This window comes from Eublepharis macularius, chromosome 2 (genome assembly GCF_028583425.1).
Source record: "Eublepharis macularius isolate TG4126 chromosome 2, MPM_Emac_v1.0, whole genome shotgun sequence".
In the NCBI taxonomy this organism is placed as follows: domain Eukaryota; kingdom Metazoa; phylum Chordata; class Lepidosauria; order Squamata; family Eublepharidae; genus Eublepharis; species Eublepharis macularius.
Genome location: NC_072791.1, coordinates 204,402,562 through 204,979,277, shown reverse-complemented (window position 1 = coordinate 204,979,277; position 576,716 = coordinate 204,402,562). Strand labels below are relative to the sequence as shown.

General features: G+C 42.6%; 3 protein-coding genes across 5 annotated transcripts; all 3 read left to right on the top strand.

Moving 5' to 3' along the window:
• The first annotated feature begins 31,716 nt into the window (after positions 1 to 31,716).
• Positions 31,717 to 71,978, top strand: CWC22 (CWC22 spliceosome associated protein homolog). 2 transcript variants are annotated; one of them, XM_054971673.1, is made up of 20 exons: positions 31,717 to 31,771; positions 36,362 to 36,470; positions 37,953 to 38,014; positions 38,746 to 38,862; positions 39,039 to 39,266; positions 40,636 to 40,764; positions 44,489 to 44,657; positions 46,113 to 46,166; positions 47,516 to 47,651; positions 47,742 to 47,948; positions 48,053 to 48,115; positions 48,503 to 48,604; positions 51,812 to 51,893; positions 52,914 to 52,974; positions 56,114 to 56,191; positions 59,099 to 59,251; positions 59,895 to 60,022; positions 63,681 to 63,782; positions 63,981 to 64,171; positions 70,632 to 71,978. In XM_054971673.1, exons 2-20 carry the CDS (start codon positions 36,450 to 36,452, stop codon positions 71,210 to 71,212), a joined length of 2,664 nt encoding a protein of 887 aa, XP_054827648.1. In that variant the 5' UTR covers positions 31,717 to 31,771; positions 36,362 to 36,449; the 3' UTR covers positions 71,213 to 71,978. The 2 variants fall into 2 exon arrangements, with proteins under 2 accessions (XP_054827648.1, XP_054827647.1); XM_054971672.1 differs by lacking the exons at positions 31,717 to 31,771; positions 36,362 to 36,470 and having other exon boundaries at positions 37,929 to 38,014.
• Positions 71,979 to 166,619: 94,641 nt separating this feature from the next.
• ZNF385B (zinc finger protein 385B) lies at positions 166,620 to 389,819 on the top strand. Its single transcript, XM_054971935.1, has 8 exons — positions 166,620 to 166,917; positions 281,449 to 281,591; positions 313,443 to 313,553; positions 349,704 to 349,866; positions 374,373 to 374,630; positions 379,590 to 379,768; positions 381,348 to 381,449; positions 388,268 to 389,819. The coding sequence occupies exons 1-8, from the start codon at positions 166,620 to 166,622 to the stop codon at positions 388,478 to 388,480; spliced, it is 1,467 nt and encodes a 488-aa protein (XP_054827910.1). The 3' UTR covers positions 388,481 to 389,819.
• Positions 389,820 to 496,632: 106,813 nt separating this feature from the next.
• SESTD1 (SEC14 and spectrin domain containing 1) lies at positions 496,633 to 576,404 on the top strand. 2 transcript variants are annotated; one of them, XM_054972256.1, is made up of 20 exons: positions 496,633 to 497,033; positions 502,581 to 502,657; positions 504,038 to 504,136; positions 519,716 to 519,796; positions 530,139 to 530,247; positions 531,379 to 531,469; positions 534,318 to 534,431; positions 548,855 to 548,968; positions 550,172 to 550,269; positions 554,120 to 554,175; positions 556,663 to 556,865; positions 560,253 to 560,375; positions 565,885 to 566,079; positions 567,295 to 567,409; positions 569,441 to 569,600; positions 571,484 to 571,565; positions 571,838 to 571,960; positions 573,028 to 573,219; positions 574,601 to 574,722; positions 574,980 to 576,404. In XM_054972256.1, the coding sequence occupies exons 4-20, from the start codon at positions 519,742 to 519,744 to the stop codon at positions 575,107 to 575,109; spliced, it is 2,082 nt and encodes a 693-aa protein (XP_054828231.1). In that variant the 5' UTR covers positions 496,633 to 497,033; positions 502,581 to 502,657; positions 504,038 to 504,136; positions 519,716 to 519,741; the 3' UTR covers positions 575,110 to 576,404. The 2 variants fall into 2 exon arrangements, with proteins under 2 accessions (XP_054828231.1, XP_054828230.1); XM_054972255.1 differs by having other exon boundaries at positions 556,663 to 556,874.
• Positions 576,405 to 576,716: the final 312 nt, after the last annotated feature.

The window sequence follows — 576,716 nt, the reverse complement described above, 5'->3', positions numbered from 1 at the left end:
AAAAGATTAGAAATGAAATGATATCTAGAATAAGAAAACTAGAATATGAACAAAAAAGGGCCACCCAATCTATAAACTTACTTGCATAAAATTAGAGGGAAAAACCTCCTCACATTCTATACAAGCTATTAAAGGCACCCAGGAAAAACTCAAACTAATTCTGTAAAATTAGCCGATGTATTTGCTGAATACTACCAAACCATATTCTATACAAGCTATTAAAGGCACCCAGGAAAAACTCAAACTAATTCTGTAAAATTAGCCGATGTATTTGCTGAATACTACCAAACCATTTGTACATCAGACAATCCTGACACTAATTATATTTTAATTTTTTTATCATCACAGGAAATTTGGAAAAAAACTCACAAGAACATAAACAATATCTGGACCAGCCAGTCACAACAGAAGATGCTACAGTCACTATCAAATCCTTGAAAAAAATAACAAAGCTTCAGACAGGGATGGATTCCCTGCCAAATTTTTACAAAAAAAATACATTCACCTACTTTCAACTCCACTAACTGCCACATGCAGCTCTGTTATGATAGGAGGTAGCATCCCTCTATCTTGGTCAGAGGCTGAAATAGTAGTTACTCCAAAAAAGGACAACGATATTACAAATATTAATCTTCTCAACCGATACCATTACTGAATCAAGACCAAAAGATCTTTACAAGCATATTTGCCAAAACATTGTCTAAGTTTAAATAACCAACTACATTCACCTTGACCAGACTGGCTTTATGCCAATAAGGAATCTTTTTGACAATACACGTAACACTTTAACTATAATTAATTTCTGTGTAGCATACAAAACCCCTGCATTACTTCTGACCTTTGATATAGAGAAAGCATTTGATTAAGTGGAAATACCATATCTAAAACTTTTACTTCAAAAAATGGGTTTTGGCGACCAATTCTAAAATGCCATTAATGCTCTTTATCTTTCTCCAAAAGCTACAGTTAGGACTAACAATGTACATTCGATAGATATCCATATAGCAAGGGGAACTAGACAAGCCTGTCCCCTTTCCCCATTTCTGTTTGCTATAACTATAGACAGGGCCGGTGCTACCATTAGACCAACTAGGCAGCCGCCTTAGGCACACACCTCAAGAGGGGCATAGTTTTATACAGATTACTTTCTTGAAAAAAATGCAACTGAGAAAACCTATTGAGCACCCCCTAAATGGTCCTGTCCACAGACATCAAGCAGCTCAAAAGCTCACCGTAACTTTATTTATTTATTTATTTATTTGATGTATACCCTGCCCTCCCCACAGATGGGCTAAGGGTGGCTAACAACATTAAAAAATACATTAAAATCACAGAAACATAAAATCAATAATATTTTTTTAAATGATTAAAATAGCCCAGGAGCAGACTATTTAAACAAATATTGGGAGTCTGTATACAGGCATGGCAGATGGCTGAGGGCAGCTCCGGAAGAAATGGTGGTCTTAGATGGAAGAAGAAGGACACTCACTGGCACTCAGCCAAAGGCCCAGCAGAACATCTCCGTTTTACAAGCCCTGCAAAACTGTAACAGATCCCACAGGGTCCAGAACTCCAGCGGGAGAGCATTCCACCAGGCCAGGGCCAGGGACCACCAGGAGTTGCTTGTCTGCAGACCACAACACCCTGCAGGGGACATAATGGAAGAGGCGGACCCACAGGTATGGAGGTCCCAGTCCATGAAGGGCTTTAAATACCAAGGTTAACACCTTGAACCAGATCTGGAACTCCACTGGAAGCCAGTGCAGCTGGCACAGCACATGATGAATGTGCGCTTGGATGGGCGTTCTGGTAAGAACGTGTGCCGCTGCATTTTGGATCAGCTGTAACTTCCAGGTCAGGCCCAAGGGCAGTCAAGGATAGAGTGAGTTGCAGTAGTCTAGCCTGGAGGTGACCGTTGCATGGATTACTGTGGCCAGGTCCTGGGGTGAAAGATAGGGCGCCAGTTGCCTGCCCTGTCAAAGATGGAAAAAGGCAGACCTGGCAACAGTCATGACCTGGGCCTCCATTGAAAGTGTAGCATCCAAGGTCACACCCAGACTCCTCACCATCAGGGAAGGTTTCAATTGTACCCCATCAATGGCTGGGAGCCAGTTCCCAGCTCGATTGCCCCATGATCCAGACACAAAACCTCTGTCTTCAGGGGATTCAATTTCAGGCGACTCTGATGTAACCATACCGTCACAGCCTCAAGACCCTTGACCAAGGAATCCAAAGCAAGATCGGACTGGCCATCTGTAATGATTCCAAGTAAATGTGTGCATGTATCTTTAAATGCTTGATGAGATAGGTGAAGAGTGGGGGGGTGAAGGAGGTTGATGAGTGAGTGATATGTGTCAGGCTATGGCATTCCAGACTTGATAGTCTGTTTCACTCCCTTCTGCAAGAAGACGAGGTCTTTTGATTTCGAAAGGTTTATTGTGAAAGACAGCATTCAAGCCCAGATGTGCATATTCCAGGATTAGAGATCCTGGCCGAGCAAAGTGTTGCTAGGAATGAAACATAGAGTAAAGGTTGTTACATTTCACACTCCCGGAGCCCAGCCTCCCCCCGAGTTCATACAGCAAAACTTCTCAGAGGTGCGCTGAGCTGGCCAAGGTCAAAACAGCAGATAAGACAGGATCCTTTCCCATGGAATTGGCTCCTTGCAGGTGTTGCCTGGAACAGCAGATAAGACAGGATCCTTTCCCATGGAATCGGCTCCTTGCAGGTGTTGCCTGGAGGGAAAGAAGTCTAAACACTACACAATTAAATATGGCATTACTTAGGTTAAAACAGTTTCTGACAATATGATTGGTTGAGGATTGAGAGGGTGGGTGGAGTGAATGCAGTTTGAGACTGAGAGTAGAGAGAAAATTTTTAGTCAGAAGAAAGCTGTGTGCTGCCTGAATATGTTGAAGTGTTTATGAGAGAAATATAACCTGTGTGGAACCTGAACTGAGTATGTTTGTGAAAGGACACTCAGTCAGGGAAAGAGAGGCCAGCTGTGTGAATGAGAGTAAATGAAGTAACTTTAAGAACCGAGAACTACGTTTATGAAAACGATACGCTTCTCGACTAAATAAAAGTTTATTTTTGTTTTGCTATATCCCAGTGTAGCTGTCATTGCTATATCCCATTCCTATCTTCAGGGCCACATAGAACCACGAAGGAGCCTGACGCTTAGGAAAGTTACCAAAGGGAAAATTTAAATAAAATATCTTGGAATAAAATATTCCTGGTGGCAGCAGACTATCCAGAGAGTTAAGGGATAGATTAAAAGAAAAATCTACCCTAAAGAAAGTAAAGGTCATAACACCATCCATCAGCAGATAGAGCTGAGTGTCATCCGCATACTGGTGACAACCTAGCCCAAAGCTGCAGGCTAACCGGGCAAGGGGGCACATATAGATGTTAAATAGCATCGGGGAAAGAATCGCCCCCTGAGGGATGCCACATACCAAAGAATGGTAAGCAGACATCTGTTTCTCGAGTGCCATCCTCTGTCCTAGACTGTGAAGGAAGGAGTTCAGCCATTGCAGGGCTGTTCCACGAATCCCCACATCGGCAAGGCAGTGGGTCAGAAGATTATGATTGACCATGTCAAATGCTGCTGTAAGATCTAAAAGTATCAGCAGTGCCGAACCACTCCGGTCCAGGTGTTGCCGCAGATCATCTGTGAGGGCAACCAGAACCATCTCTGTACCATGGCCAGGCCTGAAGCTGGACTGGAATAGATCCAGGATAGAGGCATCACCCAGGTATACCTGCAGCTGTTCCGCTACCGCCCTCTCAATTACCTTACCCAGGAACAGAATATTCGAAACTGGGTGATAATTGGCTGGATCAGCAGGATCCAGTGATGGTTTCTTTAATAAGGACCGCACCACTGCCTCTTTCAGTGAGTCTGGAAAAAACCCAGAACTCAGAGAAAGATTAATGATGTCAGCTAATGGTGCCCAAATCCCATCACCACCACTTTTCACCAGCCATGATGGGCACAGGTCCAGTGGGCACGTGGTAGGTTTCACAGCATGCAGGACCCTGCCCACCTCCTCCTGGGAGAGTGGCCTGAATTGATCTAATGTCAACCCTGAGGACGACCAAGGGGCCTCCAGTACACATACTGCATCAACTGTGGTGGACAGATCCTGGCGGAGTGACAAGATATTATCTGCAAAATAGTCTCCAAAAGCCTCACAGCTTATTACCGAATTTACATTTTTATTTGTCCCATGTGTGAGGGACGTTAAAGACCAAATCACTCTGGAAAGTTGTGCTGGGCGAGAACTAGTGGACGCAGTGGAAGCTGCATAGTAGTCTCTGCAGCTTTCAGTGCCATCTCATAGGCCTTCATAAACGTCCTATAAGATGTTCTTGTCACTTCATCATGGAGTCGCCTCCACACTCACTCTAGCCATCTCAGCTCCCATTTGATTTGTCGTAGCTCATCAGTATACCAAGGAGCTACTCTAGTTCGGGGGCGGAGAGAGCAATCTCATCAATAGCTTCAGAGAAACAGGCATTCCAGTCCTCTATCAGCTCATCCAATGAGCCACCAGGGGGCATCGGATCCTGCAGAGCGTTCTGCAATTCAATTGGATCCATATGACTCCATGGGCGAGCATAAATCAGCTCATCGCCCAAGCAGGAGGGGGTCATGGTGCCCAGACAAGCCCTCGGGATGAGGTGGTCTGACCATGGCACTGCTGTAGCTTCATCCAGATCCACCTGTATCCCGAACCCAAAGATCAAATCCTGTGTGTGTCCTGCTCGATGTGTGGGCATTGATACAAACTGGGAGAGTCCTAATGCTGCCATGGAGGCTATCATGTCCATGGCCTGTGAGGAGGTAGCATCATCAGCATGGACATTGATGTCCCCTAAGACCAGAAGCCTGGGGTACTCCAAGGCCCAGCCAGCCACCGCCTCTAACAGGCCAGGCACAGCATCTGCTGGTGTGCTGGGCGATCGGTACACCAGACAGATGGCTATACTCTCCTCGGCATCCCACACCAGGCCCAGACAATCAATGCCAGCAATCTTTGGCAAGGGGAGCAGCCTGATGGAGAAAGACTCTCGAATGAGCACCACTACCCCAACAAGACATTTCCCAATATGTAAAACAAATAGGAGAAACCTGTACCATAAATGTGTTGGAATATATGTGTGTTGTAAGGTCTGAGATTCAGTCATTATGGGGTTAATGTGTTTACCTACCATGCTATTGTTTAGATTGACCTGGAAGGGGAACCTGGCTCAAAGCCAATAATCTGCAAGCCCGGGAAACTTGAGAGTGTTTGTAAACTGTTATTGGTCAACAGGTCAGGTGATTTTCTTTCAGGGTCAAGAAGACAGAGGAAGAAGAAGATTCTCCATTCAGTTATCACAGCTCTTTGTTTGTAACCAGTAGTGAGAATGTAGCTCCAGACATTTGTTATTTTGTAGGCAATCCTGTTAACCTTTTTTCCTTTAGAAGTAAATGATTTTAAAAGCTAAACTCGTGTGCTGACTCTCTATTGATTCAAGATCCATTGCACCTCTGAAGAAAAGCTATTTTTTAACCTTTTCCCCCAACGAAGTGGACCAGTTGAAGTAATTATTAAGGTGAAAAAGATGCTAGCGATTCATGTATATTGTTCTTTGAATAACAGCAGTATGGTATGGCTTTGGATAGGCAATATGAGATCATTAACTCTCGAAAAAGGCAAACCTTATGAGTTATATCATCCCGCTTTCAGATAAAACTGCCAGTCATTGCTGTATCTCAAAATAGTCTAGGAGATTCAAAGTTATCTCAGAAGTCTCAGTCAACTTGAGAGGAACAATCCTTACTGAAACTACTCCTTTTTAGCTCTCCAGAGAGCCAGCTAAAAAGAATAAAGCAAACAAACTAAGTAACTGCAGACAAAAGTATCTCCTTTTCAAGTACAACATAATTCTCTCTCTCATTGTCTCACAGCAAACATGAGAAGGGGGTGGGAGTAGAAGACACTCTGTTGTGCCAGCCAGGAAAAAGGTGGGGAAATAGCTTCCAATGCTACAAAAAAAAACTTTTCAGCAACTTGAGGAAGCCAAGCAAGAAGTGAGAAGGAAAACAAAAGGGAAAGAGTGGGAAACTGCCTCCAGAGCGAAGAAAAAACCCCACTTCATAGAGCAAACTGTATCCCAGCAACACCAAGAGAAGAGGCAGAGTGGAAAACACTAAAATCTTCACAGCTATTCTGCTGTGTCTGGAAAGAAATCGGCAGAAAGTCAGCTTCATGGCTGCAATAAAAGGGAGGAAAGTAGGGAAATTCTGCTGTAGCAATGCGCAGAGCATACTTGCTGCAGAGGAACAAGTGCAGGGAAAAATACCTCTGCACTAGAACCTACAACTATATAGTCAAGCTTTTAAGGTTTCCTCAAAATCTGAAAATCCTTTAAAGAGTTATGATGACCTCATCCAATCCTTAAGGCCACTTTTGGTAGGTGCTCGAGAGGGAAAACTGGTCAAGACCAATTTGTCATCTAAACCTTGGTTTGATCAAAGCTGTATTTGTGCTAAAAATGCTTTAATCTATGCCTATAAGTTAGCACTGGGAGCTGATGAAAAGACCAGACGGGATGCATATCGTTCTCTTTCATTTTTAAAAAAGAAATATAAATCACTGGTTGCCCGCTGTAAGAAAAAACATACCAGAAAACTGTGGGCCAATATAATTGAAGCAGCAAAAACTCAGTGGTGTTCTGGAAACTAGTGTCAAACCGCGCCTCCACAGCCGCCTCCCCCTTGGCTTCCTGTATCCCCCCAGATAAATGGACTTTTTTTCCAAAAAATGTATGATGATCTTATTCAACCCCCTCCTGCCCTAACAATAGAAAATCTGGCCAAATGCTCCCCCCAGTTCATGCTGAAGAGGTAAAAGCTTATATTAGCCAGTTAAAGAATGCAAAAACCCCTGGGCTTGATGGAATATCTCCAGAAGTACCAAAAACAAATAAGGACTGGTGGGCAACTTTCCTAGCCTCCCTATTTACTTATATTGATGAAACTGGCTACATTCCCAATGATTGGGGAATGGCTATAGTAGTCCCCTTCCATAAGAAGGGAAAGAAGGAGGATCCATCCAATTATAGACCAATCAGCTTACTAAGCAGTGTAAGCAAGTTATCTACAAAACATGTGCTGGAGAAATTTTTAGACTGGCTAGAACAGGAGGATATAATTGCTGATGAGCAAGCTGGGTTTAGAGCTGGCAGGTCAACAATAGATCACTGCCTAGTAATGCAACACCTTGTAGAGAAATACGCTACAGGAGGCCAAGCATCACTTTACCGGGCATTTGTTGATTTAAAAGCAGCTTTTGACACAGTCTCTAGAAATAGACTTTGGAGGAAACTGCAGGCCTCCTCTATTGATAGGTGACTGCTGTCCCTTTTGGGGGCTATGCACAAGCAAACTGCCCTGAGTAAGGTGCAGCCGAATTGGGCATTAGACTGACCCCATTCAAAATTACAGGCAGGTGTGCCTTCTAGCCCCCTTTCTGTTTATCTTCTACATCAACAATTTTTAAACCTTTTGAATGACCCTGGATTGCACCCTCCCAAATTATCAAATAGGCACATTCACATACTGCTCTATGCAGATGATGCTGTATTACTTTCTAGGACCCCCATAGGGCTGAAACGAGCCCTAAAAAAATTCTCCCAATTCTGTGATACTGAACACCTTCTAACTAACTACCAAAAAACTAAGATCCTGGCTTTCGGTAAAAATCCAAAGATCAGACGATGGGAGCTTCAGGGGCATCAGTTAGAACAACTTACCAGCTTCAAATATTTGGGTGTAGTTTTGCAAGCCTCAGGTACCAAAACAACACATAGCAGCTTCATTGCTGATGTGGGAGAAAAAACAGCACACGGTATACTGAAATTCTATCGATCACAAGGGGGGCAGTATGTACCGGCTGCACTCAGATTGTTTAAAGCCAAACCATTGGCCCAATTAGTATACGGATCATTCTTGGGGCTGCCATCCTCCTCTTTCTCTCAACTTGAGAGAGTGCAGTACAAATTCCTTATAGCCCTATTACAAGTGCCCAAATGCGTGCCTAACTCATGGGTTAGACTGGAAACAGGAATGTTAAGGGTAGAGGCCAGAATCACCATCCTTTCAATTTTCAAAAGGCTGTCAGGACGTCTAAACCCGCAACATCTGCTCTCTCTGTTATTCCAAGACAAATTTCAATCTAATTGGCAAAAGGCGACTCTGAAATCCCTGGGAAAATTGGGTCTTTCCCCTCAAAGTTTGCGAGTCACGGGGTTAGAGCGAGCAAAATCACTCATTATGCAGAGAGTGACAGACATTGAAAGACAAACATTTTCTTAGAGCACCAGGTTTTATTTCTTCAGATACTACTAAATATATTGCCGCTCCTGCAGCCTATTTTTACTTTCTTGAATCCAGTAACTCCAGAAGGGCATTTGCTTTAGCTAGAAGTTCAACTCTACCCTCTGCCATCCTGGAAGGAAAGTTTAAAGCTCTCCATTACTCTCTTAGGCTTTGCTCCTATCTCCTAAGAGAAATTGACTCAATGGATCACATCTTCTTCAACTGCCCAAGTCATAGTAAAATTAGAGCAGAAACCATTAGTCCATTAGTAGAAAGATTCCTTGGAAGTTCAAATAAAATCAAACTTGATTATCTTTTGTCTGATCGGAATCACCAGACACCACATCAAGTAGCAAGATTCTGTGCCCAGGTCTACAAGCAACGTAAATCGCATAAGGCAGCTTAAACTACTAATTTATGATGATCTTATTTTTTTACTCTTATATTTATTCATCATTCTTTCCCAGTATCCAGTCTCGACTGTTTTTAAACTGATTTGCAAATGGTTTTATATGTACTGGTCGCAGACTGTAATAATAAACTTGACTTGACTACCTCTGCACTAAGAACAGCAGAAATACCTGAACCTACTTCATGGGGTGAATTATCCTAGCTACCACCAGAAGAAGCTGAGAAATGGAGAAAAGCAGAGGGTGTGGTGTCGGTGTTGAAGAGAATGATAGCACATTGAAAGAGCTCCGTCTCTCCCATGCCTGAAATTTAAGATTTATGTTGGAAGGGTAAACTAAAAATATTTACCCTTCCAACGTAAAGATACACTAAGAGATCCAAAAGGCAGATTCATATTTATTAAAGGCACTATAGAAAACCAAACTTACACATTTGGCTCAATTTATGCCCCAAACCAAGACAGCCTAATGAAATTCTAAAACAAAGTTCATTAGAATACACATGTATCACTTAGTATAATGTGCTCTAAACCATATTTTCATGACAAACCCACAGAAACAGCAGCAACATAATCTAAGAGCAACAAATAGAAACAGAAGGATTGAAAGTATCCTGCTCACCAGGTTGGAGGCAAGTTCTGACAACAACAGGGTCAACAACAAAGATTCTCAGGTCAAACTCCATGGTCAAGTAACAGATTCCCAAATCAAAGACTGTGAACCACCAAGGCTCAGGCAGCCAGAACCAAAGAGCTCACCAACAGCCAAGCCCAGAATACCACAATTGTGACTCGCTAATCCCATGCTAGCTGCAGCCTTATAAAGGGAGTTTCTCCTACAGGTGAGGCTGGGTTCATTAAGCTTCTTGCTCCAAGCTGGCTCATCTCTGCTACTCAGGAGGAGTAGATCAGATCCTCTACTGGCTCTCCTGACATTTCCTCAGCAGGGGGAAGGCCGTAGGCTGCCAGGCATGCCCTCCTGTGCTTGGTCCATGCCTCTGCCCTTACCCTCAGCTTACGCTGCTCCTGGGGTTCTTTGGGAGACAGTGGCAGTTCTGGCAGCAGGCAGGTTCATGCTAAGGCCGCCTGGCTTGATGACACTGTGGTTGCCAACCCTCCTGGAGATCCCCACAAATTACAACTGATCTCCAAATGACAGGTTTTAACATTCTCCGAGACATGGAGGCTTCTTAGGCTGGCCTATGTGGAATTATACCCCACATAGGTACTACCTGACAATTGATGCCAACCCACCTAAAGAACTCCGAGAGTTACAAATTATACCCCACTGAGGACCCTCCATATTATGATTACCGTACCTGGAGATCTCCTTCCATTTCAGCTGAACTCCATATGTCCTATTTTACCTAAATTGCAGACAATGGTGGTATTGGGTATTGGCAACTGAGTGTCTGAAGCACCTCCTTACAGTAGTTGCCAACTTGGGGTTTCAGGGGTCTTATATTTTCACCACTTCCTTATTCAAAGCCAAGTCTAATACAGGGTGCTTGGAGGGAGGCCACATTCGTCACCTTAGGTCCAGAACGAGAGACTGGATCAGCACCAGCACATGTCCTCTTGTAGGGGACAGTCTCTGGAGTTCAGGAGTGTGTTATTTGGGGTGATCCAAATATTGTTTGGGGTTGCAGAGGGCTTATATTTTCACCACTTCCTTATTCAAAGCCATGTCTAATACAGGGTGCTTGGAAGCAGGCCACATTCGAGGCTTTAGGTCCAGAACCAGAGACTGGATCAGCACCAGCACATGTCCTCTTGTAGGGGACAGTCTCTGGAGTTCAGGGGTGTGTGATTTGGGGTGATCCAAAGATTGTTTGGGGTTTCAGAGGGCTTATATTTTCACCACTTCCTTATTCAAAGCCATGTCTAATACAGGGTGCTTGGAGGCTTGCCACAGTCGAGGCCTTAGGTCCAGAACCAGAGACTGGATCAGCACCAGCACATGTCCTCTTGTAGGGGACAGTCTCTGGAGTTCAGGGGTGTGTGATTTGGAGTGATCCAAAGATTGTTTTGGGTTGCAGGGGGCTTATATTTTCACCACTTCCTTATTCAAAGCCATGTCTAATACAGGGTGCTTGGAGGCTTGCCACAGTCGAGGCATTAGGTCCAGAACCAGAGACTGGATCAGCACCAGCACATGTCCTTTTATAGGGGACAGTCTCTGGAGTTCAGGGGTGTGTGATTTGGAGTGATCCAAAGATTGTTTTGGGTTGCAGGGGGCTTATATTTTCACCACTTCCTTATTCAAAGCCATGTCTAATACAAGGTGCTTGGAGGCTTGCCACAGTCGAGGCCTTAGGTCCAGAACCAGAGACTGGATCAGCACCAGCACATGTCCTCTTGTAGGGGACAGTCTCTGGAGTTCAGGGGTGTTTGATTTGGGGTGATCCAAAGATTGTTTTGGGGTTCAGAGGGCTTATATTTTCACCACTTCCTTATTCAAAGCCATGTCTAATACAGGGTGCTTGGAAGCAGGCCACATTCGAGGACTTAGGTCCAGAACCAGAGACTGGATCAGCACCAGCACATGTCCTCTTGTAGGGGACAGTCTCTGGAGTTCAAGGGTGTGTGATTTGGAGTGATCCAAAGATTATTTGGGGTTTCAGAGGGCTTATATTTTCACCACTTCCTTATTCAAAGTCATGTCTAATACAGGGTGCTTGGAGGGAGGCCACATTCGCAGCCTTAGGTCCAGAACCAGAGACTGGATCAGCACCAGCTCATGTCCTCTTGTAGGGGACAGTCTCTGGAATTCAGGGGTGTGTGATTTGGGGTGATCCAAAGATTCTTTGGGGTTTCAGAGGGCTTATATTTTCACCACTTCCTTATTCAAAGCCATGTCTAATACAGGGTGCTTGGAGGCTTGCCACAGTTGAGGCCTTAGGTCCAGAACCAGAGACTGGATCAGCACCAGCACATGCCCTCTTGTAGGGGACAGTCTCTGGAGTTTAGGGGTGTGTGATTTGGGGTGATCCAAAGATTCTTTGGGGTTTCAGAGGGCTTATATTTTAACACTTCCTTATTCAAAGCCATGTCTAATACAGGGTGCTTGGAAGCAGGCCACATTCGAGGCCTTAGGTCCAGAACCAGAGACTGGATCACCACCAGCACATGTCCTCTTGTAGGGGACAGTCTCTGGAGTTCAGGGGTGTGTGATTTGGAGTGGTCCAAAGATTATTTGGGGTTGCAGGGGGCTTATATTTTCACCACTTCCTTATTCAAAGCCATGTCTAATACATAATCCTGCAATCCTGCCCATGGACAGCAATGTGCAGAGTTACTCATGCTGGGCTCAACTGGGAGCCCAACATTGTGTCACATAGTAACGGAGAAAGGGGCTGGGTGAAATCTTGAATCAATTTGATGTTGGTTAACCTGGGATGGGGCATTAACACTCCGATTCGCCTCTTGGACGCATAACCTCACTTTCTTGTACACCAGAAAATTAGACCCATCATTGTCCTTCCACCTGTGACCCGTGTCAATCAATCGCCTGGAGAACATTAAAACATCGATGTTATGGTTCAAAAATTTTTTGTTATAACGAAATTTTGATATTAAAAAAAATGTCTTGAGAACGGTTTGCAAGTTCTGCGCATGCCACTTACCACACCAAACTTCCGGCGGGATTTATTTGCGTGCTGCCATTTGAATTTGGTCCGGACGAGGAACGCAGAGGACTTTCAGGACTTGCTTCCAGTTGTGTTTACCCACGAAGCGTGGGAAAAGGCAGAGACAATTCTTTTCTTTTTTTTTTTTGAAAAATTTTTTATTGGGTTAGAACATTTTTATTTTTACATTACAATCAATTTTCCCCTAATTTTTCGTTTCTAACCCCCTCCCTTTCCCCCCCTTTTGTTGACTTCCAACAGCTTTCCCACCCTCTGTCCCTTTTCCCTTACTTCTATTAAATTCCTCTGTCTAAAACAGATATACATTCTCCATTATATTAAGCAGTACATCTTTAACTCCTTTACTTATTATACACCCAAACTATACGTCTTTAGATAAACAATTTATCCCATTTTCCAGTTTTGAATATTTCTATATAAACCTATATATCATAAACCATAAAAATTTCCCACATTTAAATCAAACAATTTGATTTGTTCTCTATATATTACTCATTTCAACTTTTTATGGTAATTCTATATAACTCCTCGCATAATCAATCAATTTAACTCTTCTGTACATTCAGTTTGGTGCATATAAATCTTATCAAAGAAAGAAAATATTGTTATTTACTCAATCCTCATGTTTAAACCTTATCATTAATTATTCTCTATCAATGTTCTATCAGTTAACCTATACATATCTATATATATCTCAATCAATTAATCTAACTGCTTATAAATTCACATTTCTCTTCCTCCCCCGGTAAAGTCACCCCTCTCTTTTATATTTTTATTATACTTCAGTAGTTCTCAAACTGCCACAGTTTTCCTCCCACCTCCCATTTCTTCTCCAGATATTGTTTCAGCTTCTCCCAGTCTGTGTTAAACTGCCCTGAGTCCAGATCTCTCAGTTTTCTTGTCATCTTGTCCATTTCAGCCATATACAGCAATTTGTAGATCCAATCTTCAATAGTTGGCACTTCTTGTACTTTCCATTTCTGCGCATACAAAAGTCTAGCTGCTGCAGTCATATAAAAAATCAACGTCCTATGATGGGCTGGAATTCCCTCCATTCCCAAGTTTAGCAGCAGGAGTTCTGGGTTCTTATTTATTTGAAACTGTAAAATTTCACTCATTTCTCTTATTATTTCCCCCCAGAACTGCCTAGCTACCTCACACGACCACCACATATGATAGAGGGAGCCCTCATGTTTCTTACATTTCCAGCATTTATTAGAAGTATTCAAGTTCCCTAGCGCAATCTTCTTTGGTGTCATGTACCAACGATAAATCATTTTGAAAATGTTCTCTTTAATATTAATGCATGTCGTTGTCTTCATTGTAGTTTTCCACAAGTATTCCCATGCCTCCATTGTTATTTCTTTATTGAAATTTATAGCCCATTTCACCATCTGTGTTTTAACTATCTCATCCTCAGTATACCATTTCAACAGTACTTGGTATACCTTGGATATTCTTTTCTTGTCTTCTTTAAGAAGGGTCTGCTCTAGTTCCGAGTTCTCTGTTCGTATGCCCCCTTTTGCAGAGTCCGAGTTGTATAAGTCTCTAATCTGTCTATACTGGAACCAATCATAGTTAGGTGATAGTTCCTCTTGCGTCTTTATTCTAAGTTTAGATACTTCAATCTTAGTTATTTCTTTGTACGTTAAACATTGTTGTTCATTATCCACAGCTCTCGGATCTATCACCTCATATGGAACCACCCACAAGGGGGTTCCTTCTTGTAGGTAAGTTCTGTACTTCTTCCAGATTGTATATAGACTTCTCCTTACAAAATGATGCAGGAACATCGAGTTGACCTTTACTTTATCATGCCATAGGTATGCGTGCCATCCAAAAATTTTTTTATATCCCTCTAGGGCTAATAGTTTCTTATTCTTTAATGTCATCCACTCTTTTAGCCAAACTAGGCAGATTGCATCATGGTAAAGTCTCAGATTGGGCAGTTGCATTCCGCCTCTCTCCTTTGCATCTTGTAGAACTTTTACTTTCACTCGAGGCTTCTTGCCTGCCCAAACAAAATCTGATATTTTCCTCTGCCATTTTTCAAATTGTTTAGAGTCTCTGATGATTGGTATTGTCTGTAACAAAAACATTACTCTTGGTAACACATTCATCTTAACTGCTGCAATCCTGCCCAACCATGACAAATTCAGTCTATTCCATTTGATCAAGTCTCTCTCTATCTGAATCCATAATTTTTCATAATTATTCTTGAACAAATCTATATTTTTTGCAGTCAGCTCAACTCCCAAATATTTCACCTTACTAGTTACTTCACAGTCCGTTGTTTCCATTAACAATTGTTGTTTCTGCTTAGTCATGTTTTTACATAGTATCTTTGACTTCTTTTTATTAATGAAGAAACCTGCCAAGTCACCAAACTCCTTAATCTTATCTATCACTTTTGGCATGTTCTCCAATGGATCTTCTACAATTAACATTATGTCATCTGCAAATGCTCTAACCTTGTATGAATAATCCTTTATTTTTATTCCTCGTATTTCCTCGTCTTGTCGTATTTGTATCATCAGAATCTCCAATACTAATATGAACAACAATGGAGATAACGGGCAACCTTGTCTTGTTCCTTTACTAATCGTCAATTTCTTGGTCAGTTCATCATTCACTACAATTGCTGCAGTCTGGTCCCTATATATTTCTTTAATTGCTCTGATGAATCTTTCTCCCAATTGTAGCTTTTCCATAGTGGCAAACAAAAAATCCCAGTTTAAATTGTCAAACGCTTTTTCAGCGTCTACAAAGAAGAAACCAACCTCTTTATCGCAACGCTTGTCATAGTATTCAATAGCATTGATCACTGTCCTTAAATTGTCTCTTATTTGTCTGTCCGGCAAAAAACCTGCTTGTTCTTCCTCTATAACTTCCGAGAGCCACCCCTTCAGTCTCTCCGCCAATATCTTTGCAAAAATTTTATAATCATTGTTAAGTAATGATATAGGCCTGTAATTTTTCACGCTAGTCAGATCTTGGCCCTCTTTTGGGATCAATGATATATTCGCTTCGCTCCAAGTGTCTGGAATTCTTTGATCCCTAAAAACTCCGTTCATCACCTCTTTTAGGAATGGTGCCAGTTCGTTAGCCATTGTCTTATAAAATTTAGCCGTAAGTCCATCTGGCCCTGGCGCCTTTCCTAGATTTGCGGATTGTATTGCCATACTTATTTCCTCGTCAGTTACTTCACTGTTCAACTTATTTCTCCAAGCTTCCGAGATCTCTGGAAGTTTGGTTTTCTCCAAATATGATGCTATTGATTCTTTGTTTACTTCTTTTTTATTATACAGCTTAGCGTAAAATTTATAAAAGGCTCTGCTAATGGTAGTCTGCTCCAAATACGTTTTGTTTTCTTCACAAATTTTATTTATTATTTTCTTTTCCCTTTTCTTCTTCAATTGCCATGCCAAATATTTCCCAGGTTTATTAGCACCCTCAAAAGCTTTTTGATTCAGTCTTTTAAGGTTCCACTCCAATTCTTTATTACTCATTGCTGTTAACTGTTCTTGAAGAATTTTGATTTCCTGATGTATTTTCTTTTTCCCTGGTCTCTTTTTTAACTGTACTTCTTTGGCCTTTATTTTCTCCTCAATCTCTTGTCTTTTCTCCTCTTTCTTTTTCCTTGCTCTACCATTTAAGTCCATTAGTATGCCCCTTACAACCGCCTTATACGCGTCCCAAACTTTACTGGTTGGTACTTCTTTATTCACGTTGTATTGTATAAAAAACTTAGTCTCTCTTCTCAATGTTTCCATATTCTCACTTTCCTGTAACAAGTCCTCATTTATTCTCCAGGCTTTCCTTTTTCTCCTTTTTCCAAATTTCCACATAATTGGGTTGTGATCTGAGCCTACCATCGGCATTATTTCTACCTCCTTAGTCCATAACGCTAAGTCCTTTGAGGCCCAGATCATATCAATTCTTGATAATGTAAGATGCCTTGCAGAATAAAAAGTAAACTGTCTGGTTTTAGGATATTCTCTCCTCCATACGTCTTCGAGAGTCTCTTGTTGAATCAACTCAAAAAAAAGCTTTGGCAATAGTCCTCTTTTCTTTTGTGCTTTTGTAGTCTTTTTGTCTAGTTCCAAATCTGTCACTCCATTGAAATCTCCAGCAAGAATTATCTGGTCATATACAAGATCGTCTAAGTGCTTCCTTAAGTCCTCAAAGAAGCTTTCCTTTGCACCGTTAGGTGCATAAAGTCCGACTACCAACACTCTCTTTAAGTTCCAATTACATTCCACTGCTACAAATCTAGCTTCCACATCTCTCATAACAAATTTTGGCTGCAGCTCCTCTTTTATATACAACACCACTCCTCTTTTTTTCTTGTTGGAAGCCGCTACAAATTCTTTGCCCAATTTTCCAGATTTTAAATATTTTACATCCTGTTTTCTAATATGGGTCTCCTGCAAACAAACAATATCACATTTTTGTTTTAGTAGCCAATGAAAAATATTTTTTCTCTTATTCGGTGAGTTTAGTCCATTTACATTCCAAGATAATACTTTACACTCCATATTCATGGTTTTGTTGGTAAGTCTTTTTCATTGTCCTTAATAAATCTCTCCATCTCCCGCTCAGATCTGATACGCTTTTTAGCCCCTCCAAACTCAAAGGACACTCCTTCCGGTAACTCCCATCTGTACCTAATGTTCATGCCCTTCAAAGTCTGAATTAACACTCTATATTTTTTCCTGTCCAGTAACACTGATCTGGGCAATTCCTTCATTATGATAATCGTCTTGCCATCAATCTCCAATGGATCTTGAAATTGTTTTGTCACAATCCTCTCTTTCATGTTTCTAGTTGTAAACTGCACAATCACATCCCTTGGTAGTTTCCTCTGGGTTGCAATTCTCGAGTTCACACGATACGCCACATCTAGGATAGCCACAATTTCCTCCTCCTCCTTCCCCAGGTATTCAGCCAACACCTCAGTCATCTGTTCTTGCGCTGACTTCCCTTCAACTTCTGGCAGACCACGAAAACGAAGCTGCTTCTCCATGTGTTTAGTTTCAGCAACTGACATCCTCCCCTTTACCAATCTCATCTCTGTTTGTTGCGTTTCTATTAAATTCTCCATCGCGTCTTCTACTGTTTTGACTCTCTGTTTCGTTCCTTGTAATTCACTGCTAATCGTTTCCACGCCTTTTTTCACTTCTGACAGCTCCGACTTTACTGTCTGTGTAACTTCTTTGACCTCTTTAATAAGCTCCAATTTCGTGTCCTTAAGTTCTTTCATCATGTCTATAAGTTTTTTATCCAAATTTTCTATTGCCGATTGCCACTCTTTTTTCGACATCGTGGGGCTTGCTTTAGCTCGCTCCCACGAATCTGCTCTCTTCCTCAGCTCCGTGGCGTATAATTAAACGTTTTCCTTTTTTTCAAATGTCCCAATCTTTGCCAAAATTAATTTTTAATATCCAAAATGTCGGGCGTCTTTTCTCTATGGTTTCTCTATGTTATTATAATCCAAGATGGCCTACTTCCTCTTCCGCTGAAGCCACGACCCTTCCACTTTCAAAAATGGCGATTCCCCACTTCCTGTCCCTTGGCAAGGGCCGCTTCCCTCCAGCCACTCTATTGTTGTTACGCACTTCCTGTCTCCCGTCTTCCCACAGCAGGTCTCGCGATGGTGTCTTTTTCCCACAGCTCCAAAACCACAGGTATTCAAAACAATAGTCCGATTTTTGTAATAACTTCTTTAAACTTAGTCTCTTTTAAAATACAACTCCTGCCGAGTCTTCACCTCCTTTTCACTAGTCTGTTGCAGTTTAAAAATCTACTTTCTTTCCTCTCTGTTTTTGTCAATCTGTCCCGTTTCACGAGATAGCGATCTTTACCTTCTCTTCAACTTTCTCGGGTTGTAATCGCTGTTTCGATCTTAAATTCTCCTCTCGACTTCCCTCCCCGATCGAAGCTTGGGTATGTAGGTCTTATGCCAGCCGAATTGGCCCCAAAATTGCCGCAGAGATTATAGCCGACCCGTCGCAAGGTGGGACCTCAAGGATCGGGGGGGAGACTCCTTGTGTAGAGCCCCCCCTCGTCCGAGATCTAGCTCACCCTAGGGTCTTGAGCGTTCTTTGCCTGCTCCCCGCCTGAGAGCAGTCGGCCGCGGGTTATTTTCACCCCTCCGGCCGGTTAAAACGGCAATCCGGTCAGCTCCGCAAATGAAGCTGCGTTAGACCTCCATGAATCCCAAACCGGAAGTCCCCAGAGACAATTCTTTTCAAAGGTTGGTAGAGGAAATTTTCAACTCATTTCACTCTTGAGAGATGGCAGGCGTCGTTCACTGTGTTCCTCGCTCTGCAACATGGAGGGAACACGAGGTGCTAGACCTGCTATCTTTCTGGGGGGAGGAGAAAATCCAAGAAGCCCTTCGAAGTTCCCACAGAAACTTGGATAACTTTGAAAAGATTGCAAGACAGATGGTCTCCCGAGGGCATCGTAGGACAGCAGTTGAGTGCCGCAATAAAACAAAGTCCATGCGACTGGAGTACAAGCGTGTAATTGCACATAATGCAACCTCCGGAAATGCTCCCATGATATGCCCATATTTCCGAGAGCTGGACAGTATTCTCAGAGGGGACGCAAGTGTGAGACCAAAACGGATTGTGAGAAGCATAAGCATTGATTTCTGCCGCCCACAGAATGACGGTCCAGCAATGGTGATGGAAGGATCTGAGGAGCTCTTTACTCATGAGTATGTCACCATAGATCTCGGCCAAGTGAGGAGCTCCTCACCTGCGCCCATGGGAGAGCGTGAGTCAATTTATGAACTTTAAATTTTCATATCTGCATAATGAGCTCTCTTTCCTTCTCTCAAAGGAAGCCTTTTAATCAGCCCTATTTTTTTTTTAATCTTTACAGAGAACAACTCGTCATCATCTACAGACACTACGGTGGAAGACCTTGACCGTACTATTGATGGCCTTGAGGACAAGGGTGAGCATAGATTGTCATTAATACCAAGCCTACTTGATGCATAAGTATTTGCGCTTGCAACAATAAAGCCTTAGTTTACCTGGCAATGTTAAAAAAAAAAATTTGTGTATTTCAACTGGATCTTAGGATGAAGGCTTTACAATGTGCAGCACCCTATGCAAGCTTATACATATGCTAATTCATGTTGCGCAACTAGGATTTGTTTTGCACGACAACTCACGTGAACCTTCCCCCCCCCCAGAAAATGACGATGCACATGTCAACATGGAGGAGGATGCTGACAGTGACTCCGATCTCCCATTGCACCTTCGCAACAGAGGCGGTGCAGGTTCGTGATTTTAATATCTTTGATTTTCGAAACAGATTGTAGAAGAAATAGGAAATAGACTGGCATTAATTTCCTCTCCGTCTGATTGAAGAGGGAGTTGCCCCCCCTTTCTTAAAATTGGGGCCTTGATTTATGGGAATATCCGACTATTTTTTTCAGGACAGAAGGAATGGATGTTTGTTCCGGCTCAGGGCGTGCGTTCTGATTCCATCACTTCAAAGCCCCGTGGTGTCCTTTCAGGGAAATTTTTTAAATGTGTGTTTTTTTCAAAATGCACACAGTGGGAGTGAAAATCATGTATCCAATGCCTCAAAATTTATGTCCAAATTGCAGAATGCCTCTAATTTTGATTTCCTATCAATTTTACAAACTCATGTTACACTTTCTGCCCCGTTGAGAGTGGCATGAAAATAGATTTTGCAAGCATGGACACACCATTCTAGTGCCAAGTAATCACCATTGCAGCATAAATGTTGTAAATAACAAGAGGTGCACAACAGGCTGTCAAGCGACTGGCAGTAGAATTTGTGGTTTTAACCTTTTTTTTCCCCTAAGCATTCATGCGTGGCATGGACCAACCAGTTTTTAAATTGAGTGGATCACCTTTTCTTTCCTCTTGGCATGCAGGAAGAAGTGACACTTGCCTTGCAGAGCTTTCTCCCGGGACAAGGCTAAGCAACATAAGGAACAGGAAGCGCAGGAACGCAGCGCTTTATGGTGTGGCGGATCAGATGATGAGCCGCTCCAGGGAGGAACATGAAGCGCACCTTGCTCAATGGCACGTTGACCGTGAACTTATGTGTGGTTGGAAGGCAGAGGAAAAGAACATTCAAAAGGAGTTTTTGGAGGAGACGAGGAAGGAGAGGGAAAATTTCTCCCAAGCATGGAAACAGAATTTTGAGGTTATGAGTGATGCGGTTAAAACACTAAGAGCACTTGGAGAAATGCTTGCCCAGCAGCGACAACAGAATGTTGTTCACACTAATGATGTCCAGAGTGCTCCATCCAACACACCAGTTGTTTCCAAGTCTGCTTCTGCCCGGCGCTCATGTGTTGGAAAAGCAAGGGATAGGCTGACACTCTGATTACAAACCGTAAATCTTGGTTTATCAAAATGCTTGATCCAATTGTGCAGAGAACCAGTTCTACATAAATCACTTGTTCTTCCATGTTAGTTCCTTGACCATACTGTGATTCTCCGTCAAGTCTCATCATGTTAAATTACAAGTTTCAATTACCACATCACAATTGTTTTTTGTGACAACCTCTTTTGAATGATGTTTGCAACATCACATGTATAAGCAGGATTCATATTTTTTTATGTTCTGTCATAAGTTTCGCACATCTGCTGAAAAAATGCTATGCCATAGACCTTGTAAGTAATCTCTATTGGAATAAACCTGTTCTCTTTAATGATGAATTTATTTGATTTGCACGTGTCATTTCAATGTTGTAATGACATAACAAATGTGAAAATTTTGATTTGAGTCAAATTTCAATTGGTGTTTCAAATCATGCCCAAACGTGTAATTTTTATTTTTCACCATCACAATTTAATAATTTCTATGACTTGTTTTTCAATCGCCTGTCTGTGGTTTCCAGGAAATCATCGAAAAAAAATTAAAAATAAGGGAAGACATCCACAAATCAACAACAATCGTGAGTTGATGATAATGCACACAAACAAACAATTCTGCTCACCATTATTTGAGATCTCAGAGTTGATAACTGTGCCAATCACATGTCCTCTCCATGCTATCCACCCCCTTAGCTTAGGACTGTGTGGAATAACGGATAATGCAGAGCATCTGTACTCCCAAGATTACTGGCTGCTTCTTCAAACAAAAGATGCATCCCACGGGAGGACCCAAAACACAAGTCCTTCATCTGGACTCAGACGCACTAATTTTTTTTTTGATTTTTCATAAATTTAGGCTTTGGGTGATGAGTGGTGATAGACGGGCTCAAAATAAATTCCCATCACAGACCTCCTGACCCTTGGGCAGCGTTGCCTGCAGTCCATGACTTGCATGGCTGCTTTTGGACATGGACCCCCTACCACGAGATTCATGCTTAAAAAAACCATCAGAGCTTTGCAATGGTTGTGGAACTGTCAGACTATTTCCCACTTGATATTGACTGCTGCCCTTCTCAAAATGATGACCCTTTAGCAAAGTGTAAAGGTATGAAAAGTCAAAGGAATAGTTGTTGTGATGGGGTGGTGTTGCAAAAATTAGAAACTGAAAATGAAAATAAAAGAGAACAATTCCCTCAGGTTCATCTCGATGAGGTTTCGATGACTTTTTTTTATTCCAGAATCAGCGAAGTCCAGTTTCCTCACCACACCAGCACACTATGCTCTGAATCTTTGTAAAAAAAAATGAACCGTGTATCTTACATAAGGCACCCGTTCGATAAAACACGCTTGGTGATGGGTTCCTTTAAAGACTAGGGAAGCGGTAGTTAATCTTGTGGGAAAAAAATTTTTTTTATTAACATCACAGTAGTGAAAAACAAAATAATGCACACTAACAGCAATGGGAGGTGTGTTATCTAGATAATCAATACCCAACCACCACATGACAGTAATCCTTTCCAATGCAGGGTCCTTCAGATCTAGTGCAACACATTGGTGCCATGCATGAATTTTGCAAGTGCATCACGCACCATCTTTCCCTCTTCCAAATGGTGGCGGTCGGTGGTGCTCTGTGGCTCCTCCAGCTGAGATAATAGAATGGGCGCCGGACTAGATCCTCTTCCAATTATTGGGTGCCCTTTGGTTTCACAAAGATTGTGCAGCACCACACACGCTGTCACAATGGTCACCACGTTTTGTTCCCTGACCTGCAGTCTGTGACCCAGGGACCTCCATCTGGCCTTCAGCCGGCCGAAACTACATTCGACCACGTTCCTTGCCTGTGATAACCTGCTATCAAAGCGACGGTGGACTGTGGTTGTGGCTGAACGACCATAAGGCTTCATTAGCCACTTCCGCATTGGGTAGGCACCATCCGCAATTACCACTGGTGGAATGCGTACCCCATCCACCACAATGCATGGGTTTCCTGGCACCAGTGTTCCTGAGTCCATTGCTGCGCAGAATGCGGAGTGGGCAAACACGAAGGCATCATGGTTTTTCCCACTCCAGCCCACCTCCGCATCCACAAATCTGCCCTTGTGATCCACTGTGCTCTGCAGTAAAATCGAAGAAAAATTCTTTCTGTTGCCATACTGGTCAGGACGACCACCTGGAGCACAGATTGGGATGTGTGTGCCGTCGATGGCACCCACACAATGGGGAAAGCCAAGCCTTGAAAAGCCATCCATTATCTGTTGGGGCAAAAAAAGGGGAGATCATTAGATAACAGGATTTCGATTTATCAGCACAATTGTCATTTACACAACTTCCACATGCACCAACAAGTCATCCCTTTGGAAAACACTTGAAATGATGTGTGTTCAACTCACAACAGAAGGTTTTGTCACTGTAAGCACCATTTAATGCTTTGTGTTATTGATTGTATTGAATTTTAAAGGAAGGCCTGTGAGCTGCCTAATGTTGTTGAGAAATAGGGTGAAAATATCTTAAACAGCAGGTAAATCTGTTTCTGTTCCTGATGCGTCCTTTTTTTTTTGTAAGGTCCAGGAAAAATAGTTAAATCCTTTTAATAGAGGCACATTGTGTGGAAAATGAGCAACTGAAAATTTTCATTTCATGTAGGCAAATTGCATCCCATTGAACCTCTATTAAAGGGATAGCACAGTTTTTTCTTGAGGTAGATGTTGACCTTGTGCATAACATCCCTTGGCAACATATGCGCAGAAAGCCCCCCCCCAGCATTTTTTTAACTCCCCCCCCAAATTTGTGATCCCCCTGGACTCAAATTATTCTGCACCAAACATTGCAACAGACAGCTGATGGTTCAGCTGATGGACTGGATCAGCACCAGCACATGTCCTCTTGGAGGGGACAGTCTCTGGAGTTCAGGGGTGTGTGATTTGGGGTGATCCAAAGATTGTTTGGGGTTTCAGAGGGCTTATATTTTCACCACTTCCTTATTCAAAGCCATGTCTAATACTGGGTGCTTGGAGACAGGCCACATAGTAGGGCTTAGGTCCAGAACCAGAGACTGGATCAGCACCAGCACATGTCCTGTTGTAGGGGACAGTCTCTGGAGTTCAGATCTGTGTGATTTGGGGTGATCAAAAGTATTTTTCTGCTGCAGCTGCTGCCCCTTTCTTCTTATTGAATTGTTCTGGGGGCATCCTAATTTGAATCTGTTTACTCAAGATCTGGGTTTTGTAGGATGACCTAGTATAGGTCCACTTAGAGTGCTGAGTCTTCTGAACATGGAGGTGTATAATATGTGCCCCTGCAAACTTCATTTTGGAATTACAGCTTTTCAGTTTTCCCACAATATTTTTCTTTGGCTTTGCCAGTAACGAATAAGGAACTGTGAATAAGGAACTGGTTCACATGACAGGTGGCCCTGTCCACCTGACTCAGCCATTTTGGGCTCATTTCAGCCTGGATTGGGGCCAAAATGGCCCGGATCAGGCCTCTGACAGGTGATGGATCACTGTTCCGCTCAGTAGCGGCCTGATTCTGACCATTTTGGGCCCCTTTTCGACCATGTTCAGCCCCTTTTTGCCATTTAGGGCCCAATTTTGGCCCTGAATGGCTAGGATTGGGTCCAAAACAGCCAGGATAGGTGATGGCAGGGGGTGTGGCATATGCAAATCAGGTATGCCAATGACGCACTTCTGATGATGGCAAGGGGTGTGGTATATGCTAATGAGCTGTGCTAATGAGTTCCTCCAGCTCTTTTTCTATGAAATGACCCCTGGTTATGCCTAATAAGAGTTTAGTTTGAGATCCACAGAATCTGGTCAGTCAAGGAGGTTTCAGGACTTGATCACAGTGTTTGGGGGTCCATGAGATATATTTTGCCACAGTTTCTGTTGTTATCTTATCAGATCTAAATAGGAGATTTATCAGATAGCAGTCCACTGTGTGGGCTGGAATAGTAGCTCTCAGTGGAAATAGCATATTAATTCCTTGTTCAGCATACAACTTACAGGAAAACAGAAAGTGCATAATATCCGCACCTAAACACCACATGGACATAGCCTAGGTTTCTTAATTGTCTGCCAGTGCCAGGCAATCTCCTGGGGGTCTGCCTTGTTGCCCACCGATCGCATCGCTGGTGATCGGCAAGAGGTGATCGTCCGCCACTGGCAGGCAACCTGTAGTAACGACACGAGACAAGATCTGGATGCAAAGTCTGACCCCCCAAAGATGGAGGCGAGAGTTTTATTAGCTTGTATTCAGGAAGTCCCGGATGCCCAAATATGGTTATAGCAACAGTTACAAGTTACACATTCCATTCTCAGCCAACTAAGCAAAATATGCTGTGATCAGACTTTTGTCTAATCTAGGAAGCATAACGGAAAGAAAGGTACATCATGAGCTTTTGAGCATAGAAGAATATTACTTAGAGTGTATGGGAATATTGTGCTCTGTGAAGGGTGAGAGAACAAGATAAAACATATTATAACTACTCCCTGATTCCTGTTGTGGTGTGCCAACTGACCAGAAATCAGGGATGTAAAGAGTTGCCAAGGCAAACTGGGTGGTGTGCCAACTCCAGCTAGCTTACACAACCCAGGAAAGCGTGCACTGGGTGCCCTACCTGAAGTCATCACGCTGGCTTTGGGCATGCTCCTGAGCTTTGCTGGAGCCAATTTTGGCACCAAATGGGCTCAATTGGCCCTGTGTAAAGCATGGGAGTACTCCCACGGCTGGCATGATGGCGTCATTTCCCGGAAGTGATGTCATCGCAGCAGCACTAGGAGCGCACACAAAGAGGAGAACACTCCTGGGAAGTGCCAGTCCCCTCCCCACTTCCCAACGGTAGGGTATAGGAACCTTGCAACCCTAACACAGCCTCTGTTCATGGGGAGTTCCCCTGAATCTTCCTGTTAGTTCTGCTAAGTGGAGCATGTTAAAAAGAGCTAAGAACAGCCTCCAAGAAGCAGGAACTATAAGACAGGCTAAAGATTTATTATAAGCAAAGGCACAAAGGCTAGATAAATAGTTAGCGTCTGCTACTCCCATTTGCCAGTTTAGGTCGTCCAGCCTTTCTGTTACTACCACACAGGCTGTGTTTAATCCCAGCACTGATAAGGGAGTCATAGGAAGACCCATCTTGCCAATTTTCTTGTTTATCTTTAGCTCCATGAGCTGGAGTAGGTGTCAGATTGAAGGCAATTCATCACAGTTGGAAGGGAGTCCAATAGAATATGAGACAACCAGCAATTTATTGTTGCGGTCCAGGCTGTGGTTGAAATCTGCTCCATACCCATCGCTAGGCACAAGACATATTTAGAAATTCTCTATAGAACCCTCCAAGTGCTTCAGTCAACTCACCCCGTCTGCTTCTCCCCCTTTGTCTTTCCCAGCATCTAAAGTTCTATTTCCTATTTCACACACCTCCCATTCACTTGATGGGAAGTTTACCTCTTCCAACCCTGATGGGCACTTTAACAAACAAAGGTACCACCATTCACCTTTGCTATGGAGCATAGACTGAGCCACGGTGATCAGAGGCCAAGTTCACAGCAACATTTTGAAACTGCTTTTCGATACGAGAGTCATTAAATTGGTTTACATTAAGTTAAAAAAAGGTAAAATCATAAAATGACAGCATACAAAAGCAAATAAAAAGCATTCTTCTTGAAGAAATCTGGGTGCAACGTTGATGTATGTTCAAGTCACAGATGTCCTAGGGTGACCCTGTCGGATTTTCAAGGGAAGACACTGACTGAGAGCCAAGCTACAAGTGACACCTGACACAGGTTGGGCACTCGTCAGCTTACCTCAAGTTTTGATGGGAAATGTAGGCATCCTGGTCTTACAGCTTGGCTCTCCATTTAATTGAAGCTTACAGAACTCCTCCCACACACACCCAGAGGAGAGGAAGGGGGGGGGGCGCCCGGCGAGACCTCGACGTCTGCACTCCCCTTCCGATCGCATGTTCTCCCTCCCATAGGCTACTGCTCTGTAAATGTCAATTAAATGAAGAGCCAAGCTGCAAGACCAGGACGCCTACATTTCCCATCAAAACTTGAGGGAAGCGGACAAGTGTCCAACCTGTGTCAGGCGTCACTTGTAACTTGGTTCAGAGGCGGTTTGCCATTGCCTGCCTCTGCATAGCAGTCACCCATCCAAATACTAACCCTGCTTAGCTTCCAAGATCTGATGAAATTCGGCTACCTGGACAGGACATACAACATAAATGATGACCAACAGACCTGTTATAGTCAGGTATAAAATAACTGTAGTCATCCCTCTTGTACAATTGCCTATTTCAATGTGGAATTTTTTTGTTGAGGACGAATCAAATTCAACCATGTGTCAAAAACATATTTAAAATCTTAGTTTTCGTCTGTTTCAAACACTTCCAGTGCACTGTTATGCTTCTGATAATCCAGAGTCATATTTGCTGATTGTTATTTTTCATAAACTGCTTCTCCCATCTCTCTGTACTTGCTTTGTAAAGGTAGATAAAGAGTATAATCAGGAATGTCTCTGTGAGTTTCCGCAGCAATCAAGATGCAAAATCAAACCCAATCAGAAATCAACTCAAGTTGGCAGAGGTGCTCTCAGATATAGACCGGGAAACACCTAGGATGATTGTTCTGGGGGACTTCATCATTCATGCAGAGGGTACCTTGCTGGGGCTGGCCTTGGACTTTATAGCTTCCTTGGGCCTCTCTCAGATTGCGATGGGCCCAACTCATGAAAGAGGTCACACCTTCAACGTTATCTTTTGCACTGAACCCTTGAGTGAAGATCTCATTTCAAGGCTAGAGATTTAGCCCAAACCATGGTCCAAACACCTACCTGGTCTGAAGACCTACCCAAGGCAAAGGGGAACGCAGCCCCAAAACCCAGCAGGGAAGGGGGCCTAGTTAAAATAGTCTGCCTTTCTCCCTATGCTCCGCCATAAGAGCTTTGCTTATTGGAACAGGGCCTTCTGCAGGAGCAAAATCAACAGCTGCCCCTACAAGGGCATTCTCTGTGGTGGCCCCCACCTTATGGAATGGTCTGACTGACAAGGTTAAAAAAGTTCCCACTCTCCTGACATTTCACAAACTATGCAAAACTGAATTATTCTGGAGGGCACTATTGCAAAGGTAATAGGTCTTTATTATAACAGAATGACTTGAGATGAATGCTTTATTAAAGGGACAGAGAATATGGACTATGCTACTATGTATAGTACGTACTATCTGTTGCTGTATGTAGTATCCTATTATGTAATTTCTGCATCTTTTTACATGCCATGTTAATACTGATGCTTTGTTTCAGATTAATACTGTGCTTTAATTTCCACATTCTAATCCTATTACAGGGCTATTGGAAGTCCCATCCTATAACAACAACAACATGTTATTTATATCAAAAAGAGTCCAGTAGCACCTTTAAGACTAACCAATTTTATTGTAGCATAAGCTTGCAAGAATCAAGTTCTCTTCGTCAGATGCATGGTACAGAAACTGGTCAAATACAGAAGAGGAGGGGAGGAGAGAGAAGATGCAATTGGGGGGGGGGAGAGGGAGGATGCAACCAAAACATTCCTTTGCTAGTAAATGTAAACATCTCCTTTTGGTGTGGGGGTCAGTTGGCTTGGGTGAGGCTTCAAAGGAGTTTGCTGTGTTAGTTTGCAGCAGTAAAACAGCTAGACCATCCAATTCCTATGTAGTATAAGTCTTCGATAACCACAGCTCTCCCCGTCAGATGCATCTGACAAAGAGAACTGTGGTCCCCGAAAGCCCACGCCAGGCGCCACCGGGCTCCCCCAGACCCCGCCTCTGTAAAGGAACTCTGTTACCTGTGATAATGTGATAACCATTCATAGTCCCTATTCAGTCCCAGCTTGACAGAGTCAAATTTGCATATGAATTTATTTGCATATTTGCATATGCTATTTATATACCGCCCTTTAGGATAACTTAATGCCCACTCAGAGCGGTTTACAAAGTATGCCATTATTATCCCCACAACAAACACCTTGTGAGATGGGTGGGGCTGAGAGAGCTCCTAGAAGCTGTGACTGACCCAAGGACACCCAGTTGGCTTCAAGTGGAAGAGCGGGAAATCAAACCCGGTTCTCCAGATTAGAGTCCTGCCGCTCTTAACCACTACACCAAACTGGCGCTGTTGACTTACGTAATGCCATTTGCCAAGTCTCGGTGAAAAAGGTGGACTATAAACCACATAAATAAATAACTTATTGGCACTGATTGGTTACCAGGAGGACAAATTCATATAGCTGCTCTTCACAGCATATTTTATGTTGCTTTTCTCCTCTTAAGCAAAAGATCTTTTTGTTGCTTTCGGCTTATCAAGCCTATGAAGCCCCATGCTGCTGTAGTAGCACGGGCTTGACGCAAAGCTTTCTGGCGGTGTACTGGCTGGCAATACGAAGCAGGTTAGAAGCAGCAGAGACCACACCAAGTAAGGTGAACTATTTACAGGTTTATTCACAGAGATATATACATAGGTACAGTCCAATAGCCTATACAATTCAGAGTGGCAAAGTGCTTCGCCAGACTCTGATACCTATGCAGGCACACAATACACAGTACTCAGCATACATTTATACATACTCACATCCAATCAGCATGTACCTGTGCACTCAGCACTTTTGGCTGATGCAACCTTGCAACCTTGGATGCTCACATGACTCAACTGTCACTGAGAGCAGAACCACAAGTGACAAAAGGCACAGATTGGACACTTGTCAGCTTCCCTCAAGTTTTGATGGGAAATGTAGGCAGCTTGGCGGAATGCTGGACAAGTGACAGTTGAAAAGTCCATTGGACAGCAGTCGGAGAGCCAAGCTGCAAGACCAGGATGCCTACATTTCCCATCAAAACTTGAGGGAAGCTGACAAGTGTCCAATCTGTGCCTTTTGTCACTTGTGGTTCTGCTCTTAGATTAGTATGATCAGACAATGCTGGATCTTGCCAGAGTTACTTTCACACTCTGACAGGCCTACCTGTAAATGAGTCAGTATGCAGAAAGGAGGGATTTTTTTCCTGGAAAAATAAAGCCAGATACAGTTTGTGTTACCTACCCTTCCTCTCCTGGATGAACCTCACCCGTGGCTGAAATGGAGATCACTGCGAACCCCATGCAAGAATAGAGTAGAAGTATAACAATTATTCAGTTATCCCAGATCTCTCTCAGAGCAGGGCCTGGACAATCAAATGTATGATTGTATTAATCTTTTGGCTGAGGATGCTTTGAGCTTTCTCTCACTGTTTAGTAGCTGATGCTGGTTAGAAAGCTTGTACAACACTGAACATTTCACCCCCGAAAAGCAATTGCCTCACTAATAGCCAAAGATCTCTTCATTTGCAGACACCTACTGTTTGTTTGTTTCAAGAAGAGATGCTATTTGCAAAGCGATGCTAGAGCTCTGAATTTGGAGAAGCACTATTGTAATTCTGCATGAAGGATTTCTGTCAGGCTTGCCAATGCAAGACGCTGCTGAGAATATAGCACCTGGTTCCAAAAGGGCAGGTCGCTTAAACACGGAATTCATTGTGGCATTAATTTGCATGAGCTGGAGCACATATTATGAGATGTTTGAAGTGCTACATTCAGTTTGACATACACACACAGGTACAAACAGAAAGAGGAGGATGAGTTATTACAAAAAGAGCCCAGAGTCTCAGTTTTCTGGGACATGTGTGTATTATATTACACTCCAGAACACAAGAGTGAACAGGAGAGAATAAAAGATTGGGTCAGGAATGGGAACAGACCATTCTCAACTGTGAATTAATTGGCAAAGTAAAAGGAATAATTGGCGGGGGGGGGGGGCTCCAAGTCATCACAGAACTATAGCATGCGTGTTCACCTGGTGGGGCAGAAAACTTAGGAAAAATAGCTAGTTACAGTGAAATCCTAAGCAGAGTTACACCAGTCTAAGCCCACTGAAGTCAATGGACTTAGACTGGAGTCACTCTGTTTAGGATTTCACTAATCCTTTGACCCAATCCAGAAAGAGCGTCTTTCCTCTCTTATAACATCGCCACCGCCCGCTGGGACCTCCCTGAAGGACCCTTGGGGTCTGACGCAGCAGCCAGGGCGTCTCTTTGCAAAAAACCCATTCCGCAGCAAATACCAGCACCCCAGGTTCAGGGGTGGCCGGGGATCCAGAGACCGCCTCAGATTGGATTCTGTCGGTGTATCTTTTTCGTTAGGACTTTATTGTTGCAGCTTGCAGGTAATTTGTTTTTAGGCTAAGGACCAACCATTGTGCAACAGGCAGAAATTCAACAAATGAAGTATTTCCAGTGATTGCATTACCTTAACTATTTTTTTCATCTATTTTATTAAAGGGGCGGGGGGACCCAAATGAGCAACCATAGTTTAAATTTCAAGTCAATGGCACTCCTAGGGCATGGAGAACTCCCAGAATTGTAACTAATCTTCTCTGGAGAAAATATCGGCTTTGGAGGGTGGATTCCATGGCATATGATCCCGCTGAGGTCCCTCCCCAAACCCTGCCCTGGCTCCACCCCAAGTCTCCAGGAATTTCTCATCCCAAAGTTGGCAACCACACTACGCGTTCAGAAACGCCATCGCAACCTTCCCTGCCGTAGACATGCTCAGCAAGGCCAAGCGCAAGCATCTTGGGAGTTGTAGTCCCTCTACCCACCGATCCACCGCAAGGAATGCCGGTTGCTGTAGTTTAAGTGGGAGGAGTCAGAAGCCGCTCGCTCCATTGGCGACGTAAGAGTCTTCCGCCTCAGCTGCGACTCTAGAGTTTGATTTTTTTTGCAAGCACGATATGTCCTTCTGACTTACTTACTCTTTAATACGAATCTGACGAATTGTTTTTTAAAAAAATAAAACATTGGAGTGAGGAGGGTCGCTCACTTCCGGTCCGGAAATCCCGCCCTCTGCCTATTCTCTGACTGGGCGGAAGTGCCGTTGTTGCCGTCGGAGGCGCGCGCGTGAGGCGAAGGTAAGCGGGTGAAGTTGGCATGAGGGGAACTCTCGACTGTCCCCTTCGTCGTGCCCCGACCCTTCCCCGCCTTCGGCTTCGAGGGGATAAAGGCCGTTACTCCGGGTCGGTTGCTGGGGAGGGGCGGCAGCGAAGAGGTGGCAGGTTTGCCTTGGCCTCTTCCGCCCTGCGAGAGGACCCGTCGCCTCTTCCTATAAGGATCTTGTGTGGTTGGAAGCTGGGGCCGCTTCTTCGTTATAACATACTGCTTGAGTGCACGCGTGTGTCTGAAATTAATGTGTGAATGTGCGTGCTGCACTAGGCAAGGACACTTGTATACCTATGCACGATTTGAGTCCAGTAACGCCTTAGAGACCAGCAAGATTTTCAGGGTCAGGGTATTAGGGAATTTCCCCTGCATGGCCAAAGCGGAAGCCCTTCCCTCTAAGGTTCGGATCTCCTGGTGTAAAAAAACAGAGTTTATTAGTATGGCCACCCAATACAAACCAGAGAGGCTATACTGCAGGTCAGAGGCCATTTCAGCTTTAGTTTGTATACTGTTGAATATGATAACGAACAACATCAGTTTATATGCCATAGTGTCATAAATCTGAGGTCACTAATTCTAACAATGCTACAGGTGCAGGTTTTGTAGTACATATCAATATTGGTCAAGCAGAAGAACAGATAAAAGATATGGCAAGGCTGGGCACGTTCAAGAGTGGACTGTCCCTTCTAGGAAGAGGCTACCTGGTACTGTACTAGTTATAGCACACTAAGCAGAGAACAAGCTTGGTCAGCAGAAGCACAAAACAAAGAAGGTCAGAGAAACGGTAAAGTGAGTTTCTACTGGGCTCAAAATAAGGAGAATATAACACAGAGCTCCCTGTTCAGACGAATAGGAATGGAGATCCCTGAGCTTTATATCCCAGCCAGAAGGTGGGAGTGTTGCTGGAAGGAAGGGCATCAGGATGCAAAGGTACAAAGCTGCTTGATTTGGTGGGCAGGGTCTAGCAAAGGAAGATGTCAGGATGTGGTATGGTGATACAGTACTGCTTGACAGATAGACATGAGCATCTGTAGTGAATTAAGGATTCTGTGTTTCTTTGCCCTTAAACGGTGTGTATAAGCATGCAGAATCAAGATCTGTGACATGCTTGATTAGACCAGAGGTTTGGTAGGCTGCCTTATTGGGCTGCCTTATTGGTGGGCTGCCTTATTGGAGTGACTGAAATCAGTGGTTTGAGATTGGAGCAACTCTGCTTCGATTGCCCAGCTGGTCCATCATCTGGTCTCACAGTGGCTAAGCAGCTGCTCTAGAGGGCTGGCAAACAGGATGTAAAAGCCAGCTAGAGCCTCTTCCCCGACATTGCCTTCTAGCACTCTGGGCATTTGCCTGCTTACGTCCCCTGGGGCTCTCAGCATTCATCATGGTTATTAGGCACTGATGGACCTCTGTTCTTTGAAGAGGGGTCAAGATCATCATATTTGTGGATGGATATAAAAAATGTAGGCATATGCACATGTGTATGCATGCTCATTATTTTCGTCTGTTATATCTGTATTGTAACCTTTTGACTGTAACCTCCCCAAAGTGGCCTGTTGACACTTTAAATTTAAAATTCATCTGACAAACGGAGCTTTGACTCTGAAGCTCATACCCTGGAAATCTATATGGTCTCTAAGGTACTACTGGACCTGAATCTTGCTCTTCTACTACAGACCAATGCAGCTGCCCACCTGAATCGTATTGATTTTTAAAAATTGCTTTACTCGGCTTTTAGCCTGCTCTCCCCATGAACATGCTCTAAGCAGATAACAATATATTAAAAGGTACATTAAAATTTACACTAAAATCCTAAATAACATAACCGTTTAGGATGGAACTTCCAGACTCTTCATGTAGGATGAAAGGCAATTAACATCCTGAGATATAAGTAGAAAGAAGCCAAGGGCTGATTTTCAAGATCAGTGTGGGATGTATTAAAAATGTAGGCATATGTGTTTACATACCAATATTGATCTTGATATATTTTGAGTGAGTATATATTTGAATGTGTCAGTGTGCCTTTATGTTAATCTTGACATAGATATGCATTATATAGTCAACTAGCGCTCCTTCCTGCTTAGCTCCCAAGATACTGAGATTTCTTACGCTGGGGATGGTGGTGACTAATATATTGTGGTTGGAGGAAAATACAGCTTCTCTGCAATGGTGAGCCTGTACATACATGAGTCGTATTAAGGGACTGGGAGCCAAAAGACTGGATCCAGCCCCTTGAAAAGCATTTACTGACCCTGTGTGCCAGTAACCAATGCAGCAATGTGGCTGTTGCAATGGGGCTTGTTGGTAATCCAACCTGGGAAAGGGCTAAACAGTGGGGTGCTACACAGAAACAGTAGGAAAAAGATGGAGAAGGAAAGTTCTTAACAGTTGTTAAGAAGTGAGTGTGACTCCTTTCTTCGGAGTCAGCTTGTTTATAATATTTGCACGTGCTCTGCCTCTTACTGATACACTGTATATACATCGAGCTTGCCTTTGTAAATAGTTTTCTTAGCGCCTACAATCCCTTCTGCCTTTTCAGTCTCTCACCACTGTCCTCCATGCCATCCTGCGCAGCAAACTGCTAACCAGAGTTGCTGGTTACTGACATATTTCTACCTGCATCTACGTCACCTTAGAATCAAGTGGAAATTGCTTATCCGGGCAATACAATACATCTCTGCATTGATTTTTTTTTCAGGCTCTTCTTCAGCTCCTATCTTGGCTGCTTGATGTTTCTCTACTTCCCCTACCACCAATCCCGAAAAGGGATGAGTTTTCCAAATCCAAAAGAAACCCTGAGCAGCCTAGGGATCTGGATATCAGAAGCACAGTTGCTATTGCAAGATGTCCAAATGTAGGGAACACCATTGTTTTGTTGTATTCATTGTCACAGGTTGTACGTGTGTTTTGTCTTTGTATGTGTGATGACATATGCAGTGATGGGCTAGATAAGGACTGTTCCACTAAACTGATTCTTGGCATATGAGAATATGCTTGTTAGGTAAGGAACTAGCATGGGAAAAGAGGGCAAAATTGATGAGAAATGAACACCTTTCTTGGTTTTTCCTTAATAAGTCCTTGAGACAAACACAGGTATGAATGTTTTGCTGCTGTATCATTTATTAGAGTGAAGTTTAGCAATTCTCGCTTTGAAGAAGAGAGATTAGAGAGCTGAGCAGCATAAAGAGGCAGGAGTCTCTGACTCTCAGAAGCTCATACTTGTTGTTAGGCTTTAAGGTACCACTGGAGTTTTATTTTATAGGACTTCATCAAGCCATTGTATTGGAAGGATAACAGCTTTATAAGTAGTTGCTACTCTTGGAACAGTAGTTGTGGGTCTCTTTTTGCCTGCAGCTTTCAAACGATTTGAATTGGGGGCCTGAGAATTGATTTGGTGTGATACTGTATACAGTGATCAGGGTGGATCCAACCAGCTCTTCCATTTAGTCTGCCCCAATCCCCCTCCTTATTACAGCCCCTTTCTCGAATGGCTTTTGTCTCTGCAGGTCCCATGATCCCCAACATAACCTTTTCGTGTTGTCAAAGTGGATCCTTCCTCCCGTTTTCATCAGCAGAAAAGCTGGTTAAATCCAACCCATCATGCAACCAAGCATGTTCTTTGCAGACAACTTCCGAAACACCATTCCACACACATGCTGTTGGGGTCTGGTTGGTGGAATAATCACCGTGGCTTGTATCTCGGAATGCCAGGCAGTGGGAGCTTCAGGGGCATGGAGCGGAAAGGATATCAGGCTACATGCTCTAGCTGGACATGACATCAGCACATTGACTGATACTTTAGAAACTCTGTGGTGTTACTATAGAGTTTCCTGAGCATTGACTGGTATCATTTTTGTCCCCCACTGTTTCTCTGCTGGCCCACGAGCTGAGGGCAGGTGGGAGGGTCCTTTGGAGGGAGATTGCCTGCCCAAAGTAGACACTTAGCAGATCTACTTGAAGCAAATGAAATCTCCCTGCAGAGTGAGATTTCCCAACCCCTCCCCCATATACACATGTTTTGCGGCACACTGAGCCCCATAACATTTTTAGCCAAACCCTTGGTAATAGCCCAGAGGGCATAGTGTGGCTTCCCTCAACAGGGTGGAGGAATACTAAGGCCAGTTGTTCAAATCTTTATTTGATAGAAGTGTTAATGGTAATGTTAGCAGCAACATTATCGTAATGCAAGTGGTAATGCTAATTCTGATATCTCTAGCAAAAGAGATTAAAAGAAACTAGCCAGAGTCATTTGATGTAGTGTGTGAGTGAGTCTGATCTCATCAGATCTCAGAAGCTAAGCAGGGTCAGCCATGGTTAGTAATTGGATGGGAGACCTCCATTGAAGACCAGAATTACAGAGGCAGGCAATGGCAAACCACCTCTGTAAGTCTCTTGCCTTGAAAACCCCACTGGGGGTTGCCATAAGTCAACTCTGACTTGAGGGCACGCTCCACCACCGCCAGTATATGAGTAATTTCAATATTGACTAAAATACTAGCTTTCTTTTCCCAGGAAGGCTTTATTTTCAGAATGTTTCAGTAATTTCAGTAATTTTTCTTTCACAGATGAATTGTTGTTCTTAGAAGAAAATCGGTGACATACATATGTGGATATCAGCTAATTCAGAGGTTACTAAGTGGATTAACAGCAACAATGACGAGTAGAGCAACACAGGTAAATGTGGGTTTTTTTGTTTGATTGAAATGGAATAAAGGGTAATTCGAGGCTGGCTACTGGAATTTTGGGGTCCCAGTCCTCATTGTGTCCCTCTCCTTTAGATTGGATGGAAGCAGTGGGTGCTCTTCATCGTTTCCAGAGGAAGAAGTTGATTGGCAAAGGAGAGAAGAAGCTATGCCCACTTGATCAGTTCAGGGCTGTTGTTTCGTTTTTGTTTTCATGGAATATTTTGTGGATGCCGTGATCCCTTTCCTGAAAACAAAATCCCTGCAGGGAAGAGGGCAAGTAGCGAGGGCCCTGCTGTGGCTGTTTCACTTCACTGTTGCTTAGGAGCGGGGGGAAAGGAGGAGGAGCGGAGGCCAGGTGGCTGCCACCTTCCTGTGGGCCACAGACCCTTCCTGCAGGGCGATCCTAATCAAGGGGGCAAGTGGGTGTCTGGCTGCTGCTCCTCTTCGCTGCAGCCCTTTCGGCAGCTCCATCTGTGTGGTGCTGGCCCTGGCAAATGCCCAGAGATATTGTTGGGAAATGCGTTCTTCGTACTTCCATATACATCTAGCAAATTCACATGCAGCTTTCATGCGTGTGTACATTTCCCTCAATAGAGCCTTCAGCAGGTAAACTGCCATGTTTGAAAGCACCCTGAGGTTATCAAGGAACACAACTTGCGAAGAAAAATTCTTTATCGGAAGACTTGTCCTTGAGTATTATCTGGCTGGTCAAGACCTCTTTGTCTCCTTATGTATAATATTGTAGTAGTAATGTAAGGACCTGAAAACCATGGTCTGTGAAAAGATCTTTTATTCACGAAAACTCAGCAAGCACAGAATAGACAAAAATTATACAGCTGTGGTCTTAGCGACTCCACTCCAGCCTGGGGCAGCTGGTGCGTTGTTGTAAGTGCCCATAAAGAGTTCCAGCAAACATTATATTCTTTTACAGTGTAGATGTAATGTATACAGTAGATACATTATTTTCCAGTATATCCTTTTGCAGTATATATACAGTAGATACAAATGCCCATAGATACAAGACAGAAATGGCATTTTGTGGAGAAGAGGTACAACCCTATTTATAACTTTCTGGAATGAGTGAACAGGAAAAATCCCATTGTTTTCAGATGTTATAAAATAGAGTCTTTGATATAAGCATTTGTGTGAAAACACACAGGGACTTATGTAAGCAATACATTGGGAGATCTTCATCCTGCATGCCCTTCTGTAATTAGGATTTAAGGTGTCCAGTCTGTCATCAGAAAGCTGTCCTGCTCATGCGGGGAACAGTTGCCCATTTCCATCTGCATCAGCTTCCGTGCCAAAATGTTCCCTGACCTTCAGGAGCCAGGGAGCGGGAGGAGAACATCCTGTTGTGTGCACAGAAGTTCGCACAGTTCTTTGCATCGCAGCCAATATCTTGGCTTTTCAAGTACGCCTTCTAAATCTGTATTGATGATGCAAAATGCAAATCTCATTTTTGTTAAAGCCTGGCTATGAAAGAAAAGATGCTTACAGTCCTCACCGGAGAAGTTCCTCTCCCGAAGACAGGTAGGAACTGTTTTTTTCTTTTCTTTTTTTGAGTATTCTCTATAGTAGTTGAAATTCATTATAATCCATAATGCATTGGAGGAGGGGCCGTTTTTCAGTTGTTGTAACAGAGCGGTCGACTAAAGTTAAGAAGTGATTGCATTTGGGCATGGACTCTTTTGGGAGTGGGTGTGAAATGTGCTCGGCATTAAACCATGAAAGCTCATGTTGCTATCTCAGCAGGCAGATAATTACAAAGTAAATTATGTGCAGCTTATGTGGGGACTAACTTCTCTCACTAAAGAGCCGTAAGACCAGCAGTGACCGCTTGCCTACTGCTCTATTGTACTGCACTTCTGTCTTTCCACATGCTATCAAAGGCAGAACTTCTTAGGAGGGACTTTTTTTATAAATTGGCTTATTTTTTCTACTACTGTTTTATAGATGTCCCCAAGTATTGGTTTAAATATTTTAGTTTTATCGTTATTGACAGGCGTTAAATGTTTTTGTGATCCGCCTGAAGCCTTCTTGAGAGAGGTGGATTATAAACGCTGCACAATAAATTTGAAAAAAAAAAACCCACTACCTCATTTTCAGGTTGTTATATGCGTGAATGCTGAGATCCATGTTATTTCTGTTTTGGCCACCAAAGCGGTTCAGGTTTGCTCAGTGCCCACAAGGGCCATGATGTGTTTGTAGGCTTTATGCTTAGAAGCAGCTGTGCTTGCTTTTGCTCTTGATCTCAACAATAGGGACTCGGAACATGGGAAGTCTCGGGCGTCTCAAGGCAAAGGTCACTTGGATCACAGCAGACCTGACCGTGAACGTTCAGAAAAGAGCCACCATGGTGACAGAAACATGGACACAAGGCAAGTAGCAAGTGCTGCCAAAAAATTAATATAGCCATACTTATTTTTTCCTAATAGAACTCTTCTGTTTAAAAACAAGATTTGTACCATAATGCCAGTTATTAGCAGTTTGTTTAGCTTTGCCTTGCTCTCTTAGATTATTACTGTTTTTAATGCATGGAATTTCCTACCTTTAGGAGGGGGGAAAAAGACAGACACGAAAGAGAGAGGGAGTCCGATAGGCGAAAGTACCGGAGGTCCGTTTCGCCTGAGAGAAGAAAAACACCCGAGAAATCAGCTCATGATGAACCCCCTCCAAAGAAGAAGAAAGAGGATCTGGATCCGATTCTTACCCGCACAGGCGGCGCATATATTCCTCCAGCCAAGCTCAGGATGATGCAAGCGCAAATCACTGATAAAAATAGGTGTGTAAATGGGAGTACACAACTGTTGCTAGCGGATAAATGCTGTAATCAGAAACTGGAATTTTAAAATGAGTTAATGTACGGTTCAAATAGGTTTGCAACAATCTTTTACCTTAGAGGGAGATGTTGAACTGGGAATGTAGGATGGTGCAAAGGGTTGTGCCCTGCTGTTGACTGGCATTGCCAGTGCCAGAGAATCTAAGTCGTGTGGTGACAGAAGAGACTTGGAGGGCCTGTGAAGTGTAGATCAGGTCCAGCGTGGTTTTACTTTCAGCTTGCGTCAGAGCCCAGGATTACAAAGGCTGTGTCTGACTATCCCATTTTTTAACCCCGCCCTTGATACTAAGAGGTCAAGGTGGTGGTGTTTGATGCTCCCTTCCCCATTTTATCCTTGCAACAACCCTGGGAAGTAGGTTGGTTCTTGCGGACCAAGATTGCCCAGTGAGGTTTATATCAAAGTGAGGTCTTGCTCTTGGGTCTCCCCACATCCTAGTCCGACACTGTAACCACCTCCCTGCGCTGGCCACTGAGATGTGTAGAATATTTGCCCTTAAGTTTTTCCACACTTGCCATGCTTTTGTTGCGACGTTCTTGGGAGTGAAATCATCATTAATGTGAAAACAAAGTCACTTGCCTAGTCAGCGTTTGAAACCTCATGTTTGTTCCGGACACACGAGCCATAAGGGAGGAAAGCTGGCCTGAGCTGAAGCCTAAATGGGCTCTTTCAGTCGATTAAAATTAGCGGGCTTCGACTGGAGTACTCCTTTGTGGGATTGTGCTTTTAGAGTTGGATCCCCCACTTCTGGGGGTGGGTATTTTTTGTAGATTCCCCCCTCATGCTATTCCTGGGGGTCCCTTGTGAAAAAGGAGCAGCATTTCATGGGGCGTTGGGGGCTATAGGGGGAAGTGGCAAAACCGTACTCTGATGATGGAAGTCCTTCCGTCAATAGAGATTTTTGACTGAATTGAGTCACTATATTTTCCTGAAATTTCAGTTTTATAAGAGCAAATAAAGCAGATAAATATGCTTGCGCATCATGCTGAGAGCCAGTGTGGTGCAGTGGTTTTAGTGTTGGACAACGATCTGGGAGACCTAGGTTTGTTTCCCTGCTCTGTCATGGAAGCTTGTTGGGTGACCTTGGACCAAACTTTCACTCTCAGGTTAATCTACCTCAAAGGGTTGTTGTGTGGATAAAATAGAGGAGAGGAGAACAATGTAAGCTGCTTTGGGGAGAAAGGTGGGGTATAAATAAAATAACCTCAGGGAACAAGTCCTTAAAAGTGGCATTGTGTGTTTACTCAAATAGTACATTTTTAAAAAATCGTTTCCTTGTTTATATCCACAAATAAATGTTTATTTTTACAACAGTTTAGCATACCAAAGGATGAGTTGGGAAGCACTGAAGAAATCCATCAATGGTCTTGTCAATAAAGTGAACGTTTCAAACATTGAAAACATCATCCACGAACTTCTTCAAGAAAATATTGTCAGAGGAAGGTAAATGTCAAGTCAGCCAAATAAAAATCTTTTATGCTTTTATAATTAAGGCTGCTAGGAAAATAAGGGCAAACGTAGCAACCAGGTGAGTAAACATCTGATATAGATAGTCTTATAAGCTGCTAGAAGTTATTTGGTTTTAATGTTGTTAACTTTTACGATTTAGGTAAAATGCATTTTACAGTCTTTTTATTTATATGTATGTAATTATATCTGTATTCTTGTATTTTTTTTGCTTTTTAATGGTTTTGGATTGTGAAGGCCTGTGGCCATATACAATAAATTCATTCGTTCATTAAGGAGTAAGTTTCGGTTCGCTTTCGAGGGAGTAGTCCCTAGTGTTGGTCAGATTCTGCTCGAGCCATATTCAGAGTTTCAGTGTAAATAATAATGTTTTTTTGGATTTTAGGATCTGTGGAAAGGTGGTCTGCAATCTTTCCTTGACTCAACTTGCATGTAAGCCCCACTGAAATCAAAAGCGTTGGGTCATGCAAGCATTGAGAGTGTCATACGGTGGTTGAACAAGCTTTGTATGAGTTTATAGTTCAGTAGTAAAATCAATGCAGAGTTGCAACCAGACCTTCTAAATTGTGTTGTGTCAACAAAGCCATTTCTGCTTATAGAATTAAGTTCACAGTTTTAAAAATAAAACTAAGATTTTTCTCAGGTCTTTTTGTAGAATTGCAGGTAGAATTACCACAGCCCTACTAGAGTTACAGTGAACGTATTCTGATCCACGGACACGATGATAGTTTATGATTTTTGGAATGGGTGGAGGTGCAATAGCAACACAGTGTGTGGTGTGTGTATCGGTTCAGGGTGAATATTTTAAGCCTGGAGTAAAATGAATTACTGAGTTGACAGTGCAGAGGTAGATAAGGAAATGTGGTTTAAATTTTACAATGACATGATGAGTGGCACCAACGAGGTCCATTGTTTTTGCTGTTATATTTAGTAAATGTTACTATTAGGAGTGAGGTGGCATTGTCTGCCGCTACCTCCAGTGGCGTGGAGTCTTGGCTTTTGCAGCTGTGAAGTTGCCGTGATCTTACTCTTACTGGAGATGTATAAGTATCGAGACTCAGATGGATTGTGAAGCAGATGCTTTGTCCATAAATTTTAGCTCAGTCAGTCGTCTTTTACTCAGTTCTTATTTGCTGTGATTACCTGGACAGACATGGCAACTTATAACAAGATCATCAATGCGTGCATTTACTGTCTGACCTGAGATAATGTCACTTTGTGTCTCTTGATTGATTTATTAAATTTATAGTCCGCTCTTCCCACGAACAGGCTCAGAGCAGATGACATCAGAATTACATTCTCCTTAAAATTTGGACATTAAAACCATAATAAACAAACAGCTATGAGATTCTCAGCATGGTTGTTGCCACCCTCCTAGTACATGTGGACTGTAATGTCTGAAACGGGCTTCTGCCTGTCTGTGTACCACGTTTCTTTGCACCATTTTGCCTGTAGGGAGAACCAAATGCAGGGTTTGCCTTGGATAAAGGTAAATTATGGGGCAGCTCTACTGCACATGCACAGCTGCCTGCTTTTACTTAGTAAATACCATTAGTTTAAGTCTCTGGAGCACTGTTTCCCAACTTGTGGGTCCCGACCCAAAAGTGGAACTCAAAGCCTGTGAATGCGGGTCCTAGATTCTTGCAGTTTTATTGATTTGTGTATGCTTTGTTTTTAAAGGGGGGGGGGTCATCTAACCAAGGGGGTCACCATACCTAAGTTTGGGAACCACTGCTCTAGTCCTTCCATTGATCTTATGGGTGCAGCATTTGAATGATAACGAGACCCCTGTTCCATAGCATTTCCTATGCTTTTGCAGTGTAGAGCTCAGGCGTTCGTTTTCATTCTCTCCCCAGCTCAATCACGATTTACCGCAAGGGGAAACGATTGTTGTGTTACAAGCAGAATTAAGGTTTCTGTTGAGGGGGAAAACAGAGGCTCTAGTGAACTCCTAATCCGTAAAGATCCTCTTCTGACACTCTTCCTACATACTGTCATTAAAGCACGGATTGTTGGCAAACATCTTTTAGAAGATGTCGTTGACTTAGATGTTTACAAGGATTTAAATCCGGTCATGAAAATAAATTCATGGTTGAATTAGAAGGCAAATTCTGTTTGTAATTAATTTTTTCCCTTGTATGTTTAACATTCACATGGCCCTGGCTTGCAAATTGTATAATGCTTTGAGGAGATTTCTTACGATGTTGCTGTACGGTCTTTTTAAAGGGATACCAGGACTGAGGGAATGAGGAAAAAGCAGTTCGTTTAATTGAGTTGGATCCTGTGATCCGTCAGCGCAAGACCATGCAAGTTGGGAAGGCTGAAGTGGGGAGGGGGTGAAATTGCATTCACCTCCTTCTTTTATAAATGGAGCTCTGCTGATGGAAGAAGGAAGCAATTTGCCTCCGTCCCAACGCAGCCTCCCAGACCATGCGTCTGTTGTTGCACCCGGGTCCCATGATCCCTGTAGTAAATGTTCCTGGAGTCAGAAATCTCTTGGGCGAGACTGGGAAGATCAGGGATGCTTATGCAGAACTGGCACAATCCTTACGCTGGATCCATCTCATATTTAGTTTTATAAGTGTTTAAGCTGATTTTTCTAGTGATGGCGCTCCAGGTGGTTTTCGCTAGGACTATATTTTGAAAAATACAATAGACCTGACACAACCTGAGTCTGTCAGTGGTCCAAAAAGATGTAACGAAGATCACAGATCTGCCTGTAAAATGATCTTTTGTTTAAGTTGCTAAGAGCGATCAGGGCTTTTGACTAGCACCATCAGACAAGAGTTGAAATGTTAAACTTCCCATCCCATTCCACGTGACCACAATCTGAATTGCCTTTTTACAGATGAATAGAGATCTGCAGTCTGTGTCATACCTGTTGTAGCCCTTAATTTAAAATATCCACTAAAATGTGAGAGAGCAATGATGAGCGAAGAGGGAATATTTTGAAATTGGGATTACTAATTCTTTTTTTGCTTAGGGTATATGAGTGTGTTTTGTAAAACATCACATTGTATATTGATATTGCTTTTACTTTCTGCAGGTTATCCAGTTCCGTGGTAGATTAACCGGGGCTGCTCAAAGATCTGCACGGAGAGGGAGGGAGGTGGTATAGGGAAGAATATGAAATGTGTTGTCAGTAAATATATATGTAGGTTTAGCTAGTAGTTCAATGTTGATGAGCAGAAATCCAAAATACTGCAACCTAGAGGGACCATTGGCCATCTTCATGCAGCCTGGATATATGCATAATGTTATATAGTCACAGTTCTCTGGAGTTCTCTCAGCCCCACCAACCTCACAGGGTGTTTTATTGTGGGGATAATAGTAACATAGTTTGTAAACTGCTCTGAGTGAGCATTAAGTTGTCCTGAAGGGTGGTATATAAATCGAATGTTGTTGTTGTTATATTTATTTATGTCATTTATAGTCGGCCTTTCTCACTGAGACTCAAGGCAGATTACATGATGTGTGATTGGTACAGTCACTATCAAGTGCATTTCAGTAAACAATGCTATAGGATAAACGAATTCAAGTTCACAAAGACATAACATTAGCAAAAATCCAATACAGAGTTGAAGAAATGCTGAAACAGAGCATCAGCAATTCTCGGACTGACACTAGACATAACGCAGTAAGTAAAGCATAGAAATTGTCTTGCGGAACTACTTCAGCTTGTGTGCATTTTCATTTGCAGAGGGTTGTTGGCAAGATCCATTCTGCAAGCCCAGAGTGCTTCACCCATTTTCACTCATGTTTACGCAGCGGTCGTAGCCGTCATCAACTCCAAGTTTCCAAACATTGGGGAACTGATTCTCAAGAGGCTCATTCTAAATTTCCGCAAAGGATACAGAAGAAATGATAAGGTACATAAGTTATTGCACAAAACGGCAGCCTAAGGTTAATTGTGCTTCTGCTGCTGATGTTCTAAATTTGGAAGAGTCGTTCTGTCCAGTGACGTTTACTTTCACGTTTTAGTAATTGAATACCTTTTCTAGTTATTGGAGGTACCATGGAATAAATATGAAAGTGAAGTGTGACTATCCTACAGAGTCAACTTAAAGCATTTTTTAAAAAAAAATACTTGTTACAAAATACTATTAAGTTGCTGTGCGCCGAAAATCTTTTTAAAGTTTCTTAGCCTGGTGGGTTTTGTATATTATACATGATCTAGCTAATGCTATGATGTTCAAAATTGAATAGCAACATCCAGGATATGAACTTTAAATAGTCCAAGCTCCCTTTGTTAGGTTTCGAGAGCTTTGATTCTCAAAACCGTATATCCTGAAAATCGTGTTGGTCTCCGTGGTGCTGCTGGACTCAAATCTGTTTGTTGAAAAAGCTCGCTGTGGTTTCTTTTAGTTTGGAAAGGTTGATATCTGCTTGGATTTTTGTTCCCCCTTGATCACAGGAGCGAGTTTGTGTTTCAGTTTCAGGTGGGTAGCTGCGTTGGTCTGTCGTAGAAGAGCAGGATTCGGGTCCGGTAACACCTTAAAAACCAACTAGATGTCCAGGTTATGACCCTTTGAGAGTCAGAGCTCTCTGCATCAACTGACACGCCTGTTTTGCTGCTATGTTGACTCTTTCCCTTCAGATTTCACCTAGGAAAGTTGGGAGCATTTTTACAGTATTTTGTAAAATACTGTTTTACTGCATCTTAACATTATTTTGTGTAAATAAAAAAGCCTGGAAAAAATTGCCCCCACAAAGCAAAATAGCTAGAAAGTGCACTTTTTAAAAAAGGTCCTAATAATGTATTTAGCTTTCAGTAGAACATTTCCCTTTGTGTGGCTAGGTAAGACCTCTGCATAGTGGGTCAAAATGAACTGGCCTGTGTAGCGATATGAATTCAATAGTAGTAGTTAGTTACGTCTTCTGAACTTTTTACTGTTGCACAGAACCTGACGGCTGACAAATTTATTGCATATGGAATTGAAACATTCAGCACAAACTAGTTCCACTGAATTTTTCCAGTTCATTAACTGCAAAAATCAACTTGTAGTTCGGAGGAGAACAGCTTTTCTTGATCCACTGCGTAACAAGTTCTAGATTACAAGTAGCAGACTGAATCTTAAGTGTATAATTTCTATGAAATGTTTTTGCTAATGATACAAGTTGTACCCCACTTTAAATACACAGATAACCCTAGGAAGAATAGCTTGGGGACTCAGGCATGTGTGACACACACGGACAAAGCAAGCATGGGGAAATGTTAAATTTTAAACATTTGTTAAGTTTCTCAAAACCTTTGGGATGGAGCAGTATAGAAATCAAACAAATTTTCTTCATACTAATACGTTCCTTTTTTTCTTATTTTGCAGCAACTTTGTCTGACAGCTTCCAAGTTTGTTGCCCATCTTATGAATCAGAATGTGGTATGATATTCTGTGTAGTAACATTTTCGCTGTAATTCTAGTTGTTGAGAGACTTGGAAAGAAGTGTTGAGCTTAGATAGCCAAGTAATGTGGCTTTGTGGTGTAGACTGCGGTTGGTATTTAAAAACAGTCCTGAAGCTAATTAACCATGTAGCTGTTGACCTTGCACCCATAATTTTAGAGCTGGAGCCAGAAACACAGTACTTCAGCAGTTAGATACCAAAAATGTTTGGAGATTTTTTGGTAGGAAGAGAATGTATCTGGAACAAATTGTGACTGTCCTATACATTTTGCTTATTTGATTTTCAGGGTCATTTACTGTACTAGAGAATTAATTGAAATTAATTTCTTAATCTAATAATGCCACAGAATTCTGGTGCACTGTTCCTGGAACATGGCCTCATAGGGAGCTGTATCCTCCCACCTTTTCCACTGGTGAAAGGAGGAAGAGGTCCTGTTACCACTGAAAAGGCTATGCTGGGGATTGTAGGATTCATGTACACAAAGACTACATTGGACTGTGGCCACAGTGTGGAGGGAAATCTAAAGAGATCAAGTGGGAAAGCTGGTAGCTGTGTCTGTTTGGCTAGGTTTCTTAGGTTCAAAATTAGAAGCCTTGTTAACGTTCTCTGCTTAATTTGCTCTATCAAAGTCATTTCTAATAGAAATAAAATAGGATAGACTTGTATACACAAATTCACTCTTTTTATGCAAAGCATTGTGGCCACCATCTAGAGCAGAGAGAGACAACTTGAGGGAGATGAGCTAATCTGCCTCCCCCCATACTAGCACACACAAATACAACTGTGCACATCAGCCAAGAATCTATAATCCCACCATTCTAGTTTAAGTGTGAATAGCTGCTCTGTCAGTGTTCTTATGCACCACAGCTGCTGAATCATGTGCATGATACATGCAAGTGCACAACTGTGGTGTACAGGGGAAGAACTATGTTAAAGCCATTGAGAACGTGAGGGCTAAATAAGCCCTATGCCTGTTAATGCCAGGAGAAAGGACTAATGTTGCTGGCCCTTCAGTCTTTATTGTTAATTGTGGGTATTGTTAAAATGTAGCTGCTGGCCATTGATTTGGAGAACTACTTCAGGTACATCCAGACACGTAGTGAGCTTCCTGCTTTGATCATCAGGCTTCTGTGCCATATCATTAACTTCCTTGGATCGTGTCTAATCTACAGGAGTGGTTAGCTGTTTGAGAAACACGTGTCTAAAGTGCCTCTTGGCAAATGATTGGTACCCTGCTTTGTCAAATTCAAATGCGTGAGGTATGGAAAGTGAGATAGAGACTTAATATATAACAAATGTTTTGTGATGTTTGCTCTTCCTGGGAAGGCTCACGAGGTTCTGTGTTTGGAAATGCTCACGTTGCTTCTGGAAAGGCCTACCGATGACAGTATTGAAGTAGCAATTGGATTTCTAAAGGAATGTGGTCTCAAATTGACAGAAGTGTCTCCCAGAGGTGTTAATGGTATGTATGTTCGCTGTCGGTACATTTCTTTCCTGATTCCTACAGTCTTGTTAAATTCACTTTCAACTGTGTGTGTGTTTTTAACCCCAGCCATCTTTGATCGCCTTCGTCACGTCCTTCACGAATCTGAGACTGACAAGCGGGTTCAGTACATGATAGAAGTGATGTTTGCTGTGCGCAAAGATGGATTCAAGGATCACCCAGTGGTTCCAGATGGGCTGGATCTTATAGAGGAGGAGGATCAGTTTACTCATATGTTGCCCTTGGAAGATAATTATAATCCGGATGATGTTCTCAGTAAGTGTGACTTTTTGGTAAGCTTTTCAGTTTGGATTCTTTGAAGCGAAGCATTTTTTTAAAAAAAAGGCCTTGCCATAATTTTATTTTCTCTTCTCTTGAAGATGTGTTCAAGCTGGATCCTAACTTTATGGAGAATGAAGAGAAGTACAAAGCGCTGAAAAAAGGTTTGTAGTTCAAGTTGATCGTAGTTTTCCAGTATTATTTTATGAATGAAATATATTTTGTGTACGGTTCTTAGATATAACTGAAGAAATCTTTTTTTCACTATGCGAAAAGTGATTTCAAGTTTCGTTTTAGAAAGCAAACTGGTTTCATTTTGATCAGAAGGGGAAGAATGGTGTAATATTGTTGTGGTAGTCCTTGCTGCTGCTTTAAAAAAATGCAATAAATAATGATTGCATTCCTTACCGCACTCTTTCTGTGGGTCAAAGGTCTACGTCCCAGGGAGAACTAAGGCTGAAGTTGTTGCTTGTTTGAATTTTGAAGCCACCTCTAATACTCGGTTTGGAATTAAACTGATTTGTTATTTAGTGATGTGTTTTATATTTCAGACATTCTTGATGAAGGTGACAGTGACTCAGGAACTGGTCAGGATGCTGGAAGTAGTGAGGAAGAGGAGGAAGACGAGGAGGAGGAAGAGGAAGATGAAGAAGGTAGGTGTGCAGTTTGAAGCAGATCTTACTGATTATATGGAGTATGAAAGTTTAGTAAATTACTAAACACGTTCTTGGAACTTGCATAGTAAGTTCATTTTGTCATAATAAACACATTTTTCCAAATTTGCAGATAACAATAAATAATAGAAGAGGAATTCCTAAGTTGCTATAGTGCATAATTTTGCTGCTGCAAGTGAATTTACTACAAATCCCACTTCATAGTTTTCCATTTTTTTATACTATAAATCTTGCTACTTTGTTTTGGCCATGATATGATTAGGGCAAGTCTTGACCTCAGGACTGTTAGATGGTCAAATTTGTGTGTTGATTTATTAGCTGTAGCAAGCATGAAAAAGTAGAATTAGAAAAGGTAAATTAGAATGGGTTTGATATGCAGTGGGTTAGCCCGAAAGGACCTATTCCATCTTGCACAATGGCACTTCCAACAGCAGTTGTTTTTGGCATATGGACTTTAAATAGTCACATATAATGGGCATGATCCAGTTCTGAAAGATAAGGTTGAAAATTTTTAAACTTTTCCTGCGTCATGCCTATTTTCTTGAAAGCAAACATGTATGGAGTGCTGCCTTGAGGTGTCCCAAAATGTCAACTTTATTTCATGTAAGCTAAGCATTTATCTTAATAACCATTTGATAAAGGGAAACAATGTACTAATTATTAATAAACTTACCTTCAGAAGTTTTTTTTAAAACTTGCTGCAAACTGAAACATGATTGACTGGGAAGGGAGGTTCTTCAGGTTTGGTTTTTAACATTTGTAAAACGTACCAGAGATACAGATGACTTCCTTAAACAGTAACTAGAATAACATTGAGAAAGGAAAATAAACTGCCGAGTTTGTAATGTGGCAGTTACAGAATCCGCCGTCTCTTGTGTTGCTCATGTGGAAACTGTGGAAGCCACACCCATAAAAAGTAGGGCAGACACTCACTTCAAAGCAGCTGTTTTTGATTCAGGCATCTAGTTTAGGTATTTGTTTTGTGGACAACTACTCAGGAGGCAGCAAACCTCTGAACACCAGTGCTAGGAGGAAACTTCACCATGGGCCTCAGACTCTATGCCCTCTTCATTGCCCATCCAGGGCAACTAGTGAGCTGCTGTGTGAAACAGGATGCTAGACTAGAGGGACCAGTGGTTTGATCCAGCAGGGTTCTTCATATGTTCTTATGATCATATCTGTTGTGCTTACAGGTTAAGTCCAACTTGACTTGAGCTCAATTGCCAGATCTGTGGTGTTCTTACAGGCACAAAAAGCCCCAGTATGGACTAGGGGTATGCACGGGGAAAAAAATCAGTTTTTCTGCTTTGGGTTTACTGCTTCGGGTTACTGAAGCGGGAAAACAATCCGGAATTCCCTGAAACCCGAAGCGGCAAGCCGCTTCGGGTTCGGGTTCCAAACCCAGAAATCGCTTCGGTATGCTTCGAACAGAGCATACCGAAGTTAGAGGTTTCCAAAAAAAACCCGAGCCCCCCTTCCCCACTTACCTTTACGGCCAGAACAGGCCTGCTGCCACCACCGTGGCCAGCAGGGCAGCGGGGAAGGCTGCAGCCGGTTCCCTCGGCCGGCCGCAGCCCACGCCACTGATTCAGCCTCTGTGGTGACCGGCAGTGGCAGCTGCCGCCAGTGCCACCCACACTGCTGCTTCGGCCTCTGCAAAGACCGGGAGCAAGTGCCTGCGCCGCCACGGAGGCCTCTGCAGTGGCTGGCAGGACAACAGCGAACATCGGCGCCTGTGGCGGCCGGCAGGGCAGTAGTGAGCGCCGGTGCCGGCGCACGTGTTGGTGGGAGGCGGGAGGACAGGCACCCCTTAAGGCCCCAAAGCTTCCCGAAGCATTCTGAATGCTTCGGGAAGCTTTTGCTTCAGGATTGCTGGCCCTCATTCAGAAATCCCTAAGCTTTCCCGATAGAGTGCGATTTGGCTATTTTACCCAAAAGCGCATACCCCTACTATGGACATACAGTAGCTTCTTTCATTCTCCCTTCCTCCACCTCTCCAACTGGCAAGAGCTTTCTCATTTGTTTCAAGAGAAGTTCAGATGTGTGCATGTGTGGAGGTCATGTCTCCCAGCTGAAATTAATAGGGTGGTTTGCATGTCCTAAAGGTCTGGCGTGTATTTGTAGACCAGCTTCTCTTTCTTTCCTTTTTAAAAAGTCAATCTAGTCACATGTGCATCCCCAGTATGTAGTTCAACTACAAAAGGTACAGCTGGGGGAAGCTGTATGGATTCTGACATTTTAACTCTGTACCTCCCCTACTGCTTTAACTCTCAGAACCCAGGGAGGTGGCGAAGGTTCCCACACTGTGCCTGTCCTTTTCTCCCCGGTTGAGCCTAAAGCACTCAGGGCATATTTCCAAATGGGGAAATGGAGTTCAGGGAAAGAGTTAACCCACCTCGGTCAGCTGCCTTTTTGCAAGAGAATTGGAAGGGAGGGTTTCCTGGTCACAGATCCCGGCGTCACGTAGCTCTTGGCCTGCTCCAGGTGATTATGATTTGCTATCACGGTGAGGTATGCTAATTTTTAAACTCTGAATCATTATTAATTGGCAAATTAATACCACATACCTCAAGAAAGTGTTGTAATGTGGCAAATATAAATAACTTTTGAATGCAGCGTCAAGTAGCTATCCCTCAGTACTGCTTTCTGGGACGGATCAGCCAGTCAGAACTGTGACTACCAGAGTGTGATGTCCCTGATTCCTGTCTCTGCCACCTAGTCCAGAAGGATGCTGTAGTCAGTGATAACTAAAGACACTGCGAGGTCCGGGAGAATCAACAGAGACGTGTTCGGTATCTCTCAGAACTACTAAGGCAGCTTCACTTACAGTTCTAGCTCAGAAAATGGATTGAAATTAGTTCATTTAAAGCTGTTTATGGACCAGTAACTTGTTTGAAATTAGTTGCAAGGCTGTTTAAGATGTAGTATATTCATCTTTGAGCAGAACATAGATAGATTGATACATTTTTCCGTATTAGCAACTGAGGGGACAGTAGGTCAGCTTTCGTGTCGTGTTTCAGTTTTTAATCTTGCGTTTTGTAATTTGAAACCATACACATTTGGCATCAAATGATGTCTTTACGGCTGATTATTGTATTTTAAATAACATTTGCAATGTTTTGAGATTTTAATCTGTTCTTTCTACACGGTTCATCATAAAATTCCATGCTTTCTTTTCTCTTCAAGGACAAAAAGTGACCATCCATGATAAAACAGAAATTAACTTGGTCTCCTTTCGGCGAACCATTTACCTCGCAATTCAGTCAAGGTAATAGAACATTTACAATCCATGTGTGACTCCTTAGCAGTATGATTACAAATATTTCTACGTGCTAATGTGTTAGGTGTATGTGAATTACATTCCAGTTCTAAATGAATACTTTGATTAAAAAATCTATTCAAGCAGTGCACTTCTCTTTAGGTTTACTGTTAAAAGAAATTTTACGCTCGCTTGTTTTTAAAGTGTAAGGTATAAACTTAACATCCAGTCTGTATATTTCCAAGAAGGGACTGAGGTTTGTTTCCTTTATATACAGACTTTGGGATGCTTTTAATTGACTCCTTTTTTCCAAAGCAGACACTGATGTTTTCTATGGGACAGCATTCTGAAACCACTTGGAGATTTTTCTGAAGGCGGAATAATGTTCTCATTTGTTTAGTTACCATTTCTATTTAACATGATGTAGTAGCAATAATGACTCACAGATGACAGTCATCTTGTTTTTGGTCTGTCTGAAAATCTATTAGTTTTGGCTATATCTCTTGTGAAAATGTTGAATGGCAAAAATGCTGATTGGAATTGTTTTTCAGCAGAACTTCATAAAAGGCCTTGTAAATTCTTTTACTTTCTTTAATGACATGACAAAAATTGTGAATTTTCAGTCAGTTTCCCAGTGACAGTACTGATTTATCCAGTTTTGTCTTTGAGGGATTTCTTACAAACGACCTGTGTTCGCTTACTTAATGTAATGAATCTCAAAAGTCTGTGGAATATATATTCAATCAGTAAAGTTCAGAAAGTGAAAAGAGGAGGAAAGGGAAATTTGGAGATTCCCGTGTCACTTAAAGAAGAGGCTTCTCACACAAGAAATTTGGACACATCTTACAATTCCTTTTTCTTTTATTTCTTTCTGCAGTTGGCAACAGCATTGCTTGTGTATTTTAGCAAAATTGCAAGGTTCCACCATTCTAATATAGAAAGTGTAGAAATTTGTCAATATAGAAGTGATCTAAGCCATTGTGTTTGATACTCAGTATCCTCTTTTCTTACCGACCTCACTTCTCACAGCTTAGATTTTGAAGAATGTGCTCATAAGCTTCTGAAGATGGATTTCCCTGACAGCCAAACGGTAATTCTCCATAATTCCTTTTCTGTTTATGGAAGAAAGCATCATTTTCTCACTCCGGTTATTAACAAAATTAATTGCATGACACAGCAGATGGGTTAATACATGTACCTCAGCTAAATTACATCTTTTCCAGAATGTTGGTCTTTTTAGCATTGCTAGTAAATCAAATAGTAATAAATTTTATAGTTTTTCTTTCTTACCAATAACTTGCCCTGAAATAGAATGATGAAAGACGGCGCAATGTATTTCTGTTTGTAAAAATGTTTTCTCTGCGGCAACACCATTTGAAATAAATGACAAACATCAAGCAATTCAGTTTATGAGACTAAAGGGAAAGCTATGTAGTGTGTGAGTTGCTGACTTTAGCATTAAACGTTCTCACAGAACTGTCACTCCTTGGCCGACATCAAGGGGTAAGAAGTCAAGGCCCTTTTAAAACCTCATCTAAAAATGTGTACGTTTTCTCTTCAAAAACAAAGACCAAACTGATTTTTTTCCCCCAGAGGGTAGTGCTGTAATATAACAGGAAACCTGATTAGTGTTAGCTGTGTGAGTAGGAGGGGGGATTTATGCATAAAGGAGAGAGGCTGGCATTTGATCCTGTGACCTCTTTCCAGTATCGAAATCATGGCTGATGATTGAGAGTGTTGTGTCTGCACTAGTCCTATAAGAATGTCTGGAATTGAAAGAGATGAGACAGATCCACTGGACTGATCCCCCAAATATTTGTATTAATAATAACAACAACAGCATTCGATTTATATACCGCCCTTCAGGACAACAATGCCCACTCAGAGTGGTTTACAAAGTATGTCATTATTATCCCCACAACCAAACACCCTGTGAGATGGGTGGGGCTGAGAGCTCCAGAGAGCCATGACTAGCCCAAGGTCACCCAGCTGGCTTCAAGTGGAGGAGTGGGGAATCAAACCTGGCTCTCCAGATTAGAGTCCCGCACTCTTAACCACTACACCAAACTGGCTCTGTTTGTTTATGGCTCTCTTAACTCTGTTTGTTTATTTATTTACTTCATTTATACCCTGCGTTTTAACAGGCCACTGCTATGCACTTCATATACTCTCAGAGGATCAGTACAGAGCACAGAATACAGAAAAATGCATAACAGGAGAATGGATTAACCTTTGGTTTAGTTCTTATTTATTTCTTTACTTTGTTTATCTGGGTTGAAGGATACGTTTGAAGAGATCTGGATAGGGCCTGGTGAAATCTCAGTCTTAGGGTGCCTGGTGATTAGAGAAGAAGGATTTGCACAATAGCCTTGATAGCACTTTGATTTTTGTTTCATTTTAATGCATGCAGTTCTGGCATTCTGATTTCATAAAGCACATGTTAGAAGTGGTGCTGTAGGCAAAGAGTTCAGCAACTAAAATACTAAAATTCAGTCTCAAAACTGCATTTTGCAGCTAAAGCTACTGTATGACTTCTGTCAGACCAATGCTATAAAATAATGAAAGCATTTTGATGTTTAACCTGGAAGGCAGGCACTTTAAGGCTAGTCTCTGCTAGTTTTGAAAAAAATTGAGCGAGAGTGTCCTTATAGCCAAATCCATTTTCCTCCACATGGCTACGCAAGAGATTCTGCTAGAAATCATTCTAATATTTAATTAAAATATTAAAATATTTAATTACTTCGACCCCCAGGGGATATTAAAATATTATAACTGCAGTTAAAAGGGGGAAATGTAATTTGTTCTGCAAGTCATGCTGGCTTCATTAGCAACAGCGTCAGCACTTTGCCCTGTTTTATTGTATAGGAACTGACTGACTGCAGAGTTACTATTGCAAACCAATTAAAAGTTAGTATACATTTTTAAATGTATCAGAGAAATCAGTGTGTTAAAATGATCTTGAGATGCTGGTAAGTAATCTCCCCCCCCCCAAGAAAAACGTTTATTTCTGAATAATTGTGGTCATTTTAATATCTGTATATGTAAAGGCAAGTGTCCTAACTGACTCATCAATGCCCAGCCCAAACAAATAACGATCCTGCCCAATCACTGGGGATGAGCTAATCTTGCTGATTGGCTCCCCTTAGCAGCTAGTGTTGCTTAACTTCTTTGGACCTGGCTATCGTTTCCCTGGATTTCATGAGGTTGATCCCCTCTTCCTGTTGCTAATCATCTCTGCAGCCCTTGTTCTCTCTCTCTCTCTCTCTCTCGCCTCCCTGTCATTTAGCCTCATGGCCTATCACTCCATCATTGATTGGAGCAAATGTGACTCCCGAGAGAAGCGACACTTACCCACTCTTTGGGATTCACATGTTGGATGACGTAGTGTAGTGATTGGGCCAGTATTTACCCATCCTTCGTAGGGGGCTGCTTCGGAACTCTATGGAACTCAGTCAAGTGTCCTGGTTGGTGTTTATATATTTCTCCTGACTTAGAATCCTGAGCTTTGCTATGAATTATACAGGTAGGGCAAGAGACAGAGAGTGGCCAGAGTGAGAGTAGTTAGACATATGTCAGCTGTTTTGTATTAGGGGCCTAGACTCTGAGAGTTTAGGTTGCTAACTGGATCCTGCTCCTTCCTATCGCACTCCCAGTGCTGCCCAGTTCTGGCCATTATGCTGGCAGCAGGGGCAAACCAGCCCCACTCTATCCTTGGTTTTAGGTTTCTGCTATCCTAATCGGATTACGTTGTTTGTTAGATGTGCAGGGGGTTGGACTAGATGACCCTAGAGGTCCCTTCCAACCCTACGATTCTGTTTTCACATCCTATTGATTGTGCGGACGTACACTATATCATCTGCCTTGAGGCTCAGTGAGAAAGGCAGAGCCTGAATAAATAAATATACCAGCATATTTCTGAGATGCATGGAGCCGGAGTTGCCATCAGAAGCCTTTCCAGTAGGCTCTTAGGGTTGCTCCACAGATGACTTCTTCGGGATGGCTTCCTGCCGCGATGCATGTTGCATCTAATAGCATCGCCCTTCGGTTATAGCAACGTTATTTTACATTTCTAATGCGTCGCATGTCGTATTTTTACCTGTATACTTTTGAAAAACGGTACTTTCGATTCTCATTCCTGTGTTCTAAAAGAATTTTGTGTTATAGAACTTTAGGAGTTTCTTGATTGACTCACAGAATTTTTGTACAGGTTCATCCTTCTCTCTCAACAGAAAGAATTATGCAACATGATTCTTGACTGTTGTGCTCAGCAACGAACGTATGAGAAGTTCTTTGGCTTGCTGGCTGGGGTGAGTTGCTTTTCTTAGCAGATGAAACAGGATGCACGAGGAGGACTGATAATGCAAATGCACGTTCAGTTTCAGCTGGTATCTTGTATCTGGGACTGAGCATTCATGAGGCAGAGAAAATCTTATATAATCACATTTTATCTCAATCGTTGCTTTTCCAGAAGAGTCAGTTCACACCTCAAGCAGAGAAATTTGTTTCAGAGATTATACTATGAGTTGTCAGTGGTTTGTGTGCGTGTGTGTGTTTCTAAGAAGGCTTAAAACATCCATTGAAGACAATAAAAGAAATAAGAACCAGGTGTATAAAAATAACAGCAATAAGATTAATACAAGTAATAATGTAAAGTGAGAAGGCAGATTTTATTAAAGGGAGAGCCAATAAAACCACAACAAAATTACTGGAACATTTTGTAAGTTTTCTAATACGGAATCCAAATTTTTCTGGGACCTTTTGTTGGAAATGAGTTTTTTTTTCCCCCTGAGAATAGAATTTTGTCTTTGGTCTCTCATTTCTCATAATGTTGCCTTTATAATAGGACATTCTCTGGTGTTTATTGTCAAGTGCTGATAACATGGAACAGATGATGAAAGAAGAGGTTACTTACAAAAGCTGACTTTCCATTTACAATGAGCGGTTCATTTCTCCCTCTTACACATTGTTGGAAGCAGCATACTCATCTTCCACTTATTGAAAACATTACTGAAAATATTGACTTGTTTTGACTCTCTTTACCTGGAACAGTGTAGCTTTAAATAGGTATTTCCTATTACATGAAAATAACTTTCAGTTGAAGAAAACGTCCCCCCGCCAGTGTTCACAGTATAAAAAATTAAGGCTGTAGAAAAAGTCCTACGGTATCAAACAAAAGATCCAGCTAGACCGGCGTCCTGTTTGCTGCAGCGGCCAGCGGGATGCTTCTGGAAACCCAACAATCGGGGCATGAAAGCTGCAGTCCTTCCCTGCTGTTGTCCCCCAGCAGCTATTGTGGGGGATGACCATTGTCTAACCCCCTGTTAAAGCCATCTAAGCGGGGGCCCATCGCCACATCATGGACAGCAAAGTCCATTTGTTAATTACGCATCGTGTGACATTCTTTGTCCTGTTCTCACTACACATTGCCATTTTCATTGGTTCCACCCTTGTGAGAGACAAAAATAAATTCTCCAAACCATGCATAATTATATAAACCTTCACGTACATGCATGGTATAGAGAATATGGAGAGAGTTTTGTGTGTGTCCCAAAAGCCCCAGTCATTTTTTTTCCTTTTAAGGAAAATGATCTAACCTTTTCGTTGCCCTTTTTCTTTGCTGGCTCAGCATTTTGAGACGAGGCAACCAGAACTGTACGCAGCATTCCAAATATTCGCTGCATGGCCACTGTGATCGCATTCCCGTTTTCTTTTCATCCCTAGCACAGAATTCACCTTTTTCACTGCTGCTGCATGTTGACGTTTTGTCAAACTATCCATCACAATCTCAGGATCTCTTTTCTGGTTCAGCACAACCCCATCAGTGAACGTACTAAGTTAGGATTTTTTGCTGCAATGTGCCTGATTTTTTGCTCGCTTATATTGAATCTCATTTGCCACTCTGCTGAGCAGTCACCCACTTTGGACAGATCTGATCACAGTTTGCATGGGGTTTTTGCCATTCTGGATAATTTTGTTGTCATCTGCAATCTTGGCCGCCTTCACTCCTTACTCCAGATAGCTTATGAACAAGTTAAGCCGCACAGAACTAGTTAAACCATCCCATTATGCTTGTTCTCCATTGCAAGAACTGTCTGTTTCCTCCTACCCTTTGAAGACCTGTCCTCTCATCCCCTGACTTTGGTGAAGTACTTTGTCAAACATTTTTGGAAGGCCAAGTGTATAATATCTACCAGATCATTCTTATCCTCATACTTATCGACATATTGAAAAAATTCTACAAGTTGATAATATAGAAGCTATCTTTGAAAAGCCGTGCTGGTTGTTCCTCAGGAACAGGCCTTCTTCATCTATACATTTAATTATTCTAGCTTTAATACTGGTTTCTGCTTTTGCCTAGGACAGACAGGTGAACATACCTATAACTGTAACCTGTTCCTTCAGATTTTTCTTCAAGCTTGTGGTAGAGAGACTGATTTTAGTGACAAGCTGCATTTTTTTGTTAGGAAATCAAGTTTTATGCTAGATTTGTTTAACAACTTTTGGGGTATGCTGTCCAGATTCAGTGAAAAGTTAGTTTTTTAATTTGTCATCTCTGTTTAACTGAATTGCCTAAATGTCTTCCCCAAAAAGCAATCCAGGCCTGAGTATCTGTCTGACACCTTCACCTATGAAGACTGACACCGAGAATTCATTCAGCAACTTCAAAGGGCTGACCTGCCTTCCTGGCAGAGTTCTGCTGTATTTGAAGACATTTCAGTTTCTTGTCTTAATGTTAGCAATGTGCTTTTAAAAGAGAAACAATCTTTACAGTAGGCACTGAAGTATGAAAGCTGACGCTTACTGTATGGATTCAGAGCCCATTAAATGTTGAAATAAATTGCTGATGAAACAGGTTCTCTTCAGCACTGTTTCTGCTAAAATTTATTTTTTAAGCTAACGAACCCAAAATGTAATGGTGTGAAGCTAAAGATCTGTATACAGAAATGGACATTTCCCCTGATGCATGCAGGACCCATGATTTTTAGAAGCATCACCGCACGCTCCTTGAAAATTTACTCTTCACGGCCCTTGTGCTTTATTTTTTGGAAAATGCGATTTTTGGGTCTGAGCTAGCATAAGTACATTTTATTGCTACTACTACTTCTAGTATCTCAAAAAAAAAAGACATCCTTATCGTGGTTTTATAGTTCCTAGAATATTTTTGTGTTCACTTTTCTTCATGTGATTGTCTTAGTTGTGCCTTACAATTTCAGCGATTCTGTATGCTAAAAAAAGACTACATGGAATCATTTGAAGCCATTTTCAAAGAGCAGTATGATACTATACACCGACTGGAAACAAACAAGTTGAGGAATGTTGCCAAGATGTTTGCCCATCTTTTATATACAGATTCATTGCCATGGAGTGTAAGTATTTTTAAAAACTCTAATATTTGGTTTTTGAAAAGTTAGCGTATCTGTTGTTGCCAATTGGTGTTTCTATATTTTAAAATATTTCAACATTAGAATTGGTTAAAAATGGGTGTTGTGAGCCATTTTGAAGCCAACAAGGCCCATGAGTGCTGTGTGACAGTCTTCTGCATTGCAGAACAGAAGAAGGTCATAAACGGTGCTGCAGTCCGAAGAACGTTTTCCTGGGAATAATCACAAAGGGGGAGCCATGTTAGTTCATTGTAGCAAAACAAAACCGCGGCACTATAAAGAGATTTTTTCATATGAGATTTTGTGCGATGCAAGCAATGACTCCCAAAAGCTCATAATGAAATAAATATTGTTAGCCCTTAATGTGCCGCTGGACTTTCGTTTTGTTTGGAATAATTCCCATTGAATAAAATGTGACTTCTGAGGTGACCTGCTTAAGATTGCTCCATGTGCGTATATTTAGAACTTTGCATTTAAATGACTGTCAAGCATCACAGATACTTGCCAGTCAGTTTAGGAGTTTGTCATGCCTGAAGACAAGCACGTCACTAGGAAAATAAATAAATTGGATTCCTTCAATTGAAGAAAATAGACTTTGATTATAACGTGCCTCTTTTTAAATCTGTAGGTCCTTGAATGCATAACCCTGAGTGAAGAAACTACAACATCATCCAGTAGGATTTTTGTTAAAATATTCTTCCAGGAGCTTAGTGAATACATGGGGCTTCCTAACCTTAATGCAAGGTTAAAGGACGAGTGAGTAGAAACTTAACATTATACATTCCAGCAGGATAGCTGTGTTAACATGTTGCTGCAGAACCAAACTGGAGTCTTGTAGCCCCTTAATAATGAGCTCATTTATGGTCTAACAAATTTTCTTGCGTAGGGCCTGTTTATCATATGATGAAGCAAGCTTATGCTAGAACAAAAACATGGGTAGCCTTATTTCAGATCTGATTCTAAATCAGACTTAAACCAAGCAAGAAACAAATCATAGTTTGTGGTTTGGAGATAATTTAGACTTTGAACGGGGCTGACTTCCAGTAGTTTTGTGCCAGTCTTATAGTATATAAGCAAATGGTGAAAACTGGAAAATTGATGACTAGTATGGAGTGGTAGCTGCATGAACCTTTGACAACTGTGTTCTTTGAGAAAGAGCTTGGAAACGGATACAATGGTGATCTGGACCTTCCGTTAGAATACTGATGTCACAGAATTATCAATGTACACCTAAAGAATACACGCAAAGGTCTACTTGTAATCTGTGAACTACACAGTTTATTGGAACTAAATCTTGGACTATACCCAATTCCAGTTGGAACATAAGGCGAGCTTGAATGAAAGAATTAGTGTGTACATGGTGCTAGGAAGCATTTGCACTTTAATACCTGTTGCAATATTAATAGAGCACTTGAAGCACTGGACACTTTATGTATTGACTTTGGAGCATATATGACGCCTGCAAAATAATTTTTCCTAGGACTGGTTACATGTGGTATAGATTTCTGTTAAATTATTCAACTACTGTAAATAAAATAGGGAGACATTGTTATTGCACGGGAAATTGTGTTTTGTTGCTGCAGTCTTATAGTCCTGGCTACTAAACACTTTAGCTTTGTCATTTGACACTTTTTGAAGGTGACAGTTATTAGATTTTATTTCTTTTTAAAAAGGAATGGCAGAAGGAAATGATGCCACTTTGGGAATAGTAGTAATTAGATGGGTCTTTTTGATCAAACAATGCATTTGCTGTTAAGAGCGCAAGACATTTCCCCCCATTTCTGTCCTCCATCATCTTGAAGGACTATAGGGTAATATCTGGAAAACAAAACCCTTCAGAATAAACTGTAACAGGGGCAAACTTAACAGGTACTAAAACTTCAACCTTCCTCCAGACCACTTTCATTCCAGACACCAAGCCCCGGAGAAAGCCGCAGTCCTTGCCAGCCATCATTAAAAAGTTGTCTAGATGATGTTGCAGCTGGCTCTCCCATGTCTGTGACCAGACAGTGAATAAGCACTAACACAGCAGGAGTTCACACTAGCTCCATCCTGTAATGAAACCCTTCATTAAGTCATGAATGGTTGATGTTTACCACTGATAGAGCATTAAATGACAGGCTTAAACCCCTCAGTATTCTTAGACGTATGAGAGGCCTCACTTTGCCTACCTCCTCTCTCTTCCCTCACTGCTGCGTAGGATTGCCAGCACTGCCATGGCAAATGCTAGGAGATTTTGGGGAGGGTAGAGTTTAGAGATGATGTGACATCACTTCCGGGTGATAATCTAGGAATTTCCCCTAATTTCCATAGTAAAGAGATTGCCTCTGTAGGGGCCATTTTTGGCCATCTTTTCTCCCACTCCTCTGTTGACAGTGAGGAATTGAGGTCGAAGACAGGGATTTGTCCACCAAGGACAAGCAAATGCAATCTATTTATTTATGTATTTACTATGCCTATTGTGGGGAAAAATACAACGGGCTCTAGAAAGGGGAGGGTGGGCAGACAGACGTTCCCTTCTCCTCCGTCACTGATCCTGGCTGGATGATGGCGGGGGGGGGGGGCGCGGGCATGGCCACCTCCTCTGCACCTGATCCCTCCCGGGTGAAGTTCGAAGCAGGCATTACCTCCTGCTCTACGCCTGATCCTGGCCAGGTGAAGGGGGGTGGGCATTGCCACCTGCTCTGCTTCTGATCCCAGCTTGGGGGGGGGCAGACAGTTCCTCCTACTACGTGGCAGATCCTGGCTGAGTGAAGGGGGTGGGCATTGCCACCTGCTCTGCTTCTGATCCTCGCTGGGTGAAGGGTAGGTGGGCATTTCCTCCAGCTCTGTCGCTGATCTTGGCTGGGTGAAGGGAAGCGGGCATTGCCACCTGCTCTGCTCCCGATCCCAGCTGAGTGAAGGCGGTGTGCAGGCATTGCCGCCTGCTCCGCACCTAATCCCAGCCTGGGCTTCCCACCGTGGCACACTCTCTGGAGGTCTGGCTGCCTCATCTGGTCTTCCCTCCATAGCAGTGGCCTCTGGTGGTGCACCAGAGTAGGAAGTGAGTTGTCTTGAATATGCTTAGCCTTTTATATAGTAGGATTTATTTACTTTACTTCATTTATAACCTGCCTTTCTCTGCAGTGGGACTCCAAGCAGCTTGCAGCAGTCTCCTTCCCTCCACTTTTCCTCGCAGCAAACCCTGTGAGATAGTGTGTGCAGCTGGCCCAAGGCCACCCAGCAAGCCTCCATGGCCGAATTGAACCTGGGTCACCCGGATCCTACCTCTGTCAATCTAGCCACTACACCACAGTGACTTTCCAGTTGCTGCTGCTACTATTATTGAATAATCCTCTGTCAACCATGATATCAGCTGGTTCCTATTTCCCCGTCTGTCTTTTCCCTTTCAATCCTTACAGTAACTTTTTTTGCTGTCAAGTCACAACCAACTAAAGGCAACCCCGTGGAGTTTTCAAATCAAGAGTCGTTCAGAGGTGGTTTGCCATTGCCTGCTTCTGCATAGCAGCCCCCGACTTCCTTGGTGGTCTCCCATCCAAATACTAACCAGGACTGACCCGGCTTAGCTTCCGAGATCTGACAAGATCGGGCTAGCCTGGGCTGTCCTTGTCAGGGCTGCATTAACATTCTGTTCTCCGATTTTAATGTAAAAATTTGCAAAATGGCTTGGTCCCAAAGAGTTAATTCTAGTGTTTTTGACTCGTAACTTAAGGGAGCAATAGATCAGTCTCAGTTTAATTCCAGAATGGTTACCTACGTGTTGATTTCAGTGCTGAGACAGTTATGGGGGAGGGGATTGGGCCACTTCCGCTAAGGATAGGTTGAAAAAATCATTATTCTCACCATTTTCAAATCGGCACCAACCATCAAGGATCATTTTTGGTAAAAAGTTAAGTGGTGCTTCTGCTTCTTGCTGGTCTTGGTTTTCTGCGCAAATATTGTTTGTCTAATAATAAAACACTTCGAATAGATCTGGTTTTGGTTATTAAAAGTAAAGCCTCGAAATATTGATTCAGTCCTTAATCTTCTGAGTTCATCCGTTTAATGAGATTAAATAAAAATCATTATGTAGTTCACAACAGACAGTTGTTTCACAACAATCAAAAACCCTGGGAAAGAAGTTCATTTCTTCTGTTAAGAAGAGTTAGCTACCTTTCTCTTCTGCCTGGTGAGAAAGGATCTTTAATTCAGTAGCTCACAGAGGCTTACATTTACAAAGGTGGTACACACAACAAACCTGTTAAGCTTTGTGTAAATGAAACCATTCCTTTGTGGTTTCCTATGGAACTGAGGTGGTTTGAGAGGATTTTAAAAACCATATTCGTATATCTGAATCACCCCAAGCTTAGTGTGCGCGCCGCACAAAGCTTTGAAAAATGTCCTGTAGCTTGACTGCTCCATTTGTTTTTAATAGGACTCTGCAGTCATTCTTTGAAGGGCTCCTACCTCGGGACAATCCAAGAAATACAAGATTTGCCATCAATTTCTTCACATCCATTGGTCTCGGAGGACTAACGTAAGGAAACCCATATTTGTGTTTTACTATAAAATGGTCAGATTCTCAGGATTCTGTTTTCACTTCAGTATCTCAAAAGTAAATGGGAGAGACTGCGGAGATGCAGACTGGCTGTATTCCCAGTTGCTCTTGTCCTGCTCAGAAAGACATTGACCTGCAGGTCACAGTTGCATGAAAATGTTAATATTTATTCTCTAGGGACGAGCTGCGTGAACATCTGAAAAACGCACCCAAAATGATTATGACGCAGAAACAAGATGTGGAGTCATCAGATTCATCGTCAGACTCCGAATCTTCCGATTCAGGTGGTGGCAGCAGCAGCAGTGATAGTTCAGAGTCTTCCAGTGAGAGCGAATCGGCGTCCGACAGTGAGCACAGCAGCGATTCAAGTATTCACTTTCATCTATAATTTATTTTTTTTAAAAATTTGTTCTGCATCCATTATAAATTTGCACTGAGGGGAAAATAGGTATGGCTGTTTAGGCACACGTTATTTCTTATGTGTCTTGAAAGTCATTTCGACTACTGGAATTGGTGAGAATCCTCAAACAATTTTCCAGTGGAAGATTTAAGAGGTCTAAACTCCATTGAGAAATATATGGGTAATTTGGGTGCGACTTTTTTTTTTGTATATAGTGGATTATTTAGGTAAATACAGATGTTCATAGTTCTATTGTAGCCTGGCAGTCCCCAAACTTGTTGAGCCTCTGGGCACTTTGGAATTTTCAGTGGGTCCCACCATAAAACGGCCGCTATGGGAGCTGAGACCATTCACAAAAATGTTGGTATATGTTCCAAGCCAGGCTTCGTCCTGTGATGCAGGTGCTGTTTCCAAATGGGTGTTTCCTATAGACATAGACCGGACTTGGGCTTCTCGGAACGACCGCCTGCTCCACTGACATGGAGAAAAGCCAAAATCACCTTTTTGCTTTGAAAAAGAAGAAAGTGGGCGTGGGGAAACACGTTGATGGGCACCATGGCATCTGTTGCAGGCACCATGCTGGGGATCCTTGCTGTAGCCTTTGTGGTTTTCCTTCACCTTTGGGGGGTGGGGAGGTAAGTCTCCGTTGAGGCGAGTTCATACAAGCTTCCTTGAGTTAGTACGTTCTTCACGAGGTCACCTGAGTTTTCACATGCCGAATTGTTCGTTTGAAAGGGACATCTTGAAAAATAGGCTTTTTCCTCATATTATGTGAAGAAGTTTCATACAGTGATGCTCAGATGATCTTGGTGAGTCTCAATGATCTTGGTGAGTCTCAATGGAGTATCATGTCAGTTATGCACATTATGCTATAACCTTTATTGTAATGGCTAACCTGAGAATCCCCTAATTTGCTTCATTCTCCGATTTGTTTATCCACGCATGGAATGGAAATACTGGCACCCAAACGATTACGGTTTCTTTCTTCACCACCTAGTTCCATTAGAAATGTGAACAAAGAATAGCACAAAGAGGATTAAGTTCAGAATATATTTTAACTAATACAATGATAATAAACATAGGCCAGGGTAAAGTGTGCATGGCCAGACCTGAAATTCAGATCTCCTACAGTGTGGCAGATGAGTTCTTTATTTTCTGTTTGCATCAGTTAAGCTGGCAACTCCTAGTTTATTTACTTTATTTATACCCCACCTATCTCCTCGGTGGGGACCCAAGATGGATTACACAATTCTCCTCTGCATTCTGTCCCCACAACACCCCTGTGAGGTAGGTTCGGCTGAGTGTGTGTGACTGGCCCAAGGTCACCCAACAAGATTCCATGCCAGAGTGAAGATTCGAACCTGGGACTTCCAGAACCTAGCCTTTCACTCTGACTACTACACTACGCTGGCTCCCTGTGCAGAAAATACTAACAGTAGTGAGTGTGGGAGGTTATAGCACCCCTTGTTTTGTGTACCCCCCTGTCTTGTCAGGGCTATTCTGCGGACTGCACAGTATATAGTAACAGCAGTGTTATAATTAGGTTTTCTTAAAGCAGAGTCGTCCTGCTGGTTTTTAAACTACTTACTATGAAATACAATGAATATTGTTAATCCAGAAGAATCCTGCTAGTCCAGTCTGGAGAATTCAGTCAGGTGCCAGAACAGACGATAACCCAGCTTGAGCTTCTGCATGTAGGATTCTGCATGCTGGTTTAAAATTAATTTATTAACCATTTTAGGAACCAAAAGTCTTTTAATTCACTATAACAGTGTGGATGGGGAATGCTTGAGGAACAGCTCTCTAACCTCTTCCAGCAAGTTAGCTTTGTGTTGCCTAAATCGAGTGCATCAGATTTATAACAAAGCACTTGTGGGGGGGGGGGGGCTTAATGGAGTGCAAGGTCAGAGATGTGGCATTTTGAAAGAGAGCCAGATGGCTTGTGCATAGACAGCTGCAACTAGATAGGAACCAGAGAGGTCAGTCCTTGGTGGGAAATTAACTGAGCCTGTAGTCTGCTGGTGTAAGCATAGCTTCCCCCGCGCCCCCCCCTCCCGCCCCACACCTCCGTATTTTTAATTTTAGTACGTTCTATACTGATGTATTGTCCTTTTTCCCAAATGAAAAGTAGCAGATTCTAAAACGATGCATTTTGATAGCCTCAGCAGTACATTCTCGTTTTTTTTCGTAACAAGCAGAAATGTTGCCGGAATGATTAAATGCGGCAGCACTTACAATGATGTGAGAGGGGAAAATCCACATGTTTATTTCTGAATGTGAAAATCCATTTGTTTATTTGTAATGATAATGAAGAGAGGTTCCAGGCTCGTTGAAGGTTGGAATTCAAATTGTGTTTTCATGCAGTTCTGTAACAGTGAACACTTTTTGTCCCCAGAGTATAGTTGTCTCAGCATCCTATTGCTGATGGTGGACTAGTTTTGTATACCTTGGAAGTTCATCTTTTAAGAGCAAGTGCTGGTTGCACAAGCTTATGTGGTTTGGATCGTAAGCGGCGAAAGCCCAGGAGTAGAACACACAGAACAAAGCTCTCTGATCTTTTCCCTCCTGCTGTAGCATGTCATGCCCCCTGAAATCCTGTCCCTGTGGGTCACTGGACTGAGAACAAGGGAATTTGTGACAATTGCTCCTCCCATGAGCAGAAGTACCTCCCTCCAGTGGAAAATATAATATCCAAGATACAAATAAGGGCCAGACTAGACAAGACGGGAGTCCTCAGGACTGTGCTGCTATTTTAAGGCGCTAGTTTCCACCCCAGAATCTCCTTTATGGATCTGATTCTGGTCAGGCATGGGAGTAAGGGGATCTTCCCTTCCCTGTCCTGTTCTTCTAACTGGAAAAGGTGCTGGGTAAATCGTACAGGCAGATCAAGCCCCTGGCACTGTTTTGGTTCAGAAAAATGGGACGGGGAAGGCAGGATCCTATTGTCTCCCCCACGCCACAGTGGTCCCAATGGGAATGTGGCACAGTTTAGTCATTTCCAGGTAGGAACTCACTGTTTAAAATGATGCTGTGAACCCAGGGATGCCTAGCTCATCTAATTTGGCCCTAAGACCTGGGAAGAACAGCTACATTCGTGAACACAGGTCACAGGCAGGTGGCCTTTTTACAGGATTGCTTGAGAAAGTGCTAGTGTCTGGAACAAAAGCAGGCAGCGGGCACCTCCAGTGTAATTTTTGTGGCCTTCAAATCCTGTGCGAGGTTCTGAGAATTGTCACCCAACCCCCTTCCCCTAATCTTCACCTTCATGGTTGCAGAAGTACGTTTGAAAAGATGGCCAACGTGTAATTGACTAATGTTGAGGAGACCAAATTAGCAGTTCAACTTTCTAGATGTTTGGGCTCATGTTTCAAAAGCTGCTTCATAGTTTGCCATCATTAAAAGATTAATACAGAGACGCAAGTTGGGAGCTCGCAGGAGTTATGGGGCAAAGATAAATAACTGGGATACCTTTTCACCGGTTGCAGTAGTGCAAAAATGCTAAGCTGCTGGGATAGATCCTGGTCGCCTTGTCCTGAACCTGAGCACTGTAGCACAGTTGTGCTGATAACTAAAGTTTGGTGCTAGGTAAGCAAAAAGTTAGTCTCGTGGCCTCAAACCTGAGAATTATGTATGTGCAGAGAGGGAGGTGGGAAATCCGTGCCTAAGCTCTCCAGAACACCGCAGAGGCTTGATCCAGACCGGTTTCCCTTCTGTCCCTCCTGTACTTGTTTTTGCTTTAATTTGCAAAGCTTTTTTTTAATTTGCAAAGTTATGTTCTTCTAATATCTGAGGAATTCCAGAATACTGAAAACCCAACCATGTCAATGAGTGTCTTTGTATTTCTGCTTTCTTGCTAGGTAGGAAAACCCTACATTTCACTATTAAAAGGTGTGATATTGGGAGGTTTGTTGAAGAACTGCCCAGAGGGGGGCGGGGAATAAATAGAAAATTCCCCCTCTGCCCCAGTACTGCAGCACTGCTGAGCTCTGTTGCTAGGTGAATAGCTTCTAGCTCACTCGGGGCACCTTCACACTGCAACCTCATCCCAGTTTTTCTCCCTTGCTGCCTCAGGTTAAGGGAGGAGGAAAAGGGGGAATCAGTCCTTAAAAGAAATGTGCTACAAAAAGCCCAGCTTAGCCTGCAGAGGCAATGCAGCTCCTTCAGATAGCTGATGTATTGCTAGGAGACAAGGTCTGCAAAGAGACCTCATATTTGCAGGGGCAATGCCGAATGAGGGAGCAGTTTGGGCAGTCAGCCAACAGATATGTGGCATGGAAGAGAAACATTGGATTAAAAGTGGTTTGGATAACCATAGAAGTATCTGGAGAGTACTCAGAAGGCAAATGGATTAGCCAAGTCGTATTTGAAAGGTTCAAATAAAAGCACCGTACTTTGCCAGTGAAACCAGGATAAGCCCATTTGAAAGCGACCATAGTCCTGAAACTCAGAATCCAGTTCTATAAGTCAGTTGCCATGTTGTTCATTGTTCAAGATGAAGCCAGCAGTAACGTCTCCTTCCTCTCTGTGGAGAGAGAGAGTGTACGGTGTTGAGGGAATGCCTGTTTCGTGGTGGTACGATTGAGTTATGGTGGTATGATTTAGTTCGGACTAGGGGTGTGCACCAGGGAAATAGTTGGTTTTCCAGCTTCAGGTTTACCCGAAGTGTGAAAAAAATTAAGAATAACCCAAAACCCGAAGCGGCAAGCCACTTCGGATTCGAGTTATCGGAATCGCTTCAGTATGCTTCATAATGATTCGGAGCATACCGAAGTGAGACACCCCCCCGAGCCCCCCTTTCCCCAACCCCACTTACCTTTCCCGAAGGCAGGAGCCAGCTCCTCTGCCGCCCGTGCTGCTTCCTCTGCCTCCGCAGCTGCCAGCTGGGCGGCAAGGAAGGCTGAAACTGGTGCCTGCACTGCCGCTTCCATCTCCACAGCAGCCAGCTGGCCAGTGGGGAAGGCTGGAGCAGGTGCCTCCGCCACCGCTGCGGCCAACAGGGCGGCAGGGAAGGCCGCAGCCGACACCTCCACCGCCTGCGCTGCCTCTTCCGCCCCCTCCAGGATGTCCCGGGCAAGTGGGGTGGTGGTGGGAGGGAGCCCTTTAAAAAGGCCCTGCAGCTTCCCAAAGCGACCCGACTTGTCATCATACTGGCCCCGATTCAGAAATACGGAATCTTTACGAATTGGGCCCGGTTTGGGGTTTTCTTCCGAACTGGGAACCCGAAGCGCACACCCCTAGTTAGGACTGAAGGAATCCCTTTTCCTTTGATTCTAACTAATCTCTCAGAGCCCTTGAAAAGGGTGTAGCGGTTATACTGCCAGGAATAAGGAAAGGAATTAGCGTCAAAGGATGCAGGTCTTGTGGCATGGATCTGTAAACCCACACCTCTTGGTTACTGTCAATTGTTAGAAGGTTTGTATAAGCCAGTATTGCCCCCCTTCTCTCCTGATCCCCTCCCCTACCTTTTTAACTAACATGCAACCGCCCCCAGTGCTTCAAGACTCAGACAGCAATGAGAATGTCCAGTGCTTTGTGCAGGAATTCTTATTAATTGGCGTAGTGATAGAATTCCACATTGCTGGGTAGTCCCCCAAGAGACCTCTGCTTTCCCAGTAGGTGGCTCCATTTTGCAGTTCTGCTGATTAACCATCAAATTCGCTATTAGAGGAGACAATGATATTCACCAAATGTATTCTGGGACATACCAGATGTACATAAATTGTATTCAGACTGTTAATTATGTGTAACTAGCATATGCAGATTAGCTGACACCTTCTACAAAGGGTTTCCAATGCGGCTTTTAGTACTGACCAAGTAGATTACCCTTGGTGTAGGATTAAATACTCTCTTCCGTTAATAAAACATTTTCTCTGCATAGTATATTTTGAAGCTTTGAAAATTATTTTTCATTCATCAAATGTTGGAGGAGGGAACATTATTTGCAAGTTAAGGTTGCTGAATTGCTGTAAAATGTCCTTCGTTGAGAAAGTTGAGGAATTAAGCAGGGACGTATGTAGGCAGTGATAATGTGAACAATGTCGGTATTGCCCAGACTTTCATTTGTCTCAGAATGTTTGACTAAACAGAAGAGCAAGGTAAATTCAGCTTCTTTCTACTGGAAAACCTCCAACTTAGAGGGAGAAAAATCAGCTCAAGCCAGAAAGCCACTTGATAATATGGTGTGTTGGCACAGTACCTACAAAGCAGTCTGTTGCTTGTGTCCAGAGATCTTATGGCCTAAGCAGGAGGCGCTCCTCTAGGGAGTTGGAAGGTCCCGCAGAGTGACTTGGGGGGGGATAAAGGTTAGCATGCTCATGGAAGCGCATTCTGCTTCCACCGTGGGATCTTTGGATCCAAACCAATATATCGTTGTACGTGGAACTGAGACATTAATCTAAATATATCCCCCATGTATTTGATACTTTCAGATACGAAAAGGAAGAAGTCACAGAAGAAGAAAACAGCAGACATAGGTGCCAGGAGAAAAGAGGCCAGTAAAAAGAAAGAGCTTGAAAAGAAAAAGAAAAGGCAACCAGAGCGGGAAAACGATGCAGGGAGAACTGCAGAAAGGAACGCTGACAGAAATTCACGAGACCGAACTTGGAGAGACGAAGCTTCAAAGAAGCCTTCCTATGACAGAGATTATTTCACTGACAGAAACAGCCATTGGAGTGAAAAGGACAGGGGTCATGAAATTAATGTGCATTTTGAAAGCCATCAGAGTCATTCTAAAAAGAAAAGAGGAGAGAGAAGAAATTCTTTTTCAGATAACGAAGGCGGGGACAGGCACTGGACTCAAGATGGCGAATCCCACAGAAGGAGGAAGGACAGATCAAAATCGAGAGAGAAACCCCATAATTATCCTAGTCCCAGGAAAGACGAAGAGCATTATCGGAACGGCTCAGAGAAGACCCTGCAAAAATACAGCCGATATGCTGAGCCGTTGAAAGAGTCAAGGAAAGATGAAGGTAGACGGCACAGGGAGAATTCCCCACGCCGGCACAAGTGATGCTCGTAGCCTGATGAAGTACAAACGCTTCCTCCTCTGGATGCGAACTGTAAATTTTACTAACATTCTGAACTCCCGTTTTTTCGAAAGTTCCTTTTGTACAAAGTCCTTTGTAAACGTGGTCGGGCTTTTTTAAAGCTTTCCAGTACGTCTTTTTATGATTGCTACGACTGCTGAAGCCTTCCGCTTACCTGGTGTTTCAGTGTTTAGGTCAAACGGTAATCAGATCCTGTTTATTTTGTCAATAAAAAAAGTTCTACTGAAATTTAGTGCTTAGTTTCACCTCCCCAAATTGTAAATAATATTTATATTATCTGAAGTGCTAGAATTTCATTAGTTTTGTTTGCTAAATGATTCTCAGAACGGTATAATTTCAGTACAGGTGCTGAAAGTGTTCATTTTATAAACAACCGTTATTCTATAATTGTATAAAGCCTTGAAGCAAAGTGGGCTCTGGCAAATTGATTTCGCTTCTTGTTTTTTCCAAGAGGAAATTGTTAGCTTCTCTTCTGAACTGAAACCATTACAGACATCTGTGATGATACTGTGGTATTGCTTATGTCCAATAATACCCACTTACCTGCTTTTTGTTCAACAGAGCTAGAGGATGATGTTGGAGAGGGGGCTTTCTTCATGCTTTGGGGAGGGGGATCATGAACTACATAAAGGTTTTGTGAATCAGGCTGTGCTCTCTCTTGCATGTCACAGTGAAGTGACAGCAACAGTTGACCCATGCAGCGAATAAATTTTTTTAACTTTCTTCAGATCTTAGGAATCTACTGTTGCCATCGTCATTAATTTCCTTCTTAGATGATCTGGATTTTGTGTGTAATCGAGCAACTCCACAAAGCCTGTTATAAAATGTTTGCTGTATGCTTGGAAAAGAAAGGTTGGATCCAGACTAAATTCTCCAGTAATGGAGGGGGGAATTTGCTCTTCGTGCCATTCCTGAGGGTCGCTTGTCCCACAGAAAAAAGATCTCAATGATCCCAGTAGAAAGGGAGAAGGCAGGCAAGTTCCGTTCTGCAGACAATTGCCTCCCATTAGTAGGAAACGGTGCACTGTTGTGGAAGCATCCAGGCACTTGCGTAACTTCAGTGGCCCCAAGCTGTTCCCCAGGGGCTTTGAACAGGGAGATGCGCCAATGTACAAACCTGGCCAGGCACTGGCAGCAGGGCAAGCACTGCTGTCTCCATAGAAATACCAGCAGCATCCACCAGTCCCACAACAACTGCCGTGGACAACTGCATCCGTAGAAGCTACAGGTGGAGCCAGTCTCTTGTTGCAAATGTGGCTGCTGCCTCTCAATGCCACTGCCCCCATCCTGAGAGCCAGCAGACAGGGTGGAAAGAGACCCCCCCCCTCCTCAGCCCAGAGGGGCCACCCACCTCAGCAGCAGATAGGGCACCCTCCCCATTGCTTTGCAAGAGCCAGACTGGCAGCGAAAGCATCTCCCGCTTGCAAGCATCTGTGCTCTGAGCCACACCCCCACACACACCAGAAAGGCAAAGAGGACCTAAACCAGGCTTGCAATTGCAGCCTCCAGCACTCAGGACCAGCCCCCTAATCCAGGGCTAAGAAAGGATATTCCTGAGAGTCATGGCACTAGACGCCCATTGCAACTCTGATGTCATCACCTGCGACAGGTGCCAGCCACAGGTCACAGAGATTGGCATGCCTAGGTGGAAAGGCACTGGGATAGCATGGCTGAGGCACTCTTGGGCAGAAGGGAGAGGCAGGCTAACCCCCCTGGTCTGAATCCCCCCTAACCCCCACAGATGACAAAAGGGGAGCAAGATGACCCAGCCAATGGGGTGCTTCCGAAATCATTTTGGCCAGGATGTGGGTCAGCAATTCCCCCTCCCTTGCACCTGCCGCAATAGCACCTAAGTGTCCACATTGGACCCACCCATGCACTCACAACTGATACTAGCAGTGCTGTGGGAGAGTGTAGGACCCACTCAGAGGTCCCCCTTCTCCAGAGCAGCCAAACAGGGTCTCGGACAACTCTCCAAGTCTCACCCAGCTCCCTGCAGTATGTACAAGAGGGAGGGGATGCAGACTAAAATGTGGCCTCAGCCTGCAGGGTGCCAGCGGACCACTGCTCTGTTGTGCAGCAGCACAGAACAGGAGTCCCCTTACCCCTGTAAAACCTACTGGAACCACTCCAGCATTACCGTGCCAGAGGCAGAGCCCACCCTCTGGGACGTGTGATGGGGCAGCCCTAAGGGGAAGTGACAGGATGGAGGAGTTGAGGCAGGGAGGGACAGGGAGCTAGTGCCATCCACATACAGGCAAACAGGGAGCGAGGGGTGGGTGGAACAACCCAGACTTTATTAAACTGCAAATGATGAAGGCAGTTCCAGGACCCAGGTTGCCAACTTGTGGAAGCAGGCTGAGCCATCCCTAGCAGTTCATGTGAGCAAGAGAGGCAGGCTCCTAGGTCAAACTGCTGCCTGACGAAGGATGTTCCATGAGCCAGGCTGGAAACACAGGGCCAAGCTACAAGTGACAAATGACACTTGCCTGGCAAATGAACAGACTCACGTGTATTCCTTCCTGTTCACTTGCCAGTCAGAGCCCCAAGCTTGATCAAGTGGAGCGCAAGTGAACAGGGAGGAATACACGTGAGTCTGTTCATTTGCCAGGCAAGTGTCATTCGTCACTTGTAGCTTGGCCCCTAGTCTGAGCAGTGACGGGAATTGCAATGGCCATACAACTGGATCTCCCAGTTAGATTGCCACTTGCAGGATGGAAAAAAGAGACGTGCTGCTTTGGTAAAGAGAGCAGCCTTGGGGTCGGCCACAGCCAACTCTGCTGCGCCGCAGGGAGGAACCGTAGCCCCATGGCAGAGGGGGACAGGAGGCCCCCCTGAGGCAAATGCTGTTGCTATCCCAGTGACTCCAGTGTGGGAATGCTCGGCAGGTGCCAGAGATGGGTTTGTTCCTGCTTCTGGTGCTGCAGCATCAGGCTCTGATCCTGATGGGGAGTGAGTCCTAGGATTGCCTGGCCACCTTATCAAGGGGTCACAGAGGTGCAGCTTCAAGCCACCCTGACCCACAGGTGTGCCCTGTCCTCTGCCTGAATGAGCGGGGGGTGGGTCTAATCAAAGGAGTCTGCAAACAACTCTGTCATGGGCTTCAAGCATCCCCTGTCTGGGGAGTCTCTGTTGAGTTTGCTTCCCTGAGATCCTGCTCCATTGTTAGACATGGGCCACGGTGCCTAGAGAGCCAGGCACTGGTTGTCCCCACCCCACCCCTAATACACCTGTGGCCTCTTGTGGAAGCCAGCATGGTGAGGGCAGCGCCTGGCCTCACGCAAGGCAAATGGGGGAGGCAGATGTGGACTAGCAAGCCAGGGGAGGAAGTTCCCTTCCTCTTGCTTCCCTGTCGGTGCATCCTCTACTTTTTAACCGAGCATCTAGAGATGGGGTACCAGTTAGGGGTCTGCAATGCAATACGTTAATCAAGAAACTTTGCTCTCCTCCAGGGGCATAACTGCTTAAGTGCTCACCCAGTTTTGCAAAGTGCCCACTCTGTGAGGCACCTCGGCTTTTCCTGCCACCGAGGTGCCTCACCCTCTAAATCTGCACAGCAAGGAGTTGTGAGTCAGAGCCCCAAGCCACACCCCCTGCTTACTGATTTCATGGGTGTCGTGGCCAGGAGGGCATCACCTGGTGCTGGGGCGGGCACTTGGTCACCACCATGGTGCAAAGGGATCGGTTGTAGCTGTAGTTGGCATTCTGTGTGGCCACTTGGGCAGGGATGTGCATGGGGGGGGGGGGGCGGGTTGACTTTCCCCTTTGCATGGGTGTCAATGTCTTTTTACATGGTGAATCTGACAGCCACTGTTTGGGGGCATTACCCAGCCTGGAGCAGCTTAGGAATCTGACTCCCCCTCCATCCACTCCCACACTGATACAGGGATTTACACCTGAGGCCTGCTGGCAGCTGGCCACGGTGGAGCTCCGTTGGCGTATCATCCTGGTGAAGTGATGCCAGGGAACTGTGCCGGAGTAGCTGGAGCTTACATAAGTCTAAGCCCAAGATCCACTAACATAAGGGTTATCGTCGAAGGCTTTCACGGCCGGAGAACATTGGTTGTTGTGGATTTTCTGGGCTGTATAGCCGTGGTCTTGGCATTGTAGTTCCTGACGTTTCACCAGCAGCTGTGACTGGCATCTTCAGAGGGGTAGCACCGAAAGAGATCTCTCAGTGTCACTTTTGGTGCTACACCTCTGAAGATGCCAGTCACAGCTGCTGGCGAAACGTCAGGAACTACAATGCCAAGACCACGGCTATACAGCCCGGAAAATCCACAACAACCAACATAAGGGTTAGTCAGCTCCCCTGAGCATTCCCCACCCACCCAACCACTCACCCACCCACACTTTTGTTTGCTCTGCCAGTCCAGAAACAACCCTAATAAGTGAAGCAGGTTTCAAAAGGTCATCCTGGCTTAACAGAGACTGAAGTAACCAAAGCTCATTGATAACTGTTTCAACTTGCAGCCACAAAAACAAACAAACTCTGAAGGCTAGTCCATTGGGTTTTTAAAAGTAGATCAATGAATTTAGTGATAGCCACAAGATTTCTGTAGTATCGGCTCATTTCTTCAGAGAAGTTCATGGCTAAAAACACGAGGACGTACTGTGAAACTGTCGTCTTTCACGGCCTCGTATTTATTAACATTGCTTTTAGGCTCGACTTTGAAGTCATAAACCACATCCTGTTACATCTTTTCAGATTTATTAATGGAGCTCAGATAAGCAAGTCTGCTCCATCAAAATCAGAGTTTTTTAGAAGCTTAAATAATAAACTACCTGTTCTATGAACTAGTCAAGTAAAATAGTGGTATTCTATATACTTGTTCAATAATTGCTTTGTTGAACAAAGATACGTGCAGTTTGCATGATTATTTTAGCTGAGATGCATTGGGCATGGCACCAATGGAAGCTGTCCCAGAAATAACAGCGTCTGCAAAAAAAGAGAAAAAAAACCCTGTTTGCTTCAGTCAAATACAACGGGAATTTGTTCAAAATAATCTGTTTTCCCTAAACATAACGGTTTTGTTCCTCAACCTTTGGATCGTTCTCATTCATTTTTTTAAATAAAGCTGTGGATAGCTTTTATAAAGGGCAGAGTGAATGTTTCAAGGTGGTAGAACTTACTTGATGTGTCTGATCATTCATAGCATAGTGGTTAAGCGGCTGGGTTTCGAATCAGCACTCTGCCAGTTCGACTCCCGCTACTGCCATGAACTCTGCAGGTAGGCCACTCCTCTTCACCTCAATTCCCCAGCTCTATTATAGGAATAATAACAACACTGATTTCATTCACTGCTCTGAGTAGGGCACTAATCTGTCCAGAAGGGCAGTATATAAGCGCACTGTTGTTATCATCCTCTACATTTATTTTTGGTTCTTACATTTCTAATTCACTGAATAAGTTGTACAAAAATAAAGCTCATGTGAAAAGAAAGGGTGAATATTATCTTAGCTACTTAGGCATATTATAACTGCAGTTACCTTGGTCTAATACCGTTTCTGATTCTAAAGCTAATGATGAGCTGTTGCACTAATTATTGAATAAGGCCTGCTATGAGTTTAGATGGGTAGTGAAAATCTTTGCACAAATATTACGTGGCTCAGAGATCTGTGTGTGAAGAATATTGCTGAGCTGGAAACACTTGGGAGTACATTTGTAAAAAGATTATTCCTACCCGTTGGGACCATAGCTGCCCTTCTTAGATGTTTCTGTCTATCCCTATATGAATGCATAAGTATGATGGCCTACGGGATGGTAGGGTATCATAGGTTAGATCTAGGTCTTGGAATTAGATCTATTGGTGGTCTTCCTCTTTAGGAATGTTTTCTTCCATGAATAAAATACTTCTCCATGGGAAGAACATTTGGGTCCAATGCCCTCTGCCTAATTTTTTTTTAATTTGAAAAAGGTGGATATACATCTTGGAGACATATCTCCTGTCCGCTGAGGAGATAGTGTCCTGGGGATACGAGTTACAGAAGATGCTAGTGAGTACATGAATTTGATCACAGCTACATCTCTCCAGATTGTAAGGGATACTTTAGAAGGATCATAACAGGCCTGAGTATCTAAGATAATATTCCCCCTTTCTTTTCACATGAGCTTTATTTTTGTACAACTCAGGTTCCATTCTGTGCCTTCCACATATTTGGATGGAAGACATTAAATTCGTGTGATCCGTCTTAGGTCTGAAGCACAGGCAAAGCTAAAAAGTACGTGCATTGTGTGAACTGCTGCTTACTATATATGTTGGGCCAAAAAGAAAGTTTTTGACCCACCACTTGTACGTTTTATATAGGTTGGCCTTCAAATAATACATGGAGTACTCTGTCTTGTGAAAATATGCTATACAGAGAAAGGCACCTTTTGTAGCGATAGCTGATTAAAATTCAGGTGAAAGGACTGAACTAAGCAGTTACGAGTTGTGGCAGGAATCTCTTTGGTCTAATATTTTCTTCTGTTAAATTTTCCTCACCACTAGGTAATTTTGTTGGTGTTTGTTGTGATAGCTTGTGGTTAAGTACAATAAAGTTGATTTGACTTAGTTTAAAATTAGGATCTGTGAAGAAATTAGGGTTGGGAACGCATCCCCGACCCTAATTTCATCCCCCATTCCAGGGCGCCATAAACTGTAAAGGTGTTGTCCCCTGTCCTGGAAGCTCTTTTTTCTCTTATTCTGATTCATTCCTTCCCCTTCCCCAGCTTTTTACTTCAAAGTGGCCAGATCTTTCAAAACTCATAGTATCTGGGAGGGGCAGGGGGGATTTGGGTCACAGACCCTAGTTCCCTTGACTCACATTTCTTTGTTTCTAAGATGTGATGGTTGAATTTTCCCTCCATTTCCCTTTATTTCCCCCAACTAAGGCTCAACCTCATCTTGTGAGCGAGTGTTTAATTTAAAACTGACTGTTTTCTGCATATCTGGGTATTTCCCTCCTCTCCCCCCAAATACAGACCCCTCTACCTACCGAGTGTGGCCTTGTTTATACATCCTCCTGATAGGCACAGAGCTAGATTTGCCAGCCTCCAGGTGGTAGCTGGAAATCTGGAATTATAACTGATCTCCAGGCAACAGATCAGTTTCCCGGGAGAAAATGGCTGCTATGAAGGGTGAACTCTATGGCATTATACCCCACAGATGCCCCTCAACTCCCCAAACCTCACCCTCTCCAGACTCCTCCCCCCAAATCTCCAAGAATTTCCCAACCTGGACCTGGCAACCCTACACAAACCACTAAGTATGATTTTAAATACTACGTGTATAACTCAGACTTGGGATGTGGGGTGCAGCAGGAATCAGGGTTTACTTACTTTGTTCTCTCCGCCTCCTTTTTAAAAAGGATTAATGTAATAGTATTTTTCTATTTGAACCATTGATTGAATTGTCACATAATATATATATTTGCTACGTTACAATACAATGTTCCCTGTATTCAAAAACAATATGTTCCATCTCCATGTAGAATTCTGCCATGAATGTTCGGCATACAAATGTGTACTATAATACAATACAGGTGAGTATTCTCTAGGAAATTCTTTAAAAATAATAGTTACCAGTTAGAAGATTTCATTCTGTATATATACACATATCCAGAGGAGTTAGCCATGTTAGTCTGTAGTAGCAAAATAGTAGAGTCCAGTAGCCCCTTTAAGACCAACCAACTTTATTGTAGCATAAGCTTTCGAGAACCTCAGCTCTCGAAAGCTTATGCATCTGATGAGAGCTGTGGCTTTCGAAAGTTTATGCTACAATAAAGTTGGTTAGTCTTAAAGGGGCTACTGGACTCTTTACTATATGTTCACAAACTCTATTTTTAATCATTGGTCTGATGCAGAATTATCTACATCAGAATTGATGATGTGCCATTATGAAGGGCCCTGATGTTGTATAACAACCTCAATTGTCACATTTCTTTTTTCTGTTCAAGGAATGCTTGAGTTCTACTTTTTTTTTCTTGACTGTTCTGCTTTCTGGAATAAATTTATTTAGTTTACAACCATCCCTGTTTTACAGTGTGTGTATATATGTACATATCATGGATATGTACATATCATGAATTTGTGACATTTAATTCTCTCTGTTTATTATATAGTGATTTTCTAAGGTTATCTGTCAATGACAACACTGTCAACAACAACACAGTTTCATTTTTTTATTTAAGACACATTCCCTCCTTCCTCTCTCTGCTCGCTATTACATTTTCTAAACATCTTTTATTTCACTCTCCTTTTGGTTCTGGTGTTTGAGCATTTGTATAGCAATGTAGAATTAACATGCACCTTTTGCAACACACCATTAAGGTAGGTCAGCATTGGCTCGATATCGGAACTGGGACTGTGGCCAATTACTTGCTATCTAGTGAGTTTGTGCCAGAGGTGAGTTTTGAACCACAGAGTTGGTATCCTCTTTCTTTTATCCATTATCCTCTACTAAACTTGAACTTTCTTTTCTCCTGATTGCTATATTTTCTTTATATATTGCCTCTTTGTGGGGATGAAAACAATTTTGCATAAGCTTTGTAACTCTTTTTAATGCTGCCACTTCTCTTCCACGTTATTTTTACTGTATGTGTTGGTTGAGTAATATTTCCCTCCAATGCTATAGTATAGTTGAGGGAGAGAAGGGTCAAGAGACTGTAAGGGTTAAAGATCGTACGGCAGTATAAGGATTAAGGAGTGTGTACTTCATAGCACATGATCTTCAACTTTCTCCCTTCACTTTACTTCTGATCCTCCTAACTAATTTCCCCTCACCAGGACTCCTTTAGGCTCACACAGCCACGATAAAAATGAGAACATCTCCTGCCTCTTGCTACCAGAAGATCCTGTCACAGCCCCTTGTTTGTAAATTTCATCTTCAAAATTTCTTCCCACCTGTACTGGCGCAAGATGTCATCATCTCTACATGCCAGTTTGGTGTAGTGGTTAAGAGCACGGGACTCTAATCTGGAGAGCCGGGTTTGATTCCCTGCTCCTCCACTTGAAGCCAGCTGGGTGACCTTGGGCCAGTCACAGTTCTCTGGAGCTCTCTCAGCCTCACCCACCTCACAGGGTGTTTTGTTGTGGGGATAATAATGGCATCCTTTGTAAACCGCTCTGAGTGGGCATTAAGTTGTCCTGAAGGGCGGTATATAAATTGAATGTTGTTGTTATTGTTGTTATCTAATAGTAAAACTAGCTGGTCCCCTGTGCAGATAATGGACACAGAATAGGTATACAGGGAAAAAATATTACTTGGTACATTAATTTTTTTTAAAAAAAACTTCCATAATAAAGCCTTAGGAGGAGTAAATATATTCCAGAAGAGCTGGGATGTTACTATCCTATGAATGTCAATAAAAGGAAAAAATGGGAGGGGGGAAAGTCTGCTCAATCCCATGAAAGTTAGTAGAAACATGAGGGCAGAGAGTTTAGGGGGTTCCAGATTTTCTTCTGAGGGGCTCTTCAGCTTGTTATCCCCTACGGATTGACAAAAACATCAAAACTAGGCCACCTATTGACAAAGTTTCTGCATGCTTGAGGACTTCTTAAAAAATTTGCTTCATTTATATCCTGTTCTCACCAATGGGAATCTGACGTGACTTACATCATTCTCTCCTCCATTTTATCGTCACAATAACCCAGGGTATGTGGCTGGCCCAAGCTAACCCAGCGGCAGAGTGGGGATTCGAACATAGGTCTCCCATGTTCCTAGTCCAATACTCTAACTGCTGTGCCGCACTGGCTCTTTTTTAATACTTTTTTTGGATAGAGACTTAATCAGAGTTACATAATTTATTTAATTATTATGTATTTTAGTTTTAAATGGGCAAGTTATGGGTTTTAACTGAGGGGGCAAATTTTTAGGTTGTAATGGGATTTCTAATTTGTTCCCTTCTCCCAACTGTCTAAATAACTGAGGAGGTACAGATTGCCCTCAAGTCATAGCTGACTTATGGTGACCCCTGGTGGGGTTCTCATGGCAAGAGACTCACAGAGGTGGTTTGCCATTGCCTGCCTCTGCAACCCTGTTCTTCGTTGGAGGTCTCCCATCCAATTACTAACCAAGGCCGACCCTGCTCAGCTTCTGAGATCTGACAAGATCCAGCTCACGTGGGCTATCCAGGTCAGGGTTTTTCTAAGTAACTACTAAAGAACATATTTCTCCCTGACTCAATCACCTGCAAAATAAATGCAGAGGTGATGGAACATTATAATCCCCTTCGATTCCTTGTAGTATTCCTCTACTTGCAAATAGAATGTACCGCTTAATAATGTTATACTAAAGCAGTCAGATTGTGGGTTTCAAAGTAGTAGTGCTTCTTATGTTAATCTGAATACCAATCAAAGCATGTGGGTGTATGTGTTTTGTTTTTAAAATCCTTCCAGAAAATTAACTCCCCCTCTTTAAAAAACCAAGCTCTCCAGCTCTTCTTCTTAACCACCACAGATCCGCTCATCCTGTCGGCTATTAGCTAACTCTCTCTGCTTCTGTGGGTAACTACGCCCACAAAAGCCAGACATCAGCTGTGTTCAGCCATGTGCCAGTTGCCGCTAGTATAAACATGCCAGCAGGATGTTTGGAAGTGTCTTCAACTAAATGACAGTGCCTGCTTGCTAAGTCAACACATAGGCATTCTCAGCCATGATTTGGAAGCAAGTCTTGTTCAGTAAAATTGGCTTTCAAATAATTTAAGTGGGGTTAAATGCTTGTTACCCCATTTATCTTAAATGCTCGTCTGGGATGACTTATGCCTTGATGTCGGAAACTCTTTCTGTATCCTTAAAACTGATAAAGCAGTTACCCTGAGATTGCCCGTTAAAGAACAAGTGTATTTTTTTACTGTGTGTGTTCTTTCAAATATATTCATATTACTGACATGCAGAAAAAGTTTTTCTGAGGAGAGGAAACACCACTGCTTCCATTTATATCATAAAAGTTAAGAGTCAGGCTTTTCAGGACATACCATTTTAAAAAGGAACAAGAGTCCAGTAGCACCTGGAAAACTAACAAAATTTGTGGTAGGGTATGAGCTTTTGAGGTATCTGAAGTGAGCTATGACTCACGAAAGCTTATACCATATCACAAATTTTGTTAGTCTCATAGGGGCTAGTAGACCCTTGCTCTTTTCTACTGCTACAAACAGACTAATACAGCTACCCATCTTGATATTTAAAAATATTGACAAGATTTTGTTTGTTGTCTTTTTTATCAGCAAACATTCTTGAGTGATATGATCCTCCCAATAACAACAGATTGAAATAGCCAGTGTGGTGTAGTGGTTAGAGTGTTGGACTAGGATCTGGGAGACACAGGTTTGAATCCCCCCATTGCTATGGAAGCTCACTGGGCGTCACACATTTTCAACCTAACCTACCTCACAGGATGGTTGTGAAGATAAAATGGAGAAGAGAAAGATGTAAACCGCTTTAGGTCCACACTGTAAAGAACAGTGGGGTATAAATTAAAATAAAGAGCAAACCAGTTATTTATGAGCTTTGAGAATGTCGGCTGTTAGGCAGACTAATGTAACTTTGCATTTGGGACTAGCTGATGTAGCTAGTTTGCTCACTCTAACGGTGGGTTGGGTGGCATCGGGGGTTGGTCATTCCTGAACTGGGAGAAAAAAGAACCCTTTCAGAAGATCCTATGTTCGCTACGTGTTGACTGTTTTATTGTTGAAAGGCCTCAACTGAAAAAGCAGTAGTCAGGAGCAACGAAGAAACCGAGTTCCATTGGATTCTCATTCAGGACCTTGCTGCCAGGCTCTTTCTTTCACCTTCTTGGGGTTTAAAAGTAGTGTCCTCTGGCTAATTTGGATTGGCAGATTGTAGTTTCTGGAGTCCTGTAGGAAATGTCCTAGAAGCTCAAACCTGGCCACCAATCTGAAGAGAAGTTCTAAAAAGGCAGAGCTTCTTCCTCAGAAAATTGATTTCAGCAGAGGCTAGGAGGGAGGGCCGGTTCCAGAAGAAATCGCTGAACTGATTTCAGTTTTAAACTTTAAACCCCAAGACATTAGAAGAGGGCTGCCCTCTTAAGAAATCACAGATAAGAAATCACGAATAAGGCCCTGCCTTAATAGGCCATCACTCATCTTCAGAGTTTAGAGCTTGGTTTGGGAAGGGAAAGGAGTCTGAGGTGTGAGAGTACCATATCTAACAGTGCAAATTGTTTTTCCCTCTATTAGAATAAATAGTTGTTTTACTTTAACCAAGGTGAGTAGAAACAGAGGGGGGGGGGCGACTTTAAGAAAGGAGATCCTAGAACCTGAACTCGCCCTTGGTTCCACCGTTTGGGTCACTGGAAAACAAATGAGTGGGATACATTTTTATAGTGACAAAAGTAGAATTGTGTCTTAAAACACACTGTTATTTCTTCACAAAATATGCATTTATCTTGCAACGGTTTCCTGTTACAGTGGAGTATTTTATATGCACTCCAGGAGCAATTTAAGGCTAAAACTGAATGGGGGTCAATATGGAAACCGAAGGTTAGCCTCTAATGTCCCCATGGCAGTATTTGCTACATTCTGTAATTGGCCTTTCTTTGATTACAAATGAGGTGGAGGTAATGACTGGGTTTGCTATACAGGGCAGAAAGCTATAACTAGAGGTTGCTTCGTTTTGACTGTGTATTCTTAAATCGCTTTCAGTTTTATGCTATTTATGGATCTTTTTTTCATGATGGCAGTGCTTGCAGTTTACGGCAATGCAGTTTTGTGTAACAACGCACACATTTGGACCAATCCTTGAAGGGAGCTGTGCGTTGTGCCCCAGTTGAAACACCCGTTTTCAAGGTCAGTTGCATCGTCATTCAATTCGAGGAATTGCCATTCTGAAAGACAAGATGAAAAGCTATTTTAACTCTGGCACGATTTTAAAAAAATAACTTCTCAATCCTCTTCAGTGTTTAATTTCTAACATAAATGGTGCCAGGGTAAAGAATGCCACGGAAGTCTTTAGTCCAAGATAAATGGAGATTCTTGTGGTTACTCATTGTTGGTCTGTAATAAGATTTTTCTTTATTTTTCCTCCTATTATAGGAGGAAGGGGAAGTTCCTACCCACTTCCAGTCCAGAAGCTGTTTTCAGTATGGAGGGAGAAGGAAACAATTGCTTGGATCCTGTAGAAAGTTTCTGTGAAAAGAAGTCATTTCTGTAAGTGGAGTGGATCATTCTCCCTTTCATTGCAGGCCAAAATGTCCCCTTAAAGTTCTCTCAAAACAGCATGTGTGGGAAATCAACTCAGGGCCAAACTAGACATGACGAATTACACTTGAACGGCAAGTGAACAGACTCGCATGTATTCCTCCCTGTTCACTTGCGCTCCACTTGCGCTCCACTCGATCACGTAGTGAACAGGGAGGAATACATGTGAGTCTGTTCACTTGCCGTTCAAGTGTAATTCGTCACTTCTGGCTTGGCCCTAAGCCACCGCCTCCTTTCATTTGCAGAAATCTTTCGTAGTTTCCCACCAGAGGGCCAAGCTACAAGTGACGAATGACACTTGAATGGCAAGTGGATTGAGTGAAGCGCAAATGGGAGGGCAAGTGAACAGGGAGAAATACACTTGCCATTCAAGTGTCATTTGTCACTTGTAGCTTGGCCCAGAGTGTTCTTGGTTTTCTCCAACTCAGGAGCTGCATTCAGCAGAGGGAGAATGAATATTGTTCTCCCATCTCTCTGATGTCCTCATTGGCAGCGGCTGGCTGGGCCATCCAATTGTGATGACCGTAACAACTCCATTTCCTGTTCCAAGCTTAGTATTCTAGATCGGGCTGTAGTAGGCCATTCCAGAATTTACAATGGGCTAAAAAAGAAGTTCTAGAAGCAAGTGTTGTTTGCTGTTAACACAAGAAATCGCTATTAATCTCTGCATCCGTTTCAAACTGTGCTGCCTCCTGATTTGTACGTCTGGTCTTCTGGATATAGTGCCGGTATCAGAGATGGAGGGCAGCTTTTGTGCCCGTGTGCAGCACATTTTCCCCACAGGAATGAATGTCAGCTATGAACTTGCACAAGAGAGAGCAAAGGAATGCCCTCAAGAACACCAGCTGGATGAAGCCTAATCTTGTCCCCTGTCCTGAATAATATGAGCTACTAAAAGTCTGATCCTGCTTTCTTTTGGTCACATTCAAATGTGACAATGTTGAAAAGTAAGAGGGGGGGGGGGAGAAGATGAAAGAAAACTGATTCCCCCTGGAAGCTTACATAGAACACTGAAAAGCTTCAACCCTATTCCCAATATAAAAAAATGCCCTCTTGCACAATTTTGTTTTACACATCTCGTACACATTTACACAAATATTTCTGAAATAGTGACTGATTCAGGACAGATTATTTGTCACCAAATGTTGGTAGAAGAATGTGATGGGTCTCTAAAGAAAATACAGTTTTCCAGAAGCTTTTAGTTCCTTTCTAGGTTCTTGCCAGGTCCTTGGTTGAATAACTCTCCTACAATGGCTGGCCCCAATGCCTGGAGCTCAGCCGATGGGTGCAGCTGATATCAACAGTGATTTCATCCATCTGAATCCTGAGATCTTCATATACCTATTCCTATTCTAGATATGTCTATTACTCTTTTTAAAGAGAGATATCAAGATGGGTAGCCATGTTAGTCTGCCTGTAGCAGTAGAAAAGAGCAAGAGTCAAGTCGGCACCTATAAGACTAACAAAATTTGTGGTAGGGTATGAGCTTTCATGAGATACTTGGTATCTGAAGAAGTGAGTTTCTTGGTCGTCTCAGTTGTGGCACCAACGTTTAAACTCCCTCTCAAGAGAGATTTGTCTGCCTCCCCCTGTTTTTGCCTTTTGCCAGCAGGCGAAGGATTTTGTTTTGTTTGATGGTCCCTCATTAACTCTTAAATAAATAACCTTACTATGGGAGGGGGCTTTGATTTCAGCCGAATAAAGCACATTCTAAATTTGATTACTGTTAAACGTTAGAATAATACAAGTGGGAGGCCCTAAAGGATCTGTGGGGAGCATCTTATTTTCCCCTCCCCATTATTTCTTCCCTTTCCTGAAATCCCCTGTAGACTTCTTTTTCTGCTTCCTTCTCTCCTTCTCACCTACCGGCCACCCTACCATTATCTGTCCCCCCCAGTCTTCAGCTTTCCTTCCATCCTGGCAGCCTCTACCCAGAAAAGCTGTAGCCCAGTTGCACAGTGCCAGACACCCAGCCCAGCCGCACAGTGGGCAACCTGCAGGGTTGTGGTGCACAATTTTTTCCACTGTATTTCCCCGTCCCCACCCAAACATATACACACTATTTCCTCCTTCCCTCCTCCTGGCAACTCCTATATCAATCACCTTTTCTTGCTTCCTTCTCTACTATCAAACAGCCTACCTTTATCTCCACCACCACCCCTCCTTCAGCCATATTTATTATTTTTGACTTCATGTATATCCCAACTTTCTCACTATTGGGAATCTAAAGCAGCTTACAGCATTCTCCTCTCCTCCATTTTCAACAAACCTATGAGGGAGGTTAGGCAGAGAATGTGTAACTGGCCTAAGGTTACCCAGTCAGCTTCTGAAGTAGAGTGGGGATTTGAACCTAGGTCTCCCAGATCCTAGTCTGAGGGCCAAACTACAAGTGATGCCTGACACAGGTTGGACACTTGTCCGCTTCCCTCAAGTTTTGATGGGAAATGTAGGCGTCCTGGTCTTGCAGCTTGGCTCTCCGACTGCTGTCCAATGGACTTTTCAACTGTCACTTGTCCAACATTCTGCCAAGCTGCCTACATTTCCCATCAAAACTTGAGGGAAGCTGACAAGTGTCCAATCTGTGTCATTCGCCACTTGTAGTTTGGCCCTGAAACTCTAAACACTACATTACACTGGCTTTTGTGGACTGGCTGCTGTTGAACAGTAGCAAGCAGCAGCCCTGGGTGAGTCATGCAAGTTGTGTGGTAGCGAGTTGCCCTTTGGTTGCTGCCAGGCCTAGACCCAATGAGCTCTTTCTCAAAGACTAAAGCAGCCCTGGAAAAGGCCCTGTCCCTGCCTTTTACTGACAGAAACCAAACTTGAAGGCTGGCAATACTGTGTGGTTGCCTAGCAGTGGTCATTAGGGCATCCATTTCTTAAAGCTATAGGCATTACTTCTATTATCTGAGAGGTTAAACACCCACCAATGTATTCTTTTAAAAAAATATGTATTTCAGATTCTTCTGCCTACCTGGACCATTTTTCAGGTTTGTAGAAAAATTTGCCTTATCTGTTCACGCCTCCAGTCTCTGGGTTTAAGTATCTACAGTTTTGGCCACATTGAGAATTAGATATATTTATAATTATGGCCATGAGAGAAGAAGCTTAGAAGGAACGGGGGGATAATTTGGATATTCCCATTCCCAAAATTCTGTAATTCTTGAAGAGGCTTCCTGCCCTCAACACCAGAACTGGATATGATCCAAGGTATAAGAACTACTATAGAGAAAGCTAAATTTCACTTATATTCAGCCCACTTAGTCTATCCCACAACTGACTCAAAAGTCAACTCATATAAGCAATACAGAAATCTTCCAGCTTCCTTTCCCAGATAAAATTAGGAGCCAGTTGCTTTACGAACCAACTCTTTTGTAAGTCATCTGAGTTGCAGTTATTTCACCAAAGGGCTGGGCTGAAAGAAAACTGAAACAGAGTAGATAAAAATAGTGTGTGTTTCAACCACATAACCCTGAGCCAAGCACCAAAAGTCATGCAGTATCATCAACCTGGTTCAACCTATAATTCAGTTTTCCTTCATTGATTGCCAAGATGCTCTTTTTATTTTACTACATAAATGCGCTGTACTTGTAGCTACGTATAAGAACCAGTGTGATACAGTACCTCAGGTGTTTTGGGCTTGGACAGAGGAACATCCATTCAAATCCTTGCTTGACAGTGAACGTCAGTGGCTTTGAGCAAGAACCCGTCTATCAGCTGAAATTTGAACCACACAGAGCTATTAGCTCAGAGCACCATTTGCTACCTCCTTGGAGAAAGTAACAACTCTAATCCTAAAAGTAATCATCTTTACCATGTACATGATGACATGATTAAATTTCATGATTGCTGGGATGCAGGAGAAATATTTACAGTACACATGAACACATGAAGTTGCCGTATATCGAATCAGACCCTTGGTCCATCAGTTGCCATATACCGAATCAGACTCTTGGTCCATCAGTTGCCATATACCGACCCTTGGTCCATCAAGATCAGTATTGTCTACTGAGACTGGCAGCAGCTCTCCAGGGTCTCAGGTTGAGGTCAACTATAAATGCTGGGGATCAAACCAGGGAGTGGGGAATCAAACCTGGTTCTCCAGATTAGAGCCATGCCTCTCTTAACCACTACACCAAACTGGCTGTGCTTTGAACACAGATGAAGCTGCCTTATAATGAATCAGACCCTTGGTCCATCAAGATCAGTGTTGTCTGGCTATAGCTCTCCAGGGTCTCAGGCTGAGGTCTTGCACATCACCTACTGCCTGGTCCCTTTAAATGGAGACACCAGGGACTGAACCTGGGGCCATCTGCATGCAAAGCATAGCCTCTTTTACCAATCCACACCTATTCCCTTTGAAGCTCATTTATACTCATAGTGTAGATGCAACATGAAAATAAGAACTGTTCTAACTGAAAAATGGCAATTGATGCTGCATAGGAACTCAACATGCTTGGGGGAAGACCTGCACGACCAAGAAGGTTGCCACCCATGCAGAGGGCAGTTCCAACATTCCTCCAGGCCTTGTAAAAATACTATGGACCTTAATCTAAGGCAGCGCCAGGAACTGAATCACACAGTTGAGCATGAACAATATTGTATGAATATAGTTGGCCTAATTCTAGTAATAGACACAGGAGGAAGACCAGGTGATGCTTCTAATGGGATGTTTCAACAACATGCTGAAATACTGTAATAGTTATAGATGCAGAGGAGTTAGCCGTGTTAGAGCGGAACTACAAGTGACAAAAGGCACAGGTTGGACACTTGTCAGCTTCCCTCAAGTTTTGATGGGAAATGTAGGCAGCTTGGCGGAATGTTGGACAAGTGACAGTTGAAAAGTCCATTGGACAGCAGTCAGAGAGCCAAGCTGCAAGACCAGGATGCCTACATTTCCCATCAAAACTTGAGGGAAGCTGACAAGTGTCCAACCTGTGCTTTTTGTCACTTGTAGTTCCGCTCTTAGTCTGTAGTAACAAAGTCGAAAAAAGTCCAGTAGCACCTTTAAGACTAACCAACTTTATTGTAGCATAAGCTTTCGAGAATCACAGTTCTCTTCGTCAGATGCATCTGACGAAGAGAACTGTGATTCTCGAAAGCTTATGCTACAATAAATTTGGTTAGTCTTAAAGGTGCTACTGGACTCTTTTTGATTTTGTAATAGTTATGTACTGAAAGTGCCTCAGATTACTGAACTAGAAAAGCAATCACCAGAAAAAGAAAAAATAAATTACTGGCCTATTTACAAGTCACTATATCTTAAGCAAGAATATAGATAAGTTGACAAACAGCCCATGCTACAGTAAAAACCAATGGAAATCGGACAGTGATTCTTTAAAGCTGGTGAAGATCATAACAAAATATAAATACTTTAGAGCGACTTGGTTTTGTAAATAAGTAGAGCCAAACAAGTCTAATGCATTTGTTTGTTAGAATATTGAAGCAACTTATGTTACAGCATGCATGGTATTAAACTAATCAAAATATGTTCCTGTTTTTTAGTTACAAAACTGTAATTGATCTGAACAGAAAATGATTGCCTCATCTTCAGAAATAATGAGGAATGGTTGTTAATTCTTGGCACCTGCCTTCCTACTGCTGTTTATGTTCTACAAGGTTAGGAGGAAGAGAACAAGGACTGAGAGAAGGGAGAAAGTGACCCAAAGTGACCCAAAAGACATATGCCCAACCAGAAGAATGTACTGCTCTTTGTACCAAACAGGACTATCCTAATTGCATTTCTGTACATAACCTTTTCTGCACTACGAGTCTTTCTACACGAGACATCTTACATGGGGATGCTCAAGTGTAGGCAGACACAATGCTAGCTGGGAAGCGTAGTTTAAAAAGACAGAGTAAAAGGCTCTGTCAATTTCACCTCTGTATGGGGCGGGGGGCGGTGGTAGTTTAAAAAGACAGAGCTGGCAGAGATCACTCCTCAGAGGGGTTGTTAATTTCATCTTCTCCTGTCCAAAGAGTCTTTTTAACCTACGCTTCCCAGCTAACATTGCATCTCCCTACACTTCAACATAGATGTCTTGTGAAGAGTGTATTTTTAGTTCTATATAAGCATAGGTACTTTGTGCATAAGCTCTATTACATGAGGCTGTACTACCAAAGGCCTGGGCAAAGGTTTGTTACAAGGCTGCGTATACTGAGAGGGGACTAGAAGTCCCGGAACTGCGCATGCATGCTTTTGGGCCCCAAACAGGCGTGATTCAGCCCATTTGGGGCCCAAATCAGCCCGGTGAAAGTGCAGGAGCAATCCCAGTGCAGTATGATGATGTCATTCCTGGAAGTGATGTCATCATACTGCCCCAGAAGTGCACCCTGGGGTCCTGTTCCCCAACCCCCACTGGGGAAACAGCAACACTATCCACAACAGACAGTAGTTCTGCAGACTGGAGATAGAGGCTGAGATTTTATGTCCCACAATAGTAGAAACAAACCCACTGAAGCAGACATGATGTAAGAGATCAGCAAAAGAGTTCTGCTGATTCAGGACCTGAGATTTCTCAAGGTCTTTAATTTCACACATGAGTAATGAGTGCTCATACCTACCCAACAGCAGCCCCCAACGCTGCTTTGAGCCCGAGTAGAGGAAGAAAGCAGCCTTCTGTTCATGTGTAATAATAATAATAACTGCGCTTATATATCGCTCTTCTAGACAGATTAGTGCCTCACCCAGAGCAGTGAACAAGTTAGTGTTATTATTATCCCCACAATAGAGCTGGGGAACTGGGGCTGAGAGGAGGGGCTTACCCAAGGCCACCTACTGAGCTCATGGCAGTAGTGGGATTTGAACCAGTAGTAGAGTGCTGATTCGCAGCTGAACCACTTAACCACTGTGCTACAGCAGTAAAAAGGCATTTTAAATGAAACCAGAGCATTTGGGTGAGAAAAAGAGAAACCTCTTATACTGCCATGGCTCATGAAGCATTTTCCTTCCAATCATGCTCAGATTCCAGAAATCAACAAAAATGGGAGAAAGATTGTAAAATCAGTTGATTTGACACAGCAAGGAAAGGTTGGGTGCAGGAAAAGACAGGCTGTCTTTTCCCACACAGGACTCGTGGCAAAGGAAGCACATTGCGTACACCCAGTCATGTCTTTCTGCATGTTGATTTGTTGACCCTTAATGGCCTCTGAAACGGGGATTTCCCTTATCTGCCTGAAGTTCAAAAGCCAGGGTCCCTTGGTAATGTGATTGAATCCTAGGAAATTTCATCCCACCTTTGAGGCAAAGTAGAGGGGGATGGGACAGCTACAACTTGGGTACACAGTTTTTTTTTCATTGAAACCCATTAGAACAGAATAAAGAATCCAAGCACGCATAACAGGTAAAATAAACATTACAACACATATTACAAAAGAAATATTAAAAATAAGTATTACAAAAGAACAAAATGACCCGGGCAAACTTTCTATGCACATCCCTAACATGTGCCTGGCACTCTCCCCCTAGAGATCTGTGTATGGAAGCAGGCTTTTTACACGTACAGTGGATCTTAACGTCAGCACTCCTGGGCATTTTTATCACATCACAGTCCAGGCTCCTCTGAACTGTAGGGGCACATCATTGTTTAGATGTGGATAAAAATTCAACTTTCCCAAAAGGACCTGCTATGTTACCTACTCCCATGTACAATGTACAGTGTCAGATTATACATTTTAAAAATACACATTTGAACCCTCATCTCTTCAGAAAATTCATAATTTCACTGTAAAGAATCTTCAGTGCAATAAGGTATCTTTTAAAGCACAGGTGCAGAGCAACGGAGCTGTTTGGAAAATGCATGCCATTTTATTTTAAAATTAGAAGGTGCTTAAAAATATTTCACGGGGAGGAGGAACCTTGGTTTTTTTTTTCATATTTTGCCTAATGGTGGTGAAAAACTTCAGTCATGGAAAGTTTACTGAGATGTAGTAAGTGTAGTATATTGAATTGGTGGTAGAGAGTGCCTTCAAGTCATAGCTGACTTATGGCGACCCCTGGTGAGGTTCTCCTGGCAAGAGACTAACAGAGGTGGTTTGCCATGGCCTGGCTCTGCAACCCTGGTCTTCATTGGAGGTCTCCCATCCAATTAGTAACCAAGGCTGACTCTGCTTAGCTTGTGAGATCTGATGAGATCAGGCTCACCTGGGCTATCCAGATCAGAGTACATTGAATTAATCGGAAATGAACATTCATGACAACCTGAAGAAGTAAGCTCTTGTAGCAATTGCCGGAATAAAACTTGAGTCCTTAAGGTTTCACTGTGGTCCTGTTTTCGTTTTGCTGCAACAAACTAACACAACTAACTCCTCTCAAATTAATTAAAGCATTGCCACTAGGTAGCAAGCAATGTAAATAATGGGCTATTTGCAGCTCTTGACCTAATCATGCATTAACTTGGATCTAAACTGCTTAAAGTATAAACACCCTAGTTGGTAGGATCTGTACAAGTCAACAGACGTTCTCGGAGGTTCATTGTCCTAGCAATTTCTTCTTGTGCTGTTGGATAAAGTGCCACCACAGCACAATGTAATATCATTCAAGGGCTCGAGCAGCAGTATGTAAACACTAGGAGCCAAGCTACAAGTGACGAATGACACAGGTTGGACACTTGCCAGCTTCCCTCAAGTTTTGATGGGAAATGTAGGCAGCTTGGCGGAATGTTGGGCAAGTGACAGTTGAAAAGTCCATTGGACAGCAGTCGGAGAGCCAAGCTGCAAGACCAGGACGCCTACATTTCCCATCAAAACTTGAGGGAAGCGGACAAGTGTCCAACCTGTGTCATTTGTCACTTGTAGCTTGGCTCTAGGAGTGCTTGAACCCCAGCTGGTTCTACACATGCCTTCTTTGCTAAACACAACCAGGGAGCCATCCCCAACCTGGGCTGCTCTGCTGCCCGCAAGACATCTGACCTTGGCTGCTTTCACATACATTGGATAAGGCAATTTCAATGCACTTTTAGTGGTCTTGTGTGAAACAAGAAAATCCACTTGTAAATTATCACTGAAGTGTATTGAAAAAGTGCCTTATCCAAAGTGTGTTGAAAGCAGCCCTTGTTCTCTGAGCTTCTTCTCACAGTAATGCAGTGCAGTGCAATAGGCAGCGCTTTCATGCATGTATTCTGTTACCTGACAGGAGTCCGACTGTCCCCACCCCACCCCATAAACCCAGTGCCGCTGCTTGCCACTTTGTAGCCAGCCATATGGACTGGGGACAAAGAGTGGGCAGGCCCACTGTGCGGTTGCTGAGGCAGATTGCGAGGCAGGAGGAGGTGCCATTATCACTTTCCACTTTTCCTGTCACACCTCGTGGTATCTAAGATCTGAGTGTGAAGCCCAGGAACAGCTGCAAGAGAGACTGCCTTTTAGCTGTCGGTTTGAGGAAAAGGCAAGACAATGCCCTGAAGGCAACTAAAGGGCAGGATGAGATGAGGATGAGATTTACCCACTTGTGAGGGGATTTAATGGCCCCCAGCCCCAGTTTCCCATCCCTGAGGAATGAGAGAAAAAGGCCATGGGGAGGCAGCCTAGAATGTTACTCAGAGTCAGAAGTGATATCACATCCTCCCTGAACTCTGCCATCCCCCCAAATCTCCTGGAACTTTGCTGAGGCAGCATTGGGAAACCTAGGCAGGGGCAATGATTACCAGTATTAGCTTCCTCAGGATGCCTTGGCAGTAGATACTTTCTTGAGAGTAAAGGCCTACTCAAGTGTATGCCAGGTCTGGAGAGCTAGGAAATGGGTATGGTGAAGAAAGGGAATGGGAGAGGAGACAAGAGGAGAGGCATCTGGTATAGCCTGTAGGGTCTGAATCAACCAGACTTCCCCAGGGCGAGATGTTCCCAGCCAGGAGAGCAGCCGTTCTCCCTCTGGGGCCTTACTCCCCCAAAGCTAAACCCCGTAGTAGGGGTGCAGAGGCTATAGGTAGCCATGAAGGAATCCTTGGCTGGGGAGTAGGAACCGCATCATGACAGAGACAGGTGGCAGTAGTAATGGATGGGTGGACCTCCAAGATGGCCCCTGGCCATGGGGGTTTGACGTTTTCCTACTGCCAAGCCACATGACTGGCTGGTTGGAAGAGCAGAGAAGGATGTACAATATAATATCATTATAACATGGGCCAGTGATTTTACAAATCACAGCAATAATCTTTCCAGATCTGGGTCCCGATAAGCTGCAAGCATCTTGTATTAGTCACGTGAAAGGAAGAGGTGAAGCTAGAGTTATGATCTCACCAGCATCAAGGGCACCGTAAGCAGCAGACCAAGGAAGCTTAGGACAGGAAATACAAGCTCAGGAGCTAGAAAAAAACAAGTCACGGGTCAGAATGCTTCTTAGAGGAGTCTTCTCCATTGCTGAGAGACCTCGCCCCACTCTTCTGCTTATGTGCTAAGCGAGCAGGAGACAGCACTTCTGGCATGAATCTGGAAGTGATATCATAGGGTTGGTGCTATGCTCTAGAGTTTCGGGGGAATCGTAGAGCATTGCAATGACATCATGTCTAGGTTCTCACTGGAAAAGATGTTGCAGCAAAAGCACAACTCCTATTAGCAATGCCCCAACCCCCCTAAACCTTGCGCTGGTTACCAGTGCTCAACTATGCGCATCAACAGCAGCACTTCCAAAACAGAACCCAAACAATGCCACTATAGTAGTTTGCAACCCATCTCATGGGAGACCACCAGGGCTCATTTTGAGGAGGAATGTGCAGGAACACAGTTCCGGCAGTTCTCCAAAGAGGTCACATGTCAGGTGGCCCCGCCCACCTGACTTTCAGCCATTTGGGGCCCGTTTCGGCCTGGATTGGGGCCGAAACAGCCTGGAATGGATCGGTGCTGGGTGGGAGAACCCTCCCCTGCTCAGCACTGACCTGATCTGGGCCGTTTCAGCCCCAAACCAGGCCCAAAAGGGCCCAAAATGGCCACTTTCGGTCATTTAGGGGTCCATTGGGTCCCAAACAGCCAGGATAGGTGATGCCAGGGGGTGTGGCATATGCAAATCAGTCATGCTAATGACACACTTCTAATAATGTCAAGGGGTGTGGCATATGCTAATGAGTTATACTAATGAATTCCTCCAGCTCTTTTTCTATGAAATGACCCCTGGAGACCACTAAGGAAGTCCAGGGTTGCAGTGCAGAGGTAGGCAATGGAAAATTACAGGGTCACCATATGTTGGTGGTAACTTGATGGCACTTTACACACAGATCCAGAAAATACAACACCAGCTAGTGCTTCAGACTTAGGAAGTCCTGTGTGGATGATTCTGTAACAGACTGAGACTAATTTTTTTAATTATAGGTAGCTCATTCCCTTTGTCTATACTGTCTTCTGCTTTTGTAAGAAATTGGCTTAATAAAGACCTGTTAACACTAGGAAACAATTTATTTGGAAAACAGCTTATGTGAGTGAAAGTTACCTTTCGTTCACAGGATGTATACGTTCATTCTTTCAGCACTCTCAGAGAATGAATGTTTTCTTTACGTGAAGAATCAACATACTTGGAAATGTACCTTTACACCCTGGTCCTAAAGGCATTTTGTTCTTTGGCATTCCTATGTTGAACATAATTGGAAGTTGCTATCAACTAAGGTGAGATTGCAGCTTAAATTGCTGGAATGAAAATTGTTTCTGTAAATTAAGACAAGGCCATCGATTTCAGCATTTTAGTTTGTACCCTACAAGTCAACTCTATCCTATACTTTCCACTTAGATAACACAATCATTTCACAACCAGATAAACCTCCTCACTAGTCTAAAGGTGAGTGTATATATAACAGTGCAAGCTAATGTAGAGTTACCATGGTCCAATGTACTCACTGAGTTTAAACTGGAGCAGTCCTGCATAAGATTGCACCACTTATCTAGAATCCCAGGATTAAACATCTAAGTGTTGGTCAACAATAGCTGCAGGGAATTAGACCTTCCTCAAATTTTTGGCCATTTCTTTGAGGTGAAGGCCATTCTTTTCCAACATGTTTGCTAACTAGGACTGACAAACTCCATTTAGGGCCTGGATTCCTTCCAGAATTACAGTTAAACTCTAAATTAGAGAGTTTAGAGTTTAAGATCATTCTTAAGATTGAGCAACCTATATGGATGAATAGCAACATGAGCCAGGGGACCACAGTGAGGAGGAAGAAAGGGGTAAACTTGTCTCTCCTTGCTCTTCCAGCTTTGCTGAAGGAAAATGTAGCAATTTTACCCCTTACCCCTCTTCTCTGCAGTCGCCCAACCATTCCCAGGTTCTGCTACTCCAGGAACAGGGTAGATAAAAATCTATGATTTTTTTTTAAAAAAATTAAATTGGGTTTTTTAAAATTTAAATTAGATTTTTTTAATTTAAATCGGATTTTTTTAAATAAAACGTTTTTGAGGAAAAATATATCTAAAGATAGTTTTCTATTTAAGATACATTATAATCCAAAGGTTATCATCATGAAATAAGGATTAGTTTTTAATTATGTAGCGTGAGGCTGTATATTCATGCAATGTTCAAATTTTTTGGTAAACGAATTCCATTAATCCATTCTCAATTTCATGCTCTTCCAGAGGATTCTGTAAGATTATTGGGCAATTTTTCTATCTGGAAGATATTATCGCAGATGCTCGGTTTTACAGTTCTCAAAACTGTGAATTTGTGTCTGCAGAGATCACATGTCTCTTCTTCACAGCAAAAAGGTTATAAAATAAACATGCACAGTTGAGAAAAATACCTTAATCCCGTTGTTCCTTTGCAAATCCTTCTACACAGAACCAACCCCTTACCTCTTAAGTGCTAAGTTTCAAAAAATTCAATGAATAGAAGATTGTTGGGAGTAGAATAGTTCTGCACAAAAAACTAAGGGCTAAGCTACAAGTGATGAATGACACTTGAACGGCAAGTGAACAGACTCATGTGTATTCCTCCCTGTGCCCTTGGAGCGTAAGTGAACAGGGAGGAATACACGTGAGTCTGTTCACTTGCCGTTCAAGTGTCATTCGTCACTTGTAGCTTAGCCCTTAGCTCTGTGTGTGAGGAGTCTTTATGTAGAAAAGAATGAGTCTTCATGTAGAAAACCATGAAATCTAGTCTTACTGACTGAGATTTAAATCGATTTGATTTAAACCAAATCCACCCTGTCCAGGAACAGTTTTTCTGCAGGTCAAAAAGGATGGCTGGTTGAGGTGGAGAGGAACATAAGAAAAAGCAGTGAGCATTCCATTGGTACTTCATAAGATCCATGCCACTGTTTTCCACTATTGACTCTCCAATGTATCCCAGATTCAGCCCACAAGTTTCAAGTTCACCAGAATTCTTCTTCAGACTAGATGTTATCAAAATAAAATATTTTAAGAGGGTTTGGGGGAAGGGACAGCCTCAGGACAGACTTAGCTCCGTACCCTGAGGCATTCTCGTTTACCAAAAACCCTTGAAAACTTTTTTTGGGGGGGGGGGGTAACATCCAGACTGAAGATGAGCGTTGGTAAACTTGAAAGCTTCCACACTATTGTGTGTCATTGGGTTGGTCTTAACAACAACAACAACAACAACAACAACAACATTCAATTTATGTACCGCCCTTTAGGACAACTTCATGTCCACTCAGAGCAGTTTACAAAGTATGTCATTATTATTAGAGATGGGCACGAACCGAAATATGAACCAAAATTAAGCACAAACTAGGCCAGTTCGTGGTTCGCGAACCACGGTTCATCAGATCCCATTTCTGATGAACCGCCACGAACTTTAGGCTGCTTCGTTTGCTTCATGACTGCAGACAGCCTGGTGCCAATCAATCAGTTTCCTAGGCAACAGGGGATGGACTTCTTGCAGACCTTCTGCTGACCCAGAAGTGACCTTCTGCTGGCCCGGAAATGACCTTCTGCTGACCAGGAAGTGATGAATTTCTGACCCAGATATGATGTTTTCACGAACCAAATGAACCAGTTTTCGAACCAGGGGCAGGTTCGTGAAAGTTCATGGTTCGTGAAATTTGACGAACAATGAACTCATGGTTTGGGGGTTTTCCGGTTTGTGCCCATCTCTAATTACTATCCCCACAACAAATACCCTGTAAGGTGGGTGGGGCTGAGAGAGCTCCAGAGAGCTGTGACTAGCCCAAGGTCACCCAGCTGGCTTCAAGTAGAGGAGTGGGGAATCAAACCTGGCTCTCCAGATTAGAGTCCCATGCGCTTAACCACTACACCAAACTGGCCAAAAAGGCATTACATGGGTCATGTATTGAGTCTGAGTTTGTTTTTGTTATATCTTACAAGGCTGTAACCAACTTCTTCCCAGATCAGACCTTTAATTTTGTTTTGGATCTCTAATCCTCCCACTGAAATCTCAAACCGTGTTTTCCCATCCATGGTTTGATCCTGAAACTGTTATAGGATTCAGTCAGCATTACCAGATAATCTGTGTATTTATCTCAGGGAGACTAGCTCAATTGTTGTCTGTTCCCAGAGTGTTTGAATAATTCCCAAGGACTCTTCTTCTCCCCTGAATCCATGCATGCATCAAGGATAGTTTTGTTTAGATAGCTAGGTTGTCCTTTGCTCAATGTGCTTGAAAGATAAACAGCTGAACATGTCTTGTTGGACAACAAGCATTGTAAAAACTTTGCCAATTAATAGATTTTAAAGGATAGCATTCTGATCTATTGTATTACATGTAAGACAACACAGTGAACATGTAAGACAACACATTGTACTGATGGCATTGACAAAAATGTTAAATAATCGAAATGTCCATTTTGATTTGCTCCATATCCAGTGATCCCCCCCCCCCCCCGTTGCTATCACTTCTGGATAAGAAAAAGCGCATGCACACTCACAAGCATGCACACAGTAGACAGAGTCCATTCTACTGAGGACACTGTGCCTGCCTACACAGGACATTGCATCACTTCATTCATCTTCTCCCAGTGTACCTTTATAGAGAGTAGGAAGCCTTTATGTACCTCATCTCACCTTCCCCTCTTTGCACTTTCAAGGTTAATGTAACCACAGAGGGTTTTTTTTTTAAAAAAACAAAACAATAATTCTAGAAGAAGAAACAGATAAAGATTTGGACTAAACTCAAATATTGTATGTTTAGGGCCAGTGAAGGGTGAATGAAGAGATGTAAATGCTTTACATCAACTACTTTAAAGGAGGCTGAACATGTTGGAATATCAGGTCTAAGAACACAAGAAGAGCCCTGCTGGATCCAACCAAAGTCCATCTCCGGTCCAGCATTTTCACACAGACCAGCCAGATGATTCAAGAAAGGACACCAGCAGGACACAAAAGTAACTTTCCCCCTTGTGTGGGGAAGTGCAGAGGTAGTCATATCTTTTGTAAGGAATGCTGAATAAAAATCAGAAGAATTCTTCATAACCATTAATACCTCGTTGCAATACTTTTAAATGTTTGTATAAAAACATTCACCTAGTGTTCACAGTAAAGTTGCCAACTCCAAGATGGGAAATTCTCAGAGATTTGGAGGTGATGCCTGGAGATGGCAGAGTTTAGGGAGGGGAGGGAACTTCCGTGGGGTATAATGCCACAGAGTCCACATTTCAAATCAGCCATTTTCTCCTGGGAAACTGATTACTATAATCTGGAGATCAGATGTAATTACAGATCTCCAGATCCCATCTGGAAGTTGGCAACACTTGCTCCCAGACTATGAGACATAACCGTAAAATTCACAGACCACGAATCTTGTAGCAGCTTCAAAACTAACCAATTTATTGTGGGAATAAGCCTTTATGCCACAATAAATTGGTTAGCTGATTAAGTGTATCCTTGATACACACACACACAGGGCAAAAAGAAAATTAATTGTAAACAGCAGGGGGAAAATATAATTAAATGCATGAAATAACGGCATCACCATACAAAGGCATACAAAATAAGATCAGTGACTATCCACAGTAGGGTTGCCAGTTCTGTGTTGGGAAATTCCAGGAGATTTGGCAGGTGGCAACCGGAGAGGGTGGGGTTTGGGGAGGGGCTGGAGCTCAGAAAGTTATAACGCCATAGAATTTACCTTTAAAAAGCAGCCATTTTCTCCAGGGGGAACTGATCTCTGTCATCTGGAGATCAGTTGTAATTCTGAGAGATGTCCAGGCCCCACGTGGAGGTTGGCAACCCTAATTCACAGAACCAAAAAATAAGCCTAGCACAGTCTTACAGAGATAATTGAACTCCTATAGTGTGAAAGGAACCTATAATCATGATTGGGCCATAACTGGATAGTGTTAAGTAATGAGTATCCTGATGACAGTTTCAGGTGGATAGCCAGCCATGTTGGTCTGTAGTAGAAGAGCAAGATTTGGGTCCAGTAGCACCTTCAAGACCAACCAGATTTCCACGGTATGAGCTTCCAAGGGTCAGAGCTCCCTTCATCAGATACTATCCTGATGAGTTATAATTCAGCACTGAGGTCTTCCATACAAGTTTTCATACAATGAAAATGGTTGATGCTACTCCACTCTGCAAAGTATAGGATGGTCTATCACAGTGGTTCTTGCTGCACGACTCATGGAAAGCCACATTCACAGAACAGCTTACCTGTTCCTTTGGGGGTGGCTATTTCAAGATGGGAACCACCTACTAACCACACACACACACACCCAGGCAAGGGCTTTGGACACTTTCCTGAAACCTGAGGCAGGTGCCATATTGGGGCACAGTGCTCAAAAGAGCCACAGGTGACTCATGAGCCACAGAGTACAATTGCTCTCATATGTTGTTTTTTCATCTTTTTGTCACAACAAGCCTAAAAAATTGATTAGACTGGAGAGCAGTTTGGGTTGGGTAAGTTAAATGTGGGCCTGAACCCTGCCTCCTGCCTTTGAAACCAATACCCTGCGTTCCACAACCCAATTACTTTAACCAAGGTAGAAATAAGGTGCCTTAATTCAGAATAGAAGTGAAAATATGTCATTGTTAGCTCTAAGCAAGAATGATTTTTATGACATGTTATGAATGGAACTGCAAACAGCATGTGATGTAATTCTTCATGCTATTAAATAGAACTACAATTTTCCAAGAGCAGAGATTGAAGTGCAATGGAGGTCTTATCCAATCAAAGCTACCGAACTGGGTCCCCCCTCCCCCCGCTTTTCTGCTTCTGAGCAGCAACAAAAATGGATTAAGCATGGTACTTCTTTCCCTGCCATCTAGAATCACATCCTCTAGATAGTCTCTAAATATTTGTCTGACTAGTTTAATTTCAATTTTGGATCTTCATTCGGTCTACTCTGTGCTCTGCTTAGCACAGTACCCTGATTTTCTTCACTTTTGTTAAAAAGTTACCGCTTTCTTTAATACCTTATGTGCACATGTGTGAGAGAGTTAGAAAGAACAAACATCCTCCTCTCTGATTTCAATTGTGAAATAAAGTTTTTTATACATATAAATCTACAGGTAAAAATACACAGGAGTTTGTGGCACCTTAAAGAGTAACAAAATCTTATTTCTACATACAGATAGATTTCCAATATCAGGTACCCTGCATTATCTTGAACTGTTCTTTCAAGTGCTAAATGTGGACACTGATAATGTAATCTGATTTTCAACTGTGGTAGGAGTTCAGCTGAATATCCTCCACCAGCATAACTCAGTTACATGAAGGTGTACCAACTACATAGTAACTTTAATACCGGAGGTCACATTACATTATGCACTGATAACAGTGTCGGAGACTTACATGCTCATGTGAAATATTTGGACAAGTTTGCCTTAATACGACACCAGTGTCAAAATCACTGCAGAACTGCAGTAATTTTGTGACAACAGCTTGGATCCACCAGAGCATTTCTGCTGATGGAAGGATATCTGTAACTTTCTTAACCCTCCCCCCCCTTTTCTGCTGCAGCCCCAAATGCCCCTTTTGCTGTTCCCTGGAGCAGCATTTTTGAGGGGCATTTGGTGTTGCAATGAAAGGAGAGAGGTGAGAAAATTGCATTTCAAAGGCAGAAATTGTTCCGTTTGTGGAAATGCTCCAGTGGATCCAAGCCATTGTACTGATGCAGTTATTATATCACACCCTGAGGACCTACTGCAGCATTTATTTGGGATAAGAGGCCTGTAATACTACATGATTCCATCTAGTTATATTTGTACTTGGGACATCTTAGTTCCATTAGACAAAGTCACATACTTTTATATCTGCTATCAAAACTCTAATTAGATCATTGAAATTGTTGTACCTCTTTGTATCTGGGTAAATTTCTCTTTTTTGTTTTCATGCTGACTTCATTTCATAACCATTTGTCAAAACACAAAAAAGGATTTCACACTCCTTCCCTCACTCCTTCCCTAAATTCCTTTACTTATAAAATGAATATGACCAGCTTTTTCTGAGCAGATCCAATGTTGCATTTTGTCTGTTTTTCACATGTTCATCCTGACATGAACCTCAATGCAATGGTAAGATTCTTTTACCGTGACAGCAGTAAGTAGCATTGGGGGCACAGAAAGAAATGCTGAAAAGCGTCAGAAAACACTGACAGCAGTGGCTCTGGTTCTCAACCTCTTGCTTTGCCAGGAGAAAACAGTATTGATGAAAGAGTGTGTTTTCTCTCTGTTATTCTGAGTAATCGTCGAAGCATCTGCTCCATCATTTTTCTTGGACGCGGGCCACTTGACTGTAAAACCATGTTAATTCTCTCTGCTATTACCGCTAATGTTTTGCTACTTGTCCAGTTTGGATTTGTTACGGGTAGCAGATCACTGTTGCGACAGTGAGCCGGCACACTGCAAACACTGGGCCTGATCCCACAAAAGTGAAGCACAGTGAATTCCCATGGATGAGTGTTAAGCAGCACGACCTGTTACCTGTCTTATTGCAGTCAATAGGATGGGATTTGGCTAGACTGTGCCTGTTGGCAAATAATTTTTGTAACCGTGTGCTTGTTTTACACTTGCTCAGAGAACTGTATGTTTTATAATGAGGATTCTTTCACAGCTGGAAGTACAACACAGTCATTTATTGCGGTTCACAACATTCCATGGCCCTGACCGGTGAAAATGCAAAATAATATAAAAGTCAGTGACGAAAGAAAAAAAAAGGGGGAGACAGTGGGTGGTACGGACCCGACGTCACCTGTGACGAGGGCAGTTACCGCCCACTGCCCCGCAATTTCTGCGGCGTGTGTGAACTGCTGGGAGCGGAACGAGGCGGTAGGAGGTGGAACAAGGCGTAAGGAAGCGGATGGCTGGTAAGCGATATATTGTGCTAAACTTGCAGTATTCTTGCCCATGTGAAAACGGTCCTGGATAGCCCAGCTGAACTTGATCTTGTCAGATCTCATGAAGTTAAGCAGGGTCAGCCTTGGTTAGTAATTGGATGGGAGACCTCCAATGGAGACCAGGGTTGCTATGCAGAGGCAGGGGATGGCAAACCACCTCTGTCAGTCTTCTGCCATGAAAATCCCACCAAGGGTTGCCATAAATCAGCTCTGACATGAAGGCACTCTCCACCACATACAATACTCCATGGTATTCCACGTGACAGTTGTATCCCGTGGTCCTCTCAACTTCTCACTGTCGTGTTTTTAAAAATAACATAATCATCTTAAAATGAGGCAAAGAAAGGAAAACACAACCATCCTTTGTTAGAGTTGTACACTACAAAATATTCCCTTTTAAACTCACTTTTAGGGCGACATTAGACGTGACGTTATATTTATAACATGGTATAACTTATATGGATGTTACACTGTAATGCTTTGATGTATTTTGTATATAAAAGTTACAAAAGGAATACTTCCTTTCCTTAGAATCTACTCAGAACAGCACATCAAAAGAGAGTTTCAGGTTGGTCTTCTGTAGAACAACAAGATTCGAGATCAGTAGTGCCTTAAAAACCAGTAAGGTTTTCAGGTTTATAAACTCTCAGGAGTCAAACCTCCCTTCTTTACATACATCAAACACAGGATTTGAGCAGAATCCTGCCACTAGCAGTCAACGTTTACATTAAGGGAATCCGCCAACACTAACCATGCTCCACTTTTTGCTCCAACAGGGGCCCAAAGCAGCTCACATCTTTAACCCTCTTCTAATTTTCTCCTCACATTCATAACCCTATGAGCTAGTTCCATAAGCCTTGATGCGTCGTGATGCAAAACGTTGCGATGCGACGTCCCCCATGGGTCAGCAAATGACTCACTGCTTGCACAGGGGGACTACCTTTCCCTTTCCCCTAGTTCCATAAGTTATCTGTGGCTTGACTGCACTCTCCTCCACTACCAGTTCTGAAAGGGATTTCTCTGATGGAGCTCCCATGGCTGAGTAGGGGTTCATCTCCCACATCCTAGTCCCACATAACGACCATGGAGCTAAGCTACAGGTGACGCCTGACACAGGTTGGACACTTGTCAGCTTCCCTCAAGTTTTGATGGGAAATGTAGGCGTTCTGGTCTTGCAGCTTGGCTCTCCATTTAACTGAAGTTTACAGAGCAGCAGTCTATGGAAGGGAGAATATACGGAGTGCAGGCATTGGACTCTCACGGGCATCCCCCTTCCCCTCTGCTGGGTGTGTGTGGGGAGGGGGGTCCGTAAACTTCAGTTAAATGGAGAGCCAAGCTGTAAGACCACGACACCTACATTTCCCACCAAAACTTGAGGGAAGCTGACAAGCGGCCAACCTGCGTCAGGCGTCCTTATAGCTTGGCTCCACTACATTAGCTCGCTTCACTGTTTTAATTATGGTAGCTCTCCCGTTCAAATGAGTTTGTTTTACAGCAAGCTTGGAGACCAGACGCTCAAGGACTGCCGGATTCTTCTGGGTCGCAGTAAGGCAAGATGCTGTTAACCGCAGGGAAACTTCCCCTCCCTGCCGTTCTCCTCGAGACCTCCCGCGGATTTTCCCCACACCTGACTTGGGAGGGTCGTTCAGGGACGGGCTGGGCGCATGCGCTCAGGGCGCTGGAGCCGGCGCGCGGGGCTGTGGTCCGGGGCGACGCCGGTTCTCGTGCGCTCCGGCCAGCCTGGAGGCGCTCGGGGCGAGTGGATGGGGCGGCAGCGCGCGCGCGCACACTGAGAGCCACGCGGATGGGGCGAGAGGCGGGGGGCTCGGCGGGCGTCCTTCAGTCCCCCGCGGGAGCGCGGCAGGAGCGCCGAGGAGCCGGCGCGCAGCGGCCGGGCACGGTGAGGGGCAGGCTGGGCGGGGGGACCCTCTCCCCTTAGGGGCGGGCCCGGGGGTCGCGCTTCGCGAGAGAGGCGAAGCTGAAGTTGCTCTGAGTTTCTTCGGCGGGGGAAGGAAGGCTGGGAAATTCTCCCCCCTCGCTCTGTGACTGTGGCTGCATGCCGCGGCTGGTGTAAATTGTGCGTGTCGGTATGGGCGTGTGCGCGCCTATGTATTAGAATACATGTACGAAGATGTGCGTCTGTCAGCTATGACTTGAGGGCACTTTCCACACTCATCCTAGGATATATATATATATATATATATATATATATATATATAAAAAATATGTATTAATATGTATTAGTATGTATATACACACACACAAGCGCTACATATGTGTGTGTGTATAACTGTATATATATGTGTGTGTATGTATGAATCAGGATATATGTGTGTGTTTGTGTGTGTGTATTAGGATAGGTATGTATGTCCTCATACACCTCAACCCAGCACCAAAACAGACGTGTGAGCTCCCGGGCTTCCAGTGCATTCCGATGCGTGTTTGTTCGGAAGTAAACTCCACTTAGTCCAACGGGGCTTGCTTCCAGGTTAAGGGCGCGCAAGAGACTCTCTGGAATCCAAGCGCGGATTTGTCCAGCTGGGAAAGCCCGAGCGGGGCGAAGAAAGCAAGGGGCATCCTCGGGGGAGGCGGGGAAGCCGGCAAGCGGCAGGTTTTCCCGAGCATTGAAGTTTGCAAACTCTGCCGGCGGGTTGGAGTGCCGCTTGCGAGGAGAGCGGTCCGTTCCGGCGCGGAGCAGCGTCGCCTCTCTCTCAACGAAGTTGCACTACAAACAAAGCGACTGTTGTGATCCTTTGTGCGTGCGTGCGCCTTCGAGTACGCCGGCTTCTTTGGTGCTGGAGCGGCTCCTGTGGCCGCCAGGCGCTGCTTCGGAGATGAAGGGTTTGAAGCTCGATTCCCACGTGCTCCTCTTCTCGGGATCTTCTTTCGGGCATGTGGCGGGCAGGCGTTGCTTCGGTCGGGAACACTGCATATTTTTCTAAATAGGTCAGTGTCTTTGCAGAGGCGTGAGGTTTGCATAACCTTGTTGTGTCTCGGAAAGGTATGAGAACTTTTTTTTCAAGGAAAGGGAGGGAGAGAAAAAAATGTTTGCTTGAAGGTGTGTTTTTAGATTTATGTCCAGCAAGAAGGAATGCGTTTAAAGTTCTTTTAGCCTCCTTTGGCACCCTTGTGCTGCTTTAAAAAAAAAAAACCTTCTGGAGGAAGTAGCCTTGGAGGAGGGAATTTCCTTAGCAAATAAGGAATTAGCCTACTTTAAGGAATCATCCTTGATGATCTAATTACACACCCTAGGTGTGAGCATTCAGCATCCAAAGCTTTTGCAGAAGGCAAGTTGTGAAATAACAGCAGGCGTGCACCGCAATTGATGCTCTTCTCTGAACGTTGGGCTCTGGATTTGGATGCTTTTGGCTGTCCCAGTTCATGAGGCAGTTTGCTGGACTGGATGGACCATTGGTCTGACCCCTGCAAGGCTCTTATGTTCATAGGAGGCATAATGGTAAGGAGGAATGTGAATTTCAAAATTTGTTTATGAGCTATAGCGCTATCAATGTGGGAAGGAAAATAAGTGCTCCCAGTCTGTGGCTCTCATAAATCAGTGGATGATTACGGTTGAGCTTGGTACTTCTGAACAGAAAAAAGAAATCAACAAATGCTTAGAAGCATGAGAGACCTTCAGAATCAGCCGATGCGGTAGCTAGCTTTGTATAGGATTATCCACTAATAGCGTCTTCTCATCTCCTAATTCACAAACTACTCCAGCAAAGAACATTTCTCTCTCTACCTCCCCCCCCTCCTTTTCTAGCTGTGTTGTCAAGAAAGGTCTGAAGGGGAGGGAGGATTCCTAACCTTATAATCAATTCAATAGAGTGAATGTTGGCTGCCAGCCAAGAGTTAAAAAAGCACAGGATAAATTTAGAAATGTTTATCTGTCGCTAAAGCCAACATGTGCCTTATTGTGAATTCTCTTTGTTGCCGTGTAGTTTTATAGATTGGAAAAAGAAGGGGATTTTTATACAGGTGTTTGTAGATAAATTAACAATAATGTGCCTTAGCTTAGTTCACATTTTTTTCCATGTGAAAGGTTCATGTTGAGCTGGTGGACAAAACAACATTGGAATATATTGTAAGTGCTCCTGGAGAGACCTCTGTGGGGCTGGAAAGGCAAGCTGTGGCGAGAAGCTCAAATTATGGGATAACAGGTATTACAACACAGAGGCCCTGGATCCCTGCTTAGGAAAGGTCTGGCTGGTAAATAATTCTTAACACAAAACCTACTGGACTCCTCTTGAGCTCATTGGGCAGAAAAGGAATGTGTGTTATGTGCCGTCAAGTCACCTCTGACCCATGGCGACCCTATGAATTAAAGACCTCCAAAATGTCCTATCATTAATGGACTTGCTCAGATCCTGCAAACTGGAGGACGTGGCTTCTTTAATTGAGTTAAGCCATCTCATTTTAGGTCTTCCTCTTTTCCAACTGCCTTCCACTTTTCCTAGCATTATTGTCTTTTCCAGAGAATCTTGTCTTCTCATGATGTGACCAAAGTACAATAGCCTCAGTTTTGTCATTTTAGCTTCTAGGGAAAATTCAGGTTTGATTTGGTCTAGTACCCACTAATTTGTCTTTTTGGCCATCCAGGGTATCCACAAAACTCTCACATATTATTTTATTTTAAGTTCATAGAACTCCAGAGGTGTGGAGGCGATCGTTCCTGATACGTTGTCTGTTTCATGGAATTTGGCTGGTGTGGGTATGGGAGTATGGTCTGGTTGTTTGTTTCCTTGGATTAGATTTTATGGGTTGTCCTATTTACTGAAGTCAGGGCGGATTATGATACATTTTGTTTAAAAGGCTCACAGCTGAGGCAATTAAAGTGACAAATTAGCACAAATGAGGACTTAATTTATAGGTGTGCAGTCCCTTGCCCAGTTTCCAAAGTTGTTCAAGTTTATCATATTGGTTATTATTACTACATATTTATCAGTTTGCATTTATTTTCATTCCCATGGTTTCCAAGGGAAATTATAATGCTCCCCCACCCCCAGTTCTTACCATGCTATCCAGCTTGCCAGTGGGGGAGAGAATAATGGCTGATTTCGCACACGTTGGATAATGCACTTTCAATGCACTTTATCAATCGTTTGAGGTGGATTTTTTGTCCTGCACACAAAAGAATCTGTTCCAAATGATCTATAAAGAGGATTGGAAGTGCATTATCCAATGTGTGCGGAATCACTCAAATCTCTTTCTCCTCGAGTGCCTTCAGCACAGTCTCTGATGTTGTGCCTTGGTGTAACCTGAGGAATATTTCCCATCGAAACGGCATCTGAGGTGCTGGGAAAGTGACTAGTAGAGATTGGCTCCTTAACCACCTGTCCACTGCCTTGCTGGCCGACCATCTGCCACATCTCTGAACACCTCTGCCTCAAGTCTGGTAGCTAGCCGCAGATCAGTAGAACAATAAGCATAGGAGGGGCTGAAGGGAGGATGGGAGAAGGGAGTGGGACAATAAGTAGCGTTTGTTCTTTTATTGCTCCTCTGTCTAATCTCAGTTTTTGTTACAAATAACAAATGAAATGAACCAGTCTTTTTTGGTAATGAGCATACAATCCGACTTTAGTAAGACATCATGAAAAAGGAAGTAATATCAGGCACTTGGTACACATAGGGATACTGTACCCCCAGTGGGGGCAGGGGATCCCCCGTTCACACCCCGCCCCCACTTACCTGGCCAGCAGGGGGTGCGCGCACCTTCTGTGCGCACTTCCCTGTGGCGCTGCGTGCTCCCGTGCGCAGCAGCCACCTGGATCGGCCCAGTTTTGCCTGGATTGGGGCCGCTGTGGAGTGCAGGAGCGCTCCTGTGCTCCGCAGCGGCTCAAAACGCGCCCGAAATGAGCCCGTTTTGGTGCGGATCGGGCCCATTTGGGGCCACTGCAGAGGGCAAGAGTGCTCCTGCCCTCCGCAGCGGCCCCGATCCAAGCCCCTGTGGAGCATGGGCGTGCTGGGGGGGGGGCGCGCGTGATGACATCACTTTCTGGAAGTGACATCATCATGCGTGCGGGAGCGCGCATACACCCCCCCACCCCCGGAAAGGTGAGTGCCAGGCCCCAATCCCCTTCCCGGGAGGTTGAGGAGGCCTGGCAACCCTAGGTACACATAATAATAATAGTAATAATAACAACAATAACCACTCTTCTAGACAGATTAGTGCCTCACTCAGAGCAGTGAACAAAGTTAGTGTTATTATTATCCCCGCAATACAGCTGGGGACTGGCTGGGAGGAGTGGCTTACCCAAGGCCACCTGCTGAGCTCATGACAGTAGCGGAGGTGAACTAGCAGAGTGTTGATTTGCAACCTATCCACTTAACCACTATGCTACAGCAGCACATGAGAAAAAGTTGGATGAGAATCGGTAAAGAAACGATTTGAAAAATGGGCACTTTATCAGAATGAAGGATTGGGAAAATATGGTTTCAAACTTGCATTAGCAGATGCATTGGTCAAATGGGATATCTGAGACTGGACAGTACACCGTGTCGAATGATTAAAGGGTGACTTGTGGAAAACATACTCTTTACTGCTACGGGGCAAACGCTTCTTCTCATGCTGCCTCTACGAATACTTGCTCCTTGCTGGAGGCGAGTGTCAAGTTTAAAATGCTCCTGACTAGGTTGCCGTCTATACTTCTACAAAAATTCTTTGTAAAGTATAAGGACTTTGTATCACACGTGCAATGGAAATTATCTGCTTCTCAGAAGCACACTGGCTCTTTTGTGTTTGCAACCACAGCACTCAGGAAGAAGTAGGCTTAGTTTTCGCGTGCACGCATGCATGCACAAACATACACCAGTTGCTACCAGTTAAAACGCATATGTTTCATGGTGTTGCCAATAGTGGCTGCATGGAGTGGTTTGTGGATGCAGAACAGCACGCATCTGTGTCTAAAGCCACCTCTCCTTGTAAGCTGTGATAGTGAACAAAAAAGAGCTAGTGTGCATCTGGGAGGCACAAAACTCCCATCACATGTGTTTCCACAACAAATGTGAGGACTTTGCAAGCCTTAAATTAAATAGCCAGCCTAAAGGTACCTTTGGGCTCCATTCAACAAATTTTTCAGCAAGTGCCTTACTTTTCAGCATTTTTATTTAAGATAGTGCTAGGATACATCTAATATATTTTCTATTCCATCCAATACGTTCATTATAGGAGATAAGTAAGGACCTGTGAGTATTGCGGGGAGGGGAGTTCCATCCATTCCACCCACCTGGACCCCCTCAGCTTCACCATGGTGGCAGCTTCCCCCCAGCCCACCTGACCCCAGATTCATTGACACAGTGATAGCAACTTCCCCCACCCCCATATTCTGCCTGTCCATCTCTCCCCCCCATCCCAGGGGAGGCTGGGCTAGTTTCCTGATCTGTCTCAGAGCCAAACTACAAGTGACGCCTGACACTAGTTGTACACTTGTCAGCTTCCCTCAAGTTTTGATGGGAAATGTAGGCGTCTTGGTCTTGTAGCTTGTCTCTCCAACTGCTGTCCAATGGACTTTTCAACTGTCACTTGTCCAACATTCCTCCAAGCTGCCTACAATTCCCATCAAAACTTGAGGGAAGCTGACAAGTGTCCAATTAGTGTCAGGCATCACTTGTAGTTTGGCTCCCAGTGGCAAAGCAGGAAATCTTCTTGTCAGGCCCAGTGTCCACTCTTCTGCCCACCCACAGCTTCGTTGATGGAAGAGGAAGTAAGCAGGGGAGAGGGAACCCGACTGCAATGGTGGGGGGGAGTAGGGAGTCTGGTTGCAAGAGTGAGGTGGTGTTAGGAAGCCCAACCATCGGCACTGGGTACCTGTGTGTGAAACTGTGGTCCTCACACATGCACAGACAGAGTTCATGTCTTTGGGGGCGGGATTTAAAGCCACCTCTCCATTTTTTCAACTTTTTAGGTTTTTCTGCAAACCTGAGGGGTCCCCCAAGTTTTCAGAAAAATCTCCTTTGTGTCAGTGTGGTCCCAATCCATGGATTTAAGTATTTGCAGATGGGAACAGACTTGACTGTTAGAATATATGATGGGTGTCTTAGTTCTGAATAACCAAATCATTACTGCAAGCAAGATGCTTCTAAAGAGAAAAGCATGATAGCTTTTCTAATTTATACTTGAATTTTTTATTTTGCTGCCTTTCCACTCAACTTAGGGTCTTTAAGGTGGCGATCAATCAAATCCCTCAAAACAAACTATTAAAATATATATATTATAAAAAGTTTTAAACAACAATTTGCAACCCATCTACATAACCAGGTGCGGTTGTGAACAATTAAACAAAACATACAGACAGGAAGATTTGTCAGTGAGGGGAGGCCAAATGAAGCAGACTAGCGGAAGACAATGATTGAAGAAGACAGGAATTCCATAATTTTGGTACCATGACAGAAACTTGAAGGAAGCTATTTTGTTTTGGTTTGAGCCAGTTAGGTGTAGTGGTGAAGAGTGGCAGGACTGTAATCTGGAGAGCCAGGTTTGATTCCCCACTCCTCTGCTTGAAGCCAGCTGGGTGACCTTGGGTCAGTCACAGCTCTCTTGGAGCTCTCTCAACCCCACCCACCTCACAGGGTGATTGCCGTGAGGATAATAACATACTTTGTAAACTGTTCTGAGTGGATGATAAGTTGTCCTGAAGGGCGGTATATAAATCAAATGATGTTATTATTTTTAATTTTGACCTTTTGTATACACTAATTTCCCTCACATGGTTAACAAAGGTAAATATAAAAACCATCGCAGAGTGATTATGATGAATGATTTAAGCTGAATTCAAGTACAAAGGAGAAATAAATATGTATTTTGTAAGAGTTCTTTGCAAGTGAAAGTGTTATGATATCGAGAGATGAGTGGTCTGTCAAGAGGCTGAACTCTTGTCCATACATATGAGAGTGTCTGGCGAGGACTGGAGAGATCCAGGTTCGAATTCCCACTCTGTGAAAGAAGCTTGCTGGGTATCCTTGGGCTAGTTAAACACTCTCAGCTTAACCTACCTTACAGGGTGGTTGTGAGGATAAAATGGAGGAGAGGAAAATGACGTAAGCTGCTTGGTGTTCCCATTGGGAAAGGAATAAATGAAGTAAAATAAATAAATAAGAGCCACAATCTTCAGGTCAGCAAGAGAGTCCAATTGTACTGTTCTGAGGATTTTGTAATCATAATGTGTTTTTAAGACTGTATTTATTGATGCTTTGTTTGTGGGGAGGGCGGGATATAAATATAATAAAATAAATAAATAAAAAAAATAAATAATGCAGCGACATCAGTGTCAGTTTAAAATGTGTTTGGTTTTGTTATGTTGGTGAGACTCCTCAACTTCAAGAAATTAGCTGGTGCCAGAATGTAATTGGGTACGGAAGTTCACTAGGAGGTTATCCTTAACATACTCTAGTTAAGTTTCAGAGATCACCCTTGTGTTATTTATTCAGAAGAAAAGAAAGGTGTCACACTCCCAGCATCGTTTTCATGCTTAAGTTTGCTTCTGTGATACCTTCTAAGATGCATTGGTAAGGGATTTCCCCCCGGCTTTTAAAAACTACCATAGCTAAAGATGTTAACTTCAAATTCTGCATATAATGGATTTTTCATTCTTTCACTGGTGGAATAAAAGAAGACTATGTGCTCGCTTTGAGCCTTGTGTGTTCTATTCATGCCACACAAAAGTTTACAACTGTGCTGAAATTTTTATGAAAACAATCAGCTGCCTTTCTTGAAATGATTAAAATCGGATAATAATACAAATATATGCAAGAGGCAAAAGTTTCATTAAATATACACAGATCTCAGATGCTCAGTAAAGCAACCTCTCCTGTTGTAGATGAAAACAGAAAATCGGAAGGATGTCTCCTGAAGAGACGTCCAAGGTCCAAGCCTTGAAGGGCATTACGTCAAAAATAATACTTTGAATTTTGTATAGAAGCCGGTGCAGTTACAATAACACTGGTGTTATTACCACTTCATACCGGGCAGTTGGTGGATACTTACATTCTGTACTGGGATCCTTCTGAGCGGTCTGGAGTGTATTGTGGTGGCCCATTCTTGAAGTTACAAAAGTAAATGTGTTGCAAAGTACTTACAGCTCAAGAGACATGTCATTATTTCGTAACTACATGGAGTCAGAGAGAATCTCCTTCAGAGATCATCTAGAGGAGACTAAAACCATTATCAGTGAGTGTCTTTCCCCTCTCCACAGCCCAGGTTTAATTAATGATGGGGACAGGGTAAAACAATCCTCCGGTCAGGTCCTTCATTACTACCTTCTTCAAGACGCATGATGACAAATGAGTGCCGTCACCAGCGCATGATGCCACTTCCCTTCATGACCGACATGAGTATGTAGCGAAGGGTTGCATCCTGTGGAACAGTTCCGTGCATGCGGCATTCTTTGTGCAACTTGAAAAGCTAACATTATTCCTCGCTCATTTTTATTGTAGCATATGCTACAATAAAATTGGTTAGTCTTAAAGGTGCTACTGGACTCTTTTTGATTTTGCTACCACAGACTAACACGGCTAACTCCTCTGCATTATTCCTCGCTGTCTGCTTGCACAAAGTAAAATTGGTTGTATCCCTATTACTTTTAATGCATGTGCAAGACATAGCACAGGGTCTTTCTTCTGATACAGTTTCAAAACTCAATGAAATCATGCAAACCCTATGTTGTAGGTTCCATTGCCCTGTAGGCCCCTTATTTCATTAAAAAAAATTGATAGATTTGGGGACCAGCTAACATTTGCTGACTCAGTTAAAAACCAGGGGGGAGGGGCATGTTATAGGATCCAGGAGTATTGCTGGACAAACAAGTTGCCGCAGGTGCAAAAAAGTGTATTCTTACATCTTTATCTAGCCCAGACGATGGTCTCCTTGAGTTGGCTGATTTGGCCATGTGATTCTATGCTATGGTTATCTCAAGTATATGGGCTTGCCCTAAAAGCTACCGGATTCAATTTAAGGTACTAGTTATCACTTATGAAGTCCTTAATCCACATACCTGCAGGACTGCCTACTATGCTCCTCTGTGACAGCTTCTGGCATCTGTGCAGAGCTTCGGAAGGTGCCTTCCTGCAGATGGGTGAGATTGGCAACTGCCTGTTCATGTACATTCTCTGCTGTGGCCGCCACCTTGCGTAATAGCCTGCCTGAGGAGGTCAGGAAAGCTCCCACACTGCTGTCATTACACAGATTGGCCAAACAGAAATGTTGAGGAAGGAAATTTTATAAAGGGATTAAAACTGTAGTATAATGGAGCTCTTCAGGAGTGCCCTTTTATAAAGGAATAGGTTTGTAGTTTACTGCAATGTTTACTATAGAAATCATCTTGCTTTTATTGTATTGTTTTCTACCTTTGTAATCCATTTTATGTATGGTTTACTGTAGGGTTGTGCACCCCACCCCTCAAAAAAAATTCTGTAAATCCAGATTCAGTATACTGGAGTCCCAAAAATTCTGGAATTCTGAGAATACCAAACCAATTCTGAGAATACCAAACCAATGGGGAAATCAATCTAGGGACTATCAGGGGGGGGGCGCTGGGGGGGATTTAATTTTTCAAGCAAACTCCATCAAATTTTCAGGGGACCTACTCCCAACTGTCCTCTAAAGATCCTCCAAATTTCAGGATGATTGAACCCTGAGGCCAAAAGTAACAATGCTGGCAGTAAAAAACAGAAGTTTCCTTTAAAAAATGGGAAATATAAACATTCTGATTTCACAGTATCTGATGGAAGTAGTAGTACAAAAGGTGCAGAAAAAGACTGGAATTCTTGATATCATGCACTTCAGTATTTTCCCAAAGAATTATAAGAGATGTGTGACCACAAAATGTTGGATAACTGTGATAAGGATTTAATACTACAAAGCAGTCCGTATCTCTATAGAGAACCCCATGTGCTTACTTAAGCCAAACATAACCAATTAATCAAGTCCTCTACCACTCATATTTTTATTAGCTCTTTTCCTGTGACATGAACATTCTCATCACAACTCCTGCCATGATTGTTGCTTAATTTCAAAAGAAGTAACTCTTTATTGAACTTTTAGCATGCAGCCTTAACAGAGCTGTTACAGATTCTGCACAAAACTGTGATTTTTCTTACGCATGTGCTGAAAACTGATGGCACCTTCTATAAATAACACATTAATTGACCAGTTAAAAATGCATTAGAGAACTTGAGCTGCTAAGGTTTGTAGATACACAATCCTTGTAAACGAATCTGAGAAGTTCAGATCCAGCAATTAGCATTATTGTTTGCTTTATAACAATATGATTGAACTGTCGGGATAAATTCTCTAAATGAACTGATAATCTGTCATATAGTTGGACCCTTGTGTATTCTTCTTGATATGCTTGATGTCATTGCTCATAAAAGCTGTTTGGCATGACTGGGCAGTACAGGTAAAGAACGCCAGATTCTGTTACAAAAAGTGGGAATGTTACAAAAAAATATGCATGTCCTTTTCAGGGAACTTAGACTGGAGTAGTTCTCTCCCCCTCCCCCTCCCCTTAACTCCCTTGTTAAAAGCATTGGGAGCAAGCCCTGGGATGCAAACCGCCAGGAAAGCTGTGTGCCTCTTACAGAGTCAGACCTCTAATGGACTCTGATTTGCAGCTGTAAGCTGCAGTTGCCCTCCCCAACCGGGAAGCAGACAATGGCATGCAAATAGGTCAGCAGAAGCCCCTCCCAGCAGGACCATGTGCTTCTAGAGTACTCACCGAAATCTAGAAGGAGATTTTTCAGACAGACGCACCCCAAACAGCTCAGAAGCCACACAGCCTCAAGTAAACAGATGCACACTTTGCCTCTTGCACCATTTCCAAACTCAACCCTCCTGTGAAAGCTAAACTACATGAGACGAATTACATGAGGACGCTCAAGTGAAGGGAGATGCAGTGTTCGCCGGGAAGCATAGTTTGAATTTCACCTCTCTCTACAGAGCCGACAAAGATCGCTCCTCAGAGGGTTTGTTCATTTCACCTCTCTACAGAGCTGGCAAAGATCTCTCCTTAGAGGATTTGTTAATTTCTTCTTTGCCTCCTCAAAGGCTCTGTCAATTATTAACAAACTCTCTGAGGAGCAATCTTTGCTGGCTCTGTAGAAAGAGGTGAAATTCAAACTACGCTTCCCGGCTAACATTGCGTCTTCCTTCACTTGAGTGTCCTTATGTAATTTGTCTTGTGTAGTTTAGCTCTGAGAAGTAATAGGGCATAGTCTTTGCAGTTGTCAAAGGGGGCCACTCTCCCCCTTTTTTCAGTGGGAAAACCTGGCTGGTTCTAGCATCCCTGGTTCTACTTAGAATTCTTAGGACTATTGGATCGCAGCAACTAATCAGTTTGCTTTCTGGCTAGTTCTCCAAGGAGATCTCAAAGTTAGTAAAAAGAAGAAGTTGCTTCTTTAAATTTCCTCTAGCTAGAGGGCTCCTGCTCCATTCCTAAAAATACTGACATACTCAAACTTAATGTCATAAAGTCACCTCCGAGCTTTAATTGGACGTGAGCTGTGAGTGAGACCTCAATTTCTGGGCGCATGGGACCAGATTTGGACAGGAATATGATATGCTGAGGGAGGTTGCTTACACATTCTCTCCATGCTGCTTCCTTAGCTGGAAAGGTTCCAAGGTTGCTGTTTTCCTGGTTCGGAGTTCCAGATGTATTAACCACACATGTTTCTCCCATTGGGGAAAATGGTACCCCCCCCAGTCCATTTCAGTTCAGGTAAGGGTTGCAGGGTGGGAGGAAGAAGATACAAGAAACTGCCCCCCTTGTACTGCCTCCTTGATCCAAATTGGAACCCCATGTGCCTTGTTCCCAGCACAAGTCTTCATGGTGAAATCCAGACATGACTTGTAACATGTTGCTTGGGCCATTAGAGGGCTTCATTTTTGCATTTGCCAGGCAGCTGTGAGAAGAGGTCTCCCTCTGTTATTGCAGAGCACTTTTGGACCTTGGGAGTCCCTGAATTGCAGTTCAAGAAATGCTGCAATAGAATGTAAATTTATTTATTTAAAATATTTATATACCTGCCTTTCTCCCAGAACCCAGGCAGATGACAGCAATGTTAAAAAAAAAAATCTCTCGTACAGAAAGCATTGGAATAATTTGGTAAAAAATTATTCAGATCATGGACCAGAGATCTTTGATCTAAGTCACGATTCAAACAAATTAAAGAGATGGGCTGTAATTGTAAGAATAACTTTAAAATGTTAAAGGAATTGAAGTCCTGACAAGGAGCTTGTAGACAGAAATGTTCACCCACTGGACATTGTTTTATATCAGGTTTGTGCCTGTTTGCTCTTTTATGCACAGACACAAAATATGTGTATTAAAAATGTTCAAAAAGTAGTGAATAAACATTTTTATTTATTAGAAGGTCAACCCTGGCTGACCTGAAAGCTGACGTTCTTTAAGAAAGAACTTCAAAAAGAGCACAGCATGAAACCGCTGAATAGGAATCTATTAATATGATGCATATTTAATTAGGATTTAGTAAAGACAAAGGAGTCTGTAGGTGTTAAATTAGCTTATCAGTGCTATCTGATGCACATCTACTCCAGTCTAAGCCTATGGAGTCAAGTAGACAGGAGTAACATTGCATAGGATTGCACTGTATATCCCCTGGTACTGATGTTGTGAATATTTATTGTGTTTAGCTAGTGTACAATTAAGCTTTGTTTAGAACCCGTTGTTTACTATTTTCTGTATGCTAATGTGTGTACTCCCTCCGAGCTCCTTTGAAGGAAGGATGGACTATGAATCTAATAATAAATATGCTGAGGGTTGGATTGCATCTTTTAGACGGAGTGATACCAAAGTCCAAATAGAGATTTTTATTTAAACTTTGGTGTTGCAGCCCAGATTAGATGTCGTTGGAACATCTTTGTTAAACTGTGAAATAACATTCTGGAGTGCTTAATCCAAACAATTGTTTTGTAAAAATCACTGCGTGATTGTGGTTCACCTTTGCAATTGTGGTCTGATTTGTCACTTTAAATTATAATATAAAAAAAATTACACTGCTTACATGTGCGTCAAATGAAGAAAACCAGTTTTTATGATTGCTGCATCTGGAGGTACTTGAGAAGTCATCTCGATCAGGCATCTTCAGCACATGGTGAGGTGGGGCAGCTGCCAGCTTCTGGTGCTCACTGTACTCTGTACTGTGTACTCACGCATCTCCTCTGATGTCTGTATTCATACTCTTCCACTGCCTGCTTGTGAGTGCTTTGCTACCTCTGCTCCCAGCTGTATATGCTGCCGGAGAAGGGCATGTGGGTGGTGCACAGAGCATCAGCATTCCTGGTGGCCATGGTTGTGGCACTCCTCGCTGCCCCCAGCACTCAGGCCCAATGGAGAAAAGGCATGCAGACAGTGTGGGCAGCTGTGACTGCAGGTGGTGGGAGAGTTTGCGAGTGGGCAAAGGAAGGATGTACAGGCTGGTGGAGGCATGTGGGTTGGAGGGTAAGAAGAGGAGCCTAGTAGTGGCATAGGGAGGCCCCTGTGCATACACTGCCCAAGTCCCCCCCCCCCAAAACTGGAACCGACTCTGCCCAGGCTCAGATCTCAGAAGCTAAACAGGATCAGCCCTGGTTAATACTGGGATGGGAGATCAACAAAGAAGTCTAGGGAAACTATGCAGAGGCAAACAATGGCAAACCACTTTTGTTCTTCTCTTGTTTTGAAAACCCTATGGGGTTTCCACAAGTCATCTGTAACTTAACGGCACTTTTATGCTCAGTAATATTTAATGTTTGAATTGTGTATTTATGCCTTTTTCTTTGTTTTGTTTACGCTCATGTTTTCTTTATGCTCTGAATATCTGTGTGTCTAAAATATATCTATATAACTGAGGTCCAGTTTGGTGTAGTGGTTAAGAGTGGCAGGACTCTAATCTCTAATTCCCCACTCCTCTGCTTGAAGCCAGCTGGGTGATCTTGAGTCAGTCACAGCTCTCTTAGAGCTCTCTCAGCCCCACCTACCTCACAGGGTGATTGTTGTGGAGGTGATGATAACATACTTTGTAAAACACTGAGTGGGCGTTGAGTTGTCCTGAAGGAGTTATATAGATATAGATATAGATAAATATAGATGGATATAGATAGATATAGATATAGGGTAGTGTTGCAGAATAACTAAGGCAATGGAAGGTCTGTTACTTATCAACTGCAGCAGCTTGCGTCACTGTAGCAGAGATTTGGAATAATTTACTATGCTTTATCTATTGAGAGCAGGGCTTTTTTTCAGCTGGAACGTGGTGGAACGGAGTTTCAGAACCTCTTGAAAATGGTCACATGGCTGGTGGCCCCACCCCCTGATCTCCAGACAGGGACAGACCATTTTCTCCGAGGGCAACCCACTGAGTTCCACCACCTCTTTTCCCAGAAAAAAAGCCCTGATTGAGAGTAAGTATGAAACTCATGTAAAATGATTGGGCAGTGGATTAATAAGGCATTGGACAGCTCTGGGCTGATGAACTCTTGGAAGATAGTAGTAGCAAGCAAAGGCTTAGGTGTGAGTTCTGAATAAAGTTAGTAGGTATCAGTTGCCATTTAACCACCCCGTTGTGAATTTTGCCTGCTTTCCCGCTGCATCTGAAACTTCTTCTGTCTTCAGCTGCTCGCCATTGGAGGAATGTGTTGCAAGTGCACTACAGTATGCAATGAACATCCAAAGAAACGTCCAGGGTCTAAAGTTCTTACTGCTGTAGTAGTTGAGGCTGGCGGCTTTTGCAGCCACTTGGTGGTTTAGACATGGGGAAGTCATAGCAGAGCGTAGAACAGCCTTGTGTTTTGAACCAGATATCCTTTGGAATACCAAAAGTTGAGGAATGGCAATGGAACATCCAGGAAGACCTTAGAAGCGCAGGGTGGGCAGTGGTTGGGATATATTCTTAAACGGTGGCACGTGGAAGCTTCTAAGAGCGGGACCACAAGTGACGCCTGACACAGGTTGGACACTTGTTAGCTTCCCTCAAGTTTTGATGGGAAATGTAGGCATTCTGGTCTTGCAGCTTGGCTCTCCGACTGCTGTCCAACGGACTTTTCAACTGTCACTTGTCCAACATTCCGCCAAGCTGCCTACATTTCCCATCAAAACTTGAGGGAAGCAGACAAGTGTCCAACCTGTGTCAAGCGTCACTTGTGGTCCCGCTCTGAGATGTGCATCAGAACTCCTCCTGTGAATGCCTTTTAAAATGGTGCAGGGCATAGAGAGGAAGGTTTTACACAACTTCCCTGTCTCATGCTGAACAGCGGGATGTCACTCCAGGGAAGCTATGCTTTGTGGACAATAACTGCCCTGTTCGAATGATACATGTTGTAGGTAAGCCAGTATTGTGTTGGATTAGGGCTGAGGAGACCTGGATTCAGATAGCTGAAAATCCACTGCCTTGGTGCTGTCGCTCTCTCTTAGCCCCTACCTACCACGAGGGGAAACCATGCGCACTGCCCAGAAGAATGATAACCATGTGATACATAATGCTGCTGCAGTAGAAATGGGATAATTAATTTGCTAAATGCATACTGCAGAACATTCTGAGTTAAGGAGGTGGTGATTTCTCTCTTCTAAGCTTAAAACAAATCGGCTCTCTTCAAGGTCTTTACAATTTATAGGCAGTCTTCCCCCACCAAAAACCAAATAACTCCAGGAATTGGCAGGAACATTATTGTACGGCTGCTAACCAACAAGCAACCATGAGCTGCAATGCACATGATGTGTGTTGAACCATTCATGTAGTGGGTGACTTCCTAATTTGGGGGGGAAAGGGCCAATGAAATGAAAGATCCTCAAAAAGTATGTTTATATATATATGAGTGGGAGAGTGAGCTTATGAGAATAATTGTCCCTGTTTGATGTGAAGTTCTCCGTTAAAACTGAAAAGTTATCTCAGAGCCAAGCTACAAGTGACTTTTTTCACATGGAGAACACTTGATTGTTTTTGCAAGTTTTCCTGGGAACTGAAGTCCGAGCGTCCTTCCCCTCTCTGTTAGAATCGCTGCCTGAAGAGCCAGAGAAAGCTGGCGGCGGCAGCAGCTTTTGCAAATCATTCCTTCAGTCACAAGCCTGCTGCTCTGGAGAAAGCCGCCATGTCGGTGAAGCTCCCTGGGAGCAGGATGCCCAGGGAGAAAGTAGCAGCTGCCCGCCCCCAAACGATCATTGAGAGCCCTCTTGTCCAGCAGGCTTGTGACTGGAGGAACAATTTGCAAAAGCTGCTGCTGCCGCCACCGCCTTTCTCTAGCTCTTCAGGCAGCGATTCTAACAGAGAGGGGAAGGGCACTTGGACTTCAGTTCCCAGGAAAACTTGCAAAAACAATCAAGTGTTCTCCATGTGAAAAAAGTTACTTGTAGCTTGGCTTGTAGGGGCCATTTGGCATGGGGGGAGGGGGCAACAACCATAGTAATTGTTGCTTTGGCCTGAGTTTGAGCTTGAGGCGTAACCAGCAGCACCTGAGAGGCTACTTGGCTTAGATTGCTTTAGGATTGTTGTAGCATTTCAGTCTGCCCTTGCATCTTCCTTTGATGTCTATCAGGAAGAAGAGAAGCAGTTGCCTGCTGAATGCATCAAGGAAAGGAGGAAGGCCCCGTAGCTTGGGAAAGGCAGTTCTAGGCTGATTCCGCACATGTTGGATAATGCACTTCCAATCCTCTTTATAGATCATTTGGAAAGGATTTTTTTGTGTGCAGAACAAAAAATCCACCTCAAACCATTGATAAAGTGCATTGAAAGTGCATTATCCAACGTGTGCGGAATCAGCCCTACTGTTGTTCCTTCTGGAGAGGATAAGAAGAGGATAAGAAATGGCAACTGCAATTTCATGTTCTTTGGCAACAGGCCTTGGGGTCACTGGTTGGCTGCCTTGTCCTCAGAGCCTGCCTGCAATGTCAACCAGTGATCCAATTTTGAAACTGTTATGTCGTCTAAAGAATTATTTATTTTATCTTAGGTATGATGGCCAGCAGTGCTATAGCTGCTGAGTAGTACTGTGTCTGCTTTTTTAACATCCCCCCCCCCAAGTTCCCAATCTCTGATTCTTGTTGGATTTTTATAGAGTAGCAAACTTAACAGCACAAGCAAAATATCAATCCTTGTTATTTATTGTAGCTTCTTGGTGAAGTAATCCTGTTCTAAATCAATGATTGTTTTTGAGGAACAGTTTTCAACTTGTGTCAAAAAGCAATCCCTCAGTTTAGAGAAAATGTAATGTGTTAGGAGTAGTATAATTAATGTGTGCTAAGTTTTACCCAGGGGGGGATACTGCAGTGTACCTAAGTATTAGGAAGGAAATTGGATCACAAAATCCAGAGATGTCATCCAAAACAAAAATGCCCTCTGTTTAGCCACTTTTTAATTTACTTCTTGTGTCATTTCTAATTATCCTACTGTTGTGAGGGTTAAGATTTTTCTTTGCTTCTGTTTGTTCTAATGGAAATTTTTGCTGAAGGAAAGGAACAAGAATGATAAAAATATAAGTAACAAAATGGAAACTGTCTACTTCTGTGTGTGTACTTAGTTTTTCCTTTCTCCTACTTTTGAACTGAAAATTCTTAGAAAATTGCTATAGTGAACCAAAATCTTGCAAGAATTCCAGGTGGTGTAGTGAGAGAGGGGTGGAAGACACCCCTTTGCTCTCTCCCTATCCCACTTTGCTCTCTGCCACATTTACCCCTAGAAGGGGTGAGCTGTGTGATGGATTTTTGTGTGGTTTGCTGCTTGCACATTTTTCTTCGGATCATGTCCAATTATCATTGCCTTCTTGGTCATCCACATTGATCCAGCCCCAACCATTTTCTGTATTCTACCATTTATTTTAAGACCAACTGGCAGTGTTCTTCAGATCTGCAAGGGCACATGGAGGTAGTCTTGGTGACTGTTGCCTAGAGCACTCTCTCATAACCTGGGCATGGACTTTATATATGAACTGTGCACAACTTGGTACTGAGGCCAATACTATGTAAGAAGAGGGAACTCCATGGGACTGGCAAGGCAACCCCTAGCCAGTACCCACAAGCAACCCTCCCTGCAAACAATCTGGACTAGCCACTCTGCACCCAGATCAACATGCCTGCTTGCCAAGATGACAGGCGCCGCTGAGATCCCTACAGCAACTGGGACCAGTAGCGAGACAGAGAAAAGCCATGTTCCAGAGACAGTTTAAAAGGATAACAGTTTAAAAGGACAAAAGCCATAACCTGCCAGCGTGGCTGTCACGAACTGTTTACACATGGTACCTTTTGATGTGCAGATGTCAGAAGCAGAGGCCGGGAGGTCTAAACTCTGGTAATCCCACATTGAGACAATCAGTCTATCCATGAAGCCATGGACTATCATAAAATGCAGCTCTCTCCCCCATCCTCTCTTCCTTTCCGTTCTTTCATCCCTCAGGAAGTGTCGCGAAGGACCATCATAAAACTCAATCACTTCCCATCCTCCTGTCCCCCTTGAGGTGTCACAAAGAAAACATTAGATTTCAAGTTATCCATCCTGGATCCCTTATGTCCTGTCAAAGTGGCACATTAATTGCTTTTGTTAAATTTCCTGAGAACCATTTGACAGGGCATGAAGCCCACCCCAGGTCTAGCCCTGGGGCCGAATTTGGCTATTTAAGGGAGATGCTCAAACTCCCCGGGGGTCCTCTTACCCCCATCCCACCTAGTGTAGTGCAGGCACCTCACTAAGCATTCTGCTCCTCGCTGCTGAATCTCTGCTTCTCGTCAAGACAGGTGCGTATTGCCCAATGACGATATTCCTGCTAATGCAACCATCTCTATATTCTTCCCATCTTTGTTTTCTAGTCTTGTACTGACTGTGTGCGTGTTTCTTGGATTCTGTATGCTCAAACGTTATTAAGTAAAAGCCTCGATTCATTGGAGTATTAGTCTCTTCCCTTGTTCAGCGTGCTCCAGAGATTCTGACCCTGGTATACACAGGTTGTGATCCCTTAATACACGCCAACTGCCTATTAATTCCCCATCTTTGAGGCAGTTTGGCTAACAATGACAGCCTCCTAGTTTTGTAACTCTTTTCTTCTGGAGACTTATCCAAATGTGGGGGGTCTTCTGTAAACTGGGCCTTATTTCAATAGGCTGTAGTGCTGAGGGATTGGGAATGATTACTGTACTAATGGGTAGGCTATAAGTCCAGTAAATGATTTATAACTTCCTTTTTGGACAAAATCCACTCCATTCATCAATGCGTATACATAGCCTTTGTACAAGAAAAACTTCTTAAACAGGACTTAATGCACAGGGCAATGGGAGTGATAGGCAAATTCTTTGCACAGAGTACGTAGTCTTAGATCCTGCAATAAATCAATCAAAGGCACTGGTGGGTGTGGGTTTTTCCCGTTCTTCCCTTGCATTCAGCAATTGTTGGGTCAATGTAGGCAAGCAGCGATGCAGGTCAGGGGGCTGGAATGAAGAAGGGAGAAGGATGAAATAGGCAGTCTCCTCAGTGGAGGAAGGAGCAATCTTGTTACCTTTCCCATCTTCAATGTAGCCTGTGGCCATTCTAGCCATGCAGGTCCAACCACCCAAAGAATCATCTTTCCAAGGTTTGAAAGGACTGGGACAGGGGATGCTGGAGAAAATGTGTGCGTTGCCTGCTATATTAATATGCTACAGCTTCTTTGGAATATAGGCCCCTGAGCTGAGCATGTTCAAAGGACTCATGATGCAGCCACCTTTCTTGAAGCTGAACAAGTTTGGGTTTGGTAGATGGCCCTGACCTGATAGCCCAGGTGAGCCTGATCTTGTCAAATCTTGGAAGCTAAGCAGGGTTGGTCTTGGTTAGTAATTGGATGGGGAACCTTGCAAAGAAGACCAGAGTTGCAAAGTCAGGCAATGGCAAACCACCTCTGTTAGTCTCTTGCCATGAAAATCCCACCAGGGGTCATCATAAGTCAGCTATGACTTGACAGCACTCTCCACCACCAGTAACTAGATGAGAAATTTTATGGGGAGCCCTGTGTATGCCTTTGAGATCCATATATGATGATAAGTAAGTTGGTTTGAATGCAAGATGGCTTAGGATCTTCTAGTTAACCAAAAGAACAAATGTCACCTTGACTTTTAAATCACTGGAGGGCAGGCTGTTGAAGAATAACAGAATACTACACACAGGAAGCAAACTAAGATCTTGAACAATGTGCAGTAATGGTGGGGTGGAAGACAGGCTCTTGTACTGATTCTTGTTATGGAAGTAAGAGTTACAAATATGTCCAAATTTTGTCTGTGAAATATTAGCAGATATGACAGCAGCACATTTTAGAGGGGGCAGGAAAGGATGCATCTGAGGACTGGATTGTCCCGTTAGTTCTTAAATTTATACATTGAATTTGGTATGCTTGGAGACTTTGAGTACATTTGTACTCAATTGTACAATATTTCTGCAGGAACCGAGAATATATGTTTTTTTTGGGGGGGGGAGTCAGATTCATAAACCATTGCATATGAGTAAACTAAGTTATGTTCAGTAAATATATAATTAAACAAATGCTTGGGTCTAAGATAAGGTTGCCAACAATGTACCAGCAAATGCCAGGAGATTTGCGGGGGGGGGGGGGGCGGCACCTGGAGAGAGAGGGTGTGACGTCACATTCTCTGTGATGCTGTATGAATTTCCAATGTAGAGTTGCCAACTCTAGGTCAGGAAATTTCTGGAGATTTGGGGTGTGTGTGTGAAGCCTGGGGAGGGTGCGAGTTGGGAAGTGGAAGAAAGCTCAGCAGATTATTGTGCCATAGAGTGCAACCTCTAAAGCAAGCCGTTTTCTCCATCTGTCAACTGGAGATCAGTTTTAATTCTGGAAGTTAGCAGCTGTATCCCAATGTCTGTGATGAAGATTCCCCAGAAATTGAGGAACTGCCTAGAGTGTCATCACTTTCAGGTGACATCACTTTCAGGCGACATTCTGGGAATTCCTGCAATTTCTATGTTTTTTCTTCAGGGGTTATGCCTCTCATTTTTCTTCCAGCTTTTCAAAACATTGAGGATGATAGTTTGCACACTGTGGATGGTAAAGTGGTATAAGTCTATAAGAAAATCTGGACGTAGACTTCTTTATGTTATAGGTGTAAAAACCTATTGAAGATCGGAAGGTTTTCTTGTAACAAGAAGTCAGTTTTGGATGTTATTTCACTTTTTGCAATAAAAACCTGGACATGGCTGATGGGTTTTACATAGCTCATTGCTTAATGCAATATTCTGCAAATAAAATCCCTGGCTTAAACATTCTTTTTAACATTGCAGTTTTTTTTTCTGTAAAATACTGTACCTTTTTAGTTATGTTTCTGATGCATAGCCATTCAAAATTATATGCTTTGCTGACCCTTTAATTAGTTCTCATTCTGTCTTTTTGTGATTTATAGCTTTTTGGTGCCTATGTTAAAAATGATATATGGCGTAATGAAGTGGAAAGCCAAGAATGAATTCACACTTCCAATTAATTGGAGACTCTACAGTATGCTAAGAGAGCAGGAAGTAGATGTCAGCATCTCCCGCAGTGAGAACGGGATGGTCGGACTGTAGTGGCTTGTGATTTTTTTGAGTCATCCAAGCTCCCAGCTGCTTTTCTTTCTTGTGTATAGGAATAATTCAGGACTCCTTTTTGTCCACAGTGATAATTACAGCAGAATATACTGAAGAGATGAAGATGTGTTTGATGCAAATGCTTGATGCTCTTGAATGATAAAAATTTTAATGAGAGGGCCCCAGCTCTTTCTGTGTTTCTCAAACCAAAAGGATGAACACGTGGGTGAAGAGAAAGATGGTTAGGCATCGGTAGGCTTCTACAAGTTGAATGTTACTGGATCATTTGTAAGTCAAGATACTCCTCTTCGAGGCTGAGAGTCTCTCTACATGAGATGCCGTGGCGGGTGGTTTGTCAAGTGTAGGGAGGTGCAATGTTAGCCAGGAAGCGTAGTTTAAAAAGACAGAGCTGACAGAGAGAGCTCTGTCAGCTCTCTGTCAGTTTGTTAATTTCATCTTCGCCTCTTAGAAGGCTCTGTCAGTTTCATCTCTCCAGTCTAAAACTGCAGGATCGCAACCTGAGGGTAGCGAGGAATGGAAATGGGTTGGAGCTGCCTTCCAGAGCCGGGTGTGAACCTGGAGAAGTTATAATGGGCTGAAGTTTTCCTTCTGGCATTTCACAGCCCCTTCACACAGCTCCAGTGTACAGCAAAGCCTTTGCCCTACTCCGGGCTCTGTCTTTTTAAACTACCCTTCCTGGCTAATATTGCATCTCCTGTCACATGATCTTCATGTGTCAGATGTCTCATGTAGAGAGTCTCTGATTCTTGTGGTTTCCCCTTGAAATGCTTCCACATTGGCTATTCCATACAGTGACCACAATGTTTTACAGCCATTCATTGCACGTGTGACTTCAAATTTCATGTGATTTCAGTGATCAGCATTATGAAGTCTTGAATGTTGCTGTGACTGCAAGGAACGTGCCCCATGTGAAAGGTGCCGCAAGAGGCTTCCCATGTGGTTTGAAATGGAATGCTATTGTCTCAAATGCCATGTTAATAATGTGTAATATGCAGTAATTATTCCCTGTACTTCAGTACTTTCCTTTTATTTTGTTCAAATAGAGTACAAAATTTGGTAAAATATTACCTTATCTGTTCCTTCTGATCCTCCTAAGAAACCAGATTAAAGCACGACTTTCAAACTTACTGAATGTGATATTGCAAATTTTGGACTAGGGATCCTACATGATCCTTGTTTTTATGCTGTGAGGTTTCTTTTTTAATGTTAGGTTTTAATATCCTACTATATAAAAAGCTAAGCGTCTTCAAGACAACTCACTTCCTACCCTGGTGCACCACCAGAGGGCGATGCTGTGGAGGGAAGCCCAGATGAGGCAGCCAGACCTCCAGAGAGTGCACCATGGTGGGAAGTCCAGGCTGGGATCAGGCGTGCAGCAAACGGCAATGCCTGCCCTCACCTTCACTTAACTGAGATAAGGAGCGGAGCAGGTGGCAATGCCCATTCCCGCTTTCACACAGCCAGGATCAGGAGCATTGCAGGTGACAATGCACAGCCCTCACTTTTACCCAGTTGGGATCAGGACTGGAGAAGGTGGCAATGCCTGCCTGCTCTTCACCCAGCTGGGATCAGGTGCAGAGCAGATGGCAGTGCCCGTCCACCCTTTACCCACTGGCATCAGGCGTGGAGCAGGGGGCAATACCCGCCCTCTGCCTTCACCCAGCTGAGATCTGGAGTGCAGTAGGTGGCAATACCCACCCCCACCATCATCCAGCTGGCACTAGGAGTGCAGTAGGTGGCGATGCCGACCCCCACCTTCACCTAGCCAGAATCAGGCACAGAGCAGGAAGTAGTGCCCTCCCCCAGTTTCACACAGCAGGGATCAGGAGTGGAGCAGGTGGCAATGCCTGCCCCCCTTCACCCGGTTGGGATCACGCAAGGAGAAGGTGACGTGCCCTCCTCCTTCACCCAGGTGGTATCAGGAACGGAGCATGAGGCAATGCCCACCTCCCTTCACCCGGTCAGGCGCAGAGTAGGAAGCAATGCCCGTCCCTTCTTCACCCACCCAGGATCAGGAGCAGAGCAGGTGCCAATGCCCACTCCCGTTTCACCTGGCTGGGATCAGGCGCAGAGCAGGCGGCAATGCCTGCCCCTCCTTCACTTGGTTGGGATCAGGTGTAGAGGGGATGCCCATGCCCGCTCCTCCTGCCTTCATCCAGCCAGGATCAGTGATGGAGGAGGAGGAAATGCCCACCCGCCTGCCCGCCTCTTTCTAGAGCCCGTTATATTTTTTCCCACAACGGGCTTCATTGCTAGTCTTTTAATGTTTTGCTTTTATTATTTTTATTCTGTATGGGCAGGTTTATGGAGATGTAGTATAAAATGTTTTAAATAAAATAATAAATAACTCAAGTTAAGTGAATATAGTCTATATAATATCGAGTAGACTTGCATGTCACTTGTACAGCTATAACTTTGACTGTTGCCATCGTTTCTCTTCAGCTCTTCGCTTTTGACATGGGACCAGCTCTTTGTAGCCCCAAGAAATAATTTTTCTTGCCTTTATTATGTCAAAATAATCCTGCTGCCTTAACGTTCTCCTAGGGAAAGAATGACACCCAAACCAGCATTTCTCGCAAACTGATCAGAGGGTCCCAGTAATATAACTTGGACTATGTAAATTGTCCACCAAACCCTCATTTCAGCGAGATACCAAGACTCCCTCCAAACATACCTCTCTTTGCTTGAGTACTTCTCCTTTCTTACCTTTTCTTGGAAACAGGTAGCTGGACCACCCTGCTCTTCCCTTTCCTCCAGTCAGGAACCACAACTTGCCCCTTGCCCCTCTAATTCTAAGCTTAAAAAGTTTGAACCAGGCCTGTTGCCCCATAACTGGAGTGGAGTCAGCGTCTATCTCCAGATGGTATTGTGCATTGCTGTGTACCATGCGGGGCACACTCTGGCTGGCTTTGAAGAGCCTATGTTTTTGTGCTTGTGGAGTGCCTAATCAGACACATGTTGCATGTCTTTGCTGTTCTTCTTGGATTATTTGCTGTTTAGACCAGGACCGTATTAACCTGTATTAACCCATGACTGGGCCTCTAGGCTTTCAGGTATTTCGGGGCCCCTCCGGCACTTCAATCTTTCACCCCACTACAGCTGACAGCCTGACCCTGGTACGGTAGGTAGTAGACCACAGTACATACCCCTATGTCCATTTTGAAGAATTCTTTTCACAATTTTTAAAGTATTTTTATTGCGCAAGTAGAACTCTTCAGGAAAGCACATTTTGGGGGGGGGGTATAATTGTTTAATACTGTAATATTTTGAAGTGAATAAAATTTTTATTATTTATTAAAATATATAATTTATGGATAATTGTTTTAATATAAGAGATAATGTGTTTCACTTCAATAAGGAAGCAGTTAATTATCTTATTAATAGAGGTTATCCAATGAAATTATATAAGAGAATCAATTAATTGTAATTTATGTGGGGGGGGGGTGCCTCAGCAGAAAAAATTGACGGGCCCCTAGTCCCTGCAGGGCCCCTAGGCTTCGGCCTAGTCAGCCTTATGAATAATTTGGGCTTGGTTTAGACCTCTGCTCTGGGAACTGAGGTATTGTTAGATCTGCTAAGACACGTAGCTGTAAGCCCTACTTTATCCTTTTATTGTCTCTTTTGAGCAGAGTATGTGGGTGCTTGGAATACCTGGCTCCTTTTAGTGGTCTTGCTAATATGCTGCATTACATGTCCAATATTATTTTGACCACTTGAGTTTTCTAATTCTCCAGACCAGCTCCTCAGTGGATTTTGCTTCTGGTTACAGTTATGTCCATATTCTCAGTGTTCTACCCACTGTTCAGTGCAAGCTTTCCAGGCTTCTACTTCACTGGTTCAGCAGACAAAGATCGTTGTTTTATGTGGGTCACTGCCCAAATTAGGGGCATTCTTTTTACATCTGCTGTAGAGACTAAGCCAGCAGCTCTTAGCAAAGGAGACGGCAGACTGAGGGTTTTCTTCTTTGCGCTCTGGCTACTTCGGTGTGGATTTGGGCCAAACTGGAAAGTGGGCTGAATTCATGCTAACACATGTCTAGAGTACATGGGTCTCCCTGACCTGTAGGAGAGTGCCTTTGCACATTACTTGTGCTACTTCTCTTGTACTTCCTATTTAAAATGAGGAGTGGAATCTGGCACTTGCAAAGAGATGCAAGTTTCAGGAATGTGAAGAATTCATGTTCCTCACCAATGTAAAGAAACCTGAGCGTCCACTTTGTGTGTTACGCAAGGAACATAAAAGAGGAGGGAAATAACTGTATAAAAAATCCTTAAAAACTCATTTTAATTTCAAATTACTGAGGTAAATTAAAACCCTTAAAGACCACATTTGCCAGATGTTATGTTCTTCTAAATGTAGATTTTTGAAATGTGGTGTTATAGCTCTCTTGAATATTCACTGTAAACTAGCCCCTATGTATAGTCTTCTAATATCATTTGTAATTTTGATACTTTGCAGTGACGGACTTCTTGAGTAGTTACTGGCTGTTGTGCTCAGAAGGGCAGAAATTGTAACGTGTTCCTTAAGGGATTGGCATCTCTGTGAACTGTGCAGAGGTGTGCATAGCAACGGTAACTTCAATAGCTTTATAGTTGTGCCTCCAGCACTTGAGAGTGATAGTCGTTCACAAGGACTTCTTCAAGATGGGTAGCTGTGTTAGTCTCTCTGTAGCAGCAGAAAAGAGCAAGAGTCCAATAGCACCTATAAGATTAACAAAATTTGTGGTAGGGTATGAGCTTTCGTGAGTCACAGCTCACTTCTTCAGATACTTCAGGTATCTGAGGCTGTGATTCATGAAAGCTCATACCCTTCCACAAATTTTGTTAGTCTTATAGGTAATACTGGACTCTTGCTCTTTTCTTCTACAAGGACCTTGATACTGGGTTGGATTCTACAAATAACAAGACAAATCTTTCCCACCTTCTCCCAGTAGCCTTCTGATACCTACAAAGTGTTGAAGCTGAGAATCATGTGAGCCCTTTGAACAAGGGGACAGGGTGTGGCTGTGAAAGGGAAGATTCAAGTGGAACAAGGGGCTTCTTCAGTGCTAGAGGGAAATGAGGGTGATGCCACTCAGGGCCAAGCTACAAGTGACAAAAGGCACAGGTTGGACACTTGTCAGCTTCCCTCAAGTTTTGATGGGAAATGTAGGCATCCTGGTCTTGCAGCTTGGCTCTCCAACTGCTTTCCAATGGACTTTTCAACTGTCACTTGTCCAACATTCCGCCAAGCTGCCTACTTTTCCCATCAAAACTTGAGGGAAGCTGACAAGTGTCCAACCTGTGTCAGGTGTCACTTGTAGTTTGGCCCTCAATTCCTTCTTTTCACAGCACCTGCTGTCACTCTCAAGCATCAGTTTTGAAAGAAGTCTGGAAAGGCCATTTGAAGGGGAGAAAAACCTACGACTGTGAGCACTTCTGTCAGTGGTTTGTTGGACTGTACCATTATAAAGTGGTATAGAGATGTACAATTTCTGGAAATTGAAGCCGTGGCGGGGCGGAACCCCAGAAATTTGGGGGAAATTGAAATACATGCAATATTTTTGTGTGTAGTACCCTCAAGTCATAGCTGACTTATGGCAACCCCTGGCTGGGGTTTCATGGCAAGAGACTATCAGAGGTGGTTTGCCATTGCCTGCCTCTGCAACCATGGTCTTCGTTGGAGATCTCCCATCCAATTGCTAACCAAGGCCGACCCTGCTTAGCTTCTGAGATAAAACCTGTACCTGTACTGATTGAACAACATATAGGCATCATTTATAATTTCAAATATAAAAATGTATTATTTGGCATATTTATGGCATTATAAATATCTTAATTTAAGAAAAATCGCAAGCATGTCTAGTACTTGAGAAACTGTTGCAAACTGCTGCACCCATGGTACATGCATCTCTATTATTGCCATCTGAGAGAGAGGAAAAAATAACCGTCGAAGGTAGAAAACAAATTCTGTCGTAAACAAAAGCAAGTGTAGTAAACAAAAGAAAGTGTATTATGATAGAAACTCTGTCATAGAGTCAATAGCAAGACTGTCAACATGTGTGGATATTAGCCTTAACTTTATAACACTGAAAATACTTCACTCTGTAATAATATATTATTATTAAACATATTATAACATACTAATTATTGCCAAAATTACTTAAACAAAAAAATCTTGGTAAATGTTATGTGTGTCTGTATTTTTTTTAGCACTCCCTCCATTTCCCTGTTTTTCCGTTGGAACAACGGTACAAGTCCTCAGACCTTTTCATGCTGTACAATTTGCATGAGTGAAATACTTTCTTAGACACAGATTTTCTCACTCAGAAAGAGAAAGTTCATAGGAGGGTTTTTTCAGTACTGCTCAATGTTTCCCAATTTTCCCAATGGAAAAATTGGGGGAAAAAAATTAATGCTGAGAAACCTTACCTCGAGAAGCATTCTACTCACTCTAAAAAAAAAAAAAAAGAATTCCCCCCCCCGTGTTCCCCCAAATTTTCCATTTGGAAAAAAGTCTGGGGGGGGGGGGCACTACATTTTTTGTAGTATTTTGTATCTCTAAACTGCTGTCTGTCTGATCTACTGTCTATACCATTTCAGAATGAAACAGTTCATTTCTGGCACAGTATGATGTTTTTTTTTTCTGTTTGTTTTCTCATTAATCATACTGGGTGCTGGAAAGTTACTCCAATGTGTCTTTATTGCAGTTGCCAGTGCTTTGAGAAAGAGGCCAGTGTTCTGGCCAGGAATGAATTGATCACTACTGTGGTGCTATAGGGAGGCCAACCATCTAGAATGTCACCTAGCATTATTATAATGCTTCTGGCATCCATTTAGTTGTGTCCTAACAGAAGTTTTTCAGAGACTTGAAGGTGATACTGCTGAACTCACAGTACACTAATTTACTATTTGCTGGGCTTTTTTTCAGCTGGAATGCTGTGGAACGGAGTTCCGGCACCTCTTGAAAATGGTCACATGGCTGGTGGCCCCGCCCCCTGATCTCCAGACAGAGGGGAGTTGAGATTGCCCTCCCCGGAGAAGAGGGCAATCTAAACTCCCCTCTGTCTGGAGATCAGGGGGCGGGGCCACCAGCCATGTGACCATTTTTGCCGAGGGTGATTTAAACTTCTAAAAACTCCCCCCTTGTTCCAGCTGACCCAAAGTGATGTCATTGGCCCTGGGAGCATGCATGCACTTTGCACACGCACATGTGGTACCAGGGGCACCACCTCCCGCCAAGAGTTGCCCCCTGTGCTGGCAACCCACTGAGTTCCACCACCTCTTTTCCCAGAAAAAAAGCCCTGACTATTTGTGACCCACTCTTACCATTGTGTATTTGTCAAATCTGTTTTGCAGATTCTCAGAGTGTTTCAAGCTGTTCCTTGGTGAGGGAAGGGAGATAAAACAAAACCCACCTTCAGCAGTTCAGCTACTGGTGTTGCAAGCTGAGCATGCCATTTTGGGCAATTCCTGTAGATGAATCACAAAGCCAGTGTAATTGGCACTAACACAAGCTCTCACATGTGCTGCTGATAATGCTTTTTGTCTCATTGTTGGTGTGTATGTGTGAAAAACAGAAAGGCAGTGCACTTGAATCAAGTTTCCAAGTTGTTATTTCTGTAGTAATACTATATAAAAATGGAAATGTGTCCTATAATCCAAATTTCATTTCTGGCCTTTCAGAAATTTGAGTGCTTCTGCAAAAAGCCAAGTTTTGTAGCACACATGAACATCAGAATCAAATTTGCATTTGAATCAGCACAAATCAGTACCAGTTTTGCTATCTACATTAATGGGGAGTGAACTGCCATCATGTGACTTCATGTACGTGCAGTTAGTATACCTACACGAAACTAGCTGTTCTGAGCCCATTTTCATGTATGTTAGTGGTGGCACATGTATTATCTTGAGCATCAGGACACACTGGTGTTATATAAAATAAACATGTTTTTATTTGGCTCTCACTGAGATTCAGCTTGTATTTTAGTCAGTCTCTCAGTTCTCTGTCAACAGCCACCAATCCACTTCTGGAGCCTTACAGGGCCAAGACTGAAGGCTGTGCAAAGCAGAAAGCTATCCCCTTGAGGCTGCATTACAACAGCGCATGCTGAAGTGAAATTAAAAACAATGGGGCTGCCCTTGAAGACTATGCAGAAGCTAAAATTGGTTCAGAATGCTGCAGTCAGAAAGCTGACTGGACGGGGACATAGAGACAATATCAGTCCGGTCCTGCTCTACCTATGCTGTTTCCAGGCCCAATTCAAGGTATTGGTATTGACATTTAAAGCCCTATATTGCTTGGGGCTGGTATACCTTAAGGACCGCTTTCTCCCATATGAACTTACTCATCCACTCTGGTCATCTTTGGAGCCTCTGCTTTGGTTGCCTTCATTATCTGAGGGCCAAACTACAAGTGATGAATGACAGGTTGGACACTTGTCAGCTTCCCTCAAGTTTTGGTGGGAAATGTAGGCAGCTTGGCGGAATGTTGGACAAGTGACAGTTGAAAAGTCCATTGGACAGCAGTCGGCGATCCAAGCTTCAAGACCAGGACGCCTACATTTCCCATCAAAACTTGAGGGAAGCTGACAAGTGTCCAACCTGTGTCATTCATTACTTGTAGCTTGGCCCTGAGGCTAGTCAAGTGGCAACCCTTCTCATTTATGGTGCTGAAATTCCCTCCTCAGGGAGAATAATTTGTCCCCCTCTACCTCTGTCTTCTGCTAATGGGTGAAGAATTTTGCTTTGTTTGGTGCATCATAATTGGCCCTCCTTCTTCTTTAAGTTTATGTGTTTTGTTTTGTTGAATTCTTTTTATTTTCTTTATATACATTTTGACATTTATTTTAATGTTATGACCTTTTGCTGCCTTGGGACCCTGCACTGGTTGGAAAGGTGGCATAAAAATGTTTTAAATAAAATAAATAAAAACAAAGGGTTCCCCCCCCCAAGCCTGTACCAGGTCCAAAGATCCATAAACCTAGTCCCATGAGCCCAAGGACTTGTTTTTCCTTGACTAGCCATCCTGCATGCCATACGGCAACTTCTTTTTGTAACTGAAAGATGCTTCAAAGGCAGTTTGCAGCATGGCACAAGGATTAGCCATTCAAAGAGAAAATGTTAACCGCCATTAGTTCAAGACCAAGTTCCTTGTACCAAATCTTCAGATTCCACCCACAAGTGGAAGGAACAGCACTTCCGTAACTGCAGGCAAAAAGAAAGAGAAATCTGGGATGTGCAACTTTTGTCGAATATGAAGTCTGTACTCTAATGTATTTTATAAAATACAGTGTCAGCATCCACGTCTTCCTAATTGCTTGCCTTTTGGACTGAAGGATCGAGTTCGGGCAACTTTACATCATAAGGATTAATTTCCGGACTAAACAACGCTCACGGGCTCAACTATTTTAATGCTCATTTTAAATGTAGGTTCCTAAGTAGATTGACCTCTAATTCTGAAGTTCATCCCTGGCTCTTTTTTTATTGTCATTTTAAAATATATTTCTCATTTGTGGTATAAAGTCACTGAAGACTTGCTGTAATAAGGTTTGCTTCTTGGTACCCTTGGGACATGGATAAGGTAATGTGCATGTATTCATTAAGTGCAGCAATTTACACACGTGTTCATTCCACTCTGCTGTACAGTCTTTACAGTCTATCAGATGGGCAAAAGATAATTATTTATAAAGTCTGGTGTTTTTGTTGTTGTTAAAAAAGGTGCCAGTACTCATCTATAAGGTTGCATCGGTTTCCACTAATCCCTCCCCATCAGTACTTGGGAGACCCCCCCCAAAAAGGTGCTAGTACTCAGTACCAGTGAGTACCATTACACACACACAAAAAGCCCAGGCAAGGTGAGCAAAATCATGATTGGAACAATATTAAGTACATTTTTAAAAGCTACACGTTGTACTGCAGTTGGCATTGTGTAGAGCTTGCAGTTTCTGCAAAATGTTAACTCTTGTTATTGTGCTTCGTTCAGAAACCTACGTACAATGTCTTAAAATTAATAATGGTATCATCAGCGTAATCATGACGCTTGTGCTGTCATAAAATAGGGGGAAAGCACCCTAGAAACTGCTCTTCAGGAACCTAAAGATTAAGGTTTATCTGCCTCCATAAAGGATACAATTCATCTAGATTAGAAGTAATCTGATTGTATTGAAGTACAAATTATAGTCAAAGACCCTTCGAGTGGGTTTAAGTGTCCAGGGCTGGTAAACACCATATGACCACGGATCGGTCCATGAAAGAGTATTAACTGAAAGATAATGATGGATTTTAATCCAAATCCCTAAAGCGCAGCAGCTGTAGCTCTCAAATGAGGTTGCTCTCTCTTAGATGGACTTTTTAGAGTATTGATGTATTCCATTCCTAGTTTGTGTCATGGATGGGAGTTAATTTGAATAATTCTTAGTTGGTGAGGAGAGGTGGTTTTCCTTAATTCCCTTTCCACCTCAGCTTCTGTTTTAAATTGATTAGAGGGTGGAATTGTCTGTTTATGATCATGAAGGGTTTCCAGATAGTAAACTTGCAATTCAGTTATTTTATTTATTAAGCTCAATTCTAAGCTTCAGGTCTGTAAGCAGAAAACTGAAACCTCTCCCCAGAACTGGTTGAAACCAGTTTGTGTGAGATTATCTTTAAAAGACAGCTCAATGCAATATTTTCAAACGCAAACTGAAGCAGGGGTTTTTATTATATCAACCTCTTCCTTATATCCCCCCCCGCAACTTGATTTAATAATTTTGAGAAATACGTGCGGCTGGTTACTTCTCCAAGCTGTTTTTGTTACTTTGTTTCAGGGGGAGAGAGTGAGGGCCAAGCTACAAGTGACAAATGACACTTGAACGGCAAGTGAACAGACTCACGTGTATTCCTCCCTGTTCATTTGCACTTCATTTGTGCTCCACTTGATCATGTAGTGCAAGTGAACAGGGAGGAATACATGTCTGTTCACTTGCCATTCAAGTGTCATTCGTCACTTGTAGCTTGGCTCTGAGTGGCCAATGGATGTTCATTGGGGAGATAGCTTTTTCTAGTTGTGTTACTTTAAAGATAAGACTTGCTTGCCTTGCTACTTGCTAATGCTTTTTTATATATTTTTAAGAGTTGTTCTTGTGGGAGGGAGTTGCTTAAGCAGTTGCTTGCTGTTTATTTACGTGTTGCTTCCTAGGGGAATTGCTTAAGCAGTTGCTTGCTTGCTTGTTGTTTCTTTACTTGTTTCAGTGTCCCTTGTTTAAGTTTGGTTCTTAAAGGTTTTGCTGGTTTGACATTGGTTCTGTTGCGGCAGTTCTGTTGGGATTCTCTGATTTGACTTTTGGTTCTGTTGTTTCATATCTGGTGGGATTCTCTGGTTTGATGTTAGTTCCCTTGCTTTATTTTTATTCTGGTGGGCTTTGTTGGTTCAGCTTGCATTGGGGCTGGCTTTTGGCCAAGGATTACCCCTTTGCTTAAGTTTTCTTTGCCCTGGAAAGCCTTGGAATTTTTTCTACCATAGGAAACAATGGAGAATGGCTGGAGGCAGTTTGTTCGGGGACAATAGAATAGGACCTCTGGGTCCAATCTTCCTGAATTTTTTTTTTTTGGGGGGAGGTCTTTATTGGACGGGAAGGACTAGGTTTCCTGTAAATTTGGTGGAGTTTACTTGAAAGATGCCTCCCCCAATCTCCAAATAGTTTCCCCACAGGAAATAATGGCAGACTATGGCCGTTTCCACACTACTCACCTTCAATCGGAACGCCGTGGAATGTTGCAAACAAAACCCAGAAGATAGCGTTTTCTTGCGCGTTTTGCGTGACATCACGCAAAACTCGTGCGAGAAAACGCTATCTTACGGGTTTTGTTCACAACGTTGCATGGTGTTCCGATTGAAGGTGAGTAGTGTGGAAACGTTCTATATTTGGGATTCTCTAATAGATCCAAATCTGATTAGAGAATCCATACTGGATATCAGGAATACTGTATATTTATGGTATTCCTAACATCCCTATCCAAATTATGCTGAATTTTTTTTGGGGGGGGGCTGTATACCCCTACTAGAATCCAGTTACATCCAGCTTCTTTGGGCAACAAACAATAAAACTGGAAAACACAAATTCCAGCAAACGAATCCAATATTACTTACACTGTGTCATCCGCCTTGAGTGTCAGTGAGAAATGCAGCCTACAAATAACATAAATAAATACATCAATATTCTTCATCGAGGGTTTTAAAGGTTGTGCCTTTCAGAGTAGTAGGATCAGTGTAACAGTGTTATCACTACCTACCGTTGGTACTGATGCTTTTTTCTTCTCTAGTACTGTCTGCAATCAAGCCATTTTACTGATTTTTTGCGGCTGCTTTTGGAGGGACCAGAGAAAATCCTAATCTTTCTCCCACAGAAGCAAGCTGTCGGAACAGATGGCCCTTGTAGGCTTGTGTCTGTGACATCATATCTCTTTATCCCTCCTTTCGTTATCCTAGAAACAGTATTGCCAAAGTGTCATTTGACTGTACTTCTGTAAAATGAAGGCATATCAGTGTATTTGTAGTTTTCTTAAAAGGGGAACAAGACAGGACAAGGCTGTCTGTTACTTTATTTCCTGATTTTTTGACTGTAAATTTAAAAATCTTTCCCAAGGACACAAATTGCTCAGCAGGCAAGTTTCTGTGTCTCCTTCCATACATTTATGTAGCCAGATTATTCCTCCACAGGGCAAGACTGGGGTTAGACATACTACAGCATCAAGGAAGAAATCATTCTAAAACTGTACACAAAGTTGTGCTTTCCTAAGAATGTAAGAAGATGGCTGCTAGGATCAGCCCAAGACTGTATCTAGCATGTTATTTCCAGCCGCTACAATCAGGACATGAAGGAAGCAGCATGGTGTAGTAGTTAGAGTGTCAGACCCTAGGAACGGAGAGGCTCTGGTTTGAATCCCCTGTCTGCTGTAGAAGTTTGCTGGGTAATCTTGGACCAGTCACGCACCCAGCCTAACCTACCTCACAGGGTAATCGTTGTGATGATAATATGGGTAAGGAGAGGATGCTGTTAATAGATGCTTTGTATCTCCATTTGGGGGGAAAAGGGTATACATATCTAAATAAATAAAAAAAAAACAGTTCTACTTGTCCCTCAGCAGCTGGTATGTAATGGTATTCTGTCTCTGAACCCAGAGGTTCTGTTTAGCCGTAGCGGCTAGTCGCCATTGATTAACCTTTCCTCCATGAATTTGTCTGTTTTTCAAACCTAGTGGCCTTCTCCATATTTTTTGGCAGCAAATTCCATGTTATTTTTTACCTACGTGATAATTATTAAACATAACATTGAGCCAAAGTCACAGTGAGCCTTAATTATATGTAACACCACCACCACCACCACCCTCTGCCCATTTTGAATGTGTGTCTCCTGATACAGCTGGAAGTCTTATTCTTTACCCAGAAATGCCAAGTTACTAGAACCTGCTGAAAGCAGTTACTTGCTTCAAACCGTGAGTCATATGCTGGCTGTCCTACAAGAACAAGAAGCAAGCTTCTCCTCTCCCTGCCTAGGAAAGTTACAAAACTCACATCCTGTGCCAATGATGGCTCCCTTGCTGTAGTCTCAGAGCCAAGCTACAAGTGACGAATGACACTTGCCTGGCAAGTGAAGAGACTCACGTGTATTCCTCCCTGTTCACTTGCACCCCACCTGCCCTCCACTTGATCACGTAGTGATAGCATTAGCTATCCAATGGCTCATTCAGACAGCCAGGTCCTTGATCCACCCACCTCAGAGCTGTTCACGAGGTCTTTATAGCTGAGATCTCTTAGGAGTCAGGAAGACTGAGAGCCAAGCTACAAGTGACGAATGACACTTGAATGGCAAGTGAACAGACTCACGTGTATTCCTCCCTGTTCACTTGCCCTCCACTCGATCACTATGTGATCACTATGGGCCAAGCTACACATGATGAATGACACTTGAACGGCAAGTGGATTGAGTGGAGGGCAAGTGAACAGGGAGAAATACACTTGCTGTTCAAGTGTCATTCGTCATGTGTAGCTTGGCCCTATGTGATTGAGTGGAGTGCAAGTGGAGTGCAAGTAAACAGGGAGGAATACACATGAGTCTGTTCACTTGCCGTTCAAGTGTCATTCGTCACTTGTAGCTTGGCTCTCATGTACTAGCAGAAAGCACTTAAGCTGTGGTCACAGTCACTATAAATATGAATGTATCTGAATATACTAACAGTGAAATCCTAATGCTTAAGTGCATTCTGGGTTACTCCAGTCTAAGGCCGCCATGGATTTCAATGGGCTTACACTGGAGTAACTCTGCTTAGGATTTCACTGTAAGACAGTAAATCTGGGACTGATCCAGATGTTTGCTAGACCAGACTAGAGATGGAAAATTTCTAGCAATTTTGAAATAAAAAAAAAACCTCACCCCATGTTTTCCTAGAAAAAAATAGAAATATGAGGGGGGGGGAATTGAAATATACTTATTTTCCTGTTAAACTGAAACTTCTTGAACTGATTTAACAACATGAAATGTATTATTTATAACTTTGATATACAATTACAGTATTTGACATGCTTATGGAATTAAAAAATATAAATATCTTCATTTTCTCTGAGGTTGGCAATACTATAATTAACCATTAAACTTAGAAGTTTGGGGCAGTGAATGTAGGCTGGGATTGCTTTTTAATTAAATATTTTCGTATGTGCTGCAGTTTTGTGTGTAGTTTGACTTTCTAACAGATGCTTTATTTGTGCTTCATCTTGTCTATGTATTTTTTGTTTCTTGAATAGTGATTTAATAAAACAGCAGAAGTTTAATTGAGTAATTTCAATAATACTTTAGTTGAGATTGCGTTTTTGAGTTCTTCCTTTCTGTATATGATTTCAATATATTCATAAATACTATAATTTTGTAATAGCTAATCACCGGAGGCTCTAAAATCTGCTGTATTGAGTTATGCTTTTAAATTATTGGTGTTGATAATCTTATACAATAAAAAGACCATTTTACACAGTTGAAACTGAACCATCTGGATTTCTTCTTACATTCATATCTGTACAGTACGTTTTCTAGACCAATGCTTCTAAACAAAGAAGAAAATGAGGCATACTTAAAACATTTCAGTGGTTCCATATCAACACTGAGCAAAGCATTAAAGTCAGGAGCCAAAGAGCTACTTGAGGTGTGCCCAAGGTTTTAGGTCCATCTAATATTTCTTTTTCTTCTTTAGGGCAGTAGATTTCAATGCCATATCCAAAGCTGTCTTAGAAAGTATCCCTCAGAGCCAAGCTACAAGTGACGCCTGACACAGGTTGGACGCTTGTCAGCTTCCCTCAAGTTTTGATGGGAAATGTAGGCATCCTGGTTATACAGCTTGGCTCTCCATTACAGCTGCAAGACCAGGATGCCTACATTTCCCATCAAAATTTGAGGGAAGTTGACAAGTGTCCAACCTGTGTCATTCGTCACTTGTAGCTTGGCTCTGAGTTTCAAAACTACTTTGCCAAGCTGTCTTGGTAGTGTGGATTGAAAAAATGGAAGGCAAACACTCCTTTGAGCAGATAGCATTTGTTGCTGTGGGTCTTTGGCCAAGAAAACCAAAGATGCAATCCTTCCAGCGTATAGTACATTAGCCTCCACGGGTTTAGTTAAGCAACCCTTCCAAAACATGGAGTTGGATCCAGTGCAAAACTTCTACTTGTGCTAGAGCTCTTTAGTAAGTGGAAAAACAGGAAAAAGATGGTGGAGTCACTTGCACTAAATCAAACTTATTATATCACTGCTTATGTTTCTGCTTGCACAACCTCTCGTGCAACCAATTTCTGGACACGATAATATATATTGTGTTTTCACTTGCACATTATAATCTGCCTTGAAAGATGGACTATAAATAAATAATAATAAATAGGGAGGAACATGTTAGGTATAGCTCCATTTGTATATTCCTGCATCCAAGCCACGGTCAGTTAACATTTTGTTGAATTATAAATTCTCATAGAAGAGATAATCAATTTCTGGAAAAGGTGCATGAATTAACTGCTGATTTTCCCGACCTTAGAAAGTGCTTAGGATAACGATGGGATTTTTTTTGGTATGGAAATTGTATTCAAGAACAGAAATGCTGTACTTATCCCATTGCTGAAAACTAAAAATATTGAAAACAGTACTACAGAATTATCCTCTATGTATAACTTGTACCACTGGGTATATATGATTGGTAGTTCAAAACGGCTAAGGTTGTGTTTGTTTTAGTATAACCCAAGAAGCAGACACCCTATAGAGGAGAATGTATACATGATAGCTAGAAACCTTTGATATGCACATCTCAATCTTCTAAAAAAGTATGTGAAGCTCATGCATAGATCTTTTCCTAACAATTTCATTATTACTAACTTTATAGGAACTGCATTGTTTATTTTTATAAAGGTAAAAGGAATGAGGGGAAAGTGGCTTGCTGAACATACAAGAGAGGCCTCATGTGGTGTAGCAGTTACAGAATTGGACTAAGATCTGGGAGACCCAAGTTCGAATCCCCACTCTGCCATGGAAGCTTGCTGGGTGGCCTTGAACCAATTATGCGCTCTCAGCTTAATCAACCTCACAGGGTTGTTGTGAGGATAAAATGCAGGAGAGAAGTATGAAAGCCTATTTGGGTCCCCATTGTGGAGTAAGGGGAAGTATAAATGAAGTAAAATACACAACATACATACATATGTGCTTACTATAGGAAAGATGGAAATATCTTGGCATATGGGTTGGAGCCTATGAAGCATGAATACAATGGTGCCTGTGTATATGGATTTTTCTTGGCTTCTGTCCCGGCAGCCTCTTGATGCCTCCAAAAGCTAATGCTGAAGGTTGTGGGATCGCCATTGACAGAAGCTGCCCTACTTAGAAGATTCTGCTGTGAGGAGGGGGAACTAGGCCAAATTTCTCCTGCTTCTGCCTAGGATGTTTTTTGTTGGTACACGAGTAACATAGAGGCAACTTTGCCTATTTTCTTCCCTGAACTGCAGCTTGGGCCCTGTAGAATTTTGGTCACATGGGTATGGTGACCTCTAGAGGCCGCTTTTCAGAGGTCTCCTGCAAAAAGGAAGGGATTGGAAAGCGAATGCTGTCAATTTGTCCTTCAAAGGATTTAGTCCTGTGATACGAAAGATTTGTGAGCAGTACAGAATTTGACTTTGTCACAGCTCTGTATTAGTAGATAGCGAGAGCAACTGATGATTGAATATTTTCTCGAAAAGCAGAGATAATGTTTCAGTCCTACCTTAAAAGGAGTAGGAGGGAAAGGTGTGCCATGGTTTTTATTAACACACTGATATAGCATATGCAGGGCCAGTGCCAGGGTTTCTGGCACCTGAGGCGAGATACCTACTTGCGCCCCCCCCCCTCGCTAACCAACTTGATATCGTAGGCTTAAAATGATGAATTTTAAATACATCTCCAAAAATGATACCTTTTACAGATTTTCCAGCCAGCTTTTAGTATTCTTGGTGAGTGGGAGGGGCAGTGGCACAGTGTGATCATGGGGCTCCTGGGGCAGGAGTTGGCAACTCTCGCCCTGTGCATGCCCTGCGTGATGACATCACTTGTGACATCATTGCGCAGGAGCGTCCCCCTCACCTGAGGCGGGCGGCAGTGGCGAAGGGGCAGGGAGGCGGCCTGCTACCCCACTCGCCTCCCCACTTGCTGCTGCGCTGCCTGGGCGCTCAGCTCGCTGTGGGCCGAGCCAAAGCAGGTGGCAGTGGCAAAGGGGTGGAGAGGCGAGCAGGGATGCGGCCTGCTTCCTGGTCAGGACGGTCGTTGGGAGCCAGCACAGCGCCTCCTTCAGAGTTCAGCACTCGAGGCGGCTTCCGGTACTGCCTCCATGGACACGCTGGGCCTGAGCATATGCTATTTCAGTGTGGTATCTCAGTAGAACTTGCTGCTCAGATGGTTCAGTCCTTATACTTTTACAGTCGCAGCTTTTGATTTTATTTTTTATTTTATTGACTTACACAGTGTAATCTACTGTGAGTGAGAAAGGCAGACTATACATAACATAAATATATAAATAACAGCAGGAATCTTTCTTCTCCTCCATACAGGACTCCCTTCTGACCTTGAGAAAGCTGATTCCTGGGTCATGGGACCCACTTGGACTAATAGCTATGTAGGTTGAGTTTGAGGGGAAGGGGGTCGCAATTGCCGCTGCCTCCAGGAGCACCAGCTCCATTGATGGAAGAGAGTGGCTTTGCTCCATTCCGCTTCCTCGGTATAGCCCTCCCAACCTGAATGGGTTATTAGTCCGTGTAGGTGCTGTGATCCCCCTTTCCTTGCATTGAGAGGGAATGGCAGAAGGGGAAATCATGTCTTATCAGTGCTTTCTGCTAACTGATCATGGGATCCGATCCCTAATTTTTTCATTCTTTTAAAAACTACTAACTCAGAGAGAATGTACAATATGGCAGCGGGTACATAAGCAAAACTCAAAGTAGCCTTTCTATTTTTTTTTTATTTTTTAAAAAGCACATTATGAACATCCATGCATTTATCTGGTCATCACTTTATTATTTTTAAAAAAAATTATCAAGTAAAATTGCAGGAGAGATTGGGGAAGGGGAAAACTTCTTGCGGAACAGAAATGATACGCTTGGACCGAACACAGTAAGTGTGCTTTCAAAGCAACCCCACTGCTCTAAAATATCTCATCTGTCTTCACCCTCAAAGTGGAAATACACATTGTGAATTACCTGGGGATGCTCAAGTGTAGGATTTTATGTGTGGTCCTCAATTCACGTGCAGGCGGTCTCTTGCTTGGCGCACATGCATGCCGCTTTCACAGGAACTCCCTTTGTGTGATTGCATCTGCAAGTGTGCCCAGAAGGCAGAGCGCCAGTTCAGCTTAGTTTTCACTGCCAGGACTAGTACCATAGGCTCCTTTGACTTGCCAATTTGCATTTCTTTAAAGTGAGAAAGTGTCAAGATGTGCACTTCAATGAATGGAGGTGGAGGAAGCTAAGATGCTTTTAGCAGTGGAGGAAGAACTGATATTGAACGCATTAATGTATTCACATGGAGCAAACTGAAGTGTGACTGTGCGAGTGAGTGCATGGAAATTTGGAGGGGGGACACATGAAATGAGGTTCATTTGAGCATCCCCAGGTACTTAGTAACGTGTATTTCCACCCTGAGGCTTTAAGTGATGTCAGGTAGAGACATCAGGGTCATAGGAAAAGAAAGTACTGACCAAGGACAGATGAATGATGAATGTTTAATTATTGTGCTGATGACATGCAGCGGAACTGGGTTTTGCTGTCCTTTACGGATCGGCTGTAGGTGGGGTATGTGAAGCATTCTTGTAATAACTGGGAAGAATACCTCCAGGGATCTCTATGTGGGCTTCTTCATCCATAATACGAGATACAAAAAGTATAGCGGTAGAACAGGATGATGTTGTCATTTGTTAAAAATGGAAGGGAATTGTGACTTGGGGTAGTGAGCTATTATATTATCTAGTTGTGCTGTTATATACTTTGAATATATTTTTCTGTTATTTAAATCTAATTCAAATGTAGTGCTTTGTATAAGTTTCTATGCACCTTGTACTGTTTTTCGTATCTTTTCTTACAAAACTTTTATTTTAAAAGTTTCTTATAAACTTTACTTTAAAAAGAGGTGTGTTCTTAACCTGGACTCTGTGTAAAGAAGACAGTTTCATTGAGTTGTTTCCTAGATGATTAAAGGAGGAGGCCAAATACAGATACTGTTGTGTGAGAGCCAAATCAGATTAACTTCCTGTCCTCCAGTTGGGATGATGTTCTCAGATATTATACTGCCCACCAAGAACTAACATGCCTCTCTGCATGTTTTATTCTATTAAAACATTTTTAAATTTTCTTTTTGCAGGTTAAAACAGTGGAACTTGTGATAGGACGGTATAGGAAGACAGTGGATACAACAGTATAGGTTGATGGGTGCCATACTAGGAAGTTTCTATGAATACTGGTGCACACAGGACCCAACAAAAGAATGGTATTCCTGGCACTAGAGGTTCTGGAGCTCTGAGCATCACCAGCTACATTCCAGGAGGCATCATGAGTTCTAAAAGACAACAAAGTGGTACTCCTCCAATTGCAGTTATCAGTGCAAAATGTCATGCTACACTGCTCAGAGAAAAAATACTTTCAAGACTTTTGTCCTTGTGCATCTGAGTAAGCCTTTAGATTGGGTTCGGTGAAGGTAAAAGGCTCCTTGGGAGAAAGAACTGCAAAATGCCATAATCAGAGATCCTAAGAAGAACATAGTGTGTGTGTGACTGGGAGAACAGGCATTGAATTTGGTGTGTCATTAAGCAAAGAACTATGGAAAGATTAAACACTTTGAAAAGGATTTTATGAATGGGGCTGGCAGCTTTTAAAAAATATTACAGTGGAAGCGTAGATATGACCCATAGCCGTGGACAATGAAAAGAAGAGCAGCAACAACTCTTGAAAACCCAAGTGATTTGGACAGAGATCGTCTTAATGATCAGAAAGTCAAAAGGAATACCAAGAAAAGCAGTACAAAGAGTGATAGCGTTCACATACCAGAAGTAAAAGCAAAGGCAAACAGTTAAACTATGCAGAACTAGAGGCAAACCCTTGGATTCTAAGTATGATGAGAAAGAGAAAGTAGAAGAGAAATTAAAGCAATTCTGCAGGACATGCAAAGAGGAAGAAGAAAGGCCTCATATCAGGAGGCTGTTGAAATGTTTATACCATTTTATCATATATCTAAAGGACAAGTATTGTCCACCCCCACTACCCACCATTCCAAAAATCTGCAAGAAGTTACACCCATAATAGAAGTTTCTGCAAACTCTGGGAAAACCCCAGGTTGGCAGGGAAAAAAAGGGGATGTGGTTTTTTAAAAAAACCGCAGACCACATAAACAACCAAAACTCCACTTGAGTGACGTTTTGGGTTGCTTTATTAGTTGCAGGTGCTGTTTCATTGGACAGTGGAAGAAGGTGGGTGGGAGAAGGAGAGGGGGGTGAAAGAGACTGCAGAATCAGGGAGAGCAGAGGCCTGCCACCTGCAGTCAGTGGGAGGGGGGAATTGAGAAGTGGGAAGTGTAGTTAGGTGACAAGGTAGGCAGAAAAATTGGGGGAATGAGAGAAAAGCAAGCAGGTGTGGTAGGGAGCAGAGCCAGAACAGAGGGAAGCAGCTAGGAAAGCAGATGCAAGAAAAGGATGGGAAGGTAAAAGCTTGCAAGAGGAAAGGAAATTCTCCATACATCTTCGTGCCCCCCCCCTTCTTTGTTGTGTGCCACCCTTCATCAACAAAAAACCTCCAACATAGCAAAACTGGTAATCTTTACTCTGTAACTTTGCATGGTGCATTATCTTTACAGGATGTTTGAGTTTTTTAGACCTCACCAGTGGCTCCCAGCTCTTAGTGTCATTGGTGGTTGCGGGCATTTTATAGGGCACAAGGATATGTGGTATAGTGGTTAAAGTGTTGGACTGGGAGACCCAGTGTGCCATGGAAGCTTGCTGGGTGATCTTGGGCCGGTCACACATGCTCAGCCTAACCTGCCTCACAGGGTTCTTGAGAGGATAAAACTGAGAGGAGAAAATAAATATAATCCTTTCTCACGTCACTTGCTATTACTAGGCCTTTAGTGAACATGAGGGAAGTAAACTGATCCTCTAGATGTTTGACAGGACAAAGGGGGGGTGGCTTCTCACCTGGGCAGAAAGTATCAGTGGTTTATGGATCTCAATGAATTTGGCATAGCTTCTGTGACATTTCCCCAAAGGGTAGAGAGTAAACTGAGTGTAATACATTGTTAACCAAAGGCTGTTCTAGACAGAGTTGAAAGGAGCAATATTTTCAAGACCTGGAAAATAAGCTGTATTGCTGCAGTCAGCATCTCATGTGGAGAACGGTTTCATTCTGGGCGCTGTTGTTCGAGGGGGAAAAGTGAATTAGATGAAAAGAAAGCTGTGGGGGAAGTACAGACCTTAAACACAAAACTCTGGAAGCAGCTGAATTGCTGGATGAGTTCAGCCTGTTGGAAAAATGTGTACAAGGAAGAATTTGTTGTTGTTTATTAAAATAATGTCAGGAAGAAGAGACATGAGGTGGGACACAGTTTTTTCTCCCCCTTTAACCCCTAAGAAATCTTTACCCTGGTCTTCTAAAACCTGCTAAAAGCTTGTTCAAAAGGCTCCCATATTTCCCCCTATCAAATTCAACCTAAACATAATATGAAATCACATCACGTGACTTACCTGGGTCTAATCCCCTCCAATGTGACTGGGGCCACTGTAATTTTGTCCCCTGCTCTACCTCACCCCAGCAGCGCTGTCTGTAGCTTAGAATTAGGGAAATGGAGAGAGGGGAAAATGTGAAATACAAAGATTCCTGTGACGCCTCAAAAATTAACAAATGAATTTAGGGATGAACTCTTATAAGATTCACAAAGTGCCCAGGAAATCTGGTAAGAGTTCCCATGGTAGAGATGAAACAGCCACACACACAGAGCTTGACAGTCAACAAACAATAGAAAACCTATGAGTGTGTCATGTTAAGGGTGAACCAGATATTGGGAGTTCTGTATGTGAAGCTCCCAGCATTTAAAAAATGTACCTCAGCGCAGGCCTGTTTACCCTGTCCCCCCCACCCACCCCCACCCAAAGCCATTTTAATAGTCTAAAATGGCCCCAGGGAGCTGTTGATTGACCGGAAAGGTTCTGCCCCTTTCTGAAAAATATTAATTCCCTTTAGTCCTGTTGGTCTGTGAGCAGAGCAGCTAGCAGCCAGTGAGGATTTGGAGGGGAAAGGGAGAGAGGGAAATTACCAGAAATTTCCGGAAATTTGTCTAGAGAGGGGAAAAGGAGAGAGAGAAAAGCAATTACACGGTCAGCTCAGATCAGATAGGGTCTCTGAACCTACAGAGAAATAGAGGCTGGAGGGATCCTGTCTCAAGGGCCCCTTTCACACTACTAATGTGCTTTCGGAACATCGTGAAATGTAGCGCAAGAAACACGGAAGATAGCGTCTTCTCGCAAGAGTTTTGTGCAACATCGCTCAAAACTTGCGCGACATCGCGCAAAACTCTCCCGAGAAGACGCTATCTTCTGCGGTTTTTTGTGCTACATTTCGCAGTGTTCCGAAAGCACGTAAGTAGTGTGAAAAGGGCCCAAGTTAGCTTTTAATATTGCCAGGTCTCATTACCCTCCCAGTGGGAGGGACGAGGGAGCAACCCAGCACTCACCTTTTTGTCTCTCTTTTGCAGCTCCTCACATCCGTGCTTTGCATACTTGCGTTCCCAGGGCAGCACAATGACGTCACTTAACGGAAGTGTTGTCATTGTGCACGACCAGGAGCATACGTGTGCTTTGCAGTGGGCCAATTTGGGTCCCAAAAGGGCCCGATTTGTGAAGCAGGGAGTGCTCCTGGGATGGTGCGATGACATCACTCCCAGGAGTGTTGTCATGCTGCCCCGGGAGCGTGCCCAGGAGGCCTGTTCTCCCCACCACCACTGGACAGGTGAATAGTTGGGGGGCGGGGGGCAGGAATAGGAGTGATAGGGAACCTGGGATCCCTATTTACTTAGTGTGTAAGCAGGCTAAACCAGTGGATGTGCAAAGATAAGAGTTTGTGTCTCCAGAGGGTTTTTTTGAGAGAGAACCTGTCTCAGGAGACTTTGGAAGTCTCAGAACAGTTTTTTGTGAATAAGCAGCCTAGCACTGGAGTTGTCTTGAAGCCCCAATTTCTTTTTTTTTTTTTGAAAAGTTTTTTATTGGGTTAGAACATTATTATTTTTACATTACAATCAATTTTCCCCTAATTTTTCGTTTCTAACCCCCTCCCTTTCCCCCCCTTTTGTTGACTTCCAACAGCTTTCCCACCCTCTGTCCCTTTTCCCTTACTTCTATTAAATTCCTCTATCTAAAACAAATATACATTCTCCATTATGTTAAGCAGTACATCTTTAACTCCTTTACTTATTATACACCCAAACTGTGCATCTTTAGATAAACAATTTATCCCATTTTCCAGTTTTGAATATTTCTATAAAAACCTATATATCATAAACCATAAAAATTTCCCACATTTAAATCAAACAATTTGATTTGTTCTCTATGTATTACTCATTTCATCTTTTTATGGTAATTCTATATAACTCCTCAGATACTCAGTCAATTTAACTCTTCTGTACATTCAGTTTGGTGCATATAAATCTTGTCAAAGAAAGAGAATATTGTTAATTACTCAATCCTCATGTTTAAACCTTATCATTAATTATTCTCTATCAGTTAACCTATACATATCTATATATATCTCAATCAATTAATCTAACTGCTTATACATTCACATTTCTCTTCCTCACCCGGTAAAGTCACCCCTCTCTTTTATACTTTTATTATACTTCAGTAGTTCTCAAACTGCCACAGTTTTCCTCCCACCTCCCACTTCTTCTCCAGATATTGTTTCAGCTTCTCCCAGTCTGTGTTAAACTGCCCTGAGTCCAGATCTCTCAGTTTTCTTGTCATCTTGTCCATTTCAGCCATATACAGCAATTTGTAGATCCAATCTTCAATAGTTGGCACTTCTTGTACTTTCCATTTCTGCGCATACAAAAGTCTAGCTGCTGCAGTCATATAAAAAATCAACGTCCTATGATGGGCTGGAATTCCCTCCATTCCCAAGTTTAGCAGCAGGAGTTCTGGGTTCTTATTTATTTGAAACTGTAAAATTTCACTCATTTCTCTTATTATTTCCCCCCAGAACTGCCTAGCTACCTCACACGACCACCACATATGATAGAGGGAGCCCTCATGTTTCTTACATTTCCAGCATTTATTAGAAGTATTCAAGTTCCCTAGCGCAATCTTCTTTGGTGTCATGTACCAACGATAGATCATTTTGAAAATGTTCTCTTTAATATTGATACATGTCGTTGTCTTCATTGTAGTTTTCCACAAGTATTCCCATGCCTCCATTGTTATTTCTTTATTGAAATTTATAGCCCATTTCACCATCTGTGTTTTAACTATCTCATCCTCAGTATACCATTTCAACAGTACTTGGTATACCTTGGATATTCTTTTCTTGTCTTCTTTAAGAAGGGTCTGCTCTAGTTCCGAATTCTCTGTTCGTATGCCCCCTTTTGCAGAGTCCGAATTGTATAAATCTCTAATCTGTCTGTACTGGAACCAATCGTAGTTAGGTGATAGTTCCTCTTGCGTCTTTATTCTAAGTTTAGATACTTCAATTTTAGTTATTTCTTTGTATGTTAAACATTGTTGTTCGTTATCAACAGCTCTCGGATCTATCACCTCGTATGGAACCACCCACAAGGGGGTTCCTTCTTGTAAGTAAATTCTGTACTTCTTCCAGATTGTATATAAACTTCTCCTTACAAAATGATGTAGGAACATCGAGTTGACCTTTACTTTGTCGTGCCATAGGTATGCGTGCCATCCAAAAATTTTTTTATATCCCTCTAGGGCTAATAGTTTCTTATTCTTTAACGCCATCCACTCTTTTAACCAAACTAGGCAGATTGCATCATGATAAAGTCTCAAGTTGGGCAGTTGCATTCCGCGGAATTGGGGCGGAATGAAGCCCCAATTTCTGAGGGAAACTAGGGCACAATTTGTAGTTTCTTGAAGATGCTCATGTTTATACTGTGAGAACCCTGAGGATGAGGAAGGCCAATATTCACAGCCGTAATACAACCTTGACTGCTAACTGTGCTTTGTACTCCTAATTTATCATCTGTAACCTCATACATGAATGTGCCCAGCAAGAGTGAGTTACACTTGTAAATAGTTTCTATCAGGGCTTTTTTTCTGGGAAAAGAGGTGGTGGAACTCAGTGGGTTGCCCTCAGAGAAAATAGTCACATGGCTGGTGGCCCCGCCCCCTGATCTCCAGACAGAGGGGAGTTTAGATTGCCCTCTGCGCGGAGGGCAATCTAAACTCCCCTCTGTCTGGAGATCAGAGGGCGGGGCCACCAGCCATGTGACCATTTTCAAGAGGTTCTGGAACTCCGTTCCACTGCGTTCCAGCTGAAAAAAAAGCTCTGATTTCTATCCTTTTTTCTGAACAGTCTTATTCCCTTATCTGTGAGTGTAATTAAAAGTTACTGTCCAACTTTTGTTTTCCTCACAGGTGCTGAACTTACTCCATTCAGAAGCTACTCTGGTAAAGTCTGTCACGTGGAGAGTTGGGATAGAGACCATACTGGTTGAGCTTTTATATCACACTACCTCTCCTTCAACATCATTTTAAGACCCCGACCTTCACACACACACACACCAACACCATTTTGCTAATCTAAAACAACCCCAGGGAGCTGCTGTTTGCCCCAATGGAAAAACATACCATGTGTTTACCCAACAAGCGAAATGGGGCTTCCAGACATGGAACTTGCAGCTTCTCATCTGCTTTGGCCCTGAAAACAGGAAGGGTAATACAGGGGAAGGGCTAGGCGTGCCCTTGTCACTTGGAGCTTGAAATCCCAGGTTAGGCTGCCCAGGAGTGCCTCTAGATAAGATTAAATCTGCATGAGCTGCAGCGTAGGGTATAACACCTCAAGGGGGATATTCACTTTCTGTGCCGAGTAAGCCATCCCCAGGCAGAGAGATACGGTGTCAGCTTTGCTCCACAGCCATCATCCGAGCCCCTTTTGTTTAAAGCATATTGATGGTTTTAGCACAGATGAAATAGTGGTTTAGCAAGGGAATGTGGCAACGGGAGTGTTTTTTTTCCTCTGTGGTTACTAGTGGTTTTGGAGGTGGTTTTAAGTATAGGCAGAACATTTGGGGGCAGACTTCTAATGATTTAGAACCGGATTCTGTGGTCGGGGGAGATTCTAGGCCCTTTCATGAGGACGAATGTTTCGTGTAGTGCTGGCTCTGTTGTCCTTATGAATTAAAAGTTACTTTTGGTAATAGAGATGGGCAGGTACTTAATCTGATTAGTTGTAATGTTATATCATGCCTTCCAGGGGCTTACAGCACCAGAGGATCCTTAGAAATACTGCTTAGGTGTCATGTAGTTTCTGCAAAATGATTCTATTTTGTATCAAAATGAGCTACGATTGCCTTCATTAATCAGTCTTTCTACACATTTTTATGCCTCGATAGAGGTTGCATATAGTGTTTGTACTCTTTCTGCTGGGATTAATAGTTTGTGTGTGTGTGGGGGGGATGTCTACTGGGGAAAATGGCACAGAGAAGGAAAATGTTTTGTTTGTGATCCTTATTTAGATGCTTACCCTTTAATCATGCTTGAGATGATTTACAGAATTAAAAGACTAAAACACACAGCTAAGACAACAACATGTAACTAACAAGATAAAGGTGCCTGTAAAACTAATTTATGAACATCAGTTAAAAAGAAATAAAAGCTTATTTTAACTTGAAAAGATTAGTGCAGGTGTTCTCAGCTTTAAAACTTCATTTCTCTCCTTTTTGTGGCGAGGGTGCCACTCAGCAGGGGTTCTCTTTTGGAGGTGAGCCTTGCTGTTTGTTGAATAGCCACCTACACATTTGCAATGGATGGAGATCTGTAAAACGGTCTGGGATGTGAACTGTTGAATGATGCAGCTTATTCTTGTAAATGGATGACAAATGGATGAGTGACCTGGTCACTCATTCAGTGACGGTCAACTAGGGATGCATGATCTGAACAGCTGATACCCCAGGTACTGTATCCTCCTGATATCCTTGGTGTTAGAGTAACACCCTCTTGTTGTGGCTGGGGCACTTAGACACTGAATCCTTTCTTATTTCAAAAGTGAAAAATAAGCAAAACTCTGACACGGGCTGGCAAATGGTCTTGAATCAAAGTCTCTTCCAGATCCAAAACTACAGCATCTGGGTATAATACTTTCTGTACTATAATTTCTCCCAGTACGTTCTTCTAATGACAAAGTTCAGGAAATTGTCTCCATTTTTCATCCAGCAATAGGTGTAGCTATCTCATTTTAGCCCAAGATTCCCCAACATGGTGTCTCTGGGCACCATGGCACCCACCAGTACTTCCTCTGGCGCTTGCCTTGCTTTTCCGACTGTTTACACACGGCCAAAGCCTCCAGAAGATCACGCGAAACTCACGGAATGAAGCGTCTTCCTAGCGTGATTTCCCGGCATGATCCCATTTAATGGCTCGATTTCTGATGTCATCACACCATGCAAGGGGATCATGCCAGGATGTCGCTCTAGGAAGACGCTTCGTTCTGTGAGTTTTGCATGATCTTATGGGTGCGTGTGAAAACGGCCTATAAGGCAGGATTTCTTATAGGTTGTCCTTATTCAAATAGATAGGTTTTCCATGGATGCAATAGCAGCAGCAGACACTGGAGGATCAAGAAGACTAGTAAACATCTATGCTTCTTGATTCTATTCATCCTTCAGGCTTTTCTTCTTTTTATTACCCCCCCACCCCGTCTCCCTTCTTCCCTTTCTTACTTTTTATTCCCATTCTATGATACTTTTTGCAAAGTTAGAAGGGAGATATTGGATTTGGCTCCACCTCCTGTGGCAGCCATTTTGGAATGGCACGCGACTCTTCCTCTCAAAATTCCAAAGCTGTTTGCAGGGTCAAAATGTTGGGGACAAAGTGCCTTAGACAATCAATAAATTGAGGTCTGGAGACTGTCTTGTGAAAGTCTTAACAGATGAACAGTACAGAGTCTTGCTTCAATGCAAAGATGGAGGTAATCCATTTGTAACACTCCACAGTTCCCCTAATTCTAGCAGGGGAAGTTATTGAAGAACATGACTGTGGAGATGATTCAGAAAAAGAACTGGCAGAAAGGTTAACCTCCCCCTTTCAGGGGTAATTGCACTGTGATGAATCTCAGTTCATAGAGATGAGTTTCTGATTCCAATAAATGTCTTTGACTTCACCTTAGCTGCCAGACTTTGTTGTTTATACCGTCCAATTCAGCCTTATACATCAAACCTATTGGACTGTATTAAGCGCCAGCAGTTTGGATATTCTTGGGCCTCCTGCTGAGGATTTTTCATCTACTTTTGGTGTGGGGAGAGATACTACAAGGTACTATATAAAGGGTTGCCACCCTCCAGGTAGTGGTTGGAAATCTGCACAGAATTACAACTGGTCTCCAGGCCAGAGAGATCAATTCACCTGGAGAAAATTGGTTTATATTGGACACTGATTATATTATCCAGATTGTAGCCAATTGCATCAAGCATAGTTGTCACTGTACATTGTACATTTAGATAATCTTGTGCAATTCCCTAAAAATTCTTAGTTGTGCAAAATTTTAAGGCTACACATACTTTCTTGACCCCCACCTGCCACCTCCTGTGGCAGCCATTTTGGAATGGCACTATCTTAATTTTTGCCATCTGAGAGAGAGAGAAAAAAAAATAAAAATTGAGGGTAAAAAACAAATTCTGTAGTAAGTAAACAAAATTGTATTATTTAGGACACTCTCATACAGTCAAAGTAGGTATGACAACCTGCGTATTTTTATATCAAATATAGCACTAACATTGAAAACACTGGTCTCTTTAATGATGTTTTCCCATCAAACACATTAAAGCATGTTGATTTTTTTCAAAGTTATTTACATTTAAATAAAAACTTCTTGAAAATATGTTGTAAATATCTACAGTATACATAAGTTATATCATTATCTAATGCTATTGACTGTCTAGGTAGGGTTATCATCTGTACAAAATTGTTTTGTAGCTAGTTGTTTTTCTGATGCTATAGACTATGCAAAAATCTTCATCCTACACATTTCGAGTAAAACCTTGTCTTAAAAAAACTTTTTAGTAATTCCAAAACAGAAAATATTTCATTGGAATTTTTTTAGTGCTTTTCAAAATTTCCCAATTTTTCCAAAGGCTTAAAAAAGGTGAACAGACTCCCCTCCCCTGTCCCCCCTCAGGCCTTCTCATTCTCACAGAGAAACCATGTAGCACTGTGATCAGTGGCATCTTCTCTAAAACTACATCAAGCTTTGTAGCAGTGGTATGTACCTTAGCCACCAGAGAGGTAGCACATACTGTGTCTTTATTGCCTCCAAAGAAAACTTTCTCCTGTAAGAAGATACTCCTAGCTGACAAGCTGCGCTTCAGTAAAAAAGGGAAATTACTCACAAGTCAAAATCCTGCAAAACCCAAAGGCAAACTTTAAAACATTCAGTGGGGGGAAGTGCCTGTCAGTCAAACCCTTGAGAAACTGAAAAAATTGATGTTGAGCAGACACATCCTGCTACTTTCCAAATTTCTGGTGCTGTCAGCCAGACTCTTCCTCCATAATTACAACATCTGTCTAATAAAAATGTTGTGATACTAGATCCCAGCAGCATGGTATGAAATCATGGGTTGCCACTTAACCTTAGAGTTACCAATTCCCTTGTGGTAATGGGGGATCCCCTGCTCCCACCCTCCCCACCTGTCACAGGCTGGGCCAGCCCAAGCAGGGTGGTTCAAGTCCAAACCTTAAGACCAAAGTCAAAGGGGAGTTCCAAGAGCAAAAGCCAAGTCAAACCGGTGGTCAGAGCACAAGATAAAGCCAGGAGTGAGTCCAGAGTCCAAAAGCAAGGTCAGGCACAGTCCAAGGTCAGTCACCAATAGTGTCAGGTCTAAAAGCAGGCACAGGCAAGGTTCACAAAACACGGAGTGGTTGCAGGCAGTAGACACATTGCTTCCACGCCCAGCAGTTCCTCCAGACTGGCTGTTATAGCCAGGCGTGGTTTTCAGCCAGCTGCTGGGGCTCTATCCTGCCACTACTCATCGTCACTCTCCAGCAGCTGGCATTGGCTTAAGAGGCGAGCACTGCGCCGTCTCTCCTGCAGTTCCAGTCTCTGGCGCTGCCTGCGGCGTTCCTTGGACGTGGGTGAACCTGGGGGGGGTGGAGGCTCTTGGCTGCGCTGCACCTGTAGAAGTCCCTGGCTGAGCTTCCTCTGTAGTATTGGAGCTAGAGGGTGCTGGTGCCTCAGCTGCTGGCTGTAAGCTCTGATCAGCCAGCAGCTGTTGCTCCTGATTGCTGGCTTCTGCTGAATCAGGGCTAGGGCTGGCTACACAGGGCTCCTCTCCTCCAGAGGAGACCCCACTCTCAGACAGGGCCATGACACCGCCTGCCACCATTCATCTGGCTGTCAGGGAGGAAAGGCACAGGAATGGACCTCCTGGGCATGCTTCTGGAGTGGTGCAACATCACTTCCCAGGAGTGACATCATTGCGCCACCCTTAGAGCGCCCCTGTGCTTTGCAGCAGGCCGATTTGGGCCCCTGATGGGCCTGTTTGAGGCCCCAATCAGCTGTGAAGTGAAGACCCACTCCTATGCCTGTGTGATGACATCACCCAGAAGTGACATCATCATGTAGGAGCATGCATGCACATGTGGGACACAGATAAAGTGAGTACTGGGTACCTACCTTCCCACTGGGAGGGTAAGGGGGCCTGGCAACCCTACTTAACCTCATGGTATATGACTTCAGGAAATTTTTCTAACTCCCGAAATTATTCTGCCCTGCAGAAAAGTAATGAAGGCCGTATACCTGGAGGGACAACTAGTTTACTCCAAAATGACCATGTTTAGACCCATTTCACTGATTACATCTTACAAGCTGTTGCAAGCATGATGGCTTCTCTTAATCCAATTGCCCACTGCTCTAGTTACATCCCTCCAAAAGAGCAGATTAACAAGGATTTTTTGGGAATTCGCCACTGTTTTTGTTCATTGGAGACTTGAATAGACATCACAGGTTTTGAGGATCATCTAATTCCAGTTGGGGGGAGGGGCTTCCTTATTAGAAATAATTTGTCTGTGCTATATATTGGAGAGCCTATCTGTTTTCATGTTTCAAATTCTGCTATACAAAATTGATCCTACAATGCATCGATACTTTAGTCCTTTTCATGCTGCATTCCCCGAGAACTGAATGTGCAAAAGGGGGTGAGAGGCGCCATCACAACAGCAGGTTCCCCCCTCACCTTTCACATGTTCATTTGAAAACATAGTTCTGTTTCACCATTCAAAATCAGATGCATCGTACAAACACACAGGTAGTGCTCACTGGCCCTGGACTCTCATACATGCAGCTAAAAGTCTTTGGCATCCCGTGCACACAATCAGGAGCAGTGCAAGCACACACAAAAATACACCCAGTGCCTGTATGCGCACAAGCTCAGTGCAGACATTTGAGTTGTGAGCACAGATGTTGTGAGGTGGAGAGGAAATGCAATGGGAAATTTCTCTTTCCTCTGTGCGCAATGCAGCATTCATGGTTTTTAATTCTTGAATAGGACTTGTGTAAAGCTCTTGTGCTTTTGAGTGGTATGCAACTTGACATTTAGATTATGAATGGTTGGAGAGAGAGATAAGAGATTTTGTTTTTTTGACTGCTGGAACTCAGAAGTAGCCAAAGAAGTTGTTTGGCAACAGACTCAGGGATGGTGAAGAAAGCAACTCTTGAGTGATGACTATTCCTGAAATGACCTTAGAGAAGGATTACAATGAAGGCTTGGTACTTGCATGTTCAGAGGCAGTGTTCGTCTTAGTATCTGTACCTGTGATAAAAGAACAAGAGATAGATATCATTCTCCTTATGGCCTGCTTCTGAGTTTTCAGATGCATTTAGCTGGCTACAGAAAACTGGACTTTTAGAACTTTCTAGCCTTATCCAGCCATGCAGTTATATTCACTTATATTAAGAGAGTGCTTGTTGATGAAAGAATCCACATAGGGACTGACATGTTTGTAGATCTTGATTTGATGAAGTGTCTCTTGCTTTCTAAGAACCTTTGCACTTTCAAAAATCACTTCAGATCGTAATTTAACCTAGCCAGACATTCGTGATTGAAGAAACAGTCATAATCAGTGGGACGTGAGTCTTTAGAGCAGGAATCAACAAATCCCAAGTACCTAGAAATTTCATTGCCGTGCCCAGTGTTTTCAGCAGTCATTTATTGCAAATGCCTCTTGATGATTCTCAGTAGAAGTACAAAGCTTATTTAGGTGAAGCACAGAGTAGCTTTTCTTGTGACAACCAGATTTACCTCATATTTATTTACAGTGCTTATAGCTTTAAAAAATGACAAGCTGTGAAGAGTTTAGGCTTAGGATTTGGGGTAGCAATAATTAGAGGGTATGGTAGTTAAAATATAAACCCCTGAAGGCTCCTAAATATGGGGGTGGCTTGTAAAATCGAAGAAAATTTGTCAAGGCCTGCTTTAGAGATTTCAAATTAGCTCTGAATTTAGTTTTAGTTCTTTCCTTGAATGATGAACTAAAATTGCAAACTCTTTGATTTAAAAAAAAAATCTGCTAGGGATCAGAGATTGCATGTCCAGGCCAGGGGCTGGTAGAGTCTGGCAGAACAAATAGCAAACACTTTTTAGGGTTTTGCCTATGGCTGATGGTGGCAGACAATGGTCTAAGACTGTGCTCTGGGTCAGATGCTGAGAAAAGAAGATGGACATAGGCTGTTGCTGTTGGGTTGCAGTCAGTAATGTTGCCTTAACATAGTCTGTTAAACAACAACAAGGGTTAGTTCTCCTGGACTAGTTAAACACTATCAATATACAAACCGGGGGAGAAATACAATATCAAGATTTCAGGAAATAATTTTTATCAGTTTTCCAAAATGCGCAAAGTGTAAGGAGCAAAGTGCAAAGCAATTATTATACAATTAAATACAATGTAGAAAATTCAACAGGTATAGTGGCTGTATGTTTGAAGGAACGTTCAGCTCAAGTTCTTCTAGACAACATGATGGTCTACGCCACTGAATCTGTCAATGAAAGATAAATCGTTAACTATGGTTTTCACCAGTTGGACTCTACCATATGGATTTTTTACTCTACCTGTTGAATTTTCTACATTGTATTTAATTGTATAATAATTGCTTTACGCTTTGCTCCTTGCACTTTTCACTTTGCACATTTAGAAAAACTGATAAAAATTCTTTCCTGAAACCTTGATATTGTATTTCTCCCTCGGTTTGTATATTAACAGAATCTGTTGGCAGTGGCTGTGGAGGAAGCACACAAATGCACTGTGCAGTCTTTCACATACAAAGCGGTAAAGTGGGGTTGGGGTGAGTAGTCTGGCTCCTTAGTATGTGTAGCTGGACTACGTGGGTCAAGCAAGCAAATGGGTCAAGCAAGCACAAGAAAAAAAATCCTCCCGCTTTCAAAAAATTCTGTCTCTGGTTGCATCCACATATCATCGGAACCTACTACTGTTCTAGCAGTCATCCACAAGTGTCTTTTCTGGTTCACACAGGAAAATCCAGCTGGGAATGGTTGCTGCAGTGCCAAAATCTAATGATTTGTGGATGCCTCTTCTTTGATAACCAGTCAAAACCCTGTCTGAGACAATGTTTTCTGGTCCTTTGGCACCCTAAATCATATTTCTTATGGTGGTATTTGTATCTAGAGGCAAAAAGGATTTTAAAGCCATGCATAAATTAGTATATCAGAGAATATTTTTAACAGGGACTGTCAGTTTCTGTGTATCTAGGTGGTAATGCAGCATAAAAGTCAATTCCACCATGCCCTTGAGGCATATAATTAATATCTAGAGCTAAAAATAAAAAGTGCAAAGTTGTAATTATCTTTTTTTAAAAAGAGAGAAAAGTGCCAATGAGAAAGTTGTAACTGGAGAGCTCCTTCTCCTCCCCAGCAAAGAACTTGAGGGGTGTTTTTAGAAAAGGGAGGCAATAATTTTTTTAAAAAAACTTAAGATAATGAATGTTTTGAATATTGTTTTGGCAACTCAGTTTTAAAAACAAGAAGTCAAAACCTTTTTCTATAAGTGTAGTCTATTTTTTGTTTTACAGGGTGGCCTCCTGATTGAGACTGGCTGCTTCCACACACGTTGGATAATCCACTTTCAGTACTCTTTAGCGAACATTTGAAACTGATTTTCCATGTGTGGAACAAAAAATCCACTTCAAAAGGATTGTGAAAGTGCATTAAAGGTGCATTATTCAACATGTGTGGAAATGGCCTCTCTGTGCATGTCAAGGATTAATCCTTTCCTTTCTTTATTACTTTCTTCTCTTTATTAGCTCTTTTGACCAGAGTTTCAAGCTCATAGGCTTACAACAAACATATCCACAATTTAAAACATCATATAGTGATACATAACCTGAGATAAGACAGAATACAAACACTACAAGATAATCATCATAAATCATCATCTTGACGGGATATAAAACCATAGATAATATATCATTACATAAAATATTCCCTAAGGATAATATATATAAATATGTAAAATTTATAAAATGAATGCATTAATATATATATATATATATATATATATATATATATATATATATATATATATATATATATATATATATATATATATATATATATATATATATATATATATATATATATATATATATATATATATATATATATATATATATATATATATATATATATATATATATATAACCAGAATAGGGAAAAAATATAAGTACAGACTTCTCCTATTCAGAACTCAACTGGTCAATTAAAGTTGTGTGAATTGATCAGAAAAGGGTATCCAACCTCTCCCAATCTTCACTCCCCTTGGCTTGGAAAAATGGTGGAGGAATTTGCTTTAAACCAGGATGACGTTGCTTGTGCGTTTTAGTTAACCAATGCACACACTGCTGAATAAAGATCTGACAGATGTATGCCTATTAGGGGTGTGCAGGGATGGGAAGATTTGGTTTTCCCGCTTCAGAATTTTGGAAGTGGGGAAAAGAATTGGAAATAAGCGATTTCCAAAGCAGCAATCCTCCAATCAGGTGAAATAAGCAGCAGGAGGACTTTCCCTGCTTCAGCTGGCTGGGGTGGGGGGATCCCCCTGCTGGCCAGCTGAAGTTTGGCCTCTTTCCCTGCCACGCAGGGAAGCGTGGAAAGGGCCCTTTCTCTGCCACTTGAGCAGCAGAGAAAGGGCCCTTTAAATGCCAGTTGCCCCTCGGGGAGAGCCCCCTCCCCCACAGGTCAGCTGAAGGCCGGAAAGGGCCCTTTTCCTGCCATGCAAGGGGCAGAGAAAGGGCCCTTTAAATGCCAGCAGGCCCATGGGGAGAGCCCCCTGCCCCACAGGCAGGCTGAAGTGCCAAAAAGAGCCCTTTCCCTGCCACTTGCATGGCAGGGAAAGGGCCCTTTAAACTCCAGCTTGCCCACGGGGATCCTCTGCAGATCAGCTGGAGCCAGCTGGGGTTTGAAAGCCCTGAAGCCTCCCGAAGTGACCTAAATCGCTTCGAGAAGCTTTGATTTGGCATTTCTGAACTGGGGCCGGCATGCTGGGCCAGATTCAGAAATCCCAAATCTTTACAAATCGGGTCTGATTCGGATATTTATTCAGAATCAGAAACCCAAGTTGCGCACCCCTAGTGCCTATTTCTGTATTCACTTACTGTATATAACCTTTGCTTGCCACATTGTGGGCAAGTTAGTCTGATTCATGTGTTGGGATTTTTTCACTGAGACAAAATAGATTGAGACAAAATGAGGGTTTTATTTTAAATACTAGATTGTAAAGCTAAAAAGACAGCCTGTAAAGCTGATGTGATGTGTTTTTTCTTGTTATTTTTCCTTGCTTGGAGTACTTTTTAAAGTTGAAATTGAAATCAGTAAATCCTTAAACTGAATCCATCCCTGTGTCTTATACTTGGTCATATTAGCTTAACATCCTGTATTATTGTTTCCCATGTATACTAGAGGGTATTTCTATGTAAAGAAAAAGAAATTCCAAATGGTGGCTGTTCCTCTAGCCAGATCTTGTGTCCCATAGGCTTTGTGTTACTATCCTTACATAGTGCTGCTATTCCTTTGTAAGTTAGAGGTGTCCAGGGTCTGAGGCGCAGCATCAGAACTTGCCAGGAGGAGGGGACAGGAGACAGCCGGGAGACAGCTGCCCAGCTGCCCCAACAGACACCCAGGGCCAGAACCTGCCAGCACCCGAGGGAGGGAAAGAAGCACCCAAGCCTCAGAGGGTTAGAAGGGGCAGGTGGAAGCCAGCTAGCCCCAACCTCCAGTGGGAGGCTGGGAGCCCAGGCAGGGAGAGTGAGGACAGCCAGGAGGGGACCAGACCAGAGGGAGAAGGCACAGGAAGCAGGGACAGCCAGCCAGCAGCAAACCAGCCAGCAACCTTACCAGCAGTAGAGGGAAGGCAGCCAAGGCACCACAGGGCCATGCCCCAACCTGCAGGCAGGCTAGAGGGGATTAGCCAAAGCCAGGTGAGACTGGGAGACAAGCAGCTGCAGGTGGGGCTGCTTGGGGAGAAGGCCCGGCAGCCAGCAAAGGAGTAGTAGGTATGGTTGCTCAGAGCAGCCAGCAAAGCAACAACAGGTGCAACTACCTAAGACAGCCAGGGCTCTGGCTAGAGGGGCTGGGGGCGTAGTTGGCAGGTGAAGCCGGGGATGGGAAAAGGGATATAAGGGAAGTTCTCCCACAAGGTGGGATGGTGAGTTAGGAGCAGGATGTGGGAGAAGGAGGACGGTAGGTTGTTTAGGCGAGAGATGGAAGGAGGAAGAGGGAGAGAGAAGAAGGAGGGAAAAAATGACAGGCAAGGAGGAAGAAAGGAGGGTGAAGGCTTTGGGAAGCTGGAGGCAGGAGGAAGTAGCCGGGAGTCAGCCAGGCTGAGCAGGCCTGCGAGTGGATTGAGAGGGACAAGTGTGAGGTGTACCCCCCATCCTTCCACGGGGCAAGGTCCTGCACCATCCCTGATGGCTTTCCAGAGTCGAAGACAGGTGCACCCAGTGTACAGCAACATGGCGCCCATGGTAGAACCTGATGAGAGTATATTGAATTTCTTTATGTTTATAATTCCCCAAATCACCTGTTGTAAAAGACAAGGGTCATTGTTCATCACATCTTTTGGAAACATGAAGTACATGGATTTGGAATCTGTTTTAAATAATGAAATGTTTTAATAATTAAAATAAGATATGCACAGTAATTAAGATCACAGCTGTACAAATGCATTATGGAAATATACCTTAATAATAACAGGATAGTGAGTGCTACCTTAGTGTTCTCTCTAGTGAAGGTACTCTGGCATTGTTTTAAGATAAGGGACAGTTATGCCCAGGCTTATAAACTTGTGCATGTATACCTGTGCTTTGTGCTAAACCTCAACAAGAAAAATTATCCTCAGAAGTGTACTAAAAGTCTTAATTGTTAAGTCCATCAGACTAAAGAAGAGCTGCTCAGGTTCTCAGTGACTGTTTTTGCAGGAAAATCTTAGCCGATTAATCATAAGTTTTAGTTGATTAAGTTTGTATAAACAAATGCTCAGAATTCATTGAGGAAAGAATCTTCCCAGATATTCAGTCAATTTCTGTACAATGAACAGATTTTGAGCTTTTGAAAAATGCTGTTCAGAATTTCATAAATCTCCAGAGAAGTTTCCACCGATCATCAACCATTCATCAAAAAGCCTTTTAATGTGTATTTGTCCTTGAGTAAAAACAATAGCTTTGAAGCAAAACATGTACTGCTTTGAATCTCTTTTACTGAAGGAGAGAGTCCCCTTTTCATTATTAAAAAGGCTATGCTGTGGATCATGGGACCTGCATGGACAAAAGCCATGTGGTACAAGGGACCCAAGTCAAGGAAGGCAAAAGGGGCCCATTCAAAAGGGGGAATATTTTCCTGCATGAGGTGAGCAGAAAGGAGAACAGGTTCTGGCAAAATAAATGTAGGTTGACAGTATGGTGAGCAAGAAGAATTTGAGGAGTGGATTGCTAAAAATGTTAAAAGAAACATTTCTTCAGCTGGAGCGGGCCACCAGCCAGGGAGGAAATTGGATTACCAAGGAATTGAAAGGATTGCTTCAAGGAAGGTGGGGAGATGATAAACCAAGTGCCTCTATTTTCACTGTGGAAAATGTGTGGCATATCCCACACCAGTTTTCAGGAAGAGTGTTTGAAGAATCAAGTCAAAGTGCCAAGAGATGAAATTCTAGGACTGCTAGGCAAACTGAAGGATAATCAGTAGAGGTGGGCACAAACCGAAATACAAACTAAAGTTCATCACGAACCAGGCCAGTTGAGGGTGAGGAATGCCTGCTGGCCAATTTCAGCAGGGTTGCCCCTTTAGTAACTCAAAAAGTTTCTGATCAATTATCTTATTGATCAGTTGCCGAACTAGTTGGTGTATCTATATTTGTATAGAGGGAGATTGATATAGAGATGGAAAAAACACTGGAGAGGGCAAACAAATGATTTATTAATTTCTTTTAATATGCTGTTACGACGTACGCTAAGCAATTAAATATACCCCCCAACCAAATTAGATAACAAGAAAAAATAAAAATCATATTATTAACTGTATGTGGCAAGAAAATTAGCACTACTTTGAAAAGAATTTGGAAACCAAATAGAATGATGAAGTTGGTTGTACATGAGCTGTATACAATCAGTTTATATTTATTATTTAATGTTTACTTTATATTTACTTTCTTTTCTAGTTATGAAGCGCCCAGTAAATCTTCACCACCTCTTTGAAGATGGAATTATGATGAATCCATCAGTATTTTTGCGGAACTTTGAAGAAAAAGGATTGAGAAGCGACAGACCTGACTATCTGTTGAGTAAAGAGAAAAAGGTCTTTTCCTTTTGTGAAGTGTGCAATATACAACTGAATTCAGCAGCACAGGCTCAGGTTCACTACAATGGAAAGTCTCATCTAAAAAGAGTAAAACAGCTGAATAATGGGAAGCTACCGACGAGCACAGCCTCGGGCACTTTGTTCATGAACGCCAGCACGGGTATGTGATTTTCTTTATTGTGGTCTTAACGCACATTGACCAGAACCCATTTCCCCAAGAATAAAGCGGATTATTTGGATCCATTTTAGACTGGCTTCAGGCCTGGTTATGGAACTGAATGGCCTTGCAGATGACCTACGCTGGGAGATGGACAGGAGAAGTCTTAATTCTCCAGGACCTCTCAGTGGCTCTTGATCCCCTTGATCCATCTGGATTGCCTTTTGAGGTTGGGACTGGGAGACACTGTTCTATGGTGGTTTCAGTCCTACCTTGAAGGTAGGTTTCAGAGTCTGGTGCTGGGGGACTGCTGCTCTGCCCCTTGACCTCTGGCCCGTGGGGTTCCACAAGGTTCTATCTTGTCCCCTTTGCTTTTCAAGCTGCTGGGAGAGGTCATCCGGAGATTTGGGCTATTGTTCCCAATAAGTGGATGACAGCTCAATCTCACATTTCCAGCAGATCCCAGGGAGGCTGTGGAAACCATGAACAGGAACCTGAAGGCTGTTTTGGGGATGAATAAGGATAGTGAGGGATGGAGTTGAACAAAACAAATGGCTTGAACTAGTATTCGCTTTGCTGGTCTCGTCACTTAGTATTTCAGCTTGCCAAAGAACGGAAGAATGTTCCAAGGGGCCTCTTTTTCTATTTTGCTAGAAATAGAAAATATTCTATTATCTATCTATTATCTAAATATCTTTATTCAAAATTAACTGCGTAACATTGATTCACAGGAATTTGTAAATGCATACTGAAACAGTACGGGGGCTATCATTAATTTTTCTTATAATTTTGCTGTTTAACAAAGTAAGTGAACTTCTCAGCTTTTTTTTATGTGTATCCTGAAAATTTAGTGCTGTTGAATGTAAATGAATTCATTATTTTAGCAATGAGAAGGAAATGGATTTATAACTGTTTATTGTTTTTCTCAGGGCTTGGTTCAGAGTTGCCAACTCTGGGTTGGGAAATTTCTGCAGATTTTGGGGGTGGAGCCTGAGGGACTTCAGTGAGGAAGAGATGCCACAGAATCCACTTTCCAAAGCAGCCGTCTTCTCCAGGGTAACTGAGCTCTATAGTGTGGGAATCAGTGGTAATTCCAGGAAATCTCCAGGCTCTACCTGGAAGTTGGCAACCCTAGCTTGGTTCAGAACTATGCTTGTGATTACTATATGAAAATATCCTGTCTGTTGATTGGCCAGGATCCTTACTACTCCAGTATCACCATTGTATTGAGGTTGCAATTTAGGCACCAGGAATGTTTCAGCTTTCCATTTAGACTTGTGAGCCTGAAGGCAGGAGAATTAACTTAATGAGTTAACTTCATGGGTATCACAGTAGTGGCATAGATATGATTTTTGGTCCTTCTGACACAGCTCACTGTATCAAAATGGTGCTCCTATTTAACTGCATACAAATCTTTTCCTTCTCTCCCGAGTTTCAATACATAGTACCGTCAAAGTGGAACGACAACCCTCATCTTCATTGCCTGAGATAAAAGTCCTGGGGATAAACTGGCCTGTGTTGCCAAGAATCACCTGAATCCACCAGGCCTAGCTGCAGCTGCACAGCTCTACTCTCTAAGGCAACTAGGGCATGACTCGCAGCGCCCTCAGTGGTGAGGAGGAGTCACTGCAAGGCAGGAGGCATAGAGACAAAATGCCAGGATATTGCTGCTCCAAGCAGGAGGTTATAACAGCAAAAATATGTGACAACAACTGATCCACTGCAACTTGGCCCTAGATCAGGAGTCTCCGTCGTTTTTCAGCCCTTGGGCACTTTTGGAATTCTGACACAGTGTGGGGATGCAACCCCAAAATGAGTGCCATAGGAAAGCAGAGCACAACACCCAGAGGAAGCCTAAGTGCAGGGGAGAATACACTAGGAAATAGGAGTGAGAATAAAACCAACAATGGTGGCAGCTACTGCTGAAACAACATTATTTTAATCTGAACAGCCAATCACATCTCCATTGGACAATCAGAAGCTCTGCTGGGCAAGAGTCCCACGTGGCATGGCTCACTTTCTAAGAACACTTGATAGGCTCCAGGTAGGGTTGGCAGGTCCCTCTCCCCTCCCACTGGGAGGGTAGGCTTCTCAGCACTTACCCCACATCTGGCACGAGGTTTTACTTTGCGTGTCCCGGGGCAGATGTGTTGACATCACTTCCAGAAGTGATGTCATTGCGCCAGCTGTGTGAGTGCTCCCACGCTCCACACAGGGCCAGTTCAGCTCCAAACAAACCCCGGGAATGCTCCCACAGGTGGCATGATAACATCACTTCTGCAAGTGATCTAGCCGCACCCCCCCAGGAAGCGCGTGCATGGCACGTGTTCCCTAGGTGCCTGCCAGTGGTGGGCAACCTCTAGGGGGCTTGCTAGCTCCCACCGATTGCTGGGTGATTGCCGGGCGATGGGGCAAATCCCTGGGAGTTTGCCTGCCACTGGCAGGCACCTGGGAACCCTAGCTCCAGGAAAGATATCAATGGATGCCATAGTGCCTGTGGGCACCATGTTGTGGACCCTGCTCTAGACTCTGGGGCAATCACTCACTATGCAGTCTCTTCCCCCAGGCGGGACAGAATATGCAAGGTATTATCATAAAAAGTTTGTTTCATTGCCAGAAGAGTCAAACGGAAATAGATACTTCGCTGTAGCTGTCCTCCCATCTTTTGAGGATGCCTTCTTCCAACTTTGGAAGCAAATATTGAAGAGTTAAATTACAATGAATCTGATAATGCTCTGGGCCTACTGAGAGTGTGAAAATATTAAAAGTCTAATATTATTCAGTTTATTCTCGTCTCCTTTTGTCTTTGTTATAAAATGAGAAAAAAGTATCTCTTTTCATGAAGATGCAAAATATACTTGGATCCTATTTTCTTTTTAAAGTGTAATCCTCTGGAGGTCACCTTTTATAAAAGTAATATCCATCATCCTTTCATATGCTCAGACAAATGGAGAAGTGTAGGCTACGTTTAAGGAATGCTATCTGGAGGAGACAGAGGCAGCTGCTTTTGAACAGCTTCTGCCGCTAAAGAAACAGTATTAATGAAGTGACAGATTTAAAATCTCAATAGCAGGGATCTTATTTGTTTTCATAGCTATGAAACATTCGCCCCTTCTACCCTTCACAGACTTGCCCCCCTTCATAGTTGCTTCAAAAAAATGACCCCTAAATTCTGTCTGTACCCCTCCGGCCACCATCTTTGGCTTTGTTGGGTTTGAGTTAAGTAGCCTTTGGCCACTTGAAGATTATATCTCTGGCAAGCTAAGCTGTATATGAAAAGAATTAAACTGAGGTAGACTGGTCATTTCGTAGAAAAAGAGCTGCAGGAACTCATTAGCATATGCCACACCCCTTGCCATCACCGGAAGTGTGCCATTAGCATAATTGATTTGATCGGGCCCGAAATGGTCAGGATTTGGCTGCTGTTAGACAGGGGAGTGTTCCCCCAACTGGCAGTGGCCTGATCAGGGCCATTTTGGCCCCAATCCAGGCCCAAACGAACCCAAAATGGCTGAAAATGGCCGTTTTGGACCGTTTGGGCCTGGATCAGGGCCAAAACGGGTGGGACCAGGTCAGTGCCAGGCAGGGGAACCCTTTTGGGCCTGGATTGGGGCCAAAGCGGCCCAGATCAGGTAGGTGCTGGGCAGTGGAAGGTTCCCCCACCCGGCACTGACCTGATCTGGGCCATTTCGGTCCCGATCCAGGCTGAAATTGGCTCCAAATGGCCATTTTGGGCCCGTTTGGGCCTGGATCAAGGCCGAAACGGCTGGGATCAGGTAGGTGCCAGGCAGGGGAGGGTTCCCCCACCTGGCACCGACCTGATCCGGGCTGTTTCGGCCCCGATCCGGGCCGTTTCTGCTCTCACTGACAGTGACCTTTGGGGGTAACTGCCGGAACAGTGCTCCGGTGCATTCCCCCTCCAAATGAGCCCTGGATGATCCCTTCATGAGCTGGAGTCTGAATACCAGAAGGACCATTTCACTTGGTATCATGAGAAAGTACAGGCCCTTTGGGGTTTTTTTGTGGAAAGGGAGTCCCTTCCAAGGAGCCCTCACAGCTCCTCATTCCCCCTGGAGCAGGGAACTTTAATTAGGTTTTTCAGGTCTCACTTAATAACCAGTGGGACACTTAACTTCCTGGGGTGTGTGTGTGTGTGTGAGACATCACAACATTGCCTTGCTGACGTTGTCATCAGCACACTGACATCATTCATGTGCGTTTGGAAGTGATGTCGGTGTGCTGCCAGGGATGCTCTGGCATTTTGCAAACTCTATGGTTTTATCATAGAGTCTTTGATAAATGCCAGTGCTTTCCTTGTCGCTTCTGGTTTAAACCAAAAGTGATGGTGCACCAGTATGATGCCAGCACACCAGTCACACACACACCCGCCGCCATTTCTCCTGCTTGTGCCCAAAGGACTATTGGGCATTAAAGAGAATGGCCGGAAGGTCTCCCACTCTAGCGGAAGGCCTGACATCTGTGGTTTAACTGGCTGCCTCACTCCTTCCCATCCCCTCTGGCATGTTCAGTTGAGGCGTGCTCTGCTGTGTGGTTTAGTTCATAGTGTGAAGGTCACAGGCAGAGGGAGGGGGAAAGTTTATTTTATTAAATAAATTCTGTAACAGTGGTTGAAGTAAAAGAACATTTAGGAAAATAGTGCAAATTAAAACAGTGTATGATCTAGACCAAGGGTGTCAAACATACTTGATGGATATGACCAAGCAAATAATTCAGAATATCTTTGCACACAGAAACGGGGTTAGTCTAGTTATAACTAGACTAAACGGGGTTATAACTAGACTAAACGGGGTTATAACTAGGCAAGCCACAAAGGGAGTCTAGAGGCCTAGAATAGAACAACCTTGAAGAGGGGCATGAAATGATGCAGTTATACTGTTGAATTGCCATGTGTAGTTTGGAAGAGCCATCTAACTCTTACTAATGCACGCAGTGCACCAAGGCCCAGATACAAGTAGTATCTGAGAACGGCAGGAACGTCTAACTTCATAGAAGCTGGCAATATTATAGATATAGTAGTGGAGAGCCAAAAGATATTCAGAGCTCACAGCTAAGAAAGCCACACTTTCAGTGGAGGCTCAGGTCACGACCTTTGCCTTTTTTCATCTTTGACAGGCCAGGCAACTGGCGCCCTATCTTTCACCCCAGGACCTGGCCACAATAATCCATGCAACGGTCACCTCCAGGCTAGACTACTGCAACTATGCTGGGCTGCCCTTGGGCCTGACCCGGAAGTTACAGCTGGTCCAGAATGCAGCGGCACGCGTCCTTACTGGAACGCCAATCCGAGCGCACATTCATCCTGTGCCAGCTGCACTGGCTCCCAGTGGAGTTCCAGATCCAGTTCAAGGTGTTAACCTTGGTGTTTAAAGCCCTTCACGGACTGGGACCTGCATACCTGCGGGACCACCTCTTCCATTACGTCCCCTGCAGGATCTTGCGCTCTGCAGACTAGCAACTCCTGGTGGTCCCTGGCTCGAAGGACATCCATCTGGCCTCGACCAGGGCCAGGGCTTTTTTTGCCCTGGCCCCAGCCTGTTCAAACACTCTTTCATTGGAGATCCGGGCCCTGTGGGCCCTGTTACAGTTTCACAGGGCCTGTAAAATGGAGATGTTCCGCCAGGCCTTCGGCTGAGTGCCAGCGGGTGTCCTCCTCCTTCCATCTAAGACCACCACTTCTTCTGGGGCTGCCCTTGGCCATCTGCTATGCCCGTATATGGACTCCCAATATTTAAATAGCCTGCTCCTGGGCTATTTTAGTGACTTTTTAAAAATTATTATTGATTTTGTTTTTGTGACTTTTAATGTGTTTTTTAAATGTTGTTAGCCGCCCTGAGCCCATCTGTGGGGAGGGTGGGGTATAAATCAAATAAATAAATAAATAAATAAATAAATAAGACGTATGAGAAACATGTAATCACTACTTCTACATAGACTTTGTTAACACAAAAGGAAGCAAGAATGAACTAGCTATGGTTATATGTATCAAGAAGATGCTTCAAATATGTTTGGTGCATGAAATCATATAATAAGTTAGCCAAAAATCATATAATAAGTTAGCCAAGAATTTGAGTGTCGGAATCAGCTATCGTTAAGAAAAGGTTCCGAAACTCTATAAGTATGACAAGCTAATCCGATAGAGAGCTTCTTCGTGGAAGAGGCTCCTTGCCTGTGACCTTATTGTTGCGTAAGATACCTTTTGGATTCATGTAATTGCTCTCCTTAATGGTCTTTGTATTTGTTATCATGAATGGTAAGATTTTTTTGTTAATTGAGTTGTTGTTAAGTATACTAAGTAGGCTCAAGGTTGACTCAGCCTTCCATCCTTCCGAGGTCGGTGAAATGAGTACCCAGTTTCCTGGGGGTAAAGTGTAGATGACTGGGGAAGGCAATGGCAAACCACCCCGTAACAAAGTCTGCCCAGAAAACGTCGTAATGTGACGTCCCCCCATGGGTCAGTAATGACTCAGTGCTTGCACAGGGGACTACCTTTACCTTTAAGTAGGTATTTATTTATTTATTTAATCACATTTCTAGACTGCCCTCCCCGTCAGATGGGCTCAGGGTGGTTTAACAACAGTTTAAAACAGTAATAAACATTATAAAAACATTAAAACATCAAAACAATTACAATTGGCGGGTATAAAATATTAAAATACAGCATTTTCCTGCATGGGTGGTGGAAGGTCTTCAGTGGTATGGCCGGTGAGAGGACAGCCTAGCCTAGCCCCCACCAAATGCCTGGTGGAACATCTCCGTCTTGCAGGCCCGGTGGAAAGATAACAAATCCTGCCGGGCCCTAGTTTCCTCAGACAGAGAATTCAACCAGGTTGGAGCCAGAACTGAAAAGGCCCTGGCTCTGGTAGAGGCCAGGCGGACCTCCCTGGGGCCAGGGACCATCAGCAAGTTCTTAGTGGCTGATCAAAGCGACCTCCGGGGAACATATGGGGAGAGGCGGTCCTGAAGGTATGCTGGGCCCAGTCCGCATAGGTATGTTGTAATAATACAGGAATAAAAAGGAAGCAGAGACTCCATAATTGTATTACTTGTGTACTATACCCAGTAACAAACCAATGACATTATCTGTGGTGTATCTCTGGCCAGGAGTTAAATAATTTGATGTAGGAAAACAATTGGACGCTCAGGGCTTCTTAAGTGCATGCCTGTATCAGAATCTGGTCTGACCAGAGTAATCCAGAACAACATGCCTATATAATACCTTTTATTAAGTGTAATTAAAATGACACAAAACAGTCTCAAGTTTTTGAGTTCTCCAGAACTTTTTAACAAGCTGTAGCATAGTGGTTAAGTGATTGGGTTGCAAATCAGTCCTCTGCTGGTTCGACTACTGCCATGAGTTCAGCAGGTGGCCTTGGGTAAGCCACTCCTCTCACCCCCAGCTCCCCAGTTGCATTGTGGGGATAATAATAACACTGGCTTTGTTCACCACTCCGAGCATGCACTTACCTGTCTAGAAGAGTGGTGTACAAGCACATTGTTATTATAAAACGTCGATAGGAGAGACTAAAAAAGGAGGAAACGAGAGAAGAAAATGTAAATACAGAAAGGGGGAAATTAGTGAACTGCTCTCATTGAATTAGTTTACACTGGAATAAATTTTGTTTGTCCTTTAAACTATCACTGGACTTCTAGTAAATTTTGTAGAAATTACTTTTTTTATCTGTAGCTCTCACTTCTTATTTGGCTTGTGTGAATGTAGGCACAGCCTACTTCCACAAGATGGTGCTGTAAGCATTCAAAGGAGGTCAGGCTGTAGTCTCTTCCACAGCATTAGCTGGCTAACCTAAGGAATAGGCCTCTTTCCTGCTCCTCCCTTAATAACTATTTGGACAAGACGGAGGTAATCATTCCTCATATGGCCAGTTTTATGAGCTCAATGCCTTCTCCCCCACCCCCATTTACAGCCTTCTGTCACTGGCATTACCAGAAATTTTCAGATATATAGGAGTTTACTCATAGGTTAAAGAATCAACAGCCCAAAGCTATATGATGAGATAAAACAGACAGTTATTAACTATACATAGCCAAATTCTGATATGTTTCACGAACTAACGGAGCAAAATATATGAGTCTAAAGTAGGCCAAGATACTGCAGAGCTGACAAGGAGAATCAAGATAGCTCTTGCAACGGTGCAGGCAGGGCTTTTTTTCAGCTGGAACACGGTGGAACGGAGTTCCGGAACCTCTTGAAAATGGTCACATGGCTGGTGGCCCCGCCCCCTGATCTCCAGGCAGAGGGGAGTTTAGCGTGCCCTCAGCACCGCCCTCTGTCTGGAGATCAGGGGGCGGGGCCACCAGCCATGTGACCATTTTCTCCGAGGGCAGCCCACTGAGTTCCACCGCCTCTTTTCCCAGAAAAAAAGCCCTGGGTGCAGGTAAATTAAAAGCAATGCTTGAGTGGTAGAGATTGGACACTGGCATGTCACCTCTGTACACACAACCCTCCTCCCCCCAAAAGTGATGTTGTTAGCCCATCATATATCAACTTTACTTTTGGCAGAATTAGCGTAATTTAGTAGGAAGTGAGGGCTGCATTGCAGTATCTGCAACTGAATGATCAAACAGGAAGCAAAAACAAGAGATTTCTGTAGGCAATTTGGGGAAGTATGGAAAGCTGCAGGGTTCTAGTAGTATGGGGCACAGACAAAGTTCTGGAACTTTTGAAAGTAGAGTCTTTTTGTGTATTCTGTGGAAGTTGGCTGTGCTTACTTTCAAACAAGCCAAATAAAATATTCTGCATTCCAGAGTCATGGGAATGAATGGGTTTCCATGTAGTTAGTGGGGTTCTCCATTGCAGGTGGAGTGCCTCTGCTGTGTATAGCATTGCCAGGTCCCCTTACCCTCCCAGCAGGAATGGGGGGTGGGGGGTAAGGAACTTGCACTTACTATGGGGTGTTTTCGTTGTCCGTGTGAAGTGTGTGCACGTTGCTGGTAGACATAATGACATCGCTTCTGGAGTGACATCAGCGCACCTCGCAGCAGGCATGCCCCCAATTTGGGCTCCTGTAAAGTACGGGAGCATGCCTGCCACCTCGGGTTGCCAGGTCCCTATACCCTCCTGCCGGGAGGTGGAGGGAACTGGCCCCTCATGCCAGCAGCATGGAAGTGATGTCATCATTCTGGCTGCGGGAGCACTCCCACGCTCCGTGCGGGGCCGATTCTGTCCGTTTGGTAAGATGATAACGTCGTTGCGCTTGTTAGGAGTGCACGCATGGAGTGTGTTCCTGGGATGCCTGCTGGTGTTGGGCAACCTCCGCAGGCATGGGGACAAACCCCCAAGATTCTGCCCGCTACCAGCGGGGCACATGGGAACCCTACTGCCACCAGGCATGATGACATCACTTCAGGACTGGCCCAGGAGGTTTTTTTCCCTCCCAGGCATATTCCCCAGGCCTTTTCCTCCTGCCAGCTAGGTGAGTGGCAGTGCGGGGCAGAGACTGGGAGTGGGGGATCCCCTGCCCCCATCAGGGGACCTGGCAACCCTAGCTGTGTATAAGGCTTTTAAAAATATATTCAGTTCTGAACTCCAGGTGTGAAAATACTGTTCAAGATATACTTACTAATAAAACTGTGCAGCTAAACGGTAGATTAGCTGACAATATCCTGGATAAAGCCATTATCAAGTTGTGCTGCTTTTTCTGCCTCTTTCCACCTTCTATGTATATTTAAGCATAATTGCTTGGAAAATTAGACTTATTTCCATTTTTTGCTAAAGAAGCCCCCTGCCCCCTCCTGCCAGTTCTACTGTAGCGTTTTTGAATATCAGCGTAGCAAAGTCCTCTCTCCCCTTAAGAAATGTGAAATGTTACCCACCTCATCATCAACATTCTCTAGCAATTTAGAAGCAAATGGTAGAACTCTTATTTCATGTTTTATTTATCAGAACAGCCAATAATTGCCCTGTTGCTAGTATAGTTGCGCTTACCTATAAAATCTGTTTTTGTGATGTTAGATGATTAAAACGGTTCAGTTACATAATTACCATTTGTAATGAACTAAAAAAAAGTTTGGGTTTGATTTTTTGTTTAAAAAAACATCTGTACTGCAAAACAACTCATAGCTATGTAAATTATTTGGCATTTTTTAAAAAAATGTGTATTTCTCTGATAAGCTACAGTACATATTTTATTCTTCATGAAATAAACTCCGTCTGTCTCTTGATTAGTAAAGGCATGATTGCACAGCTGCTGTTGCAGGGGATCCTGAATAATTTTCACATGTTAAGAGTCCAGCAAGAAAGGCTGGGATTCTCAAATACATTTTGTCTGTTGCCATCTCCAGATGTGGAACGGATAGCAATAAGTCCCAAGGCTTTGCTAGTTTATTGCAATTGCTTATTTAAACAGCTGGCAAATGCTTCTTTAAAAAAAACCCCACAGAAGCGACTAATTGCCAGGTACAGTGATTGAGGTGTGATGACAACGAAAACATTGGTTTAGAGAAATGTATGGGTCACTCACGTACTTATACATAAGGGTCAATATAGATGCTTGGTAGATGTGGTAAGTTAAGAAAAAACAACTCATACAGTTGTCCCAACTAATTAACATCTCTCTCTCTCTCTCTCTCTCTCACTCACTCACTCACTCACTCACTCATGAGCCACGACTGAAAGTAAAGCAAGTTAAATCAAAGCAGTTTGCCCTTCTCTAGACCAGCAGCCCTGCTTGCAGGCACACTCTCTCTCTTTCTCTCTCTCTCTCTCACTCGCTCAAGAGCCACGACTGACAGTAAAGCAAGTTAAATCAAAGCAGTTTGCCCTTCTCTAGACCAGCAGCCCTGCTTGCAGGCACACTCTCTCTCTTTCTCTCTCTCTCTCTCTCACTCGCTCAAGAGCCACGACTGACAGTAAAGCAAGTTAAATCAAAGCAGCTTACTCTTCTTTAGAAAGCCAGTCCCAGCAGCCCAGCTGCTGCCTCCGCTTCCTGCTGCTAAAGAGACGGGCAGCAGGGAGGCAGCCTTGAGGAAAAGGAATCACGTGGGCAGGGCCAAAACCCATGTGATCTCTGCTCAGAGCTACTGGAATGCTGTTCCAGGCGTTCCCCCTCCAAATGAGCCCTGGACCTAGCGATCAGTGACTTGGCTCGCGTGCCCACAGAGAGGGCTCTGTGTGCCATAGGTTCGCCATCGCTGCACTATGGTAATCTATAAAGTGCCACATAGCTATCTAAATCACAATTTGGCCACCATTGAATTTACACACACAAGAGCGGAAGATCACAATGCATCTCTTCTCCAAAGCAAATGCCACTTTCGGTGACTCCCTGGAAATCTTCCCTCATCTTTGATTTCATGTTTAGCCCACTCTACTCGCTAATACTTACAGTAGGTAGCGACACAGAGAGTAAGCAACAAAAACATTCAAACCATATCATCCACAAAATGAGCTGCTCAAGAGAGCAACGCTTTTTATCTCTAGCGATAAAACTTAAAAAAAAAAATCTTATGTCACTTCCAGGAAAGAAGAGAGAAAGTTACAAGAAGGGAATTCCAAAGCAAAGGATGTGGCCAGAGTGAGAGTAGTTTTCCTAAGGGCCAAACAAGACAAGATGTTATTTCATGGGATGCGTCTCAGTTCCCTGATACATATACTCAGTATCTCAGTAGCAGCGCAGGAGTTTCTGCATGGCATGTTCCGCGCCCTGGCTTCCTGTCACCATTATTTCCCACCAACCCCTCTGTGCCACTGGAGGGATTTTTCAGAGATTTTCCCCATAATTGGTAGTTCGGTAGGGATACATTAAGGAAAAAAACCCTCTGAAAAAGCCTTCCGGTGGCACAGGGAGGATCTGGTGGCAGGCGATGGGGCGGGGGAAACGGCGCAGATTTGGGTGCAGCTTGGCAAGATCTGCACTTTCCATCCATGCTGCATCCATCCCACTTTGATTGCCGTCATTTTAAAAATGTTGTCCTAAAGCAGGTTTAGGAAGGATTAGAGCAGTGCTGGGGAAAAGCTGGAAGGGAAAGCTCCTGGACTATTTTAATGATTTAAAAAAAAATTATTCTTGATTTTACATTTTTGTGGTTTTAATGTATTTTTTAATGTTGTTAGCCACCCTGAGTGGGGCGGGCGGGGTATCAATCGAATAAAATAAATAAATAAATAATGATGCAGTGTGGAAGCTGAGGAGGAAAACCTAGCTGCAGGTTAACACTAAAATACTGGTGTGGAAAAGACCTCGAATGGGGCTTAGCCATGACTCTAGAGATCTGCATTACGATCGAAAAAACCCCATGATAATGGCGATCGCGACCCGGTGGATCGTAATCATCCACGGCCAACGATCCAGCAATCAGGAGGGGCCCGGATTGGGGTTATCGGGCTCGGATTGGGGATCCAGACACTCAGGCGCCAGCAATCTATTCCCCTGGCAACGGAGCCAGGGGAATGCCTGAGCTATCTTTGCCCTCCTTCTGTCGCCCTGGAAACCCGAATGGAAGCCCAGATTTCCTTGATCAGCAGGGCTTCCTTCCAACCACGGAGCAGCAAAGCAGTCACCAGCTGGGAGAAGACACCCAAGGGAGGGAGGGGGAAGGGGGTGTTCTGCCGCCACCAGCACACACCTTCCGGCCTGCACCGGGAATACCAGCGCGCTCCTTTTTGGCCTGGCGGGCAGGCACATGGGGGGTGCCGCTGGCATGCAGCCAGACCCCCCACCCCCTGTGGGGAGGCAGCTCATCGCCGTCTCCACCAGCACCACCCACCTTCCCACATAACTGAGAATAGCAGCGTGGCCTGCTTTGGCTTCCACGATCCACAGATCGGAAACGGGAGATGATCGGTGTGGATCGTTAATTCGGGATCATCGCCAGCGCCGACCCACGATCAGTTTATCGTTAATTTTTTTTGGATCGTGCCCACCTCTAGCTATGAGTCCCTTCCCTTCCATACTTTAAATGGGTTGCCTTTCTGTGTGTGTGTGTGTGGGGGGGTTCTTTGCGATGCTGCATATATGCTTATCCGCCAATCTGTTAATTTATTGCTTTACTAAAAAAAAGGTTTAAGTGCAAAACTGATCCAGGGATGGAGGACAGGAGAAACAGAGACATCACAGGACATCAGCTACTTTGTGCTTCTGCTACAAGGTGGACGTACTGGCCTTTTCGTAGATGAGAGGTATGTTTGGACCCAATTCTCTAAAATGCGTCGTCCAGCTGCTGTGAACACAGCAGACACATCTGCTGTAGGAAATAGGAATGAATGCCAGTCAGCAGTGTGTTATTTATGGAAGGTGGTATGTTGTTGTGGTCTCAATAATTTGAAGAATATGGTCAGCTACTGTGTGTGAATTAGAAGCCTTTTGTTTAAAAGGAATGCTGTTATAGAAGCCTAGTTATAGAATACTAAAGTTGGAGCCTTTAGTATTTATTTCAGGGTTTTACATGCAGGAGCAAGTTGTATTGTGGTTATAGTTTTTGTTATATCTGAATTGGAATCAGGCCCCTTGGGGTAACTCACAACAGTAACAGCACAATGTGTCCTAAAAACCAGTCCTGGAAATGATGAGGATTAAAACTAATATGACATGCTGCTAAAAAGAACGCATACGGTTTACTCTCTTTATCACTTTCTAAAGACCTTCCTTTTTTAAAAAAAAGGCCTTTGCCAGCTTTCTGAATGCCATTCTGGGAACTCGGCCTGGTAAGTATATCAAAAGAGGAGAACTGCAGCAAAGGTGTTACTATTGAAAAGACTCCCTCGTTACCATGTTTTCAAGGGATGAAGTCTTTGGATCAAGACATTTGACAACCTTAATGAAGAGTGTAGTACTGCACTTTACATCCCGTCCAAACAGTGTTCTTTGTTTTCATTTTGTTATCAAACCATGGCTGCCTCTTTCTAGAAATGGCCACAGCAGGGGTAAGATGATATTCAACAGCTTTTAAGTACTTGCACTTTTGTCCTAGTTGTCCTGGGCACTTTGCCCTTCGATGCTGTATCCTTTCTTGTGTCCCTCTATATTTTCTGTGGTCAGCAATTTGCAGTCTCTTGCAATGAGTCTAATATGGCAAGGAATTTAGGGCCAAACTAGACAGGATGATTTCTTGGTGTTGGGACTGGGTTTCCTGACCTGACTTTTAAACCATCAACCACATACCATGCTGTTGGGAACTCATTTCCCAAGAGCACAGGACCCCAGATTGGGACCCCAGCACAGGGTTGGAACAGGCTTCAACCTTTCCCTGACACTGTTTTCCCTACCAGAAATGGATTTGTGGGGCCCTGTTGGCCCCATTGTGGGGCTACTGGTAGCCCATCAGTATAGGTAGCCCATCACCTAGGTTTTCCTCCTCAGCTTCCACACTGCATCATTATTTTATTTATTTATTTATTTTATTCGATTGATACCCCGCCCTCCCCACTCAGGGTGGCTAACAACATTAAAAAATACATTAAAACCACAAAAATGTAAAATCAAGAATAATTTTTTTAAAATCATTAAAATAGTCCAGGAGCTTTCCCTTCCAGCTTTTCCCCAGCACTGCTCTAATCCTTCCTAAACCTGCTTTAGGACAACATTTTTAAAATGACGGCAATCAAAGTGGGATGGATGCAGCATGGATGGAAAGTGCAGATCTTGCCAAGCTGCACCCAAATCTGCGCCGTTTCCCCCGCCCCATCGCCTGCCACCAGATCCTCCCTGTGCCACCGGAAGGCTTTTTCAGAGGGTTTTTTTCCTTAATGTATCCCTACCGAACTACCAATTATGGGGAAAATCTCTGAAAAATCCCTCCAGTGGCACAGAGGGGTTGGTGGGAAATAATGGTGACAGGAAGCCAGGGCGCGGAACATGCCATGCAGAAACTCCTGCGCTGCTACTGAGATACTGAGTATATGTATCAGGGAACTGAGACGCATCCCATGAAATAACATCTTGTCTTGTTTGGCCCTTAGGAAAACTACTCTCACTCTGGCCACATCCTTTGCTTTGGAATTCCCTTCTTGTAACTTTCTCTCTTCTTTCCTGGAAGTGACATAAGATTTTTTTTTAAAAGTTTTATGGCTAGAGATAAAAAGCGTTGCTCTCTTGAGCAGCTCATTTTGTGGAAGATATGGTTTGAATGTTTTTGTTGCTTACTCTCTGTGTCGCTACCTACTGTAAGTATTAGCGAGTAGAGTGGGCTGAACATGAAATTAAAGATGAGGGAAGATTTCCAGGGAGTCACCGAAAGTGGCATTTGCTTTGGAGAAGAGATGCATTGTGATCTTCCGCTCTTGTGTGTGTAAATTCAATGGTGGCCAAATTGTGATTTAGATAGCTATGTGGCACTTTATAGATTATCATAGTACAGTGATGGCAAACCTATGACACGCAGAGCCCTCTCTGTGGGCACGCGAGCCAAGTCACCGATCACTAGGTCCAGGGCTCATTTGGAGGGGGAATGCCTGGAACGGTGCTCCAGTAGCTCTGAGCAGAGATCACATGGGTTTTGGCCCTGCCCATGTGATTCCTTTTCCTCAAGGCTGCCTCCCTGCTGCCCGTCTCTTTAGCAGCAGGAAGCGGGGGCAGCAGCTGGGCTGCTGGGACTGGCTTTCTAAAGAAGAGTAAGCTGTTTTGATTTAACTTGCTTTACTTTCAGTCGTGGCTCTTGAGCGAGAGAAAGAGAGAGAGTGCTTGCAAGCAGGGCTGCTGGTCTAAAGAAGGGCAAACTGCTTTGATTTAACTTGCTTTACTTTCATTCGTGGCTCCTGAGTGAGTGAGTGAGTGAGTGAGAGAGAGAGAGAGAGAGAGAGAGAGAGAGAGAGATGTTAATTAGTTGGGACAACTGTATGAGTTGTTTTTTCTTAACTAAAACCTCAGTATTCAGGTTTAATTGCAGTGCTGGCACTTTGAAATAAATAAGTTGGTTTTGTGTTGCAGTTTGGGCACTAGGGCTCAAAAAGGTTCGCCATCACTGCCATAGTGTAAACAAGAGCTTGCAATTGAAAATAGAAAATGGGGAGAAAACATCCAGGAAGAGGATGGGAGAGAAGATAGTGATGGTGGGAAGAATATGAGTGAACACAATCTAATGTAACTTGGTTACAACTGGAAATTCTCAAAATATAAGGACTGTATACTGAAAGGATTAGGAAGCCAGAAGGACATGGCGTGAGCAATAGGAACAGTAAATGATTGGACTGTGGAGTTTGGGATATAAAGGATCATGGTGGAAAACATGTGATGGTTAAGGTGGGAAAACGAGCCACAGTTTTAGAGAGTAGTGGGAGACTTGGGTGGTTTTTGTTTTACTTTTGTGTGTGCTTTTGCAAAGTTCCGGAGAAGCAGCATGACTTAGTAACTAACTGAATACAGGATCAAGGGAGAAAGAGAGTAATCAAAGATAAAGCCGAAGCGGCACATCTGGTCAATAGGGTGAATAGGGGTGCTGCCAATTGATACAGGAAGCGATTAGGAAAGAAAGGAAGACTTGGAGGAAGGATAAGTAGTTCAGTTTAGGACATGTTGAGTTTGAGGTGGTGATGAGTCATCTAAGAGGATATATTGGACAGATCAGCAGAGATGCTGGCCTGAAGGGAGATGGGGAGGTTTAAGGTGGAGAGGTCTAGCTTGGTTTTTTCCTGCATTTTTCTGAAACTGTGGACTAGGATGAGGGTGAAATATAACAAGGTTATCTAAGGAGAGAGTGTGAATAATAATGGACCAAGACTCCCGAGGGAGTCCTGAGAGACTCAATATTAAATGAATAAGAAGGAAAATGACCAGATAACAACAGATGCCTAAGGCAGCACCATTGCCAGTATTGTGGGAGGGACAAATTTGGACAAAGCCAAAGGGTTGGATCCAGACCAACGTTCCAATGGGGGCACAGATTTCTGCCAAACACAGCACAATTTTTCTGCCTTCCACGTCAGTTTGAAATTCCCCCTGAAATCCGATTTCAGGCCAAAGATCCTCCAGAAATCCCCTCTCCTGTAAGAGGGGCATTCCAGGCTCTTCAGGAGGGAGACAAAATTTCACGGTGTGGGTTGATATTCTTGTGTCCATGGAAATGTCTGGAGCTGGAAAGACCAAAAGGAAGAGGTTGTGGCATGTGACATTCTTGAAAGAAGAGCCATGGTTCTGAAAGGAGCAGGAGGAAATGAGGATGGTTTTCCGAAAGAGAAAATGGATGAGTGCCATGATTCCTAGATCCAGAGGAGTTAGCCATGTTAGTCTGTAGTTGCAAAATAGTAGAGTCCAGTAGCACCTTAAAGACTAACCAACTTTATTGAAGCATAAGCTTTTGAGAACCACAGCTCTCTTTGTCAGATGCATCTGACGAAGAGAGCTGTGGTTCTCAAAAGCTTATGCTTTTGCCACCTGCTCTGTTCCTGATCCCAGCTGGGTGAATGTTGGGGGCGGGCATTGCCACCTTCTCCACTCCTGATCCCAGATGGGTGAATGCGGGGGGGGCAGGCATTGCCACCTTCTCCACTCCTGATCCCAGATGGGTGAATGCGGGGGGGGGGCAGGCATTGCCACCTTCTCCACTCCTGATCCCAGATGGGTGAATGCGGGGGGCGGGCATTGCCACCTTCTCCACTCCTGATCCCATATGGTTGAATGCGGGGGGGGGGGGGACAGGCGTTGCCACCTTCTCCACTCCTGATCCCAGATGGGTGAATGCGAGGGGCGGGCATTGCCACCTTCTCCACTCCTGATCCCAGATGGGTGAATGCGGGGGGCGGGCATTGCCACCTTCTCCACTCCTGATCCCAGATGGGTGAATGCAGGGGCCAGGCATTGCCACCTGCTTCCCTCCTGATCCCAGCTGGGTGAAGAGTTGACCCTATCTTGGGATGGTTAAATGTTATATAAGTACTGATTATGATGTGAATTGTTGTTTTATATTGTATTTTTATAATTGTTGTACCTCGCCCTGAGCCCGCTTGCAGGAAGGGCGGGTTAGAAATGTAAATAACAACAACAACAAAAACAAAAATAATAAAAATAAAAAAGTTGGTTAGTCTTAAACGTGGTACTGGACTCTTTACTATGATTCCTAGAGGCAAACACTAGTAGCCTGAAGTCGGGATGTATGTTGATTTGAAAACAGCAAGAGAGCAATAGAACAAAGTAGATCACTAAGTGGAATGGATGGGTCGCCAGTGAGCCCCTGATGGTCTAAATGGGAAAAATCAGTAATGTATGGCTATGACTCTAATGTTTACCATATGGATTTCTGTTACTTGAGAAAAGGTTTTCTGTCTTTCTTGTCTATTCTAGGACAGCATATAAATGATGCTCCTTCTCTTCTGAACATGTGTTGTGCATTTTTTTGTAAGCAGAAAAGCTCAGTCAATATGTCACTATTTTCACTTCTTAAAACATCCTTCCATAATAACCCTCCACCAACATATTGGCAACGGATGCTCCTTTATCACTGTGGAAAACCCGGAGCTAATTTTAGCACTGATACATTTTGAGGAGACGATTCTTCATTCTGCATGGTTTCGGAGCTATATCTGTCAAGCCATTTCATAATTATCTGTCTTTTTGTGAATTCAATCGCAGCAGGTTGATTCACTGTGTTGATAAAGAATGCTTAAAAGGTTCCCTATTTGTCAGCATAAATCCACCTTGAAGACTTTCTACCCTTGGCTGTACTGAATGTGTGTGTTTTTCAGTATGAACAAATGTGTAGAACTCAAATTGCTCTGTTTTCTTTAAAAATGACTCAGTGTGCTTGTCCTTCCCTAAAACACGGCCAGCGTGTGAAGGATTTTCAATGAGCAGTGCAAATAAGCCAGCATTGGGGAAGGTTGGAAGCTGCACCGGTATAGCAGTTTACTGTCACACAGATAATCAAGACCGGAGAGCCGAGTCTCTATAGCATCCACCTCATCTCTCTTACTGGCCGCATACTGGAAGTTTGGTATTCCTAACCTGGTTTTGTTTTTAAGCTGGATATTTAATACTGCAGTAATGTGGAGTGGACTATCTAGCAGAGGTGAGCAAGATTTTTATTAATAAGCATTGTAGATTTGCTTTGAGTTACGATCCTATACAATCTCACATGTTTGGCATTCTTCTGTCGAAGGGGCGTTTTGTGTGTTCGTTATGTCAACAGGAAGGTGGAAAGAAACTTGAGAGACACAGATTAGGTAGTTAAATTATTATCCATTTTAAACATAACTTTATAAAAACATGTGTTGGGATTTCCTTTCTGCTGCTTATCTGTGTTCCAGGAGGCAGGTGTCATGCATTTCCATAGATTAGAATGCAGTTATTGATATGATACGACTTAGTGGGCATTAATCAACGAGACTGTGCATCGCTATGATAGTGGTCAGAAAGCAATCTGTGTGTATTAAATCCTGCTTGTAGAAAGCTTGTCTTGGGAAAAAAGGAGGAGATGAATGGTGAACACGACCTGAGACTAATAAAATAAAAGCAATTCAGTCTGCGGACTGGGACTGTAAAGAGTTTGACTTTGTTGGTATTAAACAGCGTGACCCATCAGGTGCAGGACAACCGTCGGTAATTCATTTGCAGTGACAACTTGTTCTATGAGAGGCATAAAATTACTGTCACTGCTGTCTAACCATGCTTTAATTAAATATGACATTTTAAGTGCTGCAAAATTTTATTTAAGGCATAAATATATGGCTGAGACTAATCTGTGAAGTTCATATTGGCAACTCCTAATGCTTCAAATCAGTCCGGCAGAGAATTAAGTTGTATCTAAAAAGTTCTAGCCGGGCATTAACAGTGTGAAAATCATGTAATAAATCTTGTTGCTTGAGGGGCATGTGGCTTTACTTGTGTGTTTAGATCTGGTGGGTAGTGCCCTAAAAGAAGAGAATGGCTCAAGCAGTTATTATAAAGTAGCTCTTCTGTTGACAAAAATCGGTTTAGTATTGGTAACTTTGCAGATCTTTCATGAGAAATGCACCTACCCTCCTGCCTCTTTTCCCAAGTAAATAAATTCATGAAGCAGTTGTTTTTATGGCTTCAAACCACAGCGTGATAGATAAGAATATGTTTGTATGGCAGAAGATTCAAGAATTTCCATTTGCTTGACAGTACATGTAAAGCATGGCTAGGCAGGAGCGGCCCTGTTTGCATTAGCCAATCTGTCTTTGCAAGTCCCAGGGCCACTATCTTGCTAGAAGCCACTGTGTGCTTTTGAAAGCATGAAATTAGTTTTATACCCAGCACATGGTTTCTCATTTAGCAGTTCTTTTTATGGAAATGGTCAATTTATGGTTCACTGCCAGGATTTTGGTCTTCTGTCAAAGCTGATAGCTTCTGCTAAGGTGTCTGTTGGAGATAACATTTTTTTTAAAAAACTGAAAGAGCAAAATACTAATTAGAGCCACAAGAAAAGGGATCGTTCCCATCAATGCAATCTTCTTCCAGCATTATTTCAAAATAATTACCTGGGGATACATTGTTTTTCTGCTGTTGCCAGTTTATGAGTTGGACTTCTTTAATGAAGAGTTAACCAAACTTGGAAACAACAACTTTATTACACATCAAGTGCTTTAAAAATAAACTGTCAACTGTTGAGGGCAAATATGCTTTTGATAATTTAGTCAATATTTCATTCAGCCTTATCCCAAGTCACTTGGCCCAAAGATATCTTTGGGCCAAGTGACTTTGAAAGACACTGAATGATACCTCTCTAACCAGGACAACTTCTGCCACCAAAGATGAGCCTAGCATGTTCTTTAAGTTTGGTAGAATTGAATAGAATGCCACACTCTTTTCAAGATGGAGAGAGTATTTTCAAACTTCTTCCATTCATTGAGATTATCCACTCTAAGGATGCCCTTTGGAGGTCCCATGTTGAATAGCAATGTCAATCCATTGCATAACAAAACTATAAACAGAGCCTGTGGTGTAAGTCATTGCATGTTTGCAGGCGAGTGCTAAGTGGGGGAGGAGAGTGGGGAGGGGGCACGGCGACAAAAAACACACAGACACAGTGCTGGAGGTAAAGAAGGCCACAACTTTATTGAGTCTCATGTGGCAGTTATCATGTAGAGCTCTCATATGGGTGCCATTCCAGAGTGTCATAAGTATGTTGAATGTCATAAGTATGTTGAAACACATAAACATTATTTCCCAATTGCAAAGCTGGGCGATGTGGGGGAGGGAAGCAATGTCCAGCAGTGTTTTGGGTGTGTGTATTCATGATGTGTTTGTCACACAAGCAGGGCTCATTTGGAGGGGGAACGTGCCGGAACGGCATTCCGGTAGCTCTGAAAAGAGATCACGTGGGTTTTGGCCCTGCCCACGTCATTCCTTTTCCTCAATGCTGCCTCCCTGCTGCCCATCTCTTTAGTAGCAGGAAGCGGAGGCAGCAGCCAGGCTGCTGGGGCTATCTTTGTAAAGGAGGGTAAGATGCTTTGATTTCACTTGCTTTACTTTCATTCGTGACTCCTGAGTGAGTGAGTGAGAGAGAGAGAGAGAGAGAGAGAGACTGCCTGCCTGCCTGCCTGCCTGCCTGCCTGCAAGTCGGGCTGCTGGTGTAAAGGAGGGCAAGCTGCTTTGATTTCACTTGCTTTAGTTTCATTCGTGACTCTTGAGTGAGTGAGTGACTGCCTGCAAGTCGGGCTGCTAGTGTGAAGGAGGGAAAGCTGCTTTGATTTCACTTGCTTTACTTTCATTCGTGACTCCTGAGTGAGTGAGTGACTGCCTGCAAGCTGGGCTGCTGGTGTAAAGCAGGGTAACCTGGTTTGATTTCACTTGCTTTATTTTCATTCGTAACTCTGAGTGAGTGAGTGAGTGAGTGAGTGAGTGAGTGAGTGAGTGAGTGAGTGCCTGTAAGCCGGGCTGCTGGGGCTGGCTTTCTAAAGGAGGGTACGCTGCTTTGATTTCATTTGGTTTATTTTCATTTTTGACTCCTGAGTGTGTGTGAGAGAGAGTGTGGACTGGAGGGGGAGAGAGAGGGGGGGAGTAGAGGGAGAGAGAGAAAGTGTGTGTGTATGTGGACTGGAGGGAGTGAGAGAGTGGGGGTGGTATAGAGAGAGATAAAAATCAATCCACAGATCATGAATACAAATATCCACAGATCTCGAATTCATTTCATCTGAGGCTTAGCTCTACTGCTTTGGTTATCTGCCTAGCGTGCCATTTTCCTTCTTGAGTTGCCCAGGAGATGCAGTTGAGGTCTGAACTGTGTTAGAAAGCTCTGTGCTGGCCTAGCAAGTGCACAAGGTGGCCACTTAGAGAGGATTGTAGAGTTAAGTGACTTACAGTGCAATTTTAAGCAGAGTTACTGCAGTCTAAGCCCATTGAAGGGACCTCTCCCTCAGTTTGATCTTTGCCACTGCACGGACAGGGTTGTTCCTTAGTGTGTACTACACTATGTAGTGACTCTTTTCCTCTGAGGTTATTTTTTGTCATCTTTTGATTGTTCTCTGTTGATTGTCATCTTCCAGAAGGGCCCTAGGAATACATATCTGTATTCCTCTGGAGGGAGAAAAAGGGCACTCTGGAGGGTGATAAAGTCTCCCCCAGTGATGTCAGGGGGTGTGGCATATACAAATCAGTTATGCCAATGGCACACTTCTGGCGATGGCAAGGGGTGTGGCTTATGCTAATGAATTATGCTAATGAGATGCTAATGAGTTCCTGCAGTTCTTTTTCTGCAAAATGACCCCTGCACACAAGGATCTTCTTGTGTAATGCTCAATAGCGGATATATTTTTAGTATGAAATACCAGACTGTAGTTAAATAGAATCAGCTTATGTTGTGGCACTTATGTTTTCCAAACCCAGTATTTCATATACAAGCAACCTTCTGTACATTGAACAGCTTTTTTATCCTGGATATTGGTACTGATATTATTTTGATGGCAGAGCGCAAGTGGTGTTTTTATATTGAGTATTTGTAACAAAGAGCATGACTTCAATTTTCATGTGCGATTCCATTTTTGGAGGTGTCCTCTCTCCTTTAAGTGTTAGTTCCCCTGAGTGCTTGGCTTAATGAATTTCCCTGGGTAGTGATCTGTATATACAAGAAATAGATCCGAGAAACTATAAATTGATTGAAGGTCAGCTCCCAAGTAAAAATCATTGACTTGCCTGAAGTTAACTTTATAGATTTTGGCTGCAGTCAATATGTCAACAAGTGTAATGGCACAAGAATAGACCAAGTTTCTTCACTGTGGTTTTATTGGCTAATGATTCAGTCTATTGCACTTTATTCCCCACGAGCATCTTCTCTATCAGAGGATGGCCTTGTACATAGCAAAAAACCATTTGGGGGCTGGTTGAATTATAAACAGAATGACGAGCTTTGGTCCTACTGCACTTTCATATTCAGAAGCAAATGAGAATGGGCAGAACAAAGGCATATTGGGATGACTTAGGCCTCCAGCTCAGTGAACTGGGAAGGATGGAGTTAGAGATTCAGCACTATTGGGGTCTTTGTATTAGGGTCATACCGGGACAGTTCACAGAAAGCTAGAGGCTAAGAGGGAAGGGCCAAGAGCCCTTTGGGTCACACCAAAGACTAGCCAAGTCCAGGCTTTAACATATTTGCAAAAAAGAAGGGATAGGTTGTGATGGATTCAGGCCAATCTGGTGACCTTTGACTAGGGCTTTTGGTTTTGATAATTTTCACCCTTTAACATAGTGACTTTTGAGTTATTTTATCCTCTTCCTTGGATGTCGCCAGGAATCCTTCTTCGTTTCCACTGCGGATTCTTCGTTGAGAATCAAGTTTCTGTTATGAGTTGTTGCTGAAGAACTGGGATAAGGTTCTTGAATCAGCATGTTATATATATGGGGATGATACAAGCTGAAGGGGAGAGGAAGAATGAACTAGAAGCTAAACCCTGTAAAAACGTGCTAATGTTTTTGTAAGTAAATACTTTTCAAAATGTCTATCTTGAACCTAGACTTTTAAACACTGGATAAAATGTCCATCTATAAAGGGTTCACTTTCTGCTAGTATGGTTTATGCAGAAATTGTCGAGATAAATTAGACCTCCTTTTTAAAGAAGGCTCTTATTTTTGGTGATTGACATGGTGATATGTAACAAGATGCTCAGCACAGCTCTTACTCACCTGGCTCAGACGTTCTCGGTTTCCTCCCTTTCTGGTGCCTCTGGCCAACTCCAGCCTAACTGTAAAAAAGTATCATAAGTTGCATTGCTCATTCAAATGTACATCTCTCCTCCATGCTTTGCTTCCAGGGGCATGCACGTTCAGATGTGTGTCTCTCCACCTACATTGGAATACAAATTCTAAAACAATGCAGCATGAACTGCGCTCTGGTATGCATTTGAATGTCCATCCAGTTTATTCCTAGTTCATGATCCAGCAAGTGATAGCTATGCATAGATTTCTTTAACTGGATTGGAGTTCCTGACTTCACTGTGGGCCAACCTACAAGTGACGCCTGACACAGGTTGGGCACTTGTTAACTTCCCTCAAGTTTTGATGGGAAATGTAGGCATCCTGGTCTTGCAGCTTGGCTCTCCACCTGCTGTCCAATGGACTTTTCAACTGTCACTTGTCCAACATTCCACCAAGCTGCCTACATTTCCCATCAAAACTTAAGGGGAGGTTACAAGTGTCCAACCTGTGTGAGGCGTCACTTGTAGTTTGGCCCTGAGTTATCAATGGATAGTTACTGCAGCTGCTCTGCTCAAGTGGAGCAGGAAAAAAACCAGGGAATTTCAGATTGCTTCTGCTAGTGAATAGACTACCATAGTATTGAGCTCATCACAGGCAGGAGCATTGGAGCTATTGCATGCGTAGCTTGACCACCGTTGCTGATTTGCTCATGACTAGACATGGGCACGAACCGCATTACGAACCAAAAAACCCCACGAACCACCCGATCGCCTGTTCACAATCTGGCTGTTCGTGAGCATCCATGGCCAACGAACCAGCGTTCATTAGAGGCGTGGTTCGGTGCGTTCTTCTGTGGTTCGTGAAGCCAGACAGTCAGGCACCATCAATCAATTCCCTTGGAAATGGAGCCAGGGGAATGCGTGAACTCTGTCTGCACTCCTTCTGTCGCCCTGGAAACCCGAATGGAAGCCCAGCTTACCTTGATTGGCAGGTCTTCCTTCCAACCATGGAGCTGCAAAGTGGTTACAACCTGGGAGAAGACACCCGGGGGAGGGAGGGGGTGTTCTGTAGCCATGGGCACTCCAATCTCATCTCTGCAAACTCTGATAGGCAGCTCTGATCGTTGATGGTTTAACCATAGAGTTTTAGGCAAATGCTTGAGCATTACCTGGTGTGATGACATTACTTCTGGGTTGCACTGAAAGCAACACTGTGCCAAGGGTACCAGTTTCCCTCACTCATGTTGTGAGGCATTTATCTCCCACTGCCATGTTGAGCAGTGGTCAGCAATGGGAGCTGAGGGAGGGTGACCCTTATCCCCACCAGAAAGATGGCAAACTTAATAGCAACAAAAACCCAATGGTGCAGTTAGAGAATTAATTTTAATTCCCTCTGAGACACCCACCCCCCATGTGTTTCACATATGCTTCATCAGAGGATGTGAAAGAAATACAAGAATAAATAAAATCCTTAAAAACAGGGCTTTTTTTCTGGGAAAAGAGGTGGTAAAACTCAGTGGGTTGCCCTCGGAGAAAATGATCACATGGCTTGTGGCCCCACCCCTGATCTCCAGACAGAGGGGAGTTTAGATTGCCCTCCGTGCCACTTGGCGGTGTGGAGGGCAATCTGAACTCCCCTCTGTCTGGAGATCAGGGGTGGGGCCACCAGCCATGTGACCATTTTCAAGAGGTTCCGGAACTCCGTTCCACCACGTTCCAGCTGAAAAAAGGCCCTGCTTAAAAGCATTAATTAAAAAGCATACTTTTCAAAGACAAAGCACTGAGCATATGAAGAAAACAAGCATTTCAGTCTCAAACACCCAAGCATGTAATATTGGGCTCTGGAAATTATTTCACAAATACAGTACAGAGGCAGTTTGCACATTTAGACGTAATTAAGAACAGCAACGTTTTATAAAAACATTAAGTATACAGAAGTATTATAACTGATCTGTAAAATAGCATGGTCTGAACATTTCCCACAGCAAGAGTGTTTGAGCAAAAAGAACGGTAATCTGACATGTTTTTATCTCAGACCTAGTGGCATGCTTCAGCCTAGCCCGGGCCAGATTGGCAGAGACCTTTTTCCTTTAGTATCTTTGTGTCACTTTTTACTGCCAGCATTCTGGTACAACATGCTTACCCTCTGTCAGTTTCAGGGAAACTTGTTTGTTTTTTAAAAACACAGATTTTCTGGCTACTTTGAGGAAGATCTCCTTCTTATATTAGCAATATAGGCAGCGATTTAAAGCAAGCAGTAGTACCTCTAAAAAAGAAGGCCTCATATAGAGAATTTTTTTTTCTACTGTTGGTTACAAAGAAAGAAGATCACACATTTTCTCTTTGCCAGACCTCTGTTGAAAAGCTGTTTGGTAAACAGTAGTATAAGCTGTCATTTATGATCTCAGTTATTCAATTATGTTTTAACAGGTCATTTTTCACACACCTACACCTGTTTCCATGGACTCTCTTCCTTTTCCTCCTCTTTGTTTTATGTTAATCTAATTTAAACTGTTTTCTGAAAACTTTGAATGATCTATTTCGTTACTAGTTTGTTTTATTGCGATTGGGCTGCATTGGTCTCAAAGCTCAATTTTTCCTGAATATAGCATCTATACAGGCCTTTTTTTCAGCTGGAACATGGTGGAACGGCGTTCCGGAACCGCTTGAAAATGGTCACATGGCTGGTGGCCCTGCCCCCTGATCTCCAGCCAGAGGGGAGTTTAGATTGTCCTCCACAGGGGGCGGGGCCACCAGCCATGTGACCATTTTCTCCAAGAGCAGCCCACTGTGTTCCACCACCTCTTTTCCCAGAAAAAAAGCCCTGGATCTATATAAATTTTGCTGCATATTCTTTTCCTCCCCATTATTTTGGGTGCAACCCGCCATAAAGAGACCTGTTGATGTTTTCTCTGAGCGGTTGCCTTCATGGGTGTTTCTTGTCAAGTCAATTTCTTTTTACAAGAATTCTAAAAAAGGGAAGTAAGTGTTCATGACTGGGGCTTTGGGGTATCTTTGAATTGGATTCCATGTAAATTTCAAATGACAAAAGGGATTTCCATCAGTGGAATGTGACTTCCCTCCAGTCCCCAAAATACAGATCCTAGGGGACAGCTGACCCTCAGGAAGAGCATATGCAGAGCATCAGGTTTATACTGGGAGGGAGGGGGGTTGGAGAAAATTGCCCCCCTTCAGTTAGCAGAATTTTTTTGTGGGATCTAGCTCCCTGTAATTTTCTCCCTGTTCTAAAGGGTTCCATGAACACCAGTACGGTAAACACCCATTATTTTGGCAAACTGGAATTTGAAAACAGCTGTAATGATGCTCAGGGTTCAGAGAACAGGGAAAGTATGTTTCTTATGCATATGCTCCACAACATGCTAAAATATACACACCTGGTTTGCATGGTGCTGGCTGGACTTCTGGAGGTAGGGTTTTTTTTTTTAGCCGTTCCAGATCTACAGCATAAAATCATTACACGCTCCTGCAAAGTGGCTTTGACTAGAGATCATGGCAAGACACCCACAACTGAATGTTAATGACAGCTGAACGGTGTCCTCGGCAAATCTTCGTTAGGGTATGTCTGGACATAGCTGAGTGAGCAGCTTAATTCATAAGATGATGAAAACCCTGGCTCTAAAGTGTGGTGGAATGAAAAGCACCTGTTTCAAGGGTAAGCTCAAGTTCCATTTATATATTCAAAGTTTGAAAGTTTATTCACAGTAAAATAGTCCATAAAACACAGTGGCTTATTGGATTGCTTAAGCTGGGTCCAATAAAAACATGTACATAAAAATACAATTCAGGTTAAAGTATCTACACAGTATGCATAACCTAAATTAGAACTAGGCCGATTCCAGATGGCCCTCCCCATGCCGAAACGTTGCGCGTTGTCATGCGGAAAATGCGAAATATCACGTTTTGTCGCGTGAGTTTTGCGCGACGTCATGTGACATCGCACAAAACTCGTGCGAGAAAACATGATATTTTGCATTTTCCGGGTGACAACTCGTGACGTTTCGGCATGGGGAGGGCCGTCTGGAATCGGCCCTAGTGAGTTTTGCAGTAGCTGAGATGTCAGTTATGCGTATTGTAGGAGTTCAATTGAAGTCCACAGAATCTGGTCAATCAAAGAGGTTTCAGGACTTGATGGCAATGTTTTACGGCCCACGAGATATATTTAGCCACAGATTCTGTTGTCCTCCTGTCAGATCCCGATAGGAGATTTAAAAGATGGTAGTCCACTGAGCGGGCTGGAATGATAACCATACGTGTGGGTAACGTACTCATTCTTTGTTCTGCATATAACCTATGGGAAAACAAAGGGTGTGTAATAGATTCCATAACCTGAGCACCACATGAGTTTCTGCTCACACGGAGTTCCCCAGAATCTAAGGGGAGCATGTTGAAATGAGCTAAGGAGAACAGCCTATGATAAGCAGGATCTGTAAGACAGGCTAAAGATTTATTATAAACAAAAAGAAATGAAGGCACAAAGCCTAGGTAAATAGGTAAGCAAACTCGCCTAGCTTCTGCAACAAACGTTTGCACTCTAGGTCCTCCAGCCTTTCTGTTACTACCACACAGGCTTTGTTTAAGCCCAACATTGATAAATAAGTCATAGAAAGACCCAGCTTGGCAATTTTCTTGTCTATCTTTAGCTTCATGAGCTGGAGTAGGAGTCAGACTGAAGCTTGCTCATCATAGTTGGAAGGGAGTCAGATAGAATAAGAGAGAACCTGAACTTAATTGCTGCATCCCAGGCTGTGGTTGAAAATTGCTTCATGCCTGCCTCTGGTTGCAAGACCGATGCGGTTATTCATATAGGTGCTCCAAGAGGCCCCGCAGAAAGATTGAACATGCTCGATTGAAGGATTGATAACTTAAATCCAAATTGGGGCTCCATATAGTAGCTGAGCAATAGCTTTTGCTTTAAATACTTGTAAGGCAGAGGGAATGTGATGCCCACCAAGGGGAAATCAGCTCACTTCAAAAAGGATGTGGACAAAATCGAGAGGGTGCAGAGGAGAGCGACGAGGATGATCGGGTCTGGAGACTGAGCCCTATGAGGAAAGGCTGACGGTCTTGGGAATGTTTAGTTTGGAGAAGAGGAGATTGAGGGGGGACATGATTGCTCTCTTTAAGTATTAGAAAGGCTGACATTTGGAAGAGGGCAGGGAGCTGTTCCAGTTGGCAGCAGAGGGTAGGACCTGAAACAATGGGCTTAAATTATGTGCACAAAGGTACCGGCTGGATATTAGGAAGAACTTTTTCACGGTCAGAGTAGTTCAAAAGTGGAATCAGTTGCCTAGGGAGGTGGTGAGCTCCCCCTCACTGGCAGTTTTCAAGAAGAGGCTGGATGAATATTTGTCAGAGATGCTTTAGGCTGATCCTGCACTGGGCAGGGGGTTGGACTAGATGGTCTGTATGGCCCCTTCCAACTCTATGATTCTATGAAAAAAAGAACCTCTGAATAGCTGATCTATTTGTCCTAGGTAATCAGTCTGTTTTGAATGGGATTGCCCTTCCCTTGACGATGCAGTTTGCAGTATGGATGTGGATGCAACCCAGAATTCTTTTATTATTTTACTATATATATATATATATATATATATATATATATATATATATATATATATATATATATATAATTCTACTAGATTCTTTCTTTGACAGGAAGGCTCTAACTATGATAAATCATACCATGCTAACTTCCAGATTGGAGTGCTGAAATGCACTGTTTGGCTGCCCTTGAAAAGACAATACAGCTGGTCCAAAATGCGGGTTGCCAGTACAATTTCTTGGACCATCTTAATGTACTTTTTGCAAAAGCTACGGTGGTTGCCAGTTGGATGCTGGTTTTGACTTCAAAGCCCTAAGCAGTTGGATTCCAGGATACATGAAGAACCACCTTCTTCTCTATGACCTTCCTTCTATCCTTCTATCCAGTTCCCTGTGGCCACACTCTCAGAGGCAGAGTGGGTAGTGACTCAGAAGGGTAGCAGCAACAGGGGTGTCACAGCTGGCTGAGGCCCAGGGAAGCTCTCTATAGGCTGCTATCACTCTGGTACTGGTTTCCTCAGAAGGCCCCAGAGCACCCAACCGACCTCTTCTGTTTATTCTTTCCCAGTAGGTTTGATTTATTATGTGACCGAATGAGGTGTGAGCACCCAGGCAGAATAATAACTTTATTTAAAAGGTTTATTAATAACTGGTGTTCAAAACTTTGTAAAATAAAAAGAATAGTAAAGGTTGGTGAATAAACAAACACACCCTAACACATCTAATTAAACTGTTCTTAACTGTCTCCTTTTTTTTAATTTTTATTTTTCAGTATACTACACAACACTACAAAAACACTACACAAGACTATCACAAGGGAAGGGGATAGAGATGAAGAAAAAGGGAAGGGGCGGGGGAAAAGGGACAAAAAGGGAAGGATAACCTACAATCAACACTACACTTCAATGTTTTCCCTTCATACTGCCATAATAAAAAAAATAGCTCAATAAGATAATGATGGGGTGGTTAATCATACAGAATACACATTTCAAATTCTAATTAAACTTTCCTCCCCCTTCTGGGTCCCGGACGCAATTCTCTCTGTGCAACCGCAGCTGCGGTGCTCTTCTCCTCCTCCCCCCCCTCAGGCTTCTCCTTTTCTTCGTTCTTGGTGCACTGGAATTCCGGGTTTTTATCCTCAAAATCCTTTAGTTGATCTTCTGATAGTATCTTATAGGCTTGATCTTTATGTCCAAACCATATTTCTTCCGGAAGTAACCATTTATACTTTATTCCATGGTCCCTCAGAAGAGCTGCGAACTTTTTGTACTTAAAACGTCTTTTCCGGACTAGAAATGGAACATCCTTCAAAATCTTGACTTTAAGACCCATAAAATCCAAATCCGCATTGTATGAGTTATATCTCGAATCTTTTTAAATGAAAAGTCAATAATGATCTTGCGAGGCAGCTGTCGCTTTGTTGCATATTTTGAAGAAGCCCGACGGACCTCCAAAATGGCGCTTTTAACCTCTTCTTTAGTTGTCCTCGCGGGTGTCGCCAGTAGTTCCGAGACCAAATCCCACAGATCCTCATTTTCCTCCTCTTTCACGTTTTGGAGACGCAAAATTGTCTGCGTTCGTTCCACCTGTAGCCCAATCAGCTGGTTCTCCACCAACTTCAGCTCTTTTTTCGTAGCCTTCACAAGTGACGCACTTTCCAGAGCAGACTTCTCTGCCCCCCCGCTACTTCCTTAATGGTTTTCACTTCGCTTTCAATTAAGCCCACCCTTTAATCAGTTTCGTTCAGCTTGTCAACAAAGGGTTTTATGGCTTCCACCACCGCCCTGCGCACCAACTCTTCGAGCGACTCTCCCTTCTGCAAGGTAGCCGAGATTGACTTACCCAGAGCGGGACTTTGCTTCTTTGCTGCCATTTGGGGGGGGGCACCAGCCAAATTCTGGAACTCACCGAAGGGGAAGAGCGAGTCTTCTTCAGATCAACCTCTCCTTCACAAACGCTTGTAGAACAGAAGGGATTCGCTTGTTTACAGGCTTCCGACTGTTTCTTTTATTTGCCGTTTCTCGTTGCCCGGTGGCACTCAAGGCGCCGCGCACGTCTGCCGGCCTCCATAGGGACAAATGGGCAATTCCCCCCCCCGCATTGATTCCGGGGGGTTTTTCCCGCAGCGTCCCGGACCCTGCCTCCCTAACTGGGAGTCCTGGGGGCTAATCCTTGCAGATCAGCTGCCCGGTCAGGGTGCCCGGGCGCTTCCTCCCGGACCCGCCGAGAGGAGCGTCCGGCATGGCTGAGAAAACGAAACCGAATCCCTGTTCTTAACTGTCTCCTGGTGACTCGCTTCCAACGGTCTCACCCCTTCTGGAAGAGGGATCATTCCGTCTGCCCCAGCCTCTCCTCATCTCTGCTCTGTAGAAGTGAACACCTTCCCACTGTGGTGAGGCCTTTTATCCCTTCTCTCAGGCACCATCCCCCTACTTTCCTATTGGTGCAATTTCCCCTCAGAATCCCCTCTTACCCAATCACAGGGGCCACAGGGAACCGGGGAAATGTAGGCCCTGCAGTCACTGTAGTTCAGGCTTCCCCAGAGCCACTAGGCCCAGGCTCATAACAAGGGGTATGGTATCTTATTAGGCTTGCCAATCCCCCACATGGGGCGGGGGGATTCCCTGCTCCCCCCTCTCCCCCCTGCCCTCACCTGGCCATTGGAGGGAGCACCCTCTGGGCACACCCCCAGTGGTGTGGCATGCCCCCGGGCAGCACAGCACGCCCCCTTGCCCCACCACGGCACGCTCCCATGCCCCGCAATGGGCTCATTTCAGGCCATATCGGGCCCCCAGGGGGTGATTCATCCTCCTTGCCGAGCACGGGAGTGCTCCTGGGCTGCCCTTTGACCCGCGTGATGGTGTCATTTCCCAGAAGTGATGTCATCAAGCACTCTGGGAGCACGTGCAAAGATAGAGACTCTGCACTTGACAGGTTAAGAGCCAGGTTCCCAGTCTCCCGCTGGGGGACTCACAGGACCTGGTCGCCCTATATCTTATTTTTGTCCACTTTTATTGTTGTAGTTGATGGATAATACAGGTATAAATTCAATACAAAATCTAGTACTTGATGATGTGAACATTTGGAGCATTTCAGCATTGGCCATAATGGATTTTGATTAAGCGGGCCACCCTTTAACTTCACATGGTCTCATTATGGCCTGTAACTGTTTGGCAGAGTGGGAACGCCACCTCTCAGCTGCTCTCTGGACTGAGAAGTGGCAGTCTGACACACACACACACACACACAGACACACACACACCTACACACTCACACAGGGAAATGTTTCCATTGCACCCCATGTGTTTTAGTCACAAGACCGTGGAGACATTTGCCATGACTGTGGGATCACAATACCACCTCTTGGCCTGAAAGACAGTGTCAGCATTCTGACCCTGTAATAATAATAACAGTGTGCTTATATACTGCTCTTCTAGACAAATTAGTGCCTATTCCAAGCAGTGAACATAGTGTTATTATCATCCCCTCAGTGCAGCTGGGGAGCTGGGGCTGAGAGGAGTGGCTTACCCAAGGTCACCTGCTTAGCTCATGGCTGTAGTGGGATTCAAACCAGCAGAGTGCTGACTCAGAACTTGAATCCAACTTAAAGCTCAGCCACTTGACTTCTATGCTACAGCACTTGCATAGCAGGGACATGGTAAAGAGGACCTTGGGAGGAGTTTGCGGGGAGGTTTCACCTCTCCCAGCCTCATGTCTTCAGGCCACAGAATGTGTCTCTGAGGTGACTTGCTGCCTGCAGATCATATCATACACTCCCATGATGCAGAGCTATTGGAAGGGAAAGAACTGAATTGTCATGTTCTCAGACCTGTTTTGGAGATAGGGGGTGTTTTACCCAGGGTCTGGAATTATTCTGAACACCCCAAGACCATTGCACTGCCTTCTACAAAGTTTGACAGTATCACAAACCCTGACTTGGGGAAGTGGTTTAGTCTATCAGAAAAGCCCTCGTGGTTCATCCCAGTGATCCATCTAGTCCAGCAACCTCTTTCACAAGGTAGACTACCTGTTCCCCCAGAGGGTCAATGAACAGGGCATAGGGACCAAGGCCATCCCCTGACGCTACCTTCTAGCACTGCCTCTATTAAGTAAAATAAAAGCATCCGTGGTCCCTTCCAATTTTTTTTTGTCATTTCCATGGGCTGACCAAATTCTTAGTCCACTCCAATGTCTTTAGGGATTATTATATTCTGCAGCTTATTTTCTCCTCCTCCTTACTCGAGCAAGTGGACCTACATGCATGAGCTCTGGAACAATAAATGAATATAAAAATAGAGAATACTTGTTTCTCTGTGGTACTTTGCAGATTTCCAGATATTCATACACCCAACGGAATGACATTTTATAGAGGAATAAGTACCCGTTTACATTTGTGTACCCTTTTGCATTCTCATCACATGAACAAAGATGAACCAAAGAGGCTAGGTTTGTATACTCAGCTTTAAAGCGGTCTGTGTTGACTACAGGCTCTTCAGAAACCCTTATCTGAGAGTACAAGGTCATCAAGATAATAAAATCAATAGATCGTCCTCCTGAGTTTGCTGAGATATTGTTCGTGGCTTCCTCAAAGCACGTTCTTTTCAACCCTGAATTCTTGTTACTCAAATATTTACTTTGTCTTTTTTGTTTTCTTCTGGTAGCAATGCCATGGTTTTTTTGCAAATGACTCCAATCTGATTCTGACTTCTCCCGTCATTAGTTTTACTTTGCACAGATTCGCTGATGGCAAAGAATGTCCGTTATCCCATGTGGGATTAATGTGCTTCCTAGAAGACTTCTCACCACAACAGTAGTCCTAACTTTTCAACCTTGCTCCTGTCTGTTTCAAGCAACATCAAACACAATCTGAATAATTCCATCAGAAAAAAAAGGAAGTTGACCAAAAGGGGGGCTGAGGTGGGACTTCTAGTTCTCACCATAAAATTTCTGCCTTTAGTAAATGATAAACGAGTTGTTTAGCACTGCCTTTTCCCTCACGTGCTTTCATGGAAGGAGTTGTTGATAGGAAAACATTTAAAAAATATTAACCTTGTAGTCTCAAGTAGTACGGTCCAGTATTCTGCAGGCTGTGGCCGTTTCCACACTACTCACCTTCATCCGGAACGGGGCGCAATGTCACGAAAAAAACACGGAAGATAGCATCTTCTTGTGCGAGTTTTGTGCAACGTCATGCACAACTCATGCGAGAAGACACTATCTTCCATGTTTTTTCTGCAACATTGGGCCCCGTTCTGGATGAAGGTGAGTAGTGTGGAAACGGCCTGTGCAATTCTGTTGTATTATCAACCTGAATTTGGTTTCAAGCCAGATCTTTTCTAGTCCCGATAGTGACTTGAAATTCTTTGATTGCTGCTTAGGACAATTGGATCAGGCGATTTGCATTAGAGGAACATCATTCTTTATTCTGCACAATAGTCAAGCAACAGTATTGCAACACTGGCTTGCTGTATCTTTTAATTTCTTTGTAACTATTATTAGGATTGATTAGAATGAACATGCTAGACTAGAGTGCTAGTATGCTAATCCTGGACAAAGATTTACAGCAAGACTAAGGGCCAAGCTACACATGACGAATGACACTTGAATGGCAAGTGTATTTCTCCCTGTTCACTTGCCCTCCACTCAATCCACTTGCCGTTCAAGTGTCATTCGTCATGTGTAGCTTGGCCCTATGACAAAAGGAAGGCCTGAACTTTATGGCCTCATCCATTGTTTGCACAAATAGATTCACTGGATTTCTCTGTCATTATTCTTCAGGGGAGCGCCTACAAAGATGGGTGAAGTTTGCACAGTGAATCCAGGAAAAGGAAGCATGTTTCTATGTTTACTAGGGAACATGGAGGACGCTCTCTTCTTCCCAGTAAGCAGTACTAAAATAATTTTTTTAAAAAAATCCTAAACTGACCATGAGCTTAAAAGCTGATGAAAAAATAATTGCTGCTAATGTTAGTAGGCAGGTTTTTTTTTTTTGAGGGTGTAGAGAACTGGCAAGATCAACCAGCTAATGTTAATCCCCAAATTTCTCTTAATTCCTCTTTGCCAAATTTCTCCCAGAAATCCAGCAGTCCATTTCTATTTCTCTAATTAGGAATTTGAGTCAGTTTTGAATCAAGTCGTCTTATATTCTATTAGATCTCACAGAAGTCACATACTCTAACCACTACATGATACTGTCTCTGATATCTCAGGGAAGTTCTTAACACCCCGCCCCCTGCCAGATTATGTAAAGGATGGAGTATTTTCCACCCTGCTGCTCACTGCTGACTTTTTCTCCTGCAGCTTATATTGATCTCTTCTTCTCCGTTTGATCCTTATAATCCTGTGAAGTAGGTTAGACTGAAAGTATATGACTGGCCCAAGGTTATCCAGGAAGCTTCTGTGGCAGAGGTGGGAGTTATCCTAGTTTGACATCCTAACCTGTATACCACACTGTCTACATTTATCCTCACGACAACCCTGTGAGGTGGGTAAAGCTGAAAGGGATGAAGTTACAAAAGGGTGCATAGAGCACAATCATGTTGTATAAACGGAAACTAGACCATCACGTTAAAGAAACCAAAAAAACCCTCAAATTAATGAGAAATCAAAGGGAATTTCTCTTTTGAAAGAGGAAAAGAGAATAAGAGGAACCGATTGCTATATCAAAGAACAAAATTTGGAAAAAGAAATTCCACCCCACTCCCTACAACCAATCCAGAATCAATGAAATTAGCTGCACCACTGGGAAAGCAAATAAGCTTGGCAGTCCAATGCTCAAAAGGGTTGACTGTCAAGTGATTGGATTCCGTTCCATCGCTGGTGCCACAACATAGAATGCCACTGCTGTTCAGAAGGTATAGAGGCCAGAGTAACCTAAAATGGCAGGCAGGCCCATATGACTATAAGTTGCATTGCTTCTGTGTGAACATGCATAGGGGCCAAAACTTTTCAGAACCAAAAATTGGTGGTAAGTTGCCAAAACAATGTTTCTCAATGAGATGAAAGGAAAAATGCTCTACTACTTATTTGATACAAGGTCTGTTATGGTATTATCATATACAGTACCATTCTAAATATATTAAATTAAGTTGTAACTGTTCTTATCACTGTAAAATTATTTTTGAAATAAGTAAAAAGAAAAGTAAATGGCCGTGCCAATTGGTATTTGCAGTCATAAATCCCCAATTTAAGAGCAGAATGCATCACTTAGCTCAGGTGTAAAACTGGAGTGCAGGATCACCCACCAGGGCTACTTGGGTAACTGATGAGGTGCAGGATGGCACCTTCACACCCGTGATAACTTGCCTGTCCCAGGCTCTAGTAGGGAGCCCACAAATGCAATGCCTGATTTATTTTTCTCATCTAAATGCTTAACTTTAAAGGTCAGGTTTTGTTTTTCTGCATACAACGTGTTTGATAGATGATTGTGGTTCAGCTTTACAGATGTGTGGTTTACTATGTTTGAATTATAGTCAGGTTTAAAATCCACCTATTTTAAGTTATAGACACTTGACATTTGAATAAAAGTTCAATTTATGCACAATCATGATTGTATAGTATTGGTGTGTGGGATACGGGCACCCTGGCAGACTCACTTTGTGTGGCCCTGGAAATTATGAAAGTTCTTGGCACATCCCTGCTTGAGGAACTGCTGAGGGGGGCAACTGCCCCTCCCCCCAGTTTTGTGGCCCATAGTACAGCCAGGAAACATCACAGGGTGTCTGAATTTGTTCCAGCCTACCTGAGTTGTGTAAAAAGTGGTCCTGTTGTGATATGTCAGTTGGTATTCCTAGGTCTGTTTTCTCTGGTAGTTCTTACGGCAAGTGAAAGCTCAGTATTCAAGCATGATTTTGTATCTGTAAAAGGCTACCTCTTTTCTAGAGACAATATCAGCAAATGTATAGGTAAGTGACAGAGAATTACATTATGGCCATATAAACATGTCTTAATTGAAAGTATTTGTGCCAGTGAATAGTTGCATTTTCTAAATTTTTCAGCAGAAAGATACGCTGTGTCCATGAATCCAACAGTAATGCTGCTTAGATTTTCTCCTGTAGAATTGCAGGATTTGCAACATAAGGATCGAATATAATTGCAGTGTTGGCATGTAGCCTTTTATTTAGTGAACATCTTCTCCTCAAATGTATGTGGTGGAGGAAAATTTGAAAAACAAATTTTATTTTTGAAAAAACAGCTTGGCCGATCAAGGCACCTACATTTGTGGTAGGGTATGAGCTTCAGGTTTCTGAAGAAGTGAGCTGTGACTCACGAAAGCTTCCAAAATTTTGTTAGTCTTATAAGTGCTACTGGACTCTTGCTCTTTTCTAAGGATGAGTGAGTTATTGGTTCTGTTATGGATACATGGGATAGGTAAACGTAAAGTAGGACCCCACTCCTGTAATCTCATCCTTGGCTTCATCAGCCATAAGGCAAATGGCTTCCAAAGCCCGTTGACATAAGAAGGAATGTATGCATTGGGAAAATATGGTTTAGAGCGCTATTGTGATTTGATGAAAGAAAAAAACAATAATCACATTTGATTGTTTCAGTAACAAATAATTGCATTTCTGTACTTACAGCTGCAGAGTTTTCTAGCTGCAAATCTATCTAAAGGAGAGCTTACAAGGGATATAATACCGTATGAATCATTTATGGATCTTAAAAAGTATACTTTTTTGAGTTTCTGTGTGTTATAAGTGATTTGACAGGTTGAAAACCTAGAAGCTGTGCGAAGAAATGGACCACTGCCATAGGTTACAAAGTTAATCTTGGAGTTTGGTCCTTTTATTGACAACAAGAGCTACCTTTTCAGTTACCATATTTACTTTAAAGGAAGATGACCCTGAATGTAAGATGCGCACACCCCTCTAAAATGAGGAAGTTATGCATAAAAGCATAACCCTGAATTTAAAGCAGCTCCTCCGCAGAAGAGTTTGCAGTATAAACAAAGTATTTAATTAAATACAGTAAGCAATGTAGACTAGAGAAGAAACTAATTTCACTTTTTACACTTTTTTGCACTGCAACTCTTCACAGGTAATATTGGATCACACTATTTCAAATTTAGAACTGCAAGAGACTGGCTTTTTTAACCCCCCCCCCCCCCCGAGCCAAACTACTAGGCAAGAGCTAAGACCAATGGCAGTGCAATCCTAAACTGCCTCCTGGTCTCCCCCACCCCAGGTCACAGTGTTTTCTATAAGCTAGGAAGTCTCACTTTTCCAAGAGACTGTTATATCACCAATCCAGGAAGAGCATCTAGCCTTCCCTATCTAAAATGTTCACAAACTCAGAACAGCTATAGCTAATTTTGTGCTGAATTGCTGTAAAACCTGCAGGTTTTGGAGGGTTTTTTTTTCTCTCCCAGAAAAATAGCTGAACTGCTAGGCAGCTCCTGCCTGAAGCACAATAGAAGCAAAAGAAGAAGAGTGGAGCAAATTTCTGAGCCAGAAACATGGGTTAGTAGTAGAAAAGCAAACCCACCCCTACTGTTCCTGACCTTTCTTACTATTTGACAGGCAAGGAACTGTAGTTTCTAAAGCTAACCAGCAAGCACGCCCCACTCCTCCTCTGTCCCCTCGAAACTCAAAGCACTCTGAAAGGCAGTGTTTGGCAGATGTCATGTCATTTTCAGTGCCAGTGAATAGGTTTGTGCACTTTATCCGGTGCTTTCCGCATATTCGTGAATCACCTTTCACATCAAACCCCCCACCATCAAGAAAGAAAGAAAGCCTCAAGAAAGCCAAAAGGGGAGAGTCTTCCTTTTGTACGTGTGTGTGTGTGTGTGTGTAGAAATGCGGTTAAAATGTTACACCAATGGTACTTTTCACCAGTATGGTTGACCTAAATGTATAAAAATTCCAGTATTGCTTGTTGGTTTTGTACCTCAGGCTTCATACACATGTGATAGAACTGCATTAGAGCCAGTCAGTTCTGAAGAATGGTTGTATTACAGTCTGTTAAAACTGTATCTGTTTTCAGGTAAGTTGCAATTCAGAGTTAGCATAACTTAACATGTATCATTTGTATCCTTAAAATATATCATGAGATTTGCACTATATATAAATAACATTTGATTAATATACTGCCCTTCAGGACAACTTAACACCAATTCAGAGCGGTTTACAAAGTGTGTTATTATTATCCTCACGACAATCACCCTGTGAGGTGGGTGGGGCTGAGAGAGCTAGGAGCTGTGACTGCCCCAAGGTCACGAAGCTGGCTTCAAGCGGAGGAGTGGGGAATCAAATCTGGCTCTCCAGATTAGAGTCCTGCTGCTCTTAACCACTAAAGTTTGGAAACAGGATAAACTCCCCCGAAAAGAATGATGCGATTGAAAAAGTATAAGATCTTTGTTTTAATGTGACTCACAGCAATGCATAGTAACGAGGATGTGGGAGTTCCGGATGAACAATGGAGAAATGTCATCGGGTGACTGGAAATACCCCCTGTTGAGGAGTAAATTTTATTCTAAACAATGGACAGCTTGATGATAAGTTTTTGTCTGAATGATCTTTAATTTCAGTATGCATTCTTAGTTGTATATATTTAATTTGCCAATTAAAAACTCTTTAAAAGTGAGAGAGAGAAAAGTCTGGGTCTCCTGTAGCCTGGCTCCTGCAGGAAAGGAAAGCAGGCACCGGTCAAGCCTCAAGGGGGAAGGTGTTCCAAAGGTGAGGCATGACCATTGAAAAGCCAAATCCCCGTCACTACTGCAGGCTGGGGCACAGAGACCAGGGCTTCATAAGGTCTTAGCTGGTGGACTTGCCAGTAAAGGTGGAGGTGGGCTATCTCAATTGCAGTGGTTCTTAGCAACATTCCTTTCTCAGTGATTGAATAAACATAAATGTGGGTCATGGCAAAGACCCACAATAAAACATGTGTAAATGGGTGATTGGTTATAGAACTGACAAGCGGAGAGGAAATCCCAGCCACATCTTAAACAGTTCCCAGGATCTGTAATAAGATGCAAGCATTGTCAGTGACCTTAGAGTAAGGAACCAACATGCTTCTGTGAAAATCAATGCCATTTCAGGAGAGAAGTAAAAAATAATAACATTCAGCAAATGATATGTTGGAATAAAGTCCTTTCCCAAGTCCAAGGAGGCCATATGAGATCCCCAACAAACTCTGTCTGAAGACTCTGAACAGAACAGCAGCAGTTGTAAAAATTACAAAATTACTTCTGTACAGAAATCTCTTAGCAACTCTGCAATTTTTTAAATACAGCAACATCTGTTTTTATTTATAGTTTGTGCTAAATTTTTCTCATTTTGCATGCAATAATTATCAAGCAGCGAACAATATGCTGTCACCTATCTTCTTTTATCTCCTCCATCTCCCATAACAAGATCTATAAAAAGGAATATATACATGGGAACAAAAGATAACAAGTCGCTTATCAGCCAGGACACTTGTAATAGCCAAATTAGCCAGCTCTCTCCCACGGCTGTCAATAGTGGAACATGGGAAGGCCACCAGTGCCCAGTTGAGATCAGATGTGGCAGGGGAATCACTCACATTTATATATGCAATTTTGTGCCTTTGTGTTGCCTGTTTGCAATGATCTCCGGGCTACTGGTCTGCTTCGGCCAGGTGTTTGAAGAATTACGTTTTCCAACAACAGCAAAGTATCACCTGCCAAGAGGATGGGCCCCATATGGCCTAGTGAGAAAGTGCACAGATCACAACCATAAACGAGTAACAAGTCTTGCAAGGCAATTAGAAACTGTTAACCCAAAGGAGCAACTGTTACTGTGTTGACCTGGGGGAAGTCTGCATTGCTGATACTCTGTATGGCTTTGCCTGCTCTGTTTTTGGAAAGAAAGAATAATGTTCTCTTTGGGCCATCTACCCCTCCTTCCAGTGCAATTCATCAAACCCACTAGGATAGGGGAAACGGGAGCACTGAAAACTCCACAGTTATCACAGGCCCACAGACGATTCCCTCGGAGCACGTCATCCTAAGGGGGGGGGGGAGATCGCTGATTAGAGCAGATGATGTGGCACCTCGTTTGGCTTCCCCAGAATTTTATACCCCTTGTCCATCTACCTCCCCTGCCGGGGAAGAGAGGAAAGAAGAACATCCTCAGTATGTGTGGCAGTGTTAGAAAGTGGAAGGTGAAATAGAGTACATACATCATGAAGCTGAAAAGTTTTTTATACACATGCAGTCAGAAATCACTGAACTGGTGTGTGGGGAGGGGAAAGGCGTTGCACTGGACACGTGAGCGGGCTGCAGGCTTGTAAGATGCAGTGTGCACTGCAGTTGTGTTGTGACCTTGCAGCCTATTGCTTCTGCTGCCACTTTGCATACTTCACTGATAAGGTTTTTAGTCCACCCACTAGAGATCATGGACCTCTTACTTCCCAGGTGCAGCTCCTTAAATGCTGACTATGCATGTATCAAATCCTTTTGGCAGTATTTTTTTTTTGTATCTCCATCTGTTCCCCCAAATTTGGTAGTTTCTGATGGCCATTTAAAGGAGAAAAAAGTTAACCATCCCTATTGACCCATGCCAAATCTAGTAGCCCTAATAGAAGATATTGTATGTTTTTTTTTTGTTTTCTGTTCTTCCAATTGAAGGGCTAGGTTGGGGAAAACAGGTGAACACCATATCCCCCATCAGTTATACTGCTTAAAATTCCATCTATTGTTCTGACTCAATGTTTTGCAATCATTTTTATTGTCCCATTTCTTGGAAGAAATTCATGAGGGACACATTTTTAAAATCAATGGTTACAGCTTATTGGAGATTTTTATAACCGAAGCTGTTAACATTATAGGTGGTCGCCTTTTCTTATAGGTTGATAACTGTAGGCTTCATGGCATTTCTTGATGCTATTTTAGAGCCCAAGAGTATATGCTAAATTTAGATCGCCCCTCTATTAACAGAGAGAACAATTTCTCTTCTACAAATTGTGTTATATATAGCCACTGTACATATCAGTCGACTTTGTTTTCATAGCATAGGAAAGAAAATGTAATTGTGCCAGTACATAAAAGAAGTATTCAGAAAACTGAACCTAGTTTATATAGAGAGACTTTATTGGTCTCATGAGCCTCTCTGCAAACATTTATTCTGAAATGTGTAGCATTTATTTAAGTTGGATTCAAAGCTTTTAGACTTTTATGCTGTTTCGGTCTTTCCAGGTGTCTCACAGTGATAAGCCGTATCGTTGTGTCCTTATAGTGGTCTCAGTTAGGACCTGGTTTACCGCCAGGAGATCTGTAAATTCCCCTTCTTCAGGTGCCGAGGAAACAGCAAAGAATGGATTGTTGTGACTTTATCTGTAGACTGGGCCTCATGAGGCTATGAAACATTGAAAGGAAAAGCTCCGCAGAGAAAATGAGGACCTTCTAAATGACGGTCTTTTTAGTAAGCATCTCAAGTTCAGTGAAGCTACTGGTAATCACCAGTGGGTAACTGCCAGGTATGTAATTAGCATCTTGGGAAAATGGGAACTAAGGAGCTATAGCTTTGCCCTGGCTTTATCTGTGTGTGAGTGGGTGAGGTTTGGAGTACCTTTTTCTAAGGCTATTATAGGTCACTCTTCTTGTCATGCCTTAGGCCAGCTATTCATGGTGGCCATTCTCCTACTTGTACTGCCTACTCAGTTTTGAGAACTCAGAGCAGAACCACAAGTGACAAAAGGTACAGATTGGACACTTGTCAGCTTCCCTCTAGTTTTGATGGGAAATGTAGGCATCCTAGTCTTGCAGCTTGGCTCTCTGACTGCTGTCCAATGGACTTTTCAACTGTCACTTGTCCAACATTCCGCCAAGCTGCCTACATTTCCCATCAAAACTTGAGGGAAGCAGACAAGTGTCCAATCTGTGCCTTTTGTCACTTGTGGTTCTGCTCTCAGTCAGGAAAGTTGTTAAGTACCTAGCAGAATATAAATGGCTGGTGAACTGAATTCCGTTACAAATTATATGAGGGAGATAGCACTCGGTGGATCCACCTATGCAATGCATAAGAATCAGTTGGTGCCTGTTATTCTTCTGGTGTTAATAAATGAAACATGGATGAGATGCTGTGTGGGTGTGCGTAATGGTGAGTGTGAGAGAAAAAAATGGAAGAGGAGGATTGTGGCCCCTGTCCCTCCCCCTCCGAGTATACCAGTCATGAACATGATTCTACACATACTGAAAAGCGTCTGATACAGCTTTATTATGTTTTGTATACAGGTGTTGCATAACTGAGTGCCTCTCTAAAACTCAATCAAGTATAAGAATGTTTTTTAAAGCAAATTTTAAAAAGCAGTTGATGTACTCATTTCTAATGTACGTCAGCTGTATTTCTGGGTATTCTGTTCTCCTTACAATGTTGATATAGGTGACAACTGTTAGAGGCTTTTCACTTTACTGGGAGAAATCCTTGTGGGATGCTGCTTGAAAGGCAACCTGTCCCAGAGGTCCATCCCCCTAGCCCTTTCTTCCATCGCACCCGTGGTGCTCTTACAGATTCCACCTCAGCCTTCTTCTGCCTCTCCCCCCCCATCTTAGAGCCAAGCTACAAGTGACGCCTGACACTAGTTGGACACTTGTCAGCTTCCCTCAAGTTTTGATGGGAAATGTAGGCATCCTGGTCCTGCAGCTTGGCTCTCCGACTGCTGTCCAGTGGACTTTTCAACTGTCACTTGTCCAACATTCTGCCAAGCTGCCTACATTTCCCATCAAAACTTGAAGGAAGCTGACAAGTGTCCAACTAGTGCTGCACCAAAAACAATAAAGGAAGCAAGCCAAAAGGTATATTGCCCTATGTACAGTTTTACAATGAATTTACAATAAAGAATACAGCAATGAAGAGCAGTTTAGTACACAATTATTGAGAGCAAGAAAGGTTCCATCAAATTTCTTCAAATATTCAACAGGTAAGTGGTTCTATTTGTAATCACGTCGCTGTCAGTTCGTGTTAATTCATCCCAAAGTCCATAGGAGCTGTTTGAAAACAAAGAAGAACGCTGAGTGGCAACGAGCTTACCGGTCCAATCCAATTTGGCTCGTTTCAGGAAAAATCCTTCATCAGGCCACCACTATTTCCATTCCAACTTAATCTTAGGACGTGAGAGAAACCATCCAATTACAGAGTCAGTATAAAGTGCATTCAAAGGTCCAACTAGTGTCAAGCGTCACTTGTAGTTTGGCTCTTAGGTTCCCAGCTCCAGTGTCTGACATTCCTGAAGATTTGGGGGGGGGGGCTATGAAGGGGAGAATTTGGGAAAGGGATTTCAACTGCTATCTACCATAGAGTATATAGTAGAGTCTGAACTTTCCATTCTCTCCAGGGGAACTGATCTCTGTAGTCTGGAAATCAGTTGTAATTCCAGAAGAACGTCAGGTATCATCTGGAGACTGGCAACCCTACCCTTACCAGCTGCTGGGCTATAGCAGTACTTTTGCTGTGGCACATGGAGGGCTGTAGGATGAGCCACATCTGTCAGAAGCAGGAAGACCTCATGGCTGAAGTTGGTGGGCCTAGGCTGGAACGTTGTGGTGAAGCAAGGCTTTGTGGCTGTGCTTCAGCCATGCTTTTTCCAGCAACTGCTGTTAAGCCCACTGGTTTTAGGTTGTATGCAGCCCACCAGGGCTGACGGTAGGGAGGAGTGGCCATTATCCCATTGCCAGGTGTCTGTCTGGGACATGCCTGCCTGAATGAGAGAGAGGTGCATTTGCTCTGTTTCCAGGACTGAAGTGCTTCTGGGGGAAGACAGAGTGGAAGCATTTGTACTCTGGCGAACACCTGTTTTTTCTTCCAGTCAGGCTCATCTCTGATGGTTGCCAGGGCAACAGCTGGCAAGCAGGCCTTCTTTCCTTCCAGCGGGCTCTTTGGTTGCCCATCGGCTGAAGGGCACAGGGCCCTTCGGTGGGGGCCACTACGAAGCCCATGTCTGCTGCTCTAAATTAAGTATTTATTATATATATTGTTATTACACTATTATATTTCATTAAATCAAAATCACAAAAATACATTATTATATATATTGAAAATACCTTCCTTAAACAGTATTTTTATTAATAATCTAATTATCAAAGTAGTTCAATCGTCTATGTTTATGATATAAATCCTCTATAATAAGGTTAAGATTTAAGTTATCATTTAGTATATCAACCTTTAATGGAAATCCAAGTTGAAATACTCATTTGTAAGAAAATTCATGGTTACAGGGGCATGTAAATTATTATTAATATGTAACAGAAGATTTTTAGTTATCAATGTTTAATGACTTTCTCTCAATATTGTAACTATTAATGTGCATAATTAAATAAAAACTTTAAAAAATTAATTAATTAAGTAACCCAACTATAGATAGTGAAAGAAATCCTGTTAATCTGTTTTCAATAAAGGCAGAAGAAAATGATGACAGTATATTTTTAAAGCTCATAATCTTATATGCATCTTAATGCATAACTTTGTGTGTGTGTGTGTGTGTGTGTGTGTGTGTGTGTTTTGAAGACCACCTCCTTAGTTGGGAAAGGGGAAAATAGCATGTTACAATTCTGCTATTTTGTACTTAATAACACTCCCTTCCCAGTGTGATCATATGGGAGACTAATCAGCTTACATGGATGTGCTTTATTGAGTGCACAGTGAGCTAGGAAAGCCTTCGAGACAGCCCAAGATGAATTGGATCCAGAACTGATGTGATTTACTGAAAATATGGCAAAATACAATGGGAGCGACCATATTAGTAAAACTGTGTTGTAGAAGTTTAAAAGCCTTAATAAAGTATTCAAAATCCTTGGCAATGTGTTTGCAGAGGACTGCACGCTACCTGTTAGCACAACCCTTGCACAGATAGCCTTGCATAAATATGTGTATTGTAAACATGTGTTGAAAAATGCTTTGGTAAGTGTGGCAGGAGCAAACACAAAAGGCAGCTATTTTGTTGTGATAAGGAAGAAAATTTGCATCCTACACAAACTCTGGTTTGAATTTGCATTTGTCGTGTACATAACATGAAGAAGATGATAGTAAATGAGTCTAAAGAGATGTAAAGCTCTTTAAAGGTATTTCTGTGTAATAATCATAGACAGCTACGCACATCTCTTGTTGAGGAGGAACACTAAGAAGAAGCAATGTTTTACAGAGAGACAGACCGCCTCTCCCCATATGAGCCCCGGAGGACACTTCGTTTTAGTGAAAAACAGCTATTAGTGCTCCCTGGCCCCAGAGAGGCCCGCCTAGCATTGACCAGAGGCAGGGCCTTTTCGGTCCTGGCTCCAATCTGGCACTCTGTCTGATGAGACCAGGACCCAGCAGGGCTTGCTATCCTTTTGCCAGGCCTGTAAGACAGAGCTGTTCCACCAGGCGTATGGTTGACGCCGGGCAGGGCCCCCCACCGATTGAATAGAGGGGATCATCCCTCCCTATCAGGAAATAGCTACCACTCGACCCTTTTGTGATTTTTTTTTTTAGGGACAGTTGGATGATGGATTATATGAATTGATTCTGTGCTGTTGCTTTTTGTACTCTGTATTTTAGATTTTAAATTATATATTATTGTCTATCGGTTTTAAAGTTGAAATGTTAACGTTTTTTATTATGTATATGTTGTAATCTGCCCTGAGCCGGCTGAGGGAGGTTGGAATATAAATCGAATATAAATAAATAAACTTATGTCAGTGAAGCAAATGGAAAGTTGTAAAACTTATCTTAGATAAATCTAGCTGTGGGCATATGGAATATGATTGAATTCATCGTTGGCCGTTTCCACATGGCCAAAGCCTCTGGAAGATCACGCAAAACTCACGGAACGAAGTGTCTTCCTAGCGCAATTTCCCAGCACAATCCTGTTTAATGGCACAATTTCTGACGTCATCATGCCATTAAAGGGGATTGTGCCAGGAAATCGTGCTAGGAAGACGCTTTGTTCCGTGAGTTTCGCACAATCTTATAGGTGCATGTGAAAACAGCCATTGTTGAATCTCTGCAGTAACTCATGGGTTCAGCATAGGGATGATTGGTCCCCAGGAGCTCAAAGCAATGAACAGGGGCACCAGGGGGGTCTGACAGAGGTACTTACCTTGTGCGGTGTGGGCGCACTCCAGAGCACTTCCGTGTTGAGCCAGGAATGACATCATTCCCCGTGCGATGAGGAAACAACCAGTTACACCAGGAGCCAATTTGGTAAAAATTGCCCCCCAATCTAGCATTGGGGGCCGATTTTTACCAAATCTGCTCCTGGCATGACCCCGCACTTCCACGTCACACTGGGAATTATAGCAACATGGAAGTGCTCTGGAGCATGCAGGAATGTGCTGTGGGGTTCCCAGGCCTGTTTCTGTGGCTTGTTCTGCTCCTGGCCAGTTGAGAGGTGGCAGGAGGTGGAGGGTAGGGTTGGGGGATCCCCCACCCCCAACTGGGGAATGGGAACCCTAGTTTTGCAAGTGTGGAGGCCAGCTGTAGGAAGAATTTAAAGACTCTTTTGAAAACTCAAGAAACTCACAAGGCATCCCTTCCATGCACACTGATTTCTTGCCCCTTTGTGGTATGTGGGGAGGGAAGAGCAGCCATCCCTTAGTTCCCTCTCTGCTGCTGCTGAGAGAAGTTGTTTTTCTGCAAACTCCATTGTTTTCGGTTCCTGTTACGATAAGCGAAAGATATTTTCTTTTACTACCTTTTTCAATTCTTCAAGACTTTTTTATTTCTGGAAGAGAAAAGTTGCGGCCTTTCTGGCTTTAATATGGCCCCAAAAGCATGGCATGTGAAAATTTCTCAGAAAGATGACTGCTTCCTCTGCCTTGTGTATCATGGGGATGAGCATAGTGTCTTGAAATGCTCCATATGCAAACAATTTACTCCCAGAGCTATACATGATAGAGCATCCTGTTTAGAAGTTACTTTATGGGAAAAGCCTTTTGGGGCTCTTTCTGAGGGGTGTGCTAGCCCTTGCCTGTATAAGATCCAAGGATAGCATGTTCAGTTCTTAGTTCCAGCAGTTTTGAGGGTTTTTAAAAATTATTTATTTAAAACAGCAATAGAAACAAAATGGCTATCTTACAAAGCATATTACCATACTTCCTTATATAAATCTTAAATGTTAACAAAATGTAACTGAAATAACGATGATTGCGGAAACTTTAAAAGTTTTTCCAGTACTGGGTACCATTTATTCAGGAATTTCTCCCTTCATGGAGAACAGCTGGTAGCACCACACCTTAAACCAACAAGATTTCGAGATTCAAAACTGCTGTTGTCAGCCTAACTTTTTTTATTAACTAGGTTATGCATTGTGCAAAAAATTATAGAGTGTAAAATGCATCTAAGTTAGATAATAACATTCAATTTATATACTGCCCTTCAGGAAAACTTAATGCCCACTCAGAGTGGTTTATAAAATTTGTTTTTATTATCCTCACAACAATCACCCGGTGAGGTGAGTAGGGCTGAGAGAGCTCTGGAAGAGCTGGGACTGACCCAAGGTCACCCAGCTGGCTTCAAGTGGAGGAGTGGGGAATCAAACCCAGTTCTCCAGATTAGAGTCCTGCCGCTCTTAACCATTACATCAAACTGGCATGTATAGCAATCCCCTTTTGGCAGCCCATGTAATTGACTAGAAGGCAACATTTTTAGCTGGAGATTGTAGGAAGAGACATTGGTAGTCTGTAGATGGTATCTGGAGAATCATTAGCAGAGATCTGTTTATAGAGCAAATATTTTCTCATTCTTCTTTCATACTTAGAGCAGAACCACAAGTGACAAAAGGCACAGGTTGGACACTTGCCAGCTTCCCTCAAGTTTTGATGGGAAATGTAGGCAGCTTGGCGGAATGTTGGACAAGTGACAGTTGAAAAGTCCATTGGACAGCAGTCAGAGAGCGAAGCTGCGAGACCAGGATGCCTACATTTCCCATCAAAACTTGAGGGAAGCAGACAAGTGTCCAATCTGTGCCTTTTGTCACTTGTGGTTCTGCTCTTAGTCTCCTTTCTGAGGGACCAGAGATCTTCAAGAATGCTGCAGAATATAGTTTGGGACATTACCGCAGGAGAGAAGAATCTGTCCAAACTGAAGTTCTCCTCTTGTATGTGCCTTCCTGTCACACTAAAAATTACATGGATTAAACCTATTACATATTTTGTTCATCTTCTGTGTGTGTTTGTATGTGTGTTATGTGCCATCAAGTTGCCTCCAACCTATGGCAACCCTATCAGTGAAGAACCTCCAAAACATCCTATCATTAACAGACTTGCTCAGATCTTGCAAACTGGAGGACATCACTTCTTTTAATGAGTCAAGCCATCTTGTTATAGGTCTTCCTCTTTTCCTACTGCCTTCTGTTTTTCCTAGCATTATTGATTTTTTCCAGAGAGCCTTGTCTTCTCATGATGTGACCAAAGTACGATAGCCTCAGTTTTGTCATTTTAGCTTCTAGGGAGAATTCAGGCTTGATGTGATCTAGAACCAAGTTATTTGCGGCAAATTGCTCCTAACTTTATTAGTCTTATCTCTTTCAGGTGGGTAGCCATGTTGGTCTGTAGTGGACGCACAAGATTTGAATCCAGTAGCACCTTAGAGACCAACTAGATTTCCAGGGAATGAGCTTTTAATAGTCAGAGCTCCCTTCTTCAGATATCTGAAGAAAATCTTATTTGTCTCTGAGGTTCTCAAATCCTGCACATCTTCAAAATATTTCCCCTGAGAGATGTCTTTCTATAGCTTTTCCTGTTACCATTTCAGCACCAAGTTAAGGTTTGGATCCAATGCAGCTTTGACAAGAGTGGAAGGATTTCACCCATTGAGCATGACTTGCCTCCCCCCTTCCTCTGAAGCCCTAAATGCTGCCCCCCTGCAAGATGCAGCTCCTGGGGGACAGGAATCTTCCACCCATGGAAACGCTCTATTGGATCCAAGCAAGTAACTTTTTTCTGTGTATGCCATTGGTTTGAATTCTGCCCAAAGGTGTGATGTTGCTCGTGTTGCAATTTATTTATTAGGAACGTTCGGATTTTTGTTAATTGTTGAATTTGTAAGCGGCTTTGAGCAGCAATATGGAAAAATGACGTTCTTAAAACATCACTAACTGGTGTGTGTGTGTGTGTATGTGTGTGTGTGTGTGTGTGTGTGTGTGTGTGTGTGTGTACGTGTACATGTATACACACACGTGCTCACACACGCGCGCGTGCACACACATGCACACACAGCAGTTAGTGATATATATTATGGACAGGAACCTCATACTGTTTTTGAGCAATATTGCCAAAGTCGTGTAGGAATTGCACTGCAAAAGAGAAACAAGCTTTCTTAGATCTTTTACTCGTGAATGCCTTGAGGGACATTTCATGCTTCATGTAAGGGAGACCCAGGATTGCCGCTAAGTCTTTCAACATCAGAAGTTGACTAGCTCAAAAACGTTGTTCACCTGAAGGGTAAGTGAGAAAGCTGATGTGTGTTCTCAACCTGTGTCTTCTCACCAAATAGGAGCTGCTAACTGTCAGCTTATGGCTCCAATGTTATCAGTGCAGTCCTAAGCATAGTTTTACCCTTCTAAGTCAGTTCAAGACAGTGGGCTTAGAACAGTATAATTCTGCGCTGACAAATGCTCACATGGGTAGGTTGCATGTAAACAGGATTATTAGCATCAGAACCGGCTCTGAGGATAAGATCTCTAACGTATCCCTATACAATGCATTCATTTCTCACATCCACAAATAACTTTTTTTAGGATTGCACTTCAGAACATTTTAGCTGTGCCTGTAAAGCAGAATGTGTGAAGAGGCCCTTTAATATTTTCCATTACTCCATTAATCTGGATGATAACATTAAAACATCGTTTTCTGGCTCCCAGTCTATTTCTGGACACAGTTCAAGTTGCTGGTGCCATTAAAACTATAGTTTGGGACCAAAATACCTGAAGGACCACCTATTCCCTTAGGAACCTACCCAACCACTACAATCACTTTTGGAGGCACTGCTTTGGGTATGCATGCAACCCAGGAAAGGGCCTTCTTGGTTGTGGCACCCAAACTCTAGAACTTTCTTCCCAGGGAGACTCATCTGTCCCCTTCTGATGCCATCTTCCACCAGCAGATAAAGACTCCTTTGTTTTGTTTGGTGTTCCATCAGCGATCTTTCCTTCCTGCCCAATGTTTTTAATTGTTTTTACGTTTTCGTATGTACTTGATCTCTCGTTTTAATTGTTTTTGTGATGTATTTCTGTTGGTTTTAATGGTTTTTAAGATGTGTTTTTATGATGTATGCCTTGGTGGCTCTTATGAGGGCAGCAAGGTGGGGTATGAATTTTATTAAAGAAAGAAATAAAATAAACTGACCCAAGGATTGAAAACCAGTTCCCTAGACAATAAATTCAGGCTTTCAACATTTCAAATGTTACTGACTTTTTTTGATTGAGGGCTCAACCAGATCTGGTGGTGGGAAGTCCATGACTGGATCTCTCATCTTGAACATCTTGAGTTAGATCCTGTCGCTCCCTTAGCTAAGTGAATGTTCTTCTTCCGGTGGAAGAGGCTGTTCCTCTGGCAGAATGCTCCTTGCACTGGAAGGAAGGCTGTATGCTGAACCAGAGTGGTAGGATCCGATCTTATGTTCATTCATGGAGTGGGGGAGCTGAGGGGCCAGGCCTACAGCACTGGGATCGGAGATTGAACCCCTTTCCCAATTAAAAGCTGTCCCAAACTTTATGCCCCAAGGGGGAACTAATTAGTCCCTTCCCGCCTCCTGGTGCATATTTTACACATATATTTATCACTCAGTGGATAAATTTTCTTTAAACCATCTGCAATATAGGGTAGTGCTTTAACAACTAAATTGTGTAAAAATCACAGGGGCAACCCTCAGGATGAGTGGTGGTTGGTCAAATTGGTGGCCTTTGCTTGCTTGCGCCTTCTCAGAGAGCTGTATTGTGCCACTCAGGTGTGAATTGGCTTTAAAAAGAACATAAAACAAATGATTGTCAGTTTTGTGTCTAGTTCTGATGAGAGGCCATTCATCTTTCCTCCTGCTATTGTTTTTTTTTTAAATGTAAACCTTCGTTTCAGAAAAATCCCAGAAGGAATGAATACCCCAAAATGCTGGTGTGTTTTTAATGAGCCTGCCTCTAAATGAAGACAGATTAGCCTGATGTGTGCTATGGTCTGCTCTTTCTGTACGGGGTACCTGGATATGTCATTTGTTCGTTAGAGATTCATTTTCTCATTGTAGTTCTTATAATGCTCTGCTGTTTCCTGAAGGCACTGAGCATTTTGGATATGCTAGCCTCTGCAAACACAGACGGTCTTTTTTTCTCCCCTATTAAGCCTCTTCTAGTTATTGGAACAATTTCACGGCACTTTCATACTCCATTAACATTCATGCTGCCACCCTATAAACTTCAGTGATTTTCTAATTTTTTTTTAATCACCAGCCTGACATTTTTTTGGTAACTGTAGTGTTTGCAACTTCTATTTATGTCATGTGAACTGGTGATCGGTTTGCGAACTCCTGTTACCAATCCCCCTCAACTGCAAGGGGAAGCGTGCTGATAAGATGACAGTTTATCAGCATGTAACTTTATTTCGACTGTCACTGTATTATTTTCACAATTCTCGCAATAAGAAGATGAACTTCTGAAGCAGTTAGAGAATCCCTTTCTAGATAGAAACACTTGCAGAGTCAGGTTCCTTTCCCTTTTAAAAAAATTGAACTGAATGCACTGAAAAAATCCTATAATGGCATACATGAAAGCTCATTATGCTTTATTTTTTGAATTTATATGAATCACTTACCTCTTTTTTCCTTTGTTGCATTCCTTATACTCATCCCCCCACTAAACTTTCATTCTCTAACAAAAGAGGATCAGGAATCACAATGAAGAAGCAGTAAAAGAATTCCTCGGTGTTCTGACAAGGCCATCTGCTGTTCAGGACTTTGGTTTACTGCAGATCCAAAAGCGTCCCTGTAAGAATTGGTACTAGCTATGCTTGATCGTCTGCTGATTTAGCTCATGTGCCGCTCAACAGTCATGATCACGGAACGGATCACTCACCAGACAGTTCAGATGTATGTACATGAATTCAGATGTATGTGCTTACACAATTAGACTGCTTTCTTAAACTATTAGACTGCACAAGGGGGATGAACTGGGAGTAATTCCATGCTTTACAAGAAGGTTGTTTAACAACCTGTGGGATACCTGCCTCTTCTGTAGTAAATGAGATGACTGAGTTTGCAGACTTGGTTTTTTTACTTATTTATCCAGACTAGGTTATTGCCTTGCAGCATAAGCAGCCACTGTGCACGAGATCCGTTTAAACCAGAAAAATCTAGGCAATCTGATCTAGAGGTCAATTCACGTGTGAGGGAGGGAGGGCAAATAAAGTATATTCAATCTTGAGTGTGTTCACGGAATCTCTTTGAGTGCCTAGTTGAGACTTGAAGTGCTTGTGTTCCCCCCCCCCCATCCTTTTTCTTTTTGTAATGTGTCTATTATGTTGCATGTCATTATTTTAAATTGTAGCCCAAGTTACACTCATCGGAAGAAAGGTTATCATAAATGCTGTAAACAGGGCTTTTTTCTGGGGAAAGAGGTCGTGGAACTCAGTGGGTTGCCCTCAGTGAAAATATTCACATGGCTGGTGGCCCCACCCCCTGATCTCCAGACAGAGGGGAGTTTAGATTGCCTTCCACGCCGCTCAGCGGCACGGAGGGCAATCGAAACTCCCCTCTGTCTGGAGTTCAGGGGGCGGGGCCACCAGCCATGTGACCATTTTCAAGAGGTTCCAGAACTCCATTCCCCCGCGTTCCCCCTGAAAAAAAGCCCTGGCTGTAAATAAATAAAACCCAGATTCATGTACCTGGGAATCTAACTTCCATGATTTCACTGAAGACAGAAGAAATCATAATTATTACACAAACTATGCAGATGGCTGTTTGATTATTTGATTAGATGGATAAAATAAATTTTTATTGATCAGGCACAAACCTGGAACTCTTCAGCATTTTAAAGAGGAAGTGTCTGTATTTTTTTTATACAATTTTTTTTTGCAATCGTGGGGGATAGAAACCTCATCTGAGTGTGCGTTTATAAGAGATCCCTAGATTCCATGAAGTAAACTAAAGTCACAAAATATAACATGATTTCCTAGGCAACAAAATTCAAAGTGTTACTATAGCTATTACACTACATATTCTTATTTCTAATCATCTGACTGAAAAGACATTCTAGAGGTTAGACTTCTAATATGATCCAAATTTTCAACAGAGCCTTTCGGGGAGGTGGGGGGATCTCTCTGGTATGCTAGTATAACCCCTATGAGCTAATTGGTTTAGCCCAGTAGGGTGGAGTCAGTAGCTAGAGGCAGGCTGGTTGCTGGGGAGCTTAATAATAATTTGTACGCTCTGATCACCTTGAATAAGGTAATCAAATGTTGTGTGTAAACAATATGACTTAAAGTGGTGTTTGAGTATTGTGTTTGGTTGGTGTTACTGGGATGGTATTATTTTTGCAGAGCTGTAATTCCCCAACAAGAGGACAGAAGCCTGGGCTACAGTTGCTTCGAATTAAGGGGAAAGGACTCACCTCTTTGTGGAATGTTGATCTGTTTTACCTTTTCAAAGACATTGTTGATATAAAGTTGTACTTATGAGTTAGTTAAAAAAAAGTTGTATTTTATTAATTGTGTGAAAGTTTGCTTCTTAAGCCCCATAAAACCCATAAAAAGAGAAGTTACACTAGTCTGCCATGTAATGTCATAACTGGATGTGGATATACCACCACAGCTCTCCGGAGCTCTCTCAGCCCTACCCACCTCACAGGGTGATTGTTGTGGAGATAATAACAGACTTTGTAAACCGCTCTCAGTGGATATTAAGTTGTCCTGAAGGGTGGTATATAAATCAAATATGATGATGCATAATTACATAACAGACGTCCATTTCCATGAAGGTGCCATATATGTGGTAAAATCTGCTAAGGGGTGTCTTGGGCCATTTCCACGCTACTCACCTTCAATCGGAATGCCATGGAACGTTGCGAAAAAAACACGGAAGATAGCGTTTTCTCATGCGAGTTTTGCATGATGTTGCACAAAAGTCACGTGAGAAAACGCTATCTTCCGGGGATTTTTTTTTTTGGGATAAAGATTTTTATTGGGTAGGTTGACACATACAATCCATAATACATAATATAACTGTATATACCCCTTTATATATATATATGTCCCCACCCCCTCCCCTCCCCCTTTTCTTTAGGACCCCCAACAGCACTATAACCTCTTTATTTCTTATCATTAACTCTATTCTATTATTTGTCTCTATTATCATAGGTAAAGCTCATATATATCCTCTATAAATCTTAGTAACTATCCAGAGACCACAGTTGTCCTTTCACATCCCAGTTATTTTCCAAATAGTCTTTAAATTTTCCCCAGTCACTTAAAAATCTTCCGGGTTTTGTTCGCAGCATTCTGCGGCGTTCCGATTGAAGGTGAGTAGTGTGGAAACGGCCTTGTTTGTGTTTCCACCCAAAGCTAAAACAGTGCTCTCCTGCACAGCTTGTTGGTTTCAAACTGGTTGCTGTAATTCTACTGCTATTCTGCTTATTAATGGAAGTTTGTTATGTTAGTACTTTTTGTGTATGATATTTGATTGTTTTGGATTTCCCTTTTACTTCAGAATTTTAAAGCTACTCCTGTAGATAGAATTGAACATGAAGGTAGGTTGTGAAAGCCAGAGTGTTAGACTAGGATCCTGGGAGACCCAGGTTTGAATGCCTACTTTTATCATGGAAGCTCACCGGGCGATCTTGGGCCTATTACATACTCTTAGCCTGGGCTACCATGTTGGGTTGTTGTGAGAAAATGGTTGCCAGGAGAATAATGTTCTAAGCCACTTTGAGGGCCAAGCTACAAGTGATGAATGACACGTGCCTGGTAAGTGAACAGACTCACGTGTATTCCTCCCTGTTCACTTGCCATTCACTTGCGCTCCGCTTGATCAAGTGGAGCGCAAGTGAATGGCAAGTGAACAGGGAGGAATACAAATGAGTCTGTTCACTTGCCTTTCAAGTGTCATTTGTCACTTGTAGCTTGGCCCAGTGTCCTAACTGGGGAGCAAAACAGGATATAAATAAATACATAAATGTAAATATGTGGGTATAACTATTTAAAATAAATAAATAGGCCCAGAACATAGTGATCAAGTGGAGTGCAAGTGGAGCGCAAGTGAACAGGGAGGAATACACATGAGTCTGTTCACTTGCCGTTCAAGTGTCATTCGTCACTTGTAGCTTGGCCCCAAGAGAGTTCTGTAAATATGTTATAACAACAACAACATTCGATTTAAAGTTCTGAGCATGCTTCATATAAAGACAGAGATGATGCAATTTGAAACAGTCTGTAGAGAATCAACCACTGACTCTGGGTCAGTTGATGACAGTAATAACATTTGTACAACACCCTTTTGTAGTCCGTAAATCCAGCATTGAGAGTCTAATTCATTTTGTTGCAGAATCCGGCAAAACATTGCTGGGCATGATGCAACATGTCCTGGAAATTGTCCCACTATGGTTGTGCCACGTCCCAAGCATTTAGGCCACCATCTGGAAAGCCACATAGCACAAAGTATGATTGGACAACACTTAAGCAACCACTTAGCTGAAGCTAAGCAAGTATGGATCTTATCAGCTTATGGATGGAAGACTTGGGAATCTTACACAGACTGATTTGAGTTTCATAGGAACAGACTGGTGGCATATAAATTAATAAATAATATCTATCTCAGTATACTTTATAGAATTTCAACAAGTATTTCTTACCCAGCAGTTCTGTCCTGTAGGCTACAGATGGCTTTCAAAAGTAGTATGGCATTGAGATCTACTTTTTTCAAAGGAAAAAAATACAAGTTCCAGTAAATATCTGTAATTGAGCTAAACTTACTTATGGGGGAGGGGACAGGGCTATAAATCTTTACTTTGTTGGGTAAATAGGAAGGGGCTTTCTTCCCTGTCACACCACGGGTTTGTGTAGAAGAGAACGGTGTCTACTCTGGCCACTGCTCCTGTGGGTCTCATGCCAGAATTCTTCCACAGAATGGCAACTTGAGATGTTTTAACTGGAGATTCCTGGGATTGGATCTTTCAGCATACAAAATGTGTGCTCTGCTGCTAGACTGTGGCACTTCTCTGAGGGAAGGGTTGTTGCTTCATCCATATGAGGTGGCAACATTTCCTGACAGCCTCTCCGTTGTTTCAGTTACTTTCCTCTGAGGCGTCTGTTGACCAATAGGACTGAAGCACATTGTACCTTGGCAGATTTCGGCTGAGGGCTTACTTCTCTTACTCTGGTCTTTAATCAAACTTGCCAAGTCTAAATCAGAGCTGTTAGGAGGATCCGTAGCTTATTCAGGACTTAAACATTGATGAATTATATGCAGATGAGAAACATGCTCTTGGGTGAGTAAAACACTGATTTCTGTGCTTGCTTGGGAGTAAGCCTACTGAACCCAGTGGGCCTCACTTCAAGTATAGGTACTGACGCTTGAGTTTAAGGCTGCATTCTCCTCAACATACTTCTATAGGAAATTAATCCCATGGTTTTAATTTGGTCATATTCGCTTCTGAGCAGTAAACGGGCTCAAACTGTAAGGCTACAATCTCACGTGCGCTTACTTGAAAGTGAGTTGCACTGAAATCAGAGAGACTTTTTTCTGTCTTCCCAGTAACCATTCTCAGGTTCTGAGTTTGGATTGTGTCTGATTGATGGGTCTGCACTATATATGATATCCTCTTTGCCACTGCGAGGCATATCTGGTACTGTCTGCAATCCTTCTATACCCACAATTTATACTAATGGGTTTTGTTATCTGCTGTGGTTTAGGTACTGACCTATCCATTTAGATAATCGAAGTCTTTAGTGTGTGTTTAAAATGCTTGTGGATTATCTATTTAGATTTTTTTAAAAAAACTGCTGGACTGGATAATGAGTATTAGAGAGGGAGAAAAGTTGCAAGAGCCAATGGTTGCAAAAAGATCACAGCATTTCCTTAAAGGTGACTTTAAGTGAAAACCATTGTTAGAAAGCATCGTTCATTTCTAGCAGTTGAGGGTGTTTGTGTGTTTCTTCTGTAAAGTGGTACATGGTATAAAGGACTATTTTGTAGTTCATAAATGAATATGCCTTTTAGGATTCTGCTGAAAAATCCATAATGGTGCTTAAAATAAATTGGAATGCTGTCTAATATTTGACAAATGCCCTTTCTGGGTACACAAGGAATAGTATTTTTAAATTGTTCAGCTTGTAAAATATTAATGTGCCGCAGTTTTTACTTTACTCCTCAGGACAGTAATAAAGCCACGAGGATGTTTTGTCACAGTCTGTGGTATTTATCTCAGTAGGTAGGAAACACATAGTTGTTTTAATTCTCTGTGTAAGCCTTTGTGAGTTTTAGAGTAATTATTAACCTGTAGGAAGGACATTTCATACAAGATCCATTTATTACGGAATGCCTTGGGGTTGTTTTTTTACCTTTAACGTTTTTGTGTCTTTTTGGTGGAAAATAACGAATGCTTGCAATTTATAAACCAAGGTTACCACAAAGTTTGAGAAAAGGGCTGTCTAAACATTTTGTTTTCTGTTCCCTATTGCAATCCAGTGCCCTGACCTGTATAGCCAAGATGAGCCTGATCTTGTCAGATCTCAGAAGCTAAGCAGGGTCAGATTTGGTTAGTAATTGGATGGGAGACCTCCAACGAAGACCAGGGTTGCAGAGGCAGGCAATGGCAAACCACCACCTCTGTTAGCCTCTTGCCATAAAAACCCCTCTAGGGGTTGCCATAAGTCAGCTGTGACTTGAGGGCACTCTCTACCACCACCATTGCAGTGCTGAAAAAGTCCGCAAAAGCATGGGGATCCCACCTTTCCCATTTCTTCCTTTCCCTTTGAATATGGTGGCCAGATTCCAATTCTTCAAATGTGTTGTTTATTTTGCATAGTATGCACATTGTTTGTTAACTGCAAAGCAAGCACTTTAATTCTTGCATTGTCTACCAGCTGCATTTGACAAATTCTGGCAATTACCACAAGAAGTGCGGAAGGATCATAGGAAGCATCTCTATACCTGACTTCTTACTCTTGCCAGGACTTACTTATGCTTTCTTCTCAGACAATAGCAGTGCTTGTCATAATGGAGATGTAGCAGGGGAATCCCTGACATCTGTGTTTTCCTTCATAGGCTAGAACAGGTTTGAACTGGCTTATTTCTCAATAAACTTTGTGGTAAAAAAGTGATGCATCATTTTTTTAATTTCTTAAATAAAGGAACAATTGGACAGAATATGGCCTTCCTATCTACAAAATCAGGGGAAATGGTGGCAGGTAGGGGTGTGCAACAACAACAACAACAACAACAACAACAACAACAACAACAACAACAACAAAGAATTGGAAATAAGTGATTTCCAAAGTGGCAAGCTGCTTCAGAAATTGACCCGCTTCAGTATGCTCCGTAAAGATTTAGAACACACCGGAAAGCAATGCTTTTCTCGCCGCTTGCAATGTTGGACCCTAATCAGGAATCTCGGATCTTTCCTAATTGGGCCCGATTCGGGTGTTTTTTCCGAATCAGAATCCCGAATTGCACACCCCTAGTGGCGGGAGCAAGCTGGGAATCCTGGCAAATTAATGAACCAGTGACCAACCTAGTGGAAGTATATGGGCAACTGGGTCATAAGACAACATACTATTGAATTTAGATTGTACGCTCCGTGGGATAAGGACCTGCTTTTGCTTTATAAGGCACTAATAGCAGATGACAGTATTTAAATAATGGTCAGCTGGAAGTCCGTTTGAGAAATATTCTTCGTTGCATGCTAATCAAAGGATCAAATACATCCCTGATGTAGCCTAAGGAAGAAATACGTTCTGTGCATATTTGAGCATATATGTGGAGGATTGTGTTTTAAGATATGCTATGGATTCTTTTACCGTCCGTGGTTCACAAACGCATTGGGTTCTTTCAAAATTTAAAGCATATGCATTCCTTTGGGAAGACACCTCCTTCAAGGTGTGTCCTTCAGATCCTCATAAATTATCTTGCAGTTGACATCTTGGGTGTTATGTTTTCTATCATTGTGTGTGTGCCTTGAACTTCATCCGAAGTGTTTAAGCCACATCGTATAAGGCCAGTGTCATGCTAATTCAAGCACCAGCTCAAGTGAATGGCTTTTTTGTGGCACCTAGGAAAAAAGAGGGACAGGATGGAATTTGCTTATGAAGGCTGCTGTTGCTCCTATTATCTACTCACCAGCTGGGTTGCATGATAATTTCAGAAGATGGCTGCGAGATAGCAACGCCTCTAAGTAGTTCCGTGGTTTAATGTATATACAGAGTTTAATTCCTGGGTTTAACCCCTTTAAAGAGATCAAATTGGCTCCATCTGGAAAAACTGGATAAGAACAACTCAAGCTTCACATTTAATTATTGGCTTTGGAAGGCCAACACAGTACAGTTGGCCTAATAAAGTGAGTCAAGGAACACTTAACATGATTCCGATGTAGGAAATGCATCTTCACGATCCTCCGTTTCCATCACACAGTGGGGACTACAATATGGTGACTAGTACTCAAGCCCTGTTGCATGAACAGCTACAATCCAAAATGGTTAAGACCATCTGGGGAAATGAACCTACCTCCTTCAGGTAGTCCTACCTTGTTTGTCCCAACAGCATGAAGGTAATCGCCTGAAAAAGGCAGCTTCCTCTCCTAGAGTTCAATGGTAGGCTTCATGTTCAACATAACCATTCTGCAGTTCTTTATTAACGTTGTGATGTTGTTTTAAAAGACAAGCTCCTGTGTCACATTGTGCTACAGGAGATCTGGCAAAGAGTCCCTTTGCACGCACCCAAAATGTGGAGAATACGTCAATACCAGAGAATGGAAATTTTTTTCAGAGTAAATACGTGGAAGGTTAGTTACATTTGTGCTGTTTCTTTCCATTATTATAAGACAGATGATTCACAAAGTACTCCTTCCAATGACTCAATCTGCTCAAACCTTCTGGGAAGAAATAGTTACTGCTTGAATTTCTGATGAAAAGACCACTTGTGTATTCATCTCTGTAGTGTATTCATACCTGGGTCATGAAGTATGGCACTTTTTTGGAACATTACATAAACTTCCTTGTTTTAAACCATGCACTCATTTGGAATGTGCAAACAGTTCTGAAAGGGAGCTTGCAGCCATTTCTGCATAAGCAGGAAGCCCAGTGTTTACACAATAATCAATAGGCATGGGGCACAAAGACCATCAGTGATGACTTCTACAAGGCTGCAAGGGAGAAGCTTGAATCTTCTCTTACACTGCCCAGGGGTGAACAGAATCCAGGATAGTTTTGGCAACATTTGCCACAAAGACAGTTGGCTGGAAATCAGTCTGTTCCCTTAACACTGTGGTCTAAGCACACGTGTATCTTTTGCTTGGAAATGGGAACAAGAGCAAAATGATAGACTACCTTATGCTACGGTGGTGGTGAGAAACATCAAGTCATAGCTGACTTATGGTGACCCCTGGTGGCATTTTCATGTCACAAGACTAACAGAGGTGGTTTGCCATTGGCTGTCTCTGCAACCCTGATCTTCCCATGCAGGGCTTCCCATCCAGTTACTAACCGAGGCCAACCCTGCTTATCTTCTGAGATCCAATGAGATTGGGCTTGCCTGGGCTATCCAGGTCAGGGCAGCTTATGCTGTATGGGCCCTTTTCACACTACTTACCTGCTCCTGGAATGTTGCAAAATATCACGCAAAACGGCGGAAACTCTTGCGAGAAGATGCTGTCTTCTGCGTTTTTTGGTGCGATATTTCGCAACATTCCGGGAGCAGGTAAGTAGTGTGAAAAGGGCCATGGTTTAAAAGATATGGTCACACAGCACTATCAAGAAATTAAGAGCCCTGACAATCCAGGGCCTGGTGCGAAGTGTGGGGTGAGCAAAGGACATGAAGATTCACCAGAACACATGGAGGGGCAAGGATGAGCAGGGAATTCCAGAAAAGGAACTATTGGTGCAGTAGAGAGAAATAAATATGAAGGAGGTTCTGTTGCGGGGTTAAAAGTCACAGATAAAGGGTGGATACGTAAGTTCAGCCCACTGATCATGGGATATTGTGCTATTTTTGCACTGGAGCAGTCATTCACCACTGGATTGCCTTGTCCACACAGGAAAATCCTGTTGCAGATTATTGTTCTTGCACAATGATTGTGCAATATCCAGTGGGTTGGCTCCTGTCAGCATTTCCACTAGTGACAAAAGGAGGACAGGGTCCCCTTTAACACCCCAAAAAGCTATGCTGAGAATCATGGGAGCTGCTTGGATGGAATGTGTACGTACCTAGAACTAGAAGAAGGGGAAATTAGATGAGATTAAGGGGGAAAGCTGGCTGAATCCAATCCAGAGGTGTGTGGATGCTGCAGGAGTCAACATAATTGTTCTTGTATACACATGCCTGTGGGCAGTGTCTGTGTGCCATGGTCATATTTCAGGTAGGAAGCCCAGACGTGTGCAAAAGAAGATTAACTATGTGCAGGGCTTCTTTTCAGCGGGAACACGGTGAAACGGAGTTCCAGAACCTCTTGAAAATGGTCACATGGCTGGTGGCCCCGCCCCCTGATCTCCAGGCAGAGGGGAGTTTAGATTGCCCGAGGGCAATCTAAACTCCCCTCTGTCTGGAGATCAGGGGGCGGGGCCACCAGCCATGTGACCATTTTCGCCGAGTGCAACCCACTGAGTTCCACCACCTCTATGTGGATGATTCACTGGAAAATTTGGAAAGTGCAAAGTACAACACACTTAGCTATCCCCACTGTGTCCTTCTTTGTTCTAATTCCTCCTGAATTGTTTTAGATGAAACAGCAACTGGCTACAGACTGAAAAGCAGTTGTCATTTGCTGAATCAACTGCTTCAAAATTGCTGTAAAGATGGCATAAATTATACTCCTGGGAAGTGCAGTATAAAGCACAGAAGTAAGCCCTCTTTGTAATTCTTGATCACAGGAAAAAGGTCTAAACTTGCATTCAAGATTACACTTAAATAAGAAGAATAATTTTAACACTACAAGATTTTTTTTAGAACAAGAATCTGCAGCTCATTCTCACATCTTCAGTCCTGTTCCGAGACCCCCATAGGGCTTCATTGGGAGACCTCCCGCTCTCCCAGTTTTTTAAAAGAGTGTTGCGCTGGCTTGGCAAACAGGAACTCTTTGACCCATGTCCTGGAAAATCTGATTAAGGTACTGACGGAAGTTAGGAGAGGAGCCATAAGCTCAAAGTGGGCAGGTCACATACGCCAGGCTGAAGGATGTATTGGCATTTGGCAACATTGAGGCAACTGTCAGTTCTCCCATATAAGGAAATAGTTGTGTTGTAACATTTCTATTGGTTCCTTGTTCCCGCTCTTTTTATGTAAAAGGTATAAAAGGTTATGAGGAGATTTATTCTGTGCTTCTGTGGTAAGAGACTCCCAGAGCCTGTGTATGTTAAAAAGAAAGCTTTCTGGTTATACAGAACAGAGTAGCTATTTCCTGCTTCTTAGGGTTGCCAGCTCCAGGTGATGGCTGAAGATCTGGAATTACAACTCATCTCCAGGCTGTAGAGATCAGTTTCCCTGGAGCAAATGGCTGCTTTGGAGGGTGGACTCTATGGCATTATACCCTGCTGAGGTCCCTCCTCTCCTCAAACCCCACCCTTTCCAAGCTCTACCCCCCAAATCTCCAGGAATTTCCCAACCCAGACCTGGCAACCCTAATTTCAGTCCAACAGGGATAGCCCAGCTTGCTCCAAAGAACAACTTCTCGGAACACCTAGCACCTAAACCTTCGGTTAGAGGAAGGCATTCTGTGATTGAGAGGTGCCACTACCAAGAAAGCTCTGCTTCTGATTGGCACTTACTTCTCTCCACAGGGGGCGCAGCGCAAAGAATGGGACCTAGAGTGTGAGGGGGAGGTGCAAGGATGGGGGGAAATGGCACTGTGCTGGAGGCACAACGTCTCTTCCAGCGACTGCCACGCTCTTACGATTTGGGAGAAACTCTGTGGTAAAGTGTGGCACAGTGCCATTTCCTCCACCACCTGTCCCTGCACTTCCCACCCCTGCCAGTTGCCAGTTGCCAGTTGCCAGGCATTGGCTGGCACCTGTAGACCCCTCTCTTTGATAGGTGCTAGGCCAAAGAATTTCAGTTTGTCAAGCCTTTGGGCTTTGAAGTTAAAAATGTGGTGCTTCCTGTGTTTCCATCTTCTAAATTTTGTCTTCTCTAAAAAATTCTTGTGCCTTCTACATGTGGCTGTTTTGTAGCTGAGTTATTAGTCATGAATGTAGATAATTTTTTAAAAGGATTTTAGTGGTGATTTGGTATTGTTTCAATAGTGGAAGCTGCCTCAAAAACCTTTTAGGGATAAGAAGAGGGGGGTATGAATCCTTTAAATGACATAAATATTTGTTGTTAAGTCTGTGTATGCACAATAACTCTTGGAGGCTAGAAGTAGATAAAGTCATCAAGACATTTTATTTAAAAAGAAATTGGGAGAGGGGGTGAATTTGGAGATTAGTGAAAGCCTATAGGGAATTTCAAGAGATGCAAAAATTATTCTGATAATACTAGGTAGGGTGAGGATAGATTTAATATGAAAAAGAGAACCTACAGCGAGTCCCACAGAAATGATGTGTGAGGCCCTGTTTCACAATTTGAATGACAATGTAAATAATACCAGTAAATTGAACAATGGTTCTTCAGTCTGTACTTCAGACAGCTTCCATGTGCTTTTATCTGTCTACTTATCTTTTACCTACCCATTCATTATCTCACTAACAAAATGAAAAGGAAACTTTTTCCCCCAAAGAAAATGTTGCATAAGCTGATGGGTTTTTGAATCAGGAAATTGACCATTTTATATAACTTAGCATGATTTATTCATGTCTGATAGGGAATGGAGGCATTAGTACTGCTATAATAAAGGCAAAACTAGGTGTTATCTGTGGCATGAGTCAGGTTGGGGGTGGCTGATCCAACTTGCAGTCACACATATGAGTTGGGAAATTCACCTTAGAAGTTCTCTTTTGCTCTGTTTGCTCTATACTGCTTTGGAGGACTGAGAGTGGAGAGAAGGGATTCAGCCCTTCCCACTGCTCCATTTTTACCATGCTTGCTCCTTCCTCTGGCTCCATGTGTCAGTGCAAACAGGTCTCTGGGCCTCTTTTCAGCTTGGAATTTTACCTCTTCTGTGACTTTCTAGCTGTTGGCAAAATATTTACTTGCATGGTGTTTCTCAGGTGAGCATTAGGAACTAAGTATATTTATTATTATTTATTACCCTATGTACCTATTCGGCCCTGCATGGGGGTCCATTTTTCTGAATTTGTGAAAAAATCTCGCATTGTAATCTCCCCTTGAACGGAGACCAGGAAACAGGAGAAAGTGAGGAAATGGCTATTGAAAGAAGGAATAAAAGAGGAAGCAGTATGTAAACGGGGATACAGGGGCAAGTAAAGTGCTTCCCACAGTTGGACCTGGCCTGGTGGCCAGCACCGTGCAACTGAGCCACAGTTTTCCTAGGTAATGGCTGCCAGGGAAGGGCAGGAGGGGAAACTGCAGGCGAGGGGGAAGGGTAAAAGGTAGGTTGGCTGGTGGGTGGGAAGGAGAGAAGGAAGCAGGATTATGAGGGCATTTAGAGAAGGCAAAGAGGAAACAGTGATAAAAGGGAAAATGGGAGCTCCCCCCCCAAGTCCTTGCAGTTTTGCAGGGTTTATTATTGAGATCAGAGAACCTGCAAATATAAATCATTTGGAAGGAATGGACGTGGGCAAAGAGAGAACTTTCCCCTCCTTTGATTAATTTTTTGACTCTACAGTTTCTGTTACGTTCTTAGAAACCTATTGTGGGTGGCTGTAACCGTTTTACATGGTGAAGGCTACTGTTTTATTCTCAGCAAGCTGACAATGGCCAATAATTACAGGTCTGATTTTTTTTTTAAAAAAACGGCACTAATGCAAATCACACTGTGCAGCAGCAAGAGGACAATGCCTAGCTGTCAAGTCAAGGCCTCCTTCTGTATGTATTCATCGATATTGCTTCAGTCAACAAACCCATTTCACCAGCAGTAATTATATCAAGCCATCACCTGCTGCTTCTATTATCACCTCTGACATAAATCGAAAGCGTAGGCCATGTCCAATGCTGCTTTTCCGTACTCTCATTTTCTAAATGAGGAGCAATCAGAAAATTTAATTGTGATGTGGGAGATGGTCAAAATCTCCAGGAACTTCTCAGCTATCCGTGTTATATTTCAAAGGTACAGCCCAAATGTGAGTAAAGAAACACAAGACCATTATGAACCATTGAAAGAAGCAGCGACAGAAAAGCACTAGTGAGTTGTGCTTTCTCTGTTTTAGGGTCACATCTGAAGAGGGAAATACATGTCTGCCCTAAGTTGTGCATACCCTTACAGGGGGGATTTATGTATCCTCCATCTTTGGACATGACATAGATGTATAAATCACTCGGATTTCATCTGTTGCTGTTTCTTTTGAATATATGTAGTGGACCACAGAACACTGCTGTTATAATGATGTTCCTTTTCTGATTTAGAGTCACTTGTGTAGGGCGCAAGTTTCCAGGTATTTTTTCTGTGTTTTAGGTTCTTAGTTTATTTTCTCACTGTAAAGTCACAATGCTCCTTACAAGGTAAAGCAGCATGAATACATATGCAATTCTGTGGGTATTGGAATACATACATAGGCATTTCGATACGTATTTGAAAGTTTTGAAATGTTTTAAGTGAATAATAAATTACACTAGAGCCAAACAAATGTTCCCAGATGAAGACATGCTACTTTTGGTTCTGCTGAAACCACACCGTGAGTTGTCCTGGAATAACACGTAGCAGGGATGTGGATCGGTGATCAAGGCTCAGTAGCCATCTCAGCCATAAATCAGTACTTAAGGGTTTGGCATGAGTTGCTCAGCACAGAGCTGTTAATGTACTGCTACCCAAAGAGTAAAGCATTTGATAACATTTCTCATCTGAGACAGTGCTTTGTCACTTGCTTGCTCATCCACACATGAAGTCTTATTTTCGTCTCACATAAATCAGTGTAAGTCCATTAAGGATAATAGGGTTAACTCTGATTTATGCTGTCAAATGTCTACAGAGGGTAACTTGTGTGGGGCTTATGAAGAATAGTAGATGGGCTGTCATAAACATGAAAGGCCCTGATAGATCACCAGAAAAACAATAATTAATTTTGGAGTGCACATTTTCCAGACTGTGACAGAAACCTATATGATGTCCTTGGGTGTTGGGACTAGTGCTTAGAGGTCTAGCGTAGCTGAAAGACGCACTGAGATTCATGAAGACAGATCATTTTTACCTGATACTTTATCTCTAAGGAATGCGTATGAACCTGAATTTATCCTTCCAAAAGCTGTCTTCAACTAGTGCTTTCTGCACGGACTTCTCATATAAAATACTAGCAGATGTTTTAAAAGAGAGCTAACTTTTCACTTTAAAAATTAATCGTTTGTTACAAGGGAATTTACAAAGATTCTGACTTGGCCCGTCGTGGTCATCGTCTTCTCCTCCTCCTCCTTCAGAATCTCTTCCATCAAAATTGTAAGAATGAGGGCCAAGCTTTATAATATAAAGTAATATCCATACAATATCTTTACTGTCACTGTGTGCATCCCATGAAGTTGCTGATGAAATCTCATTTCAGAATAAATCTGTTGGAGTTTAAGATGCTGCAGGACTTTGTGTAGCTAAGAAACATATGACACATGGGCCGTTTCCACACACATTGAATAATGCACTTTCGCAATCCTTTAGAAGTGGATTTTCTCCCTCTGAGGCAGAGGACATCTTGGGGTGATTCCCACCATCCAATCAGGGAGGCAGGAACTAACTTTCTTCCTCTTCCTGTCTAGCCTGTGGGACCACCCTCTCTTCAGTTCTGTTCCTGCCTCCAGGGAGAGCAGTTCTTCAGCAGACTAGCTCTGCTGCCATTTTTCTCTCTCTCTCTTATTTATCTTTCTTCTTCCTCAAACAGCAGGGGGGATTCAAGACCTCGAGGCGACACAAGGTGGCAGCAAGGATACTTACCTGGGAGGATGGTCACCTAGCTTTGATCAGAACTGTACACATCAAAGGCATATCCAATGCCCAGGCAGACTGGCTGAGGGGACAACAGGGGAATAGTCCCTTAAGAAACATCTCATAACATTGCACTTCACAACACTTCATGGACCTGTGTGTGTCCCAACACAGCCATCAACTACCGTGGTACATGACAAGATTTGTTCTACCCACAAGCAGATGCCCTGACATTGCAGTGGCCATTAGGCCTCCTCTATGTATTACTACCCTTACCAGTAACAGACCATGCCTTTCCACCCTCCAACAGATGGTGATATTTCCACCTTTCATCCTACTGACCTCGCTGGTCAAGTTACAGCAGGGACCGATTTGGCCTTTTCATTTAGACTTACTCTGCTTAACAGTGTGGAAATAGAAAGGAACACCTTCCTAAGATGGGGGTATTCCTGAGAGGTGGCCAGCACTCTCCTAGCATTCAGAAAACAGTTTATGCTCAGAATTTACAACTCTGAGTTTATGCTCAGTTTATGCTCAGAACTTACAACTCTGAGTGGGAAGCCCTCACTCAGTAGACATTTTACACAGCCCTGACCAAACATCCATTTGAACCGGTCAAGGATATTCCCCTGAGAAGGCTGAGAATGAAGACTATCTTCCTTATTATGTTCGCATCTGCCAGAAGATTTAGTCAGACCTGAACTCTGTATCTTTCCCAATGGTAAGGTGATGCCTCATACTGTCTTCCAAAAGCGTATTCCAAACTGCATAGTTTGCAAGAGATAAGGTTACCATATTTCTACCTGTACCCTAAATAGACTAGGGAGAGGCTCTGACACAACCTAGATGTCAGAAGGAGGCTCAAGACCTATCTGTTCCGAATAGTGCAAATTAGAAAGTCAGTCTTACTGTTCTTAAATATATCTCCCCTCAATTTGGGGAAGAAAATGTCTTCAGCAGTGGTAGGTGCCAATAGCAAAACATACACTATCGAAACTCCTAAAAAATCTCTTCGTAGAGGTTCCTTGTGGAATACCAGCTCACTCTTTGAGGGATGCTACTACTAGTGCAGCATTAGACAGGAACACTTCTGTAGAAGAAGGCTGCAAGGTTGTCAGTCTTGACCTTATTAAGATGCTACAAATCAAATCTATATGATTCAGCGGACACTGACTGTAGTAGAAAAGTACTGCAGTGCATGATTGTGGACGAAGACCACATCCCACCCAGAAACTGGAAACTGCTTTGGGAGCACCCAAGATGTCCTCCGCCTCAGAGGGAGAACGGACCTTTGGACACTTACCGTGAAGGGTCCTTCTCCTCTGAGGAAAGGAAGACAACTTGCCCTCCCCGGGTCTCCATCCTTCTCTACCCTGCTGCCTCATTCTTCTACCTCCTCCAGGTTATGCTTTATTTACAGTACATGTTAATGCAACAGGTGTTTTTTCTCTCAGTATTGACAGTTGCTGAATGATAAATTCAATGTTACTGCTTTGTGGAGTCACCTGAACTGAAGAGAGGGTGGTCCCACAGGCTAGACAGGAAGAGGAAGAAAGTTAGTTCCTGCCTCCCTGATTGGATGGTGGGAATCACCCAGGATGTCCTCCTTTCCTCAGAGGAGAAGGACCCTTCACGGTAAGTGTCCAAAGGTCCGTTTTGTTCCACACATGGAAAATCAGTTTCAAATGTTCACTAAAGAGTATTGAAAGTGGATTATCCAACGTGTGTGGAAGCAGCCATGGATTCTTTTCTACTCGTTGTTCTTCCAAGAGTGTCATATACACCTACCTGCTCACACATTCATATTACCCACTGTCTCCTCGTGCTACTTCATCCAAACCCTTACCAGCAGTTCAGGTTTCCTCAGCAAACACCACAGAGCAAACAAGTACTGGCACGGAAGCTTGCTGGGTTTTGACCAGTTACTGCCTCTCAGGGTCCTCAAGTACCTCACAGAGTTGTTGTGGAGATAAAATAGCACGGCCCTACACCGATCACCCTGAGCACCTTAAAAAAAGGTTGGGATTTTTAAAAAATCTAATAAAGTGTAAAAAGAGTGACCGTGGCTACGGTTGTCAGATGGCTTCCCCCCCCCCCCCGCAATCAGATGAGGGCCCTGGTTCTCACTCTTTTTTCTTTCCCTCGCATGTGCTCCTGGTCCACCATGATGGTGTTATTTCCATGACATCATCACTGGACCACAAGAGGCTGGGCAGGCCAGCTTGCCAGCTGCTCCTTGTGGGCAGGCAAGTAGCCCAGGCACTCCCTGGGTGTGCGGTAAGCCAGGGTGTGTGGTAGGCACCCTAGTGTCCAGTATTTCAACTTCGTTTCCCCTGGACAGTCTAGCAAAAAAACTGGTCTGTCTGGGGGAAAACTGGACATCTGGCAGCCCTAACGGTGGTTCAGTGGTAGAACATCTGCTTGGTAAGCAGAAGATCCCAGGATCACTCCCCGGCATTTCCAATTAAAAAGATCCGCCAGTAGGTGATGTGAAAGACCACTACCTTGGAGAGCTGCTGTCAGTCTGATGGACTGATTTAATATAAGGTAGCTTCATGTGTGCTTGTTTGGAGAACACTGTCATGGCCTGCTCTTAAATACATTCCACTTAAAATCCTGCCCTATTTCCTGCTCCCCATTCCCTTGATCCAACCAAGACTTATTCTGCACAACTGCCCCCATCTGGTGGTTCTGAAAACCAGAACATCTTTTTACAGTTCGCTTGTATAATCAGACTCAGAACCCTAACATGATCTGGGAGCAAACATCTTAACACTGACCCAAAGGTGGCTTGGTTTAAGCAGGAAACGAAATCTCCGAAACCAACATTTCCAGCTAAGATAAATAAATAAAGTGTGTGCAATGCATACTTCTAAATAATATTTTTACTTTTTTGCCTTAAAATCTTCCCCAGTGCATTGCCATTGCTTGTGCAGAATGGATTCCTTGGCGGCTGTCAGGTGTTTTAAGTATCCCACCTGCAAAATTAAAACTTCTGTAGGCATCCTAAGAAGACCATATTCAGTAGTATTTGTACCATGCTGAAAGCCCACTGTACGCTTGCCAGGGATTTGAATTTGCAGAGCCCCGCCCTGTGATGTTTCGGGACCTCATCTGAAGCCAAGAGCCCAGATTCTGAAAAGACCTGTCATTAACTTCTGTGAGTGCTCCATTTCCACTAATACCTGCTATTCATCATTGGCTTATTCAAATGGCATCTTGTCATTTTAGGAGATGACTCTTTCATACATTTATTTTTAGTGATTTACACCTCAACCCTATACACCAGTACAAGGCACACTGATTTCAGTAGCACTTAATTCTGTGCGATGTGTTCAGAATCGGGGTGTTAATCTGCTTTTGGAACTTGATGCGGTAGATAGAATGTCTGCCCTATTATTATTTACGCAGAAGTCTTATTTTTAGATTCTGAGAACGGTGCTGATTTATTCACCAGCAAGTACATTAATAGCCTTGGCATTTTCCCAGTGTCCCCTTCCCTCTTTTAAAGTCCTTTTTTCTCAGAAATGTTAAAATATTTCTTTCTTTTTCTCTTTTTTTCTCCATCTCAAAATGTTCTGATTGAATCCAAAGTATCAATATATCTAATAGAGTGATTCTGCACACATTGGATAATGCACTTCCAATCCTCTTTATAGATCATTTGGAATGGATTTTTTCGTGTGCAGAACAAAAAATCCACCTCAAACGATTGATAAAGTGCATTGAAAGTGCATTATCCAGCATGTGTGGAATCAGCCCTGTCAACTTGGTCCCATCACTGAATACTTAAATCTGTGAATTGGGGCCATAATGAGAGAAGGGAGATTTTTTATCACAGCATGGGGGACCCCCCCCCCCCCCGGGTTGCAGAAAAACCTCAAACCTCAAAAAAACGGGGCGTTAGAAAAAAAATTGTGGCTGGGGTGAGGGGAGGAAGAACAGGAACCTCTTCCACTGCTACTAAGGCAGTGTTGCTGGACGCAGGCAGGTGGGCAAGGATGAAAGAGGCTGGCCAGCCTAGAGTTTCATGTAACCCCCCCCCCCCTTTTAAACACATCCATGCAGTTCCTCTTATGGAAAATCAGCAGGGAGATGATGTGAGACCCTCTGTGTCAGAAAACAAATAAAAGAGACATTCTGATTGACACAGGAAAAGCTTATGCAGGAAGACATATTAACTGTTGATTCCATAAACATGGGAGTGTCTGTCTCTTTATTTTTTGGCTTAGCTGAAGAGATATTTATAGGAGTGAACGATAAATCTTCCTAGTGCGGTTGTTCTCATACAGGATGTTTCACAAACCAGAGCAATAAATACAGGGCAGTGTAAAATTAGTATCTGGGTCGCTGTCCTTTTCTTTTAAAATAAAGTGAAGCTAAATCTCAGGGAAAATGCAAGGTGTTTTCACTACCTGGTAGAACCACCCAATGCTGCTGTTAAAGGAACTAATTTCTCCAAGGCTGCAATCTCACTCATAAAGTTTGCGAGCCAGAAGTCAGAATGGTATAGTTTGAGAAGGTGGTGAAACCTGTATTGCCGTGTAGCGCTTTGACTTCCCAGTCTCTGCACCCAACTACTTTCTATCCTTGGCAAATGCAAGGAGGGGAACATCTAGCCACTTCATCTCTTCTCAGGAAATCCTGGCACAGAGCCATTACAACTAAGGAACGCCAATATAATGTTGCATCCCAGCAAGGCAGCACATGAGCTATGGCAGTGCCATTGAGCAATTTTTTTACAATTAAAGAGCAAATTATGTTCAAATTCAGAATAAGAGATTGAGAAAGAGCTAGTATAGGAGAATGCATTTGCATAACAACTTAACATTACTGATAATTGACATGCGGGTTATTAATCTAGAAAGCTTCTGCAACCCAAACACTGGTTATTGCACGTCCTTTTTTAGGAAGTAGCTCACAGAATGTCTTGCAGTCCATAAAAAAAATCTGTGAACGGTTTACATTTGAATTACTGGTGACTGTTTAGCTCTATCATTTCCTTTTCTTTAAAGCATCTCTAGGAAGCCCTTTGCCTGCCATTCTCCCTTCACATGTTGGTTATTTTAGCATCCCACCTGCTCTTCGAATATACTTTAACTTAGGGGTCCCTCATGTGGTGCACTATGGGTGCTGTGTCACCGCCAGTCTGCAGTGGTGCCACTCAATCATTTTTCAGAAGTGGGTGGAGCCAGGTGGAGCTCTTGCCCAGCAGAGTTTCTCATTGGCCACTGGAGATCTGATGAGCTGTGCAGAGTTAAATAACATCATTTTGGCAGTACCTGCCACCGCATTGTTGGTTTAATTCTTCCTCTCGCACATCTTTCACAGCATATTTTTAAAAATTACCCCTCATTTCCCCTGCATGCTGCCTCCTGCAGCAGCCATTTTGTGACTGGCCTAAACTCCTGCAGCAGCCATTTTGTGACTGGCCTAAACTCCTGCAGCAGCTATTTTGTGGTTGTGCCTGCCCCCACCCCCCCCGTGTCAGAATTCTAAAGGTGCCTTCAAGCTGAAAATGGTTTGGGACCCCTGATTTAACTTAAAGATTTCATTTTCTTTTTAAAAGAGCCATATTTGATTCTATACTGAGATACAGGCTGCAGACCGCTATGGAAAGGGAAGTGTTCTTGCTCAATACAGCTTAATAGATAATTAAAGCAGAAGTACCAGTAGGTTTTTTTGCAACATCGAAACGGCTAGAATTCAACTTGTGCCCTCAGGATAGCTCTAGAAGTCTGAGAAATGTTGGAGAGGAGGGAACAGCTACCAAGAAGGAGAATTTCACAAATATTTTTTTCTGCTAGAAGCTTCCTTGCAACTTTATAAATTAGTTGTTTGGTCCTATTGACTGTTTTCACTGAAAAACCCTGACTAGATTTTTCTCTTCCTGGAAACAGGAATGTGGGAAAGAATTTATTTAGAACAGGATTTTATACTGGGCTTTCCCTCCCAGTACTTTGGACAATTTTAATTGCACTAGCGTTGCCAGGTCCCCTAACCCTCCCAGTGGGGGGAGGGAAGGGAGACCCGGCACTTACCTGTAGAGCATCGTTGTATGCACATGCTCCCGGCGTTGCATAACGATGTTACTTCCTGGAGGGTGGTCATCATGCAGGCCCCAAATAGGCCAAATCAGCCTGGCCTGAAGCCCAGGAGCGCTCCCGAGGCCTGCATGTAGAATCACTCCCAGGAGTGATATCATCTTGCCATGCCGGAAGTATTGCCTTGGAGGCCCGTTCCCACACCTTTTACCCTGCCAGCTAGGTGAGTGGTGGTGGGGGGAAGAGGCTGGGAGCGGGGGGTCCCCTGCCCCCACCAGGAGACCAGCAACCCTAAATTGCGCTGATCAAACAAAATAATATAAAATCGTAAAGAAGATTATGTGTGGAGAAAGCACAAGCTTTTATTTTAAGCTTAACAGGGAGCTTTTATTCAGATTTAAATATGCAGTGAAATTCTGCACACTTGTTAACCGTCACAGTTTGCATCTTCTACAAGTTTGCATTGCCCATCACAGTTTGCATCTCTTTTTTTGTAATGGTATGGTACATGTTATATTGTGGCAAGTTGTGAATTTGGTGATGTTCCCTTATTGAACTGTTTTCCCTTATTTATTTGTTTAGTATTTTTCCCCTGATCCCTTTAGTCCAAAAAGCCTGTGTAGTAGTTTGGTTTCATTTTTCCTTCATGTTGTGGGCTGTTTGTTCTCTACCAAGCAGAGGCCAGGGAAGGCCCTCCTTTTGTTAAATAAAACTTTCAAACTTTTAGACATGGAGTGCTGATGGAATTATTACAGTACATATCTCAGAAGCTAAGCAGGGTCGGCCTTGGTTAGCAATTGGATGGGAGATCTCCAATGAAGACCAGGGTTGCAGAGGCAGGCAATGGCAAACCACCTCTGTTAGTCTCTTGCCATGAAAACCCTGCTGGGGGTTGCCATAAGTTAGCTTTGACTTGAGGGCACTTTCCATCACCACCACATATCCGTATCCATGTAATGAACAATTACAGGTATGGGTGCTTTAAAATGCTGTAAATAAACTGATTTAGCGCTGCAACCTGTGACAAATCTGTCTTCTGTGACCTGTTTTTTTCCTCTCCTGCCAATCTAGCATGGTGGATTTTTAAACTGTCAAAACGATATGAATGATGTCGTTCAAAATAATATGAAATATGATGTTCTTTCATAATATTGCATTTACAAAGCAATACCTTTCCTCGGAAAGAAAATAAATCACAAAATGCAATGTTTTTATGTCTGTGTGTTTATAGCTGATGTTTGGAAACAGGTGTCTGCAGGGGAGGCCAGAACTGGCACACAAAATTGGCAAATACTATGCTACAAGTGGCATAATAGTTTTCTCACCTCATGTTGTTTTTGTTGAGATTACTTTTTATAAAAAGCTGAGTGCCAAGAGATCTGAGATAGAACAAGACTAAAAGCATCAAAAGAAAAACCGAGCGATCAGAACATACAACAGTTACCAGTATTTACAGGGGTCATTTCATATAAATAGAGCTGGAGGAACTCATTAGCATAACTCATTAGCATAATTCATTAGCATATACCATACCCCTTGACATCACCAGAAGTGTGTCATTGGCATAACTGATTACATATGCCACACCCCCTGACATCACCTATCCTGGCTGTTTTGGACCCAATCCTGGCCCATAAGTGCCAAAATTGGGCCCAAAATGGCCAAAAGGGGCTGAAAAATGGCCAAAAGGGCCCCCAAAATGGTCAGGATCGGGCCACTGCTGAGTGGGAGAGTGATCCACCACCCATCAGAGACCCGATCTGGGCCGTTTCGACCCCAATCCAGGCTGAAACGGGCCCAAAATGTCCGAGAGTCAAGTGGGCGGGGCCACCTGACATGTGACCTCTTTGGGGAACTGCCGGAACTGCGTTCCTCCATGTTCCCCCTCCAAATGAGCCCTGAGTATTTAAAGAGAGCAGTATTTACACAGACACAAAAGGTAATATGGTTGGACTAGTGAATCTTAGTTAGTAAGATAATTTACAAAATGCGCCAGCAAAGCAGGTTAGACAGTACAAGACTCCTACCCTGGCCATGAAAAGGTTGGGGGAGATGGTGGATGGGTTATCATCCTAGCTGACATTCTCCTAACATCTCCACTTTCGTGAGCTGTTTCACCACCTTCAGCAAAAGCAGCCAGTCATATCTGAAAGAAAAAAAATATGTCTCAGCTTTGGTTAAAATGAGTTTCTGGAACTAGGTCCCCCTCCTCCTGCTAAAATGATCTTGTCACCCAGTTCAGCCCCTCCCCCCAACTTGATGTTCCTTGATAGTATTTTCTTGTTTTCAGGTAATTAATTGCAACATCTTCTAGAGCACTATCTCGTCTCTAAGAGAACTGGATTTCTTTCATGAGAAGATAGCTTTGGCTTGGTTTGACCGGGGCCTGGTCTAAGCTTGTAGAAGCAGACCGTTACTTCAAACTTGCAACACATTCAGTAGCTTGTTGCAGAAACGTGTGTGTGCTGTCTAGTCGCAACCAAGGTTTTCAAGAGGCTTTCAGGACAAGTGAGAAGCAGAAGTAGTTTGCCAGTGACTTCCTCTGCAGAGTCTTCCTTGGTGGTTGTCCATGCAAGTACCAACCCAGCTTCTGAGATCTAACCAGATTGGGCTATACCATGCTGCCTTCCTTCCAGAAACATGGGCTTCTCTTATTGGAAGAATTCAACCATGTGTCATTCTAGGCTGGTTGAAAGGATTGGGGATTAGAGAGATATGCAGATTAACACCTTAATGAAACTCCACCTGTGACGTGGTTGCTAATGCCAGTCTTCTGCTCATGTCCTCTTCTTCGCATGAAGAGCTTCACATTGTGCAGCGGCTAACGACGTGACCCCAAAGCACGAGGTCAAAGGTATCTGTTTCAGAATGCTGATTTTTAAGTGGTCGGCTGGATCACGCAGAATAGATATCATGTCATTTGGGGAAGTGTTGCCTGTTGAAGCGATCCGAAGTGAAGAAAGTTTCTATCAGAACATCAACTTCCATTAAGAGGACACATTATACGGAAGCGCAAATGACCTTTCCGAATGAGCCAGCCTGAACAAACCGATGAGAATTGGCTTTGACATTCTTTCGTTACTGGTCAGAAGCTGCACCTGGTGTACAGCTTTCAGCAGCACTACGCCACTTGCCAAGTAATGTTGCCATTTAATTGGAAGCTGCCGCCAGGACTTTCATAAAGTCAAAGGTTTCCATATTCAGATCAGAACTGGAAGCACTCTTTGGCGTTTCCCTTGCCTATTATTTGAGTGGGTGTGTACATTTTTGTCCAGTGGCTTTCCTCGGAAGGGACCACTTCAAGATGCATTGGGACATTACCTGTTTTAGTGGTTTCCAGCCTCCCAAGTCCAGATTTACTTGGCATGATGACTCACTTTATTTAAAAAAAAAGGTGTGCACAAATCAATAAAATTGTCAAAGCCTGAGGCCCACCTTCACATGACGTATTTCTGAGTCAAGACCCACAGGATGAGAAATGCTGAGCTATTTGCATGCTCTTATATGTTTAAAAAAAAAAAACCCTGCACACAAAAAATTAGCATACCAAGGAAAATAAATAGGTTAGGTCACTTCTACCTGGCATGCTAGTCTTTATTGGGAAGGGAAAGAAGGGTGTTCAGTGTGAGTCATCCATCTGCATTGTGAAATACTAAACTTCTAGGAAGGCTAAATCGCTTTTGTTTGGCTTTAGCTTCTGTGTAGAGGTTCTTATCACTAGAAAATCAGAGGGCAGATGGCATGGTCATTAATCGTTCTGTGTCTGCCTCTATTGTAAAGTATTTTTGAAGTGGTGGAGTGATATGAAAGCCTTTGTCTATTGGGTTTCATCACTTAATATTTCTGTCACTGAATAAAGTGTAAATATTGCCTAGCTAATAGTCTATGCCTCTGCTGCTCTGAGTAGAAAACTAGATTGTGCAAGCAGGGCATTTCCCCTTACAAAGATGTAAGTAACTTTTTTTGTTTGGGACTAATGACAGTGTTGCTAATTAAATGTGGCATGGCAGACAGGCAGTTTGTGACCAACAAGCCAAATGCAGTTCATTCGCCTTGTGGTTATAAACCTTGGTGCTTATAAAAACCTCTTGTTTGCATTGTCTCAAGAAGGGAGCAAACCAGCCATGTTTCTGCAGCTGCTAGTGGCCTGTGTTTGGATTGGTTAGTCACAGGTTATGTAAACTTACTATCCCTTGCCAATAAGGCCCTTTTCACACAGTCTTTGTTTTTCCTGTTCGTTTTCAATGCGCTTCCCATTCGCTGCTGAGTACTGTTTGACATTTCTGTAGCACTGCCATTGTTGCTCAGACAACACCGCCAGCATCCACCAATTGGATTGCAGCTGCAATTGACAGCACCATGAGTGGCAGGGGAAGGCGCAGCCAGTCCCAGTCTGCATTTCCCATCTCCAGTTGCCACTGTCACGCCCTCGAGGCGGGAGGGGGACGGGTTCTGTAATGAGGGACAGGAATGCTGATTAGAAACCATGGGAGAGGTTGGAAGGCCATGTGATGGGAGCGACAAATGCCCACTGACTTGCAGCAGCTCCATCGGAACACATCACTGCATTACAAAGATGTGAGGAGAACACATGTTGGATCTTGAGAGCCGTGCTCCTGTCCTGGGATGATGCCCCTGTCAGTCCTTGGCAGTTCAATCCCAAAGCCCCTTACAAGCAAGCACGCAGGTATCTTGGATAAGGTAACTTTTAAGGATCTATCTGTACTAGGTCTTTACTCTAAGATGGTCATTGGCAGAAGTGATCATTCAAACAAAGGCTAACTACATATAGGTAGATTTTCCTGCCCTGGGGTCCGTTGCATTCTGGCGCGAACATCCCAGAGCTTTGTGAGAACTGATAAGAGCGTTTTAGACCCAGCACAGTATTAGGTCATTTTTGTCTGTGAGAATAGTTACATGTTTCATTACACGTCTGGCCTTCAAGGCCATTCACTGTTAAAAATGAAAGCACATATTTATAAATGATAGTCCATTCTCCTTCTTCCAACACAGTGCACATTAATAACTCAGTAGAATTTGCAAACCAAAACAGCAGTAACTCAGTATAGCTATCAGAACACATATACATTAATGACAGGGATGTATGCATTCCTGACAACTCCCCAGAGTGGACTGATGGCCTTCGGGACCAGAGAAGCTGCTCTGGGGTTCATCATCCATCCCCCGTGCCAGATTACCCAAGTCCATCCCTGCCTCTGCAACAGCAAAAGGGAGAGTGGTATGTCCTCGTGGGGGAGGATCCCCAGCGCTCCCAGGATGTCGCTCCCCATCCTCCCCTCCCAACGGCAACCCTCCCCCGCACCTGCAGTGGTCATCTACCTGGCAGCTCTGTCTGTCAGAGAATGGTAGTCCTAAGTAGTGTTTTAAATATGTATTAATAGAAATACACTGCTGTTTTAATATAGATGAATTTTTATTGTATTTTAATATGTTGTTATCCATCCTGAGCCCGCCTGTGGGGAGGGCGGAATAGAAATTTGAAATAAATAAATAAATAGTGCTCCCCCTGCCCCATCAGACATACGCGGGCTACACTAAAATTCCTACCTTACTGGCTGCAGTTACATTGAAGAGGGGAAGGGAAGCTGGATGGGGCCCCGAGGTGCCATTGGCCACTAGACACCTGCTCCTTCTGGTAGCACAGCGACGCCAAGGCACGGAGGCTTCTGAACCTGCTTGCCCCCCCCCCCCATCCATCTCAGCTCTGAGCCAGGAATCATTCGCCAAATTTGTGAAAAGACATGCCTATGGCGGGGGGGGGGGGGGACGACACTGTCATCCACAGGCAAGCAGACGAGCACAGAGGTAGTTATTTTTCAACACATTTTATTGAACTGCAAAAAGTTAAGAGGCTGTCTGGACACACGTCTTGCCAAAGTCACTTGTCCGGGAAGAGAACAAAGCCAGTTTGCACAGCAGTCAGAGCCGTGAGATCCATTCATTGTGCTGCGCTCTCAGGAGTGAAGTTAAGATGTAGGCTGCCTTGGGAACTGAAAACCAACCCTTGGTAGGGAATCTTTGTCAGGACATCGGCCACATTAACATTGTGAAGCACTGTGAGTGGGGGAACATATTTTAGAACCCATTATGTCCTCATTCTGCAGGTGGAAGTGCTGTACACTAAAAATGAAGCACTAGGGAGGTGCAAAAAGTTAACATGAGATTACAACCCCTTTGGGAAGGTGTCTTTGGGAAAGTGGTCCTCCATAGTCCTCACCAGCTAAACCGGTGGATAGTTTAATAAATATAACACACACAAATAGCTTATAGATTAAAAAGTAACCCCAAAAGAGTTTCTCCTTCAAACCTGGGTTAGGCATTTATAGCCTGAAATTATTTTAAAAAATAGCTTCCTAAAAAAATTCCATGCCTGGTCACTTGGTGACCAGATGTGTAGCTGTTTACATTTCAGTACGCCTTAAATTCTGAGATAGTATTTGCCAGTTATCCAGGGCAGATGTGTTCCTGAGAATAAGTAATGTTATGAACAACATGCTCAGTGCTCATAATAACGTATGTGCAATGCTATAACCCAGGCTATCCATAGATTCCAGGTGGCATTGTACAATTGTAGCAGCATGTTCTTTTTCCCCTTTAACAATGGGAAGTGCCTCTGCATATCTGTGGCCGTCTAGAATCCTGAAGTTTATTCAGAGTTAAACATAATCATTTGATTGCTACAACATCAGATGTTGAGATGCATGTTAGAATGGCCCATTAAAGTCTCCGTTCTTAGTATTCTGCAACTGTATATGTCGGTCTTGCTTACTTATACTAATGGGCATTTTATCAACCGTTTTGAAGTTGTGGGATATTCTGCACTGCTCAGCCTACACAGTTGCATTTCAAGTGGCCATCGATGGGGGGTGGCATGCATGTGTGAACTGGGCTTCAGCCGGTATATGATAGAGTGAGTGAATACTCTCTATTCTCTCCTCCTGTGTAACAAGCATTGATCATGTGGGGAAATCACTCTTCATCTGTTCAGTTGTCTCCATAACAACAGAGTCTTAACAACAAAAGAATAGCCACTGAGGTTGTCACCTAAAAATCTTACGTTCACATTATTGTTGATAGCAACGTAACAGATGCCATAGCAAGGGTTACTAATAGACAATAATAGGCACTGCACCGACCACTAAGGAATTTCATGTGATTGTTTTTACATAGAAACATAATGGAGAATAGGGCGGATTCATTTGGCATTTTACATAATGCTATGGTTTTTTCTGTGTGTGTAGTAGAAAATTGCTCTTTAACTTCCATAATGGAGTAAATTGAAGAGTCTTTGCTGTAAGCATTATATGCCCCCTCTCTCACCACCCTGGAATTCATTTTCAGATCACCTATGAAGGCTTTTCTGTAATTGAAAGATGGCCGCAGTGAAAATAAGTAAGTTCCAGTCTAAACCTCTGTGTGCTTTTCAACATGTGTGTGCAGAGCAACAGTATGGCAAATGAGTGGGTTCGGGATCCTGGAAGAATGTGACTATATTACATTAAAAGGAGACTTGCAGAGTTGAGAAATCACATCCCTTCCGCTTCCCTAACACTCCCCATCACTCCTTATTGGACATGGGCGCGAACCGTATTACGAACTTCAAAAACCCACGAAATTGGCAATCACAATCCGGCTGTTCGTGATTGTCCACGGCAAACGAACCAGCGTTTGGAAGAAGCCTGGTTCAGTGTGTTTGGCCGCGGTTCAGGAAGCCAGACAGTCAGGCGCCATCAATCAATTCCCCTGGAAACGGAGCCGGGGGAATGCCTGAACTTTGTCTGCACTCCTGTTACCCTGGAAACCTGAATCGAAGCCCAGCTTACCTTGATCGGCAGGTCTTCCTTCCAACCATGGAGCTGCAAAGTGGTTACAAGTTGGGAAAAGACACCCGGGGGAGGGCAGGGGTGTTCTGTAGCCACGGGCACTCCAATCTCATCCCTGCAAACCCTGATAGGCAGCTCTGATGGCCAAACACAGACCTCCTGCATTGTTCTATGGGACCTCAGCTTATAAAAAGTACTGCGTTCCTAGGCTGGCTTTCACTTTCAGCAAGCAGTGGAGTGTGAGAGCTGTTGCTTGCTACTTGCTAGCCTTTGGGGAGAGACAGAGAGAGTATAATTGAGCTTAGATTTTTGTGGGAGTTTCCTGGGGGCCTTGGATTGGAGAGGGTATAACTCCAAGATCTTTATTGAAATCTTGACCAAACTTGGGTGCTGGCTGGAGGAGAGCCTGCTACACACTCCCTGTGAATATGGGCTCTCTAAGTGCAAGGGGGGGGTGTTCTGAGCACCGTGAACCGGTTCGGCAACAGGAAATGTCCGTTGCAGTTTGCAACTTTGGGATCGTCATCAGCACCAAACCACGAACCGCGGATTCGTTATTTTTTTTTGGTTCGTGCCCATGTCTACTCCTTATCCTCTGCCCTTTTTCAACCAGCCTGATCACTCTACTTCCTCTCCCTTCTGCCTGTTCAACCAATTTCCCCTCCTTCCCTTCTTGTTTTGTGCAGATTTTTAAAACATTAACTCTCTGGGTTTTTGTAGGGGGGAGGGTAACTTTTTATATTTTCCTGCAAACCTCAGGAGTGCCCCAGTTTGCAGAAAGAGCCCTAGATGGCCTCTCTTACAGATTTTTTGATCCTCATGGGAGAGCTGCCCGTTGTTATTGGATGTATGATAATGAATTATATTACTATATCGCAGATAAATAAGTCGTTGTACTGAGACACTTAGAAATCTGTTTAAAGACTTTTAAAGCTCTCCATGTTGTCATCTGCACGTATACATATTACTTGAGAATAGATGCACTATAAAGGCAGTTTTTTAATTTAAAAAACATTTCTGTCTGTTTCTGACTTTAACACCACAATTTATCTTAACATTTTGTATTTCAGTCTATCTATGCGATTCGGGGGGAGGGGGGAAACACTCATAAAATGGATTTTTAAAAAAATTAATAGTGATAATCCATTATAACGGGACCGCTGATGTTATCTCTGATGGTAGGTCCAGGGTAGTTAATGAGAGCTTTTTTGGAAACACAAAAGCCCACATAATTAAAGAACCATCTACGTATATAATAACTACTTCTCAACATTCAGTCTTTTACTCATAGTATCTGAACGCTCATTTCTTCCTTCACAGTTTTGCTGTCATTTGTACAGGAGAAAGGAAGAGACAATAGTTCAGTACAGGCACGTATAGTTTTCATGCATGAAATTCGAGGTTTGTTCCTTGGCATCTCCATGTAAAGGATTTCAGGTAGCAGATCTGGGGAAAGGGCCCACCTAAGACCCTGGACATTTCCTGCCTCCTAGGTCAGGAATACTGGACTATAGATGGATCAGTGGTCTGATTCAGCATATGACAGCTTCCAAAGTACATAAAAGGATGGTGAACTTTTGTTGCTTTGCTCCTTTCCCTCAGATTAACTATATGCCACCTCCCCTTTCCTTTCAAAACCAGCTCCTGGGGAAGAAGAACAAAACATCAGAATGAGTTAGCCTTCCTTCCAAGACAAGAGAAGCAGTTTATTTTGAGAGGGAGAAGTTGAAGGGCGGGGGCTGCTTCGGGAGTGAGGCCATGAGAGAAGAAAGAGAAGAGAAGTAAGAGAGGTGGGATGCCAGAGTAGAGACACAATTAGTGCAAACTTGTGGAGCACTCCCCTCTAAACACCTCCAAATCTGTCCAAGATATCTGTCTGTATCACACATTTGTCCTGGCAGGGCATGCAAGGGCAGTATACATGGTTCTCCTCCTCTCCATTTTCTCCACACAGCAACCATGTGAGGTAGGTTGATAATAACAATAATAATATTCAATTCATATACTACCCTTCAGGATAACTTAATACCCACTCAGAGCAGTTTACAAGGTATATTATTATCCCCACAACAATCACCCTGTGAGGTGGGTGGGGCTGAGAAAGCTCTGGAAGAGCTGTGACTGACCCAAGGTTAGGTTAGAGCATAAGCAGCTGGCCGAGGGTCACTCAACTGGCCCAGGGTCACTCAACCACCATGGTGTCATCACAAAGGGTGGGAGGCATGTCGCCCGCGTGGCAAGCCGGCTGCCCCAGTGCCCGGTGTGTCATGGAGCTGACAGTGGCGCAGGCATGCACTGGGGCAGCTGGCTTGCCGCACTGGTAGCTAAGCGCAGGGCTAGGAGGCCCTCTGCATGGTTCGCCTGCCCCATGCCACCTGCGCGGCAAGCTGGCTGCCCCAGTGCATGGTGCACCGCGGAGCTGGTGGCAGCGGCGGCATAGGCTTGCGCTGGGGCAGCTGCCTTGCTGCATGGGTGGCTAAGCGCAGGGCTAGGAGGCCCTCTGCATGGTTCGCCTGCCCCATGCCACCTGCGCGGCAAGCTGGCTGCCCCAGTGCATGGTGCACCGCGGAGCTGGTGGCAGCGGCGGCATAGGCTTGCGCTGGGGCAGCTGCCTTGCCGCATGGGTGGCTGAGCACAGGGCTGGGAGGTCCTGTGCGTGTGGCAAGCCAGCCGTCCCATCAGTGGGCAGGTGAGGGCTTCCCAACCATGCACTCAGCCTCCCGCGCGGCAAGCTGCGACGCACTCCCGGTGGCTGGCAGCCATGCCCGGCACCCCCTCTTTGGCAGTGCTGGGGGCAGGCTACCCCCCTGCCCCCCTCGATCCAGCCCTGCACTGGCTGTCCCATGACTTTCATGGACCTTTCTTCGAGGAAGCTCATAAAAGTCTAGTTTCCTAAGATTCTGTCATCCCTTATTGTATCAAATGCTAACTAATATTGGGGTACGTAAATAAGGCATGACGATGCCTTGCTTTAAAACTTGAACATCACCCACACCCGCCCACCCACAATCACGCACTGGTAACACTGGGAGAAAGGGTAGCAAGTTTAACTTCCACTCCAGAGTCCTTCCACATGCACTCAATTTCTTTCTCTCATGGAAGTAACCTGATTCCATTCATTCATTTGGAGAAAAATGCTGCACCTGGGTAATAAGCACTGTGGGTACTTACTCGGGAGCAAGCTCGGGGGGCCCAATTTCATAGAATGGGCATGAAAGTAAGCCGCTCAATCTATATTCAGTGCAATCCTGTGCAGAGTAACTTGGTGTAACTCCGTTGAAATCAGGGAGCTTAGACAGGAGTCGCTCAACATATATAGCATTGTCAGTCACAGACGTTCAGTGCATCTGTCTGCCATGCAGCCTCCAGCTGACCCTGACGTAATATGTGAAGCATGCTACTCATTTTAGTACATGTGATGAAGAGTGGCTATTTAGCAAAGTCTCACCAACAAAGATTTATTTCCCACCAAAACCTTACACCCAGAAAAAGCACCAAACCCTGCTAAGGGCTGTGACCTTATTTTTGGCTTCTTTTATGTCACGTTTAGTGTCTTTTGGATTAATGCAGCCGTATGGATTTTGAAACCATTTTGAGATGAAAGGGGTGCCCAGGTGTTCGTAAATCGTATTTTATATTTTTCCACTTCCATCTAGGATAACTTGAATGCCTTAACTAGGAACAAGTATGTGGAGCATTCGAAGGTAGTGGTAGAGGTGAGTGTTCTTTGAGGATTTCTGTTATCTAGGTGAGAGGTTTTCCTCCCTTCTATTTTCAGCTCAATATACTTTATGGATGGTATAGTCTGGGGAAAAGAGTTATAGCAGACAAAATATGTCGTCATAGTTGGTTAATAAAGTTGGTTGTGAAATATCTCCCATAAAAATTAGTAAATACCATTAAATTCATTTGTAGAAACAGTCTTGATCTTTATTCACCTGTTTTGTCAAGCTTTTTGTTGATAAGCATGTTTATTTGAGATATACTGTAGAGACTTCTAGAATATCTTCGTTAAGGTTACTGATTACAGTGATGGGTGGATTAAATCTCTTAAATAAAAGCCACCTAAATAAAAGCCATTTCATTTGTGAAAACACAGTTGGTTGCATCCTCTGCTGGATTGCGGTGTTCATTCCCTTCCCTTTTTCAATCCCTGTGTCCCATGTGGCTTTTGTGTATGCAGACTCCATGATCCTCAGCACAGTCTAATGGACTGTATCCTATAACTCTGCTCTGCTAAGGACAGTACAAAACATAAGTATATGTTGCTGGTGGAGGTCTCTCACTTCAGGGGTATGAGACTTGCACTGATGGGAAGTGCAGCCCTTAGCTGAATGGAGTGGTAGAAATGTTCATAAAAACTATTGCTGTGTTTGTTATTTAAAGTAATTTTATACTGTGATCATGGAAAGTGCCATCAAGATGCAGCCAATCTAAGATCTGATGAGATAGGGCTAGCCTAGGCCATCCAGGTCAGGGCGATTTTATTCTGTACTCGAACAAAGACTTCACCAGCACGAACAACCCTTCTTTAACATCCTGGTGCTAAGCACATTTACTTGGGATTAATGTTCAATGGGAAACATAAGAAAATTGCTTTGCATGAAGTCTGCTTAAGAGTTGAGAGAAATGTTGACATTCTTAGAAGAACTTGTTCTGATCCCTCTCATCTGTAACTCGGAAACACTCTTTCAGGGGCGCAAACATGGACGCATCCTGTGCTGATCTTCACTGGTTCATGTGGTTGTTTCTCGTAAACCTGGTTGGGCTCCTCTTTGCTGAACCAGAGGCATAGAAAGTCTCCATTTAGGCATGCATTTATTCACGCTGTGATCTTCAACAGACTAATTTAAAAATCAGTTCCAGTGTAATCAATGAGATTTACTTTCAAGAAAGTACGTCTGAGGGGGCTTTGTACCCTGGAAAGAAGATGATAGAACATTTTCCTGTACAAACGCGTCCTCATTATTTTGTGTTAGCTTCTATTACAGAACTGTATCACAAACAACTGCAGTGATAGTTCAAAGATAATAAATTTTCCCTTTGGGTTTTTTTAAAATATGCCTTTAAGTACTGTGATTCATTGGCTAGATTAGATGCAGTGTTTGGATTTACATTGATTTAGTCCCAGTAAAACCAACAGGATTCAGTTGGATGAATTCAATCATTGTGAACAGAACAGGTTGCTGTTGTTGTTGAGATAAATGTAAATGTTAAAGCATTCAATTCTAGATCAGAGAGATTTTTACTTTTATCTTTCCCAATAATATTATTATTTTACTTAGGTTCTATGCAAATATGCTGTAATAGGCTTCTGTGCTTTAATTCTAAAGTGTATTTGATTTTATGGAGTGTAGGATGCCCTGTTTCTCTAATTTTATATACTAATAGCCAAGTGGCAAAAATCTTAAGTATACAAATCCAGAGCCATATACTTAAATAGTGGAGCCATGAATGCACAAGACAGATCTCCCTACACATCTGAAAAATGCCAAATCGGGGGGGGGGGGGAATCCATTAGGGGTTTAAAAAAAAACCCAAATGATAAAAGTAGCACCTCTAGCTTTAACCAGATGCCCTCAGTGGCTGTTGCTAGGCAACCATAACAGTTTACTCATTCCAGGCTTGGTTTCTATCAGTAAAAGGCAGGGGAGCAGACAAAGGTGAGTGGGAAGGAGACAAAGAAAAAGAGGGAAGGTGTGAGGGCAGGGAAGGTAAAGAGGACATGTTGGGGGAGAGGAAAATGAAATTCCCCCTCCCCCGCAAGTTCTTGCAGATCCCTACTTGTTCTAACATTAAGCAGATTGTCCACTTAATTTTTTCATATAGTTTTAATATTTAATATCTTTTAAAACTATATTCCTAATTTCCTTTTCTTCTCTTTCTCTTATTATCTAGGGGGCACGGAGGAGACTTATAAAATATGTGTAGATTGTCCACATTGAATGATCACTTATTCGGGAAATGCATATTTAACTCTTAAATGTCCCTTCTCAGTCAGACCTTCCAACATGCTATCCATTCTCACTTCTCTTTCATCTCTTTCCAATTTGTCAGTGTCTTGTAACAAGACACCCAGCATTTAATAAACTCAGAGTACTTGGAAGAGGCAAACGTTTGTCCGCCGGGTGTATGACACATGCTTTGTGCTATTTGGATAGTGTTAAATGGATCCCATGACTAGACAAACCCAAACAAACAGAATTTCATTCAGGGAAAAGTCATACCCTTCAACATTTTAGAGGTGAACAATAGGGACATATTTGCGACATCCCTAGTATCATACCAATGATTATCGCTCAAGCCTCTTCCCTATTTCTTATTGTGGGACTTCATTCTCCTTGTATGCTGTATTCATCTATCAGTAGCCTATTCTCCTCTCATTTAATAGTCAAGAGGATTTTCATCCCATTATAGCTGTTAACTTCCTTACAGAAACCTGGGATTCCCAACCAATTACAGGTGTTAACTTGTGAATGTTCTCTGTGTTTTTCTTGATTAGCTTTGAATTTTACATTTCACCCTGTGCTTACAGTATTTCATGATCCCTTCACCCTGCCATTTTTTTTCTTTCTAGTTCTATGTAAAATGTCTGGATTGTGAGGATCCCCTCATAGTGTCTGAAGAAAAGGGTTCTAGACTGCCACAAGCTTATTCTGGAATAAATACTTCGTTAGTCAGTTGCCACAAGACTCAAGACCAACTCATTTACCATGATAGAATTAAAAGTCAAAAGGATGATGTTTCTTTGGGGTGAAGTTACATTGCCAAAAATGAAATTGTCCTAGAGTATGTTACTGGTATTTCAGAATATGCTTGCAGGATGTGAAATGAAAGGCTGGGCCTTAAAAGTTCATACTCAGGGACTGAGAGATATATCCAGTCCCCATGAATAGATTTAAATTATGGAGGCAATAATGAGAGAGTTGAAACTCTGAAGAATGACAAAATGTTAAGACATTCCTTGTAATTAAAGATCTATATTAGATACGAAATACGTGGGGGAGGGGGAATCCCAGTGCCCCAATCCTTTCATTATGATAATGAAAATGGAAAAACAATTAATGAACGAATGCCATCAATTAATTCATCCTTTAAAAAGGCTGGAGGGAGGAAGGTAGAGTCCTCTTTCTTCTTTCTTCCCTCTCTTCCTCCCCATGCCACTTACTAGCTCCCAGTGTAGTGTAGTAGTTTGTTGTGTTACCAGGTTCAAATCCTTGCTCTGCCATGGAAGCTTTCTGAGTGACCTTGGGCCCATCACAATTTCTCAATCTACCTTACCTCACAGGGCAAAGCTGGAGTTGGTTCCCAGTTCCTTATTCACAGTTTCTAGTTTTTTATTCGCAAATCCAACACAAATATTGCGGAAAAATCAAAACACTCTATACCCCAAAATAGAGCTTGGACGAGCACATATCCTACTCCTCTATGTTCTGGGGCCTCTGCCCTCCTGTTGTGAGGATAAGGTGAAAGAGGGGAGAACAATGTGATGAGTGCTTTGCGTCCCCATTAGGGGGAAAAATCAGGTGAGAAATCAGTGTGAAAATACCACTGAGGGCCCCTTCAGTTAGCCCTTTCCTACATGAAAAGCACTTAGGAAAAAGTGAAATCCACATGTCTTTTATGATTGAAAATGCATCTGTTCCACTCCATTTACATGCAATGGGAACTTCATTATGACTGGCAGACAGGATAAATGGGAAGGAGTTTTATACTGTACTGAAATTTAGGAATTTAAGCATGTGATGTTTGAAGGAGCCCTTCTTTTATTTTATTTATTTATTTAATCACATTTCTAGACCGCCCTCCCCATCAGACGGGCTCAGGGCGGTTTAACAGTTTAAAACAGTAAAAACATTATAAAAACATTAAAACATTATATCAAAACAATTAAAATTGGCGGGTATAAAATATTAAAATACAGCATTTTCCTGCATGGGTGGTGGAAGGTCTTCAGTGGTATGGCCGGCGAGAGGACAGCCTAGCCCCCACCAAATGCCTGGTAGAACATCTCCATCTTGCAGGCCTGGTGGAAAGATAATAAATCCTGTCGGGCCCTAGTTTCCTCAGACAGAGAATTCCACCAGGTCGGAGCCAGAACTGAAAAGGCCCTGGCTCTGGTAGAGGCCAGGCGGACCTCCCTGGGGCCAGGGACCATCAGCAAGTTCTTAGTGGCTGATCGAAGTGACCTCCGGGGAACATATGGGGAGAGGTGGTCTCGAAGGTATGCTGGGCCCAGTCCGCATAGGGCTTTATAGGTAAACACCAAAACCTTGAACCAGATCCGGTACTCAACCGGTAACCAGTGCAGCTGAGGGAGGATAGGTGTTATATGAGCCATGATTGGTGCTCTGGCAACCACCCGTGCAGCTGCATTCTGAACCATCTGCAGTTTCCGGATCAAGCCCAAGGGAAGCCCTGCGTAGAGCGACTTGCAGTAGTCTAATCTGGAGGTGATCGTTGCCTGGATCACTGTCGTAAGGACATGGGTTGATAGGTAGGGGACAAGTTGTCGAGCCTGTCTTAGATAGAAGAAAGAGGATCTAACAACCGCTGCGACCTGTGCCTCCATAGACAAGGAAGCATCCAGGACCACCCCCTGGTTATTTGGTTGAAAACTCTGTTGCATAGTGAGTATTACCAGTTGTTCTTGCTCAGATGAGTCAGGTTGGCTTTATTGTTCTGTATTAAATGGATGCGTATATTTTTGTTCAAATTGGTTGTGACTGGGTTAGATGTGAAATGGGGCCTTCACAATTTCATAAAAGACAACTGTGTTTCTTTTTCTTATATACATAATTCAGACCTGCCACTAGTCAAAAATTCCCACTTTTGCCATCATCAATCTTTACTATGCAGTCACATGCAAAATAAAATTGATATAAATGATACCTGTAATCAGCACACAGTTTCTCATGCACAGCGAGTCCCTTTGAAGTTGATGACATTTACTCATGCATAACCCAAGGCCTATTTGTACCTTACAACTTTTCTAAAATGAGTATTAGAAGTAGAGAGAGGCATGAACCGAAATACGAACCAAAATGAAGCACGAACCAGGCCGGTTTGTGGTTTGTGAACCGCGGTTCGTCAGATCCCATTTTCTGACGAACCGCCATGAACTTTAGGCTGGTTCGTTTGGTTCATTTCTTGGTTTGTGGCTGCAGACAGCCTGGTGCCAATCAATCAGTTTCCTAGGCAATAGGGGATGGACTTCCTGCAGACCTTCTGCTGACCCAGAAGTGACCTTCTGCTGGCCTGGAAGTGATGGTTTTCTGACCTGGATGTAACATTTTCACGAACCAAATGAACCGGTTTGCGAACTGGGGCAGGTTCATGAAAGTTCGTGGTTTGTGGTTCATGAAATTTGACGAACCACGAACCGCATGGTTCATTTTTTTTCTGGTTCGTGCCCATCTCTAATTAGAAGGAAGTGCCATAATTGAGCAAGCGAGAAAGATAAGGGCCTTTTCTAAGGGGCTTTTGCTACAAATGAGGAAGGGACATATCTCTGTGGTAGAGCCTCTGCTTGGCATAATCCTCAGCATCACCAGTTAAAAGGATCACATGGTAGGTGATGTGGAAGACCTCTACCTGAGACCTTGAAGAGCTGCTGCTTGTCTGAGTAGACAATACTGATCTTGATGGACCAAAGGTCTGATTCCGTGTAAGGCAGCTTCATGTGTTTCTGAATGTATGTGCAGACTGTAGTAACAGTGGGCTGTGACAGGGGAAGGGTCCCCCTTCCCTTCTAGCTCTGTCACTACTACCGAAGGCCAGTTGTAGCAAAAGTAAAAGGGCATGCTCTTTCCAGTGCCTGGCAGCACAGTTGGTTCTAGGTTTTGGGGAGCCCTAGACAGGGAGTGCCCAGGAGCCCTCCTCTGTCCACCACCACATACCACCCACTCACACCTTCCCATCAGCTTTTATTCCCTCCCACCACATGCACTCATAGCCCCATGGCCTGTATGCCCTTTCCTCCACAGCACCAGCTGCCAGGTTACTGTGCACCACCTGTGCACTCTTCCTCAGAGCAGCGGGGCAGTGGTGGAGCACTGAGAAATGAATTGGTGGAGGAAGAGTACACTAGTGTGAGGTGGGCAGCAGTGGGCCTTGCCAGAAGCCCTGGGCCTTGACAGCTGCCACACTTTGTGGTATGTTGATAATGGGCTTGCTTGGCAGGATGGCGCTGTGCAAGACCAGTAGGAGAGATGGAGGCATTCTGCTCTAGCTGCATCGCTAGAGGGTAGACGGAAAGGAATTGCTGTTGGAATTTCTGCTTCCCTCCACTGCACATATTATCTGCAAGCAGATTACCCATTAGGAAGGCCTGGTGATCTGTCAGGCACCCTTTCTCCCCAAGCCACTCTATTGCCTGGGATGAATGGCATGAATATTTGTATGTATGTGTACGTGAATTGAATGACATTCTCTGAATGGTCTTCCTCTTGGTCCCACGTGCATCATGATGGCAGGAAAACTTGCTAGTTAGGAAATGGAACATCACATTGATAATATATACCAGTAATATTAATCTGAAATATTAGTGGCACGTCCACGATATTTTCCAAGACGTCTCTGTTGCTGCTTTATTGTTGATGTGCTGGTGATTCAAGTCATAAATGCATCATTAGATATTGCTTTATGCTATTGACTCTTCAATAAATTGCACAATAAAGAATCCCCACTTGGGCAATGAAACAATGGGGTGTAATAGCAGTTAAAGGCTTTTAAATTAAAATCTACTGTAGCAGGGATACATAAATTTTAAATGTCTATAATCGTGGCTTTGAATTGTTCATAAATAAAATAGCTGTTAACGTTTATTGTGTTGGCTATCAGCCAACTGAACAAGAGGCATATTGATCCTCTGAACATCAGTTGGGCCAATTAGCTTTGTTGTAAGATTTTATCAATATTTCAGATGGTGTTTGTAATCAGAGGGCAAATAATAAACGTGTTTTACAGAGTAAAAATTAAATGGAATTGCAATAATAATTGCAGAAAATTACTTTTTTAAATATAAAGAAGTGATACAATTCAGCAAAGCAATGTTTCTCAGTATATCTTAACTTTCAACTTCTACGATTGTCTTATAGGTGAGATACTGGTTGAAAATAAGCATTACTGGAAACATGCTGAGAACAGCAGCCCCGGATCTCTCCCCCCTCCACTTTCTTCGGTCTCCCTGTAAAGTGTAGTAAAACAAATGATATGATGTGATGCTATAGCATTCTGGGTTTCCCCACCCTTGCTTCAGTTCTTTGCCGCTTGTAAAGCAGGAAAGTTCTGAATTCAGGGTCAAACCACACGAGACGAAATACACTTGAATTACACTCAAATTACACCCAAGTACACTTGAATTACAAAAAACACTCAAATTACCCGTGTAATTCAAGTGTATTTTGTCTCGTGTGGTGAGACACTCAGTGACACCATGCTAGTGAAGAGTTAGAAGAGAGACTTTTTTTATTGGCAGCCATCTATCTCCAGTAACAGTCTCAATAAATGAAGGATTGCTATCTTATATGCTGATTTGGAACGAAATAATGTGCTGTATGCTCATGTTAGCATGTGTTCACATACATTAGAATTCTTGAATCATTTGAGAAGCACTTTTCTAGGAGCAATGCAGAATATATTTTGCTCCCCTTCCTCCTATACTTCTTAAAAGGGACTCTGGAAACCTTCTGTTTTTAAAAGTCCTGGAATGGGTATACAGAGCTGTTCTGGGAGATGTAATGGTGCCTTATCATGACCTCCAGGACGAACATCTGTGAGCATTCATGGATGGAATTTGCCTGCCATGGGGTGCTATAAGTAATAGCGTTTTGTACCTTTCAGCCAAAGAGCTCAAAACCATTCACATTCCTATTACTGTAACAAAGGATCTTGTAGCACCTTAAAAGCAACCAAATGTATTGTGGCGCGAGCTTTTTGTGAGCAAGAGCTTACTTTGTTAGAGGCAGAAAACGTTGGCTGTATATACACACGCACACAAAGAAGCAAACAAACAGAAGAAGGGGGAAGAAAAAGCGATGACAAAAATAAGGCTAAGTGGTCAAGTAGTCAAGAGATGGGTATGTGGCATCTCTATGCAAAACACACATGAAAAAAAGATCGTCAAAAGGCTAAACAACCCCATCAGGATGAGATCATAGGATTGTGAATAACAACTTTTTTTTAGCACCAGCCACATACCTGGTGTTTTGCAATGCAACTTGCCATGAAATTACCTTTTGGGCCTGCAGGAATAATTTCAAGGTAAACCACAGCATTATAGGTGTTTCTTTTCTTCTTAGTTCTTGTTTATAATAGTTGATAAAACTCTTCTGTCTTAATTGTACAATGTCCCTAATATTCAGCTTGAAAAACTGAAAAGTGCTGCAGTTTGTAAAGGATTTTTAGGTCTTGTTTTTTTCCACCCTTGATTTGCATCTTATATATTAATAGCCAAGTGGCCCTGATCTGTGGATATGAAGAGAAGCAGTATAAAAATCAGATAAATAAATAAAAATCAGATAAATAAATAAATAAATCTGAAGATTGAAGCCATGAATGGACAAGACAGATCTTCCTACACACCTAAAAATGCCCCAGGTTTGCAAAAAGATCGCAATTTTAAAAAATGGGGGGTTAAAAAAAACAAAATGATAAAAGGAGCACCTGTAGCTTTAACCAGATGCCCTCAGTGGCTGTTGGTAGGCAACCATAACAGTTTGGCCAGTATTCCAGGAATGGTTGCTGTCAGGAAAATACGGCAGGGGGAGACAGAGCTCTTTCCAGAGCTGTTTTGGCCGTTCGGGAATGACTCCTTGGGGCCAGGCCCAGAAGCATCTTGATACTAAATGACTTTCATGACTCATCCAGGCTGCTTGCCACTGTTCAACAACAGCTCCCCCTCCCCTGGAAAGCCAGTGTAGTGTAGTGGTTAGAGTTTTAGAGTAGGATGTGGGAGACCCACAACTCTGCTGTGGAAATTCAGTGGGTGATTTTGATCCAGTCACACACACTCAGCCTAACCTACCTCTCAGGGTTGTGAGGATAATAAAGAAGCAAGGAAATTGCTGCTTTGGGGTCACCATAGTGGAGAAAGGCAGTATATAACTGAAGTAAATTAATAAATATAGATGAAGATGGGGGACAGGTAAAAGCTAAATTTTTAATGGGTTTGAAGGAAGTAGGGAAAGGTGAATATATAGAGAAGGGAAAGAGGAAATAGTGGGGATACAGACAAAAGTGAAGTCCTCCACCCCACAAGTCCTTACGGGTTCCCCACAATACAACTGGTAGGGCTGCCAGATGGCTCCCCCAAAAATAGTGGATGGAGAGGGGGTGGTAATCAGTATTGAGCAGGAGGCTGGGTGGGCAGGCTGGCTGGCCGCTCACTCCCCTGGTGGTGCACAGGAGGCCGGTCAGGCAGGCTGGACAGGTGATGTGTCCAGTATTTTAACTATTTCCCCCAGACAGACCCACCCCCCCAAAATTCGACTATTCCAGGTGAAAAACTGGACACCTCACAACTCTAGCAACTTGGTCTGGCTCAATCATCACCATGTAACTGAGCCATAGAAGAGTGCTAGGGGGAAGAGTGAACAGTGAAGAAAGGGGGGGCAGATACAGTTGGGTGGAAAGGAGAGAAGGAAGGAGGAAAATGCGGAGAGGCAATAGGGGCAGCCAGGGAAGGGAAAGAAGACATGATGAATGTGTTTTCCTCTTACATTTGGAAAGTTGTGGAACCTTTTTTTTTCCAAACTGGAGTTTTGATTCAGAGTTTTTTTGAAAATAAGCTACTTCAGTTATGAGGTGCTTTCAGAATTAATTCCTGGGGGCAGGTGCTTGTTTGCGGCAGCAAAAATAACACAAAGAGTTTTGTGGCACCTTAAAGATAAACTGATCTGTTGTGAAAGCTTATGGCACAATATATCTGTTCGTGTTCAAGATGACGTACGAAGGTACCTTATCTTGGTATGAGATGACACACCTCCCCTCAAAACTGGTGTGAACTCGTGTGGGAGAGGACATGAGATTCCCTCCCCCATAAGTCCTTGTGGGATCCCTACTTGTTTATTCATAATATAGAGAGTAGGGCTACACTGAACGTTCTTTCCGCTTTTGCAATTCCCTGCAAAATGAGCACAGAATTCGCATGCCTAGCTGAATGAATGAACTAAAAATATTTGCCTCACCAATATCCATGATATTATGCAGAGGTCTTTCACTTCTCTTCTTAGTGCTTCTCCCAAGTGCCATTTTTCTCCTGTTTTCCCCAAACTGCTGTGTAATCCAGCAGTACACGCATACCTGATTTTTGTTTACCAGATCTCTCCACGGAGCCAGACATATCATTGTTAGATGATCGACAAATTACATGCCAATCACACAGCAAGTCCAATAAAATGGAAGTGAGGGCAGAGATGAAAATGGTGTTAGAGAAATAGCAACCAGAGGAACAAAAGCCTCCAGATAACATATAAATAACTTAAATATGTTCACAAAAGGGTACCAAGAGTTACAAAAACAAGAAGTGTTTCTACAACACTCACAAACACAGGACATATTAACACTTTAATATTTTACAGAATAAACACACACATGCTCTTGCTCTGGGTTTTTTTCCCCCTGGTGTTGTTAGCAATTTATATTACCAATTCATCTTCAGCCTCTTTAGCACCTTCTCTGGCTCATAAATTTCTAGACTGCAACGCTCTAATGGGTTCTTTACAAGTTTACAGTGAATGCTTCTTGAGCATGTGTTCCAGTATTAATTGTCCTTGCAGTAATGAAGTAAACATCAGTACTCTGTTTCAGAATCAATGAAAGCTCTGATCCTAAATTCCTATATACAGAGATGTTAGACGTGTGTGTTAGGCTGTTACTCTTCTCATTATTATGAACCCCTCTGTCATTACCCTGACCTTATCTATTTCATCTAGATAATACATTTATCCCTCTTTTCCTTCAAGAATGGCATAGATTTCTCTCTCCTTTTTTTCCCCTCACAACAAACCTCTGAAGTAAATGAAGGCTGATGGGAGAATGAGAGACATTTCCCAGTGGGCTTCATAGCAGAGCAGAAATTTGAACTCAGCTCTTCTAGATCTTTGTCGAGCACTCTAACAATTATGCCATGTCGCATCCTCCTGCAGCATCCCTTTGTCCTTACCTGTTCGGCTTTGCAAAGGAAGCGTAGATTGGTGGGGGAAGAAGCTGAGCTCTCTGTGGCCTTGACAGAATGTGAGAGGGAAGGAGTTAAACTGTGAACATGGAAAGAAAGGAATCTTTCTTTACAGTGAGCTCCCCCCCCCCTTCTTGCCAAATGGACAGACTGCTACCTAGCCCCATACATAGAAGTCACTCAGGATTCTGTCTCTTGTCACACTATCTCGTGGCGAAGAAACTTGATCCAAGGCTGGTCTGTGCAAATGATGGGGCTGAATCCTACAGATAAGGACAGCTTTACTCCTGTTGATTACCGTTGCATTCTAAGGGTGCAGGAAACATGTGGAACCAGCAGCGAAGGAACGGTGACCCTTTTCTGCTAGTGAATGTGCACAGGACGGAAGAGAGGGAATGATGAAACTCTTTCTGCCACCATGCCATGTTTGGGAACCAACTCCCACCATTCCCACTATTTTTAAAATGAGCCTCGGGTCACACATTAAACAACTTGCTTGTAACGTATCATCTAATCAGACCCTTTGGTACAAGTAAAAAGTTGTTACTGAGATGCTGATTTCGGCATCAGCATTGTTTGTGGCAGGAGGTTTTGGCACCCCTTTCTCCCCACAAGTCCTCATTTACCAACCATATTCTCCCTTATAAGGGTTTAATAGGAGAAAAACAATGAGCCTTCAAATATCCCGTCTTTATTATTTTATTTGCCTTTCCACCCAAATAGGGTCTCCAAGGTAGCAAATGTCTTTAGGGATGGGGTCCATGCGCCCTGAGGTAACTTAAGACAACGGACAGGTCCCCCCCCCCGCTTTTTTTTGTTACGAGAATGTCAGAGGGCAGTAACAGCTGATTGATTCATGGAAGGATTTTTTTTTACTGCTGCTCGTGGCTTCATTAGACCCCCCCCCCCATCACGCTTTTTCCATGTATTACGCTAGACTTATTAGAGCAGGAAATCACTTCAAATCACCACCTACAGAAGTATTACAAGTAAAGAGCTTAGTGTTGAGGGGCAGGGAGAAAGCAGGATTTCCAATGTACTTGAACCTGTTTGGTGGAACAATAGGAAAATCCACTTCGTCGGGCTTTTAGGTAGTATTTGGCGGGGTGATGTCACCTGGTAGGCTGTCCCCATTCTGGAGTCAAGTTGCAAACTTTCTCCTTTACTGTAATTAGAGCTAAGCAGTGGTGTCAGGGAGGAGGATTTGCTGAAGCTTATCGCTTGCCTGCTGTCTCCTAGCGCCAAGCATCACAAAAGCACTATGATGAAAGGAAGGAATTATTTATGGCTAGATACGTAGTTCACATCTAATACCTATATGATGTCTTGAGCTATAATCTTATAACTAAGGTAAGCATCAGTAAGTCTCTTTAGTGCACAAATTGGAGGTTTTTTCCCTCCCTTTCATTGGTTTATAACAATTAAAAGAATTGTGTCGCAGAGAAATAACTTGGGATAAAATGGTAATTTGCAGCATTTGGATGTCTGATTTCCTACAAGGTTTTTCTCACAAGTTTAAGTAAACAGGCAGGCTAATACTGTTCGATGCAGTTGCACTAACCTTGGTAGAGCTTTGCCAAAACTAGGCACAATAGCTTCACAAAAGGGAAGAGGAATATGAACTGTTACCCAAGCTAGCAATTCCTGATTCCCTAGCTCCTCCCAGTCATTTTCAAGAGAAGCGAACAATTCATTTAACACACACTGTGTTGTGTGAGCATTTGTCCTAGTGAGGCCAACAGCTGTTCTGCGGGGCTATTTGAGGTCAGAAATACAGCCCCAATCTGAATCAACTGCTAATAACAAAGAAGAATGCTTGGGACTCTAAATAAAGAACTTCTGTTAATATGATAGAACTATTTTCAGTTTGTTTTTGTTGTCATTGCACAATTACCTAATAGTTTTCTTTTTTCTTTAAAAAAATTGAATCCTTCTTTGTTTCTAGAACCTTCTTTGGCCAAAAGATAATTACGAGGCTTGGCATGGGGGATTGAGTAACTAGTGAATTAAGGGGTCAAGAATATGCAATATTATAGTGGGCTGTGGGAAGATGATGGTTTTATTGTTCCTTCATCCAAGTAATGAATGGTGTGATTAAGGCTGACATCCTCCATGTGGGGCCTGGAGATCTCTTGGAATTACAACTGATCCCTAGACTATAGATATCAGTTCCCCTGAAGAAAATGGCAGCTTCAGGGAGGGTGGACTTTATGGCATTATACTCTGCTGAGGTCCCTCCCCTCCTCAAAACCTGCCCTCCCATGGCTCCACCTCCCAAATCTCCAGGAATTTCCCAGCCTGGACTTGACAACCTTAGGTGGTGGGCAAACTCCCGGCGGTTTGACCTTCTGCAAATTGCCTGGTGATCACCTGCCACTGGCACCCCAGGCAAACAGGCACATACTCCTCCATGCCCCACCACAATGATGTCATTTCTGAAAGTGATATCATCGTGTGAGGAGAATGGAAGCATGTGCACGCTTTGCTCCAGGACCAATTCCTTAAGAATCAGCCCAAAACATGTGTGAGGATTATAAAGGTGAGTACTGCATCCTCCCATACCCCCCCAATCTCCCACCAGCTGCCACGGAGACCTGACAACCCTAAATCCTAAGCAGAATTATACCCTTCTGAGTTCATTGAAGTCTGTAGGCTTAGAACAGTATAACTGAACAGGATTGCACTGAAAAGATACATTCAGTCATATTGTGCCCATAATCTCAAGCGAGCTCAAAATTGGATACCTGAAACCAGAAGTATCGCTATTAGCGGTAGTAACTGTCAGCGCTGTCTAAGGCCTTTGTTACCTGGATTGGCCTCCTTGTGAGTAGGGGGAATTAGCAGCAAGGAGGACAGCTGTACGAGAGGGGTAACTGAAGGATAGCTCCACCAATTTTTACGGAATCCCCTCCCCAGGGTAGGAGACAAGACTTGGCGCTTTTGAATTCAAAGGAGTAATTTTTATTAATGGGAAAACACACACACACACAAGAAGCAATGCACAAGCACACAGGTTCCTAGGAAAAGCAGTGGTCAAAGTGAAGATTTGAGGGATTTCTGGGCAATAATTACCTATCCAGAGAGTAGAGCAGTCCATGGAGGAAGAGGGCTTCAAACGTCCAAAGTTCTCAACCAGGAGAGAGAGAGGCTTAGGGAAGGTGACCCCAAGGGAGCAGCGCTTGGATCCAGGAAGCATGCACAGTTTGAATGGGGCAAGAGCCCTGGTTCTTATAGGGCAAAACGTGTCCTGGGGCTGCCGGCACAATGATGTCACTTCCAGAAGTGACGTCATCATGCAAGCACAGGAGGAGCACACACGCAAAGATGGAGCACGCAGCATCCAGGTAAGTGCTAGGTCTCCCACCTTCCCGCCAGGAAGGTATAGGGACCTGGCAACTCTAGATATGTGTGATTACTGTATTATGTAAATTGGACAATGCATGGAGTTTCTATGTATGGAAACTGTGTTGTCCAGTTCACTAAATACAGCAATCATCATGGTCCCGATACATGGAATTAGCAGACTCCCAGTAACATCTAATATTTTGTTCCTGGGTCCTGAGAACAGACATGCTTGGAATTCAGTTCCAAAGCCCACAGGGGTCTGGTTCAGATCAGAATGCGGGACTTAAACTTCCCCATGTGCTCTTTTTCCCCACCTGAAATGGTTGTAGGGAGCCACTTTTTGCCTCATTGGGGAATTGTACATGTAACCCATCCACACGCATGTAGCCCTCAACAGAATAAATAGCAGCTCCCTAGGGCTATTTTGGGTTCAGAAAATGATGTGGAGGGAATGCGTAAGCTCCCTTTCCTGGTGCACTGTGGTACCAATCTAAATATGGCCGCTTCACATTTAGAATTTAAATTCAGTACACTGGACTCCCAGAGCGTGCTTGTTGACAAGACTCAGAAATAGTGTGTTGTGTAGTCAGCCCCAAGTAGGGTTGCCAGGTCCAGGTTGGGAAGTTCCTGGAGATTTTGGGGGCGGAGCCCGGGGAGGGCAGAGTTTGAGGAAGGGAGGTGCCTCAGTGGGGTATAATGCCGTAGATTTCACACTTCAGAGCAGCCATTTTCTCCAGGGGAACTGGTATCTGTTGCCTGGAAATCAGTTGTAATTCCAGATCTCCAGCTACCACCTGGAGGCTGGCAACCCTAGCCTCAAGTCTGAGTGGAAACTCAGTCTTAGGCATAATTGGATGTTACCTTAAGAGTGACTCATTTTTAATTAGTATTGCCATCATTTTCACAGGAACTTGCTCTTGTGGCTTTAAGAGCAGCCTGATATTATGAATTAAGTTGGGGACTCTTTTCACATCCCTTTATAAACTTGGAAAGAAAGTCTGCTCTATATCTGTGTTTCTATTAAAAGCACAAGAAAAGAGGCATTTTAAAAAATCCAGTCTATTGGAAGTAAACAGAAGAGGAAGAGGACTAAGATCCTCATCGTAAATGGGCAGAACTGTGCCCCAACCAAACAATCACTGTTTTAAATGAGCATAAACCTACATTGTTAACTTCCCCCCAATTTTGTCACAGGCAGCATTGCTAAATTATGTTTGTTCTGTATATGTCAGTTATTTGAATCAGCAATCATAGAATCCTAAATTTGGTAAGGTTTTTGTAAATATATTTTTAATTTTATTCATCGTTCTCTATTTTATCCTCACAACAACACTGTGAGATATGTTAGGCCCAACTGGCCCAAAGTCTCAGGCCAAATCCTTTCCCAGCACAGATTCCTAAGATCCTTCAACTGGTAAGAGCTTATGGCATAATATATCTGTTAGCAGGGCTGAGTATGTAACAAGTTGGGAGAAATTCAAGAATTACATAGAAAAAAAGCGGGACATTAAAGGGAAGGTGTGGTCTTTGGATACTTTCTGAGGGGAGGACAGTGTTCTGTTACTTTGAATTAATATAGAGGTAGTAATCATTATATTATATTAGAGGTAAAAAATCTAGTCTGTGATAATATACCATTTTATTGGTATATGTAGGCACAATATGTTATAATTTACTAGGTTATAACGTCATGAGTTGAATAAAAATATAAAGGATATTAATAATTTTGAACATTATAGATATGATAGATATATGTAATAGTGCTATCTAAAGATATGCAATGGTATAAAATATATTACTATGACCCATTCTTAGAATGTAGTATATAGCTATTAATATAGGGGACATATTATATTGTAGGTTATTGGATATTATGGATAGATAGTACTAAAGGATATGGAATGTTAGATAATGGTATTTATCATTAGATAGGTATTATTATATTATATATATTTTAGCTTGGTTAAGGTTTTATTTAAGAGGTAATAAAGGGAATGGAAAACTGTCGGAAGTCAACAGAAAAGGGGGAGAAAGGGGGGTATTACAATATGATCGAAAGTTAACTGTGTATGTTTTTATATTTGTATAATGACCCATCCAATAAAAATTTGTAAATATATATATATCTGTTAGCAGGGCTTTTTCCCAGGGGGAACGTGGGGGAACAGAGTTCCGGCACCTCTTGAAAATGGTCACATGGCCAGTGGCCCTGCCCCCGATCTCCAGACAGAGGGGAGTTTAGATTGCTGTCCACGCAGCGGCGCAGAGGGCAATCTAAACTCCCCTCTGTCTGGAGATCAGGGGGCGGGGCCACCGGCCATGTGACCATTTTTGCTGAGGGCGATTTAAACTTTAAAAAACTCCCCCCTTGTTCCAGCTTACCCAAAGTGACATCATTGTGCAGTCCTGAGTTCTATCACTGAGTTCCACCACCTCTTTTCCCAGCTGTACCAAGTCATACCTCTGGTCCGTCTAACTCAAAATTGTCCTCTCTGAGTGGTAGCTTCTCTCTTGGGCAGAGAAGGCTGGATTGAGACCTCACCCCTCTTATGATGATCATTTTGTCAGAGATAGAAGCAGAAAGTTTATGATACCTAGATATATTTAAGGGATGATGCACCAGTCATCAAGACTGGTGTGGTCTCATGGGGATTGCTACATCCTTGGGTAGTGCCAGGAATTTTAAATTTGGGAACTTCCTCAGGTAAAGTGAATGGTGTTAACAGGGCTGTTAATGACGGTAGATACATACAGTGGCACTCTCTGCTACCAGACGAAAGCATTTCACCTTGCTTTCTAGATGAACAAATTGCTTTTAATAGATTGCATAATCAGATTTCCCCAAGAAACAAATGGGTCCGTGCGTTTTCATGATAGGTGTAAATTACAGCTGTAAAACATACATCTTCTAAATATGGTGAGAACTGACTCTTAATGTATTAAATTGCTTAATCATGACAAAGAGCCAGTTGTAATAAACACATATTATTACAATGCTGAATCTAAGGTTGGATTCTTCTACATGTGGTTGTAAATATTGGGGGGAGGGAGTGAGCAGTGTCAGATGTCACAGCTGCAGATGTCAAAATTAATTCCATATAGTGTAAGGAAATAAGTGTGATAACACCCTGAGAATCCTCTTTTTTTTAAAAAAAAAGATATCCATCTTAGATAAATGAACTGTTCTTGCTGGCATTTGATATGCTGACTTTGACAGCTCTGCAGGTTATAAACAGTTGACCAAGAATTTCTTTGCAAGCTCTTTACAATCCCATCTGCTGATATAAAAGAACTAGCAAGCAGGTTCTGTAGAAGAACAGAATTTTCTAAATCAAGTTTTGAGAGTAAGTATTGTGAGGCATGTGTTGAATATATTGGGAGATTTTGATGGCACTCGGATCAAAATAGACTTGTGAAAGACTGACTGAGCTCTCGTCATAACAATGGTTGTGCTCCTGAGCTCTGAAATAATGATGAGTGTGTTTTCCTCTTACATTTGGAAAGTTGTGGAGCCTTTTTTTTCTGAACTGGTGTTCTGATTCAGAGTTATTTTTTGAAAATAAGCTACTTCAGTTATGAGGTGCTTTCAGAATTAATTCCTGGGGGCAAGCGCTTGTTTGTGGCAGCAAAAATAACACAAAGAGTTCTGTGGCACCTTAAAGATAAACTGATCTGTTGTGAAAGCCTATAGCACGATATATCTGTTTGTGTTCAAGATGACGTACGAAGGTACCTTACCTTATTATCCTCTCTGAGTGGTAATCTCTCTCCAGTGCCTCTGGCACAGAGACTGAGAGCTTACCCCTCTTTCGCTGTTAGAGGTAGAAGCGCAAAGTTTATAGGATGAGATGACACTCCTGCCCTTAAAACTGGTGTGACCTTGTGGGGATTGCTACATCAATTTAGATCTATAAACTTAGGAAGAGCTTAGATACTATGTAATAACACAATCAGTACATAAACTAGGAAGAACAGGGAACACACATTACTGAAAAATCTAAACACCATGGTGAGAGAATCTTCATGCTCTAAGACAGCACTCTTGTTGAGTTTGTGGGTGTGTGAGTGTGGTGCCCGATTTATGGCGATCCCTGCCGGGGTTTTCGTGGCAAGAGACTAACAGAGGTGGTTTGCCATTGCCTGCCTCTGCAACCCTTGTCTTTGCTGGAGGTCTCCCATCCAATCACTAACCAAGGCAGATCCTGCTTAGCTTCTGAGATCTGACGAGATCAGGCTCACCTGGGCCATTCAGGTAAGGGCAAACTTGTGGGCACATTTGGTATTTTGAGAATGGGTGCTGCCACAAAATGGCTATCATGGCATAATGGGGCCAGTGTTGGTTGCAAGCCAAGCATCCTATTAAAAAGGATCATTGGGGATTATTGCTTTCAGGGAAAACGATTTATTGTCCTGCCATATAAAACTGATGAATCAATTTATTGTTCAAATTTTCAGGTGAGTTAGAAGATTATATTCAACTTGATTTGGGGACATATCTTTTGTGGAATATCAACAGTGCAGATGCAATGAACTGTTTGAAGGCAAAGAGAGAGAGATTTCTACTTAATAAACACACATCTTCAGAATTAGGGCGGGGATCAAGAGCCTGTATAAATGTGGTGTACATATGCTCGGAAGGCTTCTACACAAATTAGCAAAAGTCTATGCAAAGTCTAAGTTGGATGCTGTGAATATGTATGCTGGATTTTCACAGAAGAGTTTTAAAAAATAGATTCAATCATTTCCTGTTTACTCCTCAGGGCTGGTACTCCAAAACTTTAAAGGGAGAAAATAATTGGGAAAATTGATGTGACAGTCTATGGCGAGGCTCCAGCCTGCAGGGTATACAACAAAACCTAGGACTGGTTTCACCCTTTAAAGGGGTGGGTGGGTAATTGCTACCTTCAGCACCTGCTTGGTGACCTCACATTTCCTCTTTGAAATGTCATTATTTAAGGAAAATAATCCTTAATTTTGTTTTTCAAACGATTAACGGTTAGCATGTTGATGTTAAAATGGGGACATCCACTCTGTGGATCACACTGTTGGGCTTTTCAGCTGAGCAGAGCTTCAGCTGGGAAACTTCCAGAGTTAACATTCAGGCACAAAAAGTAATTTGTCATTTTAAGTTGATAAGAATCCAGTGGTTTATAGGTCATTATCAGTGCATAGAGTGTAAGTAGGTTCCTCTTGGCTTGCCATGGTATTTACATGCTGATGGTACAAACAACTGTTTTGTAATGGTGCCAGAAGTGATAGAGGAAAGCTCCCTACTTCAGCCGGATGTGATGATTGCTTGTTCTGCCTGGAAAAGCAACATAAAGTCAATGGTACCAACCACAGCTATACATTTACATCCCAACTGGGCTTCTTGTTTATCCTTTGGGAAAAGACCCTGAGGATGTGTGAAGAAATGGCAGACCCAGTTGCAAACAGCTACCATCTTAGCCGCTTCTCAGAGTCCTAGTGGTGTAGACTGTGCTTTGAGGTCTTCATTTAAGGTCACTGTTCCAAACTCAAAAGAAAGGATGGGTCTTTCTGACTTCAAGCTAAGGCATCATTGATCTGCCTCTTAGCCGTCTTCTTGGGTACAAGTACATAGGCCCCTATTTCAGTTCCCTCCCCTTCTCCAGGGCTATCTTCCACTGCTCCACTACTGTTGGAACCAATCTTAGAAGTGATGTCTATGAAGATTCTTTTGGCCTCATCACCCGTGGTAGAAACTTCCCTGATACCTGCCACTTCAGTGTCAGAAGGACAAATCAAGGACTCCCCGATTAGACCTTCTACCTATTGGCTCCAGTTGGCAGAACAAAGATCCCTGGCTGAAACCACCCTCTGCCCCACCAATGTCCAGAGGACCTTTATAGGGTGCAACAGGAGGACTGTAAATTCCTCTTCACTCATCTACCACCAAACTCAGTTGCATTTGAGTCTTCAGTAGGAAAAGGCATGGAAATCTCTCATTCAGCTCTGATAAGGAGGGAAGAAAACTGGATGGAATGAGATAGAGAGTATACACATTGGCTGTACTATCCCTTAAGATGTCATATTACCTGGTCTGTATGGTAAGCTCTGATCTGGATAGCCCAGGCAAGCCCGATCTCCTCAGATTTCAGAAGCTAAACAAAGTCAGCCTTGGTTAGTAATTGGATGGGAGACTTCCCTTCCATAATATCAGACCACTGCTTTCTTACTGTCATCAGGTTAGGATACGTTCTTTGCTTCTGCCCATCCCGGATGTTTGTGTCTACCATTCTCAACCTAACTCTCCTCCAAGAGATGGACACCCTCCTTCAGAAGTGAGTGACAGAAAAAGCTCTCAAAGAAATATGGAGGTCTCTGACCAGTCTTCAATCTCAGAAGAATCAGCGAGTACATCAAGACCACGAACTTTTGGATGGTGATCCTAGCATCTGTCCTGCCCCTTAAGAGTAGAACAATGAACTTCACTGAAACTCTTAACCAAATATACAGTATAAAAAAATTATCCTGTTAAATATAACAGGTAGAGCTGTCTTCATAGTCCTGTCGTTTAGAATAATTTTTGGGCCCTTGACATTTTCATCATAGTCATATCACTGCAATGCTGATCTAACATCATGATTTGTGATGTTTGTGCCACATTTTTAGAATGCATTTGCTGGTCTTGAACCAAAAAATAAATGTGACACTTTCTATCCATTATAAAGATAGTCGTAATGTAACTGCACAAATGGATGTTGTGCAAGGAATAGAAATTTATCATTTTGGGCAGAACAGGCATTTGCTGCCTAAGGGGGGTTGTTCTGCTTGAGAAACCCTTGTGTGAAAGAAGGGGGAAGGCTTATTTTTAATAAATTGGATTGCTCACATGTGCCAACTCCAATGAATCCTCAGGAACTCTGATGCTTATACACAGGCTCAATCCTAGAAATCGCTGTCCCTTGAAAGTAGAAGATCCATGTAAGCTGTCTTTTGCATAAGCGAGGTGGCATAGTATAATGGTTAGAGTGTCTTGCTAATACCGTAAAGAACCTGGGTTCAAATACTCACTCTACCATGAACGCTTAACTGGGCGAACTTGGTTTGATTACTCTTTCTCAACCTAACCTTTCTCACAGGACTGTTAAGCTAAAATGGAGGAGAGGCAAGGTCTATGGAAGTCACTCCTGAGCTTCTTGAGAGCCAGATACAAATATTGTAGATATAATTAGATTACCAAGTCTGTTGTTCATTTAAGCGTCAGCCCAGAAGCAGAACTTGGACCTTTACGTGAGATGCTACTGCTTCGTTTGTTCAGCTTTTCAGGATTGTGAAAACTGATACATTCTGGCAAAATCTCTTCTTGTTTTCCCTCTTTCAATTTTTGTCGAAGTAATAAACAATAATTGAAATAGGTAAAGGAAAAAAATAAGGTCTAAGGAAAGCAATAAAGCAACTACCACCACCACCAGCAGCCTATTTGTGTTTTATTTAAATGTTTTTCAAGTGAATTTCCCGCACAAGTAAAACTAAAAGTGCACATGTCATAGACCTCTCTTTCCATAATTCACATCACGTTAAAAATTGCTTGCTTTGTGTGTATGAAGCCTAGTTAAGTAAACAAGGTCAAGAAGATTCGAAAACGTAATGTGTGTTTCGTCTTGGACTTTTCAGGCACCCTTTTCTGTTCTGAGTGCTTTTCAGTGCTCTTAAAAGCCTCTTGTCCAAGTCAAGGGGTCCTCCTGAGGGACATTCAGTGTGCCACAAATGGGGCTGTTTTCTGAAGAGAGAATCTCCTGTCCTCCTCACGAATAAGTGCAAGTGCTTTTGGACAGCCAAAATAGATGTGACAGGATCCACAGATCCAACCCGTGGATACCACTGCCATTTTACAGCAATTTAAAAACGCTGTGAAGGAGCCATCCTGATTGGGCCCCGATGCACTCTTGCCCCTTCCCCCCATGCCTTTTCAAGTGGCGAAACAGCCATTGGGGGTGTGTGGCCATTTCAGCACTTGAAAAGGCAACCGGGAGGGGGCAGAAGATGAATGCCCTCAGCTCCCTCACAGCATTTTAAAATCCCTTTAAAATGGCATCGTCATCCACAGGTCTGACCTGTAGACACTGTCTCATATTGCTTGGCCCTTAGAGAGGCCTCTTGATCCCAGTCTAAATTTACAGGAGAAATCAATAATATTTTTTCTGATTTTAGGAGGGCAGTAGTAGGATTTTTTTAAAAAAATAAAAATTGTATGCTAAATTACCTTGGTTTTCAGAAAATATAGGCTACAGATCCTTCAAATAAATATTTAAGGTTAACCAAGATTTACTAATATTTTAAAAGCAATCTGTGTTTCACACGCTTAAATTGTCCTTATCATTAAAATGCTAATTAAATTGTAAACATCTGTTACATTCATAATTATAATGAACATTGGCAGCTACATCTTTCTTGTGCCAGCATTTTCTTGCTTAGTTCGAATTTGCATACAAATTTGATTGGGCATTGGTGCAAATGAGCCTGACCTTTAGAGGAAATGTTGGCGCGGTTCTATGTTTGACATGATGGTTCTTGATGGAAGTGTCTATATAGCTGCCCCTTTGGTTATCTATAACCTGCTACTATTGTCAGGAATGTTTAAGGGAAAAGGGGAAGAACGCTTTCTTGACACTGGCGTCCAAGTAGACAAAAAGAGAAAAACATAAATACATTTGCAATTACTAGTCTCTTTTATCAGGCTTACCAGGTTGACTGCCGAGGCAACCTCCTGTCCCAGCCAGTTCTCATCCATTCTTGCAGTGGGAGAAAATGGAATGATGTTGTGGACACATCGATGTCACTTCCAGTTGCTGTATCCACAATACTCTAGGGATTCCCTGTATTTTTATATTCTTTATCATTGAGATTAGAGGAACTCCTAGAACATAATATTTAGGGGGGGCAGTTCCTCCCACTCAATTCTCCTCCTTACATTCCATATCCTCAAAGTTCCCAGGAGTCTCCAGTGTGGGGCTGACAACTCTATCAGTTATACATAACTGCACTAAATATTCTGTTTCTCTCCCTCCTCCCCAAGTAAAGTGACAAGTGAGCTAGTTTGGCGTAGTGGTTAAGAGCAGCAGGACTCTAATCTGGATAACCGAGTTTGATTCCCCACTCCTCCGCTTGAAGCCAGCTGGGTGACCTTCAGCCAGTCACAGCTCTTTCAGAGCTCTCTCAGCCCCACCCACCTCACAGGGTGATTGTTGTGAGGATAAGAATGACACACTTTGTAAACTGCTATGAGTGGGTGTTGTCCTGAAGGGTGGTATATAAATTGGATGTTATTTTTATGTTGTTATTACTTGTCATTGTAGCAACTGTGTGAGACTAATAGTAAACTAATCTCTAATAGTAAACTAATCTCTGCTGACTCATGGTATTGCAAACTGTTGCAATGGTGCCATAAAGCAAGTGCTGAAAGACAGTAAGATGCAACATCCTGCCCACTCTGTGACGTAATAATCAGCCATCCATCTTGCAGCTGAATTGAGTGATGATGGTTCTGGTTCTTCATGTGGTGTGTCAAAGGTGCTATCATTAAAAATAGAAAAGATGAGCTTGAGTTTAGAACTCCTAAGACGAATTATCATCTGGTATTAGAGAACTGGTATTTGGGATGCTCTTCAAGTGAAAATTCGCCAGCAGGAGAGAATTCACACAGCTGGCCATTGTGACATTCCAAACCTATATGTGAGCAGTCTGAACTGTATAGAGGCAGTTGACTCCTCCAGTTGTAAACTGACCTATGGTTTGACTCCATAGTTTTGGGTATACACAGGCTCCTGTTGAAAGAATGAAGCTGGAGTGGTACATGCCAAAGCAGAGTCCAGCTCTGCTTTTTTTGTGACACATGAAACTCATCTGACCTAGATCTCGTTATAAGTTGAGCAAAGAAGAATTTTGCCAGGTTTTTTGGCCATTCTCCTACAGAGCATCTGTTGTGGTTTGTACCATTTGCTCACCTTGCTTGTCAAATTAGGGACTGTGATGCACCATGATAATAGCATAAAGATTGAGGTTGGCAAGGTCTTGAATTTCTTCTGAGTAAATGTCCTATCATTTACTGAAACAATAACATGCTCTATCTTTCCCACATCAGTTTGCTTACACGTATATAAGGAGAACATAGTGGAAGCAAATAGACTTCTACAGCAGACAGCACAGCCACTTTTCTTGCCGTAGATTCCTTTCCCCCCTCAGCAATTATTGCAATCCCCTCCAAGATTGCATCTCTGTTTGAGTTAATTAAAGCTAGAACTCCTTTTCTCTCTCTGCCTACTCTGCAAACTTCTTTCAGTTCTTTCTCGCTCTCTGCCTCCAAATTCAAATGGATATTACTATCCAAAGGCTAAAGCCACCAAGGAACATTTAATCTTTTGTTAAGTCGCTGATCCCCATTATGTAACACTTCAGGCAAAAACATTGTGATAGACCCATTCATATCCATCATGGTAGCCAAAGTGATGACAATAAGGTTCCATAACCAGGTGATTGATTGATGAGCATCAATAAGTACGCACTAAAACACTTCAGCTTGACAGTGAGTGTAACGTTTGCTAATTGGAGAGAAGATACGTAGTTAATACAGCATGTGAATATCGTGCTAGATTCTAGGGTGTTAATAACTCGGAGTGAGCTATTAAAAGTTTAGACTTTTTGTTACAGTTTTTTCTTCTAGTGGATATATTTTTCACAGCAGATTTACAGAGGGTGCTATTTGCATATTAGAGTGCCTTCAGCAGTTTTTTTGTATTTATGAATACACTTGAATAAGCTCCTGACTTACAGATAATTAAGCACAACTGTCAATGTGTTGCTCAGGCTTATGCAAACTACAAACACTGACTTACTTAAAGGGTTTTAAAGAAAGTTTTGCATTCTATAAACAATGGTGGAGAAAAGGCTGATTGAACGGTAGCACAGTATCAGGATACATGTCAGGATACATTCCCCATCAAGGCGGAGCATGGTTAGTCAGGCAGAGACATTAATACCCGTTGGTGATTATTCATTTTGTCAGCTGCATCTCATGCTACAGGTTTCAGAAAAGCTGTGGGTGCCTCACGCTAGTTATCTGACTGCCTAATAAAGATCTGTCTCTGGAACCAGCACCAATAAAAATTCACAAATAGGAAAACTGTGGCCCCCAACTTGCTAAGGCAAAGTTTGATGTTAGGTAGTTGCGTGCGTTGAGCAGACAGTCTGCATTCAGACATTATGACAAAAGGAGGTTTGTCTATGACAGGCACAAAAGCAGCTTATTCTCTTGCTGTCATATATACTCTCTTCTCCCTCAGACTGTTGTTAAAAACATTCAGGCTTGGGCAGGCTTTATTTGAGCTCCAATTTCCCGTATCATCCAAATGTAGGCACCACGTGGGAATTGGGGTTTGTGTCCTCCAAGCAAAACAGAATTCTAATCTGAAATTAAACCAAGGTTTAGGGTTCCAGTTTGTAGGGAGGAAATGGACTCCAATTCACGCAGGTGCCTGCATTCAAACATCACACATCAGAGCTTCATCAAAGCAGTCCTAACCTAACAGTCTTCAGTTGGGGAGAAAGGAGGGGTGCCTCCCATGAGAAACAAACTCCATTCATGTCTGTCACAGAAAAACTTGTTTGTGGCTATATCTGAATGCAGTGAACTAAACAGTGATAGGAGGGCCCAGTAAGTAGAAGGAAAGCTAACTCTAGATAAGCTGTCGCCCTGCATTTATACACCTGAGTAAGACTTTAGCCTTGATTCCCCTAGTAGGGGGGAGGTGAGAGAAAGGACTTAACAGAGTAGACTAGTTCTCTTTTTGTGCCAGTTGCGCTCAGACGTAATCTACTTTTCAAGGCCCACTTGCAAAATACCTTTCCTCTCCCTAACATGGAGCTCAAGAATCTCACATCAAATTAACACTGAACATGTTTATATAGTACTTTTCTTTCTTTGTATTTACAAATCGATAGCATTTTTTAGCAACCAGCTGTATTTCATGCTCCTTTTACACAATAGCCAGTTTAGTGTAGTGGTTAAGAGCGTGGGACTCTAATCTGGAGAACTGGGTTTGATTCCCCACTCCTCCACTTGAAGCCAGCTGGGTGACATTGGGTCAGTCACAGTTTCTAGCTCTCTCAGCCCCACCCACCTCACAGGGTGTTTTAATAATGGCATCCTTTGTAAACTGCTCCGAGTGGGTGTTAAGTCATCCTAAAGGGTGGTATATAAATCGAATGTTGTTGTTGTTATATTGCAGAGGCAAAGCCCTACATTTACATCGAGGCAGCTAAAGTACGCAACGTTTTATTTTTAATCTGTTTCATAATAATCGCTAGTATAGAATTTGTCTTTCTCGCCACTATTGCACAGTTGACATTTTCATTGAGCTTTCACTATGATCCCAAGATCTCTTTCCTTGTCTAGTCCCCAGTTCTAATTCCATCAATTTGGATGTGAAATCAGGATTTTTTTCTAGATGTGCCTCCAGAAATAGGCACAAGCCCTACTCCTTTTTGAGAACCGGTGCGGTGCAGCAGTTAGTGTGTCAGACTAGGATCTAGGAGACCAAGGCTGAAATCCCCACTCTGCCATGGAAGTCCACTGGGTGACCTTGGGCCACACTCTCAGCCTATCTTACAGGGTTGTTGTGAGGATAAAATAGAGAGGAGAAAATAACAACATTTGATTTATATACCGCCCTTCAGGACAACTTAATGCTCACTCAGAGCAGTTTACAAAGTATGTTATTATTATCATCCCCACAACAACAATCATCCCGTGAGTTGGGGTGTGGCCAAGAGAGTTCTGGAAGAGCTGTGGCTGACCCAGCTGGCTTCAAGTGGAGAATCAAACCGAGTTCTCCAGATTAGAGTCCTGCCACTCTTAACCACTACACCAAACTGATGTAAGCCTCTTTGTGTCCCCCATAGGGGAGAAAAGTGGGGTATAATTGACATAAATAAATAAATGTACCCATCATTCAGGTAGAACAAACTAAAACACTGCATAGAGAAATTCATTCTCAACGGCTGAGGGAAAAAATATCCTGTCTTTGTTTCAGCTTGGCATAAGGGCCTTCAGTGGATGGTCACATAGCCAAAACTGCACTGCCAGAGCATCTGGACTCAAGTGGTGCCCATTCATGCCATTTTGGCTAATCAGAGTATTTCATTGTCTAGCAGGCTTTGTTTATACCTGCCAATTTGATTTAGGCACCATATGTCATCTCTTCAGGATCAGAACATCTGCTTCATGATCTCTGTGGAAAAGTAGTCATTTTTGAATTGCATTAATTCCTACCGCAGATCTGTGATGCTGAATTTTGTAACAGATATGACAGAGTTTTGGGCTGTTTTCGTAATATCTGCACTATGTATACTAGCTTATTTTAATTATGTGGTGCATTTAGTTCCCTGTTTAAACTTTCTCCTCCTTTGCAGGCAGTACATGCCATACGACTACTTTTCCTACCCTTGTTCGGACACCTACACTCATGATGCAACCTTCCCTGGATATCAAACCATTTATGTCCTTTCCAGTGGACAGCAGTTCTACAGTTGGACTCTTCCCCAATTTCAACACTGTAAGTAAGCAATGTGGTGCAGTTGTTTTCTGTTGCCCTTTGTTCTTTTTGCTGGGAACATTAACCACATCTCACAGACGTTCATTGCTAGTTGCACATGGACAGATATCCAAATGCTTTGACCTGTTATTGGCTCTGAATATCTACCCTCAGACATCGGAATGTTTGAAGCTACCATACACCAAGTCTACCTAGCTCAGCATTGTGTTCCATGACTGATAGCAAGTCTCCAGCATCCCAAGCAGCACCTGCTACCCAATATCCTTTAATAGGCAATTGCAGGGAGTAACGCTGGGACCTTCTTTGTGCAAAGCAGATAGTCTGCTGTTGAACTGTGGTCGCTTCTGTGAACCTATTATGTAGGATGGTTTTACACAGCTTCCAATAAATACAGAATATCTGTTCTTGACTGTTAGCTGTGCTAAAAAAAAAAAATCACTGAAGTGAGTTTTTTAATTTGTGAGGCACAGCAAGTGTGACTCTTGGTCACTCTAATGGTTTGCTTGTTTGTTTTGTTTGTGTCCTGGTTTTAGAGCTTGGCTCTCCATTACAGCTGCAAGACCAGGATGCCTACATTTCCCATCAAAACTTGAGGGAAGCTGACAAGTATCCAACCTGTGTCAGGCGTCACTTGTAGCTTGGCTCTTAGAAATACCCAGTCTGATTGAGAGCGGGACCACAAGTGACGCCTGACACAGGTTGGACACTTGCCAGCTTCCCTCAAGTTTGATGGGAAATGTAGGCAGCTTGGCGGAATGTTGGACAAGTGACAGTTGAAAAGTCCATTGGACAGCAGTCAGAGAGTCAAGCTGCAAGACCAGGATGCCTACATTTCCCATCAAAACTTGAGGGAAGCTGACTAGTGTCCAACCTGTGTCAGGCGTCACTTGTGGTCCCGCTCTCAGGTGCACACACACAGTTTGCCTGACTTAGACAAAACATAACCCTGTCCAGAGCTAGCTCCACTGGCCTTGCATGTACCCACCAGTGTGGTGAGCAGAGAGGAAGCCTCTGCGACAGCCTGCGGCCCCATGACATCTGGCAGGCCCACAGAGAGGGAAGGAGCAAGGGATGAGCAGCCAGTAGGAACCAGCTGTTGGAGTCCTCCCAGGAAGGAGCTGACACCACTGGGGGAAGCAGAGAGGGTCCACAGGGGCCTCCTATGAGGTCTGCCATCCTCCAGGTGGTGGCTGGTGATAACCTGGAATTACAACCGATGTCCAGGCAACATAGATCAGTTCCCCTGGAGAAAATGGCTGCTATGGAAGATGGACTGTATAGCATTATACCCTGCTGTGGCCCCTCCCCTCCCCAAATTCTGCCATCTCCAGGCTCCACCCCAAAAATATCCAGGAATTTCCCAACCAGGACCTGGCAACCCTACCTCCCACAGATGCAGCTTCTCTGGGAGTAGGTTTGCCAGCCTCCAGGTAGTGGCTGGAGATCTCCCGGAATTACAACTGGTCTCCAGGCCACTGAGATCAGTTCACCTGGAGAAAATGGCTACTTTGGGGGGGGGGGTAGACTCTATGGAATTATGCCATGCCGAGGTCCTTTCCCTCCCCAAACCCCACTTTCTCCAGGTTTCACCCTCCAGATCTCCAGGAATTTCCCAACTTGGACCTGGCAACCCTATCTGGGAGGTAGGGTTTTTTAATATCTGTGAGGTACCTAAACTTTGCTTACATTTGTGTTCTCCCTCTCCCCCTATATTTCATTCATATTTAAAATTAAGATGCAAAACTGATGAAAACTACTGTCCCTGAGTTGACATATGGCAGCAGTCATTTGGAAGGATTAGAAATCTAGTTTTTTAATAATGATTTTTGTAAATAGCGTTACTAAAAAGGGGGGGGGGGGTGACAAATAGATCTTGCCTGACTGTTTAAATTTTGAGTTCACAAAAGATATGTTTCACTCACAGACTCTTCAGTTTTACAATTCATTTTCTTTATGTTCTTAAAATAGATTCCAAGTGGAGTTCAACTCTTATGCCAGCATGGTTGAAAGGATTTTCCTATTTACTTAATATTGCATATGGCTTAAAACCAATATCTTGTGTGTTTGCAAAACCCACATTGCATTGTTCGGACAATTCAGCAGGGACTCGTTGTGTAAATAACAAGCATTCAGCAATAGAAAGATGAGCGATTTAAGTCACTTCTTTTGAATAGTACCTTCCAGTGAGTAAATACAGTTTGCTCATACATGATAGTTACCAGAGATGATGAGCATTATAGCTGTCTTTACAATTTCAGGAGTGAACCACCACGACCTCTCTGTATTATCAGCCATGCCAGACTGTGGGTGTTTGAACTAAAGCCAAATACTGCCTTTTAAAGGTTATATTTTGTGTTTGGGGCGGGGGGGGGGGGGCGGGCGACCAGCAGAGTTTTCCTTATTGCTTGTAAATAAATTCTACTGACAGACCTTGTGTCACGCTACAAAGTACAGTAGAGAGATGATAGAATAGCTTTCCAGGCTTGAAAACAAGAAGTAATACTTTTAAATATTAATGTATTCATTTCAAAGCAGCCAAAGATGTGAATCTGATAACAAGTACGTGCCACGTATTTATTTAAATAGGGATTCTAGGTGGCACAGTGTTTCTTTGCCTTTCAGCCCTGCTTGGATTTTGTTGTACATGGTGTTGCACTCTGTGAGTGTACCCGTGGCAGTGCTACTGACACACAGAAAGGGAGTGTGCAGATTACTTGAGACCAGAGAGGTTACGATGACCGCAGGCAAAACGATGGGCAAACACAAACAGATCTCCCCTGCGAAGGAGCTTAGGAGCTCATGGCAACTGGGTTATTTGGTCTCAAGAACTTCCATCTTCTTTAGGCAGAACATGACCTGCAAGCTGACCCTTCAAAACTGGACTTGATGTTTCAGCGTGATGCATCCATCTACTTGCACTGTTGTTACTATTCTTATGAAGGATTCCACAGGAAAACCTAACAACAATTCCAGCTACTTTGCCCAGAATTAACCCTCTACTGACTCTAGATTCTGAAACAAGCAGCTCTGGGGAAGAGAGAAAATGCTACTCAGGCAGCTCGATGACCCCCTTTCTGCTACAAGTGACGCCTGACACAGGTTGGACACTTGTCAGCTTCCCTCAAGTGTTGATGGGAAATGTAGGCATCCTGGTCTTGCAGCTGTAATGGAGAGCCAAGCTGTAAAACCAGGATGCCTACGTTTCCCATCAAAACTTGAGGGAAGCTGACAAGTGTCCAACCTGTGTAAGGCGTCACTTGTAGCTAGGCTTGGTTCACTCAATGTTCACCCACCTCCGGAATTAAAGCACTTCATTGAATTTCATTCTTGCAAAGGTTTTTGCCAGGGATATTTTCTTTTGGGTTTTCCCCATGTCACAATGCTGTGGCATTCCTCTGTGACATAATGTGTAAACATAGCCTGTTTATAAGGTGTTATTTTATTAGTAGGAAGAGATGTGTAAGTCAGAATTGGATGGCAGTGGTATGGACTGGCAAGATATTTATGAAAGAGGTATCTGAATTCATGTTATTGTTGAAGAGAAGAACTCACAAAGATATATTTAGCAGGCATTACTATACCTAATACAGATGGTAATACGTTGAATGATAAAAATTCTTGAAAATAAACCTTGGCCAGTGTCCAGCCTCCAGCATACATCATGCAAAAATCTACCATCCACTTTCCTTTGATCCAGGCAATGTATTTATAGTGCTATTGACTGAAGGACTTTTGTCTTTAATCTTCTTCCTTTATGATCTACATCTGTCTTCTTTGTCTAAGTTTCAAGGACGGTATTGCTCATTGATTATTCTCCAGAATTAACTTTTAACACATGTTTTTTCTAACATGTTAGTTACTGGATTTTGCTCATGAAAATGTGGAAAAAAATTTTCAGAATAAAATGCTAATTCCCACAATATGTTATAAAAAAGGTACTGCTGTCCAGAGCCATACTTTTATGGGCATTTTGTTGTTGTTGTTGTTGTTGTTGTTGTTGTTGTTGTTGTTGTTGTTGTTGTTGTTGTTGTTGTTGTTGTTGTTATTTTCTTCACTGGTTTTTTTCCTCTAGCTATTTTATTTTGAGGTTGTAGGAAAATAGCAGTAAAAGGCTGTGTTCAGACATCAACCTGTAACTGCAATTAAAGCAAAATGCTCGTGAACGTGGCTTGGTGTTAGGCTCGTGCACATTTCACTTCCCATTTCTAACTCCAGTTATCCTTGATATATATGTGCAGGTGTGCAGAATAATCAGTGTTAGTTTCCCTGCAAAGCAGAATGCTAAATTAGGGTTTACTCCAGGTTTAGAATCATGATTAGTGGAGGAAAGATAACTGTGATTAACCCATGGACCTGCATTTGTACATCAAGGGTAACCAGAATTAATGCTTCACCATGACTCTCACAGTGAAATCCTTAGCAGAGTTACTCCAGTCTATGGGCTTAGACTCGAGTAACTCTGTTTAGGATTTCACTGGCAGTATGAGAAGAGATGAGGGAGGTGGGAGGTATACTCAGGAGTCTTGCAATGAGTTGGTTACACACACATTGTGCCTCAACCGTGGTTACAGGTGACTTTCTGAATGCAGCCTAAATGTTGGTGCAAGAAAAACGGGCATGTATGAGACAGACTGTGGCAAACCCCAAATGTTCTTGCAAGCAAACTGGGGGGACAGAGTTGAGTCCCTGGATCAGCATAAGGTGCTGTCATTCTGTGCCGTCTCCAGCTGGAGATGGTTAATAACCAGCCTTCAGAAATACAGAGAGAAGTTCAAGCTGTTTTCACAAGTGAGGTTTAAATTGGCGTGTGCATTTTCCACCTATGTAAATGCGCTGGAAAAGTCTACAGTAATTAAAACGTGTGTCTAGAATATGGTTCTCTTCTACCTTCTGTATCACATTGATAAATCCAGTGGAGAAGCTTGATCCTGGTTGAGCAATAGAAGATGAAAAGGGTAATGGACAGAAAGCAGCTTAAGACAGAGCCAGCTGGACTGAAGCGGCCGCCTAAGAGCTAAGCTACAAGCGACGCCTGACACAGGTTGGACACTTGTCAGCTTCCCTCAAGTTTTGATGGGAAATGTAGGCATCCTGGTCTTGCAGCTGTAATGGAGAGCCATGAATCAACAGTGAGAAACCCACCCAGATATCTTACAAAACGTATTCACTACTTGGATATTATTTAAAGACAACGTGCAAGTTTACCCAAATATGAAATATAATATGCAAACCGTGGATTCCATAAATACAGTCACTTTCTAATACATAATAAATACAGTCACTTTCTTATACACAACAATTAATCATATAGACAACAAAATATCATTGTATATTACAGCACATCCAAGAATCCCCTTTGCCTGTTTCTTTAAGGCAAACAAAAAGCTCTGCGGGGTATTTCGTGATGTCCTACGTCCAAGATTAAATGTATGAGCCATCTGCCTTCAACATATAAATTGTCCCATAGCTGAAATGTCTTTCCTAATCTTCATGGACGTAGGTAACGACTATCCCCGACTTTGTATCTTCTTCAAAATCTTTTATCCAGACAAGGTATGTAATTTTGATGTATATGTTGAAGGCAGACGCCTCATACATTTAATCTTGGACGTAGGACATCACGAAATACCCCGCAGAGCTTTTTGTTTGCCTTAAAGAAACAGGCAAAGGGGATTCTTGGATGTGCTGTAATATACAATGATATTTTGTTGTCTATATGATTAATTGTTGTGTATAAGAAAGTGACTGTATTTATTATGTATTGGAAAGTGACTGTATTTATGGAATCCACGGTTTGCATATTATATTTCATATTTGGGTAAACTTGCACATTGTCTTTAAATAATATCCAAGTAGTGAATAAGTTTTGCAAGATATCTGGGTGGGTTTCTCACTGTTGATTCACGGCGATTACTGGATATCAAACCTGTTTGCTGTAATGGAGAGCCAAGCTGTAAAACCAGAATGCCTACATTTCCCATCAAAACTTGAGGTAAGCTGACAAGTGTCCAACCTGTGTAAGGCGTCCCTTGTAGCTTGGCTCTAAGTTGGCCCTTAAGAGGCAGCAAATTGTTAATTGTTTAATTGATTGTACTATCAGTAGGCTGTTGTTTGAGGGTACCCAAAATGTCTTACAGCAGCCCCCGTGTTGGGGAGAGAAACCTCATTCTCAGGCTTCTGAAATATGAATTTCCTTTCTGTATTTTGAATCTGTAGTATATACACATTTTCTAACCTTTAAGTATACTTTTTTTAAAAAGATATAAAAGGAACATGGATTTTCCAAAAGTCAGATTCCATGCTGCCCAGCACCAAAAATAGTCACAACTCTGGTATACGAGAAACCATATGTGGCCATGTTGCATCCAACATTAGGGATTCAGAATGCACCCTTCTGACTTTCAGTATCGACGCAGAGATATAATGCTCTGAATTGCATTTGCTCAAAAATGGGGGAAACCTTGTGGACTCTATTATCCCAGAGCTTTGGGAGAATGAGCATTACATTTACCTGGCCCCTTACCATTTATGTTCTTTTATTGCTGACTGAATTACTCGGTGCTCTCAGACTAAGTACATTCCACACAGCGGGGAAAGCTAGATAGTTTTTTTTGGGGGGGGGTCATATTTTCTTTCTTATTCTAGTTTATGTTTTAAACACTGCAGTTTGGAGAACAGAAGGCAGTGGTCCCTTGCTGCTTCTAGACAGTGGATGCTCAAAGATTTTTGTGGTTTGCCTCTTGGTCTGGTTTGCTCATAAGAAACAGAGCTGTTGAGGGCTTGTCCTTCCCGTATAAAATGGGTCCATGTGTAAGAAGGGACTAAAGTGGAAGAAAGCTCTTAGTGCATGCGTGTGAAGGCCATCAAGTCACAACTGACTTACGGCAACTCCAGCAAAGGGCTTTCAGGGCAACTGAAAAGCAGAAGTGGTTTGCCAGAGACTTCCTCCACAGCATCATTCTTAGTGGTCCCCAACCAAGTATAAAACCTGCTTAACTTCCAAGATCTGACGGAATCAGGCTCTATACAATGCTCTAAGAAACCAATAACAATACTAGAAACCTTCTATATGGGTAAGGTTGCCAACTAGGATTGCCAGGTGTCTGTGTTTTCTCCTGGACAGTCCAGTTTTTTTGCCAGACTGTCCAGGGGAAACAAAGTTGAAATACTGGACACCTGTGTGTTGTGTGCCCCCTGCTCGCCTGACGACCTCCTAGCCTGCCACTCGCCTGGGGAGTGGCCAGCCAGGCCACTTGCCTTTCTGGCCTGCTGCACAGCACGCACACCCCTACTCGTCCAACCGCCTGGCCTGCCACAAGCCCAGGGAGAGGCCGGCCTACTTGCCTTCCTGGCCTGCTGCACTGTATGCACGTACCCTGTCACCCGACATGACACATGCCCGAGGAGCGACCAGCCCACTTACCTTCCCAGGCTGCTGAGTGGCACATGCCTGGGGTGGGGAGAGGTCGCCAAGCCAGCCTGCCTGCCCAGCCTCTTGAGCTCCAGCGATGATGTGACAGAAGTGACATCATCGTACTGGGCTGGGACCATGCACACACAGGAAGGAAAGAAAAAAGGGTAAGTGCCAGGGCCCCGTCTGGTTTTCAGGGAGGGACAGTCATCTGGCAACCCTATTGCCAACTCCAGCCTAGGAGCCTGGTAGCGTTTGGAGAAGGGAGGTTGCTGATCAGGGATGTAATCCAATAGAGTGCACCTTCCAAAGCCTCCATTTCCTCCCGGAGAACTGATCTCTCTAGTCTGTAGATCAGTTGTAATTCTGGAAGATCTCCAGACCCCACCTGAAGGTTGGCAATCCTATCTATCTGTCTGTCTATCTATAGATGGCATTTCTACATCTGGATTCATGAACACAGCACTGCCTGTCTTTATTCTGATGAGATTATCTTTCATTATCATAGTATGAAGGGATAAATTCTAAGTGCCAGCATAGTATATGGGAGAAAGTATTTATTATAATGATAGATAGCCCTTGTCAAATATTATGTGGGAAATGATCAAAGCCACAGTGATGCATGGCATCAGGGACCTGTATATAGACTTTAGTTGTACCCCAAAATCCTGGTCTTTAATGGAATGCCATTTAACGGAAAGCAATATATGTCACTAATGTTACAGGAAATTGTCTCTGTTCGTACAAGCTCCTTGATTTTAGTCGTATTAAACTCCCCTGTTTTACCGTAGTATTGGAAAGATCCCAGTGGATTAGAACCTGTTCCTCTGTTCTGCAGCCTTTGAACTTGTAGAAATCTAAACAGAGATGCATTCATTAAGGGAAGAGAGATTCCTGTCATTTATCACAGAAGTTCAATGCTCAAATCCATCAGGTTTGTATAGAAAAATAAGTAAGTCATGATATTTTCCATGCACTCATAAAAATAAGCATCTGAAGTCACTAATCTGTAATCTATGCAAGTCCAAACAAGCATATACATGATTAATAGGGTCCAGACTAGTAGCCAAGAAGAATTGTTAGAATCGAGCTTAATTTTTCTTTTCTTTTTCTATTGTGAATTTACATTAATCAATGGATAGTATAGCAGCATTATGTTTTGTTAAATGTAGAATGATGAATTGCAGCTATGTTGTTCCCAGATCTCATAGACAGAATGTAAGATTGTCTTTATAGCTAGTGAAAAGCTCTCAGAATGGACTGTATTTTCATGACCCCCGTATTGCTTCTCTGGAAACCTGATGTTGGGGGAGTTTAGATGCTACAGCTCCTGTCTGAAACTACTTCAGCAGTGGGTGCTGTCAGAGTTACTTTTCATTGCCATGCTCTGGGAGTTCTTTTAAAACCCAGATCTCCTCTAAATATCTGTTTCAGTTGCATATAAGTGCCATCCTAAGCAGAAAGATTGCCTTCTAAGTCCACTGAAATCAATTGGATTAGAAAGGTGTAACCGTACTTCAGATGGCACTGCTAGTGTAGTATGGAGTATGGATCCCCAGAAATGCCTTGAACACTTCTAACGCCTGATACTTGGTGGGGAGCTACGATCTTCTTCTTTTCCTGCAGGAAAATTATTGCTTGGATGTTCTTTGCAGTTCTAGATGGGTCCATATTAAGTCTACTGGAACCAAAACAACTGATTTTTAAAGACTAACGAATTTATCATCATAACAACAAATAATAGCATGTGATTTATATACCACCCTTCAGGAGAACTTAATGCCCACTCAGACCTGTTTACAAAGTGTGTTATTATTATCCCCACAACAATCACCCTGTGAGGCGGGCAGGGCTGAGAGAACTCTGAGAGAGCTATGACTTACCCAAGGTCACCCAGCTGGCTTCAAGCGGAGGAGTGGGGAATCAAACCTGGTTCTCCAGATTAGAGTCCTGCTGCTCTTAACCACTACACCAAACTGGCTCTCATGACATAAGCTTTCATGAACCAGGATCTCTTTCATTGGGTCATGCATATACATAGGTCTATTAATGGCTACTAGGGAACCCCTCTGAATACCAGTGCCAGGAGGCCTTGGCCTCTGTGCCTCCAGAATAACTGGTTGGCTACTGTGTGAGACAAGATGCTGGACTAGATAGACCATGTTAGTCTAATTCAGCAGGGCTCTTATGTTCTTATGTGTATCTGACAAAGTGGACCCTGAGTCATGGAAGTATATGCCATGATAAATTCATTAAGTTGTCACCAAACACATTGTTGTTTCTGAATTTCTTTGTCTTTTATGTTACACAGGCACAATATTTTATGCTATTCCATAGAAGTGCTGTTTGCAGTTGGAGCAGAATATAATGGCAATCGTGTATACGGTTTGTCAAGTAATTTGCAAACGGTTCTGAAGGAAGGCTGGTGTGATACATATTTGCATTAGAAAGTTTCATCGGTCTCACATTCTGTGACATATCATCATAGTAGACATAACTAATAAATGAGGTGTAACTTTTCTGTGAACTAATTTGCTTGTTAGGCAGGGCTTGCAAAAAGCACTTCCTTGTGCATGGGCCAGTATCATGTTTAAAGGGTACTTAACCTGTACATCATCCCTGTACAGGTACAACATTTGATCACCTGCATAGTTTCTTTCTGCTCTGTAGGTTTCTTCATGTGAATATTGCATGCGTGAGGGAGCCTGTTTCTACGTTAAGAACCCCTTTGGTGTGATACTGGGCTACATGGACTCTGCACAGCCTTCCCAGTCCCAAGAACTTGAAGAAATGTATTTCCGAACAGGAACAGCCTATGAAAAACCCTTGACTGCTTTGTCCTTGCCTAATTTTAAAAGATCTCGCTTCTGTTATATGTTGTATTGACTTGTCATGCAACTGGTACAGTGGGGAATATACTTTTAAATGCTGTGATGGAGTGGAGTTGTCAGGTCTGTATCTCATTCCTGCTTGAACTTGGCAATCATCAGTTTTACCACAGCCAATCTTGAACTGCATGTGACCGTATTATCACGTGATGCATAAGCATGGAGGGGGAAATCTGAAGGTCAGGGGTATGGTGGATTCACGCTAGCATCCAGTGTCAGTTGGCTGGGATCCAAATTGGTTTTTGTAGCTGCTTTATTCATGTACCAGGATGGGGGGATATGAACTCCTCCCTTGCAGTCATTAATCCGCCCATATCCCCCTATGCCTCCCCCAAAGTCAAGGACCTCATAAGGCATGAGGAGTTGTCACCGTTGGGAAACTTTGCTCTTTCCTCATAAATGAATGGAAGTGCTTTTCACTTGTATGTAACAGAGTTTAGACTCTCTCAGGTACTGGGAAAAAAATAAGATTACAGATTTCTCTATCTTGAGAGTACATTGTGATTTTCTACCATTTGTCCGTTTAGGTAATAGAAGTTTTTGATTAGATGCTGTTTCAGCCTTCAAGGCCAAGATTAAATTTCTGATTCAAACCTCAAGCCAAGCAGGTAGTTGCATGGAGTTTGTGAAGACAGTAGTAATTTCTTTTAAAAGAGAAGCACTGAAACTTTTGTTCCAGAAACACTGGCCCCTGTTATAAAAGCATGGAGGCAATGGAAAGGAAGAGAAGACGTATACTCTACTTACTCAGTTATCCCTAATATTATAACCAGATGTGAGGCTTAACATTAAAACTAGGCTTCCAAGATTTAAACCCAGACGAGTCCTGATTAAGATCAAGTTCTACACATGGGAGGATGCACTGCTGAGACATGGAAATGAACTCTTTGAGTCTCTGGAGAGCAATCTAAAAGAACATTCAAAGAGTAGGCACCAGATCTGGTGGTCCAAGAGTGGTAGATAGGCTTCTCACCTGGCGGAGGTCATTTTAAAAGGGCTGCGGATTTTGGAGAATGAGCTCTTAGTAATTCAGTGAATTAGTCTAACTGTAAAGTCAAACCATAGTTTGGCACTATATGACTGAACCCATGATCTTACATATTCTTTGCTCTTGTCAATGCAGATGTAACAACTAATTATGGTTTGGGCTAAACAAGAAGTAATTGAACAGGAACACCCTGGTGTCACAGCTGGGAGGAAAAATATGTGAATTTAAGATGTGGTCAAATAATGCCAACAAGCTCTAGTTGGGCAGTACAAGTGAACCAACACAATTTGTGCTGGATTAGGGATTTTTTATTTGTTTTGGTTACTTATGACCCTTTTAATCCCCTGTAAGAACACCTTATTTGATGTTCTTTTTAGCAGCCATGAAACAGCTTCTGGCTGTCCACTGTCCTACCCTGCAACTCCCTGAAGGCTCCTTGTAGGCCTCAGATGTGGAAGAGTGAGACAGGTTCGCTTCACCTTAGCCCTCACTAGCTCCCTGGGGAGGGGTTGCCTCTGGTGTGCATTCTCTCTTTCTTTCCCTTTCTCTCACTCCTTCAGCTCTCTCTTCTCTTCCCCAGCCTGCTTCTTGAGCCCTCCTTTTATCTTTCCCCTCATCTCCAGCTTCACACCCCGCCCCCCAGTCCCATACTCAGAGTCCAGGCTCATCCCACTGGTAGATGCTGGACTGCAGCCAGTGAAAAGCTTGCTTGGGAGTTGGCTCATCTTTTGGTCCATCTACCACCATTGGTGCAGAGGCTACGCCCTGTCTCACTTCTGTGGGTCGGGGCAGTGTCTCCTCAATAGGAGGGGGGTGCTGCCTGTTGGCCTGAGTGAAAGACAAGAACCCTTTGCCTCCAAGGCAGAGCACTGTGGAATCACTGCCCTTGCTCCCCTGCAGTCTGGGAGCACTGGGGCCTGGCTGCAGGGAAAATGTGGGTGGGGGCCATGTGAAACCCACCTAGCCAGGCTGGGACATAGTGGTGTGCCTGGGCCACGCTGGGCTGAGTGCCTGGGTCATGCTGGAGTTACCTGGCTGAGCCATGAGGAAGCTGCATTCCCTCACTGTGAGGCTGCCATGAGCTTGGGCAGTGTTAGAGCCATCCACCTGGATGTCCCTGGGCAGTGTGGGAGCTGCATGGCCTGCTCAAGTGGCGATGGCCTGTTACTGCCACAGGAGGGCCTCTCAACTTGCCAGCCTCTGAGCCAACATTGGGAGGCTGTTAGGAGGGTGGCTGTGTCTCCCTGGGAGATGCTGAGACTGAGTCTAGAGTGCCAGTGGCCGGCATCCTCAAACACATGGAAGATTAGAATTTTGTGAAAACGATAACATTGCAATCCTAAGAAAACTTACTCCAGTCTAAGCTCATTAATTTCAGTGGGCTTAAACTAGAGATGGGCACAAACTGGGGGGGGAAATGAACTGTGCGGTTCATGGGTCATTGCATTTCACAAACCACAAACTTTCATGAACCTGCTCCAGTTTGCGAACCAGTTTGTTTGGTTTGTGAAAACATTACATCCAGGTCAGCAAATTGTCACTTCCGGGTCAGCAGAAGGCCACTTCCGGGTCAGCAGAAGGTCTGCAGGAAGTCCATCTCTTGTTGCCTAGGAAGCTGATTGATCGGCACCAGGCTGTCTGCGGTGACAAACCAAAAAACGAACCAAATGAACCAGCCTAAAGTTCATGGCAGTTTGTCAGAAATGGGCTGAGATGAACCACCAGTTCATGAACCACGAACCAGCCCGGTTCGTCACAAACTTTGGTTTGTATTTTGGTTCGTGCCCATCTCTGGCTTAGACTGAAGTAACTCTGCTTAAAATTGTACTGTTAATGTGTTTGTAGGAAAATGGTAAAAAATGCCCATTCTGATCTTTCAAAAAGGTTTCAAATCTGAACAGAGTTTTAGAACATTTTCAGTAGTGTTTGCATTGCTAAGCTGCCCTAAATGGAAAAAAATATATGTATGACGAGGTAGACATCATTGTTAAATAGCGGTGTATAACACACACACACACACACACACACACACAAATCGGTAAATGCTGATTTTTTTATCAAACCTGAGAAAAAATTCAGAATTCCTCTTTTATTGATTCAGAATACCTAGATTTCACGGAATCAGCCAAAATTAGATATTTTAATCCAAATTCCAAACCAAACTGCACACTCTTATTGTGAAATCATTCCAAGTAAGCAAACTGGCTGTATCTTTAGCTTACATTGTATCCTGTATAATGAGAAATGTGGTTTATTATTAATTTTCAGTAGAATTTCTATTGTTTGGGCTATTAATGAAGGTTTATTTTTTAGTCTTTTGTTGTATTTAGTTTTATATTTTATGAATGAGAGTTTCTTTGCAAACCAGTAACAATAGAGAGGGGAAATTATTTCAGATAAATACATTTTTGTTAGTCATGGGCGAGTATCCAAAACTTAAATTTAGATGCTCTGGCACAAATTAAAACATCTAAATTGCTGGAACTTTAGGTGTGTGTCATCTTGAAAACTGATACAACTGAATTCATAAACTGCAGTGTATGAAGAACTTCTGAAGTTAATCCTCAGGCAATTTACCTTGGATAGATATTTAAAAATAGGAATCAGAGAAGCTGTTTGTTTGTGGAGTCAAAATTAATGATGCATAGGATAAATGGATATTGGCAAGCTTATCAGAAGTGATTGAATTTCTGTAGAGTTGTTGAATTTCTACAAGGAGGATTGAACTGGATATTTCAAAGTGGATTGATTGGAAACGCTAAGACAAAATAATATATTGAATAATTGATTTAAATCAGGTTTCCAATTAGTGTTTCAGATATTTCCTAAGCAAAAAGCAAACAATTAGCTGATGAAGCTGTTAAAATGTATTGGGTTAAATAGAGCGTTTATAATCAATAGAAATATAATCAAAGGGTTTTGTTCAAGCAGACCATTCCCCCCCCCAGTGCATTGCAGCATCCAGATAAAGTCTAGTTGAAGTACTTTGCAAATCATCTGAGCAGGTTAGTGACTAGCTTTAACCCCATTGATTCTAATTCATTTCATTTTTGTTTTTAAATATATGTTATTTATAGTCTGCTTTTCTTACTGAGACTCAAGGCAGTTTACACAGTGTAAGTCAACATGGTCACTTGGATGAGACATATAAGAAGCAGTTAAGAATTACTGCCTTTAACTAGATTTGTGTATATGTGTTTAAACAATCAGATGACAATTCTTCTTTATGTGTACATACTAGCCTTGCCAGGTGTCCACTTATAACAGGGAAACAGGCACTTGCAAAATCATGTCCCCAGCTGATGGCATGCCTTCTGGCACAACCCAGAAGTGGTGGTGTCACACCAGGGCTGATTCTTTAACATTCGGCCCACTGCTCATACTGGTAAGTTCCCACCATCATCACCTCCTGCCGGTTGCCAGGGGTACACAGCAACCTTACATGCAAGGACACTGAACAAGATCAAGTTGTGCACAAAACCTCCCAGATGCAACTTGCCGGTATTAATGAAGGAGGAGAGTGCCCTCACGTCATGTCTGACTGTAGTGGGGTTTTCATGGCAAGAGACTTAACAGAGGTGGTTTGCCATTGCCTGCCTCTACAACTCTGGTCTTAGTTAGAGGTCTCCCATCCAATTACTAACCGAGGCTTAATTGCTTAGCTTCTGAGATCTGACAAGATCAGGTTCACCTGGACTATTTAGGTCAGGGTGGTATTAATCAAGCAGAGTACTGTTTTTCCCTGAGATGGAAAATCAATGTCCACTCTGTTTTGTAGATTAGTCATAAAGGTTCATAATTTGAGAACTGAAAAAATGTTTACACTTACAATGTACAAAATATGAACAAGGTCACCAAGTAGGTCAAGGAAAAGTTCCTGACGAGGTCCAGGGTAGTGTTTTCTAGAGCCAAGGACTGGAGAGCCAGTTTGGTGTAGTGGTTAAGAGCACGGGACTCTAATCTGGAGAGCCGGGTTTGATTCCCCACTCCTCCACTTGAAGCCCGCTGGGTGACCTTGGGCTAGTCACGGCTCTCTGGAGCTCTCTCAGCCCCACCCACCTCACAGGGTGATTGTTGTGGGGTAATAATAACACTTTGTAAACCGCTCTGAGTGGGCATTAAGTTGTCCTGAAGGGCGGTATATAAATCAAATGTTGTTGTTGTTGGATCCTCACAGCTATGATGAAAAAAAGTCTTAGAGCCAAGCTACAAGTGACGCCTGACACAGGTTGGACACTTGTCAGCTTCCCTCAAGTTTTAATGTAGGTGTCCTGGTCTTGCAGCTGTAATGGAGAGCCAAGTTGTAAAACCAGGATGCCTACATTTCCCATCAAAACTTGAGGGAAGCTGACAACTGTCCAACCTGTGTAAGGCGTCACTTGTAGCTTGGCTCTTAGTCATTCCAGAGACCAGGATCAAACCCATATTAACAAACAGTCAATAAATTAGTTAACCTAGCCATGCAGTTCTCAAGACTTAAGTGCCAATTAAGTCTTTGGAGAGTAAAGCAATACATTTCTGCCAATTCCCCACTCCCACATTGTCCATTGTTCCTGTAGGTCTACTGACCCCCAGGAAGAGAATTTTGGTGGACTCAGTGGACTACAGTGAGAGAGTGAAGTGAGGGGAAAGTTCTACTTCATGAAATTTGTGGGTACCACTGAAGTATCTTATATACCAATAGCCATAGTCAAGTGGCCCTGATCTGTATATACTTAAATCCAGAGGTTGGAGCCATGAACGACTAGACAGATCTTCCTACACGCATGAAAAATGCCCTAGGTTTGCAGAAAAATCTGGAATCTAAAAAAAAAAACCACATTGGGTTTTTAAAAAAACCAAAGTGATAAAAGGAATGCCTGTAGCTTTAACCAGATGTCCCCAGTGGCTGTTGCTGGGCAACCGTAACAGTTTAGCCAGTATTCCAGGCTTGGTTTCTAACAGTAAAAGACAGGGGGAAGGGTCAGGGCCCATTTTGGGGCTGTTTGATGAAGAACTCATTGGGACCAGGCCTAGAAGCAATCACCAAATGATTTGATACCACATGATTTGCGTGACTTACGCAGGCCTTTCTGCTTGATACTGTTCAACAGCAGGTCCGAAAGCCAGTGTAGTGTAGTGGTTAGAGTTTCAGAGTAGGTTGTGGGAGACTCAGGTTCAAATCAGTACTCTGCTGTAGAAGTTCAGTGTATGACTTTGATCCAGTCACACACTCTCAGCCTAACCTACCTTTCAGGGTTGTTGTGAGAATAATATAGGGGCAAGGAGAATGATGTAAACTGCTTTGAGTCTCCATTGTGAAGAAAGGCAGTATGTAAATGAAGTAAATCAATAAATGTAGATGAAGATGGTGGGCAAATAAAACCTAAGTTGTTTAGAGGATTTGAAGGGGGGAAAGGACAAAGTGAGTATATGGACGCTGCCAGGAGAAGGGATAGAGGAAATAGTATAGGGAAGGGAATGTAGCGGAAAGCGAAGCACCCCCACCCCGCACAAGTCCTAGCAGTTTCCCCATCATGCACTGGCCCAGCTCAGCTGGCGCTACACAATTGGGCCATAGGGAAGAGGCTGCCAGGGGCAGGTAGGGGGAGGTGTGAAGACAGGGGGCAGATGAAGGTAGGTGGGAAGGGCAGAAGGAAGCAGGAAAAGGGGGAGAGGCTTTGGGGGTGGCCAGAGAAAGGAAAGAGGACATGGCGGGGAAAGGGAAAATAAAATCTCCCCCCCCCCCATACACACACTAGTCCTTGCATGTCCCCACTTGTAAAGTATTTATCCTGCTTGATTGGCCTCAAAAGACAGATGGTTTATCTCTACATAGAAAAACAGCCTTTGTCATGTGAAAATCACAGAATCAGGTCTGTAAGTATAGGCTTGGATTTAATATGTTTGTGTTAAATTCAGATATCACTTTTGGGCAGTTTGAAGAAAAGCTGACATTTTAAAATTAATCTATTTAAATTTCCCCCCACCCTTCAAAGGGTCAGAGGGAACTAATTTCCCAGGCATGTGGAGCCCTGATTCGGATCAGGACTACCATGGAGAAAGAGGTTCCTCCTGTGCCTGATCTCAAATGGCCCCAGGGGCTCCTATTCGCCCCATTGGGGGACTACATATGTCACCCTTCAGTACCCATGCAGCCCTCCAGCAGGGCCAATAAACTCCCTGTAGTCATTTCAGGTAGGAAACTGGAGCGGGAGAGAGATGAAAGTCTCCTAGCCCCCTCTGCTGCCCTCCTAATCTGAATTGGGGCCCTGTGTTTTTGGAAATTCGGAATGGAGTTCTAAGGGGAGTGACTCAGACAGCAGTCTTCTGCATATTTACGTGGGAGTTCGAACGTGATAGGATTTACTTCTTAAATAAACATGCATAGAATCAGGCTATCACATGAGTAAGGATATCTTCTGTGGGTCTGAGTCGGAAGAAAGCAAGTTGGTGATTTATAGATCCAATTCAACAGGTTTTTCCACCCCTCGGTTTAATGCATGTGTGTACAGAACAGATTAAACTGAAGTTAGGTTTTAATCTCACGGTGCTACTGGAACTTACCTCCACTATGAAGTGTGTTAAATTGTATGTTTTGCCCTGTAGCAAAAGCATAGTCACAACAGAATGGGTGCCGGGCGGGACGCTTGGCAGTTTATTTTCAGCTAAATAGTCCCCAACTATTAGTACATGACACGCTACAGAGCTCTTCTAAGCTGCAAACTGCAATGACTGATCAACAAATTACCCCAATTATTCATCATGGCATGTTTAATTTTATTTAGTGAGCCCGGATCAGTTTTCAGTACTGCACTCACCTTCTGGCAGACTGGTCCGGTTTTACTATTCAAACATGGTGTAATCTACCCTGCGTTGCGACATATTTAAAGTGTATTAATTGTTAATGCCGTACTTTCTTGAATTCTAGCCATGACTCGCAAGCAGTCTGCGCTCCTTTTGGAACAGCGCTTCAGTGGCTCCCGCAGGAGTCTTGACTTGAGCTTAGCCTCCGGAGACTGTGTCAGCTGTATTGTTTGTCTGAATTTCTCCTGGCGCTGCTTCCAGTTGGGGGAACAGAGGCTTTCCTCGCAGCCTGTGTTGCATTGTGATGTTGCCTTTTTAATTTTAACCACCGACTGCCTAGCGTTAACGCTGTGGATTATTATCCAGAAATCTCAGGAGGATCACGGCTGAGTCTTCAAACAGTTCTACAGACAGCAGTGTTCCTTTCTACTGCTCCTCTTTACTGGTGCCAGCCACTTCAGATGGTTCAGGTACTTTTCATCGCTGCTTCCTATTAGCAGGTCTAGTAATTAGCAGCTTAATTGAGAAAAAAAAGGCTTTCAGAAGGACTGTGTTATTTATGAAGCTGCTTGCCAAGAACAGAATTTGCTGCAGAAGTGCAGTAGGCTGTGTGTATCACCTGTACGCTACATTGCCTGTATGCTACATTGCCTGCTAACAGTAGGCAGTAGCAAACCGTGCTATGTTACTTGAGTTAGAATTTGATATTAAAAGATCTCAAGCATTTGCATGTCTGGATTTAGTCAGCTGCTTTAGGTGAACAATGATAAGGGGCAGACTTTAAAAATAGGAACTGTTGCTCTGAGAGCAGTGTTTGAATTATTGTGGGAATGCTTGAAAGGTGACGCTGTTTTTGTGTAGTCTTGCAATAGAAGATTTCCATTTCGTGTGCAAGAAGTTTTTCGTTGAATATATATTCTCTTTGTCATTAAGACTTAGCTGCATGTTGTTGTTAAGCTTTAATAACAAAAGTGGGGGTGGGGGGTGGGGGGGAGGGATCAGCAAGGTCCCGAAAGAACACATTGTAGCTGTGAGATTCTTTTTATTGGCCATTTGGAAGTTAATTAGGATTCTGGAAGACAGAAGACTTACTTAATCCTGAATCTACAACATGAAATAATGTTAACTGAACTCTTAATACTATGATGATACATCCACATGTACCTGTATTCATATTGATAACAAATATACATGAAAGTAAGCCCTATTGATTTCACTGATTACCTGATATCTCATAAATGCAGAGAGGGGGAAAAAACACTTATGCCATACTTCAAGCTCACAGTTTTTCTGGCACAATCCAGACAAAATTAAGCACTCTTAAATCCATTGATCCCAATGAGGGGGCGAAGCATGTGCTTAAACCTTTTCCGTTAAAATAAGTAAGATTTAAATATGCTTAACTTGGGTTGGATTTGCATGGAGATTATCTCCAATAGGAGTTATTTCAAATTTCTTATTCCTTCTGTTTTGACTTGAACATCCCTATTTTAATTGTAGCTTGTGCGAACTGGACCTGTGATTCATTATTGTCGTGCTAATTTGTTTCCCCATAAAATGTGTGCATTTTTCAACTGTATTGAGCACCATTAAATCATTCTAAGTATTTTTATATGTATAAATAACATATATGATATGTGTAAAGTGCATTGCATGTACACAATATATGTACCCAAACAAGCAAATCTACAAAACCAACAGTGAAAGGCAAACTGGAGCCATAAACAAAAATATAAACAAATACAGAAAGCTATAATAGAGAGAATGTTCACTCATCTTTAATCACCTAATGGGAAACATTTACAGTGCAATCCTATGGAGAGTTACTCCAATCTAATCCCATTGACTTCAATAGGCTTAGACTGGAGTAACTGTTCATAGGATTGCACTGCTAATGAGTGAAACACCTGTCCAAAATAGACAAAATCACATGTATGGAGTGAGTGTTTGGGCACTGGCTTCAGAAGAATTTAGATAGTATTTATTCTCTAAAATATTATATGTTTGGTTTAAGAGAATATTGAGACTCAGAGACGGGAAAGCCAAAGCGGCCAAAGGAAGGTACTGAAATTCCCAGCTCCGCTATTTCCGTTCAAAAAATGCCTGTTTTATTTTTGCTTCTTCTTTTATGAATTGGGCATGAATCTTGTTTTTCATCCCATATTGTTTCCTCATGCCGTAGTTTTCTATTGGATCCATGCAATTTTAACATACTTGTACATAACCAGCATATAGATGGCACAACATGGTGAAAAAAAATATCACCATTAAAGCAGTTTTAAAATTTCAAATGAATCGGGAACGCCAGAAGCAAAAATGGGCGACACAGAAAGGAACGTAACGGCAATATATGAAAATACAAAGAAATGAAAAAGGACATATTTGAACATACATGAATCTACCGTATACTGACTTAGAGTCATGATCTGTGTCAAGTTCAATATAGTCTTCTCAGAATTGCAATGGCTCTCCAGTTGAAGTCTTTTCTCACACTTACTACCCATTCTTTTTACCTGGAGATGCCAGGGGTTGAACCTGGAACCTTCTGCAAACAAAGCAATTGCTCTACTATTGAACCACAGCCCCTTCCTATAGAAACCTTGCTGAGACTAAATGAGTATGGCCTGGATGGAAGGCTGTATGTATGTGACAGCACAATGACAGCACAATGGTGAGAGATAAATAGAAAAATATATGTAAATATTTGCTGATGACATCAATTCTATTTGGGATCCATAAGTTCTGTTACTGTTTGTAAGGATATACATATAGGGCACCAGCCTCTCAAGCCATGACTCACACTGGTTGGCGAACATTATTCAGTATCTACAATGGCTTCCAGTTGAAACCTGATATTGGTCGAATCCACATTCACCCATTACCCGCATGTTTATCGGATATCTTCCGTTTGCCTCCAATCCGCGATTTTTTCCTCTTCGTTCACATTCCTGCTTCCAATCCGTCTTTCTCGCGCATCCCTCCGGTCACATGGCCGCTCAAAAACCGCTTTTTGGGGTGGGACCTTTTTTCCCGCCCATTTTTTTTTATTTTTTTGAGCGCACTTTTCCGTTATTTCGATCTTGCCTTATAAAGAAACATCATTGAAGATAATGATGCCTCTCTTTCCTCCACTGACAGCACTGATGGCTCTCTCCCGTTTCTTTTTTGGAAATTTGGAAGCATGTGGGAAGCTTTCATGGGCATTTCCTATGCAGGACAGTTCAGTGCCTGAATTTTACTGAAGTTTCACTTCCTTGGAGTGTCATTATTTCGATATTTCGTAATTTCGATATTACAGTAATATAAAAAAAATAAAAAACAGTTAAAAAGGAAGTTTCGCAAGTCCGTTCTGAGGATGGATTCACCCCAAAATGATTTTTCAAACTACCAGATTTGATTCAGAAACAGCATAATCAATAAATCCAATGCTATGAAGTCAAAAACAGTCTTTTGCAGACTACGAAGCACTTGCAAGTTGAATCAGCCAATAGGAACTCTCGGAACGGCTGGAGAGACAGGAAGGGGGGTGGTTTTTAAAAAAACCACGTAAATTGCGCATTGGCCCATTCACGGCCACTGTGAAACTCCCGTTGAAAACCTGTGACTACATATTCGGGAGAAATGCGAATGAAATGCGTCTGTTTAATGAGGTAATGTGACCGGCACTCGGGATTGCGTGGGGAATGCGGGGAACATGCGACTTAGAATGAGTAATGTGGATTTGACCATTATCAGTATGTGATTCTGTTCCAGACAAGTGGAGCCATCTACCATTATTTATCCATGCAGTAGATTGCCTTAGCCATGCTCTCTTTTGTGAGTCCCAGCTGCAGGACATAAGTTCATACTAAATGACGTTCAGCAGAAAGAAGTAGAGCAGATCAGCTGAAACAACCACAGATACTTCAGTTTGGCACCAATTGTGAATTGAAGGCGGAAAGATTGGCCAGAAGGAATACAGGGTTGAGGGATCAAAATAATTTTTCTTTTGGATTCAGATAGAGCTAGAAATTCATGCAGAGTGCATGCGGAAAAGCAGACTGGTAGATCGCTACAAGATGAAAGAAAAGGCATTGACTCTACTACATAAGATCTAGTCCAGTATTTCCAAAAATGGGTGTCACGTGAGTTGGGGCAAATGTGCCTAGATCAAGGCAGAGATCTGTTGTGCCCACTGTAAGGAAACCCTCCTCAGCACACAGGGTGTGACAGTATATCCCTGGAATGGCCAGACAAATCCTGGTTTCAGTTACATCCTGACTTTGCAATCCCAGTCAGAGGTGAAACGCCAATGATAGTTGTATGGAATGGTTTGAGCTACTGCTGATTTCACAATGGTGTGATGGCACGGTTCATGCAGATTTTTGCCATTTTTGGTTTTCCAGAAACCTTTGTCACTGACAATGGTCCTACCTTCCTAGGAACTTTATGAAATGCAATGGTATTTGCCACATACTCATTGTCCCTTTCAATCCTTTGTCCAATGTATTCACAGAGAGATAGTAAGATAGGAGCTAGAATTCATGGGGCAGTTGCTTCTGGAAACAAAGAAAACCAGATTCCTAGTGAAACCTCCTCATGCAACTTTATCCTCAGCATGGCAGGTCACTCCACTTTTACAGATTTTTGAAGGTCCGTAGTAAGCACTGAAATATAACAGAATAAAGCAGCTAGTCCAAATACTTCAAATAGCAAGGGCTAAGAAGAGAGCTATCAGTGATAGTGTTAGTAAAGATATCCAATATCCTTTTCCATAGAGGTGTTTTCAGTGTGCTTAAATCTCATCCACTTACTATTAGAGCACTAAGAAAGAGGGAAGGTAGCAGTAGTGAAGTCCCCACAGGCAGAGGGCCTGTGTCTCGAGCATTAAATGTGAGGGAGGGTCCCATTACACAGACTGGTCGAGTCTTAAATAGTCCTATTGGAGCCCTGTATAACAGGAGGTGTGGTAGAATAGCAAGAGTCCAGGGGAAATGGGGCCTAGCAGAATCAAAAGGCTAACTTTATAAATCTCATGGATCTGAAAAATTGTAGACCTGTATCTGATCTGTTTTTATGGAAGACATTAGAGAGAGCAGTAACTAAAGTACAAGTATTCATGGATGAGACCTGGGCTTTTTTTTCAGCTGGAACGCAGTGGAACGGAGTTCTGGCACTTCTTGAAAATGGTCACTGGGCCAGTGGCCCCGCACCTGATCTCCAGACAGAGGGGAGTTTAGATCTAAACTCCCCTCTGTCTGGAGATCAGGGGGTGGGGCCACCGGCCATGTGACCATTTTCGCTGAGGGCAATTTAAACTTTAAAAACTCCCCCTTGTTCCAGCTAACCCAAAGTGACATCATTGTGTGGTCCCGGAAGCGTGCGTGCACTTTGCACATGCGCACGTGGTACCAGGGGCACCACCTCCCACCAGGAGCTGCCCCCTGTGCTAGCAACCCACTGAGTTCCACCACCTCTTTTCCCAGAAAAAAAGCCCTGGATAAGATGGAATATCCCTTTCAATTTGGATTCTGATCCAGTCACAGGATGGAAACTGCCTAGGTCACTCTGATAGATGGTCTGCATTGGTCAGCCAAAAGAAGGAGTGTGTCCGTTGTGTATCCTCTTGAAACTTTTGGTGGCCTTCAGTATTGTGGTATTGTTTTGAACTGTCTGGCCAGGGTGGGCTTGGGAGGATCAGTATTGCATTGATTTCACATCCCCCTGGAAGGTAAGTTCCATCAGGGTTTTTTTAGGAGGCATCTTTCAACTCCCTTGCTACTGGAGCGCTTCAATGTTGAGTCTTGTCCTCCATGCTTTATATAATGCTACTCAAAGAGAGATCATCCAGGCAACAAAAAACCTCTGTCTCTTTTTCCTACCTAATTCCAAGGAAGCAGCAGAAGTGCTAAACCAGTGTCTGGTGACAGTGAAGGGTTGGATTGAGGGATAATAAATTGAAACTTAATCCAGACAAGACGGTAGGCAATAATCATGATTTGAGTATAGGACTTTCGTTAGGTAACAGAGTTACATTCCCGGTGAAAAATCAGGTTGGAAGCTTGTGGGTACTTGTAGACACCAGACAACTTGGTGTCTGAAATTGGCTGGAGAAGCTTTTACTTACTAAGCCTAGTTTGCAAGCTACAGCCATTCCTAGAGAGAGACAGCCTGTCTAATATGATACATACCTTGGTAACATCCACATTAGATGACTATAGTGTATGCTTCATGGAACTTTAATTGGTGCAAAATGCATATGCAGGATTTCTTACACCAGTTACTGGGGAAATCATGTACATCCACTGTTACATAGTTGCACTAGTTCCCAATTTGTTTCTGCACTCAGTTTAAAACTCTAAATGACTTCAGCCCAGGGTTTCTGAAAGACTACCTCCACTCACGTCAACCTGTCCAGGTTTCAAGAACCATGCCTTGTGCTTTTCTGTGGAAACCAGCCCCAACTGAGGTTAAGGTTGTTTGGAAGTCTTTTTCAGCTGCTGTCCCCTGATTGTGAAAATCCTTCCTGAAGGAAGTGAGAATGGTGCCATGTCTGCAGACCTTGTGGGCTGGTTATCAAGGCTTGAGAGCTGACGATTTCCCTGGAAGGCTTTTGAACTGGAGTGAAATAGAAGTTGGCACTTGATATTGTTTTAGACGCTTGAGTTTGTTTGTTGGTGGCCGCGGGAGGGGGGGAAGCTTTATGATCATTTTATGAGAAATTGCATAGGTTTTAATTTACTTGTTATCTACCTTCAGGACCCACTGAATGGAAAGGCAGCTTATTCTTCTTTAAAAAATGGAAAAAACGCTGGCCTCCAAAGATTCAAGAAACTGGCAGGGATGTTATTGGAAGTGCTGTATGGGCAGTGCTAGCTCCAGATTTTGGGTGGGGAGGGGAGACTCAAACAAGGCTGTCTGTGGGCCTCATTCTTTCATTGAGCCCACCTTCTCTCCACAACTCGCACTACAACTCATTCCATGTTCTCACTCTGGGTCCAGTCCTACCACCGTCTAGAGATGGTGTGCCTGTATGTTATGTGCCATCCTGTCACCTTCAACCTATGGCGACCCTATGAATGAAAGATCTCCAAAATGTCCTATCGTTAACAGACTCGCTCAGATCTTGCAAACTGGAGGATGTGACTTCCTTTATTGTCAATTCAATTCATTTCAAGTCAGTTCCTAGCATTATTGACTTTTCCAGAGAGTCTTGTCTTCTCATGATGTGACCAAAATATGATAGCCTCAGTTTTGTCATTTTAGCTTCTAGGGAGACTTCGGGCATGATTTGACCTAGAACCCACTTATTTGTCTTTTTGACTGTCCATAGTATCCATCAAACATCTCCAACACACATTTTAAATGAATCAATTTTCTTCCTGTCCGCTTTCTTTCCGGTTGTGGTTTCATCATTCCTTGTTTAGCTCTGTTTATCCGGGAGAGCTTCTTTGTTTTAACAAATGGGATTCAGCAAGTACCTGACAATGTCAGCCCTAATTGTGAGCCATTGTTAATCTGATCCTATTCTTGCATGTAGGAATTCAGAGAAGGTGCATTTTTCTAATTTTATTTTTCCTTTCCTTTTTGGGAGGGCGAGGGTCATTTTTGGTTTTGGCTACACATAGGCCAAGAGAGACTCTCCAATAAAGTTCACACCTTTGTATATCTATGGGCAGGATTTCTGACATCGGCTGAATTACAAAAACAACAAATGGGTCAAGTTTTCTGCATGAAACTATTGCATTTGTCTGTGGCTTTTCTATTTCTTGACCTGTGCTTAACATGTAAATTAGTTTTTGCATTTGGTGGCTTCTCAAACATATATTTAGACCCTGCAATATGACAGTCAGAAAATAACATTCGTTATCTAAGTTATAAATATAATGATTAGGTCACATTTGATTAGAAAGGGCTTCCTTTTCTTAGCAAGATTAAGAAACCTACTATTTACCATCTCACCTTTCATCTGTGTTAGAACTTGATACTCATCTTTAAATAAATAGTAATATTTAATGCAGGGCTGCCAGGCAACGGGCAGGGGGGGATTTAGCAGGTTGCAGAGGGGCTCAGCTGGCTGGCTGGGAGAAAAAAAAATGGTAAGAATCAGGGCGGGAATATCATCATTAACCTGACATGCTGACATCATTCCCTGTGCACCTATAAGTGATGTCAGTGGGACATCAGGGACGCTCTAGCATTTGAGGGAAACCATAGAGTTTCCCCCAAATGATAAGCCTAATTCAATGGCAAGAACCTCACATACCACAGTAATTCAATTAAGCAGTCCTTGGTTTAAATCTCAAAGTGGTCCCTGGGAAGCATGAGGCAAGTCAGTACCTTGATTAGTGGATACAAACCATGGTTTATGCCACTACATAAATCAACCAGATGACCCTCTGAATCACATGCTCCCCCGGCAAATAAGATATTCTGGTTTCACGTCAAACCATTATGTCTGAAGTAGCCAAGCTTTCAAACCAGGATTAAAACTGAGTTTGGAATCTTGGTTTCCAAGGAAGGCACAAACCATAGTTTATTAGGTTCAGATAAGACATAATGGTGGACTACAGTTTGCAATGAAAATGGAAGTATCTATTTAGCAAAACTTGAGGAGTGGAGTGCAAAACTACAAGGATCTTCCAGGTTTGTCTCTCAGGTTCAGCCTCACATGCGCACATGCGCGCACGCACACGCACACACCCAGTGCAAAATAGTACCAAGAGCATAATCCAGCCAAAATTAAGCAGTTTGCAATCATATTCATTTCACTGGAACTTAATTATGTGCTTAACTCTCCTACTGGAATCAAGAGAACTTGGGACTAGGGTTGTAAATGTAGAAAACTTTTGTTATGGTTTCATATCTGGGGCTGCTGAGTGAAATGTTTAATGTGATTGAGACATTGCTGGGTTAGGGGCGGGGTCTTGTGTATTGGGCTGAGTTAGGCCAAACAAGGCCTGTAAGGCAATTACTGTATTGAATGCTATGCACTGTTAGCTTCAGGTTATGTCAAGGTTCCTAACGCACTTCATTCTCATTGGTTACATTGCCTGCACTTAATCCTCATTGGATACATTCACGTGCACATTTATTGGGTACTTTCTGAAGGAAGCAGCCAATTGGTCCTCTCAAATAAAGACCAATCAGTGGCCTGCCTATCTTATACATTGTATATAGTTAATGCAAATGATGGTATTGTAAAGTACACATTCTTATTGGTTGCTAGCTATTCTTGGGGCAGGGTTTTTCTGTATATATTGAGGGCTTCTGTTCAGTCTGTAGTGTGTGTCTAGTGAGTAGTGTCTGCTGTCATCTGTCTGTTCTGGCTTGCAATAAAGAGCATTGTTTTGGCTGAAATCACTCTGGGCTGCAATCATTCTGAGCTCCAGGCTCAGTACACAATAGGGTGTGTGTGTCAAAATTCATCAGTTTTTTTCCATTCTCATGATTTTTGTGGACATTCTTTTCAATTGAGAAGGGAAGGTGAGACCAATTGGATGCTCTGGGGCAGCTGTTTTTGCACTTAATGGCACCAAAATCGCACAGAAAAGTCAGAACCCCTAAGTTTCAAACAGATGTAACAATAGATCTCTCTCCACGCAGCTGCACTAAGTTCTCTCTACTAATTCCTAAAATGGCCATCAAATAGCAGCCAGCCAGCAGGAGAGCTTTGACCAGCCACTAGCATTTTAAAGAAACAAAGCCCCCTCTGCCTTCAGTTCATTTCCCTACTCTTACATGCATCTGATGAAGAGAACTGTGATTCTCGAAAGCTTATGCTACAGTAAAGTTGTCTTTAAGGTGCTACTGGACTCTTTTCTATTTTCCTACTCTTACAGTGACTGATAATTTTTTTAAAATTACCTTTCCATTGAAAACTCCATGTTTGCCTTCCTTGTTGTTTGTTTCCTTTCGGAAAATGAGGAAAACTTCCATTGCAGCGCACCCTCCTCAGCCATCTTTGTACTTTCATTATTTTTTATTATTATTTGTTTATTATTATTTATTTGTACTTTCATTATTTTGGGGGAATTGCAGGGCAACTGGAGTCATTGTTTTTCAACCAGATATCACCAAAATTGCAGTGGAGTGTCTTCTGCCTGCATTTCAAAGAAAACCCAAGCTTCAATCAAATTAGACAAAGCATTTAAATTCTATGAGCCCAGAGCAAGCCTCCCACTCCCCGCCAGCCATCATTGCACTTCCATTATTTTCTAAGGGGGGACTTCTGGGGGCAGGTGGAATCATTGTTTTTCAAGCAAATGCTACCAAAATTTCAGCGGAGTGTCTTCTCCCTTCCTTCAAGGAACCCCCAGGTTTCAAGCAAATTTGGCAATGTGTTTAAATTCTACAGGCCCCTGAGCAAGCCCCCTCCCCCATACCATTTTGCTTCTCTACTTTCACAAGGATGAGTGAAGGGGAAGGAGAATGACAGCTCTCTTTGGGATTGGCTGGGAGTGCCCTTTGCTCCTCCATTGCAACGATCTGATTGGAAGGGAGAAATTCAGTATAGTTTCAAGTGAAGCGTAAGATGTTGCATTGCTTGTAAACTCCAGAAATTAAAAAAAAACTATGGATTTCCTGAGAGAGGAATTTTGTAACTACTAAGCAGCCATGACTAGTGTTTCTGTTTTGGAGGATCACAAGAAGACCAGGAAACAGTTATTTTCATTATTTTTATGGCTCGTGATTTTTATTACTCACACTCCTGCGTAGGATTCCATGATTTTGGTTGGATTTTGTCTTGCCATTGTCATTCGATGCTTTCATGGATTAAGAAAATATTGTAAAAATGCTTGCTATAATATGTTATTTTGATGTGTGTTGTAAAATAAACATTGTACTTTCTGGCATTACTCTGTGCTGGGCCTGGTACCCTAAAAACTTTTTGAATGGCCCATGTTTTCAAAAAGGCATTTCAATGCCTTTGTTCCCAGAAGTATTTCAGCGATCTAGGATTTCAAGATTTTGTTTGAGAGCTGCATGGTATAAATTTTATCAAACTATGTCTTCTCTTTTTCACAAAGTTGTTTTAAAAATTCATTGTCTGAATGTTCAGGGGAATTGCATCACTTGTTGATTCTTTGTGGAAGACCTAAGGGAATATGAGTCAAGCTTTCCTAGCAGGAAAGAAGTGTAAAGGTGCCCACTTAAATATTCTCGTACAGGATGAATGTCTTAATTGAGTATGACCATGGAGAAGCTAATGTATGTCTTCTGTGGCCAAGGCAAGACGCTTTCTTTTAATGCAGAAGTTTAAACTTTTAGCTTAGAATGTGGGGGAGGCAGATAAAATAGTGAATGGAGTGGAGAATGAAAGAGAGAATGTTTTCCACCATTTCTATAATATTAGATGTCAGCGTCACCCAGTGAAATTGGTGGGTAATGGATACAGAACAGGTAACATAAAATAATCCTTCGTATTTTTAACACAAGTGATTAATTACTAGAAGATCTAGTGGAAGTTTTAAGTGGGTTTAAGAAAAAGAAAAAAGATTATGCAAATTGATGAAGTACATGTCTATAAACTAGAGATGGGCACGAAATGAACCACAGAACAAAATTCCGAATGGAACAGCTGGTTCATTTTCAAAGAAACCAGCTGTTCCGTGGGCCCACATTTTTACGGAACAAACAACTTTTCCTACTGTTCTGTTCCTGGTTCGGGAAGCCATACACTTTCAGTCCATCACCCAGGCAACGGTGGCAGTCTTTTGGTTGCCCCCAATCTGAGGCCTCCACACTTGATTGGCAGCTGTCCCTGTGAACTAGAGAGCTCCCACTCTGGCCCATCCAGCTAGGAAAAGGGCCAACCCCTCAAAGTAGCTTCCAGCAGACACTCCAGTCTTTACTACTGTGAGGAGAAAAATGACAGGAAAAGGATGGTCCCACAAATCATGCCTTTCCTGGTGTTCAATCTCTCTGAAACTTGGGGGGGGGGGGTCTTTAGAGGACAGTGAGGACTAGGTCCCCTGCAAATTTGGTGGGTTTTGGACATTGGGAAAGGCTTGTTTAGTTTGGCTGTGAGCGTGAAGGTGCCCATTCTGGGCTTCCTCGAACCGATTCGGAACTGGCTCAAGTTTGGCTAATTCGTGGTTTATGTTCTGTGAAAATGAACAAACCATGTCGTGCTTTTTTTTCATGTTCCGTGCCCATGTCTACTATCAACATATATCTATGATTAGTATATGGAACCTTCACACTCAAAGACAGAGTACACTTGCGAATGCTGTGTAAAAATAACATTTTCCCCTTCATGCTCTATATGTTGTAACCTACTTAGAAACTTCTGACTGGCTTCTGCAGCAGACAAGATATTTTATTTATTTATTTTTAAAAATTGTATACCACTTTTTATCCACACGATGGACTCAAGGCAGTATATAGCAATAAAACCCATTAAAATCTCGCTGTAAAATTACTATCCATCCACATATATAAATGCCCAAGAAAAAATTAGATCAGCCCAACTGAAAAACTCATCTAAAAAACTCAAGACTTCCACTGCCTCTTAAATTCCAATAAAGAAGACACCTCCAAGGGACCGTTCCATAGTGTTGGGGCTACTGCAGAGAAAGCCCAAACTCTCTACATAAGATGAATTACATGAGGACGCTCAAAGGAAGAGAGATGCAATGTTAGCGGAAAACTGAGTTTTAAAACACAGACTGGAAGGCTTTGTTAGTTACATCTCTCTAGAGCCAGCAAAGATTGCTCCTCAGAGGGTTTGTTTATTTCCTCTTTGCTTCCCTACAGGTTCTGTCAATTTCACCTTCCTTTCCCAGGTGAAGAGGAAATAAACAAACCCTCTGATGACAGAGCCTTCTGATCTGTCTTTTAAAACTCAGCTTCCCGGCTAATATTGCATCTCCCTTCACTTGAGTGTCCTTGTATAATGCGTCTCGTGTAGACACACTCTACAATTGTGGCCAATCTGACAGACCTAAGAGGGGGAATGTTTATAATACAGGATTCCATTGAGATTTGAGCTGATTTAGTGGGCCTCTGCTTATATTCTTATTTGCTGACCCGACCCTACCACCTTATTTTCCAGGCTTAGCCATGTGGATATATTCAAGGCACAGCACTCTGATGGATTTTCACTAGTGACTTCTGAGATCTTAGTAGCCTGCTTTCAATTCACAATTATTATTTTAGCAAATAGATAATAATGATTCACTATAAAGAGAGAAGTGGTTTGCATTTTCTAAATTGAAAAACACCCCACCCTTCCCTGACCCCAATTTCAAACACATTGTTCCTTTAGCAAGACCAGTTAAATACATTCCATTAAAAAATTCTGCATGCATGTATTGGGGTCATACAAAGGATCGTCCTCTTTCTTATCTCTCAGAGGCGGTTTTGGTTCTCTCTTTCAAGGGTGCAAAATAAACCTGAGGAGACAGGTGCTGCTTTGAGAGATTCGGGTTTGGATGGCACTTTAGCTATTTAGCCACATAAACGTTCAGCCAAAGTGGGAAGGTTTGGCTTCTGTGGGGTTCATCTTGCATAAATGTATTAGTAAGAAATAACTTGGCAGTAGTCTTTTCAAAGGTTGGAGAGAAAAAAAACCTGATCTACCATTTTATAATCTTCGGTCTTTTCCTGCCATCCTCAGTGCTAATTATTTTTAAGTGTTTTTTTAAAACAATTTTTTAGCATTTCTTTTTAGATTTGAAATGCTGTTCATCCCTCCATAAAACAGAGGAAAATAAATCTTGTTTTGAGTTTTTCTTTCTTCATTTCATGAATTCCTATGTAATAGCAATTTGAATGTTTTATTATTTGCTTTCCAGATGGATCCAGTGGAAAAAGCCGTCATAAACCACACATTTGGCGTGTCGCTTCCCCCAAAGAAGAAACAAGTCATTTCTTGCAACGTCTGTCAACTTCGCTTTAACTCTGATGTGAGTACCTTCTGTCTCTACTCTCTGGATATTCTTTTGTATTACTGTGTTTGTAAAAAATACACATTTTGAAGCAGTTACCATTAGTGCTTTCAGCACATATGAACATTGTGACTATTTTAAAGTGGGTTTTCAACAATTCAGTCAACCTTCTAGTTATCTGCGGACTGTCACAGTGGTGCTGTACGTAAGAACATAAGAGAAGCCATGTTGGATCAGGCCAATGGCCCATCCAGTCCAACACTCTGTGTCATACACTGGCCAAAAAACCCAGGTGTCCTCAGGAGGTCTGCCAGTGGGGAAGGGACACTAGAAGCCCTCCCACTGATTGCCCCCCAAAACACCAAGAATACAAACCATCACTGCCCTAGACAGAGAGTTCCATCTATACCTTGTGGCTGATAGCCACTGATGGACCTCTGCTCCATATGTTTATCCAATCCCCTCTTGAAGCTATGCTTGAAGCTGCCATCACCTCCTGAGGCAGTGAATTCCATGTGTTAAACACCCTTTGGGTGAAGAAGTACTTCCTCTTATCCCGACTGCTCAGCAATTTCATTGAGTGCCCACGAGTTCTTGTATTGTGAGAAAGAGAGAAAAATACTTCTTTCTCTACCTTCTCTATCCCATGCATAATCTTGTAAACCTCGATCATGTCACCCCTCAGTCGTCGTTTCTCCAAGCTAAAGAGCCCCAAATGCTTTAACCTTTCTTCATAGGAGAAGTGTTGCATCCCTTTAATCATTCTAGTTGCCCTTTTCTGCACTTTTTCCAGTGCTATAATATCTTTTTTACACTAGCGAAATGGGGTACAATTACTATCATTTTTGCAAACAGTCATAACAAGTGTTCCAGGAGGTTGTCGCCATTGATCTGCTTGTCTCCTGTTCTTTCCCCTTTATGCTCCTATTTTTTTCCCTGAGGACTAGAACCAAATGTGGTTCTTAAACCATATCCACTATCTGCTTAAACTTTCATGTCCCCTGACCATTTCGATTAGTATTGTGTACACTTCTTCATTGTTTCAGTTAGGTAACATTCTTTTCTAAATATCTACAAAAGAAAATAAAACTATATATGTTTGTTTGGAACAGGGATGCACACAAGTTACTTAAAGTTCTGTAGTTTCAAGCGGGTAGCTGTGTAGTTCTGCAGTAGAACAGCAAGATTCAAGTCCAGTAACACCTTAAAAGACCGATGAAGAGTTTCCAGGGTAAAAGCTTTTGAGAGTCAAGCTCCCTTCGTCAGATACAAGTAGGAGTGGAGATGTCTGAATCTTTATATCCTAGACAGTTCTATAAGTGGGAGTTCTGTAAAGTTCTATAATTCCTGTAGTATATTTTAGACCAGAAAAAACTTGTTCAGGGTTTGATTTGAATATGGAATACCCAGTTTTAGTCTGTGAATATGAAAATTTGTAATAAAGGTAGCTTCCACATGTTCCTTTTTTCCCGAGCTTTCTCTGTCCTGAAGCCGAGTCTTCCCAACCCGCTTTCATAACTCACCTTCCATACACAGCGTCCTTGTGCGTTTCTTATATGTGTTCGTAGCGGAAGGAAAAAAGGTCCCAAAACAGAAAGCGCGTTCTTTCTGCACCTCGTCACAAATTACATTGGTGCAGTCCCGCCCAAATTTCCTTTTTTTTTTTAATGCATGCAGGATTGGGCTATATCGTTGTCCTGTCTTTCAGTTTCAGTGGGCATGCATAGTACTCCGTTCTCTACCATTGATTTTCCAAAGTTTTAAATGCAAAAGTGTTTAATAAATATGCAAATAATAGAGTCGTGCAATCGCAATTTTATATCCTACTATATAAAAGGCAAACCATGTTCCCTAGCACTCACTCCTTCTCCCCAGAGAGGCGCAGTATGCAGGAATAAGAAGAGAGTGGGGGCAAAATGAGAGCTCAGCACAGGCTGCGGGAAGGCTCAATGCAGCGGCGAGGCCCTCCCAATGTCCCACAGCAGCAGGGGTGGTGCTCCCCGCTGCCTCCGTGGGGCCTTGGGAGGGCCAGGCACAAGCCAAGTGGTGGCTGAGGGATCAGAGGGAGCCCCTGTTCTCTTCCCCATCCCCCTCTTGACTGATGCCACGGGGAGAGGTGTGGGGGTGGGGAGAAGCACTGCTAGGAGCTGTTGTATTTTCAAAAACAACAGGCTTTAATGCTAGTTAGAAATAAAATCAGAAATGGCATTCTGTTCCCAATGTTGTTCCGAAACTGATAGTCTGATTGCTGAGTGATCCGATGTAGCAAGCACTGCATCGTAATACTGCAAGGACCGTTTTAAAAGGGGGGGGGGACTTATACTCGCGCATACAAGCCAGACGCTTGTGTGGGAGGGGTAATGGCAAGAGGAGGGGTTGGAGATTTTTGGGAGGGCACTTCAAAAGCGCAAAAAAGGCTCCAGATGCATTGATACGTTAGATAATTGTGCAAAAAAGCGGCATCAAAAATTAAAACGGAACAAACCAAGTTTCACAAAAAACGCTCAAAACCCGGAATCATGATGACCTGCTCGCGCATGGGGAACGAAGACGTATGTAATGAGTGAGATAACCCGCCAAAGGTCTGTTAGCAGGCCGTCTCATTAAGGACGTGTGGAAGCGACCAAAGTAAGGAGGGCCAGGGACTCTATGCACAGTGAATTTCCCTCTCCTTGCTGCAAGGCCCATGCCGGTCTCAAAAAAGAGAGAGAGAGAGATTAGTATCACTGATATGGCCTTGCCTTGAACATCCACACATTGAGCCCAATATATGCAGTAAAATTGGCACGTATACACTTGTCAGTGCAATCCTAAGCAGAGTTACTCCAGTAGGCTCTTACATGTTGATCTTGGCAAAATGCATGGACCCAGCTGCTCACGCATGCCTACGTCACCACTTTGCAAACTTGGGGTGAATGCATTAACATCATAGCCAGCAGGTAAAATCCTGCTGTCTTCTAGGCGAAACTTCAAGGCAGGATTTCTAGGAATTGTTCTCTGGGGTCATCTTAATGTTTGTATTCTATTTATTTCCTTGACGTTACTCCTCCAAAAGATTTTGCTAGACTAGGCAAAGAACCTGAGAAAAATCAAGACAGTAGAAAATCTCTAGGGCTGCAGTATCGTTACCAGTAATGATTCCAGTTGGGAATCCAGTAATTCACAACTGGATTCACAACTGGATTTTCCTATGTGAACAGGTCCATCGAGGAGATGAATGATTGCTATAGAAAATAGCTGGGCTGCAGCCCCTCAGCACTGGATACTGCACTCTAGCAGTATATGGTATATGTTGCTCAGATCAAGCAACCAGTTTTGCTCAAAATGCCCCCTTTAATAAACCTCACATCAAATGGATGCACATTATAAGTGTACATATGATTAACATTTCCTTTAGTGTTAACCTCAAGGCAAGTAATTACCTTGTACAACACATTTAAAATATTATTACCCATATTACTGAAGACAGTTAATGAATGCTGCTAAATTGCCATTAACACTGATATGAAATATAAAAAGAGCAAGTTTGCAAGAGTGCTAAATCAAAGTTAAGAATTGAAACATTGACAGGTCCTGTTTATGTATTTATCTCGTTTTTCTTTCTGTCCTACATATGGCCCAGAAGTAGTAACCTGTGAGGACAGTTAGGGTAAAGGACAGCAGCTTGCCTGAGGCACTCAAGCAGTTTTAGAACTTCGCAGGGGGTTAAGAATGGATTTGAGTACCATTTCTAGCCATTACTGACAAAAGTTCAGAACAGTTAGCGGGCAGAACCTCATTTCGGTTATTAATAACCTAAATTATAAGTGGTCCAGATAGGAAGCCACAGTTGTCTCTAGCTAGCATACTAAGGTAGGTAGACTTAAGGGTACCATTTGCCCACTTTGGGCAGGCAAAAGAACCCCTGGTCCCGAATGGTGTTCAAATTAGCAATGGGAGAAAACGGTGAGGAGGAAGCCATAACATCACTTCTGGCTAAAATCTGGAAGTGACATCACTGATATGCTAGGATTTCGTCAGTCTCTATGGCTAAACTCTAGCATGTGGCAAAACTCTATCATGTTGGTGACATCACTTCTGGATTTTAGCCAGAAGTGACATTGATAGATGATGTCCTTTTTCCCCATGCCCCATCCTACAAAGTCTCTTGGGGGTTCCAGGTATGGGCCTGGCAACCCTAGGCAAACTGCAGGGACAGTGTCGGTCCAAACACACCTGATACTAGATGTTCTCTGAGCTCCAAAGCAGATGTTTTTTTCTTTTAAATAGCAGGAGCACAGGACCCCAGTTCAAACTGGTATTGCAGTTTCAGGGGGTGGGAAGTTTAAGCCTTCCGCTTGGTGGTATTTTCCTAATCTGAAATAGCTCCATAAAGCTGCTGCTTTCTTTCTTGGGACAAACGTTCAAGCCCTGGAGGGAACTTCTCAGAATAAAAAAGGCTGCTCTCTCTTCTGGTGGTGTGTGCTGCAGCATGGTTGGTTTGCTTCATGAACTTGGCAGGGTAGTGGTGGGAAAAACACCGTAAAGTTCAGGTTGCTTTGGCTACCCCGAGCAAAGAGGTTCGGGGCATCAGTAATCCCCAGAGTTCCTTCTTCTCTAGTGAGAAAGCTGCCTTCCCAAGTTGTTCAGGAAGCATATAACTAAATCTACCAAGACTGTCTAAGACCATTTATTGGCCTACAACAGGGTTAACCCAACAATTCTGTTGAAACAAAGTATGCTAAGATTGGGTTGATCAAGTTTGGCAACTTTGTTCTTGGATTTTTTTTTAAACAGGCTTGCCTCTCTATATCCACACTTGAGTTTCAATGCTGACTCAAGCTGGACTATTCACTTCTTTCCACTTAATTGGTCCTTAGGTCTTCCCCTGGAAACACCAAATCCTTGTTAATGCAACAGTTCTTAATTTGCATGTGTTTTCTTCTTGGCACTTAAAGAGGGAAAGAAAGAAAAATACCAATGCATTTTACTACTTCCCCTTTAAATGGCTAGCCCACCTAATTAGACATCATCTCTACTGTAAACTTAGCCTCACAAAAGCTGTTCTCTGTAGGGCTTAGGGTTGCCAACTTGCCACATCTCCTGCTAGAGTGAGAGATCTTCTGTCAGCAGCCTTTGCCTCCCACCACTGCCTGGTAGACTAGCAGGGAAGGAATAAAGCAAAAATTGCCATCATGACCATAGAGTTTCTACTGAATCCTAGAGAGACATCACTTCTGACATCACTTCTAGGTTCACCCTGGAAATGACATCATGTCACTAATATGATGGCATGTCTCCTCCTTCCCCCATATTTTCACTACCCCAGTCTCTCACCAAGTGCCAGCCACTCTCTGGTAACCCTGCCAGGGCTCAGCACCTTATCTGTAGTATTCCAATACTGTGTCCTACTTCGCAGGGATGTTGTAAAGATTGCGATAAGATTGTGTATGTGAAATGCTATGAACGTTCTGAAATATTATATAAATGCTCCTTGTTGTGACAGCAATATAAGGACCTCCGTTTTATTATTTTCGTGGTCATCTTTGAGTTCAGACTCCCTCTGCAGGAGTTCTGTCATACTTGATCTTGATAAGCTTGAGCATGCTGAGGCACGTTAACTTTTCCTGAGGGAATTTTGTTCCCCATATTCTGTTGGCAATTTGTATTAAACTGTGTTTTGTTTCTATGGACGTGCTAATAGAGGCAACAGGGATTCGGGGTCAGATCATGTATTAAATAGAACCCTTCTGTTCTTTGGATTGCTTCCTTCCAAGGTGAAAGGCTTCTTCTGATGGAGGAAAGACTTTCTCTGTTAAAGGAAGACTTGTAGGAAGGAGTCATAGGGTCCTAACTTCTGACTTGTGATGAATTCTTACTATCACTGTCAAAAACCACTCAACCAGCCAACAAGAATCTTCTTGCCTGAAATCTGCTATGGCCTATCATTCCGTTTTCATTGAGAAATTGCTAATAAATCACCAGCTCAAAGAAGAAATTAGGATTATATACTTGTAATTTGCTTTTCCAAAAGAACCCTCCGCTTCCCCGTTGCTGACCTCTTTTTCCTTGGAGTATTTGTAAGCAAGTTTCTTTACAAAGATTGATGCATAGGAAGGGGCGCAACAATCCTTTCACTCCTGCTATAATGGAGTTGGGGCCACAGTCTGATATTTTTCCTACATTGTCAATATATTATTCAGGAGGGCTAGAGTGTCCTGTGGGGTAATGGCTGAGAGCAGTACTACAAGTGACAAAAGGCACAGGTTGGACACTTGTCAGCTTCCCTCAAGTTTTGATGGGAAATGTAGGCAGCTTGGCGGAATGTTGGACAAGTGACAGTTGAAAAGTCCATTGGACAGCAGTCAGAGAGCCAAGCTGCAAGACCAGGATGCCTACATTTCCCATCAAAACTTAAGGGAAGCTGACAAGTGTCCAATCTGTGCCTTTTGTCACTTGTGGTTCTGCTCTCAGATAGATGCCTTAGAATAAGGGAAGGTGGACTATATTAATGGGCTATGCTGTCACACAACCATTGGTTATGTTGTCTCATACTGTGTGATCTGCCTTGAGTCCCAGTGAGAAAGGAATATAAAGTAAATAAATAAATATTGTGTGTGGTAGCTGGTTTTATTGCTATTAGTAATTAAGGAAGAAGCATGGCACATTTGTAATTCTGAAGAAAAGCATCAAGTGACCATTATTATTAAGAGTTATTACAAGTGTTTCGGCAGGGAAACATTTAGTTCATTCAAAGAGATTTCTGGACTGTAAGGTACTGAAAAGGATAGCAGAGCAAAGCCATGTTGCTGATTTTGAGGGAATATTCTGAGAATTGCCTCAGTACCACAGGATTCAGCATGCCTCACTTGCCACATACAGGGATGGTATGGTTCCCTTAGACTGTCACTTGGATAGCAAACAGCCATTTACAGAATGACAAATGGATTTTAACAAAACATCTGAAAACACCTCCAGGTAGACCAAATTATTAATTTCTTTCATTGCGTCGTACCGCTTTCCTGTCCGTTTCTCTCAACCTGCTACACATCAGAAAATGAAACCTGACATTTAACTAAGCACCACAACATTGGGGGAAATGCACACACACCACCTTTAATTTGTGGTAATTTTCAGGAATTCTTCTGCGCCTCTCCTGCACAAAAGAACCTCCTACATTTAGAGACCTTTGGAGTTAAATAGTATTTAAACAATCCACACTGTTCACTGACATTTCCATAAGTGTATTTTGATGCTTCTCTGTCTTCAGCATCCTCTATTTGTTTTCTCCTTTTATAAAAGTGTTTACAACCTTGCTTGTATTATAGTAACTGTGATTATCAGTTACCGTTGATTAAATTGATTCTGCGTTGGTTACCATTTAGTCTTTGGGGAAACAAATACAGAGCAATCTGTATACTATGGTATCTGTTTCTGGCAGGGCTTTTTTGGGGGGGGGGAAGAGGTGGTGGAACTCAGTGGGTTGCCCTTGGAGAAAATGGTCACATGGCTGGTGGCCCCGCCCCCTGATCTCCAGACAGAGGAGAGTTTAGATCACCCTCCGCAAGGGCAATCTAAACGCCCCTCTGTCTGGAGATCAGGGGATGGGGCCACCAGTCATGTGACCATTTTCAAGAGGTTCCAGAACTCCATTCCACTGCATTCCAGCTGAAAAAAAAGCCCTGGTTTCTGGTATATCACATTGGCAGTTCTAAAATCCTGGAATACTGTGGGAGTGCCAAGCAGCTGAGTTTCTTTGGTTTTCTGAAGCAGGCTCGACAGTGGAGACTAAATGATTGTGTACTGGATTAAAGGTATAGACCAGGGATCCATAATCTTTTCGCGCCTGCAGGCTCCTTTGGAATTCTGATACATTGTAGTGAGTGCAGCCATAAAATGGCTGCCATAGGAGGTGGAGCCAAAGCTACAGTTGCCAGCCTCCAGGTGGTGGCTGGAGATCTCCCGGAATTACAACTGATCTCCAGGTGACAGAGATCAGTTTCCCTGGAGGAAATGGCTGCTTTGGAGGGTGGACTCTACGGCATTATACCCCACTGAGGCCTCTCCCATCCCCAAACCCCCCTCCCTAGGCTCCACTCCCCAAATCTCCAGGAATTTCCCAACCCAGACCAGGCAACCCTAAGCCAGCCATACAATGGCTGCCATCAATTGCACAGTGAAGATCCTTGTGTTGTGATGGTAGCTACTGACAAAGCAACATTTTTAACAATCTGCACAGCCAATCAGAAGGCTTGCTGGGCAAAAGCCCCATCTGGTCCTGCACACTTCTTAAAAACACTTAGCAGGCTTCAAGAAAGGTGTGAGGGGATCTTTAGGGATCTCTGGTATAGACCCATCCTTTGAAGGGAGACTGTGAAATAGATAAGATGATCTAAAAACATGGAGGCCCTCATATTAGGGTTGCCATCCCCCGTTCAGGGCTGGGGATGCCCCCGATCCCCCCCGCACCCACTTACCTGGCTGGTGGGGGCACACTTCCTGGAGTGCTCCCTTCCCGGGTGGTGCAGCGCGCCCCTGGGTGCAGGCAGCGGCAGAGAGAAAGCAGGCAGCGGTTTCAAGAGCATGCCACTCTTATTGCCGCTGTTTCAGCCTGCTCTCTCGCCATGGACACCGCCGCCCCTGTGCAGCCCGCACTGGCAGGGACAAGGGGCATGGCAATTGCAGCAGCAAGAGAGCGAGCTGCGGTGGCCATGGCCACCACGGCGAGAGAGCAGGCCGTGGTCACTGCAGCTCGCTCTCTTGCTGTGGCCACCGCTGCCCCTGTGCTGCCCATGCCGGCAGGGACAAAGGGCGCGGCGGTGGCGGTGGTAAAAGAGAGAGAGCTGCCTGCTCTCTCTGCCCTCCTTGGTGCGCATGACATCATCACACGGGCGCCTTTGACCCTGCGTGATGACATCACTCCCAGAAGTGACATCATCACGCACACTGGGAGCGCGCACGTGGTCACAACAGCAAGAGCACTGAAGAGGTAGGAGCCAGCGTCCCAGTCTCCCACTAGAAGACTTGAGGGACCTGGCATCCCTCCCTCATATGCAGTGCAGCAATTTAGGCCTAATTCTCACTGAGGTATCGTAATATCAGCCGCTTCAAACAGTGGAAGGGCAAGCTCATATCGTGAAATACTCCTCCAGGAGAAAAGATTCCTGCCTGTAGAAAGCCAGCACATAGGACACAAATTTGCCACTTCAGAGGAAATAAGCAGTTTCATTGATGTTTGTCCGCTCTTGAAAGGTTGCCAAAATAGAGATTTGTGGGCAATGAAAAATTTCTGAAATGGGTTCCCCTGTTTTGACTATTAAAGGCACAGGAGCATTTCCATCAAAAAGTTAACAAGAGCTAGTCATCCTGCTGATGGGCTTTACATTTGACACTATCATCCCTGCTGTTATTTTCCCACATTGCTTCCTTGGAAACAGAACACAGCCCTTCTTCACGAGGCTGTTCATGAGGGTCAAACCAGACATGCAGGTTTTTAAAGATTTAGGTCCGTTTTCCCCAGACCCAACTCAGGTTTCCCAAAGCCACACAACAGGCTGCAGGGAATGGCTGTTAAAAATAAAAGATAATAGCAATAATAATAACATTCAATTTATATACCGTCCTTCAGGACAACTTAACACCTACTCAGAGCAGTTTACATTATTATTATCTCCACAACAATCACCCTGTGAGGCAGGTGGGGCTGAGAAAGCTTTGAGAGAGCTGTGACTGGCCCAAGGTCACCCAGCTGGCTTCAAGTGGAGGAGTGGGGAATCAAACCCGGCTCTCCAGATTAGAGTCCCACTGCTCTTAACCACTATACCAAATAGCCCAGAACACCACTACAGGGAGAGGAAGGGCTCCTCCCTCCCCCTCATTACCCTGTGTCAAAATAGCATGGGGAAGGTTTTTACTGCTCCACAGGCACAGTATATCCCAAAAACAGAGATTATTCGCCACTTGTTATTTTGGAAAATGACTGAAGGGAGGAGTCCTTCCTCCCCCACCCCTGGTGGCAATCTAGGCCATTTGGGCTCTCCTTTATTTTTAAACAGCCATTCCCCACAGCTGCTGTGTGGCTGTGGGGAACCTGAGTTGGGTCTGGGGAACCCAGACACAACTCTTTAAAAACTTGCACATCTAATTTGACCCTACGATACTCCCTATCCTATGCTTCCCTTCAGCTCCTCCTTCCCTTTCCTCTTTTTCAGTCTATTATATTAATTACATTTTATTCTACCCTTCTCCAGAAAGCTCTGGAGGTGCATACTTGGATCCAGGGGTCATTTCGTAGAAAAAGATCTGGAGGACCTCCTTAGCATAACTCATTAGCATATGCCACACCCCTTGACATCACCGGAAGTGTGTCATTAGCATAACTGATTTGCATATGCCACTCCCCCTGACATCACCTATCCTGGCTGTTTTGGACCCAATCATGGCCATTCAGCACCGAAATTGGGCCCAAAATGGCAAAAAGGACTGAAAATGGCCGAAAAGGGGCCCAGAATGGTCAGGGTTGGGCTGCTGCTGAGTGGGAGAGTGGCCCGATCCAGGCTGAAACAGGCCCAAAATGGCCAAGAGTCAGGTGGGCGGGGCCACCTGACATATGACCTCTTTGGGGAGCTGCCAGAACTGCGTTCCTGCATGTTCCCCCTCGAAATGAGCCCTGCTCGGATCTCCCCTCACACTTTTCTCCTCACAATTAACTTAAGAAAGCAGGTTAGGCTGCGAGAGAATGACCGGTCCAAGATCCCTCAGTAAGTTTAAAGGCTAGCAGGATTTTGAACCCTCGTCTCTCCAGTTGTTGATCAGCATCAGCACTCTAACCAAAATAACTTTTCTTCATAAAAGCTGTAATATTTTTCACCATGCCCTATGTTGACTTCTTCACAAACTTAGTAGTTCTGAATTTTCTGAACGTACCTTGATGATACAACAGAATAAACATTTGTTTGTAGGAGCTCATACCAAAAAGCCAGATTCTACTCTTTTTTATTGAAATTAGAGGCTGTAAAGGTGACCTTTTGCTTTTCTTTAAACTGTTTACTGCACAAAATTCCTTTTTATTCCATCCAATACTAAATCAGTTCTATTGTCTGTATAGTTGTTGGCAAACTACTAAAAGTTTACAGAAATATCCCCTCAGTCAACATATTCTTTAGAGTTTTCTTAAACAAACCAGATTGTCGTCTTTTTGTTAACCAACAGAGCAGGTCAAATAGTAACAAGGGAGAAGAGAAGAATCCCAAATTGCTCAGTTTCAAGAGTGTACAGCTTCACAGCCATCTGCCATGTGACAGCTATCCCCTATAGCAGCTGTTCTCTCTTAGAGCATCTCTGAAACTGCTGTATAATGTCAACTGTCTGAAAATGCAACTTACCCAATCCACATATCCTGCAGCTGTTGGGCAAGAGGATTTCCACACATACTCCCACCAGATAGGTGGTTGGTGGTGTTGGTACTGAAACCCTCCATCACCAAGTAGGTAGGTAGAAATAGGAAGCTGAGATTCAGGCCCAAACTACAAGTGACGCCTGACACAGGTTGGACACTTGTCAGCTTCCCTCAAGTTCTGATGAGAAATGTAGGCATCCTGGTCTTGCAGCTTGGCTTTCCGACTGCTGTCCAATGGACTTTTCAACTGTCACTTGTCCAACATTCCTCCTAGCTGCCTACATTTCCCATCAAAACTTGAGGGAAGCTGACAAGTGTCCAACTAGTGTCAGGCATCACTTGTAGTTTGGCCCTCAGTATCCACTGCCCTCCCAAACAAGGGGTTGTTATTATCAGCAGGCCCATGTTGTCCAGGCAACAAAATTCTGCTCACTGATCCACTAGGTGTGAGATCCAGCAAGGGTGGACCTATCTGGCCTGACTGGCACTATCCATAAGGGAATACCTCTGCCACCAAAGTAATTCAAAATAAGTGGCTTCAATTAGGACTTCATTTGATCAGATCTAAGTACAGCAATGTTAACAAGGTGATAGATCAGGTTGCCTTCAGAACTGGCCTCCTTTTTTCCTTAAGGTCCCATCAGCTTTAATCCAGCAAATATATTCACAGAAAATCATTCTTTCTTAACTATTCAGCCTTTTGGGAAATATCTTACAAGCAATTACAGTGCAGTAATTCTAAACAGAGTTACACCATTCTAAGTCCAAATCCACTGACTTCAGTGAAAGGGTATAACTCTACTTTAGACGTGCTCTGCTTTGTGAGCAGAGCCAGTTCATATAAGCCACTTGCCCCTAGGTTCACATGGGCCGTTTCCACACTGCTTACCTTGTTCCGGAAAACAGTGAAATCTCGCGAGAAGATGCTGTTATCGCGCGAGAAGATGCAATAACAGCGTACTCTCTCGAGATTTCGCTGTTTTCCGGAACAAGGTAAGCAGTGTGGAAACGGCCATGGAGAATAGGTACTCCATCAATATCTCTATATTTTATTTATTTTCTCATGAAGCTCACCGCAGGGTTTGTTTTTTTATTTTTCTTATCCCCCAAATCTGGCATGTTAATTTAGATCAGTCACACTCCACTCCAGTTAAAAGTCAGTGTGTAGTCACAGAGGAAGGATACAGATGCTGAGAGAACTCGTACACTTGTAGTTTATAGTTCCATATATGGGAAGGGACACCTCTCCTAATTCTGGGTGCTGAACACAGCCACTCCAGAAATCCGGCAGGTGGGATGCATTCCCTTTTATTTTGTGAGACTGAAAGTTTGTCCTTTCCCAAAAGCCTGGCTTTCCAGTCTCTGTACCCACATCCAAGTCAAGAATTCCAGACTCGGTTTAAATAAAAGTTTAGTTTATTAGCTTAAGGTTTGCAAAAAGCATAAAGCATTCCTTATACGGGCAACAAACATTAAAATAAGAAAAACTTACTGTTGCTAATAAAACCTGCCTATCTAAAACTTGAGCGCTAGCTACCTAGGCATCTCGGTATGGCATCCATTGTTGCTTATCTCACCCGTCCGTTAGAATGCAAGCCGTCTCCCATTGGTTTGGTAAAGGGACATGCTAAGGTGATAAATAGCATGCAGCTTTCAGCTTCTCTCTGGCATATTTGCATCACTGTCGAGGTTTGATCAAAGAAAATTAACATGCGTTCCTTTTATTCAGAAGCTGTATTCAAGGATGACACGCATTTATGTTATTTCCTTATAAATAACAAGACTCACTGGAGTCTTAGAAAAGAAGCTGTTGTTGAAATCCTGAAGACAATTTCCTGGGAGTAAGCCTCATTTAATAACATGAAGCTTACTTCTGAGTAAACTGTCCTAGGATTGTACCCTGTGAGTACCATGTTAGCTCAATAATTATTGGAAGATATCATCTTGAGAACCTGAAATTAGGTGAGAAAAGAACAAATCTTACAAGGCAACTCAGAGTTCAGAGAATGTTTTGCAAGAAAGCTATATAAAGCCTGAGGAGTCACCATGGGGCCGTGCAAGAACTACCCCATGGTGGCAAAATAATTAAAAAGTTTGGATGAGAGCGCTCTGGTTTTTTGAAATGTAAATACCCAAAGGAAAAAAGTTTTTTTAAAAACTAAATGGGGATTATTTTGACAACCATTAAGTGTTCAAATTTCTAAAATGACAATTTATTCTTTAACGCCATCCTATTTTTAGCTAGCACTAATCTGAAAGCCCTGGGCCAGATTTAAAAAATGATGTGATCGCTGATAGTGAAAAAAATATATAAAAAGAATCAGTGTCATGAAGTGGAAATCACCAACAGTGTAGCTGGATTTTTCTCCCAACATTTTCTTTCTAAATAAGACTATTTATATTGATTCTTTTAAGTTTTGAGGGTATTGAAGCAGATAGAAGGTAATTAAAAGCATAAATCTCGGGGAGCTTGGGAAGGTAATTCTCTGCTTTGCAGACGAGGCTGACAAAATGATGAACACTTTCAGCTCCAACATGACAGAAATATTACATGATTACAGGCTGTGAGGGCATGATGTGCACCAAGTTCTCTTCGATAGGGGCTATTTAACAAAGCTTTTAACAAAAGTTCGTAGTTGCCAACAGAACCCACGTAATAGTTACTTATTCAATTGTTGACTTGACTGTGTTTCTCCTGTCTTTCTACATCCTTTTCAGTGATATCTTGCGTGGTGTGTTAATTTAATTAGATAAACTAAATTCAAGAAACACTAATAATTTTGAGGAGGACAGTGTGACATCCGGATAAAAACGAGAGGTTATATTTTTCTCCATTGTCAAACAACACTGGTCATTCAAACACTATGATTTTAAGTATTCTGGTTCTTGAATACAGAGGGCCGATTTCCTTGTTCATGAACTTGCCACAGGTTTCAAAGGCAGTTTGTGGTTTTGTAAAGGAGAGGGTAAAGCCCGACTGTACTAGTCATTGCTAGATCATAAATAGACATGGGCACAAACCAAAAAAACCCGAACCACGTGATTCGTGGTTTGTAGCATTCCATGAACTTCTGACTTTTTCCCAGTTTGTGGTTCGTGGTTCATGAGGCTGACATTTCACAGACCCCGCGCTGGAACCACGGAACACATGTTTCAGTGCAAATGAACCTGCCATTCCGTACAGAATTTTGTTCCGTGGTTCGTTTCGTGCCCATCTCTAATCATAAATATTACATTAAGTTAAATCCCATTGAAGTCCAAATATCTTCCATGGGCATACACACGTAAATCGCATTCACCTGTACTCTGGAACTTTTCTGTTAGATTCTCTTTCAGCAAACTGCTTTTAAAACTTTTTTTCAAAAGTTAAAAAACTGTTTAGGGATTCAGTGCAAAAAAGCTGCTGAGAAAGTAACTGACACAAACTCAGGTATAGGCACTTCATCAAATTAATGGGTTTAATAATCTGACACTGCAATCCTGAACAGAGTAAATTGAAGTAAATGGGCTTAAAAGGGTGTAAATCTATTTTGGATCACACTGCCAATCACCTGGGGCAGGGGCAGATGTCAAAAAGGGCTTCAGCATCTGGAGACATTCCAGACAGGTACTCAAACTGTCAATATGGTCGAAGCCACTTTTCTATCAAAGTGTTTGTGCAGTGTCCTAGTCAAGCAAGGATTGCTGCATGCAGAGCCAGAATGTTGGGCATTTTTACCCGGGACAGAATTCTTTTGTTAATATGTGTAGATTGTATCCAGAAAGGTGGGCCAGTTAGAGGAGAGCAAGGCATAAATGGCTTCATGCCCTGAAGATGAACAATCATACTTATGCCTGGTAACAAATTTATTAGTGTTTACATGGGGAGAAGCATGGGGGCCGACAGACAGACTTCCTTCTGGCTTGACAAACAGGATTAAACACAAGAACCACACGTATCCAGTAAACATTAGTGGCTAAGTTTTCCTTGCTGTCAGAATGGACTATCGCACTATAAAGTGTAGGTGGACATGTCATGGATGGATTGACCATTTAAAGCCACCTGGAAAAGAATCAGTGAAATCATGTCTTGGGGGGACCACCCCATAGCCAGGGGCAGTCCGCCGCAAGAGAGAGGCAGTACTTGCCCTGTGCAGAGGAGGCATGATCTGCTGTAATTGTGATTGTGAGCAGGCGTTGCCTGCCCTGCACAGGACATATCCAGCCCAGTTTCACCCTGCCCCTCATGAAAAAGAATACAATCATCCCAGCCTCACTGCACCCCATGTGGCAAAGGATACACTTGGCCAGGTTTTGCACAATAAAGGGGGCACCCGGCCAAAGCTGCTCATGGCACAGGGCTGACGAGACATGTTCTTTCTCTCTCCCTCCTTTGGGGTAGGAGAGCATAACAGTTAGTACCCTTTTCCTGGGCTATTCCCCCCCCCCCCACACACACACCGGTCATGTCAAACAGCCTCAGGATCGTCGCAGCCTGCTTCTGTCCCTCAACCATTTTTGAGTCAGAGTGTAAGATACATTCAACTGACCCTAAACCTCCGAGTTCCTATTAGCAATTTCAGAATTAACTGTGGGAGAAGGAAGTATTTTTTATACCACAGCTTTCATAATACATGATCCTTATGAGTAAGTAACTGTCCAGTCCTAAGCAGCGTCAACACCCTTTTCTAAGTCCATTGAAGTCAGTTGGCTTAGAAATGTGTAACTCTATTTAGGATTGACTGTAAATGTGCTATTTTAATGTGAAAGAATTATTGACTCCCCCATGCCACTAAGCCATAAAACACTTCAGGCAGTTTGGGAGCACCCCACCCCCCAATGTACTGCTGCAGTTTCTTATTTAGTGCCAGGAGTATTTTAAGCTCAGTGATAAATCTTGTGCAGATTAAAGACATCATAAATGAAATGTTAATAAGTTACCAAAATGCCCCATTATTATCTAGCAAATTGTTACTTCTTTATACCCCTTTTCACGGCTGGAGTCGTGAGAAATTTAATATATTCCCTGCCCACAAGGCAGCTTTGGTGCAGACCTTTAGTTGATGTTATGGGGCTAATCTGTTAAATGCGCTTAGTTGTAGAGCCCGATATTGGGCTTTGTTTTATTTTATTAAAATACTTATACCCTGCCTTTCTTGTAGCTCAAGGTGACTTACAAATTAAAATTAAGAATGTGTATATGTGTAAAGTGTCACTAAGTTGTAGCCATGGTGACCTTGCAGGGTTCTCAAGGCAAGGGACGAGTAGAGGTGGTTTGTGCTGAGTGTATACAAAGTTTCTTGTGTACAAAGAAGAAGAAGTGGAGGAGGAGGAGAGCCTGCAGGGGGCAGCAAGCTCTAGCTAGACAGGACTGTAGGGGGAGTACCTTCTTTCTGAGAAGGGGTTTCTCCTTGTTTGTCTGTTTGCAGAATGTTACTCTTAGAACTCTCTGAAACTCCTCAACTAGCAAATTCCTTCTCTTCCCTATCCAGTTTGTTAATTCTGCTAATAAAGCTTTTATTAATCAGTTCTGCTAATCTCTTGTCAACACATATAACGTAAACTGACAATTTGAGGGCAGGATGCAGCCAACATCCTCCTTGCGTGCCCAGCAAGCAGGTCCACCCTGGCTCCAAACTTGGCTGGTGGTATCGCCTGCCTTAGGCTGAACAGCCCTCCTGTGCCAAGAAGTCCCCAGCTTCATACACTTCCCGTGATGGGCCACAAGGCACCTACCAGGTTCGAGAGATGCCCAGGCTGCTCCTTCACAGCACCACCCAGCTGCCAAGCATGTGATGGCCTGTTCTGAACATGCACCCCATCACCATGATGCCTCAGGGTATTTACTGATTAACCCTACCTATCCTGAGCAACCCACCCTATTCCGGCAAAACTAGTCATGGCCTATTAAGTGTTTTAACCAGGCCTATTTAATTCCTATCACCAAAGCTATCTGGAGTAGACATGGCCATGAACCAGAAAAAAAACTGAACCATGGGTTCGGGGTTCTTGGGGTTTCCATGAACTGGCACGGAACTGGCCCAGTTACGAACCAGTTTGTGGTTTGTGGGGTTTAAATGCCCTTTTACGGCAGGGAAAAGGGCATTTAATCATTTAAAGGGCCCTTTCCTGCCACTTGCAAGGGGCAGGACCCTTTAAGCTATCAGCTGGCATGCAGGGGAATCCCCCCCTCCTGCCTGCCAGCTGCTAGTTTAAAGGGACCTGCTACTTGCAAAGCAGGGCCCTTTAAATGGCCCAAACCTGAGCCCCCCAGCCCCAACCCCCAGCCCCAGCCCCTCATCCCCCCCAGCCCCAGCTCCCCACTTACCTTCTCTCTGATGCTGGGGTGGTAGAAGCCTTCTTTGCTGTCCTGCAGGCCTGTGTAGCAGAGGAGAAGGCCAAAAACAGCCCTTTTCTGCCTCCTCCACTGCCGCCTGCCAGCTGATAGTTTAAAGGGACCTGCCACTTGCAAGTGGCAGGAAAAGTTTCCCCTGGGGAAATGGCCATTTAAACTGGCCCTTTAATATGAACCAAATGAACCAGTTTGTGGAAGTTCGTGGAAACGAGCTTCCATGAACCCTGGTTCGCGAACCCCGAACTGGGCTGGTTCGTGGGTTTTTTTGGTTCATATTTAGGTTCGTGCCCATCTCTAATCTGGAGCAGGCAAAAAATAGGTCCCACCTCTGTCAATTTAGTGAAAAAAAACCAAATTCCTGCTTTGCCCCAATTGATGACCAGCTATTCCTGTGATGCACTCTGGAAGGGACTGTGAGTTCATCGCCATGGCAAACACCTGTTGAAGGAAGGGGACAGCCAGAGACATCTCTTGCTTCCCCCTTTTCATGGGCTGAGCCACATCAGCCCAACCAATCAGGCCTCATGCCATATTTAAATAATGTGTGCTTAGGCAAACTGGTCCCTGCTGGCTTAAAGCCATGAACCACCCCCCCCCCATTGGCACAAATATGTAGCTGATTCTTATGACAAAAAAGATTATTCTGAGAAAATAGCCTTACGACTCAAGTAGATTCAACATGCGAGGTCTGGGATCAGAGCTCCTGATATCTTTCATTTCCTTTAAAATAAGCTGTGAGGTCAATTGGGATGTGAGCCCCACAGCATTTGAACAGGAGGTTGACTTTGCCCTTCGGTGTGTTTTCTGAGGGAGAAATCGATGCATCCCTCCCAGGCTCTTCAATCAAACTGATACCTTGTTCAGCTGATGTCAAATGATGAATAAATTAGATTTCCTAATAAATCTAATCATAGGTCAGCAGAAGTCCAATGGCACCTTAGAGACTAACAAGATTTTCAGGGTTTAAGCTTTCAAGAGTCAAAGCTTCCTTCTTCAAACATGAAAAAGAAGAGAAGAAGGGTGCTTTGACTCTTGAAAGCTTAAACCCCGAAAATCTTGTCTCTCTAAGGTGCCACTGGACTCCAATGCTGCTGTTCTACTGCAGATCAACACAGCTACCCACCTAAAACTAATCATAGGATGGTCACATCTAGTTCATCCCCAGTGATGTGAGTTTTCTGGGGAAATTTTGCAATTCAAATTTAAGTAAATTTAAATATTTAAAGAATGTTAGCAAAATTGAAATAATGTTAGCAAAAGAAGGCAAGGAAGTCTTGGGGTCTCCTGGAGATCAGTTGGCGGTGAGTGTTTGCCATATCTTACTCTGAAGTTTAGTAAACCAACCAACCAGCTTGTCTTACCCATTTGCTCTTTCCAGGGCTTTTTTTCTGGGAAAAGAGGTGGTGAAACTCAGTGGGTTGCCCTCGGCGAAAATGGTCACATGGCTGGTGGCCCCGCTCCCTGATCTCCAGACAGAGGGGAGTTTAGATTGCCCTCCACGCCGCTGAAGCTTCACCGGCGTGGAGGGCAATCTAAACTCCCCTCTGTCTGGAGATCAGGGGGCAGGGCCACCAGCCATGTGATTGTTTTCAAGAGGTTCCGGAACTCCATTCCACTGCGTTCCTGCTGAAAAAAAGCCCTGGCTCTTTCTGTTTCCATGGCTATCCAACTTCATTGATCCTCCTGGGGGTGATCCTGTCACTGGATTATGTAACATTCTCTCTCCATATATGCCAATCTCAGGTTGCAAGCAAAGATTTGCACTTTGGGAGCTTTGGCATTTTTTCCAGACAAAACATTTTCTAAAAGGAATAGCTACTGTTCATTAAGAACCAGATCTGAAATATTTATAGGTATGAAAGTAGACAGCTTTTCCTTGTATTATAATGCTTTCATGCCATTTTATTTTTTTCCTTTTTCACAACTTTGGAGTGGAGTTAAAAGGCCAGATTAATCAAAGGAATAATGGGCAGATATTTGATAGCGCATGTATTTGAAGAGCAGTGGGTGGGAATTGGCTAATTTGCATGTCATTACCCAGACTAGTCACAGCTGAGGAAAGCAAGTACTAGTCTCTACACACAGAACATTTTTTATTATTGTTGTTATTAAGGCTATACATTTTGAATGTGTTTTAGTGCAACAAATTGCCCTGTACACCTATAGGCTTAGTATCCCTTTATCTCCGCATCTACTTCTATAACAGTTGCAGCAGGAATATATTATGTTTAAAACGCTGCTTTTTAGGGTTCATAGGAAAGAAAATATTCATGGCAAATAATGTATCATTGCTGGGGGAGGGGGAATTCCAAATTTTGAACCATGAAAAGGCCAATGCAGATCCCCCAAATATTCTGGGTGACATTATTCAGACAATAATGTTCCTGCAGCAAATAATATATGTATGTTTTGTTGTTTCTGTATGTTGGTTAGTTGTTTTTGTTTTTATTGTTTTTTGTGTGATTGTAGATTTTTAGGTTTTGTCCTTTTATTATATAAAACTCTTAATAATTTTAAAAAGATGTTCCTGCAGCAGCACCCCAAGGGAGGCATTGGAAGGGGGCATGGTTTGCTATAGCAAGTGGAAGGGGGAGCCGGATAGCCTGCTCTGCCTTCTTTGAGACAGAGTTGGGGGTGGGAGTGAAGGCTATATAGGGACGAGAATCCATCCCACCCCTTTTCTTCTGACCTTTGATGAGGGAGACACCCACCCCTCTTTCTATTTCAGCGATCATGCGAGCTTGTCTCCCATTTCGGGGCCAAGTGGGAATTTCCCCCCTCTGACAAATTGGCACTAGGCTGGTGAGGGGTGGGGGATTACCTACTGTACTCTGTTCCAGAAAATTCTCTGGTTTTAGTAATGCCTAGACATTAGTATTCCATGATGGCAGTAGCGGTGTAGATCAAGTTGCTTGAATGGTATGCAGTGCAGCTTAGGTGAGCACCCTGGGGCATCCTTCAGATGGTGAACAGTTAACTTTCAGACCAGCCCTTGGGGCCTCGGTGCCTTCCTGGACCTGGAACAGGAAGCCCTTGAAGGGTTCCATTATCCTTGACCCCTAGACCCTGCAGCTAGAGGAGGCAGGAAGTGATATACCTCCCTTGAACATCTGAAGACGTGGAAAGGAAGAACCTGAGCCTTACTTATGGGACAGCTCAAGGCTTGGAGCCAGGGTGGTCTTGCCCATACATTCAAGGATGCACAAACAAGAGCAGGCCCGATTCTTCTGTGTTCCACCAATAGCTCACACTGTGTCTGGGTTTGGAACAGAATTTTTTTGTGTGGGACCGCAGATCTCCTTGAGATTGATGCAAGTAAATAAACTTGGCCTTTTCTGTTACCCGTCTGAAAGTGTCAGCTCTCCTCATTCCACATCTATTTGCAGGCTAGCATGGTCAAGATTATTTATTTAATTTATTTTATTTAGGGATTTTTTTTTAAAGCCACCTCGTCTGGGGAACGTGCCTGAGGTGGCTTACAAAGTAGCAGAACAAAACATAAATATTAAGAAATATATACATTAAAATCCAGCATTAAAAAAGCCTAGTCAAAGAATAATGACAAATCATTGAGTGGCTTTACATGAATTTATCCATTTTCAGAATAAAAGCACACTATTAAATGGTTTTAAAAGATCAACTTCTTAATCAAAAGGGCAAACCAAGCTACTGTTTGCATTCAAAAGCTGATTAAAATGTTGCCTCTGTCCTTTTTAAATCACCTGCTGAGCAGAGTAACAATAGCTCATGAAAAGATCAAGGGTGAACTGGGTGAATGGCTTTGTTTATTGTTTATTTATATAGTATATTTTTGTGTCGCCTCTTCAGAGTCTTGCTTGAGATGGCTTACAATTATAAATCACAATATTAAATAAAACACAAGCCTGTCTCACTTTCCTTGTTAACACCTGCCCAAACTGGAGACCCAGTTTGGTGTAGTGGTTAAGAGCGGCAGAACTCTAATTTGGAGAACCGGGTTTGATTCCCCACTCCTCTGCTTGAAACCTTGGGTCAGTCGCAGCTCTCTCAGAGCTCTCTCATCCCCACCCACCTCACAGGGTGTCAGTTTGTGGGGATAATAATGACACTGACTTTGTAAACTGCTCTGAGTGTGACATTAAGTTGTCCTGAAGAGCAGTCTATAAACACAAGGTTACTTCATCCGCGTAACAACTCTGCGTTTGATTACACAACGTGCTAATTGTGAGGTGAGTTGGGGGGAAACCCAATGAAGTTCACATTTAATGTTAGACTGTACTCACCTTCATAATGGTGTCTTTGGGGGGGGGAATGGTCTCCAGAGTGCAGATGTGGAGTAGAAGAGTTTTTGTTGATCCCTGCTTTCCAGCAAGCATTCTTTTTTGGTTAGAAAAGGACCGTGGATGATAGGCTATTCGTTTTACTGCTAGAGACATGTGTCTCCTCGGTGGACACATGGAACAGGCAGTAGGAGAAGCAGCCCATCCCCTGCTCCCTTTTCTATCCACAAAAGCGCACAAGGTGGGCAAATTGGCACTAGGCTGGTGAGGGGGTGGGGGATTACCTACTGTACTCTGAAAATAGTTCCAGAAAATGTTCTGGTTTTAGTAATGCCTAGGCATTAGTATTCCATGATGGCAGTAGCAGTGTGGATCAAGTTGCTTGAATGGTACGCAGTGCAGCTTAGGTGAGCACTGTGACCTACAAAGAGAGACCTACAACGTCTCTCCTGCTCTGTGCACGTGCTCTGAGCTCCTTTCCCCCCCCCCCATACACACCATTTTGAAAGTGAGTGCAGTCGCATGTTAACATGAGTTGCTTGTTGTGACCCACCTTGCATTTAGTGTCTCATGTAATCAGATCCTCTGTCTGTGCCCTCGGCAGCCAGTGGAGATGAATGATAGAGTCATGCATGGAAGCGGATTTCTCAGCCCAGTAGCTGAGTGTGCCTCTTTGTGATCCAAATGGGCAGGCTACAGCTCTTTCTCTCCAAGATAAGGCAAGCCCCTCCCTTGGAATTTGGACATCCCAAGGAGGTTCCTACTTTGCCTCTGTGCTGGGACCAGCACTGTATGCAGATGTTTCAAACCACATCCGTTCTTCATTGTTGAGCTGTTTCAAAAACAGCTTGCATTTCATTATGGTTTTCTAGAGCAGTGCTTCTCTGCAGCTGGCCTGTCCCAGTTTCCCTTTTATAGTCTAGGCATCTGGAATTTCTAAACTGATGTTACCAGCACTGGCTTCAGACAATCATGGATCATTGCTGAGCCTTCCTGTAGAACATACATTCAGAAATCTCAGAGCAACAGTGCAAGAAATCTGCAACAGGATTGAAATCTCTTGAGGGAAGAGACTTTTCTGGATATTATTTTTAATGCAATGTTTCCCGTTCCTGCGGTTCTGAAATGGAATTCCCACTGAATGCAATTGACAGTTCGTATAAGACAGTTTGTCTTAGCAACTCAGAATAACAGTTTTCTTCTACAATATAGGTAGTTAAGGATATGTGACAAGCATTTATCTGTTGCTTTTTAACTTCTCTCACAGATGCAGTCCAAGCCCATGAATTTTCAGTCATGAATTTTATGGTTGAACTTTAATTCAAATTGTATTTTTCATGGGTTTTTTATGTTTCACAGAATTTTTTGTTGTAGTTGTAGTTTGATACTCAGGGCAACACCATACACAATGGTTTATTTGTTAGATTTTTACCTTGCCCTGCTTTGGTGAATTCAGTGCAATCCCCACGGTTCCCTACTCCCCTCATTTTATCTCCCCAACAATTCTGTGAGGTAAGTTAGGCTAAGACACAATGGCTGACCCAGAAAGAGGGTGAGGGAGATAATCACTAAATTTTCAGTCTGGTTTTGAAAGCGGGGGGTACTGTTGGAGGACAAAACCTTGTTTTAACTGGTATAGTAACTTAATCAAAGATGTGGTAATAATATTAATATTATTATTAATAATAATAATAAGAAACATTTGTTTTATATACCACCCTTCAGGATGACTTAACACCCACTCAGAGCAGTTTACAAAGTATGTTATCATTATCCCCACAACAACAATCACCCTGTGAGGTGGGCGGGGCTGAGAAAACTCCTAGAAGCTGAGATAGACCCAAGGTCACCCAGCTGGCTATAAGTGGAGAAGTGGGGAATCAAACCCAGTTCTCCGGATTAGAGTCCCGCACTCTTAACCGCTACACCAAACTAGCTCTCAGTATATTAGTATAAGTATATTAAACAAATATTCTCTCTCATCTCCTCAGTCTGCCTGCAGAACACGTAGACTGCCTATTGCTAGGGAAGAATGTATAGGCAGCAGATACAAGCAATTTATTTCACTCTGTTTCCTGCAACATTTGCAATTTTGCTGGCAAGCGATAGTCTCACTGCTTCTCTGCCAGCTCTGCTCTGCCTGATTGCCAGCAGATACAAGCAAAGTCTTTTCGCTGCCTGCCTAGCTCTTGGTTATGGAATTTTCAGGCAACTAGGAGCCATGATTATATCAAATCACAAAATATATCTGAAGCCAGCAAGAGGGTGCAATGGCTTACTGAAAATAGAAAGATTGACTACAAAAATGTCAATCAGGGCAATCTAGCTTACTCGTAATTAGTCATTCTTGCACCTCACTTCCCCAGTCCTTCTGGCTTGCTGGGAAATTGAAGCTAGATAATGAGGGAGTAGAATAATCATCCAATCAGAAGACTTCTGCCACTTTCAAATGCTGGGAATGATTTGGCTTCTCGGGATTTCTGATGAAAGAGGCATGGCTCAGTTTGGATCACGATTAATCTCCAATTGCATGTTTCTAAGGTAGACATCAGTGACACCTGCTAGCTTGCAAGCAGAGAGGCAGAGAAGCTTGTATAAACATGTTCCACCGCAAACTCATGTAAACCATAGTTTGACATTGTCCATTGCAACTATAATTTAGATGTATGTGTTATGTTCCATCAAGTCACTTCCAACTTATGGTAACCCTGTGAAATGATGATCTCCAAAATGTCCTATCACTGCTCAGGTCGTGCAAACTAAAGACTGTGGCTTCCTTTTTAGAATCAATCCATCTCATGTTAGATCTTCCTCTTTTCGTACTGCCTTTAACTTCTCCTAGCATTAGTGTCTTTCCCCCTGAGTCTTGGTCTTGGTCTCCAGTGACATATCTTTATCCTTAAGAATCTTTTCCAGTTCCTTCATAGCTACTTCCAAGTCTCAGTCTCCTTCTGATCTCTTGGTTGCAGTCTCCCTTTTGGTTGATGGTTGAGCCGAGGAAAAGAAAATCTTTAACAATTACAGTTCCCTCATTGTCAACCTTAAAAGGTGTGATTCCTCAATAGTCATTACTTTGGTCTTCTTAATGTTCACCTATAATCCTGCTTTGGTACTTCTTTAACTTTCCTCAGTAGTCAAGTGTTCACTGTTTTCTGCCAGACATTCAGATATAATGTTTAACATTATATCCTTTCTTAAGGACAAGAAGACTGAGCAAGTTACTGCTGTTTGTTGCAGTATAAATCCATTTAAATAGAACTGTTCAGGAATTGGGTCTGGAATGACCAGAGCAGTCTTTTTCATGACATCTCTCCCCTCCCTTCACAATTGTACTGCCCATTGTCATTATGTTTAACAGGGTGTCATGGTATCTGGTCTAATGACAATGATGTATCTAGATTATTGTGTAAAGCAATCTTCACACCTGTTTCTAATTCTTTTGCTATGCAGGATAATCCGTGGGTGAAATGAGAATACTGCTATGTTTGCAGTTTACTATTATATCACCAAACAAAATAGTTTTATGGCCTGTGTTTATTCTCTAACCATCTGTTGCTATTCAGCAGTCAGGTGAAAAGGATATATAATTTTAATCAAATACGGTAATACGAAACTAGAATTAAGGTTCCCGGCATTTTACACATTTTCTATCCAGGTTAATTTTAAAAACTTCCTTGACTTCCGTTATAAATTCTACAACTGTAACCAATGTAGCTCTAAGAAAGAAATCTGCACTTAAAGAAACTTCTAAATAGCAAATAGTGGCTCATATCTTCCTCGAGCCAATAAAAGCATCTGACAATCGTATACTCCACTGAGATTCTCTGAAGATTCATAGTTTCCTTATGCTCCATAGAAAATCTTGGCTCAAATGGATAAATAGGAAATGATTTAAGGGAAAGACATTTGCTCTTATGAGCACTTTTTTGTCTCAATAAAGCATTTATATGGATTGTTTTTCCCCGCTGGCTTTTCTGCTTAAATGAAGTAGCTCGCTAAAATTAATGTTATACAAACGGACAAAAAACTTTAAGGTTAGCTGAAGGCTGACACCCAAAATGCAGAAGGTATTTACATTTAAACATTAATGTATCGTAGAGAATAGGGGCTATGCTACAGGTAAGGCTTCAGTTCACATATGGAACCCTGTGTAATCGAGGGCTTTTTCATTCACTTGAAATGTCAAGAAATGGTTGGTGCAGAATATTTGTCTAGAAATGTACCGGGGTTGCCACAGTTTGCAGAGAGCTCTGATTCTGAATGCATCGTGTCCTACATCTGCACATTGGATGGGCTGACTTTAAAAAATAACAAATACCAAGAGCTTGATGCTTAGAAAAGCCATCACAGGCTGGGTGGTTCAGTGACTGAGACCCATATGGGCAGACAACCAAACCACTGCCTAGTTCTGTTTCCCAGAAGGACCTCAGTCTCTAAAAAGTCTGGGATATACAAGCCTGTGGTTGCTTGTATTCCATGGAACCATTGACCTCACCATGGAATACTGGTGAGATCCATGGTGAGGTCACCATGGAATACTGGTCACCTCACCATGGAATACTGGCTATGATCAGGGCTGGAACCATTGTGAGTAACAATTGCAAGGGATGCTTCATGACTTATGCAGTATATTTTTCCAGCAAAAGCTAACCTGTATGTCAGTTTGGCTTTTTTCTGCACACACCCAGTTCTGTTCAAAATCACCATGAGCGTTTCTACCAAAACACTTAAATGTCTTGTTGCATAAAAAGCTGCCCACGCAGTGACTCCCCTTGACTGACTGCTGAATTCATATAATGTTCAGTTGTAAAATTTCAGGGTTGAGACCTTTGTTCGTGTGTTTTCCTTTCTTGTAAAGCAATTGTTCTGAAGTATCATAATCAGCATTCAGACAAATGAAGTGCTTTAATATATTTTATACGTGACTTTGATAACTAGTTTTCAATCTGTCCGGGCTTGTTTGTTTCCAACAGGTTTCATGTACAGTAGATGAGGAACGAATGAAGTGAATCACAGACAGTATAGTAGGTTTTGACTGATATTGCAGGCATTTCCATTGCAAATATCAGCAGAAAGGCTTCTTAGGCTGTGTCCACATAGAGCAAGCCTTTCTCTTGAGTGCACCTATGTCTCTTATGTTGTAGTTTCTTTTGCTTGTTTGATTTTTTGCCTTGGGCCTTTTCAACAGTGCAAGCTATGCAATAAACATAGTTACTGTTTAAATATTTAAAGGGACACTGTCTATTTGACGATTAGCCATCCATTTGAAAGCTTTGTACTTGACAAGTCACCATGACAATTTGAAGGCCGCTGAGTCCAAAGGATTTCTGTTCTTCCATTTCAAAAGGCTTTTACAAATGCTGCTTCCAGTTCTGTAGTTCAGGGTAGGGAACTAGCCATGGTGAGGGAGCCTCCATACACAGTGGCAGCAAATCTGTAGTGGCAGCATAAGGGGAAGGCCTTGGCCATCTGTGTGCTGGCCTACCACGGCAACTGGTTGGCCGCTGTGTGAAACAGAATGTTGGCCTAGGGAGACCGCTTGTCTGATCCAGCAGGGCTTTTCTTACGTCCTTACGATGTTCACATATGCCACCCTGAGCAATCTGAAGGAAAGGCAGAATTAAAGAATGGAATACATTTAAAGAAATAATAGCCAAGAAAGAATGTGGGTGGCCACAAAGTCTCCTTTCCACATGATGTCCCAGTCTCTCCTCACAAATATCAAATGAGCAAACTAAGAGAGAAGACATAAAAAAGAGAAAAAACTGGAGAACAAGGGAAGAGCTAGGACCTGAGACCTTCCCCCTCAGCTCATTCCAGGTGGAAACTTTGGGGTGAAGTAGCTTCCAAATGGACACCCCATTGTCTTGCACTGTTTTCATTGTTTACGCATTGGTTGACTCCCAGACAGACCAGAAAACCATAGTTAGTCTTAACAATAATTATTTTGTGAATGCAGAGTCTGGCTCACAGACTCAAATCCTTGCATAAGAATGGCACCATGGAATAAGCCACACATCGCGTGAAACCCTAGTTCAGATTAACTGTGCATAATTATTTATTATTGACTTATAAAATTTGCATTTTGTCACATTGGCCCTTTTCGCACTTACGGTTTAAACCGCCATTTAGGAGCATTCGCCCTGATCGCAGTGGCTTCGGCATTGCACCTGTTCATTTCACACTGTCCACTGCAATTTCGATTTGGTGTCTGTGCTTCATTTCAAAACCTTGGTGCAATTTTGGGCTTTTGGGGCCTTGCAATTCACGTCACACTTTTTTAAAAAAAGTTGAGCATGCGTAGTAACGTTGCAATGTTGGAACCCTTCCCCCCTTTTTGCTGATTGGGCTGTCCCCTGCCCACTGGAGAGGCAATTGGTGGCAGAGTTCTGGGGGAAAACATGTACCACTCTCATTTTTTTAAATCAAGCCAGGAAAGGGTTAAAATGCTGCTGATTCATCTTCTCCCAGGAAGCAGAGGCTTGTTTCCAAAGGGCTGTGCAAAATGCTTGGGTTTTTTTCCCCTCTTTGGCAAAGTCTGAAACATGCCTGGGAGGGAGGGAAAAGCAGCCATTTAATTCTTTCCTGGCTTTTAAATCCAGAAAAGAAGTGCAGGAACATTACAATGTTGCAACCCATTCTTGTCTTTAAAAAAAAAAAAGAATGTGTGTGCATACCCTAAGGGAGGAAGGAGAAAGCAGCTATTTAACACTTTCCTGGCTTTTAAAGCCAGGAAGAAAGTGCAGGAACATTACAACATTGCAACTCATTCTTGTCTTTAAAAAAAAAAAGAATGTGTGTACATACCCTAAGGGAGGAAGGAGAAAGCAGCTATTTAACACTTTCCTTGCTTTTAAAGCTAGCAGGGAATTAGTAGCAAACTTAGGAATCATTCCTGGCTTTTGAAAAAAAATAAAAGAGCATGCATACCGGGAGGAAGGAAACCAACGAAGAAGCAGCCTTATGACCCTCACCTCGCTTTACTAAAAAAAAATGGTGGACAAGGAGTTCAGAGAGCTGAGGAGGGTGGGAGTGGTTAATTCTGCACAAACCAATCAGCTCCCAGGGAAAAGGAGAGGGGGGGAGAGAAGCAAAAAGGGGGCAAAAGTGTTCACATTAGCAAAATGCGGGCCAGCTGCCAGTCGGCAGCGAACTTAAAAAAACATCGGGGTATGTCCGCAGGGGGAAAAATCGGGGATACAACGGACAAAAAGCGGGACTGCATCCGATGACTGCTTTTAAGTGTGAAAACCTTGCAAACATGGGATGTGGAACAGGTACAAACGCTCTCTAAAAACCGAGTGCGAAATGTACCATTAGGTAAACAGCTCAAAATAAAGTGACTAAAATTTAAAATTACCAATCCAAGTAAAATTAACCCAACTGGCAATAACAACAACAACAACAACAACAACAACAACAACAACAACAAAAATGCTCCTAATCCAACAATACATCAGCAAAGAAAATACTATAAAATAACATAGAAGCATACCATAAATCAGCATAAAATAAGTAAACTAACTACCACAGAATCCATAGAAGATACTAAAATCGATCAGCACTGAACCCTGGTTTCAGATCCTGGTTTGAAAGACCCTGATTGAACATCGTGGAATAGCTTGTGTTCAGATGATCACACAAGCTATAGTTTAATTATATCATGGTTTCACATTGTGTCTGACCCAAGCCTTATAGTCACTGTATTTACAGAGCACATGGCCTTATTATTCACAGATCCAGAGGAGTCAGCCGTGTTAGTCTGTAGTCGCAAAACAGTAAAGAGTCCAGTAGCACCTTTAAGACCAACCAACTTTATTGCAGCACAAGCTTTCGAGAACCACAGCTCTCTTCATCAGATGCATCCGACGAAGAGAGCTGTTGTTCTCGAAAGCTTGTCCTGCAATAAAGTTGGTTGGTTATGAAGGTGCTACTGGACTCTTTACTATTTTATTATTCACAGCAATTAGAAACCTTAAAGAAAGCAGCCAGGCAGCAGAGAACACAACAGAAAACAACATGATTCTCCCTTCACAGAAAGCAATAGAATCTGAACCTTTTCCATGGGGAAAAATTATTAAAATTATAAATTTACTAAACTCATACATAATTTAAAAAAGCAGGAGCACAAAGTATCCATCAAACAATGTTTTTTGACATTAAATTATTTATTATTTGCAGGAGGATCAATTCAGCAGTTAAATGGTTTGAAATGGATTGGTTTTGCTTCAGAATGGATGAGTGTCCTTTTAAGTATTCTGTATGTAAAAGTAGTTAATTTATTCTATTAACCATACTCTAAGTTTGCTTATTAGGAAGAAAATCCTGCTGAAGTCAGTGGGACTTACTTCCAAGTAAACATGTTTAGGATTGCACTTTGCGCCTCCAGTTATTTAATAGATTTGTCTAATTATTTATGGTAAGTTATTAATATTGTAATAATAAACAAGTTTTAAAGATCAGCCGTCATTAGTTTCTCTACAATGAGTGCTATAGTCAATATTTTAACAGCGGGTTATTGAATTTCTGGATATTCTCACCTTCCCAAATTTAACCTTTTATCTTTAGCTTTTTTGTACAGTTCTGTACCAAAAGAAAAGTAGGCACGTATAAATATGGCGTGTTCTCTTCTGGGAAAATTTGTGTTTCTTATTACACAGTCCTTAGTCTAACTACTGGCTGTTTTTACCTGGAGTGATTTCAGTGGTGCAAATATAACTAATGAGGACTGTTACTTAATATAGATATAGGTGTATTTTTCCCCTTTCCTTGCCATCTATTTCCATCCTCTTGATGAGACTGTGTTATTATATGCTCTCCCAAGATAATGGTACAATAGCACCTCGTTTCATTGACTCTAAAACAGTTGCCCTGTCGATACCAACAAAGCTTTAACAACATCCCCAGAGGGTTTGGAAATTGGTGGAAGTGTTGAGAAGAGTTTGTGCTTAGTTTTATGGCTCGTTTCCCCTTTTTAACACAAACGAGCAAAAGGCAATGTTCCTAATGTTATGGCAGCAATGTGATTCTTAACAGCGCACTCTGCATGGTACAAGAAACATCTCTTGCATTGTATGTGAGGCACTAAGAAGCGGGGCATCTCTGTGTGTCATTTGTGAGAACCGTGCTTTCTCATGTGCCATTTGCTATAAATGTGCTCGACAGGAGCAAGTTCTGTCGAAGGATGAGAGACTTGTTCCCAGTTAACATGTCTAGGAATTGAGGCAGTTGTGCGTGTTAGTCTGAATTATACTTACAATATTAACTTAGTTAATACATATATTTCAATAAAGGCACAAGCAAACTGTTATAACCCCAGGGAAGATTTGTGTGCACACTTGCAAATGAAAGGGCAAATCCCTGCACTGCCACTTCCCTTGGCTGTATATTCCTGGGACATGCCACCACCCAAATGATTTCCATGCTTCCCTTTCACCAGCAGTTCACCTCTGGGAACATGCAGATTGCCAGGCATGAATGAATGACCAGGCCAAACTTATTTACTACTGAATCCTTTGCTGAGTGCTCTAAGACATGGGCGTTTGTAGCAATCTCTGTACTCACACCATCTCTTGCCTCAAACGTGCCCGCCCCTATTCTCGTGTTGAAGTCTCCGCATAGAATAACGTGTGCATTTGGGTATTGGGAGGTTAGCCTATCCATCATGTCAGATAGAAGATCCCAGATACACTCACCTTTCTGGGGTGATAAGCCCCTAGGAGGGATGTATACGTTAACACAGAGTAGACTTCTAAAATAAGCACCTTTGAGAAGTAGGACCTGAAAATTATTAGGGCAGTTATTCTCTAGCACTTGTACATCTGTGTTTAGGTCCACAGAGATCAAAATAGCCAAACCTTCACTTCCCCGTCCCTTCGAGTGTACTTTAATCGCAGGCACAGAATAGACCCTGTAGCCCTGCACAATGGGGAGATCAGAATCCTGGAGCGAATGGCCAGGCACGTGGAGAAGAACTTCGACACAGCCTTCTTCTTAAATGAAGAAAGATCTTTATTGCACTATACTAAAAAAGTTGCAGAGCTCAGCTATGCTAGGAAAGTAACATCATGGCATAAAGGCTAAACAGAACTAAAGAAAGAAAGAAAAACTTTCTGAGTACTCTAACTCAAGGTTTACTCTGATGTGACCTTGGCATCCCAAATCCAAGCCAGTAGGATGAATGTCCTGTTACCCAAACCAGAGGAGACAGAGGCAACCCCACCCCTGTGCCCCCTGCTAGGGTTCCCATGTGCCCACTGGTGGTGGGTAAACTCCCAGGGGTTTTCCACCTTGCCCGTCGACCCACCAGTCGACGGCAGGAGGTGGCAGGTGGTGGCAAGGGGCATGATGCCATCATCCCCAAAAGTGATGTGGTTGCACTGGCTGCCCCGCAAAGAGTGCGGGAGTACTCCCGTGGCTGGCACAATGATGTCACTTCCAGGGGTGACATCATCATGCAGGTGCCAGAGCTCACTTACTGCACAAGGCAAGTGCCAGATCCCCCCCTCCTCCCAGCGGGAGGGTATAGAAACCTGGCAACCCTACCCCCTGCTCCTGGTCTGGGAGAAACATGTCGACAAAGGAGCTTCTTGTCTTTTTTAACTCCTTCTGCAGTGGTGTCCCAAGTCATCTCTCTCCAGTTATTTGGAGTTACACATATGGCACATCGATAGAGGCTCATCTCTGCACGATGGCAATGCGAGATCTTTATTGCCTTCTCTTCCTGAAAAAGAGAGTCTTCCTGGGGTTTGATGTCCTGGGGTGTTCAATTAAAGGGCATCTTTAATATCTCTCCTACACAACACACACACACTCCAGTTTGATTATTTGAAGCCCATTAATCTACATAATGAAGTTTACATTTCATATTTTAACAGCAGGCTCAAGGGCCCTTTCTCCGGTGGGAAAGGACGTGTTCCACTGGCAGAAGAGTCTCGTGTCAATAGAAGGCCCCATTGTTAATAGAATTGAGTCATAGAATCCAACCACCTGGGCTTAGAATGGAGAAGCAAGTGTTCGAGAAAGGTGCTGCACACCTTTTAAAAATATAAAGGAACCAGCCAGATAGACAGATAAAGAATCCCAGGTAGATAGGAGCGGTCTGGCTTTCAGTTATATCTGTATGCCAAACTACTTGAGAATATGAGCAATCCCTGATCAGATTTTCTGAAATTTAAATAAAAGTTAAAAGTAGCCTTGGGGAATACCGTGTGAGTTCCTCCACAGGACAAACAGGAGGCAAGGTATCTATGCTGTCTTAGGTTAGACGGGGGGGGGGACCCATAAGAGAAGGGAAAATCCTATTTTCCCCTTCCTTGTCATCACTGCTCGCTCCCCACTCCATCCCTGCCTCCTCCCTCCCAGCTAGCTTCAGCTTGCCTGGCCCCTCATCCCCCCCCACACACTATTTTGAATTGCTTCCTCTGTATAGCCCCCTCCATCAGTCCAGCTGGCCTCATTGGGGAGAAGCAGACAGGTGAGAGGAGAGGCATGCCGGAGCTTTGCCTCCTTACCTGTTCCTCATAACCACTGCTGATGAATTTTTGCTTGCCAGGTTGGGGTGCTACAGCAACCTAAAATACATTTGAATTCTGGGGAGCTGTGACATCAGGACACGTGCAACAGGACACGTGCAACAAAACAACAAATGTTTTGGTTGGGCTTGTACCCCCAAATTAGGGGGTTTTCTGCAATCCTGGGAGTTCTCTCAGGTTGGCAGAACATTATATTGAAATCATGGCTGGCCCTATTGTGTAAATACATACATACATTATGTATGTAGCAAGGCAGTCCTTGGTTATTAGATACATAGGTGCCACAAAGGGCTAAATTCCAGTGCTATGGCCCAGTTGTATTTGCATTCAATTTTAAGGCCCAGTTTTGCCTAATTAAAAAAACTCCCTGCCATGGGCTCTGCCATGAAAGTGAGTGTTATACTGACTACTTCCCAGAAATAAGCAAGATTCGAGTCCAGTAGCACCTTAAAGATCAACAAAGGGAGGTATCTGATGAGGAGAGCTTGACTCTCGAAAGCTTATACCCTGGAAAATTGTGTTGATCTTTAAAGTTCTACTAGATTTGAACCTTGCTCATCTACTGCAGACAAACACGGCTACCCACCTGAATCCATTTCCCAGTGTTTTTTTTAATAATGTGAATGCAGTCAATGAACTATGTCTTTTATATTTGAACATTATCCATTTTTTCTTCCATGTTCCCAAACTAAAACTTTCACAATCCTGAAATGTTGTCTGTAATTACAACATTAACAATGCAATCCTATGGAGAGTTACTTCAATCTAAGCCCGTTGACTTCAGTGGGCTTGGAGTGGAGTAACTTCTCATCGGATTGCATGTTAAAGAGTTCTGGGAAATGATTTTTAAAACTTCATTGAAGTGGATAGTTATTTTGAGTAGAATCCAGACACAGTTAAGCACATTTCAGACCCATTGATAGCAGTGCGGGAGTTCAGCCCATGCTTTGCTCACATCTGTTGAAATCCGTGTGATGTAGAAGCAGGGCTTTTTTTCAGCTGGAACATGGTGGAACGGAGTTCCGGAGCCTCTTGAAAATGGACACATGGCTGGTGGCCCCGCCCCCTGATCTCCAGACAGAGGGGAGTTTAGATTGCCCTCCACGCCACTGGCGTGGAGGGCAATCTAAACTCCCCTCTGTCTGGAGATCAGGGGGCGGGGCCACCAGCCATGTGTCCATTTTCGCCAAGGGTGATATAAACTTTTAAAAACATCCCCCTTGTTCCAGCTGACCCAAAGTGACATTGTTGATCCTGGGAGCATGCATGCTCTTTGTGCGCGTACATGTGGTATCAGGGGCCCCACCTCCCGCCAAGAGTTGCTCCCTGTGCTGGCAACCCACTGAGTTCCACCACCTCTTTTCCCAGAAAAAAAGCCCTGTGTAGAAGTTCTTCTCTGTGGCTGGATTGTGCCCTTTTCGACCCTCATTTGCAACATTTCAAAGTTAACAGACATAGTTTGTCCCATCTAAAAGTGATGCACTATAAGGCCAATCTTCCTTTGGATCTCTATATAACATTAAAATGAATCTAACAGCACATACTAGACCTGGGGAATGTGTATTCATCAGCGCTCCTATGTTTTGTGAGAATTTGCTGAATCACTACGTCTTAATAAAACTTAGTATGCTTGCTGTTATTATAACAGTGCTTAATATTTACACAGTTGTGCCAGTGTAGGTCAGCACAGTTTGTGTCCTGCTAAACTAAAAGCAGCTCATCAGCCATGTATCCTGGGGGGTAGAGGCAGAATAAGCAGGCTTCAGTTCATGGCTGGTAGGTGGCATTTGGTTTTTAGTGTGCCACAAATTATGCAGTCCTGTACTACAGCAAGCAGAAGTACAGAGAATAATATGCGCAAATATGCTGTATGCTTCCAATAACACTTAATAAAGTATAGGAAAAGTAAATGGGCTATCAACAGTAGAAGAGTTAAGACAAGGCTAACACTGTGCAGGACTGATCAGTGCGATCCTATGCATAGTTACTTACGGGCTTAAACTGGAGTAACTCTGCACAGAACTGCAGTGTGAAGGTTCTAAATCTGCTATATTCAGGGCTCATTTCGAGGGGGAATGCACAGGAATGCAGTTCCAGCAGTTCCCCAAAGAGGTCACATGTCAGGTGGTCCCACCCACCTGACTCTCAGCCATTTTGGGCCCGTTTCGGCCTGAATTGGGGCTGAAACGGCCCAGATCAGGCCTTTGAGGGTGGTGGATCACTCTCCTGCTCAGCAGCGGCCCGATCCTGACCCCAATTTCAGACCTGAATGGCTAGGATTGGGTCCAAAACAGCCAGGATAGGTGATGTCAGGGGGTGTGGCATATGCTAATGAGTTATGCTAATGAGTTCCTCCAGCTCTTTTTCTACAAAATGACCCCTGGCTATATTTAACTTTGTACTTAAATTACAAGTAAGATTTGCTAGAAGGCTGAGGCTCTTATTTCCAGACACAAAAAATACATGTTCTGCATTACAATTTCAAAGTCCGATATTTACCTCCAGAGCTCATAAAAGCAAGATTGTTAATGAAGTGCAACTAAATCTGGTCAGGCAAGGTATGTGGTGCCTATTATTGAAAGTCGTATTTTATTCTCTCCCCCACCCTCAATTATCATCTGTTGCATGATATGAAGTATGAGCCTGATTTGTTCTCCTTTGTAGAGCCAGGCCGAGGCCCACTACAAAGGAAGTAAACATGCCAAGAAGGTCAAAGCACTAGAGGCAACGAAAAATAGACCCAAAGCTGGTGCTCCCAAGGACAGCACAAAGGGTAATGCGAGCTGCTCTACCACGTCAGTCCCAGCCAGCATCTCTGACAAATCAGGTCAATGAAATTTTCGTTCTATTCTTTCTTGGTTTCTCTGCCTTGTTTTTGCATGAGATTTCTGACTGCATGCTGCTTGACCATTACAGTTTTTTATACATACTTCTTGAAAAAAGACTGATGTACTGAATGCCAGAAAATTCGTTACACAAGGTATCTTGTGTTTCTGGGTACAATTCAGTGTACTGGTTTTTACCCTTAAGACCCTAAATTGCTTGGGGACATAATACTTGAAGTACCACCTTGTCCGGTATTGTCCATCCTATTATTTAAGATCCTTTTCTCAAACCCTACTCTCCATTACAGTTTTTCATATGTACTTCTTGAAAAAAGACTGATGTACTGAATGCCAGAAAATTCGTTACACAAGGTGTCTTGTGTTTCTGGGTACAATTCAGTGTACTGGTTCTTACCCTTAAGACCCTAAATAGCTTGTGGACATAATATCTGAAGTACCACCTTGTCCGGTATTGTCCATCCTACTATTTAAGATCCTCTTCTCAAACCCTACTACTGCTGCGGCCAGTAGTGACCAGAGATTAGGCTTTTTCAGTGGTGGCACCACACTTTTGGAATGCCCTCCCGCTTGAAGCTTGCCTGGTGTATACCTTACTTTCCTTTAGGTGCCAAGCCAAAAGTGTTTCTCCCTCCCCCCCCCCCAGTTTTAATGGAGAAGGTGTTTAGCTGTTTTATGGTCTGCTTCTATCCTATTTTATGATTGTGTTAGTTTGTTGAACGCTTGTTTTTTCCTGTTTTTATGCCCTGGCTTGTTTTTAATGGCTTGTTTGGTTTGGGCCTGCTTCAGTCTGGTCTCTGGAGAGGTGGCATACAGATTTTCTAAATAAACACAAGTGTCAGAATTACATACACACATGCAAAAACCACATTACAAACAATCTGAAACATGTATTGTCGAAGGCTTTCACAGCCGGAGAACGATGGTTGTTGTGGGTTTTCCGGGCTGTATTGCCGTGGTCTTGGCATTGTAGTTCCTGACGTTTCGCCAGCAGCTGTGGCTGGCATCTTCAGAGGTGTAGCACCAAAAGACAGAGATCTCTCGAGAGATCTCTGTCTTTTGGTGCTACACCTCTGAAGATGCCAGCCACAGCTGCTGGCGAAACGTCAGGAACTACAATGCCAAGACCATGGCAATACAGCCCGGAAAACCCACAACAACCAATCTGAAACATTTTTCACTCTCTTAGGAAAGTTGTTTACAAAATTGGAGAACTCACAGACTTTGGCCATTTCCATACTGCCTTTAAAAAGTGTGGCAGGTTCCCGAAACGCTGGCAGCTTTTTTGCGCGATGTTTTCTTTAAAACGGATGCAGGGCGTTTTTTCAGCTCATATCGCGTGAAGAAGCCGCCAGCGTTCCAGGAGCCTGCCGCTATTTTAAGGCAGTGTGGAAACTTCTTTTGTGGTATTGTCACTTATCTTCTATTCTCAGAGCTGCCTCCAAAGGTTGAACTTGTGTTTTAATGTTACAGAAGCTGGCTTTGCAAAGCACTCCAGTCTGAAAATGGAAAGAAACCGTCCCTATACAGTTTGATTGGCATTTACTGTATCCAATTGAACATGGTCATTAGGGTGGCAACCAATGACAGGCAAATAGGGAACTGCCTAGTAGAGGTAATTGGGTGGAACAACACCTCTAAGTCACCTCTAAGTCAAGTCAAGTCAAGTCAAGTCAAGTCAATCTTTATTGTGGCCTACAGGCCATACAGATATAGAACAGAGTTAATTGATTAATTAATTACCTACAATCATATCATGACATTTACCTTCTTCTTAGTATATTAGTTAATGAAATGGGTTAGAGGTTATAAAAGAGAATTATACACAGGACATTATCTCAGCTTAAATTTTCATAGCAGAGGACAGAAACGTAGCTACTTGTACAACGAGTCTTTGGTCAAGCCCAACCAATAGAATTTTAAGAGTCTTCTGCTCAGAAAAGTTTTTTTTATTAAACAAAACAGGTCCGAGTAAATCTAGGCATGCTTGAGTATCTACAATAAAACAATGAGTGATTCCGCACACGTTGGATAATGCACTTCCAATCCTCTTTATAGATCATTTGGAACGGATTTTTTTGTATGCGGAACAAAAAATCCACCTCAAACGACTGATGAAGTGCATTGAAAGTGCATTATCCACCGTGTGCGGAATCAGCCATAGAAGGAGGCAGTGATTCAATCAAATTATCAGAGCAGGGACAAAATCTACAATTAGCTGCAATATATTCCCCCTCATCAGGGTAGACAGTAAAACATTCTATGTGGCCAGCATAAAGCGTGATGATATCATGATATGGTTCCTGTTGATAAATAATGTGCACGTTGATGTGGAATCGTTGGAGCCATATTGCATAAGAGAAAGGAACACACTATGTTACGGACCATTATCCAGATGGGTTTAGAAAGTGAAGGCTGTGTGATGGTGCGCTTATTTTCAGTGGACAAAACCAAGTGCTTTTTTAAAAACAAAAAGGTGTTGTACCAAGCTGCCAGATGGGCAGGGCATCCAGTCACCAGGAGTGTGCTACAGCACCATAGGTGATGGCAGTATGTGTAAGCAGTGAGAGAGCACAGGCCGGTGTGCATGTATGGGAGTGAGTAGTGCCTGCCTGTCTGCTTCCTTGCCCACATGCATGCGTGTGTGTGTGTGTGTCTCCTATCTGCCACCTAATTCACCACCCTAAACTGGGGTCTGCCAGGAGCTGGGCTGGGCTGATCCTTTCTGCCAGGGGCCTGGGCCAATTGATCAGGTGTGGTTTAGCTTGCCTGGACAGATGGGTCAGATGCCACAGCTTGGGCCATCTTTCCTGTTGGACCCCTGCTGAGCTGATTACTGTGACTTAGCCTATCCTATCTGTTGGGGTCTGGGCTGATTACTTGAGCTTGCTAGAAATTGGCTTGCTCTATCCTTTTGTAAGCCCTTTATCCCCGGTTGTGCATGCTAATGCAGATATGATGGAACAGCAGGATTTGAGTCCACTGGCACTTTAGAGACCAAGAAGATTTTCAGGGTGATAGAAAAGCGCAAGAGTCCAGTAGCACCTATAAGACACAAAATTTGTAGTAGGGTATGAGCTTTTGTGAGCCACAGCTCACTTCTTCAGATACAGCTAAAATGTGAGTCCCACTGCCCTTATATCTTGGAGAGTGGTATGATTGCAGAAGCGGAATGATAATAGCCGTTGAATGACAATGGCAGACATGATTGAATAGGGTGGGGTATGCAGAGAGGTAGTGGGTGTGGAGAAATTAGCACTGGTAATGAGACAGGAAGCCTATGTTTTGATTCAGTCCAGGTGGATGCATTGTCTTGAGCTTCGATTTTCAGAGTGTAAGCTTTTGAGAGTTGGATCTCCCTTCCACAGCTCCTGGAAAATCTTGTTGGTCTCTAAGGTGCCACTGGACACAAATCCTGCTGTTCTACTGCAGACCAACATGGCTACCCACCTAAAACAATCTTCATGGAGGGTACGATGGAGGATATCATCTGCTGTGCTGCTTTCCTTGTCTGCCTAGTCTGGACTGCAGCCCTAGTCTCTGCCAGCCAAAAAAGGTGCCAGTACACTGTACTGGAGCATACCAGCACGAAAAACGCTCTAGGAAAACCGAATGAGTGAGATTTTATATGCTTCTCTATGGCATCAAACTGAAACCATCACTTCTCTATGCCCTTCTGACATGAGTTTTTACCTGGGCAAATTATTTTGTCAGTGTAATTTTTTAAATAAATATATCCCCTGAATATTGAGAGTTCTTCACTTCCATCTGTTTTTCCCTCTTGGAATGAGTAACTAGGTTAAAACAGGCATCATGAACTCAAGTTTGCAAAAGTTGATGGAGTCAAATATTTGCTCCAAGTCTGCAATTATCTCCTTAACTCAGAGTTGTTCCTAGCACAACTGCTTACAGATAGGTAAGCAGTTACTTAGAGGTAAATCTGCGGCTTCATATAGCACCCCAAGGGAAAACCACAATGGCTGTGATCCAGAGATCTGGTCCCACAACAGTGCGGTGCTGATGTTTGCTTTTCTTTACCCACCTAGCCATACAACAGATGGCCAGTACTGACAAAGCTAATGGGCTCCTTCAGTTCCTCCTGATGACAAGAAAGAGGGGACACAGTTCACGCCCCCACAGCTGCCAAGCAGGAGATTGGAGTAAACAGTGCCAACCACTTGATCGGAGCCACAAACAATTCCAAGCACTTGATATACAATCAGCCAGTGCCGGGGATATACAGCTCCTTTTTAATGTACACAGTTTTTCATGCAGCTTTGGGAGTGCATGTGCAAAATGCACAGTGTTCAAACCCACACTGAATCAGCGCACAGTTCATGGCTTTCAAGCGCACGTCTTCTTTCCCTGTATCTGTGCACAGCCTATAAGAGTGGCTCAGGGTAATGAACAAGTGGGCAAGGGATTTCTTTCCTACATAAGTAAGACCTTGGGATTTCCAGAGTGGTATTGATTCACAATAATAACCTTGCAACAAGCAACCTCTGACGCATCTTCAGCTATTTGTACCATGTAAACAACCCCACGGGGATTTCCTGTAGCTCATTCATCCTGCTTTTCCCTGGTAATGCTGATTACGAAGCCTTGTGGGAAGTTTGCTCTTCTCTCCCTATATAAACCAGCAACCTCTATTAAACCCCATGCATAGTCGGAAAAACCATAGGAATAAGTTGCTGTTACGGCTAGTAACCCTTGGAGGCCTCATTAGTTCTTCAGGCAAGGGAGCCGAATAGGCAGCCGTTCGTTTTTGAACACTATTAAGTAGATATTATATCATGGAACATAACCCTTACCATAGCACTTATTTATAAATACCAAGTTCAGTATCAGTAAATACCAACTTCAGTGTTAGTATTAAGTGTTTCATTCACAACTGTATAATTATTACAAATAATGATTATTGATTTATCTCTAGGGAAGTTTTATTACTAAGAATTATGTAAGGATGCAGGGGAAATGATTGACAGAGGCGTTCAGCAATGAATGAAGGCAGGCGATTGACATCCATGGGTATCGAACCACATATAACCACACCTGTGTTTCCCACATCCCAAACAAACACAAATTAACATCATGCTGACTGTCATCAGGGGTCATTTTGTACGCACAAATGTCAATTATGGTTGGCAGTCTCCAGAATCTATATTCACCACTGATTAAGCATTCATTCAGAGATTGTTTACATCAAAAAATGAAGGAAAATACTTAAAAAACAAATACAATACATCATGGCAGCAGTAATTTCCTTTTTAATTTAAATAAGAGTTGAGTGAAAGGGGGCTGGAATTAATTTATAAAGTCTCGTCAGAGAATGCTTACCCCCCCCCTTTTAATTCATTAGTGCATCTGAACATGGCGGTGCAGAATTATTGCCACCATTGTCATTTATTATTTTAATTGTGCTTAGCGTGTACCATGTGCTTTGCCATAAATAAAATTCACAACAGCTCCTGCCCGGACGCTTACAATTTAATAAGCTGGAGACATAAGGAATGGAGACTAGGGAGGGAATAGGATAGAACTATGTCAAGGCTAGATAAAGACGTATAAAATTAAAGGACAAAAATGGTAAGATATTAATGGAATGGTTTTGGATATAATACTAAACCATGGTTTGGCACTGTATGAATGAGCCCTGTGTTTATGTCTTCTTCCTTCCATACTTGGGTGTTTCTCTAGTCTAAGCCCACTGAAACCAGTTCTTCGAACACAGGTCCCCCTGCCTTGTTGAACCTAGCCGTTTTCACATGCCTAAAACCTCCAGAAAATCATGCAAAACTCATAGCATAGTGACCTCTTCATAGCACAATTTCCCATTTAATGGCACGATTTCTGATGTCATTGTGCCATTAAATGGGAAATCCTGCTGTGACGACGCCACCATGCTGCAAGTTTTGCATGGTTTTCCAGAGACGTTTACAGGCGTGTGAAAATGGCCCCTGTTGGAATTTTGAAAAGTGCTGTGGGCTGCACAGCAAAATGGCTGCAAAAGGGGAGCAGTCTCAAAATGTTAGCCAAGCATCATCCTATCATTTTGGCAGCTCTTTCAAAAGAGAGAACCGGGTTTGATTCCCCGCTCCTCCGCTTGAAGCCAGTTGGATGACCTTGGGTCAGTCACTGCTCTTTAAGAGCTCTCTCACCCCCACCCACCTCACAGGGTGATTGTTGTGGGGATAGTAATAACATACTTTGTAAACCGCTCTGAGTGGGTGTTAAGTTGTCCTGAAGGGCAGTATATAAATCGTATGTTATTATTAACAGCTGACTCTTGTTTGTACTAAATTAGAAGTTATAGAAAGGCAGATTATACAAAAAGTAAAATTAAAATAAGTTGGTAAGCGGCAGTATTGCAGCCCAAGCTCTGCTCACGACCTGAGTTTGATCCTGGCAGAAGTCGTGTTCAGGTAGCCCGCTCAAGGTTGACTCAGCCTTCCATCCTTCCGAGGCCAGTAAAACGAGTACCCAGTTTCCTGAGGGTAAAGTGTAGATGACTGGGGCAAACCACCCCGTAAAAAGTTTGCCAAGAAAACATCATGATGCGACGTACCCCCATGGGTCAGTAATGACTCGGTGCTTGCACAGGGGACTTCCTTTACCTTTTAATACTAGATAAATACAAAATTGCCAAATTGGCATCCAGCTGACTCACTCTAAGTTTAAATTTGCCAGTAGAAGTAAAAGATGTTCTTTTGTGGATATGCCCTATTCTAGAAGCTGTTCAACACCCAATAGCTGATCTAGGAGGATTATTTATTTATTTAATGCACTTTTGTCCCATCCTTTCCTCAAAGGAACTCAGGAATCAGGATGGCATATTTTGGTCCCCTCTTCTTTACTTTTACCCATACAACAATCTGGTGAGGTAGGGTAAAAGAGAGTGAAGAGAACATTCATGGCCCAAGGTCACCCAGCAAGCTTTCCAACACATTGGGGATTAGAACCTGGGTCTCCCAGATCTCTCAGTGACTGGTTAGACACCAGTCCGCTGACTGGTGACTGGTTGGACACACTGGCTGACTGGTGACTGGTTGGACACTTGTCTGCTTCCCTCAAGTTTTGATGGGAAATGTAGGCATCCTGGTCTTGCAGCTTGGCTCTCTGTCTGCTGTCCAATGGACTTTTCAACTGTCACTTGTCCAACATTCCGCCAAGCTGCCTACATTTCCCATCAAAACTTGAGGAAAGCTGACAAGTGTCCAACCTGTGTCATTCGTCACTTGTAGTTTGGCCCTCAGAGATAAGATTTTTTCATACTTGGGGCTTGGAATCCTGTCTTGCCCCAGTCACTATAGATTGCCTATAACAAGCCTAGGTTGACCAAAATAGTCATTCATGTACCTCTCCTCCATTTTATGATCCTTGTAATAAATGATGAGGTGTATAAATAGGCGAAATTCAATATTAAGCCTCCTGTATTAAAATGTCCACCATTCTGGGACAACTGTTAAAAGCATGACGGATGAATAAGCATCTTTCAGGTTTAATTTCACTTGGCATTTTGTAGAATTAGGAATATTAGGCCCCTGTAGACACAAACAAGTACTGTCAGAACTAGCCTTTCAGTGCGAATCTAAAGCTCAGTTACACTCTTCTAAATCTATTAAAGTAAATTGACTTAGAAGGGTGTAACTACTTTGGATGGCATCACATTAACATAAAGGAATTCTTAATCCCTTTATGTTAATGTAATGCATTCAATTTACGCAACACACCCCTCAAATATGCTACAGCTGTGCAAAACTAGCATCACTTGCTGGAATTATCTTCCCATCTATCACATCTTTATCTGGCCTGCTTTCAGGGAGCTCAGGACAGACAGCATACTAGGTTTTTCCCACAGCCATTTCATCCTCCCAGCAAGGTAGACGTTGTCTTGTGTTGCTTTAAAAGGCTACCCATTTTAATGAAGTAGCCGCTCTTGCAAGAACTGCTACTGTTGTAACCCACCCTGAGCCCACTTATGGATAGAAGTTTAATTAATAAATAATAAATAAATAAGATAGATGTTACTTCGTTAGATGCATAAGAGGGGGGAGGATTGTGAAATGAAGATTTTGACCCATCTGTGTGAGATAGTCCTAGTTCAACACTAATCAATTTACCACACTGGTCCTGAATTCAGCTGGGCTTCCCTGAGACTTATGGTAGCAGAGGGCCAAGCTACAAGTGACAAATGACACAGGTTGGACACTTGTCAGCTTCCCTCAAGTTTTGATGGGAAATGTAGGCATCCTGGTCTTGCAGCTTGGCTCTCTGACTGCTGTCCAATGGACTTTTCAACTGTCACTTGTCCAACATTCTGCCAAGTTGCCTACATTTCCCATCAAAACTTGAGGGAAGCTGACAAGTGTCCAACCTGTGTCAGGCGTCACTTGTAGTTTGGCCCTCAGTCTCTCTGAGCCTAGGCCACCAACCATCACTGTTGTGAGAATAAAACAAAAGGAGGGGAGAGTGATGTACCCACCTGAGCTCCTTGGAGGAAGAGTAGAATAAACATGTATTAAATAAATAGGGGGGGTTGGAATTGAGGCTGCATCCTTCCACTTTACTCCATAGAGCCCCCACTAACTCAGAATTGAGAGGGGAAGGGGTTAGGTAGCCACTCTTATCTTCCGTCTCCCCTCTGACCTTTGTCTTTTAGGATTCAGGAGCAAAACTGTAGCACATCTTCATACACTTACTCCCTCCCACTTTAAAAGGCCCTCTGCCAGGGTGTGCCTTGAAGGTAAGCGTCTGAGGCAGGACAAGGACAAATCGCCTGGAGCCTGTTTCTGGAGGCCTTGAGATAACTCCTCCAATCTCTGCACTTCCAATACATCTCACAGCTGTCAGGTTTGCTTCCGGCCAGCTGATCAGTATGCTAGGCGTTAAAGGGCCCAAGAGCCACACAGGAGGCCTCATAGCTGCATACCACCTGCTGGCACTAAGTCCTGATTCATTCCTGTCTGCTTCTGCAAGCAGCTGGTTAGTAGGTGTCTAGTTTTCACCCAGACAGTCCAGTATTTACTTGGACTATCCAGGGGAAATGTCTTGAAAATACAAGACACCTGGCTGGAGCAGAAGGAGCAGAAGAGGAGGAAGGAAAAGGCAAGGAAGGGGAGGGAGTGGCAGTGGCTGAAGGAGAGCCCAGAAAGAGCCACGATGGCAGAGGGAGAGCCCATCAACGCATCTTCATTTGGCCACAGCAGAGGGGAGAGAAAGCACAGGAAGTACTGAGGCGCCATTCCCCTCTGCACCCCATCCCACCCTGGCATGAAGGGGCAGCCGGGCTGGACCCTGGCCAGGCAGGGACAGCCCTGAGGGCAGTGTGGTGGAGGAGGCGAGTCTGAGGAAGGAGAGGGAAGGGGGGAAAGCTTAGGCTGCCAGCTGGGGTAGAGAGGAAGATCACTGGGAATGGCACCATGATAACATCTAGAAATGATGTTATCACACCAGGGCCAGTAGCATGCACGTGTGAAGATCAATCCTGGAGTGAGTTCTACTTCCCATACTCCCCAGGGTCCAGTATTTCCCCCAAACTCATTTGGCAAACCTACTAGGTAGACAGGGGGCTATTAAAGAGTCAGACCATCAAGCTCGTCCCGGGTAGACCCCCTAGTGCCTCCAGTTTCCCGGGATAGCTGCCAGTCAGGGGGCCACTGACAGCATTTCCTGACCCAAAGGCTGTTTTTACACTGCTTACCAGCCATGGAACATTGTGCCAAGCTCCCAGAACGACACCATCTTCCTGGCACAATTTCAGATGAGAATTGCAGTTCTTGCGAGAAATCGCTCCAGGAAGACGCTGTCGTTCTGGGAGCTTGGCACAATGTTCTGTGGCTGGTAAGCAGTGTGAAAACGGCCAAGTAATGACAACCAGTGCTGTAAGAGGGTTCTTGGTGGAAGAAATAATAATAATAATAATAATAATAACAACAACAACAACAACAACATTCTATTTATATACTGCCCTTCAGGACAACATAATGCCCACTCAGAGCTGTTTACAAAGTATGTCATTATTATCCCCACAACAAGAAGAAAGTACATATGAATGGGTAAGAAGACTCAAGTTATTGTTGTAACTTCTTTTTTATTTTATATCTTTTCAGCACTTTCATCTCTTGGTCACATGAGATTGATGACTTATGATTCCCAGTGTAACGACAGGGACCCTGGCTTCGTCCTCTAGAGTATTGTGTAGAAGATATATACACTCACACACCCTTTTCCACCTGATTTTCTTAATGCAAAACAGGCTATATTAAATATTCTGCACTCCTGACTTCACAAACTGTTAAGAGTGATGTATACAGTATGAAAATGAAGTGTGTCTGTTTACTTACTAAATAAAAGTCAGGAGCCTTTGATCACGCCTTCTAAATCAAATCAAATCCCTTTCAAAACGAAGAGGTTGCAAATTTGAATTTCACATTTTTTGTATTCTTTTCTGGTTTGTTTTTGTTTTTGTTTAAAGGATAAGAAAATAAATGCAAATGTTTTTGAACTACATAAAAGAGATCTTGAGATGCATCTCCGAATACAAATAGAAGGCCTTGCTCCCTTTCAGCAACTCACAGTGAAATCCTAAACAGAATAATTCCAGTCTAAGCCCATTGATTTCAGTGGGCTTAGACTGGAGTAACTCTGCTTAGGTTTTTACTCAGTGAATCATCCATTCCCATCAGTGTCATCAGGAGAATAGTTAGGGGATTTCAACATTTAGTTCAGTTCCTTTGGCTCCACAGTAATTCTCCTTTTCTAGATGCAGATTGTTGTCCTTGGATTCTGCTCCTAGGAAACATTTGTACTGATTTTTTTAAAAGAAAATGCATTTACTGCCTGGAAACATGGTAGAAAGGCCCTGCTTGAAAGCTCAGTATCAAAACTGAACTTCCAGGACTCTTTTCCCCCAGCCCAGAATAGCTGCTGGATTGGCTTCAGCTTCCCCCCACGTGTGCACCACATGTATATTCAGTTACATACATACACAATCATTTCATGTAACTGTATACATGTAGATCGCACACTGACTTCTGCACAGAATTGCTTTCTGTATATCTGAAACCACTAAAGCTAGAAAGGTGGTAAACTTTTGTTTTATGTGCCATGACCTCCAAAATTTACAGCCTTGCTCAGATCTTGCAAACTGGAGCCTGTGCCTTCCTTTATTGAGTCAAGCTTCTTTTCCTACTGCCTTCCTCCTTTCCTAGCATTATCATCTTTTTCAGTGAGTCTTCTCATGGTGTGACCAAAATGCAAGAGCCTCAGTTTCATTATTTTAGCCTCTAGGCTTGGTTTGATGTAGAAACCACTTCTTTGTCTTTTTGGCCATCTGTGGTATCCATAAAAATATCCTCCAGCACCACATTTCAAACGAATCAACTTATTTCCTGTCGGCTTTCTTAATTGTTCAGCTTTCATGTCTATACACAGCGATGGGGAATACCATAGTATGAATTAACTTAGAGCCAAAATACAAGTGACGAATGGCACAGGTTGGACACTTGCCAGCTTCCCTCAAGTTTTGATGGGAAATGTAGGCAGCTTGGCAGAATGCTGGACAAGTGACAGTTGAAAAGTCCATTGGACAGCAGTCGGCAATCCAAGCTGCAAGACCAGGACGCCTACATTTCCCATCAAAACTTGAGGGAAACTGACAAGTGTCCAACCTGTGTCAGGCATCACTTGTAGCTTGGCTCTTAGTGAGTGCCAAATCATTTTATGCCCTTCTGCGAAAGGACTAGCAGTGCCATCCCGAGCAGAGTTATACCCTTCTATGTCCAGTGAAGTCCGTGGGCAGAAGAGCATAATTCTACTTAGAAATGGTACTGCAAAGAAACCCAATTTGGAACTATTTTTAGAGCACCGTATTTGAATCCTCATCTTTACTTTCACATACCCCTACACTCTCAAAGTAGAAATCCATCAACCTTTACAATTGCTCCCTTATCCCCTTATATTCTTCAATAAGTCAGAGTTCTTCAGCATGGATGGAAGGTACATGATTCAGCCATCTTGCTGAAGTCAAGCAAGTCTGGGAGAGGTCAAGGCCTGAATGGAAGAATTGTGGGAGTCCTATGTATGCCAGGCTGAGTTCCATCATGGGAGATAGGCAGAGTATAAACAAAACAAATAGATAATTGATTTATGAAATTCATAAGGTGGTAAGCTTAATGTAGCTTTTAAAATAATTACAATGCAATCCTATGCAGAATTACTCCAATCTGTGCCTATTGAAATTAATGGGATAGGATTGGGGCTGAGGCTGGCAACCAGCAGGAGAATTTTGGGATCAAGGATCTACTGGTCCAGTGTCCCCCAACGTCACAGCATCCCTTGCATCGCAAACTAGAAGTGATGTCAACACATTGGAGCAGCACTCTAGCATTCACTCAAAACTCTGTGAGTTTGCACCAAAAGGAATGTTATGTTGCCAGAGGACATTGACTCACCAGTCCCCACACACAAACATTTTCCTCTTGTCACCCTAGCAAGTAGCGATGGAAGCATTGGACTGTCGGCTGGCCTAGATCATCTGCATAGGATTGCACTGTTAGTCTTGCCCTAAATGAATTTGTCTGTTAATAAGTTTGGAGACATTCCCTAACTGGTGGCACTAAAGTAATATGGTAGCAAGTGGGTATCGGTCATGGCATCCAAGCTGTGTCTGACCAGTAATTTCTTCATTTAGCAACCATTAGCATGTATGTGCCATGCAAATATCATGTTCTGGAAGGTTCTGCCATCCTTTTATGAGGAAGGGCACTAGAAAAATATCAGCATAATACATATTCCTTTCTTTCTCCTAAAAGAAACTTAGATTTCTTCTATAAGTGGACCTGTATTAGTAACTTGAATTTCAAAAATAGATATAGAATCATAGTGGTCAGCCCCTGAGCAGTCTACCAAAAGTTGCACATGACTTTATTCTCAAGTCAGGCAATGCAACTAGAAACATGCAACATATTAAAGTCAGTGTACCAAGCACCAGCCTTTTTGCCAGGTGGCTGGCCATTTTTCCATTAAAGTTGACACAGAGAAAATGGTAAAGATTTTTTTCCCCTCAGGAAGATTTAGAGTGTGTAATGTGAACTTTGGGGTCATTGAAAGGAAAGGAACCTCTGTTCAGAGTAGAGATAGGCATGAACCAAAATACGAACCAAAGTTCATCATAAACTAGGCTGGTTCGTAGTTCGTGAAGCAGCGGTTCATCAGAGCCCATTTCTGATGAACCACCACAAACTTTAGGGCGATTTGTTTGGTTCATTTTTTTGGTTCATCACTGCAGACAGCCTGGTGCCAATCAATCAGTTTCGTAGGCAATGGGGGTTGGGCTTTCTGCAGACCTTATGCTGACCCTGAAGAGACCTTCTGCTGACCCAACAGTGGTGGTTTGCTGGCCCGGAAGTGACGTTTTCACGAACCAAAAACAAACTGGTTTGTGAACTGGGGCAGGTTAGTGAAAGTTCATGGTTCATGAAACGTGACAAACCACGTTCACATGGTTCTTTTTTCTGGTTCGTGTCCATCTTTAGTTCAGAGACATTGTTGGGGAAAGACCTGTAGCAGGATGTTTTGAGCGTAAGATAACAATAAAAGGTTAAACTTAGTGGGTGAGGGGAGTGTCACATTTCATACCATATTTGAGTATTCCTCAGGACGGAATGCAGCTATTGCAAGATAATACAGTGTAACCCCCCCCCCCACACACACACACAAATGCTCTTACAATACACTGTTTGTTTAGCTGTTTAATTTTTAATAGATTGGACCAAAATTAGCCAATTTGTGAGCAGAAGGCAATTCCAGTTGCTCAAGGCAAGGTGTCTACTCTTTCCATATGTTTTCCCCCTGAACTGCACCCCATCACACTGCATTCTACGCTGTTCCCAAAGGTTTCATGAACATCTTTCCGGGTTGTGCTGGAAACTACAGAAGTCATAAGGAAGCAGAAAAGATCCATTCCAAAAACAGACTTCAGAACCAAGTTGTATAATTTTAAGTGCTTAAGAAGTAAGTTATATTATGAACAGAAGTATATAGTCTGAAAAGAACAGAGAGAGTTAAAAGATGTTCCACTCCAAGTTGATTTACATGCAGGTCTACGAGGTTATTCTATTTCTGCAATGTCCCATGTTTTTTAAAGCCTCATTTCGCAATAGACTGCACAACTGCTTAGGAAGTTGTTGCTCTGAGTGACACCCATTAGTTTCTCATTATTCATAAAATGGGGCAGTAAAGCAGAAAAGAATGGTTGGAGAGTTCCTTATCAAATCTGCCTAACTTTGGCTTAATGAATGTCAAGGAGTAATGTGGTGCCTTTTGGTTTTTTTGTTTGTTTTTAATGAGAATAAAATTTTGGACAGGAAGCCACAGGACTTGCAACAAGAGGAGTGACCTCCCCGCAGCGACTGTTTAATTATTTTTGCGTTATTACTTGTGCTGAATGCAATATATGTTGTTTATGAAAACTGACCTTCATAAAAAATATAATTAATCTTGTATTCAGATTATCTTGAACTTCTAAAAATACTAAGATGAGATATACATAGATATAATATGTATATACTTTCCCCCAGCTGAATGGTTTAATTCCAAGTCATCCATGAAATTTCTCCTAGAAGGATATATGCTCATATGAGATGTCCTAAGGACTGTTATTCTTCTAAAACAATACATGGCTTTATCCTTTACACTGTTGCCTCACAAGCCGTTCCTCATAGCAGTTAGGTAATTTCCCCAAATTTTCAGTTGTCTTATTTTTATGAAATAATATGGAAGAAAGAAATAACTTCAAACAGATAGGGGGGGGGGAGATAGGTCAATTTAAATTTTATTTCAGATAAGCGGGGATCTAAATTTTAGCTCCATATTCGTTACTGAACATCAAAAAGGTTGTTGCCTGTTTAATATGTTTTCATATCTGGAATTGTGCAATAGATTTGATTAGCAACCTAGAGTAGCCTAAATCTAACAGTGAGTAAAGGTATGATAAAGTCATATCAGTCGATATGATGATAAAAATATCCTAGTCTCAACCTTTCCCTTGCCAGCCAAAGCCTTTTGAAATTTCAAAAATAAATCTTACACTGCTCCTAGGAAATATTCAAGACTTATATTAGGGCTGCCATGTCTCTGACCAGTGCTGCTGTGGGAGCATAAATCTATATGGGAGGAGAAGGAGTTACAGAAGAGACAGCATCCTAATGTGTTCGCACACCTTCCCTCTATCAGGTTGCTATATTTCCATTTTCCAAATATAGATGTCTTACTTTGCTTGGTAAGCAAAAGTATTAATTATGCAAATTAAGCACATTAATTGTTGAATTGTCTACTAGTTGTTATATATGATAATTATCACAAATGTTCTGGAATGATTAGAGGAAGCTTTTTTTCACCAGCCAGGATTTAATCATGCAAAGTTTGTTTAAATGAAAGCTGGAAATCTGATCCAGGTAGTGGTCCAAAAAGTACCAGGCCTATCCGGGACACAAACCATTGAGCCATGTGACAATATTACCAGTTTGGCTTCTAATGGTCATCTGGTTTTCTTTCCCCTGCTGTTTCCTCACATCCTTAAAATAGCGGAACACTCCCAGAACACTGGCGGCTTCTTTGCGTGATTTTTGTTTAAAATGGATGTAGGGTGTTTTTTCAGTGCACATCGTGTGAAGAAGCCGCCAGTGTTCCAGGAGTGTGCCGCTATTTTAAGGATGTGAGGAAACAGCCATGGTTTCTACATGTCTATGTGACTGTAAAATAGAACACAGATGAGCAGCAATTATACCGTGAGTACTGGGCCTCAGACTTTGGTAGGTTTCCAGGGAAACAGCATTCCATAGCTGAGGCACATCCACCAAGAATGAGGTCTCTCTGTGTATCTTTAAAGTCCAATGACGATAGATGATTAAGAAAAGATAGCAACAGAGGCCATGATTAAACATAAGAGTGGAGAAGGTGTCTTAGGTATGTTGGGATCTTGTCATCATTTATATCAGCTTAGTGACAAAGAATATGCTTGATATTGTGTATACAGTGCAGTGAAAGAGCATCTAAAAATATGTATTATTGGCCCTGTCCAGCTTCATTTCTGGCCCTTTCCAAAGCCTGCTTTCACTTACCTAATCATTTTCATGAATAGGTCTAGAGTAATAATGACTGTGAAGTGTTCTCAAGTGCAGCCAACTTATGATAACCCCATAGGGGAAGAGACAAACTGAGGTGGTTTGTCTGCTTCTGAGTAACAACCCTGCCCTTCATTGGTGGTCTCCCATCCAAAAACAAACCATAGCTGCCCCTGCTTAGTTTCTGAGATCTGATGAGATTGAGCTTGCCTGGGCCAACCAGGTCAGGACAGAGCACCAATACAGTCACATTTATTTATTTAAACTCTCCCCACCCAAATAAGGACCATAGTGGCATACAACATCATTTCCTTTCCTCCACTGTTGTGACCATTTTTTTCACTTCTTTGTCTTAAGAATTCCACCTTCCCAAAAGTGTTCTGAAGGTACCCCTCAGTAGATCAGCTGTGGCCCATCGGCCATACCTTTATTGCCCCATGTTCAGGCCACATTCATCATAGGACATACATATGATTAATAGGAAGCTATCATGAACCTGATTCCATTCAAGTTGTAGTCATGACTTCTTCCTTTTGTCCCCATATACACTCAGGCAATACTGTCCCGGGACCCATCTATACCATCTTGGGCTCATCCTCTTGCACGTCATCCAATTTAATATATGCCATCATGTGCCAACAGTACCCTTCCACTGTCTACATTGGACAAACAGGTATATTTATATTGTTTTAAAAGTTGGGTTTTTAATGTTTTCAACTGTTTGCCTCCTTGAGAGCCCTAATTGGATGGAACAGTGGGATAAAAATGTTTTAAATTAATAAAATAAATATCTTACAAAATAAATGGATACAACTCTATCATTAAAAAATGGAATATTCAGAAACCAGTGGGAGGGGACACGTTCATCTTCCTAGACACCCTATTGGAGATCTTAAAGTCAGGGTTCCGCCAAAAAAAAAACCTTCAAAGGAAGAATTCAATGGGAAAAATTTGAATTGGAACTCATCAGAAGATTAAATGCCCCATCACATCCAGGTCAAAACAGACACTTGGATTTCCTAACTCACTATAGTTGGTAACAATTCAGCAAGCAATAACACACCCTTCAGAGATATTAATGGGTTCTTCTTCTCATGTTGTAATCATACTGCTGTGTTGTATCATACTGTATTCTCTATCTTAAGCTTCAAACTGAACCTTCCTGGAAGGGACTTCTTTGTAGGCTTGTGATTCGTGAGAGTCTGGAACTTGTGATCTCTCTTGGTCGTTAATAAAGTGTAACAATCCTTGTCAGTTCCAGTCCCTTACACATGGCATTTGTAATGATTTACTACAGAACTTTAGATGCCACTACTCTTCCCCTCTCTCTCCTTTGCCCTGTGATTGTGGTTATAAATGCAAGGGCGAAATTTTCGTTTCATATTATGCATCTGAAGAAATGAGGCCGAATTTCACTAAAGCTTATGCTGAAATAAACTTGATTAGTCTTAAAGACTAACAACAATTTTAGAGGGACTTGGATAGTTTTTCTGTATTTCAGTGCTAGGACATGGGCATGGGCTGAATACAACTCTGTAACTCAGCACCTCAGCAGTAAAGTTAAGCTAATTGTCTTCTTACATCCCCCGGAGGATGCAGTGGAAGGACCTTTGGGAAATACGCCTTCTACTCTTCCATATTTTTAAATTTTGTAACATCCAGCTTCAAAATGTTTTGTATCTGTTTGGCTGGTTTTAATAAAAGGTATTACGCTGATCTGAATGTCCCAGGCTGGCCCAAGTTGGCCCCTTCCCACCTGAAAGCGCAGCGGCTAGGGTGGGGGCCACTTTTGCCACCGCGGATAAAGGGAAGGCAGTTCCCGTCTCCCCAGCATACGGATGTTCAGGGAGGGCAGAGCTAAGGGCTTATAAACCAGCTCTGCCTCCTCCTCTTGGCAGCAGGACGCTGGGTTGCTCGGCCCACCCACCCTCCCTATTACAGTGCAGGCTTATCCGGTCGCTGTTTGTCAGGGTCAGATAGGAATTTTTTCTCTTTTCCCAGTTGGCATGAAAGAGGAGAAGGGTTTTTTGCCTACCTTGCACTGTGGGATTTGTTTTGTGTAATTGGTTGGTGGAGCTGTACATAGTTCGGCCACTGGCAGGTTAGGATGGCAAAATGAGCGGGCCGGTGACCCCCTTGGCACATCCTCATTGGTGAGGAATTGGGGTCTGTCTGGAGCAGCTGGTGGGCTGTACGGTAGCCAGTGGCGAGGGCAGATTGCCACATGGCTCCCCTGTATAAGTAAGGCCCTCCTGCTGTACGGCGAGGTGCTGCAGACTTGGAGGGGGAACCATTTGCCTGGCCACCGGGTACAGCCATTAATCAGATGGCTCACCCCTGGGGCAGTGGGGGCTCACCCAGACAGGTCAAGGTGGAGGTCCAAGGTGACCCCAGCGCTTGACCTGTACCGCTAGTTAGCTAGATCCTTTGCCGTAGTGACAAGTTATGTTGTAATCAATAATGTGGCCCAATTTTAATCCCAAGCTTTGTGTCCGCCTTTCATTTCAACTGGGGGGGGGCAAACAGGGTCCACCCTGGTTAGTACTTGGATGGAAGACCACCAAGGAAGTCTAGGGTTGCTATGCAGAGGCAGGCAATGTCAAACCACCTCTGTTCATCTCACGCCTTGAAAACCCTATGGAGTAGCCGTAAGTTAGCTGCCACTTGACAGCACTTTACACACATAATAAAAGGCATTACACAGATTCCTTTCTAGTCGTAAAGGTGCCACTTGATTTCTGTTATAAGTAAGTGTTTGATTAACTTCAAAAAATACAAATGATTTATAAAACAACCATGCATTGCCATGAAGACTAAGACAAGTAAACTTTTTTGGATTTGTATTATGGTCATTTTTCAATAGTCATAGAGCTGTAAACATAAATCGAAGACTAACTAGGTGTCAGCTAAACAAAGCCTTTGCTGTTGAATCGCTAAGTGCAAGTCAACTATTCATGCAGGAAAGCTACTTTAAGGCAACGAGTTAAGCAATGTAAGAGACAACGGCTTTTATCACTCTCAGCCCAAAGCTATGCCTAATTAGAGGGCTTTCTTTCTCAATAATTCAAAACAAATTATGGTTTTTTAAATTCAGTGTCGGAAAGGAGTTGACATTTTTTCTTTCTCTCCCTCAAGAATTCTGCAAAAGTAGATTTTATTATTTGAAATAGTACATCACAAAAACTGAGAAACACAATTCCCTGTGCTTTGCATCGTGAGCTAAAAAGTAGTGTCATGCCCTGAAGAAGCAGCATGCCACTCAGTAGACTTAAATAGATGTTACAAGCATATCATTCTCTGTCTTTATTTTATAGTATTATACTATATCTTTACACACATTCTAAGCCACATGTGGGATGGAGCGTGATTGCAGCAATAGGCTCCACCCACAATCTATGCACTTTCATTTGAAGATTCTTCTAGAGCCTGCATAGGGCACTCTTTACCCAACTAGGAAACCACACATTTGCAACCACACAGAGAGATTTCTACATATGTATACATGCAGGCTCTGTGTATATCTTCAGATGAATGTGGGGTGAAACATATACCATTGGATACTTTAGAACTCTGTAGTTACCAAATAAGGATGCTCACACTTGCTGCACCATCGAAGAAAGCAGTCAGGTTGATGTGCAATGACCCCTGAAGAAGCACGTCAAGATCTCTTGCTCCAGAGCAACATGGTATTGGCTTCCAGCAGTGATGTCAAATGTGCATAAGTTATAGCTTTTTTAAAAAGCTTTTATATGGTCATGAAATGGCAAAGAAAAAGTATGGTGGAAGCCCCTATGGGGCTGCCATGTCTCCAAGCGACTTTGCAGCCCTGGTTCCAGTGGTGGAAAAATGGGGGCAGAATACGTGTTGTACTGATACGACATCACTTCCTGTACATACCTGGAAGTGTTATCATTTCATTAATGCAAACACTCTAGGATTCCCCCAAAACTATGGTTTTACCATATAGTTTTTAGGGGGATCCCAGAGTATCACACACACTGACAGCATTTCTGGGTTTACGCTAGAAGTGATGTCATCACATTGATATGCTGCCTATGTGCATGCTTCTCCCCAAAGCTCCTGCTGGGTCCTAGTGCTGGGCTGGCAACCCTTAATGCCTATTATATTATTATTTGTACCAAACGCCTGCTAGGTCCATTGGCATATATCTAACCACACATGTCCCCCCAAAATAACAATATGGAATATGAGCCAGAAATTTCTGCTAGTTCCCCATTCTCATTGTAGACTTCTCCTATGCTCAGTTGTTGAGAGGCTGCTGAACAAAATTTCCATGAACAAAATTCAGGGGGCTTAGTGGGCTGCAGCAAGAAGAGGAACCAGGAAAGTTCCAGTCTGCAAAATGATTAGATACAAAGCACAATATTTGCTTTGGACTTCAGTTTCTGTCCTCATGGAATTATTTCTCAGTCTAATCTACTTTATAGGATTTCTTTTAAGAAAAGTTAAGAGTTCTATGATACTTCAGTTTCTGAAAGGTGCCATAAAAGTAATAAGCAATAAATATTGTTAAAGTCTTCTCCTGCATGGACGAGTAAGTTATGCTGGGTGGCTTTCTCATAATATGTTACTTTACATACATACACTTTGGGAAGATGTATAATAAAGTTCTGTGAGAGAGAGAGAGAGAGAGAGAGAGAGCGCATACCTTCTTGGTTGGCTATTAGAGGTGTCACTCATGACTGCACTCCCAAATTCTGCATCTGACAACATGATAATAACTTATTAATTCCTTGCAAGTTTGCTGTCAGTTATTCTAGTTGTATAGCTTTCTCTTGCTTCGTAGAATCATGAATGATTTATTTATATGGTGCCATTAGCATGGCACTTCAGAGAGTAACAAGCACAAAGGCAGGTCTCTCCCTGAGGAACTTACAATCTAAAATTTGATTGGGGAGAGGCAGGCAAAGGTAACAAGTAAACATGCCTAAGCTTTAAAAGGAATTCTTAAATGCTCATGCAAGCACTTTGTCAGGTATGGATACCTGAGAAGACATCACCAATCGCAAGCGTTGCTCACAACTTGATGACTCATTAACTCCAGTGAGAATCTGTGAAGCCATTAAAACGGGCCTTGGGTTCTAAGTTCAGGTGTGAAAACTTCACCATAGACATTCTTCCTGTTTGGGGAGGAAACTTTTTAAGTCCTTGTCATTTGGAGTGGCCAGTTAGGGTGGTATTCCATGGGAAGGAGGAAAGTAGTTGTTTTCTTTTTTATGTTTATTTATTGAAATATTCAGTGAAAAAAAAATGCAGCAAAAAGATAAGAGAGAGAACCACAGACAGAATACTGTAATTACATGCTGTTGTTGATGTTGCTTTCAGTTGGATCCAAAGAACAGATCTTTTCCACCTCTTCCCACCTTTTCCATTCTCCCATACTACCCGAAAAATTGTTCCTGCTGAGTGTTGGGAATCCTTAGGAACAGTGTGGGATGCAGTTTTAAGGGCTAAAGGAAATCTGCAGAGATTGTAACCATATTGTAACTAGACATGGGCACGAACCAGAAAAAAAAACGAACCATGTGGTTCGTGGGGTTTAAAGGGCCCTGCCGCTTGCAAGTGGCAGGTCCCTTTAAACTATCAGCTGGCAGTCAGCGAGGGGGGGATCTCCCCGCCGCCTGCCAGCTGATAGTTTAAAGGGCCCTGCCACTTGCCAGTGGCAGGAAAAGTTTAAATGGCCATTTCTCCTGGGGAAATGGCCATTTAAACTGGCCCTTTAATATGAACCAAACGAACCAGTAGTCCAGTTCATGGAAGTTTGTGGAAACGAGCTTCCACGAACCCTGGTTCATGAACCCCAAACTGGGCTGGTTCATGGGGTTTTTGGGTCTGTATTTAGGTTCGTGCCCATCTCTAATTGTAACCAGAGTAGTACTATCCAGTAGTACAAGAGCTGCTTTGGATCCAGATCAATAATAATAAAGTAGGGAGGGGAGGTCATTTACAGTGCAATCCTAAACAAAGTTTATCCCCTTCTAAGCCTATTGACCTCAGTGGATTTGGAAGGATATAACTCTAATGAGGACTGTGCTGTTTATTTCTTATATAGCAAATTAGAATGATCAAATTACTTCACATAGATTATTACCATAATTCTTAAAGCAATCCCATAAAGGGAGAGGGGGCGTGGCTGGTGTAAGGCTACCTATGGAAGAGAGGGGACATAAAACCTAGTTCACAATTTAATTGCTTAGCCATTATGCTGAATTGACACTGATGGCTTATATGTAATGCTTTTGGAGTTTATCATTAATTTTTATATGAGTCCTTGCTATCAGGTTAGAAAAAAGCTAATTAAATTATCAGAATAATGAAACACAATTGGAACACATTCCTGAAAAAGTAGAGGCAATACACAGTTTTATATGTTCCATCAATAGCTGCTTTATTACTATTCTGTAATATTAAAAATCTCTGAAACATCTAACTGCCTGCCTTTGTGGAAAAATAGCACCATAGAGAAACACTTTTAGTTTGTATGCATGTTCATTTATGTATGGGAGTTATCAGCTCAGCTAGGCTAAAGCCAAGCTGATAACGATCCAGTATTTCTTCTTTTGGTGATATTTTACATATTTATAAGTTGCTCACTGTATTCCCTATGAATCAAAGAAATGAAAATTTGGTCCTGGTAAATGTTAATTGTAGTCTTATATTGAGGTTTAAATATACTTTTGCAACCGCTTGCAAACATTTTATTAAACTTTCACTCTCTGGTATCAAGCATCCAGCCATGGGTCCCAAAATGTTAATTTGCGAAAACAACCTGGCTTACATTTCAGTATCAGAATATTATTTATTCTGTTGAGCTAGCATGAATTTCAGACTCCTTTTGGAAATGGCAGAACAAGACACGTGTTAGTTACACATTAAATGTCTTTATTTGTGCTATGTTCGGTTTGCATGTAGCCATGATGATAAAGTGCATGGGGGGGGGATGTGTTTTTGCTTTTTTGGAAATACAAATTTTCTCTGCTTGTTCTTTATTATGGGCTTGGGCATCCTTAACCTGAAATTATTCATAGTTGATAATGAGACCATTTTGAACAGCTGTCCTGCTTTTGCACTTGCGGGCCTGGCTCGTATTCATCAAATCAAGCAGCTAGTCATTGTTAGTGCATTCTTGAAACTTGATTACTTTAACTCATTAGTCTCTCCTTCCTTTCTGATAGCTGAAGTTGACCTGAGGTTCTGTAAATGACTCCTTAATTTACTGAACAATGACCTGGTTCCATCTGCAGTCCCCCAAAAAACAATCTCACAAGCAGGTCCCAAAGGTAATCAAGTTCCAAAGAGGTCAGGGTCTACTTCAGAGGTTGAGTGGTGGCTGTGCATCACCTGATCTGTGGTGACCTTGCAAGTCAAAGAACTCTTGAAGAAAAGCCATCTTGTTTACAGAGGAAACACATAATTAGTGACTCAAATATAAATTTCGGTGGAGTGGAGTTTTATCCATCACTAGGATTGTGCATTTCCCCAAATTTCATTTTAATTTCTTTTCATTATTTCAGAAAATACATGATTATTGTTTTCCCAAAATTTGGGGACTATAGACTTTGTTTTCAGAATCCATGTTGGGTAAATATTTGGGGTTTGGTGGTATTAGTAGACCTGGCCTCCATCCAAAGGGTAGGTCTACAACCCATCACAACAGTAGGCAATAGACCTAGTATCTGGAGTCCTGGGGCCAGTTTTTTTTTGTTTCCCACAGCAATAGCATCATCTGATTATCATCTTCTTGAGAACTTGTCTCTCAGAAATAGCCCTTTCTCCATTTCTTGTTGCATTTTGACGTCTGTTCCACATGAGTGCCCTCCTTAATACTTGGACAGGAGACCACCAAGGAAGTCGAGAGTCGCTATGCAAAGGCAGGCAATGGCAAACCACCTCTGTTTGTCTCTTGCCTTTAAAACCATATGGAGTCTCCATAAGTCAGCTGCGACTTGATGGCTCTTTACACACTCACATTCGACATGATCAAGATTACAGGTGTTGGTTATCCTGCATCACCAAAGATAGAGCCCTACCCTCTGGGTACATGCTGTGAAATATGAGTGCTACCAAACTCTGCCTAACATGAAATGCTTTAACCTGGCCAATTTTCCAGTCTGTAAACTGAAAAAGAAAATCCCCTTATCATCTGGGGGCTGTGCTTCTGGCATGCTTCATCTCTGAGTATATTAATTGACAGTATACCTAAGTAAAATATTAAGCTGAGGAACGGAATTCTTGCCTCAAGACAAATAGCCACGTAAAGATGCCCTCCAGCCATTGGCAGAGTTGATGCGAAAGATATTGAATGAGAGAAAATTTTGACAGCCAGCATTCTTGTTTTCTTTCAGAAGACAGGGCAAACCTGAAAGCAAATGGCTCAAGTCTGCTTCCAAATGTTGAGACGGTCCCCTTTATATCTCCGTCGGGCACTACGGCATCAGCCCCAGCAGGAGGAAGGCCCTCATCATCCACTTCCTCCAAGAGCACAAATGGGACAACAAACACTGTTTCTGAGTCCGAAGAAGAGAAAGCCAAAAAATTGCTTTACTGTTCATTATGCAAAGTGGCTGTGAACTCCCTTTCCCAGCTAGAAGCCCATAACACGGGTAAGTATCTACCAGAAATAACTAAATGTGTAACTATATTTTTGAGGGGGAAAGCTGTACTTATTACATTTGGCATTTAGACACTGTGGTGTATGTAACTATTTGTCTTCAGTATTTCACTGAAAAGGAAAGAATGCTTTATTTAAAATATACAATGGCAATTACTATAGGTCTGCCTACAGACAACACGGGAAGCATAAATTCTGCTGTTTATTAAAGCTCTTAATCATCGGGTTATACTGAAATAGACATCTATTAGCAGCTTAGTAAAGCCGTTTTATATTAATGTAGCCCAAATGGATGGTTTCTCTCAGCTCCTTAGTAGCCATATAGCAGAACTATGTAAGCCGCTTTATATCCCGCTGGGGAGAAAGGTGGGATATAAATGGGAAGAGAGAGAGAGAGATTTACCCTGACTCAAGGAAAGCCTGTGTTGTAAATGGACACACAATATCATTTTCACCATAAAATTTAGTATGACGATTTCAGATTTGTCTTAAATGTCAGAGAGGTCATTTGACTGCTGAAAAGACTCTCTGGCATGCCAGTTTACACCGAAAAAAACCTCCTTGTTTTATGTTCATCCCCATTCCTGAGTAGTGCACATATGCCAAAGATATGAAGCACTGGCACATTATTGGGGCTGTGCATACTGTAAGGAGCATTTAAATGTGGTTTTTTTCACAAGAAGCACCACCGCAGAAAAGGGTCGTGTGAACTCCTATAATATTTTAAATTGGCACCAGGAACTGATCCACCTGAAAGGCCATCCCAAAATAGTTCCTGCGTCTTTGTGATGCATACAGAGCAATCCTAAGCAAGTCTACCTGGAAGTAAGTCCCATTTTATTCAATGGGGCTTACTCCCAGAAAAGTATTCTTAGGATTGTGGCCACAATCACTGCAAATTGTACATTTACCGTGACTGTAAAAGCCACTATAAATTCAGTTTTGTGGGGAAGCTTTTATAGTGAATTATGGAAGGGAGAAATACTGAGGAATTACACAATTTTAAAGGAGGAAATTGAAATTGTTCAAGATTTTCTATTCCTCGGCTCAATCATCAACCAAAAGGGAGACTGCAATGAAGAAATCAGAAGAAGACTGAGACTTGGAAGAGCAGCTGTGAAGGAACTAGGGCCGTTTCCTCACAGTCTAAAAATAGTGGGATTCTCACGGGCTGCCGGCTTCCTCACGTGATTTTTGACACCATCTGTTTACAAAACGCCACAATCACATTTGTGACATTTTGTAAACGGATAGCGTCAAAAATTGTGCGAGGAAGCCTTCAGCCTTCCCTGAGTATCCCGCTATTCTTAGACCATGGGAAAACAGCCTAGATAAGATCCTTAAAGATAAAGACGTCTCTCTGGGAACCAAGATCAAGATAATCCAAACTATGGTATTCCCCATTGCTATGTATGGATGTGAAAGGTGAACAGTGAAGAAATTTGATTCATTTGAAATGTGGTGCTGAAGGAGAGTTTTGCGGATACTATAGACAGCCAAAAAGACAAATAAGCGGATACTAGATCAAATCAAGCCTGAATTCTCCCTAGAAGCTAAAATGACAAAACTGAGGCTATCGTCCTTTGGTCACATCATGAGAAGACAAGATTCTCTGGAAAAGACAATAATGCTAGGAAAAGTAGAAGGCAGTAGGAAAAGAGGAAGACCTAAAACAAGATGACTGGACTCAATAAAAGAAGCCACGTCCTCCAGTTTGCAGGATGTGAGCAAATCTGTTAATGATAGGATGTTTTTGAGGTCTTTCATTCATAGGGTTGCCATAGGTTGGAGGCGACTTGACGGCACATAACACACATGTCATAGCAAAAACAGTTGAGTACTGTGATACCTAGAAGATTAATAAATGTATTGTGATTTTCATGGACTAATTCATCAGATGTAAAAGTCATGCATGAGTGTAATGAAGCAGGTAACCAGAAGCTTATGCACACAGCCCCACAGCACCTTCTTGCTCCTACATGAATGTTGGTCTCACATCTGCTATTTTGTGTAGCTCTTTTTTAAACTGAGAAAATAGACATTGTTAAAAATAAACCTTTTTTGTTTCTACAGGAAAAATATAATTATGCCCATGAATCTCTTTCCTTAAAGAGTATTTGCATCTTTATTTTAAAAAAAGAACAGTGACAACAAAGAGACATATGTTCTTTCTGTCCCCTCATGAGAGGAACAAGTTCCATAAAACATGCTTTTTTCATGCATTCTTTCCTCTTCATTTTCTAGTCAATGCGCTTGCAAGAATCAACAGACTACTGATTTGTTAGACAAGATAAACAAAGCTTGTTTAAGATAAATACTGTTAGGGCAGAAGGACCGCATTATCTTGACAAGGGTCACATTTCCCAAATACCATTTTTGCTGATCAACAGTAATGGGGAAGGGGGTCCCAGAGGTACTTGCTGAGGAGAATCAGGGCTAAACTACAAGAGACGAATTACACAAGGACGCTCATGTGAAGGCTCGACTGAGCCAGGAAGCGGAGTTTTAAAAGACAGATCAGAAGGCTCTGTCAATTTCCCCTCTCTACAGAGCAGCAAAGAGTTCTCCTTGGAGGGTTTATTTCCTCTTTGCCTTCTAGAAGGGGAGGTAAAACTGACAGAGCCTTTGGGAGGTGAAGAGGAAATAAACAAACCCTCTGAGGAGCAATCTTTGCTGGCTCTGTAGAGAGGGGAAATTGACAAAGCCTTCCAATCTGTCTTTTAAAACTTCACCTGAGTGTCCCATAATTCGTCTCTTGTAGTTTAGCTCTCACTGGGCCATGTATCCTGCCCCTCAATAGTTTTCCTCCCAGGATTTTTTTCAGTTTTCAAGCACAGTTATTAATCATCAAGCAAAACTATGGTTTAATTAAATAAAGCATGGTTACAGTGTGATTATATGAATATGGGCCATTCTACTTCAAACCAGGATCTGACACCATCATTTGAAGTTGGTTTATTTTTTTAAATTTTATTTAAGAAATAGAAAAGAACAATTGATAGTGCATAGAACCTTATACAGAAAGTTATTAAATAAATCTAACAGATTATATATGCTGTGAAAAACATTGAATAATAATAACAATACATTGCAGTACCTACAAAATATAAGTAAAATATATGAACTATTTTTCTTTCACACCCCTTCCTCAATTCCAAGCAGATAGACCACAGCAATACAGATTATACTTCCACCTATTGTTGAGGATCCTGCATAAATGAAACTATGAACACTATAAACCACAGTTTGTCTTCATTGTGGTTTCATGTGACACACAGTTGTGGAAATCCTGGTTTAATCCAAGCACTGCCCATGCCGCAGTGCAGGCGGAAATACCAGTTGTTTCTCTGCAAGGGAGGCACGGAAAGAGCAAAGACAATGAAAACAACGTTTGTTGAGGCATACCAGGATTTGAGCGACCTGCAAGGGGAACCCTGGTTTCACAAACTAACCATAGATAAAATCAGCCATGATTTGTATCTGAACCAAACCTCAGTTTGGGAACAAATGAGAAAAAGGTGATGAGGAGAATCAGCAGCTGAGGGAATGTTAACCCTTCCTACCACCCCACTGATTTCCCCCTCTAAATTTACTCCATCACCACTTTCCACTCCCGTACACCAGTAATCCCCAACCTTTTTGCCACCAGGGACCAGTTTCATGGAAGACAATTTTTCCACGGACTGGGGGTGGGGGTGGGGATCATTTCAGAATAATTATAATGAAATAATTATACAACTCACCACAATGCAGAATCAGTGGGAGTCCTGAGTTTGTTTTCCTGCAACTAGACGGTCCCATCTGGGGGTGATAGGCGACCACCTACCTCGCCTGCTCCCTGGAGCCGGCTCTGCGCTCACCCACCACTTACCTCCTGTGCGGCCCAGTTGCTAACAGGCCACGGACTGATAACCGGTCCACGGACCGGGGGTTGGGGACCCCTGCCGTACACACATTAGCTGAGATTCCCATATTTACCTCTTATAATAATAATAATAACATTCGATTTATATACCGCCCTTCAGGACAACTTAATGCCCACTCAGAGCGGTTTACAAAGTGTTATTATTACCCCACAACAATCACCCTGTGAGGTGGGTGGGGCTAAGAGAGCTCAAGAGAACTGTGACTCGCCCAAGGTCACCCAGCTGGCTTTGTGGAGGAGTGAGGAATCAAACCCGGCTCTCCAGATTAGAGTCCCGTGCTCTTAACCACTACACCAAACTGGCTTATAGTTTCACCCTTTGTCAGTTTCTCTCATGAATTTTGTTATTTACGCATCTACACTGTGGAAATACAAGTCTTTTTAGTGCAGTAAGCTTTATCCTTATCTTTCCACAACAGAAGTGGTATTTGGACTTTCCTTGGGCCTCCACGGCACATTAATTATGTTTTCAGCATTAAACGTTAAGTGATCTCTCATACTTCAATTTGTACTGCTGGAGAAACATGGTTCTCTAGTACTTTTCCTTCTCTTTTGTGTTTAAATACAAAGAGAGAAAAATAGCTCTCGGATCAAGAAGGAATAAATTAGTGAGGACATCTCTTCTTCCTGGATAAGCATTTTGTAACATTTTAAAAATTGCTTTTGTCATCTGTGCCCCGGACTCTAAAATGGGGTATACAAGAACCGGCTTCGGAAGTTCACAAAGCTTCCTGCAGTTGGAACTGTGGCCAGTATTGCAAATCAGTTCCATCTTGTCCAGTGCTACAGCTGATGGGCAGTTTCTGAAAAGAACATATGGGCTTTCATAGGAAAATACACAAGAACCTCTGAAATAAGGTGTTGATTAAAGAATAAGACAAGCCTTGAATGCACTAAACACTTATTTCATATTTAGTCGTGACAGGAAAGCCAGAATGTGATGGAAATCATGTAAAGGGTTGACAAGATTTAGTTTCTGCCTCTGACACGGTGATCTTTTGATCCTTTTACAAAATGATTCATTAGGTTCCAAGCACAAGACCATGGTTGAAGCTCGAAATGGGGCCGGTCCAATTAAGTCTTATCCTAGACCTGGATCCAGACTGAAGTCTCCAAATAGCGTGAAAGGCTCAGGATTGCAGAACAAGACGTTTCATTGTGAGATTTGTGATGTCCATGTCAATTCAGAAATTCAGCTTAAGCAGGTATGTTTGAGGCTGTAGGGAGCTCATAAACTTTAGTACAGCCATCACCAGGTTCCTCAGACATGAAGTGCTTAGTTTGAGGTAGTGTGAGGTAGAGTTGCCAGCTCCCTGTTGGGAAATTCCTGGAGATTTGGAGGGTAGAGACTGGGGAGGCCAGGAGTTGGGGAAGGGAGGGACCTCAGCAGGCTATAATGCCAGAGTCCCTGCTCCAAAACAGCCATTTTCCCCATCTGACAACCATTTTCTCCATCTGACGAAGAGAGCTGTGGTTCTCGAAAGCTTATGCTACAATAAAGTTGGTTAGTCTTAAAGATGCTACTGGACTCTTTACTATTTTGCTACTACAGACTAACACAGCTAACTCCTCTGGATCTATTTTCCTCAGGGAAACTGATCTCTGTACCCTGGAGATCAGTTGTAATTTCAGATCTAGAGCCACCACCTGGAGTTTGGCAACCCTGGTCTGAGTTCATAAAATTAACTGGGGGAGGGGGGGGGTTGGCCAAGGAAAACTCCTTGAGCCCAAAGGGTTGAAAGGTCAGTTCTGCTCTTGTAATGCTTAACTCAGAACTCCTTGTTCAATGTGAAAGTCTGGTACCTGAGCTAGAATTGTGAATTTTAGGTTTTGAAAATGTTTAGACAGAATTTGCTAGCGTCAGTTCTAAACCACAGAGTAAATCATGGGTAATTCTGACATCTGACATAGTAATGCAGGTATTATACCGTTATCTGCTTCTGAAAGAAACGGTAACTATGACCTTGTGTTCTCAGCATATCACCCATCTCTTTAATGCATAGACAAACATATATATCTAATACTACAGTTCTAATGAGGGAGAGCCATGGACAGGTTATGTGAAATAGGAATCCCAGTTCTGAAAACATACTTGTCTGTACTTTCCTTTTTCCTTCCTAAGGCTGCTGGAACCTTTCCCCTCCTTCTCCTCTCCACATGCATGTTATTCAAGAAAGTACAATTGCTTTAAAGGGGGGAAAGCACACTTTTAAATAATGTATGCATGTGTTTCAGCAGGCATCGTCCGTTCATTTGTTTGAAATATTTTTATTACGCTTATCCTGTTGGCTCAAACATTAGCAAACCAATCACAATATCATCTAACAGTCTAACAATCAAAACACCCATAAACACAAATCAGAGAGGCAAAAAGAAACCATAGGGGGCCACATAAATCTCTTCCGGATAGTTCTGTTTTGCAGAGTTTCTTAACAAACCTTAACAAAGAAGATATAGGCCATTCCATAAAAATAGAACTCCACAGGAAAAGCCCTTCCTTGGGCTGATACAGAACTAATCACCCTCACAGAAGAGATGGGGAACAGTCTTTGTCGGGAGGCACAAAGCGATTGCATAGGCTCTTTCGGCAGAGGCAGTCCTACAGATATGTAGGTTTTTCCCAGAAAAATAATTCCTCCCTGCCCATGTCTTCAAAATTTCCAGAAATTATACATCTCTAGCAGTGAGTCATTGAAACTTATACTAAAATAACTTGACCTGTCAAGAGGGATGGATCCTCTTCCAATAAATGGCAAGATTCATGTCTTTTTTTTTTAATTTCAGCATATTTCCAGCAGAAGACACAAAGACAGAGTTGCAGGGAAGCCTACCAAACCGAAATACAGTCCTTACAACAAACTGCAGCGTAGTCCAAGTATATTAGCAGTAAGTATTGCTTACTCATTCTCATTTACCATCAACCAAAACAGCCGCATGACTACAGTATGCCCTATTCACCACCCCACCAAACACACACATTCAAGAATATAAGCTATAACATATATTAAATTTGTAACTAAGATGTATTTAATTAGTAGAGTACCTCTGAGCATGTAGGGGTTGTTTCTTCCTAATCTTAGCCAGCTGTTGTGCATCTGGAGAGAGGAGAAGCCTCCTCACCCTCTCCTCAACATGAGGCATAGTATCTCAAGCAAGAGAGTTTATCAAGGTGCCCAAAGGACAGCAAGTTGGCTACGGAGAAAGGAGAGTAAATCACCGTGACCAGCTTGCTCTTTTCCCAAGTAGCTGCCGTGGTGATTGTTTTACTCTCTCTTTTCTGCAGCCAGTTTGTTCTCCTCCTGGTAGCTGAATAGAAACTGGAGGCACGGGGAGGTTTGGAGAGAACAGGCCCTTTATGATAACATAACATAACTCAACGCCCACTCAAAGTGGTTTACCAAGTATGTTATCATTATCCCCACAACAATCACCCTGTGAGGTGGGTGGGGCTGAAAGAGCTCTGGAAGAGCTATGCCTGACCCAAGGTCACCCAGCTGGCTTCAGGTGGAGGAGTGGGGAATCTGGTTCTCCAGATTAGAGTGGCTCTTAACCACTACGCCAAACTGGCTCCTATTCTGACATGAGGCTCACAACTCAAGGAAGGTCAGAGCACACTTGTCCTCTGGGCCCTCCAGCATTTGTAAGTGGGACCATATTGAGAAATGGAGCTCTGAACAGCTGTAGATAGCATATCAACAAGCCACTGGTGGCCCTTGAGCCGTTGAGTATCATTGGCGCCAACAAAACACGAGCCCTGCTACACTCATGGAATGTGGCTTTCCTAGTTCCCCTTTCCTGCTGCCCAGTGAAAGCTGCTTCTGAAGTGCAACAGGAAGGAGGAACTGGCAGAAATCAACTCTGCCCCTAGCACAAGTGGAAGTGACCTTCATGCAAGGGTCAATTTGAATAAAAGCCATTGGACAATAATCTAAGCATTTCCACTGCAGTATATACTGGGAGCATGCCATATGTACATACAGGGGTCATTTTGTAGAAAAAGAGGTGGAGGAACTCATTAGCACAACTCATTAGCATAACTCATTAGCATATGTCACGCCCCTTGACAGCACCAGAAGTGTATCATTAGCATAACTGATTTGCATATGCCACACCCCTGACATCACCTATCCTGGCTGTTTTGGACCCAATCCTGGACATTCAGGGCCGAAATTGGGCCCAAAATGGCAAAAAGGGGCTGAAAAGGGACAAAAAGGGGCCAAAATGGTCAGGATCGGGCTGCTGCTGAGCGGGAGAGTGATTCACCACCCGTCAGAGGCCCAATCCAGGCCGAAACGGGCCCAAATGGCCAAGAGTCAGGTGGGCGGGGCCACCTGACATGTGACCTCTTTGGGGAACTGCCAGAACTGCATTCCTGTGCGTTCCCCCTCGAAATGAGACCTGTGTACATATATCTATCCTCCTAATGCACATTTCTGCTGGAAAGGAGTAATAAACAATCCACTACTAAATTAACAGGGCATGTGGTATACAAATTTTCTGTTGAAAAACCCACACTGGCACTTTTGAAGCCTGAAATAGTACATATTAGCAGCCGAGAATATATTCTTGCCCTTTACAAAACCATTCTGTTCTCATGGTGACCACTGCAGATGATGACATACAAAGCTCAAAGAATGACTAAGTGACTGTTAGAGGGTTAGGGCGAAACTAGACGTGCTTATTTTTAAAGAGTTGGGTCCAGAGCAGGTTCCCCACAATCCGCACAGCAGCTGGCAGGGACTGGCTGTTAAAAAAAAATAAAAGAGAGCCCATTTGGGTTCAGAATGCTGCTGCAGGAGGAGGAAGTGTCCCTGCCTGCCCCATTTTCCTGCACTGAAACAATGCGGGGGGGGGAGTTATTTCCTCATTTTTGCAGCTGCACATGGAGGATTCTGTGCATATAGAGCAGCAAAAATGGGGAAATAACTTCTCCCAAGTTGTTTTGGCACAGGAAAAAAATGCTCAGGGAGAAGGCAGACCTCCCCCCCTCCCTCAATGCTCACCTTTATATTTTAAAAGCCATTCCCCGCAGCTGCTGTGTGGCTGTGAGGTACTTGCTCTAGACCAACTCTTTCAAAACAAGCACGTCTCGTTTGACCTTTAAAGTGTAGCAGGGGACTCCCTTCTCCTAATTTGGATCCGTTTTTTACCTTCCTGGTGCCCAAACAGAAACTAAACCCAGAGAAGCTGGAAGTGATGCTGGTTGGGAAAGCGAAGATCTTGAAGGACTTTCAGTGGGGTTCATTTGACTCTTGCACGTTTGGGTTCCGAGCATTGGGCTTATACTGGATCCAGCACTGCTGCTAAATAACCAAGTCAATGCAGCTGCCAAAAAAAGGGGCCTTCTCCCAACTTAGCCTATCCTGGAAGATCAGCCCTACTTTGACACGAGTGATCTGGCCACCTAGATCCACTACTGTAATGCTCTCTACCGAGATCTCCTCTTGAAATCAACTCGGAGACTCAAGTCAGTGCAAAATGCTGCAGCTCAGTTATTATCGGGAGCTAGGCGCAGCATGCATATTACACCCATTCTGCACTCACTCTGTTGTCTACCCATCAGTTACTGGGCTCAGCTCGAGGTATTAGCTATCATATACGAAGGCCTTTCATGGCCTTGTTTCCCCATATCTAGGGAACTTCCTCTCTCCCTATGCTCCAGCTTTGCTCATCTGAACATACTTCCCTGCAGATGGGCAAAATCAACAACAGTCCCCACATGTGCATTCTCTGCTGTAGCCTCCACTTTGTGGAATCGCCTGACTGATGAGGTTAGGAAGGTGTCAGACTGTGGATGACAGGATTGAGTTGAGTTGCTAGTTACTAGCCTGAGAAAGAAATAGTTATGACACTAGCAAAGTGATATTGAGTTACAGCAGAATACATTTTGGTCAGCACAACAGAATCAAACTTGGCATGGATGGGGCTCTGACATGACAGAAGGCTCCCACTCTCCTGGCTTTCCAAAAACGATGCACAACTGAATTATTCCAGAGGGCTTTTTTATTCAGATAGGAGGGCTGCACTGTATAAAAATGGTTCAGAGAGATATTTTGGAAGAGGGATAGGGAGTCGGGACTGCACACTGTACTACTGCGAACTGATTGTTACTGTAACCTGTTGCTTTGTTTATGGGATATAGATCCAGAGGAGTTAGCCGTGTTAGTCTGTAGTAGCAAAAATAGAAAAGAATCCAGTAGCACCTTTAAGACTAACCAACTTTACTGTAGTATAAGCTTTCGAGAATCACATCTGGCATCTGACGAAGATAACTGTGATTCTCGAAAGCTTCTGCTACAGTAAAGTTGGTTAGTCTTAAAGGTGCTACTGGACTCTTTTCTATTTTTGTTTATGGGATGTTTCAGCCATAGTTTGTATTGACTTACACTATGTAATCCTCCTTGAGTCTCACTGAGAAAGGCAGTCTATAGATATGTAAATAAATAAATAAATACATAAATTCCAGTAATAAGTAGAATGTTTTCTACTATGCTGTAGGAAATTTCTGTTTGCTCAAAAGTATCTTTACTTTGAGTCCTGGTTGGAATTAAATTTTTCTTGTTCAGATTCAAGTCCAAGATATAATTTGGAAGGCAGTCTTCCTTTTAGTGAGATTGGCCGTTTTCACACTACTAACCTGCTTCCGTAACGTTGCGAAACGTCGCACAAAAAACGCGGAAGATAGCGTCTTCTCGCGAGAGTTTTGCGCGACATCACGAGAGTTTTGCGCGACATCGCGCAAAACTCTCGTGAGAAGACGCTAGCTTCCGCATTTTTTGCGTGATGTTTCGCAACGTTACGGAAGCAGGTTAGTAGTGTGAAAACGGCCATGATCTTTGGACAGGTGTATATGCATTCTGCAGAAATGGGCTTCCCATTGAAGTCAATAGCAAGACTGCCACTATTTTTAACGGAGCTAAATGTTACTTATGCTGCTGCATATCAGGTACACCTAAGAGTCAAGTATCTTAATTTTAACATATCCGCTCCCTAAATTACCTTTTGAAATAAACAAGCACAAAACTAATATCCCTGCATAATTATAAAGAGTAAAATTAAAATGCCTCAGGCTTTACTCATTTATTTGTTTCACAATTAAATGTGTATGTTTCAGATTAAGCCTCTTAATTTGTATCTGCAGGCAAACAGTGAGACATCTCCAACCAGATTTTCTGCTAGTGAAAAGGGGAGAATAGGATCCCCCTTTGACCACCAAAAAAGAAATGCTGGGGATCGTAGGACCTGCACAGGCAAAAGGCATGGAGTTAGGAGGGAAATTAGATGAGATTGAGTGGAAAAGCTGGCTGGATCCAACCCAATGTATCTTATAAACAAACAGGGCTACTTTCCGTCTTTGCTTTTAAGATGCTGGAGAATATCTTCCTCAAAATGTCACATGTGGAGAATGAAAACTGATTACTAGCTGCCAATAAGAGGACCATGTAGCGCTGGTTTTCTAGGCAGTTATGTACCGGTCGGCACATAATTGTGGCACAGGTAATATGAAAAATGTTAATTGTTAAGGTGATTTGCTTTATAGCTGCATTATAAAAGAAGAAAAAAGGAATCCGATCGGTGTGCGGAAGATTATGGCCAGTATATGTGATTGAGTTAATTCAGATGAGGTATCTTTTAAGAGGCAACTAATCGGTTTTATCTGAAGCGTCACATAAATCAGTTTCATTCCAGTGTGGCTGTGAAATGCAGGCCATGTCAGGCAATGCCTCCTCCTTTTTGCTGCCTGCCATACTGCATTCCCTTATTTAATATTGAATGTAATTGATTGTATGACAGGTCTTTTTTCTTTATTCTGCTTGGAACGTTTTTGGGGCTGAAATTTATTTTGTGAGTAATTGAGTATTTCTGCCTAATGTGAATACTTGTGGGATCATTAATGCTTGAAGAAGGTGCTATTTGAAACTAGTCATTACCTAGAAACCCATTGTGATGTGTCTTGAGTATTTATGTTCAAGTATTTATGCAGCTGGGACGGGGTCTGCCAGGTGTCGGGATCCAGCTCCCTGCCCTGGATGGGACATCACTGTCAACTTTGCCAGTGGTGAAGAGTCTGGGCATGCTCCTGGATGCCTCCCTGTCGATGAAGGCCCAGGTCACGGCAGTTGCCAAGTCCGCATTTTTCCATCTTCGTCAAATCAGGCAACTTGCCCCCTACCTGACGCCCCAGGACCTGGCTACAGTGACCCATGCAACGGTCACCTCCAGGCTAGATTACTGTAACTCACTCTACGCTGGGCTACCCCTGGGCCTGATCCGGAAACTACAACTGGTCCAGAATGTGCTGACCGGTATATTCTACCAGTCACATATCACACCTGTCCTGCGCCAGCTGCACTGGCTTCCAGTTGAATTCCAAATCAAGTTCAAGGTGTTGGTTTTTACCTTTAAAGCTCTGAGCGGGTTGGGACCAGCATATCTTCGGGACCGCCTCTCCCTGTATGTTCCCTGGAGACCTCTTTGATCAGCAGATAAATGTTTACTGGTGGTCCCTGGCCCTAAGGAAGCCCGCCTCGCTTCAACCAGGGCCAGGGCCTTTTCAGTCCTGGCCCCCTCTGGTGGAACGCTCTGTCAATGGAGATCCAGGCCCAGGAGGACATATTATCATTCTGCCGGGCCTGTAAGACAGAGCTGTTCCACCAGGCGTTCGGTGGTTGAAGGGGGCGGTGCCGTGTCGGCCTCCCACCTTTGGGGTGGGGGGTTCTCCCCACCATTGCACTTTAATGTACTTGGTTAATTTATTTTATTATTGCTTATTGTATGTTGATTTTAGAATTATAGTTTTCTTGTTTTTATTGATTTTAACTGTTGTTCACCACCCAGAGCCCCTGAGGATGGGCGGTTTATAAATCAAAATAAATAAATTAATAAATAAGTGTTGTTGGTATATAATTGTTTGTATTGCAATAAAATGGTTAATTTGTTGTAATTTCAGAGTCAGTTTTGCTTCAGAGGTATTGTCCAGCCATTCTAGGTTGCACAGCATACATTTCTTTCTCAGGTGCTACTATGCTTTAATATCTCCTGTGTTGTAATTTTAGCCATAGCAGCTAACTGTCAGGAGTATGCCGGTGTCATTAAAAAAGTAAAATAAAACATAGGAAACAGCCTTAGTGGAGATGGGAAACAAACTTCTCTAGGGAAAGTGTACCTATAACAATAGACTCACCGAGTCATTTAGAAAGTGATTATTTTAACTCTTCTGCCAGGTTACATTTCAGTGGGCCAGTTCATCTAATCCATCCAATGTGTAAACATATTGACTTGCACTAGAAGGTTAATGCAAAATAACTAATTACTCTTTGATCAGTAGTTCTAAACTGAGATGTTTTAGCTGTGTGTGTGTTTTTTTACTCCTCCTATGCCAATTCAATAATTTTTAAAAGATTAAAAGCTTTGGGGTTAGTTCTAGTATAAGCACTTTGGGAGATCTCCGTAAAGATCCTTGAGCTTCTCAGCTTTCCCTTCCCACCAGCAGCCATTTCTGAGCCGGCGAAAGTTTTTTCCTGGGTAACGAGACAAGCAAGGCATTATAGTCATACAAGTCAGGAGGCTGCTTTGGGATGAAAGAAGGGGCAAAATCACTTCCTTCCACTGACAAATCCCATCCTTTGATCAGGAGAAAAAGTTTGGGAAAATCCTACAAAATGAAAAAATATCCATGTTGTTATGTTTTTCTCCTAACACAGGCAAAACTCGCATTCCAGAAAGATCTCGTTAAGCCCCTGGCACCTGCGTTCCTTTCATCTCCTCTTGCTGCTGCAGTATCAACGACTTTATCTCTTCCCCCTCGTCCTTCTGCTGCTTTGTTCCAGGCGCCAGCAATACCCACAGCTCTTCTAAGGGCAGGGCACGGCCCTATCCGAGCTACTCCAACATCAATTCTTTTTGCACCTTACTGATGTTTGAATCAGCAGCATACAACTACGGCCATCTGGAAGAGAACAAGGAGGAAGCAAACAAGGATTCCATATTTTTAAGTGGTTGCGTCTTGAAACCAACATGCTTGATTGCTTCCAGAAAACAGAATCTCGAATTCTTCGTTCACGGGTATTATGTTCTGGGCAACATGGGCTTGTTGCTAGGGTTTTGATTTTTTTAAAAAAGTAACTCAGATCAAAGTTTACGGAAAATGTTATTGTGCACAAAATGCATCAAAGGTTCATGTGTCTGCTTTTTAACATGGATGAATCACATCCATTGTAAACAAGGAACATGGAATATTTTCCTGACTGACTTGAAAACCAGGGTTTCCCCCCCTCACGTTGCCGTACACAGGCTCTGGAAACCAGCTGGATAGATTCTGGTGTGGAACTAACCTAAAATGAAAAAATTACTGGTAACATCTCGGTAACAGATTGCAACTTCTGACTGACTTCCTTCATGCTCCTGTTGAAAAGGGGTTGTGTATTGTTTTAGGCCTCAGTACTAGTGTATCTTGTGTAGTACTCAAGATTTTATCTCTTGTCCGATTTGAACTGTTTTAGTTGCTGTGTACATGTTTGGAAGCAGAGCTGCCTTGAAGCTTTTTTTAAATGTTAATGTATGTATTTTAATTTAACATTTTATTTAGAAAGATTTCAGAATAGAAAGCCATATATCAGATAGTTATTATGAATCATACCCTATTTTCTCTTAACTTATTTTGCTTCCCCCCTTTTTGCTTGCTGATGCTGACCCACCATTTCAGAAGACAGCATCATCATTTATATGTTTATTTCCGCTTACACTCATTGTTTCCTAAGACGATGGGCCTGTGTATTTATTCATAAATATACATATATAAATATATATATATAAATATATTTTTTCCATTTCTAAACTTCTTTCCTATATAACAATGCCACATGCCATTGTGGCTCCCTAATGCAATAATGTACAGAAGATGAAAAATGATAAAATATAATGGTCTCATATGTTGGCTAAAATATTGTTTTGGCCCCTCCTCATTCCCTGGCTCCTCCCACTCTGTTTTGTAAAGGTGACCTGGATGCTAAACAGCATGGTGGGTTGGATCCTATGGATTTGTTCTGCTAGCAAAGGCCTTTTACACCAGTGGAAGGATCCTTCCCCTGACCCTCTTCCACGTGCCTGGCATGAGAAGATGACTTCCAACACTGGAGGAAAATTTCTTCAGTAGCAGAACGAATCCACGGGGTCTAACCCTGTGTGTGCAATCAAGGGGAAACGAGTAATTTCCAAAAACAATCTGTAAAGAGTAAAATATATGTGTATTTTTTAAAGGCATGTTTTTTTAAAAATAAAATAACATAGAAAAAATAGCAAAATGTTTGTGAGCTTTGGGTTTTCTTAAACCAATGTTGTTAATTTTTCAAAAAAATATGTAACAAATATGACAATCGACAAGAAGTGAATGAAAGATAATAACATTTTTAAAGAAGGCGGGTGAAAGGGAACAAAAGAAATATATGTTGGTCCAGTTCTTAACGGGATAAGATGCAGGCTGTTTGAAATTTTCTTTGCCATTATAGTGCATGAATTAGGGTTCCTGTGAATATTGTAAAATTGCTTTTGTCTATTATTACAGGTAAGTGCATAGAACATTTTTTAAGATGGAAAGAGGGAGATGTAGGTCAGGGGTTTCCAACGTGGTGTCCTTGGGCACCGGGGTGCACCCAAATCCTTTTCCTGGTGCCTAACAACTGTTTTTTAGAAAGTGGGCAGAACTAGAAGAGGCTCTTGCCCAGCAAGGCTTCTGATTGGCTGTTGGAGAACTGATTGGGATCTATAGATTCAGAAAAGCATTGCTTTGGGAGCAGCTGCCACCACAGTACAAAGATCTTAAATGCATGACTGAAGCTAAGATGTATATATGCAAGAACGTGTTTTTAAATCGTATCTTTATTTTAAAAGGCATCCTGTTAAATAGAGCTTTTGCCTGCAATATTGCAGAGTTATTATTAGAGTTCTGCATAATCTCACTCCCTGACATTTTGTGGGTGGCTCTGCCTCTTGTGGCAACCTTTTTGTGGGTGGCTCCACATCCTGCAGCAACCGTTCTGTAGTTGCACCCACCACCCTGTATCAGAATTCCAAAGGTGCCTATAGGATCAGAAAAGTTGAGGACTCCAATCTAGGTGATATAATACGCTGGAGATTAGGAAGCTGAACAGATGAAACAAATGCAAAAAAGTCAGTATTAAGTTACTGTAGTTGAAATGATAGCCCTGTACATGACATATTGCGTGTACAAGGTTAACAAGTCATACAGACAAAATGGAATCAAAGGCACTGACCCTGCCCCCTGCCCATGTGTGTTTGTTTCTCATAAGAACAGTAACTATGCATGTACAACTTATTTTTATTAAATGTATTTTAAATATTTATGTCCTGCTTTTCTTCCAATCAGCAAGACTCTAACTAGGACTATACACACACACACAGGCTCCAGCCCACAATCAGGAACACCATTCTTCTAATGTTCCTGATTACAGAGAGAGAGAAAGAGCATAGTGTTGTACATATGCTTAGGCATCGTTACAGTTGCCAGGTCCCCTTATGCTCCTGGCAGGAGGGGGGGAACCAGTGTTTACCTTCCAGTTGTTCCCATGGTCCTCTTCGTGCGCAAAGCCAGCACACCCCCGCACTTCCAGGAGTGACATCATAGTGGTGGCCCTGTATGAAGTGCTTTAGCTTTTTGTTCATCTATGGTCTTCCTGTGCAGTCCTACATGGGGCTGCGCACACACAGGCCTGATGATCCTTGAGGTTTTTTATAGCTCAGAGCAACTAGGGGGTGCCCTCGCCTTCATTGCACCTGTGCGGCAGTTTTTCCCGCTGAAAACGGCTCCTAAAGGGGGGGGCGCCCCGACGTACCCTCAGTTCCTCTTTTGCCGCCAACCTTAGAGGTTCTAATAGTTGCTCTTCATCGACGACGTTCCTATTCCACTGTGAAAATGTCAGAGAAAGCCTTATTCAAATGGTGTGTTTCGTGCAATAGAAAAATGACCCGGTCTGATGGTCATTCTAATTGCCTGTATTGTTTGGGAGAAATCCACAACATGCAGGCTTGTAAGCACTGCCGTACCTTCACTCCAAAGGCCAGACTAGAAAGGGCGGGTAGACTGCAAGCCTCTTTATGGCAGTGCGCCATGGCGGCGACCAATCCTCCCACTGCGCCTTCTACCACCTCCGGAAAGTCTACCCAGCCCGGGCTGAGTTCTTCGGGGGCCAAGACACCTCACTCCCATTCCTCTCTGGCCCACACTGAGTCCCGCCTGTTGGAACCAACTGCTTCGGAGATGCGAAGTCCTTTGGACTTTACCTGCTTCTTTGGATCCGAGTGCGCTGGAGTTGAGACCACCTTGTACTCCCTTGGCGTCAATGGCAATTGCTTCCCACTCTCCGACTCCATGGGAAGGTTCCGCAACTCCAAGACTGTCAGAACCAAGAACGCCTCGGAGTGGAATGGCTTTGGACTGGCAGTCTTCTTGGAGCCGACGCAGTGTCTCCTCGGTTCCAAAACCCTCAGTTTCTATGGCTTCTTCGGACCCATCTGGTCCCATTCTGGAAAAGAAGTAGAAGAAGCATCAATCTTCTAAACGGGATAAGGAGATTTTAGCAAGCTCCATCAGGGGATCCTTGGAGTGACATCGACTCCGTCCCACCTGCAAAGAGACATAGAGGATCGGGTGACCATGTGTCCCCCAGTACCACGCGTTCTAAAAGCCTGACGGAGGAGGATGTAGTCCTGATAGAGAAGCCACCCACTCCTTCAGGATGCTCCAAGTCCCCTTTTCAGGAGTCGTGGTCCTCGCACTCGGGGGGAAAAGAGGTAATCGAGGCATCCGGATAGCCCTTCTGTCAAAGGAAGGGGTAGTCCGTGTTATGATCGTCACTTCAGGACAACCTGGCTCTGCACCGCTATCATAGAGAGAGTTCTTTTCTGATTACGGGTACAGTGAGCATTCTAGATCTTCATCAGTACGTGCACATTCATACCCCGGTTCGAGGCGATCCCCGAGGCTGTCGGACACTGAGAATGAGGATTGGTTCCGACGCTCAAGGTCCTATGATTCTCCTCCATCTGACTTACCAGAGTGTGTGATCGGTCCGTCCGAGGAGGCTTCATCCACAGATGATTTAAGGGCTTACAATGAGTTCCTTCAATGGATATCTAAGGCCCTTGAAATTGAAGTGGCTTCTACGGAACCACGTTCCAAGGACAAGATTTTAAAACACATATATTCTGGATCGACTCCTGAAGTTGCTTTTCCTATGATCGAGGGCCTAGTTGAACTTCTCCTGGGCTTGAACTTAAAGCCTGCTTCCACCCTGGCTACGAACAAGAAGGTGGAAAATCTCTACAGGGTCCAAGATGACCAGTGTCAATTCCTGTCTCTTCATCCCCCTCCATCCTCTTTAGTTACCAAGGACATGCGAGCGAAGCCTAAGCAGGGGTCCCTGTCTGTCCCCTCGGACAAAGAGAGCAGGAAGATTGACAACATGGGACATAAGATGTATACCTCTGCAGCTTTTGGAATTAAAATTGTTAATTATGCTGCAATGTCGTCTGTGTACCAACTGCTTCTATGGAATACGTTTGCTACATTCATTCCACAGCTGCCGGAAGATCAGAGAGTCTTCCTTCGAGTGATTCAAGAGGAGGCTGTCCGTCTATCCTGCCACCAGATTAATGTGTGCCGAAACATGGCAGATACCTCTGCCAGGTCTCTACTTTCTGCTGTTGTGCTCTGTAGGTTAGCGTGGCTGAGGACCACAGCTCTACCGGCAGAGATTAGGAATAAGGTCAAGGGCCTCCCTTTTGAAGGGCAGAATCTATTCTCTGAAAAGACGGGTGACTATTTGTCAAAGAACTGCAAGGATAGACTCACAGCACGCTCATATGGAGTGTTCCAACAACAACCTTCTAATAGGCTTCAATATAGGCCTTTTACAAGGAGCCGAAATCAACATTTTCACCCCTACCAAGGGTACGGTTACCAGCTTCAGAGATTGTATCACAGCCCGCAATCGTCCTTTTTGAGAACGAAGCAAGGGCACAAGAATACGCAGGGAGGTCATCAACAACAGGCCAAGAAACAACCCCAGTCCCACAAGTTTTGACAATTACAGGGACCTGACCCATTCTTTGGGAACAGGCTGAGTTTGTTTTTTGATGAATGGTACAATATCACTTCTGATGTTTGGGTTTTACAAATTGTTAGAAATGGTTATAAAGTTGAATTTTTTCAGTCTCCTTGTCTCTGGCTTTCTACTTTTTCTACTCCAAGTTGTCAACCTGGGGTGCTAGATGAACTCTCAGTCCTATTAGACAAGGGTGCTATTGAAGAGGTGACAAACAAAACCTCACCTTTGGGGTTTTATTCTAATTTATTTGTAGCAGAGAAGAAGGATGGCTGTCTCCACCCCATCCTGAACCTTTGCGAGTTGAACAAATCTGTCAAGGTCTGCAGATTTAAAATGACCACCTTACAGACGGTGCTGACTCTATTACCCTCACAGTCGTGGTTTGGGGTTTTGGATTTGAAAGACGTTTCTTCGTTTTACTTATGGTACTCGAATTTTCCAGTGCCGAATCCTCCCTTTTGGTTTATCCACGGCCCTGAGAGTTTTCACAAAGTGCATTGCAGTGGTCATTGCCTTTCTTAGGGCTCAAGGCTGCTGTATTTTCCCCTATTTAGATGATTGGGTGATTGTGGGGAGTTCTGATGATAATGTGAACAGGCAGATCTCACTCACTTTATCTGCTTGCCAAAGATTGGGCTTGTTTGTTAACTTTAAGAAGTTGAAACTTTGCCCTTACAGTTACCCAATTTATAGGGGCTGTCGTGGATGGGGTGCATGATGCAGGGTTTCTGCCCACTAACCAAGCACAGAAAATAAAAGCACTAGTTAAGAAATTTAAGACATGTAGATTCCAACACGCTAAGCTCATCCAGGTCTTGCTGGGGTACATGGCATCTACCACTGCTGTTGTACCCCTGGTGAGACTATATATGTGCCCCTTACAGTTGTGGTTTATTTCTGTATTTGTTGTAGAGAGAGACTCTTAGTCCAAGAAACCTAGTATTCCTCAGAGAGTCCTCCTTTTCTTAGATTGGTGGATGAATGATTCCAACTTGTATAAGGGAATCCCTTTTGGGTATAGACAATCCAAGAACTCAATTATGACAGATGCATCTACTCTAGGTTGAGGTGTGCATTGCAATGAGTCCTACATTTATGGGAGGTGGGATGAACTGGAGCATCAGGAACCACAATTTGCTTGAACTGAGAACAGTGTTGTATGCCTTGATTTCCTTTTCAGATCTCATGAAGAACAAGACAGTCCAGATTTTGACAGACAATACAGCCACCATGTTTTATACAAACAAACAGGGGGGCACTGCATCTGTTACTCTATGCAGAGAGGCGATAAAGGTCTGGAACTGGGCTGTAGATCACTCAGTATGGCTACAAGCAGTCCATATTCCTGGTGTAGACAACACAATGGCAGGTTGCAAGGGGACAATCACGAGTGGTCCCTAAAAGACAATTACTTACATCCAGTCTTTACCAAGTGGGGTTGTCCCAATATAGACCTGTTTGCTTTGGAAGAAAACCACAAGGTTCCCCGCTACTGTTCAAGAGGAGGAGCAGACCACGAATCTCTTGGGGACACATTTCAACTAGAGTGGTCGAATCACCTCTTCTATGCGTTTCCCCCTTTCCCTCTGATAGCCAGAGTCATCAGCAAAATACAATCGGACAGGACGTCAGTAATTCTGATAGCCCCATACTGGCCACATCAGCCTTGGTTCCACTCCCTCTTGAGATTGCAAACTCAAACGCACAAGTTTCCAATAAGATCAGGCCTATTGCTCTGGTGGGGCGTGTTTCACCACAGGATAGACAAAATCAAACTCACGGCCTGGCTTATCCTGCAGGATAACCTTTTCTGAAGAAGTAAATCATGTCCTAGAGAATGTGAGGCGCTTGTCTACTCACCAATCCTACTCTTTGAAATGGAATAGGTTTACTTTATGGCGCCAGGGGAAGGGTGCGGACTCCCTAGCTTCTTCCTTATCTGAGATTCTTGAATTCCTTTGGGAACTCAAACAGGGGGGATTGTCCAATTCATCCATTAAGGTATACTTGGTGGCTATTTCCACCTTCCACCCTCCTGTGGATAAAAAGATGGTATTCTCTCATTATATGTCAAAGTTATTTTTAAAGGGTTTAAACAATTTGTTTCCCCCGGTTAAGCCTTTAACCCCTCAATGGTCCTTGCCTTTAGTTTTGGCTAAGCTTATGTCGAAACCTTTTGAACCCCTGGCCACTTGTCCTTTATGTTTCCTTTCTCTGAAAGTGGCTTTCCTGGTGTCTGTTACATCAGCCAGACAAGTGGGTGAGTTAGCTGCCTTATGTTGTGAGCCTCCTTATCTGAAGGTCCACGTGGACAAAGTAGTTCTTAGAACTAAGGTGGAGTTTTTGTCTAAAGTGGTTTTGAAGTTTCACCTTTCACAAGAAATATCCTTACCAACCTTTTTTCATAGCCACTCATCAGAGGCTGAAAGGGTTCTACATGTGTTAGACATCCGTAGAGCCATTATATTTTATTTGGATAGAGTTAGGCCCTTTAGGGTTGATTCTAACCTTTTTGTGTGTTTCTGGCATCAAAAAAAAGAGTAAAAAGGCCAGTTCTCAGACTTTGGCTCGTTGGGTAGTTCGAACTATTTTACTGTGTTATAAAACCGCAAACTTACCTTGTCTGTTGGAAGTTCATGCGCATTCCACTAAGTCCCAGGCGTCTTCGGCAGCCCTCCTGAGAGGTGTTCCGATCCAGGACATCTGTAAAGTGGCAACATGCGCTTCAGCAGACGTGTTTGTCAAGCACTACACCTTGGACATTCTAGACAGAAGAGATAGCAGTTGGTACAGCGGTCCTGCAGTTGATCTTCTCATGATTGGAGTTTTCTGCCTCCACCCAGGTATTTAAGCTTTGTAATCTCCCATGTGGGACTGCACAGGAAAACCGTAGATGAAAAACAGTGTTGCTTACCTGTAACTGTTGTTCATCTAGGTCTTCCATGCAGGCACACATACCCTCCCTCCTTCCCCGCTAATACTCTTAGTACTTACCTTTTCAGCACGGAGGCGAAAGGGGACTGAGGGTACGTCGGGGGTGCCTCACCCTTTAGGAGCCGTTTTCGGCCAGAAAAATGGCTGTGCAGGCATGCTGAAGGGCGAGGGATCCCCTAGTGGCTTGGAGCTATAAAAAAACCTTCTGGATCGGCAGGCCTGCGCATGCGCAGTCCCATGTGTGCCTGCACGGAAGACCTAAATGAACAACAGTTACAGGTAAGCAACACTTTTTTTTCTGAAACTTTTGTTTGTTTTGATATGGTAAACTAGGGAGCCAACAAAAGATTATACAGTAACTCAATTACACCACCCTTAGTAATGAAATCAGATTTGCTTTGATTGAAATTACAAGTATATGGATAATATGCCTAGCATATTACTGTGGACAGTTTCATGCTGTGCTGCTGTTTTTGAAACAGTCAAAGCAATAAAGGGAAATAACCACAGGATATGTAGCCTGATCTGAACGTGGTGAAAATATATTTTATATACTAATAGCCAAGTGGCCCTGATTGTGAGGATACTTAAATCCAGAGATTGGATCCATGAGCGGACAGGACAGATCTTCCTATACACCTGAAAAATGCCCCCAGGTTTGCAGAAAAATCTGAAATCAAATAGAAAAAATACATTGAGGAGTTTTAAAAATCCAAAATGATAAAAAGAACACCTGTAGCATTAACCAGATTCCCTTAGCGTTGGTTCAAGGAAACCATAACAGTTTATCCAGTATTCCAGGCTTGGCTTCTGTCGGGAAAAGGCAGGGAGAGTGGCAGGGCCCTTTCCAGGGCTGTTTTGGGCTTTGAAGGAGAACTTACTGGGCCAGGCCCAGAAGCAACCACCAGATGACTTGGTACCACATGACTTGCATTACTCATCCAGGCCTGGCTGCTTGCTACTGTTCAAGAGCAGCAGCCCCCCCCCCCAGTAGTATTATGGTTAGAGTTTCAGATTAGGATGTGGGGGAGACAGGTTGGAAATACCACTCTGCTGTGGAAGCTCACTGAATAACTTTGAGGCAGTCACACACTCTCAGCCTAACCTACCTCTCAGGCTTGTTGTGAGGATAAAGAAGGCAAAAAAAATAATGTAAGGTGCTTTGGGTCCCCTTGTGGAGAAAGGCAGTATATAAATGAAGTAAATTAAGAAATATAGGTGAAGATGGGGCAGGGGAGATAAATCGTTTAGTGGGTTTGAAGGAAAGAAGGACATAGAGAAAGTGAACATATGGAGGGGGCAAAGAGGAAATAGCATGGGGAAGATGATACAAGGAAAAGTGAAGTACCTTCTGTAAGTCCTTGAAGTTTCCCCACCATGCAATCGGGCCATAGGGGAGAGGCTCCTGGGGTGGGGGGAGACAAAGGGGCAGACAAAAGTAGGAGAGAAGGAAGCAGAAAAAAGGGGAACAGGGCAGGGAAGGGGAAGAGACATGGTGGGGAAGGGGGAAATGAAATGATTCCTGCAAGGTCCTTGTGAGTCCCTCCTTGTATAATCTAATTTTGTCTCCTCAAAGACCAACCAGAGAGCTCATGTAGGATGCAATATTGACACCCATCTTCTGTTGTCCCCAGCACCTTGTCCATTGGAGCTATATTTACTTTAAGCTGTTGATAGACTGTTTCACCATAAGCTACCTGATATGCAGATAATCATACAATATAGAGTGTGTGGGGCTTAATGATTCCCAGCTACAGATCAGGGAAGGTGTGTTTCTGTTATTATTAGTCATTCTGGTAACCAAAAAGGTTGAAAGAAAAAACTAACCCTTTACATACAAGTGTCAAGACCAGTGCTAAAAAAATTTAAAATACAAACCATAATCTTTCATTAAATCCTATGAATTAAAACTATATGATTAAAACAATATCACTCTGGTTCCAGATATGTAAGTACCTTCTCCTTATGCAGAAATTCTTGAACAATTGCACCCATACATATGGGGAAGTCATACAGGCATCTTAAAAATGACCAGGAACTGTTAAAATCATCATTATACACATTATACACGAGAGCCAGTTTGGTATAGTGGTTAAGCGCGCGGGACTCTAATCTGGAGAGCCGGGTTTGATTCCCCGCTCCTCCACTTGAAGCCAGCTGGGTGACCTTGGGCTGGTCACAGGTCTCTGGAGCTCTCTCAGCCCCACCCACCTCACAGGGTGTTTGTTGTGGGGATAATAATGACATACTTTGTAAACCGCTCTGAGTGGGCATTAAGTTGTCCTGAAGGGCGGTATATAAATCAAATATTATTATTTTATTATTATATAACAGAACAAGTTTCAGCTTATTCTCCATATATTATAGGATGCCTGACAAGCACACTAAATATCACAAAAAAGGTGTAGATACTCCTTTATTGAATAGGTCCCACTGCCCCATTCAAATAGAACAGGACTACCAAAGACATGTTAGTGTAGATGATAACTTTTCATTAGCCCAGATGTCTAAGATCTCTATAAGCCAGGTCAAGATAAATCATAACAAGAAGTGTAAGGGAGGCCTCACAACTGAAACGCATTTGGTTACATGTGTATAATGCTGAGTGTACCAGTACCTGGTCATTTTTAAGATACCTGTAAATGTATGACATCCCCATGCGCGTGGGTCAAATAGTTTAAGAATTTCTACACCAGGGGAAGGTACCCAGAGTGAAGGTCATAGAGCACTTAAAATTTCATCTCCGAAGGATGCGTTTTCTTGGACAAGATATGCCACATACCGCATTCCTCCTGAAAGCCAGTTTAAAAGTGCCAGTACATCCTTTTAGTTTTTAAGCACCAACAGTCTTGTGTTTTATAGCTCAATTGTCTCTTTGAAGCACGTTTCACTTGCCCTGAAATGTTTTCCATTTGGCATCATTTAAACATGTTGCTTAATCAATAGAATATTTCAAACAGCCCTTGAAGCCTGGAATTCACACGGGGTAGCGCTCCGGGACTCTACCTTAAGTATAGGGTTCCCAGGCTCCTAGTTGGGGCAGGGGATCCCCCTGCTGCCTCATACTTGGCCAGCGGAGGCAAAAAGGTGTGGGAACAGGAATGGAAGCTCCGGAGCGCACTATTGCGCGCTCCAGAGCCTTTGTTGTGCTGGGAATGACAAAGGGATGGTACATTTCCCATGTGCGCAACCCCCCCCCCAGCACCCCCCATCCCCTGGTTTGGGCTCTGGGGGGCCTGGCAACCCTACTTAAGTATGATGTCTGAATCATAAGTTTTGAGGGCTGGTATGTGTAGAAAATATATGAACCGCCATGGAATTTTACTCCCACTCAGCCTTTATTCTGCCCACCTGAAATATCTGGATGGAATCTTTTGCCTCAGGTTTTGGAGCAAAATGAAGTGTTGCCTTTAAATATCTATGTTATAGTCACAAACTGAATGCTTTGCTGGGAATTACAAATATCACACATCAGCGCAAGAATTCATTGGGGATGAGCTGATCTGGTCCTAGCATTGAAAAATGTATTATTTTCATTGGAGAAAAAAGGCAGCCCAAGGAAAGAAAAACTGGTGCGAAAATAGAATCACTGGTTCATTTTTCACAAGGGAGAATTAAAACTGAAAGGGATGTCATTGAATCAAAGTAGACAGTTTTCAAAATTCAGTGTCCTCCTAACAAGCTACCTGCCGGCCTATAGCTTCTTGCGAGTATCTTTTAATAGAAACTAATTGCCTTTCAGAAGGATTGCTCAGCATGGTTTACAGGTGAGGCCATAAATGTTTTTGGCCATGGGGGTGATGTCATGTCATGTGACACAGGGTACACTGCTGTGAGCCATCACTATGTATCTCAAGTTGTGCTACTAAGGATCAGTGGTGATACATTCCACTTAGCAGCCATGAATTGTTGATGACTAGACTTTAAAAGTACATAGTCCCTACTGTTTGTGCAAGACTTGCACTTCCAGAACATCTTCATATAGAAGGAAAAGTGGCCAACAAGGGGTACTTGGGGGTAAAAACTTCAGTAGTTAAGATAGCTTTGTTGAGGGATATTGTGTCAGCTGGGATTCAGTATCATTCTTGACCATTCCTCTATCTCTCTGGCAGGCACTATTTTCTTTTCTTTTTTTTATAATATTTTTTATTTTTCAATATCTAACATACAACTACTACATACATACATAACCTACAAAACAGTAACTACAAAAGACTACAATAACACAAGGGATGGGAAAAAAGGAGAAAAAAGAGAAAGGGAGGGAGGGGAGGAAAAAAGGGGAAGGTGACCTACAAACACTAAACACTACATTTCAATGCTTTCCCTTCATACTGCCATAGTAAAAAAAAAATAGCTTAATAAAATAGTGACGGAGTGGTTGATCATACAAATTACAAATTACAGTTCAAATTAAATCTTTTTCCCTCCCCTGGGCCTCGGGCGCAATTCCCGCTGCGCAGCTACCGCCAGAGCGCCCATTGCCTCCCCCCTCCCTTCAGGCTTCAAATTCTTCTTTTTGCTTGGTGTCTGGTCCTAATTCTGAATTTTTATCCACAAAATCCCTTAGCTGATCTTCCGAATTAATCTTGTAAGCTTTATCTTTATAACTAAACCCGATTCCTTCCGGGAGTAGCCATTTGTACTTTATGTCCCGTTCCCTCAAAAGAGCTGCCAACATCTTGTACTTAAATCTTTTCTTCCGCACTAGAAATGGAACGTCCTTCAGTATCTTGACTTTATTTCCCAGAAAGTCCAATTCCGCATTGTATGAATTATATAGGATACTGTCCCGGACCCTCCTAGATGAAAACTCGATAACAATCTCGCGAGGCAGCTGCCGCTTCGTTGCATATTTTGAAGATGCCCAACGGACTCCCAAAATGGCGCTTTTCACTTCTTCTTTAGTTGCCCTCGCGGGTGTCGCTAAAAGTTCCGAGGCGAGATCCCATAAATCCTCTTTTTCCTCCGCTTTAACATTCTGGAGACGCAAAATGGGTTGTGTGCGCTCCACTTGCAGTCCGATCAGCTGGTTTTCCACCAACTTTAATTCCCTGTTCGTTGCTCTCGTAAGTGACGCACTTTCCCGGGCAGACTTCTCTGCCCCCCCCGCTGGTTCTTTAATGGCTTTCACCTCGCTTTCAATTAAGCCCACCCTTTGATCTGTTTCATTCAGCTTGTCAACAAAGGGTTTTATGGCTTCCATAACCGCTCTTTTAACCAGTTCCTCAAGTGTCTCGCCCCTCTGCAAGGCCGCCGTAACTGACTTGCCAAGAGAAGGACTCTGCTTTTTTGCTGCCATTTTAGGGGGGGGGGAACCGCCAATCTTCCGGGACTCTATGAGGGGGGAAAAATCCGAGTCTTCTAACCTTCAGACCTCACCACTCCTCACATCGCTTGTAGTAACAGAAGGGATTCACTTACTTGCAGGCTTTCGCCTAATCCTGCTCCTTGCTGTTTTCCATAGCCCGGCAGCACACTAGGTGCCGCGCTCGTCTGCCGGCCTCCATGGGGACAAACGGGCGATTTACCCCCTGCCTCGATCTGTCAGAGGGCTCTTCCCGCCGCGTCCTGGACTCAGACTCCTGGCAGGCCCTATTTTCCATAGTGTTCTTTTGTGTTCAGGGAATTGTCACAGTGAACTCAAACATTGTTCTTCAATTTTTTTTCCCAGTGATTGTTAACTGTCAGATAAGTTTGGAACTAAAATAGTTCTGTGCATTTATAAAAAGTCCCACACTCTTCCTTCATTTTCATGAGGATTTGGCCTGTTCAGAAATATATTCCTGGCTAGGAGTATGCTGTTTGGTTCTGAATTCAGATTAAAATACCAAATTTTGGCTGATTTGGTAAAATCCAGGTATTCAAAATCAAAAATCAGGGATCCCAAATCAAAAATCAGAGATCCCAAATTTTTACCGAATTTTCGGGGGGGGGGGAGGAATTGGTAAAATTCAGCCATTGTTTCTAATTTGGTTAAAAAAACCAACTGGATTTACCAAAACATTTTTAGGTACACATCTCTATCCCTGGCATCCATCTTGTGGCTTGGATACACCAGAAGGTTTCCACAGACACAAGGGTTTTCCATGCGTGGAGCATGACTTCCTCCTTTTGCTGCTGTTCAAACTGCCCTCCAAGCAATCCTTTCTGAAATTTTACAGTCTCCATCTGCTGCACCTTCAGAAGATTGCATAGTAGACCTTCTTGTGCTCTTAAGAATTCTCCATTTAGTGTATCCAAGTTATTCAAAACTCCGTTCACCATCTCCAGGTACTCTGGAAAACCACTAGCTTTTGAGGAAATTAAGGGATGCTGAGGGGATCGCCTCCTATTTTGGTAAAAATATATCGAAGATGATCAAAGGTGGCATTTCACTAAATGTGTGACTTCATTTTTTGACTCCTGTTTCTTTCCAGCACTTTTATACTTCCAGGTTACAAGCTGATGAAGAAATTTGCTTTTTTGCATTCTGGGCCCACTTGGCTGAAAATAATAGGGTTTGTTTTGTATTATCTGACTAAGGTTACTTTCCCCTCAGTTTAATCATTAACTTTCCTCTCCCTACCACCATCCCCTGCCACGCCCGTTTATTTAAGAATTTTAGAACATTCAACCCAATCCAAAAAAAGAATCAGTCATGGCTTTTCTACATTGCTTCCGTGTTTTCAAGTCAGTAATTAACACCTGTTTTTAAGCAAACAAATCACACAAATGTCCATAAAATGTACCCTTGTGACTTTCAAAAGGTGAAAAGTAGTTAAAAATGAATTATTAACAGGGAGAAAGAAGACCAGAGGCAAGAAACACCAGTCTCCTTGACATGAGTTCAGCCTTCATTAGCTAGCTCTCTTCACCTATGACAGTCACAAGTCTGCAAATATCTTTGTTTGAACTAAAAGGGGTACCCTTGTGCTCCTCTTCCCATTTTTGTGTTACAGAGAAAGGGGAACATGGTCTTGGGGAATTTTTCCTCCCAAATATTGTATCATTCTGTCAAACTGGAGCTTCTGCACTGCCAACTCTAGCATAGGAGTCATAAATCAACTTCAGTGATTGCTTCCCGTAAACGCTGGAATGCAAACTGGACAAAATCTGATGAATGATACTTAGAATTATGCATGTGTTTTAGCTCTATGAAGTGTGTAGAGCAAAACGTGTAATCTTCAGTGCGAAAAACTGATGATAAATTAAACCTACCAGTGGAATACCTGAAAATTATTTTGATAACCCTGTTTTCTCTGCGGCATTGAAGTCTGCTTCCGTTAGGCTGCAAAAGCAGGGGGCGGGGGGAGGATTCTGCACTTGTACCAGTTCAGACAGCATGGATGAATGTTTCTGCCATAAAAAAAACCCAATCCCTTCACATATACAATGGAACAGTACTCATCCACTGTTTTATATGTGGGAAATCCTTTATATAAAACAACTTTCAGTTATATGACTCCCACCTCTACCCCATTCCTGCAGTATGAACAGCTTTCCCACCTAGCTAATGAAGTCTGAACTCATGTCACCGAGACTGTTGTTCCTTCCCTGTGGTCTTCTTTATGATACATATGAACTATGCCTTAAAAAGAACTCCAGGTCTGAGTTGCCTGAAAACAATTCTAGTGTAATTTTTTTTACAGTAGGGGTTGGTGACTAGAGATGGGCACAAACAGGGGAAAAAAATTAACTATGTGGTTCATGGTTCATCAAATTTCATGAACCACGAACTTTCACGAACCTGCCCCTGGTTCACGAAGTGGTTTGTTTGGTTCATGAAAATGTTACATCCAGGTCAGAAAATCATCTCTTCCAGGTCAGCAGAAGGTCACTTCCGGGTCAGCAGAAGTTCATTTCTGGTCAGCAGAAGGTCTGCAGGAAGTCCATCCCCTGTTGCCTAGGAAACCAATTGATTGGCACCAGACTGTCTGCAGTGATGAACCAAAAAACAAAACAAACAAACCTGCCTAAAGTTCGTGGTGGTTCGTCAGAAATGGGATCTGACGAACCGTGGTTCGCGAACCTTGAACTGACCTGGTTCGTGCTTAATTTTGGTTCGTATTTCAGTTCGTGCCCATCTCTGTTGGTGACTAGTCACCTCTAAATTTGTCTCTCTTTGAGTACTTCCTCAGTTACCTCCTGGCTCAGAGATATTTCAAGGCAGGAAGGTTTTTAAAAACACTGCTTTAAAAAAATCATTTAAAATATTATAGCTAGAATTTTGATTGGATTGTGCTCATGGAGTTTTAAAATTTTTGACTATTTTATACTAGATTTTATATTGGCCCAAGGGTATGTTCCCATGCTTTGCTCAGTCTCCTCTCTGTCAGCACACAAATTTAAATATCTTCCTTCTGTGCATTTCTAACCCTTTAAAAAAATTCCTCCATTCTTACCCCCGTATTATTACCTCAGAAGTGAGACAATAATGGGCAAGGAATTGGTTGAAATTCTCCTGAGGGGATGTAAGAGGGTGTGAATTTTTTATTGAAGTTTGATCCCTGCCTGAAGATGATGGATACAAATCCTGTCAGAAACATAACCAATGAAACTTCTGTGGTGATAAAGTGACCAGAAAAGCTCCTTCACAAATGTCTGTATGGTTGGTTGTTGTGGATTTTCCGGGCTGTATAGTTGTGGTCTTGGCATTGTAGTTCCTGACATTTCGCCAGCAGCTGTGACTGGCATCTTCAGAGGTGTAGCACCAAAAGACAGAGATCTCTCAGTGTCACAGTGTGGAGAAGATGTTGGCAGGTCATTTATATCTACTCAGGAGGGGTGGGCTTGGGCTGAGTCATCCTGTAAGAGTTTCCCAGGGTGTGGAATGCTAATGGGGGGAGGCTTCACTGTATCTTGAGGAGGTTCTTTTGCATATAGATTGGTGCTTGATATGCTAATCTTCTCTGCAGGGCTATTGTAGGGTGTAGAGTATTTTGTTAGCCTGGTGTTTTTCAGGACTGGAAACCATGCTCTATTCATTCTTAAAGTCTCTTCTTTCCTGTTGAAATTGTGCTTATGCTTATGAATTTCAATGGCTTCCCTGTGCAATCTGACGAAGTAGTTGGAAGTGTTGTCCAGTATTTTAGTGTCCTGGAATAAGCTACTGTGTCCTGTTTGAGTTAGGCTATGTTCAGCCACTGCTGATTTTTCCGGATGGCCCAGTCTGCAGTGTCTGTCATGTTCTTTTATTCTTGTCTGGATGCTATGCTGTGTGGTCCCGATGTAAACTTGTCCACAGCTGCAGGGTATGCGGTATACTCCTGCAGGGGTGAGGGGGTCTCTACTGTCTTTTGCTGATTGTAGCATCTGTTGTATTTTTCTGGTGGATCTAAAAAATCCACAACAACCTGAGAGACACTGAGAGATCTGTCTTTTGGTGCTATACCTCTGAAGATGCCAATCACAGATGCTGGCGAAACATCAGGAACTACAATGCCAAGACCACGGCTATACAGCCCAGAAAATCCACAACAACCATCGTTCTCTGGCCGTGAAAGCCTTCGCCTGTATGGTTGTTTAGCTTGGAGGTATGGTTCTGTCTTTTACCTTAAAAACTTGTATTTTATATTTTTTTGTATTTTATATAACATTCTATTGTCTAAAATCTGTGATCTGTTTAGACACACCTGCTAATAATAAAAAGAGAGGAGGGGAGATACTTCAGGGCAGCAGAGTAGATAGCTGGAATAGCAAAGTAGGAAGACAGATTCGTTTCTACCATCCTCAGCAGAGAAGAAATTGAAACGGAGTGATGGTGGAGGTAAAACTTTTACCAGAAGTTCAGGGAGGAGGGCTTGTCCTTCCTCCTCCTATTGCTTTGCTGACATTTTCTCCTAAGTAAAATATAAAGAAACACTGAATAATATGTGCAGTAAACTGGAACTTTCATGAACAGGGGCCATAATTGATAAACAAGGAGAATCTTTAGAAATGCTTAAGGAAGACCGGTGATTCAGAATCCTATTCTAATTCAGTTAATGTTTCTGAGGGACTGGAAATTTCCTCTTGTATCTCTTACATATCATGTGGATGTTCCTATAAACAGCTTAACTTAGAGCGGAACTACAAGTGATAAAAGGCACAGATTGGACACTTGTCAGCTTCTCTCAAGTTTTGATGGGGAATGTAGGCAGCTTGGCGGAATGTTGGACAAGTGACAGTTGAAAAGTCCATTGGACAGCAGTCAGAGAGCCAAGCTGCAAGACCAGGATGCCTACATTTCCTATCAGAACTTGAGGGAAGCTGACAAGTGTCCAACCTGTGCCTTTTGTCACTTGTAGTTCCGCTCTGATACGGCCTTTGTTTAGGCACCACTATGGTCCTCATTACAAGCATGAAGAAAACATGAGGAGAGATCCCTTGAATATTTCCATGCTTTTTGAAGTTTCTCAGAGTCAAACTAGACGTGCAAGTTTTAAAAGAGCAGGGTCCAGATTCCCCGGAGCCAACTCAGGTTCCCTACAGCCACACAGCAGCTGCAGGGAATGGCTGTTAAAAAATAAAGGGGAATCCAAACAGCCTCAAAAGGACACCACTGTGTGGAGAGGAAGGGCTCCTGCCTCCCCCTCAAGCCATTTCCCCATGTCAAAATAGCATGAGGGGGTATTTCCTTGTTTTTACTGCTCGACGTGCACACAATACTCCATGTGGAGCAGCAAAAATACTCACCTCCCCACTTGCTATTTTGGAAAATAGCTTACCGTACCACCGCAGGGCTTGGCGGGGAGGGGTTGCTTTTTAAAAAACTGGGAATTGCTGTATGCTATAGTCATCTATTGCTACTCACCTATTTCGAATTTTTATGAGAACCTATAATGCTTGTGTTGGTTGGTGAGGTTGGTGAGTCACCACAGCAACCATGAAGACCACACCCCCAAGAACCAATGCAGATTCACTGTGGAGCACATGTGGCAGGGAAAGTCAGAAAAAACATAGAGGGAAGTGCAGAAAAATCTGCTAGGTGGCAACTCCATCACCAACACATGTGCCTCTGCGTTCACTGTGGAGATGAAAGCAATGTGCGGAATCCTTGCTGCATGGAAGCAGCCTAAGTCATATTTCTGCAAATACATCACAGGCATTTCGTACAGCCCATAATGGTCCTTTAGGCTGAATAAAAGATTATGTTCTAATTGAATGTGTTCGTAACACTCTACATCCAGAAATTGTTGATAAGGAGGAGCATCTCATGATCTCTGCTTTTACTTGCACTGAATGCAAAATAAAGGCACACAAAGGTTTGGTTTTGTTCTTGTACTATTATTATTATTATTATTTTACTTTGTTCTTGTACACGTAAGTCATCCTCAGTATATCGTTTAAGTGATGCAGCATCACATGAGGTTTAGGAGATGGAGGAAGTCAGGAAGACTGAGAGCCAAGCTACAAGTGACGCCTGACACAGGTTGGACGCTTGTCACTTCCCTCAAGTTTTGATGGGAAAGGTAGGCGTCCTGATTTCACAGCTTGGGTCTCCATTACAGCTGCAAGACCAGGATGCCTATATTTCCCATCAAAACTTGAGAGAAGCTGACAAGTGTCCAACCTGTGTCAGGCGTCACTTGTAGCTTGGCTCTTAGGGAGCAATGAGACTTGTAGCAATGCCACTTTGGGAGTTAGCAAAATCTAGCACTAGGGGAAAGTGGTATCTCCATGACACAGCAACATGCTTTCAGCACGGCCAATAAACATCAGAATGAGATAGACATGAATCCTCGCAAGACTTTATCAACACGAACAGATGTCTTTTATTATTATTCTTTACTGATGGTTAATCTCCATCTAAACGTTTTGTCAATTGCCAGAGCTCTTCAAAATGTGATACAGACCCCCCCCCCCCCCTTCTAAAAGGAACACCTTAAGGGAAGATTACAAGAAGCTGAGATAGAAGGTAATACTTTCTTTGAAAAAAATATATAAAAATGAAGGAAGTGCCACTCAAGCAAGGAGAAGATTGCGCTGCCTCCTCTTATCTCAACAAAGTGAGATTGAAATTATCGGCCATTTTCTGCTCCATATTTCTAACCCAGATAGTATACAATTATTCCCCTCATTTCCCTGAGCTTGTTTGCATATTTCGTTTTCAGCCGCTTTTCATGCTGATATGACTTTCGCCCACTAAATTTCTATTCCATTATTTGAAGAGAGGAGAGAGATTTTGGATGCTGATGATCTTTGCTCATCATCAAAGATGAGTTCCTGACTTTGTTAACATATACCCCCTCAAAGGGAGAAATAATAGACAACATTTAGGGAGCTCATGAGAGGTGCTTTCTTCTAAATGGGCCAAAAATTAAAGACAGAATTGCTGCAATCAAGCAACAAATCCAAGCATATCCCCACCATGTTGTAATACGTACCACAGCTTCACTGTACTGGATGGATTTTACTTTGAATGGAAACCGAGAGGGACAGCCACAGAGCCAGCATAGTGTAATAGTTGGTATAGTGGTTAAGAGCCAGTGGTTAAGCCAGTTTGGTGTAGTGGTTAAGAGCAGCAGGACTCTCATCTGGAAAACCAGGTTTGATTCCCCACTCCTCTTCTTGCAGCCAGATGGGTGACCTTGGGTCAAACACAGCTCTGGGTCAAATACAGAGTGTTTTGTTGTGGGGATAATAATAACATACTTTGTAAACCGCTCTGAGAGGGAATTAAGTTGTCCTGAAGGGTGGTATATAAATTGAATGTTATTATTAAAGGTTAGAGTGTCAGACTAGATTCAGGTCCCTACTCTGCCATGGAACCTTTCTGGGTAATATTGAGCCAGTTACACAGCAGAACCTACCTCACAGGGTTGCTGTGAGGATAAAATAGAGGAGACGAGAACCATGAGTGTTTGTTAGAAAGAAAGGTGGGGTATAAATGAAGTAAATTTTTAAAAATTGGAGACTGCCAGTTGTTATACATTGCAACAGCTGAGTTGGACCTGTTTTCCCTGAAAGGGTTCACATTCAAACTTCACTGTAGTTAGAGTTTAGCCGCTAGTATGATAGCAATTGGTGGTGGTAGAGAGTGCCCTCAAGTTATAGCGGACTTACAGTGTCTCCTGCTAAGGTTTTCACGGCAAGAGACTAACAGAGGTGGTTTGTCATTGTCTGCCTCTGCAACTCTGGTCTTCACTGGAGGTCTCCAATCCAATTACTAACCAAGACCAACCCTGCTTAGCTGCTGACATCTGACAAGATCAGGCTCACCTGGGCTATTCAGGTCAGGACATGATAGCAATTGCAGTTTAATATATAATCCTATCACAGTATATATTGCCACTGAAACCTAAATATTCTGGTTAAAGATATTGGGTGAGATTCTATGAACCGCCAGTGCAAGACAATTGGGAAGGAGCTCTTTCCTACCTTCCCTAGCAGACATTTGGGAGTCCTGGAAAGCTGATGGTGAGGGTCTAGACTGCTGAAGACCAAAAGTGATTCTGCACATGTTGGATAATGCACTTCCAATCCTCTTTATAGATCATTTGGAATGGGGTTTTTTTGTGTGCGGAACAAAAAATCCACCTCAAACGATTGATAAAGTGCATTGAAAGTGCATTATCCAATGTGTGCGGAATCAGCCCAAATGCCATGTGGTGCAAAGGTCTACAGAGCAAGCTATCCATTCGTGGAAGAGATAAATGGCATTCAACCAATTCTCCCTTCTCCCTTTAGGACTTCCCATGCTGCCAGGGCCTTTTGTCCAGGGGATTATCCCATCCTCTGGCATCTGATTTTCAAGGATCCCAGAGAGAAGGTAGGGGCAGTCCACCTCCATAAGCCTCTCACACCAGTATTTCTTAGGATTTGGCCCCAAAATTTAACTTTGGAACTAACTATTCTATCCAAAAACACAGGGTTACTATGGATAATGCTCTTGGACAACCGATAACATAGTACAAAAGTCAATAGCATGTCTGTTTTCAGCTGATGGACTTTTTTAGTCATTTATAAAAGAAAATCAAAGTACGTACAGCAAGGAGCAACGAAAATAACTGTGTTAACCTTATGCAAACTTGGGGGAAATGACAAATGATTTAACAGGTATTGCTGGGCCTGATTTATTAAGTACGATTTTAGCCCACTTTTCCTCCAAGAAGTTTAGGATGGCATACATGGTTCTCCCCCGTTTTATCCTCACAACAACCCTGTGAGGAAGGTGCATGAATCTGGCTTAACATCCCCTCAGAAGAGGCAGTGGATCCCCCACCACCGGCAGATGTCGTGTGACCCCTTCTGTTCAGCCCAGTGACACTGACAAGGAGGGCTTAGAGGAGGAGCCTGAGGAACCAGGGCCACGAAGCCAGGAGGACCAGTGGGACCAGGAAGGGCCTGAGGCTGCAGAAGCACCAACGGACCATGCCCAGCTGTGCCAGAGACCACCCTACCAGAGCCTACAAGTAAGTGCTTCAGAGATCACCACTAGGCCCCATCAGGCAGGATACAAACCCAGGCCCATAGCCCCTCAAGCTCATCTGACAGAGTAGACCCTAGTGGAACAGGCTTCCTCAGGAGGTGGTGTGCTCTCCTTTGTGTTGGAATAGGCAACTCAGCCTGCCTTTGGACACTGGGGGGCGCTGCATGTCTCTTTGAATGTAATGTATAAGTCTAGCAATCTGTCACTCTGCCACTGTGGGAACGCCTACTGACTTCTCCTCTCTTGCCTCTGTGCCGCTTGGGAAATCTCTCCCCCCACATGGTCTTCCAAAGAGGAAAGATAAAAATCCTCTATTCTCCTTAAGGAGCCCTTCTTTTTGTCCACAGACCCACTTCCAGCCTTGCCGCCTATTTTTTCAGGCCGTGGCATAGAATAGGGAATGCAACTCTTTAGATTAGGATCTTTACCTTCTTATTACCAGAAGATATTGCTTGGAAGAAAACTGCTACAATAAACTGTAAGTTCTATCTTTCTATGATTTTTGTCTGAAGATTAATTAATTAATGCACATTTTTAAAGGGTTTAAACGCTTCGGACTAAATAACTCTGCTATGTTACTCTGCTAAGTTACTGAACTAAAGCAAACTAAATATATATTCCCAATACTTTGTAGGTTTTAAAGCAGAGGCTAGATGGCCATCTGACAGCAATGCTGATTCTGTGAACCTAGGCAGATCATGAGAAGGAGGGCAGGAAGGGCTACATCAGTGCGTAGTTCTTGTGGCCCCTTCTTACATGCTCATGGTAATGCCAATTGCAACCTTGGGGTCAGGTAGCAATTTTCCCCAGGCAAGGGATCCTGATGGTGTTTTGCCATCTTCTGGGCATGGAGCAGGGATCACCGAGTGTGTGTGTGTGTGGGGGGGGGGAGGTAGTTGTGAATTTCCTGCATTGTGCAGGGGGTTGGACTAGATGGCCCTAGAGGTCCCTTCCAACCCTATGATTCTATGATTCTGCAGTGCAGGAATGGTGGTGGTGAAAGGCCCAGGCAGAAATAGCGCAAAGGTAGTGAAGTGCAAGGCTGGCAGCACACCACTTCCCTGCTGACCCGGAACAAAGCCCTGAGCATGATACTTCTTTGCAGAATCCTAGCCAGAATCCGGCTCAGCCTCTGCCAGCAAATGCAACTGAACCTGATTAGGCTGAGGATTGTGAGCTGTGTTGCTGGATCAATCGGTCTGTTTAGGTGCAAGTCCTGAGGCCCTGCTTCTTGCTGCATCAAGGTCCCATAATTCTGTGACAGACCAGACACTCTGCATGCAGAAAGTCCTAAAAGGATCTGATGTAGCAAAGTTTGGAAAGAACCTGGCTAGACACCTTGGAGAGCTGCTGCAGGTTGGAATATGCAGCACTGTGCGCGGGGGACCTGTGCTGGACATGGTAAAGACTCCTTTGCATGTTCCAGCAATAATGTGAATTAGAAATCTGAATTTTTTCATCATTTGTGTATCCCTCTCCTGATACCTTTTTACCTCTTGATGGAAGAGCTGTGGTCCTAGAAGACACTTGGGCTCTATCATCTACTTTACTGCCCATCACTCGGGGACCTTGGCTCTTTCATTTTAATAAAGGGCTGATAGTGAAATTGGGCAATTAGCTGGGTGATGAGCTAATCTCCTTTCTCATTCTTCCTAATCAATATATTCTAAATATGCAGTTCTTCTAAAAATCTATAATTGAGGAACATTATGCTAGCTTTAAAAAATTCAAGGACATCATTTACGTTCCATTATTTGTGCTCGGGTACTTAACTGCTTCCTGTGTCTAATGTTCCCCGCATACAAACTACCGGTTCTATTGCTCTTGTTTACGTAACCTCCTATCAAAGGGGAAAACAAGAAATATCTTTATTCACACAGATGAGCCAGCTGGGAAATTCAAGGGAGGCCCCAATGGCTGAATTACAATCTCAGAGATTTTGCATAAGCAAAGATACATGTACTACAGGACCAGTGGTCTACACCACCGATACTCAACATAGTGCCCACCCATGCTTGCTTCTTGAGTTTTGAGGACACAACCCAAATGGTTTGAATGAAACAAGAGGAAAAAATTGGGTGCTTCAAAATGCAGAGTTCATCCTATGCAGGCATGTTACTGTTGCAAGCTCCCAACTTGGCCACAGACAGATGCCTCAAGGTTTAATAACCTTCCCCTGTGACTACACAGGGAGCAAATCTTACCTTTAAAAAAAAAGTAGTAGTGGTAGCCACCTGTGGTGGAGAATGCCCGCAAGTCACAGCCAACTTATTGTCAGGCTATGGATGACAGGTTATGGCAGATAGATCCTTGTACCATTACAGCAAGAATCCAGGCTCTTGGTTAAAAAAGTTTTATTCAGGAATCAGATCATTTCCACAGATATGTCCATAGGATTACTCAGAAGCAAGGTAAGCAACTAAGCAGTCAAAACAGGTTGACAGGAATGGCAACACGTGGAAAAACCATTCCTCTTAAAGAACACAATTACTCCTTTCCCCCTCCCATCAGCAAAACATAACTTTAGGCGCTAACCCGTCTTGGGAACTTCTCACATATTTTAACTATCAAGTCTAGACACTTAGAAAGCAGGAGATTAAAGTTGAAGCACAGTAATTCATGGGAGCGGGCAGTGTACAAGGTCAGAAGCACTGAAAGCTTCAAAGCTGTTAGATAAGACACCTGCAACTTCAGTAAGTTTGTGAAAGCAAAGCAGTTATGGCATTGGCAATATGGCATCAAGGTACAGCATGAAACTCTGGTTCAGAATAACAGGTCAGCATCAAATAATGGCATAGATGGGGCACAGACATGAAACTTATGGCAACCCCCAATGGGGTTTTCATGGCAAGAGACTAACAGGTGGTTTGCCATTCCCTGGCTCTGCAACCCTGGTCTTCACTTGAAGTCTCCCATGCAATTACTAACCAAGGTTGACCCTGTTTAGCTTCTGAGATCTGATGAGATCAGGCTCATCTGGGTCAGGGTGGTACTCACCTACCTTTCTCAAAATTTGAAAAGTGCCTCAGTCTCCACAGCGTTGGCAACTTGTATCCTACACCTTTACTGGACTTCAAGGCTGTTGTTGAGTCTGGGTGATAGAAATATAAGGATGGCTCTAAGAGAGGATATTTTAGGCTTTCCCTCTTTGTTTATAAAGAAAAAGATTACATCCAATGCTCCTGTTTTCCTCCTCCAGCTGAAATACTCTCTCATTCTCATCCTGCAAGCTTGGTGTTTAAGTGAGAGACAACACAATGCACTACAAAGGCCAAGTGAAGTAGTCATTTAAAGCAGCAGCAACTAAATTTTCAGTGCTTTAGGTGGTCTAGCTTGTGAAGTAAATCTCTGTCACTAAAATGTTTTTCAAAACCATTCTTCTAAAGTTTGGTATGGTAAATTGATCCAAACAGAATTCTATCTTGTAAATGCTGAAAAACACTTTTAAAAGAATGAAGAAGACAGTGCCCTGCCTGGTCGTGCAACCATTTTTCAATTTGCTGCTTATAATGCAAAGGTTAAATAAGTGTTATCTATAGAGCTAGTCAAGGAATTAAAAGCTCTTGCCAAGGTTTCAAAAGAAAGTTCATGCCAAACAGAGGAGTCAGTCTTCTGAGTTAATTTCAATAGGGTTGAGAGTAACTCAATACCATGTTAGCACGAGCAAAATAATTGATTTTATACAGATAACATCTCAAAACTATTTTGAAAGTGAATACACATTTGTAAGAAGTATTCATTGCTGCTCATTTGAAAAACTGCAAATGAACAGTTTGTAGTTTTATAAAAACGCTTTGTGTCTTACGGCTTCTAGTTTGGCTTTGATGAAATATTTGAACTAGGGTAGTATAGCAAGTGGGGTACTGAGCTTCAAACAGAAGAGGAACAAACAAAGCTCACTTGGGGTCTCTCATTTGAACATATCACAAGTTTGCTGTGAGGATATAATGGGATGGCCCCCTTCTGACCGCATCCACTCAATCTGTGCTGCCCTGAGGTGTTTGGAGAAAGAGAAGGATACAATAAATACAATCTTCATTGACTAGTATGGGGGCTGGTTTATGCCAGTTGTGAAAACTGCACAACTGCTACCAACAGTGGAAGTTTTCAGCAGGATCCAAGCCCATTTGGTTACAGCTTTCAGCAAGAGCAATATGGTATAACATAGTGGTTAAGTGGCTGGACTGCAAATGAGCACTCTGCTAGTTTGACTCCTGCCATGACCTCTACAGGTGGCCTTGGGTAAGCCATTCCTCTCAGCCCCAGCTGAGAGGAATAACAATAACAACACTGACCTTCTTCTGAGTGGGTCGCTAACCTGTCCAGAAGAGTGATCTGTTAGCACACTGTTACTGTTGTTGTTTAACAGTATCAAGGAAGGGCTGGGTGCCAATGAAATGGCACCACAAGAGATGGGTGGAAATTAGGCAAAATGCCAATTGGTGGATATACCCAGGGCATTTTTTCCTTTAACAAGCCAACAACAAAGCCAGGGAGATGAGTTTCAAATAATGGAACTTAGTGGAGGTTGAAGGGTTAAATCCCCTCTTTCCCTGCACAACCACAAATTTCATCACTACAACAGCAACAACAACAACATTCAATTTATATACCGCCCTTCAGGACAACTTAATGCCCACTCAGAGCGGTTTACAAAGTATGTCATTATTATCCCCACAACAAACACCCTGTGAGGTGGGTGGGGCTGAGAGAGCTCCAGAGAGCTGTGACTAGCCCAAGGTCACCCAGCTGGCTTCAAGTGGAGGAGTGGGGAATCAAACCCAGCTCTCCAGATTAGACTCCTGCACTCTTAACCACTACACCAAACTGGCTCTCATGGGCCTGCAATTCTCAATTTATCTGTGATGTAGGGTGGTGATCGTCCTATTATATGTGGACCCTTAAGTGTTGCCAGTTCACCAGCATCCCAGACCCACACGTTCATCAAAATGTCCACCGTTAAACTAGAAATAACTGTTTTACCTCATTGTTTACATATACAGGTTAATCAAGTTATTCATAGCATGATTTGACACATTACTTTAAAATGCAGGTCATCTGCAGCTCAAGTGAAAAGTGAAAAGTTGTGGCCTGGAGCACAGATTATTCATAATTAGGGGGAAGTTAACCTTGGGCACTAAGGCAGGAAGTTTCAGCTTTGTCTCAGTGACAAATATAACTGGAACAATACCGTGCTTAACAAGACCCCCAGAAGGAATGGCTTGATCAAACACCTATAACAACCAGTAAAAACATTTTCTCCTGGGCCGATTCCAGACGCCCTCCGCATCCCGAAACGTCGCGCGTCATCGCACAGAAAACGCGAAATATCGCGTTTTCTCACGCGAGTTTTGCATGACCTCGCGCAAAACTCGCGCGACAAAACACGATATTTCGCGTTTTCCGCGCGATGATGCGCAACGTTTCGGGATGCGGAGGGCCGTCTGGAATCGGCCCTGCAATCTTTTTGATAGACCATAGAGGATGACACTAGAAAAGATTATTTTTTTTAAAGTGCCACTGTAAGTAGACAGTATTATTTAGATACTAAGTGGAAATTTCAATATATTCTAGCAGCTTAAGAGTAAATGGCTTTCCCTCAGACAAGAAAAAAACTGTTGTGTATGGACAAATGTGCTCCTCTCTTTATATAGTCCTTTGGGAACCATTAAGGCTTGAGTCTGGTAGCCCTTTGCTCCAGCGTTGCAGAGATTTTTGACCTTATCCCATTTCCTATGTTATTTTTCCTTATACGCTTGTGTATTATTTTTCTATCTAATTGTTTAGTCCTGATATTCCCATATAAACTGCATCGCTTTTACAGATCAGGCCAGAGAAAACAAGTGAGAAGGGACAAAAAGAATAATTGGGCATTAGTATTTATTGAATAGATGAACTTTCAGTTCAATGAACCTCACCTCTCAATATATTTCTATGTTAACTGATACCTGTTTCCAGTTTAATAGCAAAAAAAATTTATATGTTAGGAAAAGAGCAACAAAGCTGAGCAATATAGCCGTGCCCCATGTCAGTGTTTCTCTTCTGAGGTGAAAAATTAATGCTAAGTTGTAAAAGGGGAAAGGTATGAGCTAATAAGTAGGAGGAAATTGATTTATATTTGCCAGTTGGCTGGTAGTACTTTGACGAAGTTCTACATCCATTGCCCATTCAATTTATATTTCGCCAACACTGTTTCATTTGTGGTCAATAAGGCATCAAGGGGAGAATAGGACTTGATATCGGTTCTAATTTTTCAGCAAATGCCATGGTTTTTGAGAGTCATGAAAATAAAATGTTTCCATTTCTTGAGTGCTTTCTCCCTTAGGATGCAAGATTTGAATAGAAAATTGATATTAACTCTAAATGATCGCTTGATAATTTCTGCATTACAGGTGTAGTGTTACATGTAATTGAAAGTCTGAAGGTCTTTAAACATACAATAAAGATTCAACATACATAAAAATGCATACGCTAGTGAAATGGGGGCTCTAAATTAAAAACGGGAAGGAGATGGACAGTACAGTACACTTTTCTGGAAGTAAGCCCCTTTGAGTAGACTTCAGTAGGATTCTAAGTAGACTGCTAAGGACGGCACTGTGACTATCTGTTCTAGGCACCTAAGATCACAGGTACTGATTTAAATAATAGACAACCTCAAAATTCTTTCATGTCTAGAATCCTCAAAGTAGTTACCGAGTTATCCAATAGTGTGATTATGTATGCCACCTAGTGGTTGAAGTTTATCCTGGAATAAGATATCCAAAGATTTACATGGAATAGGTATTTGTTTATATTAAAGAAATATGATATATTTTCTGTTACTGCCTGGATGCAAAACAAATTCTGTTAATATTGGGTAGACTGGAATAAGGATTGTTTATCAATTCCAGGATTGGGAACAGCTCGTTATGTAAACCAGAGTAATTAATCTGCAGTGATGTGATATAGAAATCTTGATGGTAGCTTTAGTCTCATTCACCTTTTGCATGTCTCCTGCACACCCCTTCAGTCCTTTGCGCCAACCCACTCAAATGTCACTGACCATGCTCACATGTAGATTTCTCACCCTATTCATGTATGTAAAGTGCCGTCAAGTCACAGCTGGCTTCAGGCAAACCCATGGGGTTTTTCAAGGCAAAAGACTAATGGAAGTGGTTGGCCATTGCCTGCCTCTGCATAGCAACCCTGGATTTCCTTGGTAATCTCTCATCCAAGTAGTAGCCAGGGCTGATCCTGTTTAGCTTCTGAGATCTGACGAGATCATGCTAACCTAGGACCATCCACAAACCCATGTGTCATGTGTACAAATGACCACACCTTTCTCTTCTCAGTCATATGCTCAATTATGTACACCAGCTGCAGGTATACATATACCGAGACACCTCCTTCTACGTATATGAAGATACAAACACTTTTCTCCATGCCTTGTACTGAAGTCCTGCACGTATCATATAGGCAGTGCGATGAGCCTTTTAAAATTTGGTGGATTCCAACTCTTCCCTTTCCAGAGTCTAAATGAAAGTCAGTAGACACGGGACATGCAAAGGAGCCTGTCTAGGGAAACAAGGTGCTAAGCATCTTTCTACATCTCTATGATCTTTTCCTCACCCATCTCCCAAAGCTTTCCTCCAAACCACTGAATTGAGTTAGTTTCCAACAGACAGTCATGCTTAGGGCCAAACTACACAATATGCTTTTTAACTAGTTAGATTTGGGTTCCTCCGAGGCAACTGGCTTTCACCTCAGTCACACAGCAGCTACAAGGAAGTCACTTTTAAAGCCTGTGGGAGCCAATTTGAATCAGAACAGCTGTAGGAGGGAGCTGCCTTCCCCCCTATCTTTTCCCTGAACCTAAAGGCCTCAGTGAGGAGTTACTTAAATAACTTTTGGAGCTGCATATGCTCAGAATACTCCATGAGCAGCTCCAAAGTCATATGAATAACTTCCCACAGAGGCCATTAATGCTCAGGAAAAAGGCATGAGGGGCAAGTGCCTGTTTCCCTCAGGCTGCTGTCTGACTATGAGCAGAACCAGAAGTGACAAAAGGCACAGATTGGACACTTGTCAGCTTCCCTCAAGTTTTGATGGGAAATGTAGGCATTCTGGTCTCGCAGCTTCGCTCTCTGACTGCTGTCCAATGGACTTTCAACTGTCACTTGTCCAACATTCCACCAAGCTGCCTACATTTCCCATCAAAACTTGAGGGAAGCTGACAAGTGTCCAATCTGTGCCTTTTGTCACTTCTGGTTCTGCTCTGAGAGCCAAACTAGACGAGGCGAATTACTCGAGTCTATGCAAGTGGCCAGATTCATTATTTTTCCTTACCTTCCCGTGTCTCTTTTACCCCCAGTGAACTTGTGTCTGTGGCTCTGTTCTGTACACGTGACAGCATAAAAGCAGTTTACATGTAGTCGCATTGGTGAGTGTCTGCGGTCAATATCATCGAGTTGCCGTTGCAGAGTGGTGATTCCGTTTTGCTTCCACTTCCCTCTTCCCGCACAGAATGGCAATAGGGAACAGGGGACAGTTACAGGGGACAGTTTAAGCATGCACAAACTGGCAGTGCATGATGGGATACCATTCCTGCGTCTTGGAGGAGCGCAGAAGAAACCCGTGCCAGCACGGACATGGGATCAAGTGCAGTCTGGCCATGCTGGTGAGTGTACAGGAAAGCAATGGAAAGACACGTTGTAAGTCTGTTCATGTGTTGTTCACGTGCCATTCGTCTTGTGTAGTTCAGCTCTCAGATGAAAGTGAGTTGGGCTGGGGGAACTCAAACACAACTCACTAAAAATGTATTGTGAAGTTTGGCTTGTAGTTAAGAGCAATTGCTGTGTTCAATAGCATTTGGTCCTGTCTGTGCTATTTAACTTCCTTTTGTGGAAGTTGCTGAGCCTGATAATTAATTATTTGAAGTAAGATGTGATGTCATAGTGTTGATGAGTTCGAGATGGGAGGGAAAGAAAGGGAATATCTCATAGAAGGACAATTTCAGTAAAATTGTCTGAAGATCTCCTTCAGGATTGTTTCAAGATTGAATTAACTACCTTTGTCTGTATTGGTAGCTCACATTCAGTAAATAGTTGGGAAATAATAGTATCATTAAATCTACAGTTAGTACTGGCTGTTTATTTGAAAAGTGTTCGGGGGGGGGGGAACCCACAATACCTACTTCACAGATTTCTTAATAAAGGTATTTTATTAGGTTAACACTGAAGTCCTGTTTTATGAAAGCCATTTTGTGCAAACAAGATTTTCTGAGTAGTAAGTCAACAGCAAGGTTGATGGTTATGTACTTATTTGTTTAGTTAGTACCACAGAGAAGAATTTGGGAGCGATTATTAGGTAACTAGCAGTATGGTCCTGTGAAGAGTTACTCCAGTCTAAACCCATTGAAATTAAGGATTATCCTATAGTTGTTCTAGTCAGACGCTACAGCGTCTCTGTTTAAGCACCAACCCAGTGTAATATTTTTGAATAAATCATGTATTCTTTTCTCTACTGTTTTTTTCTATTAATATCTTCAAGTTTCCTAAAATCAGTTTCCTGATCCCCACCCACCCCCGATTTCAGTTTCCTTTATTTTTATTTCTTTATTTAAAATATTTATATACCCCCATTTCTCCCAGGCATCCCTAGGGCCAAAGGTGAATAAATAAATATTTTGAGAGAAATAATTTGAAAAGAGAAAATGGAAAGTTAAAAAAAAGATTCTTAGGGAACCACTAAGAAGAACAAAAGTAGTATTAATTAAATATGAAGACTATAGTTGGTACCTTGAAAAACATTTCTTCTTGAAAAATTTCTGTTGCTTCTTTACAGAAGAAATGATATTATATCTTACCACTTCTGTAGCAGTTTGATATTAAAGCAATCCCATATACAGAGGGCAGGTTTCTAGACTAGTTAGAAATCATACAATTACCATCAGTCATACCTGCAGTTATAAGTAATTTAAGATTATGCTATTGTCAGTCTACTATTTCTCTCGTTTTTTTCTCCATTATACTACCAACTTCTCCAGGATCTGACTGGTCGCAATTTTAAAAAAACGTTTAAGTGAAACAGAAATGCCATCTCTGTGGCATGCAGTTTCTGAAGAGAAAATTTAAATTTGAGAGGAAGAGCTTGGTGTTTCTATTAAGAAATTGATGGGTCTGAGGAGAAAATTTAAATTTGAGAGGAAGAGCTTGGTGGCTACCAAGAAATTGATGATGCTGCAGTACAGTGGTGGGGGAGGGTTTGCATATATTGCTTCCTGAAAATTGGATGCAGGGTTAGTGGGCTCACTGCTTAATTGCAGTATGAAGATGGGGAAATACTATTAAGGAGCATAGTGAAATATTGCAAACTGGCTCTTTTTTAAGTAATAGAAGGAATGCTGATATTGGTAAACACTGGGAGACAGCAAAATCATGATGTGGTTCCACACCATTGCACTGTTCAGTCATTCTTTTTCCACAAATGTTAAACTACAGTGTAAGAGCCATATGTTGGTAGATAGTGCCATTAAAATCAGTCACTTCCTGGATTTTCCCATCCACACATCTGGTTTTGATCATAGGTTGTAGACTTGATTATTTGCTGCTCCTGTGCTTGAATAAACCAGCTTACTTGGTAAATCTTATTGGGTGTGGTTTCTCGTTAGACAAACAGAAAGCAACAAAACTGTTATGATTTACTCTTGCGAGTGGATTACAGCATTCAAAAGAAAAATTTATGTGTGGAACACACAGAGAGCCTTTGTTCGGTTATACGTAAAAGAACCCATTGTCAACTATAATCTCCCACAAAGCTTTTGTGTAGGGGTTGCTATCTACATGACCCTGAGAGGGGGGCATATTATGTGAATACAGTACAGATGCTAAACATCTTTCTTTAAGAAAAAGAAAAAAGTAACTGGATTTGGGGAATTCACTGGTACAATTTGAACTCTAGGTATTCACATGGGTTCTTTAACCTGTGAGCTGAAATTGTGGTTAGTGAACAGATCTGAAAAGAGCAAATTCTGATAGTAAAACTGACGTCAATATTAATACCTTTTGGTCAGGAATCTGTAGGTAAAAATCGGTATTTTCCCTTAAAACTACAGTTGCTCTGGCTGATCGTTCCTTGTTATATTAGGTTTTTTAGAAATTCTGTTCAGTCAGCAAGCATGTAGCTATTGGCTTACATTGTTCAGAGTTTTCTAGTTAAAAGGTACAAGTTTTTTTCCTAATGCTGAGATTGCTCTGGCTGTTCATACTTTTGTTATGTTAGTGACTAGAAGCGTTTAGTGATGTTTCTTCAATGAGTGCTCATGTTTTCAGGAAGATTAAAGAGGAGTTGTTTTGTGCGCTGCTGTGGTCACCGATTATTTAACTTACCCTTCTTTCTAAGATCAAAGAAGTGTTCACATATACATTTTCCCCAAAGGATTTAGTTATGCAACAGGGGATGCAATTTACACATAACGTTATGTTGCAATTATAAAACACTATGTATAAAAGGTAAAGGTAGTCCCCTGTGCAAGCACCGAGTCATTACTGACCCATGGGGGGTTGTCGCATCATGATGTTTTCTTGGCAGACTTTTTATGGGGTGGTTTGCCATTGCTTTCCCCAGTCATCTACATTTGACCCCCAGGTAACTGGGTATTCATTTTACCAACCTTGGAAGAATGGAAAGCTGAGTCAACCTCGAGCTGGTTACCTGAACCCGGCTTCCACCGGGATCGAACTCAGGTCATGAGCAGAGCTTGGACTGCAGTACTGCAGCTTACCATTCTGCTACAGGGTGCTAAAAATTGGAAAAAATAAACAGCTGTAAAAGGTTTAAAAGAATCAATATTTTTAAAAAGAATTTAGGGCAGGAGAAGTTGGACATTCCAAACTTAAAACAGTATCCATCAAATGTATACATGTTTATCCACCCTTACATTACACTATAATTGAAATAAATGTTTTGCATGGAGATTTGAATAGGGGTTCTAAAGGAAGGTACTCTCTTTCTTCTCACCAAATTGCAGACAGAAACTAAAAGGAGGTTTGTATACAGCAGCCTTTAAAGCAGAATAGATGGTTAAAATGGATTTTTAAGAATGTTGCTGTTATTATAAAAGCAAGGATATCCTCAATAGAGTAATACATCTTCAGAGGTATTTCATCTATAATAAAGTAGCCTGGACTATCTCCTTCTGAGAGTCAACTTAGATATGATGAGAGCAGTTACTGTTGTTAATTCCTGCATTTGCCTTGTTCACATATAAAGCAGAAGATGGGAGCTTTTTCTTTTACACTATAGGAGTGGGAGCTGAACCCTTCTTTTTTCCTTCTCTTTTTATCATCACTTGAGGTACCCCCCCCCTTTAACAGATCACAATATCAATATCTATCACAATATTCGCAGAAATTCTGGTACTATGCAGCATTTTTGAGCTCTTCTACAACAAAGGTTTAAACATTATCAGACTTCTAAATGGAATGTTTTTGAACTAAATCACGAAGCATTCATAAATGTCAGTTTTAGAAAGAAAAAGAATATATGTTTATGTATTCTCCTGTAAAGCACCAAACCGTGTGGTCTAAGGTTAGGTGGGATGCAGTCAGATTATTAATTATGTTTCAGACTCCTCCAATGAATCTTCAAACGGGTGACATTTGGAAAATAAAACACTGGATTGGACATCTTTCAGAAGCAAAAATTGGTTTACCAGATGTCCTGGTTTTTTCCCTAGGCATTTTCCTGACAAGTTACCAAAGGTCATTTATGTTTGTATAATGGAGAATCTGTCAAAGATACATAAAGTAAGGCTCAGAAGCCCGTTTTACAGCCAGGGTTTATCTGAGTCAGGGATTGCCAGCTTGCAATCTGCAGACTGTATCAAGCCTCCCAATATAACAGGAGGCTCCATCAAATTAATTAGGAAGTACACATAGAAATGAAAAGAAATGAGATGCTGTATTTCGTACAATGTTGCTATCTCATTCATACTTTATCTTCAGGAATCATACCTATTCCCCAGTATCTCTCCCCCCCACAAACAAATCGATTCCAAATTAATGAGTGAAGGAGTCCACTGTTTGTATAGCTCTTACTGCTCAAGGATACCAAATTTATTCCAGATCCTCTCATCTGAGAGTAGGTCATACTTTTGGGGCCTGAACTATGAAGAACTGAAATGCTATCCCTGATCTATATGACGAGTTCTTAATCAGCGCTGAGTCAAAAATAGCTCACTTCCTCGAATTTTCTACAGAAGGAAAGAGGTTCTATTCTGAGCAGTGCATAGATGAAAAGGCACTGAGGAACCACACACAAAAGCTGTGCCGTAGGTTTTACCAGGTCCATAAAACAACACAAAACAATGTGCAAGCTATCATTTTCTCCGTACCTCTTCATCAGTGTGTGTGTGGTGCCCTCATGTCATAGCTGACTTATGGTGATCCCCGCTGGGGTTTTCATGGCAAGAGACTAACAGAGGTGGTTTGCCATTGTCTACCAGTCTGCAACCCTGGTCTTTGTTGGAGGTTTCCCATCCAATTACTAACCAAGGCCAACCCTGCTTAGCTTCTGAGATTGGATGAGATCAGGTTCACCTGGGCTATCCAGGACAGGGCCATCTGGCTGTAGGAGGATGTTATAACAGATAGTCTATTCACCTATTCCAATTCTGATCTTAGGAAGTTAATTTAACCCAAAACTTGGAAGCACTTCCTTATTCTTTTGCATTCAAATCAGGAAAGAGTTCAAAGGATGATGTTCTGAGAATAAGCCTCCATGGACTCTAGCTGAAATTAATTTGTATGTGTTTAGAAGGTATTTGTGTCTTGCTTTCTTCCTAATGGAGACTCAAAACACCTTACCATCCCCACCCCCAATAATTTAGACCAGAGCCCTCAACATATCTGAGCCTGTGGAATTTTGATCCAAAGTGATGGGCACAATCAGAAAATAGAAACTGCAGGTGGCAGAGCCAACCAAAAAATATCATGGAGTAAGATCAGGGTTTTTTTTCAGGGGGAACACGGGGGAACGGAGTTCCGGAACCTCTGGAAAATGGTCACATGGCTGGTGGCCCCGCCCCCTGATCTCCAGACAGAGGGGAGTTGAGATAGCCCTCCGTGCCGCTGAGCTGAGCGCCGCTGAGCTGAGCGGCACAGAGGGCAATCTAAACTCCCCTCTGTCTGGAGATCAGGGGGTGGGGCCACCAGCCATGTGACCATTTTCTCTGAGGCCAACCCACTGAGTTCCACCACCTCTTTTTCCAGAAAAAAAGCCCTGAGTAAGATTATACACAATGTTACAGGAAGAAGCTCAGTTTCATGGGAAGCCTTTTAAAATGAACATATTTAAAAATGTTTTATTGCATACACGCAGCTGACCTTCAGTTACGTAGTGAAGAGCCTTGTAATGTGGTGGCAGCTGCTGCCGTTCAGAAATCCTTCAGGGCAAAAGCCTCAGCTGGCCCCACCCACTTTTGAAAATCAGGTGGGCATCAGGAAAGGAGTCAGTGGGCAGGATGGTGCTCACAGGTGCCACGTTGGGAACCCCTAATTTAGACCAACAAAGAGACATAAATGTATACAGGACAACTCCAACCCCTGGGCTGATCCTAGTTCCATTGCTCCACTTGTTCAGAGTGACAGGCTGCAAACCACAAGAACTGAGACCAAAAGCTCTTTGACTTTTCCCCCTTGGGCTGCACTGAAGGCTCGCACCTCTGGCTATCTCCAGGCTAAATACCTGCTAGTGAGGAGGAAAAGAAGCTCATCCCAGAACTCAGAACTCAAATCCCAGCCTTCCTCCCCTTGCCTTCTCAGTTCTTTGATAAATACATTGCTATAAGTCATACTAATACTGGAGTTTGTGTGGTACATAAACCCTTGTTAGCATTGCCCAGTGATGATCTACCATGGTGGAGATGCCCATGGTTAGGTATCTGATGCATTTGATGAGTAAATGTTTCCACTCTGATACTGCAGGAAATAAAATTTAGAGAGTAAGTATCAAACCAATTACTCCAAAGTAGTTCCACTGATTTCAGTGCCATTTCATTTGGACTATTCTGGGGTGAAGTAAAGATCTCACGTTTTGCCTTTTAAAGAATACATTAAAACCGCTTGGCTATACTTCCAATTTCTGAAGCTGATTCTATTTGTGGGTCTTGGCACTACTTAGATAACAACATTCAATTTGTATACTGCCCATCAGGGCAACTTAACATCCACTCAAAGCAGTTTACAAAGTGTGTTGTTATTTATCTTCACAACAATCTCCCCGTGAGGTGGGTGGGGCAGAGAGAGCTCTGAAAGAGCTGTGACTGGTTCAAGGTCTTCCAGCAGGCTTCAAATGGGGAATCGAACCTCACTCTCCAGATTAGAGTCCTGCCACTCTTAACCACTATCTCAAACTTGCTCTCTTAAGGTCACAGATGCCATTCTGAACCCTCTGAGGGAAAGGTAGGATGAAATATAAAATAATGATAATAATTAAACAACCCTCAGGTTTCTCATTCAGTTAGTCGCCTAGGTTTTAGAAAATGAGAGATTGGAATAAACATGACCATGCCAGGTCACTGTAGGGTTGTCCCCAAGGAGTGCCTTGTTTGGTGGGGGTGGGGTGTAACATTTCTTCATCCCTAAGAAGATTCCTCAAATTATAATCTATTTGCATCATTTATAGCCCAAATTTCTGGGGCCCCAAGATGGCTTCTGTCATTCCTGTCTCCTCCATTTTGTCCTCACAATCTATCCTGTGAGAAGTTCTCTTGAGAATGTCTGACTGGCCCAAGGTCACCCAGCAACCTTTCATGGTAGACTGGGGATTCCATTACTGATGAGGGTATATCACACACTCACTGAGCTGATACATAGACTGGAAACAACAGATTCATTAGCTGTAACAGCCAGGTCAACAAGAGATGTGAGGCGACCACTTCAGACATCATTGTCCCTCCCACATGAGCTTTCTTGCTGCTGTCAGGAAGGAGGACTAGAGAACTGGAACCACCAGTCAACAGCTTGGCCTGTTGAAGAAAAATGTGAAGAAAGCCTGCTCCACTTCCACATTCTAATGGTTAACAATGCCTAGGAGGAAATGTTCTGACCTGGATAATCCAGGCACATCTTGAAAGCTAAGCAAAGTCAGCCCTGGTTAGTACTCATACAGGAGAAGTCTAAGGTAGCTTTTCAAAGGCAGAGGCAGGCAACAGCAAACCACCTCTGAACATCTCTTGCCTTGAAAACCCTATGAGGTTGCCCTAAGTTGGCTGCAACCCTTACAGCAAAAGGGAAGGGCTCTCAACAGAGCTGCTGTTGAGAAAGGAAATATTAGTAGTAGCCAGGGGAATTCAGGTTCACATTCCAGTTGAGTGACCTTGGACCTGTCAGCCTAACCTTTCTCACAGGAAAAAATGGGGTGTGTGTGTAACTGTTTATTAATCTGAGCTTTTTTGGAGGAAGGATGGGATAATATGAATAAATAACTAAATAGTTGAAGCAATCCGGTGAGCAACAGGCTTGAGGGAGAAGACTAGAATTTAACTCTATGCATTTGGAGCAATTCTTTAAGCAGGTGTTTCACATTTCAAACATGAAGAATGCCACCTCTCCTGAATAAACAAAGGTTCTCATCTCTCCAAAAGTTTAACTATTACATCAGTTAGACGCAGCTCGGCAAGGAGCTGCAATGCGCAATTGGTGCCGTTATAAGCAGAAAATGTTGGTAGGAATTTGAATACTAAAGTGCTTTGGGAACAATCCAGCTCAAAGAATGTACATAAAATACAGAATATAAATATAATGTTATGAATGCAATGTAGCCTTCCAGCTGTGAACACCCTATCTTCAGAACAACAAATTCAACCCTACTTTGTATAAGGATGATTCATTGACTATATTAAAAGACTTCCAATAAACTGTCTGCCCAAAACTCCACCAGTGACTGTCAGTTGTCTTTCCCATGATTATTTTAGGGCCAATATTCTCTTAAATAAAAATTACCACAAATGGTCACAGTCCCTACGGACTGTTACTGATTACAACAGCATCCATTCTATAGATGTTGCTCCCAGGCTATGTGGATATTTTTCATTAGGGTAATAAGGAAATGAATCATTAACCAGAATGCACTCATGCTGCCTTAGAAATCTATCAGGAACACTGAATAATTCAGAAATCTATGTTTCTTAAATGGAAATATTATAAAATTAATAAAGTACAAAATAATTCATCCTTCCAAGGTATGGTTTTGGTTTCAGGGGAGTAATAATTGATGATACACTCTTTTGAATTATTTCCTTTGTAATGAGCACCAAACAGGCTGTTGAGGACTTTGAAACAGCAAAAGAATTGAAGAGCTACAGGCGGTTTGGGAAATCTGATTGCAGAAATTCTTATACCGATAACATTCTTCTGCTTGCTTACCTATTTTTCTAAATTGACAGAATTAACTGGTCTATGTTTCCATAAACACTTGTATTATATCACACTTCCTCTACAGTCTACCAAATCTTATCATTTTCATCATATCTTCCTCTTCTCACCAGGGCCGGATCGAGGGGGGGCGAGGGGTAGTCTGCCCCCAGCACTGCCAGGGAGGGGGCACTGGAAGCAGCTGCCAGCTGCCGGAGCACGTAGGTAAAACTAAAGAGAACCCTCACGGGAAGGAACAACAATTACAAATTAATAAACAACTCTATTATAAGTGCCCAAAGGGCCATATGTATTTCTTATATAAATCAATCAGTGAAATGACCAAATACAATTTATACAATGACTCTTCCTTAAACTTAAAAAATACAAAGGTCCAAACAAAATGTGTTCTGTGTCTTCTTTAAATAAAGTAGCATTCATGCACAGCTATGTCCACACATGGTAAGGGAATCCACGGCTGCACACCCAATCTGGGGCCGGCTGAAAAGCTCAGATTTCGTATAGAATCTTCCTCAGGGGCGTGGCCAAACGCTGCAAAACAAACATCTTACATACTATACCATAAGCAATTTTACATGACATCCAATTTATACAAATTCATCATAATATACAATTGTCAGCAGATATCAACAACAAACCTGTGTGGTAGACCCTTAAACACTGTATCAATTATTCACTCCCGGACCTGAGCAGCTGTATCTTCTTTTAGCAGGGCGGCTGTGTCTTCTAAAGCACGCCATTGCAATAAGTAAGGAACGTTTATATTGAGCTACCCCCAATGGCTTGACTTTGTCTTAAAGGGACACTCAAACTACACATCAAAGGAAACAACTCAAAGTAATCAGTATTAAGCCCTAATGGTTATAAAGTTCTCAACAGGCTTCCTTCTGCAGTAAATTACTCTGTTTATTGCCCTGTGTAACACAAAGAACTACTACACGAGAGTCAGTCTCCAAGTGCTGCTAACTCTGAAATGCTGGATAAGAGGAACCTCTAAGACTGCCATGCCCGTCATTTTATAAAGTATACAAAGCTGTGCGCTCTGGGCAGGAGAAGTTGTGCCACACACAAATTGGTTCTCTTTCCAAGTCTGCAGTTTTTTTAGTATGATATACTCATAAGTGTCAATCCAATGGTCATTAATAGGTGGATAAAATTGTGAGCATCCCTTTAATCATTTGGATAATGTTTAAACTGAACCAAAAGCCTCTGTAGGTCTATCCTTAAAAAACGCACACAGTTTAATCTAAAGATCTATATCATGTCCTTGGGATAAAGCCCAGTCCTTAATGGAGAACTGAGCCCTCTACAGGGCTGAGGGGGCAGGAAAGTAAATTAAATATCAAGGTTTCATTCGGCCCCTCTTAAAGGTTCTTTTATTGCCTCTCTCTAAAAGGGACGACCCTCTCTTGTTAGAAAAAATAGTTCTGCTACGTAAATTCCTACTACTGGGGCCCTCGTCCCCAGAGCTGTCAGAGGCTGCCGAAGTTTCTAAATCAGAAAAGGAGCTCACTGGGTCAGCCCAAGTAATTTTCCTCTGGGTGCCTCTACTACCCTTAGACTGGTCCCACCAAAAATAAACACGATTATTGGCATAATCTAATGTGTCCCTTTTGAATTTCTGGATCTTAACCTCCTTTATCCTCACTTCAAATTGTTTAACTTGTTTTTCTATCTCACTAATCCGACTCTCATATTCCACTGAAGGGAGAGGAGTCTTTAGGGACTCAGTTAACGTCTGAATCTCCTCCAAAAGGGTGGCACTTTCCTTTTTGCATCTCCTAATTACCAGCAGCATAAGGTCAAAGCTGCATTTGTTCAGAATTGAAGCCCAGTCAGACTTAAAAGAATCATCCTCCCCAAACATACCTGGGGGTTTCTGTATACGGAGCCCTCGCGGAATGCGTTGGGCAGTATAGTAATCATAAAGAGTAGCAGCATGCAAATCAAACTTAGTCATTTTAGACTTCAAGAATTTGAGCATATCCCACTCATCCTTAGGGGCAGCCTTAGTTCCAGTCATTATAGAGGTCATTCCTGAAAGAATTTGGTCCTGTTCTTCTGCCGAAAAGGCTAGCACATTTTTAAAAGATGCCATAATAACTAGAGAACAACAAAACAATGGCACTTCCCGTACTGTAACAGTAAAACTAAAGAGAACCCTCACGGGAAGGAACAACAATTACAAATTAATAAACAACTCTATTATAAGTGCCCAAAGGGCCATATGTATTTCTTATATAAATCAATCAGTGAAATGACCAAATACAATTTATACAATGACTCTTCCTTAAACTTAAAAAATACAAAGGTCCAAACAAAATGTGTTCTGTGTCTTCTTTAAATAAAGTAGCATTCATGCACAGCTATGTCCACACATGGTAAGGGAATCCACGGCTGCACACCCAATCTGGAGCACGTAGGTGGCAGCACGGCCAGCCTCGCAGCCCCCCCCCCCCGCACTGCCTTTCGCCTGCCCCACAGGACAGGGGGCGGCCAGCTTGCTTAGAACACAGTCAGAAGTAAGCAGGATTTTTTTTCTGGGGAAAGAGGTGGTGGAACTCAGCGGTGGAACTCAAGACCGCACAATGACATCACTTTGGGCCAGCTGGAACAAGAGGGGAGTTTAAATTGCCCTCGGTGAAAATGGTCACATGGCCGGTGGCCCCGCCCCCGATCTCCAGACAGAGGGGAGTTTAGATTGCCCTCCGCACTGCTGAGCAGCGCAGAGGGCAATCTAAACTCCCCTCTGTCTGGAGATCAGGGGGCGGGGCCACCGGCCATGTGACCATTTTTAAGAGGTGCTGGAACTGTGTTCCACTGCATTCCTGCTGGAAAAAAGCCCTGGAAGTAAGTTTTTTTAAAAACTTAAATTTAAAAAATCAGCTTTGTATGGTATACACAATTGTGCATAGATCCTCTGGACATGACAAGACAGGAGAGGTAGTCTGGACTCTCGAGCTGGTGAGAATGAGCAGAGTTCCCCAACAACAACCAGTACAAGACAGGTTGGGAGAACAGGGATTAGTTTACTGGTGGTCCTTGCCCAGCCTCCCGAAGAGGCTGCACCACTGCATATTGTCAATTTCCTGGGCAGCAGATGATTACCATTTTTTTTAAAGCAGTAGTCCTTCGTCAATAAGAGTAGAGGAAGACATAAGGATTTTTTCATATTTTAAAACAGAAAAACATTGCTGGTTGCTAATCCTAACTGTTTAATTTCCTGGCAGGACCATGTCTTGAATTCTCTATGTGCTTTAAGACAATTCCATTCATATGGTGATGCCGGAGTTGTTTACCTATTCTTGTATGCTGAGTGTAATACATAAACACATCATCTGTGCTAATTAGATAAAACCGTGGCTTGTGAAAAGGTGAGAATCTTATCTCCAGCTTTATGCAGTTGCTTAATCCTAATGCTGACAAAGCTACCCAGTTAACAGTGTTTACTGTTGTTTACTTTAGCAAATGAAGGCAACACGATTTCCCTGGAGTCTTACTCTTCATTGGACAGACTATAAGTCATGAGGTTGTGTGGAATATTATCATTAATTTGGATTTTTTTTAAAAAAAGAATTTATATTGGTGATTAAGCAGCATACAGAGTAAAAAAAAGCTGTGAAGCAAAAATAAGGAAGAAGCTTTGTATGTGCAAAAAATTCATGCGTGGAGCTGTTTCCTCCAGTGAATTGAATGGGGAAGTCCACTTTATTTTCCAGAAATTCCATCTGCATATTGGTGCGCATGCCAGTCTCTGAATAATAATGACATTCGATTTATACTGCCTTTCAGGACAACTTAATGCCCACTCAGAGCAGTTTACATAGAATGTCAGTATTATCCCCACAACAAACACCGTGTGAGGTGGGTGGGGTTGAGAGAGCTCCTAGAAGCTGTGACTGACCCAAGGTCACCCAGCTGGCTTCAAGCAGAGGAGCGGGGAATCAAACCCAGTTCTCCAAATTAGAGTCCTGCGTTCTTAACCACTACACCAAACTGGCAACTATGACTAGTCTCAAAGGGTAATTGTTTCATCATAGGCGTAATATTCGTAAAAAGATGAGAAACCAGGTTATAAATGTCTTGAGATGAGAACTAGAGAGAGCAAATGTAAGCCCTGAAAATACACTTAAGGTTTAAACAACCTGTCTGCACTAGTTTTTAAGCACCGGGTTAGTCCTGATTTGAGGCATCTCTAATCAGTTCTATCCTTGTGGTCCCTTGTGCAGCCAGTTAATAAAGACTTTGCCTAAAATGTTGCCAGGCAGTACTGGATGGCTGCTAACAACTTTGGACTTGGCAGCTTTGTAGGTTCCACTTCATTGGCTGCAACTGGTCTCACTGCAAAAATAGATATAGGAATAATAAATAAATCTGTTTTCCTCAACTGCACTTCCTTTTTAAAAATTTAATATTTTATTTAAAACATATAACATACAGAACATATAACATGGAAGAAAACAGGTGTGAGGCTCCTCCCTCACTGGCACCCTCTCCTGATGGCCTGCCATCCTACCAGCTCTCCAGGCAGGTGTCCTCCAGCCTCAGATGGGCAGGGAAGGGGGTTGCACCACCTTGTTCCCTCTCCTGCCCTGGGAGTAGCAGCATGCTCCAGCTGTCTCTCCTTCCAAAATCCTCCTCGGCCTTCACAGGAACCTGGATTTAAAGGCCTCCCCTGGCCCCACCTCCCTGGCTCTGCCCCCAATCCCCACCCAGTCTCCCTGACTGGCCCTGCTCCCAGCCTATCTGATAGGAGGGCTGGGTAGATTCTGCCCCACCCACTCCATCCCCACCTAGGGTGGGGCATTTGGTCTGCTCTCTGCCTGGCTTGCCCCTGCTGCTTCTGAACCCTCCCCAGTGGCTCCCTTGGCATCTTGGGGTCTGTGCCTGCCTGCCTGCCTGCCTGCCTGCCTGCCTGGTGCTGATGGCAACCTCCTGTGAGCCTGGATGAAGTGGAGCCATCTGGGCAACTGCAGGAGAATCTGCTGAGTGGCTGCAGGCTGTTCCCCAGATTTGTGCCTGGGCGTCGGCTGCAACTGGCCTAAGGGTGGGAGAGGCCTGGAGGCCTGTAGGGGCTCCTGCAACTGAGGTACTGCCAGAGGCTGTGCTGCAGGGCCTAAAGGGGGTGCCTGCTGCTGCAGGGCTGGTGGTGAGGGTGGACAAAAGGCCGGCGTCGCCAAACAACAGGTAAAGGAAAAGATTGACAATACCACTGTAATAAACAGGAGGCAAATACCATGCACTGACTATTAGGGGTGTTGAATCCATTCTTAGCCCCATCAGAGAAACAATTAATGTCATACCCTTAAAAAGAAATCCAGTCCTGAGGGTGTACATTAGATGGAATAATCTTATTCTCAGCAAAATATTGCAATATCAGTTGCCAGGTACGTAGAAAACTGTTGTTCCTATCATCACAGAAGTGAAGATTCAGGCCATCAGCAGTCTTTCTCATCACAAATTGTGTCCATAGTTTATCAAACCATAGCTCTAGAGTAGATGCTTCCTTGGCTATGGCTCACATTGCTGCTGCTCATAAAATAGAGATCATATCCTTCTTACCCTTCTTTGGGGAGATGTCAGCCCACAAATCTAGCAGGGCAAGATCCTGGGTAGGATGATGATGATGATAACTGTGCTTATATACTGCTCTTCTAGACAGATTAGTGCCTCACCCAGAGTGGTGAACAAGTTAGTGTTATTATTATCCCCACAATACAGCTGGGGAGCTGGGGCTGAGAAGAGGGGCTTATCCAAGGCCATCTACTGAGCTCGTGGCAGTAGTGGGATTCGAACCAGTAAAGTGCTAATTTGCAGCCAAACCACTGTGCTACAGCAGCTCTGTATAACCAGGCCTGCTATTCTACCAATCCTAGCCAAGACATCTTGCCAGAAACCCTGGATGATGGGACAATCTCACTAGCAGTGTCAGAATGTGCCAATGTGGCCACACCCCTTCCAACACAATGGGCTAAGATGTTTGTTTATCTTACGTAGCCTAGAGGGAGTATAGTACCACCTGGTGTCCATCTTAAAAGCTTGAAGTTGAATATTTAAAATTTTTGAGGAGCGAGCACCCAAGTTCCAAACCTTGTGCCATTCTGTAAGTGAAAGCTCCGTCCCTACCAAGATCTAGTTCCCATTTCTCCTGCACAATTGTTGGTCCTTCTGTGAAGACCTTTATGAGGATACTAGCAATAGAGGCTCAAAGTCTTCTCAAGCTCCCATCACAGTTCTTACAAATAGTCTCAAAATCTGAAAACAGGAACAAGGAGCAATCTTTTCTTTTAAGAGTTTCTATCCTATCTTTGACCTGAAAATATCTAAACCATTGAATTGTAATGTTACCTTTTACTTCTGCCATAGTTCTGTTCATAATTTTCTCATTACACACCCAGCCTATAAGGTGTGATAACTCAGGGATCCATTCCTTAATGATGGACTTAAATGGCATTAAGAAACATCCCTCCGATATGGAGAAAGGCATTAACGGTGAGACCACTTGGTCTAGATATTTTTTCTTACAGTCTCAAATCTTCGTTGATGTATTCGATGAACAATTATACGATACCTGAGACAGTCTAAGTGCCGGTTTAAGCCAACAAAGTTCTTTTTTTTAAATTAATTTTTATTTTAATAAAGCAGACAGGGGTACAGAAAGAAAAAAGGGAGAAGGAAGAAATCAAGACAAAGACAAGATTATGTGCTACAAGGGTTGTTAAAATACAGAATGCAAAAAACATAACCTTTATCAATATTTAAATAGAAATTAATATAATTATTGATTATATAAATATAATCAATATACTATAGTATATAATATAAATATATACTAACTAGTATATATTTTCCCATTTGTACTACACAAACAGAATTCAAACCTATTCCTGCTTATTTAATAGTGAAAAAATTAATTTCATTATTACTCCAAGCTATCCTTTCCATTTTTAACAATAACAATTATTGGCAATATCATTGCTTATTTCTTGATATAACTGGTTAACATGGCCCTTAATATAAATATAAAATACTATAGAAGATTCTAACCTCTTTCTATCCTTATCTTGAACAAGAAGAAAGAAAAAAGAAAGAAAAAAATCTTATTTCCCTTCTGCTTATCATTACCTTTTACTTATACTTTACTTTTCAATAACAATGTTATTGTTATTGACAACAATGTTGACTTTATACCAATATTTCCATATTATACAATCTATTTTGCCAATTATTTACCTCATCTACCAACTATCTTTATATAACTATCTTACAATCAAATTATGCAATATATCAGTATGCAATCGTTATCAGATTTAAAAACTTAGACCTCTTATAAATTCCATCCATTATAACCAAAGTATTTCCCCCCATTTCTCTTCGAATTTCTTAACAGGTCATCTCTTAATATAATTCATCATTTTTGCCATCACCGCATATTCTAACATTTTGTCCTTCCGAAGGTCTTGAAGCAAGAACGGGGCCGAAATGGCTTGCTCATAGATATCATTTTCTCAAGGGAATTCCCATGGAGCATCTTTATCATTTGAGCTAAATTGGTAGCATAGTCTCAACTGCACTTCCCCAGTTCATATGGTACATTTTTATAATAACAGTCTCCATGTTTGTCATGATGAAGAAATAAATACTGATGAAGAGCCCAGAGTCATCATGATTCATGTCTTCTGAAGCAAACAAGTAAGACTTCGCAGGGAAAACAGCTCCATGTGCCTCTGTATGCAGATTCAGGCAAGAATGTACAGTTTTAGTCAGCGACTTTAAATGGGCGTATCAGGATCCGACTCCCTGGGGTTGAACTCCAGGCTGCGGCACCCTCCAGCATCCTTTCTAAGTAGGCCTTTGGATGCCTCAGTCATTGGAGAAGTTTAAATCCTCTTCCACAATTGTGAGAGGGGATTCTAGCTCATGCTCATGGCTTACCTATGGCTTGTCTTTTAAAGGAAGAACTGAGGTAGGATCGGCCCTGAAATCTTCCAATGCCTTAAAAGAAGGGGGTGAGGCCTTGTGGGGAGCCTGAAGTGAGTCATATTGGTCCCTGGTGGGAAAGTGCTCCAATTGGCTCTTCCCTCCCTCCAATGCTGTAAAAGTCTATCTTCCTGGTCAGCACAGGCCCCAAAAGGCTTGGGAAGCACTCTGCGTTCTCAGGTGGGCATGGTTCATTAGCGATGTCATGCCTTCCCGCTGGTCTGGCATGGGTAACAACCAAACAGAAAACCCCTGCACCAGAGGGAAATCCAATAAACCAAAGTGTATAGAAGCATATATATAGAATCATAGAATCAGAGAGTTGGAAGGGGCCATACAGACCATCTAGTCCAACCCCCTGCCCAGTGCAGGATCAGCCTAAAGCATCTCTGACAAGTATTCATCCAGCCTCTTCTTGAAAACTGCCAGTGAGGGGGAGCTCACCACCTCGCTAGGCAGCTGACTCCACTTTTGAACTACTCTGACTGTGAAAAAGTTTTTCCTAATATCCAGCCGGTACCTTTTTGCATGTAATTTAAGCCCATTGCTTCGCGTCCTACCCTCTGCTGCCAACTGGAACAGCTCCTTGCCCTCCTCCAAATGACAGCCTTTCAAATATTTAAAGAGAGCAATCATGTCCCCCCTCAACCTCCTCTTCTCCAAACTAAACATTTCCAAGGCCCTTAGCCTTTCATCATAGGGCTCAGTCTCCAGACCCCTGATCATCCTCGTCGCTCTCCTCTGCACCCTCTCGATTTTGGCCACATCCTTTTTGAAGTGAGGCCTCCAGAACTGCATACAATACTCCAGGTGTGGCCTGACAAAGGCAGTATAGAGAGGGACTATGACCTCCTGCGATTTCGACGCTATGGCCCCTTTGATACAACCCAAGATTGAATTAGCCTTTTTTGCCACCGCATCACACTGACTGCTCATATTTAGTTTACAGTCCACTCTTACCCCAAGATCCCTTTCACATATACTACTACCCAGAAGTGTATCCCCCATCCAGTATTTGTGCTTCTCATTTTTGTGGCCCAGGTGTAATACTGTGCACTTGTCTTTGTTGAATTGCATCCTATTCACAGCTGCCCACTTCTCCAGAGTATTCAGGTCTTGTTGAATTTTAATTCTATCTTCTTGGGTGTTTGCTACTCCTCCCAATTTGGTATTGTCAGCAAATTTAATGAGCAGCCCTTCCACTCCTTCATCCAGATCATTGATAAAAATATTGAAAAATACTGTGCCCAAAACCGAGCCCTGTGGCACCCCACTGGACACCTCCCTCCAATCTGATGAAACGCCGTTGACCACCACTCTTTGAGTGCGGTCCTCTAACCAGTTCCCTATCCACCAAACTGTCCTATAGTCCAGTCCACAGTCTTCCAGTTTGCCCATCAGAATGTCATGGGGGGTCTTATCAAAAGCTTTACTGAAATCCAGATAAATCACGTCAACAGAGTTCCCCCGATCCAGTAAGCTGGTCACTCAATCAAAGAAGGAAACCAGGTTGGTCTGGCAAGATCTGTTAGGAACAAAACCATGCTGACTTCCCCGGATCACTGAGCGGTCCTTCAGATGCTTACAGATTGATCCCTTTAAAATCTGTTCTAATATTTTCCCAGCAACAAAGTCTGACTGACCGGCCTGTAGCTTCCTGGGTCATCCTTCTTCCCTTTCTTAAAGATTGGGATAACATTTGCTCTTCTCCAATCTTGTGGCACATCCCCAGTCCTCCAGGAGGCTTTGAAGATGATGGACAGGGGTTCTGCAAGTTCTCTATATCTATTTCAAAGTGACAATTGCAACAAGTGAATAAATATATCCCATATACAACTTCATACCAACTTCCTAAAACTACCACATACAAATAACATTCATAACAATCTATACATATTAAAAGTTCTTCAAACAATTCCAAAGGTAACAAATTTCATACAATATCAAAAGTATCCAAAATACAAATATGAATTCATGAACATGTGTGTATACATATATATATATGGCCATTCTTCCATAACACAATCCAATGATTACAAATTTCAATAATTACAAATTTTCTTATTTTTCTTTCTTTTGCAGAGATGCCAGAGTAGGATCATAAAACAACGGACACTGTCGTATGGAGATGACCAGGTAAGTGCACCAGACTCTGTGATAGTGCTAATGTCCTTTTTGTGCAGTGCTTTATCTTTACAGGTCGGATACTGCATCCCGTGGGTACAAGCCCCCCAAGAGCCCAACAGGGAAGCCAGTTCACTCAACCTGTTGCGTATTATCCACTTTTTCAAGGGAAAACAGAATATCCACACTTCTCCAACTCCGAAGGTCTATGTTACACGACTCTCCAATATCAAATAATGGCTGGTATTTGATTACTTGCCCCCCTCCATTGCCAACAGCTGCTCAGCACTTTTCTCACCTATCTCACAGGAACATATTGAGATGTTTTATACTGAATCAGGCCATCGTCCATCAAGTATTGTCTATTCAGACTGGCAGCAGCTCTCCAGGATCTCAGGCAGAGGACTTTCACATCGCATCCTACCTGGGCCGTTTCCACACGGCTTACCTGTGCTCGTAACGTCCCGGTAGATCGCGAAAAAAACCACGGAAGATCGCGTTTCCTTGCATGAGATTTACGCGATGTCGCATGACATCATGCAAATCTCGTGCGAGAAAATGCGATCTTCCGCGTTTTTTGCACGATCTACCGGGATGTTACGAGCACAGGTAAGCCATGTGGAAACAGCCCTGGTCCTTTCCACTGGCAATGCTGGCAATTGAACCTGGGGCATCCTACTTGTCAAGCAGATGCTCTGCCAGCGAGCTACTTCTCCACTGACGTGATGAAGAAAGAAATGGGAAGGGGCAAAGCAAGCAGCACGTAGAGACAAAGCATGGGGGTACCATTCTCACATCCTTCCTTCCCACTCATTAATGCTTCCATGACTTTCCTGCCCATGCAGAACCAGCCCAAAACTGGAAACCATTGGCGTGGTTCAATAGCGGTTGTTCAGTTTCCCCAAGATAATCCACAAGCACATGGTGGGCCTTCAGGGTGAAGGTCTTTACCTAGTGCAAGTAATAACTACTGCCTATTATCACTGGATATACCCCCAAAGTCCCTCTAAACATCCTGTAAATAAGTGGTGAGCATTTACTGAGCATAGCAGATCAGCCCACCATTCAACTGAATGAACCTCCAATCTAGACATGGGCCGTATTTCAGACATAATAACAACAACAACATTTAATTTATATACTGCCCTTCAGGACAACTTAACACTTTGAGCAGTTTACAAAGTGTGTTATTATTATTCTCATGATAATCACCCTGTAGGTGGGTGGGGCTGAGAGTGCTCCAGAGAACTGTGACTAGCCCAAGGTCACCCAGCTGACTTCAAGCGGAGGAGTGGGGAATCAAACCCGGTTCTTCAGATTAGAGTCCTGCCATTCTCAACCATGACGCCAAACTGGCTCCCATGACAACAAACTCTAATTAGGGGAGCTTTGTTGGCTCACATCAACACAGTTTGTGATCTTGAAACAAACTCTGATGTGCTTGAATTTGGACATCACAGGAAACTGAGGGTTGGTTCAAACCAGTAAGAGTCTGATCAAGCTCTGCATGTAAGAGGAAGATGGATGCAGGAGGAGCAAGGGGGAGCATGCAAGCATAGCCAACAAGCTGTGTTTCCACACAATGCTGACATATCTAAGTTTAAGTAGTTGTGATATCTGAATTCCAGAGACCGCTGGAATCTAGAACCCAGGTTCGCTGAGCACATCTGAAGCTTTCTGTACTGTTGAGTATGCTAGTGGAAACTTGCATTCCATAGCGGACAGCGGGACATAGCTGTTTGTGTGTTTCTCTGGATCATGACCATGGCTTATTTTATATAAATAATTGTATAAATGATCTTGCTTGTAGAAATTAAGGATCGTTGCTCAGTACAGGAGAGTAGATTACCTGAAGGTTTTTAGCTTCCGTTTTGCCTTTCCATTCTATTTCTCCTATTCAGCCGCTGCATAGAAGACCCCACTCTATTGCCCCCTTTCACGTTTCCCATTCTCTTCTTCCAAAATAGCTATGCAGAGAAAGGGTTTTCTATTTAAAGCACAAACGTGCAGGGCCTGTTCGAATGTCCTTTGCCAAGGACCAGGGAGCACACCGGGACAGCAGCCAGAAATCTGTAACCGAAACCAGATAATGCCGGTGGTTTCTGCTCTTCATGCAAATGAGAGTAAGCTTGCAAAGAAACGGGGGCAGGGGGGTTGCAGAGTCTTGTTGAGAAACCCATACAGTACATTTCTATTTTAATGGAGCATATTTTTTTTAGGTACAGAATGTTTATAACAGCTTTCATATGAGAAGTGACAGGGCTCATAAACTTTTCTATGTGGGAACAAGGTCACGAAAAAGAAAAGACAAGCTGCCAGTGTGGATGGGAGATGGGGTGCTCATCCTTGGACGTTTGGTGCATCTGCTTGTCTCTCACTGGCAAGTACTTTTGCTGACAATCTGCTTTAAGGAGGCAACGTTTGACTGGGGAGGGAAGTATCCTTTCCCAGCACTGCTTTAAAGGGATATTCTAACTATTCCATTTGGCTAGCACAGCCTTTCTCTTTTTCTTTCAGGCTCCATCTACACGTTACAAAGTTCTCGTGTATGTTGGGGGAAACATGAGGACTTTGTATCATATGTGGGATGAGAGTGCCTTCCAGGTGGTTCATTTCTGTTTGTGACCACAGCATGCAGGGAGAAACAGCTTTCATCTTCCCCTCCCAAGCTGTTTCGCATCCAAAAACCATCCCTTCGAGCTGCAGTTGGGTTCATTGTGAAACACAGGTGTAGCAATGTAAAGCAGTGTGATTTTTTACATAGGGGCCAACAGCAGCTCCATGGGGCAGTTTGAGGACCCAAAAACAGCAGCAGGGGGAGGCTTCTCCTTGTGTGCTGTGGTTGCAAACAGCAAAGAGCCGGCATGATTCCGGGCAGCACAAAGCTCTCACTGCATGTGTGATGCGAAGTCCCCGTGGTGTTCGCCGACAAGCCCGAGGATTTTGTAATTTGTAGGTGGAGTCTCACAGTCACTCCCTATTTTCATGCAAGGGGAAGGGAGAGTGAAGCACATGAGGTTGTGGCAGAGTTCAATGGCAGAGTAACAGCAGATGACCTATCCTGTTGCTTTTAGATAACCCAGAAGTATAAGGTATCATGTATTGGCATTTATTGGCTAGAACGGTTCCAGGTATCTCCAATTCTGCCTTTTCACTCTCCTTGTCAAAAACAGACTGCGAGAAGAAGAGGGAAGGAGAAAGAGAGTCATTCGTTACACACACACACACACACAACAGCAGCTGTGTGAATGCACTCGGAATCAGTCTGTGAAGTATCTGTTCCAGATGGTTGGGTCTAAACTAGTGTCGTTATGGGGAGGGGAATTTTTTTTCCCCAAATCCCCCTTTTTAGATATAGCCATTCCTCTTATTCTTTTTTTTTTCTCTTTTAAAAGAGGGATTTCTCTTTCATTTCTTCTTGAAGAGAAATCAATGCACCCTTTCCTAACAGCCCTTGCCGCTGTTTTTATGTTTCACGCCTAAGGGTGGTATTCTAGCAAGTGGGTATGAAGGTTTGGGGAGACATTGCCTGCCTGTGAGCATCTGCAGAGTGAAATTCTGTTGTTGAAGTTTATCAGATATGTTGATTATGGTTATCATATAAGTTGAACCAGCCCTGAATGATGTTATGATTGGATGTCACATAGGCAAACGCTCCCTGGGATACACAACAAATTAGACTCTGACAATGAACTCCTGGGTTCTGCATGTTAATACTCATGCCATTGCCCCCCCCCCCCCCCAGGATCTGGTGCTATAAATCATGTGTTTCTGTCAACAATGCATAAAGAAGATACCCAAAGTTATAAATTGCCTGAGGCAATCCAGAAGAAGGTTTGAACCTTTTCCCATGTTGCTGGGCCTGGCGTTCTTTCTGCAAGCCACCTTGACTGGGCAACACGGGAGAAGGGTGCTTGGGGTGTGGTAAAGAGTCCACAAAAAGGACGATCCCATTAAAGACTAAATGTTTAGAGGAGATGCCATCTGCCTCCTGTTGATGTGTGGGAAGAAGAAACTGTCGCTTCGGTGGTTAAGATGGACGCTTGAGTTGTTGCATGTTGATCCTCTAGGGCCAAGTCATATAATATGAAAAGAAACATGTTATTTCAAAAGGAACCGGGATCAGTTCTTTGGGTATCCTGGAGGATCTTCCTAAATTCTTGTTACAATAGGAATGTAGTAATTGTTATATAACCATCTCTATTAGTGGGTGGTGCTGTTGCACCTTTTAGCTGTTGTAATGGTTCTCTGAGCTGGAGGCAGGGTTCCAGGTCCCTCTACCCTTCTGGTGGCGGTGGTGCGGAGAAACCTGGCACTTATCTTGTGCAAGCAGTGTGTCTCATGTCGTGCATGCGCACTGTTGGTGCAGACACGATGACGTCATTTCTGGGAGTGATGTAATTGTGCAGGATGCATGAATGTTCCTGTGCTCTGTGCAGGGCCGATTCAGCAACACAGGAGGTCTGTGTTTGGCCGTCAGAGCTGCCTATCAGGGTTTGCAGGGATGAGATTGGAGTGCCCATGGTTACAGAACACCCCCTTCCCCCTCCCTCCCCTCCCAACTTGTAACTGCTTTGCAGCTCTGCGGTTGGAAGGAAGCCCTGCTGATCAAGGAAAGCTGGGCTTCCATTTGGGTTTCCAGGGCGACAGAAAGAGGGCAGACAGAGCTCAGGCATTCCCCTGGCTCCGTTGCCAGGGGAATAGATCGCTGGCACCTGAGTGTCTGGATTCCCGAACCAAGCCCGAACGCCATGATCCAGGCCTCTCCTGATCGCTGGATCGTTGGCCATGGACAATCACGATCCACTGGGGCATGATCGCCATTTTCGTGGGGTTTTGATGCTTGTAATGCGGTTCGTGCCCATCTCTAGTCTTGGTTTCTGCTGCAACCATGAAGCTAACTTTCTGGGAAGCCAGCACTTCAGGAGGGGGCAGGGAGAGCTGGTAAGATTTCCCTGCAGTGTCTTTAGTGAAGAGGAAAGCTGCTTTCCTCTGCTTCAAGGTTGAGTACTCTTTCATCTGCTCTTTTTCATTTCTTCTTTCCCCAACTGCTTTGTCTCATCTCCGTCTCAGGTCATGTACGCCCCTCAGTGTCCAAGCTGCTCAAGTTGTAGAAAATGTGGGTTACGCATATAACATGTACATGCTGGCTGTTGTCATTCATCATTACTAAGAGCTTTACTCAGGGTGAATTACAAATTCTTGCACGTATTTCCTAAAAATATAATAGGAAACTCTGCTATCATTCATAGCAGAACTTATTGCATATTATAATGTCAACATTTTTACAATTAAATGTTTTGAATTATTAAAACATCTTATTACAGTTATTCACACCACAAGTTGAAGCTGTCTGCCGTTCTCTCTTTTTGTTTAATCAATATAAATTAAAATAGGTCTGTCTGCAGAGTTTTGATGACTGCATATCTCCAGGAAATATTGTAAGACTTCTGTAATCTTATCAAGTCTATTGAAAAGGGAACAGGCTTGGTTGGAGGCACCATACTCTCTTTGGCATACAGTTCAGGAATTGCAACAAACCACAGTTTGCCATTATGTCCAAATGACAACTTAAGGGTTCTATATTTCCCAATGGTTCGGCTCATGACCTGCTTCAAAGTTGAAGGTTTAATGCATTGTCTATATCAGAACAGCCCAAGTGTTCAGTTATGAGGAAAATATGGCTGTATGCATATGTCTACATGCTGCTTTCACATAGATGTCTAGGGTTGCCAGGGACCTGGCGTCCCTCGACAGGGGATCCCCAGGTCCCTGTAGTCTCCCAGCAGGGGATTAGAAGCTGGCACTTACCCTGGTTTTCTTTCTCTGTGTGCACAGTGCGCGTGTGCAGTCCCAGCTTGCGTGATGACTTCACTTCTGTGAGTGACATCATCACATGGGGTCAAAGGGCACCCTCAGGTCAAAGGGGGCCCTTGTAGCCACCACTGCCTGCTCTTGCTGCAACCATCGCTGCTCACTCTCGCCACGACCATGGCCCGCTCTCATTTGGTGCACAGGGGCCGTGGGGGTGAGAGGTGGCAGCGGCGAGAGGCAGTGGCGGCAAGAGCGGCCTGCTCTTGCTGCTGCTGCCACCACCACAGTCCACTCTCATGGCACAGGAGCGTGTCCCCAGCCAGCCAGTAAGTGGGCATGGGGGGGAAGGGTGGGATCTGGGGATCCCCCACCCCAGGCAGGGGAATGGCAACCCTATAGCTGTCTGTCCTCCTCTCCCTCTCCAGCAAATGATGTCACTGCTTTCATGAAAAGGCACATTTTAAACTTAGTAGTTAAGTGATGTTTCTTCGTCCCATGTGGTCACGTCACTTAGTATTCATAAATGGCTGCCAAACTCTCTGGATCTAGATATATTTCCACATGTGTATCTTGCACTGCGTGGTAATCTATGCCCTTTGGGCATAGTGAAAAGGCACGCAGGTCCCCAGGATTGGAGGGGGAAGACTTTGGTTGCCACCACCCACAGAAGTTTTAGGAAAGGTTCTGCTGCAACTTTTAACACTGAAATGACTTTGGCATGAAGCCTTCTTACAGACTGAGGGATTGTAAGAAGGAGGGCAGGAACCTCTGAAGGAAAGTTAACCCTGCCTTCCCTGAGGTGATGGTACTGTTTGGTTTGAGGGATGTGATCTGAAAGCTGAAAGAAGCACCCTTTCTTCACCAGCATGGACAGGGACAGAATGAACAGACGATGGTTGAGTCGCTCTTTTTATAGATTATTCGAATCCCAGGGCCTAGTAACCACATCGTCTTTTTTCTAGTGGGAATTTAGAGAAGATTATTCCCTTACCTGAGGGTCAAGCTAAATGTACAAATTTTTAAAGAGTTGGGTCTGGGTACCCCATGTGGAATATTCTGTGGACGTGATACAGTAAAAATGGGAGGAAACGCTCCCTGCGCTATTGTGATGTGGAGAAATGTCTTGAGGGGGGAAGGAGAAACCCCTCCTCCCCACATGGGGGCATTCTGAAGATGTTTGAGCTCTCCTTTATTTCTTAACAGCCATTCTCCAAAGCTGCTGTGTAGCACTCCCCACCACCATTTACACGACCAGCTGCTGTGTAGCACTCCCCACCACCATTTACCCGACCAGCTGCTGTGTAGCACTCCCCACCACCATTTACCCGACCAGCTGCTGTGTAGCACTCCCCACCACCATTTACCCGACCAGCTGCTGTGTAGCACTCCCCACCACCATTTACCCGACCAGCTGCTGTGTAGCACTCCCCACCACCATTTACCCGACCAGCTGCTGTGTAGCACTCCCCACCACCATTTACCTGACCAGTCAGGAGAAAGGTGTTTGGAAAGGGATGAGGCAGGCTGGCGGGCATGTGCATAAAGCACACACACACACACACATGATTACATCAGTTCTGGTGCAGTTAGAAGCAACAGGTTGCACCAGGGCCAATTTTTAAAGAAGTGGAAGCAACGGGTAGTGCAGTAAATGACATAATCACACGAGAACACAGGCACAGGCACGTGCTCTTTGTGTATGTGCACAGTGAGTACCCCGCACTCATGCACCTCTTTTTGAACTTGAGGGAACCTGGCAACACAGGCAATGAAGTTATAGGAGGAATTTTGAAATCACTAGCCAAAAATTGTAAAATGAATAGGAATACCAGAAGTCACACCAGCAGGCTAGTTCAAAACTTTAACTGGCAAGAAAATCTAATCCAGTCAAGTGCGTGTCAGACAAATACAGAAAGGAAAGGGGTGGTGGTGGATCTTGAGAATGTCTCTGCCAATGATAATACGGTCTGGGCTGAGCTGCTATTTCCATTTCTGTTTCACAATATTTAAGCCTATGCGTGGCCAGAGGCATGACTCATTGGGCAAGAGCTGGAAGGTAAGAGCCAAACTGGTCTTGGCCCTTGGCTCATAGCCCCTGGTTCACAGTCTGTGGCCTTGAGTGACCTGGCCCAGCCATTCTGGGACCAATCCAGGATGTGACATACTGTAATCTTAAGGGTTTTTTCCCCTGATTAATTAAAACTGAATTTTTATAAGCTGCTTTGGGTCTCTCTAAGCAGAAAATTGTAATGAAAATACTTAAATAAAATAAATTCGGTCACAGCACCTAGATAACATCACAGATTAACTGCTGAGAACATTAGGAAAAAAGGAGTTCTAAAACTTCAATCCCTTGACAACTAGTTGAAGAAACCTTTATGTAATTCTCCAATCTTCCTCCCCGAACAGGTTAGTATATCCTACTTACACATTTCTCTCTCTCTCTTGTTTGGTTGCTTTCATAAATCAGGAAAATTGTTTATATTTCTAATATTTAGGAAACATCATGTTATTTCTATTATATTGTTAGTTTATACAAAGAATAGAGTCCCCTGAGAAAGGTCAGATGTAGTGGAAATAATAATCATATCAAACATGAACAAATACAACATCTCAGTCTTTAGAAATAGGAAAATATCAAAGCAGAGGGAGGATTTTATTCAACAAACAGAAGCACACGCCCGTGTTTTCTCCAAGGATGTTTATCTTTTGGAAGACGAAGCACTGCAATAATAATTAAGCCCAATTTAAAATGGCCACAATATCATCTGCCAAGGATTTTCTTTTCATTTGAAAGTTTGAAATGTGTATTCATGCATCTAATGTGAAAATAACTTTCTTGTCTTCAAGCATGTTTTCCTATAGCTAAGGATCTTTGACAGGTACCTTGGTGGTGGAGAGTGCCCTCAAGTCATAGCTGACTTATGGCGACCCCTGGCAGGGTTTTCATGGTAAAGGTCTAACAGAGGTGGTTTGCCATTGCCTGCCTCTGAAACCCTGGTCTTCGCTGGAGGTCTCCCATCCAATTACTAACCAAGACCGATACTGCTTAGTGTCTGAGATCTGATGAGATCAGACTCACCTGGGCTATCCAGCACAAGGCAACAGGTACCTTACTGTAACTATTAGGGCAGTGCCACCAGCTGTGGTCCTGAGGCACTTTTATTGCACAGCTCACCTCCTTCAGATGGGGGTCACGGATGCCTTGGATTGGGGCTCTGCAAAAAATCTCGAATTGGATGCTGCGACTCACAATTTCCAGGTTCTGTTCTAGAACTGCCAGAATCTCACAAATCACTTCTGGCGTAGTATGATGCCTACCCATCTGCTGCACCAGATGCAGGCACTCGTGGGTCTGCCGGAGCACTGTCTGATCTGTGACATGAGCACTCACTGGAACTCCATCTGCACCATCACTGCAACTCCATCTATACCATCACTGGAACCCCATCTGCACCATGCTTGAGCATTTGGAGGAGGAGGAGAACACCCTGACCAATTTGACCTCAGAGGTCGACATTTGGCAGAGAGGAGAGAGCGTTTAGCAATGAGGAGGGGCTGACTCTCTCCTAGATGGTAGAGGTCCTTAAGGAGTTCGCCAAAATGCTCTCATCTGATATGGCAAACCTGGGTCTTCTGCTGCCCTTGATCCGAATGCTTCAGATGACAACGGCCACCTTTCTGGACCCAGGCACAGGATGTGAAGATGTTGTTCCTGCAGTGTGCATGCTGGTGCTTAGGATGCAAGAGGGCATCCAATCCCACTTGGAACCTGTCACCCAGCAGCAGTCTACATGTTGGCAACCATGTGTGACCTGTGCATCAAGGGCAGCTTTTCTGAATGGGCCAACCAGTTCCCTTGCTGGAAAGACAAGCTCTCTCTTTGGCTGGCCACCACCACTCTCACACCCCAATGGAACACCGTGTTTGCATCTGTGGGTCTGTGGGTCGCTTGCCGTAGAGGATCTGCCCCATTACGTTATTTCCTGTCCGCTATTATAGGGCACCCAGAAACAATTTTTTGGCGGGTATTCTATCTGCCATAAACGCATGTCCTGAATCTGAGAAGATTGTGTTTCTATTATTGGATAATGATACCTACGTATCCTACAGAGTCTCTCAGTTTGCCCTTGCGGCCAAGAAGATTAGATCTAGGGCAGCACTGACTGGGGCAGTTTCATGATTTTTTGGTCGGAATAGTCCATTTTATATTTTTTAACTGTTTTAAACTAATTTTACCACTAGATTTTAAAGTTGTGATTGTATCTTATGGTTTTGTAAACTTGTAAGGGCCAATGACCAAAGACAATAAAATTCTGATTCTGACCAGCTCTCTCAGCTGGAGGAGCATGTGCAGGCCAAGAGGGGCATGCTGGTTCCATCAGAGGAAGAGGGGAAAGCTACTCTGCTTCTCCCCCCTCCCCTTCTAGGCAGGGCTCCTTCACAACCACTCCCAATATGTCCATGGGGAGGCAGTTGGCCCTTTGGGGAACCTGAACTGCGTGAGCCAGGCTTTGGCAGGTGCAATGGTGATGGACTACCTAGGTGAGCCCTAAGAGTTGCATTCCACCACTCCGCTGTGCTACTCGGCCAGAAAAGAGAGTCTGGCCAGACCTCTCTCTTGTGGCTCAGAGGCTCCTCTCATGCACCAACAAGTGTGTAGAATGAGCACATTTCTTCCCAGATGGGTGACACTGTCAGCCCGCATCGCTCACATCTGCTCCCCTGGAAGGTTGAGCAACTGGACTTCTTGAAGGTCAACTTGCCACTCTTTCATTACCCTTGAGAACGAGTGAAGTGAGCACGTGCTTTTGCCTGCACCCTCTCAGTCTGTGTTGGAGAGTCAGGGAAAAACACTCTTCCCTAAACTTAAAACCTGTAACTCAGAAGTAGAAAGTAACAGCAAGGAAGTTATACCATTAGATTGGCCACTGCCTAGTGGCACAATTTGGTACAGAAAATAAATATGAAAAATGTTGTTCTTGCCACTCTGTAAAAACACACACACAAATATCATTGGAACAAGAAGAGATGTTAGGAAAGTAGACACAAATATGTCAATTAAAACAAGTAGAACCCACAGAAGCACCTAAGTTCATGCATGTCCCAGAGCCCCTCCCTCTCACTTTCTGAGGCTATTCTTGGCCAAGTAACATTAGCATGTGTGTGTTTCTATCGCAATGTCTTGCCAGCTGCCTTGGTACTGGCTTGCCAGGTTGGATCACCTGGTTTGACACTGGGTCTTTTAGGCTTGCTGCCACAATGGCAGCTGGGCTCACTACAGTGTCCCTTGCTTCAGCTGCTTCTGCTGCAATTTTCTGTTTTGACATTGGTTGCGTTGGCCTTGCCACATTGGCCCGTGGTTCTGCTGGGATTCTCTGGTTTGACACTGGTTCTGTTGTGCTTGTTGGTTCTGCTTGTATTGGGAGGCTTCTGGCCAGTGGTTGCTTGCTCTTGTGTGTATGGCTATTGGCTTTGACCTGCAGAAACAACGGAGACAAAAAGAATGGGCTAGGACCCCTTAGTTCAGTCCACTTGAAACTTGGGGAGTCTTTGGTCGGTAGGCAGTACTGGGCCGTTTCCACACGACTTACCAGCCTCTGGAGCATTGCGCAAAACACCCGGAAGATAGCGTCTTCTCACATGAAATCGCGCCAGGAAGACGCGATGTCATGCAAAACTCCCGGATGATAGTGTCTTCCTGGTGTGATTTTGCGCGAGAAGACGCTATCTTCCGGGTGTTTCACACAACACTCCAGAGGCCGGTAAGTCATGTGGAAACGGCCCTGGACTCCCTGTAATTTTGGTGTCATTTGATTGAAAAACAACCATACCAGTTCCCCCCACCCCCCACCAAGTTCCCCATAGGGAATAATGGAGCCTGAATAATTCCAGAATCCCGAGAGGGAAATGGATCTTGAATCCGGAAACAGTTTTGGGGATACCCCATAATACCAATATTTGTGCCCTTCCCAAAATCTAAATCCCCAAAATACAATTTTTTCAGGTGTGCATCCGTATCTAGAACAGCATTTCTACAACCATATGGATTTCCAGCTGAGGAACGTGATTTTTCCAGCTCCTCCTTCCTTTGACAGCCTGAAATATACCTCCCTCCCACTCCAAATCCTGTTCCTGGGGTACTTTGGAGAGGTGAGAAATTCACACTCTACAGGTTGAAATCCTTCTCCTGCAAAAACATTGTTCTTGATCCTAGCCATTAAGTTTTTACTGAAAGTTTTCTTATATTTTATCCAAATTTGTTTTCCTTTAAATGATTTGTTTTTGGCTTCTTCTTGCCCTCCCCCTTCCTTAAAAATCCTGGTTGCTAAGTAACCTTAGAAGTATTGTTACATGTGGAAATGAGTATATTTACTTGTCATTATTGCTATTGCCGAAGTTTTTACATTTAATAGGATGCATTTCCAGAATAAAATTCTCTGAAATTAACCCATCAGTGACAGATGTCAGGTCTGAATTCTAGGGTTACTTTTATTGCGTACCAGCTGACACAATTTCAAACATCTTCTCACCAAAAAAAAAAAAATCTCTCTGTAAAAATGTGACAACCAAATACATGAAATACTTTTGAGACTAGGATTTCCACATTTTAATGACAGGACTCCTGCATCTTTGACAATAGAAAGGATGCATGGGTGCTAAAGTTACATGGGGAATTTGGAAATCACTAGCCAAAAAAATAGTAGAAAATTATTAAAAAGATAGAAATTCCAGGATTCACACCAGCAGAGAAGTTCAAAAACCATTTTTTGGACTGTTATCTCTAGCTAGCCAGTAGAGACCATCCATTAAACTATGTTTGTTCTTCAGATATACTTTGAAAAGCTGTTGCTGAAAAAGCTATCTTTGCTTCTCAGATGCTCTGCTGATTCTAAGACAAAGATCCAGAGGAGTTTGCTGTGTTAGTCTGTAGTAGCAAAATCAAAAAGAGTCCAGTAGCACCTTTAAGACTAACCAACTTTATTGTAGCATAAGCCCATCCCATCCCCCACTCCCAAAATCTGGCCTGAAGGAGGACACAAGAGTTTGCACATAGTTTATTTTTAGTCTGCCTCTCTCTTAGTTTCCAGGTGGATTACATTTGGACCAGACATGGTTTTTAACAGAAAGGGTCAAATTATTCCCCGCAAGTAATAACTTTATTAGCAGATTTCCGGGCACCTCGTATTTTTAGCTTAATGCAAGAGACGCGACAGATTTTGATCTGGCGTCTACTTAAGTGGAAAAGTCTTGATTTCCATTAGAGGATTTACTCCCGATTAGCCACGCGTAGGAGCGGGCGGGCCTCTTCAAAATATTTTTTTTTAAAAAAATTGTAGCATAAGCTTTCGAGAATCACAGTTCTCTTTGTCAGATGCATGGAGGGCAAGAAGAAACTGGTCAGATATATAGGTGGAGAGGGGAGGGAGGAGTAGATGCAAACAGTAGCTTCTGATATGGAGATCAGTTTGCTTCTGTTAAGGAAGTCAGTTACTTCTGATAATGAGATAACCATTCATAGTCTCTATTCAATCCCAGCCTGATTGAATATCTGACCAGTTTCTTCTTGCCCTCCATGCATCTGACGAAGAGAACTGTGATTCGTGAAAGCTTATGCTACAATAAAGTTGGTTAGTCTTAAAGGTGCTACTGAGCTCTTTTTGATTTTTCTAAGACAAAGGTATGGTATACCTTGCAAAACTTGTACCATCATTTCTGAAGAGGTACCTGACCACCGAGATCCCTATCTTGCTATATTGCAGAATTTCTTTACCAGTCAATATGTGGATTTTAATCTTGGGGACCAAATATTTTCCCAAGAAGATGGTGCTCTCTGCCACTCAGTGGGGCTTGTCAAAGAGAGCTCGCCTAGTGCCAAGCGCAGAACTGTCTACCCAGATGTTCCCTTCAATAGGAAGTCCATTGCACATCTTCCATGCGTAGGTCCAGCTATCCTGCTCCTCCTCGGGTCTTGCACTGATTCCTGGAAGCTTGCATGGCAGAGCTGTGTGGGGATATGCCGAGAAAGTAAGTGGCAGGCTGAATTAATGATAATTCCCAAGACACAGCTGGGGAATCAAAGCTGTTGCTTGTATATTTGCATTATAGCAGTCTGACTAAGAAAATGCAACCATGTGCATCTCCCCATATGCAGATCCAGTGGCCCTGCTCTTTGGGGCTGGCGTCAGGAGATGGCCTTGTTGGACACCTGCTCAGGCCCATTCCCCAGCAGATGGCCAGGCCCACTGCCATCCCCTGGAATTCCCCTGCTGCTTGTACTCTCTGCTGCCAGTGCCTGCCGTCTTTGAAAGATGAAAGAAGAAGAGGACAAATTGAATAGGCAGCTCCTGCTAGTCAGTTCACTCATTCCTTCTGAGCAGAAGTGTGAATTGAGCCCAGAGGCTGTGCACACACCTGGGCAGGGGTGCCTATTTTGGCCATCTCGCTGATGGGTCCATCTAAACTCGGGTTTCTCTCAGACTAATTTACCTCACAGGATTGCTGAGAGGGCAAAATGGAGGAGAAGAAAACCATATATGCTGCTCTCAGTTCCTTGGAGGAAGGGTGAGCTAAAAATGTAACTAATGTAATGTACCTGAGAACCTCCTCAGGATACAGTGAAGCATTAGCACTCCATTAGCATTCCACACCTTGGGAAACCCTTACAGGATGACACAACCCAATCCACCTTTCTGAGTGATATAAATCACCTGCAAACATCTCCTCCACAGTTTGACACTGAGAGATCTCTGTCTTTCGGTGCTGCACCTCTGAAGATGTCAGTCACAGCTGCTGGCGAAACGTCAGGAACTACAATGCCAAGACCACGGCAATACAGCCCGGAAAATCCACAACAACCATCGTTCTCCAGCCATGAAAGCCTTCGACAATACATAATGTAATGTAAACAACTCATATCTCCGCATTATGTCCGAACAGAGACTGTATAGCAAAACACTGAGTTAGATCCAAACAGCTGTTCGACTTGTGAACAAGGGAAAAGGGAGTCCCCTTTGACAACCAAATAAAGCTATGCTGAGGATCATGGGAACTGCATATTCAGAAACCGTATGGGATGGGGGTTGCAGTAAGGAGAAGGGCGTAAGATTGTACAAAAAAAAAAGCTGGCTGAATGCAACTCATTGCCTTTAGAGCTGAATTTTTATGCGGGTTGAGGAATTTGCTGAATGATTGCTGTTTTCCCTCAAAAAATCTGTGCCTTTAAAAATAATATATATAATTTGATTGTAGAGCTTGCTGCAAGGTGCCTAGGAGCTATATATGGAGAATTTTGTCTTTGTGTGCTGAAAATGTAATTCTCTGCCTGCGATAGCTCCAAAAGGTCACAACTTGATTTAATAAATTCATCTTTCAAGAATATAAGATTCCTTCTTTAAAGTTTAACATACGCACTTAACTGAGAGAATGGATGCATGGGGCATTGCTAATGAGCTCTTTAACATGCACGTCACAAATCTGAATGCGCACCACACAGCCACGCAAGAAGACCTACTTAATGAATTTTGTGTGATCCCTACTCTTTGGTGCATTTGATGGTTCTGACTCCCAAGAAACAAGACGGAGGATGGTGTCCAAATCCCGGATCATAAGAGGAATGGATGGTCAGATGTCTGTGTTGCGATAGGCTGGAGTGTGGGCTTTGCAGATGCAACTATCCAGTGTACTCCTCTCTCTCTCGTGGGAAAGACCTCCTCTGGTTGGGGCCCGGGAGACTTGCTTCCAGTCAGAATATACAATATTTTATTTATTATTTAAGCAGTTCTGCCTCTCTTTTCTCTCCCACACCTGGGGACTCAGTGCAGCTTACAAAATAGATGCAGAAGTTTAAACAAAGATACATGCACTTTGGTGCTCCAGTGTCCTGGGTGACGCTGGTTTCACTAATCCAGCTCGCTTTGGGCCACAGTAAATTGGACTTGCAGTTCTGGTAGGGGTGCCAGATCTCCTGGTTCAGTGGGAGACCTTCAGCTAGCCAGCCATGGTCCTCCTGGGGGGGGGGGCGGGTTAAAATCTAGAGTTTCAGTGGAATCCAGTCCATCAGTCCAACATGATGATGTCACGTCTGGGCTCACAACAGAAGTAGATTCCCAGGTGCCCAGTTTGCTCTAGTGCCTGCCAATGATGCCCAGTGATCACCCACAAATGGCAGGCAATCCAGGCAAGCACACAGCGGGCACGCTCCTAGTGAAGTATAACTACATCACTTCCTGAAAGAATTGGCCCTGAGCGAAGCACAGGAGCACTCGGACAATGTCACTACCGGAAGTGACATCATTGCACTGAGGCCAGGAGCATATGTGTGAAGACCAAACCTACAGTAAGTACCAAGACCCCCCCCCCTTCCTGCCATGATCCTATAGGGACTTGGTAACCCTAACCGGAAGTGATGTTGTACATTGAAGAGACAGCAATTTACATGTCCCTGCCCCCCGTTGTCTCCCACCATTTGCCAACACTGGGCTGGCAACCCAAGTTTCTGACCATACCCAGTCCAGGCCAAATACCTATAACAGAGGAGGAACAGAAGATCAGCCCAGATCTCACTGAGAGCCAAGCTACAAGTGACTCCTGACACAGGTTGGACACTTGTCAGCTTCCCTCAAGTTTTGATGGGAAATGTAGGCATCCTGGTCTTGCAGCTGTAATGGACAGCCAAGCTGTAAAACCAGCTAACTCAGTATTATATACTCTGACTGGCAAAGGCTATCAGGCCGAGAGCACTAACACACACATGCGTACGTGCGTGTGCGCTCTGATAGAATGCAACCATCATAAAGAACAAGGCCTAAGCAAGGGCCCTCCCATACAGGCCTTGAGGGATGAAACAGAAACTAGTTTATTAGGGCTCACTTAAAGTTACACATACATACACATGATGTGACATCTATCGTGCTGTTTATGGGGCTGCAGTTTTCTAGAATAATGGTCAGTAACAAACAGAGTTGCCAATTCTGGATTGGGAAATTCCTGTAGATTTTGAGATGGAGTCTTGGGAGGGGAGGTACTTTAGAGGGGTATGATGTCATACACCATCCAGAGCAGCCATTTTCTCCAGGGGAACTGATCTCTGGAGTCTAGAGATCAGTTCTAATTACTGGAGATCTCCAATAATTAGAACCGCTTGGACGTTGGCAAGCTTAATAAGTAATTCTTTCTAATAATTTACACCATTGTTGTCAATGTTGCACTGGAGTTTCCTTTATGCTAGCCCCACCACCTTGTATTATTAAGATCAGATCCCTCAAGAAGAAAACATGCTGTCGAGCTGCTACCAACTCACAGCAACCCCCTCCGTGGTGTGTTGAAGGCAAGAGATGAGTAAAGGTGGTTTGTCCTTGCTTTCTCCGCATAGCAATCCCTGTTTTCCTTGGTGGTTTCCCATCCAAGTACTGACCGTGGCCAACCCTGTTTAGCTCCCAAGCCCTAATAAGCTTGGGCCAATCTAGACTATTCAGGCTGTTATGAAATAAGATCCCACAAGCCAAATAGTTATACTGTCTCTGGGTCTGTTCACCCCTCCAAGTCCAGGATTTATACTAATTGGCATAGTTACAATTTGGTCTCCATGGCCAGCTTTCTATCATCTGTGGAGAATGTTCAGTTTATTGGATCTTGTTGGAAATACTTCTTGCTCTTGATAAGGCAATCATGTTTAAATTTTAAGCTATTGCTGCTTTTAAGGATAATTACCAGAAAACAGTTGTGGATCCATTCCATCATATACAGTTGTTGCCTTTTTGGCAGATCCTCTGTACCTTCAATATTCGGGAAGGGGAGGTAGTTGTGAATTTCCTGCATTGTGCAGGGGGTTGGACTAGATGACCCTGCAGGTCCCTTCCAGCCCTAAGATTCTATGAATATTGAAGATACAAATACAACATGTGAAGCTTTCCTTCACATGAGCTTAAAGCATTGAAGGAATGCTTCCCCTGGTGAACTTCTGCCCATTCAAGGTAAAGCAACCCTGCCAGAGAAAAAGATGGCAGGCCTATCTGTTCCATAGTGGCTAAGCAGTTCTGTAGCTAAAACTCTTGGCACAGCCGCCGTCAGTGTAATCTAGCTGCAGAGGGAAGCAAAGTTGTTTGGCAGAGCAATAACTCAGCTGCCGAGAATGGCTGGAATCCAAAGAAGCCATTTACATTCAGTCAAGGGAAGGCTGTGTGCAGCTGGAGTTCTCTGTGTGCTATGTCATTCCCAGTAATGTCTTCAACTTCTAACCACATGGTTAGTGTCAACTACATGGTGACATACCATACTATAAATAATGGAGCATCACAAGCCTGGTATATACCACCAGATCTGCCCTATGTGGGAGATCTAGACTGCTGAGGAATAACGGGAGAACAACAGTGTGAGAAAAATCCTAGGTTTAGTTCTATTAGAGAGGCTGATTAGAGAGGTAAACATGTTGCCCTGAAACAGGACTTTTTCTGGGAAAAGAGGTGGTGGAATTCAGTGGGTTGCCCTTGGAGAAAATGGTCACATGGCTGGTGGCCCCGCCCCCTGATCTCCAGACAGAGGGGAGTTTAGACTGCCCTCCACACCGCTCCAGCTCACATGGAGGGCAATCTAAATTCCCCTCTGTCTGGAGATCAGGGGGCAGGGCCACCAGCCATGTGACCATTTTCGAGAGGTTCCGGAACTCTGTTCCACCACCTTCCAGCTGAAAAAAAGCCCTGCCCTGAAATAACTTCCTTGACCTGGTAGCCCAGGTGAGCCTGATCTTTTCAGATCTTGGAAGCTAAGCAGGGTCAGCCCCTGTTAGTACTTGGATGGGAAACCACCTAGGGAGTCCAGGGTTGCTATGCTGAGGCTGGCAATGGCAAAAACACCTCAGAATGTCTCTTGCTTTGAAAACCTTATGCGGTTTTCATAATTGGCTGCAACTGGATGGCAAAAAAGGATACGAATATATCAAGTATTGGGTTACACAGAATTCTTTATTCTATTTGCTAAGAGAGCTACGTAATTGAAAAGCTTGGAGGACTCAAAAGATAGGTGACTTATGATGTATTTTATTCTAGAGCGACATTCTACTGGTATGTTTGCAAGCTACAGGGAAATGTTCTTCCTTTTATGGGCACAGATATAATTTAAAAGATTTAAAGTCCAAGGAAAGCAGAACAACACTGAAAAATACTGCTGCTGAAAATATGTTGGGCAGTGATCAAAGCCCTTATCTGTATAGCTCCCCGCTCTCTTCAGATAGACTACTGGTTTGGCAGCTGGAATGCAGTGGAACGGAGTTCTGGAACCTCTTGAAAATGGTCACATGGCCAGTGGCCCCACCCCTTGCTTTCCAGATAGAGGGGAGTTTAGATTGCCCTCTGCACCACCAAGCAACGCGGAGGGCAATCTAAACTGCCGTCTGTCTGGAGAGCAGGGGGTGGGGCCACCAGCCATGTGACCATTTTCTCCAAGGGCAACCCACTGAGTTCCACCACATCTTTTCCCAGAAAAAAAGCCCTGAGCACAAGTGAATTGGTAGTGATTTGTTGGATGTTCAGGATCTTGCAGAAGTGTCAGGATGGGTATAAAAACTAGCTACATAACCATGCTTCCATGACTTTTATTTATTTATTTTTATTAAGCAGAATTTATATCCTGCTTTTCTGCCCTCATAAGGGTCACCAAAGAAAGTAACAAAGTAAAACATACATACCAAAATCACATTATAAAGCCATTAAGATAAACCAAAAAAATCATTAAAACAGTTAAAACCAGAGTGTAAAAACATACAAAATCATAAAAACAATATTTAAAGCAATTAACACTTTGGGCATGAAGGAGGGATTACTTACGGTAGGCCAAACAAAACAAAAAATATTTTCAAATATTTACTCCTGCATAAAAGCACAGAAAAAAACTGTATCCTTGCATTCCATTTAAGGTCTTTTGGGATGATATAACCTAACAAATATGAAGTGTGTCAACCTTTGGAGAAATGGAAAATACAGTTTCACGAATGAAGAACAAGTCAGATTCTAATACATGGCTGCCTTTTCTAGCATCCTGTAAGGGAACCTGTGGGCTTTGACACTTGTGCTAGAAGACATGTCACAGAGCGCCAACTGCCTGCCCCCTGAGGTAAACATCATTTTATTGTGATGTATTTTGAATTGTTTCACTGATGGCACTTAAGACTTTGGCGGGGGGTATACATTTCCAGTTCCGGAGCCATTTAACTTCCAAGTTAAAGAAAGCAGTTGCTTGGGTTAAAAGGGAATATTGCCTTGAGCTAAGACCTGTATATGCTTGTTGTTTTACCATCTTTTGCTTGGGGCGGGGGGGGGGGGGACATGTATAATTTTTATTTTAAATAGAATTGGTCAAGCCCAGAGGGCTAAAATAGATGTAACAGCAACAAATCCCAGTAAGGTTGCCAGCCTCCAGATCTTCTGGAGATCTCCTGGAATTACAATTGATCTCCAGACTGCGGAGATCAGTTCCCTTGGAGGAAATGGCTGCTTTGAAGAGTAGGCTGTATAGCATTGTATCCCACCCTCTCCAGGCTCAATGCCCAAATCTCCAGGGATTTCCTGACCCAGAGTTGGCAACCCTAGTCTTGAAAGTGCTTCACCCCCCCCCCCCTTTGCAGATGTAAAATACAGAAGTCTCTCACATCCCCTTACTTTTCAGTCAAAAGACAAGAGGATATTAAGACCCAACATAAAAGCAGAGTGAAAAGGACATGGGTTCTGATTATAGCTAGAATTAGAGCGGAACTACAAGTGACAAAAGGCACAGGTTGGACACTTGTCAGCTTCCTTCAAGTTTTGATGGGAAATGTAGGCATCCTGGTCTTGCAGCTTGGGTCTCTGACTGCTGTCCAATGGACTTTTCAACTGTCACTTGTCCAACATTCCGCCAAGCTGCCTACATTTCCCATCAAAACTTGAGGGAAGCTGACAAGTGTCCAACCTGTGCCTTTTGTCACTTGTAGTTCTGCTCTTAGAGCATCTTGAAAAGCCTGTGAGAAATTATACCACCACCACCACCCCGACCTGTGACTAGGAGCCAAAACACACGTTAAGAAATACCTAGGTTCAGCACGTGTTCTCTTACCTCAAGGTTTGCCGGGATCTGTAGGCGTCCTGGAAGCTTAAAGTTTAGCATTTACAGAGCAGCAGGGAGGGAAATACGGGCGCCTGTATTTCCCTTCCCCTTCCTGCTGCTCTGTAAATGCTAAACTTTAAGCTTCCAGGTTGCCTACAGATCCAAGCAAACTTTGAGGTAAGAGAACAAGTTTAGCATTTACAGAGCAGCAGGAAGGGGAAGGGAAATACAGGCGCCTGTATTTCCCTCCCAGCTGCTCTGTAAATGCTAAACTTTAAGCTTCCAGGATGCCTACAGATCCCGGCAAACCTTGAGGTAAGAGAACACGTGCTGAACCTAGGTATTTCTTAACGTGTGTTTTGGCTCTAGGTGAGCTGATTTTTTAACAATGTAAAAATACTTGTGCATTCAATGAACATTATTTACTTACTTAAAGCATTTCTCTACAAGCAGCCTCAAGGTGGTTTACGAAACCAGTTTCTAAACAAATTATAGTCATTAAGCATTTATAAATAGCTACATGACTTTTACAAATCACCCCTGTTCGCATCACTAGGTGAACCCACAATTAAAGCCATCAATTAAAATGATAAAAATAATATATTAATATGTAATAATGTAAATTAATGCATTTTCAGGAAAAGCTGTTTCGGGCAGATCGTTCATCTGAGGTATAAGAAGAAGGTAGACTCCTCCATAGTTTGAAGTGTCAAAGGCGGGGGGAACTGAGGGTCATTTTGACCACATCCTTTATTTTTGGAAAGGATGGGAGGTAGAGACCACTCACGTCACCCTTTGACCAAGTTAAAAAAAATGGGATAGATATGTTATTCTCTGATTTTATTGTTGACTAAAGATTTAGCTAACATTCTTGTAGGGCTAACAAAAAAAATGATATTTCACTACTCTGGAAACTGAAGGAACTATTTTTAAAGGGGATAATCTTGTCAGCTCGTTTTCTAATTTTGAGCTAGAAAATCCAGAATAATAGTCTGACAGCACCGTCCTAAACAGAGTTATGGTCTTCTAGGCCCAATGACTTCCATGGACCTAGGAGGGTGTCACTCTGCTTAGGACGCCATTGTAAGTTACTTGGAATAATTTAAAAATAGCACATGTTATCATCATCAAGCAGTAAAGGTAAAATGTTTTTAAGCCTTCTGTGACTCAAGAAATGGCTCTGTGATCATTTTTAACCTTTCATCAGGATAATTGCAAAAAAATTAACAATGATAAAATGATTACAGAGCGTGAGGCAGGAGAGCGATTAGCATTAAAGTGCCTACCGCTATTGACTGAGAGGTGACCTATTTATCTTGCATTTTGTCTGGAAAAGTAAGTGCTGTGAATTCAAAAGCCTCTGGATGTTTCAGCGGTATAATATTACTTACAAATGTTTCCTGATGTTTTAAATTGCTCGTTCGGCTTATACGCTTAGCAGTATGTAAATTCTCTGTAAACAACATGAGCTCGATAATCCTTTGGGTCAGCATTGTGACCCAAAAGGTGAGAGTTTGGAAGATCTCTTTCTACCTGCTCGGAGTGTCATTTCGACGGACATGTAAAGCTGCCTTATACCGAATCAGACCCTTAAGTCTATCAAGATCAGTAGTGTCTACTCAGACTGGGAGACTCTCCAGGGTCCCGGCAGAGGTCTTCTATATCATCTACTATCAGATTCTTTAATTGGAGAAGCCAGGGGTTGAACCTGGGAACTTCTACATGTCAAGGAGATACTCTACTGCTAAGACAAACAGCATTTGGAACTTCTGTAATGGTTACTCAACAGTACACTTTGGATTCTGCCAACCATTCTGCCCCAGTTCAAATCAGTGTCAGTTTGCCCATTGGTTCAGCTAATCTTGCAATAAGTTCCTATGATCACTTCATGAATAAATGCCACTAACTGTGTCCACATGAAAAAGTAGACAATGCAACGTATCTATTGTTGGTTATTTAAAGGACGCATGCAACTGTGCAGGCACAAAGAGGGGATGAATGACACAACAGCACCGAAGTGTATAGGACTTTCTTACCACCCACATAGCATTCAAAGGTGCTTTGATTGTGATCTTTCCAAAATGATCATATCAAACCAGGTTTGGGAATGATCTCATCGAGCAGAAGGAAATCTAAAAAGCACATGACTAAGGGGACATTGTGTAGATGCTTTTTTAAAAAAAGACCCCATTTTGGATGCCGAAGGAAAGAAAAACCTCCACGTGGAAGCAACCAAAGTAATACACCCTGAACACACACATCTTCATCAAATAAGCAGACCCAGCCTCAACATATAGCAACTACAAAACTGTTCTGTTTTTTTGCTATAGTCACCTCTGCCTAGTGAACAACCTGTTAATTTCAAAAACTTGATGGTAAAATATACCATAGTTGTCTTTTACACTGAAATTGTTGCTCAACATCTTCCACCCAAAGCAAGAGAAACAAAGCTGTGCCAGTTCTCAAGGGAAACACCATATTGTGAAAGCCTTAGTTGTTCCTGAGAGTAGCAAACTTGACGCTCCTGTGCCAATTGGGAAGGCAGCGAAATGGACCACACAGAGACCAGTAGGGTTCTCTGCTTAATCATAGGATTCTCAAGGCATACAGAAAAATAACAGAAAGTAATTTTTTTAAAATCCTTGCTCCCTGAGAGAAGTGAAAATGACAGCCAATAAAAAAAATATTGGGGGTGAGTGGGTAAAAAAATCCAAAATGATAAAAGGAGCCTCTGTAGCTGTAAGATTCAGATGCCCTGAGTGGCTGTTGCTAGGCAACCATAACAGGATTTTAGGCAGGGCCGGTGTGTCCATGGAGGTGGGTCCGGCAGCCGCCTTGAGTGCTGAGGTGGCAGAGAGGGCACTGGGGGCGGGGGCTCACGCTGCAGAGCTGGCGGCGGCAGCGCTTGCGGCTGAGCAGGAGGGTTGGGCAGGGCCACTGCCTTGCCTGGACTGCAGCTGCTGCACCTGGCTGGGAGCGCATGCTGGTGGCGGCAGCACGGGGCAGTCTGAGCAGGCAGCCTCTTAGTCCTCCCACTCAGTTGCTCTGTGCTGCCGCTGGTGCCACCTGCACACTGCTGCAGGCCAGGCACAGCTGGCAGCTGGGGCGGCACGGGGCAACTGAGTGGGAGGGCTGGGAGGCCACCCACGCGCCGTCCCAGCTGCCTGCTGCACCAATGGGGCCAGCTTGCAGTAGCATGCTGCGTGATGATGTAACACGCAGTGATGTCATCATGCAGGCCAGGTGTGCGCATGTGTGTGGGGGCGGCAACAGCCCTAAGCTTCCCCCAGCCTCAGGCACCAGAAACTCTGGCACCGGACCTGATTCTAGGCCTGGTTTCTGTCAGGAAAAGGCAGGGGAGGGGGCAGCACCCTTTTCAGGGCTGTTTGGGCCTTTGAGGGAGGTCTTATTGGGGCCAGGCCCCAAAGCAACCACCAGATAACTTGATGCCACATGATTGGCATGACTCATCCAGGCCCAGCTGCTTGCTCCTGTTCAATAGCCCTCTCCCTCAGCCAGTGTAGTGTAGTGGTTAGAGTTTCAGAGTAGGATCTGAGAGACCCAAGTCGGAATCACTACTCTGCTGTGGAAGTTCATTAGCTGACTTTGATCCAGCCACAGCCTAATTTTTCTCCCAGGGTTGTTGTGAGGATAATTTGGAGGCAAGGAGAATGATGTAAGCTGCTTTGGGTCCCCATTGTGGAGAAAGGCAGTAAGTAAATGAAGCAAATTAATAAATATAGAAGATGGGGGACAGTTAAAAGATTAGTGAATTTGAATGTAGAGAAAGGTGAGCGTATGAAGGCTGCCAGGAGAAGGGAAAGAGGAAATAGTGTGGGGAAGTTTAGCAGTCGTGTACTATTGTATTGGGGAAGGGGGAATTCTTCTACTGATTATCTTCCCCATCACAGTTCTTCACAGGCCTCCAACCTGTATATACTCTGGCAAGATAAGCCATGAGGATCACACCAACAACTCCATGTATTCCCCATCACTTAGGCCAGCCTTAGTGATTCTGAGGCCCTGGGACAGAACCAGGATAGAACCCCAGAATCACTGCCAACCCCCCAGTCCCTGGTGAGGTTAGACAAGGGTCAGCCCTCACCCCAAGGTGAGTGGGTGCTATCACTAGAAGCGGGATGAGCCTTTGGGTTGCCAGCCTCCAGGTGGTGGTTGGAGATCTCCCAGAATTATAACTGATCTCCAGGCAACAGAGATCAGTCCCCCTGGAGAAAATGGCTGCTTTGGAGGGTGATCTCTATGGCATTGTACCCTGCTAAAGTCCCTTCCCTCCCCAAACTCTGCCCTCTCCAGACCTCCCACCCCCCAAATCTCTAGGAATTTCACAACCTGAATCTGGCAACCCTACTGATCCCTGATGGAGCTGGCACAAATAGCCACTGCTGAGCTGACTGGACAAGCCTTGGATTGGGCAGGTGCAAATGGCTGTTGCTGTGACCAGGTGGGAGCCCAGATGGGGCAAGTATGTCTGGCAGAGGTGAGAACCTGCTCTTTTTATTCTTTTTGCCACTCTGTCAGATTGGGGCCCCCAAGCATGGGGCCTGGGATGGCTGCCCCTGTTGACCATTGGCTGAGACCACCTCTGCTGTCATCTACTATTTTAAAATGTTCTGTGCCACCTTTTTCCTAAAAAGATTGTGGAGATGATCATGCAAGCTTGCAAGTAGAGATGGGCACGAACCGAAATACGAACCAAAGTTTGTGATGAACCAAGTTGGTTCGTGGTTCATGAACCAGCGGTTCATCAGAGCCCATTTCTGATGAACCACCACGAACTTTAGGCTGCTTCGTTTGGTTCGTTTTTTGGTTCGTCACTGCAGACAGCCTGGCGCCGATAAATCAGTTTCCTAGGCAACAGGGCATGGACTTCCTGCAGACCTTCTGCTGGTCCTGTGACAATTTGCTGACCTGGATGTGACATTTTCACGAACCAAACGAACCAGTTCATGAACTGGGACAGGTTCGTGAAAGTTCATGCTTTGTGAAATGCAACAAACCATGAACCGCACAGTTTGGGTGTTTTTCCAGTTCATGCCCATCTCTACTTGCAAGCAGTTACTGCTTCCCTAACTGTTATTAGGAGAATTATCAGTATTATGTCTATATTGGTTCAATGAATGCCAGTACTGCTCATTTGAATCTTGGATTTTATAGTTGCATTTAGGATACAGGAGTGTGAGTGTCTTGTTTGTCTAACTTTAGGCTAAAGAAAATCATAGTATTACTTTTCTTCTTGTGAGAATACTTAGTGTGTGGTTATATGCCCGGTTAATGTAGCTGATGTTATTTTTACCAATGCCATATGTTCAGACAGCTTTTTCACATTCCTGGTTATTTAAGCAACTAAAAATCATTAGTATGAGTGAATGTTTTTGGAACAGCTAATTAACAAGATCACTGTGATTCAACAGAGTAAAACCTCCCAACATATTTTTTAAAAAGTGTTAGGCAAATGTTTTTTTTTCTCAGCAATGCGGATGGAAACTTTTTTGCAAGCAAGGACATGTTAGTTTTTATTATCTTTGGAAATATGTTAATAGAAACTTTAAAATGTCATTCATAAATAACAACCGCTAAGAAAATAATTGCACAACATCCTATTTCATTACTGATAAGCAGAATGTGTTTACCCTAGTAATAATGTAAGAATAATCATCAGGTTTTTATTAGATTTTCTAGTTTCTTTTTGTTTGATATAACTTCATTATTTTTAAGTACACAGTCTAATACGTATTATAGTGTGTGTCCATTACTGAAAAATTAATACATTATAATCAGCTTGATATAATTCAGAAAAAATATAACAAATGAACACGTTCTAGGCATGGAATGTATCTATTATTTCCTGAAAGTCCCCCCCCCCCCATTTGCTATCATTTGTAAGTGTATCTTCATAGCAATTTATGGGGCTGTAAAATAAGTTCACGATTCAACAGGTATAATTTGTTTATTACTGACTTTTGATTATATGTTTTGGGCAGGGGGGATCTGAAAGGTCAAATATGAAATGCATGCTTGAAAAGAGTACAGAGAAGTTTAAGAAAAAGGTTGAAAGTGTAGGCATATTGAAAATCTAATGTCTCTAGGGCTGCATCCACATATCACTGGGTATTGAGCTATCATTGTGACCTTTTACACACAGGCTATTTGCCCCCTGTTTGGCCCTATACTGTGTTGGCTGTTTTTCTGATTTATGTACAACATTTGATACATTCAGTTGTGATCTTGACATTATCCCAGGGTTTGCCCCCAAGTTTGGCGGATGCTGGTGTCCCATGACTTTTTCTTCAATGCGCGAACATACCAGATCTGACTTCCATGTAGCTTCTTACATTCACCTTTTCTCCACCCACCTCAGATCTGTTCCCTGTGTGATGACTGATCTGTTCATCTTCTTGCTTTTTCTTCCCTCTCTGGCTCCTTGGTGGTGCTGAGTGTGTCCGTTGTGCACCACTGTCCTCTTGCCTTGTTTGGGCCATCTTGAGGGGTGTCTGTCTGATCAGCACCTACATTCTATTTATACATATGTAGTAGTAGTAACAACAACAACAACAACAACATTCGATTTTATATACCGCCCTTCAGGACAACTTAATGCCCACTCAGAGCAGTTTACACAGTATGCCATTATTATCCCCACAACAAAACACCCTGTGAGGTGGGTGGGGCTGAGAGAGCTCCAGAGACCTGTGACTAGCCCAAGGTCACCCAGCTGGCTTCAAGCGGAGGAGTGGGGAATCAAACCCAGCTCTCCAGATTAGAGTCCTGCGCTCTTAACCACTACACCAAACTGGCTGTAAAGCTTTCTGGATGACCTGAAACCCAAGTCATCTCTGCTACACAGTATAATTCTAGATCACTCGGATAACCCAGAACAAAAAAATGCAAAAATTGATTATCAAGGCTCAGCACCTGTGCCGTGAGGAGATCCCACAAGACTTCGCAACAGATTCTAGCTTTAGTGGCCAGGAAGATCCTGCCATAATCTCTCAGAATAAAATGGTTTTAGCCAGAACTTGTATATGCTACTGTTGTGTGTATGTGGGGGGGGGGGAGATTCTCAGGCAGGATGTTGGCGATGGGTTGCTTTAGCAGCTTAACAATTGTGCAAAACAAATGATGCGTAATGCGATAAGCATTTTCAGAGGATCTTTCTTCCTATCAGAACTTTTTCCCCAATAAGGTGGGGTGGGGACTACGCAGACTATTAATGTCGGAGAGAAATCCAGCACCAAGGCAAAGGTGCGTAATGCATCAAACAAATGCTGGCCAAATAAATGAGCTTTCACTTCTGAAAAGATCAGGAACAAGGCAAGAGTGTGAAAAGGGTGCATGTTATAGCAATCCTTTACAACTGGTTTGGCTTGTCCACACAGGATAATCCAGTTGTGAATTATTGCTATAGCACAGTGATAGCACAATATCCAATTGCAGACTGAATTCAAATTTTTAAGAAGTTTGGTTCTCACAGTACTTTTTGATATGCTAACGTCAATGTGAGGGGCTTTTTTGGTACCATTTTCATTCGGTGAACATTTATTATTAATTCCCCATCATGTGAAGAGACCCACAATTTGTCATCTCATAGTAATTAAGTGGTAGTAGCATAGTGGTTAAGTGATTGTGCTCTGAATCAGCACTCTACTGGTTTGAATCCTACCACTGCCATGCACTAAGCAGGTAGCCTTGGGTAAGCCTCTCCTCTCAGCCCCTGCTCCCCAGCTGTATTGTGGGGATAATGATAACACTGACGTTGTTCACCACTCTGACTTGGGCACTAATCTGTCTAGAAGAGTGGTATATAAGCACATTGTTATTATAAATGCTACATATGCTGGAGGGGGCTTTCTATGTTTAAATATCATGTATAGTCAATGCATGCAATATTATACTGCATCTGGTCCAAGACACCTTCAGTTGTGTGTTTTTCCTTAGGTTATAAGAAATCTCTACCAGCACTTCTTTCCAAAGTGTAGACTACAAACAGCCAATGTGTTCATCCACCATATTTATAAGGAGCTTGAAAATGCTTAGACAGACTTAGGTTGCAAACCTCGTGCAGTAGTTAGAGTGTCGGATTAGGATCTGGAAGACCCAAGTTTGAATCCCCACTCTGCTATGGAAGCTTGCTGAGTGCCTTGGGACAGTCACACATTCTCCGCCTAACCTACATCACAGGGTTGTAGTGAGCATAAAGTGGAGGAAAAGAAAATGGCGTAAGCCACTTCGGGTCCTTATTGGGGAGAAATGTGAGAAGTAACTTTAAACGAAGTAAAACAAATAATAAAATGAACACTGGGTTGAATCCCACCTAACTTTTCTATGGGGGGAGATAAGTTTTTACTGATTCCCTCCATCCCCCTGAAACAGCATTTTGGAGGCATTTTGAGATGAGGGGGAAGGTTATGCTTCCACAGGTAGAAATTTTAGGCTGGATCCAAGAAACAGGCTTGTCTCTTACACTCAGGGCCAAACTACAAGTGACGCCTGAAACTAGTTGGATATTTGTCAGGTTCCCTCAAGTTTTGATGGGAAATGTAGGTGTCCTGGTCTTGCAGCTTGGCTCTCCGACTGCTATCCAATGGACTTTTCAACTGACACTTGTCTAACATTCCGCCAAGCAGCCTACATTTCCCATGAAAACTTGAGGGAAGCTGACAAGTGTCCAACCTGTGTCATTCGTCACTTGTAGTTTGGCCCTGAGTTCCAAAGACTTATGGGCACTTTATAGGGTTGCCAGCTCCAAATTGGGAAATTCTTGCTAAATTTGGAGGTGCTGCCTGGGGAGGGCAGCGTCTGGAGAGGAAAGAGCTCTGACCTGGAATGTAAGTCCATTGTGTCCACCTTCTGAAGCTGCCATTTCCTCCAGGGGAACTGAGTCTGTAGTCCGGAAATCAATTGATATTCCAGGAGAGCTCCAGTGCCTCCTAGAGTTTGACAACCCTAGTAATTTAGAAGAGGGGGGCTGAGATTTTGCCAATTTCCCCCTCTCAGGTTGCTTCCTGTGCTAGCAACATAATGGACCAAACTCTATTATGGAAGCCTCTTATATCAAAGCACACAAAGCCGCTGAATCACCGAAGCTGCCACATTCTGGTAATTTTCTTCTAAAATAGATGCCCCAAAATCTGGATGGAATCTGGGACAGGAAAGAGACACACTGATGCTTTAATAAAAAAAAAAATCTGGTTTTTTTCAACTTTCCTGGAGCTGAATTATATAGTACTTTGATTTCAGTCACATCACCTTTTCTTGCAAGTTCTGAAAGTCTGAGCAATGATGTTCAAGTATGTATAGGCTGTTGAGGATATAGCACGACAGAACCTTTGTGTCATTTTTAATCTCAAACACAGTGGCTTGGATCTTGGATCATCTTTCTGCTTGCGTTCCTCTTGGTCCTTTGCAGAGGTGTTCCTTCACTGTAAAGTGTGTTCCTCTCATTGAACGCACTTTTCAGTTCCTTGAAAGACTTTGGCCTTGTGTGGGTGGAAGTATCTAGCACTAGAAAGATGCATGCTTTACTTCGGCAATGGATATTTTTTTTAAATTATTAATTTATTATACAAAAAATACACAAAATCATAAAAGGAATAAAAAATGACAAGTATTACCCAAACAACCCAACAAAAGACCCCATATCAATCATTTAAACTACCTTACAACAAGTTACAATAAAAACATTTACAAGAAACAATAAAATAAAATTACAATAAAAACTGGAAAGACTAGAAAAAACATCAACAAGAAACCTACCACTCCCTTCTACATCTCCCACCTCTTCCTAAAAAAAAATCAAACCATAGAAGTTGGGATTTCTCGGAAGTATCTCCTGCTCATTCAAGAAAGAGACAATAGAGGAGCACAATGCTACAAACCTCCATAGGTAAGCTCCTGAATCGGGTATGAAGGTTTGTTGAGATATTTTTCTCAGAATAAAATGTTCCCACAACTTTTGTCCCCATTCCTGAATAGTTGGAATCTTTGTGTCTTTCCAATGAGTTGCCAAAGCGAGTCTTGACACTGCCAGCAACAACACCACTAATTCCTTTTTATCCTTCTCTTTATGGGTCATCGGGTGCCAAGCCTCTAGAAGGAATACTTCCGGTTGAAACGGTAAGTCTATTCCTAAAATAGCTTTAATCTGATAAGCGATTAGTTTCCAATAATGTTGGACTTTCAAACATAACCCCCAACAATGTAAAAAAACTGCTGTCTTCTCACATTTTTCCCAACATTTAGCTGATACAGCAACTTTGGCAATGGATAAAGAGGAGCATAAATGGAAAGGAAACCCATCTTTTAAAATTGACAATATATTCACTTGGCTGTCACTAAAGTCCAATTAAAATGCAATGCTGGTGGGCAAGAAGAACTTTTTTGCAATATCATGTCGCATGGGTAAGACGTTGCCCAGCTGTGGCAGGATAGCCCCACTGACTGTTCTTTCTTGCCCTCCAAGGCATCAGGGCACCAGGAGCCATCCAAGTCTCCAACTGGCAATGTGCTTCTCTCCTGATTTCCCTGACCCTCAGAGGGGGTTTCACTCCCTCCTTTGGTACACTGCTGCCACCCCTGGCCATTGTAGGTATTACTCACTGAGACAGCCAAGTCTCCAGGTCTCCTGTGTCAACTTAGTGTTCTAAGGCCCAACTTCATGCCTGAGTCTCCCTCTTTACATCATATAGCTACCATGGGGATTGTTTACTGCACTTGCATACCACTGGGGGATTAGCACTTTGCCAACAGATTACCCCCTTCTCCTGATGCCCCTTTCAAATAGCGTGGAAGTCTACGTGGCACAGAGAACAATTATCAGATGTATTGTCGAAGGCTTTCACGGCTGGAGAGCGATGGTTGTTGTGGATTTTCCGGGCTGTATAGCCGTGGTCTTGGCATTATAGTTCCTGACGTTTCGCCAGCAGCTGTGGCTGGCATCTTCAGAGGTGTAGCACCAAAAGACAGAGATCTCTCAGTGTCCGCCAAGACCACGGCTATACAGCCCGGAAAATCCACAACAACCAACAACTATCAGCTTTAAAAATTACAAAGCATTTATTAAAAAGAAAATGTTCACATGCATACTCTCAAGCACAGCAACAGACTGAGCAAGGGATCCCAGAAGAAAAGTGTAAACTTGCAATCCCTCTTTCATTCTCTACATGCCCTAGCTGATATTATTCTCAGGCAGGCTCTTTAACTTAAGAAGTGCTGCAATCTAGAAATTTCTCATTGTCTTGGAATCTTTGTCTAGGCCTATAGTCCTCTGCAGGGAAATGGATACCACCTGCAGGATCCCAGGTGTGTAAGCACCTTTAGTTTCAACAGAATCAGCAAAAGAAAGCTTCCTCCTAAAAGCCCAGGAGTTTTATTTTCTCTGTTTGCCCTCCTCCTAGGAGTGGAGATTGGTCAAAGATTTTCCTGAACCCGCCAGCAAGAGTCTTTATAGCATTCTAATGTGTTCTAAAGCCCTGGCTGGGTGCAGCTTGGAGAGCAATTGACTTGACTCCCCCTGCCCTCTGCCTGTTCTCGGCTAAGAGAGAGGAAATCTTTTTAAAACTATAGGTTGAGCTGTCCAAACTACAAAACTACAGGAACTGTCCAAACTCCAAAAGTAAAATGCATTTCTCCACACCATCAGTGCTGTATTCAGGGCTTTTTTTCAGCTGGAACGTGGTGGAATGGAGTTCTGGCACCTCTTGAAAATGGTTACATGGCCGGTGGCCCTGCCCTCTGATCTCCAGAAAGAGGGGAGTTTAGATTGCCCTCTGTGCTGCTAAGCAGCGCAGAGGGCAATCTAAACTCCCCTCTGTCTGGAGATCAGGGGGCGGGGCCACCGGCCATATGACCATTTTCGCTGAGGGCAATTTAAACTTTAAAAAACTCCCCCCTTGTTCCATCTGAACCAAAGTGACGTCATTGTGCGGTCCTGAGTTCCAGCTGAACCAAAGTGACATCATTGTGCGGTCCTGAGTTCCACCTCTTTTCCCAGCAAAAACCCCCTGGCCATATTTATATTCCTAAGTGTTCTGGGACAAAAATTGCTTTCTCCCATAAATCCAGAGGAGTTAGCCATGTTAGTCTGTAGAGTCCAGTAGCATCTTTAAGACTAACCAACTTTATTGTAGCATAAAGCTTTCGCAAACCAGTTCTCTTTGTCAGTCTTAAAAGTGCTACTGGACTCTTTACTGCTTTTCTCCCATAAGTGCCCCTTTCCTCATTCTAAAGTAAGGAAGGTATCCAGAAGGGATGAACTTTCCTATCCATGGTCCTAACTAGACCCTACTTTGGCCAAGAGAAGGTGCTAGATGAAAATGTTCTCTCTTTTTTTGCTCAGGCCTTTTGAGATCCCCTTCCCCCACAGTTAAAATATTTAATTGTTGTTCTATTGTTTTCATTTTCAGATCTGGCAGGCTGGTATTATTAGATTTTACTTGTTTTACAGCTGTTTCATATTTGATGTGTGTTGTATTATTTATGGCATAGCAGTTTTATGAATTTTTAAATATTTTATTGTATTGGTGTGATTTTCGTGATCGATTTGAAGCTGCCTCGTGAAGCTGTATGGGTTACAAATTGCAAGATGTAAAGGTATTAAATAAAACCAAGCGAACTTAAGTGTCATCAAGGGTAAAGAAACCATGTGCAAATCTATCTCCAGTGGTAGCGAGCTTAATGTGGGATCGACTGGAGACAGAGATAGCATTCTGTTTGATGATTTTCAAAGCGCTGATCCAGCAGTGCTTTAGCACTTCTGATAGGGTTGCAAACTTACAGGTGGAGCTTGGAGTTCCCCTGGAATTACAACTCATCTCCCGACTACCACATTCTCTTCATCTGAAGGAAATAGCAACTGCAAAGGGAAGATTCTATGGGATCACATTCATGCTCAGTTCCTTCTCCAGGTTCCAGGCTTCAGGCCATTTTGGGCCTGTTTCTGCCTGGATTGGGTCTGAAATTGGCCGGATTGGACCTCTGATAGGTGGTGGATCACTCTCCCACTCAGCAGTGGCCCGATCCTGACCATTTGGGCCCCCTTTTTGGCCATTTTCAGCCCCTTTTTGCCATTTTGTGCCCAATTTCTGCACTGAATGGCCAGAATTGGGACCAACAGCCAGGGTAAGTGATGTCAGGGGGTGTGGCATATGCAAATCAGTTTTGCTAATGACACACTTCCAGGGATTGCAAGAGGCATGGTATATGCTAATGAGTTATGCTAATGAGTTCCTCCAGCTCTTTTTCTACAAAATGACTCCTGTATAAAAACATGTCCATACATATATGCTGTCAGAAAATCATTAGAAATATAATATTGCAAGCCAACAGTTCTAATGGCACGTTCTAGTGCTTTCTGGTGACTAGCTGTGTTGGTCTGCAGTAGAAGAGCAAGATTCAAGTCCAGTGGCACCTTAAAGTCAAACAAGATTTCCAGGGTATAATCTTTTGAGAGTCAGATACATTTAGAAGTGGAACTATGTAGCATTCTGATACTATCTATTATTCTAATAAGTAACAAACCTATTCCGTTTCCATATAAACAAAGCCATCATTTCCCTTTAATTGCTAAATGCAACTGTACGTTTTAGTGTCATTATTAAGACAGTGTTGCACACTCTCTGCAGCCAGCCTTCTTATTTTCCACCTGGTAGCTATTTCCATCCAGTTTATGACATTCATCTCTAATCCTCTGTTTTCTTTACTCTTCTTTTGTACACCTCAACAATATAATAAAGTTAGCAAAAATCATATCCTGGAATTTTCTACCTTTAAGTCCAAAAAAAATGAAAACTATGAGACACTGAGAGATCTCTGTCTTTTGGTGCTACACCTCTGAAGATGCCAGCCACAGCTGCTGGCGAAACGTCAGGAACTACAATGCCAAGACCACGGCAATACAGCCCGGAAAACCCACAACAACCATCGTTCTCCGGCCGTGAAAGCCTTCGACAATACATAAAACTATTTTAACTGGGTTTTTTTTGTTCCAGCACATATCATAAGTTGTATTTTATAATGTCATGTACCACACCTTCTTTTTAATCCCCTTTCTTTATTATTATTATTTCATACATACATACATATATACACATATACAATTTCACCTAAGCAAAAATATTTCATTAACAGCACAATCTTAAACAGTTACACTCCTCTAAATCAATAGAAGGTCTATGGAAATCCACTGAAATCAATGGCATTAATCTGGAAAAAATCAGTGCAAGATTGCAAAATCTCCCCAGATATTAGTCTATAGTGTTGCTAACAGTATGCATGTAATTTTAGAAGCCCTTGCTCAACACTTTCAATATAGTTGCTCATTTAGGAAAGGCTATCAGTAAGAATTACTGCTAAATTTTAAAAATGTATCCCTTCAGAGTTTCTACAGCCATGTTATATAAATCTCAATTATAATTGGGATGTAATTTATTTCACAAGTAAATGAATAAAACATTTAGTTCTTCGATGCTTATCATTTCACATGTCCTAAAGAGTAAACCAAGTAACAGACAATGCAATCCTATGCAGAGTTAATCCAGTATAATCTCATTAGTTTAAGTGGGTGTAGAGTAGAGTAAATGTCCATAGGACTGTACTGAGAGTTTCTGAAAAAGAAAGAGGGATTATTTAAGGATGTTCCTTTTCACCAGTTTCCTTTCTGACTACAAAGGAAGTGAGGCGAGAGAAACTTCTGGAATGTCAAGTTTTGATTGGCTGAGCTGTTATTTTTTTCCGTTTTTTCTTTTTTTAAAGCCAAGTTTTCTCAGGGAGTGATGATGAGCTTTGGCTTGTCACCACTAAAAATAGTTTATACTTCTCAATTTCTTCATATTCAGAGTGTGGCTATAGGCAAGCGTGATTAGCATTAGCAAAGACCCAAAGATCTGGCCATGGCATAGAAAATTGAAAATCTAAATCTGAAAGAAGGGGAGGCTATATTTAGCATCTATTTAAGAACCAAGTTTTCTGAAAAATTCAAGGTGACAGGAGAAAACTGAATATTAAGAAGTTCATGAGAATCCTTGCTAATCCTCTCTCAGTACTGGCCTCACAAAACTCCCCATCACATCAGCTGTGTTATTTTTCAAGATATGGAATATCTGTAACTAAATATGCATAGTTGTCATCCAGGCACCCGGATCCCTGCTGGTGGATTCTGTTTTTTGGTCAGTAATAACAACAGTAGGCTCAGCCTTAGACATGTGGCCAAAATGGACCAATAGTGGCTCTGCTTCAACAGCCATCTATACCAGTCCACTTACCTGCTGCTGCAAATGCTGTTTGCCTTTACTGAGGGCCAAGCTACAAGTGACGAATGACACAGGTTGGACACTTGTCAGCTTCCCTCAAGTTTTGATGGGAAATGTAGGCATCCTAGTCTTGCAGCTTGGCTCTCCGACTGCTGTCCAATGGACTTTTCAACTGTCGCTTGTCCAACATTCTGCCAAGCTGCCTACATTCCCCATCAAAACTTGAGGGAAGCTGACCAGTGTCCAACCTGTGTCATTCGTCACTTGTAGTTTGGCTGTGAGATGAGCAGTTCTCAACCATCAGCACCCACCCACTCTGTAAAATTTATTGTGACCTGTCAAGCCCTCCTCTCCTCCCTCACTGGTGCCTACAGCATCTCAGACAGCCCCCTTTCCAAGCATGAACTGTAAGCTATGTATAACCCATGGAGGCTTCCGCCTCCTTTTATTTTAAAAAAAAAACAACTAACAGTGAAATCCTAAGAAGAGTTACTGCAGTCTACGCCCATTGAAATCAATGGGCGTAGACTGGAGTAACCCTGTTTAGGATTTCACTGTAAATATCAGTGAATATCAATGATAGCTGATATGTCATGCTGATGTCACTTCTGGGCACGTGGGGAGTGACATCGGCACATCAGGATGCTGCCAACATTCCCCCATTTCTCACAATTTCCCCTCACCAGCCTCCTGAGTGGCAATGGGAAGCACCTGACAACAGCAAGGACTTGGCAAGCCTAATCGTATTCCTTGATAGGAATGGACTTTCTGATTGCGGTAGCAGAGTGGCTAAGTGCTTGGGCTACGAATCAACACTCTGCAGGTTCGAGTCCCACTACTGCCATGAGCTCAGCAGGTGGTCTTGGGTAAGCTGTTCCTCTCAGTCCCAGCTCCCCAGCTGGTAGTGATGGTGCCTTATTTATCTTCTCCAGTAAGACATTACTTAAAATTTGGACACTGACTAGGAAAGCCTGGGGTTGGTCTGAAGGGGAACCAACTTGTCTGATGGATGGAATAGTAACCAAGAAATGTAATTGGTTCATGGATTCATGGAGAGAAAGGCAATCTTTAAGATATGTGGGTCCTAGGACTTTAAAGGTAATAGCACTTTGAATTTATTCCACAAACAGGCAGCTCACAAACCTGTTTTAGAACATGAGTAATAGGTTCAAAACAACTTGTTCCAGTCAAAAGATGAGCAGATGCATTTTGTACCTAATTTTCTGAATTTGCTTCAAGGGCAGCCCCAGGTAGATTATGTTACAGTAGTCCAGCCTAAAGGGCAGTCATTATTAATGTGCCTAAATCAGCTGAGTCCAGAAGGGAACATAACTTGCAAGTGACGTGGAGTTCAAAGAAGACATTCTTAGCAACCCACCCAACCTGTTTCTCTGATTGCAAAGCATGAGTCCAAAACCACCCCCAAACAATTCCCAGTCCAGGAAATGCATATGTATGATACATGCAGAATTAGCACCGACAATAAGGAACATATGAATTGGAAAGAAATGTGACAGGGGCTCTGACATGAAATCATGTAGATCTTAGTAAACAAATCATATGTAAGATTCATAACTCCAAAGGACAATTCAGCAAATAGTCCAAAAGCTTGTTCTGAATTCACCATTTCTTTTGTTCAGCAGCAGATGGTGCCAAAGCAAAGTTGCACATAGCTTCAACATCAAGAGAGTGATTGTGAATGAGTCGTACTTGGCAGATCAAGAGAATCTGAGGTGGGAGAAAAGAATAAGTGTCTCTGTGTGTGCTTTTTACTGATTTCTTCTGGCTGCTTCCATACCATCTGTTTACATGCATACAAGGACAGGGTGTTGAGCAATACATACGCAGTTAGATGCCCACTGGTATATGGAGTACTTTTTCAACCTTGAAATTTGCTACCATACAATATACATAACTTTCTCAACATTTCCTCACTTTGAGCCTTAAATATTATTTTTTACTCACGCTTCCCCTGGCAAATTTTTTTGGCATGAGTTTAACTTAAAAAAAAAATATTTAAATTGTTTTCAAACAAAATACAGAAAGGAAAGGGGGAAAGTTTAAAAACAGTTTAAAACAGTTTAAAATACACATTGCAAGTACTACCAAAATACAATAATAATGTAGTAATCATATGACATTTAAAATATAAAATTCCAGGTATTAAACTTACTCATAATGCTCAGCAATATTTCTTCTCTTCATCTTAATAAACCTCACCAATAGATCAGTAAACGTTTTCAATCAATCAATCAATCAATCAATCAATCAATCAATCAATCAATCAATCACCTTTATTGGCATTAGCAGTAAACATTTAATAAACTACATGTACTAGTTCATTTAAAATGAAAATATTATTTAGTATTACTAGCAATTATTAAATGTTTGACACACTTAGCGATGTAATTCTTAAATATTTTTAAAGCCATAGCATATCTTTGCACTATAATTGTTAGTTCAAAGAGATTAACAAGGCTAACAAGGTATTTTAAAGTTATTTCAAAGGTTGTAACACTAAACTTAATTTACATCACAACTTAATTATGGGTAAGATATTATATCATTAAGTATTTATCATACTAATTATGTTGGTTATATTAATCAATTAACTAATATATATATATATATAACTCTAATTAAACTATATCAGAATCTTAAAAAACAGCATCTCAATAGCTTCAGCTGATCAGAACCAATGGAGAAATTTTGTATCATGGATTTAACTATCGGATTAAATGGTATCATGGATTTAACTATTGATTAGCATTTGCCTTTTCTCACTTGCCTTACTTACCCTGCCCGCCCACCCCAGCTCCAGTTATTTTTGAAATTAAATTTATTTATTTATTTATTTCCTGTCTTTCTTGCTGAGACCCAAGCCAGATTATACAGTGCAAGTCCATATAATCAACAGCTAGAACATTCAACATACAAAAATAGAACATGATCAACAGCTACGACATTCAATGAATAAATACAATAAGGTTTGGGTTGCAGAAATCTGAAAACAATCATATATCTGAAGACAGAGATGAAACATTGCTGAAACAAAGTGTAAGTCAAGAAACATGACAGTTTGCCACTTGTATTAGTGTTTTGTCTATTTTATATCATAGTGCTGGGACGATTGTTTCTTTTTGCTAATTGTACTGTGCTTGAGTTTGGTGATTAATTTATTAAGCAGAAGCAGTAGTAGTGTTTACAGATAGGGAAATGACTTCGGGGTGGGTTGCAGATAGGGCTGCCAACTCCAAGTTGGGAAATTCCTGGAGATCTGGGGGGTGAAACCTGGAGAAAGTGGGGTTTGGGGAGGGAAAGGACCTCAGCATGGCATAATTCCATACAGTCCACCTCCAAAAGTAGCCATTTTCTCCAGGTGAACTGATCTCTGTAGCCTGGAGACCAGTGGTAATTCTGGGAGATCTCCAGCCACTACCTGGAGGCTGGCAAAACCTAGTTGCAAACTCCCACTTGCAGGGAGAGCGGACTATAAATTTAATAATAAATAAATAAAAATTAAGTTCCTCCTTCCAAGTGCCACCATCTCATTCTTAACTTGGGCCATTTGCAGTTGCTTTTCCAGCTAAATTTAATTTCTGGGGATCCAAATGCCGATCTCCAGCATTAAATATAGCTTGCTCCTTAAATGTGTGCCTGATGACTTGTTAATGTCTAGACAAAGTTTCTTTAGTTGTCTGCAGGGCTTTTTTTCTGGGAAAAGAGGTGGTGGAACTCAGTGGTGGAACTCAGGACTGCACAATGACGGCACTTTGGGTTAGCTGGAACAAGGGGGGAGCTTTTTAAAGTTTAAATCACCCTCAGTGAAAATGGTCACATGGCTGGTGGCCCCGTCCCCTGATCTCCAGACAGAGGGGAGTTTAGATTGCCCTCCATGCAGCAGCAATCTAAAAATTCCCCTCTATCTGGAGATCAGGGGGCGGGGCCACCAGCCATGTGACCATTTTCAAGCGGTGCCGGAACTCCGTTCCACAGCATTCCCGCTGAAAAAATGCCCTGGTTGTCTGTGATGTCTGGTGATTCTTACTATCAGCCGGAACAAACCTATCACCCAGTTCAGGGCTGGGTTTTGTTTGTTGAAAATATTCTTACCTTGACTTTCCTAGAGGAGGGCTGAGGAATGCTGTCCTTGAAGCTCATTTGGTACCAGTTTTTACTGGCTTTTCAGTTGAAAACATTCCTCTTTGCCCATGCTTTTAGATAATATTTAAACCACGGTTGATATTTTAACCACACTTTCTATCACCTTCCCATTGTCTGGAAATTTTTATATTGTTGATTTTACTGACTATTGTTTTATTATTGAGAATCGTGTGGTTGCGAACTTGTTGATCCTTTTTCATTGTTTTTAACAACTTGCATTTTTACTGGGTTTTTTTTTTGCTGCCTTGGCAAGATTTCTTGGAGACACTAAATACATTATAAATAAAGGGCCAAAGGAAGACAAGACGCACTGGAAAAGACAATAGCGCTAGAAAAAATTGAAGGCTGTAGGAAAAGAAGACATGAGATGAATTGACTCAATAAAGGAAGCCAAGTTTGCAACATCTGAGCAAGGCTGTCAATTATAGGAAGTTTGAGGGGGGGTTTCATAGGCTTGGCATAAGTTGAAAGCAACTTGATGGCATGTCACACACATGGCTCTACAGTGCAGAATAACTTCAGTTATTCAGTTATTCTGCACAGGGTTGCACTGTTACAGACCCATAAACTCAGCATAATAATAAACAATTCAATGAACACAACTACCTAAACATATCTCACCACTCAGTTGCTTATACATAATGGTGCATGGATGAATAGTCTCTCTCTCTCTTTCTCTCTCTCTCTCTGTAACTTCTGTTAAAGTTTCACAGTGGGTTAAGTTTCTTTACTGTACCAAACAGTTACGAGGATCTAAAAATATCACTTGTGCGCCAACTTTCTCCTGGCTGTTAACACATTCGAAAAGGAAGCTCACATGACTTCCAGTGGGAAACGTTTGGGATGGCCTCCAGATGCATTTAGCATTTGGGTATTTTCTCACAAGGGAGGTGACTTAAAGTTCCCTTTTTGGATATCATAGCATGTGGTAGAGAGGAAAAGCATAAGTGCATATCGACACTTTCCCTTTTTACTGAATGGTGCAATGCACAAAGCCATTATCACTTGACTGATGATTGTTAGAAACAGGGCTTTTTTTCTGGGAAACAAGGTGGTGGAACTCAGTAGGTTGCCCTCAGAGAAAATGGTCACATGGCTGGTGGCCCCGCCCCCTGATCTCCAGACAGAGGGGAGTTTAGATTGCCCTATGCGCGGAGGGCAATCTCAACTCCCCTCTGTCTGGAGATCAGAGGGCGGGGCCACCAGCCATGTGACCATTTTCAAGAGGTTCTGGAACTCCGTTCTCCCGTGTTCCCCCTGAAAAAAAGCCCTGGTTAGAAAGAAGATTTATTTTATATAAACTCAGGCTTATCTTCATTTAGACGTTAGGGTAAAGACTCCAAATCTGATCTGAGACCAAAGAAATATATTTATTCTGATTTGGTGGTACATGAATGTAAAATACATGAGTTCTGTTAGGCAAATTAGTGAGGTGTATGCAACGATCCATGGGTAGAACTTTCATACGAACATAAGAAGAGTCCTCCTGGATCAGACCAGAGGTCCATCTAGTCCAGCATCCTGTTTCAAACGGTTGCCAACCAGTTATTATGCAGGGTGAAAAAATAGGGCATAGAGGCTGAGGCCTTCTCCAGAAGTTGCCTCCTGGCACTGGTATTCAAGGGTATACTGCCTGTGAATGTGGAGGTATCCTCCATGGCTGATTCCGCACACGTTGGAAAATGCACTTTCAATGCACTTTATCAATCGTTTGAGGTGGATTTTTTGTTCCGCACATGAAAAAATCCATTCCAAATGATCTATAAAGAGGATTGGAAGTGCATTATCCAACATGTGCAGAATCAGCCCATGAATCTGTCTAATCTCTTTTTAAAGCTGTCTGTCACTTCATCCTCTGGCAGAAAATTCCACATTTAATCACTTATTGTGTAAATAAGTATTTCCTTTTGTCTGCTCTGAATCTACTGCTCATCAGCTTCATTGGGTACCCTTGAGTTCTAGCATTATGGAAGACAGGGGGAAAGTTCTCTCTGCCTACCCTCTCTACCCGTGCATGATTTTATAAACCTCTATCACACTTCCCCCATCTCTCTTCTAAAATGAACAGTCACAGGCTATTCAGCCTTTCCTCACAGGAAAGGTGCTCTATCCATCTAATCATCTTCGTTGCCCTCTTCTTCTTTTCCAGCTCTGCACTGTACCTTTTGAGAAACTGTGACCAGAACTGCACACAATATTCCAAATGAAGCCGCAACATAGATCTGTACAGGAGCATTATAGCGTTGGCGGTTCTATTTTCAATCCCTTTCCTAATAATCCCCAAGACAGAGTTTGCCTTTTACACAGCTGTGGTACACCAGCTCGAAACTTTCAATGAGCTACCCGCTAGGACCCCCAAGGTCTCTTTCTCTCTGTCTCAGCAAGTTCAGACCCTATTAGCATATACTTGAAGCTGGGATTTTTCTATTCCAATATGTAGCACACTACACTTACCTAAATTGAACTTCATTAGCCACATTGTTGCCTGCTCACCGAGTCTGTGGAGATCCTTCTGGAGCTCTTCACAGTCAGCCTTGGTTTTCACTAGGGTTGTCAGTTCCTCTGGAGTCCAAACTGGGGGATGGAGGGTTTGTGGTGGCTTGCGCATCAGGAGCACTTACCTCGTGCACACAGATAGCTTGTGCATGCTCCAGACCACGTCCTTATCACTGCAGAAATGACATCATTCCTGGTGTGACAAGGAAGTTAAGGCCCCTGCGTGGGGCCGATTTGATAAAAGTCACCACCCAGCATTAGATTGGGGGCTGATTTTGTTGGGATTTAGCGTTTCCGTTTCAGTCATGAAAGAGTTAAACTATTTGTGTTACTTATTTAATTAGTAAACTTACTTTGTATGTAACCATTTAGGCCTCAAGCAAGGATTCCCACCATAGAAGGGGAGTCTCTAAGCATAATGAAGTAGGATTAGGATTTTCTATTGGGCAACTTGTTTATTGGGGAGGCAATTAAGTGATGCTATATACTGAAGTTTTATTGCTCTTTATTTGGTTGCTTTCTCACTGTCTCTCAAGATGTAGTCAGCTTAGCAATGTATTATTTTTCTCCAATGTAACCCTAATATTTCTTTATCCTTTAGTAAAGTATTCTTACAGAGCTACACTGGAGTGTGTGTCTATTTTCATTACTTCCAATGCACAATCCCTGCATAACTCTGCAACTTTCCTACAAATTTTTATCAAATCAACCCTGCACAGTGGCCTTCACTTCCTTGTCATGCAGGGAATGACATCATTCCCACCACAACAAGGAAGTGCTCCAGAACATGCGGGGGTGGGCTGCAGGACTCCTCGGCCCATTCCCTGTGCCTTAACCTCCCCCAGTCTTCTAGCACTGTGGCTGATTTCAGTGATAAGTTACATATATGGGTTAGTAAATCAACAATCTCACATTAGAGTTCCCTAAGAACTTTCAGGTGTATGTCATCAGCAGGGCTTTTTTTCTGGGAAAAGAGGTGGTGGAACCCAGTGGGTTGCCCTCAGAGAAAATGGTCACATGGCTGGTGGCCCCGCCCCCTGATCTCCAGACAGAGGGGAATTTAGATTGCTCTCCGCGCTGCATGGTGCAGAGGTCAATCTAAACTCCCCTCTGTCTGGAGATCAGGGGGCGGGGCCACCAGCCATGTGACCATTTTCAAGAGGTTCCGGAACTCCATTCCCCCGTGTTCCCCCTAAAAAAAGCCCTGGTCATCAGGATCTGGAGACATGCTGCTTTATAATTTTTCCAATAGGTGTAAAACTTCACATCTCTTTAACTCAATTTGAGTCAGTTCTTCAGCCTCTCTTACTGAAAATTGTGGCTGCAACGTGGGTACATGACCCACACTTTGCACAGTGAACACAGATACAAAGAATTCATTGAGCTTATCTGTTATCTCCTCATCTTCCCTTAGCAGTCCTTTTTATTTCTTGGTCACCCAAAGGCCTAACTGCTTCTCTGGCTGGTTTCCTGCTCTGGATATATTTAAAGAAATATTTATTGTCTCGATGCTTTTAGCAATCTTCAAATTCTCTTTTTGCATGCCTAATTATTAACTTACATGTCTCTTGCCAGACACTGTGCTTCCTTCTGTTCACTTCATTCAAGCAGACCTTCTACTTTTTAAAAGCTTTTTTGCCTTTTATGGCTTCCTGGACTCGGGCTGTTAACCATGTATACATTCTCTTAGGCTTGGCAGTACCTTTCCTAACCTGGGGGATACATTCTGCCTGGGCTTCATTTATTGTAGTTTTAAATAGCTTCCAAGCATCCTCTAAAGATGCGACTCTCTTGTGCATCCTTTTCAGCTTCCCTATTCCTCTTGTTTTTGTAAAGTTCACTCTTTTGAAATCAAATGTTACTGCTTCGGATTTTAGGGGTAACTTGCCATTGACATGAATGCTGAATATAGATGGGCATGAACCTGGAAAACGACGGTTTGTTGCGGTTCATGATTCGTCATGTTTCATGAACTGTGAACCATGAACCGGTATGAAATTGCCTGGTTTGTGAACTGGCTGGTTTGGTTCATGAATACATCACTTCTGGGGCAGCAGAAGGTCTGCAGAAAGCCTCCCCCTATTGCCTAGGAAACTGATTGATCGGTGCCAACCTGTCTGCAGCGACGAACCAAAAAACAAACCAAATGAACTGGCCTAAAAATCGTCGTGGATTGTTGTGGTTCATCAGAAATGCCCTCACGAACAAAAAAAACGGCCCAGTTCGTAATGAACTTTGGTTCATATTTCAATTCATGCCCACGTCTAATACTGGTCACGGTTCCCAACTAGTACAACAATATCTGCATCTCTCACCAAGTCTTTAGCCCCATTCCGAACCAAATCCAAGTTCACTAGCCCACTGGTTGGCTTTCCTGCTTCTAATTTCCACAGCAGTTTCCTAAGTCCCCTGAAATTCAGTTCCTGGGGGTTAGCAAAGTGTATGTCTACAATGGGAGTGAGTAATCAGCAGAAATGGCTGTCTCCACTTTACTGAGTTGCTTCATTAATAGAGATGAGCACAAACAGAAAAAAAACTAACATGTTTGTTGTTCATTGCCATCATAAGAACATAAGAACATAAGCAAAGCCATGTTGGATCAGGCCAGTGGCCCATCCAGTCCAACATTCTGTCACACACAGTGGCTAGAAATCCAGTGCCATCTAAAGGACTGTCAGTGAGGCCAGGACACCAGAAGCCCTCCCACTGCCTTCCTTCCAGCACCAAGACAACAGAGCACCACCTCCCCACAAAGAGAATACCATCTATCTCCTGTGGCTAATAGCCACTGATGGACCTCTGCTCCATATATTTGTCCAGTCCCCTCTTGAAGCTGGCAATGCTTGTAGCTGCCACCACCTCCTGTGGCAACGAATTCCATGTGTTTATCACCCTTTGTGTAAAGTAGTATTTTCTTCTATCTGTTCTAACCCGACTGCTCAATAATTTCATAGAGTGCCCACGAGTTCTTGTATTGTGAGAAAGGGAGAAAAACACATCTTTCTCGACCTTCTCTAACCCGTGCATTATCTTGTAAACCTCTATCATGTCTCCCCTCAGTCGTCTTTTCTCCAGGCTAAAGAGCCCCAAGCGCCTCAATCTTTCCTCATAGGGAAAGTGTTCCAACCCTTTAATCATTTTAGTTGCCCTTCTCTGTACTTTTTCCAGTGCTATGATATCTTTTTTAAGGTGTGGCGACCAGAACTGTACACAGTACTCCAAATGAGGCCTCACCATCGATTTATACAGAGGCATTATGATACCGGCTGATTTGTTTTCAATCCCTTTCCTAATAACCCCTAGCATAGCATTAGCTTTTGTTATGGCAGTCGCACACTGTGCTGACGTTTTTAGTGAGTTATCTATCATGACTCCAAGATCTCTCTCTTGGTCAGTCTCCGCCAGTTCAGACCCCATCAACTTGTATTTATATTTTGGATTTTTGGTTCCAATGTGCATTACTTTGCACTTGGCTACATTGAACCTCATTTGCCACATGGATGCCCACTCTTCTAGCCTCGACAGATCCCTTTGGAGTGCCTCACAATCCTCTCTGGCTTTCACCACCCTGAACAATTTCGTGTCATCTGCAAATTTAGCCACTTCACTGCTTAATCCCAATTCCAAATCATTAATAAACAAGTTAAAAAGCATTGGACCCAATACCGACCCCTGTGGCACCCCACTGCTCACCACCCTCCACTGTGAGAAGTGCCCGTTTATGCTCACTCTCTGTTTCCTATTAATTAGCCAGTTTTCGATCCACAAGAGGACTTGGCCCTTTATCCCATAGTTACTGAGCTTACTTAGGAGCCTTTGATGAGGAACTTTGTCAAAAGCTTTCTGGAAGTCAAGATAAACAATATCTATCGGGTCTCCCTTGTCCACTTGTTTGTTCACTCCCTCAAAGAACTCTAACAGATTGGTGAGACAAGATCTTCCCTTACAGAACCCATGCTGAGTTTTCCTCATCAGCTTTTGGTCATCAATGTGCCCACTAATTTTATTTTTGATAATAGTTTCCACCAACTTACCCGGTATTGACGTCAGGCTGACTGGCCTGTAATTTCCCGGATCTCCCCTGGAACCTTTTTTAAAGATGGGGACAACATTAGCTACCTTCCAGTCCTCAGGAACAGATGCAGAGTTTTTCACGAACAGGGACTCACGAACAACCACAAACATGGCCCTGTTCATGAACATGTTCGTGGTTGGCTGTTCTTGGAGGCCAGCAAGCTCTCCTCCAGCCATCATCCAAGTCAAGATCTCTACTGCACCACTCCCAGAAACCTGACCTGAGCAGGCACCAGGAAAGGTACCAATAATAAATAATAGCTTGGCCCCAGAGCCTGGCAGCAGGCCTGGAACTTAAAGGTGTAGATCCCTACCACACCACTCCCATAAACCTTACCTGAGCAAGCAGCAGGAAAGGTACCAATAATAAATAATAGCTTGGCCCAGAGCCTGGCAGCAGCCCTGGAACTTGAAGGGGTAGATCCCTATCCTACCACACACAAAGAAAATTCAAGTTCCAATGCACTCTCTCTATCAAAATGCCAACAGCAGCTGTCTCTCCCTCTCCAAAGCCAGAGCTGGGAGCCCCCCTCCCCCCTGGTCTTTGCTCCCTTGTTGTAACAAATTTGGAGCTCCACACTTGAAAGGAAGACCTGCCTATCAAGCTAAATTGGGCTTAGATTGGGGTTTCCAGGCAACAGCAGGAGTTCAGACAGAGTTCAGACAATCCCTGCCTAAGTTGCCAAGGGAATTGATTGCAGGTGCCAGACTGTCTGGCTTGATGAACAGCAACGAACAGCAACGAATGAGGCTTGCAATGACCATCTGTTTGTTTAGAATGGGGCCTCATGAACAGCTTGTTCACGAACAGCAGATTGGGCTGTTCATGGCTTTTTTTGTTCGTATTGCTTTTCGTGCCCATCTCTATTCATTAACAAGCATAACTGCCATTCCTATTGATGCCAGCCTCTTCCTTCTAGTAATACATTGTTATTTGTCTTACCTTCCAAGGGAGCCTTGAGTCTTAATTTGCAAATTCATTTCATTTATTTAAAACATTTGTATCCCACCTTTCTGGCCAGCTAAGGCCCTCAAGGCACAATAGTCCTACAAATGGAAGCTTACTTATATTTCACTTTCATTGAACATGGCATGCCAGTTTAATATAGTCATTTGTGGGGTTCTTTGCATGTCAAATAGGCATATGGACATTTTCTGTATAAAGTGATCTGCAACTTACAAAGAATAAAGCATCATTGAAAATTAGTCTAGCATTTAATAGATGGCAAAGCGATTATATACTTATATGCTCATCAACTACTTGATCAACTGCTATTTTACTTTAGAAACAGACAATACACAACAAACATTTACTTTTGTATTTATGAAAAGATGTTACGATGGGTTTGATTTTATTGTAGTTTCTGTAAACATCAATTCATCTGGTATAAAAAAGCTTGGAAACAGAAAAAGGTATTTAAAAATATCCTAAATGTGATTAAACTGTGGATGAATCTAATTGCCTTTGCAAGTTAATCCAGAGAGCATCCCTTATCTAGGAGAATGATTTATCTCTGGCTCTCACATGTTTTGTACACATTACTATTCTGAAGAGGTTTCTTGACACGTAACAGCGAAAGGAGATGGTGAGGTTGAAGCCTGATCCATTAACGTGTAAGTCGGTTAAGGCTTGATTCTAACAACGGGAGAAACTTAGATCTAATGACCGTAGTACAAAGGGACTTTCATGAAGGATCCCATCTGACTGCCATAGCAAATCAAATTACTACAATAATCTGAGATAATAAACTTCTGCCTGTGCTCTACCACTTCAGAGTGAAGACGAGTGCTCATGTAACCTATTTTACCTTTCCTTTGAGATATTTCATTTCTATTTTTCCTTTAAAGTTTTGGGAAATGTCTCCCATGAGTCAATGCGCTCCCAGGATATAATGTTCCTTTACGGGGGGAAAGTGTGTGTTTGTTTTTTGAGGGAACATTCAATTATCTGTGCCCCCTCCTGAAGAGGTCCTGATACAAGCTTGCAGCTTCATCTTTTGTTTGTGAGAGCAGTCATACATTAAATATGCCAGACTTGTTTATTACATTATTTTGCTCCGAAACAGCAGATTGTTCTGAGTTAGTCAGTAGACCTTTTGCTAAGCTGGCAGGTAAGGAAGACTTCTTTATCAATTTGCCACTGAGGGGTGCTTGCAAAAGTAGAGTAGAAGTAACAAAGCCACACTACGCTAAGCTACTGTCATGTGGTGATTTAACTGTCGTCATCTTTTAGACGGGGAAACAAGATAAACCATTCCAGGAGGAAAACGTTGATGAGTCAGATGTAGTCAGTAGGCTGTGGATTGCCTATCTTAAAACAAGTCTATGCCAGACTTGTAGAAGGAAGTTTGCAAATTAGGGTATGATTAGATAATATGTTATGCATGAGTTGGGTGGGGGAAATTTTTAAAATAGTGAAGTGCACAAATCATCTGTAGACCATGCTCAGGTGCATCATCATTCCCTCCTTTCCACCTCATGTGGATATGAGGGCGATTTGGCTGCGACATCTGTCACCCCATTGATCACCAGGGTTGATTCGGCTGATCTGGCTGGCTAGGCGGGTGTCCCCTTCCTCCCTCACCGCTCCATGTGTGTCCCTCCCGAAGCTGCGCACTCGGTGGAACAGGACGACCATCCCAGATAGAAGGAGTGTACCGTTCTTTGGTCAAGGGTATACGATAGCTGTGCTCCCCTGCTAGAACCTCCAAACAAGCTCAAGGTCCACCTCGTGTGCTTTCACTAGCAGAAAAGGGCTGTGAGGGGAGGGCTATTTTTCTCACTGTGGTTCCACATGTCTGCCCAGGATACACATGGAACTGGCAATAAAACAAACACCCTTCATGGCCTGTTTCTGCTAATGAAAATGTGCCAGGCAGAAAGGAAGGGCTAAAGATGCTCTTCTCACGTCTACACCCTTGTGAGCTGATTTGTCTCCCACCCCCCCATCCCATTTTAAAGCTGAGCATCCTGTCACACATTCAATGCAAATTTGGGTTGGAGGTAGAGATGGGCACGAACCGAAATATGAACCAAAGTTTGTCACAAACCAGGCTGGTTTGTGGTTTGAGAACCAGTGGTTCGTGGAGGCTCATTTTTGACAAACCGTGACAAACCGCTATGATTTTTAACCCACTTTGTTTGGTTCATATTTTGGTTCGTCACTGCAGACAGCCTGGTGCCGAGCAATCACTTTCCTAGGCAACAAGGGGGGTGGGCTCTCTGCAGACCTTCCGCTGACTCGGAAGTGATATTTTTACAAACCGAACGAACCACTTTGCAAACAGGGCAATTTCATGCCGGTTTGTAGTTCGTGGTTTCTGAAATGTTACAAACCACGAACTGCAACAAACTGACATTTTTTTCATTTGTGCCCATCTCTAGTTGGGAGTTCTCATTCAGACTGTCAGTCAATAAAAGGGCTATTTACCAAACTATTTTAATGTATTCATTTTCATTGTTTTTCTTATTAACCCATTTGTTTTTTGTTATTAATTCATGTTGCCTTACATACTATCTGTTGCTTTAAATATATGCGCCTATGTGTTACCTGTGCTTCATGTTGTCTAATGTCAGTCCTAGAATTAATTATGTTCTGTTTCAGCATTTCTTCAACTCTGTATTGGGTTTTTCTAATGTGTCTTTGTAAACTTGTATCTATTTATCCTATGGCATTGTTTATGGAAATGTCTTGGATACTATAGGGAAATGTCCTTGATACTGATTGTACTAATCGCACACTATGTAATCCGCCTTGAGTCTCAGTGAGAAAGGTGGACTATAAATAAATAAATAAATAAATAAATAAATAAATAAATAAATAAATAAATAAATAAATACTTACTAGCTACCTCCCTTTTCCTCCTCTTGCTGTGCAGGTCAGTCTGGGGCCGCTGCTACTGCAGTATCTTAGTGAACCCTGGAAACTGTCTGCTACCTAGGATTGCCAGATTTAGGGGCAAAGCCTGGAGAAGGAGTGGTTTTAGGAGAGGAGGGAACTCCGCAGGGTACAATGTCATAAAGTTCACCCTCCAAAGCAGTCATTATCTCCAGGAAAATTGGTCTCCGTAGTCTGGAGATCAATTGTAACTTAGTAAAATCTCCAGGCCTATTTACAGATCAGCCTGCATTGATTTGGGGTGCAAGGGCTGCTGCAGGAAAGGGTAATAAAGAAAGATCTGTGCTTATGAGCAAAAACTGTAGATTCCAGCCCATTAGTTTTTCATTTGATTTGTTATAATGACTATGTTAATAAAATGTGGGGAGGAGAGATTCAGTTTTGTTTGGAAATAGTTCCTATATGAATTTACTTTCTAAATAAGTGGAGCACTGTGTAGGACAATTAAGGTCAAAACTTGTGTGTGTGTTTGCAGAGATATATCACTAAAGATGCAATCTGCAAACCACTTGGCACTCTTCTACTTTATCTGGCTTTCAGCCATTGTGGATTGTTGCTTGAATAATAATCCCTTTAACGATGACCTCATTTGGCATAATCATAAGTCCATTTTTTGGTATTATTTGTTTTTGCAAAATTACAGGTTTATTTTGCATCGTCTATTACATTTTCCTTTCCTTTTGCTTTCTTTGTGGCCTGAACTAGCTATGTATGTTTATCAACCTGGGTTGACATGTAGTTTTTATCAAATTAAATGGATGTCCTTCCTAGTATTTCCTTTCAAACCCAAGATGTATGTATGTTAAATTGCTTTCAGAAATATGGCTAAAAATGTACATGGGGAGGGGGAATCTATATCAATATATTTAATTCTCAACGTGGCCCAATATGTGAATGCTAAAATCCAGAGACTAAGCCCATGAACAGACACAACACATCTTTCTAGAAACCTAAGAAAAACCCCAGGTTTGCAGAAAAATCTGAAATCTAAAAAAAAGGGAGAGGGGTTAATGATAAAAGGAGCATCTGTAGCTTTAAGAAACAGATACCCTCCATGGCTATTGCTAGACAATCTCAACAGCAGTACCAGCTTTTAAGCCTGCTGATTTCTGTCAGTAAAAGACAAAGGGGAGGGCTTTTTCCAGGGTTGTTTAGGTTTTTGAGAGAGGATTCATCAGGGCCAGGCCAACAAACAACTTGAAATTACAAACTTTGCATGACTCACCTAGCCCCAGCTGCTTGTTACTATTCAACAGCAGCTACCCCATGAAAGTCAGTGTGCTAGGGTTGCCAGTTTCCCAGTGGAGTCAGGGGATCTCCTACTCCCAACCTCTCCCCCTGCACTGCTTACCTGGCCGGTGGCAGTGGGGGGAAGCATGGAGAATGGGCCTGGGAGGAAAGAAACTTCCTGAGCAAGCACACTATGGGTGCATTGCATCTGGCAGGTGCAATGACATCTCTTCCTTAAGTGATGTCTGTCAGGGCTTGCCGCAGCTGCCGCTGGGCGTGGCACTGGGCAGTCTGCCCCTGACGTCACAGGGGGGCCAGGGATTCTGCAGGACCCTGCTCTGTGGAAGGAGGGGCGGTATACCTCACCCAGACTCCCTCTCAGTCCACTCGCTGGCCTGCTCAACCTGGCCTGCCTGCCCCCTGCATCTTCCACCATCTCTTCCTCCCAAGACTCTCCTTCAAGCCTCCACTCTCCTTCTTGCCTTTTCCTTGGCTTCTCTCCACTCCAACTCTGCTCCATCGCTCCTACTCAAACCCACCACCCCAGAGCTCTTCCCAGCCACCCTTTATAGGGTTTCCTTTCTCCACCCCGCCCTCCTTCCAGGCTTGTTCCCTCTCCTGACTGGGCCCAGCTGTGCATTCCTCCAGGTGTTTTCCTCCAACCACTAATCCCTCCTGGGCTCTTTTGCCTTGCTGGCAGGGTGGGGTTGAGTGCGAGCCATCCCCAGCTGAGGGCTCCTTGGCCTTGCTCACGAGGAGCTGCCCCAGCCAGCCTCTGTGCTACTGGGCTTGCCTGGCTTTGCTCACGAGGAGCTGCCCCAGCCAGCCTCTGAGTTACTGAGCTTGCCTGGCCCTGCTCATGAGGAGCTGCCTTAGCCAGCCTCTGAGCTACTGAGCTTGCCTGGCCCTGCTCACGAGGAGCTGCCTTAGCCAGCTTCTGCGCTGCCTGCTCAGCAATGCTGGGCGGGGCTACCCATCCCCTCCCCCAGAATGCCTGTGGCAGTCCTCCCTGGAGAGGCTTGGCTTCTAGCAACTCCTGAGCCAGGCTGCTGTCTTCTAGCCATGGTGTGGCGCTGGGCTGCAGCGGCGGCGTCCTTTCCCTGCCAGGTAAGGGCTCTGCTTGGGCTGCTGCTGCTGCTGCTGCTGGACCCACCTTCCCCCTGCTATGGCCCTTTCCCTCCAGCCTGCTTAGCCCCCTCTCTTCCCCCTGGAAGGTGGGACTGGCTGGTCTCTCCTTGCCCCCTCCACCCCTCTGAGGTTCTGGCCTTTTGCCCCTTCCCCCTGGAGTAGGTAGGTTCTGGCCCTGGTTGCCGGCTTGGGGGGTGGAGTTGCTGCCACCCTTTTGTCCCCTGCTGTTCCCTCTTGTCAAGTCTGGGGGCTGGGGCTCAGACCCCGGACAATGTCATCATGTCAGGTGACGGGCATGCTCCTGTGCTTCACAGGGGGCAATTTTTGCCCCCCAAGAGGTCGAACTGGCACCACGCAAAGTACAAGAGTTAGTAAACATTTCATTCAAGTGGTTCCTTTGGAATTGGTTGGATGATGTTAATTCTCTAATAGAAAGTTGCAACGTGAGAGAATTATGGGATCCTTTTCTTCTCTGTAAGTAGTGTTTTACCCTGAAAATCAAGGACGGCTTTTTCACTGGACCCCGGTAGACACAGGAAAGGTCCTGGTATAAACATTAGCCCAGTAGTGTTGTATTGGTTTGCACTTTGGACATGCTTAGAGGGATGCCTCTAGAGGCCAGGGGACAAACTTGGGTAGCCATTCAAGTAACAGGTGATGGAAAGAAGGAAGCAGAAAAGAAGGAGAGGCTATGGGGGCTGCCAAGGAAGGGAAAGAGGAAGTAGTGGAGGTGGAGAAAATGAGATGCCCCAGCAAATCTTTTGGGCCCCCCAGTTGTATTTTATTTGTAGTACTGAAGCCTTTAATTTCAGTTGGATGAACTGGAGGCACAGAATGTAAATAAATATTTCAGCTTTGCATAAAAAAGGGAAATGCCATAGTTTAACCTGAGGGAATTTGACAGAAGGGTAGGGAGAAGAAATCTTGAAGAAAAAAACAAATAGGAAACTAAGGCAAGGAGGGCTGAATGATAAAAGGGTGATAAAGAAATCTGCAATTACTACAGATCAGGAACCATTCAGTTAAAGTGAAGTTACATTACATTAGTTAATCTGACGTAAAAGACTGATTTTGGACACCAAGTAGACGTGTCCAAAAAGCTCTGGATCTGGAATAACTACTCTTTTGCATTTTTATCTGGCTATTGTGTTTTACTATCTCTTTTATGATTCTGCATTATTTACTGACTGGAGTTACTTGCTGTGGAGTTACTATTTTTATACTGGTCATGCCCTCAAGTCATAGCTGACTTATGGCAACCCCTGGTGGGGTTTTCCTGGCAAGAGACTAACAGAGGTGGTTTGCCATTGCCTGTCTCTGCAACCCTGGTCTTCATTAGAGGTCTCCCATCCAATTACTAACCAAGGCCAACCTGCTTAGCTTCCAAGATCTGAGAAGCTCAGGCTCCCCGAGGCTGTCTAGGTCATGCTTATTTTGAATTATGCTGCTAGCTCAGGTTGTTGTTTTGTAGTTATACTATAGTTTATTTGTTTTATGTATTATTATGATTATAACATCCTATCTTTCAGCATGAGACACAAGGTGGCATTCATAGTATAGCCAGAGGTGTCTCTTTTAGCTACAGCTACCAACATCCAGGTAAAGCTTGGAGTTCTCCCTGAATTACTGTTCGTCCCCAAACTATTAAGATCAGTTCCTCTGGAGGAAATGGCAGCTGTGGATGATGGAGTATATGGTATCACATCCCTGCTGAGTTTCTTCCCCTTCCCAAACCCTCTCTTCCAGGGCACTACCCTCATCTCCAAGAATTTCCTAAGCCGAGGTTGGCAACCCTACTTTTTAGGCACTGACCAGACTTATACTGTAGCTCTACTAACTTGTGTCTTGGAACGTTAACTTGGAGCCATCAATAGCATAAATGTATTATGGCGTAATCTTTTGTGGATTAGTCAAATCATGCCATCATAAACCAATTCTGAGAGCTCCAAGTTCCCTAATTCCCCCTCTTCAAACTTTTAAATAATATGTGTGCAGGATGATTGGGATGGGGACTGTGCCAGGGAGTTAATTCTTTCCCACACTGTTCCATGATTTGAAATGGTTCATTGAAACAAAGATACAGGCATTCTGTGTGTTGCCTGTATTTCCATCTCGTGGGTTGTGTGAGCTTGTTTCAGCACAGGAAACAGCATGGAGAAATGGGCCAACCCCTCTCCCCGTACACCATCATTCCAATCTGGATTGAAACATGCCAGTTATTTTTTAACAAAGGAAAAGTACATGTCTCATGTAGTTTTGCCCAGAGTTTTTAAGGTACCAAGTGCTTCTTATTTGTATCCACATAAAAGGTTAGCGCAACTCCTCTTCTGAAATTCTCTGTCTGCAACCTAAATTTCAACGGGGGTTTTCTTATATAAATATGATCCATGGAATCAGGATGTGAGATGTCCCAAGTCATGCAACTCAATTTTATTTAGATCTTACACATGACAGTTAAAGCCCTTTAGGTTATCTCACCTGTTATTCTTGGTACGCATGTGCGAAAGATGGGAATATAGTTTTAGATGCCCTTGCATCAAGTTTGTAAATTGACTGATGGCCTTGCAGCAAGGTAGCATTATGATCACATTTGAACTTTCCTAGGATTTTTTTGTGTGAACAGATGCATGGTATCTTAAGTCATTTATTGTATCCCACTTTTCTCCCCATTAAGGACCAGAAGTGATTCACAAAAAACCTGACTTTAGACAAATAAAAAATAGCACATCATTGCTTCAGCTCCTGGGCTAGCTGACCCAGGGCCATAGGCTTTAAGCCACAGGCCAAGAGCCCCTTGGCTCCAGGTCACATCAAAAAGTTTGCACCTCTGCCCTCACTCAGGCTTAAATAACTGCAACAGAAAGAGAAACAGCAGCTCAGCCCAGATCTTATTCACTAGCAAACATGTTCCCAGTATTCCTGTAACCTGCTAGTAGGGCTGGTCCAATGATTTTTGGTGTCCAAGGCTCCAGGAAGATGGACTGAGATGGAAAAACACTGCCCATCCTCTTTGTCTCCCCCACTGTGCCATGGGGAGGCAGGAGAAGGCAGAAACATGGCCTCCATCCTCCTTTTCCAGGGCAGTTGATGCCTTAGTCCCTGCAAGGTGGGTGGGGCCACCCTGCCCTGCCACAACCCCCAAGGTAGGAGGGAGCAGGCTTCTCTGCAGCTGGCCATCCATTGGATGCCAGGATGCCTCCTCAATGTTGCAGCTGGGCAGTAGACTTGGGTCGTTTCCACATGTCCTAACATCGTGCAACGCTCATGGAACAAGGATGTCTTCCTGACGCGATTTCTGACATCGTGCCACGATCCCGTTTTTGGGGCACGATGACGTCACAAACCGCACCAGGAAGACATCCTCATTCTGTGAGTGTTGCACGACGTTAGGATGTATGGAAATGAACTTGGTCAATCTGCTTGGCATCCTAAGCCTTAGGCTGCTTAGTAGACAAGGTCACCCTTGCCTATTAGGCAAGTTCATTTTTTAGTAGAGCTACCCATTTGTGAATGGTTGTGAGTTTTTAACCTCTTTTCCCTGTGGGGAAGCGTGGAGGACATATTGCCAGTTTCACCAGTGCAACTTGTTTAGGGCCTCTGTTCTCTGCTCTCTAACAACACTGACAAGGTCAGGGTAAAGCCAGCTGAACAGATGCCGAACAGATGTTGAAAGAACTTTTGCTACAGATGCCCTGAGAAGGGCAGGGGAAACATTTTTCTCCAAATGAAAAATGCTTGTGCACTAGAATTAGAGCACATGCAAATACGTCAATTTAGAAAATAGACCAAAAATGTTATCTTTTTAGGGGATGTTAGGGAGAAGACAAAGTGAAGGAAATAGTAGTGGGTCCTACTAGAATAGTTCTGTAGTATGTGTATCTGTGTGTACTGGCAAGTAGGGTTGTTATGGGATGTGGAGTTTCTTTTTCTTTAATTCACTTTTATAGCTAGAGGCATTGATTCCTCTTATTCTATTTTTTCTCTTTTAAGAGCGGGCTTTCTCTTTCAATTCTCTTCAAAGAGAAATCAAAGCACCCTTTTGTAACTTTAGCTCTTGCAGTTGTTTTATGTTATACACTCCAGGGGGTGCTCTAGCAGGAAGATAGGAGGCCTTGGGAAGGTTCTGCCTCTGAGCATCTATGGAGTGAAATTCTGAGATTTTGCAGGACTGCTTACCCTCCTCTCTTCAAATTTCTCTTGGATCATAAAGGAATTAATTAGAAACTGACTCCAACGTCCTAAAAAGAGGAAATGAAAAGGATTGTTGGATTTCAGGGAGAAACTGGATAAAGAATTAAGAGGACTTCTCTAAACAACTCTACTAGCAAGGCACTGCAGGCCCAACCATCAGGGTATTCACAATTCAGAGTGAAAGAGAGAAGTCAACCTGACTATAAAGCCACCTTCCTGACTGTACATCACTCCATTTCCTACCTAGAAGCAAGAACCTTTAAAACCGTATTTCTGTCCTCTCCGCACACTATAGGAAGGAGAGAATGTGGCCTGTGGTGGCTAGAAGAGCATGCATACACATGACTTGTGAACTGTGGTTATGTGCCTAAACTACCTAGGGACAACTGAATAATGATAACAACTTTGCTTATATACCGTTCTTCTAGCCACAACAGTGCCCCACTCAGAGCTGTGAACAAATGCTCTCAAACCCATGCACATGCGATTTCAGCCTTGTTTCCCTTTACAAGACAAACAGGTTTGCTGCTGCAAGGAGGCAGCTTTTGTTGCTTTCCGTTTTCTGGGAGCTGGGGGCGCAGAAACAATAGAAGAAAAGGGGGTACAAGAGAAGCCCCCCCCTACGCACCCCCGGGGCTGTGTGTGTGCATCTGCTCCGCACGTGTGTGATCCTCCCCAAGCGCAGGGCGGGTGGCTTGGCTGGTGCATTGTTTTCCTTCAGGGTGGGGCTTGGGAATTGCCGTCTCTTGGCTGACCCTGCCTCAAGGCAGCTGCAACGCTGACACACAACAACATACACACAGAGAGACGTGCGCGTGTGTTTGTGTGAGCGAGAGGTGTCCAGTCGCCTTCGCTGACCCGCGCCGGGGTCTCTTCAGCGGCGCTGCCGGGGTGGGCGTGCTCGGCCCGGCCCCCGCGCGGATCGACTGACTGACTGTCAAGCGCGGCGCTGAGGGAACGGGGCTGCCGCAGCCACGCCAGCAGCCGCCGCCGCTTTTGTCCGGGCAAGGCCCGGCTCGAGCGCGGGCGGCGAGTGAGGGAAGAAGCCGGTCGCGGCTGAGGCGGCGGCGGGAGAGCGAGCCGCCTTCCCCCGCGCGCCTTTCGTCCCCCCTTTCCCGCTCCGCTGCCTCAGGCCCGCCCAAGCCACCCGCCCCGGGCCCAGGTGAGTCTGTTTCGGCCGGCCGCGCTTCTCGAGGGAGGGAAGGAAACGAGGAGCAGGCCCGGCCTGGCGGCCTTTTGTTTGCTGCGAGGCAGCGGCGTTGAGGGCCGCTGACAGGGGAGCAGTGCAATCCTGTGGGGAGTTACTCGCCTCTAAGCCCATGGAAGTCAATGGACTTATGGTGCAGTAACTCGCCATAGGATTGCACTGGAAGGATTCCCCCTCTTTGGGGCGGGCAGGGGCGGGGGGCGACACATGGCGTCTCTGGAGCAAAATGGACTCCCCCCTGCACTAGCCCCCCACCCTGTAAAGGGCTCCCTGCAAACACTCTCTCCCTTGTTCTGCTTCTGTTCATAACCCAGGAATGGGTGCTCAGTTTGCTGTCTTGCTCATTCGCCACCAACACACGCTTCTCTTTCTAACCCAACCTCTCTTTCTCTGTGTTTGGTTCTTTTTTTTTTAACTCCTTATCTTGCATGTTTTTAAACGCAGCATTGGTCGACTAAAGATAATTATCACCCCTTGCCAAAGGGTTCCTATTTCTCACCAACCTAACCCCTCCCCCCCTCTTTTCTCTGTGCTTGGTTCTTTTTTTTAACTCTTTTTAAAAATTTCAGCATACATTTTTATACAGCATTGATGGATAGAAGATCATGACCAGCCTTGTAGTGCGCGTATGTTTAATTTATCTTATTTTAATATAGCAACAGGTTTCTTCTGGGAACTTGCATGTTGATGAATTTTGATCCCAATCGAGAGCTTTCACCAACCCCTGGGAAGAGGCAGCCTTTTGCCTCGCCTGTTTCTTTCTTTTACTCTGGTTTGCCTCCTTCCCCCTTGTATTTTCGCTTTCCAAGCCTAGCCTTGAGCACAAGTAGGTGAATGAGCAAAGGTGCTCCCCGCTTCATTCTGTTTTATTTATTTATTTTGGTGGCCACTTCTCATTTAACTCTCTAAAGCTTGAAAGGCTGAGAGACACAGTAGCTGCTTTGTTTTTTAAAAAGTTGCTAGCATCCTTTAGAGGTGTGAACCCTACTCTGTGACTTCTTTTGCTCTTGGTAAAAACAGGACTCTTATTTGACCAGTCTGGCCATTTATTGTGTTGTCAGTGCTTTGGCAACCCTTTAGCATTGCGGAGGAAATGCATGGGGGTGGGGTGGGGGGGTGGGGGTTTGATTCAGCACAGCAGTCCTCTCCGTTGCGTTTTGGACAGGTCCTTTGTCTTACTCTTTTGCTTCTTCCTTTCCCCCATTGTATTGCATCCTGCTACCTACTAAACCGGTGGCTGGCTGAGAATATGCATTTTAAAGCCATATTAGACGGTTTCCATTTCCACAGCATTGTGTAGGGAACAGAGAGGAGGAGTGGTTTTTGAAAGGAAAAAAAAATCTGCAGGATAAATTACTGAGACCCGGGTAATAGTTGTTAATTAAGCACCCTGTTCTGCCTACTTCCATTAAAGGGCATGCAGTTGTTCTTTGCAGTCATTTACACATGTAAAAATGGTGGCTCTGCAGATACCTTCTCATATTGGACTTCCTTTTGTAACAGTCTGTATTGATTTTCATTCTTCCCTTTGCTGTTCCATTATGTTGTTGAGGTGACCCCGCTCTAGCATTGTTATTCTTCGCCATCGCCATGGTGAGGCTTTAATTTTATACCAGATAATTTATTTTCTACTCTGTGGAGAACATTATTCTGGGAAAAAATTCATTGTGAGGGGAAAAGATGACTGCAAGGTAAAACTGAGAAGACAGTTTCAAAGGCCTCCTGTTAAATTGGTTGTCATTCTCTTCCCCCACCCCTGAGATCTACATACATGGGTGCTGAGTGAAATATACACAGCACAAAGAGAATTGCCCAAGATATATTTGCAGACTGCAGAATGCTGCAGAGCATTAAGAAAGTACATACTACAGTTCACTATCTCCTGTAGAGCTATGAGTGTAGTCCTTAGTATCAGGTTTGCAGAGTAATATTGGGTTAAAATCTTATAGAAATTCTGATTGACCTCTTCATGTGTTGAGGTGAGTATACAGTGTTTTGTGGAGAATCTCTGCCTCTTTCTCTTCTGAAACTTCTGCACTGATACTTGCATTTTCTTTATTGTAAATAGCTGGAGACAGCAAGAAAGCTCTTCTCTGCTAAATGGTCAAAAGTAAAATCTTCATTTATTTAGATATTTCTCCCTGAAGGAGACCCAAAGCAGTTTATAACATGGTTCTCATTTTATCCTTGTAATAACAATCATCCTGTGAGGTGGGTTAGAAGGTTAGAGGTAGGTTAAAATAAGAGTATGCATATCTCTTTTGATATTTTGTGCAGATCTGTGTATACTTCAGTGGAGGAATTGGAAGAGAGAAAGAGAGCCAGAGAGAAAAGAGAGGACGAGCAAACACACAGTGGCAAATGATAGGAAGAAAAAAAAATTGCAGGTGCCAGATATTAGCAGTGATAAAATCTGGAGTTCTGGAATTTACTGATACTGTAAATAAGTGCTTCTGAGCAAGGTGTAGGATGATGCAATAGTTGGCATTCCAGAAGCTTAGGAATTTTTTTTTTGCATTTTCCAGTTTGGAGGGGGTCAGGGTACAGCCCAATCTACTGGACTTAATTCTCTTTTCCCCTTCAGACTGTAAAGCTAAGTTTTTAATCTATAACTATCAAAAGAGGGGAGGAGCAGTTTTGGCAGCTGTGAAGATCTAGGATCTGGATCTAGGGGTAGGATTCAGGTTTGAGTCAGGGATTGAAACCTGTGAACGGTCTTAGTGGTGTTTGTTTGTTTACTTATTCATTAATACGCCACCTTTCTCTGCAATGGGGATGGAAAGTGGTTTAAATCATTCTTCTGCCCTCTGTTTTATCCTCACAACAACCCTGTGAGGTATGTTAGGCTTGAGAGGGTGTGACTGGCCCAAGGTCACTGAGTGAGCTTCCATGGCAGACTAGGAATTCGAACTTGGGTCTCCCAGGTCCTCATCTGACACTTAAACCACTACACCACACCAGGCTCTCCTGTTCAGCAGGAATATGCCAATTACACACCAATTTGATGAATTTAGGTTGTGTATTTTCTGCTCAGAAAGATCCCTCTCCTTTACAATCATTGTACGTTGTAAATTATGTGTTTGCTGGACTTGGCGAGCTATGGAAGATATGTTTCATATGAGTTCATATAATGGGATGGTTAACATTCAGATACATTTTTCTTTTAGTGCAATAAGAGGCCTGTGAGGGGTCTGTGATAGAGAATTGTATTAAAAACTTCTCTTGTGAAGTCAAGCAGCCACCGCCACCCCAAAATAGGACACCTTACAGATGAAGGGCTGGAAATTTTCCAGTGATTTGTTTTTCTGTGAGGAATTTTCTGTTTCTAAAGAGTCATTGTTTCATAAAATCAATAACAATGAATGGATGCCATTGCCTGTATAATATTGGGCAAGCTTAGCAGTTTCAGTGTTGTAGTTAATGTTTTCAGGCGATGATCTCTTAAGAATTGTATGGAAAATTACATGTATATTTTAAGTTGTGAATTCATCTGATAGGCTGTGCAGGTCAAATGAAAACCAAAGACAAAATTCTTATTCATATGTCTCATCTCATCATGGCGGAAGGAATATTGCAATAGCAATCTGATATGGAATGAACAAGAACTATAAGTGATGATATGGGTTGTATCAGTGAAAGCAAGCTGCCTCATTCATTTCTATGGAAGAAGGCTAAATTGTACCAAAATAGATGGGGCAATCACATCTCTCTAAATTTTTAAAAGTATTACTTCAGTAAAGAAAAATTCTGCATAAAACTTTGGATTCGTTTGAATGCAACATTTAAATAGCACCTGGTTTAATTATTTCCTAATCAAATATTTTAGTTCAAGTGATATTGGGACATAAACAGTGAAATCCTAAGCAGAGTTACTCCAGTCTAAGCCCATTAATTTCAGTAGGCTTAAACTGGTGTAACTCTGTTTAGGATTGCAGTAGAAATTAACACAGGATGCATTTGTTCACTAAATAGAGTTCAGGATAGGGTTTTCCAGAAAACCCACATCACTGGAATGGCTAAGAAGTCTAAGTAAACCTTTTCTCTACCATTATTCTTAATATCTCCCTGACGAATAACACCTTGGAAAACTGATACTTTTTATTAAAGGAATATGATCCCCTTTACGGTAATATTTCTATTTTTCTAAAACTTGTACTCCACCAAAAAGCCATTGCATAGTACACAGCTTTTCTCCCTTCCCACCCTCTTTAGGTAGTGCTTATAGTGTGAAAATAGTTCTGTATGCCATACTGACTTTACTTAGGTTTGTACTATGCTGCAGGCCAGGTGCACACTGGAAACATATCAGGAAGCTGTATAACTGGTTGTATATGGAGATGCTTGTTGGTGTGATGGTGGTATATACACTGTGTTGGGGTTGTGTTGATATGGAGTTCTCTTTCTCGTCTTTAAATTGAACCTGTCCCTCCAAACCAGTTGTAACACAGTTGCAGATTTGACTGTAAACCAGTATCAGCGCTGCTGCAATGTCAGGTTGGCAGGTGAGCGGGCAGTAAAGATAGGACAAGTCCACATGTTAATCCAAGATCTTCATGTGGCCCTCAGTGACACTAATACCAATTTTTATTGTGTCTGAGCATGACAAGAGGGGATTGTGATGCCTGATTTACGTGCCAGTACAGTCTCAAGAGGTACTCTTTTAAGGAGACGCTGTTGATTGGAATTGAGTTGCTTTCATTACCTTGTATGCTAATGTGACCTTGAGAGAAGATACATTTTGACTGTATACTTAGGAATTCTATGACAGAAAAAAGACACGGGGAGAGGTACATAAATTCCTTTCAGATAGTAACTTTCACTGATACAGCTGTTCCCTTTTTAATTTTTCTTCCTTAATACCTAGAGTTTTCATTTTACAAGATGATATAAGCTTCAGGAGTACTGGTCCTTGTTGATTTCCCACCTTTACTTGAGAATTCGGAAGCATAGATATTCCACAAGTGGAACAGAGTTTATGAAGAAAAAAAATTGCTGCCTTACTCTTTCATAAGATAACCCACTGTGCCTTAAGAAAGTGCTCCTGAGGGCCAGTGGACTGCCTGGGTTACTTTTTGAGGGGAATTGGGGGCAGGTTGGTGGCAGTTACCCGCTCCGCTCCTGGAAACTTGCTGCTTCATTCATGCAAGAATGAAGTCTGTGAGATTTCTGTCCGTTCCACTTTGCCACTGCATCTCACACTGCTACCAGCCTCAGCCAGCATGGGGTGCAGCAAGCAGCAGAAGGAGGCAGCAGACACCCATCCTGTGAATTCTGCTTCTGATAGATTGCATCCATCCCCAAACCTTATAAACTAGATGGGAGGGTGGAAATAAATACTTTTAATTATAACTCAAGTATACAAATACCCGTTTGTGCTTTTTTCTATTACAGTATTTCATGTTACTGAAGTGTAAGAAGAGTTTTTAAACAGTTCTGTATATTAAGTTGCTAGGAAAAACAATTAAAAAATCAACCTTGTAACATTCTAATTTAAATTCACAGAGTTTGAATAGCTGAGTCAGATCTCAAATCTGTATCGGCAAGGATTCCCAATGTTTCTGGAAGCTGCAGCATACACAGTAAGTAAGATCATTTTGAGGCATTTCTCCATTGTATAGAATTAACATGAGCATATAGAAAGAGAGATTGTATATGACTCAGAGCAGAACTACAAGTGACAAAAGGCACAGGTTGGACACTTGTCTGCTTCCCTCAAGTTTTGATGGGAAATGTAGGCATCCTGGTCTCGCAGCTTCGCTCTCTGACTGCTGTCCAATGGACTTTCAACTGTCACTTGTCCAACATTCCGCCAAGCTGCCTACATTTCCCATCAAAACATGAGGGAAGCTGACAAGTGTCCAATCTGTGCCTTTTGTCACTTGTAGTTCCGCTCTCAGTAATATGCTAGAACAAGAGCCATATTGATAATTTGTGGTCTGATGTTTGCTCTCAAATGATGATACTTTCCCTCTTGGCAGGAAGACTTTTGATTATGCCAAGCAGTGACGTTTTGATAGGTTCTTGCATGGTTTTATTTGTAGACGAATTACTTAGCTTGAATTTAGCTGTGGATCTGACTCCATGCATTCATGGTGTGTCACTTAAAGGAAGTCCCCTGTGCAAGCACTGAGTCATTACTGACCCATGGGGGGATGTCGCATCACGACATTTTCTTGGCAGACTTTTTACGGGGTGGTTTGCCATATGGAGGCATTATTACAGCGATATGTAGTGTTAAAGCCCATAGGTCCATGTGTAGCTCCTAGACAGCTTCTGGGCTTTTATTAGTATGTGGAAAATGGTGGATGCACTGGTTAAGGAAAATCCATGTTGGATGGGCCCGATTATGTGAGATTCATGTTACATACACCTTCATAGAAACATTTAGGGCAGTGGTTTTCAGATTGTTTTCCCTTGGAAGTTTATCAGGGGTACTTCTAGTAAGATTTGGTCAAGTTACCATTATCACTTTCCCTCTGCAGTGCAGTATCCGGGGTGTGTGTTTTAGTATGTACTCTCAATTTACATTGGGTAGTGGGTGTGAGGCCCAGCAGTCATGTGTCCAGTGCATTGGTTGAACTGAGAGTACAGCTTAAACATGCCTCAGAATCCGCTATAATGTGGCTGCCTTGGAAGACAGTTCTCTTATAGGAGAAAGTTTGAAAAACCACTGATTTTAGGAGAGTGGGTGTTGATGCAGTCACGGAGGCAGATTGGCTTTGTGTTGCTGATGATCTAGTCCTAAGATTTTAAAAACCTAGGCAAGATTGCTACCAATGACTGCCAGCATATTATCACAGAGAGCGAATTCATTCTAACATAGCTAATTCGTACTGCAACCCCAGAAATATTTACAATCCAGATGCCAGTGAGTAGAAAGAAAGTTGTTAGTTTATTTTGGACTCTAAAAGATACCATCTGTAAAGAGATGAATATGGAATGTTGTCTTTTGTCTTTAGGTGAGAAGATGAGCAGCTACGATTCAGAAAAGTTGAAGTTTGGAATATTGGCACATAAATCCACAAAGAGAGAAATTACAGTAATTAAAAGAGATGAAGGTATGATAGAGAGAAGTAGTGGAACGATTGTTTGAAATAACGTTATATACATACACGTACTATATAATATCTGATTGCAAATACTGGTAGTGAAATATGATCATTTGAAGTCTCCTCATACTGAATCAGACTATTGGCCTGGGTAGCCCTGTGTTGTCTGGCTGGCAGGGCTCCGTGGTCTCTCAGAGCGGGACCACAAGTGACGCCTGACACAGGTTGGACACTTGTCAGCTTCCCTCAAGTTTTGATGGGAAATGTAGGCAGCTTGGCGGAATGTTGGACAAGTGACAGTTTAAAAGTCCATTGGACGGCAGTCAGAGAGCCAAGCTGCAAGACTCGGATGCCTACATTTCCCATCAAAACTTGAGGGAAGCTGTCAAGTGTCCAACATGTGCCTTTTGTCACTTGTAGTTCCGCTCTCAGGCTACAGACCTTTCTCAACCCAGATGCCTTTTCAAGTGATGATGCCAGGACTGAACTTGGGACTTTGTGCCCATGAAGCATGTTTTCTGCTAAGTTATAGCTCCTTTGCCAGTTTAGATTTTCATTTAATATCTGGGCTGCTATTTAAATGATGGTACTGGTGTCTTAGAAAAACATGGGTTAGAGAAGAGTATTAGGATATAAAATTAGAAAGTTTATATTGAACAGAAGAGTTGATGTCATTTGGGGAAAAGATATATTTGCTAGCATTATTTCTAACATGGTATGGACTAATTTACTTTGTAAAGTCCCAGAGCGTTTTTCACCGCAACTGGCCAGATATCTGTATGGTATTACATTTTTTGATGATTAGAGAACAATGTAATCGGTAGAGATCTTGGCATGTTACACATTGGAGTAATTTGTTGGGTTTCTTTAAAAAGTTCTCTGGAATCTGAACATAGTATTGACTGGTTCACACAGACAGGTATATGGGTTTACATAAACTGGTTTCAGATCAGTTTCAGTTCTGCTCATTTTCAGATTTCTGTAGTCCAAACCTTGATGCTTGTTGGATGTCCCATTCCTGTTGATTTATATTGTCTCACACTGTAATCTGCCTTGAGTCTCAGTGAGAAAGGTGGGCTATAAATGACATAAATAAATGGATTTATGCCCTGTAAATTGATTATACAAGTTTAGAGTTGGTTCCAGCAGAAGCCCATAAAGGTTCCTCCAGACAACCTTCTTCCAGCCCTCTCTTTGTTTTTTGCTCCTCACTCGTTTACCCTCTGGCAGTAACTGACTTCTTTTGCGGCAGAGGGAATCAGATTGTGAGAATGATTCATCACGTTGCACAGACAAAATTTACACATGCATGAGTCATCAGCTGATGCTATAGCCATCAAGGGATAATCACTTGTGAATCAACCTGGTTATACAAGGGCGACTGTGCAATGCATGTTTGTGAGTCAGTTTTGTCTTGTGTGCTCAGTGAAAGAGTGTTGTCACCTTCCTTTCTTTTGGGGGGGGGGGGGTTGGAAAATATAGAGAAGAAAAGGGTCTGTTTTGGCCACTTTTAAAAGAAAAAGATTACGATACTTGGAGTGCCGTTTACAACATGGCCTTCAGCAGACAAGACTTTCATTCTTTAAAAAAGTATTAACTGCCAAGGTTCAAATTACCAGAAATAACTCTCCTTCAGTACTTCAGAGGCTTATATAATCTGAAACGAATAAGAAGATCATACAAAATAAATATTTTAAGATGTTAGACCATCTATTAAATATTTTGAAGTGGACAAACTTCCACATTTAACTAGGTCGATGTATGCATTTATAATTAACGTCATTTTATTCTCCTGTTTACAAAGGACTTATGTGCATATCTACTATCTTGTGCACGGCAATCAAGTGATTATCCTCAAGCAAGAAACTTTAAAAAGTACAGAAGGTCCTTCAGGATAGTAGAAGACTTGCTCTTGAATTATTGATGTGAAGAAATATAGTAATAAATATCAAAATCCACAGTTGTCTAGACTTGTACGCTGCCCCTTTGCCAAGCTGGAGAGGCATCTTTTCTTCACCATCCTATATTTCTAGTGGTGGGTTTTTCCCCCATGGTTATTTGCTTCATTTGCATTGTGCCTTTGTCCCCATTGGGTACCCCAAGTGGCTTACATCATTCTCCTCTCCATTTTTCCCTCACAACAACCCTGTGAGGTAGATTAGACTGAGAGTTGTGATTACACCAAGGTCACCCAGCAGGCTTTTATGGCAGAGTGAGGATTTGAATCTGGGTCTCGTGGATCCATTTATTTATGTATTTATTTATAGCATCCCATTCTCATTGAGACAGTAAAAACAATGCAATTAAATAGCACAAGATAACTAATAGTGTAATAGGGCTAGGATTACAGGAATTTAAAAAATGCAAAACAAGTATCAGATATGATATGCAGAGAATGGAATGGCAGCATTAGAACACAATGCAGCAAGAGTAGCGTAATATATATCATCAAGTAGCATAGGCTACAGTCCTGAATGTTCAGACTTCTGGCTGGTCATAGTTGGAAGAAGAGGAATGAAATAGAGGGAACTCACCTGATTAATCAGGACAATTCCTATTAGGATTCTAATTGTAATAATTAGCTATGAAAATAATGTTTTATACTACCCCAAAAAGTATCTGATCCAGTGTGCCCTCTAAGAACCTAGAATTGTTAAGGCTGCAATTATTAAGAGAGAGGAACCCCACTGATTTTCTTGCATTGTGTGTATGTATGTAGTTTGGATGATAGAATAAGTTTATGGCAAGTTCAAATGCTATGTATGACTGGACAACTATAGTATTCTATTAACAGCGTTGAAGATCATGTTTGAAGCCAGTATACTATTTTCTCCTGTAACACAAAGAACACTTGTATATTTTTAGGAATTTCCCAAAACTATTATATCTGTTTGTAACATGATTCTCAGGGCTTTGTTCCAGCTGGAACGCAGTGGAACGGAGTTCCGGAACCTCTTGAAAATGGTCACATGGCTTGTGGGCCCGCCCCCAGTCTCCAGACAGAGCGGAGTTTAGATTGCTTTCTGTGCCACTCGAGCAGCGCAGGGGGCAATCTAAACTGTCTGGAGATCAGGGGGCGGAGCCACCAACCATGTGACCATTTTCTTTGAGGGCAACCCACTGAGTTCCACCACCTCTTTTCCTAGAAAGAAAGCCCTGATGATTCTTACCATTGAAAACAGTACTCCATTATTTTTGTGTTATATTTGAGCATTTATTTCTTGATATTAACATGCTATTGCTCACTCTTGTTGTCCCTCCTTTTTGTCTTGATGCCCCTTATCTCTTCATCAGAACTTCCTGACCTACCTTAATCACATGGGAATTAACAAAAAAGTTAAAGCTGTGGATGATCTGCTCATTAGAGTGACCAGTCATAATCCTTATATTTGGCTAATAGATACTAGCGGTGTAGCAAACGTAGTGAGTCACACAAGCCTCTTTCAGCTTGGAGAAGGGCAATTTTTTGGTTATCTAGAAAGTATTCAGCTCGTCACATGTGAACTTTGGGCCTTCAAAGAATTTTAATTCTGTTTTCTGCTTCTGGCTTTTTGATACTGAATCAAGAATGTTGATTCATATGACTGTAGCTCATGTTTCTTCTGACTGGTGAATCAGACACCCAAGATATCTATGGAAAGTAGATGAGTAAGGAAAAATTAAGGAATAAAGTTACTTGAAAAATATAATACACCTCATAAAAGGGATACTGATATAATGTCACACAACAATGCTTTTGCTTGCATTATATACATTAAATATTTAATTTTAATGAGAGAAAACATCCACAGTCATCCATATCTAATGAATAACCTTTTCAATGTAAGTAATATGCTGATGGCTTGATGCTGGTAAAAGGCAGATCTGCCTGCCAGGAAACCACCTTCTTTACTATGAGTTGTATCTGATATATATTTGTGTTTGTTTGTGGCACATAAAGAGCTTTGTGAGCTAAAAATGTTGTGTAAGGGGGCATTTTGGCTGCTGGTACACTAGTGCAAGCCATGTGCAATGCACAGTTGCCCTATGAGTTGTTCTTTCATGCTAGAGGTAATGCCCTTATGCTATCCGTATGCACTGCTTCCTTAGCACAGTAGGTCAGTGGGCCCACATCTTTCAATCTGGACTTTTAGGCAACTTCAGTGAAAAAGCTGAGAGTCTTAATGGTCTGGTTATACTTAGAAGATAGGATGATATTGGCTTGTACGACTTGTTCTTCATGCAGGCTTAGCATAGGTTGCTATGAAATTTTATTGCTTTCTTTGTAATGTTAGCCAACCTGCATCTGGTATTAAACAGATCTAATATTTTGTTAAGGATGGGGGGTTCACCCCTTCATCAATGCTTTGTGATTTCTCAACTAACATGAATGAGCTCATACATAACAAAGGGGGACCTAACTTGAGCATCTGTTCACCAAACATGAAGTTACCCTGGTTCCGTTTCATGATTTCAGAAAAAGATGCTGTACATGAAATGGCTGTGATCCAAAGGACCTGGAATACACATGTGTGCATATGGATTGCCCAGCTGAAACTATTTCCACCTCATTTTCAAATCAGCCCTAAATCATCTTAGGATCTGCTATTTAAGATGGAAAGGCAGAAAGAATGTGTTGGAGACTTGTACATCCACAGAGGAGAAAGTTAAAGCCTTCATCCGATACGATATATTTAGACATCGTCCCTGTTCTGATCAGATTTCCTCTCATCTGGTCATGAATACTGAATAAGGATAATTTTGGATGACCAGGACATGAAGCTAAGAGATATTTTAATAGAATTACTGGCAACATGGTACTTTCCATCAGTAAATGTTGCACATTTTCTCAAAATATGTGAGTGTGAATGTTAAGGGTTTTTTTTAAATTCTTGGATTGATCAGCATTCTTTGCTGAGTAAAATAAGGGAATTAATTACGGTATCTGCCTTACTTTACTCAATGCTTTCTTGAGGAAATATGTAATGATCTGTGGAATCCAGATGAGTTAAAATCACAATTAAAAGTTCTTTTGGAATCATCTCAGTCCACTGAGAGTGAATATTCTGTAAAACGCTTTCAAAATGGAAAATATTTTTACTATAATATTAAAATTCCTTGTTTACCCCAGCTGCTAATGCATGTCCAAATGAAATGGCACTGTACTGCAACCAGTTGGCCAGGGCCGGTGCCAGGGTTTCTGGCACCTGAGGCGAGATACCTACTTGCGTGCACCCCCCCACCCCCCGCTAACAAATTTTAAAAAACAGAAGAAATGTAGGAAACATGAAAAGCACAAAACTTGAAACTTTTTACATTTTAAATTTAATTTTTATTTCTTAATTTAAATTTTAATTTTTTAAATAAGTGTGAGAGTAACAACAATCTTTGTTTTTCTTATTGTGAGCCAAAAATCTATTTTGTGAACAGAAACAGCAACTTACATTGAAGTTTTGAGCACACCTCCTTTTGTGTGTGTGTGTGTGTGTAAAAAATTTCCCTCTCTCTTTCTTCCCACCTCTCTCTGAACCCAGAGACTTGGCAGTAGAAGGAGGGCTTCTCTTACAGGGCCCGCTTGGAGGAGAGAGATGTTTGGAAGGGAGGCTGAGCTGAAGCCTTCTCTTTTTCTCCGACCCTCTCCAAGCCTTAAAATATTTTTTTTATATATATATATTTATTTTAATTTCTAACATAGAAAACTACAAAAAACTACAAAAATATAAAGGAAAAAAGGGGAATGGGGAAAAAGGGAAGAGCAACATATAAACAGAAAACACACACTACATCTACATGTCTTGTATTCCCTTCATACTGCAATTTTTCTTTAAAGTTAACTTCCTAATATGCTATCAGATTGGTAGATCTTATAAAATACAGACTACATTCAGGATCAGGTCTTCTTCCCACCCCCCTGCATCTCGGTCTCAGTTCTCTCTGCGCAGCTACAATAGCTGCGCTCGTTCCCTCCTCCCCCCCACTCTCCCCTTCCGACTTTGGACTTTCTTCTTGCTGAAACTCCTGATGGTTAAACAAAAAGTCCCTCAGCTGTACTTCCGATGTTATCTTGTAGGTTTGATCCTTGTATCTGAACCAGATGCCTTCCGGAAACAACCATTTATATTTTACTTCACATTTCCTCAGGAAAGCCGCAAGTCTTTTATATTTAAATCTTCTTTTACGAGCCAAAAATGGAACATCCTTCAGTATCTTAACCTTATTGCCCAGATAATCCAAGTCCACATTATACGAATTATATAAGATGGTGTCCCGAGTCTTCTTAGATGAAAAGTCAATAATAATCTCGCGAGGCAGCTGACGCTTCATTGCATATTTTGAAGATGTCCGACGGACTTCCAGAATATCGCTTTTTACCAAGCCTTAAAATATTAATCACCTTTGTCAGAGATCCCTTTCCGGAACTACTCTCCATGCTCATCCTTCTCCCCCACCTTTGGGTTTGAAGTGAACGGCAGCTGACAGCTAAGCATGTGGTGTATAAATATTGAAATAAACTATTGGGGGAGAGGGGGAAGGTGGGGTTATATATGTAAACTAGGGAATGAGAGAAGGAAGGTGATAAGGGGGGGGCGCAGTGTGGGGCACTGCTCTACTGGAGTGAAGGGGGAGCAGCATTGAGATCGGAGAATAGCAAGGGGGAGGAAGAACGAAAGGGAGAAGGGGGGAGGAAAGTAATAGAATTTAAAACAACAACTTTAAACCCAACAACAGTGATTTGCTCCTACCTGTTGCACAGGGACTGAAAGGGAATTGTGTGTGTCTCACCTCACTTCCTCCTTCCTCTGTGGCAGTGCACACACAACCAGCCACTCTTTCCACCAAAAGCAGCCCCCCCCCTCAAAAAGCCTGAGGAAAGGTGAGAAGTAGAATTGATGCCAGCTGGGGAGGGGGAAAGGGATGCACTAAAAGGAATGACAGGATTGCCTATTGGAAATAATGGGAGAGGCTTGAAGGCTCATTGGAGAAAATGGGAGCCAGGAATGCCAATTTACTTGCATGGACTCCATTGAAATGCATTATTATAACAAAAAAATGCAAGAGTCCAATAGTGAAGCTGTGGCTCATGAAAGCTCATACCCTACCATAAATTTTGTTAGTCTTATAGGTGCTACTGGACTCTCGCTTTTTTCTACTGCTACAGACAAACATGGCTACGCATCTTGATCTATCAACACAGGCCCCAGAGTGGAATGACAGTCCCTGGGAGAAGAATCAGTGGACTGGGACGAATGGCAGTGGGTGTGGAATGACAGGGGGTGTTATTCCAGTCCCAGAGCCCTGACCCTATTCCCAGGAGCAGTTGTTCCACTCTTTGACCTGTCATTCCAGTCCCTGAGCACAGATTCCTAGGGGCTGTCATTCCACTCTGGGGCTGTCATTCCAGTCCAAGAAAACTTCTGCTACTCCCAGGGTCTGTCATTCCAGTCTAGTGCCTGTCATTCCACTCCAAGAATGCTTCTCTACTACCAGGGGCTGTCATTCCACTGTGCAACCTGTCATTCCTTCCCAGAGCACAGATTCTACTCTGAGGGGCTGTCATTCCAGTCTGATGCCTGTCATTCCGGTCCCAGAATGCTGCTTCTACTCCCAGGGGCTGTCATTGCACTGCACTTTGGGGGCTGTCCTTCCAGTCCCAGAGCACTGAGCCTATTCCAAGGACCGTCATTCCACTCTGAAACCTGACCTTCTGATCCTGGAGCACAAACTCTACGGCTAGGAACCGTCATTGCACTCTGGGGGCTGTCATTCCACTCCCAGAGTATTCTGTCTGGTCCCAGAGACCTTTATGGAAAATCCATTCCACATTTTCTTTGCAACTTTTTTTTTTTTGTGATGCATTTCAATGGAGCCCAGGCAAGTAAACTGGCATTCCTGGCTCTCATAATCTCCAATGGGCCTTCAAGCCTCTCCTATTATTTCCAATGGGCAATCCGCCTGTCATTCCTTTTAATACATGGCGGGGGGGGGAGCAAGAAAGAAAGGAGGGAACAAGGGGGACAAATGGTCAGATGGGAGCTCGCTGCTCCTCAGCCAGCTAGAGTGTCTCTTGCTCCCGGAAGCTTTATCCAAGGCTTAAATTGATATATATAGAGAGAGAGGAGGAGGATGGGGAAAAAGGCAGAGAGAGAAATGTCCCTGCTGATGGGGCTGAACTCAAAGCTCCTCAAGCGCTGGCTGAGCAGGAAGACAGGGCTGCCCTTCTGCACTCCAGAAGAAATGCCTTGCGCCAAGAGAGGAGAATTCCTTCGTGAGTGCACGGGAGCGTGCACACTGCAGCGAACTCCAGTCGTTGGGGGGCCCGGCACGGCGCCTCCTTCAGAGTTCAGCACCTGAGGTGGGGGCTGGCTGCGCCTCAATTGAAGAGCCAGCCCTGCAATTGACCGTCAAATATTGCTTGGGTTGTTGGGACTGAGGCTCAATCTTAGCTCCATGGAGAAATGTTGGGATATAAATGAAGTAGCAACAAACTTTGAGGAAGAATGTTGTAAGCTGGAGTATTCTCCAAGAATATGCCTGTGTTGTCACTTGCTGCACAGATGTGCCACTTGCAGTGGACTTGTACCTGTGACTCAAGCCTTTATGGATCTGGTTCTGTCAGTTACATGTGGTCTGTCCAAGTCATCATGGAGCTAGCAATATCCCCTTTCTCTCTTGCATGGTCATGCCTTCAGTCTACAAAGGCCAATCTATTTCCATTGCTTCTACTTGAGAGCCTTTTTCCAGTTCGCTCTGTAAATTGTAGCAGCAAATGGTATTTCCCTGTAACTTTATACAAAATAAAATAATGTTTTAACTTTTTTGTTCTTGTTTTGAGCATTTTATTGACTAGTGTAGGAAGAGCAATTTTTTGAATAAGAAATTATCTGCCTTTAACATATTTATCCTGTCTATCCTCCAGAGAGCTCAGGGAGGCGTATATAGTTCTTTCCTCTTTATCCTCTCAACTACCCAGGGTGGAAGGTTTGGCTAGGAGAGAAAACATGGCCCAAAGTAACATAGTGAACTTCATGACCAAGTGGGGATTTGAATGTGAGTCTCTGTCCTACTCTGATATTCTTCCCACGACATCATATTGGCCCGCTGTACAAGAGAAAGCAATTACAGCACGTGGCTAGAATCCAGTGGATTATAAAACTGGTTACTCATGCCTAAGGGGACTTTCCACTTCAGTTTCTTGAAATGTGGCAAACCACATTAGAAATGGAGAAGATTTTCAAAAGTAGTTATTAATATGGTATGCTTGGAGGAAGCTGCCATTCAAAGGGGGGAAAAGGGAAAATGACACCAGGCATGCCTAAAATAGCTCTCTGTGTGTGTGTGTGTGTGTACACAGCTATTTTAGCTATTTTACACACACTTACTCTCTACTTTTATTCTCACATACGTTTTACCCCATGAAAGATTTAAGAGACTTGATATCCTACCCCCTTTCTTTCACTTCCCTAAAAAAATGTTATATCAAAATTACTGTTGCACGGCTTTTCTTCCATGAGATTTGTTGGTGATGTATCAGGATATCACATGTGCTCATTGCATGTAATTTATGTGTTATTTTTTTCCTTTTGCTCTTGTAAATCTCCGGCTGTCTTTTTTCATGATAGATGTATTTATTCAAGTGAGGGATTGCTGATGAAAGCTGTTCCAGGATAAACCTTAACTCCTGCAGATGAATAAAAGATGGCATCTTCAGAATTTGATACATGTCATGTTACTGTTAAGAAATGGAGCCGCTGATTAAGGCAGTGTTTAATTTGGGTATCTCAAGTATAAAAGGCCTTTGGAGTATAATGTTACAGAATTGCTCTTTTCTCATTTGTTTAGAGTTGAAACTCTAAACTAGAAAACAGCTTCATTTTCAAGATAGAAACAATTTAAGAAGACATTTTGCATTATTTTTAAAACTAGTCTTTAAACTCATCAGAGACATATTTAAGGAATTTCACAATTCTGTTTCTATTGACCATTCTCAATTATGGAATGGAGCCTGAGCTATTCCCCCCTTCTCCTTTCACATTTGAGGAACTGTCAGCATCTCTAACCATATTATTAATAAAAAATAGTTTTGAGTAAGGGAAGTTCCTACCATGCACATATAACAAAATACCTCTTGTTTACATGGTATCATTTTTTTCTTTTAATGTCCTTTACAGTGAATTCTTTTAATACTTTCTGCTGTCTGCACTTGATTGCAAGTTTCCATAGTTAAAAATACACTTTGAAGAAATGATTAATGCTGCAACTTCCGAAACTACTAAGATCCTGATGATATGCTAAGAAATGCTGAAACCATCAGTGGACTGTACTGGGCTGAAGTTTGGCGTGAACTGCAACTTCAGATATTCCATTCAGATGTAAAACTGAACAGCTGTTTATCACTCCCATGTATCCCCTCAACTTCCTGTTCATCAGCAAACCAGAGTTTACCCCTTTGTCCAAATGGCAAACCATGGTTTATAGTTCCTTTCCGAACCAGAATTGAGAACCATGGTACAATTGTATTGGTTCAAAATTTTGTTTAGGAGCCATAAAATGCATCGTAAGAAATCTGCTCATGGGTCCCAGCATAATACATACTTTGGCTGTAAAAACTGATTATTACACCTAGTAATAGGACTGCATACTGAATTCAGTTAGTCCACTGATGATTGTTACATTTCTTCAAGGCTTGGATCCTAATCTTTCCTATGTTTAAGCAGTGCCCTGTTTCTGTTGTAAAGGCAGTCCTCTGCTGTGCAACATGTTTCTCCATCGTTAGACATTTCTGCGCACACAAGACGCACATCTTTCAGTGAGCTGAAAATGGCCTACCATGTGGGTACTATAGCACCCTCTGATGTTTCCTAGTGCCTGCCTCTTCCCTAAAGCAAAAGAGGATCTCTTGGCTTTCCTCCACTTCATTGGACTAAAGTGATGTTACAAAAGAGCCAAGGGGGGGGGCAACATTTTTTTGTCTGCAGAGAGCATCTATTTGGCAACAGCTGCTTCTATCAGAGGAGGATGCTTGGCTTGGAACCGCCTATCATTTTATAGAAATTCCCGAAGTTTTGTGAATGGTGGCTATGGTGTTTGGTGCCGTATGTGTTTTCAGAATTCCAGAAATGCCCACAGGCTCTGCAGAGCTGGAAACTTGTGCCTTAGTGCTAGAGGAATGTAATCTGCTGTGGAGGGCTGCCCCCAAAGTGAACAAAATTGGGTACTGGTGGAAATAAGGCTTAGGATTCATGTATTAAGCATCATTAATTATCTTAAAATTCTCTATAATACCTCATTCTACTCTTTCAGCAACATTCTTCAAAGTAGTATTTTATGTTATAATTCTGTGTTCATATTTCATTTTTCCGTTTCCCTTCCTCACTTCAAATTGTGCTAAAAGCTCTTTTTTCATACATTTCCCCAGATTCCCCCCCCCCTCTCATTCTGGAGAAATAATTGTAGTTTAACCAAGCCAGTGAATAAAATACTTAATACACTGGGATGAGTATTATCCAAAGCTGGTGCTTTGTTCATCTGTATACTATAATTTTTTAGTACTTCAATTTTTCTGTGTTGTTGTTGTTGTAATACAGAGGCAATTCTCAATGATTTCTCTTTAGTGTTTAGTGCTTCAGTCACTAAATGAAAGCTCTAGCTTTAAAATTTTATTTCTAATTTTCTATTCAACTTCTATAAAATAATATAAAATAGCATAGGTAGAAATGACAGATGGGAGAAACAATTGACAAGGAACATAAAATGCAGAAATAGAGAACAAGAGATCTAAAACATTACTTTTTGAGTCAAAGCATGAAGACGTTGTTTATTTTGAAGGCTAAACACCTTTCTTCTCTGCTTCTCTGATTCAAGATTAAAATATGCAGAATTGTAGATCTTCCATCCATGGGAGGTCTTCTGATATCCCTGCTGTTAGAAAAGGTGAATTTAAGTCATGAATGCAATAGGTCAGCTTTAGAATGTAATGTGGCAGGTTAATAGTAAATGTGCATCCTTTAGATGTTCGTGCTGTGCTTATTCTGTGTATCCCTTGTCCTAATAATGATCTTTTATTATTGTGTTCTATTTTTATGGCTAATTTGTGAGTCATGTTTTGAGAGGCATGGGATACAAAAGTTTTAAATAAACATACCATATCTTCTATTGATTGAGACAGTTACTAAAATGAATGTGTGCTTAGTCCTTCTGGTCTTTTGTGGATCTAGTGAATGGAAGCAGATACCTATTTGATAATTGTACCTCCACATAAAGGCCTAATTTTAGCTAAGAAGCAACTTGATCCATCCCTGCATGTCACTGTGCAATTATGTTACTCAAATAGGTGGTTTTCTAATTGGTTGTGGTAATTAGCGTTAAGGAGACAAGCGAGAGTGGGGTAACTAGGATTTTCCACCTATGTTTACAGGGATTGTTTCCTTAAGAGAAATCTCAAATAAGCCAGGCAGGTGTTCAACTGGAAAGTTTTTAATTAAACGAGGAATAAAATGGCAAATGTACAAAACCCCACACATAGCACATATACTAGGCTGACTAAGAAAGTCAGGGAGGAAAGGAGGAGAAAGCAGTTTTGGGAGGATGATAATTACCAGTCTTGAAGACAGAGGTTCACGGAGGTGGCAGCAAAATGACCAGCATTTCACAAGAAGAGAAGAAGAAGCCCAAATGGATTTCGGGGCATCCAACACACACTCACTGGTGGCTAGGGAGACTAGTTATAGGGCGAAATGCTGTCCTGGGCAAGCTGACTTCTTCACCCCCAAAATAATAATTTAATGGGTTGTTCAGAGGTTGGACAATAAATTGGGAGAGGTTTGATGGGTCCTGTCTGAGATGGACTGTAAGTGAAAAAGTGGTTGATGACCTGTAAGTGCCAGATGGGAAAAGCTACCAGGTTTGCTGAATAGCTTGATTAGGGTAAGTGAGTGCAGGGAAGTGAGATTGGGCATTGACAAAATGTCAGGAGTTTCTTGGGTGACCTCATTGTCCTAAGCTATGTGTCTCTCTCCGGGGCATGGAGGGACATCAGTTAGTCAGCCACTCTGACTCACAGTCTGGTAATTTTCCAGGCTCCCACCTGGCTGGCATCCACTCTGGGCCAGGCAGTGCCTTGGACTTACAATACATGAAGAAAGGGTGTTTATAATGATCCATCCATAAAGTGCCCCCTTAGCAGTGAGGAGGGGTCTGACTGCTAACAATCAGGGTGTATGTATATATGACATGTGCCTGAGGTCCACATTCTAGTATAATGTAGAAAAGAGAACCCCGAAGACCACACTTCCAAGAATGTGACTCACTGTGAACACCACTCCTTTTTTCTTTAAAGCGTTTATAATTAAATAGTTTATTTTTAATTTTTCATAGTACATGTTCCACCAGATTTAGACATCCTGCACAAACTGTATTTAAATAACACCTGGACATAAAATTGTAGTTTGGGGAGATGGCAGTATTATGTGGATTTGTAGCTTAATCCCCCTGGAGCCTTGATTTGGAAAAAGTGAAAACTGGGACAAATGTTGTTTGTGGAGAAAGCAATCTTTAAAAGAAATGCCATGCAGCACAAGGGGCTGTAATAAGGAGGGGGACTTAAGTTAAATCTAGCAAAGGTAATGGGAAAAAGAAAATTCACATATGAGGAAGAGCACAGAGGGAGAGTGTGATGTGCTGCTCATTCCAGATCCTTAACCCTAGTCACAGTAGCCAATACCGGTATCAGCACTGTGGCTGTAAATTGACACAGGTTGCTTCGCTAATTCTAATTGAGGTACTGTGCTCCGCTGACAAAGTGCTGTAATGTTGCACAGAACAGCCATCACCCTTTCTTTCTTGGATTAATATGTTGGAATACCAGATTTTAGAGCGCACACTGGATGTAGGAGATCATCATTCCGGAGTTACGGATTGCAGTTTTAAAATATGAGATATGGGGATTGTTGATGGTTTCTCCTTAGACTTCAAACTAAGATGTTCCGTCTCATTTTACTGTCCATACATTGGGCCATGCCATTCGCAAGTAAGTTAAGTGCTTGGTCGCATTAAACTGGCACATATCTTGTAACCGTTAAGGGGATGGACACTGCCATCCGGCAAGGTAGCTTGCGAAAGGTCCTTTCTCAGGTTGTCATCTATCTAGCCTCATGGTAGGGACACCCAAAGCAGGGGCTCCGAAGATGACAAGAGTGAATGGGTAAGCTCATATGGGAGAACCTTCAGCATTAGCATTAAAAGTTGTTAACAGTAATGCTGAGATAAACCTATGCTATAGTTAAGACAGCAAAGAAGGCTAGTAGGGAAAGTTCAGGAAGTTCAAACCAGTTTTAGTTCTGAACTATGGTTAATGCAAACCATCATTTGGCATGATGTTTTAATTGTAGCACAGGAACGGTGAAACTCAATACTCTTACACTTTACTTTGTCCCCTCTCCATCCACCAGCTACTGTTCTGGTTCACAGATGGCAGGGGATTGTATGATCCCACAAATCTCCAGATTCTACTAGTGCAAGTGGCAGAGGGATTATTTTGACCAAAAAACCCCTTCCTTCTCAGTCATTGCACAAAAACTCCCTCCCCAAAGAGTTTGTCCCCCTCTACTGCTGTCTTCTGCCAGCGGGTGAAGACTTTTTTGTTTTGTTTGGCATACATCCAATAACTGTTACTGGCCTCCCTCCAATTCTTGGTGTTGTGTGTGAGTGTCTATTAGATTATTTTTATAGTACTTTAAATTTGTTTTAAATTTTAATTGTTTAACATGTTGTTTTAAATTTTAAAATATTTAATGTGCCTCCTTGGGCACCCTATTTGTGTAGAAAGGTGGCATACAAATGTTTTAAATAAATAAATAATGGCTCTCAATCAGGATTTGAAATCTTCTTCAGACCCTAGTTTTTGATATAAGTGTGCTTTGGGACAGTGCTAGGGTTCTCAGGTGCCCACCAGGGAATCATCCCTGCATGGAGCACAGGAGTGCTACCGTGGCTGGTGCGATGACATCACTTCCGGAAGTGACGTCATCCCACAGGTACTGGAGCGCACACGTGAAGGAGACCTTGCCACTGGCAGGAGGTTAGTTCCAGGTCTCCCCTCCCGCTGGGAGGGTATAGGGACCTGGCAACCCTGGACAGTGCACATAGGAAGAGAAAGCACAAGGGTCATTTCCTAGCACAGCACCTGACTGGGTAACTGTACTCTGGAGTGAGGGAAAAATGAGAACTCATTTGAAGTGGCTGTGCTTAATGCTGGGTAAAATAAAACAAACTACACTCTGGAGAGAGTAGAAAAAATATAGAATATTGAAATATGTGACTGAGTTGAATTATTCAGTAATTACTTTAAAGGGGCAGTAATTAAATTGGGGGGGGGAGAGAACTGGACCATAGTGAAAAGACTCAGAAATGTTAGGTTAAGGATTTTATTGGGTATTTTAGTAGGCATACTATAAGCGTTAGCACAGTTTTTTTTAATTATGAAGCATTCTGAACCACTCTCCAGGAAGCAGGAATAAATCTGTGCTGTTGCAAGCCAACTCTTGAGCTGCTTTAGTGGAGCGTAGTAATTGATTTCTCTTGGCTGACGCTCTTTAACTTCTTGTGTTTCAGATCTCTGAAAGATAACTGAAGGTAGGATGGATGCTACGGTAATACTGCCTATTCTGAAGAAAAAGTTGGCCTTCCTTTCAGGTACAGTTTGTGTGTGGTGTTCTTTGGTCTGTTCGTCTGTGTAAGAAGAACTGAGTGTTGTAGCTCTTGCCTGATATTCTTTTCTGCAGGGCTTTTTTTCTGGGAAAAGAGGTGGTGGAACTCAGTGGGTTGCCCTCGGAGAAAATGGTCACATGGCTAGTGGCCCCGCCCCCTTATCTCCAGACAGAGGGGAGTTTAGATTGCCCTCCACGCCGCTGTGCAGAAGGCAATGTAAACTCCCCAGGGGGCGGGGCCACCAGCCATGTGACCATTTCAGGGGCTTTTCAGTCTTTCCCACAGGTAATTAACCAAAATAACAGCTATCTTATGTCAAGTTAGTAAACTACTTGGGTGTCTTGCTTTTGGGGTGCTTTTGTGTTGCTACTTTTGAATTATATACAGCAGAGAGAGATGAATTAATAATTTAAGCATATTTAAAAGCTATAAATTTCCAGTACATTTGTTGAAGTGAGGGGCTGACTCACCAAAAGCTTATTCTGGAATAAATTGTGTTAGACTTTAAAGTGCCGCTAGACTCCTGTTTTATTTTGCTGCTGTAGACTAACAGGGAACTATCATATCTGTTTGGAACTATCAAATGTCTGGTCAGCACTTGATTATTTCTTTTAAAATTGATGTTGGTTCCTGAGATACTGACCAGCTGTCCAGATCATTTGCTGGCTTTGGTATGGAGAAACCATGTTAAAATTACTTGATTTGTTCCTTAGTAGTTCCTGCTGAGCATTCATAAGACAACTTGTTTTGGATTATATATGTTTAAACCTGTTACGTAATCTGATTTTTATTAGGGATTTTTGTGGTAGTTAACAGAAAAAGAAATCTCTTGAGCTTTGAGTTAGCTACAAACTATTCAACAGATACAAATTTGTCAGAAAATAATTTGAGAGAAAAGTTCAGGGCCCATTTACATTCAGTAGTCCCATACAAGTCTGTGAGAATGTGGCACTGTAGTAGCTCCCTGACTGATCTTTACAAGTTTAAAAATCAATAAGTATTCAGATTTCAACTTGCTCTTCTAAAAGCTTTCCCATGTTTATAGAAGGGAACCACCTTAACAGCATTTTTTTTCTTGGAAAATGTCAGCAAATAACTATACATTCGGTAGTATAAATTACCAGCTTTTGGAAGTGAAGGTAGCATGGAATATAGTACAGTAAGAGGGTCTATTCTGATAAGTATAAGACTGAGTGTGGGGCAGAGGACTAGCACAGTATCGGCTCCATTGCTTTGATATGAATTATCTCTGCCATTCCATTACTGGAGAGAAGGGAGGACATGATCTCGTGGCCTATTCCAAATTCAATTTTAAAAAGTAATAAGCAGATCCGTACAATTCATAACCACACTTCTAAGCAAATTGTCAAGAAACAACTTTCATTGTCATCTTTGATTTCTGTGTCCAGTTGATGGGTTTATAGTGTGAGACAGATCCCAAGCTAGAGCGTTCTTTACTGAGGGCTGGGGACAACCAAGGTCTTGGTGGGAAGCCCAGTACTGCAATAAAGTTTATTTAGGTAATTTTTTGGCTGTAACCAGGGCTTTTTTTCAGCTGGAACGTGGTGGAACGGAGTTCCAGAACCTCTTGAAAATGGTCACATGACTGGTGGCCCCGCCCCCTGATCTCCAGACAGAGGGGGGTTTAGATTGCCCTCCGCGCCCTGCCATGGAGGGCAATCTAAACTCCCCTCTGTCTGGAGATCAGGGGGCGGAGCCACCAGCCATGTGGCCATTTTCTCCAAGGGCAACCCACTGAATTTCACCACCTCTTTTCCCAGAAAAAAAGCCCTGGCTGTAACATTAAATAGTATAGATGGGATAGGGACGGTAGTGTTAAATTTTGAACACAGCCCATAGAAATCCTGCTTAGGCTGTGATCATAAAGGTAGTGTTAATTGGGAAGGGGTGAGAGAAGCATGCTACAAAAATACTGGTTACTAATAAAAGTGATAATTGAGTTCATGTGAAGTTTAGAGCAGAGTGTCTTAAACTTAGAAACTCTCAATTCGTTGAGTGGTATTAAGGAGCTAGTATTCCAATACAGTGGTTGTGGTTGTTTCTAGTATAAAACTGAATTTTCCAATGCAAATTTTAGCAAATACACACACAGAGAAAGGTCTGCATGGATAGAAAAGGGTGGTTTTCAGTTGAATAGATTTTGATTAGCATTGGTCTTTTATATGTCTGTTTGAAGCTCTGAAAGTTTTTACAGGCCCCTTCCCACTCCTAGACTTTAGAAGTTATTAGCCAATAAGGAAGTTTCTGGTGCTGAGTCCCTTTTTAATCAAGGGTGAGAATTGAGCTTTGGACCTATAGAATTGGCTCCCTTCTGAGACATTTGTAAACCATGTACAGATATGTAAATCTTTAAGAAAGGGAAGAAGGATGACCCAGGAACTACAGGCTGGTTAGTCTGATTTCTGTTGCTGGGAAGATGTTAGAGCAGATTTTAAAGGGATCGATCTGTAAGCATCTGAAGGACCACTTAGTGATCCGGGGAAGTCCCCAACAGGTCTTGTCAGACCAACCTGGTTTCCTTCTTTGATCAAGTGACAAGCTTACTGGATCGTGGGAACTCTGTCGACATGATTTACCTGGATTTCATTAAAGCTTTTGATAAGGTCCTCCATTACATTCTAATGGGTAAACTGGAAGACTGCGTACTGGACTATAGGACAGTTCAGTGGATAGAGAACTGGTTAGAGGACTGAACCCAAAGAGTGGTGGTCAATGGCGTTTCATCAGATTGGAGGGAGGTGTCCAGTGGGGTGCCACAGGGCTCAGTTTGGGGCCCGGTACTTTTCAGTATTTTTATCAGTGATCTGGATGAAGGGGTAAACGGGCTACTCATTAAATTTGCTGATGATACCAAATTGGGAGGAGTGGCAAACACCCAAGAAGATAGAGTTAAAATCCAACAAGACCTGAATACTCTGGAGAAGTTGGTGGTTGTGAACAGGATGCAATTCAACATAGGTAAGTGCACAGTATTACATCTGAGCCATAAAAATGTGAAGCACAAATACAGGATGGGGGATACACTTCTGGGCAGTAGTGTATGTGAAAGAGATCTTGGAGTAAGAGTGCTGTAAACTAAATATGAGCAGTTAGTGTGATGCGGTGGCAAAAAAGCCAAACTCAGTCTTGGGCCATTACATCGAAATTGCAGGAGGTCATAGTCCCTCTCTATACTGCCTTGGTCAGGCCGCACCTGGAGTACTGTGTGCAGTTCTGGAGGCCTCACTTCAAAAAGGATGTGGACAAAATTGAGAGGATGCAGAAGAGAGTGCTGAGAATGATTAGGGGTCTGGAGACTGAGCCCTACAAAGAAAAGGCTGAGGGCCTTGGGAAAGTTTAGTTTGGAGAAAAGGAGATTGAGGGGGGACATGATGGCTCTCTTTAAATATTTGAAAGGCTGTCATTTAGAGGAGGGAAAGGAGCTGTTCCAGTTGGCAGCAGAGGATAGGACTCGAAGCAACGGGCTTAAATTACATGCCGAAAGGTACTGCCTGGATAGTAGGAAAAACTTTTTCAAAGGTGGAATCAGCTGCCTAGGGAGGTGGTGAGCCCCGCTTCACTGGCAGTTTTCAAGAAGAGGCTGGATGAATATTTGTCAGAGATGCTTTAGGCTCATCCTGCATTGGGCAGGGGGTTGGACTAGAAGATCTGTATGGCCTCTTCCAACTCTGTGATTCTGTGAATAAAAATACTTACTTAAACTTTGTTTTAAAGCATAATGAATATACTGTATTATTTAGGGGCTATAAGATAGAAGCCTGAGGCACATGTGGCTTGCCACACACTTTTTTTAAAAGAGTCTGTCTTGCACATGATGTGTGTTAGTGATGCGGGGGCAGGGCATGATGTGCAGTGAAAATTTTTAAATCAAAATTTAGGATCCTCAGGCTGTGGAATTTTGAGAATCAGTGGCCTAGAGTGTATTGTTATCTTAGTTTGACTGTCCCCATCTCCCTGTTCTCTTTTAGACTGGAAAGCTAGGATTTATGGATTTTTCTAACATGGCTGACTCCCTAGCTTGATTAATTACCTGAGTTGGTACATCCAGTATTTTTCACACACTGAGAGGAAACTTAGCCATTTGTTTATCCATTTACAAAGATTTGGAGGTGATTTGTTTTAAAGTCCTTTGCATAATACCTCCATCATTTAACTTAAAATTACACATAAAAATAAGTGAGAGAGGTTCTGAGGAGTGGAGCAAAATAGAACAAGAAAGCTGAGGTAAAATAACTTTGAAGTTGCTTTATTTCTAACTTTCTTGGTATTGGCTGTGTCTTGTTCTTTACTTCTCTTAATTTATCCAAAGTAGAGCAGTTGTTATCTAGTAGTAACACAAATCACCACTTAAATGTAGCCTAATGAGACTTACAATTAGTTGCAAACACAAGAATTCCCATTTCATTCTTCTAATTAAGATACGATTGTTTGCTTTCAACTCCTGTGATTATAATCTCTAATTGCAAATTGGTTTGCCATTGTTACTTCTAAAGATAGTATGGTGTAGGAGGTGGGAGAAATTTAAATAGCATGGGGGGAAAGTTGAAAAATAGTAAAAGGACCTGGGAAAATAACACTATAATGTGGCCGTTGTGAGGATGTAAGAGAAGAGAGGAGAATGATGATGTAAGCCACTTTGGATCTTCATTGGGGAAAAAGTGGGGAGGAATAAATACCTAAATAAATAAATAACACCATTATGAGGTAGACCAGGCTGAGTGTGTGTGACTGGACCAAGGGTACCCCAGTAGACTTCTGCGATAGAGATTTGAACCTCAGCCTCCTGTATCCTAATACAACACTCTAGCGACTACCTCACTCTGTCTGTCTGTCTGTCTCCTTGGTATTGTGTAGTATTCATTATTTGAATTACTTACATTCAAAGTACCGAGGCTGATGAAATTTCAAATTATTTTAGACATTGGGGCTGTAATCCTGTGTAGAGTTAATCCAGTCTAATCCAGTTGATATCATTGGGTTTTGCTTCGAGTAACTCAGCAGTGGATTGCATTAGAAACCTCTGATCTAGTAACACTCTCTGTGGGAGGTTTTGTACGTGAATGTGTATGCACCTTCTCTGTGGGCTCATTTTTCTTTTGGTGACTTCCAGCCCAAGCACACTGGGTTGTGTTGCTGCACATTGGAGAGGGACTAGATTGCTTCCATATTGTATTCATACATACACATGCATATACACATGAAGCTGCCTTATACTGAATCAAACCATCAGTCTGTCAGGGTCAATATTGTCTTCTGGGACTGGCAGCGGCTCTCCCAGGTCACATCACCTATCACCTGAGATGCCAGAGGCTGAACCTGGGACTTTCTGCACGCAGAGTAGAGGCTCTTCCACTGAGCCACAGCCTCTCCCCTACTCCTTAATTTTGATATGTATAATACTGTGTTTGGATGTATATTGGTACGTGTCATATATGAATTTTGGAGAGAGACCAGTTTCAGAATTTGAAACGTGGCATCAAATATTAATTTAATCATGAATTGCTGTTTCAAGTTACATTCGAAGAAATACACGCAAGCATAGCAGTGCTTTTAGCTCAGGAGGGGCATGTTCATGCTTGCCGTGTTCCGCAGAGATGTAAATTTCATTTAATAAAGCAGCTGTTTAAACTATGAAAAATTCAGTTGTTCAGATATTAAAAAGCTCAAAAATTACATAGCCTTCATACATGTTTTTGCATTATTTACTCTGCTACTAATTTTTGTTAAGGAAAATTAACCTGTTACTGTCCTTTGGTGTCTGTCTTATGCACAGACAGTTAACAATACGGTAAGCAGCCCACTTTCTGCAGGGCACATATGATCCTTGAACGCATGAGTAACCTTTCTTTCCAAGCCTTGGGAAATATTTACCACAATGCATAAGCAAATCCTTTAACATTTAATAGCAGGATTTGAGTCCAGTGACACCTTAGAAACCAACAAAATTTTCAGGGGTGAGCTTTTAGGGAGTCAGAGCAGCTCTGACTTGAAAGTTCACACCCTGAAATTCTTGTTGGTCTCTCAGGAGCCATTGACTCAAATCCTGCTATTCTATTGCAAACCAACGTGGCTACCACCTAAAACCACTAACATTTAACACTTTACATCACTACTGTAACACGAAGAGCAGGTTTCAGAGCTGCTGTCACTGGCACATTGTATAGGCTTCATTATTAGAGCATCTAATTCAAAGAAAGGTTTTACCTTTGGAACTCACTGCTTCAAGGAATCCTGGAAGACATGCAGGGTCCCAGGGAAGGATTGGGCAGCTGAATGTTTGATGCTAAAATGCAGGCAAGGGAACAAGTTACCTTGTACCGAAGATGCAAGTGTATTCTTGCATCAGTCCTGGCCCCAGCCTGGTGGAACGCTCTGTCAATGGAAACCCGGGCCCAGTGGGACATATTATCGTTCCGCCGGGCCTGTAAGACAGAACTGTTCCGCCAGGCATTTGGTGATTGAAGGGGGCGGTGCCATGTCGGCCTCCCACCTTTGGGGTGGGGAAGGTTCTCCCCACCACTGCACCTTGTTAATTTGTTTTATTATTTGTATATTGATTTTAGTTTTTGTTTTTATCGATTTTAACTGTTCACCGCCCAGAGCCCCTGGGGATGGGCGGTATATAAATTGAATAAATAAATAAATAAAATAAAAATTCTTATATGATGCCTTGATGTTTCACGTGTAATGCTCGAGCCACATCAGCCATGGGATGCCAGCAATGCTCGGCAGGGAATGGGATGGCTACCTGAACAAGTTTTGACCACAATAATTTTCCTGCTTATAAATCTGAAGCACGCATGCTGCTTGAATACATTATTTCACTTTACACATTTAAAAAGATTAAAATCGCCTTTTTTCCCTCCCTGCTAGCCATAATTTTTTTTATTGTCAATTACTTTAAAACATTCCTAACCAATAAACAGTGATAGAAGCTAACCTCCTATATTTGAATAACACCTCTTCTTTAATAAACCTTTAAGGAAAATGGGGAGCATTAATAGAACAGCAGAGGAAAACAATTACCAGCAGGACGTTCCTTTTCTTGGCATATAATTTTTATAGCACCTTTCCCTGGAAGGCATTAAACATATGGGTGCTGGGCAATCATTTTCATTCCTGCAGTGAAACATTTCACCTGTTGTAAGCACTTAACTGGAAATAAAGCATTTAATTGATGCTTTTAAAGCCTGCTGTTCCGATGCTTTCCAGTGGTACATATATTCTTGGTATAATGGTGTTCCAGATCCAGAATTTATGGTATAAATTGTCTTTTGCTTTCCTTTGTAGAGTCATGTGTTTATCTTTTCAAATCAGTTTTGTCATCTTGCTTTACAGCAAGCTGTCTTGAAGAGGTGTCCTTTTTTGTATACATTTCTTTTTGTCTCCCTCTCTAAACAAATAAACAGAAAAAACTGTGTGAGAGTGGGGGGAAATCTGATTTTTGTCTGAGGCCAAATAAATAATATTTTCCTGTCTTTTGAACATCATGTTTGCAAATGATACAACAAGAGGAAGAAAAGTGTCTCCTCCACAGATCTGTTCAGTTGCTTCAAGTTAAAAGATCAATGTGACCCCAGTTTTTCCAGCTGTGCTGAGTCATTTCCTCTTCCCCCACCTGCTTCCTTTTTATCCATTCACTGTTGGCCAAAATCATATTCCCTGCGAGAAACAGAGATAAAGTCAAGCCTTTTGCAGTATTCTGATGCCCAGAACTATTATTTTATGCTGGGGAAAATCTAAGTAGCTGGAATTGCTTTACTGCTCATTTCTTGTTTCTTGGAAAGTGGATTGATAGTGTATAAGAGATTCTAGTTTTATTCATCTGTCATAAACTGCAGGCAAAAGGTAAACAGAAGAGGGAGCAAAGATGCAGGAATTACAGAGCGCCTTTACTGCAAGTAGACTTAGAACTCAACTGTATATATATCTGACAGATCACTTTGGGCAGTAGGTTCTATCGTGTCCAAGTTTGTGGCTAAAACCTATCTGGAAGAAACAGAAAAACAGGTTTTTGCATCTTTTATATACCACGAAGCTAATCACTTTCGTTCAGGTCTTCCTATTGACAGAGCCCATCTGTTGAACAAGCTGGAATTGTGTTCGCAGCAGTGTATCAACATTCAAAATACAGCCAGCTGTGCTATATCTGAAGTGCTGTTGTATATAGCAGGATGCAGCAGTGAGGATGAGGGGGGGGGGTTGGCGGGAACAGTGTAAATAACAGGATCTGATGGTACACACAAGAGGATGGCCAGGCCCAATTCGAGGCAGTTTAAACCTTAATAGCTTGGTCTAATGTTAAATTCAGTGAGAGTTTTCAAGGTTGAGGGCCTCTTTCTTTATTTTTATTTGACACCAGTTGCACTTAAAACTTTGAAAAATTGCAGATTTCTGTCATTAAAACTTCTGTTTTGTATTAAAAAGTTAACTTGCATCCAAATGTTTAGCCAGATTCCCATTAGGGAATTAACACATCTCATGGTCTTCACCAGGGTTTCCTGTTTCCTAATTTACATGTCCCCTGACCTGGATAGGCCAGGAGAGCCTGATTTCATCAGATCTCAGAAGCTAAGCAGGGTTGGCCTTGGTTAGTAATTGGATGGGAGACCTCCAACAAAGACCAAGGTTGCAGAGGCAGGCAATAGCAAACCACCTCTGTTAGTCTCTTGCTATGAAAACCCCAGCAGGGTCGCCATAAGTCAACTCTAACTTGAGAGCTGGATTTCATTTTCAATTTACATGTAAAACAGGTATGGTTAAAATACAAAAGCTGTTTAATCAGATGGCATAGATATGATCCAGCTATGTCAAAATCAGTTCCTTCAAAGTCCCATTTTAGTCTTTGTACTAGTTGTTACAAATTGCTTAACAAATCATTGCATTTACTCAGTAATGGAATCAGAAGTCTCACAAAAATAGAAATGGTAGAAATTGTGCCAGTTCACCACTACTTGCCCTCAGGGCTTTGAGTAAGCCTTAGGCTTCTGAAAATTATTTATCTTGTGATCTTGTAAAATCTACTTACACATAAATCTGCTTTAGCATAGATTTGTCCAGCTAAACACTGGTATCCTATGAGGGACAGAAATAGAGATTATAAAGTCATCAGATTGAATAAGCTGTACTTAAAATACATTTCAGTGGAGAGGCTGTGCCTTAGTAACCACGTCAGGGCCAAATGAGCCCAGACACTGCGCAAATGAGTGATAGGGTGAGAAGACCTCTGCTGCATCCCCTCTCAACACCTCACAAGGTGTTTTGTTGTGGGGATAATAATAGCATACTTTGTAAACTACTCTGGGTGTTAAGTCATCCTGAAGGGCGGTATATAAATCTAATGTTGTTATTATTATTCATTGCAAAGAATGGAACAAACTCATCTGTTTGTTGTAGCTTGTTTTCACAGAACCTCTTAAGTGGACACAATCACACTCGGCCCCTCTTCAGCCTAGCATTCCACAAAACAAAGATCAACTAATAATAATGAAAATACAGGCTTATATTGCATGTTGGTTAAAAGAAAGCATGAATTCAAGCATGGATAACTTAAAAACCCATAAATTCAGTAAGCCATCAGTTCAAAACTCCTAGTTCCTAACACCCATACAGCTCCGGTATTATAGTTTAACCCCTTGTATTGATTTTTTAGCTTTCCAGCTATTGGAAGGTATTTATCTCTTCTAAGAAGGTTTGGAAACTGATTTCTTTACATTATAGCTTAACTGTTGATGACAGTAATAACCACATTTGAATAAGTGGTGTTTCTCTTTACCTAAGTGTTTACAACACTTGACCCAAGTGTGGACCCAATGGGTTTAAAAATTTCCCATATTCGCATTATCAAATGGAGTAATATGACCTGAAAGTACATCTTTTTTTTTCTTTTTGAAGCAAGTGGGGCAGAATGTTCATGTTCATTAGTGCACAAAAGAATGTCCTAAACAGAATGTCTTGTGCAATAAGTTTGATGGGCAGTCTTTTGGTAATTCAGGTTATGTGCTTCTGTGCACTTGGGAAGAATTAAGTAGAATTCTTTCTGAAGTTCTAACTTTATTGTTAAGTCTGAGTTGGAGACTTGTGATAATGCTGATGTGTAGCCTGTTTACTTTAGTCCTCTCATTAGTTTTAATGATGCTAGTGCTTTGATATATCAAAAATAAATTGCAGCATTTTCCAAAAAGTATAATATTGTGAGTTGTTTGACTTTAAGCAGTTTTAGAACAGAATTGTTGAACTTGTGAATTGTGTGTGTGTGTGTGTGGCAGTGTCCAAATCTATCAGTTCTTTGTATTTGCTTTTACAGGCGGGAAGGACCGAAGAAGTGGACTCATTCTGACAATTCCATTATGCCTCGAACAAACAAATATGGATGAGTTGAGTGTCACCTTAGACTACCTGCTAAGCATTCCAAGGTGACTCCAAGGGTGCTGTTTTTTAAAGCACTATATTTTATTTCTAAACAAAATATTTTCCTTGCATTGGTGGAGATCTCATTAGATTTCCTGGAGGGGGGTTGGGGTGGGCAGGCAGGTGCTTAAACATGGTTTAAAATTGTAGTTCGTGGAAAGAATAATGAGTCTCTTAGTACTGAGGGAAAGATGCATATACATTATATGGAAGTGTGTCTTCACAACATTTCAAAGCCTGTTAATTATTTCATTTAGGAAACGTGTCAGCAAGAATGCTGATCTTTTTACATTTGTGGTTTGAAAACAAAATCAGCATTAGTGTCGAAATGAAATAAATTAATATATACAATATAAATAGCATTCTTGGAACTTAGTATACTGGCATGTGCACACGCGCACTCAGGGAAGGATGTGAAATGTAAAATTGTTGGCATATTTCAATGACAAACTGTGGTCTGTACTAAGTATAATTAGGGTTCTCCAAACCGTAATTTGTGCTCCTTGCCCACCTGCCTTCAGGATCTTTGAATGTTCTCCAAAGAATTGTAGCCCTTAATAAGTAAATCATTTTGTTATGTGATGAATGAAACATATGTGCAATAGCAAACTATTGCTATTGAGCCTGTCTGATGGGGAGGGCAGTCTAGAAAGGTGATTAAATAAATAAATAAAATAATATATGGTCATTTTTTGATGTAAAAGCAGCAGTGGGGTGGGGTGGAGATGAGACTGTGGCTGCACACCTGATAGCTGTTGGCTTGGAACCTCCCAACATTTTGTAATTAACCTCCAATGCAGCCATTTTGTAGCAGCACCCACTGTCTTGTCTCAGAATTCCAAACGTGCCCGCAGATTTAACTAGGTTGAAGACCTCTCTTCTGGGCTATCGCTTCAAGTATCTTTTGAAGTAACAGTTTCTCAGATTGTAGCTTGTGAAGTCACAGTACCACATCAACAGTTGCAAGTGACAAGTTCAGCTAAACCCGCAAAACTTAACTGGTGTGAAAATGTAATGTGTGGGGAAAACGTAGCAAGGCGAAAAGACAGCACCGTGAGGTCTTTAAAAGAAAAGTCAGTAGTGACAAAAGGTGATATCGGAACATTTCCTATAATACCTTTTTGTTTTTATTACAGCGATAAGTGTAAAGCTAGAGGATTTACTGTTATAGTGGATGGTAGAAAATCCCAATGGAATGTTGTCAAGACTGTTGTGTTAATGCTACAGGTAAGACAAAAGAATTAAGTTCTGTTGAAGATTAATTAAAAATTTGTTTCATACTCATTGTAGTGTTCACTTACTAGGAAAATTGGCCATGCTGAATTTCATACATTTTTTAATATAAAGTATATTTATGTGTGTGTTTTTAAGGGAGAGATGAAGGCATTTATATTCCTTACCCTGTTGTTTAAATTTGCCCAATGGATAGTCTGTTAGTTATTTTCTCAGATACTAGATGTACATATTGAAAGGCTGCAATAGTGCCCAGCAAAGGATGGGTTCTGTAGGGTTCTGCATACAATAAAAGGGGTGTATAGAAAATGTGAGCAGAAAAAATGCCTTACATTAGGAATTCTTTGCACCCTGAGAACTTGGATAGTACAATCCTTCCAAGATTGTGTTTCTTCAGAATACTTTGAAGAAGTTACCATACGTCAGAATTTGTCCCACATCAAATACTCCTGTAAAGCTTAGTTGCTATGACAATTTTTTAGCAATTAATATTTTTAGTGCATTTTACAACATGGATAACATAGATTGTATTACAGATTTTCTAGTAATCTTCAAGAATTGTATTTAATAATAAAAACTGTAGAAATGAGATTGATAGTGTTGCCTTTTTAGAATCAAATAGACAGGGCCGTTTTTAATCCAATTACTTATCCTTTATCTAGTGGAGAGTTTGTTATTTCATAATTTCGGAAATAGGTGGGGAAGAGGGTCCTTGAAAATTGATGTGGAGTGATAAATAGTACCAGCTTAAAAGCATGGATAAAATTTGGGGTGGGGGAAAGCAGGAGGCGTGAGGCTGAATTTAATACTGATTAGCAGAATGGCTTATTCTGTTTGAATGAATTGTCCTGTTCTTATTGCTATTTCTGAAAAGTTCAAAGTGGAAGGGGACTTTTCCTTTTGATTTTAGAAAAATCTTTAACAGATGTGGGCTTAATAAGGCTTTCATTTTGACCCCAAACTCTTTTTTTTTTGTCAAGTGTCAAAGCATATTGCTTTGTTCCTTTTTTTAGTTCCTTATGCATGCTCTTTTACAGGATGTGTGCTGTCAAGGTCACTGAATAATAAGCACTTTGTTTCTGCCTCTTGTCTATTGAATATGTTATGTGTGTGTTCACCAAGAGAGGCAGAATACAAAAGCAACTTGACAAGCAGAGGAAACAACTGTGAACCATGAGCAATTCTAAACAGTTCTCAGCTGTGAACCAAGGCTATTCTGTTGGTTAGATGGCAAGGTACAAAGTTATATGGATGGGAATATATAGAAAGTAAACAGCCAAAAAAGCCTATTTTATAATGTAATCTATCCTGTGGAACTAAGTTGCCTAGATTTTACAATTTTACTTTAATGAAATTGAGTCCTTACCTCTTTCAAAGGCCTTGGGCCCTTTATCATAATAGCTATTTCTCATCCTTGGAGAGTGAGCATGCTTTGAACTTAAGTGAATATATGCTTCATGTTTTTACAAATTCCATTTTTAAGATGGCACCCATATATTAGTAGTTACAGACAATGACACATCAAGGAAAGTAGTGTCTTTATAGCTCATTGTATTGTACACCAGTTCTGAACTCTTCTGAGAAGCAGAATAATGTACCAAATTGGTTGTTGATGATCCTGCTATTAGCGCTTCAGTATTATATTATATTATATTATATTATATTATATTATATTATATTATATTATATTATATTATATTATATTATATTATATTATATTATATTATATTATATTATATTATATTATATTATATTATATTATATTATATTATATTATATTATATTATATTATATTATATTATATTATATTATATATTAGCGCTTCAGTTATATATACCCTGATCTGTGTAATGCAGTAGAGATTTTGTGCTTTATATGATGTGTATTTTTATATAATAAAAACAGGGTTCCACAAGAATCATGAGGCACTGGGAGATCCCAGCCCTCTGCCCCATGCCCACTGGGCCAGCCACTCAGCAGCCTGCAGCACTACCACCACTCTTGCTCCCCCCCCATGCCCACTTGCTCATCTGGCTCTTGTGGGTGGGGGGCAGCTACAGCTCTTCCTCCCCTGCCTAGAGGAGAGCGAGCATTGTCAGTTCCTGCTCCTTCTCTCCCACTCAGCTGCAATACTGCTGCTTTGATGGTGGAGGGTGGTGGCAGGGGGTGGGGTGGCAAAGGAGAGGCAGCAATGTCAGTTCTGGCAATGGAGGAATAGCAGTGGCTCAAGCTCCTCCTCCCCTGCCTCCCCTTCCACCTGCCTACTTGCAGAGGAGAGGTGTTAGTAACAAGGTTGGTATCAGCAGCAGGTTCTTTAGCAGCTCCCTTTGGCTGGCTCTCTGCTCACAGAAGGTTTAAATTGTCTGCACTTGTGTTGTGGGGGGGTTAAACACCCCCCTCCATTTTGGGGGTTTCTTTACACTTTTTTCTACTAACCTGGGACGGTCCCATGGGTCTGCAGAAAAATAACCCCTCTCTGAACTTGCCCCCTTCTCTGGGTCTGTCTGTCCAAACTGTTGGCCAAGTTCAGAATTAGTAATAGAACTAATATATTTCAAAATCATGGCAGAAATGGAAGGAAAAGTTTGGATCCTGTCCGTCCTTTTTCTTACTCAACAGTATCTTTCATTGTGAACCGTATTCCTTCATCACAGAGTGTATTCCTTTGGTGCAGGGCATCTTCTCTACTCATGTAGGAACTGTGTGAACAGACAGTGCCTAGGGCCAGAGGAGTATGCTCCACAATGATGAGCAGAGCTACTAAAAAAGAAGAAAATATGGAGTCCAAATGATGATACGTCAGTGAAAGAAAGCTTTAATTTTGTACTTTTCATCTTCCTAGAATGTTGTTCCCGCTGAGGTATCATTGGTCTGTGTGGTAAAACCAGATGAATTCTGGGACAAGAAGGTTACACATTTTTGTTTTTGGAAAGAGAAAGATAGACTTGGGTTTGAGGTATGTATATCTATGTTTACCTTTGTAAGCCCTATAATTATGTTATAACTGCAAGAACTTAATCAAAATAGATAGTCCCTAACGTATTTATTATTCTTTACTTTAATCATTACACTAACATAGTTCATAACTATTACTTTACTGGTCAATATTCTGAAGTCCTTGTGTAATCTAATAATGTAATATTTATTTTCCCATCTCTAGACTTTAGATTGTTCTTCTTTTTATTAGAAAAGATGATCTGTTAGATTAGTAATTAGAGAAATGGCATTCTCTAAAAAAGACAACCAAAGAGCTACTTGCAAGCCTGCTTTAAATGTCTGTAGGAGCTGGCATGAGTTGAGCAGCCTACAGTTCAGGTCCGTGAACTCACTGGGTGGACTTAAGCAAGCCAGTCTCACTCAGCATTACTCCTACAATATAGAGGTAATTTACTGACCTCCCTTACACTGTTGTGGTTAGAACTGTTATACAGTGCTGGTGAAGAGATTTGAACACATGTTAAGGCAACACTTTTGAATGCTAAGTTTTGGTAGTGGTCAGGGCTTTTTTTCAGTGGGAACACACTGGAACGGAGTTCCGGCACCTCTTAAAAATGGTCACATGGCCGATGGCCCCGCCCCCAGATTTCCAGACAGAGGCAATCTAAATTCCCCTCCATCTGGAGATCAGGGGGCAGGGCCACCAGCCATGTGACCATTTTCGCCGAGGGCAATTTAAACTTTAAAAAACTCCCCTCTTGTTCCAGCTGACCCAAAGTGATGTCATTGTGCGGTCCTGAGTTCCACCACCTCTTTTCCCAGAAAAAAAAGCCCTGGTAGTGGTAATATAACAGTACCCTGACCTGGACAGCCCAGGCAAGCCTGATCTAGTTAGATCTCAGAAGCTAAGCAGGGTTGGCCTTGGTTAGTAATTGGATAGGAATCCTCCAGTAAAGACCAGGGTTACAGAAGCAAGCAATAGCAAACCGTATCTGTTAGTCTCTTGCCTTGAAAACCCCAGCAGAGGGGTCACCATAAGTCAGCTGTAACTTGACAGCACTTTTCATCACCACAATATAACAGTATAGTAAAAAGCTGGCTCCCAGATGAGAGCATTGGTTTGTGCTGCAGCTAGTAGCAAGTGGCTACCTCCACAAGGGATATTGAGCATTCTGTGTGCAGAAAATCTGGAGAGGGAAACAGATAGTTGGGAGGGCATCTTGAAGTACCAGTGAGAACAGGGCAAATAAAAATATGCTTATTAAATCACAGATAGCACTTTCAGAAAGATAGAGAAATAGGCTTGGATCCTACTATGTGTTGGTGGAGGGAATTTCTGCAAGTGAAGCTTCTCCCTCTTTCCTCTGCAGTCCCCTGTATGCCCTAAAAAGCCCAGGCTGAGGATGGGGAAACCCTCCTGAACAAAATGCCATGTTGCATGGACAGAGGGAATCCGCTAGTTCATCTTCAGTCTCCTGTGCAGTCCCACATGGGACTGCGCACACGTAGGTCTGCTGATTCGGAGGGTTTTTTTAGCTTAATTACCACCAGGGGGCATACTTGCCTCCCACTGCACATGCATGGCTGCTTCCCGCCAAAAACAAACTCTTGGGAGGCGGGGTGCTCCCTGCTACCCTCTTTTGCTGCCATTGGAAGAGGTTCTAGCTGATCGCGTTCTAGATAAGTATTCTTATCTTGGAACGAATTAGAGTTACAATGTCAGCAAAGTCTCTTTTCAAATGCTGCACAAAGTGCAACGCAAAAATGACAAACGGACATTCCCTTAGTGTGTTTTGCCTGGGAAAAGGGCACAGTACCCATTCCTGTAACGTTGTGTGAGCTTTACTCCAAAAGCTTGAGCAAAAAGAGCGAGTTGACTGAAGGCATCATTATGGGAAAAGTCCATGACAGTTGCAGACCCCTCACCCAAAGTGATTAAACCAGGCTGTTATGACCTTTTACTTTCTCTTGGGTAGATTTTTCTTTTAATCTTTCCCTTAACACCCTCTGGGTAGTTTGCTGCCACCAGGAATATTATATTCCAAGATATTTTATTTAAGTTTTTCCCTTTTGTACCGTGCCTAAGCGTCAGGCTGCTTCGTGGTTCTATGTGGCCCTGGGGATAGGAAGGGGATATAGCAATGACCACTACTCTGGAATATAACAAAACAAAATAAACTTTTATTTAGTCAAGAAGCGTATCGGTTTCATAAAAGTAGTTCTCAGTTCTTAAAGTTACTTCATTTAAACTCGTTCATACAGATCTCTTCTAAGACTTCACACACAGTTAGCCTCTTTCTCTAACTCAACATTTCTCTCACAGAAATGCTTAAAACTCCTCAGGCAGCACACAGCTAGCCTCTCTTTCTCTAACACCTATTCACAGAAATATTAAACCTGCCCAGGCAGCACACAGCTGGCCTCTCTTTCCCTGACTGAGTGTTCTTTCACAAACATGCTCAGTTCAGGTTCCACACAGGTTATATTTCTCTCATAAATACTTTAACATACTCAGGCAGCACACAGCTAGCCTGCTTTCTCCTGACTGCAACTGTTTCTCTCCACTCTCAGTCTAAACTGCATTCACTCCGCCCGCACTCTGTCATCAACCAATCATATCCCTTTCTTTCACCCCCACTCTTCACCTATCTCACACCAAGCATTTAAAGATACATGCGCACATTTACTTGAAATCATTACACAGGCCATTCTGGTTTTCTGAAATCCCCCACAGTTCCGAGACCATCCTTAGCATCGAGACCCAGCCCATCAGAGTTGAAAACACCTCAGAGCTGAGCCCTGTTGGTCTCACTTGAGGTGTCGAGTCCTCTGGATGCTCCTCAAACCCGACCATATGCCTCGGAGTCAAGATCCCCTGCTCAATTGGACCTGATGGCTCGAATCCGATTATCATAGTTGAAGAAATCGGTCATGACCTCAACTCCTAATGTCACCCAGTCGGATCTGAGCGGTAAGGAAACATCAGAGGGTGAGCCACTGAGATGAAGGACTTACCTAGGAAAGAGACTCCTAGAGCATCTCCTGGAGGGGACTGGATTGGACAAGATCCAGAGGAGTTAGCTGTGTTAGTCTGGAGTCGCAAAATAGTAAAGAGTCCAGTAGCACTTTTAAGACTAATATTGTAGCATAAGCTTTCGAGAACCACAATTCTCTTTGTCAGATGCATGGAGGGTATGAAGAAACTGGCCAGAGATATATAGGTGGTGAGGGAAGGGGGGAGTAGATGCAAATCAGTTGCAAAAGTCATGAAAGAGGTGGAGTGCACAATCCAGGCTGGGTGTGGCCCCTCCCCTCCATAGCTGAATCTGAATGGAATGCCTGAAAGGCAGTTACTTCTGATAATGAGATAACCATCCAGAGTCTCTATTCAACCCAAGTCTGATTGAGTCAAATTTACATATGAATTCCAATTCAGCAGCTTCTATTTGGATTCTGCTTTTGAAATGTTTCTGTTGAACTATAGTGACCTTTAAGTCCTTGATGGAGTGTCCTGGTAGATTGAAATGTTCTACTGGTTTCTGGATATTGCCATTTTTGATGTCAGATTTGTGTCCATTTATTCTTTTGCACAGAGGTTGGCTGATTTGTCCTATGCTGGACAAGAAGTGCTAATAATTGAACCTCCTCCTACTCCATCACCTCATTCAAAGTCCCCTTCAATGCACTCTAGATCATTGTCTGCTCACTCTTCCAGGGAAGAAGTGGAAATTCCTCATAGGAAACAACTATCACATTGCTCTTCATGGGAAGAGCGTTACTATACTCAGAGAGGGAAGGTGTGGTACCACCATGACTATCCTCGTTACGAGGTGGATACAGGGAGGACATACTACACTGATGTTTTGCCCAAACACCCATCCCCTGCACCCAGGAGAAGACACCACTCCTTCTCGAGTTCGGGAATGGCTTTTCAGTTGTCTGAACCTGAACTTGAAACAGACCCTTATCAAGACAGGGGTAGCCCTAGCTTACCATCAGATCTGTCTCCAGACGAAGTGGTAGGGGAGCCAAGAGAAACATCACCCACTGACAACTTCCGCACATATTCAGAGCATCTGTCGAGGATGTGCAGACCACTGGATATAGACATCTCATCGTGGAGCCCAAACCAAAGGACAAAATTTTGCAACATTTATAATCGGGCTCCACCTCTAGTATAGCATTCCCTGTGATTGTGGGTTTCATGGGCATAATGGTTACATTGTACCAAAGACCAGCGTCTGCCACTGCTGCTACCAAGAAGGCAGAGCCTTTATAAAACCAAGGACGAGTCATGTCCATATTTATCGACACACCCGCTCCCTTCCTCGATTATGGAAGAAATGCAATCCAGACAAAGGCAAGGCCCACACTCAACATCTTCAGAGAAAGAAAGAAAGAAAGAAAGAAAGAAAGAAAGAAAGAAAGAAAGAAAGAAAGAAAGAAAGAAAGAAAGAAAGAAAGAAAGAAAGAAAGAAAGAAAGAAAGAAAGAAAGAAAGCTGGATGCGTTGGGGAGAAAAATTTATTCATTGGCCACGCTGAATATCAAAATAGCTGACCACACCATGATGATCAGGGCTGCCTGAAGACCAACCAGCTGTTCCTGTGGAACAAGGCTGCTGTTTTCCACGATAAGCTACCTGAAGACCAAAAGCAGCTGATAAAAGTCATTCAAGAGGAGGCTGTGAGATTGGCGAGACACCAGATAAATGCAGGCAGAAACGTTGAGGACACCTCTCCGAGAACCATGACCTCTGCGACGGTCCTGAGATGACACGCGTGGCTGAGGGCTACAGCACTCCCTACAGAGACAAGAAATAAGGTGGAGTACCTGCCCTTTGAAGGGAAGACCCTGTTCTCTGAAAAGGCAGATGAATATCTGTCTCAAAAAAGAAAGGACAGATTGACAGCTCGATCATACGGCATCATTGCTACAACCCAACAGGAACAAGGGAGAAGCCAATTCAGACAACAATCTCACAGTGTAGGGGAAGATCCTGCTGTTTTCAGTACTATCAAGGATATTCGCATCCTGCTCAGCGCTCATACCAAGGCACCCAGGGCAATTTCACAAGGAGAAAGCAAGCTCACAGCCTGTGACAAGGGTCACAACCCCATCATTCTAAAGAGCAGACCCAGACAGCGAAACAGTTCTGACTAGAACAGGGGCAAGATCCCATCTTTGGGAAAAGGTTGCAAGCTGACTATTCTGTTTGGTGTGATATTACCACAGATGTTTGGGTTCTTAAAATAGTTAACGCTGGTTATAAAATGAGTTTAAAAGTTCCCCACATCTGTCTCCCTACTTTTTCAGATTCAGAGAAACACCCAGAATTTGGGGGGGGGGTCCTAGCCTTGCTAGACAAGGGCGCAGTGCAGTAACTGCCCGAAGGGGACTCAACATTAGGTTTCTACTCCAGATTCTTCATGGTAGATAAAAAGGATGGGGATCATAGGCCAATATTGGACCTAAGGAACTTGAACAAGATCATTATTAACTGCAAATTCCGTATGACCACATTGCATACAGTCATGTCACTAATAACACTGAACTCTTGGTTCGCTGTGTTAGACTTGAAGTACGCGTATTTCCATGTCTCTATTCATATGTCACATAGGAAATTCTTACACTTTACCTATGAGGGGAAAATATATCCACAGAACCCTGTGTTTTCACTAAGTGTGTGGCAGTGGCCATTGCTCATTCGAGGACACAAAATTGCTATATCTATCCTTAACTTGACGACTGGCTGATTACGGGCCAGTTAGAAGAGGAGGTATATAAACGGGTCCAGTTAACTCTACATACCTGCTTACAATTAGGATTATTCATTAACTAGAAGAAGTCTAAATTAACCCCTGCGAGGAGAGTATAGTTTATAGGAGCAATCCTCGATGGTGTCATGAATAAGGCTTTCTTGCCTATAGAGAGGATACAAAAAATAAAAGGCTTGGTTAGAATGTTCCGAAGGTGCCACTTCCAGTTGGCAAGAAAGATTCAAACCCTTTGGGGATTTATGGCATCAACCACTGTGGTAATTCCTTTTGCTAGACTAAGGATGCGGGAACTACAACTGTGGTTCATTTCAGTTTTTCACAATGAAAGGGATTCACAGGAGAAAAGATTCAACATCCCTAGATGAGTCATAAGATCGTTACAATGGTGGCTGGTGGATGCACACTTGTCAGAAGGGGTACCCTTTGGACACACAGTATCAGAAGTATCCATCACTGTGGATGCTTACAACTCAAGTTGTGGGGGGGGGGGGGCACACTGGAGACCTTTATGCCCGTGGGACATGGGATGAACTTGAGAGGGGGTCACACATTAATTTACTTGAGTTAAAAGCAATTCATTATGCCTTAATGTCATTCTCAGATGTGGTGAGGAACACATCTGTACTAATCCTTACAGACAATTCAACTGCTGTGTTTTATATCAACAAGCAGGGGGGCACTACATCCAAGGCTCTGTGTAAGGAAGCCGTGTCAATTTGGAATTGGGTGATAGATCACAGAGTGCATATAAATGCAGTGCACATACCTGGGGTAGGCAATACCATTGTAGACTGCCTCAACAGATAAGGATGCAATCCTCAAAAATGGTCTATCAAGGACGCTTACATAAACATTGTTTTTCAAAAGTGGGGATTTCCAGACATAGATTTATTTGCAACACGAGAAAATCAAAAGGCTAACCTGTTCTGCTCAAGGGGTGGCCAAGGGCAAGCTTCACTGGGAGACGCTTTCCAGCTATATTGGTCAGGTCATTTTCACTGTGCATTCCTGCCGATACCATTATTAGCCAGAGTAATAAGCAAGCTCCAGTCAGATGGCACAAGGGCAATCGTAATAGCCCCTTATTGGCCCAGGCAACCATGGTTTCACAGACTAATGAGACTGACAAAACAGAGAACCAGATCTCCTATCTTGGAGGGGAATCCTTCATCTCAACATATTGAAACTCAGACTGATAGCATGGTTGATAATGCCAGAGGAGCACTCACTGAGAGTATAGCACAGGCCATCCTAAATGCTAGGCGTTTGTCCACTAGGCCGTCATATGAGCTGAAATGGGAAACATTCAGAGCATGGACAGAAGGGAGAAACTTAAGTGCTGTTGACTGTGCTCTAACTAACGTCTTATTAGAACTAAAACAGAAAGGGTTGTCAAATTCATCAATTAAGGTGTACTTGGCAGCAATCTCGGCGTTTCAGGCCCCAATTGATAATAAGACAGTTTTCTCCCACTATACTTCTAAGATGTTTTTGAAAGGTCTGAATAATATGTTTCTTTCAGCCAAAAGGCTAGTGCCACAGTGGTCTCTCCAACTAATGGTGTCGTGTTGAAACTCCTGGCCAAGCCCTTTGAGCCATTGGCAATGTGCTGTCTGAGGCCATTGTCATTAAAGGTTGCATTGCTGGTGGCTATTACATCAGCGTGAAGGGAGAGCAAACTGGCAGCCCTAAACGTTGAACCATCTTTTCTGAAGATTCACCCAGAAAAGGTGGTGTTGAGAGGGAAATTATACTTCTTACCAAAGACAGCTTCAAAGTCTCACATGTCTCAGGAGATAGTGCTGCCTATCTTTTTTCAAAACCAGTCAAGTGAGGCAGAGAGGGCCTTGTACACCTTGGATGTCAGGATAGCAATCCTATTTTTCATGGATTGCACCAGATCATTTAGAATAGATTCACAACTCTTTATTTGTTTCTCTGGACCTAACAAGGGAAAGAAGGCAAGTGCACAGACCATCACTAGGTGGGTAATGCAGGCGATAAGACTGTGGCTGATTTTGTACATGTTGGACAATACACTTTCAATGCACATTATCAATTATTTGAGGTGGATTTTTTGTTCCGCACACAAAAAAATCCGTTCCAAATGATCTATAAAGAGGATTGCAAGTGCATTATCCAACGTGTGTGGAATCACTCTATGTTACAAAAATGCTAACTTACCTTGCCCCCTAGAGGTGCATGCACATTCCACCAGGTCGCAGGTAGCAGCAGCAGCTTTATTCTGAGGAGTACCAGTCCAGGATATCTGTAGAGCTGCAACGTGGTCATTGGCTGACAACTTCGTCAAGCACTACGCCTTGGACATCCTTGACAGAAAGCAGGCGGTGTGTGTGTGTGTGTGTGCGCATCGGTGCTTCAGTCAGTCTTCCTGTGAAGGAAAGCAAGCTACACCAACCAGGTAAATAGCTTGTTAAACTCCCATGTGGGACTGCACAGGAGACCGAAGATGAAAAACAGGGTTGCACTTACCTCTAACTGTTGTTCATCGAGGTTTCCTGTGCAGGCACACATACCGTCCCTCCTTCCCTGCTAAGGCTGTTCTACTTACCTGGAGAGTACGGTGGCGAAAGAGGACTGAAGGTAGCAGAGGGCACTCCGCCTCCCAAGGGGCTGTTTTCGGCAGGAAGCAGTCACACATGCACAGTTGGAGGCGCGGGCGCCCCCTGGTGGTAATTAAGCTTAAAAAAACCCCTCCAAATTGGCAGGCTTGTGCGTGCACAGTCCCATATGTGCCTGCACAGGAGACCTTGATGAACAACAGTTACAAGTGAGTTCAACCCTGTTTTTCTTGACAAGCTCAGCATGCAGCTAACAAGATCAGGGGTAAGGCATTTTGTACTATTTCTCCATTGATCTGCAAACCACACACCCATGCTTTAAAGCATTTATGTAACCATCCAGTTGTAGGTTACATCCAGGCTGCTTGTCAGCTCTTCTGTCTCATATGAAACGTTTTTCATGAACATGCCAATGCAAGTAACATGGCGCTTTAATCTGTGACAGTATTTCATTAGGTAAAAAAAACAGTGTTCACTTTTTGGTGATCAGAAGTTTACTGATGGACTCCTGGAATTCTTCAATTTGGTTTGGGCTTTGAACTTCCAGCCTAATCCATGGAGCTGTGTATCCTTGAGTAGTACTCCATGCTTATTTTAAAAAATTAAGTGTTTGTGAATAGTTCCTCCTGCTTCACCTGTCGCTTGGAATTGGAATCCTTAGAGAAAATTATATAAAGTGCTTGGTTAACAGGTCTCTCTCCATGAAGCTTACTAATTTTACAAGTTCTGTTGAAAAATAAAAGAACTCTGTAACATTAAAGCAGCATGCAAGTTTAATGCAAGTTGTTACTAGTATAATACCAAGCAAGCAAAAGGCTGGTCAAATTTGAAGATAGACAGCAAGAGGCTATGTAGATGTCTCCTCAGCAAAGTTCAGTGCGTAAAGATATTAAACCTAGGGGAAATAAATGCTCTTATAAGGTCAGTACTAGTAATATTCACAATCCTGTAATTTCCTAAAGTTTTAACCTATGATACCCAATTTTGTGCGAGCCCATGAACAGTGAAAATAACATATTCCTGTTTATAAAATATCAGCATAGCCTGCTTGAATAGGACAAAGCTATGAATAAAAAGGTATAATCCAAAATGTATAGTTGGAAAGGATTTGGGGAGGTATTTGCTATTGACAGAATGGTCTTCCATGAGTACAACTGGAACAGCATAGACTTATTCTTCCTTTTTTTTTTTTAGGCTTCAACAATACAGTCTTGATGTATTGTCGAAGGCTTTCACGGCCGGAGAACGATGGTTGTTGTGGGTTTTCCGGGCTGTATTGCCATGGTCTTGGCATGCCAAGACCACGGCAATACAGCCCGGAAAACCCACAACAACCATCAATACAGTCTTGCTTAATGGATCTAAATAATAAATTGGAGTTTGTCATTTTCTATGATGCTGTTCTATAATGCGAATCAGTTGCCTTGTCCAGAGTAATCACCCATGTGCTCATATGGAGGGGATAGATCATGCTGTTTCTTTCTATAGAAAAAAGTCGAAAAATCGTTCACTGTACTAATTCTTTTTGGAAAAGATGCTTTCGCCAGTCCTACCCACAATTATTTTCATGTTTCTTAATGAACTTAAGAAGGTGCTGGAGATTTACATAATTATTATACTATCTCTTAACAGCCATTTGAAGTCATGTTGTAGAGAATTATCCCATGCAATTTTTGCCCTTGTTTTTATCTTTAATTATAAATATTGCAGGACTTTTTAAAAAACTTGTTTATGATTTTTTTAAAAATTTCCCCCTTGTCTGATAAAATTCTCTTACTATGATTTGGCAACAATATTTTTCCAGTCAAACAAAGCGAATGCCTAAAGTAAAAAATATGATGTACTAATGAGCCTGGGATAATATCCAGATTCCAGTACTTTCAGAAATGTGGGCAGTTTTTAATTATTTGACTTAAAGAGCTGGTTCAATATCAGCCATTTAATCATAAAAAATGTATTTAATTAAATTCAGTAAAGATAGACATTTAATTAAAAGAATGTTGTGGTAGCCATGTGGATAATTTCTACTATAACTGAATTTCCATTATGAACATCATATCCAGCATGTTTGAACTATACAAACTTACTGCGCTGAAACGTGGAGGTCTTGGCTTCAGTAATTGAGTTACATTGTAATCAGCTGAAAATGTGGCAGGAAATTGGATAACTAATTAATGTGCTTTTTGATGTAATGATTAAAATAGTTCCGGTTTTAAAACTGTGAGTGCCTATGATGTGTTCGCGATTAGGATGGTTTAATGGGTAAAAGTATGAGAACTTAAGTCTCAAGAGCAAGAACAAAAATTGTATTTTGCAAAGAGTTTTCCTAGGGATATTTTGTACCTTAGCTGGTAGAGGTCACTCTTTTCATGTAATGAAAGTCAAAAAGTACTAATTGTTTTCTGTTAAGTGGAATTTCTACATGGAAGTTATTTCCAGTGCAATCTTATGGAGTTACTCCATTGTAAGGCAATTGAAATCACTGGACTTAGACTGGAATAAGTCTGCGTAGGATTGCACCATTAAACTAGCTGATCTGGTTGGATGTAGTGGGTGAAAAGTCATAGGGCTGGATCCAACCAGCTTTTCTGCTCAGTCTCATCCAGTTCTTCTCCTTACCCCTTATGCCTTTTGTACATGCAGGCCCTGTTATCCCCAGCATAGCTTTTTCAGTGGTCACAGGGAACTCGCTCCTCCATCAAAAAAATTGGCCAGATCCAAGAGCTTTATATCCTGATTTGTTTCAGAAGGGCAACCATGTTGGTCTGCAGTAGAAGAGCAAGGTTCGAGTCTAGTAGCACCTTAAAGCCCAACAAGTTTTCTAGGGTATAAGCTTTTGAGAGTGAAAACACTTGGTCAGATTGAAGTCCTGTAGGCAAAGGGAGCTTTGACTCTTGAAAGCATATACCCTGGAAATCTTGTTGGGTTTTAAAGTGCCAGTATGAATATGGACCTTCCACATGCTTCATGGTCATCTCTGTTAATTTCAAAAAATTCCATAGTGAAGATCTAGCCAATGTGGTGGTGTAGAATGTTGGGCTAGGCTTGGGAAAACCTAGGTGCTATTGCACCAGGTCCCTTACCAGATGATTCTGAGTTCATCGTTCTCAGCCTAACCCAGGCTATCAGGATAAAATGGAGGAGTGGAGAACCATGGGTGTGCCACCTTGAGCTCCTTGCAGGAAGGGCAGGATAAAAATAGACTCCAGTTCCGAATTAAACAATGATCTTTTTATTTAACTTCATTTATACTCTGCCTTTCTCCCCAGTGGTGACCCAGAGTGGTTCACATTGTTCTCTTCTCCTCCATTTTATCCTCACAACTACCCTATGAGGTAGATTAGGCTGTGACTGTGTGACTGGCTCACGGTCACCCAGTGAGGTTCCATGGCAGAGTGGGGATTTGAACCTGCATCTCACAGGCCCTAGGTGACATCTATCCACAACATCACACTGGCTGTCATTGATGAACAAATTCTTGGTTATATTGCCAATAGTTTAGATTATTTACCCAGAGTTGTTTAGTCAATCTATGCATTACTAATGGAATACATTTCTAGCAGTATACAGTTTGATGACCTTAGAGAGTAACAACTGTCATTATAATAAATGCAAATTTTATGTGTGTATTTATTTATTTGAAAAAGTTTATTAGCCTTAGAATTTAAAATTGGTAACAACAGAAACTGCAAAAATATAATTTAAAAAATTTCAATTGACCTATTTTTATTGGCTTGACTTTTTAACATTTTATTGGCTTGTTGATATTGTTTCGTTGTGACCTGCCACAAACAGGTTTGGATTGAGGCAGCACGCAATTTTTCTAAATAAATAAAAAATCACTCAGAAAAACACCTGTATTCTTCACTTTGCTCTGTATTTAAGAAGCTCCCATAGTAATTTTATATTTATGGGAAACCTTGGTCTAATAGTCACGTGCATATTTTTCCTAATATAATTGGGCTACAGGTAAAAAAATAAATCTATTGAAACAATTATTCACTGTATTGGATGATGGTTGGGGTGAAAAGAAGGCTAGGATAATTGTACAAAGTTGGATTCCAGTAGCACCCTTAAAGACCATCAAAGAGTTTCTAGGGCTACTGGATTCAATCCTTGTTCATCTACTGTTGACCAACCCAGCTACACACCTGAAACTAGAATAATTGTGACTAGCATCATGTAAGGGTTTGTTTTAAATCAGTCTCCAGTAAATCTGTCTACAGAGGTAGAATATCCAATCCTGCTGCTTGTGTTTATGAATATGATCTCTTTACCTGAGCACCTTTAAATCTCTTTGGATTAAATGGGAGTGCTGAGAACATGCTTAAGGGCCCTTATCTTATGACAACACTGAAGCCATTGATATAATTATGAACTGCAATAATTTTGTGAAATTCTTAACTGCGTTCAAGAGCTTTGCAACCAGCAGAATTTCAATAGAACGAGGGAAAATTCATATTGAAGATGCTTTCTGAAGCAGTAGAACCACTGGGGAAACCGATTTAGAACAGGGTCAGAATGCATCACCCTCATTCTTCCAAGCCATGAATAAAACTCTTCTGGGGTAGCTATGGAAAAGGGACTAGGAGACCTCGGGGCATTAATTATTAATACTACTTTGTCTTTGCAACCATCTGTCCCCTTCTGTCCTTATTCTTTCAGGAAGTTTAATCTTTTCACAATAAATTGATATTGCAGCCCAGGTGGTTGCCAAATAAGCCTTTGGTACACAGATTTTTTTCCTTTTTGAAGGTCTTACCATATCAAACAGGGATGAATCAGGTAGCTGTATTAGGAAGCTTTATTGTTTGTTTGCTGGCTTCTTTATGTATTAATCTTGTCCTACTTGCTGAAAAGTATCCCCTTTTAAAAATGTTGATCACAAGTGTCCTTCCTCCACCCACTTGTTCGGAGATTGCCCATCTTGTTAAATGTTTGTTAAACTACTTTTGTTATTCTCATGTCTCAAGCCTGACCAGTCATTCGACAATGCCCTTACCTGTAGAGGGGCACTGCTTGGAAGGAGGGGAGGGATACTCTGTGCCCTCCCTAGTAGAACTCCCAGACCAGAGTGGTGGCAGCCAGTCAGGCCCTTGCCTGCTCCAGGGCTGAAGGGCACAGGAGGGAAAGGGGCATGGTTGTGAGGCTAGACGGCCCCTGGGGGGGGATCACTTTTATTGGACAGGCCACCACAAGGCCCCTGTCCCATGACAACATCATTTTCTTCTCCATTTTATCCTTTACAAGAAGTTAAGCTGAAAGAAAGTGACTGGACCAAGGCCACCCAGGAAGCCTCATTGTAGAGTAGGGATTTTAACTTGGGTTTCTTTGTTCTTAGTCCAATGTCCTAATCACTAACATCATGCTGGCGTCTATGTTTAATCAGAATACTGTGCCAGAAATAAAAATAAGATCTACTATATTTGTGTAATTTTTTTAAAATGTTGTTATATAATTTTATAATATAAAATTGCCAAGCTACCATCAAGCTCAAGCTGCAACTTTCCAGAAAATCTTCTCCCTTTACTGAATTTGATTACTTTAGTATTAGAGGACTCCATACAACAGAATAACATTCCTTCACTTTTTCAGAAGAAAAACAATTCAAATAAAATTATTAATTTTCAATAACTTGAGAATAGCAGACAAGGCTTTCTTAAACAATCAGCCACTCGGAACCAAAGTATAAGGTGATGTTCAATTTTTCAGATGCCTGTTTGTCACTGTGCTATTTCACAAGATGCTCAACTTCAAAACGTTTTTAATGGTTACATCCTTTGGTCATGTAAAAAAATATTTAAGCTGCCCATTAGATTGCCGATTCACAAGGTGCATTGACCATAAAATATAATTCCATCCTTTTTCTAAGGAAAAAGTTTATTACACACAATAGGACTTGCTGCTCACTAAACATGATTATTACATCAATAGTTGGCAACCACTGGGCTGATCAAAACACTAAAACATTAATGATGCTTTTAAAAAATGTTCTGATTTTATGGTGGCAACTTTATTACAGTGTTTACTTTTGTAGCCTTAAGTTATTACTGAACTTCCCCCTTTAATATATTCATACAGGTTATTTTAGTATCTGCCAATAAGCTTACTCGGTACATAGAACCATGCCAGCTAACAGAAGACTTTGGAGGGAGTATGACTTACGATCACATGGATTGGCTGAACAAGAGACTGGTTAGTTTTCTGGTGAATTTTTGTCTTATACAGTAGACTTTTAATTGGAGGTTAACAGCCTTCTTAGGTGTCCTGGCAATAGTACTTTAAAAGGTAAAGAATACATCATTAAATAGATTGTGGTGCCTCACCGAATGTCAATAAAATATGGACATGCCGAATGTACATATGTTTTTGAATCAACCTAAACAAGCAGCATTATTAGCACATTCAAATGTCAGGTATGTTGCAGTGTATATTTGTTGGTTTGCCGTGAAGAACTGATATTCCTACTTCATAATTTCTATTTCCATCTTCATATTTTCTGTTACTAGTTAGGGCTTCTCTTGTCATGGGTGACTGTAAAGTAAACCCCAGATTCTCAAAGCATGCCTTGTCATTGGTTGTCATGAACTTGTGCTTGTAACCTAAGGAGAATCAGCTCCTAAATTGCTAATAGTTTAAGCAAAGAATTCTAAGTCTCCCAGAGTATTTTGAGATTACATGTTACTGCCATAATGTCTAACATCGGTCACCATATTGTGCATGTGCATTATGTTGAGTAGATCCATTCCTGAGTGGCTGTTTCAGTCAGTAACATCTGCATGCAATGTGGCAATACTACATGCTACATGCAAGCTGTTTCAGCTGGGCTTTGCAAGATTGCAACAATCTGAGTATTGGGCTTAACTTCACCAGTAAATGTTTTGGTAGGGAAAAAACATAAAATTGCAAGAGCAAACTTCATGAGCTATAGTGAGATGTGAGAAGTTGCCTACATTCCACATCTTTGACCGAAGAGCATGTGTTCTTTCCAGAAGCCAAAAGTGTTACACATTACAGCCCCCTGTAGAAATGAGTAGAAACGGGTAATGTACCGCACTAATGGTCATATTAATGAATGTTGAGCCTTCTTTTTTTCTTCAGCAGGTGATAGATAGTAGAGTATTAGACAGATATTGTTAATTGTTGTCGTTTCTTATATTGGAGTTACTTAAAAAAATTCAAATTACTTCTCTGAAATGTAACATTTTTGCTGTTACATTTATATGCCTTTGTACTCAACCTCTAATGAACTATTTAACAACTAACAGTACCACAACACATTCGGAGGACATTAGAGCATTGTGGTAGTGTGACCTATACTATTCATTTCAATCTTACGTAAACAGTAGACAATTTTTTGCAATCTCAGTAATATTAACTATAAATATTTTATAATAGGCTTTTGAAAAGTTTACAAAAGAATCAACATCCTTACTGGATGAGCTTGCCTTAATCAACAGTGGTAGTGATAAAGGAAACCAACAAGAGAAAGAGAGGTAATCCTGTTTCTTATTTTCATTATTAATTAATTAAATCCTGTTTTAGCATGCGGATCAAGAATGGTGTCTTGCTGAAGGAGCTGTTGAGATGATGCAGGTGTTTTTCAAGAGCAGTGTCATGAAATAGGGGTGTGCACAGGGGAAAAATTCTATTGATTTGGGTTCTGAATTCATTTTCCAGTTCAGACCAAATTCATTTTTTTTCCAAAATTTTTATTAGGTGAGTACAAATTACAAATATAATTTCCAATTAAAAACCTAAATATCAGTTTTCCACCACCCTTTCCCTCCCCCCTTTTTCAAAGACTTCCAACAGCTTTCCAACCCATATCTTATTCTATAATTTACTTATCTATTCTCTCTATATGTTATCATCTCATATTCCATTAATAAACTAAATAATATCCATTAAAATCAAATCTATTCAAAACATTAAACTTAACAATAATTAAAACTTCACTTTAACTGGTAAAGATCCCTATCCCTAACAGTTTCCCCAATTAGTAACTTTCAAATTGCCATAATTTCCCCTTTACGTCCCACTTTTTCTCCAAATACTCCTTCAATTTCCCCCAGTCCTTAAAAATTCTTCAGAATTCTGGTCTCTCAGCCTTCTTGTCATTTTGTCCATTTCCGCCATGTACAGCAACTTTTGTATCCACTCTTCAATAGATGGTATTTCTTGCACTTTCCATTTCTGCGCATATAATGTTCTTGCCGCTGTTGTCATATAAAATAACAATGTTCTATATTGCATAGGAACATCTTCCATATTTAAGTTCAGTAGCAGGAGTTCTGGGTTCTTTATTATTGAAATCTGCAAAATCTCATCTACCATTTCTAAAATATCTCCCCAGTACTGCCTAGTGACCTCACAAGTCCACCACATATGATAGAATGATCCTTCATGATTTTTACATTTCCAACGCTTATCAGACATCTTGGCATTTTCATAAGCTATTTTCTTTGGCGTCAAATACCACCTATAGATCATCTTAAAAACATTTTCCTTAATACTGGTACAGGTCGAAATCTTCAATGTATTTTTCCACAAATACTCCCATGCCTCCATTGTTATATCTCTTTGACAATTTATAGCCCATTACACCATCTGGACTTTAACAGTTTCATCTTCTGTATACCACTTCAAAAGTATTTTACAAATTTTTGAAATTTTCTTCCTATTTTCTTGTAGTATAGCTTCTTCCAGTTCTGAGTCTTTCCATTTAATTCCATCCTTTGAACGATCCGAATTATATAAATCCTTTATCTGCCTATATTGGAACCATCCATAACAAAAATTTAACTCTTCTTCCGTTTTAATTCTTATCATATTCTGTTCCTGAATGAGAATCTTTGTATAGGACAGACATTGATCTCTGTTATAGATGACTCTCGGATCTATAATTTCAAATGGTACCACCCACGAAGGGATACCCTCACCCAGATGACTTTTATACTTTTTCCAGATTGTGAAAAGACTTCTAACATGATGCAGAAACATAGAATCAGCTTTCAATTTATCGTGCCACAAGTAGGCATGCCATCCAAACAATTTTTATAGCCTTCCAAAGTTAGTAGCTTACAATTCTCCAATGACATCCAATCTTTAAGCCAAACCAAACAAATTGCTTCATAATATAGTCTGATATTCGGTAATTGCAGTCCACCTCTCTCTTTGGCGTCACACAAAACTTTCATTTTCACTCGAGGTTTCTTGCCTGCCCGCACAAAATCGGAGATCTTCCTCTGCCACTAATGCAGACCAAATTCAGTAAAATGTGGGCGTTGTTTTCTATGGGAAATTCAATTCAGAAGTATCCGGTGACTAGGGGAGGGGTGTCATTTTTTGGCTGAATTTCACCAAATTGGCAGGAGACCTACTCCTAACTGTCCTCTAACTACCTCCCAAGTTTCATGAAGATAAGATCTCGGTGGGGCATTTTAAGACCACCCCCAAAGAAGATGCCCTCAACTACCTCCAATCTCCCTTATTCCCTAGGGGGAAAACTATAGGAGTTATCCAGGGAGTTGGGGTGGCATTTTGCAAGCAAAATCCACTGAATTTGGAGGGGACCCACACCTCACTGTCCTCTAACTACCCTCCAAGTTTCATGAAGATTGGATCCCAGGGGGGCATTTTATGGTCCCTCAAAGAAGATGCCCCCAGCCGTCTCCCATCTTTATTATTATTTGTGGGGGGAAGTATGGGGGCTATGCAGAAGGCTGGGGTGTTATTTTGCAAACAAAATACACCACATTTGGAGGGATCTACTCCTAACTACCCCCCAAATTACAGAGGGATTGGACCCGGGTGGCACTTTATGGCCTCCAAAGAAATTGGCCCCATCCACCTCCAATCTCCATTATTCACTATGGGAATAAGCCAAACCTCTATGCCAACAAAAAACAGAATCATCAACCAAATTACTATAAAAAGAACAGCCCCAACAACAGAGGAATTAGCCCCATCCTAAAAAAAAAAACTAGCAAAAATATACAGCATAAAGCACCCACAGTAGGGGAAAACAAGAGGGCCCCCTCCTCTGAAGAACACGTGAATCTATTAAGCAACTATAAAATAGCAAACAAAGCACCCCAACAACAGGATAAAACACAAGACCACTCCAGAAGAACAGGAAAAACTAACTATAACAAATAAAAGCCAAACGAAAAATCACCCCACACACAGCAAAAAAAAAAAAAAAGGAAAGGACCAAATTACTAAAACAGGAAAAAAAACAGGAGAAAACTATTTCCTTCCTAGAAGAACAAGCTGCTAAAATTAAACACCAAACCAGACTTCTATATCAACAAACAGAACCTCAACTGAACCTACAAAAATTAACAGCAACTAAATGCCAACAACTAACTATGCCAAGAAAATAAAGCACCCACAATCACAACAGGATAAAAGACTCCCCCAGAAGAACAAACGGCAAGATTAACAGTAAATATAAAAGCCAGAAACCAGAGCCCCCTTACACAAAAGCCCAACCAAAACCTCCTCCCCCCACACAGCAAAACCCCCACTTTTTAAAATGCAAACTAAAAAAAAAAATCCCTTCCCCCCCATCCCCTATTCCTCCCTTGCGTTTTCAGTTCCTTGAAGTGGACATTGACTTTCACAGTTCAAAGAAGGAAAACTTTTTCCTGTTCATGTCTGTATAGTTTCTGTAATGGGTGTCTCCAAGCTTACCAAGGTTCCGATGTAGTTTCAGTGTACATCGTACATTGTAGTGCCGGATCGAAGCTCAGTTTCACAGAACTGCAGAATGTGATTTATCTAATTATATGGGTCGTGGTCATGGCACAGTAGTAGAGCATCTGCTTTCCATGCAGAAGGTCCCAGATTCAATCCTCAGCATTCCTGTTGATCAGGTGATGTGAAAGATCTCACCTAAGACTCTGAAGAGCTGCTGCCTTCATAGAAGCCAATACTGACCTTGGTAGGCTAAAGATCTGAGTCAATATAAACCGAACTGAACAGACGTGCTATAAATGGGTATCTATCTTTTCAAGGTCAGCCGCCTATCTCATTGGATAAGTAACTGAAAAGCAGAACAGGCAAAAAAAAGTGCCAAATGTTCCAGCTTATCTAATAAAATATCGTTGCAATTTTGAAAATGTGGTCAGAATTTTATTTGAACATTTTCAAAGATGATACCCTGTTTCAACACAAATATCATTAATATTCATAGCACAAAAGGAAAAACAGTATTCCGTGCAGGGGTAGGTAAAAGAGCCAAAACCCTGCCTGAGGCTTCTAGCTACTCTTGTGGTTTTAGTTTTGGGTTTTTTTTTTAAAAAAATGTGCAAGTAACAGTAACTTATCTTTTATTTCAAGGTCTGTAGATTTAAATTTTCTTCCATCGGTTGATCCTGAGACAGTTCTGCAGACAGGTAGGGTAAGCTGAAGCAGGACAACTGTGCTATCATTGATCTCATTTTTATTCATTTATAACTTGATAAGAATGTGATTCATATGTGCAATTTGGCTTACTTTGGGGCTTCTGGGTTAACTAAAATCCTTGCAGTCAGTTACAGCAAAACAATGCCTATTTGGAATTTATTCATTCTTTTTTAAAAAAAAATTTATTTAATTTAATTAACTGAACAACAATGAACAATATAACATTGTAACAACATAGAGCAAATTAACAAACAAATATACAAAATGCCTCTCATAAATATTGGAACTTTAATATATTATAAGTGTTGATAAAGAGTTATATAACCTTTAATACTAGAAAAACTTAACATTAGTTTAGGGTAACCAAAGAAATGATAAATGTTTAGAAGGGTGTATATCACTGACAATTAAAAATTCAAAAAATGGAAACCATTTAGTTACAAATTTGGTTTCTTTCGGACAGAGTTGTGATTGATTAATAATTTCTGAGACCTTTTCTTGGATGTAAAAATCCCATAACTTAATTAACCAACTTTCAGTAGAGGGGATTTGGGGTGATTTCCAGCTGGATGCCAATCATGACTTAGCTGCCGTTAAAAGATTACAGATTAACTCCTTCCTTATATTTGGGATATTTACAGTTTCCCATTGGTTCAAAAAAATTAGTTTTGGATCAAAAGGGATAGAATATCCAGTAATTTTTTGTATATTTGTTAAGATTTCTTCCCAAAATTTCTCAATATATGGGCAATCCCACCAACAGTGCATGAAAGAACCTATTTCACCACATCCTTTCCAACAGAGTGGAGAACGCTTTGGAGAAATCAAGGAAAGTTTCTTGGGGGTTAAATAAGAATTTATTCATTCTTGTAATCTTAAAATATTTTTTTTCTGGCCAGTACTTCTTCTAACAGGCCACCTCATCCCATTTCTGGGAACAGCAGCTGTAAAGAAATTAAGTGCCAGTCTCCCTTTCTATTGGAATTACTAATCAACCTCCTGAGAATGCCAAGAAAGCAATTAAGAATTTAAGCTCTTTTATAAATAATCAAGTGGGAAGGATAATGGACAGTGTTAGACTTGGCGAGATGCTAACTTTAAAAGACTTTATTATGGCAATGGAAACAGTATGTAGAATTTGGGCCTTCCCGTTTAGTTTCTAGCTCAAGAAATGTGCTGGTTTCCCCTCGTTTTGTTGCTCAGTATCCTAAAGTCATTCCTCAACAAAGCTGTTTTGTTTTGGAAATAGCAAGTTTTCCCAGCACCAGACTCAATGTGTGAAATCCAGCCCAAATTAAAAATGTTTTAAATCACATGGGTTTCAGTGGGAAAATAATGCATAGCACATCAGCAGCATTTAGAACTGTTTAGTTTCATTGGATTATGTTTGGTATATATATTATCCAAAATACATTTTTCCCTACCTAGTGGGGGCATTGGGCTGGATCTAACACCGTCATTCTACTAGCATAGTGGTATTTGAGCTGGTGGAGTGGAGCTTCCATTGGCAGAGGCAAGGTGGGCAATATTTGCCAATTTGCCACCATTCACTGCACACCTCCACTTTACCCCCCTCAATGTTCCTGAGGCTCCCTTGACTGGTGAGATCAGAATCTCAAGGTGCTTGAAGGACTCCATCAGGAGAGGAAAATAACAAAGCTGTGCTTTCCCAGATTGACTCCATTGATGGAGCTTTGGATCCAGCCCGTTGTGAACTGGTTAGATCCAGCCAGGTTTTCCACTGTTGGAAAAGAGAGGAGGGAGGTTCCCCTTTGACCACCAAAAAGTCTGTCCTGGAGATCAAAGGCACTGCATAGAGAAAAAGGCATGCAGGATGGGAGCTGTAATTAGGGTTGCTAGGGGCCAGAGTAGGGGTGCTGGATGTCAGTGGGACAGTGGGATACTTACCTCCTATGTGCCGCCACAATGGAAAATAATGTCATTTTCTGGCACAACAGAGGAGCCGTAGGGTGCACTGAAGCCCGCTTCAGTCCATTTGAAGTGATTTTTACTGGACTGGGCTCCAGTGTGAGAGGGGAATGTGGGAGCATGGGAGTATATGCACACGCTCTCCCCCCATGCCTTTCCCCCCTGCTGGCCAGCTGAGTGGGGCGGCTGGTTGGGACAGGGGTTCCTTTGTCCTGGTCAGGGGGATGGCAAGCCTAGCTGTAATAGGAGGGGAGTTGAGGGAGATGGAGTGAGAAAGCTGGCTACACCATTGCCTAGAGCCTGTAACATGACTGCTGATGGATTCAGCTGCCCCCAGTTGCTCATGTCATGCTGCAGTCATAACACCTACAGAGATTTGCATAGGAGCTGAATTGGGCTGTTCTCAGGGCACAGTGTGAAGCCTGTCCCTCCGTTTTATTACCCGTCACCTAGTCTTGAGACTTTGCAACCTCTCACTAATTTTTTTTCTTGGCTGTACCACATCTGAGTCACCTTGGATAATAATGATAACTCCTTTATCATTACAGGCCATGAATTGTTATCTGAATTGCAACAGCGCCGCTTTAATGGTTCCGATGGAGGAGTCTCATGGTCTCCAATGGATGACGAACTGCTTGCTCAGCCTCAGGTCATGAAACTGCTTGATTCACTCAGAGAACAGTACACACGTTACCAAGAAGTGTGCAGGCAGCGCAGCAAGCGGACCCAGCTAGAGGAGATTCAACAGAAGGTAATGCAGGTACGTGCCAAGCTCCACTTGGTTTATTTTACTTACCTGAGATAGGACTTCTAATAAGAGCATGGTCTAAGCAGTTATCTTGTACTTCTTTCAGGCAAATGTCACTAAATCTTGATGCATAGCAAGTAGAGAGAGAAAGAAAGTGCTCGAAGTACATAGCAGACTTTTAATCCAGCAATATTTAATGATAATTCAGATACGGATATTATCATTTAGTAGAATAAAAGTATTTAGCAGTGTGTGTGTGTGTGTGTAGTCTTTTTTTTTTTTTTACTGAAAGTTTCTCCATTATCCAGATCATGGGATAGGATCTGTACCCTTGTGTCTCTTGAACTACCAGATGTCCATTGTTGCTGTTTGAATGAACGGGCCATTTGCAGCTGGGAACATCAGACAGCAATACTCTTCCTGTATGCGCTTTAGGAACCATGTGGAACAGTTTTGAGCTTTGTTTGCTTAGAGCAGTTTAATTCTTGATTATCAATAATATTGATCCATTTGACTCTGCTGTTCACATCTTTTTTTTTCTTCATAGCCTCATCTATCTCCTTGTGTCTGTCCTCCTAATAAGGCCTTTTGCATGCATCTAGGAAAGTGGGTTCTAGTTCGTGAAGGTTTATGCTAGAATAAAAGTGTACTAGTCTTTGAGCTTCAATAGAGTTCCTGTCTATTTAAAGGAAAGGTTTTGTATGAGACATTTAAGGTAAACTCTTATTTGTCTTCTATTTCCCTGTCTAACATTTAAATAGGTTAGTATATCCAGTTATTAAAACCTAAAGAAACATTTGTAGTACAGATCGGTCGCTGACTAGAATGAATGAAAATCCTGCTAATTAATTGGGTGCTAAAAGATCATAAAAGATGGGGTTGGTGCTTTCAAAAGCAGCATGTAATTGGTGCTTTCAGGGCTCTGAAACACTGTCTCAGTAGAGATAATAGAGGAAACAGAATCAATGTATTTCTTTTACAGGCTTATTATTTGAAATTAGATGTGTATATGTATTTTAGCAGCTTTTCTGGATAGATTGAAGGCAGTGAATTGTTATATGCATTGTTGAGCCTTCAAGTACCAAAATTGCAAACCAAGAACTTAAATGGTTTTCTTCCACAGTATTTAAATGCAACAGTTAATTCTTGCTTCTGCTTTTAGCCATGAAAATACAAATATGTATAGGCACAATTTTGACATGCTTGGTTGTTGTTTTTTTAAATTTGCCATTGTTACAACAACAACAACAAAATTTGGCTGAAAATAAAGAGGAAATAAAAAAAGTGCCTGAGTCAGAAAGTATATTGACTTTTCTCCGTCTGTGATGGTAACTTGTGTATTCAAATGATCTAAGCAAAGATGAACTGATTGGAATGAAGTTTATAACCTAGTTTGGCAAACTGCCATTATTAATGCATTTAAATAGACTTGTTTACTGGGGCATCAACCTCAATTTGCATCATTCTGATTAGAAATTGTCATCCATTTGCTCTGTCTGTGTTACTGATGCTGCATAATAAATGAATTGAACCTTGGCAAGCAATAGAATTGTGCACTCATCTGTATTTTTATTTAGTTAAATCAATTTAGCAGGTACCTGCCGAATATTTCTAAATACTATGAAGAGAGAAAACCTCAGTGACTTCTTTTAGAATTTTTTAAAAAGGACCAAGCCAGCTGACCCCATGTAACAGGAATGGAGTGATGAAAGGGAGAAACAGAACAAAGGCAACCGAAGCAGGCAGATTGCAATGGGAGATTCTCTTCTCCCGGCATAAGCTGCATTTTGCTGTATCATTTACCACGAAATAGATGCTAGTCAGCCAAAACGAATTGCTTAGCTCTTTTCAGGTGGATTTGTGGATATAGACTTCTTAATTTATTTATTTTTTGTATGTAGATATGGATGTTCAGGTTCTTACCTCCTGCTCTGTTAACATCTAGGAGTTGGCCACCCAGCCCCACAGATTGCTGTTTGGCTCATGCTATTAAGTGTGCTGCTGTCTTCTAGAAATTGTATTGTTATATTTATCGACATTTTAATCTGGTTTTAAATTAACTTGCTTATGTATTTTATATATGTTGTATTCCGCTCTGAGCCTGTTCGCGGAGAGAGCGGATTAGAAATACAATTAATAATAATAATAATAATCTGGATGTGAATGGTGCATGTACTTTTGAACGAGCTGTTTCACCACAATATATACAATGAGTTATTTTAAAACGTGCATATGCCATTCGTAGTTGATGGCCTGCTGTGTATATTTTTCTGTTCGGCTGTCTGTAACAGACTACAAAAAGCACAGCATGGATCAGGCCTGAATATGTAAGAACTGCTGGGGAGTTTGGTATGTAGCCTCTGGTCGAAGGGAAGCACTTTGAAAATATCTGCAAAAACTATGCCTAGGCTCTGCTGTTTAAGCAGCAGTTACATGAGACCTGAATAGCTAACTCTTATGTAAGTCCTGGGGCTTTGGACATATTCCTATTCATAAGAGCCTCCCTCTTCCTTGATAGCTGCTATTGAAACTTTTTGGAGTGCAGTGTAGGCAGCTGCTGGAAAGGGTCCTTGGGGATAGTTGCCTTGTTCCTTTTACCCTTCTTGTCTTTCCCTCTCAGAAACCATAGATTATAAAAATACTGCTTTTATCATCTGCTGTTTTTGTCAGAAACACATTTACATCCTGTTATGCCTCAGTGTGAAGTTGCTCATTTTCTTTTATCACACAGTTTGGTTGATCGTTATGGGATATGTACTGCTATCCCTATGGTGAGGTATCCTCCACTGTTCTAGAACCAACTCTGTTAGAAATACTGCTCCAACCTTAGTCAGTCTGCTTTCCCACCTGCAATTAAACACTGGCCGTTAAATAACTTGTGAGTAGCACAGCTCATAACAAGGGAGCAGGAAATGGGTGTACTGTGCACTGAGATTTGCTTCTACGCCAACTCGGCACTAGAATTTTGCAAATGGAAACAGTAGGAACTGTTTTTCTACTTTTTTGTTTCTGAAGTGAGCCTTACATCTTACCTGCTAATACAGATATGAATTGACAAAGATGAGTGTGCCAAATACTTTTCACGCTCCGTTTCTAATATGCAATGACACCTTATTAGGGTTCACAAAGGGAACATGCTTCAAGGAAAGCATTTGGAGATGCATGATCAGCATTACTCCAGTGCGCTCTTCTCCCCTCCCCCTCCCCTAGTATAGCATCGAGGTAGAGACATCATTGCTAATTAAACACGTGTGTCATGAACTGTCTTTAAAGTTAAATGACATTTGTAGAAATTTTAAATGACATTGGTTCTTTTAAAAACTGCCTAGATTGTATTTGTATATTAATTATCTGCTGTGATGTAAAGGTGACTACTATTTAATTTGACAGGTGGTGAATTGGCTGGAAGGGCCTGGTTCAGAACAGCTTAGAACCCAATGGGGAATCGGTGATTCAATCAGAGCCTCACAGGCTTTGCAACAGAAACATGAAGAGATTGAAAGTCAACACAGTGTGAGTTTTCATTTTCCTGAGGAAGCTATTGCTTGATTGTCCTTATATGTAATTAATTATGTGCAACATTTTCCAGTGACATTTTTGTAGTGAATTTTAGACAGTGATTTATGACTTATAAAACACTGCACTTATTCTTCTGTAACAACCTAGCAGAATAGCTGGCTATAAATGCTGGTGATCTCCATGAAAGGTAATTAAAATCTAATGTCATGGCAGTATACTGATGTTTTAAGATAGTAAAATGATGATTTGTGCTTCTGATGAGATTGAAAATGCAATATAAGGAGCACTAGATCAGAATAAGCATTTCTTTTGGTGGGAGGGACACGCCATAATTACTTCCATGCCTAGTTAAGTAAGATCCTGTGTAAATTCAAAGTATTGTTGACGAAGATAAGATCAACCAGTCTGGCAAATGGGTAGAAGTAAAATTCCTAGGAAAGCAAATTCTCCATTTTATGAGGAAGGAAGATTACAAGAGAGGGCAGTGTACACCCAAAGTCACTACACTTCACTGTGCTCTAGGCAGAGCACATTCCTGCTAACAGTGGGTTGAATGCTACAGACTGTGAGTGCCAGGTCTACAACAACCTTTTGTGGTCCCCAAAAGATAGCACTGGGGTTTGGGGGTCTACATGGACAAAATACCCTAAAGCATTGCAGAGGAGAGAGTTGCAGCGAGAGAGACTGGGCAAAGTCACCCTCCCTCTTGTGCCATTGGCAGAGTAGGGAGGTGTAGGGATGTTGCCCAATTTTTCATGGTCCCTATAAAATCGCCCCAATAGATTTTGTGCCTGTACTTTGTTAGGCGTAAATTTGAGCTTTCACAACAGCCTAATTCAAGGTAGTCAGTACTTTCAGTGAGGTGTTGACCTCTTCCTGGATCCTATTATCATGTGAAATTTTATTCTATTTTTACAAATATTTTAATAAAGTATCAACCTTCTTCATAGAGCACAATAAATTCCACATGGTTTCCTTAGTTGATATCTTCTCCTGGCCACAATTAATGTGCTTGATTCCCTCATCCCCTGTATCAACTAAGCAAAGTCTAATTTCATATCCATGCAGCAAATCCAGTTTTGTCAACACTATCCTATGTTCAACCTGTGCCTCATGTGGACTCATTGTAGACTCCTGTTTTTAGATAGCATGGTGTAATCAATGCCTTCTTGAACTTAATGTGCAGAAGGAGTGGAAAAGCCACCCGGAAATATAAGGACAATATTGTATTTGCATTTATTGGACTATACCATTGAATACATATTGAGCATTGTCACTTTAAATACACATAGTGTTGTTCCTATTGAATTCACTTTAATATTGTCCTTATATTTCTGGGTGGCTTTTCCACTCCTTCTGCACATGTTCTTACCAGAGATAGCCTCCATTGCTTGATACGCTTTCTTGAAGTTGTTAGCAGCAACCATATTCATGGTGTACTGCATTTGTGGCATCATATGACCAGCTTTAATTTCTTAGGCTTTCAGTCCTCTTCAGCTATCTTGGTCCCAAAGGCTAAATATTCCAGTCCTGTCCTATATTTACTTTATTTGTGGAGGGACAAATGAAATCTACTTCAGAGTGCAGTCTTGCATTTTCTGATACTGGAGCTCTTTGTCACCATGGTCCAACCTGAGTAAGGCATCCTCTTCCAACCTCTTACTGTCAATGGAGTGTGTGTCTCTTTCTCTGTGGGATAAGGCATACATACAAACTACCTTCAGTGTTAATTAGTCAGCAGTGCTCAGTCCTCCTGTTTTAAGTTATAATTATCATGCCAGTAGCCATGGACTACCAATTTTTACATCCACAAACAAAGAGGACTGCCCCTTCTCCAAACTTCCTGCAGTCTAGCAATAGCATTCTGGAATTGTGTTTAGATCACAACATTCTACCTATAGTAAGTTATGGGCCCTCACAGCTCAGATACATTGAGTGAGAATGGTGTGCGTGTCATAATAATGCCTCTTATGCTGGTTTTAGACCTTTGTTGATTGGCTCAAATTTTCAAGAAACCAAGTCAACCTGCAACCAGGAAAGCCTGTATAGGATTTGTGTTTGTGAGGTCATAGACAGAAGCCCTTAATAAATATCTATCCTGATTTTATCTTCAGATCTCTGTAACAGCCTGGGGTTACAGGACTTCTCCAGTGGATGGGAAAATTGGTTGTTGTGGGTTTTCCAGTGGATGGGAAAATTACTTACATCTACCTGTGAAGGGTGGGCATGAACTATGACAAGATCCTCTGTCATAGTATCCAAATATTGAGTCAGTCAGAAGGATCACATTCTCATAGGTGCTTTTCCATTACTTCAAAACTATCCACCAGGAAGTCTTGATTGCATAAATGGATTCAACTTGGTTCTCTTTTTTTTTGCTGCACACATTATGATTCGTTGTCTTATTTTCCTACACTCCATTTTGGACTCAATACTATGTTTGACCCGGCATAGACTTAGCTTTCTCCTCCTAAGATCACATGGCTGTGGTTTTTCTTTTACAGCCTTCTGTCAAGGGTCATCATATTCTTTGTTGCCAGTCAATTAAGCATTTCTCCAAGGCCCTTCAGAATCCACTCCCATCTGTCATCCCATCTGTCCCAGCTTGTAGATTGTCCTTAGTACTATCACAGCTAGCACATAATACGGTATGAAGTTATTGCTTCTTCTCTACTCCAGGAATGCCTTCTTGTGTGCCCTGTGCTCCAATGCCCCCTTCCTCTGTATACTTCAGCACAGGGCTTTTTTTCAGCAGGAACGCGGTGGAATGGAGTTCCGGAACCTCTTGAAAATGGTCACATGGCTGGTGGCCCCGCCCAAGGTTTTCTACAGACAGAGGGGAGTTTAGATTGCCCTCCACACCACAGCACAGTCTAAACTCCCCTCTGTCTGGAGATCAGGGGGTGGGACCACCGGCCATGTGACTTATTTTCTCCGAGGGCAACCCACTGAGTTCCACCACCTCTTTTCCCAGAAAAAAAGCCCTGCTTCAGCACAAGGTTGTTTTGCACTTAGGCTTTCCTTTCTTCTTTAAGGTGCCCTCCTTTTTTCATCTTCTAGAATGTGTATCCTTCCTGGTTTATTTTTCTGATCTGCTAGATTCTTCATGCTTTGAATGATGCAAGCCTTTCACCTTTTCACAAAGAACATCCACTTCCATGTCTGTTGTGCTAATCCTAATTGAGGACTCTGTCTATTCTCTCAAATGCTTTTTTTTAAGTGCTTGGTTTTCACAGCAACTGTCTCGTACCTGAGGTTCAGTGTCCCATAGCTGAGACTTGGAGGGGGGAACTCTGTGGCTTCCTAGTTGGACAGGTTTCCCTCACTCTTGCCTATGTCGTCTTCCCCCTTCTGCCTACTGCTTTCTTCGCTGGCCAGTAAATAAGGTACAGCTGGCTGTAAATATGATTCCTTGTCTTCCCATGAAAAAAAGGGCCCTTCTCGTGCCTGTCACGTTGTTCCTAGGGTACCCCAAACCTTCAGGAGTTGCTGGGGAAGGGGTTGTGCTACAGTGAGCTGCAGTTGGCAAGAACTGAATCTCCCCCCCCCCCCCCCCGTAGGCTCACTGTGCTTGCAGTTCTATAGGCGCAAACTCCTATTTAAAAGCGAGAAGGAAACTGAGAAACTACAAATAGATTCAATTATCCCTTTTGCTTTAAGAATTTATAGTAAAACAAGGGGAATCGCCAGTGGAAGCCTCTAGAACCTCATGAATTTTTAATCCCTTAGAAAGATTTCTTTGGTAAATAAAGTATTATGGGGCTATCAGTCAATTGGTCTTTTGCCACTGAATTTGAGAAATTGACTCCAAGGCTGTGCAAGGCAAGGATTAGAAGTTACTGCCTTGTATACATAAAAATCTTTTTAAATAACTCTAGTGTTTCTTTAATAAGCTGTCTCATTGATTTACAAGCTAATTACTTTTAACTGTGTTTACTAAAAAGGATTCTGACTTTATTTCATGCAATAGTTAAACTGCAGATGTCATTTATTCCACTGCTACTAAAAATAGCTTAAATATTCATTTAGCATTCAGTTGTTTCTTTCCTTTTCTCACCCGGCATTATACTACCTTTAAAGCCCTGAGTCCCAAGTCCCCATTTTTAAGGGTGGTTCATTTTTAAGGGTGGCATCGATGCTACTTACTCTATAGGAATCGAGTCAATGATTACAGTGGTCAGTGTAATACATAGCACATAAAGCTTTCTCCAAAGTTTTACCACTGAAAAATATAACAATCTAGAAATTTGAAAATGGATTAACTCGGGTTGTTGGCAGCCCCCAGGAGCTTTTGGGATATGGAACATTAGGAGTCCATAGAGATTGTGGAAATTCCTAGAGTGTTTGGATGCAGCAGCTGGGATCGATATGGCCACATCTGTGATGCCACACACACAAATCTTGTTTTCTCCTTTTCAAGAGCGGACGGTTGCCCACCGTGGTGGGCAGCCTGGTAAGCCTAGGACTAACAGAGCATAAGAAGCATTTAAATGATACTGCTCAGTCAAAGTTGCAAATCCAGGTACAGAGCTTTCTAACTTAGGCTAGCAGTATAGTTCCTCCATGTATTTGAAGTCTGGTTCCAAAATCCTAGAGGTCTTCTTGACATTCAGTACAACCTAGCGGATTGAGAACGTGTAGGCCTTGATATTCTGCTTCGGGCAAAGATGTAATCGTGGAGTGATGTGTTCAGCAAGAAGAGCAGCTTCAGTTGCACCAAGATGGGGAGGCGGTCCTGCATTATGTGCGCCTATTGATCTCCTGCAAAAGGAGTTCAAAAAGTGTACATGCTTCGGAAGTCTTTGTATAATAAGTTCCCTTTCAAACATCGTTGTGTGCATAGATAAAGCAATAGAATGGGCACCCCCATGTTTTTAACTATCAAAACCTGCCCTTAATCTTGGTTGCACAACATGTTGCACTTAGCAAAATGCTGTATTAATAATACACAGGGCAACTAACTGGTGATATACACTCCCAATGCCACAAAAAGAAAAGAAGTAGTAAAAACCTTAGATAGGCAGAGCTTTGTTTAATTTCATGGAAAAGAAGAGTGCTAGGTAAGGGAAAGGTGATATGGTCAAAGGAAGAAGCAAAAAAAAAACCACTTTAGAACACATGTTACATGGGTAAAATTAGGCAAAATAGGATTTGTAAAGGCAGGGTCAGGATATTATGGTACAGAGAGATGGAAGGAGGTACAGACAGTGGATAAAGGCTGGACTTTGGTTTGAAAAGAACAAGAAGAGGTTCAGATGAAGGTTCCAAAACCCAATTAATAATAGAACTAGCTTGCTGTGTTGAAGTAGAAGTATGTCATTAGCATTTGCATCTTGTTCATAAGAAATCAGGTACTCCTGCGTACTGTTGGCCACATACCTTGCTAAACAGAAGTATATTTAAGCATGCATAACAGTAGAATGAGCCTACATTGCGTTTTCATTTGTTACAGATTGGATGTGTCCTCAAAACGTTCAGAATATGTGATTTTATATTTTTGCAGGAGTGGTTTGCTGTATATGTGGAACTTAACCAACAGATTGCAGCTTTGTTGAATGCAGGGGACGAGGAGGATCTTGTGGAGCTGAAGGCCTTACAACAGCAGCTGAGCGATGTCTGCTACCGACAAGCCAGTCAACTGGAGTTTAGGCAAAATCTGTTGCAAGCAGCACTTGAATTCCATGGGGTTGCCCAAGATGTAAGCTTGTTTTTATTCAAATATTTATGCTCTTCTTTGTTGCATGCTGGCTGCTTTGTCATTATAACTGCAGATAGTCAATGATTCAGACAGGTTTCAGTAATGAAGAGAGCCCATCGCTGTTTATTCTAAAGATAGTAATCTTCATTTCTAAGGAAGCACCAGCTATAACCCTCTGATTTATTAGTTTTTACTGCACTGATGTAGACAAATTCTGATGTACCCGTCCTTTCAGCAAAATTAAACATGCTGCATAAAAGCAGTTTTCTTTTTACTCCACAAAGAGAATGCATTAGGAAGCCTCCTTAGTAAGCAATAACCCTGTAGCTAAAAGTCATCAAAAGTAGGAATGCCCTCAATCCTTATAACTGTATTTCCCCAGTTTTCACTATCTGACAAAAACTTGCTTGGGGCGGCCTGCTTCTTTTGTACAGGTGGAAATGTACATAATTTTAAATAAACTGTTAAAAAAAATCAATGTAATGTACCTGTTATTACCTAGAAATTCATTTTCAGCATTGTTTCATTTATTAAATTTATATCCCATATTTCTTCGGTAGAATTCAGAGTGGTGGATTTAGCATACTATTAAAGCAGAATTTTTTTTCAAACAAAAACATTAATTTGGTTTTGAAATGGTCTTGTGCATTAAAACATACATAACTAAACATGTTTTAAAATGCTATAGGGTTATGCATCCAGTCCTGAATGGGAAGGAGTAAAAACTTTTTTTTACCATTGCCTCTCTCCCTAATTCCTCAAATTCAGAGAAGAATTGTTAGTATGCATTCTCCTCCTCCTCTTTGTCTATAGATCCCTTTTCATAGTGCCAAGGAATAGACAAAATTGACCCTTCAGGGTCAACATCACTTTCCGACTCTTGGTCCTTTTCCACTTTGTCTGGACCTGCAGCTCTGTGTTAGTGTCTGCCAAAACACAAATGCCCATTATTTGGGATATCTCACCTGCACAAACAATATCGATCTTAGAAGATTGATGGAAAGTATTGTTGCTTAAGTGACAGTATCCTGTATAATCATTGAATGTGACCTTGAGTCCTCTCGTTGACCAGGTTCTCTGCCTAGGAACTTTCCTATCTCCTGCTAAACTTGTCATCCTTTTTCACAGTTCACTCAGTCTCTCTTATAGCACATCCTCTATAAATCACTCAATATGGAAAATAAACTAAAACTTGTGGTCTTTTTCCCCCCTCAGTTGTCTCAGCAACTAGATGGCTTGCTAGGGATGTTGTGTGTGGATGTGGCACCAGCTGATGGAGCATCAATTCAGCAAACTTTAAAATTACTTGAAGAAAAGTTAAAAAGTGTTGGTAAGCCAGAGATTGTTGACATGCTGTAGCCTGCACCATGGTGAATATCTTGAATAAAACAAAAAGGCAATAGATGAAGGAATATGTCATTCCCCCCCCCCCCTTTGTGCTTGCTATTGTATGTATCTTTGGCCACCAGCTCAGCTGATTCCTTTAGTTGTACAGACAGCTTGTGCGTGCCCTGCAAGATGTTCCTCCCACCTACCTCCAGCACATTTGAAGTTCCTTCTTTTTAAAAAAAAATGTAATGAAATACAGAAAGAAGGCGGGACATACTAGCCTCACTGGGCACACAGAATTAACCACGTTCTTCTTTGGATCATAGCCTTAAGTCTCAGCTTCATTTTACAATTGGCTGAAAAGTAACAGCATGAACTGGATATGAAATCTAGTAATACATTAATTATTTACATTTCAGAAAGGAAACTTGCAATGAAATGTATACTTGGGGATCTATACAAATGTCCTGCTCCCAAAATGTAACAGATTTTGAGAGTAAACCGAAATTGGTTTTGGTCTTGTGTTATTGTAATAGTGCTTTCTGAAGCCTAACACTTTTTATTCAGTACATAAAACTGCTTTAACACAAAAAAAGCCCTTTTTCTCAAAGACCCCAATTGAAATTGAAACAAACATCAGATGTTTATTTATTACAGGAGTTAACCCTCATCCTGCTGTTTAAAAATAAGTAAAGCGACACCATCAGATCCATACACAACAGTTAAAAACAGATAGTGGTATCCATTAAAATGCCCCGGGGATGAAATTTAGCTGAAGACCTTCTGGAATAAAGTTTTCAGCTGCTACCCAGAAGGCTTCTGAAGAAGGAATCAGCGCGCGTGGGGGGGGGGGGATGAGTTCCACAGAGCAGGGGCAGCTGCTGGGAAATCCCTCCTGTGGATTCCCACCATTCATATTTGTCTGACAGGTTCTCCCAGTAAGCTTCCCTGGCTCATCATGGAGCATGAGCTCATCTATAGGTGCAGAAGCAGTGTATCAAGTATCTTAGACCCATATTATTGAAGGTCTTCAAGGTTAACACCAGCATTTTGTATTGAACCTGGAAGCACACTGGCAGTCAATATAATTGGCACAGGATAGAAGTAACTTGTTCACTGCAACCAGCCCCTAGAAGCGCCCCGGCTGCTCTTTTCTGTATCTGTTGAAACTTCTGATCCATCTTCAAAGGAAGACCCACAAGGATATTACTGAGGCATGTGAAGCTGTGGCCAGGTCCACCTTTTCCAGAAAAGTCCACCAACCAAAGTTATTTAAAAAAAAAAACACTCCTGGCTATGTCTGTCTTCTGGATGTCCAAGGTCAATGAAGCCTCCAGTAGCAGGTGCAAACTACAAGCTTGTTTCTTCACGGGGAAGTACCATGCTGCATAATGCAGGTTGAGCATCTGTTCCTGGATTAGCTTTCTCCATTAATCCACAGCATTTATATTGTATCTGAATTTCATTTCAGTTTATTCACCCTCATCATAACAATGCAAATGTAAAACAGCAGGGTTACAACTATCATGTGATTTAATAGTTTATTAAAATAAAATTACAAATAGGAATGCATGGAGCTGCCTTTTACATAGTTAGATCAATGGCTCATCTATTCTAATACTGTAGAATAGATGGGTGGCTGCTCTCCAAGGTACTTTCCAAATTCAAGGTGTGCCATTGAGCTATGTCCTCTGTAACAAATACTAACATTGCTTGTAACAAATGATAGTTTAGAAATCCTGTATGTGTCTATGTAACTTCCTAGCCACTTAGACACTAATTACCTATTTATACATTGACATAAATAGAATTGACTGTCAAGGCTAGTGGGATGAGTAAAAGCACTTTCTCATTTTATAGTCTAGTAAGTTAACTGACATTTCTTGAAAGTAAAATTGCTGCCACTGACTTGTGCGTGAAAAGAGAATTGGACAGATGATTCTTGAAAGAACAATAATGTAGGATTTAGAGGACTGGTGGAAAAATATGTAATAGTTTTAGGAAATAATGTTTTTGTTTTGCTGTGCCTTAGATTTAGGTCAGCAAGGTTTGCGTGAAAAAGGTCAAAGTCTTCTTGATCAAATATCTAACCAGGCATCTTGGGCTTATGGAAAGGATGTATCCAATGAAAACAAAGAGAATGTTGACCATATCCAGGGAGTGATGGAAGATATGCAGCTCAGAAAGCAAAGGTAATAAACTGTAGTGACAGCGATTTTGAAGATCTGTGGAGATTCTCTTTGAAATGTTGAGAAGCTATTTTAACATTAGTTTCTGTTACAGAAGTAGAATCATATGCATTTATAATTTGTTATCCTACTTATAATTTCTGCTTTTCACTCGATGCTTTCTGATGCCTCAGCACCAGCTGTTGTGGTATGCTTTTGTAGAGAACGCTAAGGAATCCTGTTGTGCTAACCAGACCATAGATTCAGGCTCAGACAAAATAAATTAATCACAAACGAAAAGTCAGTCATCTTATTTCTGAATCCAATTTAATATTCACTGATGAGATAAAATCTCTCCCCAAAAAAGTTACAACAGAGATGTCTTCAAAGAAAGTCCTTAGATTTTTTTTTTACATCAGATGATTAATTTATCTTGAAATATTTTAAATATTAAGTCTCTCTGTCCCCTGATAGGAAGTCTAAGAAAAAGAGAGTGAGTGTATGTGTGAATGCGGAGATTGGCTTTTGCACAGAAAGCCAGTCTGGCTCCTCTTCTAGCCAAAATTAGTATTTGGCAGCTGTTTGTAGCAGGCAGTGTTCCAGCCTTGGATAGTCCTCAAAGTTTCCGCAGAGACCATTAGGATGGCCTCATTGGACTGGGGAGGCAAGCACTGTACCTTTTTTTCTGCCCAGAAAGTGGAAAGACTTGTGGCTCCACCTAGCTGGGATGTCTCTGCAAGAAAGTGCACTTTCCAAATAGGGCTCTCTCGCCCCTAGTCTCTCTCATCCTCTCCTTCCAGACAGTGCTATCATACAGAGCAGGAAGAATTTTCAGACAAGAGTGAGCTGTGAGCAGCCTCCCCAACAAAAACGATAAAGAGAGCTACTTAAAACAAAAAAGTAGTGTATACTTCAATAAGGACTGTACATCATGAAAAAAAATTACTTGTTTATCGATTGCCGTAACACCTTTGCTGTTCAGTAATCAGAAGAAATGCACGGATCTATTGAGTTGGGTCCAGCAATCCACTCATGCACGGGTTGTGGATCTTCCCCTCTTTTCCCACTATGAAATACTCTCCACAGTACATTGCATAGTGATGTTAATAGTAGTAATAATTAATAATCTTTAGTCGCTGAAGAAATGTCCCCTAAAATTGCATTGTTTGTGCACTGCCATTGTATATACTGCAGAGGAGTTAGCCGTGTTAGTCTGTGGCATCTGACGAAGAGAACTGTGATTGGTTGTTGTGGGTTTTCCGGGCTGTATTGCCGTGGTCTTGGCATTGTAGTTCCTGACGTTTCGCCAGCAGCTGTGGCTGGCATCTTCAGAGGTGTAGCACCAAAAGACAGAGATCTCTCAGTGTCTGAGAGACTGAGAGATCTCTGTCTTTTGGTGCTACACCTCTGAAGATGCCAGCCACAGACACTGAGAGATCTCTGTCTTTTGGTGCTACACCTCTGAAGATGCCAGCCACAGACACTGAGAGATCTCTGTCTTTTGGTGCTACACCTCTGAAGATGCCAGCCACAGACACTGAGAGATCTCTGTCTTTTGGTGCTACACCTCTGAAGATGCCAGCCACAGACACTGAGAGATCTCTGTCTTTTGGTGCTACACCTCTGAAGATGCCAGCCACAGCTGCTGGCGAAACGTCAGGAACTACAATGCTAAGACCACGGCTATACAGCCCGGAAAACCCATAACAACCATCGTTCTCCGGCCGTGAAAGCCTTCGACAATACATAGAACTGTGATTCTCGTAAGCTTATGCTACAATAAAGTTGGTTAGTCTTAAAGGCGCTACTGGACTCTTTTTGATTGTATATACTGTGAAAGTAATAGAGACACAGAGGCATAATCACCTCTTTTTGAATCCTGTTGCATATAATTCTGGCTTTTACAGATGTGAAGACATGGTGGATGTGCGCCGACTGAAAATGCTTCAGATGGTTCAGTTATTTAAATGCGAAGAAGATGCCTCTCAGGTGAGATCTAGCCCTCATATTGCAGCTTTTGTCATGTATTTTATTTTATAGATATTTTAATGCCCAAATGAAAAAAGCTTTGGAAATGAACTAAATAATTTTTTGGCACTTGAGCATCCTTGTAATAAATTGCAAACTTGTTGGGGGGGGGGGGCAGTGCAAAGTTTATGTAGCAACCTTATTCGTTGCATCTTTTGACAAATCGTTTCTGTTTGGGTGAACCCAGTTTAAATGTATTCTGCTTTACCATCTGCTGATGCTTTTCTCTTTAGGCGGTAGAATGGTTAAGTGAATTATTAGATGCTCTACTGAAGACTCATATCCGACTGGGAGATGACAGTCAAGAAACCAAAGTTTTGTTGGAAAAACATCGGAAATTTGTTGATGTTGCACAGGTATATGATGGAAATACTTCATTCTGCAGCAGGTTAGATTGGTCACTGGCAACTTGCCAGTAAGGCATGTTGTTTCTGTGGGTGTACGCAGATTTTAAAACTCACGTTGTTAGTCCATGTAGCATTGCTTATCAAGTAAAAAAACTTTAAGTTTGCCAGAAATCATTGCTAGATCTGACAAGATTATTTCATTGGAACAAGTCCTTGGGGTCAGCCACAATGTTATGATTTCAGATGTTCATGGAACTGAGTTGACAGATTTGAGATCACAAGAAAACGTGGAGTAGTCTACTCAGTGTACTTTGCAACAACTTCATGTTTTTCAGGAGTTAAATCCCTGATTATGTAGTTATTTAGATAAAAGAACTGAACCATTTGGACAAGCAGTCCATACACGTCAGGACTACTACACATTAAACAGATGTCCACAGATTTTGTCTTGGCTTACTAGCCAACCTTTATCTATAGTTGCTTCCCATCTTACAAGCCCCTTTCTCCAAGTCCTATGACAGAAAACTTGGAGGAGAGCCGGTGAGGACTTCATTCTGCCCTGATACTAGACGTTTGCTTTGCTGTTGCAGTTGCCTGCAGTACACAATACAGGAAGAGAAAATACTTTTCCGCGTCCAAATTTTCTGTTAGAAAGGAAGAATTCTCTCCCTTTGGGCTTTTGAAGAGATATGAGTTGTGCTTCTATCAAGGGAGATAGAAAGAACTGGTTATGTACTAGATCAATCTGGCTTTTATTTTTCTAAAAGCAGTTCACAGGATTTGTGCATCAGAGATGTCTTCCATAATTAATATTGACTGTGCATATTTATTTGCACACAAAAAGTTGCTTAGTGCAAACTGGCTATGGGGTCGTGTTCCAATTTCCCTCAGTGTCCATTCCTTCTCTGATTTTCCTGAGTGTGGTTGTTAGAGGTGTCCTACTTGGCGAATCAGCCTGATAGACGAATATAAATAAGTTCGGGATGTCTTGCAATTTGCATTTTAGATATTTTGTGTCGCTGCTCTGTTACCAGATTTGAAATGCAGATTTTGCCTCTGTTTTTCCTTTTCTGTAGAGTACTTATGATTATGGGAGACAGTTACTACAGGCTACCGTCGTTTTGTGTCAGTCTCTGCGATGCACTTCTAGGTCCTCAGGAGACACACTTCCAAAACTGAACAGAGTATGGAAACAGTTTACGATAACTTCAGAAGAGAGAGTAACTAGATTGGAGATGGCTGTTGCATTCCATTCAAATGCTGAAAAGGTTAGCTACTCCAAATTAGCATTGATGTAAAGTTTTAAAATACACTATTTGGCCATTACAGTTATTTCAGTAGGTTCATATTATGATACTTGAATGTTTACAAAATGGACAGATCATAATGTTTTGAGTGGCAGTGCTAAGGCAGATCTCTCTCTTCATCTGCGTGGTATCCCCATACTAGCCAGATGCATTTGAAAGAAGGCCCTGTTGATGGCCATGGAACTTGGTTCTAAAGAAAAGCTATTATAGTCAAAATGTTATGGATGCTTCATATAGGCATGTAGATTTTCTTTTTACAGTCCATGTGAGTTAGGCCCAGTCTGTGTAAACTGCTTCCCTTTTGGCAAAATAATTATTTTAATGGAATAAAACAGTTAAATAAATTATAAGTCTCTGTCTTTTGCTGGCTTTAGCTAGACCTCCAAACTGCAGGCCAAACAGGTGACTCTTACAGTAGTTCCAAACAACGCTAAAATTTGAGCTGCAAGTTTCTGAGGACGTCCGTTTCCATAGCTGGGAAGCATCCTTGAGAGTGTTTGTGTGTACCATCCTGAAGCACGCATAGTATTGTTAAGATAGGCACTTAACCAATCTCTCAAATGTCATCTGAATAGCCAGCATGTGTGCACACACCAGTATTAACAAATTGTTTATTACGAACTAGCTAGGGGGTTGTGTTCCAGAGTCCCTCAGTGTCAATTAGGACACAAATAGAACTCTTCATAGAGCCAAACCAGCAGCTTGAATTGTGCCTAGAGGACAACAGGAAACCCGTGCAGATGCTGGGCTGTGGGCAGCTGTGTTGTGTGCCAGGTGAATCCGTGTTCATAGATAGTTTCATAGAGCGTGATTCAAGATGACTGTTAGGGATGAATTTTGACAAAAAGGCTCATCGTTTTCCAACAGATGGAACTGGTGGAAGAGCTTCCTTCCATTGCCAGTGAAAAAAAGGAGCATAACCAAGGCTAAGAACCAAGAGCTGCCATACTTGGGCAGTGACATTCAAACTCCCTATGTCCATTCCACAAGCCTTACAGGGTCTTCTGATCTTTATCAGTTTGACTCGCGGTCCTGTATTCAGTCTTCAGCTGTGACTGACACTAGGCAGGCACCAAGAGTGCAGGATGTTGGATCAGGTAAAAAAAACGAGATGCTGCTGAGTCGCATGCCTTGCTTTCTCTGGGCCCTGGTTGCCAGCAGTGAATCTGCTCTGTAGCAGCTCCGTCAAGATTCCTCAAGCCAAGTCATTTCATGGTCAGCTGTTCCCGGAAAGCCACAGAAAATGTAATCGACCAGTAGAAAACACAATAATTTTGTTCTGCTCTTTAGTTGGTCTTTAGCAGCTTGACCTTACATGAAGTTTGTTGTTTCTTGACACCAGGTTTTGCAAGAATGCCCAGATGAGCCTGAGTCTATTAATGATATGGAGCAATTCGATGAAATCGAAGCTGTTGGGAAATCGCTTTTGGATAGATTAACAGTGCCTGTAGTTTATCCTGATGGGTATGTTGCCTTCTCTTACAATATCATGATTCTAAAAGTATTCATTTATAATAATGAATAAATGCCTTGTATTTATTTCGAATTTATTTACTTCATTTACTACTCTCCCACCCACCCACTGCCACCTTTCTCTCCAGTGGGGTCCCAAAGTGGCTTACGTACCTTTTCCTAGAAGTAGACTAGACCAGATACTGTGGCTTTAGCAAGCAATAAAATTCACGAGAGTTTTTGTGTGTGCTTCCTTTTTTTGGTTTTAGTACTGAGCAGTATTTTGGGAGCCCAAGTGACATGGCTTCTACAGCAGAACACATCAGAGAGAAGATAAAACTAGTTTGTCTGAAGAAGCAGCAGCTGCGACAACCAGAAGTCTGCCCCACAGAGAGCTAATAATCTGGATCTTTTATCTTGCCAGTTTATAACGTGCCCGTTTGTAATCCAGCATGTCACTGCATTTTACGCCTGGCATAACACATTAAAATGCATTTTCTCAGCTATTATAAACTCTCCATCTTTTTTTTTTGAAGTAAACTTCATTCTACATCTTAACAGTGTATTTCTACCAAGCCATAATTATTTAACATGCTACAAAACCATAGACTTTAAATATTATTAAAAAAAAAACAGGAAGTGAACCAGTTGCACTGAACCCTTTGCTCTGAAGCTTTACCCGACTTGTCAACTGCTTCTTTGCCTAAGCAGCCGATGCAAGTTTTTGAATGGTGCTAATAAGTACAAGTTCCACAAAAAAATAGTAATTCTCTTTTATTCTACAAATGATTGTAGTATTTTTAGGCTATAGGCAAACTATCTGTTGTGTAGACAGTGGTGACCCTATAATTTTAATTTTTCTTACTTTTTAAATGGTCCTTTTTTATTGTGCCAATATGCATCCCACCCATCAAATTTTGGAATATCAAATTCATTATAAATGGATTTTCTCCCTCTCCCAGTTTGTATGGATAATGTATTGAGAACTGTTTTGTGCTTAATAAAATCCATCTTTTTAAAATCAGATCACATTTATGTATGCCTGTATTTCCTAGTGTGCGGTGGAGGTTCACCAGTAGAACTGGGGAGGGCATCGCTTTTTCTGGCCTTCCAGTTTGGGGCAAAGTGTTCTTCCTTTCCTTCCTGTGACGTGAAAGGGGATATTGCATGGGCACTTCACTTTCTGGGTGGAAGAGAAATCATGGAATAGGCACAACATGTCTCCTATTGTCTGAATTCGAAAGATGTGAGGCAAGAAGACGTATATTATGAGGAGGTGGAAGGAGCTATTTTGAGAAGGAGTTTGGACTGCTCCTGTGTTCATGGTACAAGTAGTAACTTCCTCTTGAGAGGTACAGCGAAACATCTTTCCTATTAACTTTCATTTCTAGTTGCAGATAAAAAAAATAGATTCTATGAGTTGGTCTTGGAGGAAGAAAACTAGTGGAAAGTTAGTGACGCCATTAATAGCTAGAAAGTAATAAATGAGGAGAAGGCTTATTGGGGCAGGTCAAACCTCTTCTCCCCCCCAATACACAAACTTTTTATTTGCTACTTTGCAGGTATGTATACTTTTAGTGGTTCATGGCTGAGGGAACTCAAGTTAAGTAGGTAATCTGTATGCAATGTCCAGACTTGGTAAATGCTGCATATTGTAAAAAAAAGTTTATTAAATTAAAAACAAATTAAAATTATGCGCAGACTGTATTTACTCTTCCAATCTGCAAAAGCCAAATAAAGACCATTTTATACTTACCGATCGTAATTTCATTCTCCTTTTTGACATGCTTTGTTCTATGAGGCAGTGGCCTACAGTTTTTATTGCCCGTTGTTTTTTACCTGATCCTTAAGTAGATTTGCTCAAAACATTTACCAGCTTGACTCGTGAAGAGACAGAATAGCTTTTGGAGGCCCACTAAGTTAATGTTTTTTGTTGGGGGCAGAGTGGGGGGAGAATTCAGTAGGAGTACAACATACTATAACTTTGCCTCACACACACACACACA

Bases quoted from the DNA above. Each gene is read 5' to 3' on its own strand.
- CWC22 (XM_054971672.1), top strand. From the start codon at position 37,929: ATGCAAATCTCATTTTTGTTAAAGCCTGGCTATGAAAGAAAAGATGCT. The intron at 38,863-39,038 runs GCAAGTAGCAAG...TCCTACCTTTAG, and splicing joins GACAGAAACATGGACACAAG to GAGGGGGGAAAAAGACAGAC. The intron at 47,949-48,052 runs GTAAGTGTGACT...CTTCTCTTGAAG, and splicing joins TAATCCGGATGATGTTCTCA to ATGTGTTCAAGCTGGATCCT.
- ZNF385B (XM_054971935.1), top strand. From the start codon at position 166,620: ATGAAGCGCCCAGTAAATCTTCACCACCTCTTTGAAGATGGAATTATG. The intron at 313,554-349,703 runs GTGAGTACCTTC...TCTCCTTTGTAG, and splicing joins AACTTCGCTTTAACTCTGAT to AGCCAGGCCGAGGCCCACTA. The intron at 379,769-381,347 runs GTATGTTTGAGG...TTTTAATTTCAG, and splicing joins CAGAAATTCAGCTTAAGCAG to CATATTTCCAGCAGAAGACA.
- SESTD1 (XM_054972255.1), top strand. From the start codon at position 519,742: ATGGATGCTACGGTAATACTGCCTATTCTGAAGAAAAAGTTGGCCTTC. The intron at 554,176-556,662 runs GTAGGGTAAGCT...TTATCATTACAG, and splicing joins TGAGACAGTTCTGCAGACAG to GCCATGAATTGTTATCTGAA. The intron at 556,875-560,252 runs GTACGTGCCAAG...TTAATTTGACAG, and splicing joins TTCAACAGAAGGTAATGCAG to GTGGTGAATTGGCTGGAAGG.